Genomic DNA, 541,007 nt, shown 5'->3' with positions numbered 1-541,007 from the left:
AGCCCCTTGAGGCTGGAGATGGGTATCTTATTCATCTCAGCACTCCTAACTTCCAACATGCTGCCTGGTGTAAGTGTTATAGAATGAATCATACATTCAGTGAGTGTAGGGTTGGGGTGATTCTAAGCCTGTACTTTTACATAATGTATCTCTGTGGAGTGGGAAAAAGTTAAGCTCACACTTCCCATCCCCTGTGATAAGGTTGATATCAGTAGCCAATACCTTAGAGTAAAATATATATCTAGTATGAGGATCAGTGTTAATGACTAGAGCATGGAAATCCATTATAGTCATTTATTTGAGCTTCTGTAACAAACTACCACAGACTAGGTGGCTTAAACAATAACTATTTATTCTCATGTTTTGGAAGTTGGGAAGTCCAAGATCAAGGCACCAGTAGATCTGGTGTCTGGTGAAAACCCTCTTCCTGGTTCACTATGTCCTCACATGATAGGAGAGGCTAGGGTCTCTTATTTAAGGTAAGGTATCTGAGGTCTCTTTTATCAGGTACTAATCCCATTCATGAAGGCTCCACCCCATGACCTGATCACCTCCTAAAGACTCTTCCTAATACCATCACTTTGGGCATTGAAGTTTCAACACATGCATTTTGTGAGGATACAACCATTCAGTCTACAGCAACCATATTTTAAATAGCCATTTTGAGAATTTCAAATGTAAGAGGCTGAGTTCTTGTTAGATCTTGTTATAGTAGCACCAAATGTCTTTAATCTGGAGAAAAACAGGCTCTGCCATTTCCAGTTTTGTTCCTCTTTATTACTATTATCTTTCATTCATAGTTTCTTTCATAATAGTTCTTTTTGGGGTTGTCTACTTAACACCAGAAGATTTTACTTGCAAATCCACTTAAAGAGGTCCCTGTAGTGTGCTGTGGCAGTCACCATGGAAGCTACTATTGCCAGCCTCTGCCTCAGGGAGATCCACCTCCTGTTAGTACCTTCCTGTGTGTATCATGAAGCATCATGGCCACCTGAGGTGGCCAAAGTGGGTCCATTGTTACTCTCTAGCTAAGGATGAGTTCAGCTTATTGTTTAAATTTTAGATTAAAACAAATAGAAGCAGATGTTCTAATATATTCTTTTGAGATCCCTTTTGTGCTCTGCTCACTAAGGATGTAAGATCTCAGGGGGCCAGGAGTTGCCCTATACCTACTGTATCCCAGCCTCTAGAATAATGCTTGGCACATGATGGATACTCAACACATGCTTACTGAAGGAGCAAAGGTATTTGCATTGAAATCAACTTTTTTGTGAACCAAAGACTGACTTCATAGCAGGTAATAAACATTCAGGTGGAGTTCTGACTTCATGTCTAGACCAGTCTTCTCCAGACTGGAGCCCCCTCTAGTCTGGAAGAACATCAGACAAACTCCCCAGACTCACACACTGCACCCATAGAGTCTGAACAAGTTCCCTAAAAATTAATAGAGGGGTTATGGAGTGGCTAGTATACAATTTGGGGGCCTTCAGATATGCAAAGAGTTTACTAAAAACAAAATTTGGTTATAGCTTCTCAAATAGGGTAAAAATGTAAAAGTAGTAATAGTCACAGCAGCAGCAGTAGAAGTAGAAATGATGGCAGTGGTAGTAGTATCAGCAGTAACAGCAGTAGCAGTAGTAGAAGTAGCAGTGGTGGTTAGTAGTAGTAGCAGCAGCAGCAACAGTTGTAGTAGCAACAGTGTCAGTAGATGTAGTAGTATTAGCAGCAGTATCAGTAGATATGGCAGCAGAATGACAGCAGTAGGCACCCTTTATTGAATACCTCCTCTGTGCAAAACACTGTCCTGGATGTAATCTAACTGAATCCTGAAAATGGCCCTGTTTAAAACTTTTAGTAGCTTCAATTGCTCTTAAAATAATGTCTGAGCTCCTTGACTTGACTTACAACACCCTTTGCAGCATCTAGCTCCACTTACCATCCTCTAGCCACATGCCCCACCAGCACTCAGCCTGCATCCTTCTTTCAGTTCCTCTGCACATCCTGTCCTCTCTCCTGTTCAGGTTCTATGGGAACAGGCACCAGTCCTTACCATTCCCAGCCTCCTAGCCCATCCCCCACCCCACAGTCTTAGCTTATAAGCAGTCCTATTAGGTAAAAGCACCTCTATGCATGGTAGTTCTGTGTTATTGTAATTGCTTGTTTAACACTTTATCTGCTCCTATGGAGTCAGAAAAGAAGGAAGCACTCAAAAAAGGATGGGGACATATCAAAAGGGCACAAAAGCCAACCTGTTGGAGCTCCCAATGGCAAGAGCAGGAAGAGTTGAGCAAAAGAAAAAAAAATGATAGTATGGGATTCTAATCCATAGAAAAAAATAAATTTCCATGGGTCTATGTTAATATAAAAAATGCAGACCCGGTAAGAGGAGGATTTCACTTGTCTTGCCCACTACCCATTATTGTATCTCTCTAGTGTCCAGAATGCAAGATGACACATAGTAGGTGCTTAATGAACAAGACTTAAATGAAGGAATTGTGTTATCACCATTTCACAGGTGGTTGAAAAGTTAAATGCTTGCCTGAGGAAGTGCAGTTAGTAAGGAGCAGAGCTGGGATTTGAACTCAAGAATGTCTCTTTAAACTCTGCTTTTTTAAAACTCTTACCTCCCAAAGATGAGGCCCAAACTCAATTAGCTTCCTAGTTGTTATCTTGTCATGTGAGTCAGGAGCCAGGATTGACACCAATTTTGTAAGATACTGAAACCTTTGGCTCCTCATTGTAAGGTGTATAGAACTACTATTTACACTGTAATATGCCATAACTCATCAATCTTTGTGATTCCAAGCAGTGAATCTCCTTGGTTTAACAATGCAATAATGGCAAATGGAAAGATTGTTCTGGCATATCTTATGCCATTCAAACTTTATTTTTGAAAAGTTAATTGAGTTAGAATGTTTTGCCAATGATAAAGATAACTGATAACTTTTAAAGTACCTTATTTTAGATGAGTTTAACAACATTTAGCAGAAGCTCTAATCCTTCATACCTTGTTATTTGGAGTCAGCCTTATTCCAAATGTTCTTATACATATTTGACTTCCTGACTGAGCAGCTAATTGGCTGTCTGTCAATTGTTGGCTTATAAATTTGGCATGTGTGTGCCAATGCATTCTTTGGAATTTGTGTCAGTATTGCACATTATAAACCAACCGTAATGATTAAATCATTACTGACATGTCATATGATATATCCCTTTTTCCTTATTGCTTGAAGTAGCATTCAAGCATGTGGTGTGACTTACGCTCTCCTAAATTCTGTTGCATTTAAAAACTATATTTAGAAAAATTGGGGCAGAGATTTGATTGGTAGTTTCAGGCTTCCCAGGCTGAAAGAAGCTAGAATTACTTCAAAGCCAGTCACCAGAACTCTCTGCTGAGTAAAGAGAAGTCCCTAAAGGATATGGGAGTAAGCCAACCTGTGTGCATACAATGAAGAACACCCTGTGGGCTCCTAAACTATGTTAGGGGCTGTTTTGGGTGGTATGGAAATAACCATGACCAGGCAAACAATGTCCCCACTCTCCTGAAGCCAAAGTCTCCATGAGAAGTTGGTGACTGGAATGCAATTATGTTTTAAAAATGTGAGGATAGATTTTGTGGAGAAGTGGTTGATTCCAATATACAATGGAATATTATTCAGCCATAAAAAAGAAAAAATCTTGCCATTTGCAATGACATGGATGGAGCTAGAGAGTATAATGCTAAGTGAAATAAGTCAGAGAAAAACAAATACCATATGATTTCACTCATGTGGAATTTAAGAAACAAAACAAACAAATGAAAAAGAGAGAGAGAGAAAGACCAAGAAATAGACTCTTAACTACAGAGAACAAACTGATGGTTACCAGAGGAGAGGTGGTGGGGGGGAATGGGGGAAACTGGTGATGTGGATTAAGGAATGCACTTGTCGTAATGAACACTGAGTAATGTGTAGAATTGTTGAATCACTATGTTATACACCTGAAACTAATATGACACTATATTTTAACTATACTGGAATTAAACTAAAAAAGAAAAAAAAGAAGTGGTTGATTCCAGAGCTGGAGCAGAGAAAATATCAGATAAGCCTGAGACTTGTGGGGCCAGAAAATAGGAAAGTGTTTGAAAAGGAAAGTGAAGGCACAATATCCAGTTTGAATGAGCGCCCATTGGCCAAAATTGGAATAATTTGAGCGACACAATAAAAATGGATTTTAATCTGTAAATTAGAAATAATGTATTCTAATCCACAAGACAAAATAAATATTCATGAATCTATAATGATTAGATAGATAGATAGAAATGGCAAAGGAGCAGCTCTTCTTTTTTTTTTATTTTTCAATATATGAAATTTATTGTCAAATTGGTTTCCATGCAACACCCAGTGCTCATCCCAAAAGGTGCCCTCCTCAATACCCATCACCCACCCTCCCCTCCCTCCCACCACCCATCAACCCTCAGTTTGTTCTCAGGTTTTAAGAGTCTCTTATGCTTTGGCTCTCTCCCACTCTAACCTCTTTTTTTTTTTTCCTTCCCCTCCCCCATGGGTTTCTGTTAAGTTTCTCAGGATCCACACAAGAGTGAAAACATATGGTATCTTCTTTCTCTGTATGGCTTATTTCACTTAGCATCACACTCTACAGTTCCATCCACGTTGCTACAAAGGGCCATATTTCATTCTTTCTCATTGCCATGTAGTACTCCATTGTGTATATAAACCACAATTTCTTTATCCATTCATCAGTTGATGGACATTTAGGCTCTTTCCATAATTTGGCTATGGAGCAGCTGTTCTTTACATGAGAATTCAAGTTAGTAAATGTGGAAGGAATGAGGCAAATATAAAATTACCAATAGACAGACAGGATCATAATAATCATTGCAAGCAACTTTTTCTGATGAATACAAAAGTCTCTGGTCTAAGCCTGAGAAGAAACAGGATATTTTCAGTCTCAACTTATTTTCCCCAAGTGATTGACCAATTAGAAAGAGAAAGATAGTAACTTTGCAGTGGAGAAACTCTGTAGCCACCTTAACAAAGTGCTTAAGGAAATATCACCAGGAAGACCTACCAGGTCACATACCCCTGCTATCATGCACCAAGGAGGATGCAGCATCATTTCCTTGGGATTCCTGCCAAAAATGTGTTACCTCAATATTACCTCAATATATAATCACTAATGAGAAAACATCAAACAAATCCAAATTTTGAGAGATTCTACAAACTAGTACTATCAACAGTGTCAAGGGCATGAAAAACAAGGAATGACAGAGGAAATGTCAAAAAAAATTGGTGATCTGCCTTTCTAAAAACAAAAAAGGAAGAGTTGGATAAAAAAAGGCTCTTAAACTCTGGCAGGAGTTGGATATTATCTGGAAACCTTGAGAGTTGAGTAAAATGTATCTCTGAAGTTTCTATAAGGATAAAATGAAGTATCAGAGAAAAAGCATCTGAATTTGGCCATTGTAGATGAACAATTAGGATAATGCAAACCCAAATATCTTATTTGTCTCAATAGCAGTTTGGAAAAATAACCTTTATTTGAAAAATTGCCTAAATTCTCATTTTTCCTGTCAGGTAGCTTACTTTGTGCACAGCACTATTTTAAGTCCTGTGGAAAATAATAAAGACATAGAAAATGTAACTCTTGCCTTTAAAACTTATTAGGAGGGAGGCGCCTGGGTGGCTCAGTCAGTTAAGTGACTGAGTCACAACTCAGTCAGTTGTGTCTCTCTGTCTCTCAATAATAAATAAATGTTAAAAAAATAAAATTTATTAGGAGGAAGTAGGATATTACAAGAGAAATACACAAATCAAAGATTAAAAACATGCCTGTACTGAATGGATAAAGAAAATGTGGCATATACATACAATGGAATATTATTCAGCCTTTAAAAAAGAAGGAAATTCTGCCATTTACAACATGGATGGGCCTGGAGGGCATTGGGGTAAGTGAGATAAGCCAGATGCAGAAAGACAAATACTGTACAATCTTGATTATATGTAAAATCTAAAACAATCAAACTGATAAAAGCAGCAAGTAGAATGGTAATTGCCAGGAGTTGGCAAGAGGCGGAAAGAGGGAGATGATGGTCAAAGGGTACAAAGTTTCAGTTATGCAGGATGTGTATGCTCCAGAGACCCACTATATAGAATAGTGCCTATAGCTAACAAGACTGTACTGCATACTTAAATTTTGCTAAGAGCATGGATAGATCTTATGTTAAGTGTTTTTACCACGAAATTATAATAATAAGGGATGGGAGGAAACTTTAGGAGGTGATGGATGTACTTATAGCCTTGATTGTAATGATGATTTCACAGATGTATATCTCTCTCCAAACATAAGTTATATCCATTAAATATCTGTATCTATATCTATATATATGTATATACACATATGTATATATATGTATACACACATATGTATCTATAGGTTTTTACATGTCAATCATACCTCAGAAAAGTGGTTTTAGAAATAAATAGATAATTGACTTTAAAAACCATGCCCATAGATATTACACAAGGATCGGCCCATTAAAGGTAGGTGGGACATAAAGGATCAGTCAAGGAAGAGGAAGTTGAAAGCTGTGATTGAATGGTTGAATTAGGGCTGTGAAGAGAGTATTCCCAGATGCAGAGAGACCTGCCTTTTCCTGCTGACGACAGAGCACTTGGATCCTTAGGCACTAGGGGTATAGTAGAGGTTAAAGGAAAGCTTTGAGGTGTATTTTTTTGATTGAAGATGGCAGCATAGGCCACTAGGCCCAAGGTTATGAGAGTAATTGGTGTCATGAAGATAAACATCTTTGAAGTGTTTGGTCAGATAATTGGGGTTGATTCAAGAACATTGTGAGGCTTAGAGATTCTGAGAAGCAGGAAAAGAGTTCAGTTAGACACCAAAGGATTGTGAAAGCTATGATGCCAAAGATCAGATTAGGAGGGATGTCCTAGAGAAGGGGCTGCTCAGCCTAGGTAGAGGAGCTGAGAGGCCCAGAGGCTCAGAAAAGGGATGAGGACATTGGATTTTTGCCAGAAAAATCATTGATGTTTTAATAAAAGTAGTTCCTCCAACATCTAGTTCCAGAGAACTAGAGCTGCTAAAGTAAAAATTTATTGAGGGAAGGAAACATGCTTTAATATATCTTTGTATTTTCCCCAAATACCTAACCCAGAATATCATCTTCCAATTTTCACAACGAAGGTTGTGAATGTTTCCCTGCTGAGAGCTTCAACCCAAACCAGATTGCAAGCAATCCAGAAAAAAGCACATATGTAAAAATAGGAGTAATTTGCACCAAAGATGTGTTTAAGAAATGAATTATATACTAAGAAGGAAAATATGGAGGGCTGAGAAAGATTGAGGGATTGAGTAAAAGTGAAGGTCAAGAGATATTGTCATAGTATTGACATAAATCAACATGATCAATCTTAATATGTGTTAATTTTCTGTTAAGAAACTATTTTTATGGTTTTGGTTATATTTTTATGCCCCTAAAAGTTTAAACTTCAGAAAAAATGAAGATAAAAACAATTTATATAAATAATGTGTGACCTCACCACACATGTTGGGGTTTTCCCTAACTCTTGTTCATTTTTCTCAGTTAAGATGGTATCATGCATACAATTTTGCATTCTGCTCTTTTCCCTTAACTTTATATCATAAGTATTTCCCCTAAATTAACAAAAATTTTCATAAATAAATTTTCCAACTATGTGAATATACTAACATGTATTTAATTTAATTTAGTTTAATTTAGTTTAATTTAAATGATTAGGTATTTAGATTAATTTCAATTTTTACAGTAACAAATGCTGAGATGAACATTTTTAAGAGTATCCAACTGCTTTCTAGAAGGAGTGTGTTTATTTTAGCCACATAGATGTCTCATATGGTATCATTTAAATGGGTATGTATTTTCTCTTTTTAATGATCATTTACTCATTTATTTATATAGAAAACATGTATTGAACATCTAATATGTGTGGAAACTTTTGTATGCATTGGCTATGCCAGTGATCAAGAGCATCAAAATCCCTACCTTCATGGGGCTCACACTTTAGTAAGCTGAGATGAGCCATCAATAATATCAACAAGTAACAGAAACAGACTGTGAAAAGCTAAGTGCCATGTGGAAAGATTAAGGCAAGTGTCTAAGCATTAGTATGGGGGGGTTCCCTGCATGGTGGTCTGAGTAAAGGCCTGATGAAAGACAGGGAGCAGGCACAGATAACTGTGAAGAGTTTTCCCAGAGAGAGAGGTTATTAATGAGGCTGAACATTTTTTTCAATATTAATCATACTGGGTTCATTTCATAACGAGGTATGTGGCCAAGAGCTGTCCTTACTGCTCAGCTCTTTCTGTTGACATGGGGCACCTCTAATAACCCCATCTATCTCAATGTGTTCATCTCTAAAAATGGGATCATTATGTCTGCCTCACTTTTCCACTGTGTTATAGTGAAAAATGATTGAGGAATCAGTGAAGAAAGTCCCATTTAGTTAGCTGTAGACCAGATGTTAGTTTGACTCCTTTGCAGTTTTCCACAGAACACTAATCCAAAGTAGCATTTTTGTGGAGACTTTGCTATCTTGACCATGCAAAGAGGTCTCTGACTGAATATGTGGCCCCCAAGCTCCCTCCTTCCAGTGCAGGACAGAACAGCTTCATGTTTCAAAACAGTTTAGGCGACGAATTGTCCAAAAAGTCACTGTACTCATAGGAGCTCCCCATCTTCCCTCCTTTGCCTGCTTGCACATGGCACCTATTTTCCTTTCTTCCCTCACAGCTCCCAAGTCTGCTCTGACCAGGCATAGCATAGAACAGTGTTTCCTTCCAGGGAAAAGGAACCTGCAGCAGCCCATAAAGGAAGTTACCTTGGGTCGTTCCCACCCAGAGCCACTCCACAACCACACTGAATGAAACCTCTGTTGGAGGGAAGTGATCAACCTCCATGGTGAGAGGAAGCTTAGTTCCTCCTGACCTCCCCCTGCCCCCAACCATACAAGTTTGGGTCAGGCAAATAGAGAAGCCTGCTGTTAACCAAAATAGCCACTGTGTTTAAGATAGTTAATGAGTCCTCTGCTATCTCCCTGTCTGCCAGTGGGCCATATATACCTTGTCCCCTACCTCACCTGCTTCCAAAGTTAAATTCTAATTGTTTTTTTATGGGACAATCTGTCCAAACATCCTTCTTGGTGCTTCAAGCCCAAATTCCCAAGACAGACTTGACACCCTCACACTCTGTTATCATCATTTCCTGTTCCTGGTTCTCAGTATGTCTGGTATCTCTCTTGCCTACACCTCAGTGAGCCATAAATCTCTGTCACAGTACCTCCTTCTCTGTGACTTCCTTAGTCTCCAGGGCCTGCGTCAGACCCAGAAATACCTAGACTTTCCACCTACATGCTTTTGCACCTCCAATCCATGTTGTACTCACTGCAAATTTCCCTTTCTGAAACTTGAGTTGGGTTATGGCATTTCTTGCTCCAAAACTGTTAATGTACCTGCCCCATGTTGTCTGAAGTGTGTGGTCCTGGAACCTCTGAATCAAAATCTCCACTGTCTAATAGAAATGCATATTCTTAGGCCTACTGACCGAGTCTGAATCTCTAGGATAATAGCAATGTTGAAGGACCAACATTCTGCTGATAAAGTACATGTCCCTTAGTTAGTTTCGAGGCCCTTCATGGTCTCCCTTGATGGGATTTAAGCCTCCTTTCTGGCCCCTGTACCCTGAGTCCTCACCTCTACTCTGTAGTGTGTTCTTCTAACAGCAACCCACTGTCATACTTCAGGACGTTGGCCATGCTTAATCTCAGCCTAGAATGTCCTTTTCTCTTCTGCTATGATATTGAAACTTTGTGACTTCAAGGTCCAGTCCAAATGTCACCTCCATGATGCTCTCTAGTTCCCTTAATTTCCCTTCTCCTTTTCTATTTTGTCATAATTCTATTTCATTCTGCTTTGTGTTTCCTCTTGTGGGTGAATGGTGTGTGCACAGTCTAGGCCCATAATGTGGTAGGTTCCATCTAATGGTTATACTTAGGTTTTCCTTGGTGCCTGGTGCTGTGCCTCACAAAAGCACCCCATCTGAAATAAACCACAGAATCTTGAAAGACAATCATGCTTTGTTGAGATTCAGGATATAATTCAAGCTTGAATGGGTACAAGAGAAATGTTATGTACTTGCTGCCAATTTTAGGACTCTGCTTCAGCAAGCTCTGCCTCTCCAGAAGAGAGGGGGAACCTGCAGCAGAACTGAGAGAGGATGGGTGCCCTAGGCAGTTCACACAACCACTCTGGAGAAGGGACTCAAAGAATGCAGTGGAATGTTTGAATGAATTGTGTAGTGGGTGAGTGGGACTTAGAGTCCTCCAAAATCACATAATGTAGGCCCCTCTTGTAGTTCTCAGACCTGGTCACAAAATGGGGTTTGCAAGCCCCTGGAAAAGTAAATGCCTCCTCTGGTTATACTTTTGCACATTGAGACATCTTCTTCAACTGGACAAAATGAAATAGTGAACAGAAAACTCTCTCAGATGGTCAGAAAAAGCGATGAGCCTTGGGGCGGGGTGGGGGGCAGGGTAGTGAATGCACATCAGTAGAGGTCATGGAGTCTCATCACAAAATACTAGGGAGACATGTGTCTACAAAACCCATGGTGAGGAGAGTGCTAAAATTACTGAGATCTATGCATGATAAATCAATATTTCAAGAATAGACCTTTTTCTGAAAATTATTTGATAGGTTAATGCAAAAATAGTACCCACAAAATATATACTCATCTAATGGGTGTTTTAACATGGGAATCAAGATTAACATGTACTAGAACTTAATGTTGCTGATAGACCCTGAACTTGATTTTCAAAAGGAAGAAACATTGAAGGAATTTGGAAGTTTCTATGGAAAAAATAATAATAATAACATTAATTTCAGATTTATAAAGATGGAGGCAGAAAATAACTTTTGCTTAACCAAAAGTTAAAGCCAACAAACAGTCAAAATTTACCCAAACAAGGACAGTATATTAATTTATTTTAAAAGTTCATATAAATCACAAACTCGCAAAATGCAACATGTTAAGCCTCCTAAAAGTTCTGTATAGGTCACCCAGGATGAACACGCCCAAGTACAACCTGTAAGAATTCATTTATGAACTGTGACTACATTGTCAGGGACTATAGTAACACGTTGATTGTTCAAGATAAAATTAAAGTACATCTGCCAAAGAAGCTTAATTAAAATGTTTATAGCATAACCCCTCTAAGGCCTTGTCTTTTATAGAAGTTGGTTCCTTTTTACACTTGACAGATGATACCAAATAAAAACAGAATCAAATTCAGTGAGCAGAAAAGGACAGACAAGTCCCTGGATTTATTAAAACTGTACTGCCTACTGGCTTTTAGTAATATTTTGCAAAGAGTTGAAGAAAAAGCCACAACATTGAGAGGAAATAGGGAATTTTTGAATGGAGTTTCAAAAGCAAACTTTCAGTTTAAACTGGATGAAGGACACAGGTTAGTTCAGGAACATAGGTTAGTTAGTTTTGTGAGTTGGGTGTCTTCGAGGTGTTGCAGGAGAACACAGGTAGCCTGAATGGCCCCAGGGTGGCCCCTCACACAAGGGCCCAAAAGGCATGGAGGAGAGAAGAGCAGATAAGACTCTCACAAAGTCAGCAGGGAGGAGAGCTCACATCTCACTGGAGACCTCAGGCATTTCTGAGCAGAATCATCCTCTTAAAGACCTCTGTTGTTCACAAAAAGTGCCATTATCTGATGCTGTCAGATAAGCATTATGGAAAACAACTTATAACAACATATGCCTTTCAAGAATGTTCAAACGTTTTGTGCAACTCTTCCTGTCAGTTGAATGACACCAACATGATTTATGTCCATTCCTGTGGGGTCGTGAGTCCCTTCACACATCTTACTACCCTGCTCATATGTTCCTTTTCAGAACTTTGAAGGTTTAAGGTGAAATGGCTAAGCAAATGTAAACATGAATCTTACCAAGCACCTGGGTCTGACTGCACTGGGTGCTTAGAGGGAAATAGAACAAGCATCATGGTGATGCCTTTATTCACTCATTCAGCTGTGTGAACAAGTTGCAAGTGGAAGCAGAAACTCCCTCTGGGACAGGAGGAGAAGGTGGAAGGGAAGTTGCCTGGGCAGTCACATCTCCTGCCTCATCTTCTCTGCAGGGGAGGGAGGTGGGGGTGAGGGACAAGTGGGGCAAAAGCATGCAACATTATGCACTGTGAGGAGTCAGGGAGAAAAATGGAGAGGACAAAAGCCAAGCCTGCAAGACTACCAAAACACAAGAAAGGCTAAATCTGTGTGTGGCTTTATTTTCTCAGGACTAGCCTGAGTGAGAGAAAGGAAGCAAGTGGAGGTGGCATAGGTGACGATCTTGAGTAGGGACTGGCAGAATGGCTGAGTGCAAATTCAGAGGTCAGGGGCCTGTGGGCATCAGCAAGTCATATGGCCAAGGGCTGTCTTCGCTGCCCAGTTCCTTCTGTTGACATAGGCACCTCTAAAAACTCCTTAATCTCAAGTGTTCCTCTCTAAAATGTAGACATAATGCCTATTCTACTTCCCCACTGGGTTATAGTGAAAAATGATTGAGGAAACTATCTTCAAATGTGTCACAAGCCTCTCTGAATTATCAGAAACAAGGTCTGGCATTGCCAGCAGGACACGGGTCTAGTGGGAAAATGCCAAGCTGCACCAGTGAGATTGAAAGGAAAGAAGTTCTAATCCAATCAGATCACATCTGGGGAAGGGGATGTGTTTCCAGCCCAGGTGGAGCAGGCCTGGTGTTGCCCTCTGTGCTCCCCCAAAGTATCCAAGCTTGAAAGAGTGTGTGGCCTTCTTGGAATGTGCTATGCCACATTGCCTTAGAGAAACCCCCACTCACCCCCAGACAGATTTAGAAGACCCTTGGAGGGCCAGCCCTTTATTCCAGTTCAAGATCCAAAGCAGGGGTTCCTATCAAACATCCAAAGGTGTCCATTTCCAGAGCTGCTGGTGGCTTTGTAGGATAGGTGGAGAACATATATCAAAACCACCATCCAAATCAAATTGCCACCTGACTTAGCCTAGGTAGCTTCTGAAACAGAACAAATCAAACTTCTGAAACAGAACAAATCAGCTGCCTCACAACATTAAAAGGAAAATCTGTTCAGATTTTTTAAGCTAAATATATGTGGAGGGATGTGGAAAGAGAATTTGTTTGAGTTGCCTAATATTCAAGTTAAAATAAACTTAGTCACTCTTTTGCTCAAATCCATTAATGCATGCAAAGCTCTTAAACTACTATTTGACAGGGGCCATTCTAGCATATAAAGTAGGGAGCAAAGAAGAAACCAACAATTTCTCACTCTAAAATATACTCTGTGAACCCTCTCCAAACAGCCAGAGGGATGATTCTCCTCTCCTGCCCACTCCTTACCCATCTGCTGTAGGTGTCAAACCTCCCTCCAGCCCCTACACCAGGCCTTGGGATCCTCTAGTCTATTTGTCATTGTCCATTGTTCCCCTATCTGAAATGCACCTCCACCCTGACCTGCTTAGGGTCACTCTCTCCCATCAATGGTCTGTTCTAATACCACTTCTTTCATTAAACCTTCTTACAAATTCCCAACAGCCTCATTACATACTGCTTGGTTATGCAAGTGATGTCTGTAGTCTTTTTCTGCCCTTACCTCAGAGGTACAGAGGTAAAGGAACAAGTTGGTAGACAGCACAGATAGGAACACTGAGGCCCAGAGGAGATATGCACTGCCCTTGGTCCCTGTGGCTCGTGCTGGGAGTCACCACCCACATTGCTTTGAGGAAAGGATTTATACCCTCAGCTGCTAGAAGAAGCACTACAGAAAAGCTTGAGTCCTCAGTTTCTCCTGAACAAATGCTCTGAGCCAGCAGAGGTCACCTTCCTTCCTACAAAGAGTTTGTGTTCCTCCTTATTTGGAAATGATAGAGGCTTCTCTTCTGTAAGAGAACATATACTCCCATCAGGCTCTTCCCCATTGCTCCTCCTGGCCCTTAAGCCAATAACCAGGGTCAAGTTACTAGATAGCCTAACTGGGAATGTGCAGAATGTGCAAAGGGAGCAAAAGGATAGTGCTCTGAAGGAACCACAGTGCTTATCTACATGTATGACAGGATCTTGGAGGGTACTCATGGGACTGAGTTCTGAGAGTGCTGGGATAAGAAGGTGGGAATTACCTTCAGCTAAGAGTGACAGGATTGAACGGTCAGCAAGACCCCAGGAGATGTTGGAAATATGCAGGTAAGATGGTGCCTAGAAATATGAGAAAGCAATGGTGCACATTAAGTAAAGCAGAAATGCCACAGCCATGGGTGGGTGATGGAGGAAGCCTTCAGAATGCTTCCTATTGTACTTGTTTCCAGCAGGACACACAGGTCAGGGAACTAAGGGGTGGAATTAGGAGCGACCCACTATCATCACTCTCAGAGACCACTTGGGGAATATGTGCTGCAAAGCTGGGCTCAAGCAAGGTTCCCTGTTCTAAAGGGGACAATATACTCCAGGAGGCACAGCAAGAGTGCTACTGAGCTCTAAGCTATGGTAGCCATCTGAGAGGCTCTTGAAGCCCAAGAAACCACTGGAACCCCGGAGAAGCTGCTCCCAGAACCCATAAGAGAAAATGAATCAAAGTAAAACAAAGAGTATACTTTGGTGGATGCTGTCATTCACTGCTCAGATACCCACTTGAGAGGTAAGAAGTCACCATGCTGACCCTGCTCAACAGAAGATGTAAGTTTCTTATACAATAAGGTGAGAATGAGTGGCCCATTTGGGCCTCTCTTGTGCTCTCTTGTGTGGTTTGGGTGTGGATGGTAAGTGGGGATGCAGCAGTGGTAGGTCAGTAAGGGGTCAGGACCCTCAGGGCTAAAGATTTAGGTCTTGTCACCAAGTCAGACACTGGCCCAGCAGAGTTGCTGGCTAAAGGTGAAAGAATCTGGAAAGGACAGAAGAGGAGGCACAATTGATAAATTTCCACTGGGACCCCCAAACCAGCTACAGTGATGGGCTTATAATTTGCCTCACTAAACTGTCTCTTCAAATTTTCCTCCAGGATAGGGTTGTGAGATAAAATATAAGTTTCCCAGTTAAATTTGAATTTCAGATAAACAATTAATGGTTTCTTTAATATAAACATGCCTCAAATATTGTATGGAACATACTTATACTAAGAAAATTACTCATTGTTCATCTGAAATTCAAATTTAACCAGGAGTCTTATATTTTTATTTGTTAAATCTGACAACCCTACTCTAGGAAGGGAAACCACCGGAAGCCTGAAGGAGCTACTCCCAGAACCTATAAGAGAAAGTGAATCAAAGTAAAGCAAGGAGTATACTTTGGTGGCTGTTGTCATGCGCTACTCATATACCCACTCCAGAGTGATGGATTCAATCCCCTGGCTACTGGGATCTTTGTGGAAGATGGTACGCAGCAAGAAGCCCTCTCTGAAGGTTGTTCCAAGTAAAGAAAATCACCTTGCCAAATTTATGCCTCTCTCCAAGGACAGCCGGCACCTGTGACTGATCAGCCCATGAGTTTGACACTATCCGTTCACCCCAATTTGAAACAGGCTCTTTCCAGCTCTAAAACTCTGAGGCATTGACTGAGACCTTTACAGTAAGCATTTAACTGTAGCTTCTCTCCCTGCCCAATCCTGCTTCCTTCTCCTGACTCCATAGGTATTTAACCTGTAGGTATTTACTCCCTAATATTCATAAGTCCCACAAGCTAACCTCCATCTTAGGGTCTGCTGCTGTTCCACTGGTTAGAGACTCCTCAGTCTTTAAGGACCCCGTTGTAATCTTGTCTCCAAAAGCATCCCCTTAAAAGCAAGACACATTCATTTTTAGAGCTCATTGGTACAAGGCACTCAGCATATTCAGGTGTTATGGTTCAAAGATGAGCAAGAGATAATTCTGTGTTTCCAAGGGAGGAAAGGGATAATGCCCATAAATGAACCACAGCACTTAACTAGATCAGCCTGGATGTTGAGATGTCATCTCAAATTTCCCCTGTATATTCTCCCACAAACCCCTTCCTCCTCCAGGTGTCTTTGTTTAGGTTCTTAGTCACACCATTTCCCCAATCTATTAACCTGGAAACTCTCCAGTTATCTCTGACCCCTATCTTGTTGCACCATATCCACATAACCCCTTATGTACTCTTCTTTCCTTCTAATTAACTTTCCAACTGCCCCTGTCTGAGAACTCCTTGTGTCTCATCTGGGTCTTCTTAGGATTCCTGGCCTTTTTTCACTCTTCTACCTTACCCATGCTACTGCCAGGCAATTCTTCCTTCAGTGTAGTTCTTACCTCATAACAGGAGAACATGAGTCACAGTGATGTAAAACTTAAAGAACGAGTATGTGGTTCTCCCTGTATGATTTATCTATGCCATGTGACCAGGAATATACTAGATAGCTGCTGCTGTGTTAACCTGGATTCTCAGAGTAGCGATAACCAATCAACATATAACTCATGTAAACAAGAAGTAGTCCTGAATTACTGTAAGCCCCTGAGATTTGGGGGACTTATTACCAAAACATAATCTAACCTTTCCTGAAAATATACTCTACCACCCAAAGTGCCCTCGAGTCTCAGAAGTAGTACTTCATTTGACAAGTAATGGCGTGTTATTTCACAATGTTCAGCTGCAAGGGCAGTTGATGAACTTTAGAATAACCCAATATTATGAACTGCTACAAGTGGGTGGAATTAGACAAAGCTATTTGGTTTTCACCTATTGTTTCAATTTTCAGAAAATGCCCAGAGTTATTGCACTTGCATTTTTATTGGCTTGGTGAAGAGAGTTGGCAGCATCAAGTGGCCCCTTGTTTAAAACCACGTCATTACTTATGTAGAGAGCATAACAAGTCAGAGAGAAAAGAAATGTTACAAGGAGACTTCTTAGAATACTGGCAAAAAAGAGGAGATAAAAAGGGAACAGTTGTTTCTAAACAAAGGCACAGGAGACAATGTTGCCTTAGTCTTTGACTTTGTGACTTTTTAAAAAATATAATGTATTGTCACATTGGTTAACATATAGTGTGTAAAGTGTTCTCTTGGTTTTTTGGGTATATTCCCATGATTTATCACTTACATGTAACACCCAGTGTTCATTCCAACAAGTGCCCTCCTCAATGCCCATCACCCATTTTCCTTTCTCCCCCACCACACATCCACCCTCTGTTCTCTGTATTTGTCTGTTATGGTTTGCCTCCCTCCCTCTCTGTTTGTAACTATTTTTCCCCTTCCCTTACCCCATGGTCTTCTGTTAAGTTTCTCAATATCCACATATGAGTGAAGACCTATGATATCTGTCCTTCTCTGACTGACTTATTTCACTCAGCTTAATACCTTCCAGTTCTATCCATGTTGCTGCAAATGGCATGATTTCATTCTTTCTCATTGCCAAGTAGTATTCCATTATATATATAAACCATATCTTCTTTATCCATTTATCAGTTGATGGACATTTAGGCTCTTTCCATAATTTGGCTACTGTTGAAAGCACTGCTATAAACATTGGGTTACCTGTGCCCCTATGAATCAGCACTCCTGTATCCTTTGGATAAATTCCTAGTAGTGCTATTTCTGGATTGTAGAGATGTTCTATTTTTATTTTTTTGAGGAACCTCCACACTGCTTTCCAGAGTAGCTGCACCAATTTGCATTCCCAACAATGCAAGAGGGTTCTTGTTTCTCCACATCCTCACCAGCATCTGTAGTTTCCTGAATTGTTCATTTTAGCCACTCTGAACAGTGTGAAGTGGTATCTCAGTGTGGTTTTGGTTTGTATTTCCCTGATGATGAGTGATGTTGAGCATCTTCTCATGTGTCTATTGGCCATCTGGATGTCTTCTTTGGAAAAGTGTCTATTAATGTTTTCTGCCCATTTCTTCACTGGATTACTTGGTTTTAGGGTGCTGATTTTGGTAAGTTTTTTTGTTACAAAATTGATTAAAATGACCAGTCCAATTTCCTAGAAGTCTGAAAGCAGACTATACTCTGCTTAAACAAAAGCCACACATTTTAGGTCTGTGGCCAAAAAGAGTTCACAAGCTAGTCTCAAACAGCCTGTGTTCTGGAAATGCTTATGATGAAATTCTGCAAAGTTCTTTCATTGAAGAAACTCAGAGCACTTTGCAAATTAGGAAAGGTTACATAACTCTGAATGAAAAATAATCATGTTTACATACCATATTGGTATTAGAATTTATCACTTTACGGGGCGCCTGGGTGGCTCAGTCGGTTGGGCAACCGACTTCATCTCAGGTCATGATCTCGCAGTTTGTGAGTTCAAGCCCCGCGTCGGGCTCTGTGCTAACAGCTCGGAGCCTGGAACCTGCTTCGGATTCTGTGTCTCCCCCTCTCTCTGCCCCCTCCCCTGCTCACACTCTGTGTCTCTGTGTCCCTCAATGATAAATAAATGTTTAAAAATTAAGAAAAAAGAATTTATCACTTTACAAAGAAAGATCAATATAATTCCTTTAAACAGGGTATGCAGTGAAAGCATTTAACAATTTCATTTCCAGAGTATTCCATCCCAAGTCCTCTTTTGTATAGTAGTTTATAAGGTTAGATTTTTTCAAAGGATTAAATGCTTGAGAGTAGTGGCTGAGAAGCAGCACCTGTTTCCTCCAATTTCCTCAAAGTGAATATAACTTCATGAAGAAGAATGAAGTGAAGACCAGTGGTTAGGCCAGTGACTTAAAAAAAAAAAAATACAGCTTTTCTTACTAGGAATATACCATAACCAAAAAGGCCACTGGACTGTCATTAATGGTTTTAAGTTAGAGCAGAAATAAGAAAACAATTTGTTTAGGGTTGGAAGAAGGTTGCCTACTGCCAACCTTCACTTCACAAACAAGGAGACCAAGGTCAGGAAGACTACATCTTACCCAAGCTGTTTTAACTAGTAAGTGCCCAAATGGAATTACTATTCTACCTCCAGACTAATAGGTCTGCACTCAGAGGCTGATTCTGAAATACTAATGCAACAGGCAGCTAAATACCTGTAGACAAGGGGAAAGAACCGTTGGTCAGAATGTGTCCTGGGCAAACCATTTGGACTCAGTGGACCTCTTTCCTTATCCATACAATGGGGCTAAATATTGCCTGCTTTGCTCACCAGGAAGTACTGGTTGGGAGATCAAATGAGATAAAGTGTAGGAAACTTCCTTAAATGTTGAATAATAAATGATAATAATCCCAATTTGTTGAACACTTGGGACATGCCAAGCATTGTGCAAGCATCATTTCATTATCACAGCACACATTATCACAGGCAAGAAAGCCACTATCTTCATTGTATATATGAAGGTAAGACTTTGGCTAAACAGTTCACCTAAGACCTCATGGATTTGAATCAGATCTAGTAGACCCCCATACTCGAGCATTTAATTATTAATAGTACCATACAATAATTGTGCTATAATATTATATAATGTAATACTATAATACTACATTATATTACTATAGTATTGTAGTAGTGCTGTAGTGCATATTACTATATCACTACAATATATTGTATATTACTATACTAGTACATGTTATACTATTATATAATATCATTAGTATTACCTATGATGCATATAATACTAATATATAGTATTACTATTTATATAATAATACAATAATAGTATAATAATACTGCACTACAAGATGCATAGCTAATGGTAATACTTGACATTGCATACACATATTGCCAAAGAAGAGATATTTATCCTAATGACCCTACATCATAACAACAAAAGATTTTATTATTTCCCTGATTTTTACAAATAATTATAAATGCCCTTTAACCTTTTTCAAGGATATAGTTGCTTTGTTTTTAACAGATTATAATGTCACCTCTTTTAAAAAATGAATTAGTAAGAAAATAGGTTTATCAAAAACAAGACTTCAATAATTTATTTTTTGTGCCTAGTATGGGTTTTACAAAATATTTTTCTTGTATGTGAATGTGTAGTTTTAAAAGATTGATTTGTTACCACATTGAATTTAAGTAAATTCAACTTTTCTTACACTCTCTTTATGATATTATAAATTGCAAATTGCAATGCTTAACTCAGATTGGGCTCCATTTACAACTTCTGGACAACTCACTGAAATAACCTCCTCACAGAATATAATGATCAGCCTTTGTTTTGGATAGACACTCAAATAACTGATGTCCTATTTATTTTCACTTTTTAACAAGTTGTGACTTTTGAAAATAAATGTCTAGTCTTTTATTAAAGAACCCTTTGATTTTCTCAAGTAGTATGGGGGGGTGGGGTTGCTCAACTTTAAAAACTTTTGTCATTTTTGTTTCAACTATGACTAAGATGTAAGCCTTTGGTGAGTAACTGGCAACTTCTACCTGTTCACTCCCTTCCCTTTCCCAGGGGTAATGAGGACATCAAGAGTTTTAGTGTTTAGCATATATTATTCTTTGTATTCTCATCATGAAAAAAAATAGCAGATCAATATGACAAATGAGTAAACCAGAAGATGGCGTTGAAGATTAGCAATCACATTTTACAGCAGGGTAGATGTGAAGTCTCAGAAAGTTTCATGCAGTGACTATTGTTTTGCACTTCTAAACCTGGCACGGAGGACACGTGTAGAAAAATGCAAAAAGCTCATTTGCCATTATTCTTAGCAATCTCTTTCTGTCTGTTGTTTGAGAACACTTTAAGAAAAAGTAACCCATTGATTAAAATGTAATGCAACATGAAGACAGTGACCTTTTTTTTGCTTTGTTCACGTAAGTATCCTAAGTGCCTACCACAGTCTCTGATAGGTAGCATGTGCTCAAGAAAGTATTTTGTTGAATGAATCAGTGAAAGGAGAAGAAAGGAAGAAAAACAGGTTGTGACTAGAATTTTCTTTGAACACAACTTTGTTGTTTATTACATAGACTCTGATAATGGAAAATTGCTTGGGTGAATAAAAATATGGCATCCTGTTAATTTCTGAGAAAGTCTTTTAGTTGTAGGAAAAGCATACTGAATCTGTGTCTCACTGCCTGTTTTGCTCTAGACTAAACTTAGTTTTATCTTTGAGTAGGAGACATTGACCATATATATAAGTTGAAAAGAGAAAAACTGAGAAGTAAGTGAAATCAAAAGCTTTTCAAAAGTTGCAAGTTGACCTAGGGTGGTGGTGGTCTAAAATCATATAGAAACCAGTGATCTGACGGTTTACCTGAAATTGCTAAGTACATAAACATGCTGGAAGCATCCAAGATGCTCTGGTGAAAGCTTAGTGGGCAGGTGCAAGGAGTTTAATTTTAACATTAAGGATATCTTGGAAAATTAAGTATTATCACAGTTCGATTTAAATATTATTCCTTTTCTGGACATTTATAACCCACTAGAAATTTGCTTCCTACCAGATTGAGGTTAAAACTATGCCATTTTAAGGTGAACTAAAGTCCAGAGGCAATTAAGTGTTTGGATACTTCAAGACTCCTCCCCCAACTCATTCATGTTGCCATAATTGACTTTGGGGTCTATGCATTGTCTGTCTGAGTCACCTCAAGGCAATATAATAGATACAAAAGTCTGTAAGCATTTCAAACATGTAGATAGCATTTGAGCCACAGTTTATTGTTCAAAGTATCTGAACCATGTTTTTCTTCTTTTTCTTTTTAATGAGTAGGATGTTCTCTAAACACCTAGGAGGGCAGGGCTGTCAGCAAAAGCTGCGATGCCAAGGGTGCCTCCCACCCTCCCTCCGTTCTAGAATGTGGACAATTCCTACGTTTTTGGTTACATACTCTGCAGGTGAAGTCCCTGTCACACCAGATTCCCGCTCCTACACGTCCCCCGCAACTTCCCTCCCTAACCACATCGCCCTCGTTTAGCTGTTATTAGTTATCATTAATCGGCCTCCCGCAGGACCTGGCGCTGAGGCGGGGTCCCCATTTTAGTGCCTTGCCCTTTGCGGGAAACCGCCCCAAGTGACAGTCCCCCAGGCTGCGAACGCCCCACTCGAGTTGCGCTCTCCGTTCACAGCGCGACGAGGGTCGCAGCCAGCGCGAAAGCCTCCAGCCTGGCGGCGGCGGCGGCACCAGACCCTCCAACACACACTCCTTCTATCCTTGGCCCTGGGACTCTCCCGCGGGGCCCCAGTCTTCACTCACAGCGCCCCCCTCGCCCCAACCCGGCAGGCGCATTGGTACCCGCCCAGCTCCGCCCCAGGCTCCTCCCCAGCGGGGCTTTTAAGCTTTATAAAGTTCCTCTTTCCCATCTCCGATACTTAGTTTCAACAGTTGAACTTGGGACCCACTGCTGCCCTCAGCTACGAGTTTGGGGCGAGGTAAGGTTTGGGGTCGGGCAGGAGCACGGATGTGAGGCTGGCACTACAGAGAACCGGGAACGTGAGACTAGAGGTCCCGGGGTTCATATCGAGGGCAATGCAGGGAAACCCAGCTTAGGAGGAGGGAGGGAGCATACCCCTTGTGGGAGCTCCGATTCTCACCTCTTCTGCTCTGGGCCCCGGGGCCTCTGTAGGAGCTCCGTGGAGGGCCAGACGGTGCAATGCCCAAGCATTGCCCTCACCACTCTGTGGGCCTGCTCCGCCCAAGCCCGGGAGAGGCCACGCGCTGGATGGGATGGGATAAAGAGACTGGCAGGGCCCCAGGAGTGCCCGAGGCGGGACCATCGAAAGGACCCACGTAGGACTACAGGCTTTCCCTGAGAGGGGACATCCCCTTACTCCCAAGACTTCAGTCTCAGACTCTTTATCCTGTGGCCCTGAAGGGCCCAAACTCACTGTGGCCTCCCGCGCATTTTTCCCCGGCTGGTGGTGGTGGAGGAGGAGCTCCAAATTTGGGCCACTTAGGGCCCTACGCTCTGCTGCCACAACCCCATGCCCTCTGAGAACCCTCCCGGCACCCTCCCCGCCTCCGCTCTCGCTTGCTGGCCTCCGGGGTCCTGCTGATGCTCTGCGCGCCAGAATCTTCATCTACCTGGGTGCGCCGCTCGCCTGGTCGTGACCCGGGTCTCAGCCGCGTATTGCTCCCAGGGCCCACTAATCCTTGCTAGCTGCAGAGGGCTCAGGGATACTCTTGAGGCAGAGCGCAGGTACTGGAGGAGAAGGCCCAGGCAAGAGTTAACTGGTACTGAGCACCTAGAACGTCCAAACTGCAGACGTTCCCACGTGCGAGATCCGTGGCGCTCGGGGGCCACCAAGGGAATGTGAATGGGAGAGTGGTAGAGAGTGGTAACTGAAAACGAAGGGAGGAATGGACTGGCAACGGTTTGGGAATTGGGTAAAGAAGAGCAGGAACTAAGAGTGAGCAAGCAAACGGTGCCAAAGATTGGTGGCAGCTGGATTTTGCAATGTGCACAAGGGCTAGAGTTGTGTTGCCTGGGCAGCGTTTGGCTTGTGGGATGTGTAACAAGAATGGAGAGTCCAGAAGGTGGGGAAGGAGGATGGACTACGCTGGGGGCACGCTGGAGGGGCTGCAATACCGGACGCGCCAAGGGATGAGACAGGGTGCCTTCTCTCAGGGGCCTTTGGCAACACCGACTTTTATAGAGCGCGCTTAGCTGCCTCAGAGACTCCAGTGCCTCGTGGTCAATGCCAGAGAGGTTTGAGAAGGGTGCTCAGAGCGCTGTTCCACGGTGGCTAAAGGCCGGCCCTCTTCTCTGTAGCGCAGAGCTAGAGCAGGAGGCGGATCCTAGGCGCGTGAGGGCGACATTAGGCGCGCTGGGCATGAACCTGGAGGGCAGCGGCCGAGGCGGAGAGTTCGGCATGAGCTCGGTGAGCTGCGGCAACGGGAAACTCCGCCAGTGGCTGATTGACCAGATCGACAGCGGCAAGTACCCAGGGCTGGTGTGGGAGAACGAGGAGAAAAGCATCTTCCGCATCCCCTGGAAGCACGCGGGCAAGCAAGACTACAACCGCGAGGAGGACGCCGCCCTCTTCAAGGTTACTAGCACGAGGGAAGCCCCAGGTGGGGGTGGAGGGAAGGCCCCAGGAGCCTGGTGGGTCCCTAACCCAAACTCCATGGCGAACCCTGTAGGCGCCTGACGGTTCTCAGAGGAAAGGGAACCTCCTGGGAAGGACGGGATGGAATGAGACCCGCGGGGCGGGCGGTCCGGGAGCATCAGGTGGCAGTCAATTGGCAGAAGGCTTGAGAGGAGAGAGATTTCAACCTTTGTAGTGTTTTTAGAAATGAGGGACTAGGTCCCAATCCTGAGCGTGTGGCATGAGCAGTAGACAGAGAGTCAGATGGCTCCAGCAGCAGGGAAATAAATGTCTGGAGGCTCAGTCTGGGGAGAGCAGCAGTCCAAGGACTCTGACTTGAGTGTTCTTGGTTGCATTTCTGTGATTTTCTCTTTCTGTACCTCTGGATACCTCCTTGCCTTCTTTGGTCAGCATGTGTCTCTCTTTGTCTTGTTTCTTTTCTGTGAACACCCTTAGATGTGCTTGAGTCCACCTCTCTTTTCGTGTCCCTCTCAGTATGTCTGTCTGTCTTTCTCTGTTTCACTGTTTTTCTATGGAGACCTTTCTGGATTTTTTTTTCTTTAGTTCAATGTCTCTGGTACTGTCTCTATCTTTTAACTCTCTTTGGTCCTTCTTTGTGTTTCTTGCTCTCTGTCTCTGACTCCCTCTTTTCAAGCCTCTCTCCATAGACATGGACATACACATATTTCTCTAGTTCTCTCTCTCTCTCTCTCTGTGTGTGTGTGTGTGTGTGTGTGTGTGGTGATGATTGTTTTCCCCTAGAGCAGTTTACCCAGTGAAGTGTGCATTAGGGCCCAGCCCCACCACCTGCAGGCAGAGCAGGCAAAGGGGACTTCCTCAGGAATTTGCTCTCAGAATACCTCAGATTGACCGTTCAGACATACTCTATGGGTAGCAGCTCACCCCACAACTCTGCCCCTAGTTCTAGTGTAACTCACTTCAGATACTGAGGGGATGGGCTGATAAGGGCCCCTTTCCAGGGATCCTCCACATCTCACCTACCTTTTATAAATACCTAATGTTCAAACCACTTGTCTTGAAGTCAGCAATGATAGAGTCCAAGGTGAAAAGTATTATGCCTAGAGTACACCTGGTGTCTTTTTGTACCATGTTTTGAGCAAAAGTGTAAATCTAAGGCACCTAAGCATCATTCTTTCCTTTAGAAATACAATTCTCAGGTTCTTTTTTTTTTAAGACTTGTATTTTAACTTTTTAATCTCTTCTTTCCCACAAGGCTTGGGCACTATTTAAAGGAAAGTTCCGAGAAGGCATAGATAAGCCAGACCCTCCTACCTGGAAGACACGCTTACGATGTGCTTTGAACAAGAGCAATGACTTTGAGGAACTGGTTGAGAGAAGCCAGCTGGACATCTCAGACCCCTACAAAGTATACAGGATTGTTCCTGAGGGTGCAAAAAAAGGTGGGACTTCCTGGATTGGGGTCACAGAATATAGACAACCACACACTTGTAATGCCTTAATTTCATTCTGAGGATTGATTTGTCTATTATATTTCAAATAGCCTGCCTGCCTCCTGCCTCATGTTCAACCCCGGCAGGCTTTTTGCCAAGTCCTCAGGGCCATAAATTGAAATTCTTGTGGTATTGGTTAGGATATTTCTCAGATTCCAACTCTATACCTGTGGGTGTATATCTATGCATGTGTGTTCATCTGTGTGTGCATATTTTTCAGTTAGTTCTATCGATGTAAGATATAGGCCAAATTTTTCAAACAAAAAACAGAAAACTTGTTTGAAGCTTTATCTTTACTTATCAGTGTTTCATGGTTAACCATTTTGTAGAAAGGAAGCATACATATATCTGTATATTGTTACTATTTTAAGTAAAAAATGTCAACTTTTAGAGTGTACTGTGGTCAGCTGGGATGCTTATTGAAATTCAGAACTTCTCTTCCCAAGTTTCTGACCAGTGTGTCAGAGTAGAACCCAAAAATATGCATTTTAAACTAGCCATACAAATTACTTCACTTATGGAACATCTTGCTGGTGGAGCTCTTTATGTGACAAGGTGCATTCACACACAGCATTTCATCTCCTTCTCTACCTTTCCTACATAAGTCAGACCTTGTAGAAACCAGTTTAATGGACAGAACAAGTAATTGCCCATGGTAATTGCTGGAAAAAAATGCCTTATTTGTCAACACTGTTATGCATTCTAGGAATTAAACTCTTGCGTATTTTTCTAAGATTTCGCTTTTAGTTATGATGGTTCCTTTTTTCACACTTTGCCATTTGTCTTTTGCTCAAATACATAGGAGCAAAGCAGCTCACCCTGGAGGACCCACAGATGACCGTGAGCCACCCCTACACCATGACAGCTCCTTATACCTCACTCCCAGCTCAGGTATGGTGGAGAATGCAGGGGTTCTAGAAGGGGAGGCTGGGTCTGGGTGAGGCCATGTGAGCAAGCTAATCCCACATAGCAGGAAAAATACACAAACAAAAACAGCAGCACTTTGTTTTTGCTATTAGTCAATTAGCCAAACCAAATTCCCAATCACTGGATGAATATCTCACTTTCCACCTGGTGTTACTATTAGTGTTGGTCTGAAGGAGAGGAGAGGTAGGTGTATCTGCCTGTTGGTAGAGACTTCTAGTGATTCTGAAATCTGGGAAACAGATCTGTTGTGGAAGATGAAACTTTTGGAAGCAGTGCTTTATCATGTGAAACCACAGGGCAGCTGATCTCTTCAGACTTTTCTGATGTGAATTGCAGCTCTGTTTTATTCACTCTGGTGGGTAAAAGAAGGGAAATTTCCCTGCAGTACTTTTGGTGCCAGGTTTAACCATATGATGAAGCTTTACATAAGTTATTACTTTATAACACTGTCTTCATTGTGCTTTTTAATTCTTTATGGCTACTTTCCACCTAGTGTGATGAGCTATTCACTCCAAAGTCTTTTGAGATGATAAAATTATTTGGCTGTCAGCCAAATAAGAGATTCTGTGAGGAGTTTGAATATAAAAAGAATCTGCCGCTCTTTCCCAGAACCAACCAACTGATCTTTGCCGAGCTGGTTGCTTTTCATCTCAGCTTCTCCCTCATGTTCCTTTAGCAGGTTCATAACTACATGATGCCACCCCATGACCGAAGCTGGAGGGAGTACGTCCCTGATCAGCCTCACCCAGAAATCCCATATCAATGTCCTGTAACGTTTGGACCCCGTAGCCACCACTGGCAAGGCCCAGCTTGTGAAAATGGTAAGGAGTGTGCTGGACTGGTTCCTATGCCTGTGGCTGACCCAGCGGAACAATCTGGGCCAAAGAGCCCTGTTCTCTCCTGATCTGTCCTTCTGAGCAGTACCCCAGTTCTTTCCCCTTCTCAGAGCTGCTAGGAAAGACCTCATGTGCAGTGGAGAGAGGGTTTTCTCTTTCCTGCAGGATGGTAAGGCCCTCAGGGGAAGGAATCCAAGGCCTGCTTGCACCAGGATCTGTGCTGGGAACTGCCTTACGTGAGATCTTATTTAAACATCACAGAGATCCATCCCAGGCAGTTAAAAACTGCCCCACATTTTTGAGACAGACACACAGAATATAAGTAATGCCCAAAGTTATCCAGTGAAAGTGAGGGGCTGGGGTTTAATTTCAGATCTCCTAACCCCAAAGGCCAGTCTTTCATTTAAGACAGAAGATGTCAGATATCAAACTGGTTGGCTGTAGTTTTTAAATTATCTGTTGGTTAGGGTAACATTTTTCATCCTCCCTGAAATAGTCCTTGGTAAAAAGTAATAGATTTTGTTAGTCTTCCCTCCTGGATTGTCCCTTAATGTTGACAGGGCCACATAATCTCACTGGTCTGTTTCTTCCATACTATAGCTGTGCCCAAGCACTCCCTCTATAGGGACACCAGGAGATTATTGAGCTGGCATATTTCTCTTAACCAATAGTGTGCCCATGGAGCACTCGGCTGGCTCAATTGGTAGAGCAGGAGACTCTTGATCTTGGGGTCATGAGTTCAAGCCCCACACTGGGGGTAGAGTTTACTTAAAAAAAAAAACAATAGTGCACCCATTATAGTTGTTCTTGGGGTTAAAGGTGATAGTAAGAATGTAATGAATAAATACTACAAACATAAAATAGTCTCCAGGAGGTGATTAGTGCTGGTATTAGGGCCCAAAGAGCTTTGCTCACTCTGGATTAGATGTGGTCCCATGCCCGTAGGAGCTCCCCAGACATCAAAATGAGATCTCTCAGTGGAAGTACTAATCACTAAGAACAGAGAAAACTTCACACAGTATATTGAATACAGCAAAACACAAGCTTTTAGGACTTTTGAGTTAGTTATTTAAATAGAAATCCTGAGATAGATAAACACTCAAGTCCTTCTGTATGTTCTAGGAATATTTGGTCCTTCACAATTTAATCTGTTTTTCTAATCATGTTTAGGTTTACCATCATTTAAAATTTGCATTGAGTGGCATGTTTACAAAAAAGCTCAGAATTTGATTTTATTAGCTTTTCAAGAGTGAGTTGCAGCAAAGGTTGTTTTCCATATCACAGTGGAGGAGTTAGCTAACTCGTTTCTGAAATTCAGACCTATGGCTAGTGCATCAGGCTCTATTGAACTAAGAACTTTATTAACAAGGCAATTCCTCAAACTATACAAAAATATGGAACAGGTAGATATATTTTGAAGCATAGGTGACATTAAGTGAAGTGCCAACAAAATTAGGTTCTATTACATATTATTTCTCTATTAATGTTTAGTGTGACCCAAAACTACCAGGCTGCCAAGAGACATGGTTCAATTTTCTCCTGAACCCAGAAATAGAAAGCTAAATAAGTGTGAACTAAACAAACTTGTAAGTTTTTAATTGGGCTCTTTGGCATCAAAGCTCAGGTACACCTGAGCTCACAACTCTACTGTGAACTTGCTACGTGAACAGGAATAAATCTTTCTGAGCCTAGGTTACCCTGTTTATCAGGGTAATTATGGAGGGATGTTGGTCAAAGGGTACAGACTTCCAATTATAAGATAAATAAGTCCTGGAGATCTAAAGTACAACATGGCTATAGTTAACAATACTCTATTCTACTGAAAGCACCTAAAAGAGTAGATTTGGAATGTTCCCAGTATGCAACACACACACACATACACGCACACACACACACAATGGCAATTATGTGAGGTGATGAAGGTGTTAACTAACTTAAAAAAAAAAGAAAGAAAAAATAACAGAGGGATTGTTCCAAGTTTCCTTCCAAAGCTGTGAAAGGCTCCTTCCCCTTTCAGTCTTGTTTTTTCTGATTGGACCTCATCTTGTCTTAGTTCCTTCAGAATGCCAGTGGTCAGTTCTAGAGGGCCCTTGGCCCATCCCTCCCAGGGTTGGTGCACCCCTCAGGGGCTGAGTGGCCATATCCCAGGGAGAGGAGACCTTCCAATGCGTCGGACAGATTCTGTTTAGACATCATCTGATTCTTATTTACAAATGCAGGTTGCCAGGTGACAGGAACCTTTTATGCTTGTGCCCCGCCTGAGTCCCAGGCCCCCGGAATCCCCATAGAGCCAAGCATAAGGTCTGCTGAAGCCTTGGCGCTCTCAGGTGAGTGCAGCGTTCTGTTCTAGAGGCACCCCCAGGAGGCTGGCTTCTGCTGTGACTCCACCTTCACTTTGGGGCAGATTTGATTGGGGGGGGTGTCCCTGAGTACAGCCCATGGACACTGGCTTTCTTCCATCTGGGGCCTCAAGTGGGTGTATACACATCTGACTCCCAACTTGTGTGAATAAGGAACATCATTAGAAAACTTCGCACTAAGAAGCCAGCTTGCTATTCTGATGCCAATTCTAAATGCTGGCTTGAATTGAGTCATTTTAAGGTCTCCATTTGACATCTATTTGAATTTCCAGAAATATGCAAACACCTCAGCTTTACATACTAAGGGCCCTTCTTCAGCCAACATTCTCACAATGTAGTATGATTTCTTAGAAAAATACACAAGGACTTCTCATTTTGAAAAGCTGATCATCCTTCCAGGTTTAGCTGCAAATAGGTCATCCTCTTTGGCATTGAGATCTTCCTCTGAAATTTGACATATCCTACAGAAAATTTGGATTAGATCTGATTTTTAAAGTTTCATTTCCCTGCAGTTCAGAGATGTTGCCTATTTTAAGGAAATCACCTCAAAGCTTACTAAACATATGTGGTATGTGTATATTTATTTTTTAGATAACATTTGGGTTGTTTTAAAATGGGACTTGTAATTATATTAAAAATAAATAACTTAAGCTTCAGAATTCTCAACTGCCCCTGAGGCTTTTTAAAAATAAGATATAGAAAATATAAATTCTCAAGGTTTCAGGGAGTTGTGGACACCTTTCTCACTTCAGGTTAACCATTTATTTCTTTTCAGTTCTGAAGTTCCGAATGAGGCTTACTGCCTTTCTTCTTAGATGCTCCTAAATGATGGAGGGGAGATGTTACTGTAAAGAAAGGGTTGTGTCTGTTTTTAGAAACTTTCTAACCCTTCTCTTCAGCACCTAAGACTTGTGTGGGTGCCTGAAAAGTAGGAAATAAACAGCTATTTATATCACTGGGAACTTGTGATTTCTGATGACATTAAATGAAATGAAACCTGCCCTGAAAGTCAACTCAAATGGCCAACACTCACTGTCATCAAGGTACGCTGTCTGAGCTCACTCTCAGCTAGTGTGTTTACAGCAGCAGAAATTGAAGTGGAGAATTGAGACAGTGATGTGGGTTGTTTAAGTCTCAAAACCTGCCATTGAGGAATAAGAGGGTTTTGTGGATTTTTTTTTCTTTTTTTGGTATGCGTTATACAGATTAATTATCAACCTTGAGCACATTTGTTGGACAACTGCAATTCCCATTCATTTGAAATCCCATACAGTTATGGGTGGGTAACTGTTGCCTTTCCATAAAGCCCTTTTACATTTCAGTTAAGGGGCCCTTTGCAAACCTAGCTTGGTCCTTCCAGTTTGTGAAACCTTCAGAAGAAGGTTCTGAAATCAGAAAAATTTCGTAAGTGAACTCATCTTGTTTAATGTTTTAGAAAGCAGTTATTTTCAAGGGAGATTTTGAAAACCTAGTGGGACTTTAGCCTTTGAACATTTTTCTTATTGATTATTTTCTTTCCACATGAATTAATTTTATTATACAAGTCGTACACATATAGCATAAAAACTAACTTGACAATCAGGAAAGCAAAAATGGAAAAAAAAGTCATTCCCATTATACTTCCTGAAACTTCAACATACATATATGTATATGTGTGTATATATGTATTTTTATGTAAGTGACATCATATTGATATTTTAGAACAGTTTCAGATGTAAAATATTTGTTTATTTTTTGAAACATCATTATATTCTTTTTGCTAGTAGAAATTTAACTTAGGGTTTACTTCCTCCAAAATCAAAACTTACCACCATGCTTAAAGAGGAATTTTTGTTCAGTGGCACATGACTTCGTATTTTAGACATAATTGTCATGACCACTATCATCATCATGAAAACAATGACATGGAAATTTCGTAAGAGTGATGCTCTCTAATACAAGTCAAACATATGGTGCAGAAAACTAATGTAAGGGGTGCTCCCTCTCCACAAAAATATCTATGGTCACATAAATTTGGAAAATTCTGATTTCAATAACATTAAATAGATTTTTTCAGGATTTCTTTAATATTGGTCACTATCCGTGACTCCAGGAGGGAGATGAGGTCATGTAACATTTCCTACACTTCCTTCACTATGGAACTTTCTACTTTTTATGGAGTATCAAATAAACATGTTCTGGTTGAGTAGTTTGGCATCCTGGTGGGTATCCAATGTTCCTTGGTCCCTTAGCACTGACTTTGAAATCTCTATTTTTACAGACTGTCGACTCCACATCTGTTTGTACTACCGAGAGATCCTGGTGAAAGAGCTAACCACATCTAGCCCTGAAGGGTGTCGGATCTCCCATGGGCATACTTATGACGCCACTAACCTGGACCAGGTCCTTTTCCCCTACCCAGAGGACAATGGCCAGAGGAAAAACATTGAGAAACTTCTGAGTCACCTGGAAAGGGGTGTGGTCCTGTGGATGGCCCCTGATGGGCTTTATGCCAAAAGACTATGCCAGAGCAGAATCTACTGGGATGGGCCCCTGGCACTGTGCAGTGACCGGCCCAACAAGTTGGAGAGGGACCAGACCTGCAAGCTCTTTGACACACAGCAATTTTTAGCAGGTAATACACCAAATTATCTGTTAGAATAGAGCATCCCACACCTGTGAGCCTAAGAGACAGAATAGAGGGGGTGACAGTGTGCCTGCCACAGTGGTTCAAACAGAAGGTCACTCCCACACCAGACAGAGGTCTTCCTTCTATTAACCCCTGAGCCCAGCCAGCATGATCTGAAAATAGATTTCCTGTTTGTTCATCTCTCACCTCTGCCTCTACCACCTGCTCCTCTCCATCAGCAGAGGGGTGTGAGGAGGAGGGAGATTGCTCAAGGGCATTGTGGTTCAGGCTGATATCTTAAAATTCTGGTCTTCAACCAATTGTCACTGACTAATAAAGTTCACACTTTATTGGTAGTATGATCTCAGCAAGCATGTCTGCTGATGTGTCAGCTTTTTTAAGATTCCTAGGAAAGTCATAAAGGTTAGAAGTGTATTGTTAATGTTCTTGGTTCTGAGATGTGTTACCCCTATGCAGATGCCTTCCAGCAGGTGGGACCAAGGATAGAGTATGTGGAACTGATTTTGCAAAAGGGAAATTATGAGAAGGATTTGAGTTATCTCTATGATATGCATGTTTCAAAACATATTTTCTAAAACCAGTAAGTTTTGTTTTTCTAGGTTTGATTTCATAACAGTTAAATTAGCCATAGGCTGGCTTTTGTGAAACCACTTTTGTGAAATTATTCTTGAAGTTTCATCCAGAGTGTTCATTCAGCTATCTATATGGATGATGCCTCCTTTGGAGGGAGAAAGGTGTTCCATTAGCTCCCTTCCACCTTTTTCTGTATCTTATCCTTAAGTTATTCTTTTATAAGTACCCCTTCAGAAATACTTATGTCTTTGGATTTTCATGTGAATTTACTTTCCCTGAATGTGCTTCTTGATTCAATTCATTTAAAATAAAAATATAAAGCATCTATGTGCTTTGACACCGTTGACATTTGCTTAGCCTTTTGGGTCTAAGTTGCCCAAATTTGTGTAGGCTCATCAAATTCTCTTTAGTGCCCCAAGAAAAATATGTCTCTATATGACTAACCCTTGACTAAGATGTGTGACAAGAGGAAGAGGGAGAACTGAGTTTCTGGTTCCCCGAGGCAGCACCAAGGTGAGAAAAGCATGTGGGCCTGAACACCTCTTCCTCTCTATGAGCTGCAGAACTGGCTCCTAGCCTGCACTGTGACTGGTTTTGTCCATCCTGGGGTCCCCTGTGGTAATCATGGTGGGCACCCAAGGAAGAGTCAAGAACCACAAAGGGTCATCTTGTCTGTACTTCTTATATCTGCAGTGAAGTCTGAAAGAGCCCTTATGGGGTTGGATCTCCTCATAGATCTTCTCACCAAGACCGTGAATCTTGGTCTCTTTGAATTCAGAAGATGCCACAGGGCTAGGGCTTTAGTTAAGTTGTCCCAGGGGAATGACACTTGCTTCTGTGAGTTTCTCTCATCTTGTATGTTTTAGGAAGGTAGAATCCTCCCATTCTATAGGCAAGAAGAAGGAAGGCATATTCGACCAGCTATGAACATCCTCAAGCTGTGAATTCACTTGCTTAGAATTTAATACTTATCTGCGAGCAAGAATTGTTTTTTCTTCATCTGCAACTAAGGGCTGTGCTTTTTGCTCACTGCAACCTCCTATCTTGAAGTATTCACTGAAGTTCAAGGAAGAACCTGTGAACTTAAAAACTGCAGCTAGGTAGACCAGCTTCTGCATAATCAAGGATTCCCACAGAATGTTCTCATGTTATCAAGCACTTGAGGCACAACTTTTTCGGAGAATTGTGCCAACTCGCCACTCTGATTAGCTTGTGTAGGTGTAGTCTCAGACCTCAGTAGTGTGAATGCCTTTTACACATTCTGACTAAGTCAGTTAGGTTTGATTTGAATTCTGGAAGAAAAAAAAAGCAGGAAGTCAAACAGTCCAGTGAGTTAGTTAGAAACTTTTCTTCAGTTGAAGAGAACAGTGGAGATCTTTGATATCTACCCATTCAGGATTTGCAAACTACTAGGGACAGCCCCAAAAGGCAAAGCCTGAGGGTGCATATCTGATCAAGATGCATGCGCACACTGTTCTGCAGAAGTTGTTGCAGCAACCGTGTGTGTTTTCTTTTGTGGAGGTGACATTTAACTCTAGTGGAAAGGAAAGAATAGGAGCCACAAGAGGCATAAGAATCATCTTGAATGTGGGCAAAGGGACATGGGTCAATGTCAGGGATTGTACACGTGTTGTTTCCACAGTGCTCAGTCTCTGTTTTGAATCCTTAGGGTAGGGATCGTGCCTTCAGGATATACATATCCACAAAGTGGGGACCCCTAGTGCTTCATCACTACCTTTCTCATTTCAAATCAATGTCTGTCCCAGAAGATAGGCAAGAAGTCAGCTCAAAGTCCCACAGTTTAGGCTTAGTGCCAAGTAGGACACAGACGCCCATAACTGGTGCTTGGTCTCCAAGATAATGTGAAGATTTTCAGTGATGCCTCAGTCACAGAAAGGTCCCTCTCTTGGGTCAATGCTGCAAAGCAAGGTTCTTAATCTGCAGGGCATATTTCCCCTAAAGAATCAAGTGAAAGCTGGACCCCTCTCAGGAAAAGCACACATATGAACATATAGATGAACTTCTGTATCTGGGGTCTAAAAGTTAAGAACCCCACTTAGAGAAATAAAGAATACTCACTCTTATTTTAGTTTTCCAGATCAATGGTAAACTTTTGCTTCCTCCTTTAACCTGTCCTGTTCAGTGATGGTTTCTGATCAGGTTAATTTTTTTTTTTTATTGTGGGGCTTCTCCAGAGCTACAAGCATTTGCTCACCATGGCCGTCCCCTGCCAAGATTCCAGGTAACTCTGTGCTTTGGGGAAGAGTTTCCAGATCCTCAGAGGCAAAGGAAGCTCATCACTGCTCACGTGAGTATTTAGCCACATTCAAATGATTGAATTTCCCTGTTTTTCATTAAGGGCAGGGTCCCAGTTAGGAAATTCTCAAAGGAAAAGTAAATGTTAAGTAACTTGGGAAAATTATGAGGGAGGAAGCAGGGCCCAGTGAATGGTGCAGGGAGCACAGCCCAGAGACCCATTTGTTTTTCCCAGCCCTAGAGGTCTACTAATCACAAACCTGCAAACATGGGCTTTATTTGTTCCATCTTGTGTATTGATCAAGACATTGTCCTATTTTCATTTTATAAGGATCTAAAAGGACTGGTGGTTATAGTTGCCCTTTAAAATTCTCCATGTTTAATATTGCTTTTAAAATGCTGTCTAGCTGATCTTCACTTGATGAAGTTTTCCCAAATGGTAAACTATTTACTGACTTATGTATTTTGCAGTTTCTCCAAAAGTTTTCCAAATCCTATTTTATATCTGGATTTTTAGAAATTATTTAACTAGTGGAAACCAAGGGCCATGTATTATTTGGAGGAGGCTCTTTCAAGGAGTTTAAGTAGACCAGACCACTGCAATGTTCTCTAGCAGAGTTGAAAACAGGTTGAACTGCACCAAGTAAACATCTTTTTCATAAAAAGAAAAGAAAAAAGGTTTATATAGGTCATATTTAGAATAAATTTGCCACAGGAAACAGAGTTTTGAATACCTAACATTTTTGAATCTGAAAACTTTATATTGCTACCTAGCTTTGAGAGTTATTAATGGGTCCAGGCAATAAAAAAAATTATAACAAATAATAAAAACATTCAGGTCATATTTTAGTTCTGATAGTGTTTCTTGTTGAAAACTGAAATAGCACACTAATTTTAAACACACAGTCCTGCCTCTTGATTGTAAAATCAAAAACCAACCAACCAACCAACAAAAATATGGTCTTTATATATTTTAGAGCTTTGTCATGAATTCTCTCCAGTAATTGATACAATAATTGATATCTTATTAACACCTGACTAAATATACTTGGGATTGATAAATAACATTTCAAAAGTTGGTGGAAAACTCCTGCATCTGTCTGATTTTAAGGGGTTTTTTGGATGCACTAGCTCTCCTCTGAGGCAATAGTGGGTCTCTGGGAGTTATCTGGTATGGAAAAGAAAAATGGGTATGTGTATACCTAGGAGTTCATACTCCTTTTTACTATGGATTTAGTTTATTTTAGGTATTTCATATGAATTATGCTTAAGTTTCTATATCTCAAATGACAGAAAGGCTCAATTTAATGGCTTAGTTGATTGACAAACTATTCAGTTTTCTTAGATGCTGTAAATTAAGGAAATGCTGAAAGCTGAATTTTTTTTTAGTGAATGTGAACCACACAAATAGCCAAACAAGATGAATTTGGGGTTAATTAACCTCTCTTTCCCCATAATAGCAATGCTGTTGTTTGATTTTGCTCCTTTTGTTTTCCTTTATTTTAGGTTTAGAAATATACAAATTATGTAAGTCATCCAAGAATTGTAAATTGTTCAGGATTTACACCTTCATCCCTGTCAAACTGTGGTTGTGAAAAACTCATTGGCCTAAATTATCTTGAATTATCTCAAACTTCATTAATCATCTCAAACTTCCTTTTAATTTGGCCATTTTACTTGATTTGCTGAGGCTTAAACATAAATTTTAAGTGGCTATTGATTTAAAAGTATCATCTCTGACTTTAGCTTCAGTTAAAACCCAGAATGAGAATCTTTTTAAAGGTTAGTATGTGTAAAGACTAACAAAAAGTTACTTCTTCAGAATGTTTTGATGTGTGTAGCACTTACCTTTGGATTTAACTTTACCATACCTTCAGATATTGAGTTATTTAATTATAAGCCAATTATAGGATGTTAAAAAGAATATTTCAAAAATATCTTTTAAAATTTCTTTTTAAAGGTCGAACCTCTACTAGCCAGACAACTATATTATTTTGCTCAGCAAAACAGTGGACATTTCCTGAGGGGCTATGATTTACCTGAACATGTTAACAGTCCAGAGGATTATCATAGATCTATTCGCCACTCCTCCATTCAAGAATGAAAACCAAGACAAGTGATTTTGTTTCATTTAATCTGACTTTGACAGGAACAGCTGATTGAACTCCCTCTTTTTCTTTTGAGAAACTTGGAAACTGGGGCTTCAGTTCAACACTTCAGGAGAATCTCAGCGAGAATGAGTGTAAAAAACCAGCTCCATGTAAATGACAGATGAGCTTATTCCAAAAGGAAGGATGGTCTTCAGGGTCTTCTGTAGCCTGCCATCTTTGATAATTACTGTGAAAATTGACCAAAGAAGGTGTTTACATTTACTTAAATGATATCTTTAATTTGATGTGGATTATTTCTTGCTTTAAAACTGAGAAAACTTGTCTTCAATATTTACCACTAATTAGAAGGATAAAAGTACTTAAGTGCTGTACTATTTCTCAGGGAAGTAATATCTAAATTTGAGGTGACTCTGCCTACAAAAGAAATGTATTAACGCACATAGGTGATGTTGCTCTTGTAGAAAATGCTTGCTAATAGAAAGGAACAGAATCTTTGACCGAGGTTGGACCACGGGGCCTCCAGCTTTGGGGTGGCTCATCACCCCCGCCCTGGCCTGGGTCTCACCCTATGACAGGCTTCCCTGCCCTGCCTCACACTGTCCCTCCATTTTCTCTATCTTCCTGAATGCCCCTGGAAGCCAGTTGGTATTTTGTGGAACCAAAAAGCATTAGTGCTACACTTGATTAGTATATTTTTGTCTGTTCTACAATCTCATAATGACTGGTTAAGATATTTTTTGTTTGTCTTTTTGTCTGTCATTCTATAGAAATTATTGGTAAAACTTTTTTTCTTTAAAGAAGGAAAAAATATCAACAACCCAAATACTAAAGATATATTTTTGAAACTCGGTGACATTTCCCCTCTTATCCTGTTTGTTTTGTTTGGCTATCAGTTATCCATGACAACACTAAAGAGGAGGAGCCGATGCTTTTCAATTTGGTGAACTCTGTTAGGAAAGATGATGACAGGATTTCACTGATTGCATAACTGCAGACTCAGTGGGCTGTTTTTGCTTATTTTGTATATTATATGCTTCCTCATGCCAATATGGTTTAACAGGACCTTTACTTGCTTAAGTAAACCTGATCACTTCCTTGTTGATTGTTTTGGAAAAGTACAGATGTTTAGACTGTGATGCTGGCAACTGATATTTTTATCATACTACAAAAAAATTGCTATTACTTCAGGCCCAGCAAAAGACTTGATAGTTCTCAAACATATACCACTCTTATTCTAATCTATATTTTTTAAATCACTCAACAAACTGTATCCCTTTCATTAGATAGATTATATATAGCCTTTATCCAGTTTAGTAAGCAATGAAGCATTGGAATGTTATATTTTTAACTTTTTAAAAGGAGTTTTTAATAATAACATAATACATATTAACTATGGAGAATGTAAAGAGTATAGACAGGCAAAAATGAAGCACATCATCCTTCTTTACTGCAGCCCAAATCCTTCTCCCTAGAAATATCCTCAAGAAGAGTTTGACTTATTCTTCCAGTACACTTCATTTCTCTATACATATGCATCAGCTCAAAAAAACCTCATAGAATCATCTTGCAACCACTTTTATGCAGTGCTCTTTTAACCTAACAATACAGATTTACCTCACTCTTTTTAGAGGCATTGTCGTCATAGAACTCCACCACCGTGCAGTCAGTAGCATAGTTTATGGAATTTCATCAGCCACTAAGAATGAATACACGTGGACAGCAGATTATACTTCATGAATTGCAGTAATTTATACATCTTATAGATGCAAAATGTTTTAGGGTATATTATCCTAAGGACGAATTGGAAACAAAATTAGGAATGGCTGTGACACAGGCCCCACGTGTGTGGCCCTCTTCCCTGGAGAATATTTAACCCCATCCCAGCACATCAGAGAAGCTCTATGGTGTCAGTCCCAGGGCTGTTTTGTCTTCTGAATTCTCCAAGCAGATGCTTGATTTCAAATGCTGTTGTGTATTCTTTACTGTCTTTTTTTTTTTCATTCTTTCTTTTTTTTAATATTAAGCTGCTTTAACACTGGAGTTAAATTTTCTGGAAAATGCTCTTGGCTTGGGCCACTTTACCTTTTCTTATTTTTACTCTCATCTACATTGGCTTTTTTTTTAATTTGGAAGAATCCAGAGTGGGCATTAGTGAATGAATTATGAAATAATCAGGGTGAAGAATCCCGACAGCGGTCTCAGAACTTTGAAAATGAATAACTATTCATTCCTTGACTCATTCCTTGACTTGATGAAGTGGGATTAGCAAAGTGGAATTTAGTTTGTTTTCAGTAGAAGATACTATAGAAGAGTTTAGGCATTTATTATGCTAAAAAGCTTCGGATGGCAAGGTTTAAAAATGTGTAAGTCTCATAGGTGCATGTTCTAAGGGCTTATTTCCTGTTCTTTGGGTTTAGTAGAACTGGGCAGTAGTTGTCTTCTGGAACACTATAGAGAACCAGGGTGACCATCCCATTTAAAACCCAAACCTTGGAACCCCCTCAGTCCTGGGCACCCTATAGAGAAACCCAGCAAGACTATTGCCTTTGAGCAAAGGAGACACTGTTCTACTGGGAGATAAAATTTATCCTGCATGGAATGAGCAGCAGAACAACATGGTTATCACCAAAGCACCGATATGCCCAGGTTCATGTTTAGAAAAAGGCACACACTGGGCTAGGGTCTAAACAAGGTTTTCTTTGCATGTCACTGTATGTAAACCCCAGAGTTGGACAACTCTGGTGCAGGGTGTGGCATGGGTTTTTGCTTAAGAGGCTGAGCAACAGGTGGACATGCATCCCAAGAGAATCCTTGCTCCTGTGTTGGCTGTACCCGTGAACATCAATATTTCTTCCCGTCAGTTATTTTTAGCAAAAATTCTTTTAGTTCAACCCCCCTGTTATTTCTCTTTGATCACATTTCTCCCCTTTCTCCAGGTGAATGTTTTTCTGGAAGTGGTTAGCTTCCTTAAGGTCCATATTTTTCTATGTATCTCCTTAGTTTATAATTGACTGGCATCGATTTAAATATTACAATAGGGCCATTGTGCCATATGTATTGTTCTGCAATTTACTTTTTTCATAGCCCCATTTTTGAGATTGTTCCATGTCAGTGTTCTCATCCACCTCTTGTTAACTGGTGGCAAATAGCTTGTCACATGATTGCAGTGAAGGTCAATTTTCTTGGTATTTATTTTCACTGCTTTCAGGAAAGCCTGTATGTGAAATGTAGTTGAAGTGAAGGAGAAGAAAGAGGAGATGTGAAAGATAAAAGAAAGGTCAGCAGGCCAATCCTCCTCCAATATAAACTCATATTTTGTTTTAGACTCTTTGAGATGGAAGAAACCTAATGGGTAGTGGGGTTCATTTTGCTGCACCCCATCTGTATAAGTGGATAGGACCAAGCAGCCCCTTGACTTCAATCCAAAGTTATGTTGGTTCCATCTTGCTGCTAGGCCTCCCAGGCAAGGGTGTCTGGAGAACTAGGTAGATCATCTCATGGACAATTGTTGTATATAATCATGCATGAATTTTATTATAAAGACTTTTTAAAAAAGTAATCTGTTGTGAGCTGTGTGTGTGTGTTATTAAACACTCATCTTGATAGCTTTTAAAATACTTCCTCCTTCTGTTGTGTTCTTTCAGAGAGGCTGCCGCAGCAGCCTGCTTCCTTCCTGGTTGTTGTATGGGTCCATAAAATCAGATCGCAAAGTGCTCTGCTTGTTTAAAAAAAACCAGCAAAACTTGTCCCAGCATACGGCAGTTTCTCCAGCCCATGGAAACACATCTAAGGAGAGTATTGAACAATCCTTTCCCTCTTCTCCCTTGTGTATTTTAAAAGGTCTAGTAGACCCAAGGAAATTGTTAATGTTTCCTTTTATATTCATTGCTTCTTTGATTTTGTCGTTGTAGTTAAAGGGGAGGGGATGTAGGTTAACCAGCATCCGGAATGTGAAATATAACATAAAACTATAGAAAAAGAACCTATCAACTGCTTACAAGTCTACTGGGAACACTAGAAGGACAGGGCTGCAGCTTGTGGTGTTAAAAGCCTTGCAGCCAAAAATTTTGTGGAACTGTCAGAAATGTTTGTAATCTGCATCTAGGAGCCCCAGAATACCAGTTCAGAATAATTTTGAATTTTCTAGGTGCTAATCAAATAGAGCTAATGGGAGTATAAACAATCATACTGCTTTTGGGGGCTCTATCTGGTCAACAAATATGAATGAACTTGAGTCACTATATATAAGCAGGATTTTTTTTCAAATAATATATCAACTCTTTATGTCTAAAAAAAAATTTCAAAGGGATTTTGAGCCCTTGAACTTGTTCTTAAGTAATTTCACGCCTTCCTTAGGTACCAATGTTTATAAGCCTTTCTTTATACACAGTGCAAATTTGACTATATTGAGTTCAGTTTTCTTAAAGCAAGTTTTGTCTTGACAAACACATACTTTTTTTTTAATATATTTTTTTCAACGTTTATTTATTTTTGGGACAGAGAGACAGAGCATGAACGGGGGAGGGGCAGAGAGAGAGGGAGACACAGAATCGGAAACAGGCTCCAGGCTCTGAGCCATCAGCCCAGAGCCCGACGCGGGGCTCAAACTCACGGACCGCGAGATCGTGACCTGGCTGAAGTCGGACGTTTAACCGACTGCGCCACCCAGGCGCCCCAAACACATACTTTTATATAGAGTGCACTGGCAGTGTTTATCAATGCCAGAAAAACATCATCAAGTTCTACATCACCTCTTTGGAAAGACACCCCAGGGGTCATAATATCTTTTTTTTTTCTAGGACAGTCTATACCTAAATTAACTCAGGTAGATAAATCTCTTCTGAATTAGTAGAGAGTTATGAATTCTAGGGTGTTATAGATATCAGAAAACACTTTCAGTGGCCCCTGTTCCTGCCAGGTTGGCAATATGTTGGCATATGGCAGTCTTTAGATCTGCCATTTTTGTTTAGACCACCTGTCTGTCATAATCTATTATAATGTTCATTTTATCCCTGTCCTTGAGTGACTGTTCAAAAGTTTGGAATCCATAGAGTTCAGTTATGAACATTTTATTATTCTTTTTTTTTATTTTTTATTTATTTATTTAATTTATTTTTTTTTTTCAACATTTATTTATTTTTGGGACAGAGAAAGACAGAGCATGAACGGGGGAGGGGCAGAGAGAGAGGGAGACACAGAATCGGAAACAGGCTCCAGGCTCTGAGCCATCAGCCCAGAGCCCGACGCGGGGCTCAAACTCACGGACCGCGAGATCGTGACCTGGCTGAAGTCGGACGCTTAACCGACTGCGCCACCCAGGCGCCCCTGAACATTTTATTATTCTTGAAAAGCTGTTGTGTCTCTACTTTAGGTAAATTACAATTCTCATTTTTTCCCCTTTTTTTCATAAGCCTGAGCTTGATGGTAGTTTTAAAGAGAATTGTACCAGCAAATATAACTTCCTATGTCTTTTATTCCCCCTCTCCTCCTGAGTCAGGTTTCCATAGCAATCTTTACCTGGAAGAAAATTAAATGCATCTGAAACCTCCACCTTTATTTCTTGTCATCCCCCTTTCTGTTTTCACATTCCAGTTCTGCCAGACTATTGCAATGCCCAAGAGCACCTCTTCTCTCTCCTGAAGACTTCTGTTGCTACCTGGTCACCTGGCTAACCCCCTTTTCTCCACTAAGTCTTAGCGATGACATTTTCTCTTGCTGGAAGCATGCCTTCACCTCCTACAACTAGGACAGGAGGCTTTCTTATTTGTACCTTCTGTTTGGATCTGTAAAGAATCATGTTGTTGGAGTATTGAAAAAAGCACCCCCACTATGTACACTCTCCCCTTTGCCTACTGCCGAGCAATTAGGAGAAATAAAGTAACTTGCCTGTCTACTTCTGGCATTTTTCTTCTAAAGATACTCTTTCTGGGGGGAAAATAGGACTCAGAAATCTGGGAATTTAAGAAAGATAAACTCTTTCACCATTTCTGGTCTCCCACTCCAGACTAGAGAAAGATGATTGAGCATCAAAGAAGAATGAGAAGAAATGAATGTATAGACTTCAGCATCTCCCTGATAAAAAATAACAAAACCACAATGAGATACCACCTCACACCTGTCAGAATGACTAAAAATAACAACTCAAGAAACAACAGATGTTGGCGAAGATGTGGAGAAAGGGGAACCATTTTGCACTGTTGGTGCGGTGCAGCTACTCTGGAAAACAGCATGGAAGTTCCTCAAAAAAATAAAAATAAAACTACATTATGACCCACCAGTTGCACTCCTAGGTATTTATCCAGAGGATACAAAAATGCTGATTCAAAGGGGTACACGCACTCCAATGTTTAAAGCAGCACTATCAACAATAGCCAAATTATGGAAAAAGCCCAAATATCCATCAACTGATGAATGGATAGAGAAGATGTGGTGTGTGTGTGTGTGTGTTCCATATATATATATGGAATACTACTCTGCAATTAAAAAGAATGAAATCTTGCCATTTGTAACAATGTGGATGAATCTAGAAGACATTATGCTAAGTAAAAAAATCATTTAGAAAAAGATAGATAATGTGATTTCACTCATATGTGGAATTTGAGAAACACAACAGATGAATATAAGGGAAGGAAAGGAAAAATAATATAAAAACAGAGAGGGAAGCAAACCATAAGAGACTTAAATACAGAGAACAAACTGAGCATTGCTAGAGGGGAGTTGGGGGGGGATGGGTTAAATAGGTGATGGGCATTAAGGAGGGCACTTTTTTGGGATAAGCACTGGGTGTCATATGTAAGAGATGTATCACTGGGTTCTTCTCCTGAAACCAAGACTACACTGTATGTTAGGATTTCAACTTGAATTTAAGTTTAAAAAATATCTACTGCCTCTTAAAAAGAGCCTTTAAGGGACAAATAAACTTGAGAAAAGTCTGTTGAAAGGAATAGTGATGAAGCATAGGTTATGGAATGGCAGAGGGGAAGGACTGAAGGAGAGCCCCATAGTAACCTGTGTGGACCAGTGACCATTTGGATGGTGGGCATCCCAGGATGTGTTTGAGTGGAGACCACACTGAGGACCAGAATGCCCTCTCCACTTTCTCCCCCTACCACCTGCCTGGGCCCTAAAGAAGCAGTGCTAAATTTAGTGCCCACTCAAGAGATACAAAGTGAATTGAGATTGAGTTTTCATTATCCTTGTGGAATAAGAGCTAAAATGAAAAATATATTGTTAAAGAAAATTTGAATTATATTTCTTAAAAACTTTCACTATAGACTTAGATTTGTACTTGCTGTGTCTATAGTACAACACTGACCATTCTTTATTGTAATTGCCTATTTATTAATATTTCTTTCCTAACATAACTCCTTGAAGATAGAAGCTGGGTTTGCTAGTGTATAGCCAGTACTTGGAGCAGCATCTGACCCTTAGTATGAACTCACATGGATTTGCCTAATAGGTCCAACAGTGTCCAAAGGGGTATTAGCTAAATGACTGGCCATCTATAGAATGAAATATGTAACCACTTAAAAATTTGTATGGCATGCAAGTATTTTATGACATGGAAAAATGTTTGTTACTTTGTTAAGGGAAAAGGAAGCAAGTTTCAAAACAATGTGAGATTTTTTTAAGTGGTAGCAATTTTTAATTTTCTTGTGTGTTCTTTTATATTTTCCAAAATTTCTTCAATCACTTATTTTGTTATCAGGAAAAAAAGCAGAAAAGTTTGTATATTTCCTTCTAAGTTTGTATGTTTCTTTAAACATGTGTGTGTCTTTCCTTTCTTACTCATTGCCTTTCCAGGGGAAAGGCACAGCACATGAGTGGATCTTTTCTGCCACAGGAAGCTCCTCCCTGACTGTGGGGGAGGGAAAAAGAACTCTTTCTTCCCTGCCTTTCTCTGGGGTTCTTGTCTTTACTTCCTCTTGGATGCCCTTTCTCTCCCACTCTTCATCTCTCCAAGATGAATGGTATGCTCCTCCCAGCTATCCTATTGAAGAACACTGTCTTGGCTTACTGGCTGTAGCTATGGCCCTCTTTCACCCCCATCCCCCACCCTCCCTAGGAAGACTTCCCTCTATCATTCCCCCATCCTCTTTTACTCCTCTAGGCTCCACACTTTGCCTTTGCCTCCACTGTTTACATTCTTTTTTTTTTTTTTTTTTTTTTTTTCAACGTTTATTTATTTTTGGGACAGAGAGAGACAGAGCATGAACGGGGGAGGGGCAGAGAGAGAGGGAGACACAGAATCGGAAACAGGCTCCAGGCTCTGAGCCATCAGCCCAGAGCCCGACGCGGGGCTCGAACTCACGGACCGCGAGATCGTGACCTGGCTGAAGTCGGACGCTTAACCGACTGCGCCACCCAGGCGCCCCACCACTGTTTACTTTCATGTGAATGGCAACACTTGGGGTTGCTCGAAAACAGGAAGGAAAAGAACACTTTATTCATTCACTCATGCATTCATTCATTCCAGTATAGTTAATGTACAGTGCTGTGTTTCAGGTGTACAATATAAAGCGTCAACAATTCTATACATTTCTCAACACTCATCAAGGTAAGTGTATTTTTAATCCTCCGTATCTATTTCACCCATTCCTCCTCTACCAACTTCTGGCAACCACCAGTTTGTTCTCTGTATTTAAGAGTCTAGTTTTTTGTTTGGTTTTGTTTTTTCTTCATTTGGTCACTTACTTTGTTTCTTAAATTCCACATATGAGTGAAATCTTATGGTGTTTGTCTTTCTGGGACTTATTTCACTTAGCACTGTACCCTTTAGGTCCATCCATGTTGTAAGTGGCAAGATTTCATTCTTTTTTATGGTTTAATAATATTCCATTATATTCCTATATATATGTATCATGTATATGTGATATATATATTCTAATATGTATATCACATCTTCTTTATCCATTCATCTATCTTATCTATGGACATTTGAATTGCTTCCATATCTTGGCTGATGTAATGTAAACGATACTGGAATATACATAGTGTGCATATATCTCTTCAAATTGGTCTTTTTGTTTTCTTTGGGTAGATATCCAATAGTAGAATTATTGGATGATATGGTAATTCCATTTTTAATATTTTGAAGAATGTCCATACTGTTTTCCACAGTGGCTTCACAATTTGCATTTCCACCAACAGTGTACCAGTATTCTTTTTTCTCCCCATCCTCACCAATCCTTATTTCTTATGTTTTTGGTTTTAGCCATTCTGAGAGGTGCAAAATTATATCTCATTGTGGTTTTTAATTTGCATTTCCCTGATGAATGAAGATATTGAATATCTTTTCATGCATTTACTGGTCACCTGTATGTCTTAGAAAAATCTCTATATTCTTAGAAAAATCTGCCCATTTTTTTAAGTTTATTCATTTATTTTGATGGGGAGGGGAGAAGGAGCAGGGGAGGAGAAGAGACAGAGGGAGCGAGAGTATCCCAAGCAGTCTCCACGCGTGGAGCCTAATTTGGGGCTCAATTTCATGCCCCATGAGATCATGACTCAAGAGTCCATTGCTTAACTGGCTGAGCCACCCAGGTGCCTCTCCTTTGCTCATTTTTATTTGGAATATTTGTTTTGTTGGTGTTGAGTTGTATACGTTTTTAAATATATTTTGGACATTAACCTTTTACCAGATATATCATTTGCAAATATCTTCTCTCTTATTATTTTTAAAATTTATTTGAGATAAAGAGCAGGGCAGAGGGAAAGAGAGATAGGAGAGGGTCTCAAGAAGACTCCATGCCTAGCCCAGAGCCTGACACAGGGCTCAATACAATGATCCCGGGATTACAACCTGAGCTGATATCAAGAATCAGACTTAACAAAATTGAGACACCCAGGCACCCTGCAAATACCTTGTCATTCAGTAGGTTGCCTTTTTGTTTTGTTGATGGTTTCCTTTGCTATACAAAGCTTTTTATTTTGGTGTAGTCTCAATAGTTTAATTTTGCTTTTGTTTCTCCTGTTAAAGGTATATATATATATATATATACATATATGTCTCTTCAACAGGACATCTTAGCCTTGAGGGTGTTATGGGATGGCATATGTATATATATATATAGTGGCCAAATACACAAAAAAACAAAACGTACCATTTTCAAGTATACAGTTGCACTGTTGTACAACCACCACCACAAAACTCTTTCATCTTATGAAACTGAAACTCTGCATTCATTAAACATTCACTCCTTTCCTACCTCTCTCTAGCCTCTGGTAACCCCCATTCTACTTTCTGTCTCTATGAATTTGACTACCTTAGGTACCTCATATAAGAGAGATCATACAATATTTGTCCTTTTGTGACTGGCTTATTTCATTTAGCGTAATGTTCTCAAGGTTTATCCATGTTGTAGCATGTGTCAGACCTTCCTTCCTTTACATGCATTGTGTGTATCTACCACATTTTCTTTATCCATTCATCTTTCTATGAATGAACATTTTGGTGGCTTCCAACTTTTGGCTATTCTAAATGATGCTGCTATGAACACGGGGGTACAAATATCTGTCCAAGACCCTACTTTTAGTTTTTTTAGGATATTGGAATTGCTAGATCATATGGTAATTCTATGTTTAATTTTTTGAAGACTTTATGTGTTTTCAATAGCAGCTGCACCGTTTCACATTCCTACCAACAATGCAAAAGAGTTCCAATTTCTCCACATTGTCTCAAACACTTGTTACATTCTGAAGAGCTTAAAAAAATTATTAACTCAACAAACATCTCCTGAAGATGCACCATGTTCCTGGCCCTCTGCTGGTTTCCAGGGATACACAGCTTCAACAGGACAACATCCTAGCCTTGAGGGTGTCAAAGGATGGCATAGGTATGGTATGGGCTATGTAGGTGCTGTGGGCAAGGCACCTTCACCAGTCAGGGGTGGGGGTGGTCAGTGATGACTCTTGAGAAGGAATTATTTTCATCCCCATTTTTAAAGTGAAGAAATTGAGGCTCAGAAACCTTAAGGCACTAGCCTAATGTTGAACAGCTACTAAGAAGCAAAGCCAGGCTTCTAATCCAGATCTTTCTGATTTCAAAGCCTCACGTTGATTCTGATGCCAAGCTGTAGTTGAGGGACTGAGTAGTCAGAGAGGTGACAGTTTACCTCATTCACATGATTGGTGAGCTTCCTACCAGCATCAAACCCAGACTAAGACCTTTGGCCTTTTTTCACCAAGATGAGTCCCACAGATGGGAGCCTATCCTTTTAGATGGAGAAAGGGACTAGAAGCAAAGAGAATACCAAGACATCCAGAAATAGAGAAAATCCAAGGATTTGAGATTTTGCTTTAAGATCTGGCTAACCCCCATTTAAAATCTCATTAAATTACCATTTATTGGGTACTAAAAGCTTTAATATGTATCTGCTCATTTGATCCTTGAAGTAATCCTAGAAGACAAGTGTTGTATTTCTCACCTTACCAAAAGAGAAACTGAGGGCCAGGAGGTAACATATTAGGGTTGCATGATTAACAAGTGTCAGGGAAAGAACATAACCCCAGCTCATCCTATACCAGGTACTCTACTTGTCTGCTATAAAAATCTGTCTTTAATTTACTTTGTAACATGAGCATTTACTTCATGGGACCATTGTCAGGATTAGTGGGTAAAGTGTCAAGAATAATGTCTGGGATATAGTTAGTGCTATGGGACTATTGGTTATTATTATTTTAAGCTCAGTATTTATTATAAGCTCCTTTGAGAGTTAGAGAAGGTAGCTTATTTCAGTAGTCACATACTGCACTCAAAATTTTACGATTATTTATATATTAGCTAATTAAAACATGGCAAATATTTATTCATTCAATATCTATTTAAAAATGTGACTTCTCAAAATACATTTTAAAATATTGTTATTTTCTTAAAATCTTTATGTGGACTCACTTTTAAAATTTAAATGTCTAGCATCATTGTAAGCAATAAAAATTGGTAAAAGACACAAAGTTGACACACTTGTATATCTATTTTCTAATATCCATTTAAAATAAACAATAATGATTGAAATAAAAATACCCATCACTGCACCATCTAAAACACTCTTCACTCTACCTATGGGGCACACCACTCCTTGGGGAGACACCAAATACTTCTGTCTTCCCATCTTTCCACAGCACCTGACATGGTGCTTTGTGGCAGTGTTTATCAAATGAATGGCAGATTCAATTAATTAAGAAGACTTAACTTCTTGATCGATTATTGACTTCATAGGAAATTTTCCATATTTTACTGTGTAACTTCAATTAGCAATGATATATTAATGGAAATAGTGTAATGCATTTAAGGATTTTTTTAAGACAGTTCATGTGTTAAATTTGAAGAAATGGAACATAGCAGGTTCTAAAGAAAATCTACTATCCCCCTCCCCCAAATGACCAAGCACCCTCTACCCACTGGAATCTAGAGTGAGTGCTAATTCCTTCCACCTTCCACCATCTGATGATCAGATTGTATAGACTAGAAGGGAGTATTTACTCTTTAGAAAACATTTTCTCTGACCTACCATAACCCTCAAGCAAATAAGCAAATCCCTCTTTTAAACTTGGCTGGATATCTTTGTGTAATTTCAGTCTTGTTGAGAAGTGTGGTTCAGCCCAGGGCTTCTCCAGTGCTGCCTTTCTTCTGGATAAGAAACATAAACTAAATGCCCTTGGTTAGTCTCATGTACTGACTTATGGGTTTTTTTTCATGTTGCTAAAACATTTCTCTATAAAGTATGACATGTTAGAGCCTTTTCCTGGCAGAAAGACCAAGAAATGCAAACTTTAAAGCTGGGACATTAAATTAAGAAGCATGCAAACATTTCAGTCATTCCTGTCCCTGTGTTGCTTGGGCCATCTCGCCCCAGGTCTTACTCACCACTGTGTGATTTGGTTATCACATCACTCCTGCCCAGTGCTTCAGTGATTCCTGTAATGCAGCTAAGTGGGCTGCTTCCCATTATATTAACAGCAAGGCACAAAGTTTTCTGACATTTAGGATCCCCCAGTCATCATAGACAACATTAAACTTAAAAAAACGTTTAGGGTTAGATACAAATATTACTCTATCTTCTACTTTTGAAGAAAAAGTGGGAGAGGAAGCAGAGTGAGTGGTGTTCTCTGTGTTAACTTTTCCCTCAGCTATGATGGGCATTAATGGGCCTTTCCAGTCATTTGTCTCCTTTTCTTCTATAAAAGGCCATCTACCTTGTGGATCTCTGTGCTTCCTTGCAACTGGAACATGGGCTCTAGCTCACAACTTTCATCTCCACAATGACCAAAATGGGTTAACAGGGAAGAAAATTTCTTAGGAGAGTTCTTTCCTATTTGAGAAACTTTGGGTGAGGAGGAAGGACTCATGTATCAGGAAAAGTGGTTTCACTGTTGGCCTGATCAGGCCTCTTTGCATACTGGCTCCTCTCCTCAAACATGGGCACTGGCCACAGTGGGTGGGTAGGGCATGAGGAGCAGAGGAACACCCTTCCTACTCCCTAATTCCATATTCTTTCTTCAGGCAGGTCAGTTTGCCACCTAATCTTTAGGGTAAAGACAATCAGCCCTCAAAGGCCCCATTGGAAATGCAGAAGAAAAACTCAGCTGTTTAGTGCAACTACTTTGAGAATGGAAAGAGATTTGTGGGACCAGAGAATTTGAGTGAGAATTTGGTGGATCCTGAGCATTCTGGACAGAAGTTTCTGCCCAAGAGATGCTAGAGAGAAATATTGCCCCCTGAAGGATGGACATGGCCAAAGAGGAAAAGAGAGTGGAGTATGGAATGGAGAGGCACATTGGGAGCAAGTTTTGGGGCAGAAGCAAAGACCTTCAAAGGCAAACTTAAGCCTCACGTCAATTTCATGTAGCGAGTTCTAAGGAACTTCCAAGCATTTTCCATTGGCACAAGATTGGAGAGATTTAGCAACTACCAGTGATGGTTAAGATTCTGGCAGGCTCTGCTCCACATGTCAGCCCATCTGTGGACATCGAAGTTCAGGGAAGATTCATGAGAGGGTTTAATGGTGTTTGTGAAGGGGGTAGCACACAGTTGGTATGAAATTATATGCACTTTGCTTACTTTTCCTAGGCACAGGACAAATAAGGCTCTCCCAGAGCCCTATTTTGCTATAGGCCTGGACAAGTGCAAGAACCCTGGCCAGTCTATTCCTGGTAAGCCCAGCAAAAGTCCCCACCAGTCCACAATGATGAATAACTGCTTTGCAATTAGAACACGACACCAGCAACAGAAGCAAAACCTCTGGTCAGGGGAAAAACAAACCTTTACTCATCTGACAACTGAGTTCTTGTGGCTCTCCTGGTGCCAGCAGCATGGGCTCCCACAGAGCTCTACATCCCTGGGGCCACTGCCTCTCAGGCTATAGTTGGCCTTGTGGGGATGGTTGAATCCTGAACCAGGAGCCACACCCCTGGTCTTGCCAGCTGGTTAACATGTCCCCCAATTCAAGGGATTCTTCGTTTTTCCTTCTGCTGCTGCCACTCTTCTGCTCTGAGTCTCTGCTAGATGTCTGGATGTCAGCTCTCCTCCTAGGAAAGAGAGAGGCATTGGGAACCTATGGAAGTCTGCAGGATTTCTCAGCTGTATGGCTTCCCATGATGGTGACTCTGGTATCTACTACCTGGTCAGGAAGTCCCTCACAACTGAAAGACTGGGAGCTTCTGTGGGGCAGAAGGGGAGAGGGGAGCTGCAGCCTGCATAGAGTGAGCCTGAGGGGATGACTATAGGACCTGTAGAGAAGGCAAAGTCAGGTACAGAGAGGGACAAGAGCTTGAGGTGAGATAAAAGAGTGCAGAGCTGAGTGGCAGTAGTTGAGTGGCTGCTGGGAGGCCTGTCCTAGGGTTATTGGGCAAAGGCTTGGGCAGAGCTGAACATTCAGACCCAAGACCTGGGAGGCCTCACAATCTGGAAGCCAACATGTGGGATCTCTCGCAACATGTGAGGCTGAACAGAAACCAAAAAACTCCCAGATCTGCTTCCTCAGGTGCATGTTTGCATGTCCCCTAGTGTCACTGCTGCTTCCTTACAGGGAGAAGAAAGAGGTGACTGCAAAGTGGGGTTTCCTGTGAGTCAGAGCCCTTGTGTTCTCTCTGCCCTGAGAAATAGTCCCTGAGTACAGAACTTTGTGACGGTGAGGGGCACAGAAGGAGGAAGGTGACTGAATGGGATGCCTACATTGACATGCTGAGCATCACTGACACAACTTTTGCCTCCTTCCCTGTACCACAGCCAGGGCTGTGAGGTACTGGAGCTGGCTCAAGCTAGCTATCAACAGCTGAGTGTCTACTTTTCAGTGGTCATCAAATAAAGCCATTATTAGAAATTAAACTGTATAAATATATGATAAATTATACTAAACACAAAGGTAACAAAGCCCTAAAATACTCATTACTTCTAAATTATTTGACTACAATATACTATTATCTCTGCTTTGAGCATTATTTCATATTTTGTATGTGTATGGTGGAAATACAATGCCACATAACCATGTGTTATTGAACACATTATCCCAACTCCGCTTCTGTGGCATCATGTTGCAGCTTGAAACTAACCGTGGCAGGAGTGTTTACACCACAGGAATCAGTAAGCACTACAAATCAGGGTTTCCTCTCCTCTTCCACTTCCAGCTTATTGTAAACCATGTGTTTTACCAGCACACCACTTGGTGGAATTTGGCTTGCTCTTTCACTGCCAGCTTCTCTCACCTCTGGTTTCAGCTGCTTTGGAGGCTATTGAGGATGAGAGGAAAGATAGCAGATAACTCTAAGAGAAGGTCCACAGGACACAGGACACTCCTCCCCATACCTCCCTTGGAGAAATGCAGGCTGTGACCACATTTCCACAGTCCCAGCAGCCCCTGAGAGGGGGTGAGGCAAGCTGGTCTCCACCTATGGAATCTCTTTAATGGGCCCAGGGCCCCAGGTGAGGTCAGCAAGATAGACTTGCTACAATGACCTGGACTCACATGCTCTATGTGCTGAGTTACCTGCTCATCTAAAGGTGAGTCATCTGTGCCTAGCAGAGCCCTTCTCATCACAACATCCTTCAAATACTTGGCTCCTGCTCTCATGTCCTGGCTTAAACTTCTCTTCTCCAAATCTAACAAAGTAAGGCAGAGGGTGTGAATTAAAAAAAAATTGGGGTGCTTTACTGGCTCAATTGGTAGAGCATGCGATTCTTGGCCTCAGGGTCTTGAGTTTGAGCCCCACATTGGGTGTAGATATTACTTAAGTACATAAACAAACTTTAAATAAATATATCAGGGGAAAGCTGGTCCAAATGGTAAGCTCCATCTTACCTCCCTTTGCTTACTGTCATTATACCATCGTTCCACTAATTCTCTTTTATCTGGCTTGAGTACGTCAGTTATTAATTCTCTTTCTCATGCATGTCACTCAGGCTTGAGAAAAATCCCTTCGGTATCATAAAAGACACTTGGCAATGAGATGCCTAGTTGAATGATCTGATTATCTGGAGTAAAGATTGGGGAGCCCAGTCCTTCACCCCAAGAGAAGCATCATCACCTCAGAGTAGATTGTGTGGACTACATGAATGACCTAGGTTTTGTCCTCTCTCTTATATCTTGTTCCTGAAATATTCAATGTCAAACATGATTCTTAACCAATTGCTATGGAACAAGAGGGGACTATCATTTTGCTATTTCTAGGTACCTTATTTATATCAAGGCAGCTAAAAAAATATACAAAGTACTGTGTAATGGATAGTGCCTATGTCAGAAGGTATGTGTCTGGAATTGAATGGAAAGTGTTGCAATGGATATAATTTGTTTTTCTACATCTTTATCCCAATGATGTTATTCTCTTAATTTAGATACTTTAAGTTCAACTTCATATCTGCACCACTGTTGTGTCATTATTAATAATTCCAATTTCTTGTTTAATTCCCATTCAAGAAAGGGCTTGCCTGTAAAATACATTGACAGAGACAGTGTTCTATATTTAGTGAAAGAGATGTTATCTATAAATTACAGGGAAATGATTACATCAAGGTCCTCTATTGATGAAATAAACCACAAGAAAGAAATAAAGTGTGTTAGAGGAACAACATCCTAAAAGTCACTAAGAACAAAAGCTGCTTGACTTTCTTGCATCTGAAGATTCCTTTGCCCACAAGTGTCCTCCAAGAGAATGAGCAACATGGTCTTTGTGCCCTTGGTGGAGGGTGGGAGGGAGATTAAAAGAACAGCAATACTGTTAAAACTATTACTTCTATATCCTAAGAAAATGATCTTCTCTATTAGATGGTTATGTATCTAAACCACAAAACCACAGGGTAATTGGATGTGTTTCAAGGAAGGATAAGAAGCATGGCACAAATATCCCTTTGGCTTCCATAAAACTTAAGAGTCGGGAGAGCGTTTACTGCCACCTATCCTGCCCAGTATTTCTGCTTTTCTTAAGAAAACTGAGGCACAGAGAGGGATACGGGCCTGATTAGGACCAGATTTCTGACTGAGCTGGGACTAAACCAAGTCTTCAGACTCCCCGTACCATTCTTCCCATAGAGGAAAATGAATTCTCTCAGCTTCTCCTACCAGAGGTATCCAGTAGAAGCACAGTGCAAGGTCCACTGTGCTATCCACAAAAGTGAATCACTACTGTATTTTTAGGTTTCCTAGTAGCCACATTTTAAGTGCTCCATGGTCATGCATGGCCAGTGGCTATTGTATTAGACTGTGAACATATAGACACTTAACTCAGGGGGCGTGAACCCTGGTTTCCCATTCTGGTGCTGCCCCTTGTTACAGGTATGACTTTTATTTTTTTATTTTTTTTTCAACGTTTTTATTTATTTTGGGGACAGAGAGAGACAGAGCATGAACGGGGGAGGAGCAGAGAGAGAGGAAGACACAGAATCGGAAACAGGCTCCAGGCTCCGAGCCATCAGCCCAGAGCCTGAGGCGGGGCTCGAACTCACGGACCGCGAGATCGTGACCTGGCTGAAGTCGGACGCTTAACCGACTGCGCCCCCCAGGCGCCCCCAGGTATGACTTTTAAAAATCTCTTAGTCTCCTTGAACTCAGGTATCCTCACATGTAAAATCAAGATTTGAATACCTGTTCTATCAGGTTGTGAAGACTATATGATCCAAACAAATTCAAGATGTCCAGGAAGCAGCCTTCTTGGTTCCTGGCACCTAGTGACATGTTTATATTTATTACTATCACTAAGGCTAGTGTCCTCATTAGGTAAATTTCCTTCCAGCTATTTTGGGAAATACATTCATTCCTCAGAGTATCATTTAAGTAATTCAAGACCACATTTTGGTAGAGATCACCAGGGGTGAGTAACTTGATTCAATTTTTAAATAAAAACTTGTATTGAAAACCTATGTTCCAGACCTTGGGTTTGGATATGGGAGCTTGATGTTTTAAAAGACGTAGTTCCAGGAGTGTCTGGGTGGCTCAGTTGGTTAAACATCTGATTCTTGATATGGCTCAGGTCATGATCTCATGGTTCCTGGGTTCAAGCCCCAAGTAGAACTCTGTGCTGACAGTGCAGAGCCCACTTAGGATTCTCTGTTTCCCTCTGTCTCTGACCCTCCCCCACTCATGCACGCATACTCTCTCTCTCTCTTTGTGTGTGTGTGTTGTGTGTATCTCAAAATAAGTCAAGAAACTTAAAAAAAAGATACAGTTCTGGTGACTGATTGGCTTAGTCGAGCATGTGACTCTTGATCTGGGGGTTGTTAAGTTCAAGCCCCAGGTTGGGTGTAAAGATTATTTAATAAAATCTTTTAAGAAAAGAAAGAAAGAAAAAAGAAAAAGAAACAGTTCCTTTCTAGGAGATGGGGTGAGAGGGGGAGGCAGTATTTAGGAACTTTCTGTACTCTCTGTGTAATTTACATAAACCTAAGCGTGCTCTAAAAAATAAAGCCTATATATTAAAAGGAAGACATGGTCGATTTCTGAAGAGGAGGAGGGGCCAACATGGTGGAGAAGAAGGGGGATCCATACTTCCTGCATCTCTCAAAGAAGGGTTGAAGCCAAAGGACTTTGAAGCCCAAGAGTCTGGGAGGAAAAGAGATTGAGTCTAAAAGGGAGACACCAGGACAAACTTGGGCTATAGGTGGGTGATTGCAAACTGGGGGAGATAAAATGAGCCGCATAGGCACAGAGGGAAAGGATCCCCTTCTGTGGAGAGACAAAGGGAAGAGAAAGAGCAGCTGTGGAAGCGTAGGACTGTATCTGGACAAGAGAAAACCTTGGACTGGGACTGAGAGGGATCTTATCTCTAACTGTGGAGCTTTGCTTGGACTGGGTCCGGCTGCCCTGGTCTCACACCTGGGGAGGAGGGAAGCCACCCCTGGGTTTGGTGTTAGGTCAAGGGTGCAATCCGCAGTAGAAGAAAGCAACACCCTCCCTGGAGTGCTGCAGGATAAGACAAAATCTGCCTGAGACCGACACCCCGGGCTCAGTGGCTAGGTTGAGGGTTCAGTCCACAGTAGAAGGCGGTCCCCTCCCTGGAGTGCTGTGGAACAGGACAAAGCATGACTGCATCTGCCACCCCTGGGCTTGGTGGCTAGGTCAGGGACACAGTCTGCAGCAGAAGAAGGCTGTCCTCCCTCAAGTGCTGTGGCACAGACAAAGCCAGCTGGGACCACATATCAGGCCATACAGAGAAGCACTTCCCCAGTGCCAGAGTTCATGGAACAGGAGTGTGAATCCTAGCCAAGCACTGGGTCAGGAGAGTTGGCAGAGCGAGAAGGACTGCCCACCCCATCTGCACCAGCGGCACAGTGAGGATGACTCTGAAACAGAGTCCACTGGGCCTGTGGAGAAGAGACTGGGGAATAGCTTTTCCTTCTTATCTCTTCCCTCCTCTAGGCTGGTTACTCTGGTTGGTTTGTTTAAGCAGACATATTTAATCCATTCTCTTATTTATGTATTTATTTATTTTAATATGAAATTTATTGTCAAATTGGTTTCCATACAACACCCAGTACTCATCCCAACAGGTGCCCTCCTCAGTATCCATCACCCACCTTCTCCTCCCTCCCACCCCCCCATCAACCCTCAGTTTGTTCTCAGTTTTTAAGAGTCTCTTATGGTTTGGCTCCCTCCCTCTCTTTTTTTTTCCTTCCCATCCCCCATGGTCTTCTGTTAAGTTTCTTAGGATCCACATAAGAGTGAAAACATGGTATCTGTCTTTCTCTGTATGAATTATTTCACTTAGCATAACACTCTCCAGTTCCATCCACGTTGCTACAAAAGGCCATATTTCATTCTTTCCCATTGCCACGTAGTATTCCATTGTGTATATAAACCACAATTTCTTTATGAATTCGTCAGTTGATGGACATTTAGGCTCTTTCCATAATTTGGCTATTGTTGAGAGTGCTGCTATAAACATTGGGGTACAAGTGTCCCTGTGCATTAGCACTCCTGTATCCCTTGGACAAATTCCTAGCAGTGCTATTGCTGGATCATAGGGTATAATCAAGCAGTATAGTTTCTGCTTGTTTATTCATAGGAATAATCAAGCAGTATAGTTTCTCTGTTTGGGTAACTTTATCTTCGTTTCTCCCCGCCCCCAGCTCCTTATTTATTTTCCTTTCTCTCTATCTGAATTAAGCCATTTAGTCTCTGCCTGGTCAATGTTTGTTTTCTCTTTGTCCCCAACCCTGTCATTTCTGTCTGTATGTGCTCTTCCATCAGCACCACCTCCACCCTGTTCTTTACTTGTAGCTGGTGTTTTTGGTTATTTCTTTTGGATTGTTTTTGTGTTTTCTTTTGTTTGTGTGTTTTTTGTCTGTTTGTTTATTTGTGTGTTTGCATGTTTTGTTTCCTGTTTGTGTGTTTGTTTCCCTTTCCATGGCTACATCAGAAAACAAATTAAAGCACATCTTGTGGAGGGTCCAAAACATCATTAAAAGTAGAGAAATAAAATAACCAAAGTCACAACAGAGAGCAAGTAACATTCTCCAAAATACACCTCCTGAAGGGCCAGGCCCTGGACAGTGTATGACCCCCCTTTAATATAGCAGTGCTCACAGGTGTAGAACACATAACAAGATTCTTAAACTAATAAGGGACAGAAAACCAGCCAAAAAGACAAAACAGAAGAATTCTCCTCAAAAGAAATTCCAAGGAGAAGTGACAGCTAGAGAATTGATCAAAACAGATATAAGCAATATAACGGAACAAGAATTTAGAATAATAGTCACAAGATTAATTTCTGGGCTTGAAAAAGGCACAGAACAGCAGAAAATCTATTGCTGCAGAGATCAAGGAAATAAAAAATAGTCATGATGAATTTAAAAATCTATAAATGAGGTGCAAAATAAAATGGAGGTGGGCACAGCGTGAACTGAAGAGGAAGAGGGGAGAATAAGTAAATTAAAAGATAAATTATGGAAAAAGAGGAATCTGAGAAAAGGAGAGATTAAAAAAAAATCCAGGATCAAGAGGGGAGAATTAAAGAACTACATGATGCAACCAAATGGAACAATATATGTATCATAGGAATTCCAGAAAAGAACAGAGAGAGAAAGGGGCTGAAGGTGTACTTGAACAAATCATAGCTGAGAACTTCCCCAATCTGAGGAAGGAAACATTGAAATCCAAGAGGCACAGAGAACTCCCTTTGACGTAACTTGAATCAATCTCCTGCATGACATATCATAGTGAAGCTAGAAAAATACAAGGATAAAGAGAGAATTCTGAAAGCAGCTAGGGATAAACAGGCCCTAACATACAAAGGTAGATACATAAGGGTAGTAGCAGACCTATCTACTGAAACTTGGCAGGCCAGAAAGGAATGGCAGTATTCGTCAATGTGATGAACAGAAAACAATATGCAGTGAGAATCCTTTATCCAGTAAGCCTGTCATTCAGAATATAAGGAGAGATAAAGGTTTCCTCAAACAAACAAAACTGAAGGAATTCATCACCACTAAACCAGACCTACAAGAGATCCTAAGGGGGACTCTGTGAGTGGAATGTTGCAAGGACCACAAAGTACCAGAGACATCACTACAAGAATGAAACCTACAGATAACACAATGACTCTAAACCCATATCTTTCAATAATAACACTGAAAGTCTGAATTAAATGCTCCAATCAAAAGACATAGGGTATCAGAATGGATAAAAAAAATAAGACCCATCTATTTGCTGTCTACAAGAGATTCATTAAAAAAATTTTTTTTTCAACGTTTATTTATTTTTGGGACAGAGAGAGACAGAGCATGAATGGGGGAGGGGCAGAGAGAGAGGGAGACACAGAATCGGAAACAGGCTCCAGGCTCTGAGCCATCAGCCCAGAGCCCGACGCGGGGCTCAAACTCCCGGACCGCGAGATCGTGACCTGGCTGAAGTCGGACGCTTAACCGACTGCGCCACCCAGGCGCCCCCACAAGAGATTCATTTTAGACCTGAGGACACATTCATATTGAAAGTGAGGGGATGGAGGACTATCTTTCATGTTACTGGAGGTCAAAAGAAAGCTGGAGTAGCCATACTTATATCAGACAAACTAGACTTTAAAGGCTGTAAAAAGAGATGAAGAAGGGCATTATATAATAATTACAGGGTCTATACATCTGGAAGAGCTAACAATTATAAATGTCTATGAACCGAATTGGAGAGTACCCAAATATAGAAAACAATCACAAACATAAGCAACCTTATTGATAAGAATGTGGTAATTGCAGGGGAATTTAATACTCCACTTATAACAATGGCTGGAACATCTAGAAACAGGGTCAATAAAGAAACAAGGGCCCTGAATGATACATTGGATCAGATGGACTTGACAGATATATTTAGAACTCTGCATCCCAAAGCAGCAGAATATACTTTCTTCTAAGTGCACATGGAACATTCTCCAAGGTAGATCACATACTGGGTCACAAAACAGCCCTCAATAAATATAAAAGAATTGAGATCATACCATTAACACTTTGAGATCACAATGCTGTGAAACTTGAAATCAACACAGGAAAAAGTCTGGAAAACCTCCAAAAGCATGGAGGTTAAAGAATATCTTACTAAAGAATGTCTGGGCCAATTAGAGAAGAAATTAAACAATCCAAACCCTTTGGGATGCAGCAAAGACAGTCCTAGGAGGAAAATACATTGCAATTCAGGCTTATCTCAAGAAGCAAGAAAAATCCCAAATACTAAGTCTAACAGCACACCTAAAGTAACTATAAGCAGAACACCAAAGCACCCCAACCCAGCAGAAGGAGAGAAATAATAAAGATCAGAGCAGAAATAAACAATATAGAATTTTTAAAGAACAGTAGAACATATCAATGAAACCAAGAGTTGATTTTTTGAATTAATAAACAAAATTGATAAACCTTTAGCCAGGCTTCACAAAAAGAAAAGAGAGAGGACCCAAATAGATAAAATCACAAATGAAAATAGATTTATTACAACCATTCCCTCAGAAATACAAGCAATTATCAGGGAATACTATGAAAGATTATATGCTAACAAACTGGACAACCTGGAAGAAATGGACAAATTCCTAGGCACCCACACACTTCTAAAACTCAAGCAGGAAGAAATGGAAAACTTGAACAGACCCGTAACCAGTAAAGAAATTGAATCAGTTATCAAAAATCTCCCAACAAATAAGAGTCCAGGACCAGATGGCTTCCCTGGGGAATTCTACCAGACATTTAAAGCAGAGTTAATACCTATCCTTTTCAAATTGTTACAAAAAAAGAAATGGAAGGAAAACTTCTGGAATAATTCTATGAAGCCTACATTACCTTGATTCCCAAACCAGCCAGAAAACCAGCAAAAAAAGAGAACTACAGGCCAATATCCCTGATGAATATGGATGTAAAAATTCTCAGCAAGATACTAGAAAATCAAATTCAACAGCATATAAAAAGTATTCACCATGATCAAGTGGGATTCATTCCTGGGCTGTAGGGCTGGTTCAATATTCACAAATCAATCAATGTGATATATCACATTAATACAAGAAAAGATAAGAGCCATATGATCCTGTCAATTGATGCAGAAAAAGCATTTGACAAAGTACAGCATCCTTTCTTGATGAAAACCCTCAAGTAGGTCGGGATATAAGGACATACTTAAACATTATAAAAGCCACTTATGAAAAGGCCACAGCTAATATCATCCTCAATGGGGAAAAATTGAGAGCTTTTCCCCTGATCAGGAACATGACAGGATGTCCACTCTCACCACTGTTGTTTAACAAAGTGTTGGAAGTCCTAGCATCAGCAATCAGACGAAGAAATGAAATCAAAGACATCAAAATTGGCAATGATGAAATCAAACTTTCACTTTTCACAGACGACATGATACTCTACGTGGAAAACCCAACAGCCTTCACCAAAAGACTGCTAGAACTGATGCATGAATTCAGCAATGTTGCAGGGTATAAAATGAATGTACATAAATTGGTTGCATTTTTATACACCAATAATGAAGCAACAGAAAGACAAAGAAACTGATCCCATTCACAATTGCACCAAGAACCATAAAATACCTAGGAGTAAATCCAACCAAAGATGTAAAAGATCTGTATGCTGAAAACTATAGAAAGCTTATGAAGGAAATTGAAGAAGATACAAAGAAATGGAAAAACGTTCCATGCTCATGGATTGGAAGAATAAATATTGTTAAAATGTCAATACTACCCAAAGCAATTTACACATTCAATGCAATCGGAATCAAAATTGCACTGGCATTCTTCTCAAAGCTAGAACAAACAACCCTAAAATTTTTATGAAACCACAAAGACCCCGAATAGTCAAAATAATATTTAAGAAGGAAACAAAAGTGGGAGACATCACAATTCCAGTCTTTAGCCTCTACTACAAAGCTGTAATCCTCAAGACAGTATGGTATTGGCACAAAAACAGACACATAGACCAATGGAATAGAATAGAGAACCCAGAATTGGACCCATAAAAGTATGGCCAACTAATCTTTGACAAAGTAGGAAAGTGTATCCAATGGAAAAAATGCAGTCTCTTTAGCAAATGGTGCTGGGAGAACTGGACAGCAACATGCAGAAGAATGAAACTAAACCACTTTCTTATACCATACACAAAAATAAACCCAAAATGGGATGTGAGACAGGAATGTGAGACAGGAAACCATCAAAACCCTAGAGGAAAAAGCAGGAAAAAATCTCTCTAACCTCAGCCACAGCAATTTCTTACTCAACACATCTCCAAAAGTAAGGGAATTAAAAGCAAAAATGAACTATTGGTACCTCATACAGATGAAAGATTCTTCACTGCAAAGGAAATAATCAACAAAATGACAAGGCAACTGACAGAATGGGAAAAGATATTTGCAAATGACATATCGGATAAAGGGCTAGTATCTAAAATCTATAAATAACTCACCAAATTCCACACCTGAAAAACAAATAATCCAGTGAAGAAATGGGCAGAAGATATGAGTAGACACTTTTCCAAAGAAGACATCCAGATGGCCAACAGACACATGAAAAGATTCTCATCGTCACTCAGCATCAGAGAAATAGAAATCAAAACCACACTGAGATAACCACCTCACACCAGTCAGAGTGGTTAAAATGAACAAATCAGGAGACCATAGATTCTGCTGAGGATGTGGAGAAATGGGAACCCTCTTGCACTGTTGGTGGGAATGCAAACTGGTGTGGCTCCTCTGGAAAATAGTGTGGAGGTTCCTCAAAAAATTAAGAATGGAACTACATTATGACCCAGCAGTGACATTGCTACGAATTTATCCAAGGTATATAAGAGTGCTGATGTGTAGGGGCACATGTACCCCAATGTTTATAGCAACACTTTCAACAATAGTCAAATTATGGAAAGAATCTAAGTGTCCATCAACTGACAAATGGATAAAGAAGATGTGGTTTACATAAACAATGGAATACTACTTGGCAATGAGAAAGAATGAAATCATGCCATTTGCAGCAACATGGATGGAGCTGGAAGGAATTATGCTGAGTGAAATAAGTCAGTCATAGAAAGACAGATACCGTATGTTTTCACTCATATGTGGATCTTGAGAAACTTAACAGGAGACCATGGGTGAGGGAATGGGGGGGGGGGAAGCTACAGAGAGGGAGGGAGGCAAACCATAAGAGACTCTTAAATACTGAGAACAAACTGAGGGTTGATGGGGGTGGGGGAGAGGGGAAAGTGGGTGATGGGCATTGAGTAGGGCACTTATTGAGATGCACACTGGGTGTTGTATGGAAACCAATTTGACAATAAATTATATTAAGAAAAGAAGAAGAAGACAGGGTCATTGACATCTAGTTGCTTACAATCAGCATCATAGTTAGCATGACTGGACATTTGTGCAAGTTAAACAAAAGCACCTCTTTCTGAAAGTATTTATTGCTAACAAACAGAAATATGTATATATTTATAAATACAACTACATTGATTATGAGATAAATGGTGCCCCTAGACTCATGCAGTGTAAAACCTTTGCAACAGTCCTCAGTGGCCCTACTTTACCACTGATCCACTGATGGAGGTAGGCATACCAATTAGTTACTAGATTAAAAGAAAGAGTAAAACATGTCCAATAACAGGGAGAAGATAAAAAGAAGGGGAAGCAAAGGATAAAGGCGGGAATAAGCCTGGGAAGACAAGTGGAAGAGGCCAGGAAGGAAATGGGGGAGGTAGATGAATGAAATTGAAAGGCAGTTACCTGTGCTAGATTCCAGCTCCAGCTTTCCCTGACCCACTGTGACTTGTCCATAATTCTGTTATCACTGTTGTGTGCAAGTTGAGTGTCTGTTGATGGGTTTCTAGGCTTGTCTCTGAGGACTGAGGATGCCCCACTTGTACCATAAAGCCATGTGAACATAATATACCCAGTTAAGCCTTATAACTCTCCTGGGACCACATTTATACCAGGAAATGATTCTTCTCTCTCCTGTGGGTGTCACCACCACCTAAAACAGGTCTTGAAACATACTGGGCTCCCACAAAGGCTGAAACCTTGACCTATCAGCACTAAGACAATGTTGTTTTCCCAGTGATGGGCAACCTTGGGCTCCTTCATCCATGCCCTTTTTCCCAGATGTCCATGGAAACATATATTTTGGAGATAGCTAACTCCTGGTTGGCTCCCACTGGTTCAATGTCATGGCGTTACCCTTATTCACTAGACAAATCCACTAAACCAGCCTCAGCTCTATGGATAATTGCCCCCACAGTCCATTTTCATATGAGCTTTTCTTAATGAATTATGAAAACTCAAGCTCAAGGCACAAGACTCATGCCTAAGGTAAAGATAAAAGTGGAATGTGGAGCTCTGACATCTACATCCTGCTACAGTGCAGTAGGAGAAGGGAAGTTCCAGAGAACTGTTCTGCCTCAAGCATTCATGAAGTCAGGGTTGAATCCAATAGCTACCTCAAGCCACTTCTTCATGGGAAGAGTCATGGCCTTTCAAAGAGCTGAGGAGAGACTGTTTGGTGAGACCACATCCACCAGAGGCTATACTCACATCTTAACCACTATGCAAACAGGCTATAGGAGAAAAATCAGAACTGCTAAACAATAGAACAGACACAGCTTTGCCCAGCTCACAGAGGCTGTCAGGAAGATAATGGCTTGGAGAGGTAGGTCTTTAAAATTAGTGACAAACTCCATTTCCATTGTATTTTTCCAGAAATACTCCAGTTTAATTCTACCTCTCCAGCTATAGTGTGGGTGTTTACAAAAGTAGTAAGTGAACAAGAATATTCATGGGAATTATATATGTCAACTTCAGGGTGGTAGCTAAATCTCATAGATGTTAGTGGTCAATAGCAGATGAACATCTGTTCTATTAATATCTGTATGTTTAAAGTATTTGACTAACAACTAAACCTCTCTGCAAAAAATATATGGATGGCAAATAAGTACATGCAAAGATGTTCTCTATAATTAGTCATCAGAGAAATTCAAACTACAAGGAATTCTATAACACCTGTTAGCATGGCTAAAATAAGAAAGAAAAAACCTGACAAAAACAAATGTTGACAAGGATGTGGAGCAGCCCAAACTCCCATAGGTTGTTGGTAAGAAGACAAAATGCTACAACCATTTTGGGAAACAGTTTGGTGGTTTCTTATAAAGTTAAACATGTATTTAATATATTACCCAGAAACTCTACTACTAGGCATTTAACCAAGAAAATGTAAAACCTATTTTCACATAAACATGAATTAATCTTAAATGAAATTTTTTAAGTGATAGAATCCAGACTCAAAAGGAACCTACTAGATAATTCCACTTACATGACATTTTAGAAAAGGGAAAAAACTATCAGGACAGAGAAGAGATCAATGGTGAAGATAGGGGGTAGGTTTTGGGAAATGATAGGACTGTCCAGAGTCCTGATTGGTGATAGTTACCCAACTCTATGCATTTGTGCACCAAAAACAGTGAATTTTACTGCATGTAAAATGTTTTATTAATCAACATCAGAAGTTGTTAATTCTAGTGGCTTCAGATCTCAGAAAAATTATTTTCCCTTCTGAAAAATGTGATAGAATTCTATTTTTCTAATAGATAATATTCCTTAGAAGAGCCAAACATATATTAAAAAAAAAAAAAAGAAAAGACAGAAGCTGATACCACTAACAACTTTTGCAGAGCTTATATATTTCAGGGTCAAGAAATAATCAGAAAACAGAAACAAGCTTCTAGGCAGGCCATGGCAGAGTACCTTAAAAATGCAAAAGTTTAAGTTGGAAGACACCTCCAAGAGCAAATGCTAGTTTTTTGTTTTGTTTTGTTTTTTTGCTCTTCAGAGATGAGGAAGCTGAGGTCACATTTGGACAGCATAAAGTTGGGCCTGGACATCAGCTCTTTGGGGCCATGACTGGCAAGTAGTGTGCTGTGGGGTGGGTTGGGGTGGGGGGAGAGAAAGGAGGGATCAGGGTGGATGGCAGGGGGCATGTACCCTCAAGGTGTGCACCTGGTACTGTTTCTCTATCTGTCATCAAAACCTTATGGCCCTTTCCCCTTCCTTGGCATTTTTCTCTTGCTGGACAAAGTTTCAAAATGCCAAACCACAGGAAATCTGCAGCATCCCCAGCCAGGTATTCTCAAGAAAAGTCAAAATTCAAAAAGGAAAGTTCACTTTCCTTGGTCTGCCTGCCTGCTGGCTACCCTAAGAGATATAGAAACACAGAGTTTTGGTTTGAAGATGCAGTGGGTACCCTGAGCATTCAGCATTTTCTTTCCACTTTTATATTCTTTCCACTTTTATACTAGTTGTATGAGCTGTGTCTCACTCATTCTACATCCCCAACGACCAATAAACCATGTGAGATATCACTGATAATTGATGAAAAGGTACTTAAAATAATCCAGGCAAAGTAACTGGGCTTGCACTGCTGTCCTTGATTCTGCCCCACGGAGGAAGGGGAAAAAACTCCAGAGACATTAAAATATGACGTCTTTTTAGGGAGAGGTAACTAATCTTAGATGGATTATTTACACAGCACTTCAGGTCACACCACTCAGAACGAATATTTTATAGTTAAAACAAGAATTCCCTTAATTGCAGAAAATGATTTCTAAAGGAAGTAAGTTCAATTTATTTTGGTCCAGCAAGAAAACACAGGGACTCTTTCTGTGCTGTGCTTTGTCTGTTTCTTATGCTGGTGGGGTTGCCTTTGAGACCCTCCCCCTTGTGCAAGGCAATGAAGACAGACCAGAGAAGAGGCAGCTGCTCCACAGCCAAGATGAGTGGTCAGAGAGCAGTGACTCATTTCTCCGCCGATGTTCATTTTACATTCTCTGCAGACTTGATCAACTGTCTGCTTTCACAGAGAAAACGCCCAGGTCAAACACAGTTCTTCAGTTATTAGAAATGCTGTGTAGTTTTCCCAAAATCCTTGGCCTTATTCATTGGCATAAGCTGAAATGCAAAAGGCAATTTGCCCACAAACTGGCCTCATTTGTTTTTTATTAAGATTAACTTTGGGCTAAGAAGGGACAGAAACAAATTTTTGTGAATTTGTTTTCTAATTCTAATTCTAACTCTAATTCTAATTCTAATTAATTCTAACTCTAATTCTAACTCTAACTCTAATTCTAACTCTAATTTTCTAATTCTAATTCTAACTCTAATTCTAATTCTAACAGGTACTATGGCCCAGAGTTCAGGTTTGCAAAGCTGCAGAGGCAGGAATTTTGACTCCAGAGGCTCTGATCGAGTAAAGCCAGCAGGTGTCAGATGCCACCATGAGAGTCAGGAACCTAAACTTTGCTTGTAAGATTGGGAAGCCGTCCAGAAAAGAGTCCATGCTCTTTGACCTCTGGGACCCAGTCAGAGCCTGGTCCTGGGCTCCTGGCCAAGGACACACTTGTTTCATGAATGATGCTGCAAACACTTTGTGGTGGTCATACATCTGATTGTCTGCTTCTGGGCTTCACAGTTGGATCAGTTTGTTGCCACGCATAACTTCTGAACTGAACACTTTCTGTTGACTTGACCCTGAGTAATAGTTGGCTGTTTCTTCAAATCGACTGTGAATATTCAAAAGAACATGTTACACTCTGCTCTGGAAAGAGTTCCAAAGGAGGATACCAGGCTCTGAGCCAGGGCAGAGGACAAGGAGATAAAGGAAAGTTTGACTTTAATCTCTTTTTTAAATACACATAACATAAAATTTACCATTTACCATTTTCAAGTGTACAGTTCAGTGGTATTAAGTACATTCACATTGTTGTACAACCAACACCACAGAAGTTTTTTGACCCTACAAAACTGAAACTCTGTATCCACTAACTCCCATCACTCCTTCCCCAACCCCTGGCAACCACCATTCTACTTTCTGTCTCTTCCGATTTAACTACTCTAGGTACCTCATATAAGTGAAATAATACAGTTTTCGTCCTTTTGTGTTTGGCTTATTTCACCAAAAATAATGTCTTCAAAGTTCATGCATGTGTCAGAATTTCCTTCCTTTTTACGATGGAATGTGTATCCTTTATATGCATGTGCCACATTATGCTTATCCATTTATCCCACTTTGGATGGGTACATGGGTTGCTTCCACCTCTTATTATGAATAGTGCTCCTATGAACATGGGGACACAAGTATCTCTCCAAGCCTGTACTTTCATGTCTTTTGGGTATATACCCAGAAGTGGAATAGCTCTATCATGTGTTAACTCTGTTTAATTTTTTGAGGGGTCACCATACTGTTTTCTACAGGGTTGTACCACTCTACATTCCCTCTCTGTTATAGTCCATTTGGGCTGGTATAACAAAGTACCACAGACTGGGTGGCTTACAAACAACAGATATTTATTTTCTCACAGTTCTGGAGGCTTGGAGGTCCAAGATCATGATGCTGACAGATTTGGTGTTGTGTAAGATGAAATAAAATGGAATCACTTATGTCAAGGGGTTTAAAATGGAGCTGGGAGGTCTTGAAAGAGATCTTCCCTGGAAAGACCATGAACTTTTGATCTGGGCCAAACTGGAAACATTCAAGGATTCAGTCCAAACACCTGTAACTTTCCACTGTAGGAAACTTTGCTTAGTGAAAGCCTTAGCAGCCAATAATATTCAATCAAGATTAGTTTTCTGCTGCTAACACCAATCCAAATTCTTTGTAAATAAATAATATATACTAGTGCTTCCTTTTGTCTTTAAAAACCTTTAACTTTTATTCCCCAAGGAGTCACTATTTGGGTTGATGTGTTCTTCAAATTACGATTCTGAAATGCCAAATCATTCCTTTTTTTTTTTTTAATTTTAGCTCTGTCCCTTTTCTTGGTGACAGTGTCTAATGAGAGTTTCCTGGTTCATAGACAGCTGTCTTCTCACTGTGTTCTCACATGGTTAAAAGGTCAAGGGTGCTCTCTGGGGTCTCTTTTTTTTTTTATTTTTTTTTCAACGTTTATTTATTTTTAAGACAGAGAGAGACAGCATGAACGGGGGAGGGGCAGAGAGATAGGGAGACACAGAATCGGAAGCAGGCTCCAGGCTCTGAGCCATCAGCCCAGAGCCTGACGCGGGGCTCGAACTCACGGACCGCGAGATCGTGACCTGGCTGAAGTCGGACGCTTAACCGACTGCGCCACCCAGGCGCCCCTCTGGGGTCTCTTTTATAAGGACACTAACCCCATGAGGGTGGAGACCTCATGACCTAATCAAAGGCACCGCCTCACACCATCACCTTGGGGGTTAGGGTTTCAGCATATGAATTAGGGGATGAGGCACAGGCACCAGAGCTTTATTTTCTTTAAGTTAGAGACAGGTGTAAGTTGCAATTTTAACCATAGTTCATGGCAAGAAGGGGTATGTGCAGTGGCAGCAGGAGCCCAGGGTAAGTGCACCAACCCTCCACCATTTTCAGGGCAGCCTTCGTCAAAGGGATGTGTCGTTAGTCAAATTTTGAAGGAGAGCACATTGGCAGGAGACAGTGGTGAAAACAAGCACACTCTGCACGGAGGTCCCCAGGGGTGTGCCCAGAGAGGGGTCTCTGTACTTGTGTCTCGGGGAGCCCTGGCAGCCAAAGGTTTCCAAGTCTTGGGTGACGGGAAGGAAGTCCCTTTATATGAAAGCTGCAGAGGCTTGAACCTGGCAAGAGTTAGAGAGTTCAATATTCTTTTTGAACCGATTGGATTTGGTGGGGGGTGGAGGGAAGCAGCAGTGGCCAAGGAAGGTAGATCTAAGAAAATCAACAAGAAGGACATTGTCTTATACAGATATAAAACAAAAGCAGTCTGAATTCATCTCAGCTGCTGACATGAATTCAGACTGCTTTGTGGATAATAATCATAGTAACATATAAAAAGCAATTTATTTACAGGTATTAACTTTTTGATTCATGAAAACAACTCCACATAGGAGGTACTATCATCATCCTATTTTACAGATGTAGCACAGAGAGGTCAAGTAAATTACCCAAGGTAAAACAGTTAATAAAGAGGAACTCAGACTCAGCTCCAGGCAGACTGGCTCCAAAGTCCATGGTCTTGTACTTTTCTGTCCTCTCTACAGAAGAAAAAGTATGAAACAACCAGACACCTGCCACCAAGGTACTTGAGGTAGTTGGGGATATAGGTATAATCCTATATATAGGTTTTTCAGGCCAAGAAGAGAACCTGAAGATATGATGTAGGTCTCTGTTGAAGTTACTCAAGGGTACTATTGGAGCATGAAAGCAACCACAGAAAATATGTAATTGAGTGAGCATGGCTGCAACTGAACTTTATTAGTGGACACTGAAATTTTCCATGTTTGATGATACTGGGCCACCAGAATGGGGCTGCTATGCTAACTGGGGGTGACTCATACCTTCATTTTGTCTTAGACTCCTCTCTACATGACATTATATCGAGTCTGCAAACTATAGCCTATGGGTCAAATCCAGGTCACTGGATATGATAATTTTTTCAACCATTAAAAAAAACATGAAAACTATTCTTAATCCCATGGTATTTGATCTCATTAAACACTTTTCATTACTGACAGTGGCACCAGGAATTGCCAGAAATTGCCTTAAATAAATTTATCTGCTCAAAGTGTAAATACAGTGACTTTTAAATCATTCATTATATGTCAAGCATATACTAATATAGACAGGATAACACAATGACCTTAGGCACTCCTTGCCAGCTCCAATAATTCTCCACTCATGACCAGTCTTGTTCCATTTGTGAGTGTCTCACCGCCCCCTAACCTCAGGATTGTTTTAAGTAAATCCCAGGCATCACACCAAGAAATAAATTAATTTTAAAAGCATACATACCTCAAAAAACCTTTTATTTAACAAAAATATATCATGAAAATCAGTGAAGATTGTATTAAATATCTACCAATTTGTATTTTTTAGATTCATCTGGGTTTACTAGAAGAAAAACAAAACCTTAATATTTCCACATATAAATGCACCAAATACATTTTGCTAATCTAGGAGCATTGAAAATCAGATTCTAGTGCATATTTATTTTCCAAAAACATGGCCCAAAAGAGCATCACGCAATATTAGAAAACATAAGAAATTTAAATTTCCCAGGAGAGCTCTATTGATCTGCTGATAGGGGTGTAACAAAACCACTCCCTGCCAAATTTGGTTGCGGAAACTCCAGAAAAGAGTGTTTACAGCAGCTCTTCTGAAAAGAAGTTTCCAACAAGATGGACTCAACATAGCTGTCGTGCATTGTAGCTGGGATCAAAATTTTCTGTAATAATTAGCACTTTGTAACCTGTAAACTGTGACTTGGGTAATAATGACATATCTGACATTTGTCCTGCATGTTTCAACAAAGCACTTTTACTTACATTAACTCACTTAAAGCCTCTATCCCTTGCAGTTCACAAAATGAATTTTGTATAAAAACATAGATTAAGTTCAGATCATAGCAGGTTCTTTCAAACTACCCAGTCTGGGTACATCCTATTCCGTCTCCTGAAAATATCCTTTCTTGTCACATATTCATACTGAACTATGTTTATCCTAAATACCATGGCCATCCAGAAAGAGACCTTTGTCCTCACGGAGACAAGGCTGGGCGGGGCAGTCACCAAGGACTTGAAGAGGAACAGATGGACCCCATCTGTCCAACTTGAGAAGTTGGGTTGCTGGTCAGACTACAGACACCATGCCATTTATGGTCCAGAGACATAGCTTTTTTTCAATGTCAAGCCTTTCCCATCACTGAAGACAAAAATTTCCTCTTATGGAAATCATTTGGGCTGTTGACAAATGCTCTGGTTCTTCACCTTGCAAGCACCAGGTAAGATTATACTCCTTTGCCTTCTTTGTAGATTACTACAACACTCCTTACTTTGATGGATGAGGTGCAAGAGCAAGTGACACAAGTCACATCCAGGTGGAGATTTTAAGAGCTAGTATACAGTTTGCCACATTCTCTTTTCTTTAGCCAAAGGGATCCTGAAAGCTTGCATGTGGACAGGGTTTCATCCACCTGGTGCACCAGTGGCCATGATAGCCAAGTTCTGCTGCCAATTGTCTTGGGATTCCTGCCTCTGATCCTACTGCTCCTCCAGCCAAGGAACCCATGTCCAGCTCTTGTCCTCCAGATGCAGAGAGCTCCCTGGTTTAACTCCAAACATGCTTTTCTACCTCTTATATGCTTAAGGGAGAAATTAGATTAGTCCATTGACAGGGTGGCTTGAGGAGAGCAGACAGGGCTCAGTGATATTTAGCTCCAGACCTGCCCTCTGTGTACCAGGTTGGAGATGTCGTTGCTGTCCTTCCCTGTGATGCTTGCCATGACTCTGTTGGTTTAGTTTGCATCCTTCGTTGGCACCTCCTCCACACCAAGACATGCCACCACTAGGATCTGTCATAGATGCATGGTGACTAATGTCCCAGCTTGCCCAGAACTGACTAAGGAGGTTCTGGGACTCTGGAATTTCTGTTTTAAAAATGAGAAGATCCCAGGGCAATCAAGACAAATTGTTCACTCTCCTCATGTATCTATAGCCCCATCACTGCATTTGTCTCAGGCATAGTTTACTATTCCAACCATTATATTTTCTTTTCTTCTCTCTACAATATACTGTTTCCTTTGTTTTTTTCCCTCAGAATAAAAAGCAATATATATGGTAAGAATCACTGTCTCTGTACTTCAGGAAAGTGTTGGGCACACTGTGACCACAAATGTCCATGAATAACCAGACTCTAAAACCATGCTTCGTGGGGCCTGTGGATGCTCATGGTACCATGAGAAACAGTTATCCTTGCCTCCCACAAGCAGGGGATAGCAAATGTCCCTTGTTCACTAGGTCACAAAGACAGTGAAAATAAACAAAGGGGGCAAAGCAGATTAAATGTGTCCCTCCCACCTTCCATCCATGTATTGTGGTTATATAGTTGGAAAAATGGGAAGAATAAACAATAAATGACCTCCCAAGTAGCTTAAAAACTGGGGGCAGGATTAACCATGTTCTAGAACTTTCTAATAAGTTCTAGAAAGGTTGGTGGGAGTGCTACTTTGGGGAGAGAAGATTTCTCAAAGCCCCTGAATTACACCAAAGGACCCTGGGCAGACTCTCATTGTCTGACAGGATCATGTCTACACTAGAACAAGCCACCACTAGGATTTTTCAGATGTGCAGAGTGACCAACTATCCCATTTTGCCCAAGACTGAGGGACTTCCTGGGACTTACTTACAAGTTCTTTCCTCCAATTTCCTCCAATCCTCCACTCTCAAGGAGTGACCTTTTCATTGCCCAACATCCACTGTTCTGGTGGCAGAACAAGCCTCTCCAAATGGCCTGGCCCATTAATCACATTCTGTTTGTGGATGTTTGGGGTGCAGGTGGAAGGCAGGTTCAGAATAGACTAAGGAAGTATGGGCAATGTGTGCCTGGCTGCCTTCTGGGAGAGGCCCAGTCCTGAGGACAGGCAGTGAGGTTAGCTGGCAGGAGCAGGTGTTTCTGATTTTCCCCTTAGTGACTCATTTGGGCAGGTTATTGCAGCTCTTTCCAGATGTACCCAAACAGTACATGATGAGGTCAATGCACAGAAAGGTATGGAACTTACTTCAGGGAAACTTTACCCCCTACCAATACCACCAGTTGGAAAATCCTGCCTATGGGACCCAACGTGCATCTTCCCCAAGCAGGCACCCCCCCAGCTCAGGGCTCCACTGGGCAAAGGTCTGGCTGGAGCAGTTCCCAAATATGCAAGATACCTTCTTTGCTGTCATCATTCAAGCTCAGACACACATCCATGTGTGTCAATTCTCCTTGTAGCCAATGCTGTGGGGTCCTGCCTATATCCTCCTTGCACTCCTCATGGGATTCCAATCCCAGGTCCATCTGTATGTAGGATGGCAGTGAGAGAACCCCCAGGCAGCAGCATGTGGGAGTGGAGGACAAATGCCCTGCTTCCTTGACTTCAATGGTGGGGTGGATTCTATTTCCAGTGTCCCAGGCATCCCCACAACTGACCTCCTCCCCCCACCTCACCTTGCTCTCCACTCCCCATCCTGCATCTTGCTTACAATTCTTATCTCAGGGTTGGAGTCTGGAGACAACAAGCCCTCCCTGTGTCATCATGGATAAATCTATTATTGGGTCAATATATCTAAAGCTTTTGAGAACTTATTTATATAACCATATTTTAGAATTCTCCAGGAAAATAAGGTTCATAACTTCACTTCATAGTTTGTGAAATATTCCTTCCTTAATTTTTCTCTTCCAGACTTCATTCCCACAGCCACCTCCTAATTTCAGGGATAGCCATTCTTAGTCTTCATGTTTCCTCATCAGAAACTGTCTTAGTCCATTGGGTTACTATAATAAATTACTATAAACTGGAGGGTTTAAACAACAAACATCTATTTCTTACAGTTCCAGAGGCTGGTAGTTTAAGACCAAGGTACTGGCTGCTCTGGTATCTGGTTCCCTCTTCCTGGTTTGTAGACAGCTCTCTTCTCACTGTGTCCTCAAATGTAGACTCATAATAACTTCTTATAAGGGCACTAATCCCACTCATGAGGGTTCCAATGACCTGATCACCTCCAAAAGTCCCCACCTCCTAATACCATCAACTGGGGGGTTAGGCTTCACCATATAAATTTGGGGGGCATAAATTCACTTCATAGCAAAGACTTCCTCTTTTTAAAACATTATTGTGAAGAAAATGCCATCTCACCCTCATCCTTTCTCTTGCAGTTCTTAGCACAATTAAAATGGCATAAAAACTGTGTTATTAAACCTTAAGCTCCAGGAGTGCAGGGCTATTTTTGTTTGGCTCACATAATGCCTGGGACAATATGGGGGCTTTGAATGGAGACATGAATGAAAATATAGAACATAGTCTCCCATTATACACTTCCTAACACAACAAATATTTTCACTTTCTTCACTTCTTTCCAATTATTGTCCATATTCGTGTAGTTTTGCATGGCTATAATCATAGTATAAAGCATAGTAATGCAATTTTATTGTCTGCTTGTAGTATAATACACATTTTCCATGTTGCAGCAGTATTCATATGTTATGGCAAGTTTAAGTACCATATTTCATTACTTATTTTTCTATTAACATTTATGTTGGCTCCATTAGATATATTCATGTCTATCAATATTTCCAAAAGAACACATTTTCACAAGTGGAATGAATAGGTCAAAGCTATGCCTTTTGAAATGATTGTATACACATATTGGGGCTTTGCTTTCACCAAGGGTGGGACAGTCCTGAGAGCAGCACCTTTACCTTATCTTGGGGGCCTTCAAATTTTCCCCTATAAAACTTTATCCTCTGTTTAAATGGTACTGTATGGCTTTCATTAGAGTCTTAATTTATTTATTTTTATTTATGGACTGGTTTTCACATGTTTGTTCCTCCCCTTCTAATAATGACACTATTGCAATACTACTACTACTATTGCTACTACCTGCAACACACAGGTGACAAAATACCTATAAGGCACATTATCTTCTTTGACCCATGCAATAGACTCTGAGAGGGTAGGTGAGGCAGGTATTCATTATCTATGAGGCAGAAAACTGTTGTCAAGGTAATAGCTGATTATTAGTAACTGGTAAAACCAAGACAAGAACCCAGCTTTTCTGATTCTTAGTTCATTGATCTTTAAAAAAAAATCAAGGAAATTTTTACATGGTAAATTGTCAGAGAATACAACAAGGCTTAGAATAAAAAGAAACAGTCCTGGCACAGCTCCTTTCCCCAGGCCTGGTTCCCAGAAGCCATATTTGGCATTCTTTCACCTGTCCTCATAGCAGATACATCCATGTCCCTCCATAACATTTGAGCACAACTGTTTTCTGTGTTATTAATTTTAAGAGTGTGCTGACTTCCCCAGAAGACCAGACCTGAGGATTTCTTTTCTTAAACCTGTCCTTTGTTCACTTACTCTCTCTCTTACTGTTGCCTCTCTGTTTCTAGGTCTCTTACTGGCAATCTCTGTAAATTAAAAAATACTTGTATTTCTCTCTCACTGAGCTTAGAAAGGAGGCCCTCCTTTGCAGCATGCAGAAGCCTACCCCAGCCAGCTCCTCTGTAAGCTGCATTGTTATTTTATGTGGTTAAATCAAATACTTTACATTCCCTATGTGACCAAATTACAGCTGATAATACCAACTCTCTGTTTAGTCACCATAATGAAGTCTTCCACTCCTGGTCCCTCAGTTGACAAAGCAGTGATGTGCTTACATATGAAGACTGCTTTTGTACAGTCAAATAAGGTGCTTTCTTGTCCAGGTTTCACTTTCCTTAGAGTTCCTAATTGTCTAACTGGAAACCCAGACTGAAGCAGACAAAGTGGGAGAAATGAGAGAAAGGAACAGAAAAAAATCTTTAAGATACCCGTCTTATATTTCATCTCCCTGGGGGGTCATTAGAGATGAGCAATAACAGAGTATGTTATTGAGAACAGAGCAGGTGAGGGTCCAGTTGTGTGAGAAGAGTTGTCCCTTCCCCTGACACCCACTGGGGTCTCAAGAACTGAGAGGCCAGCAAAGAAACAAGCAACACGTAATAAATAAAGTATTAACATTTAGGAAACTGGGTAGAAGGTATATGGGGATTCTTTACACTATTTTAACAACTTTTTTTGCAAATCTACATGATTTCAAAATAAAATATTAAAGAGCAACAACACAAAAAGAACTGGACCCATAGCTACATAGCTATCAGTAGAGGTCTATGAATATATATGAATATCAAGAATATAGTAATTTTACTGCTATTTTAAAAATACATAAGATTCTGTTGTGATAAAGCAAATGCAAAATTCATTTTAGCTCCTTATTTTATATTTCATAAATTGATGTATATTTGAAAATACATTTTAAAGGGAGATAAGGATGACACAGGAATGGCAACACTTTGATCATTATTGAGGCAAGGTGATGGGTACATGGAGGTTCATTGTATTATTTCTAGCTGCTTTCAAGTATGGTTGAAGTTTTCCATAACAAAAATTTAGAATTTTTAAGATTTGGGTGTGTTTGAATTTGTCAAGAGAAGTGTGTACTGTGAAGAAAATGAAAGAATGCTTTTCCAGTGATGTTTTGGGAAACAGTGAGGCTGAGGTCACTGGATATCTTGGTGGCCATTTGTAAAATGGGGATGTCAACCACTACCTCAGACACAAGTCCAGGAAAGGAGTAGGCCTGTGAGCTTTCAGTAAAGTGCTTACAGTTCCAGGGTGAGGAGGGTTGTCTAACACAAACTCTCAGCACAGAACCCATCATCCTTCACTTATGGTAGTTAAGAGAGGTACCAACCCCACCCCAGAGGAAAAGCCAGAAAGTAAAATGGGTCTTGATGTAAATGTTTTGGCCAGAATGATGGAAAGTGGGAACCAATGACAAATGTAAATACATGAAAATCAGTGCTAGAGAGACTGGGAGGAAGATGGAAGATATAAGGAGGGAAAGAAACTGCCTGTTTTTTAAATGACTGAATTGGAGAGAAATGCAATGGAAGAAAACAAAAGAGCAGAAAATAAAGGGTAAGAGGGAGGGTAGCAGGAAAGAGCAGTGAGGAGATGAAGGTGCTCAGGGCCCCAGCACTGCCAAAGCCCTTGTAGCTGTACCCTGCTAACAAAGCTGAATCCCTACCTGGAAAGAATTGCCATTTTGGGAGCAGTGAGGCAAAGCTGAGCCTGAGAGATCAAATGAGAACCTCAGCCAGCCAGTGCAGGAAAACTGGCAATCACACAGCCATCATTAATCCCAGAGGGCAAAGTGAGTCAGGAGGTGGCCTGCACTGCCTAAGCCTTGCCCAGCAGCACCAGTTCTGAGAGCCAGGGGATGCAACCCCAGGGGAACCCTTTGGGAGCAGTAATGGTGTTGGACTGGAGGGGATTGGTAACCAGGTAGGAGCTGTGAAGTTCAATGACCCTTGAAATACCAGTGACAGCATAGAAGGCAGAGGGGTAGCATATAGATAACAGGGTGGGCAGTAACTTGTCTGACCTAGGTCCTCCCTGCAGAATCCCCACCCAGGGACCTGTCAGTTTCATCCTCTTCAGGAACAGATAACACACCCACCAGGGACAACCCTGTTTTCATTCAAGGACTCAGCCAGAGTGTTTCCTTTTCTTGAACTGAAACCATCCTTTCCCTACACTTTCAATCCCCTGGACTAGAGTCATTTCCTTCCTCTGCCATGAAATACTCCCTGAATACTCAGCCCATAAAAATACCTTAGAAACCAAAACTAAATACTCTTCTTGGCTCTTGGAGCCCCTGCTGCATAGCTTTTATCTAGCCTCTGCAGCATTTGACTTTTCTTGGGTTGGCCCTTGTCTGCCTCACTTCAAGGTAACATCTGTCTTCATGTCGTCTGCATTCTGCCACTGACTAGTTGAGTACTTGGAATGACCTAGTTAGTCTTGCTGTGCCTCAGCTTCCATCATCCATTAAATTGGCGTGATGATAGTACACGGTTCATAAAGCAGCTGTGAATGATCCCAAACTATGACAAGTGCTTACAAAGGTCTAGTTCCATGAGCCACAGCAGCTACATACTTTTATCCACTGAATAAACAGAGCCCAAAATGTGACCATGTATAACCAATTTTTGCCCTCTTCTTGGGGGAAGACTGGAGCTTGCAGGGAAGACTGGAGCCCCTCATGAGGCACAGAGGGCCCCAGGAGCTTGGATGGACGTGGCACAATGGACTTTCAGTAGGTGTTTGGTGAATCGATGTGATAACATGCTCATCAGAATTTTGGTGAATGAATGTTGAATGAATTTGAAATCAAAGACCAAACCACAACACCCATGAAGAGGAAATGAGAGGATGGTTCTAGAGAGAGTCAGGGTTACATCGCAGAGAAACAATGGAAAAGCAGCCAGCACTCTGGGCGGGGCTCAGAAACCCCAGACTGTGTGAAGTGTGCTTAGAGTTGTTTTTGTTTTTCCCTTTCAGATGACAGTAGTGGCTGTTTTTTTTTTTTTTCTTTTTCTGATTTTTCAGAGTTTCAAGTAGTAAGTTAGGGGACTCATAAGAATCACTGTAAATAAACAAAATGGAACACATCTTCATGCCTGCTGGCTGGTAACTTTGGTTTCTGTGGTTTTTAACCTTGGTATGAAATAGAGTCTCTGAAACAAAACAGGGTTAAAGAGCTGTGCTCAGGAGCCCAGGTTTGGGCCTTTTCAGAAGCCACCATAGGAACTGTTCCAAAAAACAGTTTAAAATAAAAATGGAAAAAATGGATTGGCAATGACAAGCATATCTGCCACGTAAGACAGTCTAGCATTGTATTAAAATTGGAGATTCAGATAGAAAAACTGCAGGGGCAATCAATCCCTCAGAGAGCAGGGAATATGATCTGGATCCTGCTTCATCTCTGGCAGTCAGGATAAGTGGTCCCCTCCAATTCTGTAGCCCCCTGGCTTGGGGTCACCAAGCCTTTAGGGAAGCCTGAGGCAGTAGTAGGACTTTGAGACTCAGGTTAACAGCTGGATATGGTTTTTGGCACATCTACCCTTACAGGAAGGGACAATGGGAATTTCTAGATGGATCAATGAGAGCAAAGGGATTTGGGGCACTGGGAGGTGGGGCACATTCACTATAGATGTTGGTGGTGTGAAAGTACTGGACTCACTGTGGGTTTTCAGAAAAGGCTAGAGTGGGGACAGCCACTATGGTTTAAAGAAGAGCAGGGCGTGGTCTGGATGCAAGGAATGGAGGGAGGGTGGAAGCTGTGCAGCTGGTAGAGGGAGTGAAGGCAGTTGCCACTTAAGACTTGCTGCCCCTGCAAAGGAGCTTCTCAACCAGCCCAATAGGGCCAACGTTTCTGTCCATGGGCTCCAGCTGGCTTCTTTACAGGAAATAAACAGGGTCTCTATCTGCTAGGGGACCTGCAGACTCCTACCCTGGATTCCAATTCTTGTTTTCCCAGACTCCTGGGCTTCTGAAACTTTCCCCATCACATTTCCTGGACCTGGCCATCTGCCTGCCTGGCCAGTTCTGTAGCCTTCTAGGTGGGACCTCTACCAGTCTCGATGAGCTTCTGGTCCTTCCCTGAGCCCAGCCTGCCCTGGCTCACTGCCACCCAAGTCCCTGCAGTGCAGATTCCATTTGGAAGGGTGAGGAGTGGGGATATCTTCTGCTGGGGTTGGGAGAAGGGACATAAATATGGAGCATGTTCTTGGCTGTCATCATCTATGTACAGGCAGTGGGAGGACTCTGAAGTGCTGAGTGGGGGACCAACATGGGAGAAATTATTGTGGCTCCACCTAGAATGTTATAAAACAGATAGAATTTAGCAATAAGGAAGGATGCAGATTTGTATGACAATAATGAGAAGGTTCAACCTGACCATGGATTCCACTTGCATCATTGCTTCAGGGCAGCTTATTCTGCCCCAAACTCCACTGTCTCTGTGTCCCTGAGCATTCTTGGCTCTTGCCAAACTTCCTAATTTGGGCTGAGACATCCACATGCAAGCATCTCCTGAGCAGTGAGTGCCAGTAGGGGAGACTTCACTGCATTAGGCATGTGGACAGTGGGTGAGCACACCTATCATCGCTTGTCACCTATCTAGTGACTTATGCAATCTTTAAAAAAAAAACTCACACATACACACAACACACAAAACAATGTGTGTTTCAATGGTTGAGTTCCACCATGAGAGTAAAAATTTTTAGTGGAAATAATGATATAGCACTCATGTTTCACTGGCATTAAGCAGCTGCAAGCCAGGTGCCCAGAGAGGGGGACTGCGGCAGAGCTTGACTCAGTGGAAGGAAGTGGTGTGTTTCCATTGCAGAGCTCAAAAACAAGGTGGTTTGAGGAAAGGCTTGCGTGTCACTGGCATTTCCCTGTTGTGTTTATGAAATAAGGTGGGAATAAAGCTTCAGGGTTTCTCTAATCTTGTCTTTTACAAGAAACCACGAAGCCCCCGTGGAACACCAGCAGGGGGCTGTGACAGCCCCAGGAGGTGCTGGGGAAACCCAAGAGCACCTGGCTAGGGAGGGAGGGGGGCACTGCAATGCCCAGCAATCTGAGGCCCTATTTTAGGGATGAAAACCTGAGGAGGCTCTTTGTCCAGTTGTTTCCTTCTCTAGATGGTCAGTGTGGGTGCAAACAGTAGGCACTGTGTAGATGGAACTGGGGTCCCTGGGAGGCATCTTAGAAGATGGATTTGCATACAGCAAATGTGGAAGATGCCAGTGTTCTTGAAACATACTGACCACCTGGAGCATACCATTTCCTCTGCACTGGTGTCATGGGAGGACTTTTACTAAAGTTGTCAGTTTTGCCAGAAATCAGCTCCATATTTCCAGTTCACAATTTCTACTGCATGGGGGTGAGAATAACATTGAAGAGAACTTCCAAGCATCCAGCAAAGAGAGAGAATGACCCAGTGATGGTTTGGATGGTTTCCTTACCAGTGGGAAAGCAGGGTGGCATTCCCAAAATGAAGTGCTGACAAAGAGCTCAAACAGAAAAATGCCAAGGTGCTCAGGAGTGATCCTTCTCTTTCTGGATGGCAACATTTACCACAGTCTCCTAGCCCATGGAGCCCCAGAAACTAAGACACCTTTGAAGTACCATATCAGGGGTTCATTTCTATATTTAAACCAGAGTGAAAGACAATGAGCCAGATGAAAGGGTGCCTATAAACAGCAAATACAGAGTAAGCAGAGGTGCCTGCTAGTCATGCTAGTCAACCTGTTTGGGTTGTGATCAGACAGCAAAACAATGGGAGAAAAAAAATCCCCACACTTTCACAAGGAGGCTTACTGGAAAATCTTCTAACAAATAGAGTCAGAAGTGTAAGCACAGCAATCTTGAAACCACCTTCTCATCATTCAAATGTTGTTTTCAAAATTGTCTCTCTCCTTAGCCATTGCCTTGGCAGCCTTATAATTGATTCTTGGGCATGAAGTCCCATCTAGAGGCCACACAATGTGTCTCAAGTGCTATGGGCTAAATTCATACATTGATACCCTAATCCCCCATACCTCAGAATGAGACTGTTTTTGAAGGTGGGTTTTTTAAAAAATATAATTTATTGTCAAATTGGTTTCCATATAACACCCAGTGCTCTTCCCAACAAGTGCCCTCCTCCCTGCCCATCACTCACTTTCTCCTCTCCCCCACCCCCCATCTATCCTTAGTTTGTTCTCAGTCCTTAACGGTCTCTTATGGTTTGCCTCCCTCCCTCACTGTAACTTTTTCTCTCCCTTCCCCTCCCCCATGGTCTTCTGTTAAGTTTCTCAAGATCCACATACATATGAATGAAAACACATGGTGTCTCTCTTTCTCTGCCTGGCTTATTTTACTTAGCGTAATACCCTCCAATTCCATCCACATTGCTGCAAATGGCCAGATTTCATTCTTTCTCATTGCCAAGTAGTATTCCATTGTATATATAAAGCACATCTTCATCCATTCGTCAGTTGATGGACATTTAGGCTTTTTCCATAATTTGGCTATTGTTGAAAGTGCTGCTATAAACACTGGGGTACATGTGCCCTTATGCATCAGCACTCCTGTATCCTTTAGGTAGATTCCTAGCAGTGCTATTGCTGGGTCACAAGGTAGTTCTATTTTAATTTTTTGAGGAACCTCCACACTGTTTTCCAGAGCAGCTGCACCAGTTTTCATTTGAAAGTGTGGTTTTTTAGAAGTGATTAGGTTAAGATGAGGTCACACGAGTGGGCCTTAACCCAATAGAACTGATGTCCTTTTAAAAGAGGAAATTTGGACACAGACATACATGAGGGAAGACCATGTGAAGACACATGGAGAAGATGGCCACCTACAAGCCAAGGAGAGTGGCTCTCAGTAGAAACCAACCCTGCCAACACCTTGATCCTGGATTTCTGACCAAAGAACTGTGAGAAAATAAATTTCTGTTGTATAAGGCACTCAGTCTGTACTTATTATGGCAACCCTAGCAAATTAATACATTGTGTTTCTAGAGACTAATTTTAAAAAATGAAAGAAGAATATTGGAAGTCAGTGAGACCCCTCACTTTATAAATGAGGCAACTGAGGCCTTCCAATCTAAAGTGACTTATATGAGGTCACACATTTAAATAGCAGTCAATCAATATTTACTGAGCATCCAGGAGGTGCCAGGCACTGTTTTAGCGCTAAGCAAGACTGACAGAGTCCCTGCCTTCACACAGCTTATATTATACCACAGGAATCAAAGAATAAATAAACACATTAATATGTATTGTCGGGTAGTGAAAAGTGATATGGAGGAGAAATAAACAGGATAAGTGAAGCCGCACTTGGTGAGTTCTAGAAGAGCAGGGAGGAGGGTGTGGCTGGAATGGAGAGTGAAGAGAGACTGCCAGGAGGTGAAGTCAGAGTGGAAGGGGGAGCTAGTCCTGGTAATACACAGTAAGCACTGGGGCTTTGCTGTAGGTGGAATGAGGAGTCTGGGAGAGTTTTGAGTAGGCCTGACAGTTCCTGTCTTCATTGTGAAGCCATCACCTGGGCTGCACATGGAGGACTGGCTGACCCAGGAAGCAAAGAGTGGAAACAGAGCAACTATGAGGCCACTGCAGTGCCCAGGTGAGAAGTACAGTGCTAGTGGTGGGTAAACTCTGGATCTATTTTTAAGAAGAGTGGACAATATTTGCTCATAGATTATATTGGGGTGCAAGAGAGAAAAAGAAGACTAAAGAATGATTTCAAGAGTTTGGGCTGAGCTCTTGATAGAATGGGGATGTGTGAAAAATCAGGTTTTAAGCACACAAAGCTGGAAGCACTTGTCAGACCCTCAACTGGATCTGGCAAGTGGTTAGCTGCTGGCCTCACCAGCCTGAAGCTGAAAGAAGTCAAGGCTGTAGATGTAAAAACTTAGGAATGGGGCACACGGAGGTGGTATTTCAGGTACTCAGCTTCGACAAACTCACTGTGTGCAGAAAATAACTGAGAGGGTCAGAGAGAAGGGTGGGAAGCCACAAAGCTGAGAACTAGGACAAGGCTTCCAGGAATACAGCAGAGGCAGCATTTCAAGAGGGAGTGAGTGTTGACTGTGTATTTGCTGCTGAGACATTGACACAGGGACTGGGAAATGAATGCTGGCTTTGGCAAGTGAAAGTTCGGTGGCATTAACAGCTGTTTTGGTGGGGACAGTGAGACAAAAGTCTGAGTCAAACAGAGTATGAGTAGAAGGGATGGTAAGGATAAGCAATTCAAGGGGTTTTGGCTATCAGAGAAGCAAAGAAAGGGGGCAGTGGCTGGAGGGATGTATGGGATCAAGGTAAGGATTTTCGAGGTCGGAGATATAGTGCCTGTTTGTATGCTGCTGAGAATTATGCAGTTTGTTCATGCATGGAAGACAGAAAGGGAACAAATGCTCCACTGATGTCCCTGAAGAGGCAGTGGGAGGGGTGGGGGGGAGGGGTGGAAGAGGCTGGAGGTGGTGGCGACAGGCACAGGCACTCCTCCACTGTAATGAGGGATACATGACTGTTTCCACAAGCCACTCCCCACTTCTTCATTACTCATAGAACCCAGATTTTGTCCACCACCTGTGAGAGGCTATATCATTCAGGAGAGGTTGAGTCTCCCCTAGGCCCCTCAAGTGAACATTGTTTGGTGTAAGCCAGTTGCAGAGATCTGTCTTCTTGCCAAGACATATCCTTAATGCAGGCAAATACAGTTCTGAGAAGGCCTCACTTGAATGAAGGCATATGAGACAAAAATATTCCCTTCTTTTGCCTGCCCTACGTTTGGGATCTCGAGGGACCAGTTTAATTAGAAAAGCTATGCGTTGCTAATGGCAGTAGCCTGGGTCCTTGAAACTAATGCTGGGTCAACCCTAGAGCTGCCACCTCCAGGCTTCTCACTAAGTTAAATAATAAATGCCATTGCTCTTTCCAACACATCATACAGTATCTACAGTATCTGGGTTTTTATTTACTTTTGGCAAACAAGCAAAGAAGATCTGTGCTAGTTCCATAGTTATTGGTAGTTCTGGAGTAATCAGCCCCACAAGAGTGTGAATGAGACCAAAAATTCAGACACACACTCGTGACATGAACTGTAGGCACAGGGCATCCCGGAACTACAGGACCAGAATGTGTTCTTGGTACAGAGGTTTGCATGACACCTTTTGGGTACTTTCAGTAGGACTTTGGGAAAATAACTTAAATGATCTGTGCTGCAGTTTCCTCCAATGTAAAGTGGATGTTATAATAGTACCTACCTTATAGAATTCTTGTGAGGATAAAATAAACTTACATGTGTTAAGCTGTTTAAACAGTGCCTGGTCTATACTAAGTGCTATGGTTTTAGCTATTAATTGGCTCTTTGCCTATGGCCATTTCTTTCCTATTGTAAGAAATAATTAAAGATAAAAACAGCTAAAAATTATTGAACATGTATTATGTGCCAGGCACCACACAACGTGCTCTATTAGTTGTTATCTCATTAACCCAAACTGATTATTTATTCTCTGAGGACTGCTGTTAACCTTGAGCTACCCAAGAGACTTTTTCTTTGGATCAGTCTCCCCAGAGACTCCCAACATATTTCAGAAAGAAAAAAGACAGTGTCACCTAGCTTAGCTTTGACAAATGTGCAAATGCTCCAGACAGCATCCCAGAGACTCTTGCTACAAGCCATTTGGACCCCTCATGGGGATCATCCAAGTTTCTTCTCTGCCCTTACACCCCTCCCTGAAGTGAAGGGAGTAGGACAAAGGACTCTAAAGGCAAAAGGGGGACAGAAGTGGGGCAACAATATCATCCATCAGATTGGGTGGGGAGTACCCCCTGTGGATGAACCTTTGAGTCCACCCACATTTCTCCTTGCTCCTCCATGTGGCCAGAGAGAATGACCCAGAGGGGCTTTCCCTTGTGTGACAAAGGAGGAGCCCCTTCCTTTGGACAAACAAGTTGTGCAAAGAAACACAGCAGGATGCCTTAGCCTGAGAAGGTAAAGGCCATACAAAGTCCTGGACAAATGCAAGGAGACCTGGAAGTGTTCCTTACTGCTAGGGTGAATTGTCTGGTGTAGCATTCTTTGGCAAATTCTCTAAGACCTCGTCACTTCAGGTTCTCAACAAAGTTACATCCGATGTATGTACAGTTCAGATTTCCAATAAAAACTCCAAACACTTCTGTGGTCATGTCTCTGCTCAGAAACCTCCAAGTGCTTCTCACAGTTCAGTGAATTAAGTCCAACCCCTCACAGGATTTTGAAATGACTGAAGCAGCATTTCTGGCAAAGGCTCAGACACACTGAAGGCTGCGTCCTGTACACAGAGCCCACAGGTTGAGACCTCACTCTGTGATGCCTACTATGTATGGCATCAGAGCAAGGCAGCTCCCCTCAGGGCCAGCTAAGACAGCTTCTGCTGCTTCCATGAGGAGCTCAGTCTTACTGGCTCAGTGAGTGGGGAACAGTGATGAGTGCTGACCCTTCTTGCTTCTTAGGCCCTCATGTAATAATCCCATCACCAGTCCTCAAACCAAGGCTATTCTGGAAGGAGTCACTGGGGGCAGAGTACACTCTGAGCACTTCATAGATGTCTTAACTAATCATCACTCTAACAATATGAGGGTGGAATTACTCTACACAGTGTATAGACTAGGGCTGCTCAATAATATTTGGTAAAGGTTATACAACTGGTGGGCAGTGGAAATGGAATTTGAGCTGAGGTTTGACCCCAAAGCTAGTGTATTTTTCTGCATCTATTGAAATGATTATACAGTTTTCCTTTTTTGTCTTTTCTTAAGATGAATGACGTTTATTACTTTTCAAATGTTGAACCAGGCTTTCATTTCTGGTCTAACTCCTCTTGGTCATATTTTATTCTTTTTATATACGGTTGACCCTTGAACAACATGGGTTTGTGCTGTGCATGTCCCCTTACATGTGATTTTTTTTAATAAATACAATATGCTGTAAATGTATTTTCTTTCCCTTATGATTTTCTTTAAAACATTTTCCTTTCTCTAGCTTACTTTATTGTAAGAATACAGTATATAATACATATACAAAATACGTGCTGATTGTTATTAGTAGGTCTCTGGTCAATAGTAGACTATTAGTAACTACTTTTGGGGGGAGTCAAAGTTATATGTGGATTTTCAACTACACAAGTCTCTATGTCCCTAACCCCTGCATTATTCAAGCTGTATTACTGGATTCAATTTGCCAATATTGTATTAAGAATTTTAGAGTCATTGTTCATGAAGGATATTGGTTAGCAATTTTCTTCTCTTGTAATGTCTTTGTATGGTTTTGGTATTAGGGTAATATGGGTATCATAAAATGAATTGAGTGTTACGTGGATCCTGAGAAACTTAACAGGAACCTATGGGGGAGAGGAAGAAAAAAAAAGAGAGGTTAGAGTAGGAGAGAGCCAAAGCATAAGAGACTCTTAAAAAATGAGAACAAACTGAGGGCTGATGGGGAGTGGGAGGGAGGGGTGGGTGATGGGTATTGAAAAGGGCATCTTTTGGGATGAGCACTGGGTGTTGTATGGAAACCAATTTGACAATAAATTTCATATATTTAAAAAAAATAAAAAAAACAAAATGAATTTGGAAACGTTCCCTTCTATATTTTGAACAAGTTCTATATTCTAAAAGAACTTAATTATTCTTAAGCGTTTTATAGAATTCACCAGTGAATTCACCTCTCAGCTTGGAGGTGTCTTTAGGTGGGAGGATTTTAAACTCTGAACTCAAATTATCTGACAGATACAGAATGATTTAGGTTATCTAATTCTTGAATGAACTTTGGTAGTTTGTCTTTCAATAAATTTGCCCATTTCATTCATGATATCAAATGTATTGGCATAAAACTGTTCATAAATTCCCTTATTAGCCATTTAATGTGTATAGAATCTGGAGTAGTAGCTCTACTTAGATCTCTGACATTGGTCATTTGTGTCTTCGTTTCCTACACCATTCTGGTCATAAATTTATTAATTTTATTGACTTTTTTCAAAGAACTACATTTTGGTTTTGTTGATTTTTTTCTATTTTTTTTTTCAATTTTACTCATTTCTGCTCTTATATTGATGATTTCCTTCCCCGTGTTTCCTTTAGACTTCATTTGCACTTCTTTTCCTATTTTCTTAAGGTGAAAGCTTAAAGTATGGATTTCAGACCTTTCTTGGTATTTTATTCATTCATTCATTCATTCATTCATTCATTTTTAGAGAGAAAGAGCATGAGTGGGGGAGAGAGGCAGAGAGAGAGAGAATCTTAAGCAGTCTCCACACTCAACACAGAGCCTGATGCAAGGCGTGATCCCATGACTCTGGGAACATGACTTGAGCCAAATTCAAGAGTCAGACTCTTAACTGACTGAGCCACCCAGGCTCACCTGCTGTTTTCTCAGATAAGCATTTAATACTATTCATTTCCTTTTAAGCGCTGCTTTCAGTGTGTCCCACAAATTTTGATGTATTGTATTTTCATTCACTTAGAAATATTTTCTAAGTTACGTTGCTATTTCTCTTTGAAACTATGGGATGTTTAGAAGTGTGTTTTTAATGTTTTATATTTTATATTGGTGAACAATCCATTTGCACTTGCAAAAAATGTGTATTTTGCTATTGTTTGGTGAAGTGTTTTAAAATGTCAATTATGTAAGTTTGTTGACAGTATTATTCAGGTTCTCTATATCTTTATCGATTTTATCTCTATTCTGTCAGTCATTACAACTGTATTTATTACAGCTATAGACCCGTATATTTCTCCTCTTAGTTTTAACATTTCCGTTTTATATGAATCAAAGTTTTTATTAGGTACATACACATATAAAATTACTTTTTCTTCTTAATGAATTGATCTTTTGGTCATTAAATAATGCTCCCTGTTGGGGCACCAGGGTGGCTCAGTCGGTTGAGCAACCAACTTCGGCTCACAGTTTGTGGGTTTGAGCCCCGCTTCAGGCTCTGTGCTGACGGCTTGCTCAGAGCCTGGAGCCTGCTTCAGATTTTGTGTCCCCTTCTCTCTCTGCCCCTCCCCTGCTCATGCTTTGTCTCATTCTGTTTCTCAAAAATAAATAAATGTAAAAAAAAATTAAAAAAATAAGGCTTCCTGTTATCATTGGTAATAGTTGCTGTTCTAAGGTTTACTTTTTCTGATATTAATATTGTCATTGTAACTTAATTTTGAGTTTGTAGGTATACCTTTTTCCATTCTTTTACTTTTGGCTATCAGTGTTTTTATATTTTACAGTGAGATTTTTGTACAGAGAATATAATTGGGCTTTTCTTCCTTCCTTCCTTCCTTCCTTCCTTCCTTCCTTCCATCCTTCCTTCCAACAGTAATCTGTTTTTAACTAGGAATTTTGCATTTATTGTAATTATTGACGTAGTTGGATTTAAATTTATCATCTTGAAAATTGTTATTATTTGTTTCACTTGTTCCTTGTTCGTTTTTTTTTCTTTATTCCCTCTCTTCTCTCAATCAAATACTGGATTGAGTATTTATTATTCTAGTAAAATAATCTCCCCTGTTGTTAGTATGTTTAAAAAGTTCCTTGTTGGGGCGCCTGGATGGCTCAGTTGGTTAAGCGTCTGACTTCAGCTCAGGTCATGATCTCATGGTCCATGAGTTCAAGCCCCGCGTTGGGCTGTGTGCTGACAGCTCAGAGCCTGGAGCCTGTTTTGGGTTCTGTGTCTCCCTCTCTCTCTGACCCTCCCTTGTTCATGCTCTCTCTCTGTCTCAAAAATAAATAAACGTTAAAAAAAATTTTTTTTAATAAAAAGTTCTTTGTTGGGGCGCCTGGGTGGCTCAGTCAGTTAAGTGTCCAACTTCAGCTCAGGTCATGATCTCACAGTTCGTGAGTTCAAGCCCCACATTGGGTCCTATGCTGACAGCTCAGGGCCTGGAGCCTGCTTCAGAGTCTGTATCTCCCTCTCTCTCTGCTCCTACCTCCCTCCACTTGTGCACGCTCTCTCTCTCTCTCTCTTAAAAATAAAATAAACATTCAAAAAATTAAAAAAAAATAAAGAAAAAGTTCTTTGCTAGTGGGTATTATAGGGTTTATATTAACATATTCAACTTCTCATGCTATACCTTCAAATAATTTACCACTTCCATATAGTGTATAACCTTAAATTATGGTTTTCTCCTTTCTTTTTTTTCTTTAAAAAATTTTTTTAATATAATTTATTGTCACATTGGCTACCATATGGTGTGTAAAGTGTGCTCTTGGTTTTTGGAGTAGATTCCCATGGTTCATTGCTTACATACAACACCCAGAGCTTGTCCCAACAAGAGCCCTCTTCAATGCCCATCACCCATTGTCCCCTCTTCCCCACCCCCACATCCACCCTGTTTTCTGTATTTAAGAGTCCCTTATGGTTTGCCTCCCTCTCTCTCTATAACTATTTTGTCCCCTTCCCATCCCCCATGGTCATCTGTTAAGTTTCTCAGAGTGAAAATATATGATATCTGTCCTTCTCTGACTGACTTATTTCACTCAGCATAGCACCCTCCAGTTCTATCCACGTTGTTGCAAATGACCAGATTTCATTTTTTCTCATTGCCAAGTAGTTTTCCATTGTATATATTAACCACATCTTTCATCCATTCATCAGTTGATGGACTTTTAGGCTTTTTCCATATTTTGGCTATTGTTGAAAGCACTGCTATAAACATTGGGGTACTTGTGCCCCTATGCATCAGCACTCCTGTATCCTTTGGATAGATTCCTAGTAGTGCTATTGCTGGGTCATAGGGTAGCTCCATTTTTAATTTTTTGAGGAAACTCCACACTATTTTCCAGAATGGCTGCATCAGTTTGCATTCCCACCAGGAGTACAAGAGGGTTCCCATTTCTCCACATTCTCACCAGCATCTGTAGTTTCCTGAGTTGTTCACTTTAGCCACTCTGACTGGTGTGAGGTGGTATCTCAGTGTGGTTCTGATATATATTTCCTGATGCTGAGTGACATTGAGCATCTTTTCATGTGTCTGTTGGTCATCTGGATGTCTTCTTTGGGAAAGTGTCTATTCATGTCTTCTGACCATTTCTTCATTGGATTATTTGTTTTTCAGGTGTTGAGTTTGGTAAGTTCTTTTTTTTTTTAATATGAAATTTATTGTCAGTTGGTTTCCATACAACATCCAGTGCTCATCCCAACAGGTGCCCTCCTCAATGCCCATTACCCGCTTTCCCTTCCCTCCCACTCCCCATCAACCTTCAGTTTATTCTCAGTTTTAAGAGTCTCTAATGGTTTGCCTCCTTCCCTCTCTGTAACTTTTTCCCTCTTCCTCTCCCCCATGGTCTTCTGTTAAGTTTCTTAGGATCCACATAAGAGTGAGAACATATGGTATCTGTCTTTCTCTCTATTACTTATTTCACTTAGCATAACACTCTCTGGTTCCATCCATGTTGCTGCAAAAGGCCATATTTCATTCTTTCCCATTGCCACGTAGTATTCCATTGTATATATAAATCACGACTTCTTTATCCATTCATCAGTTGATGGACATTTAGACTCTTTCCATAATTTGGCTATTGTTGAAAGTGCTGCTATAAACATTGGGGTAAGAGTACCCCTACACATCAGCACTCCTTTATCCCTTGGGTAAATTCCTAGCAGTGCTATTGCTGGGTCATAGGGTAGATCTAGTTTTAATTTTTTGAGGAAGCTCCACACTGTTGTCCAGAGCGGCTACACCAGTTTGCATTCCCACCAACAGTGCAGGAGGGTTCCTGTTTCTCCACATCCTCACCAGCATCTATAGACTCCTCATTTGTTCATTTTAGTCACTCTGACTGGCATGAGGTGATATCTCAATGTGCTTTTGGTTTGTATTTCCCTGATGAGGAGCGACGTTGAGCATCTTTTCATGTGCCTGTTGGCCATGTGGATGTCTTCTTTAGAGAAGTGTCTATTCATGTCTTCTACCCATTTCTTCACTGGATTATTTGTTTTTCAGATGTGGAGTTTGGTAAGTTGTTTATAGATTTTTGATACTAGCCCTTTGTCTGATATGTCATTTGCAAATATATTTTCCCATTCTGTTGGTTGCCTTTTAGTTTTGTTGATTGTCTCCTTTGCAGTGCAGAAGCTTTTTATCTTCATGAGGTCCAATTTTTTTTTTTTTTTTTGCTTTTAATTCCCTTACCTTTGGAGATGTGTTGAATAAGAAATTGTCGTGGCTAAGGTCAGAGAGGTTTTTTCCTGCCTTCTCCTCTAGGGCTTTGATGGTTTCTTGTCTCACATTCAGGTCCTTTATCCATTTTGAGTTTATTTTTGTGAATGGTGTAAGAAAGTGGACTAGTTTCATTCTTATGCATGTTGCTGTCCAGTTCTCCCAGCACCATTTGTTAAAGAGACTGTCTTTTTTCCACTGGATATTCTTTCCTGCTTTGTCAAAGATTAGTTGACCATATTTTTGTGGGTCCAATTCTGGAGTCTCTATTCTATTCCATTGGTCTATGTGTCTGTTTTTGTGCCAATATCATGCTGTCTTGAAGACTACAGCTTTGTAGTAGAGGATAAAGTCTGGCATTATGATGCCTCCCACTTTGGTCTTCTTCAATATTACTTTGGCTATTCGGGGTATTTTGTGGTTCCATACAAATTTTAAGATTGCTTGGTCTAGCTTCAAGAAGAATGCCGGTGCAATTTTGATTGGGATTGCATTGAATGTGTAGATTGCTTTGGGTAGTATTGACATTTTAACAATATTTATTCTTCCAATCCATGAACATGGAATATTTTTCCATTTCTTTATATCTTCTTCAATTTCCTTCATAAGCTTTCTATAGTTTTCAGCATAGAGATCTGTTACATCTTTGGTTAGGTTTATTCCTAGGTATTTTATGCTTCTTGGTGCAATTGTGAATGGGATCAGTTTCTTTATTTGTCTTCCTGTTGCTTCATTGTTAGTGTATAAGAATGCAACTGATTTCTGTACATTAATTTTAATTTTGTATCCTGCAACTCTGCTAAATTCATGTATCAGTTCTAGCAGACTTTTGGTGGAGTCAATTGGATTTTCCATGTATAGTATCATGTCATCTGCAAAAAGTGAAAGCTTGACTTCATCTTTGCCAATTTGGATGCCTTTGATTTCCTTTTGTTGTCTGAATGCTGATGCTAGCACTTCCAACACTATGTTAAACAACAGCAGTGAGAGTAGACATCCCTGTCGTGTTCCTGTTCTCGGGGGAAAGCTCTCAGTTTTTCCCCATTGACGATAATATTAGCTGTGGGATTTTCATAAATGGTTTTTATCATGTTTAAGTATGTTCCTTCTATCCCGACTTTCGAGGGTTTTTATTAAGAAAGGATGCTGAATGTTGTCAAATGCTTTTTCTGCATCTATTGACAGGATCATATTCTTTCTTTTATTAATGTGATGTATCACATTGATTGATTTGCGAATATTGAACCAGCCCTGCAGCCCAGGAATAAATCCCACTTGATCATGGTGAATAATTCTTTTTATATGCTGTTGAATTTGATTTGCTAGTATCTTGGGAATTTTTACATCCATGTTCATCAGGGATATTGGCCTGTAATTCTTCTTTTTTGTGGGGTCTCTTTCTGGTTTGGGAATCAAGGTAATGCTTGCTTCGGAAAATGAGTCCAGAAGCTGTCCTTCCATTTCTATTTTTTGGAACAGCTTGAGAAGGTTAGGTACTACCTCTGCTTTAAATGTCTAGTAGAATTCCCCTGGGAAGCCATCTGGCCCAGGACTCTTATTTTTTGGGAGATTTTTGACAATTGATTCAATTTCTTCACTAGTTATGGATCTGTTCAAATTTTCTATTTCTTCCCATTTTTGGTACTGTGTATGTGTATCTAAAAATTTGCCCATTTCTTCCAGGTTGACCACTTTGTTGGCATATAATTTTTCATAGTATTCTGTAATAATTGTTTGTATTTCTGTGGTGTTGGTTGTGATCTTTCCTCTTTCATTTGTGATTTTGTCTATTTGGGTCCTCTCTCTTTTCTTTTTGAGAAGTCTGGCTAGTGGTTTATCAATTTTGTTTATTTTTTCAAAAAAACATCTCAGATTCATTGATCTGTTCTCCTGATCTATTTTGTTTATTTCTGCTTTAATATTTATTATTTATCTTCTGCTAGTTTGGGGGTTTCTTTGCTGTTCTGCTTCTAGTTCTTTTAGGTGTGAGTTAGGTTTTGTATTTTGGATTTTTCATGTTTCTTTAGATAGGTCTGGATTGCAATGTATTTTCCTCTTATGACTGCCTTTGCCTCATCCCAAAAGTTTTGGACTGTTGAGCTTTCATTTTAAGTTTCTTCCATATATTTTTAAATTTTTCTTTAATTGCCTGGGTGACTCATTCATTCTTTAGTAGGATGTTCTTTAACCTCCATGCATTTGGAGGATTTCCAAACTTTTTCTTGTGGTTGATTTCAAGTTTCATAGTGCTGTAATCTAAAATATGCATGGTATTATCTCAATTCTTTCATATTTATTGAGGGCTGTTTTGTGACCCAGTATGTGATCTATCTTGGAGAACGTTCCATGTGTACTCGAGAAGAAAGTATGTTGTGCTGCTTTGGGATGTAGAGTTCTAAATATATCTGTCACGTCCATCAGGTCCAATGTGCCATTCAGGGCCATTGTTTCTTTACTGATTCCCACTAGATGATCTGTGCATTGTTGTAAATGGAGTATTAAAGTCCCCTGCAATTACCATATTCTTAACAATAAGGTTGTTTATTATAAAATTGATTTATATATTTGGGTTCTCCCAAGTTGGAGGAATAAACATTTACCATTGTTAGCTCTTCTTGATGGATAGACCCTGTAATTATGATATAATGCCCTTGTTCATCTCTTGTTATGGCCTTTAGTTTAAAATCTAGTTTGTCTGAGGGGCGCCTGGGTGGTTTGGTTGGTTAAGCGACCGACTTCAGCTCAGGTCATGATCTCCTGGACCGTGAGTTTGAGCCCCACGTCGGGCTCTGTGCTGACAGCTCAGAGCCTGGAGCCTGTTTCGGATTCTGTGTCTCCCTCTCTCTCTGCTCCTCCCCTGTTCATGCTCTGTCTCTCTCTGTCTCAAAAATAAATAAAATTTTTTAAAAATCTAGTTTGTCTGATATAATAATGGCTACTCCAGCTTTCTTTTGACTTCTAGTAGCATGATAGATGACTCTTCATCCCCTCACTTTCAATCTGAAGGTGTCCTTAGGTCTAAAATGGGTCTCTTGTAGACAGCATATAGATGGGTTTTTTTAAAATCCCCTGTGTCTTTTGACTGGGGCGTTTAGTCCATTTAAATTCATAGTTATTGAAAGAGATGGATTTAGTGTCATTGTATTATGTATAGGTTTAATGCTTGTGGTGATGTCTCTGGTCCTTTGTGGTCTTTGTAGCATTCCACTCATAGAGTTCCCCTTAGGATCTCTTGCAGGGCTTGTTTAGTGGTCATGAACTCCTTCAGTTTTTGTTTCCCAGGAAAATATTTTTCTCTCCTTTTGTACTTTTTAAAAATGTTTTTAATGTTTATTTTTGAGAGAGAGACATACAGAGTGCTAGCGGGGGAGGGTCAGAGAGAGACACAGAATCTGAAGCATGCCTCAAGCTCTGGGCTGTCAGAACAGAGCCCGATGCAGAGCTTGAACTCAAAAACCCTGAGACCATAACACAAGCGGAAGTCAGACACTTAACCAAGTCACCCAGGTGGCCTCTCTCCTTTTATTCTGAATGAAAGCCTTGCTGGATAAAGGATTCCTGGCTGCATATTTTTCCTATTCACCATATTGACTATTTCCTGCCACTTCTTTCTGGTCTGCCAGGTTTCAGTGGACAGGTCTGCTACTACCCTTATGTGCCTACCCTTGTAGATTAAAGTCCTAGCTGCTTTCCGAATTCTCTATCTTTGTATTTTGTTAGTTTCACTATGATGTGCCATGGAGAAAACCTATCCTTGAATCTGAAAGGAATTCTCTGTGCCTCCTGGATTTGGATGTCAACTTCCTTCGTCAGATTAATCAAGTTCTCAAGAATAATTTTTTCAAATAAACCTTCTGCCCCTTTCTCACTTCTTATTCTGGAACTTCTATTGTGTAGATATTATTATATTTCATTGAATCAGTTCTGTAATTCTCCCCTTGTGGTCTAAGATTTTCTTATCTCTCTTTTTATCAGCTTCATAATTTTCCCATGATTTAGCTTCTATTTCATTTATCTTCCCTTCTGCCTCCTCCATACTCGCTTTCACTGCATCTAGTTTATTTTGTACCTCATTTACAACATTTCTTAATTCATTGTGACAATTTCTTAGTTTCTTCATCTCTGGAGCAGTAGATTCTCTGCTGTCTTCTCTGCTTTTTTCAAGCCCATCTATTAATCTTATGACTATTATTCTAAATTCTTGATCAGATAAATTGTTTATATTTCTTTTGAGTAATTCTCTGTCATTTCTTCCTGGAATTCTTTTTGAAAATTCTTCCATTTCATCATTTTGCCCATTTTTCTGTCCTTTATGTATTTTAATATCTTGTTATGTGTCCTGCATGCATGTACACTCCTATATTAAAAAGGGGTCATACACTGTCCACAGCCTGGCCCTTCAGGAGGTGTTTTTGGAATGTGTTGCATGCTCTCTGTTGTTGTGACTCTGCTCATCTCCCTACTGGTAGTGGGGCTTTGGAGCTTGCACCAGGTGTGTTTTGATATGTTCATTGAAGTAATCCTGAAAAAAAAACTTAAAAGTGGGGGTGGTTGTAGGAGAAGACTTATCTCTTGTGAAGAGAGAAATGACAGGGGTGGGAAAAAAGAAAAGAAAAAAAATTGACCAGGCATAGAATCAGAGAAACTATACAGCTTAATCCAGAAAGAGAGAAGGAGGGGTAAATAAAGGAGATACAGAAGAGGAATAAAAGTAATAGATTAAAAATGTCTATTTAAACAAACCAACAACCAGAATAGAGAAGGGAAGATATAATAGGAAGAAATGGAAGAAAAAAATATATAATAATTGACCAAGAGTCAAATTAGAAAATGCAAAACCATTGGACTGATGGTGCCCTAGAACTGGTGGCTGCACTGGTCTGGAAAAGGGGCCGTTTGGTTCAGTCAGTGTCAATCTTACTCTAGTAGATACACAGTTACTGTGCATAGAGGGGAACGGTTTGGTGTAGGCTGGCCCCATCTCCACTGTGGGCCTGCTCTCCCTTCCCTGAAGCCCTACCTTGTTGGTGATGGGGAGAAAAATGGCCACACCCCAGTATCTCCTCCCCAGACCAGGTGTCCCAGACCACTCTGTTCAGGCCATCCTCACAGTGCCACATGGACTTGAGTGGGATGGTTTGTCCCACTCTATAGTCTGTCATACCTTCCAGGTGGTTGGCTGGGATTCAAACCCTGATGTCTTAAAGGATCCCACTCCACATGCCTTAGTCATGGGGTAGTGCCACTCCACCCAACCAGCTGACAAAAAACCTCCGGTTGGAGGGCGCCTGCATGGTCTTTTGTCCTTGGAGTGGCTATATACCTTCTTCCCACAGCACTAAAGGGAGGGGACTGCTCTCTCTGCACTTCTGAACTAGCTACTGAACCTGGGGTTGCCCCCCACGCTATACCCCCCACAGGTGCATGTACAGTGAGGCAGGCCCCAGTCTAGAGAAAGCCCTGCAACCCTCCATGATGATGCTGTCTGTTTTGTCTCTCCCAATTCACAATCACATACCCATAGCCCACTAAGTTGTCCCCATGGGCCCCTGGAGATGTTTCTGTCACTCTGTAGCCTGGATTCCTGGAATTCCAAGACTTCTGGCCTCAGTACTGCTGTATTTGAGGGATGAGGGAAGCTTGGGTGCCTTTATTCTTCACCATGTTGATTCCTCCCACCGGTGTCTAGGTTTTTTTTTTTTTTCTTTTTAACAAGCAGACTTGGGCACCTGGGTGGATCACTTGTTTGAGCGTCCTATTCTTGATTTTGGCTTGGGTCATGATCTCATGTTTCACGGAAATAAGCCCTATGAAGGGCTCTGGGCTGACAGCACAGAGCCTGCTTGTTATTCTCTCTCCCTCTCTTTCTGCCCCTCCCAAGCCACACACACTGTCTCTCAAAATAAATAAATAAACTTAAATAAAAACAAGCAGATCAAAACACACATAGGATCAAGCTAATCTTGTTTATTTTTTCTGGACAAAATGACAAGATGGGGGAATTCATCCCAAAAGAAAGAACAGGAAGTAGAAGTAATTGTCAGAGATTTAATCAATATAGATATAAGTAAGATATCTGAGCTAGAATTTAAAACAACAATTATAAGGATACTAGCTTGACTTGAAAAAAAGCATAGAAGACACTAGAGAATCCCTTACTGGATAGATAAAAGAATTAAACTCTAGTCAGGTCAAAATTAAAATGCTATAACTGAGATGCAAACCCAAATGGATGTCATAACAATGAGGATGGATGAAGCAGAGGAACAAATCAATGATATAGAAGATTAAATTATGGAAAATAATGCAGCTGAAAAGAAGGCAGGAAGGCATGGGATTGCAAATGTAGATTCAGAGAACTTAGCAACCCATTAAAATTGAGTAACTTTCATATCATAGGAGTCCTAGGGATTAAGAGAGGAAAAAAGGGGCCAGAGGGTTTATTTCAGCAAATCATAGCTGAAAACTTTCCTGGGAAAGAACAATGACATCAAAATCTAAGAAACACAAAGAATTCCCATTAAATGGCTTGGAATGACACACTGGACTGGTTGGATTTACCAGGTATATTCAGAACATTTCATCCTAAAACAGTGGAATACACAGTCTTTTTGAGTGCAGATGGACCATTTTCCAGAATATATCCCATACTGTGTCACAAATCGGCACTCAACAAGTACAGAAAGATTGAAATCATACCATGCATATATTCAGACCACAGTGCTATGAAACTTGAACTCAACCAGAATAAATAATTTGAAAACACCACATATAAATGGTAGTTAAAGAACATCTTACTAAAGTTGAATGTAATAACCAGAAAATTTAAAAAGAAATTAAAAAGATACATGGAAGCAAATGAAAATGAAAACAGGATAGTCCACAACCTTGGGATACAGCAAAGGTGGTTTTGGAAGAAAGTATATTGCAAAACAGGCCTACCTCAAGAAGCAAGAAGAGTCTCAAATACACAACCTAACCTTACACCTAAAGGAGCTAGAAAAGGAACAGAAAATAAAGCTGAAAGCCCGAAGAAGGGAAAAAATAAAGATTAGAGCAGAAATAATACAGAAACAAAAAAATCAATAGAACATATCAACAAAACTGAGAGCTGTTTCTCTGAAAGAATTAATAAAGTAGATAAACCCCTAGCCAGACTTATGAAAAAGGAAAGCTAAAGGACCCAAATAAATAAAATCATGAATGAAAAAGGAGAGATTACAACCAACCCCATAGAAATACAAACAATTATAAGAGAGTACTATGAAAAAGTATATGCCAACAAACTGGGAAATCTGTGAAAAATGAACAAATTCTTAGAAACTCACACACTACCAAAACTGACAGAAATGGGAAGAAATAGAAAATTTGAACAGACCTATAACCAGCAAAGAAATTGAATCAGTAATCAGAAATCTCCCAACAAATAAATCTTGGGCCAGATGGCTTCCAAGGGGAATTTTACCAGGAATTAAAAGAAGAGCTAATATCTATTCTTCTCAAAAGTTCTTTAAAAAAAGAAATGGAAGGAAAACTTCCAAACTCATTCTATGAGGTCAGCATTACCTAGACCCCAAAACCAAAGACCCCCTAAAAAGGAGAATTAAGGAAAATATCCCTGATGAACCTGAATGCAAAAATTCTCAACAAGAGACTAGCACCAACAGTACATTAAAAGAATTAGAAACCACAATCAAGTGGGACTTATTCCTGGACTGCAAGCATAGTTCAATATTTGCAAATCAACCAATGTGATACACCACATTAATAAAAGAAAGGGTATGATCCTCTGGATAGATGCAGAAAAAGCATTTGACAAAATACAGGATCCATTCTTGTTTTAAAAAAAAAAAACTCAACAAAGTAGGGATAGATAGAACATACCTCAACATCATAAAGGCCATATATGAAAGATCTACAGATAATATCATCCTCAATGGGGAAAAACTGAGAGCTTTTCCTCTGTGGTCAGGAACAAGACACTGATGTTCACTCTCACCATTGCTATTTAACATAGTACTAGAAGTCTTGGCCTCAGAAGTCAGAAAACAAAAAGAAATAAAAGGCATCAAAATCAACAAAGAAGTCAAACATTAATTGTTTGCAGATTACATGATAATCTATATAGAAAACCTGAAAGACTTCACAAAAAAATTTCTAGGACTAATACATTCAGCAAAGTCGCAGGATATAAAAACAATGTACAGAAATCTGTTGCATTTCTATACACCAATAATGATGCAGCAATAAAAAAAAAATCAAGAATCAATCCTACTTGCCACTCCACCCAAAACAATTAGATACATAAGGATAAACCTAACCAAAGAGGTAAAGGATCTATACTCTGAAAACTATAGAACATTCATTAAAGAAATTGAAGAGGACACAAAGAAATGGAAAACATTCCATGTTTATGGATTGGAAGAACAAACACTGCTAAAATGTGTATACTACCCAAAGCAGTATACACACTTAATGCAATCCCCACCAAAATACTACCAGCATTTTTCACAGAACTGGAACAATCTTAAAATTTGTATGGAACCACAAAACACTGCAAATAGCCAATGTAATCCTGAAAGAGAAAATCAAAACTGGAGGCATGATGATTCCAGATTTCAAGCTATACTACAAAGCTGTAGTCATCAAGACAATATTGTACTGGCACAAAAAGAAATACACAAACCAGTGGAACAGAATAGAAAACCCAGAAATGAACCCACAACTATATGGTCAACTCATTTTTGAAAAAGCAGGAAATAATATCCAATAGAGTAAAGACAGTCTTTTCAACAAGTGGTATTGGGAAACCTGGATGATGACATACAAAGAATAACTGGACCGCTTTCTTACACCATACACAAAAATAAATTCAAAATGAATGAAAGACCTAAATGTGAGACAGGAAATCATAAAAATCCTAGTGGAGAACATAGGCAGCAACCTCTTTGACCTCAGCCATAACAACTTATTACTAGATCTTGCTGAGGCAAGGGAAATAAAAGCAAAAATGAAATATTGGCACTTCATCAAGGTAAGAACCTTCTGCATGGTAAAGGAAATAATCAACAAAACTAAAAGGCAGCCTACGGAATGGGAGAATATTTTGAAAATGACATAACAGATAAAGGGTTAATATCCAAAATCTATAAAGAACTTTTCAAACTCAACACTCAAAAAACAAATAGTTCATTTAAGAAATGTGCAGAAGAGGGGTGCCTGGGTGGCTCAGTCAGTTAAGTGGCTGACGTCAGCTCAGGTCATGATCTCAGTTTGTGAGTTTGAGCCCCGCGTCGGGCTCTGTGCTGACAGCTCAGAGCCTGGAATCTGCTTCAGATTCTGTGTCTCCCTCTCTCTGGCCCTCCCTCCCTCACACTCTGTCTGCCTGTCTCAAAATTAAATAAACATCAAAAAATAGTTAAAAAAAAGAAATGTGCAGAAGACATGAATAGGCACTTTTTTTAAAGAAGACACCCAGATGACTAAGAGACACATGAAAAGATGAACATCACTCATCATCTAAGAACTACAAATCAAAACTACAATGAGATACCACCTCACATCTGTCAGAATGGCTAAAATTAACAATACAAGAAACAACAGGTGTTGGTGAGGATGTGGAGAAAGGGGAACGTTCTTGCACCATTGGTGGGAATGTAAACTGGTGCACCACTATGGAAAACAGTATGGAGTTTCTTCAAAAAGTTAAAAATAGTCCAGTAATTGCACTCCTAAGTATATACCCAAAGGATACAAAAATAAAGATTCGAAGGGGTATGTGCACCCAGATGTTTATAGCAGCATTATCAACAATAGCCAAACTATGGAGACAGCTCAAATGTCAACTGACTATAAATGGATAAAGAAGATGTGGTGTATATACACTGGAATATTAGTCAGCCATCAAAAATGAAATTTTGCCATTTTCAACAACATGGATGGCCCCGGAGTGTATTATGCTAAGCAAAATAAGTCAGTCAAAGAAAGACAAATACCATATGATTTCACTCATATGTGGTATGATAACATGTGGGGTGGTGGGAGAGGGAGGGAAACTAACCAGAAGAAATTTTTAATGATAGAGAAGACGTTGAGGTTTGGTGGAGGGAGGTATGTGGAGGATGGGTTAATGGGTGATGGGTATTAAGGATAGCGCTTGTTATGCTGAGAACAGGGTGTTGTTTGGAAGTGATGAATCCCTGAATTCTACTCCTGAAACCAATATTGCACTGTATGATAACTAACTAGAATTTAAATAAAAATCTGAAAATAAAAATAAACAAACAAACAATAAATAAATATATAAACAAAGTAATAGTCATAAAGATATTCAATGGACTTGAGAGGAGAGCAGAGGACCTCCGTACAACCCCAACAAACAGAAAACAAAAAGAACCAATCAAAGATAAAGAATTCAATAACTGAAATTAAAAATTCACTAGAGGGAATAAATTGTAGACTAGAGAAAGAAGAATAAAGGAGCAGAGTAACAGAAAACAATCATGCTGTACAGGAGAGAGAAAAATTATAATAACAAATGAAAATATATTAAGGGAACTCAACACTACCATTAAGCATAAAAACATTCACTTTATAAGGGTCCCAGAAAGAACAGAGAAAGGGAGCATAACATTTATTTGATGAAAGCTTCCCAAATCTGGAAGGGAAACAGAAATCCATATAAAGAGGCACAACCACAGGAGATCCAAACTAAGACACCTAGTAATATAAATTTCAAAAAGTAGCAATAAAAATGTTTAAGAGCAGCAAGAGAAGACAAGGGAAACCCTATAAGGCCATCAGCTGATTCTTTAGTGAAAGCTTCAGGCCAGAAGGGAGTGGCATAATATACTCAAAATGCTGAAAGACTCTATTCAGCAAGGGTATCATTCAGAATGGAAGGAGAGATAAGGAGTTTCCCAAACAAAAGTTAAAAGAAATCATGACCGTTAAGCTAAATCGGTCCTATAAGAATTGTTAAAGGAGACTCTTTGAGTGGAAAGATAAGACCATAAGTAGGAATAAGAAAAGTAGGAAGCATGAAACCAGTAAAATTAAGTATATAAAAACCACTTATGGGATTCACAAAATTAAAAAAGGTAAAGTATGACACCATAAACCTAAAATTTGGGGTTGGGGGAGTAAAGATTGAGTTCAAACTTAAGGAACCAACAACTTAATATAGACTGCTATATCCAGAAGATGTTATATACAAACCAATGTTAACCACAAATCAAAAATCCGCAATACATATACAAAAATAAAGAGAAAGGAAAACAATTATATCACTAAAGAAAGCCAACAAACCATGAGATGATAGCAAAAGAAGTATGGAAGAGAGATCTACAAAAATAGCTATAAAGCAGGGCGCCTGGGTGGCGCAGTTGGTTAAGCGTCCGACTTCAGCCAGCTCACGATCTCGCGGTCCGTGAGTTCGAGCCCCGCGTCAGGCTCTGGGCTGATGGCTCAGAGCCTGGAGCCTGTTTCTGATTCTGTGTCTCCCTCTCTCTCTGCCCCTCCCCCGTTCATGCTCTGTCTCTCTCTGTCCCAAAAATAAATAAACGTTCAAAAAAAAAATAGCTATAAAGCAGTAACAAAATAGCAATAAGAACACACCTATCAATAATTACTTTGCAGATAAACTAAATACTTTAATTAAAAAACATAAAGTGAAGGAATGGATAAAAAAAAGCAACACACATCTACAGGCTACCTACAAGAGACTCATTTCAGACCTTAAGACACTTGCATATTGAAAATGAAAGGATGGAAAAGAATTTATTATGTAAATGGAAGTGAAAAGAAAGCTGGGATAGCAATGCTTATATTGAACAAAATTGACCTTACAGCAAAGACTATAACAAAAGACAAAGTAGAACACTACATAATTATAAAAGGAACAATCCAACAGAAAGACATAACAATTATAAATATTGATGTATCCAACACAGGAGCCCCCAAATACAGAAAGCAGCTAATAATAAATACAAAGGAACTAATCAATAGTAATACAATAATAGTAGCAGGCCTTAACATCCTACTTACATCAGTGGATAGATGGCTTAAACAAAAAATCAATAATGAAATAGTGGCTTTGAATGACACACTGGGTAAGTTTGATTTAATAGATATATTCAGAATATTCCATCCTAAAATAGAAGAATACACATTCTTTTCAAGTGCATGGAACATTCTCTAGAATAGGTCATATGTTAGGCCACAACACAAGTCTCAAAGAATTTCAAAAAGATTAAAGTCATAGTTATGCATCTTTTCTGAGCACGATGCTATAAACTAGCAATCAACCACAAGAAAAAAGTCTGGAAAGAATGCAAATACATGGAGGTTAAATAACATGCTACTAAAGAAATATGGGTAAACCAAGAAATTAAAGATATTTAACTTAAAAATACATGCAAACAAATAAAAGTGAAAACAAAAGGGTCTAAAATATTTGGGATGTAGTATAAGTTATTATAACAGGGAAGTTTTTGGCAATAGAGAGTTAACATAAGAAGCAAGAAAAATCTCAAATCACCAACCTAACCAAAGACAGCTAGAAGAAGAACAACAAACAAAACCCTAAACCAGTGGAGGGAAGGAAATAATGAAGATTAGAGCAGAAATAAAATAGAAACTAAAAAGAACAAAAATAAATAAATAAAAACCACAGATCAATGAAACCAGGAGCTGGTTCTTTGAAAAGATCAACAAAATTAATAATCCTTTAGCCAGACCCATTCATAAAAAATTAAAAAAAAAAACAGAGAGAGAAAGGACTCAAATAAAAATCAGAAATGAAAGAAGAGATGAAACAACAAACACCACAGGAATACAAAGGATTATAAGAGAATATTATGAAAGATTATATGCCAACAAATTGACAACTTAGAAGAAATGGATAAATTCATAGAAACATATAACCTCAAAAGTGAATGAGGAAGAAATAAAAAATTTGAACAAACTGATTATCAGCAATGAAATTGAATCAGTAATCAACAAACTCCAAACAAGAAGTCCAAGTGCAGTTTCACAGGTGAATTCTACCAAACACTTAAAGAAGAGTTAATACCTATTCTTTTCAAACTACACCAAAAATAGAAGAGGAAGGAAAGCTTGCAAATTTATTTTATGAGGTCAACATTACCCTGATATCAAAACCAGATAAAGACACTACAAAAAAAAGAGATCTGCAGGCTAATATCCCTGAAGAACACCAGTGCAAAAATCCTTCACAAAATATTAGCAAACCAAATCCAACAATATATTTAAAAAATCATTCATCATGATCAAGTGGGATTTATTCCTGGGATGCAAATATGGTTCAAGATTTGCAAGTCAATCAACATGATACATCACATCAACAAGAGAAAGGATAAAAATCATGTGATCATTTCAATAGATGCAGATAAAGTATTTGACAAAGCACAACATCCATTCATGTTAAAGGCCCTCAACAAAGTAGGTTTAGGGGGAACATATCTCAACATACTAAATACATTATATGACAAACCCACAGGTAACATCATAGTCATTAGGGTAAAACTGATATCTTTTCCCCTATGGTCAGGAAACAAGACAAAGATGTCCACTCTCACCATTTTCATTTAACATTGCTAGGCACAATAATCAGACAAGAAAAAGACATAAAATGCATTCAAATTGGTAAGGAAGAAGTAAAATTTTCACCATTTGCATATGAAAAGATACTATCTAGAGAAAACAGTAAAGACTCCACAAAAAATCTACTAGAACTGATAAATGAATTCATTAAAGTTCTGGTATACTGTGGAGAATAAGCTTAGAAATTCCCTGGGCTTACACCAATGGGTTAACAAGGCATAAAGAATTATGAAGCCATAGGATGCTCACACCTGAGCTTGGGTAAACAAGACAAGGCAACCACGAATAGGGAAGTGCAAAGGCACCCGATAAATAGGTATATGAAATAAATAAGATTAGATATTCAAGGTGGAAGCACCCCCAATTTAGTACTATAGCAGAAAGCTGCTTTTACATGAAGGAAGGACCTAGCTAGGTAAACAGGTAAATTGGGCTATAGACCACTGCAGTGCAGGTGAGACAGCCCAAAGGGGAAATGATTAATAAAAGAAAAGATGTCTTGTTAACTCTGAGGTCACATGTCCTACCTGTCTCATCCCCTAGGCTACCTAAGATAAACAGAGGTGGTGCCTCATATCTGTTGTAAACAACCTTCCTCCTAACTGTCCAGCATCAGGATTTTGCTTTGTATAAACCCAAACCCCTAACCCCAGATATCTTCAAGACCCCCTTTCCCTCATGTTCACAAGTTAATATTCACAGATTCATTGTCACTTTGTGTACATCCATCACCATGTTTGTAAGCCTCTGATCCTAATAAAAATGGAGCCAGGAGCCTTATTCAGGGCTCTTGTCTTTTCTCGGACATTAGCCATCTCTTGATTTTCATCCTGCATCCCACTCTCTTCCTAGACAAGAGAGAACTTTAGACCCAGAGTCTATGAAAGTATACAAAATCAACAGATGGAAATCCTTAGTATTTCTAAGGATAATGAAGTAGCAGAAAGAGAAATTAAGGAATCAATCCTATTTACAATTGAACCAAAAACAATAACATACCTAGGAATAAATTTAACCAAATAGGTAAAAAACATGTACTCTGAAAACTATAAAACATTGGTTAAAGAAATTGCATATGACACAGTGAAATGGAAAGACATTTCAAGCTCATGGATTAGAATAAGTATTGTTAAAATGTCTATACTACTCAAAGTAATCTACAGATTTAATGCAACCCATATCAAAACATGAACAGCATTTTCTCAGAACTAGAACAAATAACCTTAAAATTTATGAGGAGCCACACAAGACCTCAGATAGCCAAGAAAATCTTGAAGAATAAAGCTGGAGGTATCACAATCCCAGAAACCAAGATATATTACAAAACTCTAATAATCAAAACGGTATTGTACTGGCACAAATTTTGACAGATAAATCAATGAAACAGAATAGAAATCCAGAAATAAACCCATGATTATATGGTAAATTAATCATCCACAAATCACAATAGAATATGCAATGGGAAAAAGGCAATTTTTTCAACAAATGATGTTAGGAAAACTGACAGCTGCATACAAAAGAATAAAATTGGATCACCCTCTTACACCATACACAAAAATAAATTCATTATTGATTAAAGACTGAAATGTAAGACCTGAAGCCATAAAAATCCTGGAAAAGAGTGTAGGCAGTAATTTCTGACATCAGCTGTAGCAACATTTTCTAGATATGTCTCCTGAGGCAAAGGAAACAAAAGCAAAAATAAATGAGAATACCTCAAAATTAAAACCTTCGCAGCAAAAATATTCAACAAAACTGAAAAAGAATTTACTAAATGGTAGAAGATGTTTGCTACTGATATATCCAATAAAGGGTTAGTATCCAAAATTTACAAACTTACAAAATTCAATACAAACAAAAAATAATCCAATTATATCCAATAATACAATTAAAGTAATCCGATTAAAAATCAGGAGAAGACATAAACAAACATTTTTCCAAAGTAGACATATAGATGGTAAACAGACACATGAAAACATGCTCAACATCGCTCATCATCAGGGAAATGAAAATTAAAACCACAATGAGATATCACCTCACACCTGTCAGAATAGCTAAAATCAATAACACAAGAAGGATGTGAGGATGTGGAGAAAAAGGAACCCTCCTGTACTATTGGTCAGAATTTAAAATGGAGCAGCCACTATGGAAAACAGTATAGAGGTTCTTAAAAAAATTAAAAGTAGAATTACCATATGATCCAGTAATTCCACTTTTGGGTATTCACTGAAAGAATATGGACACACTAATTCAAAAAGATATATGCAGCCCTATTTATTGCAGCATTATTGACTGTATATATACATGTATGTGTGTGTGTATGTGTATGTATAATTGCAGCATTATTGACAATATATTATATATAATATAATTATTATTATAATAAAATTACTAAATTATATATGTATATATACATATATATATATTACTCAACCATAAAAAGAAATAAAATCTTGCAATTTCCAACAACATGGATAGATCTAGAGTGTATAATAGTAAGTGAAATAGATTAGTCAGGGAGACAAAACCATATGATTTTCAATTCATACATGGAATTTAAGAAACAAAAGAAATGAACAAAGAAAAAAAACAAAAAATTGACTCTTAATTATATAGAAGAAACTGCTGGTTATCAGAGGGGATGCTGGTGGAGGGATGGGTGAAATAGGTGGAGATTAAGAGTAAACTTATCATGATGAGCAGAAAGCGAGTAATTGTATAGAATTGTTCAGTGACTATAGTGTACACTTGAAACTAATATAGCACTGTAAATTAACTATGCTGGAGTTAAAATTTTTTAAATTTTTTAAAAAAGTTGTAAAATATTAAAAAATAATAAAAGTGTCTGATATATATTCTCATTTTTTTTAAATTTTCAGTGTTCTGTGTGTGTGTGTGTGTGCGTGTGTGTATACAAATTTCTAAGTAGTATCACATTCCTTTTGATTGAAAAACTTCCTCTAACATCTTTTATAATGTTAGTCTGTTCTAAATAAATTCTATGAGCTTCTGTGTTGCTGGCAATGAATTGCCTCATCTTCAGTTTATCTGAAAACATCTATATTTACCTTTATTTTTGAGAGATACTTTCATTTGGTATAGAATTCTGGATAGGCAATTTTTTTCTTTCAGTGCTACATGTGTTTACCCATTGTCTTTGTCATGCATAGTTTTGGATAAGAAGTCTTCTGTAATTGTGTATGAAGTGTTTTTTTTTCATTTTTTCATTTTTTTGAATTTTTAAAAAAGTATTTTGATTCAGTTATTTAATATACAGTGTTATATTAGTTTCAGGTGTACAACAGAATGATTCAACCATTCCATACATCACCCAGTGTTCATCATGACAAGCGCACTTCTTAATCTCCATCACCTATTTCAGCTATCCCCCCATTTCCCACTCCTTTGGTAACCATCAGTTTGTTCTCTATAATTAAGAGTCTATATTGCTTGGTTTGTCTCTCTCCTTTTCCCCCCTTTGCTCTTTTGTTTTGTTTTGTAAATTCCATGTAGGAGTGAAATCATATGAAATTTGTCTTTCTATGGCTTATTTCACTTTATGTTATCTAGCTCCATCTATGTCACTGCAAATGGAAACATTTCATTTTTTATGACTGAATGACATTACATTGTATACATATACAAATAACACTTCTTTATCCATTCACAAATTTATAGACATTTGGTTTGCTTCTGTATCTTAGCTACTGTCAATAATGCTGCTATAAACATAGCGTGCATGTATCCCTTTGAATTAGTGTTTTTGTATTCTTTGGGTAAATACCCAGTAGTGCAATTGCTGGATCATAGGAGAGTTCTCTTTTTTACTTTTTGAGGAAACTCTATACTTCTTTCTACATTGGCTGCACCAGTTTGTATTCCCACCATCAGTGCACAAGTGTTCCTTTTTCTCCACATCCTCACCCAATACCTGTTATTTCTTGTGTTGTTGATTTTAACCATTCTGACAGGTGTGAGGTAATATCTCATTGTAGTTTTGATTTGCATTTCTATGATGATGAGTAATGATTAACATCTTTTAATGTGTCTGTTGGCCATTTGTATATCTTCTTTGAAGAGATATCTGTTCATGTCTTCTGCTTATTTTAATTGGATTATTTGTGGAAGGTTTTTTTTTTGGTGTTGAGTTTTATATGCTCTTTATATATTTTAGATATTAACCCTTTATTAGATATGTCATTTGCAAATATCTTCTCCCATTCCATAGGTTGACTTAGTTTTGTTGATTGTTTCCTTTGATATGCAGAAGATTTTTATTGTGATGAAATCCCAACACTTTATTTTTGCTTTTTTCCCCCCTGCCTCAGGAGACATATCTAGTAAGAAGTTGCTATGGCTGATGTGTAAGAGGTTATTGCCTGTGTTCTTCACTAGGAATTTGATGGTTTCCTGGTGGTTTCCTGATTCTACTCCTGAATCTAATACTACACTATATGTTAACTAAATTGAATTTAAAGTTTAAAAAAAGGAAAAGAAATAGAAAAGATTTTTTAAAAAGTAAATAAAATAAAGTGTGTCTCTTGTAGACAGCATATAGATGTGTCTTGTTTTTTAATCCATACTGTCACCCTATGTCTTTTGATTGGAGCATTCAGTCCACTTACATTCAAAGTAATTATTTATAGATATGCATTTGTTGACATTTTATTACTTATTTTGTGATTGTTTCTAAAGATTTTCTCTGATTCCCTCTCTGAACCTCTGATATATTCCCTTCATGTTTTGCTGATTTTCTTTAGTGATATATTTAGATTTATTTCTACCTTTTGCATATTTATTAGTGGTTTCTGATAATATGGTTACCACTGGGTTTGTATATAATATCTTGTGCATATAGTATTCTATATTAAGTTGATGGTCGTTTAAGTTTCTTTTTTCCTCTACTGTCCATATTTTAGGTATATGTTATTATATTTTATATCTTTTTGTGTATGAGTGCCTTGACTGATTTTTTTTACAGAAATATTTCTTTTTACTGCTTTTGTGTTTTCTACTTTCATATTGTCAATTTGGTCTCTCTTTTCCATGCAAATAGCCCCCTTTAACAATACTTGCAAGGCTATCTGGGAAACTCTTTTATCTCTCCTTCTATTCTGAATGATAGTCTTGCTGGATAGAGCATTTGTGGCTGCAGATTTTTCCTATTCAGCACTTTGAATATATCATGCCACTCTCTTCTGGTTATCAAAGTTTCTGTTGAAAAATCTTCTAGCTTTATAGGATTTCCCTTGTATGTTACTTACTTCTTTTGTCTTGCTGCTTTAAACTTTTTTGCTTATTTCTCACTGTATTTTGCCAATTTAATTACAATATGTCTTGATGTGGGTCTGCTTTTGTTGATTTTGATAGGAGTTCTCTGTGCCTCCTGGATCTGGGTATCTGTTTCTTTCTCCAGGTTAACAAGTTTTCAGCTATTATTTCTTCAAATAAAATTCTGCCCTCTTTTCTCTCTCTTCTTCTAAGACTTTTATGATACAAATGTTATTGTGTTTGATGGAGTCACTGAGTTCCCTAAATCTATTCTCATTTTATAAAATTCTTTTCTCTCTTTTGTTCAGCTTTATTACTACCCATTACTCTGTCTTATAGCTCACTAATTTGTTCCTCTGCTTCTTCCATCCTGCTATTCATTCCATCAAGTGTGTTTCTCATTTCTTTATTGAGCTCTTTATCTCTATTATGTTATTCCTCATCTCTGTGTTAAGGCTCTCAATTATGCCTTCCCCTCTTAAGTCCAGTGAGTATCTTTATGATCTTACTTCAAATTCTTTATCAGACATGTGACTTTACATCTGTTTCACTTAGATCTCTGACAATGACCTATTCCTCTTTTTTCCTTTGGGATAAATTTCTCTGTACCCTCATTTTGTCTTCCTTTTTGTGTCTGTTTCTCTGTGTTAAGAAAGTCAGTTATGTCTTCTACTGTTTAAAGTAGTGACTGTATGAAGAAGATGTCCTTGAGTGCCCTGCAGTGCAGTGTTCCCTGTTCATCAGAAATTGGCACTTCAGGAGAGTATCATATGTGTGTTGCTAATGCCCTGCTATTGTGTCTCAGTAGAGTCTCCTTTCAATGCAGTTGTCTTCATTGACTCTCTGCCTGTTGTTGACTGTGCTTGCTCTGGTTTTGTTAGTGGGATCCAGGCAGGCTAGCTCTGAGGGGGTGTGCCTACCAGGGAATTTGGGAGCCAGGCAGGGATGATTATAAAATGTTCACTGAGCTTCTAGTTCTATGCTAGATACCCTCCACCACAAGTGCTGTGGTGGCTGGGGGCTGTGAGCTGGGGTGGCTAGGACACATGACATGAAATGTGTTCATCAGGCACAGCTGGGGCTGGGTGTGAAGGTGGCTTGTGGCAAGTGGCTGGGTGTGGGACAGTAACTAGGTGTGGCTTGGGGTGGCAACTGTGTACTCAGCAGCTGAGTGAGGTGCACTGCAGTGGCTGGCCATAGTGTGGCAGCTGGGTATGGCATGCAGGATCAGCTGTGCATCCTGCAGCTGGGCAAAGCATACACACTAACAAAATTTTTCCTGAGCCAGGGCCAAAGCAGGCTTGGAGTGGACAAGTCCTCAGAAGAACTCATTGGTGTGGCACACCACTAGCCAGTTCAGTAGCAAGTGTCTGCACAGCACCACCTCCCGCAGGTTGTTCTGTGTTTATACCAGGGAGCAGGGGAGAAAAATGACATTTGCCATCTCCCTCTTTTTTTTAATATATGGAATTTATTGTCAAATTGGTTTCCATACAACACCCAGTGCTCATCCCAAAAGATGCCCTCTTCAATGCCCATCACCTACCCTACCCTCCCTCCCACCACCCATCAACCCTCAGTTTGTTCTCAGTTTTTAAGAGTCTCTTATGCTTTGGTTCTCTCCCACTCTAACCTCTTTTTTTTTCCTTCCTCTCCCACATGGGTTTCTGTTAAGTTTCTCAGGATCCACATAAGAGTGAAAACATATGCTATCTGTCTTTCTCTGTATGGCTTATTTCACTTAGCATCACACTCTCCAGTTCCATCCACGTTGCTACAAAGGGCCAGATTTCATTCTTTCTCATTGCCATGTAGTACTCCATTGTATATATAAACCACAATTTCTTTATCCATTCATCAGTTGATGGACATTTAGGCTTTTTCCACAATTTGGCTATTGTTGAGAGTGCTGCTATAAACATTGGGGTACAAGTGCCCCTATGCATCAGTACTCCTGTTTCCCTTATCCCTCATTTTTGGAGAAGTCCCTGAAGATGCTCCATAATCAGTATGAACAGATATGTCTCCTGTTTTTTCCCAGAGCTGTGTTAAGTGCTGTTTTTAAGTTGCCTTTCTGCATAAACTGCTGTTTCTTTAAGGGAAGCAACCCACCTATCACTTTACCTCCCAGCTTGCCCAGTGCTGAGTCAGCTGACTTTTAAACTCCAGGCTCCAAGTCCCACTGGTTTTACAGTCTCATGAAATTTAGCTCCTCTGGTTTTCAAAGCCAAATATTAAAGGATTTAGTCTTCCTCATGTGAGCTCCCTGGTGAGAGGGCCTGTTTCTCTGCCCTCTCCACACACCCAACTCCCCCCCTCATGTCAATAGCTTCCCTCCACAATTTGGACCTTCCTAAGCTTTCAGAAGCAGCTTTTTCTCTATATTTAGTTGTGGAGTTTGTTCTGCCAGTGTTTGGATTGCTCTCTGGTTTATTGACTTGGATGTAGATGATCTAGTTGTAAACATGAATGAGGAAAACTCAGGGTTGTCCTGATCTGCTGTCTTCCCAAGGTCCTTAAAGCATTTATAGCATTTCTTTTTCTCTGGCTGCCTTGAAGACTTTCTCTATACTTTGGAGCATACTACCTTATGTAACTAGGTGTGTGTGTGTGTGTGTGTGTGTGTGTGTGTGTATTTGTCATATTTGATTCCTATGCGCTTATTGGATCTTTGGTTTGTTGTTTTCATTAATTTTGGAAATTTTTCAGCTATTATCTTTTTTTCATTCTGTCTCTCTTCTAGAGACCTGAAGGGGATGCATTAGACCATTTGATATTGACCCATATCTTTTGGATGCACCGTTCAGTTTTTTATCCCAATTCTTTTATTTACTTTTAGATCATTTCTATTGACTTCTTTCCTTGGTTATGTCCATCTGCTAAAAGCCCACTGAAGGAATTCTCTGATACTATGTTTTTATTTCTAACATTTATACTTGACTCTTTTTTATTACTTCCAATTCCCTGATGAAATTTCAAATCGGTTCATGCATGTTATTCATCTTTCCTACTAGGTTCTTGGAGATTAATCATAGTGATTTTATTTTTTTAATTAATTAATTAATTAATTAATTTTATTTTATTTTATTTTATTTTATTTTTTTAACGTTTTTATTTATTTTTGAGACAGGGAGAGACAGAGCATGAACAGGGGAGGGTCAGAGAGAGAGAGAGGGAGACACAAAATCTGAAACAGGCTCCAGACTCTGAGCTGTCAGCACAGAGCCCGACACGGGGCTTGAACTCACGAACCGCGAGATCATGACCTGAGCCGAAGTCAGACGCTGAACAGACTGAGCCACCCAGGCGCCCCTTATTTATTTATTTTGAGAGAGAGAGCATGCACGAGTGGATGAGGGTAAGAGAGGGGGAGATAAGTCCAAGCAGAGTCCATTATGTCAGCACGAAGCCTGATGCCAGACTCAATCTCCCAAACCGTGAGGTCACGACCTGAGCCAAAATCAAGAGTTGGAGGTTTAACTGACTGAGCCACCCAAGCACCCCTAATCATAGTTATTTTAAAGTCCTGTATGATATTTCAAATATATGGGTCATCTCTGTGTATACTCTGCTGATTGCTTGATTTCTTGACAATGTTTTTTTTTAAATCTTTTTTGAATCTCAATTTTTGACTCAATGACAAGCATCATGTATAGAAAAGTAGGTACTGAGATAAATAGCATACACACAATCACTTCTTCAGGCACACCATTAATGTAGAGGATGGAGTCAATCTGGTCAGTAGTTAAGCTGGATTGTTTTTGCTTTCATTATCTTTAGTGCCTGCAAGTTTCCAAATTCTCTAGTAGTGGGCTTCTGTTAACTCTGTGTTTATTGGGTACCTGAATGCAGAGAGCTCCACCCTCAGTTTTCAGTCATTTTTGCATGTCTGTAAAGGTTATCTATTTCTATGTTTACATTCCCCTCCCAGAGGTTGACTGATGTGATGTTTGAAAGATTCTTAGTCTCCAGGTCCAGCTGCAGTCTCAAGCAAGACTAATGAACCTGGGCCATGAGGAGCAGGCCTTCCCAGTGTGGTTTTCTCTTTCACTGCTCTGTCTCTATTAACATTTCAGAAACCACCTTTATTAAAGATTTGTTTAGCCCTTAAAATTATAAATTCTAAGACCTAATGGGGATATTTAAGTCCAACTACTCATCCAAGTTCATCTAGCCATCTAACTGCCCAGGCAATTAGGTTATTTATATAACCTAGAATTAATAGGACACTAACATTCAATGCAGACTATTCTATCTCTGGACAGCTCTGATTGCTAGATCTCTCTTATGTCTAGTTATGATTGGTCTTCTCATAATTTCCACTAATTAACTATACCTGTTTAGGTTCAATATAAGTTCAATACATCTTCTATATAATAGCTCTTCAAATACTTGAAGGCAAGAATTATTCATCCATATTTTAATTTAAAAAATGTATTGAATGCTAATGTGCCAAATACTCTATTTGTTACTATACCTTTGAAAAAAGTTATAATTCTTACAAGATCTGAAATTCTAGTGGTAATGATAGAAACTGTAATGCAATATGGTAAGAGAATTAACTGACATAAATTTGAGCAGAATGTTTTAGGAACACAGAGAAAGAATATCTACTTGGAGGGACAAAAAGTGCTAGGGATGGCTGCCTAGAAGAGCTGAGACTTATAGGAAAGTAAGAATTAGGTATATGGCAGGAAGAAGGACATTTCAGGCAGTGAGTACTATTAGCAATGGCTTGGAGGTGTATATACGTGAAATAAAAAGAAATTCAGGTACAGATATGAAGGGTAAGGAAGGCACCTGGGAGCACATCACAGTGTGTACTATATGCTTTATCCCATAGGCAGCAAGAATCATAGTCTACAAAGTCCTTGTAGAAGACAAGCATAGTGTATAGTATAGTATAGTATAGTACAAACAGACATGTGCAAAAGATGTTTGTAAGAGTTCTACTTGTGCATAAAGTGGAGAACAGTAGTATTTCAGGGAGTGTGTTCATCATGCTGTTCAGCACGAAAATAAGCACTCTCAGAAACATCTTTTATACACATGTGTCTAAACAGTGTTTTATATGTAGAACAGTGGGTGAATGCATTCATTCATGGAAGTAACATTTGGAATACTTGGAAATGTATAGGCACATTTTTGGCTCATAGTGACTAGAGATTATAGCTGGCATTCATTCATGGAAGTAACATTTGGAATACTTGGAAATGTATAGGCACATTTTTGGCTCATAGTGACTAGAGATTATAGCTGGCATTTAGTGGGGTGGAGCTGGGAATGCTAAATTTGCTGTAGTATCCTATAATGCAGAGGATAGTGCTATATGACAAAGGAAGTGTGAACAGCACCCCCTTGGGAAGCTTAAAGAACAAAATCTGGAAGGTGGCAGGAAAGGTTGGAATCAAGGGCACAGGTCCAAAGGTAGACCTAAAACAAAAAGGGAAATAGCACATTTTTAGAGACTAGTAAACAGGAATAAAGAACTAGTAACAGAGGAATGAAGTTTATTTTAGATAATGTTAGAGGTTGAGGAGGAATCATGCCCGAGAACTAATAAAGAGAAAGCAAGTTTGTCTGAAAATAAAGAAGAGGATCATTGAGTGGGTGGCCTGAAGACAGAGGTGATGGGTGACCCAGTCATCATGAGGATAGAATAGGAAGTAGGCAGGGCAGGATTTGTGGGAGATCTGAGCACCCTGCTGGGTACTGAAAAGATCCAAAGAGTATCAGAAAACATCCTACCAGGAATCAAACTAGGATAATTTAGTGATAGTTTAATAAAAGGACTACTTACAGAGGTGTGAGACGGTTGTTTAGAAACAGGATATGCAGTATCCTGGGGTTAGTGACAGCAGATCCCTATCACCCTTAAGCCTGAAAGACACCTGTGGAGAGGGTTACTGTGAAAGGAGGGGTGGTTTTGGGTCAACGGTGCGGTTAATCTCAGCACATTCTCCTGCCTTTCTCTTATTTCCTGCCAGGCCTTCCCAGTGTTCATACTTAACCAGAAGTCAGAGTTCATGGTAGCCTGTTATATAGCCTATTATCCAAGTCAGAGTAGGGTAGGGAAGGATGGATAGTCTGAGGGACAAATAGAAAATGTCTAGTTCTCAGAGTATGGTTTAAGATTGAATAACAGAAAAAGATAACTTGGTGTTGATGAGATCCAGGAATTTAGAAATTGTTATTTAGTGGAGCTTTAAGGACATCAATGGCAGAAGTTGGATAGAAAATGTGACAGCAATCCATGGAGTTTACCTGTCTGGTATCCTTTCAAGAAAGGAAGTAAAGTAAGCATGGCAGTTTAAGAAGAAAAAAAAAACAGTTTTTTGTTTGTGGTAGAAATGTGTGTGGTAGAAATGAGTACAGTTCACAAAACCTACTTTCTTTTCTGTTCATGGCATATAGCCAGACTCCATTTGCCAGCCCTTGGTTCAGTTAGGAGGGGCCATAGAGCTAAGTCCTGGCCAATGGCATGTGAGTAAGAGTCATACACACTGCTTCTTGGCCTGGCCCTTAGAAGCCCTCCTGCGTGAGTCTCCATGTTTCCCACTTCCATATGTTGCCAAAGGGGTCACCTGACCACGAAATAACATTGGACTTCTTTGTGAGCACAAAATAAGCTTTATTGTGTCAAGTCACTGAAATTATGAAATTTTCATGTTGATAGAATAGTTATACTTTCCTTTAAGATATCATTCCTCCTGGGTCAGGCTAAGGATATGGTGATGAGTGAGTAGAATCCTAGAAGCCCTGTGTAGCAAAAATGGGCAGACAAGTGCTGACCAGGGGAGGAAGTGGAGAATAAAGGTAAGAGGAAATTAAAGAACATTTCAAGATGAGACTGAGGAATCTTTGAGAAATGATGACATTGACAGCAAGAGGAGAAAGAAGAGAAGAGGAACAAAACAGATCTGTGGTTGATGAGCCTGGCTTTGAAATTCAAAATGTTAAATTCTGGTTGGCACTGAAGATGCCAGAAAGTACCTGGAGACAAGAAGGTAAGAGGGAAATTTAATCTAGCATTCATTCAGTTGTTTGTTGAGGACAATGAGTTCACTGAGGGACAAAGAGTACTCTGAGTCACAGGAAAATGCCTGTGGTCACTTCGCGGTGGGAAAGATATCAGAATGAACACTGAAATCTGCCCAAGCAGTTAGAAATCTATGAGAAATGGGTTAGTCCACTTTGATTAGTTCTGGATGAACCTTTTACTTCTGACTAGCATGACACTTTACATGGAGTGGGTATTGAAAATAGTCATTGCAGAAAATGAATAAAAGAAGGAATAAAAATGAATCCTTTAAAAGTTTGGAAATATTCCTTCTGGTAAAATTATGACTCAGGACACAGTGTGTGTACATGGGAAGAGTCTGTTTGTAGCCTTCATGGAGTCAGGAATGTCCCAACCCCAATTCCATTTGGAAATCATCAAAGTAGGGACAACAAAAGGAAAGTGAGGATTTGTTTAGTCAGAGAGTGGATAGTAGTGAACTTGAATAGGGGTGCATTCTTTTTAGTGAAGTTGTTAGAGCTGATTGGAAGTAGTATGAGAAAATGTTCCATCCTGACTACCTTTCCAAACCACTTCCCTTGCTTGTAAGGCCTGTTTTAGACAACAGACCCACTCCCTCTAAGTCTCTTCAGGTGGCAAGGGGAAGGGCTGCTTGGCCATTATTCACTTAAACTTCTAGTAGATTTAGAAAGTGGTCCTCAATTTTTTTCCCAACTGAAGAAAATTATTTTGAAATAATTTTAGAATTATGGAAGAGTTGCAAAGATAGTACAGAGTATTCATATACATACTCACCTACTTTCCCCTAATGTTAATATCTTATCTAAACATAGTACAATTATGAAACTATTATTACTGTAAAAATTATTATGGTAAAAATACAGATTTTTAATTCAGATTTAACTTGTTTCAATGAAAGCAATTATTGCATCATTTGCAGGCAGCCAGTTTTTATCATAGTCAACAGCAAGAGATCATCTAACACCCAACTATTTTCAAGTGACAATTCAGTTTTCAACTCTTAAAGCTCTGTTTGCAGATAAGTGGTATATAGAAAGGAGATTTAAGGCCTTGTCTTTACCACAGGGAATGAAGTTTTAATGGAGTTCTGAGAACAGGTGGCAACTGGTTGAAAGAGGCATCTGGAAAGGGGCAGCGCTGGGACCCTGAAGGAGGCAGACACGGGGACTGGTGGTAAAGATGGCCCTGTATGGCAAGACATCTTGACTTCCTTGTCTCACTCACATCCCCATCTGAAAGGGTGAAAGTACCAGTAGGTCAATTCTGTGGTGGGTTGTTGTGGGAAGAGACAAACTACCTGATAGATAGAGAGATAATGGTTGTGGAGCTCTTTACAGTTTACAAACTTTTTCACAAAATTACTAATGGGTGTCCAGAACCTGAGTTTGACTAACCACAGGTTAGTCTTAGAGCCATGAGGAGCCTCAGAGAGGATCTTGCCCAACCCAATAGTCATAGAAAAGGCACTTGGGCCCAGAGTTGCTTCTGCTGGGTGACAGCTGAGGGAGGGCCAGCCCAGCTTCTGACTTTCCATCCCATTTTTGTTCTACTCGATATTTTCACTTAAATCTCCAGAATATCCAACTTGGGTAGTAAAACTCACATCTGAGAAAACAGAAATGACATGACTTGTTCTTGGCAGTCTTTTTAGTTAGGATCATAAGGTTGGTGCAGAGAATCTGAGACTTTACATCAAGGTCATCCAAAACAAAATAGGCCAAAGAGAAGAGGAAATCCTGTTTTGAGTTAATAAGGAAGAGTTAGGAAATTGCTGGCTTGGAATGTGGAATTTTAACTCTTTTACAGTATTCTATGGCCATGTGCTCAGAGAAGCTGGTGTGGAGCATTTTCTAAACCTCTGAACCTTCATGGGAAATTTTCATGCCTAATGACTTTCAGGTCACTCATTGTTTTTTTTTTTTTTTTCATGTGCTTTAAATGAGTATCTTTATGCTTTAAAAATATCCCAGAGTACTTGAGTTTCATTTGTAAAGTGGGTTATCAAATGTATTGTCTATTTTTGTAAATAAACACTTGTTGTTTTACTGAATGAAAGTATTTATGGGATTTTCTTACAAATGAAACAACACTGAGGTTTCCTGAAATGAAGTGAAACAAGGTCTTGCTCTGGTCTGGCCTTCGTGAAGCATGCATAGGAACCTCTTTCTCTGTCTCAAAAGTGACAACGTGGCCTTTGTAGAGACATCTCTCACAGCATTTGCCTGTGATACAGGGAGAAGGTTGGGGGCTTTAGAGGAGTTTCGACTAGTTTCTATTGGGTCCCTAACAACATATCTCCCAAACCTCTCTGCCCCCCATCCGGGATCCCAGATTGGGAAGAAGATGTGTATCTGTGCTTGGAGGGAAGAAGGGAAGTAGATGCAGGGCCCTTTATGCCTGAAGCCACCGGGGTGATTAGATGTCAATCTCAGTGACTGATGCTTAGTCAGTAGATGACCTTTTACTCTAGAGGGTTTAATTAGAGAAAGTACTACATATAAAGACAGATTAGGAGGCTTTCAATGAACCATAATGGGTTTTTTTAATGTTTATTTTTCGGAAAGAGAGAAAGAGGATCTGAAGCATGCTCTGTGCTGACAGCAGAGAGCCCGATGGGGCTCGAACTCATGAACCAAGAGATCATGACCTGAGCTGAAGTCAGATGCTTAACCCAGGCACCCCAAACCATAATGTTTTTAAGCAGACTCTTCACACAAATAGGAGAGAGTCCCTTTGGGTTGGCTTGAGGGTCCCAGGCTGGGCTCTCACACTTGCCAAAATCTACTTCCATGTTCTGTCAATGGGGCAGATTTGAACTGCTAATTGAGCTGACACTGCTTACAGAAAATAAACTTTTAGTATATAGTATATCCTTGAACAGTGAAAACAGAAAAACTAGTATCTTAGCAAATTCCCTTTTTTCCTTTAAAAAAAATGCTGGGGATGAGGTGAAGAAAGGGAAAAGAACAATTGTCCCTATTCATGCTTCTTGTCAGCATAGCTGATCAAACTCTTTAATTTAAGAATTGCTAGATGCTATGGTGGTATTCTTCAGGACATCTCATTTTCCTACCCTTTTCCAGGCATCCACTAATATATTTGCTCATTGCCACGTGTGCTTAATAAGATAAGCCTTCATCTCAGAGGCAAGGGCTGGCTGCCCCTGTGGTTGATTTTCTCTTCCATGAGATGTTCTGCTGTTCTTGTCCCCACCCATGGATGTCCCACTCAGTTCCCAGGGAAGCCATTTTTGTCCCCACAAAGCAAGCTCCAGGCAGTGTGGTTGTTGGAGGAAAGATTTAGAATCACCCCTGTCTCCCTAAAGTTTATTCCAGAAGCATGGTGGAGTCATTTGTTTTCATCAACATTTGAGCTTAAGGCTTGGCCATGGAATTTAATAAAACAATTTAAGATTCTTTCACAGAGAGATATAAAGTAGAAGGAAACTCTTTTAAGGTAACAAATATGTGGATATAGTATCCTTGTTCAGAGCCAACACTGGAGAATGGGGTAATTTTGTTTTGGATTCAAATGAGGTAAAACTCTAAAGGAGTGTGGCTCAGTTTCTTTGTGGTTCATAAATCAATTCTGAGGGCATTTCTGAAAATTAAATAACAAAAACAAAACATTCAGGCAAAAGAACTGTTGTCTATCCAGGTTGTATATTTTATCTGCATAAACTTAACACTGCCATATTGTTGAAGCAGAGCCTAAATCTCAGGCCATTTTGCATCCCTGAATATCAGCAGGAGTCTTAAAAGTAAGGCCATTTTCTTACACAGGTGCAATTCATCATCACACCTACCAAAACTAACTTCTAAATATTGTCCATACTTAAGCTTCCTCTGATTATCCCTAAAATGTCTGAACACTTGACTTACCAACTATTATATTGAAATAACATGTTACAAATTACATTGAAGGCAGAATTTATTTGAATGTAGGAGTTCTGATGTGGGTTTGAAACTATTGAATGCAAATACTAACCTCTCCAAAAAACAGTCCCTTTTCTTAGGACCTCAAATTTCAGGGCAATCACTAGTGCTCTGGAACAAGAACTTGATAAGAAGAGGTATTTCTAGAGAAGGGTAGAAGAAACTCTTTGATTTCTTGAGGTTACACACCGATAACTTCATCCTGACCAGAGAGAGCTCTAATGTGAAGGAGTTTGCACGAAGTGAGACTCAGTGGGTCTTGGTTATAGCTCATCCCTTTCTCAAGCTAGTTTTGGGATCATAGGAAGGCACTAATTTATTTTAGCCTCAGCTTTCTACTTGGTAAAATCCACATGTAAATATCGTTTCTGCTCACTTGACAGAGGGTAAAAAATCTTGTGCATGAAGGTTCTTTTTTTTTTAATTTTTTTTTCAACGTTTATTTATTTTTGGGACAGAGGGAGACAGAGCATGAACGGGGGAGGGGCAGAGAGAGAGGGAGACACAGAATCAGAAACAGGCTCCAGGCTCTGAGCCATCAGCCCAGAGCCTGACGCGGGGCTCGAACTCACGGACCGCGAGATCGTGACCTGGCTGAAGTCGGACGCTTAACCGACTGCGCCACCCAGGCGCCCCTTGTGCATGAAGGTTCTTAGAAAAGCAGTGTGCTAAAGCTATGAGAGGCAATGCTGTGAAAAGAAATGATGGTTAAATACAGGCATGCTTGTACAGACATGTGCTCATGAGCTGGCCTTTTAGCATATTAGTGTGCATGATGATATCTATATTTTGTTATTTCCACAGAGGAATAGTTTGTTATATAATAGCAAATAGACCTCACATGACTGGTGTTCATGAAGTGCAACAGTATTTCTTCCATAAATCTTAGGAGATATACAAAGTGCCATCAGGAGACAAAATTTACTTGTAGAATTTCCCCCTAAAAATTATAGGACACTAATCACTTAAATGACTGCAAAGTTTGAACACATTTTCTAAGAAGTAAACTTTTATGTAACTGTTTCTTTTGCTTTTGGCCCTGAGCCTCTGTGCACTTCTGACTTCCTTCCTCTTGGGCCACTCTGAATATTCTCTGCACACCTGTCTTCAGAGATCTGCCTCTCAGGGTGTACCTTGGAGTTTTTCCTGTACCTGTCTATGTTCAAATTTATTCCATGGCATCAATTGCCATCTACTTCTTTTTTTTTAATTAATTAATTTATTTTGAGAGAGAGAGTGCGTGCAAGTGGGATAGGGACAGAGAGATATGGGAGAGAGAATCCCAAGCAGGCTCTGCACTGTTAGTGCGAGCGGGGCTTGAAGTCGTGAACCATGAGATCATGACCTGAACTGAAATCAAGAGCTAGACACTCAAGCGACTGAGCCACCCAGACACTCCTGACTATGACTTATTGTGCTCATGGTCATGGGAGTCCAGAATGGTTCATCCAATTTCTTCAAAACCAAACAGAAATATCAAGGAATTGGAGAAAATAATGAAACTCAGCTAGAACTTCTGTCAACCTACCTTTTCATGGGTTAAATGCTTCCCTCCTTTTTTTGTGATCATAGATTTGCCAAAGGCAAGCAACCAGAAGGCCAAAAACAGACATTTTGTTACTTGATGCTTATACCTCTCCTTATATGGAGCACAGACTGGGGTCCTATGTCTAGTTCTGCACTCCTTGAGACCAGAGCTAAATGTGATTCATCTCTAAAACCTCATGGAGCCTGAGGATTACCAACTTATCTGGGGTAACACCTCTCAGTTGTGACATTTGACAGATGAATTTGTGTTTCTCCTCTGTGACTTTGTTACTTTAAAGAGGACCCTCATTCAGCAATATTTGCTGTCACATGGTCAGTTTTATATCAGGCAGTACAGGCCATAGTTAAGTGCACAAGCTCTGGAGCCAGGCTCTTCGAGTTCAAATCCTAGACTGTTCCTAATCAGTTATGTGGCTTTGGGCATTAGTGGACCTCTTTGTATTTCAGTTTCCTCTTGTGTACAATGGGGATAATAGTATAGATCTGAAAAAGCTGTTCTAAGAATAAATGCTAATACATGTAAATAAATGCTAATACATGTTCTATGCGTTAGAACGATGTCTAACAAATAGTAAGTACTCAATGTTATCAAAGTGCCTAGGGATGGTCATGCCCTTGAGAATGGGGTACATGTACAGAATCTAGAACATGCAGATCTTAAACCCTAAACTGTGTTGCGCAGACCTTAATGTACCTCAGAATCACCAGGGAGTTAGGTAAAAATACAGATGCCTGGGTTTGCTGCCCCAACCCCCCTGACTGATCCCATTGCAACCAAGTTTGAGAACTGCTTCATAGACAAAACTGGATTTTTTCCCCTTCATGAAATAAAAACTTTGAAAAGTAGGTAACCAAGGCACTTCTTTCCTCCTAAATTCTTTTAATCAGTCTAAGGTAGTGGAGGAGTATTCAATAATGAGGGCTGACTTCCAACAGGGACTGCAGGGCTGCTGTGAGGATTATCATTTGTGTGTCATTAACAGATGGCAAGGTATTCTTAAAAACAGTGGCATTTTTCAAAGGTTCTGATTAGGAACCTACAGTTTCAAAACCCATTTGTCATTGGAAACATCACCATGGATAATATATCACCCATCAACTTATATATAATGGTTTTTGTGTTGTGACTTGGTACTGTCAAGCAGGATAACAAACCTTTAAAAAATAATATATATTAATTTCCTCCTCAAAAGAATCTCCTTATTCTTATGAAGATATGTTTTAAGTTCTTTATCAAGTGACTGACAGGACTGAGATGGGATTGGGGAAGGGCCCACTCAGCTTTGAGTAGCTTTTCCTGTCTGGTTAGGATCCCAAGCATTCTTAGGAGGTGGTGAAGTCCTCAGCTTGCTATGTTCAGGAAGTCAGTCTGATCACAGAACTATCTTCCTTTTAAAAAGTGATCGTATATTTTGTTATGTTTTCCTCCTAATATTTATGCAATCTCTTCTCCCCCTCCTCCTCCCCCTCCTCCTCCCTCTCCTACCCCCTTCTCCTTCTCCTTCTCCTTCTCCCTCTCCTTCTTCTCCTTCTCCTTCTTCTCAGTCTTGTCAGGTTTTGTCCCCATTCTCTTTAACATTTTCTCAGAGAACCAACTTTCAGCCTTGTTGGCTTGATCATCTCTGGTGTATCTTTGTTTTGCACTTCTTTCATTTCTGTTTTTTATTATTTCCTTCCTTTTTTTTAAACTTTTGAGTTTGAGACTTACCTCATATTCAATCTCCTCTGCCCTTGAAGTAATTCTTCAACTGCAGCTCACATTTTGATATGAAAAATTTCATTATTGTTTAGCTCTCAATTTTTCTAACTTTTGTGATGTTTTCTCTTTTGACCAAGATGTTCTTCAGTAATCTGATCTAAAATTTCCAAACATATATGGGGTTTTAAAAGTTTTCCTGTTACTGAATTCCAACAGAATTTTATTGTGGTGAGAGAACTTGTTAGTGATTCTTTATTATTTCTTGAGCCTTGCTTTGGGGCCAGTATGTGGTGAGTCCTCTAATGACTGTAAGGTTCTATAAATTTCAGCCAGATTTTTTTCGAATTATGCTTTTTATTTATTTTTTTTAATATGAAGTTTATTGTCAAATTGGTTTCCATACAACACCCAGTGCTCATCCTAACAGGTGCCCTCCTCAATACCCATCACCCACCCTCCCCTCCCTCTCACCCCCCATCAACCCTCACTTTGTTGTCAGTTTTTAACAGTCTGTTACGTTTTGGCTCCCTCCCTCTCTAACCTTTTTTTTCCCTTCCCCTCCCCCATGGTCTTCTGTTAAGTTTCTCAGGATCCACATAAGTGTGAAAACATATGGTATCTGTCTTTCTCTGTATGACTTATTTCACTTAGCTTAACACTCTCCAGTTCCATCCACATTGCTACAAAAGCCATATTTCATTCTTTCTCATTGCCACGTAGTATTCCATTGTGTATATAAACCACAATTTCTTTTTTTTTTGATGCATTTTTATTTTATTTTATTTTTTTTATATATGAAATTTATTGACAAATTGGTTTCCCTACAACACCCAGTGCTCATCCCAAAAGGTGCCCTCCTCAATACCCATCACCCACCCTCCCCCCCCTCCCACCCCCGATCAACCCTCAGTTTGTTCTCAGTTTTTAACAGTCTGTTGTGCTTTGGCTCTCTCCCACTCTAACCTCTTTTTTTTTTTTTTTCCTTCCCCTCCCCCATGGGTTCCTGTTAAGTTTCTCAGGATCCACATAAGAGTGAAACCATATGGTATCTTTCTCTGTATGGCTTATTTCACTTAGCATCACACTCTCCAGTTCCATCCACGTTGCTAGAAAAGGCCATATTTCATTTTTTCTCATTGCCACGTAGTACTCCATTGTGTATATAAAGCACAATTTCTTTATCCATTCATCAGTTGATGGACATTTAGGCTCTTTCCATAATTTGGCTATTGTTGAGAGTGCTGCTATGAACATTGGGGTACAAGTGCCCCTATGCATCAGTACTCCTGTATCCCTTGGATAAATTCCTAGCAGTGCTATTGCTGGGTCATAGGGTAGGTCTATTTTTAATTTTCTGAGGAACCTCCACACTGCTTTCCAGAGCGGCTGCACCAATTTGCATTCCCACCAACAGTGCAAGCGGGTTCCCGTTTCTCCACATCCTCTCCAGCATCTATAGTCTCCTGATTTGTTCATTTTGGCCACTCTGACTGGCGTGAGGTGATACCTGAGTGTGGTTTTGATTTGTATTTCCCTAATAAGGAGCGACGCTGAACATCTTTTCATGTGCCTGTTGGCCATCCGGATATCTTCTTTAGAGAAGTGTCTATTCATGTTTTCTGCCCATTTCTTCACTGGGTTATTTGTTTTTCGGGTGTGGAGTTTGGTGAGCTCTTTATAGATTTTGGATACTAGCCCTTTGTCCGATATGTCATTTGTGAATATCTTTTCCCATTCCATTGGTTGCCTTTTAGTTTTGTTGGTTGTTTCCTTTGCTGTGCAGAAGCTTTTTATCTTCATAAGGTCCCAGTAATTCACTTTTGCTTTTAATTCCCTTGCCTTTGGGGATGTGTCGAGTAAGAGATTGCTATGGCTGAGGTCAGAGAGGTCTTTTCCTGCTTTCTCCTCTAAGGTTTTGATGGTTTCCTGTCTCACATTTAGGTCCTTTATCCATTTTGAGTTTATTTTTGTGAATGGTGTGAGAAAGTGGTCTAGTTTCAACCTTCTGCATGTTGCTGTCCAGTTCTCCCAGCACCATTTGTTAAAGAGGCTGTCTTTTTTCCATTGGATGTTCTTTCCTGCTTTGTCAAAGATGAGTTGGCCATACGTTTGTGGGTCTAGTTCTGGGGTTTCTATTCTATTCCATTGGTCTATGTGTCTGTTTTTGTGCCAATACCATGCTGTCTTGATGATGACAGCTTTGTAGTAGAGGCTAAAGTCTGGGATTGTGATGCCTCCTGCTTTGGTCTTCTTCTTCAAAATTCCTTTGGCTATTCGGGGCCTTTTGTGGTTCCATATGAATTTTAGGATTGCTTGTTCTAGTTTCGAGAAGAATGCTGGTGCAATTTTGATTGGGATTGCATTGAATGTGTAGATAGCTTTGGGTAGTATTGACATTATGACAATATTTATTTTTCCAATCCATGAGCAGGGAATGTCTTTCCATTTCTTTAAATCTTCTTCAATTTCCTTCATAAGCTTTCTATAGTTTTCAGCATACAGATCCTTTACATCTTTGGTTAGATTTATTCCTAGGTATTTTATGCTTCTTGGTGCAATTGTGAATGGGATCAGTTTCTTTATTTGTCTTTCTGTTGCTTCATTGTTAGTGTATAAGAATGCAACTGATTTCTGTACATTGATTTTGTATCCTGCAACTTTGCTGAATTCCTGTATCAGTTCTAGCAGACTTTTGGTGGAGTCTATCGGATTTTCCATGTATAATATCATGTCATCTGCAAAAAGCGAAAGCTTGACTTCATCTTTGCCAATTTGGATGCCTTTGATTTCCTTTTGTTGTCTGATTGCTGATGCTAGAACTTCCAGCACTATGTTAAACAGCAGCGGTGAGAGTGGGCATCCTTGTCGTGTTCCTGATCTCAGGGAAAAAGCTCTCAGTTTTTCCCCGTTGAGGATGATGTTAGCTGTGGGCTTTTCATAAATGGCTTTTATGATCTTTAAGTATGTTCCTTCTATCCCGACTTTCTCAAGGGTTTTTATTAAGAAAGGGTGCTGGATTTTGTCGAAGGCCTTTTCTGCATCGATTGACAGGATCATATGGTTCTTGTCTTTTTTTTTGTTAATGTGATGTATCACGTTGATTGATTTGCGAATGTTGAACCAGCCCTGCATCCCAGGAATGAATCCCACTTGATCATGGTGAATAATTCTTTTTATATACCGTTGAATTCGATTTGCTAGTATCTTATTGAGAATTTTTGCATCCATATTCATCAGGGATATTGGCCTGTAGTTCTCTTTTTTTACTGGGTCTCTGTCTGGTTTAGGAATCAAAGTAATACTGGCTTCATAGAATGAGTCTGGAAGTTTTCCTTCCCTTTCTATTTCTTGGAATAGCTTGAGAAGGATAGGTATTATCTCTGCTTGAAACGTCTGGTAGAACTCCCCTGGGAAGCCATCTGGTCCTGGACTCTTATTTGTTGGGAGATTTTTGATAACCGATTCAATTTCTTCGCTGGTTATGGGTCTGTTCAAGCTTTCTATTTCCTCCTGATTGAGTTTTGGAAGAGTGTGGGTGTTCAGGAATTTGTCCATTTCTTCCAGGTTGTCCAATTTGTTGGCATATAAGTTTTCATAGTATTCCCTGATAATTGTTTGTATCTCGGAGGGATTGGTTGTAATAATTCCATTTTCATTCATGATTTTATCTATTTGGGTCATCTCCCTTTTCTTTTTGAGAAGCCTGGCTAGAAGTTTGTCAATTTTGTTTATTTTTTCAAAAAACCAACTCTTGGTTTCGTTGATCTTCTCTACAGTTTTTTTAGATTCTATATTGTTTATTTCTGCTCTGATCTTTATTATTTCTCTTCTTCTGCTGGGTTTAGGCTGCCTTTGCTGTTCTGCTTCTAGTTCCTTTAGGTGTGCTGTTAGATTTTGTATTTGGGATTTTTCTTGTTTCTTGAGATAGGCCTGGATTGCAATGTATTTTCCTCTCAGGACTGCCTTTGCTGCGTCCCAAAGCGTTTGGATTGTTGTATTTTCATTTTGGTTTGTTTCCATATATGTTTTAATTTCCTCTCTAATTGCCTGGTTGACCCACTCATTCTTTAGTAGGGTGTTCTTTAACCTCCATGCTTTTGGAGGTTTTCCAGACTTTTTTCTGTGGTTGATTTCAAGCTTCATAGCATTGTGGTCTGAAAGTAAGCATGGTATAATTTCAATTCTTGTAAACTTATGAAGGGCTGTTTTGTGACCCAGTATATGATCTATCTTGGAGAATGTTCCATGTGCACTCGAGAAGAAAGTATATTCTGTTGCTTTGGGATGCAGAGTTCTAAATATATCTGTCAAGTCCATCTGATCCAATGTCTCATTCAGGGCCCTTGTTTCTTTATTGACCGTGTGTCTAGATGATCTATCCATTTCTGTAAGTGGGGTGTTAAAGTCCCCTGCAATTACCACATTCTTATCAATAAGGTTGCTTATGTTTATGAGTAATTGTTTTATATATTTGGGGGCTCCGGTATTCGGCGCATAGACATTTATAATTGTTAGCTCTTCCTGATGGATAGACCCTGTAACTATTATATAATGTCCTTCTTCATCTCTTGTTACAGCCTTTAAAGTCTAGTTTGTCTGATATAAGTATGGCTACTCCAGCTTTCTTTTGGCTTCCAGTCGCATGATAAATAGTTCTCCATCCCCTCACTCTCAATCTAAAGGTGTCCTCAGGTCTAAAATGAGTCTCTTGTAGACAGCAAATAGATGGGTCTTGTTTTTTTATCCATTCTGATACCCTATGTCTTTTGGTTGGCGCATTTAATCCATTTACATTCAGTGTTATTATAGAAAGATACGGGTTTAGAGTCATTGTGATGTCTGTATGTTTTATGCTTGTAGTGATGTCTCTGGTACTTTATTTCACAGGATCCCCCTTAGGATCTCTTGTAGGGCTGGTTTAGTGGTGACAAATTCCTTCAGTTTTTGTTTGTTTGGGAAGACCTTTATCTCTCCTTCTATTCTAAATGACAGACTTGCTGGATAAAGGATTCTTGGCTGCATATTTTTTCTGTCTAGCACCCTGAAAATCTCGTGCCAATTCTTTCTGGCCTGCCAAGTTTCAAAAGAGAGATCAGTCACGAGTCTTGTAGGTCTCCCTTTATATGTGAGGGCACGTTTACCCCTTGCTGCTTTCAGAATTTTCTCTTTATCCTTGTATTTTGCCAGTTTCACTATGATATGTTGTGCAGAAGATCGATTCAAGTTAAGTCTGAAGGGAGGTTCTCTGTGCCTCTTGGATTTCAATGCCTTTTTCCTTCCCCAGTTCAGGGAAGTTCTCAGCTATTATTTCTTCAAGTACCCCTTCAGCACCTTTCCCTCTCTCTTCCTCCTCTGGGATACCAATTATGCGTATATTATTTCTTTTTAGTGTATCACTTAGTTCTCTAATTTTCCCCTCATACTCCTGGATTTTTTTATCTCTCTTTTTCTCAGCTTCCTCTTTTTCCATAACTTTATCTTCTAGTTCACCTATTCTCTCCTCTGCCTCTTCAAGCCGAGCTGTGGTGGTTTCCATTTTGTTATGCATTTCGTTTAAAGCATTTTTCAGCTCCTCGTGACTGTTCCTTAGTCCCTTGATCTCTGTAGCAAGAGATTCTCTGCTGTCCTGTATACTGTTTTCAAGCCCAGTGATTAATTTTATGACTATTATTCTAAATTCACTTTCTGTTATATTATTTAAATCCTTTTTGATCAGCTCATTAGCTGTTGTTATTTCCTGGAGATTCTTCTGAGGGGAATTCTTCCGCTTGGTCATTTTGGATAGTCCCTGGCATGGTGAAGACCTGCAGGGCACTTCGCCTGTGCTGTGGTGTATAACTGGAGTTGGTGGGCGGGTCCGCAGTCAGACCTGATGTCTGCCCCCAGCCCACCACTGGGGCCACAGTCAGACTGGTGTGTGCCTTCTCTTCCCCTCTTCTACGGGCGGGATTCACTGTGGGGTGGTGTGGCTCGTCTGGGCTACTTGCACCCTGCCAGGCTTGTGATGCTGGGGATCTGGCATATTAGCTGGGGTGGGTAGGCAAGGTGCACGGGGGCAGGAGGGGCAGGCTTAGATCGCTTCTCCTTAGGTGATCCACTTCAGGAGGGGCCCTGTGGCAGCGGGAGGGAGTCAGATCCGCTGCCAGAGGTTTGGCTCCGCAGAAGCACAGAGTTGGGTGTTTGCGCGGAGCGAGCAAGTTCCCTGGCAGGAACTGGTTCTCTTTGGGATTTTGGCTGGGGGATGGGCGGGGGAGATGGCGCTGGCGAGCGCCTTTGTTCCCCACCAAACTGAGCTCTGTTGGCAGGGGGCTCAGCAGCTCTCCCTCCCTTTGTCCTCCAGCCTTCCTGCTTTCCGAGCAGAGCTGTTAACTTATGACCTCCCAGACGCTAAGTCGCGCTTGTTGTGGGAACACAGTCCGTCAGGCCCCTCCGCTTTTGCCAGCCAGACTCGGGGGCTCTGCTTGGCCGGCGAGCCGCCCCTCCGCCCCGGCTCCCTCCCGCCAGTCCATGGAGCGTGCACCGCCTCGCCGCCCTTCCTACCCTCTTCCGTGGGCCTCTCGTCTGCGTTTGGCTCCGGCGACTCCATTCTGCTAATCCTCTGGCGGTTTTCTGGGTTATTTAGGCAGGTGTAGATGGAATCTAAGTGATCAGCAGGACGTGCGGTGAGCCCAGCTTCCTCCTAAGCCGCCATCTTGTCTAACCTCTCAGTCTTTCCTCACCATTACTATTTAACATACTACTGGAAGTCTTAGCTTCAGCAATCATACAACAAAAAGAAATAAAGGGCATACAAATCATCAATGAAGAAGTCAAACTTTCACTATTTGCAGATGACATGATTCTCTATGTAGAAAGCCCAAAAGACTCCACCAAAAATTTGCTCTAATATATGAATTCAGCAAAGTCACAGGCTATAAAATAAACGTGCAGAAATGTATTGCATTTCTATACACCAATAACAAAGCAGCAGAAAAAGAAATTAAGCAATCGATCCCATTTATAATTGCACCCAAACAAATACGATACCTAGGAATAAACTAAAGTAAGGTAAAAAGATCTGTACTCTGAAAACTATAGAAAACTTCTGAAAGAAATTGAAGAGGACACAAAGAAAGGGAAAAGCATCTCATGCTCACAGATTGGGAGAACAAACATTGTTAAAATGTCTATACTACTCAAAGCAATCTACACATTTAATGCCATCCCTAACAAAATACCACCAGCATTCTTTGCAGAGCTAGAGCAGACAATCCTAAAATTTGTATAAAACCACAAAAGACCCTGAATAGCCAAAGCAATCCTGAAAAAGAAAAATAAAACTGGAGGCATCATGATTCCGGATTTCAAGCTATGTTACAAAGCTGTACTCATCAAGACAGTATAGTATTTGCACAGAACAGTCATATCGATCAATGGAGCAGAATAGAAAAGCCAGAAATAAACCCACAACTTTATGGTCAACTCATCTTCGACAAAGTAGGAAAGAATATCCAATGGAATAAAGACAGTCTCTTCAACAAATGGTGCTGGGAAACCTGGACGGCGACATGCAGAAGAACGAAACTGGACCACTTTCTTACACCACACACAAAATAAATTCCAAATGGATGAAAGACCTAAATGTGAGACAGGAAACCATCAAAATCCTAGTGGAGAACCTAGGCAGCAACCTCTTTGACCTCAGCCATAGCAACTTCTTACTAGATATGTTGCTAAAGGCAAGGGAAACAAAAGCAAACATGAACTCTTGGGACTTCGTCAAGATAAAACTTCTGCACAGTGAAGGAAACAAACAACAAAACTAAAAAGCAGCCTATGGAATGGGAGAAGATATACGTAAATGACATAATAGATAAACGGATACTATCCAAAATCCATAAGGAACTTATCAAACTAAAAACCCAAAAAACAAATAATCCTGTTAAGAAATGGGCAAAAGATATGAATAGACAATTTTCCAGAGACATCTAGATGGCTAACAGACACATGAAAAGATGCTCAACGTCACTGATCAACTGGGAAGTACAAATCAACCACAATGAGATGCCTCCTCACACCTGTCAGAATGGCTAAAATTAATAACACAAGAAATGACAGGTGTTGGTGAGGATGTGGAGAAAGGGGAACACTTTTACACTGCTAGTGGGAATGCAAACTAGTGAAGCCACTGTGGAGAAAAGTATGGAGGTTCCTCCAGAAAATAAAAATAGAACTATCTCATGATCCAGCAATTTCACTAGTAGGTATTTACCCAAAGGATATAAAAATAAAGATAGGAGGGGTATATGGACCCCAATGTCTATAGCAGCATTATCAACAATAGCCAAACTGGAGAGAGCCCAAATGTTCAAATTGATGAATGGATAAAGAAGATGTGGTATGGGTATACATTGTAATATTACTCAGCCATCAAAAATAATGAAATCTTGCCACTTGCAATGACATGGATGGAGCTAGAATGTATCATGCTAAGCGAAATAAGTCAATCAGAGAAAGATAAATACCGTATGATTTAACTCATATGTGGAATTTAAGAAACACAACAGGTAAACATATGGGAAGGTGGAGAGGAAAGAGGAGAGAGGGAAACAAACTATAAGAGACTCTTAATGATAGAGAACAAACACGGTTGATGGAAGGAGGGTGGCATATGGGCTAGGTAGGTGATAGGTATTAAGGAGAGCACTTGTGATGAACACTGAGTGTTGTATATAAGTGATGAATCACTGAATTCTACTCCTGAAACCAACATTGCACTGTATGTTAACTAAAATATCATTAAAAAAAAAAAAAGACTGACCCTTAGAAATTCCACTTTTGTGCTGAGGCCTGGATGTTTTGTGATCTTCAAGAAAGAGACAGTTTTCTTGACAGCTCTTGTGGGCAAGTTAAGAGAAAGTTTCTCTGATTCCTTCCTTATCATTCTCTGGTCACTTATGATTTTCCAAATGCCAAGTTTAGCAACCATTTCTCAGCATTTATCCTTTGTACACATCTGCAACATTTGACCTTGCCAACAATCTCTATATTCCAACATGATTCTTCTTCTTCCCTTTATTTTTGTGACCCCCATGACTCCATCGTTCCCTGGCTCCCCTCATCCCTTTGTGATGAGTCCTTCTGTGGGCCTTCTTTGGCAGGTAGTGATCAGGTAGTTGTCTTGGTTCTCAGGAATCTGGGCCTAGCTGAAGAGTTTGTAGGCAGATGGGACAAGAATATTCAAGAAATATGTGATAGAAATAATGAGAACAACCACAACACTATCAACAATGATTATAGCAACACGGCCAGTGGGACAACCAGTCATGGTTATGATGCTGATGAAAACAGGGTGACCAGCTTCAGTACTTCCTTTACCTAAGGATAGAGTTTATAGGCTGGACAGGAAAAAAGTAGTTTGGCATCCTACTGGCTTTTATTAGCCAAGTTACAAACAGATAACCCAAAGACCCAGATCCTGTTAGTAAAATATTTGTTATGTATTTATAACCTGGCCAGGTACAAAAAGGCTTTCCAGTGATCCAGTGATATGATAAAACTGAATTACAAATGTGGGTGAATAGAAAGAAGACATCAACACACCAAAAACATGACTCTAATATATAAAAATATGCATTCAATGCAAAGCTTGAATCATTTGCTGTTCTGACATATTTATTAAAAAAAAAACCCTTGCTGTTCCAGTTGAGGTATGCATATCAAATATTCAATATATCTTTTATATTGTTACAGCATTTTATATATTCATATGAAAACCTTTATAATAGCACTGCTACAAAAATGTTTAATGACAAAAATGTATGCTAGTTTCAGTCTATTGTTAAGCGTAATTATTTTAAGCATATATTAAATAAAATAGAGCTAACTTTACTTTAGAAACATAATCTTGATTTAAAATGTTGAAATTTATAACTTTTCAGAAAACACATCATAATGCTCTTACACGTCTAAAATATCCTACAGCACATAATCAAAACTGAAACACATCACCATCTTGCACCAAACCAGAATTAAAGTGTAATATTTTCTATTTATCCCCTCTAGGAAAGCTGCATACAAGGATTGAAGAGCCAGAAGAGTGCCTCAGAAAGCCTGCCTATGGCAATGATGCTTGTCTTGCAATGCCAGAATCATTTCTAGAGCATGCCACTTTCATGGCATACTGATAAAGTCTTAGTAAAACCAAATTATTCCTAATACATTTTTTAGTATTGAAGGTGGGGCTGACTTTGCTAACTGATATGAAGCCAGGATGATCACATGAATGTGGGTGTGCTAAGCCCAAATGCTACCTATGTGTGAAAGCACTTTTGAGTGTCTTAATTCTTTTTATGTTTTTGTCAATTTGCTCCAAGTCCTGGTTTATCTCTCAGCTTTCTGCTTACATTATATTCAGCTTTCTCCTCTTAACCACTAAATTCTTCTGTACCTCAAGAAAGTCTTGAAATACCCCTTTCTTCCAAGAAGTTTCCCTTGACTTGTTGGAATAGTCCTTGAACCACCTCATTTGGGTATGGGGTTTTATGTGCCTACCCTCAATTCTCTGAGCCATAAAAAAGCACTTGTCCCTATTTTGCTTAAGTTTTATTATCCTCTAGCACTTATATGCTTCCCTGAGCCATGTCACTTGAGGGACAGCAGAAAGTATATTTGGCTGGGAGGAAGAACTGGCCATGGTTAAATTAAAGGGCAATGAAGCCAGACAACTCCGAGTGTGACACATCCTGCTCTTACCAGCCTTGTAGTCTTGAAGTCACGAATTTCTCTCCTAGGTCCTGATTTCCTCATCTGTGAAATGGACATAATACCTTCTAGCTCATTAGGTTGTCATAACACTATTGGGAAGGCTAAATGAGATAATTTGGTACAATGTCTAGCATCTGGTAAGCCCCCAACAAGTAGAGAATTAGGTGGACAGCTGATAAATGCTTTCTGACAATGATTAGGCAAATATAAGGTAAACTAAAATTTAAGTATGTATTTTGTGTGTTAAAACTATATATATAAAAGTGATACAACTAATGAAAATGCTGACATAAAGATGCTTAGGGGAAAAAATGACATCTAAGTTATATCTTGTATTAAAGACATTTTTTTTGAGAATCCAACCTAATGTCTTATTTTTTATTTTTTTAATATAAAATTTATTGTCAAATTGGTTTCCATACAACACCCAGTGTTCATCCCAACAGGAGCCCTCCTCAATGCCCATCACCCACTTTCCCCTCCCCCCACCCCCCCATCAATCCTCAGTTTGTTCTCAGTTTTTAAATGTCTCTTATGGTTTGGCTCCTTCCCTCTCTCTTTTTTTTTTTCCTTCCCCTCCTCCATGGTCTTAAGTTTCTCAGGATCCACAGAAGAGTGAAAACATATGGTGTCTGTCTTCCTCTGTATGACTTATTTCACTTAGCATCACACTCTCCAGTTCCATCCACGTTGTTATAAAGGGCCATATTTCATTCTTTCTCATTGCCACGTAGTATTCCATTGTGTATATAAAGCACAATTTCTTTATCCATTCATCAGTTGATGGACATTTGGGCTCTTTCCATAATTTGGCTATTGTTGAAAGTGCTGCTATAAACATTGGGGTAAAAGAGCCCCCATGCATCAGCACTCCTGTATCCCTTGGGTAAATTCCTAGTAGTGCTATTGCTGTCATAGGGTAGATCTATTTTTAATTTTTTGAGGAAACTCCACACTGTTTTCCAGAATGGCTGCACCAGTTTGCATTCCCACCAACAGTGCAAGAGGGTTCCCGTTTCTCCACATGCTCACCAGCATCTATAGTCTCATTTGTTCATTTTAGCCACTCTGACTGGCATGAGGTGATATCTCAGTGTGGTTTTGATTTGTATTTTCCTAATGAGGAGTGACGTTGAGCATCTTTTCATGTGCCTGTTGGCCATCTGGATGTCTTTTTTAGAGAAGTGTCTATTCATGTTTTCTGCCCATTTCTTCACTGGGTTATTTGTTTTTCGGGTGTGGAGTTTGGTAAGTTCTTTATAGATTTTGGATACTAGCCCTTTGTCCAATATGTTCTTTATTGGATTAATGTTCTGTGCTAGATATTTAAAATAACACAAACATTCAGGCTTGCAGATTTGTAATTTAGTTCATAATCATGTTAAATATAATAGTTACCAGGCTTAGGAAAAACAATATATTTTCTGTATATTTCTTAGTAAATTTTATGGAGCAAATTTGTAGAAATTAAACTTTTACTTCCAGTTAGTATGATTTCCCCCATACACCAAATGAACCAACATAACAACACTGAATTATTTTAATTTTTTTTAATGTTCATTTATTTTGGAGAGAGAGAGCGAGAGAAAGAGAAAGAGAAAGATGGAGTGTGAACAGGAAAGGTGCAGAGAGAGAGGGAGACATGGAACCTGAAGCACGCTCCAGGCTCCGAGCTGTCAGCACAGAGCCTGATGCGGGGCTTGAACTCATGAACTGCCAGATCATGACCTGAGCCGAACTCAGACTGAGCCACCCAGAAGCCCCAGCACTGACTTATTTTAAATGATACTGTACTTGGCTATACTGTACTCTAAAATTACTTGTATTAGTGTGGATCCTGAGAAACTTAACAGAAGACCATGGGGGAGGGGAAGGAAAAAAAATGGTTAGAGAGGGAGGGAGCCAAAACATAAGAGACTCCTAAAAACTGAGAACAAACTGAGGGTTTATGGGGGGTGAAAGGGTGGGGTGGGTGGGTGATGGGTATTGAGGAGGGCACCTGTTGGGATGATCACTGGGTGCTGTATGGAAACCAATTTGACAATAAATTTCGTAATAAAAAAATTAAAATTACTTTTATTAGTAAATATATTAATTTCCACATTAAAAAAGGGGACTCTGCGACATCCACAGAAAAATTTGAGAACCATGACATACAGCCTGCAGGTAAGAGAATTACTCAGTTTTCTGAAGCAACTGGTATGATGCAGCTAGGTAGGGGAAGCTGACTTTGAAAGAGGTCATGGTGCCCTGCACCTATTCTGGTAAATGAAGTCAACATCGAATGTAGGACAAATGGCACGAGGTGCATCAGCAGTTCCTACTGCCTGGTAACAGAGGAACATCTTTAAATCTTCAGAAAACATAGACTCTGCCAGAGCAGTGTTCTTTTAGTTACTGAGCAAGATGCTTCAAAGGGTAAGGAGCAGTGGAGAGAAAAGACATTACCAGAGGGGGAAGGAGTCAATAGCAGTGGGCAGGAATGCCAGCTGTCACCAGGGGACCTGGCTTGTTCTTTAGGAGGCAGTGAAGGCTGTGGCTATTCCCACCAGCACCTACTGGGGTATCCAAGTTCCACCGCAGTAACAACGGGGTCCTCAGTGACAGGCAACACATTGACATGAAAGGACACATTAAATTATGAGTGAATGCAACAAAGAAAGGCTACACACTGAAAGGTGCTTAATGTTTATTAGCGCAGTGAGAAATAAAAATCAGGCAGAAAAATACAAAGTTAACTCATGGACATCTGGGCACAAATAATCTACCCCAAATATAACATTTTCTTAAGCAGACGGCAAATTTTCTAAAAATCCACTTGAGTTAGGAGAGTGAGGTATTTGTATTTTTAAGTACAGATGTACAGTTTAGGACAGTTAAAGTTCCAAAGATGTCTAAATATAACTTTCTAAATCTCTTCTTACCAATGTCTCCATGTGCCTTGGAAGCTAGAGACACTAAAATCTGGTATATGAGACACTGAAGAATGCCTTTGTTACATCATATGCCATCTTGAAGCACTCTCTGGAAAGGTATCTCTTCCTGTAGCATTAATCATGCAACATCTAGCTAAGAATATATATATTTAAAGGTATTTTAAAGCCATACAGGGCCTAATGTAATAAAAATGACAAAACAAATTACTGCTCGGGCATTTCAAACAAGGTCATTTTGGTTGAAATAAAACATATACCAACGTCTTTCTAAGCTACCAATTTGGGGAAAAGAGACAGAGATTGCAAACCTAATGCTTTATATGCTAATACCTGTAGCACACTTAACAAAGTAATAATAATTTATTACTTTTTATCTTTAGACTGCCCTTACTGTGGAGGTATTTATGTTTTCATCATAGTTGAAGAAGCAGCTTGGAAACAGGTGAGCTGCAAATGCATGCTACTCTTGAACTTGTTCAGCAGCTCTTCCAGTAACCTGCAAGGAGGAGAGGCTATTTTACAACCTGGCAGAGTGAAGGTTGCCTAGCAACATAAGAAAACATTTGGGGGAGCCAACTGCCTAGTTTTAGCTTCTACTTGTTGAAAAGTTATTTACATATGGATTCTTAACTCAATAACAGAAGTAAATTAATCAAAGAAGTTAATCAAAAGGAATACACACACACACACACCTGTATATTTATATATAAAAATCTCCCTCCTGTCTCCTTTCCCTAGATTAATTAGATTTCTCCCTTAAAACACATTAATGTTTGCACCTGCATTTTTTTTTAAAATTCACTTAAAAACTATATACACTAAAATGTACTCTTTTTGGCATACAGTTCTATTGGGCACAGAATAGTTCCATCACCTTCCAAATTCTCTCGTGTTGCCCCTTTGTGGCCACCTTTCTCTTCATCCTGACCCCTCACCAACTAACAGTCTATTGTCTGTTTCTCCTATTTTGCAGTTTTGTCTTTAACAAATATTAGAGAGTGGTAAACTCAGGTGGTGAATTAAGCACCAGAAGAGTAAGGGCTAGTTCTAATTCCACTGGGTAAATCATTCTACTACTTGATAATCAATTTCTTTAACTGGTTTGATGTATAATTTTAGGGCCAGAAATCTTAGAGTGCATTTGGTTCAGAAGAAGCAACCAAGAAGTGCGTTTAATGACATTGGGGTCAACAGATTATTTCATGGGTTTAACAATGCTCAAAATTGTCTCCATGTGACATTTTCCTCCCATTTTCCCAGACTCATGTGTTCTCTCTGCCTTCTGAGTTTCTATAACATTGACCTATGCAAAATTACAGAGCTTACACCAAGGTTTTCATGTCTATAGACTGATCAGCCAAATGCAAAGGCAGGTGGACTTCAGTTATGGTTAGTGAAGGAACAAAGACCTACATTGTTTCCGCTGCTTCAGTCTAGGGTAAGTTGAGCATTTATGAAATTTGCCTGGCCTACATTTTGTCTCAGGTAATAATTTCCTGTTTTATGAGTAGCAAAGTTTAAACTCTGACCAAGACCATTAACATAGTATTACTGAAACATATACAACTTTTTTATGTCATGTGTACAAATTTACTTTCTATTGCTGAGCTACTCAAAAGAAAAAAATCATCAAGTGCTGCATTTTATCATGCTGTCCTTTTTACATTTCTCTAAGAATTATCTTCTTAAAAATGTAAGGCAATAATACAGTTTACTGAGTGAGTCAAAATAAACTTTCTTAAAATGTTTTCTGTATTAGTCACTTAAAGCAAGAAAGGAACTAATTTCTGAACTGTCATAAACCCAGGGGAAAGGTTTTATCTTATTCTGTCACTTCAGAGACAAGCCAGGTACAGCATACTATCAAAGGCTATTAAGTACAAATCATTACCTATACAAAGAGTACTTTTAGGTAACAAAATCTCATTCAACACATCTTAACTGGCTCTTGAAAACAGTATATAGTACTTACTTTTTATCTGCTCCACTTGAGAGCTGAGGCAGAGCTTCCAAAGCCTGTTTAAAACTAGACCTGGAACACAGAGAAGCAAAATTTAAGTCGAAAAATTTCATATTTCTATGGGGAATTAAGAGCATCATTAAAAATTCTTAAGCATATCTTAAATATAAAGAAACCAGTATAAGCTAGTGAAGCATGTAAAAATATGAGAAAAAGTAAAAGTGAAAAACAATAGAAAAAGTAAAAGTAAAAGTTGAGGGTACAGGGTATAGTTCCCACACAGAGGCCTTGTAGGAGTAGGGTCAAAAACTCAACTATGAAATGAAACAGAAAAGCTAAAAGAGACTGATTTTTACAAAAGATGCTACTTTAATGAGGGCTTAATGTGGACATGTTTAATTTTTAAAAAGTCTTTTGAAAACAAAACTGAAGTGTTAAGCAACTGGTAAGAAAGGAAGGAAACTAAGTAGAAATAGGGATGGTCTTGATTATACAAATGGGGCATTTACAGTATTGACATGTACAGGGCCTGATTAACAGCCAATCTCTTACAATAACTAAACATGGTCTCTGGCATTTAGTTATTATTATATTTAAAATTTGTAGAATAAGTAGAGATTGACTGATTGATTTTAATTCAACATCACTTCTTTTCATAAAAAACATAAAAAGTACAAATTAAAAAAACACCAACTTGGTAAGCTTAACTATTTAAAACAGAAAGTACCAAAAAAGTTTCTGCATCAAATAAAAAGCATTTTAGGGGAAATTATTTGGTAGTAACTTGTACTTGTCACTAAGTAATACTTTTTAACTTCTTATCTCTTCTTCTTTTATAACTTGTTGACCATGGTAAAGAAATTAATTTTTCTTGACTTTAAGGTGGTTTTTAATTTTGTTATTATAAAAACAGATCCTCATCATTGTACCAGTAAATATACTTTTGAGCAATGTTTCTCCTATTTGGGGCAAATATCACAGTAACAAATAGACTACAAAGTCCCAACAGATTATAAAAACTGGTATTGGGAAGCTTCAGTTGTTCTTGATTAAGGCAAGGGATGGGTTACAGCTTGTGGGGACACCTAGCTCCCTTTCCAAAATGACTTTCCTCTTCCCTGATGTAGAGAGGAGGGTCTGCTGTTATCACCTTGTTTCCTGTAAACCTTTTCTCACTCAATCAAAAAAATGTAATGCTATTATTTCTTTATTTTTACATTATGACAATAATGATGATGATGAAGAGGATACCATTAATTATTTGTAATGCACCAATAGTTTAGAAGGTAACTTGGCATATTTTTTCATTTAATTCCCCTAAAACTTTGCCTAGAAAGTATTTATTATCTTTCTTTTATAGATGAGGCAGTTAGGCGCTAAAAGGTTAAATTAGTAGGAATAAATATCTAGGTACTTACACAAAGCATGCACCCACATCAAATTTGGACTGAGTGCCCTCTATCATCTATTACTTAACACTTTGTGTAGAAAAATGATGGCTGGGAAAAGGAATCATTAAATAACTAACATGGGAACCATCCAGAAATGTCTTCTGGTCAGCCATCATGAATAAGAATAAGAAGCTAAGTTCAATTCATTAGGAAAAACTTTTTAAATGTCCTTAAACATTTTATTTGTATACTACTTGTATTCTCAGGCATATTAACAATATAACCCAGTTTTTCCTAAGTAATATTGCCAATGGAATAAACAATTTTGTATAGGCAAGTAGTTACTGATGTTTCAGTTCACCTACTGATATTTCGATGATAGGAAATCCTGACTTTCATTCAAAACAGCTAAAAATTATCATCAAATTTCCACTACAAAAATTTTCAGAGAAACCACAAGGCTTCCTCTTATGCTGATATTTACAGTCTTTAAATTGTCCCTCAGAGTCTGCTATGAATAGAGTAAGACTCAATTCTCATTTTCTCATTTTAAAAAGAAGTATATAATGCTCTGCTATATCATTTATGAGACTGAGATTTATCTTAGTGAATGAAAAACATAAAATCATACTACATATTTCTTCTTTTATATTATGCTACAAAGAACCAGTATTAGGAGTCATTGGCTTATTATGCTTTTTAGGTAAAAATTAATCAAATATAAACTTTATCACATCGCAATCATGAGCACTCTGATTAGTTATCTTTACAAAGATAAGCTTTATTTTTAGTGAAGCACTCATAACAAGAATGTTAAGCATCTCACTTGCTTTCAGGTGTCAGGTGAACAGCCACAGTATCCCTCAAAGCACAGATTTCAAGCCGTGCCTGAAGATGAGAAAAGGACAAGTGACAATATGGAACTGTATCAATTATTAAATTGAAACAAGTGATGTGGGGACAGTCTTTAGACTGCTTATTACTGCAGGGACAGGGTTGACAGAAGACTACTGCCATGTAGTTTTACCCCCCACCTGCCATGGTGACTGTTAGTTATGAACAGATTTCCTAAAACACTCCACAGAAATCAGGTATGATAAAATATTATTTTACTGAAAATTAAGTTAGAGTCAAGTATGCCTGTGTGAAGGCAGAGAGCCAGATACCTTATTATAAAAAGTTCAACCTGTCCAGGTGTTTTCCCACAATCTGTATTTTCTACCTAACTAGTAATTTTTCCTTTAGTCTGCTTGTTGAGAGGAAGCAAAATTTGAAACACTATCCCTGGATTATAACCCCACACCACAGATTTAAGGAAGTGGATCAGTTTACTTCCTTACACCTATGCTCTTTTGGGCACACTGACTTTAATCTCAAAAAACTAAGATACAGCTCTGCAGATTCAATGCAATGTCTATTAAAATCACAGCCGGCTTTTGTTTGTTTGGTGGTTGTTTCTTTTACAAAAACTGACAGGCTGATCCAAAACAGACAAAACCATTTTGAAAAAAGAATACACAAATAGAGAAACACTTTCTGATATCAAAACTTACTATAAACCTACAGTATTTAAGATAGTGTGGCACTGTTATATGGGCAGAAATACAGATCAGTAGACTAGGAGTGAGTGTCCAGAAAAAAACCCTTAACATTTATGATCAATGGATTCTGACAAGGGTGCTGAGACCATTCAATGGGGGAAGGAACACGTTCTTCAACAAATAGTGCTGGGAAAACTGGATAGCCACATGCAAACGATTGAACCTGGATCCCTTTCTTTTTTTTTTTTTTTTTTTTAAATTTTTTTTTTTTTAACATTTATTTATTTTTGAGACAGAGAGAGACAGAGCATGAACAGGGGAGGGGCAGAGAGAGAGGGAGACACAGAATCGGAAACAGGCTCCAGGCTCTGAGCCATCAGCCCAGAGCCTGACGCGGGGCTTGAACTCACGGACCGCGAGATTGTGACCTGGCTGAAGTCGGACGCTTAACCGACTGCGCCACCCAGGCGCCCCCTGGATCCCTTTCTTAACACAAAGATGAACTCAAAATGGATCACAGACATAATGGAAGGGACAAAATTCTGAAACACATAGAAGAGAGCAGGAGTAAGTCTTTGTAATGTTAGGCTAGGCAAGCCTTCTTAGAAACGATATCAAAAGTGTAAGCAATGAAGAAGGAGGGGAAGATGGCAGTGGAGTAAGAGTACCCTGGGCTCACCTCATCCTACGAATACAACTAGGTAACTATCAAATTATCCTACATACCCCAGAAATTGACCTGAAGACTGGCAGGACAAACTCTAAAAATAAAGGTAGAGAAGAGGCCACATTGAAGAAGATAGGAGGTATGCAGATGTGGTTTGAGAGAGAAACAGATTGTGGCCACCATGGTCACAGAGAAGGACAAGAAACAGACTAGCATATAGGAGAGTGCACAAGGAAAAAAAAATTCCCATAGCAATTGGCTTGGAAAGTGAGAGGGCCCAAATTTCGTGAGCTCTTGGAATAGGCAAAGCTTACAGCCTAAGTTTTGTAAAAGGTCAGCAGGAGTTGGGAGATGGTAGCAGTGTATGAAGACTCTAGGCTCACCTTATCACATGAATACAGCTAGATAACTACCAAATCATCTTAAATACCCCAGAAACTGACCTAAAGACTGATGGAAAAAACTCCACAATTAAAGGTAGAGAAGAGGCCACATGCAAAAGGGCAGGAAGTGCAAAGATGTGGTGTTGAAGACATATCACGGCAGCTGCAGTGGGGAGGGAGCCACAGTCACAGAGAAGGGCAAGAGATAGACATAAGGAAAATAAATCCCCATTGCAATTGGAAAAGAAAGTGAGAGGGGCCGAATATTGTAAGTTCTTGCAACCAACAGGGTGGAAAGTCTAGAGTTTTAAACAATGGACTTGGCTGGGACAGAGTCCACAGGGCACTGTGCTGCTCTTAGAGAGAAGGAAGGAAACAACCTTGACACAGCATGGAAACAGTGATCTGAAAAGCACATGGGGCACACAGTGGGGAGGCTATTTGCTCATCATGAAGCGTGTCCCAGGAGATAGTGTTCACAAAGAGACCCGCTCAAGGGAACAAAGGAACTGGCAAGCACCATTTCCCTCCCTTGCCCGTCAGCATAAGCACAGGACCACCTGTGGGAACCAGCACAGCACCACACTCACTACCTAACTTGCTTCATCAAGCCCTGTCCCCCAAGCTCCTGTGGAACTGCCTTCCCAGTCACACTTAGCTCAGTGATGGCATGGTAGGTCCCCTCCCCCAGAACACTGGCCCCAAAACCTGCCAACACAATGTCTCTCCAATCAGGAGTTTTGCCCAGCCTCAGTTCTGGCAGTGATGGTGACAGGTGTCATATTATAAGCAGACCAGAGCACACCTAGTTAAAATGTGCCACATGCAGGCCAGGGGCCACACATTGCCCACAAGAGGCAAAGAGCCACTTGCAACAACTGGCCTGAAAGATAAAGTGGCCAGAACAAAATAGCAGAGCACACGCAGCACACACTGGAGACACTCCTGGAAGCACCAGGCCCTAGAAAACAGGAGACACTACCCAGCAGGGCACTGACCTCTTCCAGGTAAGGCCATTACTCTCAAGAACAGGACCATAGCTGATTTTCCTAACACAGAAAAAGGCACAGCGACTTAGGAAAAATTAAAAGACAGAAATTTGTCTCATGAAAGAATAGGACAAGGCCACAGCAAAACATAAGTAACATTCCTGATGGAGTATTTAAAGCAATGATCATAAAGATACTCCCTGGACTTGAGAAAAATAGAAGGCATCAGTGAGACCCTTAAAATGAAGATAAAAAAAGAACCAATAAGAGATGAAGAGTGCAATAAATGAGATTAGAAACATGCTAGATGGAATGAATAGTAGGCTGGAAGAAGCAGAGGAATGAATTAATGACCTAGAAGACAGAGTAATGAAAAGTAATCAAGGTAAACAAAAAGAGAAAAAGAAGTATGCAAAATAAGAATAGACTTAGGAAACTGAGTAACTCCATCAAACATAATAACATTTGTATTATAGGAAATCAAGAAGAAGAAGAGAGAGAAAAAAGGGGACAGAAAATTTATTTAAAGAAATAGTAGTTGAAAACTTCCCTAATCTAGGGAAGGAAACAGATATCCAGATCCAGGAGGCCCAGAGATTCCCCAACAAATTCAACAAAAGCAGACCCATACCAAGATATATTGTAATTAAATTGGCAAAATACAGTGATAAAGAAAAAAAAAATTAAAGCATCAAGACAAAAGAAGACAGTAACATACAAGGGAAACTCCATAAAGCTAGCAGGGAATTTTTCAGCAGAAGCATTGCAAGCCAGAAGGCAGTGGCATGATATATTCAAAGTGCTGAATGGGAAAAATCTGCAGCCAACAATATTCCATCCAGAAAGGCTATCATTTAGAACAGAAGAAAAATAGAGGTTCCCAGAGTTTGTGACCACTAAACCAGCCATGCAAGAAATAGGAGACTCTGAGTGGAAAGGAAAGACCAAAAATTACAGTATGAAGATAGGAAACATAAGAGTGGCAAAAAGGAATATTTCTGTAAAAAAAATCAGTCAATGAACTCATAAAATAAAAGGATTTGACATATGACACCATATACCTAAAGTGTGGGGAGGAGAAAAGAGTGGGTTCAAACTTAAACAACCATCAACTGAACATAGACTTTTATATGCACAAGATGTTATACACAAACCCAACGGTAACCACAAATCAAAAACCACTAATAAATTTTCAAAGAATAAAGAGAAAGAAATCCAATGATATCACTAAAGAAAACCAGAAAATCATGAAAGAAAGATCAGAGAAAATCTTCAGAAGACAACCACAAAACATGAAATAACATGTCAATAAATACATATCTATCAGTGATTACTCTGAATGTAAATGGACTAAATGCTCCAATCAGAAACACTGGGTGACTGAATGGAAACAAAACAAAACAAAACAAACAAGATCCTGCTGTCTACGGAGACTAGAGAGACTCATTTTAGATCTAAGGATACATGCAGATCGAAAGTGAGAGGATGGAGAAACATCTATCATTCATATGGATGTCAAAAAAAGTGTCAGCATAGCAATACTTATACCAGACAAAAATAGACTTTAAGACAAAGACTGTAACAAGGGACAAAGAAGGATAGTATATAATAATAGAGGAGACAATCCAACAAGAAGATGTAACAATTCTATATATTTATGCACCCAATATGGGAGAAACCAAATACATATAACAGTTAATAACAAAATAAAAGAACTAATTGATAATGATACAGTAACAGTAGAAGACTTTAACATCTCATTTACATCAAATGGATAGGTTATCTAAATACAAAATCAACAAGGAAACAATGGCTTTGAATGATACACTGGACCACATGGATTTACAGATATATTCAGAACATTCTCTCCTAAAACAGCAGAGTACACATTCTTCTCAAGTGCACATGGAAGATTCTCCAGAATAGATCACATATTAGCCCACAAAACAAGCCTCAACAAATTCATAAAGATCAAAGTCATATGATGCATCTTTTCTGATCACAATGGTATGAAACTATAAGTCAACTACAAGAAAAAAACCTGGAAATAACACAAATATATGGTGTTAAATAACATTCTATTAAACAATGAATGAGTCAACCAGGGTCAAAGAAGAAATAATAAAGTACATATAACAAAATTAAAATGAAAACACAACAAGCCAAAACCTGTGGAATGCAGAAAAAGCAGTCATTAACAGTGAAGTATACAACAACACAGGCTTACCTCAGGAAGCAAGAAAAATCTCAAATAGCCTAAATATACCTAAAGGAGCTAGAAAAAGAACAACAAACAAAACTGAAAACCGGCAGAAAATGGGAATTAATAAAGATTAGAGTAGAAATGAATGATATAGAAACTTTAAAAAAAAAAAAAAAGAACAGATCAATGAAACCAGGAACTGGTCTTTTGGGGAAAAAAAAATCAATAAAATTGATAAACCTCTAGCCAGACTTATCAAAAAAAAAAGACTCAAAAAAAAATCACAAATGAGTGAGAAGAAATAACAACCAACAGCACAGAAGTACAATTATAAGGGAATATTATGAAAAACTCTATGCCAACAAATTGTACAGCCTGGAAGAAATTGTTAAAGCCATCGGGGTCAAACAGTATGATACTGGTATAAAAACAGACACATTGATCAATAGAACAGAATAGAAAACTCTGAAATAAACCCATGACCATATGGTCAATTAATCTACGACAAAGCAGGGAAGGAAAGAATATCCAATGTGAAAAGAACAGTCTCTTCCACAAATAGTGTTCAGAAACTGGATAGCAGTCTCTGCTATCACTATTCCACAAATAGTGTTCAGAAAACTGGATAGCAACATGCAAAAGAGTGAAACTGGACCACTTTCTTATACCATACACAAAAGTAAATTCAAAATGGATTAAAGACCTAAATATGACACCTGAAATCAAAGCATCCTAGAAGAGAACACAAGTTGTAACTTCTTTGACATTGGCCATAGTACACATTTTGTACATGCGTCTCCTGAGGTAAGGGAAACAGAAACAAAATAAACTATTGGGACTACAAAATAAAAAGCTTCTGGAGAGAAGGAAACAATCAACAAAACTAAAAGGCAACCTTACGGAGTAGGAGAAGATATTTGCAAAGACATATCTGATAAAGGGTTAGTATCTAAAATATATTAAAAAATTATACAACATCTAAAAAACACTCTAATTAAAAAATGGGCAGAAGACATGAACAGACATTTTTCCGAAGAAAACATAGATATGACCAATAGGCACATGAAAAGATGGTCAATATCACTGATCACTGGGGAAGTGGAAACGAAAACTACAATGGGGTAACACTTCACATCTGTCAGAATGGCTAAAATTAACAACACAACAACAGGTGTTGACAAGGATGTGGAGAAAAAGGAACCCTTGTGCACTGTTGGTGGGAATGCTAACTGGTGCAGCCAATGTAGAAAACAGTATGGAGGTTCTTCAAAAAGTTAAAAATAGAACTACCCTATGATCCAGCAATTACACTACCTACTGGGTATTAACTGAAAGAATACAAAAACAGAAATAAAGAGATATGTGCACCCTGTGTTCACTGTGGAATTATTTACAATAGCCAAATTATGGAAGCAGCCCAAATGTCCACTGATTGATGAATGGATTAAAAAGATGTGGTATATATATACAATGGAATATTATTCAGTCATAAAAAAGAATGAAAGCTTGGCATTTGCAATGACATGGATATAGCTAGAGTATTATGCAAAGCAAAATAAATTCAGTTGGAGAAAGACAAATACCATATAATTTTACTCATATGTGGAATTTAAGAAACAAAACAAAGAAGCAAAGGAAAGAGAGAGAGAAATAAAAAAAACAGACTCAAGTATAGAGAACTGATGATTGCCAGTGGGGAGAAGGTGGGCGATGGGTTAAATAGATGATGGGGATTAAGAAGTGCACATGTCATGATAAGCACTGGGTGATGTATGGAATTGGTGAATCACTATACTGTACACCTGAAACTAATATAACACTGTATTTAACTGGAATTAAAATAAAAACTTTTTTAAAAGGTAAAAGCAACAAAAGAAAAATTGATAAATTAAACTTAAAATTAAAAACTTATGTGCGGTGAACTATAGCATCAAGAAAGTAAAAAAACAACCCACACAATGAGATACCCTTGACATACACTAAGATGTCTATAATCAGTAACATAAGGTAGTAACAAGTATTGGTTAGGATGTGGAGAAATTGGAATCTTTATGCATTGCTGTTAGGAAAGTAAAATGGAACAGCCAGTTTAAAAACAGTCTGTCAGGGGCACCTGGGTGTTTCAGTCAGTTAAGCTTCTGAATCTTGATTTTGGCTCAGGTCATGATTTCATGGTTCGGGAAAACATGTTGGGCTCCGCACTGACAGCAAGGAGACTGCTTAGGATCTTTCTATGGTCCTCCCCTGCTCATGCTCTTCCCCTCTCTCACAAAATAAATTAATAAACTTTAATTTAATAAATTTAAATATATATTATATATATATAAATATATATAAATATATAATAAATATATTTAATTTAAAAATAATTTTAAGACACTCAAGCAATTCATCAAAAGATCAAACATAGGGTATCCATATGACCTAGCAATTTCCCTCCTATGTATATACCCAAGAGAAATTAAAACACATAAATACGTTTATGTGAAAAAGTAGAAAATAACCCAAATGTCCATCAAATGATGAGCAGATAAAGAAAATGTGGTATTTTTATACAATGGAATATTATCCAGTCATCAAAAGAAATTAAGTACTGGTATATGCTGCAATATGTGTGCACCTTCAAAACATTATGCTAAATGAAGGCAGCCAGTTACCAAAAGTCATATTTGTGGGACTCCATTTGTATGAAATTTTTTGAATAGGCAATTCATTGGGATAGAAAATCACGGAGAAAGAAACCAGAATGCTGCTTGTCTGTGGATGGGAAGGGTGGTTGTAAAGACAGTGGAAAGCGGCTGCTAATGGGTTCAAGGTTTCTTCTAGGGTGCATTGTTCTGAAGTTGAGTGTGTTGATGACTGTACAACTCTGTGAACACAATAAAAAAAAAATCACTGAACTGTGTGCACTTTTACCTTGTAGACAACACAACACTCATCTACCTTGTGGCAGATTTATCTGCGTAAAACTTAAAAAAAATTTTTAAAATGTTTATTTATTTCTGAAGGAGAGACAGACAGAGCATGAGTGGGGGGAGAGGCAGAGAGAGGGAAGGAGACAGAATCTGAAGCAGGCTCCAGGCTCTGAGCAGTCAGCACAGAGCCCAACGCAGGGCTCAAACTCACGAACAGTGAGATCATGGCCTGAGCTAAAGTCAGATGCTCAACCCACTGAGCCACCCAGGTGCCCCATATCTTGCATAAAACTTTTAAGAAAACAAAACAAAACAAAACAAAACAAAACAAAACAAAACAAAACAAAACATGGTAATCTAAAGCTTAAACTTCTTTGCGATCTTGAAATGACTTTACATGCAGATCACTTGTTTTCAGAGCTCCTGAAGAGGCTCTGAATGACAACCACATTACACACCTTCTACCTTTGACTCAGGCATCCACAGTGTGTATAATGTTCAGGAGACTATTAAAAAGAGATAGCTGTGGGGCACCTGGGTGGCTCAGCTGGTTAAGCATTGGACTTTTGATTTGGTCAAGATCTCAAGATTCGTGAGTTCGGGCCCTGCCTGTGTCAGGCTCTGTACTGACAGTGTGAAGCCTGCTTGGGATTCTGCCTCTTCCTCTCTCTGTCCCTCCCCAACTTGTAAATAAACTGAAAAAAAAAAATTAAAAAAAAAAGTAAAAGAGACAGCCCTTATTCTCCAGGAGTACATAAAACATAAAACAATGGTAAGAGAAATTTTGTAAACAATCAAGATAAATGCTGATTTATATAAGACACAGTATATTCAGTAAAACTTTTTCTGCTTGGAAAGCAGTTGTTTGGTTTCATTTTTCAGTGCTTTAGAAGCCTAGAAAATAGTTTGTAACTAGAAAGCATGCACATGACAGTTTGTCTCTATTGTTGATACTCTATATATTGAAACAGATCTACAAAGAGAATATCAAAAAGTAAAAATAAAGTAGAACTTTTAGTTGAATATTGCAGAAGGATTAAATCACTTTAAAACTAATCTTCATGCCCAAATTGTATTCAAAGTGATAGGTATTTTAAATTAATCTATGAATTATGTGAACTATAAAAGCTGTGGTTATTTATAAAATATACATAGAAGTGTACACCAGAAAATGTCATGTTAAAAGATCAGCTAAAATCACCAAACTGTCATCCCATTCCTCTTTAAACTGGCTCTCAGGAAGGTTCTGAAGATTGAGGTATGGGCCCTTTATGTAAGTGATTATTACAGGTTAACTTGTAGTCCTTCTGAATTATCTGCTCAATAGAAAAACAGTCTAACACAGGGATTCCCAATGGGAGAGGGGGAAATGGGGGGTTTAGACTCACTTGAACTTTTCCAATATAGAAATGACTGCCTAATTCCTAGGAAGTATTAGAATATTAGAAGTTGGAACAGTCATGGTGGTCAGCAGTCTCCTGGACATGTATTTATCAAAAAAGTTCTCTAGCTAAATATGGTACCTCTTCCTAACCCTTCCCTGCTAGTTTTGAGAGAATTTAGCCAACAGGCCCTCCCTAGTTAATCTCAACCACCCAGAGGAAAGCACTATCCTGAGACTTTTTCCACCATAGATAGTTTTATCTATTTGAGAATTTCATGTGAATGAACCCCATACAGTATATGAGCTTTTGTGTAAGGCTTCCTTCACTCAGCTGAATGCTCCCGAGATTTATCCAGGTGGTACCAGTAATTCTGTCCTCTTTAATGCTGAATAGCATTTGGTTTTATGAACATATCACAGTTTGCTTATTTTACTGATGAATACCCGGGCTGTTTCCAGCTTTTGGCTATTTTGTTTTCAGCTCTCTTGGTTAGTTTTTTTTTTTTTTAAAGTAAGAGGTTTTCTTTTCTATGTACATATATATATATATATATATATATATATATACATATGTATAGATATACATATGTATATTTGTTTATTTTCTAAATATAATTTATTGCCAAGTTAGTTAACATACAGTGTATACAGTGTGCTCTTGGTTTCGGGACTATATTCCTATGATTCATTGCTTACATACAACACCCAGTCAGTGCTTATCCCAACAAGTGCCCTCCTCAAAGCCCATTACCCATTTTCTCCTTCTCATGTGCCCCCCACCACCAACCCTCAGTTTGTTCTCTGTATTTGAGAGTCTCTTATGGTTTGCCTCCCTCCCTCTCTGTTTGTAACTATTTTATCCCCTTCCCTTCCCCCATGGTCTTCTGTTAAGTTTCTAAAATTCCACATACGAGTGAAAACATATGGTATCTGTCTTTCTCTAATTTATTTCACTTAGCATAATGCCCTCCAGTTCCATCCACATCGCTGCAAATGGCAAGATTTCATTCCTTCTCATTGCCAAGTAGTATTCCATTGTATATATAAACCACATCTTCTTTATCCATTCATCAGTTGATGGACATTTGGGCTCTTTCCATAATTTGGCTATTGTTGATAGCGCTGCTATAAAACATTGGGGTACATGTGCCCCTACAAATCAGCACTCCTGTATCCTCTGGATAAATTCCTAGTAGTGCTATAAGAAAGAGCTTTTCTTGTCACTGTACTATTTTACCGTCCCAACAATTCGTACGATCTCTAATTTCTCTTCAGTCTTGCCAACACTTGGTATTTTTAAGTCTTTAATTTTCTTCATCATGGTGGATATGTAATGGTATATTATTGTAGTGTTAATTTTCATTTCTCTGATAACCAATGATGTTGACCATCCTTTCATGTACTGATTAACCATTTCTGACTCTTCTGGAAATTGAATTACATGTATGCTAGACCTTTCGACATTGTCCCAGTGGTCTCTGAAGTTGCATTCATTTTTTTCTAATGAGTCTTTTCTCTGTTCTTCAAATTTGGTAATTTCTGTTGATGTACAAATTCACTGACTTTCTCTTTTTTCTATTCTGCTGTTATTCACATCTAGAAGACTTCAAAAAAATCATATTCTGTATTTCTCCATTCCAGAATTCCATTTAGTTCCTTTTTTAGGGTTTCTATTTTTCTGCTGAGATTTCCTATCTATCTATTCATTATGAGTATGGATAGTCACGTTTACATCACTGAATAGGGCAGCTTTAAAGTCCTTGTCTTCAAATTCCAACAACTGCAGTATCTCAAGATTGGTCTCAGTTGATTGTCTTTTCTATTAAGAGTGGGTCACATTTTCCTGTTTTATCTTGTTTGTGCCTTAAGTATATTTGGATTGTTTCCTGGACACCGTCAATAATGTGACTGGAGATTCTGGATTCTTTTTTTTTAATATGAAATTTATTGTCAAATTGGTTACCATACAACACCCAATGTTCATCCCAACAGGTGCCCTCCTCAATGCCCATCACCCACTTTCCCCTCCCTCCCACCCTCCATCAACCCTCAGTTTATTCTCAGTTTTTAAGAGTCTCTTATGGTTTGGCGCGCGCTCTCTCTCTCTCTCTCTTTTTTTTTTTTTTTTTGAGACTCTGGATTCTATTACATGACCCTGAAGAGGACTGATCTTTGTTTCATTCATTTTAGCAAGCAATTAACTTATCTGGATTCAAACTGAAAACTCTCAGCTCTTGGGCAAGCACTTCAATTCTTACTTCAATTCTTCTAGTCTAACTGGGCTGGTTGGAGTAGAGTTTAATCACGCATGTGTAGTTCAGGGGTCAACCTGTGATTTAGGCAGTGTACATACAAAATTTGTGGTTTTTGTTTTCTGCTCTCTGGGATACCACCCTCACTTTTCTGTAACTGTGGTTGCTCTGAAGCCTATTCTTCAAGCCAGAAAGATAGCAGGTTTTGTGAAGTTTTAGGCATCTGTTGGCCTGTAGGCTAAAATTTGTAAAAAGTGAAAAATTCCCCAAGTACCATTTCTTCTAGAATCACTCACTAATGGTCATTCTCTAATATCTTCAGGTTTTTGTTTTTACACCTTTTATTCTTAAATATTATTCAAGATTATATTATCTGTAGGGAATTGGTTGACAGAAACTTCCTCAGCCACTACTGGAAGCAAAACTTCCAGTACTTTTTATTTTCTTATTTATTTTTATTTTTTTATTTTTTAATATGAAATTTATTGTCAAATTGGTTTCCATACAACACCCAGTGCTCATCCCAACAGGTGCCCTTTAAAAGCGCAATTGTAATGCTCTAAATCACTGCAGTTCATAGGTAGCAGGTAACTCTCCCTATGCATGAACACCTTTCCTATTGTCAATTTGGTTATATGCATACCAAGACGTATTTGGTTTATAGAAGTTATAATTGTTATTATAACTATGTAATTTAAATAACTACAACATAAAACCAATGGATTATGAGTGTGAAGAGACTTGTCATTTCTATGAAAACTGCACTGAATGGTTTGAAAAGATTTATTAAAAGTTAAGTTGCTAAAAATTCCTGTGAAACTGGATGTAGTGAAGACAGCTGCAAACTAAAAAAAAAAAAGTCACATAACTTTAGAAGGAATCTGCATTCAGAAAATTTCACAAGAGTTGTTAAGATCTTGCTCTACTCACAGAAACAGAAACTCTAAAATTTGTAGACAATGCATGGGTATGGTATGGCTTATGCAATAGAAAAGATGTAGATCTCCAATTGGTAGATTCACAAACACCTGTCTGTATATAAGACTGATGACTACAAATACATTTTATATGTTTTAAATGAAATAAAAGTTCAACATGGAACTGAATGATTTTGGTACCTGTAATGCTCCATTTTTGCTGAAGGATGAAACACACTGCATCAGTCGACTTAGCTCTTCAGAAACTGCTTCCACCACCTTGGATAGAACTCGAGGTACCAATTCTTTGGAAATAGTGAACACCTGATGGAAGGGTTTAAAGTAAGAGCAAATGATGTGTTATAGGAACATTTCCTGACTTGAATTTGTTAAAAACAAAGAGATGCACAAAACAAAATAACTCACAGGCCTTCTAAGCCATATTTTTAAAGGATCACAATTATGAATGAAAGGAAGATACAGACAGAAGATACAGTTGTACTAAGTGATTAATGGCAAAAACTAATCCTCTAAAAATATATAGGCAAATATAATTTTGAAAGGTGTTGTTGATGTTGACAAACTAAAAATAGTTTCCAAGATTTCATCTTCCTCTTGCCCTTTTCACAAAAGGAAATATTATAGAAATTATAGAAATAAAATTATAGAAATTTAGAAATATGAAATTATAGAAATAAAAACACACTGTGTCAGTTTTTTTACCACAATTAAAAGAAAAACATATGGGGTCAGACTCTTCTTAGATCGAAACAAACACCGTATCAACTGGGCACATTATTGCATATTGGACAACAAAGTCCCCAATTTTATTGTTTGCCGAATTTCATATGTGTTTCCTTTCATTTGACAAAAAAGATTATTTTTAAACTTTGAATCTTGGTATTTTCAGAATAAGAACTATTATATTTGAAAATGTAGTGAAACATTTTACTATGTTGATTTATAAATTTGTCAAGTTAAGATCATGTGGGAAATAGTAAATAAACATTATGAATGAAATTCTACTTCCAGTCACTGGGATAAATTAGAAGGGGGTTTGAAAACCCTCATACAAATCATGGTTACTTATAGTGGACATTAATAAAAGCTGCCTCTTTAGGAATTACTGTCATCACTAAAAGGCATACATATTTTGCAATTCCTCTGACTACCACCTGTTCATCTACCACAGAAATGCTTTCACTGAGTGATGATTTAATTTATACTCTAATTTTATTGGAAGCTAACATAACAAAAAAGCATTTGTATATCTTTGATGATAAAATCATTAAGAATGTATGTGATAAATTCTTGCTGGAGTTAAATCATATATATAATACTTCCATAGAAGAATGTGTATGTTTTCCTTTACTAAGAAATGAAAACATAACATACTACGTTTCTCTTTGTGCTCTAGCTGCTTCAAACTTAGAGACAAATTCAGGAACAAGATAGCATTCTCTGTTTCCTTTGGTTACTCTTTTGCTTTAGCCTTGATTATCCATGTTTTCCAGTTTATCTTGACAACCTCTGATACTTTTTGATGAAGACAGTGGTATAAACTAAATACACCTACATCAGATGCATGCAGCTTAAAAGGCACTCAAGCAACAGTGGAAATTATCTAATGATAACATCTTTGTGGGCCTTATTTTATCTGGTCACCAATCTGTGTATGAGCCATAACCACTCTGAAAGTACTGGCAAAGCAGTGAGTAATGGATTGTGAAATTATAGAATTCGTAGTCATAGTGGTGATAATGGTGGTAGCTGTGCCTCTTTTGATGTTCCTTAGAAGAGTCCTTCTAAGAAGGACGTTAACAAAGGATGTTAATGTAAACCTTAAGATGATAATGCTTCAAGTGAGGGCAAGTTTTAGCATGAACCAGAAGCATCAACATCCACATGTACCTAAGTCAGTCACTGATAGGAAACCATGCACCTGCTTCCTAACCTCGGCCTGCCCTTTCAGCCTATCTTTCTAATAAGTCTAGTTTTCTGGATTCCCAGCCACTATGTAAGAACACATTGCCACGTGAATAAGACACCAAAGCTTATTTGTATTCTGGTTAAAAAGAGGTTAATGAATTTTGCAAGATAAGGGATTTAATATTCCTTCCAAACCAAGGTGAAAAAAACAATCTCTCTTCTCCTTACCTTTTGAACATTAATGGATTTAGTTTTAAACACAATTTCAGAAAAAAAAAAACTCTCATAGTAAAAGCACATGCGTGTGTGTGCATGTGTTAGAGTTGTGTTTTATTTATACCCAAGATATATTCTGAAGGGAAAAAAGACTACCAGAAAAACCATCAAATTTGCCTCTTTGTGCTGTTTTCCAGTTACCCATATTTCTTAAGAACATCTAATGACAGCTTACCTCTGCGTGCACAGCAATTATATTCACCAATGCTTCTTTTAAATAGTTTCTGACACCTGAAATCAAGAAGAGGGAGGGAAAAAAGGCATTTAATGGAAAAAAAGCTACCCACCTCCCTTGACGGCATTACTGTGCACTGTACTACTGCCTTAGAGTTTTCTAAGGAGAAACAGAAAGTAACACTATCACTGTCTATTTCCTTTGAGAACCAAATGGTATTAAGGACTATTTTTGTTCAGGTTAAAAAAAAAGTTAAACATTTTCTTTCATTGTTTCTCTGTAACTGATGGTCAGTCTGCTTCAAAACTGAAATTTAAAACTGTCCTTCAGTTTCTTTATATACATGTTTCTTCATTTGTGTGTGTGTGTGTGAGCGCGCTCACCTACCTGGTACACACATACATTAGCAGATCAAAAAAGAAAAGACAAAAGGAAGATATTTACTAAAGCTTATAGAAGCTACATATCTATTATAACATTTTACTTCCAAAGGTAAAAGTTAACTTATACAGGCTATTTTGATCTTAAAAAATTACTTCTGGGAGAAATGTCTGACAAAAATCACAAACTGATTTTGTAAAGCAAGTTAAAGGTTAGTCAAAATACAAGATTTAAGGACAGTAAAGAATTAACAAATACTACTTCACTCAAAAGTAGGCACTCAATAGCAGGTGTGTGCAAGATTTAGTAGTGCAGGAGTCTGAAGTCAGTTTTGTCGCCTACAAGCTATGACTTTCGGCAAGAAAACTGGGAGCCCAGGTTTCTTTCCCATTAAAAAGTGTAAGAACAGTACCTATCTTGCAGGCTTGTAGTGAGGATTATAGGAAATAATGCATGTGATTGGTCCAGGTACCCACAGGGCTCATTAAGAACTTTCAATTATCATTATTTTGCAAGAAAAAAAAATGTGAAAACAAGAAGCTGGTTTACTTTAATTCCAAAGAAATTATTTTTACTTGGAGTGGAATATTATTTCAGAATGCCTTCTAGAATTAATTGCAAATATTGAGAATTCCTTTTATACCAAAACAGAGAAAATTCTCTATTGTAAAATCATGGATGTTAACAGTAACAATGTTACAGTGTTAAGGAGAGTCTTTTCCCATTATGTCATCTAAGCTACTGATGATTTAGAAAGGTTGAGAATTTAAAAGCCAAGAACTATAACCAACTTTCTGAATTGACAGTTTTAGATTCTAAATGTATAACTAGTTTTTGATTCTGTCATATGCTATAGTTTTAAATAGGCACACTATTTTTCTTTTAAGAAGCCAATTTATATATACTTTGGAATATGGAGAGGTTCAGGTATTCTATTTTTCTGGTGGAAAAATTAAGAAATCTGTTGAAGAGTAAACAAATATAATCCAGAAATTAGTTGAAATTAACTAATTGCAAGGTAACAAGTCTTATCTGGGAGGTAAGCGAGGAAAATATAAGGAACCTATTATAAGTGAAAGTGAAATAAACTACCTTGTGCTGAAGACCAGAAAAGCTTTCTTCCTCTAAGAGGAAAGGCATACCACAGAGTTGTTCCCTTGGATTGTTTACCTGCTACAGTCAGAGCAACAGGGAGACCTGGGTGTGACATCTGTCTCTGATGACTATGATCACCTCAGTCAGTATGCCTCATCTTGTTCCTTGCTCTCTGGATAGTTCTTTCAAAGTGAGTGGAGGAAAGCAGGGAAGGGCTCTCTGCTTCCTGAGTTCATAATCACTGTGCTCAGGTCAAGAATTTTTAAATTGCAACCCTGTAAAAGACTAGCTCGTATATCTCTCTGTCTGTCTGTCTGTCTCTCTCTATCTCTATAGATATATAGAGAGAGACAGACACACACATACACGCCATGTATATAGTTACTAAAAATAGAAGCATAATCTTAGGCCATTGATGATATAAGGAACTTAAGAAATTCAACAGTTTCAGGACGCCTGGGTGGCTCAGTTGGTTGAGTGTACGACTTCAGCTTAGGTCATGATCTTGCAGTTCGTGGATTTGAGCCCCCTGTTGGGCTCTGTGCTGACAGCTCAGAGCCCGGTGCCTGCTTTGGATTCTGTGTCTCTCCGTCTCTTTGCCCCTCCCTCGCTTGCACTTTGTCTCTCTCTCTCTCTCTCTCAAAAATAAATACTAAAAACATTAAAAAAAATTAAAAATAAAGAAGAAATTCAACAGTCTCTGCTCTTGGTGAAAACCAGGATCCTGTCAATGCATATGAACAAATGTCAAGAGGTTGGGTGCTAGAAATGTTCTAGCAGTGATGACTAGAAATGTGAGGGCAATTTTTAACTTCTAAAATTCTTCAATGTAAACGTGGGGCCAGAATGCTGACTAAAAAGCAGAAAATTAAACTTAGAATAAAGTAAGCCAGTGTCACATGCTATCAACTCAACTCCCACTCTGACCCTGATAGGAAAAACATTTCCTGGCAAGAACCCATCAGACTGGAGCATTACTAATAAAATACCCTGTAAAAGACATAAATCTAAATTACTCAATATAATTCTAAAGGCAAAGCTGTGAATAATAAGAATAAAATCACAGGACACTTTCCACCATCAGAACTATATTGCTGTTAATAAAAAAAATATGAAAACAAAATCAAGCTTCCTGTTTTAGGTTGACCACAGGTTTCACAAGGATAGTATGCTAAAAGGAACACACAGCCTCAACCGTAACAAATTGAGAAAAAACAAAAACAAAAACAAAAACAAGAACCTGTATTTCTTGGAGACTTACTTTTTTTTGAATAGAGAAAATGAAATAATACCCCCCCCCCCCACCAAAAAATAAAACAACAACTGCTTCAAGGAATAAGTGGTAATGTTGGAGGGAAAAGGGAGGAAAAAAGTTTCTGTCCCTAGGGATGAACAGAAAGAGAATTCCTGATCAAACCACATGTCAGGTCAGTAAGGGTTCAAAAAGATAACATTAAATTGAACGCATATGAAAAATACATGCTAACTTAGAGGAGGAGATTTGTGAAATATTATTATAACCTTCCAAAGCAATGTATATGCTGGTGTTAAGAACTTAAAAAATTTAAAAATATGAAAATAAATGATTGTCTCTCTCTAAAAAGCTACCCATTGTGTTAAATACAGAGATAAGTATTTTTTACTGCATATTGGGCTGAAATTGTTGTTAGTTCTAAGGGAATGGCTAAAAGTTCTCATTCATTCATTTAACATCAATTTGTTGAGATTCTACTTCATGGTGGACTCTGATAGGCACACAACAGATTTAGTGAGACATTAGGTCTTTCAAGTAGAATATGTGTATATCCCCAGTACGTGTAAGACCCCAAAGTGCTTAGCTGTTACGTTTTACCCTAATGTACTAGTATTCATATAGGTGTTTTAAGTTGTATGTAGCAAATCCATAGTATGAAAGGGTTTTATACTGTAAAACAAAATCTTTGTTTTATACTAATTTGTGAAACATTTACTTGTGATTTCCTTTTTGTCAAGTTCTTGAAAGGTTAAAGAATAGTATTTGGGAGGGGTGGAGGAAGGGCACTGGACCTAGAGACTAGACAGCGTCCGTGTCTAGAGACTGAGGTCTGAAGGTTCACAAACATGAAACAGATAAGATCTCTGTGATCTTCCTAGTTAAGAATTTCAATTCCTTTCTCTTTATTCCACTCAATAGCCAGTTATCAGCCTAAGGAGAAACAAAACCAGTATCACACCCTACACACTAGCCAACCTAGTACCTACCCTACTCACTCAGGGGTCTACACTGAGCCTTTCAGATGTGTTTCTAAAAAACTAAACATAGATTAACCCCTTGGTTTTAACTGCTTTTTGAGTTTTCTGGCTCAGTTGGTTGAGTGTCTAACTTCAGCTTAGGTCATGATCTCAGCCCGTTTAGTGTCCAACTCTTGATTTTGGCTCAGGTCATGATCTCACAGTTCATGAGATCAAGACCCATGTCAGACTTTACGCTGACAGTGTAGAGTCTGCGTGGGATTCTCTCTCTCCCTCTACCTCTTTCTCTCTCTTTCTCAAAATAAATAAATTTTTAAAAAGTGTTGCTCCAATTCTAGCTGTAGGAGGATGTCAATTCTTTCAAAGATCTGTACCCCCCCCCCCCAAAAAAGCCTATAACAGTGACAGGATGCCAGAGGTTGCCTCACTTGCTCATGTGGCACTATGTCAAAGGACCCCATCAAAACACAGGTGACAGAAGGTAGCAATCTTCTTTTGGGTGGCTAGACTGATCAATTTGCTCTTTTCTGACCTCAAAGAGGAAAGTACATGGAGATCATGACAAAAGGAGAGAAATACAATTACTCAGAGTTGAAAGAGAACAGATTTGGGTTTTGGAGAATGTAAAATTGGGTCTTCCCACTAACAGCTGAGCTAACTTCCTTGAATGGAACAGGTTAGATTTATAAAGCAAGAAAGAGGTAGTAAGGATGCCAAGAAAGATCCTAGAGCCATCAGAGAAGAGTTGTACATAAATTTTGTTATTAAATTGGCTGAGGCCTTGAAGTGGATGGCAGGGTTTAAAGGGACCGTGGTCATGGTACCTGGAGACAGGACCAGGATTTTATTTTAGGTTATGGTACTATTTTCAAAAGTTCCATGTCTATCACAAAGGGACCATTTTGTAGTTGATTTTGGTGGTATATGTTTCCTTCCGACTAGACTTTATTCTAATTTTAAGATTATTAACATTAATGGTTGATGATGACTTTTAAGTTCATTGAGGTAACAGAAAGAATACTCAATGTAAAGCCAGAAGACTTGGGATCAAAGTCCTGGCTTATCTATACATAATGATATGACCCTAGACAAAGATCAGTTCACCTTTTAGACAACTGCCTACTTTACAAAATGTAGACATTACAATGTCTGTTTTGCTATCAGAGCTGTTACAAAAATTTGATATATATTTATTTATTCCCTTATTCTTTAAATATTTTTTGTGTATCTATTATGTGCTAGGCACTGACAGGTGATGGTGTACAAAAGAGAGCAAAACAGAAATGGCCCCACCCTAAGAGAACTTATCTCCATGGTAGGGAGCACTTTGTAGATTACAGAACAGTACACACATTTCAGGTACATTTTTTTTTTTTAACAAAGACATAAATAGTTGGGTAATAGGTATGATAACTAGAAAAAGTACACCAATTTCTTTTTCTGAAACACACAGTGAGAAGATTGGACATTCTTTTTTTTTTAAATGTTTATTTTTGAGAGATAGAGCACAAGTGGGGGAGGGGTAGAGAGAGAAGGAGACACAGAATCTGAGGCAGGCTCCAGGCTCTGAACTGTTAGCACAGAGCCTGATGCGGGGCTTGAACCCATGAACCATGGGATCATGACTTGAGCCAAAGTCGGATGCTTAACCGACTGAGCCACCCAGGTGCCCCTGAAGATTGGACATTCTAACACATCATGACTGTCACCAGGCTGCAGCATATCCTAATTGTAGGTAAAGTTCTTTTGAGTGGCACCAGCGATCTCTGAACAGCTTAAGAACAAGACAGAGGCAGACTGCCCAGATACAATACCAAATGTTACTGGGATGTGCTGGAACTGGAGAGATTTGTCTTTGACTATACTCTTGTTTTGCTAGTTTACACAAAGTTCTCTAGAAGTTGGAATTTTGGTGGAACTGTTTTGTCATACTGTGCCCTGGTTTGGAAAGAAGGGCTGAATAGAACATACTAGCAATTGTTAGGGAAGACCTCTCATGTCCTCTTGGCACCAGCTCTCTCTCCTCCCACTGTAACAGCTTTCCACTGATTTATAAGATGACCTGATTAATATCTATCTACCTTGCTAGATTGTTAACTCCACATGCATGGGGATCACCCTTCACTTACCTCGTCTTTGTATCCTTACTACCTACCACAGTGGCTGGCCTGTAGCACAAGTTCAGAAATAAAAGAAGGCAAACACCATGTGGGTCTTGCTCACTAGTAAGCTCCCTTAACCCTCTTAAATAAATTGATAAGTGAATGAATGGGTGAACAAATACATCTGAGAAAAGTTTTAAATAATATATAATTTTGTACTAGAGCCATTCACTAAAAATGTACATGCCTCAGTTTGTGTGTAAAGGAGATACTCTGCTAAAGCATGCATCTCTTACTTCTCATAGGGTTAAAGAAAACAAAAAACAGTCCTTTCGAAATAATTTTTCAGGATCCATTTGAAAAATATAGTTTGAATCAATTAAGTATAGCAGCATAGAATACTGTTAAGTCTAAATACATTAGTTTTACAAATATGCTTTGTTTTTCTGGCTATATACTTAGCAAACAGCTATTTCAATCAAATAATAAACAACATTTTTGAATGCTCACTATAGGCTTGATACTCAGAAAGAGCTCAGATATATTAGGACATAATGAACATTTAGTAAATGTGTTAGTAAACCAGGGTTTTAGCTTTAGCTTCAACATTAGTGGGCCATAAATGCCACATTTTACTGTACTACAAGGAAATGAGGTGTCCATGTGAATAGTGCACACAGAAAAATAAGGCAAACTGACTGTTTCTTGGAGTTACAAATGCTACATTATTATGATTTAGTAATAAGTATTGTTTTTAAAAAGGTTCCCATTTAGATAAGCCCCCACAACTTTCCAAGGGACTGAGAACAACTTCTAAGTATTTATAATATGTATCTGCTCTACTCTGTGAATATAAAATTAGAAATGTGTCATGCTATTTGACCAAAAAAGTGTCCCCACCCACACAGTATCAATCTAGACTATCAGTTAGCAATTAATCTAGTAGCCCAGTGTGGAAATTCCCCATGGAGAAAACAAAGCTCATCTCTGCTCTGGGCAAGAACCTGTAGGCTTCTTCTCGCAGGGTGAGCTTCCTGTAATTGGGCCTGGACCACATACCATCTTCTTCAACAATGAAGGTCTTGATTTTCATACATGAAAGTGGAAAAGAAGTCTTTTTTTTTTTGCTCTATTTGCCATTTTCTCCTTTTAATCAAATAGGGAGGGCACTTGATTTTGGAATGGGCATACTACTAAAAATATTTATTGAGTGCCTATTACTATTACATGGCAGACTCTCTTCCAGGCACTAGAGATATAGTAGTGACCAAAATAAGAGCAATTTCATAAAAAATAAAGCCCCCTCTCCTCACATTCTAATGGGGACACTACCAGAATTAAGAGAACACAACCATCTTGCACACGGGAGAGAGGCTTACATTATCTATAAAACAGCACAAGAAAGTAACTGCACAAAAGAAAATTGTTCAGCAAACACTAAAACCCACACTGGTAAACAGAGGGCTCTGTTTGATGAAATCCTCAGCACCATTGTGAAAAAAACAATTCCCTGACATGTTGGAAGGATCTTAGTGTTGCTTTTCGGCCAATCTCATGAAATAATGCCTAGCAATAACCTATAATAGATAATGTACAGGTGTGTATGGAATGGCTTGGATTTACATTTTAGCTGGACAATCAGTTAATTAACTGGAGCTTCAGGTATTCTTTCAAGTATGGGAAAATGTTTTATAAATTAAAAAGTGTTACATAAATGGGTTTGACTCCTCTTATAATAGTAATTTGGACAAATCACTAAGCAGACTTCTCTAAAGAATGTCTTTATAAGAACAGAATAGTGAACATTTTGGATTAATCAGGTCTTTCTTCTTGATTTCTTATTTTGAAAAACATTAAATGCTCACTGAAAATAATTAAAACAACACAGAAGAATAAGTTTTCATAATAACAAATAAAAGTCCAATAAACTTCTCCATCAGTCTCCTTAGTATGGCATGTAGTCTTCCAAATCTCTTCCCATGAATATAATTTTTTCCTCTAAAAAATGAGATTACACTACACATTCCAAGTAAAACTTGTTTACTTCATTTTGTAACATATCACAAACATTCTTCCATGCCAGTGTATATATATTTACCTTATCATTTTCAAGTGCTGCCTTGTATCCTATATTATGGATGTACCATAATTGTTTTATTCTGTTATTTACAATTTATTCATTTTTTTATTTATTCATAATTTATTCTATTAGACTATATTATATTAGACTATAAATAATTCTGCAGTGAACATCAATCCTTATATTCTCATAAAATAATTTATGTATGATATATTCCTAGAAATGGAATTGCTGAGTCAAGGGTTTTCAGTTTTGATCAGTTCTGAAAAACTGTCATTCAAGGCCATAAAAATTATAACCTTGCTTTTTCATGCCTTTTTGTTTTCTTAACTTGGATTTTCTAATTACTATAATTAATAACTATAATATATGCTCCTTCTCAACTATGATAGAGACAAAACTTTCCATTAAAACACTAAAATAAAATTTTAATCAAAACACAAAGGCCAAAGGAAATTTACTAAAATTTACATGAGACTTATGCTCAATCTAACTACATAAAGACTATCTAAAACAGAGCTGGAGAGAAAGAACCGTGTATAATTACAGAAAACAACTGCTACACTACTTGAACCTATACCAAGAGCGCAAACTTTTCCATGAAGCATTTCCTGTCTTAATTGGACAGACGACTCCTTTAAACACAGACTGATTTCAAGGTACGCTGCCTAATGTTGTTTTGAAACATGATACTCTTCAGTCAGTACTATAAGAAATCAAACTTTGGAAACTCTGGAGATACTACCTACTTTATAAACCACATTTCCTGTTTTTAACCCCTATGCCCTAAGGCAGTTATCAGTCCTAGTCTACAGATAAAAATAGATTGAAAAATACTATAAATATCCCACAATGTACTTTTTTTGGTAAAACTGAAACACTACATGAAAAAACTTTTTTTTTCTGAAATAAATTATTCAATTACACTCTTAAGGCACATTATTGAAATTACTGCCTATTAAAAAAAGGTAACCAGGAACTGTATCAGTATTGGCAGACAGAAAGGCCTAAATATTCTGCAATAAAATTAGTTTTGCTGGAATAGAGAAAGGGTTTTAAGTTCCAGGTCTTCATGTTTTAGTTTATTCATTCCTAAGTTGATTTCTTTGCCAAAATTGACAGAATGTCTTTGCCATATAGGGGATTTTAAAAGTGAACACTTGAAGAGAGGATATGCTTCATATGTAGTCTCTGAGTGAATAACCTCAACCTCTACAGTTCGCAATTTTATCAGAATCTTTTTTTGGCTTTAATTAATATGATCTTCTATATTTTATTTTATTTTTAAAGTCTATTTCTTTTGAGAGAGAAAAAGAGAGAGGGAGGGGCAGAAAGAAGGGGAGAGAGAGGTTCCCAAGAAGGCTCTGTGCTGCCAGTGCAGAGCCCAATGCAGGGCTCAAACTCACGAAAGTGTGAGATTATGACCTGAGCTGAAACCAAGAGTGGGGCACTTAACCAAGTGAGCCACCCAGGCGCCCCATGATCTCCTATCTTTTAAATAAGAAGAGGAAAACTTTGTCTCATGAAAAGAGAAAACATTGCCAGCAGTGAAAATAACAATAAAATTATTTCAAGGCTTATGTTTTCCATTTTTAAGAAAAGATTTCTATTTATTAATAGTTTAGCATTCATATACATCATAGACAAATGTCTTTCAAGACTCAAAAATGAGCAAGGGTATCACAACATCTCCCATTCCAAAGTTAAAGTCTGATGGGTAAAACAAATTATGAGTTACACTACCATAAATATTACAGATCACCTCATACATTTAACAGAGAATATCAGTTTCATCATTTGAAACATGATATACTGAATTTCAGACCTAAAGGTAGACATTTAATCAATTTAACATCAGTTGATAAAACAAACTCATTTGTTTCAATTTAGCCTTCTGGCAGAAAATTTTTTTTTCATTAGAAAGTACTTCAATTAGCAAAGTCAAAGAGACAAGATTCATTCTATCTATGCAAAGGAATGCATTTTGTTTTACACTTACAACGTTTTATTACATTTGTATATAACATTTCATAAACAAGTCTGTAGTGACTTTAATTTCAAAGTCTCAAGTTGTTGTTTTTTTTAAAATAAAGATGACATCAATTAAATCACAACTAATAAAATGGTTATGAGAGAAGCCAGGCTGAAGAACATGGCACTAGAGCCTGACTGGTTGGGTTAGAATCCTGCCTTCCCTAGTTAGCTGTGTGGGCCTCTGTGATTCAGTGAATGAACACACAGAAAGTGCTCTACCACTGTCTGGTCCACTGTAGATGGTATGAAAATGCAGAGTGGTACTATCCATGTAATGGAGCAGCTATTGTATCCCTATCAGTGGAATCACCACTGTGGAGCACAGCAAAGAAGTAATAACATAAAGTCCGTATTCTCAACATTTGGTCTCGGCCTGGGTGGCTCAGTGGGTTGAGCATCCGGCATCGGCTCAGGTCCAGGTCATGATCTTACTGTTCACGAGTTCAAGCCCTGTGTCAGGCTCTGTGCTGACCGCTCAGAGCCTGGAGCTTGCTTTGGATTCTGTGTCTCCCTCTCTTTCTGCCCCTCCCCTGCTTGCATTCTGTCTCTCTCTCTCTCTCTCTAAAAAATAAATGAACATTAAAATTTTTTTTTTAATGAGACATGGTTGATAAAAATGTTACATTAGTTTCAGGTGTACAACATAGTGATTTAACAACTCTAAATATTATGCTATGCTCATAAGTGTACCTAACCACCGATCACCACACAACACTATTACACTACCATTGACTGTATTCCCTATGTTGTATCTTTCAACGGTGACTTATTCATGCCATAACTGGAAGCCTACACCTCCCACTCCCCTTTGCTCACTTTGTCCATCCTCCTATTCCTTAACCTTTTGGTAAATAATAGTTTTTCCTCTTTATGGGTCTGTTTCTGTTTTTTTGTTGGTTTTTAGATTCCACATAAAAGCAAAATTGTATGGTATTTGTCTTTCTGTGTCTGACTAATTTTACTTAGCATAATATCTTCTAGGTCCATCCGTATTGTCACCTCACACCAGCCACAACAACTAGTATCAAAAAGACAAGAAATAACAAGTGTTTGTAAGGATGTAGAGAAAAGGGAACCCTTGTGCACTGTTAGTGGGAATGTAAATTCGTGCAGCCACTGTGCAAAACAGTTATGGAGGGTCCTCAAAAAAACTAAAAATAGAAATACCATATGATCTAGTAATTCCACTACTGGGTATTTACTCAAAGAAAACAAAAACACTAATATAAAAAGATATATGCATCCCTATGTTTACTGTAACATTATATACAGTGCCAACATATGGAGGCAACCTAAATATCCATAGATAAATAAATGGATAAAGAAGATGTGATGCAATATTAGCCTTAAGTGAAACATTAGCCTTAAAAAGAATGAAATCTTGCCATTTGTGATAAAAATCTTTTAAATCTTTCAATAAGTATCTTTTAAGCCTAACTGTGACAATTAAAACTACTAAGCAATTGGTTGTTAAATGTTTGAAATGATGAAATTGAAGAAGCAGTATAGCAAGATAGAAAGGGCTTTGATGGTAGCATCTGACTTTGACAAGCTGTTTACCTACATTAGCCTACATTTGCATTATCTATAACGCTGGATATAAAGTTTACTGTAAGGACTATCAACTACAAAGGCACGGGAACTCAATAGTAGCAAGAAGGAGCAGGAAAGGTAGTAACAACAACTCATTTTATTGCTAGGATTTTGTTTCTCTGACTCTGCAACAAAATTTCTTTCCAATATCTGAATTCTAAGTTATTTTTTCTCTTGAAGTTATTATTAACAATTATGCAGTTGCTCTTCCATCTTCAAAATCAATGCTTCCTTTTATTACTCTACCAAATTTATTGCCTAGGGAAGATTCTGGTACAGTTTTATCCAAAAACAAAAGTAACCTCTTTATTCTTCCTGATATTTTTATCTTTCATTATAGTAACATTTATAATTCTATCATACATTGAAATGATCCAGTATAAGTCACTGTTTTTCACAGAAAAAGGAAAACTGAATACACATACTGTCCTTTTAGCAAGCCGCCACTTCTTTCTTCAGCTGGAGTAGGACTATGAGACCAAAGCCTATGAGCCCTCATTCAGGGAAAGTGGCAGCTCTCCCTCTTCGTACCTTGTTAGGGGTACCTCGGACAGAGAAAGGCACAAAGTGCTTTTTCAATCCAATTATTTACAAAATATTAGGATGTGCAAAATTATATAGTATTGTTATCTCTCTGGTCTCCTATACCCTATATACTTCTCCAATAAGAATGATAAAGTTAGAATTTAGAGACAGAAGAACAGGGCTGAGGTCCTAAGTCTAGTATCTTTAACAAGTCTGATTCCTTTTCTGATTCTTCAAATTTTAAAAATCAGCCAAATGGGGAAAATAAAATCTTACTCCAATGAGGTTGTTGGAAGGATAAAATGTGATAATGTATGTAAAAATAACAGTTAAACTGTAAGTTATTTTTATTTAAAAATGGACCAAAATGCAGTATCTTAACAAATTCATCAAGTTTTCAATATGACCCAAAGCAAAATGATGTTTGGTATTTCATTTTCAATGCTACAAGCTTAAAAATGACAAAAATGGGGCAACCTACATGTTTCCATTTGTACAATTATGACTTACTGTGTTACCAGGTCCTCTCTCATGCTCTTTCTAAAGCAGTGTACACAAAAGGTGTCACTTACATTTGTACAGGCATCTGAAAACACAAATGCTACCTGTTTGAAATGTCTTCTTATCAGGAAAAAATGTTAAGACCTAGTATAATTCTCATACTGGGAAACCATTCATTTACTAAAATACTCATTTGTTCAAACATATGTTGAGAATCCACTATGTAAAGGGACTTCCTATGGTGGGGACCCCAGTGGGACTAAGGCATGGTACCTGCCATCAAGAGGCACAGTCTTCAAACTTATTGATTATCCAAGTTATAAGTAAAATAAATTTGAACCCTCTTGATATAAGATTATAATGTGTGATACATAACCTCTGATATATAAAACTATGTGCCACTATGTTAATAAATAATTATATTGTTTAAAACAAATACATAAATGTATAAAACATAATTTATACATATAGATGCATATTATATATTCCATGCATTAAAAATAAGAAAAACGGAAAAGGAGAATGTACAAAGGAAATAAAAATTATTTTATTAGTTTAAATATGCTAGGTTATGCTAAAGTTAAAAAAAAAAACAATATCATCTTAACACAATAGCAAATGCATGTCCTCATGAGACATGTCCAATGGGGGCCAGGGGTCTTGGCTTATGAGGCTTCACCTTAATATAAGTTTTCTAAGTTTGACATTTAGCAGAACAAAAAATGTTTTTAAATTGAAATAACAGTGATTTGAAGGTCTGAATGTTCATTTTGTTTAGATACTTGGATTTAGTGACTTTCATAGCTGAAAATGTCCTACACAAAATATTACACAAAGATATGTATTTGAAAAAGGTAAGCAATTGGCTGTACTTACTAAATGATGATACTCTGTTTTCAAGATTTTTAAATTTTCAGTTTTTCCCTCTTTTAAAATTAAGTATAACTTACAGAGGGCTGTCACAGTGGATCCCTTTGGCTGAGAGTGTCTGAGGATCTGTGGACAGTTTACTGAGCCCATTAATGCCCTTGCCCAGACTCATGCTGCTGTCATATCACGCTACCTGTGCACACCCCTCCCTCCCAACCCCATCTCTGTTTGTAAGGAATGTGGCCCACAATATCAGACTGAAGGTTTACAATGGGAATTTGGTCATTATGGTCCTATAGTTCATGTGTATGCTCCACTTGATTTTTATACCTGCTATCCAAGAGGATTTGTTTATGTTCAACCAAGGATGTGTGACACTGAAGATGCTTTATTACGTAATTTTGATAGAAAATGTATTTATGGATGCCAAAATGAAATACAGTTTGCACAGAGGGATCAGAAGACTCCAAATTAAATGAAAACCAAGGAAGGGAGGAATGTGTATAGTTCTTCACACTACAACGATTATGACAGATACAATATAGATGCTCTAGGAGAAGTTATGAAAGATCAAGAAACTGGTAGTTTGATTACAACTATAGAAGTATTTATAGCCTTGGAAACAGACCAGCTGGAAGACCAAAGTGTAGCAGAAGCCATTCTGACAATCATAAAATTCAAACGCTGCCATCGATCTTTTCAAGATCAAATCCAGTTCAAGATCACAGTCCAAGTTCCAGCTCAAGAAAGAAATGAAGGCTATCCTAAACAGAGGCAGCCAAGTGTTGCCCTCCCAGGGTAAGGAAAGGGCATCTTCCCTTACCCACCCTCCCCAAGCCCACCAGCATGGTCAGACTTCAGAGGGAAACACAGAGCCACCTAGTGGAGGCCAGAGTTGCTTACACCAAGTCCCACTCATCTGCACTTTGGAGCCACATTTCCACTGAAACAAGTCCCCCTGAGAATCAGCAGAGCAGGCCCCTCCCAGAGAAGACCAGGACAAATCCCTTCTGCCTGTTTAGTCTACAGATCATAGGGTGCTGCAGCTCTAGGGGTGTTTCAGCTCTAGGGGAAACTGGATCTAGCTTTATTTGGGTTTCCTTTTATTTGTTCATTTTATTTGCTTCTGTTTTTGTTTATAGTTTTTTTTCTTTCTATTTCTTAGATAAAGAACATTTTTATTCTATTCTATTTTATTTTATTAAAAATTTATTTTTTTCTTTTCTCTCTTTTCTCTATCAAGCCTCTCTTAACAAGCAGACTGAAACACACCTAAGATCTAACTTCATTTATTGAAGTTTTTTCATTTTGTTTTAATTTTTAATATTTTTAATATTTTTTTAATGTATATTTTACTTTTGAGAGAGAGAGCAAGCACACAAGTGGGGGAGAGACAGAGAGAGAGAGAGAGGGAGACACAGAATCCAAAGGAGGCTCCAGGCTCTGAGCTGTCAGCACAGACCCCGACACGGGGCTTGAACTCACAAACCCTGAGATCATGACCTGAGCCAATGTCAGATGCCTAACCAACTGGGCCACCCAGGCACCCCTGATTTTTACTTATTATTTTATTTTATTAATTTTTTTTCTTTCTCCAAAATGACAACATAGAAGACTTCATCCAGAAAAGAAGAGCAGGAAGAAATGACAGCCAGGGATTTAATTGACACAGATATAAGTAAGATGTATGAACTAGAATTTAAAAGCACAATTATGGGGTACCTGGGTGGCTCAGTCTGTTAAGCGTCTGACTTCAGCTCAGGTCATGATCTCGCAGTTCATGAGTTCAAGCCCCATATTGGGCTCACTGCTGTCAGCCTGTCAGTGTAGAGCCTGCTTCAGATCCTCTGTCCCCCTCTCTCTGCCCTTTCCCCACTTGGACTCTCCCCTAAAATAAATAAAATATTAAAAAAAAAAACTAAGAGTGCCTAGGTGGCTTGGTCAGTTAAGTGTCTGATTTCAGCTCAGGTCATGATATCACAGTTTGTGAGTTCCAGCCCCACATTGGGCTCTGTGCTGACAGCTCAGAGCCTGGAGCTTGCTTCAGATTCTATGTCTCCCTCTCTCTCTGCAGCTTCCCTGCTCATACTGTCTCTCTTTCTCTCCCAAAAATAAACATTAACCCCACCCCCCCAAAATTATAGGAACAAGCTGGGGTCGAAAAAGGCATAGAAGACACAGGAAAAATCCCTTTCTGCAGAGATAAAAAGAGCTAAAATCTTGTCAGGCTGAAATTGGAAGATGCTATAACCAAGGCACAATCTTGAATGGATGCCATGATGGCGAGGATGGATGAAGCAGAGCAGCAAATCAGTGATACAGAAGGAAAAATTATGGGGAAAAAAATGAAGCTGAACAGAAGTGTGAGACAAAGGCAGAAGGATCATTATACAAGACTTAAAGAACTTAGTGATTTATTAAAGAGGATTAACATTCGTATCATAGGAGTCCCAGAAGATGAAGAGAGAGAAAAAGGGACAGATAGTTTATGTGAGCAAATTACAATTGAAAACTTCTCTAATGTGGGGATGGACCCAGACATCAAAATCCAAGAAGCAGAGAACTCCCATTAAATTCAACAAAAGCTGATCATTGCCAAGGCATATCATGGTCAAACTCACAAAATAGACAGACAAGGAAGGAGTCATGAAAGCAGTAAGGTTCGGGAAAAAAGTCCTTAACCTACAAGGGAAGACAGATCAGGTATGCAGTAGATCTGTCCAAAGAAATTTGGTAGGTCAGAAAGGAGTGGCTAGATATATTCAACATGCTGAATCAAAAAATATGCAGCCAAGAATTCTTAATCCAGCAAGGCTGTCATTCAGAATGGAAGGAGAGATAAACAGTTTCCCGAGACTAACAAAAACTAAAGGAGTTTATGACCACTAAACTAGCCTTGCAAGACATTTTAAGGGACTCTTTAAGCAGAGAAAGACAAAACAAAACAAGATCAGAAGAATCAAATACTAGAAAGGACCAGAGAGGATCACCAGAAACTTCAACTCTACAGGCAATGCAATGGCACTAAATTCAAATCTTTCAATAATCACTCTGAATGTAAATGGACTAAATGCTCCAATCAAAAGACATAGGGTATCAAAATGTATAAAAAACCAGGATCCATCTATATGCTGCCAATAAAAGACTCATTTTAGATCTAAAGACACTTGCAGATTGAAAATGAGGGGATGGAGAACCGTCTATCATGCTAAGGGGTATCAAAAGTAAGCAAGAGTACCCATACTTAATATCAGACTAACTAGATTTTAAAACAAAGGCTGTAAAAAGAGATGAAGAAGTGTATTATATCATAATTAAGGGGTCTCTCCATCAAGAAGATCTAGCAATTATAAATATCTATGCTCCCAACTTGAGAGCATGCAAATATATAAATCAATTAAATCAATTAATAATAAACATAATGAAACTCATTGATAATAATACAATAATAGTAGGGGACTTTAACACTCCACTTACATCAGAGAACAGATCATCTAAGCAGGAAATCAACAAGGAAACAATGGCTTTGAATGACACACTGGACCTGATGGACTTAACAGATATATTCAGAACATTTCATCCTAAAGGAGCAGAATACACATTCTTCTTGAGTGCACAAGGAACATTCTCTAGAATAGATCACATACTGGGTCACAAATCAGCCCTCAATATGTGCAAAGATCATATCATGCATACTGTCAGACCATAATGCTATGAAACTTGGAATCAACCACAAAAAACAAAAATGTGGAAAGATCAAAAATACTTGGAGGTTAAAGAACATCCTATTAAAGAATGAACTGGTTAACCAAGAAATTAAAGAGGAAATTAAAAAGTACATGAAAACTGATGAAAATGAAAACACGACAATCCCAACTTCTGGGATGCAGAAAAGGCAGTTAAAAGAGTAAAGTATATAACAATCCAGACCTTCCTAAGAAGGAAGAAATGTCTCAAATACACAATCTAACTTTAAATCTAAAGGATCTGGGGAAAAACAAACCAAAACAAAAAAAACCTGCAAATAAAGCCCAAAGTCAGCAGAAGACAGGAAATAACAAAGATTAGAGCAGAAATCAATGATATCAAAATCAAAACAACAGGAGAACAGATCAATGAAACTAAAAGCTGGTTCTTTGAAAGAATAAACAAAATTGATAAATACCTGGCTAGACTTATCAAAAATAAAAAGGAAAAGACCCAAATAAGTAAACCATGAATGAAAGAGTAGTTATCACAACCAACAACACAGAAATACAAACTATTATATTATGAACAATTATACCCCAACAAATTGGGCAATCTGGAAGAAATGGATAAATTCCTAGAAACACATAACCTAAAAGAAAGGGAAAACTGAACAGACCTATAACCAGTAAAGAAATTCAATCAGTAATAAAAAAAAGTCTTCCAACAAACAAGAGACCAGGGCTGGATGGCCTCCCAGGGGGAATTCTACCAGTCAAGAAGAGTTAATACCTATTCTTCTCAAACTGTTCCAAAATACAGAAATGGAAGGAAAACTTCCAAACTCATTCTATGAGGTCAGCATCACCTTGATTCCAAAACCAGACAAAGACCCCACTAAGAAGGAGAATTACAGACCAATTTCCCTGATGACCATGAATGCAAAAATTCTCAACAAAACAGTAGCAAATCGAATCCAACAATATATAAAAGAATTATTCACCACAATCAAGTGGGATTTTTTTCCTGGGCTACAGGATGGTTCAATATCTGCACATCAATTAACGTGATACAGGACACTGACAAAAGAAAGGATAAGAACCACATGATCCTCTCAGTAGATGCAGAAAAAACATTTGTCGAAATACAGCATCCTTTCTTGATAAAAATCCTCAAGAACGTAGGGATAGAAGAAACATACCTCAACAACATCATAAAGACCATATATGAAAGACCCACAGCTAGTATCATCCTCAATGGGGAAAAGCTGAGAACTTTCCCCCTAAGATCAGGAACACAGCAGGGATGTCCACTCTCACCACTCTTGTTCAAAATAGTACTAGAAGTCCTAGCCTTAGTAATCAGACGATGACGACAACAACAACAACAACAACAACAACAACAACAACAACAACAAAAATAAAAATAAAATAAATAAAATAAAATAAATAAAAGGCATACAAATTGGCAAGGAAGAAGTCAAACTTCCACTATTTGCAGACATGATTCTCTATATGGAAAACTGAAAGACTCCATCAAAAAATTGCTAGAACTGATACGTGAATTCAGCAAAGCTGCAGAATATAAAATCAACATGCAGAAATCTGTTGCATTTCTATACATCAATAATGAAGCAGCAGAAAGAGAAATCAAGAAAACAGTCCCATTTATAACTGCACCAAAAACCACAGGAATAAACCTAACCAAAGAGGTAAAAGATCTGTACACTGAAAACTATAGAACAGGTATGAAAGAAATTGAAGAAGACACAAGGAAATGGGAGAAAATTCTATGTTCATGGATTAGAAGAACAAATATTGTTAAAATGTTGATACTACCCAACACAGTCTATATATTCAATGCAATCCCTCTCAAGATACCATCAGCATTCTTCACAGAGCTAGAACAAACAATTCTAAAATTTGTATGGAACCAGTAAAGACCCTGAATTGCTGAAGTAATGTTGAAAAAGAAAACCAAAACGGGAGGCATCATAATTCTGGACTTCAAACTATATTACAAAGCTGTAATCATTAAGACAGTATGGTACTGGCACAAAAAACCAGACACATAGACCAGAGAGCAGAACAGAAAACCCAGAAATGGACCCACAAATGTATGGCCAACTAATCTTTGACAAAGCAGGAAAGAATATCCAATGTAAAAAAAAAAAGAAAAAAGACAGCTTCTTTAGCGAATGGTGATGGGAAAACTGGAGACATGCATAAGAATGAAACTAGACCACTTTCCCACACCATACACAAATTCAAAAAGGATGAAAGACCTACATGTAAGACAGGAAACTATCAAAATCCTAGAGGAGAATAAAGGCAGCAACCTCTTTGATGTAACAGCAACTTCTTACTTGACATGTCTCCAAAACGCAAGGAAAACACAACTAAAAATGAACTATTGGGATCTCATCAAGATAAAAAGCTTCTGCACAGCAAAGGAAACCCTCAGCAAAACTAAAAGGCAACCAACCGACGGAATGGTAGAAGATCTTTGCAAATGACATATCGGATAAAGGGTTAGTATCATTTTAATTATAACCATTTGCCCAGTACAGGGAAAACTGCCACATGTTTTTGAAGCATTGTTGCAACATTGTATTCCTGATAATTTAAGTAAACAAAACCATGAGTAAATGAATGATACATGCCCCAAAATATCAAGATTTATCCATTTGACTTAACACTAGTATCTAAGACTTTGATTTAGATTTTGACCTAGACCTAGATTGTGATCTTGACTAGATTTGAATCAAAGTGGTTCTTTTTTCCTTGATTCATTTTGATATCTTGAGCCAGCCTTATAATGTGTTTTGGAATCTGTTTTAGAGGTAAATGCCTCTAAATCTATAACGAACTTATCAAACTCAACACCCCCTAATAAACAATAATCCTGTGAAGAAATGGGCAGAAGACATGAATAAACATTGTTCCAAAGAAGACATCCAGATGGCTAACAGACACATGAAAAGATGCTCAACATCACTCATCATCTAGGAAATACAAATCAAAACTATGATGAGCTATCACCTCACACCTGCCAGAATGGCTAGAATTAACAACTCAGGAAATAAAAGATATCGGCGAGGATGCAGAGAAAAGGGAACACTTTTACACTGTTGGTGGGAATGCAAACTGGTACAGCCACTCTGGAAAACAGTATGTACGTTCCTCATAAAGTTAAAAAAGAACTACCCTATAACCCAGTAATTGCACTACTAGGTATTAGCCAAAGATACAAAAAATGCTGATTTGAAGGGGCACATGCAATAGCAGCATTATCAACAACAGACAAACTATGGAAAGAGCCTAAATGTCCACTGACTGTTGATTGGATAATGAAGATTTGGTACATATACACAATGGAATATTAGTCAGCAAGCAAGAAGAATGAAATCTTGCCATTTGCAACAACATGGATGGAACCAGAGTGCATTATGCTAAGCAAAGTAAGTATCAGAGAAAGACAAATATCATATGATTTCACTTATATGTGGAACTTAAGAAACAACCAGAGAGGAATGGAAGGAAAAATCAGATAAAAACAGAGAGGAAGGCAAACCACAAGAGACTGTTAAATATGGATAACAAATATAGAGGGGAACTAGGTGGGGGGTATGGGCTAACTTGGTGATGGGCATTAAAGAAGGCATTTGTTGGGATGAGCACTGGGTGTTATATGTAAGTGATGAATTACTAAATTCTACCCCTTAAACCAATGTACTACACTGTATGTTAGCCAACTTGAATCTAAATAAAACTTAAAGAAAGAAATGAAGGCTCAATCACATTTTAGGTGTGCATCTCTTACCAAAACCAGAGGCATTTACTTCTAAAACAGATTCCAAAACACATTATAAGGCTGGCTCAAGATATCAAAATGAATCAAGGAAAAAAGAACCACTTTGATTCAAATCTAGTCAAGATCACAATCTAGGTCTAGGTCAAAATCTAAATCAAAGTCTTAGATACTAGTGTTAAGTCAAATGGATAAATTTTGATATTTTGGGGCATGTATCATTCATTTACTCATGGTATTGTTTAAATTATCAGGAATACAATGTTGCAACAATGCTTCAAAAACATGTGGCAGTTTTCCCTGTACTGGGCAAATGGTTATAATTAAAATGATAGGCAGTTGAGCAGCCACTCTTAAGAGCCAGTTTGTTTAATGTTATGGGCAGCTACCAGTTTGTGGTATCTCCATGTATTAAAATTTTTTTTAATGTTTATTTATTTTTGAGAAAGAGAGAGACAGAGCACAAGTGGGAGAGGTGCAGAGGGAGAGGGAGACACAGAATCCGAAGCAAGCTCCAGGCTCCAAGCTGTCAGCACAGAGCCCAACGCGGGGCTTGAACCCATGAACCATGAAATCATGAACTGAGATAAAGTCAGACACTTAACTGACTGAGCCACCCAGGTGCCCCCTCTGTATATTTTTGTAAAGATTCTCATTTTTTATGCTTGAAGTATTGGTGAAGAGATAATGGATGACCATAATTTGCAACACTATCTTATTAAAAATTTACTTTCATATCCATATTTGGTATAACTATTAACACAGAAATGTAGCTTGCTAATAAGATAGAATGATGTAAAAGTGAAGTTGTAGCCATAGTACAAGTGAGACTGATCAGACACATTTAGGGTAGACCTTTTTGTCTTAAGATGTCTACTAGATACATGATAATAGTTAACTTATGACACTGTGGAATAGTTCTTTTGCTAACTATCTTGGGGAATGATGTCAACTGGGTTAAGTAGGACTTGGGGAAGATTGAGTTTTTGACTGAAAGATGTAACCTTCACTGCTTTTTTCTGGTTTCTATGATGATTTAGAACATATAAACATTGGAAGAACTCACCTTAAAATCTGAGCAGGTCAATGATGGCAGAAATAATTTTAAGGGGAAAAAATGCTCTCAAGTAGTTACCTTAAACTTTAAAGAGCATTGCTAGTCATATTGCTACGTTTTCTTACTGCTATTAAAAAGCAGCAAGTAAATTGCTTCAAACTAGGCTTATGTTTATGCATATGCATAGTACAAAAGAACTGAATTTTGATGTTTATAGCATTTGTATCAAAATTTGCCTACCACTTTATGAAGGAAGCTTGTTTTTCACACCTGTTTATTGCATGTGAGGCAAGTTGAAAAAGAGTAGTCCCATTCTAGTTGATTCTGTGGTGCCATGAAATTTAAAATATTTTGGAAAAAGAATTAACTTTAAGTAAGAGTCACATCTCTGAGTGTGGCTGGTTATCAATGTAGTATCTGGCAATACCTGACTAAAAAAGAAAATTATATCTCAACCATTTATAATTTCTAGCATTTCTGTGAGAAATCATTTGGGGGGCAATAAAAGGGACATGCCCAAACTCATTTCAGAATAAAGGCTGGTATCTTTAAAAATTACAGATAACTTGTTTGCAGGTATAAGTAAGAAATACTGTGGGGAGACAATTCCTTTTGGAGGATCATTTTTATCAATTTTTGTTTTAGTAATATAGGCCTTGCCTGTAAAGAACAAAACATAGTTTTAAAATACTACTTGTGGAATGTTTTTAATGGACTGATTCTAGAACTTTTGTATATTTGACAGTATTTTGAACTTTCATTTCTTTACTGTTTGCAGTTAATGTTTATGTTCTGCTATGCAATAATTTATATGCACATCTATTTTTTTTTTAGATTTTCCTAGATGTAAACTCTACAACAAAAAGTCTATTTAAATTGTAGCAGTCGTTTGCAGTTCTACCAAAGAGGAAGGTTGTAGGGCTAAACTTCATATTTTCTTTCTTTTAGAAGCTTCTCAAAAGGTATTTTTTATATGTTCTTTTTAACAAATATTGTGTCAACCTTGAAAACATCAATGTTTAGATCAAAACAAGGCCCAGCTTATTTTCTGCTTGCTGTAAATTAATCAATCATGCTATAATAAAAACAAAATGAAGGGGAAAAATTAAGTACAACTTATAATAAGCCATGTAAATCTTAAGTGTATAACCTGATGGGTTTTTTTTAAATTTGTATACATATATATAACCACCATCCACATCAAGACATAAAATATTTATATCCAGCATCCCATCAGGCTCTTTTGTAGTCTTTCCCAGACAATATACCCCCACCTATAAGGTAATCATTATTCAGACCTCCATCTCCATTGATCAGTATGTTGGCTTTCATACAAATGAAATAAGGAACTCCTACAGAAGCAGACAGTATGTATTCTTTTGGATATGGACTCTTCCTCTATTATATCTGTGAGAACCATTAATATTACATATGGAAGAGCTTGGTCATTGTCATTGCTATACAAATCTTACTGTATGGCTACACCACAATTTATGTACCCATTCTAACTGCTGAATAACATCTGAATTGTTTCCAATTTTTAGCTATTTTAAATAAAACTGCTATGAATGTTGCTGTCTTTTGGTAGGCATAACACTCATTTCTCTTAGGCAACATACTGGAATCAAATTGGGTCATGGCAAAAATGCAAATTTATCTTTAGTGGACACTGCCAGTTTTCCCATGGTGAAAGACTATGTGCCCACCAAAAGCACTTCACGGTCAACAATAATTTATGCATGGTCTTGCTGGATACTGGCACATGTGTCCAAAAATAGCACTTGTTCTAGTTAAAAAAAAGGGGGAAGGGATTTGTTAATCACTTTTCCTTAGTAGAAAACAAAACAAAACAAAATAAGCCATAGCACAAAATCAAAAAAGAAGAGAAAAAGGTCTAAGAAAATATACCAATTTTTCTTTTCATTATACAACCCAACTGTAGAATATTAATCTTTTTCATATCCGTCATATTTAAACTCCCTGAAGGTGGCTTTTTGTGTTTTCATAAAACCTATAACTAAGCTCCTTCAATACACAAACTTACTAAAAGTGATATGCATTCTACATATAATTCTTAAAGTTCTTGTTACTGTAATCATAGGCTGTCACTCCATTTGCAATCAGAAAGGACAGAAATTTCAAAAAATGAAAAATGGGTTTTCAAATATATCATATTTATGAATTTACTTTGGTTGTCCCTCAAACATTTTTATTATCTGTATGAAACATTATCAGTAAATTGATACAAAAGAAAATCCATATCCCAAGTAAATATCTTACACATTATAAAGATTTTATTATCATGTTTAACTTGCTCCTATAGACACAAGCTGCTTTGTTGATGTCTATTGCTCTAATCACTTAAAACTTAGCCCCAAACTGAGTTTTGGATTCAAACAATATCACTGTTGGACTGTTGATACAACACAGAGTTTACCAAATTAGCTTGCTGATAAATAATAAATCGAGGCAGAAAAAGTCCCAGTTTTGTCAACAACATGGTGCTCCAGGGCCTTCAGTAACCCTTCACCTGAGACTTGGTTTCCTCTGTTCTGAAGAGAAGAATGTGCCAGGTGTCTGAGACCCTTTCAGACCTGTCAGTTTCCCTTCTAATGGGGACTCCCAGGAAATATTCAAGATGTTGTTGTTTTAAAAAACACATACTCAAAAGGTTTCCACTGTAATGTTCAACAGTTATCAAAATGGCTTATTCTTAAGCTATACTAAAGTAATTAGGGGTGGGTTTTTGTTGCTTATTAAGAGAAGATGGTTAAGGAAGTTGGATGTAATTAACCCAATAAATATTTATCAACCTGCTGTTTACCTATGAGGTTCTCTCCTGTACTGGGGGAGAGATGCAGACAGAGATGGCTTTTCTGACCCTGATTGATGACATATTAGAGAAGATGAAACCCAAAGAATTGTTCTACAGTTTAGCTTTCTCACAAAATTCTATAGGTGTGCATCTTCTACTAGAATGAGTAAATTCATGTGCCTTTTCCATTCACTGAGAACAGTTTTTGAGTACACAATCTGCCTGTGGCACTTTCTCAGTGGCTTCAGACTTGGTGGTGATGAAGATGCAGCCCCTCCAGGGGTTCTCTGGAAGCTCACACCTAGGTGCACACAAGGACCTTAGGCATGCTCAGGTGGGAAGCTCTGAGAGGAGCTGGAGTGCTCCAGCAGAGCAGAAGCCCAGAGGAGGGTACAGGGGGATGCAGGAGCAGCTGAGTAAGGGCTGGCAAAGCTAAATGAGGGCAAGAGATATCTTTGAAGGTTATTGTGAAGCGAAAGTTATAGGAGCCAATGACCAGATTTGTGCATATAAAAAACTTTAAGGAGAATGATAAGCAACAATGGCTTAGTTATAAACTAACAGTTTTCAAAATTTTCCCTTTCAATCCTAGCCACAGTAAAGGCACATGAATGGTTTTGCGTTTGATGAAACTATAAACATATTGGTTTTTACAGAATATGCCAGAAACAAATTAATAATATTGTTATGGTATAAAGAAGAGAACACTTGAAATACACATTTTTCAGTTCTTCCTAGAAGTTAGCAACTAGGAATCCTAACTTACTCCCACACTTCCCCAAGTAAAGAAACACAAAGAGAAACAAAGAAATTAAAGAACAAAAAACCAGGAAGGCCAGTTAAGGGAATGTGGGCATTGGAAGTGAATAGGAAAATAGAAAAAAAATTCTTCTCTTAACATCCTTCTGTCCTTTCCACACTGAGTTTTCTGATCTCCTACCTATCCCTGGCTTTTTTGTAATCTCTCTTGTTCTCTTTAAAATCATCAAAATATCCGTTGGATATAAGGCAATTCCAGAGAGCTATGCAGACCCATCTTAGCACAAGTAGTTTTGGAGCCAAAGTATGGCCAATTGGATTCTAGGTGTGTTGGTATAACAGGGCACATTATAGTCTTGAAGGAGAGATAACAACAATAATTTTAATTAAATAATAATTTTCAATCAAAAGAGAGACCATGTACACACACACACACACACACACACACACACACACACACACACAGTGTTTACAGTGAGTATAAAGTAGCTTTCAGGGTTTTTTTTTTTTTTTTTTTAGACAACTTGTCTGTCCTTAGTTTCACTTCTGTTATTTTAATGCCTTAGAGTCTGTTAACCAGTGACTAAGGAATAAAAACACTTTTTTTTTAGATTATTGCAAAGAAGAATTCATTTTTTTAAATGTTTATTTATTTTTGAGAGAGAGAAAGAAGAGAGACAGAGAGCAAGCAGGGGAGGGGCAGAAAGAGAGGGAGACACAGAACCTGATGCAGGCTCCAGGATCTGAGCTGTCAGCACAGAGCCTGACACAGGGCTGGAACTTGAGAACCATGAGATCATGATCTGAGCCAAAGTTGGATGCTTAACCAACTGAACCATCCTGGTGCCCCAGAAATAAAAAACTTTTGATGGTGACTTAAAATTTGTTAAGAAGTTCAAATATAACATTTGGAAGTCATCTGAACTTCAGCTTTCTGTTGTGATGCATGTTATAAATAACGGGGGAAGCATAACATTTGTCAGAGCTTTCCAGGTTAAAGTAATAATTTGGAATTGTCTACTCATTCTACTAGTCCAATGCACTTCACCCATCTAAATACTAAGACAATATAAAGTGTTTCATTAAAATTTACATATAATGCAGAGTGAAGAGATACTATACTAAAATTAATCAGTTTGTTGTATCAGGTCAATAAAAATTTCTGAATATGAACAAAGTGGAAATAAGGTAACTCCTTGATAGTAGTTACAACACCTACGCTAAATTATGAAAATGATGATCCAAATGTCAACAGTACCTGTAAGCTGTCAATGTTACCAAACCTGCAGCTATGCAGTTACATTCTGGACCTGCAACTAGCCAAACAGAAGAGTGGACATAGCCACTTGCTCATCGTGTCTGACAGGCACCACAGACTTCCACAGGTTTTCAGGGCATGCCCTAAGTCAGAGATCAAAATAAAGGCAAGCCCTCCAATGCCCTTTAAAATTTTTCACACAGAACTATTTAGAGACAAATATTTTTAAATTAGTGTAGCCAAGGTCACAAGGAAATAATAAAATAGCTGGGGTGGAGAAAAGAATGCCAAAATGGTAGAATACAGACAAATATCTGTTATCTTGGGTTTTACCATGGTGCACACAACTGTGAAGTGTGTATATGACTTTTAGAATGACTCTTTTTTTTTTAATGAGTCAGATAATTTAATAAGTAAACATATTATTGAGACATACAGTGGACAATTGGATTCTAACTTTTATATGACAAAACTTTACAGAATTTTCATTAAAAAAATGAATTTACATATAGCCTCACCATGAGAACTATTAATTTTTTTTTTTTTAAATTTTTTTTTAACGTTTATTTATTTTTGGGACAGAGAGAGACAGAGCATGAACGGGGGAGGGGCAGAGAGAGAGGGAGACACAGAATCGGAAACAGGCTCCAGGCTCTGAGCCATCAGCCCAGAGCCTGACGCGGGGCTCGAACTCACGGACCGCGAGATCGTGACCTGGCTGAAGTCGGACGCTTAACCGACTGCGCCACCCAGGCGCCCCGAGAACTATTAATTTTACTGTCCCTTTAAACATTCATATATGTCTCTGAATTGGCATTATAATAATTATCCTTGATTTATTATTATTTTTAATATGAAATTTATTGTCAAATTGGTTTCCACACAACACCCAGTCAGTGCTCATCCCAACAGGTGCCCTCCTCAATGCCCGTCACCCACTTTCCCCTCCCTCCTACCCCCATCAACCCTCAGTTTATTCTCAGTTTTTAAGGGGAGGGGAAGGGAAAAAAAAATAGAATGACTCTTAGGTATACAAAATCAGGTAAAGTAAGGAAAATAAAACCCTAACACCTCTCATAGGCCCTTTTTACAGATTCATAATTACAGAATATACATATATAGTTCTTCTAATGTCTTCCTGACTAGGAGACACCTCTTTACAGGGGACATAACCTTTCACTACCTGACTGGTAAGAACTATGATGTTAAGGAATGGGCTTACCTGGTGCTGACTTGAACAAAAGCAATGGTATTGTTGGAACATAAGAAGCCACCAGGTAATGTGACTGCTGCTAACACTGCTTATCCAATTACAGAACGAGCTTTTTGGATGAGAGTTAATGAGACAGACAGACCACAAAAAAGCCCAGGGGGACATAGGAAGAACAGGAACAAAGTATGAAAAAAGTAAAAGCAAAGTAAAAGAAAAGAAGTTGCTTCAAATTTTACATTATTTCAATATTTATATTATTTCATTTCCTTCCAGTGGCTGATTCCACATCTGGGACAAGAAAGCACACAGTAAGCATGCAACACCTCAATATACCAGGGAGTAAGGGAGCACCATGAAGCTGTACTTTCAGAGTCAGGAGCCCATCTGAAGAGATTACCCAGACAAAGAGGGCACAAATTGGTTATTAAAAAAATAACCACTATAATAAGTTGAAACTCATTAAATATGTTCAAACCAACAAAAACAATAATTTTTTAAAAATCTTATTGATCACTTTTTAAAATGTGAGGGAACCAACTCAATCTGAAAACTGATTTAAAAAAAGAGAAAGAATTAAGCATATCCTGCCTTTCCTTTAGGAACTTCAGAGTAACAAAACAGTTGATGAAAATTTTCTATTTAGTGTTTCAGCAAACAATCATGAATTTGTAATCCTTAAGGAAAAAACTGGTCATGGCAACAATTCCCAATGATGTTAAAACCACCAGATGAAAAGTTTATGATAAAGTTTTAAAGACTGGATTGAGCCAGTAACACTTGAATTCAATTTTCAATCTTAACATCACAAAAAAAGACAACCAAACCCTATGTACCTCCTGATGGCAGCAAGCAAAATTAAAATAAAACCAAGCCTGAAACTGATAAAGTTACTTTATTAATCACAAATTTATAGGAAGCACAAGGAATGGAAGAGAATAGTAAATGACACTAAGAGGAAGCAATTTGAAAAATGCAGAAAGCGAGAATACATAGAGAACAATCAACCTGATTTATTCAATAAATAAATAAAAGAGGGGACCCTAGAGGAAAAAAAGAAAAAACTAAGAGACATATCAACAAAATGCAACATACAGACCTTGGCTGAATCCTGATTTGAACAAACTATCTAAAAAGCTTTTATGAGAATTCTGAACATTGACTAGATATTTGATAAAAGTGAGAAATTATTGTTAATTTCTTCCAGATCTGATGATGGTATCACGGTTATTTTTTTAAAAAATCAGTCCTTATCTGATCTGTGTATGGATGAAATGATCTAATGTCTGGAATTCACTTCAAAATAATATATCCAAAGGTAGTGGGGAATTGAGAGGTACAGATAAAAACAAGTTTGGCCATGAGCTCATAATTGTTGAAGCTGGCCAACATGTCAGTCAAGATTTGTTTTACTATTCTATTTTGATATATGCCCGAAATGCCCAAAATGAAAAGTTAAAAAAAAAAAAAGTGACTTAGACTGTTTATGTGTACAAAAGTACTTTGGTTTACCCTGATGACAAACAGCATAGCTTACAGCTATCAATTTAATACATAATACAATAAATGCTTTAACAGATAAGGCATGTAATGAAGAAAATATGCGGGCCACAGGTCATCTCAAGGTTAATAAATTTCACATCGAAAAATGTTTGGCAGACAAAGAAATTATAACCAAATGTTCAAAGCACTGTACAAATGGCTTTATAGCACTGACTCTAATATATAAACTGCTTATAAAGAAGGAGAAAATGTCTGGAAAAAAGGTAAGGTAAATAATGAAACCATGATAAAAAAAAAAAAAAGACTGACTAGGATTATTCTCCCTAGAAAATGTAAAACTGCTTTTCTCATAAGTAGATCAAATACAAGTTTATTGAAATCTACTTTGTAATACTTTTTAAATGAAATTAAGAAAACTAGTCCAAGAAATTAGTAAAACTAGTCTTTCAGAGTTCAGTAAAGGAAAAGATTATTGACTTAGACTTCTCTCTTCAAAGAGAAAGTTTACTCAATTAGCATTTGTTTTGATCAAAAGCAGAAGTAATAAAGTGTCAAACCACTCCAAGATTAGAAAGCAAGAGACTTGTGGAAGGTAGGTCAGAAGAGAAACAAAAGAACCAGTAATGTTCCAAATTCAGAGAAGAGGGCAGATTTTTAAAAGTGTTCCACAAATAGCAAAAAGAATATAATGTTCAGAATGATGCCCTTAAAATTCTGCAAGACTCAAAGAATCTTCAGAATAATTTTAGAAAGGTAAAATTACACTTAAAGGATCTTTGGTGTTAATGTACTTTACAATATTCTGATCATTTCTAAATAGGTGGTTAATTGTTATTTTTCGTAACTTGTATCTAATCAACTGAGGTTCTCTTTGACATTTACTGAATTGTAAAAAGATAATTAAATCAATCATTCTGTTCAAAGTATGTATTACTCTTAAAAACTAAACTGTAAACTGGTACTTTACTTGATGTTTAATTTTCCCTATCATCTCTGGCTTGAGTAACTTATGATAAGGTAGTTCTCATTAATCAACTAAGTGAATAAATCTGTTACCAATGGCTTACTATGAATCAGGCACCATTTAGGAGCTATGAACACAAAGATGAGAAACAATGTCAAAGACCTGGAGAAAAAGAAGGTTGATGGCATGTGGCCCCTAAGAGGGTAGCAGGGATTGGATCAGAGAGCAGATGCAATTAGCCCTCAACAGGCTGAGAAGGGAAGAATGGGTACACATGCAGTCATAGGCAGAAATTAGAGGGAACAGAAGTGAAGAAGGTTTTGATTGTTGGATTCCATCATTCAGAAAACCAGAAGTTGGATGCAGAGTGAAAATGCTTCAGAGTCAATTTAGAATGTTACCATCTTTATAACTGATCCTTAAACAGCTGGCTGAGGTATTTTATTTGTAATAAGAATGGATATTTAGATTCTGAAATAATTCTGCTTCTTGGTATATAAATGGACACAAGTTTTTTATTTGCTGAAATCAGCTTATATCTTTTTGCCTGCAAACCTAGAGCTAGGTATCTCTTGCTGGTTATGTTTTTTAATAAGGGGGATGATGTCTTCCACTCTTCTGGTTTTTATGAGTGGGATTTTCCCCTGACACTCGTGACCTCTTGCCAACCCCCCTGCCCCGCCCCTACTCCTCTCCTACAGAAATGGGACTTCCCAGTTGGTGAAGCACAACCATTAGTCCACCTCTTGGTTGGGTCAAGTGAATCTACTAAAGTCCTGAGCAAGGGGCTTGCTGTCTTTCTTCTTCCTTCTCTGCTCTGGACAGTGAGGCAGTGACCTGGGTATTTGCTCGGCAATCAGCCTTTCCCTTTAGTGGCCTGTTTCAAGATGGAAGTTGGAGGCCGGGGAGCCCATCTGGCTCTTATATCTAAATCATATTCTCCAGTATCAGCTTCTCATCTGCTGACTCTTTTGCATTATTCTTTGAAAACCTGAAACTTGGGCAGAGAAGGGTGTTATTCATTGATTCCCTATCCTCAGAGATTCAAATAGTATTATTCTTTCTTTACTTTGTTTAGGTTTAGATACTGATGGGGTGAGACAGTCACTTCTTTTCTCTCTTCTCTAATATTGAATATGACTATTAAGCAATTTTGCAACAATGTGTGTATACCCTGTCCCAGGCATGAGTATGAATTTTAGTAAACTCTCCAAAAATTTTCAGAGAAAGATTTTCCCTATGGAAAGTTAAACACTTGATGAGTGTTCAATTAAATGGGCGGTGCTGATTTAATGATATAAGTGTCAAGTAGCTTAGCCACGAGGTCAGAGTTCTTCATGCACAGATAAGTGCAACTAACTCAATGAAATACAAAGATCTAGTTAAAAATCACAAAATAGTATTACCAGAAAAATGTTGGAAAAAAATATACAATAACAAATTAGGGTAGCCTTCACATGTCAGTGGAAATATATTTTCCTTAGGTAACTGTAAAGAAATGATGATAATTTAAAAGAAAATAATAGATGAGTAGTCAAATGAACAGAATTACAGCTGGTTTTCATATTTTCCTCCCATATAACTCACTGGATTTTAATTTTAAAGGGGAGAAAAATCTCAAGTGTTCCAAGAAGGTATTGTTTTCAAAATAAATGGATATAAAATCTTATGAAAATAACAGACCTATTTTGGCATGTAACTTTTTTTTTTTTTTTGCTACCTAATGTTAAGATAGTTTTCACCAAAATACCTACCCTCACAACACACTACCAACCAACCAATAACAAACAAAAGAGAAGCATGCACCACAGATACAGATACTAAGAAAGTTTCAGGAGTATCCTCCAGCGAATGCCTTGATTTTAAAAATATTCCAGAGTATAAAGAACATTAGGTGGACACACTCAAGTTTATTGTCCTGGTTCCCCATACATTTTTCAATTCTCAGAGAAGAACACAGGATATAGAAGAATATGAGAGCCTTCTAACTTACTTAAGTAAAAATCACAATGATTTCATCTCTTTTATACTGTCAGCTTCTCTATTTAAATTTTAAACTTGGAAATCAGGAACTGCTATCTTTAACAACCTGGAAAGCTGGATAATATTTGCTGAATTTGTGAATGAAAAGCAAATGTATTTTCTATCTGTACATGAGGGAAATATTTTACAGGTATTGAGTACAGAGATTAACAGACTGATTTTAATTTTTTATTCTAGTCTCAGTGTTCCAAATACATATATTTCTGTATCTGTAAATCCAACTTACACTAACTTTATTTTTTTTTTAATGTTTATTTTTGAGAGAGAGACAGAATGTGAGCGGGGGAGGGGAAGAGAGAGAGAGAGAGGGAGACAGAATTTGAAGCAGGCTCCAGGGTCCGAGCTGTCAGCACAGAGCCCAGTGAGGGGCTTGAACCCATGAGCAGAAAGATCATGACCTGAGTTGAAACTGAACACTTAACCAACTGAGCCACCCAGGTGCCCCAACTTACACTAACTTTAAACAGGGCAACAAACGTATAGTTTTCTTTGGTTAGTACAATGAGGTCCTTTAAAATCTTGTTGGTCACAAATGATAACTTGTATGACTGAAATGCAGCAGTCCAAATTCTTTAGAAGAATGTACTATTTAGAATGGAAAAATACCTGTATTTTCCACTGAATTGGTATCTTTAATAAAGTACTATTATACGAAGGCAACGTTTGGTGGCAGTATGTATGCAAGGGTGGGCATGCAGAGCTGGTCAGAAATGATACTGCAGTAAAAGTATATTTGAATGCTTTAACAAAAACCTGAAAATGAAGCTAAGGGAAGAGAAGTTTAAGTTAAACCGAAGGGATAACTTTGCTTATGTATTTATTTTTTTGATAGAAAAGTATACTCAGTGAAAAGAGAAAATCTTTGTAATATTTATTCAGGTGTTCGTTAGGACACTGACATATGGGGAGAGAACTGTTAGACTTACTAGGGTCCGTAGTGAAACAGTATTGCTCCTGCCTCAAAGACAGTCAGCAGAGTCATGCAACAACTAAGTGTCAACTCAGGCCCTATTGGGAACTTACAGACCACAGAATGCCAGGAAAATCTATTTCTAAAGTGATAATTTGCTTTCTTAGTTTAATATCCAAGCAATACACATACTTGAGCAGTGATATACACCAAAGTAAGTGAACTAAAAAAATTGACTTTTCCCTTTAATTTCTAAACATGTATAAGAGACTCAATTCCTACTCTGGAAAGCAGTTTTACTTACTTAATCTCAAAATTAATTATTTTTTTTTTCTAGCAAAAAACAGATACTGTGCTGACTGAAATGTAAAAAGGCTTGTCTGACAGTTCTCCCCAAGTTGTTAATGTACCTACTGTATTTAATATTGCTAACTTATCTACCCATAGTTCATTATAAATGCAATCTTATCTGTCCTCTGAACACACCCAAGCTCACAGTCCATTCTTTTCATTCCAAGACTTCCAAAATAGCCTCCCTTTTTTGTCTCCCAACCCACAACCATGCCATCATCTTAAAACATCACTTCAAGGGGCGCCTGGGTGGCTCAGCCAGCTGAGCATCTGACTCTTAATTTCAGCTCAGGTCATGATTCCAGGATTGTGGGATTTGAGCCTCACATTGAGCTCCATGCTGAGTGTGGATTTTCTCTCCCTCTCTCTCTCTCCCTCTGCCTCTTCCCCCCGCTTCCCTTGTGCTCTCTCTAAAAAAAAAAAAAAAAAAAGTCACTTCAAACACATTACTTACTGTTTGGGACACTTTCAGGGATTTGGAATTTTAATTTCCCAAAACCGATTTGTTCCTCAAAACACCTACAAAATAGCGCCAAGTCTGATCATCCCAGATAAAAGTAGGAGGGTCTCAGTCTGCCAAGTCTTCAAGTTCATTCAGATTCAACAAAAGTCCCTGATAAACAGTATACACACTTGTTTTTGAATGCTCATCATTGATGTAAACACTGGCAGCTACAGAAAATATGTTTCTTAAAAGGCTAACCACTTTTAGAAAATTCTAATTACAACTGCTACCTATTGATTGTAATTCTAACTCCCCAGCTATACAGAACTGATTTTGTTTTGTTTTGTTTTGTTTTAAAACCATTTGAAGAGAACTATTAGATCTGTCCCTAACACTTTCTCCAGGCCTAATATAGTCTGTTCTGACAATCATTTCTCAAAAAGCTTGGCTTTAAGACCAGATGTGATGATGACTCCAAGGCACAGGTATCTGCCCCTCCTATCCTGGAAACTACACTTTTATAATTGTAACTACCATTTCAATGGCTACTTAGAGGCAGCCACATCATAGAGCACCTATAAACAGAATTGAAAATTATCTAAAACATTTAGAATTTATGCATTAGCTCTTAGTAAGCTATTATCTCTTTCTTCTTATTGTAAAATTAAGCCATCCCCATAACTATTCTTCTTCAATTCACACATGTTAACTTTTTTACACCTGAATAAGTATTACAATAATTTTTTTTCATGGAGTACACTTTTCTATCAATAAAAAAATAAATCTATTAGCAAACTTATCCCCTCTGTTTAACTTAAACGTCAAGTTCTCTTTTACATTTCTAACTATGCCTCTTTATTTGTGTATTCTTTTCCAGTAATTCAATTTTTATTGCAGGACTTTAAATTTTTTTCCAGTCATTTTTTTAGGTAAAAAAAAAAATTAGGTAAAATTTACATATAGTGAATGCACATATAGTGTACAATATGATGGGATTTGATAAAGTACATAACTGTGTATCCTCTACCATAATCATGACATATAACACTTCGAAGGTGCCTCTCCATCAGTTCCCACCATCCTCCCACAGGTAATCACCATTCTGGTTCTGTCACCATACATTATTAGCCTGTCCTTGAATTTCACTTAAATGGAATCCCATTTTATGTATTCTGTATTTGGCTTATTTCACTTAAACATGTTTTCGAGACCTATCCACATTGATGGGTAACAACAATAACAAGGATAAGTTGCACCCCCATTGTATGGATATTGTTGCACTGTACGAATGTATTATAATTTCATACATTCTCCTCTTGATGGATAGTTTGGTTGTCCCCAGTTTTGGGCTATTATGAATAAAGCTGTGATGACCACATTGTACAAGTCCACTTGTGCTCTTATTTTTCATTTTTCTTGGGAAAATGCCTAGAAGTGGAATTGGTAGCTCAAGGGGTAGATTTACGTTTAACTTTATAAGAAGCTGTTTCCAAAGTGGCTTTACCATCTTATAGGCTCATCAGCAATGTCTGAGAGCTCCAGTTGTTCTACATCCTTGTCAACATGTAGTATCATCAGTCTCTTTAATTTTAGCTATTCTAGTAGGTCTGAAGTAGTGGCACATTGTGGTTTTTACTTATTTACTCCTGATGACAAATAATGGTGCATACCTTTAATTTGTTATTGGCCATTTATGTATCTTCTTTGTGAAATGCTTGTTCATATATTTATGCACTTGTTCCAGCATATCTTGAAAAGATTTCCTTTCTTCATGGAAATGTTTAGGTGCCTTTGTTAAAAATCAACAGACTGTGATGTGTAGGTCTTTTTATATTTTCTATTTCCTGGATCTATTTATCTATCCTATTATAATACCACACTACCTTCATTCCAGTAGCTTTAAAAAGTCTTTAAATCAAGTAGTGTGAGTATACCAACTTTCTTGTTCTCCTTCAAGATTGTTTTGGCTGTACAAAGTCCTCACCTTTTCTAAACAAATTTTGGAATCATCTTATTGAACTCTGTTTCTTTTTTTTTTTTTTTTTTTTTAATTTTTTTAACGTTTATTTATTTTTGGGACAGAGAGAGACAGAGCTTGAACGGGGGAGGGGCAGAGAGAGAGGGAGACACAGAATCGGAAACAGGCTCCAGGCTCTGAGCCATCAGCTCAGAGCCCGATGCGGGGCTCGAACTCCCGGACCGCGAGATCGTGACCTGGCTGAAGTCGGACGCTTAACCGACTGCGCCACCCAGGCGCCCCTTGAACTCTGTTTCTTAAAAATCCTCTTGCACTAACTAGAGGCTTCCCTCTAGGCTGACCTTAAGACACGCTGGCTATAATTACTCCAGCAATGATGATTCCAAAAGCAAATCAGGAACAAGTTTCAAATGATTTGCTGAAATTCTAGATTTGCCCTGTATGTCATTTCTTTGACTATTAAATCAAGTTCGTGTCCATGAAAAAAATTAGTGTTACATGCTTCTTTTTGAGTATGTTGACTCCATGGATAGTTTTTCTTCTTTTTTAAAAATGTAAAATTCTTTTCAAAGTAAAAATGAATGTTCCTTGAAAATACTCAAATAACACATAATTCTAAAGTAGAAAATTATACTTTTCTGAAATTCTACCTCCCACCCCTTGTCAAGATACATTTGCACATGACAAATTTTACAAACTGTAAATTGTATGTTGTCTTTTTAAAATAAAAGTGAGAAAATAATGAACATATTTTTCTACCAAATATATGAACAGTATCTGTGTGTGTGTCTCCATCTCATCTACTATAGAACAGCTACGTCTCCTTAAAAGCAGCCTCTTCCATTATAAAGAATGAACAATATTTAATGTGTATGTGTTTGGTATAGATATGCCAATTTGTATTCCTAAAAATATGATAGGATAGTTTTCTTTTTAGTACTTTTGCCAAAAAGTATTATCAAGCTTTTTTAACATTTGCCATTCTAGCACAGTTTATGAAAACGAAAACTTAATGCTTTTTTTAATTTGTATTGAATATTGAAGATTTTTAGTATTTTTTCATGTTTTTGATCATTTTAGTTCTTTTGTGAATTTCATGATTTGTGTTTACTCTTCTTTTTTAATAGATTCTTAATGGAGGTTATTAGCTCTTTGCCTAACATCACAAGATAGTGCTTTCAGGTAGGGGATGTCTGGATGTGAACTCTGAATCCAGCTCCACCATTTCCTATCTATGTTACCTAAGGCAATTACTTACCCTCTTCTGTGCCCAATGACGTCATCTATAAAATAAGAATAAAAATATCACCTGCTCCTTGAGGTGCTGTTATAAGGATTAAATCAGATAATCCATGTAAAGCCCTCTGCCTGGTACATAGTACATACTCAATAAATGCTATGTATATAAATAACAACATATGTATGTGTGTATATAAATTCATACACATACAACATACCCAACTTATTATTTTACACAGGCCTTCAAATATTTTGATGATCCCTTTTCTCAAAAAGCACAAACCAAGCTTCAAGATATGTAGTTTTCCATTTTTTGTAAATCAAATATCTCCATTCTTCTAACAACTAATTCTTTTTTTCTGAAATTTATTGACAAATTGGTTTCCATACAACACCCAGTGCTCATCCCAAAAGGTGCCCTCCTCAATACCCATCACCCACCCTCTCCTCCCTCCCACCCCCCATCAACCCTCAGTTTTTCTAACAACTAATTCTAACAACTTATTCTCTAGAAATGCTGAACTGGCCTCAGCTCTGAATCACTGAAAGTTACAAAAGGCAAAAAATAACATAGCTATCCAGTGGCTATAACAAAGTTCAGACAATGTAAATGTGTGAAAAATTCTGAAAGGTAGAGATCTTAAAATAAAACTGAAATTTTCTTGAACAGACTGACTACAGACTTAAGAAAAGCTGTACATTTGTCTTTGTCTCCAAGCTGGTGGTATAGAAGATCCTGAACTCATGTTCTCTCATGGACACACTGAATCTATACCTACATATAGAGTAATTCCTCCTGAAGAATAACTGAGGGCTGACTGAAAAGGCCCTGCACAACAAAGGATAGAGGGACCACACGAGGTGAGAGCAATGAAGATATGGTAACTACAGGAAACCCACCCCCCAAAACTGCAAACTGCAGGGGGGAGGGATAGCACTAAAGGGCCCCTGGACAGATTTGCCCAAGCTGGGCACAACAAAAGAACAGTGGTTTCACAAGAAACTAGACTATAAGTGAGGAAAACCCATTTCTAACCCTAGAGAGTCCACAAAACAGTAAGAAACTGCTACTAAACTCTCTCCAGGGTTGGAGGTGCAAGTGAGAAATATTGTTTATGTTCTCCCTCTACCTTGATAACACAGGCAAGAATTGGGTCCAGGTGCTTTAGCTGGCCTGCCACCTCAATAAATCCTGGGCTTTTTGCCCACACCATCATCAACATCCTTCCAAGGCAGCAACTCCACCTATGACTAACCAGCTCCAGGTGTTCCACCAAGGCAGCCCCAGCCCTTGGCCACGAAATCTCCAGCTATCTTGCTGGAGTGCCCCTTGCCAAGAGTATCCTGGGCCTGTCCCAGCTCCAGCAGTCTCGACAGGGTAGCCCCAGTGCAGAGTACCATGGGATTTGTCAGCTCTCATCCACTTCAGCTCCAGCCATCCCACTGGGGTGTCTCTTGCATGGAGCACGCTGAACTGCTCTGTCCTGACTCCAGCAATCCCACACCAAGGGAGCCCTGGCACAGAACACCCCCGGGACTACCAGACCATGCCCATTATAGTTCCAGCTAGTTAAGCCACCAGGCAACACCATGTATGTAGGGGGCATTCCTAAATATGTCTGAGAGAGGTATCAGTTTTACCTAATTCATAGAAAGAAACATAGAAAGTAAAACAAAATGAAGAGATAGAGGAATATGCTCCAAATGAAAGAACAAGGCAAAACTTCAGAAAAATAACTAAACAAAACAGAAATAAGCAATCTACTTGATAAAGAGTCCAACATAATGGTTATAAAGAGGCCCACTGAACTTGAGAGAAGAGTGGATGAGCTCAGTGAGAACTTCAACAGAGATGGAAAATATAAAAATTAACCAATTAGACCAAAGGAATACAGTTAAGTGAGATTAAAAATACACTGGAACAAACCAACAGTAGAGCATGCAAAAGGAGGGATGAGCAATCTGTAAGACAGGGTAACAGAAAGTACTGAGGTTGACCAGCTAAAAGAAGCAGGATAATAAAAAATAAGACTAGGTGTGGAATCTCTGAAACATCATCAGGTGTAATAACATTTACGTTATAGGAGTCTCAGAAGGAGAAGAGAGAAGAGGTAGAAAACCTCTTTGAAGAAATAATACCTGAAAACTTTGCTAACCTGGGGAAGGAAACAGACATCCTGGCCCAGAAAGTATAAAAAGTCCCAAACAAGATGAACCCAAAGAGGTCCACACCAAGACACATAATAGTTAAAATGCTGAAAATTAGGGTGCCTGGGTGGCTCAGTTGTTAAGCATCTGACTTCGGTTTAGGTCATGATCTCATGGCTTATGAGTTTGAGTCCTGCATCAGGTGAACTCAAGCCTCCCTTTGGGTAAGCTTGTGCCCCGCTTCAGGTGAGCACCAGCCCTGTGTTGGGGGAGCATGAGCCCCGCTTCTTTCTCTCTCTCTCCCTCATTCACTTGCCCCTCCCTCTCTCTCAAAATAAAATAAATAAAATGTTGAAAATTAAAGATAGAGAATCTTAAAAGCAGCATAAGAAAAGCAAAGAGTTGTGTACAAGGGATACCACATAAGGCTATCAACTGATTTTTCAGCAGAACCTCTGCAGGCCAGAAGGGAGTGGCATGATACATTCAAAGTGCTGAAAGAAAAAAAACCCTACAATCAAGAATACTCTACCTAGCAAAATTATCATCCAGAAATAAAGGAGAGAGAAAGAGGTTCCAAGACAAACAAAAGTTATGGGGTCCATCACCATTAAACTAGACTTACAAGAAATGATAAAGGGACTCAAGCAGAAAAGGAAATAATTTGAACTAAATTATGGAAGAAAATGATTTTACTGGTAAAAGCAAACATATAGTAAAGATAGTACTCAATTACTTACAAAGTTATATGAAGATTAAAAGACAAAAGTAGCAAAATTAATTATACCTAAAAAATCAGTCAAGGGATTCACAAAATAAAAAGATGTAAAATATAACATATACATAAAATGTATAAGTGGAGAGTAAAAGTACAGTGCTTTTAGAATGTATTCATACTTAAGTGACCATCAATGTAAAATATATTGCTATATACTTAAAATGTTGTATCTGAAAAAAATGCCATTTTTTAACTTTATGGTAACCACAAACCAAAAACATGATACAAAAAAAAAAAAAAGAAATTGAAGTATAACACTACAGAAAGCTGTCAATCATAAGAAAGCAAGGAGGAACAGAGAAGAACTACAAAAACAACCAGAAAACAGTGAACAAAATGACAATAAGTACATTACTATCATTATTTTAAGTGTAAATGGTCTAGAAAACTTCCAGGGAAGATGGTGGAATAGGAGGATCCTGGGCTTACCTCGAACCAGAGATACAATTAGATAAACACACATCAGTGTAGATAAACAGAAAATATGAGTAGAAGACTGGCATAACAGACTCTCCACAGGTAAATGTAGAGAAAGGGCCACATTTAATAGGGTAGGCAGCAAGGGTGGAAATGAAATGGGGTCAGGAGGCAAATGAACCTATGGGACTGTCCACAGGAAGGAGGGATATTGTGGGCATGGAGAGGTGAGAAGAGTAGATTGGGCTGGGATTCCCAGGCACAGAGGGCATGTACTAGGAAGACAAATCTCCATAAAATTTGGCTTTCAAGGCCAGAGTTGCCTGACTTACAGAGTTCTTAACAATCAATGGGGCTTAACACCTGGACTTTTAAAACCTGGCTGGCTTGGCACTGGAAGAGCAGGGAGGGTGAGAGGAAACTGAATCCCCACCCTTAAAGAGACAGCACAACAAACAGCACTGGTGAGATATAGCATAGAAGAAGCAATTTGAAAATGCCTGGGATATATGGGAAGGAGATTTATTTAATGATCTCAAAGCCTGTGCTGCAGGAGCAGAGATCTTTGGAACCTTCTCAATCACAAAAGAGCTGGCAGGCACCATCTTCCTCCCCATATCCCAACCTAGATACATGGACACCTACAGAAGCAGCACAGTGCCAACCCTCTCCACCTAGCTTGGTAACAGCACATGAGGCATTCTTCTGTGGACAAACCAGCAGGCCTCAGCAGTTTTCCCAAGTGCCTATAGATCCCTTCCCACAAGGACCAGCCAGACAGAAAATCAACAAGGAAACAGTGGCTTTAAATGACACATTGGACTAGATGGATCTAACAGATATATTCAGAACATTCCATCCTAAAACAGCAGAATATACATCCTTTTCAAGTGGTCATGGAACATTCTCCAGAAGAGATCATATGTTAAGCCACAAAACAAGTCACAACAAATTTGAAAAGCCTAACGTCATACCGTGCATCTTTTCTACCAATGCTATGAAACTCGACAGAAATCAACCACAAGAAAAAATCTGGAAAGAATACAAATCCATGGAGGTTAAATAACATTCTACTAAACAATGAGTGGGTCAACCAAGAAATCAGAGAGGAAGTCAAAAAATATATGGAGATAAATGAAAGCAGTCTAAAACCTTTGAGATGCTGTAAAAACTGTAATAAAGAGTGAAGTTTATAGCAATAAAGGCCTACGTCAAGAAGAAAAATCTCAAATAATCAATCTAAACTTACACCTAAAGAAGGTAAAAAAGAATAACAAACTAAACCCCAAACCAGCAGAAAGAAGGAAATAAATGAAGATTAGAGCAGATATATATGAAATAGAGAGTAAAAACACAACAGAACAGATCAATGAAACCTGAGGCTGGTTCTTTGAAATGATCAAGAAAATTGGTAATCCTTTATCTACCCCCTTATCACAGATAAGGAAATAGACAAGGATGTCTACTCTTACCATCTTTATTCCAGAGAGTATACCCACTTATCGTCAGTGTTTTCCTGGCACTAAAAAGAGCAGAAGGGCCCCGGGATTTGCTGCTTTTCCATCATGGCAGGACTCTCTTTTCAGCCTTTGTGACACTTGCAGACCCAGCTCTGTTAACTGGTGGGTGGTGAGCATGTGTGTGCACACATGGTCTCTTCCTCTACTCCATTTCTCCCTGATCCTTGCCAGAGAGCCCTGTCACTGCCAAGCCCTGCCGCCTCAAACCCCAACTTGTGACCCAAGTGCAACGCGGATCAGAAGCTGGGGAGCTCAAGTGACCCTTCTCTATGGATCTTCCCTGGGCTGGGGCCAGCGGTGCTTACAAGGAAGGGGACCAGGGTAGCAACTTGCCTGGGACCCTACCACTCCCTCACATGGGGGCTTGTGCACTGGCTATAGGGGTTTCCCCAGGGGTCAAAGGCCTGGGACAGTTCAGTAGCAGCTGTTCACGAAAGCACATCTGGCCACATGCATACCCCCTAGATTCAGATTGCTTGGAACTTTAAAGCTGTTCAATTTGGTTTTGTTTGTGCTAATTAAAAAAAAAAAAAAGTTTTTAATGAGGAAAAAATTGGAACACCCTGGGAAGGTCCTGGTTTCTTTGCTTCTCAGGGTACTGTAAGGCCTTACCTCTAGGAATCATTCTCTGCTCCATTTTTCTGGAAGCTGCCTAAACCTGCCCACATCCCCAGAGATCTGTGTCCCCCTTCACCCTCTGCTCCACAGAGGCTGGGCCAGCTGCATTTCCTAGGGACCTTGCATGGAGGGGAGGGATGCTTGGGCCTTGGCCCAGGCCACCCCTTTCTGTATACCTAGTGCTGCCTGCCTTGCTTGTGTCTGCTTCTGTATGTCAAGACTCTAGAAACTAGAAAACAACAACAAAAACAAGCCATGGCAATCGCAAAGGAAAAAAAAGTCATCTAACTGGTGAAGGAAAAAGTAAAACTGTCACTATTTGTAGATGACATGATACTAAACAGAAAACTTTAAAGACTCCACCAAAAAAAATTGGAATAAATGAATTCAGTGAAGTTGCAGAATACAAAATTAATATACAGAAGTTTGTTGCACTTCTACATACAAATTATAACGTGGCAGAAATTAAGAAATTAATCCCATTTACAATTACACCAAAAATAATAAAATACATAAGGATAAACTTAACCAAGGAAAAGAGAGACCTGTACTCTGAAAACTATAAAACTCTGATGAAACAAACTGAAGATGAAACAAAACAATGGAAAGATATTCCATGCTCCTACATTGGAAGAGTTACAATGTCTATACTCAAGGTACAGATTCAACATAATCCCTATCAAAATATCAATAGTATTTTTCACAGAACTAGAACATAATCCTAAAATTTGTATGGAACCATGAAAGACCCCAAATAGCCAAAGCAATCTTGAGAAAGAACAACAAGCTCTAGGTATCACAACTCCAGGTTTCAAGATATACTATAAGGCTATAATAATCAAAGCAGTATGGTCCTGGCACAGGAAGAGCTACATAGATCAATGGAACAGAATAGAGAGCTCAGAAATAAACCCATGCTTATATGGTATCTTAATCTATAGCAAATGAGGCAAAATATACAATGCAAAAAAAAAAAAAAGTATCTTCAATTAATAATGTTGTAACAACTGCATGCAAAAGACTAAAACTAGATCACTTTCTTATACCATACATAAACTCAAAATGGAGTAAAGACCTAAATGTGAGACCTGAAACCATAGAACCTCTCTTAAAAGAAAACATAGGCAGTAATCTCTTGGACATCAGCCTTAGAAGAATTTTTCTGTATCTGTCTTCTCAAGGAAAGGTAACAAAAGCAAAAATAAACAATTGGTATACGTCAAATGGAAAAGCTTTTGCACATCAAAGGAAACCATTAAAATGAAAAGGCAACTAACTTACTGAATGTGAGAAGATATTTGGAAATGATAACATCTATTAAAGGTTTATATCTCAACTATATAAAGAACTCCTACAACAACAAACACCCCCTACAAATAATACAATTAAAAGGGCAGAGGACCTCAATAGACATTTCTCCAAAGAAGATACAGAGATGGCCAAAAGGCACATGAAAAGATGCTCAACATCATCAGGAAAATGCAAATCACAACTCCAATGAGATACCACCTCACACCTGTCAGAATGGCTAGTTCAAAGAGATAAGAGAAAACTAGTGCTGGTGAGGACATGGAGCAAGGGAACATTTGTGTACTATTAGTGGGAATATAAATTGGTGCAGCCACAATAAAAAAAACCATATGAAGTTTCCTCAAAAAATTAAACACAGAAATACCATATGACCCAGTAATTCCACTTCTGGATATTCACCTGAAGAAAACAAAAGCACTTGAACATGCAACAAAAACATGAAAAGACATATGCACCCCTATGTTTATTGCAGCATTATTTACAAAAACAAGATATGGAAGCAACCCAAGCATCCTTGGATAAAGGACAAATGGATAAAGATATGGTACCTTTATGGTTCCATACAATGGAATATTACTCAGACATTAAAAAAGAATGAAATCTTGTCATTTGCAACATGGATGAACCTAGAGGGTATAATGCTAAGTGAAATAGGTCAGACAGAAAAAAATAAATATCATATGATTTCACTTATATGTGAAATCTAAGAAACAAAACAAACAAAAACAGAAAAAGACTCATAAATACAGAGAATGAACTGGTAGTTATCAAAGGGGAGGTGGGTGGAGGAATGGCTGAACTAGATGAAGGGGATTAAGAGGTACATACTTCCAGTTATATAAAATAAATATGTCATAGGGATGAAAAGTACACGATAGGGAATATAGTCATTAATATTTTAATAACTTTGAATGGTGAAATACAGTAACTATATTTACTATGTGAGCATTTCACAATGCATAGATTTGCTGAGTAACTATGCTGTATATCTGAAACTAATATAATATTGTATGCCAACTATACTTCAATAAAAATTGATAATTAAAAGTTAACTACCTATGTAAAAATGGTTAAGTTTAAATTCATTAATTAAATATATATAAGGAATACATATATAAGTTTACATGCCTTTTAGATAGAAAAAATCATTAAAACCAAATTTAAGTAAAAATTTAAAGAAAAATTATTTTTATTTAATCTATTATAAAGATGTGAATTTCCATATGCATTTGTAAATGGAAAACAATATTCTTAATTTAGTTAAAATTTATCAAATGCAAATATTCAGAGCTCTTAATAACTATGGATAATAGAACAATTAAACAATCAGTTAGGTGACTCATAACTAACCAGAATAATCTTTCCTGACATGTACACAAATAAAGGGGTGACAGCAATTTAAATATCCAACTGTCGGGTTAAAAAAGCATAGCAATGGCTCTAACGGATATCTCCTCTTGAATCATGAAATTAATCAACTGGATTTTTTTTTAATTACTACATACAGTATCGGAAACTAAATTTATTGCCAACTACAGTAATAAGTAATCAGTTACCTATCTGATTTGCAAAATTCAGTTTTTCAAGATGAAAACTCTAAAGATAATACTAATGTTAATTGAAATTATTTTGCAAGATTAATAGTCAAACTATTTTGGCTCTTCACTTTACATGAGGTCTCAACTTAAGTCAACTTTAAACAAACTAAGAATCACTATATGACTATGCAAGACAGGTTCAGTTAGTGATCATGAAGTCAAAACTACACAAAGAACAGTATTAAAAACAGTTTATAAAAGGGAAACACTGACAATTTCTAAGTGTTTTTGGAATTTGGGAAAGAGTAAATAAATTGCTAACACTGCAGTGCCATGTGCCTTCTATTCTTGAAAGGATGTTTATTTAAAAAAAAAAAAAAAAAAAAAAAAGGAGGCGAAAGCCATACCACTTAATGTCACACAGGCAGGAGAATCTTAATTTTCTACAAAAAATTTATCCAGAAGCCACAAACCATTATTACTCACATCAGTGGCTTAAACTAGCTCAATTTTATGGCTGAGAAAATATGAAGGTAGTAGAGAAGAAACTTTGAGTACCTTAAATAAATATTATAAAGGGAGGACTGGGAAACTCTGAATCACTGAAATCATCTAATTGGATGAAATAGAAACCAAAAATCCCTAATAGCCTGGCATTGCCTTTCCCACACTCCTTGCTCTCTTGTGACTCCTCACTGAGGTCATTTCCTGGCATCCACCATGGCATAACAGTGGCCAGCAATCACAGCCTCTGAAGTAGTAAAAGGACCATGCCCCTTTAGGGAAAAGAAGACCTCCTGAACTGCTCTTTTCCAAAGAGCATCCTTAAAGGGATGAGCTAACAAGAAAGACCTCAGTCCTACCCCATCAGGAATTCTGTGATTGCTGTTGCTTGTCTTCAGCATTCACTAAAGGCACCTAACTGCTTATTAGGGGAAGCTCCAAGTCTGGGGTGGGGAAGGAGGTGGAAAGACAGCCCTCCTCTGCATCATTTACAAATAAATTATGTTTCTCAGTAACAACCAGAGTTTCAATGGAGATAGATATGAACAAGTGTTAGTGGAGACTGAAGCTTAGTGACCAAGCCTTGTTGTAGCAATCATTGAACATGCAGGAAACTTGGAGTGGCTATGTCATGATTTTTCCCATTCTCACAGAAACATCACAAATAATTTCATAACCTTAAACAAATACCAAATAATTTAAGAACAATGTCAGTGCTAACAATTATGTTTAACACATGCTAATCGTCGGAAAAAATATTAAATTTAACTAAATTCACTTAAACTAGGCAATGCCACACAGAACTACTGATGTGTGGGATATACTTTATATTCACATTTTAACTCAGATGCAATTGTTCAAACTTTAGGGAGTGCATAAAACTACCATATGAGAATTCACAGAAGATAAGAACGTGAGTGCTAAAAGGCTTATTTTGGGGCGCCTGGGTGGCTCAGTCGGTTAAGTGGCCGACTTCGGCTCAGGTCGTGATCTCGCAGTCCGTGAGTTCGAGCCCCACATCGGGCTCTGTGCTGACAGCTCAGAGACTGGAGCCTGCTTCTGTTTCTGTGTCTCCCTCTCTCTCTGCCCCTCCCCCGTTCGCACTCTGTGTCTCTCTGCCTTTCAAAAATGAATAAATGTTAAAAAAATTAAAAAAAAAAATAAAAGGCTTATTTTAATTCAATTCAACAAATAATATCTACTGCGTACCACCTAAAAAAAAGTCAACAAGAATAATGGAAACTAGAAGATTACATGACTAACTCTTTTATTGAAAAAAATTAGAATAATCACTGCAAAACCATGTAGCAAATACTTGAAAGATAACAAACTGAAGACTGACCTACAGATTTAGTTAAGACTGTATACTAACTAATAAACTACCCATCTTTGTTCACTTAACAAGCATTTACAGAGCATCTTCTGTTATGTAGACTCTGCTAAACCCTGGGAGTGTGGATATGAAAAAGTCAGCCACTGTGCTAAGGAGTCCCAGCACAGCAGAACAGCAGCAAGCAGATGGTGACAATTCCTATGTACAAGAGGGACAGAAAACTGCTTCAGGAGCAGGAGGGATGAGGGAGACCAACCCAACCTGGAGGTGTGCAAGGAGGTGGGAAGGAAAGCTTCCCAGAGGAGGCAGTGCCTACTTATCAGAAAAGAGCAGGAGTGGAGAAGGCTTTCAGGACTGAAATGGCTCTGACTGCCAGTTGCCTAGAGAAGGGATGTGTAAGAGGTATAGGGAAGAAGCATGAGGGAGGCAAAGGATAGCCATAATTAAGTGTAAGCAATGTCTAGCAAGTTTAGGTTTAAGCCTGAGGGATAATAGGTCATCCTGAAGCGTTTGAAGCAGAGGAGTGACAGATCTCATTTATATTTTAGAAAGAGGAGTTTTTCAAAAAGGCAGAAGTGAACCTAAAACAGGCAAGATTGGGTGCTGGTACGAAGAAGAGAACCCTCAAGTATCTTGACAAGAAACAGTGAAAAATGATGAGGGGCAGAACTCAGAAATGGAAACGAGGGGACTCATAACCAAGTGTTTTCTTGAACAAGATGGAGAGAGGAGTCTTAGCTGAGGTCTTCACCCATTCCCAGTTGAGTGGAGGTTCAGCAGCAGAAAGAGCTGATGTGGTGATGATGAGAAAGCAAAGGTGATGAGTTTGCTTTTGGACTTGCTAAACTGAAGAGGTCTCTGGAATGTTCCAGTGGAGACATCTACTAGGAAGGCTGATAGAAAGACCTTGATCTCAGAGTAGAGAGATTAGGCTATAGATGTAGATGCTGGAGGCACCAGTCAGTCTGATTTTATCTAAATTATGGTGGATGAAATCACTCAGAGATAGTTTGAGGACAGTCTGGCAAGAAGAGAGAAAGATAGAGTCCTGGGGATACCAGCAGTGTAAGGCTATGCAGAGGAAGAGAAGCCAATCCACCAAGGAAGCTGAGGGCTGTCAACTAGTAGTGGGATCAGAGATGCCACAGAAAGTCTCAGGAAGGGAGTTCAACAATGGGAGTACTACAGAAACATGGAATATGAAGTGTTTGCATCACAGATTCCAAACTACAGCTGACCCTTGAACAATGCAGAGTTTGGGGTGCTGACTCCTAAACAATGGAAAATCCACTGTAACTTTGTGCAAAAAGTTAATTACTAATAGCCTACTGTTGACCAGAAGTCCTACCAATAACATAAACAGTCAATTAACACATATTTTGTATATTCTGTGTATTATTTAGTATATGTAATACATACAATATATATTATATATTTATATATTATATATAATACATTTCTACTGTATTCTTACAATAATGTAAGCTACAAAAAAAGAAAATGTTATTAAAGAAATAAGGAAGAGGAAATACATTTTCAGTGCTGTGTTAAAAAAAATTCATGTATGAGTGGAACTGTATAGTTCAAACCTGTGTGTTCAAGGGTCAGCTGTATAGCATCAGAGGTAGCTTCAGTGAGAACAGTCTCAACTGGGGGGGGTGGGGCGGGGATGTGGCAGGCTTCAGGGGATGAGAGAGATCAAGTGACACAAGAACACAGATAGCCCTAACATGGACTCTTTGAGGGAAGACATAACTTTTTAAAAGCTGGGTTGTAAAGAGAAGAGTGATGGGGATTGTGATTTACAGTTAGGGCGACTACAGCTGCTAGTTTAGTGCTTAATGTCCTACCCCCTGGATTCACAAGAGATTATAAATAATCTGGTTATTTTAAGATTGCTAAAATTTAGAAAATTAGAACCACAGGTAGTAAGTGGTAATTATATGCAAGTCACTTAGTCAGATGTTATAAGGACACAAATTAACTAAAGCCATCTGCCTGCAAGAGACTTAAAACTTAGGATGTACATGCCTGTGTGCATGTGTGTGTGTTTGCACGTACATGGCCTGTCTATAACAACTGCTTTATTTTTGAATATCTGGGATTGCTAAACTATTTCCACAAAAGTTTGGCATAGCAAGGCTCAGGCTTTTCTTTCCCTATGAGATAATTTATTTATGTATACACAAGGTGAGGTGTTACAAATGAAAAAGGAAAAGTGGTCACCAGATGCCATCCCTCTCAGCAGTCTTAGAAGGTGAAAGCAGCCCAGACGAAGGAGAAGCAGTTATCAGGCTGGTCCACAGCACTTGGCAATTTTTGTCTAATTCTTCTAAGACTGGGGGAAAGGGCAGGGCAGTGACATTTAGCTCACTAGCAGTGGTCCAGGAACAGTAAGGGCGATATCTCAGTATTGTGCACTGTTACCCTGAGTAGAAAATAGATTTTACTGAAAACGCTTCTAATATCCATCCCTTGGAATTCTGAAACTTTCAGTCATTGCTCTACAAAAATATTTAAATAATTTGAAGTCTGTAAATGTGAAAAGAATCTCCTCACATCATTAAAAATTCCTCCAAAATTGGGGAATAAAAACAGATACAAAAATATATATATTATGTACATATACTAAAGAATTATAAAAGAGGTTAAAGGGTGTAGTAGGGATTCAGGAAAAAAGAGTCCTGTTGGGGTTGATGGAGGAAGACTTTCCAGAAAAACCACTCCTTTCATAGATGGACCCTGAAGCATGCACAGGCCAGCTAAGGAAGAGATGACCAGGAAGTGAAGACACTAGCAGAGGCACCCATGGTAGCTACAAAGAGGTCATCCAAGTAGTCGCTGAACAAATATTTACTGACCAGACTTATGTACCAAGCAGTAGTTTAGATACTGGAGGTACAGAATTCAAGAGGCAAAATTTTGTTTGTGAATTTGCAAATTTGTGATGAATTCTTCTGGTGGCATTTCTCACCTGATTTGAATAAGGATACTACATTATCACTCCTCATCTAAGTATTCATATGTTTCCCTGCAGAAATCCTTGCTGGGAATGTAACATAATATATGGCACATGCACTATGTCTTTCTAAAATCCAAAAATATTGAAATTCCAAAATCTAGGCCCAAGAGTTCTGAAAAGGGATTATAGACGAAAAATTCCAGAGGCTACTGACTGATGATCTTGAGAATGATAATTTGTTGTTAAAAGTCATGTGTGTTCACTTAAAGTGATAATTAACCCACTAACTATGACCTCATAGATTTAGCTGCAATAAGTTCAACCAGTATAAAGGCCAGTGCTGAAACTACGTCTACAGCATTCTCCCTTGTAAGTAATTATTTTACAAGTAAAATATGAGTAGTTTTCACAGGTTAAATTTAAAACACCACACTTATTGCCCATTGGCCATGTCATTTCTTCAGGTTGGATGGCTAGTATGGTGATATTTAAGTTTAAGACCTGAATGATAAAAGGGAATCAGTTCTATGAAGGGAGAATTACTGCCTAAGCAAAGGGAAAAACCAGTCTTGAAGGGGTAAGGTGGAAGGATTTGGAAACAAAAAGATATGGGCAACAAAAAGGCTCACTGTGCTAAAGTGCAGCTGGAGAGAGACCATGGAGTATACTCATGGATGATGGGCCAAGCAACCAGGGCACCAGTCAAGGGCCTGCCCTGTCCTGTTTTGCACATTTTACTGTAAATATAATGGGAAGATACTGCAAGGATTGTAAAATATGAACAGAATTTGAGTTAAACTTTAAAAGGATATATTTGGAGGCACCTGGGTGGATCAGTCGGTTAGGCATCTGAATCTTGATTTTGGCTCAGGTCATGATCTCATGGTTCGTGGGTTTGAGCCCCACGTCAGGCTCCACAGTAACAGTACAGAGCCTGCTTGGGATTCTCTCTCCTTTTTTCTAAAACTTCCTCACTCATGCTCAAGTGTGTGTGTTCTCTCTCTCTCTAAAGATAAATAAATACACTTAAAAAAAAAGAATTATCAAAGGATACATTTGGACATGAACTATAATCCAGTTTGGACAAAGTATGTGTATAGAAAAGTAACAGAGTTTAAGGAAAAAAAGATTAATTATGGCCAGCTGTAGGCAGAAGGACTCATATGACTATAATGATTGTCAGAAAATCAAATACTTATATAGTCACATAAAATATCTTTTTTTTTAAATGTTTATTTATTTTTGAGAGAGAGACAGATACAGAGTGCAAGCAGGGGAGGGGCAGAGAGAGAGAGAAGGAGACACAGAATCCGAAGCAGGCTCCAGGCTCCAAGCCATCAGCACAGAGCCCAACATGGGGCTCAAACTGAGCCACGAGATCATGACCTGAGCCGAAGTCGGATGCCCAACTGACCGAGCCACCCAGGTGCCCCAAATATCTTTTTTTTTTTTCAACGTTTATTTATTTTTGGGACAGAGAGAGACAGAGCATGAACGGGGGAGGGGCAGAGAGAGAGGGAGACACAGAATCGGAAACAGGCTCCAGGCTCTGAGCCATCAGCCCAGAGCCTGACGCGGGGCTCGAACTCACGGACCGCAAGATCGTGACCTGGCTGAAGTCGGACGCTTAACCGACTGTGCCACCCAGGCGCCCCTACCCCAAATATCTTTAATTTAATGATTATGGTTTTTAGTTTTGACTTCCAGCATCAAAATTATGTTATCACCTAATATTAACACCACACAATAAAAATCCAAAGGTATTTAAAGACTAAACAATTTAATCACCATCTAAGAAATGCACTACACAATAAAAAAAAAAGGGTTTAAACAATTAGGTAAAAGAATGAAAATTAACTCAAGCCTATTAACAATTCACTGCTATATCTACATATATACATCTAAACAGAATCTATGCCTAATATCAACATGACCATTTCTATGTAAGGCTCTTACAAAAAGGTTAATAGGGAGCCTGGTTTTACGTATTTCACACTATTTCATACTACACATAATCCACACATAATCATAAATATTTGATGCATCAAGAAGTTTGATTCAGCAAGCAATAGTTATTTTTAAAATATGTATCATGAAGTGATTTAAATGCCTTCATTTGATGTCACAGAAATAATACTGGAACTGTGTCAATCATCCTTCTGTGGTCCAATTTTCTTTGCTAAATTACTATAATGATCATACTCTTACACATTTTTCCTCTATCTTTCACCTTTTTAGCATTAATAATTAGGTCATATATAGAAGTGACCAGATTTCTTAAATTTTTGGATGATAGTCACAAAGTTATCATATAAAACTGTCACTCATAGTATATCTATGCAATGAAGCCACATCGCAGGAAAAAGGTACATGTTACTAAAATGATTGAATACTATAAGGTGTAACTAATTATCTTCTGGAATTTAAGAATAATTTTAAGTCTTAAATATTAATAATATAAAGTACACTAATATCCAAACTATCAAAAATGGGTTTAAGCTAGTAAAACGTTAAAATCAAACTAATCCCTGAGTAAATATGAGAAAAAATGTGAATAAAAGAAAAGCATTTTAAGAATATGCTAATTGAGGGGCACCTGGGTGACTAAGTTGGCTAAGTGACTGACTCTTGATTTTTGGCTCAGGTCATGATCTCACAGTTTGTGGGTCTGGGCCCCGCATCAGGCTCTGCACTGTCATTATGGAGCCTGCTTGGGATTCTCTCCTTCTTCCTCTATCTCTGCCCCTCCTTGGCAATCGTGCTCTCTCTCAAAATAAATAAACTTAAAAAAAAAAAAGAATATACTGATTGATAATATCGTATCCATATTTATTACTCTAGATGTACTGGACTACTTTTAGAGAACTTCAGTAAATTGAACCATTTACCTGTTGGTGGCAGGCAGTCTTTCCAATCAAAATAGCCTGCATAAATTCCAGGTTCTAAGGAGCCAACGATAGGATCTGCTTTCAACTCAATGTAATTTTCAAAGAGTCTTTGGTCTAATTCTTTCAATGAGGCCATGCTAACCTGTAAACACATAATAAAGAAAAACTGTGAGTTGTCTATTTGAGCATGAAGGAAAAAGTAAAATAATATAAATACTTCAGTATATTTTAAAAATACTTATAATTTTTCCTACAAAAATCATGGGATTTTTATTTATTTTCAGTAACAAAGACCACAGGTATTTAACAAGAACTAATTACCACATATGGACTATACACAGAAAGTTCAGCCTACATGAACTGCAAGTTCCTGCTGGTAGTGGGAATAGAACAGGGTAAGGAAGGTAGCCTCAGTCCTACAAGTCTGTGCCTGGTCTCACTGGTACTCAAGAGGCCAAGACGTTGCAGAGTAGGTAGGTAGAGTCCTAAATTTGAGAGTAAAGAATCTGTGGGCCCCAGGGCCTCTGCAGTGGACTATTGGTGATCTGTCTGCTTCTACACCACATAGTCTAGCAGCTATAAACAGGAATATCTGTGAAGAAGTAAAATTCAGATGTAGAAAAGACAAGCAACAACTTGAACTTAGAAAAATAATGAAAACATTTAAGGAGATTAATGTACAATACAACACAAGACTTTACAGAGATAATACACATGATTTCAAAAAAGCTAACAACTGAGTACATTAATTGGAGCAACCAATGGTCACTACTGAGACTGAAATTGAGTGTAATAAGTACTTCAAAGCACTGAATAAAATGTAAAGGGGTGGAAATTAGGAAGGAAGAGACTTAGATCCAGGAACTCTTATATGCAAAGAAACAGAAATTCAAATAGGATAATATGAGCGGTCACAGAAGAGATAATAAACAAGCAATAGTGGGGCAGAGTTAAGAAGGCAGAATAGTAAGAGGGTCCTGGGCTTGTCTTGGCCCTCGAACACAGCTAGAACAACGAACCATTTTGAACACCTAGGAAATCGATGTGAGGATTAATAGAACAATCTGCCTAATTTGAGGGACAAAACAGGGCTGGTACCTGGTGTGGAGAGGTGAACTGGGGTAGAGAAGAGCTGCAGTGATGCAGAGGGGAGGGAGAGGAACAAAGAGAGATGGGGAGAGTGCAGTGTGTCATCTTTGCTCAAGAAAGTACTCCCCATGAATGCAGCTAGAGAGAAAGAGTGAATACATGCACAGGGGACTGCACAAGAAAATTGTTCCCCAATATCAATGGCAGAGAAAAAAGGAGAGGGTTTCAATACTACAAGTTTTTTATACACAGTGGAGCACAGAGTCTGAAGTTTCAGAAGTCAGTGCCTGGCAGTGCTCCACTAAGAAAGCAGGGCAGAGGCCTAGGAGCAGACAGTACAGTCTGAGATCCCCTGGGTGGCATAGGGAGAAGCACTTCCCCTGCTTAGAGTGCATTTGGTAGTGGCGATAAGGCCTCTGCGAGGCAAAAGACCAGGCAGGCACCATCCCATCAAGCTTCTATGTTCACCCATATAAGAACAAAGATGCTGGCTGAGGGCAGCAAACCCTCACACCAGCTGTGTATTGCAATTTACCCTAAAGTCTGAGCTGCTGCTGCTGCACAGATGCATGATCATTTCCTGGTCTCAGTGCGGGGAGACCCTCCCCCAGAGGATCATTTTGAGTCCAAACCTCAGGGTTTTTTTAAGTGCAGTGTTTTGAAGCAGCCAAGCCTGAGGTAAAACTGTGGAAGGAGGCACCAACTGGTAGGTGAACAACCCTGGGGTAGGTGGGGAGCTGACAGAAGCAGGGAACACAGGAGAGGTAATCCTCTGTCAGTGAGAATACTAACAACTTCCTCCTCTGGAGATTTGAGAGTTGGCAGAGCCAGTTTCACCATTAGCCCAACAGGGACAGACTCCAGTGAGCTAAACAGCACCACCAAACAGAGAATGGAGCCATTACACCAAAGCCGCACTGCCCACTCCAGGTACAGCTCCACTGTAGCAAGCTGACCTGAGAAACTAAGTGGCAGTATCCTCCCCAACAGGACCAGCACAAATCCCTTCCATGTGCTCAGTCTACTGTACATAGAGTATTGCAAAATTTCAGCACTAGGAGAAACTGGATCTAGATTCACTTGGGTTCCTTTTTGTTTGTTTGAATTTTGCTTCTGTTTTTTTTTTTGTTGTTGTTGTTGGTGGTGGTGTTGTTTTCTTTTGTTTCTTTGATACAGAAAGAACAAATTTTTTAAATTTTATTTTATATATTTATTTCAACTTTTAGTTTTTTTTAAATTTTAATGCCTTTTCTTCTTTATTCTTTTAAACATTTTTTTTAATGTTTATTTATTTTTGAAAAAGAAAGACAGAGTGCAAGCAGGAGAGGAGCAGAGAGAGAGGGAGACATCAAAATCCATTGGAAGCAGGCTCCAGGCTTTGAGCTGTTGGCAGGGAGCCCGATACAGGGCTTGAACTCATGAGCTGTGAGATCATGATCTGAGCTAAAGAAGGATGCTTAACAGACAGAGCCTCCCAGGTGCCCCATTTTCTGCTTTTTTCTTATACCTATATTCTATCAAGCTTCTCTTAACAAGCAGACCAAAACACACCTAGGATCTAGCTTCCTTTATTTGATTTTTTAAAAGATGTTTAATTTTTTATTTCATTCTATTTATTATTATTATTGTTATTATCATCATCATCATCATCATCATCATCATCGTTTTTTCTTCCTCCAAAATGACAAGACAGAGGAGTTCATCTCAAATGAAAGAACAGGACAAATGACAGCCAGGAATCTTATCAATGCAGATATAAGTAAGATGCCTAAACTAAAATTTAAAATCATGATTTATGGGGCACCTGGGTGGCTCAATGAGTTAAGTGTCTGATTCTTGGTTTCAGCTCAGGTCATGATCTCATGGTTTGTGAGTTTAAGCCTTGGGTCAGGCTATGTGCTGGTGGAGCGGAGCCTCCTTGGGATTCTCTCCTTTTGCCCCTGCCCCCCGCTAGCACTTACTCACTCTCTCTCTGTCAAAACAAATAAAAAATAAAAACACGATTGTAAGGATACTAGCTGGGCTTGAAAAAAGCATATAAGACCCCAGAGAATCTCTTTATGCAGAGATATAAGAACTAAAATCTAGTCAGGCCAAAATTAAAAATGCTATCACCGAGATAGATGTAAACCCAAAAGGAGGCCATAAAAACGAGAATAGACAAGGCAGAGGAGCAAATTAGTGATACAGAACACAAAATTATGGAAAATAATGAAGCTGAAAAGAGGAGGGAAACAAAAGTCAGGGATCACAAAGACAGACTTAGGAACTCAGTGATTTATTAAAACCTAATAACATTCATATCATAGGAGTCTCAGAAGATGAAGAGAGAGAAAAAGAAGCACAAGGTTTATGTGAGCATATTATAGCTGAAAACTTCCCTAATTTGGGGAAGGACCAAGACATCAAAATCCAAGAAACACAGAGACCTCCCATTAAGTTCAACAAAAGTTGGGGCACCTGGGTGGTTCAGTTGATTAAGCATCTGACTTCGGCTCAGGTCATGATCTCACAATTCATGGTCTCAAGCCCCACATCAGGCTCTGCACTGAGAGCTTAGAGCCTGCTTTGGATTCTCTGTCTCCCTCTCTCTCTCTCTGCCCTTCCTCCACTTGTGCTATCTCTCTCTCAAAAGTAAATAAACAAACATTAAAAAAAATCCAACAAAAGCCAGTCATCATCAAGGCATATCATAGTCAAATTCACAAAACACAGAGAGAAAGAAAGCATCATGAAAGCAACAAGGGAAGAAAAGTCCTTAACCTACAAAGGAAGAAAGATCAGGTTGTAGCAGAACTGTCCACAGAAACTTGGCAGGCCAGAGAGAAGTGGCAGGATACATTCAGTGTGCTGAATTGGAAAAATATGCAGTGAAGAATTCCTAATCTAGCAAGGCTGTCATTCAGAATAGAAAGAGAGATAAAGAATTTCCCAGACAAACACTAAAGGAATTTGTGACCACTAAACTAGCCCTGCAAGAAGTTTTAAGGGGGACTCTTTGAGAAAAGGTCCTTAGAAAGGACCAGAGAGGATCACCAGAAACATCAACTATACAGGCAATACAATGGTACTAAATTCAATCTTTCAATAATCACTATGAATGTAAAAGGACAACATTTACATAGGGTAACAGAATGGATACAAAAAACAGGAGCCATCTATGTATTGCCTATGAGAGACTCATTTTAGACCTAAAGACACCTGCAGATTGAAAGAGAAGGGATAGAAAAACATCTATCATGCTAATGGACATCAAAAGAAAGCAGTAGTACCCATACTTATATCAGACAAACCAGATTTTAAAACAAACACTGTAACAAGAGACGAAGAAGAACATTATATCATAATTAAGGGGTCTATGCATCAGGAAAACCTAACAAGTGCAAGAATTTATGTCCCTAACATGGAAGAACTAAAATACATAAATCAACTAATAACAAACATAAAGAAACTCACTGATAATAAAACAACAATAATAGGGGACTTTAACACCCAAATTATAGCAATGGGCAGATCATCTGAGCAGAAAATCAACAAGGAACCAATGGATTTGAGCAACACACTGGACCCAATAGACTTAACAGATACATACGGAACTTTCATCCTAAAGCAGAATACACATTCTTTTTGAGTGCGCATGGGAAATTCTCTGGAATAGGTCACACACAGGGTCATAAATCAGTCCTCAACAAGTGCAAAAAGACGGAGATCATAGTATGCATATTTTCAGATCACAGTGCTATGAAATTTGGTGTAAACCACAAGAAAAAATTTGGAAAGCCCTCACATACATGGAGGTTAAAGAACAACTTACTAAACAATGAATGGATTAACCAGAAAATTAAAGAAGAAATTTAAAAAAATACATGGAAGCAAATGCAAATGAAAACATGACAGTCCAAAACCTTTGGGATGCAGCAAAGGCTAAGAGGAAAGTATATTGCAATTCAGGCCTATCTCTAGAAGCAAAAAAAGTCACAAATACATGATCTAAACTTACACCTAAAGAAGCTAGAAAAGAAACAGCAAATAAAACCTAAAGTCAGCAGAAGACGGGGAATAAAGATTAAAGCAGAAATAAATGATACAGAAACAAACAAAAAACAGTATAACAGATCAACAAAACTAAGAGATGGTTCTTTAAAGAATTAACAAAATTGTTAAACCCCCTAGTCAGACATATCAAAAAGAAAAGAGAAAGGACCCCAAAGATAAAAGCATGGATGAAAGAGGAGAGATCACAATGAACATCACAGAAATAAAAACAGTTGTATGAGAACACCATGAAACATTATATGCCAACAAATTGGGCAATCTGGAAGAAATGAACAAATTCCTAGAAACATACAAATTACAACTGAAACAGGAATAAATAGAAAATTTGGACAGACCCATAACCAGCAAAGAAATTGAATCAGTTATCAAAAATCTCCCAACAAACAAGAATCCTGAGCCAGATGACTTCCCAGGGGAATTCTATCAGACATTTAAAGAAGAGTTAACATCAATTCTTCTCAAACTATCCCCCCAAAATACAAGGAAAACTTCCAAACTCATTCTTACAAAGCCAGAATAACCTTGATTCCAAAATCAAAGACCCCACTTAAAAGGAGAATTTAGGTCAATATCCCTGATGATGGATGCAGAAAGTCTCAACAAGATACTAGCAAATCGAATTCAACAGTACATTAAAAGAATTATTCACCATGATCAAGTGGAATTCATTCCTGGACTGCAGGGCTGGTTCAACATTCACAAATCAATCAACATGATACATCACATTAATAAAAGAAAGGATAAGAACCATATGATCCTGTCAATAGATGCAGAAAAAGCATTTGACAAAATACAGCATCCTTTCTCAGTAAAAACCCTCAAGAAAGTGGGGATAGAAGGAACATACATTAACATTATAAAGGCCATGAATGAAAAACCCACAGTTAATATCATCCTCAATGGGGAAAAACTGAGAGCCTTCACTCTTAGGTGAGGAAAAAGACAAGGATGTCCACTGTCACCATTAGTATATAACACACAATAATAGAAGTCTTAGCCTCAGCAATCAGACAACAAAAAGAAATAAAAGGCATCCAAATCTGCAAGGAAGAAGTCAAACTTTCACTATTTACAGATGACGTAACAGTATATGTAGAAAACCTGAAAGACTCCACCAAACAATTGTTAGACCTAACACATGAATTCAGCAAAGTCACAGGACATGAAATCAACGTACAGAAATCTGTTGCATTTCTATACACCAATAACAAAGCAGCAGAAAAAGAAATCAAGGAATCGATCCCATTTACAGTTGCACCAAAACCAATAAGATATCTAGGAATAAACCTAAAGGGTAAAAGATCTGTACTCTGAAAACTATAGAAGACTTATGAAAGAAATTGAAGAGGACACAAAAAAATGGAAAAGCATTCCATACTCATGAATTAGAAGAACAAACACTGTTGAAATGAATATACTAGGGGCGCCTGGGTGGCACAGTCGGTTAAGCGACCGACTTCAGCCAGGTCACGATCTCGCGGTCCGTGAGTTCGAGCCCCGCGTCAGGCTCTGGGCTGATGGCTCAGAGCCTGGAGCCTGTTTCCGATTCTGCGTCTCCCTCTCTCTCTGCCCCTCCCCCGTTCATGCTCTGTCTCTCTCTGTCCCAAAAATAAATAAAAACGTTGAAAAAAAATTAAAAAAAAAAATGAATATACTAGCCGAAGCAATCTACACATTTGATGTAATCCCTATCAAAATACCACTAGCATTCTTTGCAGAGCCAGATCAAACAATCCTAAAATTTGTATGGAACCACAAAAGACCCTGAATAGCCAAAGCAATCCTGAAAAAGAAAAACAAAACTGGAGGCATCCAATTCCAGATTTCAAGCTATATTACAATGCTGTAATCATCAAGACAGTATGGTACTGGCATAAAAATAGACACACAGATCAATGGAACAAAATAGAAAACCCAGAATGGACTCACAACTTTATGGTCAACTCATCTTCGACAAAGCAGGAAAGAATAACCAAAGGAAAAAAGTCTCTTCAACAAATGGTGCTGGAAAAACAGGATGACGCAGAAGAATGAAACTGGACCATTTTCTTACACCATGCTCAAAAATAAATTCAAAATGGATGAAAGTCCTAAATGTGAGACAAGAAACCATCAAAATCCTAGAGGTTACAGACAGTAACATCTTTGACATTGGCTGTAGCAACTTCTTACTAGATATGTTTCCGAGAGAAGGAAAACCAAAGCAAAAATTAACTACTGGGACGTCATCAAAATAAAAAGCTTCTGCACAGTGAAGGAAATAAACAAGAAAACTAAAAGGCAACCGACGGAATGGGAGAAGGTATTTGCAAATGACATATCAGATAAAGGGTTAGTATCCAAAATCTATAAAGAACTTATCAAACTCAACACCCAAAAAACAAATAACCCAGTTAAGAAATGGGCAGAGGACATGAATAGACACTTTTCAAAGAAGACATCCAGATGGCTAACAGACACATAAAAACGCTCAACATCACTCATCATCAGGGAAATCTCAAAACCACAATGACATACCACCTTACACCTGTCGGAATGGCTTACAATTAACAACACAAGAAACAATGGGTGTTGGTGAGGACGTGGAGAAAGGGGAACCCTCTTACATTGTTGGTGGGAATGCAAAATGGTGCAGCCACTCTGGAGAACAGTATGGAGGTCATTAAAAAAAACTAAAAAATAGAACTACCCTACAATCAAGCAATTGCACTATTAATATTTATCCAAATGATTAAAAAATATAGATTCAAAGGGGTATATTCATGCCAATGTTTACAGCAGCATTATCAACAATAGCTAACCTACAGAGAGAGCCCATATGTCCATCAACTGATGAATGGATAAATATACCATATCTGTGGTATATACAAAAAATGAAATATTACTCGGACATCAAAAAGAATGACATCTTGCCATTTGCAATGATGTGGATGGAGCTAGAATGTATTAGGCTAAGCAAAATAGGTCAATCAGAAAAAAGACAAATACTATATGATTTCACTCATGTGGAATTTAGGAAATAAAACAGGTGAATCTATGGGAAGAGGGGGAAAAAAGAGAAGAAATGAAACAAAGCACAAGAGACTGTTAATGATAGACAACAAACTGGGTTGATGGAGGGATAATTGTGGGAGATGGGCTAGATGGGTATTAAGGAAGGCACTTGTTGTGATGAACACTGGGTGTTGTATGTAAGTGATGAATCACTGAATCCTACCCCTGAAACCAATATTGCACTGTATCTTAAATAACTAAAATTTAAATTAAAAAAAACCCAAATAGAATAAAATATCTAGATCTACAGACTGACTTTGCAATTTGAATAGGCTTGCTGGGTTCCAGGCTAGACATGTGAGATACTGCAAAAAATGTTTAAGTGCCTAATTTCTAAATATTTAAAAAAGAGAGAGAAAATTTTTAAGCTTCCAGCTCAAAAAAATAAATTACTTAAAAAGAATAATCAGTTTGACGTCAGATTTCTCAGATGCAACACTAGAACTTAAAGTCATTGGAATAATATCCACAGGAATGGAATACTATATTAAGCCAAGATGTCATTCATTTAACAGAGTCTAAGAAACAGGTTTCTGGCCATGCAAAGATTCAAAGAATATATATCACCATACACTTGAGAAAGGGTTGACATCTAACAATAGTAAATATATCAGACTAAGAAGGATGAACAATTGAGGATAACAGTGGCAGGCAATGAACTTTGAGTTCCCTTCTAGCCTCCCTCATCTCTCTTTTTCTAATAGTTAGAAACATAAACCTACAAGATGATTAGAGATATTCCAGACATGTGAAATGCAAATGCTAATACCTGAAAGAGAGGAGGCATCCAAAAAGGAAATACTAATAACAATCTAGAATGACAACGAAAATACAACATATCAAAATCTATGTGACAGAGATACAGCAGTGGGTTTTATAACTAAAAATGCATTAATTAGAAAAAAAAGTTTCATAGGAAGAGAAGGTTAAAATAAATGCTTTAATCTTCTCCCTCAGACAGCAAGAAAAAGAAAATTAAATTCATAGAAAGTACAAGGAAAAATTAAGAAGAGATATCTATTAAATTTTTTTTAAGATTATTATTAGAGGAAAAAAACAATGCGAAAAGTGGGTTCTTTAAAGGGTTATTATAGTGTTATGTTAGTAAGTATGACAACTACAACTACAATCTACAAATAAGTTATAAAGAAGTGGAATTCTCTCAATAGATGACAAAAATGGACTTGATAAGTGTCCCTTCTCACCATTTAATTCAAAATTGTACTAGAGATCCTAGTCCATGCACTATAGTAAAAAATATCAGGAAAGAAAACTGGTTTTTTTCAAGAAATACTCTAATATATATCTATAAAATAATAACATAATATTAACACCATGTAATACTTAATAAAAAATAGATCAGGGGCGTCTGGGTGGCTCAGTTGGTTGAGCTTCTGACTCTTGATTTCAGCTCAGGTCACGATCCCAGGGTTGTGGGATAGAGGCCTGCATCAGGCTCCACACTAAGCATGGAGCTTGCTTAAGATTCTCTCTCTCTTTGCCTGTCTCCTCTGCTCACAGGTTTCCTCTCTTGCTCTCTAAAATTAAATTAAATTAAGAAACAGAATAGATCACACACCTGAATATAACAGTTAAATCTACAAAGCTTCTGGGAAAAAATATTCAGTACACTTGAGTAGGTAAAGATTTTTGACAGGGTTCTAAATGATAAATTGGACCTCATCAAAACTGAAAATTTCTACTCAGAAGATAGCATTGTGAAAACAAAACAGCAAGCCATAGAAAAAAAATATATATCTGACAAAGAATTTACATGCAGATTTCTAAAAATCACTCATAGAAAGGTGAACAATCCAATTAAACTATAGGCAAATGATTTGAAGAAGCACTTCCAAAAAGAAGGTATCTGAATAAGAATACCTAAATGTATAAGAATAAGTGCTTAATAATATTATTTATCAGAGAAAGCAACAGAATTAGCTAAAATTAAAAAAAAAGAATGATAAAATATTAAGTGTTTGTAAGAACAACATGGAGCAAAAGGAATACTCATACACAGCTATAAAATGAGCAATGAAATGACACACCCAGTCTGGAAAACTATTCAGAATTTCAACCCATGACCAGCAATTCCACTTCTAGGTTTATATCTAAGATGAAAGAGTATAAATGTCCACAAAAGACTTTCACAGCAATGTTCATAGCAAGTTTATTCATAAAATCCTCAAACTGGAAATAACCTACTGTCTGTTACAATGAGAATGATTAAACAAAACTGAGTTATCCAAACTTAGCAAGAAAAGAAAAGAAATTACTTATACATGCAACAATTTGGATGGATCTAAACAATTATTAAGCTGGAGCAAAGCAGCTAGACATAAAAGATTAGTAACTGGTTCCATTTTACATGAAGTTAAAGAACAGGCAAAACTAATATATGCTAACAGAAATCAAAACAGTGGTGAGAAGGTGCCTACTGACTGGAATGGGGCATGAGGAAAATCTATCTATCTATCTATCTATCTATCTATCTATCTATCTATCTATATGTGTGTGTGTGTATACACACACAAGGTATAGATAAACAAGTTACCTATCAATGCACACTTAATTTTGTGTGTTTTACTACATATACTTCAATTTTTTTAATGGTTCAAAATAAATGAAAGGGCAGATAGATAATGAAACAAAGAGAAAGTGGAGTGCCAATATTAACGTCTAACAAAGCAGAACTGAGGTCAAGAGTACCAAATAAATTTTGTGAGAATTGAAAAAGATAATGTATGAAACTTATGTAGCACATTTAAAGTACATCATAAATGTTCTCAGCTATTATTATTATTATTAATTAATTTCAACATGCTCAATTTTCACTTAAGCCCTGTTCACACCAGCTGATGAACAAAGATGTTAACTAAGTTTTCTTGACCCTACTTTGCAAGGATAAGGTCTTCCCATAATTTAGGCACTATCTAATAGTGATGAATGAAAGTTAAATGAAAAAAAATTCTATTACAGAAATCACAGTCTAATAGGGAAGAAAGGCAAGAAAACTTTGATAAAACATTAAAAGAATATGGCTATTAAGGCAGAGAGGGAGTACTTATGAGGCACTTCTAAGGGCACTGAGAAAAGCTTTCTTAAGAAAAAAAAAAGGGTACTAATTCAGTAATTATGCAACCAGCAATAGATGTACTCACTAAATTCTTAACAAATTAGAACTGGGGAGCACCTTTTAAAGTACTTCAAAGAGTTGGTAATAACTTCTAGAAATATAGAATACACCAGGAGGGTAGCATTTCTGATGCAGGGGCAAATAATACTTGGGACAATCTACCATTACATCCTCTTAAGCAGCAATATGCACATCAAAAGATATTCTTAGAGCATACAGCCTGACCTGTGCTGTGTGCACATCAGACAGGTGCTGGAAAACAAACACCGAAGCATGTCTCTCATTTCCTCAATTTCTATATAGTTGTCTTCAACTTACTCAAAATAGTTTTAAAAAATCATTAATTTTAATGTTTCTAATTTAAATTTTCTAATTTACTATTTTAAAAACTTTTTGCTGATTAAGATGGTGGAGAAGTAGGGGGACTGGGATTTCCCTTGCCCCTCAAACGCAGCTGTATTGAGGTCAGGTCACTTGGAACACCCAGAAAATCAATCTGCAGAGTGACGGAAAAATCTCCACAGGTGAAGGAAAACAGTGTGGCAGGACAGAGGTGCATGTATGTGAATTGAGGGAGATAAAATGGCAGTGTAGGCATACAGGGGAGGGAAACCTTTCTGTGGAAAGACAAAAAGGAGAGAAAGGTTGTGGAATTACGGTATATTGCTCATACAAGAGAAAAACCTCTCTGGATCATAGACTGGAGAAGGAGAAATACAGAGAGTGCCAGTTTCTATTTTGCAAATAGATTCAGGAGCTGAACACTGGAGTTTTCAAAAGTGCCCACTTTCATCGGCTATGTGTGCATATCTGGGGAGAGGAGAGCCACCCCGGGGGGCAGTAGCAATCTCAGGTGGGCACTGGGAGACACCAGTCCCTTTCCTCCAGTACTGTGGGAAGAGGCTTTACAGCCTCCCCAAGGATGAAAGACCCTGCAGGCCCCAGTCAAAGGCCCTTTATCGGCTGAGTTAAGTGGTTCTACACCAGAACAGAATCCACCTGCAGGGCTCCTTAAGACATCAGGTTTTGCATCCCAGCCAAATGCTTAGGAGGCATGGGCTGACTGTCTGCTACTCTCTGAGGGCTGCTTGAACAGCATGCTTCGAGATACCTGGTCTGTGGAGGAGAGACTGCGGTGTTGCCATTTCTCTCCCCATCACAAAGATGGTGGGGCTTCAGGGACCCCCAGTGGAGGTGGGACCTGCTTACACCCAACACTGCCCCTCCATGCCTGACAACTGCTTATCTACTGGAGGGAGACTGACACTCAGCAAACCAGACAGTCTGTCCTCCAGACCAGCACAGCCACTGGTCCCAGGCACCAACAGACAACTGTCCTGTGGTTTTCTATGTTAGCCTGGTTTCTTTTCCCCACCCTTTGCTTTTCTTTGCTTTTCTTTTCTTTTTCTTTCTACCCTCTTCTTGTTCTCCTTTGGAATCAGGCTCATAGTTTCTGATTTGAGTTTTGGTCAATTCTGTATATATGTTTATATATATATATATATATATATATATATATATGTATGTATATATACACACACACACACACACACTTATTTATGTATTTATTTATTTATCTGTTCTGTTTGTTTACTCAGGCAATTCTACTTTATTTTTTTTACACCTTTCCTGTAGTTTTGGTCAATTCTGTATATATGTTTATACACACACACACACACACACACACACACACACACATTTATTTATTTATTTATTTATTTATTTATTTATTTATCTGTTCTGTTTGTTTAATGAGGCAATTCTACTTTATTTTTTTTACACCTTTCCTGTAGTTTTGGTCAATTCTGTATATATGTTTATATATATATATATTTATATACACACACACACACACACACACACATTTATTTATTTATTTATTTATTTATTTATCTGTTTGTTTAATCAGGCAATTTTACTTTATTCTTTTTACACCTTTCCTGTAACTCCTCCCTTTATTTTCCTTTCTCTTTCTCTGGATTAAGCTTATAGCTTCTTTGATTCTCTGCTTGGTCTTTTTTTTTTCACTCCTTGCATTTTTCTCTTTGTATGGGATCAGGTTCCACCCCTGCTTTCCTTTTTTTCCAGGGTTATTTCAATGAACAACTCAAAGTACACCTAGTGAAAGGTCCAAACAATCCACCACTATGAGCAAGGAGAAGCTTTGCAGAGGACTGACCATTGGGAAAGAGCAGCCAAACACACAACAACAGAGTGCCCAGAACACACTCCAAAAACACTTCTTGAAGTTCCAGGCCCTGGTCAGTGTACGACTCCTTTTTAATGTAATAGTACTAGCAGGCACAGGACACATTAACAATCTACTAAAACACGTAAAAGACAGAAACCTAGCCAAAATCACAAAATGGAAGAATTCTCAAAAGAAAATCCAAGAATAAATGACAGGCAGAGAATTGCTCAAAAGAGATATAAACAATGTATCTGAATAAGAATTCAGGGTAACAGTCATAAAAGACAGCAGACAATCTATTGCTGTAGAGATAAAAGACCTAAGAAATAGTAATGGTCAATTAAGAAATGCTATAAATGAGATGGAAAATAAACTAGATACAGTCACAGTGAGGATGGAAGAATCAGAGAAGAGAATAAGTGAAATAGAAGATGAAGTTGTAGAAAATGATGAAGCTGAAAAAAAGAGGGAAATGATATTACTAAATCACCAGGAGAGACTTAGAGAACTAAGTGATTCCATGAAACAAAACAATATCCACATCATAGGAGTTCCAGAAGAAGAAGAAGAGAGAGAAAGGAGCAGAAGGTTTATTTGAACAAATTATAGCTGAGAACTTCCCTTATCTGGGGTAGGACACAGGCATCCAAGTCCAAGAGGCACAAACAATTCTCTTCAAGATCAACAGAAACAGGTCAACACCATGACATATTATAATGAAACTAACAAAATACAAAGATAAAGAGAGAATTCTGAAAGCAGCTAGGGACAAACAGGCCTTAACCTACAAGAGTAGACACATAAGGGCAGTAGCAGACCTGTCTACTGAAACTTGGCAGGTCAAAAGGGAACAGTAGGAAATCATCAATGTGCTAAACAGGAAAAAGATGCAGCCAAGAATCCTTTATCCAGCACGGCTGTCTTTCAGAATAGAAGGAGAGATACAGGCTTTCCTAGACAAACCAAAGCTAAAGGAGTTCATGACCACTTAACAAGCCCTGCAGGAGATCCTAAGGGGGACTTTGTGAGTGGAAAGCAGCAAAGACTACAAAGGACAAGAAACATCACCACAAACAGGAAATCTACAGATAACACAATGACACTAAATCCGTATCTTTCAATAATCACTCTGAACGTAAATGGACTAAATGCCCCAATCAAAAGACATAGGGTATCAGAATGGATAAAAAACAAGATCCATCTATGTGCTGCCTGCAAGACACTCATTTTAGCCATAATGACACCTGAAGACTGAAAGTGAGGGGATGGAGAACCATCTAGCGTGCCACTGAATGTCAAAAGAAAGCCAGAGTAGCCATACTTGTATCAGACAAACTAGATTTTGAAACAAAGACTGTAACAAGAGACGAAGGGCATTTTATCAAAATTAAGGGGTCTATCCTTCAAGAAGAGCTAACAATGGTAAATATTCATGCCCCCAATGTGGAAACACCCAAATATATAAATCAATTAATCACAGGCATAAATAAATGTATAGATAATAATACCGTGATTGTAGGGGACTTTAATAGTCCACTTCCAAGAGAGATCATCTAGGCAGAAAATCAACAAGGAAACAATGGCTTTGAATGGCACATTGAACAAGATGGACTTAACAAATATATTCAGAACTTTTCACCCCAAAGCATCAAACTACACATTCTCGAGTACACATGGAACATTCTCCAAAACAGATCACATACTAGGTCACAAAACAGCCCTCAACAAGTATAAAAGAATTGAGATCATACATGCATATTTTCAGATCACAACTCTATGAAACTTGAAATCAACCACAAAAAATTTAGACAGCTCCAAAATACATGGAGGTTAAGGAACATGCTAGTAAAGAATGAATGGATCAACCAGGAAATTAAAGAAGAAATTAAAAACTATATGGAAGCAAATGAAAATGAAAACACAACAGTCCAAACTCTTTGGGATGCAGCAAAGGCAGTACTAAGAGGAAAATATATTGAAATTCAGGCCTATCTCAAGAAGCAAGAAAGGTCACAAATACACAACCTAATCACAGCTAAAGGAGCTACAAAGGCAGCATCAAAGAAAGACCAAAGCCATCATAAAAGAGAAATAATAAAGATTAGAGCAGAAATAAACATAGAATCCAAAAAAACCAGTAAAACAGATCAATGAATCTAAGAGCTGGTTTTTTGAAAGAATAAACAAAATTGGTAACCCCCTAGCCAACTTCTCAAAAAGAAGAGAGGATCCAAATAGATAAAATCATGAATGAAAGAGGAGAGACCACAACCAACACCACAGAAATACAAATAATACTGTGAAAAATTATATGCCAACAAACCGGAAATGAACAAATTCCTAGACAATCACATACTAACAAAACTCAAGCGGGAAGAAATAGAAAATTTGAACAGACCCATAACCAGCAAGGAAGTTGAATTGGTTATCAAAAATCTCACAACAAATAAGAGTCCTGGGCCAGATGGCTTCCCAGGGGAATTCTACCAGACATTTAAAGCACAGTTAATACCTATTCTCCTCAAACTGTTTCAAAAAATACAAATGGAAGGAAAACTTCCAGACTCATACTATGAGACTAGCATCACCTTGATCCCAAACCAGATAAAGACCCCACTAAAAAGGAGAATTATAGGCCAATAACCCTGATGAACCTGGATGCAAAAATTCTCAACAAGATACGAGCAAATTGAATTCAACAGCATATTAAAAGAATTATTCACTGTGATCAAGTGGGATTCATTCCTGGGATGCAGGGATGAATTTGATTTGTTGCAAATCAAACAATGTGATACATCACATTAATATAAGAAAGGATAGGAACCATATGATCCTGTCAATAGATTCAGAAAAAGCATTTCACAAAATATAGCATCCTTTTTAAATAAAAACCCTCAAGAAAGTAGGGATAGAAGGAACATACCTTAACAACATAAAAGCCACATATGAAAGGTCCATAGCTAATATCATCCTCAATGGAAAAAAACTGACAGCTTCCCCCAACTTGAGATCAGGAACACGACAGGGATGTCCACTCTCACCACTGATGTTCAACATAGTGTTGGAAGTCCTAGTCTCAGCAATCAGACAATAAAACAAAATAAAAGGCATCCAAATTGTCAAAGAAGAAGTCAAACTTCCACTCTTCATGGATGACACGACACTCTACATGGAAAACCTGAAAGACTCCACCAAAAACCTGCTAGAGCTGATACATGAATTCAGCAAAGTCACAGGATACAAGACCAAGGCACAGAAATCGGTTACATTTCTTTACACCAATAAGGAAGCAATGAGAAGAAATATGAAGGAATTGATCCCATTTACAACTGCACCCCGTAAATATTTATATTTACATTTACAATTTACATTTACAATATTTACATTTACAATTGTACCATAAAATACATAGGAATAAACCTAACCAAGGAGGTAAAGTATCTGTATGCTGAAAACTATAGAATGCTTACGAAAGAAACTGAAGACACAAAGAAATGGAAAAACATTCCCTGCTCATGGACTGGAAGAACAAATATTGTTAAAGTGTCAATACTGGGGCGCCTGGGTGGCTCAGTCTGTTGAGCGTCCGACTTTGGCTCAGGTCATGACCTTGCAGTCTGTGAGCTCGAGCCCCGCGTCTGGCTGTGTGCTGACAGCTCAGAGCCTGGAGCCTGCTTTGGAATCTGCATCTCCCTCTCTCTCTGCCCCTCCCCCGCTCATGCTCTCTGTCTCTCTCTCTCTGTCAAAAATAAATAAACATTAAAAAAAAGTTTTTAAATGTCAACACTACCCAAAGCAATCTACATATTCAATGTAATCCAATCAAAATAGCACCAGCATTCTTCACAGAGCTAGAATAAGCAATCCTAAAATTTGTATGGAACCACAAAAGACCCCGAATAGTCAAAGAAATGTTGGAAAAGGAAAACCAGAGCAGGAGGCATCACAATCCCAGACTTTAACCTGTTTAGAAAGCTGTAATCATCCAGACAGTATGGTACACACACAGACCAATGGAATAGAATAGAGAACCCAGAAATGGACCCACAACTTTATGGCCAACTAATCTCTGACAAAGCAGAAAAGAGTATTCAAAGGAAAAAAGACAGTCTTTTGAGCAAATGGTGCTGGGAGAACTGGATAGCATCATGCAGAAAAATGAAACTGGACCACTTTCTTACACCATACACAAAAATAAACTCAAAATGGATGAAAGACCTAGATGTGAGACAGGAAGCCATCAAAATCCTACAGGAGAAAACAGGCAGCAACCTCTTTGATCTCAGCCAGAGCAACTTCTTAATTGACATGTCTCCAAAGGCAAGGGAAATAAAAGCAAAAATGAACTATTGGGATCTCATCAAGATAAAAAGCTTCTGCAAAGCAAAGGAAACAATCAACAAAACTAAAAGGCAATGATGGAATGGGAGAAGATATTAGCAAATGACATATCGGATAAACAGTTAATATCCAAAATCTATAAAGAACTTATTAAACTTAACACCCGGAAAACAAATAATCCAGTGAAGAAATGGGCACAAAACATTAATAGACACTTTTCCAAAGAAGACATCCACTGGCAAACAAACACATGAAAAGATGCTCAACATTGCTCATCATCAGGGAAATATAAATTAAAACCACACTGAGATACCACCTCACAATCTTCAGAGTGGCTAAAATTAACAACTCAGGAAACAACAGGTGTTGGCAATGATGCAGAGAAAGGGGAACCCTCTTGAACTGCTGGTGGGAATGCAAACTGGTACAGCCATTCTGGAAAACAGTGTGGAGGTTCCTCCAAAAATTAAAAATCAAATTACCCCATGACTGAGCAATTGCACTACTGGGTATTTAGCCAAAGGATACAGGAGTGCTGATTCGGAAGGGCACCTGCACCCCAATGTTTATAGCAGGCTGTTGACAATAGTCAAATTATGGGAAGAGCCTAAATGTCCATCAACTGATGAAGGAATAAAGAAGGTGTGGTATATATATACAATGGAATCCTACTCGGCTGTGAAAAAGAATGAAATCTTGCCATTTGCAACAATATGGATGGAACTGGAGGTTATGCTAAGTGAAATAAGTCAGGCACAGAAAGACAAATATATGATTTCACTCACATGTGGAATTTAAGAAACACAACAGATGAACATAGGGGAAGGGAAAGAAAAATAAGATAAAAACAGGGAGGCAAACCATAAGAGACTCTTAAATATAGAGAGCAAACTGAGGGTTGGTGGGAGTGGGAAGGAGGTGAAAATGGGTGATGGGCACTGAAGAGGGCATGTGTTGCAATAAGCACTGGGTGTTGTATGTTAGTGATGAATCATAGGAATCTACTCCTGAAGCCAAGACTACACTACTTGGCAACTAAATTAGCTAACTTGGCAATAAATATAAAATAATAACAATAATAGTAATAAAATAAAAAATAAAAATAAAAACATTTTTTGCTAAAAATGCTTCTTAAAAAGTATGTTTCTGAGAAAGAAAAAATAATGTTTAAAAAGTTATTTTCATTTCAAAGACAACAGAAAGGATACATTGAACTGAACAATCTTTAAAGAAATAAAATTATCAAACTATAATTAGAACATCTATCCAAGTGAATCTGGATGACTAGGTTCAGTCAAAGTAATATACTTTAAAAATTTTTTACAAATGGATGATGGCTGTACAAATAGCAAAATGGCATTACTTTATGTTATTGAACCATAATTGTCAAATATGGACAAAATAAATGCCAATAACTGCTTCTTAAAAATAAACACTTAATCTCTAGTTGAGGCGGCACTATGAAAACAAATTTGAAAAAAGAACCAAGATAAAACAGGATACACTGTCACCCTGAAATAGAAGAACAGATGATGTCTCTAGGACTCAGGAAGAGCTATCATTCCTTGCTTCCTTCACATTTCATTGTGATTCTAACCTGATGACTTACTACTTATCTTCATCATTCCTAAAACTAATTTTTCTGTGAATTTTTTTTATAATCAAGTTAACCGTCTTACATCCCATTGTTGAGGCTTCACTTAAATGCTCCAATCTTCTTCTCCTTAATAGGATAGTCTTTTACTTGACAATAGACTATTTTGTTTGGTCACCTACAAAGAACGATCTACGGGGCATGGGAAATAACTTTACTGCTACTACCTCCTACACTGATGTTTGATATCAAACCATTCTAGAGTAAGTTAATCATTTTCCTTTACTTAATAACTTCCAAAGAATTTCTGGAAATGAAAAACAACTGAAATAAAATGTGAATAGACAGCAAATTTCAACAAGATTATATACAAGTGAAGAAAAAGTCAATGAGAAGAGAAAGCTGAAGCAATTATTCCTAATCATTACAGAGAATTAAAGATGGGAGCAGGGGGAATGAAAGAATAATGTAAGAGACATGGAGAACAGAGTGAGAAGGTCTAACATATATCCAATAGAAGATCTTGAAGGAGAGAAAAGAGTGAATAGGAAAGAATAAATATTAAAAGAGGTAACAGCTGACAAATTTCCAGAACTAATTAAAAGTATCAGAGACAAAGGAAAAAACAAACAAAACATATCAAGAGACACATAATAGTGGAACTATGAACTATTAGAGATAAAATTAAAAACAATCTAGAAAGTAGCTAAAGAAAGACTTTAAATTTTTTTTTTTTCAACGTTTATTTATTTTTGGGACAGAGAGAGACAGAGCATGCACGGGGGAGGGGCAGAGAGAGAGGCAGACAGAATCGGAAACAGGCTCCAGGCTCTGAGCCATCAGCCCAGAGCCCGACGCGGGGCTCGAACTCACAGACCGCGAGATCGTGACCTGGCTGAAGTCGGACGCTTAACCGACTGTGCCACCCAGGCGCCCCGCTGAAGAAAGACTTTAATGTATCTCTCTAAGTAAATGACAAATTATAGACCAAAACACACAAAAGGAATGAATACAGAAGACAGAACAACATAATTCACAAACTTTATCTAATAGACATATATGAATGTGGTATTCAAAACTGAAAGATAGGGAGAATATCCTTCAAGCAAGGGAGAATATTTAAGAAAACTCAAGTTTCAATAAAGTTAACAACATGACATTCTCTGAACCCAGCATGATTAAGTTAGAAATCTCTAACAAAGAGAAAACTATTTCCCATTATGGAAACTAATTGCCGCCTACTCCCCCCACCCCCACCACCAAAATTTTTTGGAAATTTAAAATCATGCTTCTATATATGTGGGTCAAAGAAAGACTCAAAATTAGAAGATATGACAGAACAACTAAAATATCTTATGTTAATATGTGGGAAACAGCTAAAGTGATAGTCTGGAATGTTTATATTAAAAGGTAGAACAGTTTGGAATCAATGAGCTACATAAATAAAACAAGCTAAGGGCTCAAGTTACTGTGACAGAAAACAAGGACGTAAAGAGAGATTAGTAAAGCTAAAATTTGGTTCTTGAGAAGACTCTAATAAAGTAAAAAGACTGAAAATACTAAGTCTAAAAAGGGTCACAGTCTTAGGTGCAGCTAAAATTGAAATAAGATGAAATAATCATAAAATAGTTTTATGTCAATAAATTTAGAAATTTAGGCAAAATGGACAAAGTCCAAAACAAAACAAAACAACATAGGTCACCACAACTAACAAGAAGAAACAGAAAATTCGAATGTTTTTTTTAACCACTGAAGAAATTGAACCAGTCATTAAAAACCATCTCACAAAGGCTTTACCACAGAGTTCTTGTAAATATTCAAAGAACAAATAATTCCAATGTTACATAAACTCAGAGGAAGAAAAAAGGGATATACTCTTTATTTTACAAATTAGCATAAGCTACATATAGCAACATGGATAAATCACAAAAATAATAGAGTAGAAAAAGCAAGTCATTGAAAAATAGATACCATACAATCCCATTTATGCTATTTAAAAGTCAGAAACAGGTAACATTAAACAAGGTATTGTTTAGAAACCACAAAATGCAAAAGCGACTGTCCATAAGGGAGACAGGATGATGCATATATGCAAAGCATGAAGGGTTCTGAGAATATGTTCCATTTTTCATCTCGGCGATGGATGCACTTGTTCATTTTATTTTTCTTTTTTAAAAATTTTTTTAACGTTTTACTTATTTTTGAGACAGACAGAGACAGAGCATGAACGGGGAGGGTCAGAAAGAGAGAGGGAGACACAGAATCCGAAACAGGCTCCAGGCTCTGAGCTGTCAGCACAGAGCCCGACGCGGGGCTTGAACTCACGAACCGTGAGATCATGACCTGAGCCGCAGCTGGACGTTTAACCGACTGAGCCACCCAGGAGCCCCCATTTTATTTTTCTCATATCTCACACCTACAAAAGATCCAGTCTTTTGTACACATAAAATATGCAATATAAAAAATATATGAAAAAAATTAAATCTATTAAGGAAGTACACCAACATTAACCTAATAGTAATGTAATGTGTTAAAATGTTATTCTAGGGTTACAAACAAAGCATCATAAGAATAAAGAAGAGGATATGATCCATTTGGCAGTTTGGGAGAATGCATAAGTAGTCTTTCCACAGGATGGAACACCTGTATCTGAGACAGGTTTTGAAGGATGATCAAGATTTTGTCTAGTTGTGGTTGAGGAAAAGACATTCCAGACCAACAGAACAATACAGGCTATAGGTATATATTCTTAAAATAGAACCTGGTAAAAGCTGATGTTGAATGAATGTTAGTTGAAGGAATGAATGAGCCGAAAAAAATAATATGAAATGCTCAAGGAAAGATGAGTGGCTAGAAATCTCTAACAAAGAGAAAATTAATTCCCAGAGTAGAAACTAACTGCTGTCCACCCCTCCCAATTTGGAAATTGGGTATTGTGCTAGATTTTAGGTACTGGAATACAGGAGATGAAGGGCATGAGAGAAAGAGGTAAGAGGGGCCAGGTTAAAACAATAGGAACAGCAGCCTAAGGAGTTTATGTTTTACTCCTCAGTCAATGAGGAGATGAACATAAGGCACGGAGGAAGAACAATATAATCAGATCTGTATTTCTGAAAACCCATCCAAGAAAGTCCATAGATAATGAGTTAAAGAGTGAAATTTAGAGCATAAGCAAAGCACTTAGAAGGTAGCTTTCCGCAACAGCACAATGATCAGATGATGAAAAAGAACTGGTTGTGGACAGAAGAACAAATGAGGGAGGTAGAGACAGATTTGGATGATGGTTGAGTCAAGAACAATTCCCAAGACTCTGGCTTGCTGACTCAATGACTACTAAGGCAGAAAACACATAAAGAAAAGCTGATCTGGAGGAAGAAAGAGGAATAAGTTTTTGGTTTGGGTAAGTTGATCTGAAATTGCAGTGGCAACTTTAGTGATGATGTCTGACAGGAAAAAGATCTGCAGCCTAGGAATGAAATGCAAGCTAAAGATATAGATTGGGTAGGAATGCAAGCTGGTGTAGCCACTCTGGAAAACAGTATGGAGGTTCCTCAAAAAACTAAAAATAGAACTACCCTATGACCCAGCAATTGCACAAGTAGGCATTTATCTACGGGATACAGGTGTGCTGTTTTGAAGGGACGCATGCACCCCTATGTTTATAGCAGCACTATCAACAATAGCCAAAGTATGGAAAGAGCCCAAATGTCCATCGATGGATGAATGGATAAAGAAGATGTGGTATATATATACAATGGAGTATTACTCGGCAATCAAAATGAATGAAATTTTACTTGCAACTATATGGATGGAACTGGAGGGTATTATGCTAAGCGAAATTAGTCAGTCAGAGAAAGCCAAAAATCATATGACTTCACTTATATGAGGACTTTAAGAGACAAAACAGATGAACATAAGGGAAGGGAAACAAAAATAATATGAAAACAGGGAGGGAGACAAAACAGAAGAGACTCATAAATACGGAAAACAAACTGAGGGTTACCTCTGGAGGGGTTGTGGGAGGGGGGATGGGCTAAATGGTTAAGGAATCTACTCCTGAAATCATTGTCGCACTATATGCTAATTTGGATGTAAATTTTAAAAAATAAAATAAAAAAATATAAACATTTGGGACTCATGGGCATCAATGATAAATGAAGTGGTGGGAATAAATGAGCTCTAAGGAAAAGGTACAGAATGTGAAGAGGAAACAAGCACAAGCCAAGAGAACAGAAACAGTACAGGAATAATGAAAGATAACTGTTAGGTTGTTGAATTGTACCTGCTCAGGTTCAAGGTTTTTGATTTAGGACCCCACACCCTATCCAACTGATGACCAATGGTCTTACTTATTGCCAACTTTCCAAAGAGACTTAGTCTTTCATCTCCAAAGCAACTACTTCTATGTGAAATCTAATATCCTTCCTTGCTTTGGAAAAGCTTTTCTGATTTACTTTCTGTATTGGGGAAGCAATATTTTACTTTATAAATTACGAGGTTCTTGTGTCATTACTATTATCTCTTTATGTCTGTTTCATTTTTCCCTTACCATTTATAAAAGAACTTGAGGCAGTTAAATAAGGTCAAAAATCACCTTTCGTATGTAGTAGATAGGGACACATCTGATCAACTTATAATTCCTGTCTCTAATCTATTAATTTACAACTAACTTATTATATAAAAATAGGCTTTAAACAAAACTTAGCAGGAGAAGAAATGAGAGAAATAAAATATAAAGAGATAATATAATGAGGACACAAAACTATAGTCATTCACAAAATATACTGAATTCAAATGGCTTCAATGAAACTTGAGAATTATATAAAATTAAGCTAAAAAATAATCAAATATATAAAATATGGTATGTATGGTTCAAGTGATACAAAAATCTTTAAAACTGATTGCTGTATGTAAAGGATCTTTCTAGACATGTGAACAAAAGAAGCTGCCCTCTCCCCACCCACCATGTCAGAATTTCTGAAAGAGGTTTATAGGTGCATAAAATAAAACATCATTCAAGAATTTAATGCCAAAAAAAAAAAAAGAATTTAATGCCCAACTTGTTTAATGACTACAGTCCCAAGTCAGTCAAAAATCTGCAACTATACAAACTCTAAATTAGAAGTTCACTTTTTAAAGACTGGAACAGGTTAAAATAGCGTTTTATGTAAGAAAAAAAATTCTTTGGAATTATGTAATTATAGCTACCACAATTATGTGCTAAAAGTTTATTAACCATATAGTTCTGGTCGTCTGTTCTCAAAGGTCTCAAGAGTTAATGACTTACAGCAAATTTGGTTTGAAAAACTCTGTATTTCCTTAACCTTGTAAGTATGTTTGTTTGTTTGTTTATTTAATTTTTTTAAATGTTTATTTATTTTTGAGAGAGAGAGAGAGACAGAGTGTGTGTGTGAGCAGGCGAGGGGAAGAGAGAAGCAGACACATAATCGAAGCAGGCTCCAGGCTCTGAGCTGTCAGCACAGAGCCCAATGCGGGGCTCGAACCCACGAACTGTGAGATCATGACCTGAGCTGAAGTCAGAGACTCAACAGACTGAGCCACCCAGGAGTCCCTGTAAGTACCTTTAAAATGAACTCTACTAGAATATCAACAATGAACACATCAAAAAGTGTTAAACTACCAAATAGGGAAAGCATGCAAATTAAAATACCATGAAAGAGTATTTTTATCTATCAAATGAAAATATTAGCATCAGCAATGATGACCAAAATGTGATAAAACCAGCTGCTGAAAAGCAACCTGGCAATATTTACCAAGGGTCTTTGGAGCTCTAATTCTACTTCTAGGAATCAGTTTTGAGAAAGTAATAAAACATGTCATCAAAGATTATCTTTACCTCTCAGTCACAACAATAACTTTAAGGTTCCCACTAGGAAACAATTAAAAAAAAAAAATGGTACATCCACATTAACTATCATAAGACATAAAACTCACATCTACCTATTTAATAAAGGTCTTCACAACAGAATAGTCAACAGAAAAAGATATATTCAATACAAACTGAATTCAGAAAAATGTTTCATATTTTATTACATATACACATATAGGTATATGGTATATATAAAGTACTGCTTACTATTACTAGATATACTAAAACACAACAGTGTTTATCTTGGGGTATTATAGATAATTAATTTTTTTAGACTTTTCAGTATATATTTTTAAAAAATGTTTATTTATTTATTTTGGGAGAGAGAGCATGCACATGCAAGCGGGGGAGGGGCAGAGAGAGAGACAGAGAGAGAGGCAGAGACATGGAAAGGGAGAGGGAGAGGGAGAATCTTAAGCAGGCTTCACTCTCAGCACAGAGCCCAACATGGGGCTTGATCCCACAACCTCAAGATTATGATCTGAGCCAAAATCAAGAGTCAGACACTCAATTGACTGAGCCACCCAGGTGCACCAGTATTTCTCCTTGCTAAAAATAATGATTGCTCTTACTTTTATAAGCAGGAGAAAATGTATGCCTGGGAAAACACATTTTCAAGGCTTACAATAAAGCAAAATGGAATTGGCAATGCAAATGGAAGTGCATGCAAATGACAAGACACTCACTGCTGGAACTTGCCATTTGGGATCCAACAGCACAAAGTCCATTTAAGGCTTATAATAGGGCTTATTTTAAAAGAGGTAACCTGTAGGATGAGTTTGATACACTGATCTGATGAATTACCATTTAATGTTGTTTCATAAAGTCCAAAACAATATACATTAGCCAACTGACTTCATGTCCTATTTGGTTTATTTTCATGGGAACAATTTTGTTTTTTATTTTAAGATGTATGGTACTGGACCAGAAAGCATTCTGGATTCAGAATTAGAATACTTAATTTTAGGTTCTGCTTTGCCCTGCTACTTACAGGTCAAGTCATATTTCCATATGAAAAAAAAAACAGAGTTAATAATATTTTCCTTAATTACTTCACAGAGTTATTTGCACTAAAAAAATGTCTATATGAAATCATTCCAGTTTTAAATGATCATTGATCATTAAATTTTAACAAACTCCTGAAACATATAGTTATTAGTGTACTGTTTCTATATTAAAATTAATTCCGCTTTTGAAGAGGAGGATCAAGATGAAGGGAATTAACAACTGGACATTTTCACACTTCTACTGGTAGAAGTACTAATAAGAAAGCAGAAGGAAATATGCCTAGAAGACCCTCAGTAAACCACCAATCCTTTCTGGAAGGAGATCTGAGAGAATGTCTAATGTCTTGTGACACTAAATTAGAAGTCCATAATGCACTGTTATTTCCAAGAGCAGAAACAGAGTGACAACATGGATAACAAACTATTTGTGTAAACAATGTGCCCCATAGTTTCGCTGGGATCTTTGCCTCTAGAGTTGTCATTTGAGAAGGGAACTATGTAAAACAATGGAACTTGGCAGGGTTTTTCCATTAATGCAAGAAATATATTTTACTTGGTTGGCATCATGAAATTAATGGATTCACTCATAATAAACAAAATCAGCACATCTACTATCATCTAAATCTAGTTTACTGCCTATTCATTTAATATACAATTAATGATTTCAAAGTATTCAATGTCAATGATTAAAAAAAATCCTAATTCTGAGTGTGAAATATAGCCCATCATTTATCCTAAGCTGTACCCCCAGATCCAATAACATATTACCTTGATTTCAAAATAATATCAAGACTAGGAAGGATATCAAAGGCATGTCAATTTCATTCTATTTCTTTATTACACAAACTGAAGCAACAATTACTACTCATAACTTTGTAAAAACCTAAAGAAAACCAAGCTTACTGCTTCTGTTATATGCAAGTCCTAATCATTTTATGTGTTTTTAAATGATCAAAAAACTGTTCAATAAATATATTTGTGTCACTATTGTTACTGCACAAAAGCAAAGTGCCCACTTTCTACAAATACTAATTCTTTACTGCAAGAGAGCATCTTGCAATTCTCAACACAAAAATTTCTGGAAATAAACTGAACATTTGACCCTATAGCCTTAAGTCACAACATTTCTCATCAGGATGATTAATCTTTACAAAAAGGCAGGAAAACAAGACAGAGCCACCCACTTTGACATTTTCATTCTTTGAAGAAAAAAAAAATCCATTTCTAGTTCACAAAATGGAACTATCACTTATAAAAAGCATGCAATCCATCACAAGTACTTTTTGATTATAAGATTAACAAGATCATTATCTTTCTTATTTTTTGCACCGAGAAAACTGTAAAAATGGTTCTTCGTTTTACTTAGAAATCTGATAAATCTTTGCCCAAGAACCAACCAACCTTTAATAACAAGGTTCCTTCATTTTTTTCCTTTTCTGCTTACTTGAAAAATATCAACAACAAAGTATAATATCCAAAAAAAAAACCCTATTCCATGGATTTATACAGGACTCATTTTTGTCCAACTTTGCTACATCCATGGATTGGAGAGTAGAAAGCATGTTATTTTTCAGGTAAGTTATTAAGCATCCTAAAGCAGTTGTAAGCCAGGCTCGTGTTGTGTGTATCTGTCTGTGTGTGTCTCTGTGCTTGTGCACCTGTACCCATGCTTAAGTAGTAAAAAGCAAAAGCATCACTGTGGTCATTTGGAAAGGGGGAAAGGAAGAAGAAGTGTGCATAAGCAGGAAAAGGTTTTTCTGCAGGCTCAGGGAGTTTGCTGTTGGCTCTAAAGTAAAAGCTTTAACCTAAAAGGAGACAAATATGAGATGATTCTTAAAGATTTCGGTTTGAAACCTTTCTTTCCTATTTCCTTCCCTTACTTTGAGCAGGTTAGGTGGGGAGTAAATCAGTTTTCACCTTGAGAAAGCTCTGATCTAGAGGAAAGAAGAGAATATTAACGATTCAAGGTGAGTTTTAAGGACAGGAATCATTCAAAGTCAGGGTGGAGTGAAGATGGGGAAGGAATATGGATGTGGGGAGGATCAGGAGAGAAAAGTTTAGGAAAACCAAAAGAGAAAGGGTGCTAGGAAAATAGTTTGGAAACTAAATTGATAAAACCACCAACTTGTTCAATTTAACATAATTTATTTACCTGTGTTATTTTTTCTATTCCCTGGAAGTTGTGCTTTTCAAAATGTTCTGCTATATTTAGGAAGGTGTGACGTTCTAGGTAGCAGCAGTTACTTAGGACTATCAAAAGTCTCTGTTCCTAAAAGCAAAACAAATATTTAGAAAATTATTTTCATAGTAACAAATTGAGAGTTAACACTTATTAAATTTAATTATACTCTCTTATAATTCAATAATGTAATTACAATGTCAATATTCAATGTTTTACTTTCCATGGTTCCTTCTTTCCCAATAATAACATAAAGAAAAACAATACAATTCTATAATTCTACTAACTGCTTGTTATTACATACTACACTAAAGAGTCAAATAATGCTGCCTTTGAAATTTAATAGCTATATGGAAAAACAGTTAGCTAGTAAGCTGTTGTTCTTATGAAAGGGGTTCTGCTTTGTTGGTTATTCTACCTAATATTTTTTGTACCAAAAAATGCTATAAAAAGGGGTATTTTAAAATAATTACAAAAAATGCATAAACTCATAGAAAATAATTTACAAATTTTTCATAACTTGAGAGAGAATTGCAATGCTATCCATACGATGGGCTCCTTCGAAAAACTGGGCCTTCACAGATGTTTTTATGTAGAACAGTTTCCCTCCTATGGGGAGTGATGGGACAGGAGCTAGGAACTCTCCCACAGTAACAGTCATGAAGAGGGCTAAAACCTCATATTCTATACTCTCCAGGGTTCTAGCCACTTTAAGGTAATTTCTTATCAAAATTACCAGACTTCAAGGCTGATGAATAAACATCACTTTACAATTCAGAAGAACTATTTTTGTAAACAAAATTCCAGGAATGGCATTTGTCACTGCTGTTATGGCTCACCAAGAACACTTTCCCATGCTCCCTCAGTGTCAGAGCATTCTCTAGAACAATTTTGAGTAATTTAGAGCCTTGATTGAAGATCCCTTAACTAAACACTAAGGCAAAAGTACTTTTCCAGGAAAAATTTTCAGCCATATTTTACTTACTGTTTTGTCTATAACTCATGTTAAAGTCAATATAATAAATGTGAGGAAAAAACAATATAATAGATATGGAAAACAAATATATCCTTGTTTTTTGAGGTATATTCTGAACTCAAATGTCAAGCATAGCTATATTTCCCAATAATTTCATTTAGCTCCATCAAAAATTTTAAAACTTTCTAGATTTCTTTATTTAAAATATTACTATATTGCTAGCTGAATTTGGCCTATTCAACAAATGTAACTGAAGGGCAAGGAGTTATTAAATGCCTTCAAAGAAATGAAAGGTTGTTAGTGGTCTTGAATGAATCTGTGGATGGGAAATAAATTATAAAACAAGGAAAACAGGGTTATGGTATATATACCACTCCTCCACATTTTGTGAATAAATGGCAAGTAAGAACCAGAAAGAATGTAGTAAACAGACCTGCATAGGCACTCAGGCCACACTTGGGGAGGGGTATATTCCCTCTTGCCCCATACCTGGTGTTACCATTATGGGGTCCTCATAAAGAACATGAAATAAAGTAAGCATAAAGTTTCATCAGCTGCTCTAAACATGCTCTGCTCTGCAAAAATCTCAACTGGTTTTTCAGTTATAAGATCAATCCTCAATTACCTTTCCCTTCAAGAGTCTTCCCCCCAAATATTAGCCTTATCTAATAGACCCCTAAGCCTGCCACATCTTCTTTGCCTGGTTAGTTAACTCTCTTAATTTTTCTCTTTGTAATTTGCATGGTTATTCCCCCAAAATGGAAAAATGATTTGAGTGATTTGAAGTCTTACTCTTGATAAGCGTTTTTTTCTTCTCAAATCTAACCAATCATAAGAAGTAAAGTGGGAGGAACTGAACACAAATAATCAAATTCTTAAACTTGGATGACAAATTAAAAGCTTATTAACAATTCAGATGAATATGTATGTTTGAAAATAACAACTCAACCTATCAAAGATAGTACTTGCTAATTAGGCTATGGCTTTATGTATTATTTCAATTATTTTTCAAAGAATCTCTCAGATGTAGGCATTACCATCCCAATTTTGTCCAGGAGAAAATTAGACAACCTCAATGACATGTTCAAGATTCTTCAGTTAGTAAAAAGACCAGGCAAACCTAGACCTCTTCCTTACCATAACTGCTTCTCTGCTGGATAACAGAACAAGACCCTAAGAAGATCTTGATAATCTGTACCAAATCTAATGAGAGATCATCCAAATGTAGCAAAACAGGAACTGAATTTGGTACCAAATGAATAATTTTAGGGAGCAAAATGGGAGCGACAAGGCCCTTGATTAGCAGAATCAAGTATGAAACACCTGGAGTTTGGCTGACAGTAAACTCAATAGGAGTCAATAGAGGTGTTAACATAAGGTGTAGTTCTGGCTGCTTCCCAGTTACCAGGGTCACATCAGAGTCCTATACTCCACCCTTGAAAAAGGACAGAAATAGACTAATAGGAAAACCACTGCCATATTAACTAGGAAATGCCTAAATGATTTAGGGTCTTAACCAAGAAAAAGGAAGATTCCAAGCCTACACAACAACTGTTTTCAAACACTGGAAAGATTGTCATGTAGAAATTAGGCTTGTTTTAAAGGACAGAGAAAAAAGCACAGCTGGCCCAATAACTCACAAGGCCCTTCTCAATTTAGCTCTTTCCTCCAGCCTGTGTCCTTCTCTAGTCTTCTATGTTCACAGTGGAAAAAATGGTTTAAACTCACTACATCAACTTCCTCAGCTCCTACTGGATCTTGACCTAGGGCATACAGATGGCCCATTAGCAATCCACTGATATGTTTCCTCTACAGTCACACATGACCAACTAACTGTCAAGCCCACAAGGCTCTAGTTTTCATCTGACCCCACCTAATCCTCCATCAGTCTGCAATACTGTTAAATATTCTTTGGTTAAACACGCTTTTCTATCTTTCTCAAGAACACTGCTCCATCTGGATTTTCTTCTTTTTCTCTATTATTCTTTTTCAGAAAACTTTGAGGCTCTCTGCTTCTGGCCATCTCATAAATACTAGTATGTCCCAAATTATTTTTTATATTATATTAATTTTATACATTTGGCCCTCCTCTCATTCTACTAGTAGTTTTCACAGTATACTCATCCACTCCCAGGTCTTATCTTGCTTATACAGTTGACCCTTGAACAACACAGGTTTGAACTGCAGTGGTCCACTTACATGCAAATTTTTTTCGAGGTAAACACAGCACAGTATTATAAAGTAATTTTCTCTTCCTTATGATTTTATTAACATTTTTTTCTCTAGCTTACTTTATTGTAATACAGCATATAGTAATAACACAAAATATGTGTTAATTGACTGTTATTGCTAAGATTTTCACTCAACAGTAACTATTTGTAGTTAAGTTTTAGGGAAGTCAAAAGTTATACATGGATTTTCGATTGAACAGGGCATTGGTGCCCCTAATCCCCATATGTTCAAGGGTCAAGTGTAAATTACTAATTCACAAATCTGTATCTAGATTTCTCTCTTGGGGTCCAGGCAAGTATATCTAATCACCCACTAAATATCTCTCCTTGAATGTCACTCATTCAGTACATCTGGTCCCAAACAAAATTTTTAATCTCTCCTAATATAACAAATTTCTTATTTAGTAATTCACACTTATAGTGTGTAATGAATGAATGAATGAATGAATGAATAAATAAATATAGTGTTTGTGGGAATGATATAGGGCAGGAAATTTTGGTCATATGTTTTCTTTATGAGAGATACACATACATACATACATATACACAGCCACATCCTTCAAGCAAATGACAAACCAGAGGGGGTTATTTTTTTTAAGATGGATGGGTTTAGAATTGAAGAAAAAAAAAAAAAAGATAGATGGGTATGGATTTCAAGACCTGAATTTATACATATAATAAAGTACGTGTGTGAATCATCCCTAAATACATATATATGTTGAAAACCAATCTAAGTGTGTGTGTGTATGTATGTGTATATATATACACACACACATATATATAAAAGGTAGTATAATTTTGTTTTTGCTATGGAACTTTATGTTCAAATGAAATACTATTAGAAACTATTAGGAATCAGAGCTTCTCTGATTAAAGGGGAAGAGTATGGGGAAATGCCCCTTTTCTTCTGCTTCCTCTGCAACTTTCACACACCAGGGAACCACTAGGGCATGTATTTTCACAGTCACAAACCTGCATGATGCAGGAGTAGATGGAATTACTTAAGTTACAACTTTGGCTAAAGAGTTTTTAAGTGTGGAATACATATAAAATTATATTTTTACTAAAATTTTCACAAAAAACCAGCCCCAAAGTATAGAGCAATATATTATAGCAGTTATACAATAGCAATCAAAGTAATTTAGGCTGATTTGTAAGTCATTATATAGTTTTAAAATGGTATGTTTAGCTTTCTATTTATCATCTTACTTACAGAAGTCAAACTGAAGTCTTCATGGATACTTCCAAACAAATCAGGAGAAGAAACGTCAACAGAAAGACTAAATACAAAAACAAGTAAGAGAACAGTGACAATTAAAGTACTAAAATTAAAAATGTTAATATAATGTTATATGCTTATTACACCTCAATTAAAAAATGCAATAAACCCTATGTAAATTTGACTTTAAAATCTTGGTCAAAAATCTCATAACTCTGTTTTTTATATTAAACAATTAACAGCTCAAAGTAGACACTATAGGCTATTTATTAACAGAGGCCATATGACATTTGCTTTTGGATCTTCCCAATACTCAGTTAAATTTTTTAAAAATCACCAAAGGGGAAAATACCAAATAGTTTAGTTTTTAGGTACAGACTAAATTAATTGAAATGTTTTTGCCTATCAGAATCTCCAGAGGGCTTTTTCAAGCTCATTTTCAGAGTAAATCACTTATAGGTGAGTTCAGTTAGGAAATTAGTTAATAACCAACAAGTGACCAGATATACAAAATTGCAGGGAAGGATATACTATAAATCTACTGATTAATTGATATAATAGAATCATAATAAACACTTCAGTGAAAATTCTTTTCTTTAAACCTAACCAATGGATTTTAGGTTCATATGGAACACTAAATAGATGAAAATAATAAATAATATCTTAACAGAAGCAATAAAAGGGTACCAATCTTAAAAATAATAAAAAATGAACTAAAGAACATTAAAATAACACAAACTGGTATAAAACATATATGAATGAATGGAACAGAAAATACAGTTAAGAAATATATACAGAACCCTAAAGACTTCACCAAAACAACTAAAATTAATAAATGACTTTAGTGAAATCATGGGATATAAAACCAATGTGCAGAAATCCGTTGCATTTCTATACATCAATAATGAAGTAGCAGAAAGACAAATTAAGAAAAAAATCCCATTTACAACTGCACCAAAAATAATGAAATACCTAGGAATAAACTAACCAAACAGGTGAAAGATCTGCACTTTGAAAACTAAAACAATGATGAAAGAAACTGAAGATGACACAAAGAAATGGAAAGATATTCCATGTTCATGGATTGGAAAAACAAATATTGTTAAAATGCCTATACTACCCAAAGCAATCTACACATAATGCAATCCTCATTAAAATACCAATAGCATTTTTCAGAGCTAGAACAAACAATCCTAAAATTTGTACAGAAGCACAAAAGATCCCAATGAGCCAAAGCATTCTTGAAAAAGAAAAGCAAAGCTGGAGGCATCACAATTCTAGACTTAAAGTTATACTATAAAGCTGCAGTGATCAAAACAGTTATGGTACTGGCACAAAAACAGACACATAGATCAATGAAACAGAATAAAAAACCCAGAAATAAATCCACATTATATGGTTAAGGCAAGAATAACCAATGGGAAAAGGACAGCCTTTTCAAAAAATGGTGTAGGGAAAACTGGACAGCCACATTCAAAACAATGAAACAACTGCTTTCTTACACCATACACAAAAATAAATTCAAAATGTATGAAAGCCCTAAATGTGAGACTTGAAACTTTAAATCCTAGAAGAGAACACAGGTAGTAACCTCTTTGACATTGATCATAGCAACTTTTTCTAGATAACTTCCCTGATGCAAAGGAAACACAAACAAAAATAAACTATTGGACTATATCAAAATAAAAAGCTTCTGCACCCCAAAGGAAACACTCAACAAAACTAAAAGGCAACCTATGGAATGAGAGAAGGTATTTACAAATGACATATCCAAAAAAAGGTTAGTTTCCAAAAATTATAAAGAATTCTAAAACTCAACACCCAAAGAACAAATAGTCCAATTTAAAAATAGGCAGAAGGGTGCCAGGGTGGCTCAGTCAGTTAAGTGTCCAACTCTTGATTTCAGCTCAGGTCATGATCTCACGGTTTGTGAGTTTTAGCCCCATGTCAGGCTCTGAGCAGACAGCATGGAGCCTGCTTGGGATTCAATCTCTCTCTGCTCCTCTCCCATCTCAAAATAAATACATAAACATTTTTTAAAAATAGGCAGAAGACATGAAAAGACATTTCTCCAAAGAAGACATCCAGATGACCAACACACACATGAAAAGATGTTCATCACAAATCATCAGGGAAATGCAAATCAAAACTACAATGAGATATCACCTCACACCTGTCAGAATGGCTAAAATCAACAATACAAGAAACAAAAGATGTTGGCAAGGGTGTGGAGAAAAAGGGACGCCAATGTAGTATTAGTGGGTATCCAAATTGGTGCAGCCACACTGGTGCAGCCACTCTGGAAAATAGTATAGAAGCTCCTCAAAAAGTTAAAAATAGAACTACATTATGATCCAGCAGTTGCACTACTGGGTCTTTCCCCAAAGGATACAAAAGTACTGATTCCAAGGGACACATACACTGTGATATTTATGGCAGTTTTATCAACAATAGCCAAATTATGGAAAGAGTCCAAATGTCTATCAACTAATGAATGGATAAAGAAGATGTAGTATATATGCAAAGGATTATTCCTCAGCCATAAAAAAAAAAAAAAGGAATGAAATCTTGTCATTTGCAGCAAGGTTGATAAAGCTAGAGAGTATTAAGCTAAGCAAAATAAGTCAGTCAGAGAAAGACAAATACATGATGATTTCACTCATATGTGGAATTTAAGAAACAAAACAAAGAGAAAAAAAGAAAGCATGAGAAAGAGACAAACCAAGAAACAGACTCTTAATTTTAGAGAGCCGATGGTTACCACAGAGGAGAGAGTAAAGGGACAGGTTAAATAGGTGATAGAATTAAGGAGTGCACTTGTGATGAGCACCATGGGATATATGGAATTATACTGCACACCTGAAACTAATGTAACACTGTATGTTAACTATACTGGAATTTAAAATAAAATAAAATAAATAAAAAGTTCAGAAATATATTGCACTATTTCGTAGAATTCAATGGTGTCTGAAACAGAAATTGCAACAAAATAATACGGAAAGAAAGACTTATTAATCAACAATACCAGCAAACTGATTAACAATACAAGTTCTTGGTGGATTATGTTAAATATATAAAATCAAATCACAGAAAAACTAGAAGAGTTAAGTATTTATTAGGTCTCAGAGAAGTAGTAGTATTATATACCTAAAGGCAAAAACCAATACCAAGAAAATCACAAAAATGGAAAACTTCTGAAATTATCAATTACAGATATAAGAGGCATCTATTTCAGTATTTAACCTTAGGTGCAGAAAAGTTACACGTGTCAAATACATTCAGGTATCATTCAGATAAAATAGATTTCTGAAAGACCCTATAGAACAACATTATAAAATAATTATTACCAGAATTCATAAATATTAACAATCAAAATGTGTTCTTCTGGAGCTCAAATAACTAAGCCCGACCCTGACTTAATTCTACTAGCAAAATTAGTCTTTAACAAAAGTATTGCTAAATCTCTAACACCAGAATTCTAAAGGTTATCAACTAGGAGTTATATAATTTTCATTCTTATTATTTATACAACTTATTCCTTTCAATAATTAGTAAGCTAATAAGGTGTTCAGTTTGCTCAACATGTCTCTAGTAATACTAATTAAGATGAGTTCAGAAGATAAATCATATAAAAAATATAGGTCAAATATATAAAAATATGATTTATTTTTTTTATTATTATTTTTTTAATATATGAAATTTATTGCCAAATTGGTTTCCATACAACACCCAGTGCTCATCCCAACATACGCAATCTATCTCTTCCATTGCCTTAGGATATAAGATCACATATAAAACATTATTCTGTATTTTTAATCTTCCTAATTACATCAATGAGGTTAGTGTTAGTTTACTTACTGTGTAGTATCTACATCTGCATCAGGCTTAGTGCTCAACTGTTCCAGACAGTATATAAAAATCTAAGTCAAAAATAAGAAGTTTCAGTGGCATGAACTCTTAGATACTGATATATTTGGACATTAAAACTAATTTTATGTAAATAAAAATCAGAAATATATATACTGTGTTATATATGTATGTACGCATGTATATCTCCCAGAAGTGATAGAATATATATCCTATATAACTGTTTATGTATGCTCTGGGTATATATATGACAATGTATATAACATAAGTGATGGTCAATTAAAAGCATCTGTGTTTTTCTCTGACTATAAAATCTTGAATATATTTTAGGAAAATATATTTTCCTTCCTCTTATCCACTCAGTCACATGCTCAACTTTATTAATGTCCTGACTAAGCGCTGGTTCCAATCAAAGAATTTCATACTCTAGATACGGTATAAACAACTATCACATCATTGTATTTGTGCTCTAAGAGAAATAAATGTAAAGTACAATGAGAACACAAAAAAAGCAAGTATAATATAAAGGGGTATTGCTAGAATAAGTTGGAATTAACCATACCTTGAACTTTATTTTTGTTACCTTACTTCCTATAAACTATTATGGACTCAGATAAGATGAAAAAATAATACACATTCAATATATGTTATACATGTATTATTAATAGGAGGAAGTTTACTATAATTTGCATTATTTCAGGCTTCAGGGCATCAGTACTTTTACATATTACCTGCATGATATTGATGCTGAGTTGACAAACCTCCTCCTGTGTTTTAGGTTGTTGAAAGACCTATAAGGAAGAATTTTGATGAAAGTTTTTAGATTTAGCTAAGAAAACAAAACTTTTTGTTTGTGAAGTTCCATATAAAAAAATCACTAATGGGAAACTGCTTCCAGTGTGGGTAACCTTACTCCAAAAGGGACAGGTATGAAGAGCTGCCCTACAGGCAGTGTTTTGGCACCTGTGTAAGACACTGGCATGGAGCTGGTTGACAACATCCAAGTCAGTTGTTCTCTCTGTATACAAAGTGCCAACAATTCCAAGTACTCTACCTACAACACTTACATTCACATTTTAACTTCTATCAGCCTATCTGGGAACCAAGAAATCGACATACAAAATCAAATAAAACAAATAAGTATCTGAGGGAAAAGGTCTTTTGTGCTGAAATGACTCATTTACAACTGTGATTCCCAAGGGTTCCTGGGAAAGTCTGAAATAGAAGTTGAATTTAATAGAAAACTTACACTGGCTTCTCCAGGCTTGCACTCTACAACTCCTTTAAGTGACTGCAGAGAATGTATAATGCACTGTTCAAATTGACATGGCTGAAGGAAAAAAATAAAAGTACATTACCTTAAAATTCAAAAACAAGCAATGGTTATTAAGACATTTAACAGAAGCAAATTATGGCCCCAAACTCTCAATTTTACAGATTTATTGAAAGGAAAACAGATGCAAACAACTTGACAAATAATCTCCAACCCATCAAGATTTAGATTTGGCAAGTTTGCACTTAATATTTAAATATGGGTAAATCTTAACTCTAAAGTACATCTAATTCAAATAGAACAGAAATCAGGTATAATTAAAATTCTTCTTAAAAATCCTACTCTTCTCAGAGGGAAATGACTTGATGAAGAACAGATACAGCAAGTTTATATTTTAAACACTACTTTGAAGATATACTCTGAGCTCAATCTTCCAGATCTTTCACATCTCTGGTAGTGTTCAACAAAATTTAATGTTACTAATAATGATTTGTAGAAGGTCCAGGAAATTCAATTCAAAAGTCATTACAGTCATTTTTTATATACATTAAGTCATAAAATAAGTGAAGATATGTCCAACAACTGGCATTCAGATAAATCTGAATGAATTGTAACATCTTAGCTCCTACTGTACTTAAGGTTTCACTTTGTGCTAGGCATACTCTAAGTGATGGGGATATAGGAATGAGATTGAGTTCTCATTAAGTGTATGCTCTAGGATAAGAGTCACAACCAAAATAGCCACAGTCAACAAAACTGTTACTTTTTACTAAAAAAAAAAAAAAAAATACAGAAATAAGTCAACTACAAACTAGAGTAAGTGCCATGGGAAAAAAAAAAAAACCAGAACTCAGAAATGATGATGATGGAGGGAATCTGCTCTAACTAAGATGGTCAAAGAAGAGCTCCCTTAGACAGTGAGAACATTTAAGTGGAGACTTGAAGGGCAAGAGGACTCAGCGCCATAAAAGATAAGGGAAGGGAGTGGTGAGCTCAGGGAGACAGGGCAATATGTACACAGGCCAGGGAGGGCAGAACCTAAAGGAACTGAGAAACCACAAGAACAGCAGTGCATCACAACCACTAGGCATGAGTTTGGCAGTACAAGATGAGGTTAAGGGTCTGGGTTTCACTCAGACAGAGGGCTGTATAAGACACATAGTTGAGGGGCACCTGGGTGGCTCAGGCGGTTAAGCGTCTGACTTCGGCTCAGGTCATGATCTCGCGGTTCGTGAGTTCAAGCCCCGCGTCGGGCTCTGTGCTGACAGCTCAGAGCCTGGAGCCTGTTTCAGATTCTGTGTCTCCCTCTCTCTCTCTCTGACCCTCCCCCGTTCATACTCTGTCTCTGTCTCAAAAATAAATAAACGTTAAAAAAAAAATTTTTTTTTAAAAAGGCACATAGTTGAATTAAAAAAAAAAAAAAACTCTGTGCAAAAATCCGGAGTCAGAACCTCTCCTCACTACATGCTTCAATTTGTTAAAAGAGATTGGGGAAAAAAAACTGAACAGAAGAGACAAGTTTATTTTCTTACAAAAAGGAACCCAGATTTAATGAAAGCTAAAATAGTGCCTCAACATAATGTTATTTTAATACTGCACTTTGAAGCCACCAGAGGGCACCATAAAAAAACAAAACAAAACAAAAAACAACTTCTAAGTACAAAAAAAAAAAAAAGAATATGGGATAAAATACCAACTGCACAGAACTATTTCAAGAGGTATAATGTTTGTTAAATACCTGACCTAATGCCTCCAACTTACCCACCTCAAAAGGTAGGAAAATCTAAGAATAATGGTGAAAATTAAATCCAAAATTCAACTGTGGGTAATTAAACCTGTTGTTACCTGGATTTTTTGCATTAATATTTGGACTAGATTTTCTTAATTTCTTTTTATATCTACACTAATACAATAAATGGATAACACCAGAGAACTGAATTAGTTTCAGTTAAATTGGGAGTAATGATAGTCTAAACATCTGCTATTTATTTTTTCTAAAGAGAAGCAGTGCTATTTCTGCATACTGTCAGTGAATCATCCAATTTAGCTGACTATAAGAGCTATCACAAATCATTCCAGTTCTTATGAAAGAAAAAAATTCTCAAAATTATCCAAATTGAAAAAAGCAGTACACATTTTCAATATGAAAAGAAAGCAGGATGCTTTCAAAAAAGCTGTTTCAGAGCACTGAAGTGAGGTTCAAATTAAATATACACTACTTCAGGGGTGCCTGGGTGGCTCAGTTAGTTGAGGGTCCGACTCTTGATTTCGACTCAGGGCCTTGGGATTGAGCCCTGAGTGAGGCTTCACGCTGAAAATGTAGCCTGCTTAAGACTCTCACACTCCTCTGAAGGGTCTACCTCCCTCCAGGTGCTGCAGGCCCCTCCCCAGGGGACCACCGAAGAAAAAGCTATCTGAGCATGCCCCTCCCGCCCCTGTGCACCTTGCAGATCCACCCCAGCGAATAAGCCAGATCCCAATGAAGCAGCACCACAAGTCTGGCAGTGTGCAAAGAGCCCAGACAGGGGCCACACCACTCCACAGTGAGTTCTGCCCCTGGGAGAGGGGAAGATAAGGTACACACCAGTCAGACTGTGGCCCCAGTGGTGGGCTGGGGACAGACATCAGGTCTGATTGTGGCCCCGCCAACTAACACAAGTTACTCCAGACAACACAGGGGAAGTGCCTTGCAGTTCCACACCACTCCAGGGACTAACCAAAATGACAAAACAGAAGAACTCTCCTCAAAAGAAACTCCTGGAAGTAGCAACAGCTAACGAATCGATCAAAAACGATTTAAGCAATATAAGAGAACAAGAATTTTGAATAATAGTCATAAAATTAATCGCTGGGTTTGAAAAAAGTATACAGGACAGCAGAGAATCTATTGCTACAGAGATCAAGGAACTAAGAAATAGTCATGAGGAGCTAAAAAATGCTATAAATGAGAAGCAAAATAAAATGGACACGACCACAGCTTGGATTGAAGAGGCAGAGGAGAGAATAAGTGAATTAGAAGATAAAATTATGGAAAAACAGGAAGCTGAGAAAAAAAGGGATTAAAAAAATCCAGGAGTTTGAGGGGAGAATTAGAGAACTAAGTGATGCAATCAAATGCAACAATATCCATATAATACGAATTCCAGAAGAGGAAGAAAGAGAGAAAGGGGCTGAAGGTGTATTTGAACAAATCATAGCTGAGAACATCCCTGATCTGGGGAAGGAAAAAGCACTGAAATCCAAGAGGCACAGAGAACTCCCTTCAGACGTAACTTGAATTGATCTTCTGCACGACATATCATAGTGAAACTGACAAAATACAATAAAGAGAAAATTCTCAAAGCAGCTAGGCATAAACATGCTCTAACTTACAAAGGGAGACCCATAAGACCAGTGGCAGACCTATCTACTGAAACTTGGCAGGCCAGAAAGGAATGGCAGGAAATCTTCAATGTGACGAATAGAAAAAATATGCAGCCGAGAATCCTTTATCCAGCAAGTCTGTCATTCAGAACAGGAGGAGAGATAAAAATCTTCCCAAACACACAAAAACTGAAGGAATTCATCACCCCCAATTCATAGCCCTACAAGAGATCCTAAGGGGGATTCTGTGAGTTAAATGTTGCAAGGACCTCAAAGTACCAGAGACAACACTACAAGCATGAAACCTACAGACATCACAATGATTCTAAACCCATTGCTTTCAATAATAACACTGAATGTAAGTAGACTAAATGCTCCAAACAAAAGACACAGGGTATCAGCATGGGTAAAAAAAACAAGACCCATCTATTTGCTGTCTACAAGAGACTCATTTTAGACCTGAGGACACCTTCAGATTGAAACTGAGGGGATGGAGAACTATCTATCCACCATGCTACTGGAAGTCAAAAGAAAGCTGGAGTAGCCATACTTCTATCAGACAAACTAGACTTTAAATTGAAGGCTGTACCAAGAGATGAAAAAGGAGATTATATAATAATTACAGGGTCTATCCATCAGGAAGAGCTAACAATTATAAATGTCTATGCACTGAATATGGGAGCCTTCAAATATATAAAACAATTACTCACAAACATAAGCAACCTTATTGATAAGAATGTGGTAATTGCAGGGGACTTTAACACCCCACTTACAGAAATGGATAGATCATCTAGACACACGGTCAATAAAGAAACAAGGGCCCTGAAGGATACATCGGATCAGATGGACTTGACAGATATATTTAGAACTCTGCATCCCAAAGCAACAGAATATACTTTCTTCCCAGGTGCACATGGAAACTTCTCCAAGACAGATCACATACTGGGTCACAAAACAGCCTTTCATAAGTATAAAAGAATTGAGATCATACCATGCACACTTTCAGACCACAATGCTATGAAATTTTAAATCAACCACAGTAAAAAGTCTGGAAAACCTCCAAAAGCATGGAGGTTAAAGAACACCCTACTAAAGAATGAATGGGTCAACCAGGCAATTAGAGAAGAAATTAAAACATATATGGAAACAAATGAAGATGAAAATACAACAATCCAAATGCTTCAGGATGCAGTGAAGGCAGTCCTGAGAGGAAAATACATTGCAATCCAGGCCTATCTCAAGAAACAAGAAAAATCCCAAATACAAAATCTAACAGCACACCTAAAGGAACTAGAAGCAGAACAGCAAAGGCAGCCTAAACCCAGCAGAAGAAGAGAAATAATAAAGATCACAGCAGAAATAAACAATATAGAATCTAAAAAAACTGTAGAGCAGATCAACGAAACCAAGAGTTGGTTTTTTGAAAAAATAAACAAAATTGATAAACCTCTAGCCAGGCTTCTCAAAAAGAAAAGGGAGATGACACAAATAGATAAAATCATGAATGAAAATGGAATTATTACAACCAATCACTCAGAAATACAAGCAATTATCAGGGAATACTATGAAAAATTATATGCCAACAAATTGGACAACCTGGAAGAAATGGAAAAATTCCTAAACACCTACACACTTCCAAATCTCAAACAGGAAGAAATAGAAAGCTTGAACAGACCCATGACCAGCGAAGAAATTGAATCAGTTATCAAAAATCTCCCAACAAATAAGAGTCCAGGACGGATGGCTCCCTGGGGAATTCTACCAGATATCTAAAGCAGAGATAATACCTATCCTTCTGAACCTATTCCAGAAAATAGAAAGGGAAGGAAAACTTCCAGACTCATTCTATGAAGCCAGCATTACTTTGATCCATAAACCAGACAGAGACCCAGCAAAAAATGAGAACTACAGGCCAATATCCCTGATGAAGATGGATGCAAAAATTCTCAATAAGATACTAGCAAATCGAATTCAACAGCATATACAAAGAATTATTCACCATGATCAAGTGGGATTCATTCCTGGGCTGCAGGGCTGGTTCAACATTCGTAAATCAATCAATGTGATACATCACATTAATAAAAGAAAAAAAAAACCACATGATCCTGTCTATCAATGCAGAAAAAGCATTTGACAAAATTCAGCATCCTTTCTTAATAAAAACCCCCGAGAAAGTTGGGATAGAAGGAACATACTTAAATATACTAAAAGCCATTTGTGAAAAGCCCACAGCTAATATCATCCTCAATGGGGAAAAACTGAGAGCTTTCTCCCTGAGATCAGGAACAGGAGTGGACAGGGATGTCCACTCTCACCACTGTTGTTTAACATAGTGTTGGAAGTACCAGCATCAGCAATCAGACAACAAAAGGAAATCAAAGGCATCAAAATTGGCAAAGATGAAGTTAAGCTTTCACTTTTTGCAGATGACATGACACTATACATGGAAAATCCGATAGACTCCACCAAAAGTCTGCTAGAACTGATACATGAATTCAGCAAAGTCGCAGGACACAAAATCAACGTTCACAAATCAGTTGCATTCTTATACACTACTAATGAAGCAACAGAAAGACAAATAAAGAAACTGATCCCATTCACAATTGCACCAAGAAGCATAAAATACCTAGGAATAAACCTAACCAAAGATGTAAAAGATCTGTATGTTGAAAACTATAGGAAGCTTATGAAGGAAACTGAAGAAGATACAATGAAATGGAAAAACATTCCTTGTTCATGCATTGGAAGAATAAATGTTGTTAAAATGTCGATACTACCCAAAGCTATCTACACATTCAATGCAATCCCAATCAAAATTGCACCAGCATTCTTCTCGAAGCAAGGACAAGCAATCGTAAAATTTGTATGGAACCACAAAAGGCCCCGAATAGCCAAAGTAATATTGAAGAAGAAGACCAAAGTGGGAGGCATCACAATCCCAGACTTTAGCCTCTACTACAAATCTGTAATCATCAAGACAGCATGGTAGTGGCACAAAAACAGACACATAGACCAATGAAATAGAATAGAAACCCCAGAACTAGACCCACAAAAGTATGGACAACTAATCTTTGACAAAGCAGGAAAGAATATCCAATGGAAAAAAGACAGCCTCTTTAACAAATGGTGCTGGGAGAACTGGACAGCAACATGCAGAAGGTTGAAACTAGACCACTTTCTCACACCATTCACAAAAATAAACTCCAAATGGATAAAGGACCTGAATGTGAGATAGGAAACCATCAAAACCCTAGAGGAGAAAGCAGGGAAAAACCTCTCTGACCTCAGCTGCAGCAATTTCTTACTTGACACATCCCCAAAGGCAACGGAATTAAAAGCAAAAATGAATTACTGGGACGTCATGAAGATAAAAAGCTTCTGCACAGCAAGGGAAACAACCAACAAAACTAAAAGGTAACCAACGGAATGAGAAAAGATATTTGCAAATGACATATTGGACAAAGGGCTAGTATCCAAAACCTATAAAGAGCTCACCAACTCCACACCCAAAAAACAAAGAATCCAGTGAAGAAATGGGCAGAAAACATGAAGAGACACTTCTCTAAAGAAGACATCCAGATGGCCAACAGACACATGAAAAGATGCTCAACATTGCTCCTCATCAGGGAAATACAAATCAAAACCACACTCCGATATCACCTCACACCAAAATGAACAAACAGGAGACTACAGATGCTGGCGAGGATGTGGAGAAATGGGAAGCCTCTTGCACTGTTGGTGGGAATGCAAACTGGTGCAGCCACTCTGGAAAACAGTGTGGAGGTTCCTCAAAAAATTAAAAATAGACCTACCCTATGACCCAGCAGTATCACTGCTAGGAATTTACCCAAGGGATATAGGAGTACTGATGCATAGGGGCACTTGTACCCCAATGTTCACAGCAGCACTCTCAACAATAGTCAAATTATGGAAAGAGCCCAAATGTCCATCAACTGATGAATGGATAAAGAAACTGTGGTTTATATACACAATGGAATACTACGTGGCAATGAGAAAGAATGAAATATGGCCTTTTGTAGCAACATGGATGGAACTGGAAAGTGTTATGCTAAGTGAAGTAAGTCATACAGAGAAGGACAGATTCCATATGTTTTCACGCCTATGTGGATCCTGAGAAACTTAACAGAAGACCATGGGGGAGGGGAAGGAAAAAAAAAAAAAAAAAAAAGGTTAGAGAGGGAGCCAAACCATAAGAGACTCTTAGAAACTGAGAACAAACTGAGGGTTGATGGGGGGTGGGGGGTGGGTGATGGGTATTTAGGAGGGCACCTGTTGGGATGAGCACTGGGTGTTGTATGGAAACCAATTTGACAATAAATTTCATATTAAAAAAAAAAAGATGCTCAGTCTCTCTCCAACACTCCTCATTCATGTTCTCTCTCTTAAAAAGCAAACATAGGAGAAACCTAAACCTTATTAAACAAATAAATAATAAACAAACTTCAGCTGAAATAAGTCATAGTGAGGCAAAGTGTAATGTTCATTTCATTTCTTTTTTTTTAATATATGTTTATTTTTGAGAGAGAGACAGAGTGTGAGCAGGGGAGGGGAAGAGAGAGAGGGAGGCAGAGTCCAAAACAGGCTCCAGGCTCTGAGCTGTCAGCACAGAGCCCGACATGGGGCTCGAACCCATGAACCGTGAGATCATGACCTGAGCTGAAGTAGGTAGCTTAACTGACTGAGCCACGCAGGCGCCCCTCTTTTTTTCTGTTTTGTTTTGTTTAATGTTTATTTATTTTCTTCAGAGAAAGTGCTACCGGCATGAAGCCCGATGCAGGGCTCGATCTCACAAACCATGAGATCATGACCTGAGCCAAAACAAGAGTTGGGTACTTAAATGACTGAACCACCCAGGTGCCCCTATGTTACATATTTTTTTACCTACATCTGGCTAGACGATATAATGGCTGACATCAGAAGGGTAACTTTCTCTGGGTCATTCATCCACAAAGTTTAGTCTTCTAGCTTGTATGTGTGACAAACATGAAATAAGTTATTGTATGGTTCCAGTTTCTTACTATTATAGTCAAACTTTAAGTGGACTACAAACAAGTTTCTATGGTAAACATTTCAAAGTATTTTAAAGAGGTTTATCTATTATAATCAAACAACCAAAGTTAGATGTGGCAGCTACCAGATAAGCACTAACTGGGAGAGGGAGAAAGTGGCTTCTTTAAGACTGCATGGCTAATGGGGTGCCGGGCTAGGTCAGTCAGAAGATCATGTGACCCTCAATCTCAGGGTCATGAGTTTCAGTCCCACATTGGGTGCAACGATTAAATAAATAAACTTAAAAAAAAAGAAGAAAAAAGATTGCATGGCTGTTATGTGACAGAACTATGGACTGAACCAGATTATGATTCCAAATCCAGGGCAGCACATTTTCCTCCATATCAGCACTGTTCAAAAGAAGTATAATGTGAGCCACAAACATAAGTCATATATATAATTTAAGAGTTTCCAGTAAACACATTAAGAATATTAAAAGAAAAATTGATTTTAATAGAATTCAGGTTATGCAATATACCAAAATATTATATCATCATGTAATCAATAAAAAGTTGAGATATTTCACATTCTTTCTTTGTACTGAGTCTTATACAAACCATGTCTATAATGACTGCTATATTGGATATTGGACCATGCAGGTCTACTCTACGTCTCCTTTCTCTAAATATTTAGTATGACAGAATTAGCTATAGGATAGTTTGTATACAAGCACTAATAATTATGAAAAGTAGAATAAACAAAATAAAAGTAGTTTTTATTAAAAATAAATCCTTTAAAATATAATTGTATTTATTAAAACTAAATTTCCCTCATTTCAAACATGATTTAATTTACAAAAATTTGTAAGTAAGCACTGATGTTCTAAACCACATTGTTATATAAAGGTATATTTTAGTGTACTTATGAGGGATAGGAGGAAAGAATTTCAACTTGTCAAAAATGTCCCACCTCCCAAAGTAAGACTGTCAATAGGAAGTATACAATTATTTCAAAAAGTACAGCAATTTGAAGAACTGAAGAAATATTACATGAGATCATTCTGTCTCAACAACTTCACTCACCGTGATTTTGTAAATTTGGGCAAGTCAAAACCATTTTATTCTAATTTCCTCACCTACTAAACAGGCAGAAACCTGACTGCCTCCTTCAGATTTATTTTCTCCATTTTTCTTACTAAGGTAAAACAGAAATTGTTGGGATTAGCAATGTGCTCCGCTAAGAAACAAAAAAAACAAAAAAAACAAACAAAAAAACCCTGCATTTTTCCAGCCTCCACAGTAGACAGGGATGGGCATGTGAATCAATTCTAGCCAATTAGATGTGGGAAGAACTGTCAGCTATGGCTCCTGAAAAAGTGCTGGACTTTTCTCATGACAGAAATAAGGCCATGGTGGTTGGAAAGGCAATAGCATTCCTTCGATCATGAGGCCATTGTGAGACAAAAGCCACAATAAAGATAACAAAGAAGAAAGTCAGAAGGAGCCTTGTGTACTGATTGCATGATTAAGCTGCCACACCAGTCCTAATTTCTTTAATATTAGAAGAAAAGGAAATGCCCATCTCCTTTAAAGACCCTGGATGTTTTAGCAGCTGAATGTCAATTTAACTGACACACCCACCTACAGGATCATTGTGGGAATCCATGAAACAGATGTGAAAACATGATAAATCATGAAAACTATTTTCAAAAGTATTTTGATAATCTATAAGTCCCATCTAAACAGATGATGACTCTAAAATGAATAGACCATGTTTATAATTGCCTGCCTGACCCATGTATATATCTGGAGAGGTTAGTTATTGTTGGTTTGTTTTATTTTGGCTTAGGGGTCAGCAACAGAATTTTTTTTTCCCATTCTGCTTTTCTGAAAAATTCAAGTTACTGGGAAACTTAGAATGAAGCACAATCTATTTTATTTTTTTAACTTATTGTCAAGTTAGTTAACATACAGTGTATATACAGTGTGCTCTTGGCTTTGGGAGTAGATTCCCATGATTCATCACTTACCATACAACACCCAGTGCTCATCCCAACAACTGCTCTCCTCAATGTCCATCACCCATTTTCCCCTCTCCCCTGCCAGCCTTGGCACCAACCCTTAGTTTGTTCTCTGTATTTAAGAGTCTCTTATGGTTTTCCTCCCTCCCTGTTTGAACTATTTTTCCCCCTACCTTTCCCCTACGGTCTTCTGTTAAGTTTCTCAAATTCCACATATGAGTGAAAACATATGGTATCTATCTTTCTATGACTCACTTATTTCACTTAGCATAATACCCTCCAGTTCCATCCACATTGTTGTAAATGGCCAGATTTCATTCTTTCTCATTGCCAAGTAGTATTCCATTGTATATATATAAACCACATCTTCTTTATCCATTCATCAATTGATGGACATTTGGGCTTTTCCCATAATTTGGCTATTGTTGACAGTGCTACTCTAAACATTGGAGTGCATGTGCTCCTATGGATCAGCACTCCTGTATCCTTTGGATAAATTCCTAGTAGTGCTATTGATGGGTTGCAGGGTAATTCTATTTTTTTTTGAGGAACCTCCAAACTAGTTTCCAGAGTGGCTGCACCAGTTTGCATTCCCACCAACAGCTGAAGCACAATCTATTTTAAAATGTAATGCAAATAAAATATAGTGACACATGATGAAGAAAGAGCACGCTAAAAAAAATCCACTGCTTTTATTAATTTTTAAATATTTGTAGTGTTAAGCAAAAATGAGTCTAAAAAAGAAAACTTTAAGAAGTTTATTTTTCTGTTTCCAGAGATGATTTAGAATTACAATGCAAAGAACATATGCTCCCTATTAATAAAATTAGTCATTTATTTTGAATATTATATACATTAATCATTAATCATTGAAAAGTATTTAAACTTACAAGAGAAGTCAGTCCTTCATTATCGACAATCCAGTCTTCCTTTTCAGCTAATCTCTTTATTTCTGCAGGGAAAATAAGCACACAGTACTTTTTATTTTAATTTCTCATTGAACTTTATATAAATAAAAATCTATAAAGGTCATGGTTTTTCATTATTTTATATAGATTTGTTAAACAAAATGGAAGTAGGTAATAGGCATAAGACATATTTCTGGTAGACTCAAGTTTTTAAATGTGTATTGTTTTTCTGGAAATTTTTAATAAAACATTAACGTAAATAAATTTAGCCCCAATTGTAGACTGCTAGGCTAGGCTTAACGACAACTTTTGACAATGGTTTATTACTTAAAGAGGACTCTTGATAATGTTCAGTATGTACAAAATAAGCTACAAAATGTTTTTTCCCAAAATATCTGATGAAAAATTTATATTGTTTTAATCCTATATACTTCTGATGACTGGCACTATGATTCTCACTTGGCTAAAGGAATCCTACCTGTCCAAACCTTTAGCATTTCATGCTGTCTCAGGTCCTTGTGGGGAACAAGTAAATGAATTCAGAGGATACTGCTGTTTCTCACCTGGATTCTACTCCTTTTCTGTTGACACAGTATATTTAGTCACCAATTCTTAGAGATGTGACCTTCTTACTCAAAAGTCTTGGTGACAGATAGTTATGGCATATGTCATTTATAATGATGTTCTTGATTGTTTTCAACGATATTTAATATCCAGAAGGTGGCTTTGTAAAGATAACTTTGTTTTTTATGATTGTGTATACAAAATTTTTCCTGAAAATTCTAAAATGTATAAAGAAAACGAGCATCACCTATAATTTCTACTATGCAGAAAACTATTATTTACCTTTCTTCTGATTTTACATTCGTATTTCTAAATATTTAAAATGCACACACATTTTCAAAACTGGGATCATATGTTATATTCATTTTATACTATACTTTTTCTACTTAACATTTGCCATAAGAATGTTCTTATATCCTTATTTTCAAATATATCCACCTTAATTTATGCATGGTCTGGCACCTCAAGTAAATAGATTTGAAAAGATATTCAAAGAAGGAAAAAAATGCCTGGGTGGCTCAGTGGGTTAAGCATCTGACTTCAGCTCAGGTCATGATCTCATGATGGGTTCATGGGTTCAAGCCCTGCATCAGGTTCTGTGCTGACAGCTCAGAACCTGGAGAGGCTGCTTCAGATTCCGTGTCTCTTTCTCTCTCTCTCTCTCTCTCTGCCCCTCCCCATCTCGTGCTTTGTCTCTTGCTTTCTCAAAAATAAATAAACATTAAAAAAAAAAGAAGAAGAAGGAAAAAATTCTATTGAGCAGCTACTGGTGATCTAAAATATTCAAGTTTCCATAAAAGGAATTTTCTCATTTTCAAGGATTAGGAGCTACAAAGAGGTGGGATATTCAGATAATCATTGTCTAGCAAATGTCATCAATTTCTCTTAACATACCTTCCACTGTATGTTGCAATGTGACCATCACACAACGTACTCGGAGATCTAAAATGAGATCCTGGATAGTCTGTAACATGTCATTAGGAATTTCAAGGGCAGTCAACGATTCATAAGTAAGCCTGTAAAAGAGACACAACAAAACAAAAGTGAGCAGAGTGAGATCTCAAAGCAATTCCTGTCATCAGTTTGGCCACTCTATATAATGATGCATTATGGAGGTTATAAGCTACAATATTATATTGAAAGCAAGGGCAAAGTAAGACCATAACAAGAATTTTAATACAACAGTAACACTGAAATAATAAAAAAGATGCACATTCAGTAGGATATTCTCATCAAATGTAAGAAACAGGAAGGTTTAGGAGCTCAGGTGCTCTAGCACTGAGGAATATACTGAAGAAATACTAGAGGCAAAAGGACAGAGTAAAATTCTTTGTTGAACATGTTTTTCTTTTTTTTCAAAAAGGCAAAAAAAAATTTACCCCTTTTTAGAAGACATTCTTGTTAAAAAAGATATTCCATATTTACCTTATGGTCTGGATGACATGAGCAAGCCACTGTCCTGACAGCTCAGACTTCACCTCCCAGCCTCCATACTGCCTCACTCCACACTCTGGGATGCTAAGTGGGAGCAGGGCTCCACGGATCAACTTCACAAGACACTGCATTACTTCTTGAATCATTTTCTAGACAATGATGAAAGTAAAACTGCATTGAAAGTCATTAATTTGATTAAATCAACTAAAGGACTCTGCGTGAACAATGATGAATAGTTCGAACATAAAGTTTTCTAGCAACTTTGGTTGAGAAAATCCTATCTTGTGAAAAAGTCTACATGCTTATCCTTAACTTACCTTAAAATCATTTTGTCTTTGCCTTACATTCTTCGATCTTTCAATCTGGCCTGATTTCTCTGCAGTCTTAAAAATCAAAACAGCAAAATAAAATATATTAGTTATCTCTAGAAATAATGTATAAAAATAGGAAATACTTTAGCAGCTGTATATAAAGAGAGCATTGTATACGGTTGTAACTTGATTAAAAGGAATGTATAAGACAAAATCTAAGTTTGTGACTTAAAAACAGACTTAATTAGAAAACCTTTCTTATTCCAACAAGAAGTTACTTATCCTAAAACCTTTAAGTGCAATTCGTATAAATAAACCTAAGCATTAAGCTGAAATTACCTTTTCTGTAGGTGAATTTCATGTGCCATGCTCATCAACAATTTTATATATTAAGCCTAAATCATACCCAAGACAACATTTTCAACCTTATTTTTCATTAGCTGGTACAGAAGTAAAAGGAAGAGTAAACTCTGGATTAATGTCTAAGAATCTTAGGATATCCATTCCCTTCCCTTAAACATTTATAAATAAGCATTATATTTGGCATTTTATTTTTACAAAACTAAAAGTCACGATTCTTCTTTCAGGGATTTTACTGTCTAATTTAGGAGAGAATATATTCTAGAATCCTAGAATTAAATTTTTATTTGTTTCCTGCTAGCCGTACTTTCCTTTGATATTCCTTTCTCCTTAAAGTAATATTTGGAAGACTACACTGATTAAAACAGAAATCTATTCAATTGGATTTCATTTAACTTTTTATTTCCAAATTTTCTAACAACTAAATATTACCATATAACATGCCTGGGAAGGGCAAGCCTAGAAAACTTTCCAAATAAAGGAAAAATAACAAGATGGTATGATGTAAACGAAAATTCTGATAATTCATTAACATAATGCAAAATTATCCTTTAAAGTTGAAATGCTTATGTATTATTGGTTAGAGACATGTCAAAAGAACTTTCAAGTTAAGAACAACTGCATTATAGGGGCGCCTGGATAGCTCAGTCAGTTAAGCGCCCAACTCTTGATTTAGGCTGAGGTCAAGATCTCACAGTTTGTGAGTTTGAGCCCCACACCTGACTCCTCATTGACTGTGGAGCCTGTGTGGGATTCTCTCTCTCTGCCCTTCTCCCCCTCTCTCAAAATAAACTTAAAAAAAAAAAAGATTATAAATGATTATGATACTGACATCAAGTTGATTTTAAAATACAGTGTTATATATATCTTTTGTATAAGCTAGAGAAACAATGTATAGAGTTCATTATTATGATGAATAGTATTAATGTGAATGACTAAAAGAAGGGTAAGGATTGCTAAATGTTTTCGACAAAAACCATCAGATGTACCTAATAAAAAGCGGTCAACATACATACACATACATACCTCTTCAGGCTCTGATTTACATTTATTTTACAATTTTATATTAAATTGTGGCTTTTTATCATTTAAAAACATTTTTGGGGGGGGTGCCTGGGTGGCTCAGTCGGTTGAATGCCCAACTTTGGCTCAGATCATGATCTCATGATCAGGAGTTTGAGCACTGTGTCGGGCTCTGTGCTGACAGCTCAGAGCCTGGACCCTGCTTCAGATACTGTGTCTCTGGCTCTCTCTGCCCCTCCCCCACTTGCACTCTCTCAAAAATAAACATTTAAAAAATTTTTTTTTTTAATTTTAACATTTATTTTTGAGAGACAGAGACAGAGAGTGAGTGGGGAAGGGGCAGACAGAATCCAAAGCAGGCTCCAGGCTCTGAACGAGCTGTCAGCACAGAGCCTGATACAAGGCTCAAACCCAGGAACTGTAAGATCATGACCTGAGCCGAAGTTGGACGCTCAACTGACTGAGCCATCCAGGCGCTCCTACCATTTTGTCTTTGTAGAAATGCACGTTTGCTTTAAAAGATAAAAGTTTAATTTTTGAAAAATCTAAACCTAAAATTCACTTCAGTAATGTCAATAAGCCAATTCCTAAAATTTACTAGGCAACAACACTCAAAATTCTTTGAACACCAGGATTTAATTCAGAAGCTGATGTTTTTGTCCCTTTATTTTTAAGACAAATGAGAAGTAATTAAAGTGTTTTAAAGCAACAGTGAGAACTGACTAGAGGGGCTAATATTAGGAGCACAGCCAGCCAGGAGGATGCTACACTAACCAGGTGAGCAATCACAGCACCTTAGACAAAAGGAGGTAGAGCATGAACTCCTGTTGATGGCTTAGACACAGGCTTCCAAGGTAGAGTAAACTGATCATGGCAATTCTACTGGGTGTTGCAGTGAGAAAGGAGAGATGATGTCAAGAGTGACTGCCATCTGAGTCATGACTACTCAGGTAAGTCCAACCAGCCTTGAATGTCTGTTAGCCTACTTTCTGTTTCTGTCAAGTATGATGCTCTGATTCAAAGTAACACTTTGGGCAATATAGTGGCCTAGGTGTAGAAAAACAAATGAATGGCCACAGCCTTACTGAGGTGATGAATTAACTATTCTCTAAATACTGCAGTTTGTCAGGTCTTAGTCCTAGGCACTTTTTTCTCTATACACTCTCACTAATTCATTCTCATGGCTTCAAATATCATTTCTATGTAATGCCTTCCTATTTTGGATTCTGCACTCAATTCCAACATGTGTGGGTAGGGGTAGGGGCCTCCCCTTAAAAACAAGCAGTTTTCCAGATACCAGCTGTGAGAAGTGACATGATTCATTTTCAGAAATACCAGATAAAAGCTGTGCTGTCTAGTAGCAAGAGGTTTACAACCTATTGGAAATGCGTACAAACTGCCCGCCAAAAATGCAGTCCCAAACCCTTAAGACACTGCACTTCCTGGTTCCTCTTCCCCATCCCCTCTCCATTTTGCAGTCTTATTTTTCGCAGGCTTCACAATGAGTATGCATCAGAGAACTGAAGTCTCTGTGTCACCTCAAGGAATGTACATTTGTTCCAAACAGACTACTTTTTGGCCTTACAAGGGCATAGGTGACTTCCCGGTAAGGCTATAACCTCTGTAGTACTCAGCCAATGAGGAATCAGGAGAAGGACTTCGTGCTAGGAGATAAACTGCCTACCGTAACTGCCACCCACTCTTGCAAAAGTGTTGATTTAAAGCCTTGCTTCACTGTGCTCCGAGTCTCTGCATCCCTCCTTTGATTGGGGCAGTGGGCTTATTTGTCACACCAGCTGAGTGTCCTACAATTCAACTCACTTCTGACACTCTCTACCTGGGAATAAAGTGAGATCCCACAGGTAAGGGCTTAGTCCTACAAGATTTGTGCCACCCCCTCCCCCTAACACTTAGATGCCAATTTCAACACCAGGTTGTTACCTGTGCTTCTGACCTACTGGCTATATAGATTGGACATTCCCATGACTTGCTGCCTAGGTTCAAATAATTTGTTAGAATAGCTCATAGAACTCAGAAAATGTGTTCACTCACTCAATTACCAGTTTATTATAAAAGGATATAATTCAGAAATGGCCAGGTGGAAGAGATGCATAAGGCAAAGTATAGGAAAAGGGTGCAGAACTTCCATGCAGTCTCCAGGCAAGCCACCTTCCCTGAATTTCCAAAAATTCACCAACCTGGAAGCTCTCTGAACCCTGTCCTTTGGGTGTTTAAGGAGGTTTCATTAACATAGGCACAACTAATAAAATCACTGGTCATTGTCAACTGATTCAACCTCCAGCTCCATTCCTCTCCCAAGAGGTCTGAGGGTGAGACTGAAAATTCCAACCCTCTTCCTCCATAGGTGGGGACAAAAGTAACATAACATAACATAACATAACATAACATAACATAACATAACATAACATAACATAACATAACATTACTTCTGCATTCCTCACTTAGGAAATTCTCAGGGTTTTAGGAGCTCTATGCCAGAAACCAGAAGACCAAATATATATTTCTTATATATAACCACAATGTCACACTTCCAAATTTATATTTCCAGCCCAAATCTTTCCTCTGAAGCCCAAATTTGAATATCAGATTGCCTACTTGATGTCTCTTCTTGAATAATTCACAGGAATTTCAAATCCAATACATTAAAAGTGGAAAACTGCATGTTCTTCAAGTCTTTCTGAGGAGGGACTATAAAGCATGCTGAGGGCCAACACAAGCTAGTACACTCCCCACCTCCAGGAGGGACATATGTGATATTCCTCAGGTACTCCTGGATGCCCAAGAACAAAGGAAAGAAAAGAAAACAAATGGCTAACTGATAAAGATCACAGTCGTGCAGGACACAGTCTCCATCAGTTTACAAATACCTTAGTAAATTACAAGAAAAAGGCAATCTTATCAATAGCCTAATATCCAGAAACTTATAGACTCAAGTTTCCTGGAGCCCATAGTATCACCATCCCAACCATTCTGATGTGGGGAACAAATGCAAGAAGAAAAGGGCAGGTGAAATTAAATTTCTTTATAACCTGCAGCCCTCTGGCAAATACTTGGGGCAACACAAAGTATAACATTACTTCAGGAACTCCTTACTATCTATCTTAATGTTAATGCTTCGCTAGAGGGAAAAACAACCTTAGCTTGACAATAGGTAGGCCTCCAGTAATCTGTCAGTCTTCAGCACATGAAAGCCTCTTGCGAAACTTCTCTTTTAACTTTACCTCTCCCTAGTACATGGTATATAACCAGCCATACAACAACCCCAGTGCAGCTCTTTCTTCCCACAGGCTTTAATAAAATCACTTTTTTGCACCGAAAAAGAAAACCAAGGATGGAGGCATCAGAATTCCAGACTTCATGATGTACTACAAAGCTGCAGTCATCAAGACAGTATGGTACCAGCACAAAAACAGATACTCAGATCGATGGAACAGAATAGAGAACCCAGAAATGGACCCACAAACGTATGGCCAACTAAGTTTTGACAAAGCAGGAGAGAATATCCAATGGAATAAAGACAGCCTCTTCAGCAAATGGTGGTGGGAAAACTGGACAGCAACATGCAGAAGAATGAACCTGGACCACTTTCTTACACCATACACAAAAATAACTAAAAAATGGATGAAAGACCTAAATGTAAGACAGGAAGCCATCAAAATCCTAGAAGAGAAAGCAGACAAAAACCTTTTTGACCTTGGTCGCAGCAACTTCTTACTCAACATGTCTCTGGAGGTAAGGGAAAAAAAAGCAAAAATGAACTATGGGACCCCACAAACCCCACTGTCACCTCAGAGCTTCATCATTTCTGACTTCATAAGTGGCATACCTACTCACTCAGGGGTCGGTCCATTTGGTAGCTCTATGTTAATTCCTGTCCTTATCTTACTCACCGGATTTATCAGTAAGTTTGGTCAACACTACTTCCAAAATACAAATGAAATCCATCATTTTCTTTCCAACTCCACTAACAAACCTTAATCCAACCACCATCATTTCCTGTCCAGACAGCTTGAACAGCTTACCCACTTTGATTTTTATTCCCTGACAATTCATTCTTGAATAGGTAACCAAAGTGGTCTTTTTAAAACCAAAACTCTGATCAGGTCACTCTACCACTTACAGTCCATGCATGGCTTCCTACCACACTTGGAATGTAAATCCCTTACCATGTCTGTACAACAAAGCCCTGTCAATTGGTCCCTGCTCAGTATACTCAGGATGTTATGACCTTCTGTTTTTCAAATATGCCAAACTCTTTTCCTTGGCTTTGCATGTGGCATTGTCTCTGCCTAATACATTTTTTCTCCCTGATTCTTCGTAAGGTTGTTTCCTTCTCATGCTTTGAGTTTTAGTTTCAATATCATCTCCACAGAGAGATCTTCCAGGATCTCCATCCCACTACTGACATTCTTTATCTTAGAACCCTATTTCTTTTATAGCTGTTAGCAAAATTTAGGATAATTTTTTAAAAAAATTATTTTGGGGAACACCTGGGTGGCTCATTTGGTAAAGTGTCTGACTTCAGCTCAGGTCATGATCTCATGGTTCATGAGTTTGAGCCCCGCATCAGGCTGTGCGCTGCGCACTGAGCCTGCTCTGGATCCTCTGTCTCCCTCTCTCTCTGCCCCTCCCCCACTCATTTCTCTCTCTCTCTTTCTCTCTCTCTCTCTCTCTCTCTCTCTCAACATAATAAACATTTAAAAAAATTATTTTGGTTCTTTCTCTCCAGGAGGGGAGAGATCATGTTTATCTTGGTCATCTTTATATATATATATATATTTTTTTTTTCAATTTATGCATGTGTGGGTTATGTGTACATACACGTATACGTGTGTGTGTATGTAAATCTATCAGTGCCTGGCACATAGAGTGTTCAGGGTATTCATGAAATATTCATTCATGGTGAATGAAGGATCACCTAGGGTTAGGGTTAGTGTTCTTCAGGACCTCCTGGGATATATTTCAGAAAGCCTGAGGGCCCTGAACAGTACTGTAATAATCTGAAGTTTTTCTTTAAAAAACTCAAAGTCCTGGGTCTCCACATGGCAGACTGGCCCTTTGAAGGGTATCTGCTAGGCATAATCCTATGATATACTCCTGAAAAGTCCAACAGACTTACTGTTCTCCTAGAGATTTAAGATATCAACAAAAGGGTATGCAGAAGTTTAAGAATTTCCTAGGGGTTAGGAGGACTACTGTAGGTGTGGAATTCAGATGTTGCTGAGGAGCCCTGTACCTACTGTGATGTCAGGAGGCACAAATGACACTGGAATTCTATACTGCAAAATCTAAGTTAAGGACCTTGTGATGGTTAAGTCTATATGTCAACTTGACTGCGCCCCATATTCCTTTAACATTATTCTGGGTAAGTCGGTGAAGGTGTTTTTGGATGAGATTAACATTTGAATTGGTAGGCTGAGGAAAGCAGATTGCCCTCCTTAATGAGGGTGGAACCCACCCAATCAGTGGAAGGCCCGAATACAACAAGAAAACTGACCTTCCCTCCAGTAAGGGGGAAATCCTCCAGCTTGACTGCTTTGACTGAGGACACTGAACTGAAACACTGGTACTTCCTGGGTCTTAAGCCTCTTGGCTTTCAGACTGGAACTACAACATACGCATTCCTGGGTTTCCTGCTTGATTACTGCAGATTTTGGGACTTGTTAACCTCTATAATCATGTGAGCCAATTCCTTATGGTAAATCTTTCTCTATATACACAGTTAGATACAGAATCAACATCCTATTGGTTCTGTTTCTCTGAACCCTAACACACGCTGGTTTAGTATGTTGTGGACAAAGGGATGAAGCTCTGAAATAAAGGTGCAATTTATTTCAATAATGAGTCAAGCCAGTATAAAATTCTAAGTATATTGATCAGTTGGTGCCTTTCTAATTATATCTGTCACAGTACCTAATACTGAACTTTCTGTTTAATGCGCTAGTTATTTCATAGTCCTTCCGTGAAATATTTTTAAATCAAAGAAAAGAGTGAAAAGCAATTTTTAAAATTTGATTATTTATCAAAATTAAAACTAAATTTTGCCCATCAAAGAGGTATTAATGAGTGCATAATGGCATCTAGTAGACAAAATAATCTGTGAACTTTAAGGACTGGTCTCCAAATATATAGAGAGTGGAAGGGGACAGGAATTAATTGTAAGGCATACCTCTTAAAATTATCAATTAAAAAAGTTACTTATTATTTTAATTTGATGAAGAGTCAAATATCTTTAACATACTGAACTATATAATTTTTGCCCTATTTTTAAAAGAAAATCTAATTTGGGAACATAAAGTGCATTTTAATCTACATTTTATGAGTTATGCAACTTAAAAAATGTCAATTACTAATGTTGAAAATTATTTGGATGCTTTACAATTTTTCATTCCAAATTATACTATATTTAAAATATGTCTAAAGGTGAGATCTCAAGCTATTGTTAACCATTTCTTTAAAAACCTTAACTCTTTCCTGCACACACAGACCAAAACTACTTTGTGGTGAGACCAACGGCTAGATTTCACTGTTTTGATTCATGTATGTTACTTCACATGGGCATGACTGGTTTGAAGAACTATTTTTTAAACTGTTGGAAACTCCATCTAAATATTTAACGGATGGGCTCTTAATAAAGCAAATAGTTACTATAACTAGAAAAAATTTTTCAGGTAAATTTTGTTTAAATATTACAGAGCTTTCTTGTATGAGTTTGAATACCAAGTATCAAAAACCTCAGAACTCTTCCCAGTTTTAATTTAATTAAGTTTCAGGATTTCACTAGTAAACTGACATGGTAGGCACACGTTCCTAACTCATCCATTCCTTTCTAGTACCCTTAGTGTCTTTCTAGATTTTCAATAGAGGGTAGACAATTTAAAAACATGCCCAGATCTGCATAATGAATTACACTCAATTAACAATAATTACTAACAACTCTTAAAAGCTTACAAATACCACAGACATATCCAATTCAGTACAACTAATGTTTCACTAAAATATCTCAGATCAAGGGACACCTGGGTGACTCAGTTGGTTAAGCATCCGATTCTTGATTTCGGCTCAGGTTATTTTTTTTTTTTTTTTTTTATGAAATTTACTGTCAAATTGGATTCCATACAATCGGCTCAGGTTATGATCTCACATGAGACTGAGTCTCAGGTGGGCTCGATTGTGAGACTGAGCTTTCAGCATGGAGCCTGCTTGGGACTTTCTCTCTTCCTTTCTCTCTCTCTCCCCCCCCCCTCCCTTTCTCTCTACCCCTCCCCTGCTCCCGCTCTCTGAATGAATGAATGAATGAATGAATGAATGAATGAATACCCAGATCAAAAACTTGGGAATTTTACAAACTCCAAAAAGACTCAAAATAAGGCAACTACGATCCTTGTGTGGTAGGCCACCTACAGGAACCAATCAAATTGGAAGGAAGAAACATTTGACTGGAAACAAATAACTAGGTTTAAAATCCATTTCCTAAGGTACTAATTCATTTGATGAGTCAATCTATCTTGACATTATTCACCATGACTCTAGCAGTTCATCAGTCTACTATTTCTTAATGCTACTAAACTTTGTTCCCTGAATCAGTATTATGTGCCACGCCAATGAGATTTCAAGTACTGGAATAAATATTTTTTCCAAATAATAAGAGCACATTTTCATTGACCTGCTGGACACTGCTATAAGTACTTCACTGACATAACTCGTTTAATTCTCAAACCAGAACTATACAACTAGGCATAAAGAAGTAAAGTTATTTGCCTAAGGTTACAGCTAGTAAGTGAAATATATTGGATGTTTCTATTAAAACACTTCATGTTCTCTAAGAGGAGCTGTGCACACAATCTGTCCAAGGCACTTATATGGAAGCATCTACCTTTCCAGTTGTCATGAGCAATCAGGATTAGAGGCGGATCAGATAAGAAGGGGAAGTTATGCCATGATATGGGTGGTACAGCTGTTCCCCACTGTGGCAGAGGGCAAGAAATCCAAACGTGTCCTCAGCACACAGTCACACAACTCTCATGCAGCTAAGAGGAATAAAAATGCAAATTGATGGAGACATGTATGAAAGCAGAAGGTTGAGAAAACTTTTTTCAGGACACCAGAAAAGCTGAAATTAAAACATTCTCTTCCTTGGTCTGGGAGGAGCTAAGATGAAGGTGTGTAGAAAATAGAGGTTTGTAGAAAATCCTAGGCTTGTCCTCAAATACCACTAGATAACTATCAAATCATTCTGAATACCCAAAAATCTCCCTGAGGACTGACAGAACAAACTATACAACTAAAGGAAGAGAAGAAGTGCAGAGATGTGGTTTGAGGGACAAACAGATCACAAGTGCTGTGGAGGAGAGGAAGTCCTGGTCTTGGAGAAAGGCAAGAGAGAGAGTGGAGTGCCCAGGGAAATGAATAAGGAGAACACTTCCCCAAAGCCAGTGGCTGGGAAAATGAGAAGAGCTGATTTTTGTGAGTGTTTGCAACCAGTAGGGCTCAAAGACTGGAGTTGTAGAGGTTGGCAGGTTTGGCTGGGATAGACACATGAGGGCATTGCCCCACTCCTGGAGAGAAAGCAGGCAAGCAACCCTGGCAGCAGAAAGAAATCTGAGGATCACCTAAGGTGCATAGGGAGAGACTGTTTGCTCTTCTTGAAGCATACCTGTGAGAGGTAACATTCACAAACACACCTCTTGGGGGACAAAAGAACCAGAGGGAGCCATTTCCTTTGCCTGCACCTAAGCACAGGTGCAGAGACATGTGCTGAGGGTGGCAAACCTGGACACTGACTGTTTAGCCTACTTGCTCCAAATCCCACGCCCCTGAACTCTTGTGTGACTGCTCTTCTGGGTTAATCCTCCATCTGTCCCAACCCAGGAAGACCCTCCCCCAGAAGACCAGCACAGGCCCCCACTATAGCAGCTCCTTAAAGTTTGTGGAGTTTTAAAAGTCAGCAGGCTTGGCTGGTATATAACCCAAAGTGCACTGGACTGCTCCAGGCAGACAAATAATGTGGACACAGATAGCATGAAAACACCAATCTGAGCGGTGCCTGGGTGGCTCAGTCGGTTAAGCATCCGACTTCGGCTCAGGTCATGATCTCACAGTCTGTGAGTTCGAGCCCCACGTCGGGCTCTGTGCTGACAGCTCAGAGGCTGGAGCCTGCTTCGGATTCTGTGTCTCCCTCTCTCTATGCCCCTCCCCTGCTCATGCTCTGTCTCTCTCTGTCTCAAAAATAAATAAAAACATTAAAAAAAAATTTAGAAAAAAAGAAAACACCAATCTGAAAAACCCCTGGAATGAATGAGGGGGAAATTATTCACTCTTCTGGGAGTGCTTCTCCAAGACCAGCAAGCATGTAGACCACTCTCTGGAGACAAAGAAGCTGGCTAGCACCATTTTCCCTCCCCTCTCCCTCAGCATAAACCAACTTCAGTAAACAGCACAGTCCCAAAACTGGCTGCCTCACCTACTTACACCTACTTATCCCCCTGCACTCTACTGGTACTGCTTTTCTTGGGCAAGTATACCTAAGAACCAGCACAGTAGGCCCCTTCCTCAGAAGACCGGCACAAACCCCCACACGCACTACATCTACTAACTATAGAGTTCTTCAAAACGTTAGGTGTGGTGGAAATAGCATCAGATCTCATTTAACAAATAGACCAGAGCACACCTAGTTAAAACTGGACACGCTTTGGCCAAGGTCCAAACACTCTCTGATGCAGACAGGGGAAACTCTGTAGACAACTGACCTGAGGGATAAAGCAGACAAAATACAGCAGCAGAGTACATGTAGTACACACCAGAGACACTTCCTGAAGCTCCAGGCCATGGACATTATAGGACTACTCTTTCATAAAGCCATCACTCTCAGGAGCAGGAGAAGACAGAGACCCAGATAAAGTACACAGATGGAGGAATTCATCCCAAAAGAAAGAACAAGAAAAGGTCACAGCCAGAGATCTAATCAAAACATAAATAATATGCCTGATGCAGAATTTAAAGCAACAGTGAAAAGGATACTTGCTGGGCTTGAGAAGAGTATGGAAGACATCAAGGGGACTCTTACCACAGAGATAAGAGAGATAAAAAACAACCAGTCAGAAATGAAAAATGCAGCAACTGAGATTCAAAACAGACTGGATAAAATGACCACAAGAATGGAAGAAACACAGGAATGAGTAAGTGATCCTTATTCAGACATCCAGATCCAGGAGTAAGAGAGAACTCCCATCAAAATCAACAAAAGCAGACCAACCCCAAGATATACTGTAGTTAAATTTACAAAATATAGTGATAGCAAAAAATCCTAAAAGAAGACAAAAGAAGTCCCTATACTACAATGGAACACCCATAAGGCTAGCTGCAGATCTCACCACAGAAACTTGGCAAGCCAGAAGGGAGGGGCACAATATATTCAACATGCTGAATGGGAAAAATTTGCAGCCAAGTATAATCTACCCAGCAAAGCTATCATTTAGAATAGAAGGAGAGATAAAGAGATTCCCAGACAAAGAAAAACTAAAGGATTCTGTGAACACTAAACCAACCCTGCAAGAAATATTAAAGGGGACTCTTTGAGTGGGAAGGAAATACCAAAAGAAAGAAAGACTAGAAGGGACAGAGAAAATCTCCACAAACAATGACAAAACAGGTAATAAAATAGCACTAAATACATATCTATCAATAATTACTCTAAATGTAAATGGACTAAATGCTCTTTTGATTAAAAGACATAGGGTATCAGAATGGATTAAAAAAAAAAAACAAAACCCACAACCAAACCCATCTATATGCTGCCTACAAGAGATTAATTCTAGACCTAATGACATGTGCAGATTGAAAGTGAGGGGCTGGAGAAACATTTATCATGTAAATGGACTGTAAAAGAAAGCCAGAGTAGGAATACTTGTAACAGACAAACTAGATTTTAAACCAAAGGCTATAACAAGAGATTAAAAAAAAAAAAGAAAAGCCACTATATCATAATAAAGGGGACTATCAAACAGAAGACACAACAATTGTAAAAATTTATGCCCGCATCATGAAAGTGCCCAAATATGTAAAACAATTAGTAACAAACATACAGGAATTCTTTGATGATAACATAATAATAGTAGGGGTCTTTAACACCCCCAACTTACATCAATGGACAGATAATCTAAGCAAAAAATCAACAAGAAAACAGTGTCTTTGAACGCCATACTGGACCTGATGGACTTAACAAATATATTCAGAACATTTCATCCCAAAGCAGCAGAAAACATTATTTTCAAGTGCACATGGGACATTCTACAGAATAGATCACATACTAGGTCACAAATCAGGCCTCACAAATACAAAAAATGTGAGATCATACCATGCATATTTTCTGATAATAATGAAATGAAACTTGAAGTCATCCACAAGAAAAAAATCTGGAAAGATGACAAATACAAAGAGATTAAACAACATCCTACTAAGAATGAATTGGCCAACCAGTAAGTCAAAGAAGAAATAAAAATAATACATGGAAACAAATGAGAATGAAAACATGATTATCTAAAGCCACTGGAATGCAGCAAAAGTCATCCTAAGAGGGCAGTATATAGCAATACAAGCCTACCTCAAGAAGCAAGAAAAGTCTCAAATAAACAACCTAACCTTACACCTAAAGTAGCTAGAAAAAGAACAACAAACAAAACTTAAAGCCAGCAGAAGAAGGGAAATAATAAAGATTTGAAGAGAAGTAAATGATATAGAAACTAAAAAACAATAGAAAAGATCGATGAAACCAGGAGCCGGTTCTTTGAAAAAATTAATAAAATTGATAAACCCCTAACCAGGCTTATCAAAAAGAAAAAAGACCCAAATCAATAAAATCACAAATGAAAGAGGACAAATAACCAACACCACAGAAATACAAACAATTATAAGAGAATATTATGAAAATTAAATGTCAACAAATTAGAAGAAATGGATAAATTCCTAGAAATATATAACTACCAAACCTAAAACTGGAAGAAACAGAAAACTTGAACAGACTGATAACCAGCAAAGAAACTGAATCAGTTATCAAAATCTCCCAACAAACAAAATTCCAGGGCCAGATGGCTTCACAGGGGGAATTCTACCAAATATTTAAAGAAGAGTTAAGGAGCACCTGGGTGACTCAGTCAGTTAAGTGTCTGACTTCAATTCAGGTCACGATCTCACAGTTTCCATTTGAAGCCCTGCATCGGGCTCTGCGCTGACAGCTCGGAGCCTGGAACCTGCTTCAGATTCTGTGTCTTCCTCTCTCTCTCTCTCTTTGCCCCTCTCCTACTAGTGCTTTGTCTCTCTCTCAAAAATAAATAAACATTAAAAAAATAATAATAAAATAAGAAGAGTTAATACCTATTCTCAAACTATTCTGAAAAACAGAAATGGAAGGAAAATTTCCAAATTCATTCTATGAGATCAGCATTACTCTGATTCCAAAAACAGACAGACTCCACTAAAAAAGAGAACTACAGGTTGGTATCTTTGATGAACATGGATGAAAAATTCTCAACAAAATACAAATTAAATCCAACAGTGCATTAAAAGAATCATTCAGCATGATCAAGTGAGGTTGATTCCTGGGCTATAAGGTGGCTCAATATTCGCAAATCAATCAACATGATACAGATATTAATAAAGAAAGGATAAAAACCATATGATCCTTTCAGTAGATGCAGAAAAGCATTTGACAAAGTACAACATTGCTTTCATGATAAAAGCCCTCAACAAAGTTGATTTAGAATGAACTTCAACATAATAAAGGCCAATATGAAAAACGCACAGCTAATAGCATCTTCAATGGGAAAAAACTCAGAGCTTTTCCTCAATAGTCAAGAATGAGACAGGGATGTCGACTCTCACCAGTTATTTAACATAGTCCTAGCCATAGCAATCAGGCAACAAAAAGAAATAAAAGGCATCCCAATAGGTAAGGAAGAAGTCAAACTTTCACTGCTGATGACATATACAGAAAATCAAGACTCCAGCAAAAAATTGCTAGAACTGATACACAAATTCAGTAAAATCACAGGATACAAAATCAATGTACAGGGGCGCCCGAGTGGTTCAGTCAGTTAGGTATCCGACTGCGGCTCAGGTCATGATCTCACGGTTTGTGGGTTCCAGCCCTGCACCGGGCTCTGTGCTGACAGCTCAGAGCCTGGAGCCTGCTTTGGGTCTGTGTCTCCCTCACTCTCTGCCTCTCCCCCACTCTCACTTTGTCTCTCTCTTTCTCTCAAAAATAAATAAACATAATAAAATTTTTTTTTAAAAATCAATGTACAAAAAGCTGTTGCACTTCTATACACCAATAATGAAGCAGCAGAAATAGAAATTAAAGAATTGATCTGATTTACAATTGCACCAAAACCCACAAGATACCCAGAAATAAATTTAACCAAAGAGGTAAAAGGTCTATAAAAAAGCACTGATGAGGGAAAATAAAAATAACACAAAAAAATGGAAAAACATTCCATGCTCATGGATGGGAAGAACAAACATTGTTAAAGTGTCTATACTCCCCACAGAAATCTACACATTTAATGCAATCCCTATCAAAATACCACTGGAATTTTCATAAAGTTACAACAAACAATCCTAAAATTTGTACAGAAGCACAAAAGAACTTAAATAGCCAAAGAAATCTTGAAAAATAAAAGCAAAGCTTGAGGCATCACAATTCCAGATTTCAAATTATACTACAAAACTATAGTCATCAAGACAGTATGGTAATGGCACAAAAAGAGACACATAGATCAATGGAACAGAATAGAAAATCCAGAAATGAACCTAGAACTATATAGTCAATCTTCAACAAAGCAGGAAAGAGTATCCAATGGAAAAAAGACAGTCTCTTCAACAAATGGTGTTGGGAAAACTGGACGGCAACATCCAAAAGAAAGAAACTGGACCACTCTCTTACACCATACACAAAAATGAATTCAAAATGGATGATTGACCTAAATGTGAGACAGGAACTCATTAAAATCCTAAAGGAGAAACTCTCTGACATCAGCTGTAGCAACTTCTTATTAGATATATCTCCTGAGGCAAGGGAAACAAAAGCAAAATAAACTATTGGGATTTCATCAAAATAAAAAGCTTCTGCACAATCAATAAGCAATCAACAAAACTAAAAGTCAACCTTCAGAATGGGAGAAGATATCTGCACATGACATACTGGATAAAGAGTTAGTATCCAAAATCTATAAAGCACTTATAAAACACAACACCTCAAAAAACAAATAATCGTTAAAAAATGGGCAGAAGACATGAATAAATGTTTTTCCAGAGAACACATACAGATGCCTAACAGACACAGGAAAACATGCCCACCATCTTTATCATAAGGGAAATACAAACCAAACTACAATAAGATATCACCTGACACCACTGAGAATGGCTAAAATTAACAACACAGGTAGCAAGAGGTATTGGTGAGGATGCAGAGAAAGGGGAACCCTCTTACACTGTTGGGTGGAATGCAAACTGGTGCAGCCACTGAGAGAACAGTATGGAGGTTCCTCAAAAAGTTAAAAATAGAACTACCCTACAATCCAGCAATTGCACTACTAGGTATTTACCCAAAGGATACAAAAATACTAATTCGAAGGGGCACATGCACCCCAATGTTTACAGCAGTATTATCAACAATAGCCAAATTATGGAAAAGAGTCCAAATGTCTATCAGCTGATGAATGGATAAAGTAGACATGGTAAAGGATAAAGAATCCAGATTCTAAGAGACATATGCACCCTGATGTTTATAGCAGCATTATCGACAGCCGAACTACGGAAAGAGCCCAAATGTCCGACTGCTGAATGGATAAAGATGTGACATACATATATGTGTGTGTGTGTGTGTGTGTGTGTGTGCGTGCACACATGTGTGCATGCAATGGAATATTACCCAGCCATCAAAAAGAATGAAATCTTCCATTTGCAATGATGTGGAAGGAGCCAAAGAGTATTATGCTAAGTGAAGTAAGTCAGAGAAAGACAAATATTATATGATTTCTCTCATATGTGGAATTTAAGAAACAAAACAGAGGAACATATGGGAAGGGGAGTGGAGAGAAAAGAGGGAAACAAACCACAAGAGACTTTGAATGACAGAGAACAAACTGAGGGTTGATCAGAGGTTGGTGGCAGACGGGTTAGATGGGTGATGGGTATTAAGGAGGGCATTTATTGTGAGGAGCACTGGGTATTATATGTAAGTGATGAATCAGCAAAGTCTACTCCTGAAACCAATATTATACTATATGTGAACTAACTAGAATTTAAATAAAAATTTACAAAGATAAAAAAAGTAAAGAAGATTTGGTGTGTGTGTGCGTGTGTATGTATGTGTGTGTGCGTGTGTATGTGTACACATACACACAATGGAAAATTATTCAGCCATAAAGATGAATGAAATCTTGCCATTTGCAAGAATGTGGATGGAGGTAGACAGTATTATGCTAAGTGAAATAGGTCAGTCAGAGAAAGACAAATATAATATGATTTCACTCATATGTGGAATTTAAGAAACAAAACAAATGAACATGGGAGAAGAAAAGAGAGGCAAACCAAGAAACTGACTCTTAACTATAGAGAACAAATTGATGGTTAGGGAAGTAGGCTGAAGGGGAGGAGGTAGGGCACTGGAATGGTTTAAATTGATGAGTATTAAGGAGGGCACATGTGATGAGCCCCAGGTATTATATGTAAGTGATGAATCACTAAATTCTACACCAGAAACCAGTGTTATACTGCATGTTAACTAACTAAAATTTAAATAAAAATTTGTAGAAAAAAAAAAAAATAAAGCATTCTCATCCTCAGTAGCAACAAGCAACTCTGCATTTATCAAGGGCAGCCAAACTCTACATTTATCTTATGGAAGACTCACTTCCCCTGTATAGTTAACTTTTCAATAGAGTTTTTGTATAATCAAGTGATACAAAAAGACAGAAGACATACATTATTTAATGCTATAATATTTTAATGTTATAAAGCACAGTAACTAATACACTGCTGAAAAGGAAGAAAAAAATATGGTGATAACTCATGCTTAAGAGCTCAGTTTTTATGCACTAAGGAGTTTTGTCATACACTATAGTTTTTCCATTTTTCATACACCAAGGAAATTTTATGGTTTAGATAACTAACCATTCATACAAACAAGGATCTACCTGGTTTAAAAGAAAAGAGTCAGTGAACCAATGAGAATTAAACATACAAAGGAAAACAAATTGCTCCAGAGAATAATTCTATTTCTTTTAGAAGTCGCGTGAATAAATGTCCATGGGTCAAGAGAGAAAAGATGGACCCCTGGAGTACCAAGACACCCAATCACTTTCCATGAAGGAGAAGAGGTCTTGAACCACAAAGGTGTGCTTACATCCAAAATACCAAAACCAGTTAGCCCTTCCCATATCCAATTTCTATGTTCTATTTCTATGCAAGTATAAAAGAGCAGGAAATAGCCATTATCCTCATGAAGATCTCTACCTGTCCCAGCTCCCAAGGACAAAAGGAGTTCTCCGTAGAGAGACAAAACCAGAGCTGTCGTCTCCTTGTTACAGGTGGGGCCTCTTTGGCAGCTGAAGGCGAAGGGCATTAGTGTCTACACTCCAGGGCCTGGGGGCTTTTCATGGGGCACTTGAACTGAGAGTCTGGAATGATGAGTCTGAATTCCGTGTGCTACACACAAAAATCAGTCATTACTGTGGAGGGAGAATGCCGCAGGCTGAGGGGCAAAGCACAAGATAGCACCCCACCCCTACCCCAGGTGGTATCTGTGTGATATTCCTGGACACTCCCAGCTACCCAAGAACAAAGGAAAGGGGTTTAAATGCTTGCAACTTAAGGCAAATGAAAAATTAAATTCCCTTACTGACTGCAGCCCATTGACAAGTCCTTGAAACCAGCAGAGTGACCTAGCTTTAGGAGCTCAGCTGCCTCCATGATGACACTTTGCTAGGGGCAAAAGAGAACCTTGACTTAACATTGTCTCAACCTCCTGAGGATCCTGTAAATCTACTTCCTTTATCTCAACTGCTCCAGGACATATGTTGGCAATCATGCTCCAAGCTTATGGCCCCTGATATGCATCTGAAGGGTCTCCTGACTGAGGTTTTATAAAATGGTGATAAGGGTGTTTCCCCAGCAACAGCTAGCCCCTCTGAGGTCCTGAAAACCTTGCTTCCAAAATTTCTTAGAGACTTATTCTGTCCCTGACTCCCTCCCAACCTGAGGGAATATAATGAGTTATCCCTCAGGACCCCAGTGCAGCTCTTCCTGCCCATGGGTCCTCTCCCCCCATGCTTTAATAAAATCACCTTTTTGCACCAAAGACATCTTCAAGAATTCTTTCTTGGTCGTTGGCTATGACCAAGACCCCACCATCACCCCAAAATTTCATCAATTATTTTCTGTTCATAATTTCTATGCTACCAATTATATTATGATTAAGACACTAAGTGAATGTGCGACTTTTGAAAATTTAAATGCAATAGCTTCTATGCGCTGATCACAGTGGGCTAGAAAACAAGATCATTTAATTCTTTCCGGCTAGAAACCTCCATAATTACATGGGTTATTTCAGACCCATGTGCAAGCTCCTTTTATCTTTGTTTTATCTTCGTTTTACCATTTGTTCATAATCAACTGTACAATAATTTCATCTATAATTTTACCTAACTGGCAATCTACTCAACTCTAAATCCTTGAAGATATTTCACATTTTCTTTTTTTCTTTAACTGACTCTCATTTAATCCTCATGACCACCTTTTGAGACAGATACTCCTACTCTCTTTTTACATTTGAGAATACTCTCAGAACAATGAAGTAACTTGTTTAAGATCATACAGCTATGAAGTGTTAGAGCTTTATAGAACTCTTAATTAATCTTAAAATATCTGACAATATTAATAGGCTTTGGGACTCAAGTTTTTAAAAAGTCACTTAGAAATCTAAAATTTTTTAAGACTAGAAATTAATTCACAATGACTTAGCGACATCTACAGTCAAATTTGTATACATACCTCACTGAAAAGGCTTCCATTAACATATGAAATCCAGAGTTTCCAGAAGTTAGGCAGCTGACTTAAAACAAGCTTGGTCAGTTTTTCAACAAATGCCACCCGGTGAGGAGTTTTGTATCTCCATGCTAAGGGGGGAAAATACTATGAATATACTTTGAGTCAAGAATAAAAATTGGTTTCAACATATTATTGCTCCCCCACCTAAAAATGTGTTGCACTTTGTCCCATTTTGGCTACAGAGCTTTAATTTATTGATAGACCAATATCAGTAAATGTTCCTTTCCACATCACACTACCAAAGCCTGCCAGCACACAGAATACACTTTAACCAGAGGTTCCTGTTTTTCTCAAAGGGGCATGGCAGACTGGTCTTGAGGGCACAGCAGGAGAAGGAGGATGCTTTGGCTTTTCAACCTTGTCTTCAGGATGTTCTACTTCCCTCAAAAGTCCTACCCTCAAACAGCAAAGTAAGGCAAAGTCAGGGCAAGGCCAATTAGCCTTAAATTTGAGGCAAATATCAACCAGTTGGAAATACCACTGTATGGGGGTGCCTGGGTGGCTCAGTCAGTTAAGTGTCTGACTTCGGCTCAGGTCATGAACTCACAGTTCTTGAGTTCAAGCCCCACATCCAACTCTGTGCTGACAATCTAGAGCCTGGTGCCTGCTTCAGATTCTGTATGTCCTTCTCTCTCTGCCCCTTCCCAGCTTGCGCCATGTGTGCATGCTATCTCTCTCTCTCAAAAAATATATATAAACATCTAAAAAATTAAAAAAAAAGGAAATGCCACTATAACTTGATTCATTACTGAATTTTCACCATGTAAAAGGAACATATTCAAGTATAATCATATAATGAATAACTTCCCATGACAAAGAAATTTAAGAAAAAATAAAAATACTGAAGTCTCTTGGGTTACATATCATTTAATGCAGTTATTGTTGCAAGTGGGAAATAACATCTTATAGATTTCTTATGGAAATAAGTTCATTGGAATAAAAACAAATTAGTAATTTAAAGAGCATTAATCACTTCCAATCTCTTTCCTTTTTCTTTATTGCATTCTTTCCTGTTTCCTTCTTCCTCCATGCCTTGCTTCCTGGCCCTGCTGTTCTGTTTCACAGCCTCCAGCAGGAGCAGGCAGAGGCATCCCACTGTCCAGTTTCACAGCAATGATCAGGAGAACTTCTGGGGTCAACTTCTAACTTCTATTCAGCAATTTCAAAGACCGGCCAGATAAGAGAACTTTATTAACTCCTTTATCAACTGTCAGCTTCCTTTCAAATTACTCCTAGGCAAAAAGTTTTGTTGCTATAATTACTGTTGTTATTCTGGGGGTGGGGGGGGGGTGGGGAGGAGGGAGATGGATTTTATTTTAAATGTTTCGTAGTATTTTAAAAAGACAAGATGTGGTTGGAAAAGAAAACTTAAAAGGTATACAGAACAAAGTCTATCTCCCACTAGTTCTCCATTTGCCCAGTTCCCAGCTGCAGCCATAAGAAACCACTGTTATTAGTCATTTGTGATTCTTTCTGAAATGTCTTTTATATACACAAGCAAATATAAATACATATTCTCCCCACCCACCCACCCAAATGTTCTTTCACACAAATGAAAGCAAACTCAACACAATCTTTTGACACTTGGCCTTTTTTTCATTTCACAGTGGATCCTGAAGTTCTTCCCTATTCGTACATAAAATGTTTCTTTTTTTCCCCCCACAAATACATTTGTGTACAGCTGACCCTTGAACAATACAGAGGCTAGAGACACCGATCCCCTGCACAGTCAAAAATCTATGAATAACTTCTGACTCCCCAAAAACTGAACTACTAATAGCCTACTGTTGACCAGGAAAGTTACCAATTACATAAAGCAGTCAATTAATACATATTTTATGTGTTATATGTATTATACTGTACCCTTACAATAATACCTTTTTAATTTTTTCTGTATTTCAATGATACCTGGTTCATCTTAAGAGTTTTTTCAAATTGTCACAAGTCTCCAAAAAACTTTCCAATATATTTACTGAACAAAATTTGTGTATAAGTAGACCTACACAGTTCGAACCAGTGTTGTTCAAGGGTCAAATGTATTTCATATTTTGTATGTATGATAATTTTTAAAAATTCCCTTTTAATGGATAAGACTGTTTCCAATGTTTTGTCATTAAAATTAGTATTTCAAAAAAAAAACAAAATAAGTGTTTTAATCAATAACTTTTTACCTATAACATTTAGCACATTTGCAAGTATCAGTGTAGAATAAATTCTCAGAACAAGAACTTCTAGGTCCAAGAGTACATGAAGTTGTGATTTTGATAAGTATTATTAAACTGTCCTCTACAGGGATTCTTTACACACCCACCAGCAACACACATAAACACATATAAGCTTCTTTATAATCTTACCAATGAATAAACCAAATACATAAAACCTAAAACAATAAAAATTTAGGGATTTTGCAAAACTCACATCCCATCGTTCTTCATAGCCTTTTAAATTTTTACTGTGAGGCTGAATACCTGCCTTCATATACTTAAGAGCCATTCAGACTTCCTATCTGTGGCCTACAGAGCCTCTTTACCTCTTAGGTATATTAGCCCTTTGTCTATGAGTTGGGGGGAAAAGCTTTAAATTGTTGTCACATACGTGAAAGGCATAGTTCTTTATTTAGGGGTACATTACAAACTGTACTTGTCTATTTGGCCAATATTTATTAAGTGTCCTGTGTCTTAATCCTGTGGCTATACCATAACGTCTATCTATGATGCTGACCACTAATAATGAACAGAACAGGTCTTTGCCTTCATGGAGTCTACAATTGAACAGACAACCAATGAAAGGAGTCCTAATGATAATGTGATATGAGTCTAATAAAATTAGAGGTATTTTTCATCTTGAGACAGAGCTGAAAGAGACAAAACAAATACAGATAAGCACTGTTTTCCAAATGGCAGGCAGCATGCTACATAGCATAGACCACAGCCCAGTGCATGATGGGCCAATGATAATAAATAGGAGAAGAAAATCTAAAAACTGAAGCACTGAAACACGTACCTCATGTGGTGGCAAGTAGACTGTTATGATATCTTCCCCCAAATTAGTGTTTCAAAGGTTTGAGCTCCTCCATGCAGCTACATTGATCATTACTTATATAACACTATTGTGAGAAATTCAACTAGTATCCTTATCTCATATATTCTTTGCAAGAGTATTTGCTGGGAAATTAAAGTGAAAACACCCTATGCTGAACCAAGTCTTTGTTGGCTCTGATGCTGAACAAGCTCTCTGAGTGGCCTGGCTTACTGCACTTCCATATATTCTACATATACACAGTATATAGACATTCTACATATATGGACCACTGGGTCTCAAAGATCAGTCTGTCATGGAGAATGCCTCCACTCCAAAGAAAAATAAGGAACAACTGTTTTCTCACCAACGTAAAGAAAAATTTCTTTAAAAAAAAAAACAGAGGGGCGCCTTGGTGGCTCAGTCAGTTAAGTGTCCGACTTTGGCTCAGTTCATAATCTCACGGTTCGTGGGTTTGAGACCCACGTCAGGCTCTATGCAGACAGCTCAGAGCCTGGAGCCTGCTTCAGAGTCTGTGTCTCCCTCTCTCTCTGCCCTACCCCACTCACGTTCTGTCTCTCTCCCTCTTGTTGTCTCAAAAATAAACATTAAAAAATTTTAAAAAAATCACACACAAAAAGTAAACTCCAATACTTATAAGAATAACATAAAATATCTTAAAATAAACTTTGAGGTATTTACTTTTAATATAAAGTAAGATATTTCTATTAGCTTATTTGGATTTCTTTAAAAAAAAAATTATTCTTAAGTAATCTCTACACCCAACATGTGCCTTGAATTCACAACCCCGAGATCAAGAGTCACATGCTCTACTAACTGAACCAGCCAGGCACCCCACCCAATTTGGATTTCTTAGATTTGTTATTGAGGTTATAAATAACTAGTGACTAACAGCATTTAACTGGTACCCAAATGCGTTATAACCGATATATTTTGTATCTCACACAGGTAAATAAACAATAGGTAAATATCAACTTTACAAAGGAAATGTAATATAGTTACAATTCAAGATACTTTATTCTCAGGAAAAAATGATTAGTAATTAATATATTATTAACCCTTCTTTCTAAACCAAGTTTTAAAATGCATACAAAAGGTGTTTCTCTGTACTGACTATAGAGATTACTTTTATTACAAATGTCATCTTAAAGAATTTCTCACAAAATATTTTCTGTAGCATATTCTTTAAAAGTCAACCACAGGAAAAATTAAAGTAGACTTTAACTGTGTATGTTGAATATACATTCACCTGTGAAGGTTGGTAATACTTAGCAGCAGCAACACAAGGAAAATTTCCAAGACAAAAATGTCTGAAATTATAGAAGTACAAATTTAAAAGACAAAGTAGGAGTAGAGAGAGATACTTACTGTCATCTCGGCCAGACTGAAAGCTGCTGCCCCTCTTTAATGACGCTGTCTGACTAAGATGACCCAACACCAAGGGACGTGTATCACTGTCCAGATCCAACATGGAACTGTGAAGGCCTGGGGTACCTAGAAGAGAGGTGACATTTCCATACATTCCATATATTCTTATTTAGTTGATGTAATGAACTGCTTCTCAGAGTTATTTCTTGATCAATTGTTCCATTCTTTTAAATAAAACATTCACTAAGCAAAATAAAAAATGTTTTCTCTTAATAGCTTTTAAAAGTCATTCCCACCATGACAGATTTGTAGGATTCAATCCATTTCTTTGGCTTAATACAGAGAGGTAACACACCATGAAAGAAACTTATGTTTCATTTTAGAATGAATATTCAGCAATACTGGCAGGGGCAAGGGTGGGACAAAGTCTACAAACAAAAATCAGGATGAGAAATCCTTTTTTGAAAAACAACTTGGCGCTTGGAAGTCACGGAGTTCTGATTCTTTTAATGGAGCAGACTTACAGCATAAATCTTTAACTTTCCTGTAAAATTTAAATCTCCAAATCCTATGATTTCTTTGGTATGTGGGATTTGATCCCCTATTTCTATTCCTGATGCCAGCCGCCTAATTTGGATCCTTCCCACCTCACACTGTTAATATTCCAGAAGCCTAACATTTCACTACTGTCCAGAAACTCTCTTTACTGTCTGGATTAATATCACCAAAATAGTGCTTTCTTGATTCTCTTCTCAGAAGTCTTCCACAAAACCCTTAGACATCCAACCTAGGGGTGCCTGGGTGGCTCAGTCAATTAAATGTCCAGCTTTGGCTCAGGTCATGAGCTGGCACCCTGTGAATTCTAGCCCCACGTCAGGCTCTGTACTGACAGTTTAGAACCTGGAGCCTGTTTCAGATTCTGTGTCTCCCTCTCTCTCTGCCCCTCCCCTGCTCATGCTCTGTCTCTGACTCTCTCTCTCAAAAATAAATAAACATTAAAAAAAAATTAAAAAAATAAATCCAACCCAAATTATTCTAAAAACCAGGAAACATTTTTTCCCAAAATGGATATCAAGAACTATTAGTATCCCATGTTGCTTAATGAGTTAGTAAGACATTGGCTTTAGGTGGTAACATTTGCCTTGTCAGTCTGTAGAGGCATCTACACCACTTTGAGCTCTTTAGTTGGGCATCCAAAGATGTTCAAAACAAACTGAATTCAACACATTTACAGAGAATTTGCCATGCATAGGACATTTACATATTCTCCCTATGAAAAATCATCTTACATTTTTCTGCCTTATATCCTACCCTCTCCACCTGAAAGGCCTCACCTATCCTTCCTGTCCACCCACTTAAACTCTCATTCTTAAAAATGCGACTTGAGGGGTGCCTAGGTGGCTCAGTCAATTGGGCTTCAGACTTTGGTTCAGGTCATGATTTCACGGTTCGTGGGGTTAAGCCCTGTGTCAGGCTCTGTGCTGACAGCTCAGAGCCTAGAGCCTGCTTTGGATTCTGTCTCCCTCTCTCTCTGCACCTCCCCCATTTGTGCTCTGTCTCTCTCAAAAATAAATAAACATTAAAAATTTAAAAAAAAATAGGACTTGAATTACAGCTGCTCCATGAAGTCACCTCTTATTCCAACTCAAAGTGTTACCTATCTTCTCTGCCTTCTGACACAAGTGAAAAGTAACATAATTCAACTGACTTGACATTCTACCTTCTGATGTTCATTAACAGTCAAGTTACTCCTGTTTCCAAATCAAAATACTATATTCTCAGGTGTAAGGATTAAATATTATATCTGTGTCCATAATCACTGGACCTTCTGCAAATAACTCCCTCAATATATACTGAGTGACTGGTACTAAATTATTCAGTAAGAACTCTATTCCTTCTTTTGTAACTTAGTAGAATAATAAAAGCTTATAGATTTGTTTTCAGATACAAAAGATAAAACCTATCTATGCCACTGATAATATTAGTTAGTTATTCAGTAACACTGACAAGTATTTATTGAGTACCTCCTATGTGCCAGTAACTGTAGACCCTGAGGATAAGGTGATGAATAATAGACAAGGCCCTGCTCTCAAAATATTTACATTCTGGTAGTGGAGGCAAAAAAATAAAGCAATAAATTAAAAAATACAGTAAAAACATGCTATGGAGAACCTGCCTTCACAAGCTCCTCCTAACATGAGCTACTTAACATGATACACTATGAGCTATTTCCTTGTATTCTCACAAATTCTACTAAGGTAGGGATTGTAAAAATAGAAATTAAATCATTTGAACAGATTTTTTAGTGGAAAAGAATTTTATTGAAGAAATACTATGTTCTACTAAAGTGCTAAATATAAATAATTTATTTACCTGCATTTCTACTTTGGAAAACAAAATAAATGATATGTGATACAGAGTAAAAAAATACAATGGAGAAACAGTATTTTTATAATTGATTGTTTTCTGTATTAAAGAAGTTGTGTGTAGAAGCTTTAATGATATGACATTTTCCTTTGCAGTTACACAGTTGCCACTGCTATTAACTATAGAATTCAGGAAATTAGTATCGTAATATCAATTTTCTGACATACTTTAATAGGAAATATAAAGAAGACCAAACTTATTTAGCATGACAATAAGTATTTACATTAAAATTATAATATAAATAAAATTTTATATAAAAAGGTACAAAGAATGTTTTACTTAAAAAAATTTTTTTAAAAATATTTATTCACCTTTGAGAAAGAGAAAGACAGAGTACAAGCTAGGGAGGGGCAGACAGAGTGAGAAACACAGAATCCGAAGCAGACTCCAGGCTCTGAGCTGTCAGCCCAGAGCCCGACGCGGGGCTCAAACCCACGAACTTTGAGATCATGACCTGAGCCAAAGTCAGATGCCCAACCGACTGAGCCACCCAGGAGCCCCTAGAACGTTTTAATTTTAAAATGTTACAAGTTACTCTTCAAGGTTTCAGAAATATACGTTTTAATTTAATTTTATTTTTTTTATGTTTATTTATTTTTGACAGAGAGAGAGACAGAGAGACAGAGAGACAGAGAGACAGAGACAGAGTATGAGCGGGGGAGGGGCAGAGAGAGAGGGAGACACAGAATCCGAAGCAGGCTCCAGGCTCTGAGCCATCAGCACAGAGCCCAACACGGGGCTCGAACTCACAAACCGCAAGATCATGACCTGAGCCAAAGTCGGACACTCAACCGACTGAGCCACCCAGGCACCCCCCCAGACTATACATTTTTAATTAAGAAGGAAAACACTTCCTAGTTTCCTAAAAATACATTATGTACCATTCCTACAGAAAAATATAATTATCATTATTCAAGTAGATCCTCAGAAAAAGATTTTCCCCATAAATAATGTCTTTACAACTTTAAATAGTTTAATTTTAAGTAATTTATGAAGTTTAAGTAAATCTTGGAATTTTGAAACTGTTAAAGCACTGATTTATCTTCCCCTTTAATAACAGAAATTATATTATGAATATGCTTTTCTTCTATTAGAAACCATATCATCATTTTCTATTATATCAGGAAAAGAAAGTTTAACATGAACTGATTTCTTAATTGGCAGTGTCAAATTACCATCCAGTGTAGCACAGAATCAGGGAGTTAAAACAGCATATACACCCTCAGGACTAACCAGCATCTGGAACAAATCTGTAAGACGCATTTTTACTGAGTGACCAGGAGATAGCGCAACAGCACCACACACATTCATCAGCCCTGAAAACTCAACAGTGGGCATTAAACTCGCAAATGCATTTCTCTAACATTTTTTTTTTTTTTTTTTGCTCAAACTAAAGGTCTTATCATCAGTTATTTTACAGGGAATTAGGAAGATTATCCTTTGAAGAGAAAATTAAAACATTTTAAATCTCATTTAACAGAAACTATTTACTATCAAGTGTCAAAAGAAAAAACTCCTTGAGGATTGACAGCCCTTTTAAACTTAAATTACATGATGTGGCATTCCTACACTATAAAATTATTACAACTATGAAGTGGTTTTGACGATAAGTAAAAAGAAAACAAAAAAATGAGAAAAACTATTTCTGTAACATCAAATCAACAAAAGGCTTTAAAATACCTTACAAGAAATCAGCATATTTTCTTGGCTGTTTTACAACACAATGATAGCAACATCTTTTGATGTGTTCATGAGACATACATACATTATACAAAACATATGTTTATTAAATGAGAATAATTAGCTGGGGCGCCTGGGTGGCTCAGTCGGTTGAGCGTCCGACTTCAGCTCAGGTCACGATCTCACGGTTCGTGAGTTTGAGCCCCGCGTCGGGCTCTGGGCTGATGGCTCAGAGCCTGGAGCCTGCTTCGGATTCTGTGTCTGCCTCTCTGTCTGCCCCTCCCCCATTCATGCTCTGTCTCTCTCTGTCCCAAAAATAAATAAACGTTAAAAAAAATTTTTTTTTAAATAAATAAATGAGAATAATTAGGAAGTTTCATAAAATCATGCTCTGACTTATGTGCAACTGAAACTTATGTTACTTACTTGTGTGTTTTCCCTGACAACCTAAGTTATCTGCCCCTGCATACAAGATTGTGTTCAAGTGTATACACACAACTTCAGTTCTTTCATTAGAATTTTAGCTTGCAATGGAACATTTTACAGGTGACAGAGACTAAAGTTTTTGTAAAATTGTGTTTGGCTATGTCTTTCTCAATACTGCATTAGGTTATGAGAAATCATTTGTTTTCTTGGCAGTAAATTTTCTCCAGAAATTAACTGTTTCGACAATTTTTTCTAGATGAAAAAGAATTAAAAGTAGGATTGCAGCCTTAATGAAAGGTTATCACTTTCTGGCTTCATTTGTGCTAATACTAACAACCTGTTCACTATATCTGAAATTGAGGCAGGGATTAACCCAGGATTCTCATGGTTTTACAACTGGAATGGAATTCTACAGCTAGCTGAAGGAGTCATAATAGGCCAATGCTTCATCACCTGTAAAAATCAGGACTTGAAACTATAAAAATTTTAAAGTCTTTTTTGGCTGTAAAATAATGATTCTAAGATATGAAGTTTAAATCTGAAACTTTATATCACCACTGAGAATAAAATGGAAAATACGTTTCTTTTGCTCACTATTCCTACAACTTAGGTCACTGATTACTGTTGTTATGTAAATGTATAAAAAGTCTGCCTCTACAGAGCAAATGTGAAAATTAAGCCTTAAATGGAAATTATACAAAGAAAATATAAAGACAACAAAAAAGTAACAGTGAAACCTATTTTGAAATTCATCAGAATTTGTTCTGAAATTCATCAGAATTTTGTTACAGCTTGGCTATTTTAAAGACACGAAGCAGGGTAACCAATAAATACATTCAAAGGAATAAATGCTTATAAGATCAAAATTATTTGGCTATAAACAGTTAGCTGGGGAACAGTGTAAAGACTACTCTGGAGACAAAATTCCACACAGAAACATACCCGATAGCATGAGAACCAACACTATAGTACTTCTAGTTCCAAAATCCTATGTGGTATTTGCAGGAAAAATGATAAAAACAAAATCCTAGAACTAAAAGGGTATATAGCCATGTCTTCTAAATTCTACAAACTAGTATTTGAGTTACAGTTTCACCAATATATCAAAAAAAAAGATACATGGCTTATCTACAGATGCTGGAAGAAGCATATTGGGGAAAAAAAAACTTTCAAACACTTAAAATTTTTAAAAATAATAACTAAACTTCTTAATTACTGACAATCAAAAATCTATGTTTTATTTCTCCAGTTAAAGCTTCTATACCTCAAAAGGAACTTTTTCTAATTGTGAGTACGTAGGAGAAATTAACAGATTGTAAACAAACATAAAATCAGAAAAACCCTTTTAAGGATACTATATAAACAGAACAGAAAATTTGTTTTAATTAAGAGAAAAAGAAAAAGATGTTTTCAAAAGCTGCAGAAGTTATTTTCTATAGGACACTAATAAAACAATCCTAGTCACTTCACTAAAAGAATAAAGCTGCAAGCGTAGAAATAACCAAAAGTTTAAAATGTATTACTTTTCTAAAAGAAAATAAACAATCTTTCACAGTTTGCTCTTAAAAGATCTGAAAAGATCTTCCCTTAGGCCCAAAAACTTAATGGTTTACATTAAAACATTGATTCCTAAGGAAAAAAACCTGATAATGAATTTGATTTTGTAGAAAATGCTTATTGTACCTAGTACTCCAGAAGAGTTCCAGGAAACCTTATCATGTATCAATCAAATCCTTTCAACTCAAGCTGTGCAAGTTTTCCCTATTTTCAATGCAAATAGTAGTCAATATTTATTTAACAGACTATACAACATAAAGGGCAGAAGAGTCCTTTCTTAAGGGAAGCCTGCAGATGTGGAACCAGGTGAATAAGTTTACTATATTTTCTCATCCTTCGTGCCTCCTGCAGCAAGTTTTCTCACAGTCACAATAGTGTGGAGAACACTGATCTATAGCCCCCGGAATCTCAGAAGGGCGGCTGACTTCCTTACCGCCCTTAAACACCTTTGAACACATTTTCCTGCGCACAGCGGGCCCTTGTCCTGCACTGCAGCCCGACCACCCACTGTTGCTTGTTGACCAAACACACGGGCCAGGAGCCTCCACAGACACAGGCAGGATAGGATTCCTTTCAAGCACACCACACAGAAGAATTTCAATGCCAAAGCTGGAGGGGGGGGGGGGGGGGAGTAGGGGGTGGTGGTTATATCAAGACAGAATTAGAAATTCCTCACGAATTAGACCTGTGTCAACAGATAAAAATGTTCTTTTTGATCTTACTGTGTCTCTATATTTAAAGTTGCTACAGGGACATTTCCTTAATTTAAAGAGGATCATTTCATCTAAATTAAATGAAGGGAAACATATTTAACATACTCTTTGTTAACCTCACTTTACTTTCTTGGGTGTCACAACTGTCCTAAGCAGGTTCCAGGCAAAAATTCTGGTGTACTTTAACATCATTCAAAACAGTAGGTAAAACAGTAGAATATATTTTAAAAGCAAAACTAGAAGTGTGAATTTTGAATAAGTATTTATTAGCTAACATTAGCTATGTAAACAAGAACCAGATATTTGAAATAAGCTAGAAAGATGAATAAACAAAATAAAATTATTTATGCTTTTATGAAAATACTTATATTTTTTAGGGGCGCTTGGGTGGCTCAGCCGGTTGAGTGTCCGACTTTGGCCCAGGTCATGATCCCGCTCTTCGTGGGTTGGAACCCTGCGTTGGGCTCTGTGCTGACAGGCTCAGAGCCTGGAGCCTCCTTCAGATTCTGGGTCTCCCTCAATCTCTCTGCCCCTCCCCCACTCTGTCTCTCTATCTCCCAAAAATAAATAAACATTTTAAAAAATATTTAAAAAAAATAAATAAGTACTATATTTTTTGTAATTTTTTATAGATCTAAATAGAAAAAACATGCTCAGAATATATAAGCTATAGAATTATTACAAAATGACATAACACAAAATATTTGTAATGAATATTTTAAAATTACCAGTTAATGCTAGCATTCAATGTGTGCTTGACACACACTGTCAAAATTTTTTTTCTCTCTTAAGGATAGGGGGACATGAATTAGACATGAAATGGCTCCCAGCTGCAAGATGTCTTCTTCCAGATGTACAGTAAGCCAAGACAGTAGAAAAGAACCAGCTGCTAGGATAACAAATTTAAAAAAAGGTCCTTTTGACATAAGCCTTATTTGCCTGTCTTAACAAAGATGGATCACTCATTCATTGTAAGGTGAATGGAATCTAGTATAAAATAGAAGAAACAAGTAAAAAGAACTTAATCCAACTCTTTCCTATGATGTTTAACAGCTGTTATTTTACTATGCAAATCTACAAACAAATGCTATGTTATTCAAAACAGTAAATCAAATTCTCAAGTCCTAAATTACTGACTTTAAAACACTACTTAAATTACTAGTATTAATTACTACTCTTAATTTTAATTTGGTAGCTAAAATTCTCTTTTCAAATTAGATTTAAAAACAAATCTACAGTCATTATATAAAAACCTGCTGATCTGCATTCAGGTAGTGAATACTGCTTATATAAACTTACACTTATTACAAACAACAGGGATGACTTCTAATAGTATGCCTTGTAAATCTAATTCATAGCACCCTGAACATCACTTGGGTTTTTCCCTTTCTGTAAAAAAAGACAAAGGGGAAAAGAAAATCAGACCACCACGTTGCTGAATAGAGTTTTTTTATAACAGTCCTAAACTGGTACCTCTACTTCTCTCTCTTGAATCTGCCTTATTCTATATATCCCTTGTAGCTTATAAATCTCAAAGCAAATGACTAAAATCCCATTAGAAGCATTTAATCTTCTAGAGCCAATTAAAAAAATCCTCTAGTCACAACAACAACAAAAAACAAGGGTACAGATAAAGCTGGGGTTGTATAATCTACATCAGAAGGGATTTAGGAAGAGCAGGTAGATCAAATCAAAATCTTCTATCTGTAGCTGCTGTTGTGCCTTTCCTTTTTTTTCTTTTTAAATAAACTTCTATTTTTCTAGATTCATACTGTTATGATCAAAATTCAGGAAAGAAATTATTTTTTAAATCTCCAGAAAATAAATTTTATAAAGAACCATCCTTAGGTACAACCTCATTGTAACAACTTAAAAAAATTATAATTTTATTAAAATATTTAATATATGTATAACAATATTACTATATATTGTTATGTATATAATATATATTGTTAAATATATAACATTTAATGCAAGTATAATAATAAAAAGACACATTTTTACTGTCTTTTAACTATGGAAATATTTTTGTAGTTCTATAGAAAATATGATTAATCTGCTGCCTATTCCCTATAGAGGTTGCAATTTAATCAAGAGTACAGGAAATTTACCTAACCCTTCATTATAAAAATACCAGAATTATATTTATTAACTCCACTAATTAAAAGTGTGTATGTATATGTATACATACACACATATACATACACATACATATATATATGTATGTATACATACACACACATATACACATGTATAAATTATGTACACAAAGTTCATAGGTGCACTTTTTAAATATCAAGAAAAATAGTTTAGTTATACTCTGTAAATTCAGGAAATTGAACATAAGTTTTAAAAAATATTTTATGCATGTTATTTTTAAAATTCTTTTATTAAAAAAATTTTTAACATTTATTTTTGAGAGACAGAGTGCAAGTGGGGGAGGGGAAGAGAGACAGGGAGACACAGAATCTGAAACAGGCTCCAGGCTCTGAGCTGTCAGCACAGAGACTGACACAGGGCCCGAACTCGTGAACTGCAAGATCATAACCTCAGCCAAAGTGGGATGCTCAACCAACTGAGCTACCCAGGTGCCCCTATGCATGTTATTTCATAAACTGGAAAATACAGCCTTTTATATCTTAAGATCATCAGATAAACATAAAAATTTTTATTTCAGCAAGTAATCAATAATCTGCTCAGTGTTTGAAAAAATTAAGAGTAGATATTTAGCACAGCCTCTATTCTTAATACTTTTTCTTCCATAATAGATACACACCATGATGATTCAGAATAAACCTTTCAAGTATGACATATCATCTCAAAGTTTTCAAAGAGAACCTGAGCCACATATAAATGTATTTTCTTCTGTTGTGTGACTATTTTAAAGAATCTGCTGCTTACTTAAGCTATTGCTGCTATTCTAAATGCCCCTGATTATGCCCATACTCAAATACGTCCTTTGGGCGAAGTCCTAATTAAATACATACCTGAAAGAAGGGAATAATTACTCTATGAGTAGGCTGATACCCTTCCCCTTGAGTTATTAGATATCGCCAGCATATATTTTAAGAGTTAAATTCATTTTCAGAACAAAGAAAAAAACACCTTTGAAGGCTACCTTTAAAAATCCTGTTTGAGAATGTCAGTAGGGGGCTAACCAAAGGCTTTTCCTGACAGGAAACCTGAAGACTTAGTCTAATTTTGGACCTGTTTCACAGGAATTTTAAGAGAGGAATGACACTTCTTATAAGGTGGTAAAAGTTTTCTGTACAACAATTCAGGACATAAAGCTGCTGTGAATGCAGGGGAACAGCAGCAAAATGGTTAAACAGTTTAGGCTGGGGGGGAAAAAAACAATCAGACTCTTCCTTTAGTATTTAAGCTAGGATGAGTTTTTAAAATATTAATCTTTATGCCTATTCCCTATATTTTTTCCCCTGTGTCTCCCCTTAGAAAAGCCAAAAGTCACATTTGCACTATAGAGGTAGGTCACAGAAAAGCAATGAAGAATATTTGGGGATAAATGTCAAAGCATGTTTAAGGTACAATGGTAATCTCTTGTTCTGTGTGTTTATAATCTGGAAGACACCATCCACTAAGTCCAGCCTATGTTATTACTATAAAAATAAGAATTCAGAGAAAGGTCTAATGCAGTGTCCATAAGAATATCAATATTATGACCTAGCTCTGCTAACAAAAGAATAGCTCTGCTATACAAAAGAATCCTTGAAAAAGGTGGCTTTTTTAATATAGGATTGCTGTCTCTAAAAATCTATCACCATCTTTGCTTATGAAATTTTCTCTGAAGACCACAAGACTAAATATAATTAACATTTTTTTCCTTAAACCACTATGGAAAGGCTTTAAGACTTGAAAAAAAAATTATGTTAGATTTCTCAAATTAATGCATAAAGACCAACTTAAAAAGACATTAAGAAACCTTTTCCTGTCTGAAATACGTATAGTCTATCTATTTAAAATTGTATTTTATTTCACAGGACTGTCTCCATTCTTGACTACTGTTCTTTGCCTAAGGGTTTAAACAATTACAACCATTTATCTTACCCAGTGTTAAAAGTCAAAGTACAGATATTATAATAGAGGAACTTACAATTCATTCTTTAGATTTAGAATGCAATAAGGTTTCATTTTGAAAACAGTATGCTGAGAATACCTGAATAAAAGCAATGAAACTTCATAATGAAGTGCCAGATGAAATAAAGGCACTGTCATCATGATCATCATGTTCAGAAATCCTGTTTGATGAAATATTTGCTCCTACAATAGAATACAGAGAACCTGCTGTCCTACCTCACTGGTCCAGAAGGAGTAGAGTCTGGTGGAATGGGGAGAAATCTGAACTGCTCACTACTTCCACCCCTATTCAGGACAAGGGGAAGCTGGGTTGTCACTCTCTGAGATACCACCTTCACATGCACAATAGACATAAAGTCATCAATTGAACTAGACGCTATCCCAGGTTTTTTACATTTCTAAAATGACATAACAATGAGAAGATAGCCAATAAAAAATCCAAATGATATTTAGGAGACCTCCCCCATATTACCTTACACTTATATATTTAGACACTCAAATATCAACTGAGAGTACATCATGAACAAAGCACACTTCTAATTAAGACATATATTTTATATAAACACATCCACACATACATACACCTATATCATCTGTGTGAATGTAGTAAATGTGTATTATGTGTATATAAGAGCTAACATGTGTCCAATGACATATACATGCATTAATGAGAGCAACCAGAACAGAAATGGGTCTGTGGGCCATATTTTACTAATGGCTAGTTTTTCCATTTTAGGAAACACATGTTCAGTCTATATCTATGCCACATTTCATGTCCTTTGCCTTTGCATTGAGTGTAAGTTAAAAAGGTAGGGTATCAGTGTACTTAGATACATCAAACTGATTCTGAATTTTGAAGACTAAATATTTGATATTAAGAAATTATTAATAACTTTTAAGTAATCATAATGGTGTTTTGCTTACAGTTTTTAAAAAGAATTTTTATCTCTGAAACTTACATACTGAAATAATTATGAATGAATATGACCTGCTTCAAAAATAATTCAGGGGGCGCAGTCAGTTGAGCATCCGACTTCAGCCAGGTCACGATCTCGCGGTCCGTGAGTTTGAGCCCCGCGTCAGGCTCTGGGCTGATGGCTCAGAGCCTGGATCCTGTTTCCAATTCTGTGTCTCCCTCTCTCTCTCTGCCCCTCCCCCGTTCATGCTCTGTCTCTCTCTGTCCCCAAAAAAACAAATAAACGTTGAAAAAAAAAATAATTCAGGGTGAGGGGAGGTAAAAAACAGGTAAGAGTACAGATACAGTAAGACTGGCTATGAATTGATAACTGCTGAAACTAGGTTAGGTACACTGGAGGTTATTTTATCACACTTTCTGCTTTTAAGTATGTTTGGAATTCTGCAAATAAAATCATAAAAACTCATCCTGATATGAGCTCAAGGAACACATCAATTTTCCAAGTAAAAGGCTCTTCCATGTTAGGATTATCTATGTTGTTTTTATTAGTCGTATTTGCTGACAATAAAGGAGGGCAGTTAAGGGCACCTGGGTGGCTCAGTCAGTTAAGCAACCAACTTCGACTTAGGTCATGATCTTGTCATTCATGGGTTTGAGTCCTGCATCAGGCTCTGTGCTGACAGCTTAGGGCCTGGAACCTGCTTCAGAGTCTGTCTCCCTCTCTGCCCTTCCCTGGCTCATGCTGTGTCTCTCAAAAAAAAGAGTGCAGTTAAGCATGTTCTTTTGAAAGAGAAAAATTAAAATATAACCTATAAATATGTGACTAATAATATATTTAGGAAATTTATCTTGTATGGTTATAAAATCTGTGGAGTAAGTTATAAATTGTTATGTTTTTACTTCCTAATCAAAAAGACCAACTTATGAAAATAAATTTAGGTAGAGCTCATCACTAACAAATGGATCTATTTAACGTACATTCTTTTCATTATTTCATGAGTACAAGTGATGAGCAGGTTCTGCAATAACTTTGGTCAGTGAATTTAAAAGGTACAGCTCCAGTGACACATAAGCTATCATCATTTTTTTTCAGACATACTGATTTTAACCAGTTCTAGATAAATACATATGGTGATACATAACATCAAGATGACAGGAAAGGAATCCATCAGGTAAAAGTGTGTCTCCATTTATCTTAAAGAAAGATTCAGACCTTTAGCAATGGAATACTGGTTATCAGATATTTCAGGTATGGACATAACAATATGTGTTATTAGGTGTTCAGATAAGTGAAATTTCATGGTACATTTCCAATTTCAAATAGTCTACATGTTGTCTTTATAAATTACACATATCCCAAAAATTCAAATATTTTCATAACCAAATTACACAATCAGATGTCTCTTATAAGTAGGAAAATCCTTAGACCACATATCCTCTTTGAATCTGGAGATATATGTTGATCACTATTACTTATTAACCATTTAGTGGATTGGGGAATAGGGTGACAATACTGAGCACCTCCTAGGAATCTGGGCTACTCTACACTTCTTTATCTGGATAACTGATATTTATCATTTAGACTCAATGGAAATATCATCTCCTTTAGAAAACTTCCTTGGACCTCCCCCTCAATAGACTGAAGTAGAATTTTATACTCCCTACTTTATGATGTTTTTCACAATTATATATGTGGCTTTTAAAAATATATATCCCTCCCACTAGGCTACAAGCTCTAAGAGGTCAGAGACCATGTCGCCTTGCTCACCACTGTACTTCCAGTCCCTAGCACAGCATGTAGTGCACAGATTCAATCCAGGCTATTCCTGAATCATCTGAGAGCATTAAAAAAAAATACTGATGCCTAGACTTACAGATTCTAAAATAATCAGTAGGAATAAAGTAGAGGTCAGGAATTGACAGTCTTTAAAAAGATCCAGGGAATTCTGATGGGAAGTCAATGTTGAAAGTTCTGGCTAATAAAGTACACCCAATAAACAAATGTGTAAGGCCTTTTAAATATCCCTAAAGACTACATACAGACTGTGTATATAATTTGAGGTCATTTTTACCTGCTAAAACTTTAATTATGGACATTAATAGGAATTTTCATGTGGCATCAATAAGGAGATATCTGGGTTTTCCTAAATACCTAGAATAAAACAAAATTACAGCTGGGAAGTACTCAAAACCAAGCCAAGTAATTCATGACAAAATGATGCTATAAACAAATAATTGTGACCTCTCCATTATACTTCCTTCTGTTCCAGGACTGTTTTTATGTTACTTCACTTATTCCTCCTGGAAACTTTGCCATGTAAGTATCACTATGTCTCATTTATTTTTACATTTATATAATCTATTTGGCATCTCATGCCACTGAAACTACATTTACCAAGGTCACCAACAACAGCCTCAGTGCTAAATCTAAAAGACATCTTTTCATCTTATTCTTCATCTTAAAACAACTTGCTGATCACTCCTCTGTGATGTCATGACATTAAACGCCCTGCTTTCCTCCCACCCCAGCAGACCACTCCTTCTTTGTCTCTTCTATCAGCCCTGTAAATATTGTGTTCCAGATTTCTGCCTGAAATTTTCTCCTTTTTAACTCTTCTTGGGTGAATGCATCAACTCCCAGGGACCATCTACACACAGATCACATCCAAATCTCTTGTTCTGTAAATCCGAACTACCTATTGGATATCTTCCCTTGTATGTCAGACAACTCCAAATCAATCTTCCCAAACAAAAGAAAAAAAAATAAGTTTTTTCTTCTATGCTCCCTAACTCAATGGTGCCATCGTCCTAACTAGCTGTTGAAATCAGATATCTGGGAGTCACCTTTGACCCCTTCTTCTTCCTCATTCTTCAATCACCAAGTCTTATCACTTCCAGTTTCTGAACACCTCTTGTATCTCTTTCTCCATATCCACCACGTCCATGTGAGGCAAGATGCCTGAATCAATGTAGCAGCCTCATAACAAGCTTTGCTGTTCAGTCTTGCTCCCTCTCATCCATTCACTACATGAAAGCCAAAGGAGTCTTTCAAATACTAAGTCTCAGTGGGTCTTTCCCCTGCTTCAGACTTCAGACCTGTAACTGTCAGCCCAATGTCCTCTAGATCAAGTCCAAACCCCTTGAAGTGGTTAACAAGGTCCATATAAGCCTTGGCACCTCCTAACTCTGCCCCCTACTCTTGCCATTTTGATTGTGCACTAAGCTCCAGCCACAGAGAATTCACTGGCCATCTCTTGCTTGAAGTCCTGTGCACATTCTGTTTTTTCTTCCTGGAGTGGTCTTTCCTCTTCTCCTCCTCTATTTCAACTGGCCCATACATATATCATTCCGATCTCAAAACAAGTGTTATATCCTTCAGATTTTGGAATGTCACTGTGACCTCAAAACTCTGACTTGAATGCTGTTCTTAAGTGCTACTACCATGGCACTAGGAACTTCCCAGGCTTAGAAAGTAACACTGTATTCTACTAGTCCTTTCTACTTTCCCTGTCCATAGCCCCCTGCTATTTTATAAGTCTCATGTGAGCCAGGCCCCTGTCTGCCACACTGACCGTTATATCCTTAGCACCCAATAGTGGCCAACACACAGCAGGAACTGAATATATCCAATATCTGTGGAATGATAGAATTATACAAATAAAAGTTGATAAACCTGAATGTGAATGCAGCTGTGACTTCTTCCTTTAAAATTTACCTCAGGGCCTTTGTAAATGTTTCTTTTTCTCAGAAAAAAAATGGCCATCTAACGTATTCTCCTCCGTTCTCCTCCCGCACAATATTATGATTTTTCTTTATATTACTTGTCAATAATTTCATCTTTTGTTAGTTTAACACCATCTGTACTTGGCATACAGATGTATGTGGCATAGCGGAGCTATATCCAATATGCCAAGATGTACTTGGCATAGCGGAGCTCAATGTATATTTGATGAATAGTGAGTGGACTCCTACCATTTATTAAAGACTAATATTTCTACAATAACATGTTGCTTCCCATAAAAGTTTAACTATTCCCGAAACCAAACCTTTGTCAACACTGGGTGCCAACCATAAAAATAGGCATAATCAAGAATTTTCTCCCTTCCCTCCCGTTTTGTTAATCACTCAGGTATAATGCTAAACCAGGAGCAAAACCAAACCAAAACCAAAACAAAACAAAAACCAGGCACAAATATCAAGAAAATTAATCACTCCCTTAATCATTAAGCATTTCCAAATATTAAACTGACAATAAGGAATGGCATGACAATAAGGAATGGCATAATGCACTAGAAGAGAAGCAGACTTGCCTTTCAAATCTTGTATATAGCCCTCTTTGCAGCTGTGCATGAGCTGAAGGATCCATCTGTGTTGGGCACCAATACATTGCCAAGCAGGGTCACCTGGTGCATGAAGGTCAGACAGGTACCTGAAAAAACAAGGCCAAGTTTAACCAAGTAGGCTTCCTCTGTACAGCCATAAATAAGGATAAAGGAAAGCTAGCATTTTTCTCTTAAGTCATTACTTATTTTAAGAAAACCTGAAAATTTATAAGGGGGGCCCAGGTGGCTCAGTTGGTTAAGCATCTGACTTTGGCTCAGGTCATGATCTCACAGTTTTTGAGTTCACATGCCACATCTGGCTCTACTGACAGAGTGGAGTTGTCTTTGGATTCTCTGTCTCCCTCTCTCTCTCTCTCTCTGACCCTACCCAGTTCATGCTCGCTCTCAAAAATAAACACTAAAAAAAAAAAAAAAAAAAAGAAAGAAAAGAAAAAAAACCCTAAAATTTTATCAAATGGTAAAAGCACCTGTTAACATTAGTCTTCAAAATTTTTAAGTTTGTTTGTTTGTTTATTGAGAGAGAGAGAGTGAGAGAGAGAGAGGAGCAGAGAGAGAATCCTGAGCAGGCTCTGCACCATCAGCACAGAGCTCGAGTGGGGCTCAAACTCACGAACCACGAGCCAAAAATCATGACCTGAGTCTTGGACGCTTAACCAACTGAGCCACCCAGGAACTCTTTTAATAGTTCATTCTAAATGAAATATATTCAAATTTCTTTTCATGCAAAAATAAACAATAAAACTGTATTTTTTTAAAATTAGGACTTTATACAAAAACAACCGAGAAGACAAATTTATAGCTTGCAATAATCCTAAAACCTTAGAACTTAAATTTATATTTATATTTAATTCACAGAGTGTTTCCATACTTAGTTCTCAACCATTATAGAAAACACAAGTGGGAGCCAGCAGAGGACACCTAGTGAATATTCTTTTGATTTCAATTGCTTTTTTATTCCTTTCTGTTCTGAAACATGGCCTCTAGATGGCAGTGTGACACCATTTTCTATACATCCTAATAGGCTATTTTATTACATGAAGAGATTCGGTGACAATAAACACTTAACCTCCAAAGTCTGAACTCTATTTTCATGACTGTTTGAGAAAACACTTCTCTACAAAATGTAGTATAGATGGGCATTTTTCTTAGTTTCTAAATAGTTTCAAATATTTAACATCTTCTGTGTACAATAAAACATCCAAACCCAGAATGACAATTGAAATACATTTCATTTGAAAAATTTCTGACAAATTCCAGATTTGGCCCTCGGCTATCACAAAATATATAAACATACAGTAGTCACCCCTTATCCAAAGGGGGAATATGATCCAAGACCCTGAGTAGGATGCTTGAAACCACAGACAGTACTGAACCCTATATATATAGTATGTTTTGTCATATATGTGACAAAGTTTAACTTATAAACTGGGCACAGTAAAAGATTAACAACAATAACTGATAAAAATAGGACAATTATAACAATATACTATAATAAAAGTTATGTGAATGCAGTGTCGCTCTCTCTCAAAATATCTTACTATACTCACCCTTCTTGTGATGATGTGAAATGACAAAATGCCTACAAGAGGAAATGAAGTGTGAGGAATGATGTAGGCACTGAGATGTAGCACTGAGCTACTACTGGCCTTCTGACTATACTTCAGAAGGATGATGCTTCCAGATCATAGTTGACTGCAGGTAACTGAAATCATGCAACTGAAACTGCAGACAAGGTGGGGACTACTGCAATAAGTTAAACCCAATTAAAGCAACTCCAAAAGCTGAATTTATTGTCTTGAAATTATTTTTAAACCATAAGCTAACTATTGTCTTGAGGTTAAAGAATTTTGTTCAATGATAAATTTTAATTAATGGTTACAAGCTGTGACTCTATCCTAATCACTGAGGGATACACCAGATGCTTCTCTTCCATGTTCCTCTAGTACTAGGTATTTCCTAACTCACCGATATCTCAATTAGCAGCTAATTAGAGGAGAAACATTTTGTAATAAGCAATAAATAAAATGTTGAGACATCTGACATCAATCACATTGAGGAACTATCCACCCTGACCTTCACAAGCTAATGCAGATAGCCTGGGCTCTGAGCAGAGCCTAGGATCATCCTGCAAAAGGGCCCTTTAAACAATGTAGCTCACACTGTACAGCACTGCTTCAAAGTAAGCCGAAGAGCTGGCCCTTTTCCCTCTCCTTAATCGTCTATTTACAGACTGCAAATAGGCTATGTCTGTGTTGAGAAAGGCACAAATCAATTAACAGCACCCAAAAATAAAACTACAATCTAACAAAATACATTTAGTATGGCATAAATATTTCAACATAATCTGGTTCTTCCACTCACACAAAGCTTTCTCCTCTTTTTTCATCTGGAATATAAAATGAAAAATAGTACACTATGTCATTTCTTTTCAAAAAACATAATTTTATTCTTTCTTGTTGGGGATAATTTGTCTTAGCATTATCCTTAGGTAGGTTTGTTTTGCCTCCGAATACTTCTACAATACTTTTTCCTAACACTTTCACTCATATAACATCCTCAGATTTAGTGTCAGTGGTAAATATAGGAATACTCTTTTAGGAAAGCTGCTTCCTCTTAATTTTTAAACTACTGAATAGGAATACAAAGGGTCCATTACAAGAGCTCAATACAGCAAGAGAAATCAATATGCTCTTTTGCTTAATAACTTTTAAAATTAGAAGCTCCTTTAGTATGTTGCCTAGGTCCTTGCAAAATTTACTAATAATCCTTTACAGCATCTTATTAGTGGGTATTACATTAAATGTGATATAAAGATAAATGTGTTCTCTCATAAATTCTACAGTGTTGCAGTTCAAAAGTATAATCTGTGGTAGGCTTTTCCTTGCTTACACGACTTAACTGAATACATTTCTTCTTCTCTTTTAGTAGTAAACAATAAGTACAACTAACCTTTGAAAACACAAGTTTGAACTGTGTAGGTCCACGTATACAAAGATCTTTTAAGTACTGTACCATAAATGTATTTTATCTTCCTTATGATTCTCTCAATAACGTTTTCTTTGGCTTATTTTATTGTAAGAATAGAGTCTGTAACACGCAAAATGTGTTAATCGGCTATTCATGTCACTGATAAGGCTTCCAGTCAACATTAGGCTGTAAGTAGTTAAGTTTCAGGGGAGTCAAGTTATACATGGATTTTCGACTGGGCAGACGGTTGGTGCTCCAACCCCCACACTGTTTTAACACTCAACTGTATTTCATGTCAAAGATCGTTGTTTAAAACATGCCACATGTTAACTACTATTTCTTCTAAAACTGTGTATCAAAGAACACAACAGCTTTTTTAGAGGGGTAAAGAATGCTAATTATGAGCACAGCCTCAGTATTTTAAAATTAAAGAATTAAAATTTTTAGCCATATTCTAACATGATTTTTAACAATTACCAGGAATAGGATCACATTCATATGGAAAGAAGTATATATGACATAACTTTGCTTCTCACTAAAGCTACTAGAATCAAGACAAAATAAGAGTGAAAATAATCAAAAGTTTTTAATTATACAAAATAGTGAACAAAAATGAAATACAAAAGTAATTTGATTTTTAATCACACCATGCAAAACTTCCGAATATGTAAGAGAACTAATAAAGACATGCTTTGCTGATAATAAAGCCCTCTCCATCCCCTCCTGATGTTCACAGCACCTATCATCATAGATTCCAAAGTCCAATAGATACTTGACCTGGTTGTGATGTTATTTTTCCTATTTATTAATAACTAAAAACTTAATTTAAAAAGGGGAGGATTAATTGCTCAGTGTCTTCTCAAAGCATCAAAAATAATTATTACAAAATAAGTAAACTACTTGACATTTTTGTTAACATTCTTATTCTTTTCCCCTTTTAAATGACAGGAAAAAAAGCACCTAAACAGGCCATTTAGAAAAAATCTTTTTTAACACCTACCATCTTTAAAATAATATTCAATAGATTAACTAGTTATAAGAACTACACATTATGTATATAAATGGGAATTCACTATATAAATACACTGTACATTCAATAAGGTTTAATATATTACTATTGGCAAATTTAATAGCATAAATATAAATACAAAGCAAAATTAAGTAGCATGGTGGAACACAGACAACAAGACACTAACCAGCTGTATATCCCTGGACAAGAGGATTAACCTTCCTGGAGCTTTTCTTTACATGTAAAGGAAAAAAAAAAAAAAAAAAAAGCAGATGGAGAACTAACATATATATAGTTTATTTCTAGCTTTAGATTTTCATTATTCTACAAGCCAGAAAAATCCCCCAAATACATTCTTTCCTATATGAAGACAGCTTAGAGAAAAGCAAAGATAAGCTTTGAAATCAGACAAACAGAGGAATCCTACTGCTAGCCGTGTGCACTGAGCAAGAATGAAGTCTGAGGTTCAATTTCCTGATCTATATACAACGGATATCAGACAAATGCCTCCACAAGGTAACTATCAGGATTAGAATTTATATACATAGTGCATCTAGCATGATGCCCAGGGATACTACAGACTCCAGGTAGTGGCAGTAATCAATGTTAGTACTCTCTACTCCCCTGCTAAAGCCTCCTCTCCCTTTCTTCTTTAGTAACACAAATGTGCTGATAATGACAAAGGCTCATGTTGCTACTATTCTACTGAATCACCAAGAATGCAAGTCTTGAGTGTGGATCATTGTCTCCACCACCATTGCAAACACAGCAGCTTTCAGGCCAGACGTTCTTTTCATACCTGGAAATCATGTTCAATGGTCATACGGTAACAACAGCCAAATGCATAAATATATATAGTCAATCTATTATTTTATAAGTACTGAATACTCCATAAACTTCGCTAATTAAAGACAGAGGGCATTAAGTTTGGAAAGTAGCTTATTCTGAGAATAAAGGCCACATTCAAAAAAAAAGTTAATACTTTTAAATCATAGATATAAAAAGTTTGTAACATACGCTTTATCTCCAAGTTCTGGTATAAACATTACATATGTATGTAATATATTTACTGCTTATGTGCCAGGTGCTGTATTAAATCCTTAAATGCATTCTTAGATTATCTTTATAACTACCCTAAGACATAGATTGTGTTATCATGTCATCTCAGATCAAGAAACTGAAAACAGAATGCAAGTAAGTCACCGAAAGGGAACAGCCAGTTACCACCCTGCTATAATGCTTCCTTCTAAGGCCTTCTTCTCATCATACCCTGTGGTATCCATCACTTTTCATATTCCTGCAATTTTTTAAATTTATTTATTTTTTCTTCTCAATACTAAAACCTTTCAGAATTTTCTATACCACTGAGCCACAGCCCACTCTTGTGGCATGAAGAATTTCCCACCCAGAATGTGACAGTGTTGTGCTCTAAACCAGACAAAAAGCCCCCTGCCTGTGATCTCTGGGTGCCCACAGAGTGCAACACCCACACTGTCCGGCTAGGTTAGGTAAATCCTTATTGAGCAGGAGGAAGAAATGACTAAACAATGAGGTCACTTTCCCTTTCCCCAAACAAGCAGAATTTTCTTGCCCTGAATACTCCCAAATTTGTTAGTATACAAAAGAATTTTGGTGTCCTATACTGGATACCACTAAATTTCTATTTATCTTCCCTTTCGCCATTTCATCAGTCTCCTAATTTCCCCCAAATGATGTATCTAGTACTATAAGGTACATGTGATTTGTCAAAATTCTTGCAAAAGGTTTACCTTATGTAACGTTTTTGGTCATGTAAAGTTGATGGTGTCTCAAGCAATTTATCCAGAAGTAATTCTCTTAAAGTTTCAATCCGTGTTTCTACTTCAGCATAATCTATTTAAAAAGGAAAGAACATATAAGATTAGAAAATGGAGACTTAAAATCAAATTATGGCAAGTAGAACAGTGATTGCCTTGGGGGATAGGGGTTGACTAAAAAGAGGCACAAGGACTTGCTGGGTGTGGGTTATATGGGTGTGAGCATTTTGTCAAACTCACTGACCTGTAACATGTAAGTAAGGTTTGTACATTTCATTGCATGTAAATTTACCACAATAAAAAAATGAAATTAAGTTTTCTGAGTCCTTATGGATTTCATTTAGAAATTTAATAAAGCCCTATGATATTTCTCCTAGTTGATAAGGCATTACCATAGGACATTTTAGGCTTTTCTTACTTTTCATAACTCTTGTATTAGAGATAATTTTAAAAATTGTGTTAGTTCACTTTAAGGTTAGAATTCATAAACATAATGTTTTTTCTGAAAAGAGAATATTAAAACTAAGTTTCCATCTCCATAAAGTATCTGTAATTGATTCTTTCCAGTACAAAAGATTTTTTTAATAGCATTATGATTAACAAGCAGCACAGAATGTACAAGACTAACTTATCCTATAGCTGCGGTTGTTCATCTTTGCTACATCTTGGTAAGAAAAGCCATTTTATTTTTGAAGCAACTGTTTTACATTTTAAAAAGAGTACCATATAACAAAAATTAAAATTCAAGTAACTTTCTCTGCAGAATGCATTCTACATTCTTCCTGTAAAAGTAAAGTAGAAGATCTAAAAGTAATAAACAAATCTTACATTTCTTGAAAACCTGCACCTCCGTTTTCCCAAAGAGTGACTTGGCCTTTTCATAATCATTAATAACCACATCATAATCACCCTTTAAAATAAAGAAACATTTTGGAGACTGTCAGTAAAGTAGCATGAACACATTTGGTTACGATAAAAAACTATCTCAATAACTCTTTAAAATTTATGACATCATAACCATGGGTACATAAATATGTACTCTACCTTTTGGATATTCCTTTCAATATTTAGAGGAAGGTTGAAGAGAAACTTAAATCGCTGAAGCACATTGAGTGCATTTCTAGTGGAATCTGCCTTGTCCTTTCGACCTAATACTTCTTGAAATAATGTGTCCGCAGTATTACTTGCTCCTATTTTAGAAAGACCAAAAGAAGCTTAGATAAAACAAAATGTTAGGCATGTTAGGCTACTATTATAGCTTTACATTAAAACTCAACAGACTTTTTTTAAAGTTAGCTATATTGGAGATCTTTTATGGTTTGTTAAAATACATTTCCACTTTTCCTACAAAGTCCTTTTGTATATTAAAAATAACTATATTTACCAGGCCCAAATAAAATTGCTGATGTGAACCTACATTTATTTTAGCTATTCTTCCAAATTTTATAGCAATTATGGGTCCTTAGATTATTTCATTAGTTCAGATAAGAGGTTAAAACACACATATACACACACATGCACATGCATGGGCATACTAGATACTAGGTACTATACTAGATAAATTCTCTGGATTTAATATCTGCATTATATGGTAATAAAACAATAAAAATATCTTTCAGGAAAGTTGTTCAAAAGAAGTATTTTAGAACTAATCCTATTTCTTGGTAAAATTATCTTCTGTTCATGCAACAGGCACAAAAATTACATAAGCAATTTAAATGACAAATTTTAACATATCATTAATGAATACTTGCTTCTTAAATCAGCTAATTCAAATTATACACAAACTGGACATTATGTGTATATTATATATATATATGTGTATATAATATATATATATATATATATATATATAAAAGTCTTCCAACTATACAAATCACTATAATGACAGAGTTGCTTATCTAAAGCAAAATTTACTATGTACAAAAATAGTTTAACTTTTTCAACTTGTGAATTATTTTTAATTAACCACAAAGAAAGGGGAGAAAAAGAGTAACTGTTTTTGGCTATTTGATCGCTGCTCATAAAAAGTTTCTACATTATCTGGTCTACTGACTATACTTTAAGCAAAGATGAAAAAATGACCTCAGTCTCACTGGGTGGCTTGCATGCCATATTCTTTAGTCCACACTGTGGGTGGCCTGATCACGTTAAAAGTTGTCTTTGTAACATAATTGTTTTATCTAAATAATGTTGAAATTCTGTTGAAATTTTAAAGACCTTATATAAAAACTTTGTCAATATAGCCATTTTCCCCACATGCTTTTAATGCAGAATGCTAAATTTCTGTAACATGAGAAAAAAATATATTCCCTTGTTCCCATCAAACCACATAATGGTGGCTAAATGAATATTTGAAATCTGATTAAAGGTTAAAACATTTTTCTTCAAAGACAATTATTATTAAGTATTTATCATTTAAAAATATAAACTTTGTGATCTGAGGCTTCATAAATGAAAAGATACATCAATGTGACCGAATAGTTTTAAAAGGCTGATTACTAATCGGTAGGCTGTGGATACTAAATTCCCAAGCACTTTTTTGTGCGTGTGTACAATAAAAGAATTTGGGACAAAGCTATAAAAGCTCAAAATTAGGTTTTACTCACTGTATTTTAAAGGTAACAAAAAAATACCAACTAATAATTTTAACTCCTCTAAAAAGTATGAAAACAAGTACAAGTAAAAAATTCACTTAGCATTAAGTCTTTTATAGTGAAAATTTAATAGGCAGAAATTAGACTATAAAATTACGATTTGTACATAAAGGTAGATATGGAGAATTTTAATATGTGCATAGAGAAATCATAATTTTAATTAAAAAATAACTTTTATCCATAAACTGTTATTGTATTGTGAATTTTACTGCATACACAAATTTGGGGAGTTCATAACTCTTTGATAACTGAATGATTCTATCAGTAATAAAATTTTTTTTTTCAACGTTTATTTTTATTTTTGGGACAGAGAGAGACAGAGCATGAACGGGGTAGGGGCAGAGAGAGAGGGAGACACAGAATCGGAAACAGGCTCCAGGCTCTGAGCCATCAGCCCAGAGCCCGACGCGGGGCTCGAACTCACGGACCGCGAGATCGTGACCTGGCTGAAGTCGGACGCTTAACCGACTGCGCCACCCAGGCGCCCCCTATCAGTAATAAAAAATGAAAGCAGTGAAACTAAGATTTCTGTGAGCAGATAAAATCACCAAAAGCTCACAAAATGTATTTTAATGTCTTCATTCTCTAGGGCTACTAACAAGAAAAACGAAACCACTAAACTCAGCGGTGCTGTTCACACATGAAGTGGCACTGCAGATAAACCATCAGTTAGACATCCGTCAAGTCTCCCAAGAACAATTTCCCCCACATACCAATCCATCCACATCTTCACTCCACCTTCTCACACCGAGAACACCCAATTTTAAGACAGCTAGCAGGGGTTTTAACATCCAGTGTGTACCCACAAAACAAAACTAAATGAGCTATATTGTAGTGAAAAACATGACTTAGGTCTTATAGTTTGCAGAACCAAACCTGATCTTACAAATACCAGCCCTGGGCAACTCTAAACCTGTAAGTTGGTCATTTCTCCCCACAAAGGGTGTCTTAACTCCAACTCACTGGACTGTGACTATGTTCGTCTCAGTTACAGATGCATCCCAAGCACCAAGAGCAAGCCTGTTGTAATGGCACTGTGGCTGCCACTATCATAGTTATGTTGACAATAGCAGTAAAATATTCCTCATTGTAAGATAGGAGAACATGGATGGACCTTTAGGGTATCATCCTTAAGTGAAATAAGTCAGAGACAGACAAATACTACATGGTATCACTCATATATGGAATCTTAAAAAACAAAACAAAACAAAACAAAAACTTAAGTCATAGATACGAAGACAGAAATAGTGGTTACCAGAGGCTGGAGGGTGGGGGGAAGAGGGAGATGTTGATAAAGGGTACAAATTTCCAGTAAGAAGATGAACACATTCTAAGGAACTAATGCACAGTATTATGAATATAGTTAACATTATATATCATATGCTTGAAAACTGCTTAGATTAAATTTCAAATGTTCTCATCACAAAAAAAGAAATGGAATTATGTGACGTGACAGAGGTGTTAGCTAATGCTAAGGTGGTAATCATGTTGCAAGATACATGTATTACATGTATATCAAATCAACATGGAGAGGAGCCAAGATGGCAGAACAGCATGGGAATTTTTTGTGTGTCTCACGACCATGAAATACAGCCAAACTAACATTAAACCATCCTGCACACCTAGAAAACTGATCTGAAGATTAACACAACAATCTGCACAACCTGAACCATAGAATTCAGCAGGTATGGGGCATGGAGAGGGGAACTTGGGGAGAGAAAAGCCATGGAGAGAGGATGGAGATGGGGGGGCGGAATATGAGAAAAGCACCCCTCTCCAAAAGCAGCTGGAGAGAAAGTAGAAAATTGGAGACAGCCACAGGGACTGAACTAAAAAGGGAGAAAGGGGAAAGGAGAAATGAGAGGGTTTAAATTCCATTAAGACAGTAAGCAGGGGGAGCACAGAGTCTGAAACTCTGCAGCTCGATACCTGGTGGTGCTCTGGTGGAAAGAGCAAATCCCCAGGAACAGAGTGGGGTCCAGGAGGTTCTTGGGCCACACAGGGAGAAGCAGTTCCACTGCTGGAAGGACATTTGGTGGAGGCTGTGAGGCCACCTGGGCCCAGGAGACCCCAGAGAACGGCCACATTCGCTAGTACTGAAACAAGGTCGTTGGGGATGAAGCCTGGTACCATATGTGTGTTGTGATTTTCCATAATCCCTGAGGCGCTGCTATTACACTCTCTCACAAACTTTTTCTGGGGTGGACTGGCACATGGCCACAGTGTCTAGGCATTGGCAACAGCATGGTGCCACAAGCATTCCTGGGTGCAGCCAGCACCTGGCCATTGCTCGATGAAACCCTCTGCAGATGGGCAGTGCAGGTCGATGCCACATTCCCTTAGAAGTGGGGGGGCCGGGGAAGGCAGTCACATCTGAGACAAAACTGGGGAGGGAGGTGGTGCCTGGGGCTTGGTCACAGACAGTGTGGAAGTGGGAGTGCATGGAAGCTGAAGATAAAGGACGGGTGCACAACTGCTGATTGTGGAGAACAGAGTTCCAATACTAGAGACTGGGTAGCTGGGTGACACCATTTTCACCGCTCCTGCGCATGCGCATACGCACCTACAAGCACCACAACAATCCACCCCAATATGCTAGCACTGCCATCTAGAGGAGAATGGAGCCATTAACACTAAGCCCTGACCAACTGGGCCAACCTCACTCTTCAAGAACACAAGTCTCACCACCTGCTTAGCTTATGGACTATAAAACACTTCAGAGTTTGACTTCTAGGGGGAAACGAAGTAATTGCAGTCATATTTCAGTCTGTAAGCTGGTCCAACTATTCAATTTTCTTCGTTTCTTTCATCCTTTCTTTCTTTCGTTCATTCCTTCCTTCCCTTCCTTTTTCTCTTTTTCGTTTGTTTTCTTTTTCATGAATACAGAAAAAGAAAAAAATTCATTTTTACTTTCAATTTTTATTAAAAATATTTTTCTTTATTTTTTTACTGTATTTTTTACTTTTGTGTGAATTTTTTCAAATTCTAGTTTACTTCCATCATTTCATTTTAGTCTACATCAGTGTATTCATTTTTTCAAATTCTCAAACGATTTCTTTTTTTCCCCCCTTTTCTCTAGTCTATCAAGCCACTTTCAACACCCAGACCAAAACACACCTAGGATCTAGCATCATTTATTTGATTTGTGTGAGTGTGTGTGTGTGTGTTTGTTTTTAATTTTTTATTTTATTTTAATTTTAATTTATTCTACCTCATTAATTCCTTTTCCCTTCAAAATGATGAAACGAAGGAATTCACTCCAAAAGAAAGAGCAGAAGGAATGACAGCCAGGGACTTAACCAACACAGATAAAAGTAATATGTCTGAACCAGAATTTAGAATCACAATAATAAGAATATTAGCTGGAGTCAAAAACAGATTAGAATCCCTTTCTGCGAAGATAAAAGAAGTAAAAGCTAGTCAGGATGAAATAAAAAATGCTATAACGGAGCTGCAATCTCAAATGGATGCTGCAGCAGCAAGGATGGATGAGGCAGAACAGAGAATCACAATATAGAGGACAAACTTGTGGAGAATAATGAAGCAGAAAACAAGAGGGAGATTAAGGCAAAAGAGCACAATTTAACAACTAGAGCAATCGTGAGAGTACATCAGAATCATAGGGGTCCCAGAAAAGGAAGAGAGAGAAACAGGGGTAGAAGGGTTATGTGAGCAAGTCATAGCTAAAAACATCCCTAACCTAGGGAGAGACACAAACATCAAAATCCAGGAAGCACACAGGACTCCCATTACATTCAACAAAAACCAATCATCAACAAGGCATATCATAGTCAAATTCACAAAATACTGAGGCAAGGAGAGAATCATCAAAGCAGCAAGGGACAAAAAGTCCTTAAACTATAAGGGAAACAGATCAGGTTTGCAGCAGACCCATCCACAGAAACTTGGCAGGCCAGAAAGGAGTGGCAGGATATATTCATTGTGCTCAATCAGAAAAATATGCAGCCAAGAATTCTTTATCCAGTAAGTCTGTCATTCAAACAGAAGGAGAGACAAAAAGTTTCCCAGACAAACAAAAATTAAATGAGTTTGTGACCACTAAACCAGCCCTGCAAGAAATTTTAAGGGGGACTTTCTTAGGGGAGAAAAGATGAAAAAATTAATAAACAAATACAAAAATAAATAAATAAATAAACACCAAAAGCAACAAGGATTAGAAAGGACCAGAGAACACCACCAGAAACTCCAACTCTACAAGCATCAAAATGGCAATAAATTCATATCTTTTAGTACTCACTCTAAAAGTCAATGGACTCAATGCTCCAATCAAAACACACAGGGTAACAAAATTGATAAGAAAACAAGATCCATCTATATGATGTTTACAAGAGACCCACTTTAGACCTAAAGACACCTTCACATTGAAAGTAAGGGGATGGAGAACCATCTATCATGCTAATGGTCAACAAAAGAAAGCCAGAGTAGCCATACTTATATCAGACAATCTAGACTTTAAAATAAAGACTGTATCAAGAGATGAAGAAGGGCATTACATCATAACTAAGGGGTCTATCCAACAAGAAGACCTAACAATTGTAAACATTTATACCCCCAATGTGCTGCACCCAAACATATACATTAATTAACCACAAACATAAAGAAACTCATTGATAGTAATACCGTAATAGTAGGAGACGTCAACACCCCACTCCCAGCAATGGACAGATCATCTTATCAAAAAATCAACAAGGAAACAGTGGCTTTGAATGACACACTGGACCAGATGGACTTAACAGATATATTCAGCACATTTCATCCTAAAGCAGCAGAATACACATTCTTCTACAGTGCACGTGGAACATTCTGCAGAATAGACCACATACTGGAACACAACAGACCTCAGGAAGTACAAAAAATCGAGATCATACCGTGCATAATTTCAGACCACAACACTAAAAAACTCGAAATCAACCACAAAAAATTTGGAAAGGTAACAAATACTTGGAGACTAAAGAACATCCTACTAAAGAATGAATGGGCCAACCAAGAAGCTAAAGAGGAAATTAAAAAGTATACAGAAGCCAATGAAATGATAACACCACAATCCAAAACCTCTGGGACGCAGCAAAGGTGGTCACAAGAGGAAAGTATATAGCAATCCAGGCCTTCCTAAAGAAGGAAAAATGATCTCAGATACACAACCTAACCTTATGCCTTAAGGAGCTGGAAAAAGAACAGCAAATAAAACCCAAAACCAGCAGAAGACAGGAAATAAAAAGATTAGAGGAGAAAATAATGCTATTTAAACCAAAAAAAAAAAAAAAAAACAAAAACAGTGGAACAGATCAATGAAACAAGAAGCGGGTTCTCTGAAGGAATTAACAAAATTGATAAACCAGTAGCCAGTTTGATCAGAAAAAAAAAAAAGGAAAGGACCCAGTAAATAAAATAAAGAATGAAAGAGTAGACATCAAAACCAACACAGCACAAATAAAAATAATAATAAGAGACTATTATGAGCAATTATATGCCAATAAAATGGGCAATCTGGAAATGGACAAATTCTTAGAAACATATATACTACCAAACTGAAACAGGAAAAAATAGAAAATTTGAACAGACCCACAACCCGTAAACAAATCAAACTGAAAATCAAAAATCTCCCAAAAAAACAAGAGTCCAAGAGCAGATGGCTTTCCAGGGGAATTCTACCAAACATTTAAACACCTACTCTCTTGAAGCTGTTCCAAAATAGAAATGGAAGGAAAACTTCCAAACTCTATCTATGAGGCCAGCAGTACCTTGATTCCAAAACCAGAAAGAGACCCCACTAAAAAGGAGAACTATAAACCAATTTCCTTGATGAACATGGATGCAAAAATCCTCAACAGGATATTAGCCAACCGAATCCAACAATACATTAAAAAACGTATTCCCCACGACCAAGTGGGATTTATACCTGAGATGTAGGGCTGGTTCAATATCCGCAAAACAATTAACGTGATTCATCAGATCAATAAAACATAGGACAAGAACCATATGATCCTCTCAATAGATGCAGAGAAAGCATCAGACAAAATACAGCATCCTTTCTTGATAAAAACCCTCAAGAAAGTAGGGATAGAAGGATCATACCTCGAGATCATAAGCCCTATATAAAGGACCCAAAGCTAATATCATCCTCAATGGGGAAAACCTGAGAGCTTTCCCCCTAAGGTCAGGAACAAGACAGGGATGTCCACTCGTGCCACTGTTACTCAACATAGTATTGGAAGTCTTAGCCTCTGCAATCAGACAAAACAGAAATAAAAGGCATCCAAATCGGCCAGGAGGAGGTCAAACATTCACTCTTCGCAGATGACATGATACTCTCTATGGAAAACACAAAAGATTCCACCAAAAATCTGCTAGCATTGATTCATGAATTCAGCAAAGTTGCAGAATATAAAATCAATGCACATAAATCGGCTGCATTCCTAGTCACCAAGAATGAAGCAACAGAAACAGAAATCAAGGAATTGATCCCATTTACAACTGCACCAAAACCCATAAAATACTCAGGAATAAATCTGAAAAAAAAAAAGAGGTGAAAAATCTATACACTGAAAACTATAGAAAACTTATGAAGGAAACTGGAGAAGACACAAAACAAAAACAGAAAAAGATTCCATGCTCCTGGATAGGAAGAACAAATATTGTTAAAATGTCAATACTACCCAAAGCAATCTACATATTCAATTCAATCCCTTTCAAAATAACACCAGCATTCTTCACAGAGCTACAACAAACAATCCTAAAATTTGTATGGAACCAGTAAAGACCCCGAATAGCCAAAGTAATCTTGAAAAAGAAAACCAAAGCAGGGGGTATCATAATCCCAGACCTCAAGCTATACTACAAAGCTGTAATCACCAAGACAGTATGGTACTGGCACAAGAACAGACACTCAGATCAATGGAACAGAATAGAGAACCCAGAAATGGACCCATAAGCACATGACCAACTAATCTTTGACAAAGCAGGAAAGAATATCCAATGGAATAAAGACAGTCTCTTCAGCAAGTGGTGCTGGGAAAACTGGACAGCGACATGCAGAAGAATGAACTTGGACCACTTTCTTACACCATACACAAAATAAAATCAAACTGGATGAAAGACCTAAATGTAAGACAGGAAGCCATTAAAATCCTCAAGGAGACAGCAGGCAAAACCTCTTTGACCTTGGCCGCAGCAACTTCTTACTGAACACGTCTCCAGAGGCAAGGGAAGCAAAAGCCAAAATGAACTATTGGGACCTCATCAAAATAAAAAGCTTCTGCACAGCAAAGGAAACAATCGGCAAAACTAAAAGGCTACTGACAGAATGGGAGAAGATATTTGCAAATGACATATCGATAAAGGGTTAGTATCCAAAATCTATAAAGAACTTATCCAACTCAACACCCAAAAAACAAATAATCCAGTGAAGAAATGGGCAAAAGACATGAATTGAGACTTCTCCAAAGAAGACATCCAGATCGCCAACCGACACATGAAAAAATGCTCAACATCACTCATCATCAGGGTAATACAAATCAAAACCACAATGAGATACACCTCACAACTGTCAGAATGGCTAACAGTAACAACTCAGGCAACAACAGATGTTGCCGAGGCTGTGGAGAAAGAGGATCTCTTTTGCACTGCTGGTGGGAATGCAGGCTGGTACAGCCACTCTGGAAAACAGTATGGAGGTTCCTCAAAAAAATAAAAATAGAACTACCCTACGACCCAGCAATTGCACTACTAGGCATTTATCCAAGGGATACAGATGTGCTGTTTCAAAGGGACACATGCACCCCTATGTTTATAGCAGCACTATCAACAATAGCCAAAGTATGGAAAGAGCCCAAATGTCCATCGATGGATGAAGGGATACAGAAGATGTGGTGTATATATATACAATGGAGTATTACTCGGCAATCAAAAAGAGTGAAATCTTGCCATTTGCAACTACATGGATGGAACTGGAGGGTATTATGCTATGCGAAATTAGTCAGTCAGAGAAAGACAAATATATGACTCCACTCATATGAGGACGTTAAGAGACAAAACAGATGAACATAAGAGAAGGGAAACAAAAATAATATAAAAACGGAGGGGAACAAAACGTAAGAGACTCTTAAATATGGAGAACAAACAGAGGGTTACTGGAGGAGTTGTGGGAGGGGGGATGGGCTAAATGGCATATAGTTGCACTATATGCCAACTAATTTGGATATAAATTAAAAGCAAAATAAAAATAAAAAATCAACATGAGTTAACACCTTATATTTATTTACACAATGCTATCTGTCAATTATATCTCAATAAAGTTGAAAAGAAAAGATAGCAAGAAAAGTCACTGTGGCACTGTACACTAACGAAACTATATCCCTATTGATCTTATAACCTTAATGAAAAAAAAAAATTAACTGTGCCAGGAACTGTCATCTATAAAAACTTGACATATAATTCTAAGACTGTCTCATAATTTCAAGTATGTTTATTTAAACATTATACTTTCTCTTCTTTTGAAGAGAATAATTTCTCTTATTTGGTCCTTTTCATGGCACTGACTCTTGAGACTACAGATCATAGAAGTGATTTTAACCTACATTCTCTGCTTGATGTAAGTTGGGGTGAAGGTGGCTGGAAGGAGTGTTCCTCCAACACACACACATACCACAACACAATTTATTCCAGGAATAAGCAAGTTGAATGAGATTAGAAAGGGAAACATTAAAGTACCTCATAATTTAAAGTTACTTTAATATGTACACTTAAATTCATAGTAAAACCAGGACCATAAAAAGACCTAACAACCTACCCTATGTGTCTCAGTTTCTATTAACAGATTACAGAAAATGATCAGACACACTGCCATCTGTAACATGATATTACATGAACAGCACCATTACCAATAGCTTATGCTTATTTAGACAGCCATACTTGGTACTGGAATTCTATAGTACCACTGAAAGTACAGAGAACTGGAATCTGGGGGATAAGAAAAGAGCTCCATACCACCCCCAGGACCCGGTTGTACCCATGTCCTCAACTTCCATTCAGTAATCCCAAATTGACAGCTTGAAATCAATCATGATGGGAATATTTACACATTGGAAAGGCTAATATTAAGGTTATTTTTCTTTTTCCTTTTTTTTTTTTTTCTTTTCTGGAATGCCAATAGTTAAATGTGTACCAGCTTACCTCTGAGTAAGTCAGTTCCTTTTTACAAACTTGGCTGGATACTCCTTAGTGTTTTAAGTTTCTGTCTTTCTTCTCTTAATTTTACACATAAGATTTGGGAGAAATCATTCACTCCCATTAAATTCAACTATTATCTCTATGTTAGTGACTCCAAAATCATATATACCTCAAGATGTTGGTTAGCTTAAGACTAATCTTTACATAAATGTGACACACACACACACACACACACACACTGGAATGCTACTCAGCTATAAAAAAGCATGAAATATGGCCATTTGCAACAGTATAGATGGACCTTGAGAGTATTATGCTAAGTGAAATAAGTCATACAGAGAAAGACAAATACTGTATAATTTCACTTATATGTGGAATCTAAAAACCAAAACAGAACAAAACAAAACCCAGAGTAATCAATAAAGAAAATGGATTGATGGTAGCCAGAGGGGCAAAATGGGTGAAGGGGATCAAGAAGTCCAAACTTCTAGGTTTTTTTTTTTTTAACTGTTTATTCATTTTTGAGAGACAGCACATGAGCAGAGGAGGGGCAGACAGAAGGGGACAGAGGGTCCTAAGCAGACTCTGCGCTGACAGCAGCAAACCCAATGTGGAACTGGAACTCATAAGCTGCAAGAGCATGACCCGAGCCGAAGTTGGATGCTCAACCAACTGAGCCACCCAGGCACCCTACAAATTTCTACTTTAAAAATAAGTCATGGGGATATAGTAAATGGTATGGGTAATATACTCAATAATATTATATTTTTTAAAAAGATTATATATACTTACACTAAATGTACAATTATTTCTTTTAATGAATACTCATATCAAAGAAGTTCCAAAGATAATTTAATCAGCCTTGGCTGTTTTAAGGGGATTCTATGAGAGCATTTCTTGTGACATCCCAGCATCATCTTATGGGACTTAGTCCCTAAGAGGAATCTTAAGGATTTCCCTTTGAGGGAACCCTGACAGAAGAGCTAAGGAGGGCAATAATCAGGAGCATGTTAGCTTTAGGGAACTTGGGACATGGGAACTAGACTGAGTCTGGGAAGACAGCTAGTCAGACTTTGACAAGAAGGACAGTGGAGGTGGACAATCAACTCTTAGACCTCAGTTTACCTGCCTTTGACAAAAGCTAGGAAGTGGCATCCCACTCCATGAATGAAGATGCCACTGAGGAAGAAAAAAGATTTTAGCATCTATGGATCCCTCATAATCTAAAGAGTTTTGGGAATCTTTTGTGGGTGGTATAAAAACATACTAGACAAACAATATGGAGTGCTTGCTCTATGTAAGGTGCTTGCTATTCTAAAAACTTTGGAAGACTTCTAAATTCTTCTTAATTATTCTAAAAATATGCATTAATTCTTAAACTTGCTTATGTTCCTGTAAGACAGGTGCTATTCTTTTTTTTATCACACCCAATAAATTAATTAACATTGATTCAGTAATATTTAATATATAATCTCTACCTTTTACTTGCTCCCAAAATATCTTTTATATCTTTAGATGTTTTTGTTTTCTTTTAATTTACATCCAAATTAGTTGGCATATAGTGCAACAATGATTTCAGGAGTAGACTCCTTAATGCCCCTTACCCATTTAGCCTATCCCCTCTCCCACAACTCCTCCAGTAACCCTCTGTTTGTTCTCCATATTTAAGAGACTCTTACGTTTTGTTCCCCTCCGTTTTTATATTATTTTTGTTTCCCTTCTCTTATGTTCATCTGTTTTGTCTCTTAACGTCCTCATATGAGTGGAGTCATATATTTGTCTTTCTCTGACTGACTAATTTCGCATAGCATAATACCCTCCAGTTCCATCCATGTAGTTGCAAATGGCAAGATTTCACTCTTTTTGATTGCCGAGTAATACTCCATTGTATATATATACACCACATCTTCTGTATCCCTTCATCCATCGATGGACATTTGGGCTCTTTCCATACTTTGGCTATTGTTGATAGTGCTGCTATAAACATAGGGGTGCATGTGTCCCTTTGAAACAGCACATCTGTATCCCTTGGATAAATGCCTAGTAGTGCAATTGCTGGGTCGTAGGGTAGTTCTATTTTTATTTTTTTGAGGAACCTCCATACTGTTTTCCAGAGTGGCTGTACCAGCCTGCATTCCCACCAGCAGTGCAAAAGAGATCCTCTTTCTCCACAGCCTCGGCAACATCTGTTGTTGCCTGAGTTGTTACTGTTAGCCATTCTGACAGTTGTGAGGTGTATCTCATTGTGGTTTTGATTTGTATTACCCTGATGATGAGTGATGTTGAGCATTTTTTCATGTGTCGGTTGGCGATCTGGATGTCTTCTTTGGAGAAGTCTCAATTCATGTCTTTTGCCCATTTCTTCACTGGATTATTTGTTTTTTGGGTGTTGAGTTGGATAAGTTCTTTATAGATTTTGGATACTAACCCTTTATCGATATGTCATTTGCAAATATCTTCTCCCATTCTGTCAGTAGCCTTTTAGTTTTGCCGATTGTTTCCTTTGCTGTGCAGAAGCTTTTTATTTTGATGAGGTCCCAATAGTTCATTTTGGCTTTTGCTTCCCTTGCCTCTGGAGACGTGTTCAGTAAGAAGTTGCTGCGGCCAAGGTCAAAGAGGTTTTGCCTGCTGTCTCCTTGAGGATTTTAATGGCTTCCTGTCTTACATTTAGGTCTTTCATCCAGTTTGATTTTATTTTGTGTATGGTGTAAGAAAGTGGTCCAAGTTCATTCTTCTGCATGTCGCTGTCCAGTTTTCCCAGCACCACTTGCTGAAGAGACTGTCTTTATTCCATTGGATATTCTTTCCTGCTTTGTCAAAGATTAGTTGGTCATGTGCTTATGGGTCCATTTCTGGGTTCTCTATTCTGTTCCATTGATCTGAGTGTCTGTTCTTGTGCCAGTACCATACTGTCTTGATGATTAAAGCTTTGTAATACAGCTTGAAGTCCAACAAGTCACATTAAAGTTACTGAAATAATAATTTTTTTAGAGGTATCATGGTTTGATGACAATTTTCCCAGTGAAAATAGCATCCATGAGCAGAACTATCTTTCCAAGACCATAAAATATCTGACTATGCTCATATAGAAATAGCTTTAATAAATGTTTATTTGGTTTGAAGTCAGAATATATTAATTTCAACCAAGCTGGTGATGGTTCTCAGACAAAAACAAGGCAAAATCTCAAGGCAAAATAATAACAACAACAACCACAACCCTCCCCCAAAAGCACCAGAAGGAAAAATATTTAAAGTGCTGTTAAACTCACAAATTTAGGATAAAATCAAAGTACTCAAATTCTACTACCAAGGAAAGCCTATATCAAATTAAAGCTTCATTCCAGAAACTACTTTATCAGGGATCCCTGGGGTTTTAAAATAGATACTTACAGAAAAGTTCAGAAAGTTACACTCATAGGAGTAAACTGAGCTAGAAGTACAAAACTAACTCAGTATCACAATCTTGCATTCACAGAATCATTATAGATATGATGTGAAGGTTCTTAGATGTTTTAGTTATTATTAGTCCTATTTCATGAGGAAATCATTTGCTATACTTACATTTAAAAACAAGGAGATTCTCCTGGACATTATTGCTCTTTGTCAAATGTTTATTATATGAGTGAAAGTGGGTAATTTACTTTTAAGCTGCTAATATTACAATAGGGATCAATTCATCTGATTATTCTTTTTCCAGATCATTAGGGTAAATAGCTGGGAACTAGGATGTCAGGGGGGAAAAAAAAGAAATATAAGAGGAAATGGATGGGACCCCAAACTCTGTACATTATCAGTTTCTCTTGGCATACAATTTTAACAAAATGCGTCAGAGTTAGAAACACTCTTAAATATGAAGCTGCCTTAAACTCACTTTGGAAAAAGGCATGCCATAGATAAATAAATGACATGTAAGCATATGTCATTCTAGTAGCTAATATTATTTATATTAACACTGTCAGATACATGAAGATGTTTTTCAGATTTCTGGTCAATGACAATCCTGGCTACTGCTTTAGCACTATTTTATATTTGATAATGCTATTTATATATTGGTCTCTTTTATGGTAGCAAGTTTCACTTCTTAAGAAGCATACTGGCTTATTTTCAAATTATGATTTCTTATAAACAAAATGCAAACAGAAACAGAACATTCATTTTCAATGTTTTTATTCCCCTTTATATTTATTAATTCATTACTATTCAGAAATAAATATTAAAATGCAACTCACTGTCTTGTTCTGTGAAACCAGGTCAAAGAACTATATTAAAGCTTGTTATAAAGTCCATAAATAGTTTTGGGTAGCAGGACAAAACTTACTGTTCAGAACATTCTCCAGTTTTTGCGTCATGGATCCTTCTACTTTTTCCGTTCCATCCGCTTCTAGCTTTTGATGGATAGCTAGAAAAAACATCTAGTTAAAGTGTGGGCTATTTTAGTGGGTGGGAACACATTACATCAAAATGACATTTTTAAACAACTTTAAAAACAAAAAAAGGTCATATTATTTTCACTGCTGGAAAGAAGCACAAACATGAAAAAACTCTGCAAAGTAACCAGCAGACACCAGTCTAAGTTATTCACAGATTAACACTATTAAAATAGTACATAATACATATACTCAAATCATCTGATAATCCAGGCTAAGTGGTAAACACAGTTAAATTAAAAAAGAAAAATGAGATGTAAGTAACTAATATCTTTGATATTTGGCCACAGGAAAGTCATTTTTATTTCTCAGTTTTACCATCTGCAAAACAGAAATACTAGTATTTGAAGTCTACCAACCTCAAAATATTTCATTTCAGCCTTGGACATAAAATGGCAAAACACATATTATTCATGTTCTATTCATTCTGTTATTACTTCCTTGGAAGTTCTCAAGAACTATCTAGTAATATCTAACAATATATCAATTTGTGGATATACAAATGACATTGGTGTTTTTTGCTATTGATATATGTCTGCATGGTTCTGATACACATTATGAAAAATAACTTTATATTTAAAAACTGCTTTACCTACTAGAGGGTAGGTTTTAAACAGAGCAAATCAAGCTTATCTAGGTAAAGTATTAAGAAAATTTACAAAATGAAATAACCAAATACAATTTCAAATCAAAACTGTGACATAATAAAAATAGTAAAATTAGAAAGGCAAACATTAATTAAGCCATGACCATAAGTTAAGCACAATCATAAATTTCTAATGAATATTGTTCATCTGGCAGGAAGTCAATGAGGCATGTTCTAATATTTTTATTTCATAGATGAGAAATTACATGGCTCAGTGATACTAAGTAAGTTGACCAACTTCACAAAGCCAAACCCAAAATTTGAACTCAAGCTGTCTAGTCTCAGAACAAAACTTCACCCCATACTGATTATATGCACAGGCAAGCGATTTAACCTGTATAAGCCTGTTTTCACATTTATAGAATGAAAAGGATAGACTTACTATGTTAGTTGGGAACTGCATTCAGATGCAAATAAAAGATATCTCTCTTCCAAATAATAGCTGCTAAAACACCCAGGATTTTATTGTTTCACATAACTTCCTTGGCAAAAACTCAAATGTAACATGTGTAACTCCAAGGGCTTCACAGCCAGTACAATGAAATTACATCACTCTTACAGTCCTTATTCTCCAACATTCAAATAGCATGTCAAACTCTTCTTAAAAGGAATTAACAGGTTCTGCCTCAACCCATCAGTCAAGCATGGTAGATTTGAGGGAGTGGGGGGTCTGCTTAAGAAAGAAAAAATGAAGTGTTTTGTTTTAATCAATCACAATTTGATTTGTTTCCCTTGACTCATTGATTAGAAAATTCTGGGCAAATTCAGTGTTCAAATGCAGTATAAAAATATTCTCAATGCATAATAACATCTATTTCTCTCCTTCTTTAATTACTTCCTAATTTTGATCCTGCCTTTTTTTTTTTTTTTTTTTTTTTTTTTTTTTTAGAGAAAGAGAAAGCACAAACACGAGCATGAGCGGGGCAGAAACAGAGAGAAAATCTTAAGCAGACTCCATGCTCAACACAGAGGCCCAATGCAAGGCTTGATCCTACAACCCTAGGATCATAACCTGAGCTGAAATTAAGAGTAGGATGCTCAACCAACTGAGCCGCCCAGGAGCCCCTGCCCATTTTTAATACCTTTTTTAAAGCAATTTCAAATTGTGTTTGAAATTTATAAACAGAACGCTTCTGTTAGAGAAACACATTCAGAGAGAGAAAAAGAAATACATTTTGAAAACAAAGTCAGCCAGTATATTCTTAATTGTCTTGGTTGATTCAGGAGTGAAAAGAAAGTTATTTAATGCTCCAAAATTGGATTATGCAGTAATAGCAACATAAAATGTTTCCACATATTAAAACCTAAACTTAACTTGAACTTGTTAAATGGAAAAGAACTTCCCTATCTTTAAAGAGATAAAAATGCCCAAATATAAAAAATAGAAACTAAAAAGACTACTCACACTATTTATTTAAATGCTGGTGTAATTTTCTGACAATCTTGCTGCAAAAGAATATATGGCATACATTGCATTTTATTAAGGGGGCATTGCAAATGGCTCTTCCATGGCAATAAGATATTGCATTTTACAGTAGCCTTGCTTCAAATGTTGCTTTCTACGTCAAAACCATTAAAAACCATGCAGCCACATTTCTGTTGCTGACAAAAACCATCACTGATCAGCAGGTCAAAATGAGGTAAGTCTGGCTCCCCTCAGCTCAGTTTACAACCTTTTTATGCTGACAAAGCAGCTTCCTGCCACCCATCTCCAGCACAGCAGAGTCACTGTCAAGCTGTCAGCCAAGCATGAGGACCAGGAGACACTGGATCTGATAAAGGCAATCCTATTTTCCAGAAAATTAAACCAAATAACCCAATGTCTGGTTCACTTGACCTTTTATTTTCTCTAAAAACATTTTTAAATAGTATAACTCAATAAGCAACTTGGTACATGATCACAGGTTTGTTATTGTTTCTAATCTATTAAAACTTAAATATGTGAAACAGTTGCACACCATAAAATTGTATTTGGGAAACAAAAAAGTATGTATATAAAAGTTCTATTCAAAGAAAATTCAGAGTTATAAAAAGACTGCCTATTGATTCACTGAAATTTGTTTTATTTAACTCTCAAATGTGGACATCAAATTTGCAGATTTCAATAAAAAAATTCATAGCATTTGTCCATACATTTATATAATGCCATTATTAAATGAGGCACCAGAAATGATACCTGTGTATAGGCAATGTCTGTAAGATTTAATGTCAGGTACACTGTGATCTACACACTCTAACCACTATATATTACTACTAGCCTATATGAGACAGGAATATTCAAACTAGGTCAAAGACTAGCAAACTATTTTTCTTTCTTTTTTTTTTTTTTAATGTTTGTTTATTTTTGGGAGAGACAGAGCACGAGCAGGGGAGGGGCAGAGAGAGAGGGAGACACAGAATGCGAAGCAGGATCCAGGCTCTGAGCTGTCAGCACAGAGCCCAACACAGGATTCAAACTCATGAACCACAAGATCATGACCTGAGCCCAAGTCAGATGCTTAACTGACTAAGTCACCCAGGTGCCCCACCAACTATTTCTATAAAGAACCACACAGTAAATATTTTAGGCTTCATGGGCCACATAGGGCCTCTATCACATATTCTACAACTGCTTCCCTCTTTTTTTTTTTTTTTCCCTCTCACACAAACCTTGAAAAACACAGCCGCTGAGGACTTTGGCAAGATGGCGGCGTAGGAGGACGCTGGGCTCACTGTGCGTCCTGCTGATCACTTAGATTCCACCTACGCCTGCCTAAATAACCCAGAAAAACGCCAGAGGATTAGCAGAACGGAGTCGCCGGAGCCAAGCGCAGACGAGAGGCCCACGGAAGAGGGTAGGAAGGGCGGCGAGGCGGTGCGCGCTCCACGGACTGATGGGAGGGAGCCGGGGCGGAGGGGCGGCTCACCGGCCAAGCAGAGCCCCCGAGTCTGGCTGGCAAAAGCGGAGGGGCCAGGCGGACTGTGTTCCGACAGCAAGCGCGACTTAGCGTCTGGGAGGACATAAGTTAGCAGCTCTGCTAGGAAAGCGGGAAGGCTGGAGGACAAAGGGAGGGAGAGCTGCTGAGTCCCCGGACGACAGAGCTCAATTTGGTGGGGAACAAAGGCGCTCGCCAGCGCCATCTCCCCTGCCCATCCCCCAGCCAAAATCCCAAAGGGAACCAGTTCCTGCCAGGGAACTTGCTCGCCACGCAAACACCCAACTCTGTGCTTCTGCGGAGCCAAACTTCCGGCAGCAGATCGGACTCCCTCCCGCTGCCACAGGGCCCCTCCTGAAGTGGATCACCTAAGGAGAAGCAAGCTAAGCCTGCCCCTCCTGCCCCTGTGCACCTTGCCTACCCACCCCAACTAATACGCCAGATCCCCAGCATAACAAGCCTGGCAGGCTGCAAGTAGCCCAGACGGGCCACGCCACCCCACAGTGAATCCCGCCCCTAGGAGAGTGGAAGAGAAGGCACACACCAGTCTGACTGCGGCCCCAGCGGTGGGCTGGGGGCAGACATCAGGTCTGACTGCGGCCCCGCCCACCAACTCCAGTTATGCACCACAGCACAGGGGAAGTGCCCTGCAGGTCCTCACCACGCCAGGGACTATCCAAAATGACCAAGCGGAAGAATTCCCCTCAGAAGAATCTCCAGGAAATAACAACAGCTAATGAGCTGATCAAAAAGGATTTAAATAATATAACAGAAAGTGAATTTAGAATAATAGTCATAAAATTAATCGCTGGGCTTGAAAACAGTATAGAGGACAGCAGAGAATCTCTTGCTACAGAGATCGAGGGCCTAAGGAACAGTCACGAGGAGCTGAAAAACGCTTTAAATGAAATGCAAAACAAAATGGAAACCACCACAGCTCGGATTGAAGAAGCAGAGGAGAGAATAGGTGAACTAGAAGATAAAGTTATGGAAAAAGAGGAAGCTGAGAAAAAGAGAGATAAAAAAATCCAGAGTATGAGGGGAAAATTAGAGAACTAAGTGATACACTAAAAAGAAATAATATACGCATAATTGGTATCCCAGAGGAAGAAGAGAGAGGGAAAGGTGCTGAAGGGGTACTCGAAGAAATAATAGCTGAGAACTTCCCTGAACTGGGGGAGGAAAAAGGCATTGAAATCCAAGAGGCACAGAGAACTCCCTTCAGACGTAACTTGAATCGATCTTCTGCACGACATATCATAGTGAAACTGGCAAAATACAAGGATAAAGAGAAAATTCTGAAGGCAGCAAGGGGTAAACGTGCCCTCACATATAAAGGGAGACCTATAAGACTCATGACTGATCTCTCTTTTGAAACTTGGCAGGCCAGAAAGAATTGGCACGGGATTTTCAGGGTGCTAGACAGAAAAAATATGCAGCCGAGAATCCTTTATCCAGCAAGTCTGTCATTTAGAATAGAAGGAGAGACAACGGTCTTCCCAAACAAACAAAAACTGAAGGAATTTGTCACCACTAAACCAGCCCTACAAGAGATCCTAAGGGGGACCCTGTGAGACAAAGTACCAGAGGCATCACTACAAGCATAAAACATACAGACATCACAATGACTCTAAACCCGTATCTTTCTATAATAACACTGAATGTAAATGTATTAAATGCGCCAACCAAAAGACATAGGGTATCAGAATGGATAAAAAAAACAAGACCCATCTATTTGCTGTCTACAAGAGACTCATTTTAGACCTGAGGACACCTTTAGATTGAGAGTGAGGGGATGGAGAACAATTTATCATGCGACTGGAAGCCAAAAGAAAGCTGGAGTAGCCATACTTATATCAGACAAACTAGACTTTAAATTAAAGGCTGTAACAAGAGATGAAGAAGGACATTATATAATAGTTACAGGGTCTATCCATCAGGAAGAGCTAACAATTATCAATGTCTATGCGCCGAATACCGGAGCCCCCAAATATATAAAACAATTACTCATAAACATAAGCAACCTTATTGATAAGAATGTGGCAATTGCAGGGGACTTTAACACCCCACTTACAGAAATGGATAGATCATCTAGACACACGGTCAATAAAGAAACAAGGGCCCTGAATAAGACATTGGATCAGATGGACTTGACAGATATATTTAGAACTCTGCATCCCAAAGCAACAGAATAGACTTTCTTCTCGAGTGCACATGGAACATTCTCCAAGATAGATCATATACTGGGTCACAAAACAGCCCTTCATAAGTTTACAAGAATTGAAATTATACCATGCTTACTTTCAGACCACAATGCCATGAAGCTTGAAATCAACCACAGAAAAAAGTCTGGAAAACCCCCAAAAGCATGGAGGTTAAAGAACACCCTACTAACGAATGAGTGGGTCAACCAGACAATTAGAGAAGAAATTAAAAAATATATGGAAACAAATGAAAATGAAAATACAACAATCCAAACACTTTGGGACGCAGCGAAGGCAGTCCTGAGAGGAAAATACATTGCAATCCAGGCCTATCTCAAGAAACAAGAAAAATCCCAAATACAAAATCTAACAGCACACCTAAAGGAACTAGAAGCAGAACAGCAAAGGCAGCCTAAACCCAGCAGAAGAGAAATAAGAAAGATCAGAGCAGAAATAAACAATATAGAATCTAAAAAAACTGTAGAGCAGATCAACGAAACCAAGAGTTGGTTTTTTGAAAAAATAAACAAAATTGACAAACTTCTAGCCAGGCTTCTCAAAAAGAAAAGGGAGATGACCCAAACAGATAAAATCATGAATGAAAATGGAATTATTACAACCAATCCCTCAGAGATACAAACAATTATCAGGGAATACTATGAAAACTTATATGCCAACAAATTGGACAACCTGGAAGAAATGGACAAATTCCTGAACACCCACACTCTTCCAAAACTCAATCAGGAGGAAATAGAAAGCTTGAACAGACCCATAACCAGCGAAGAAATTGAATCGGTTATCAAAAATCTCCCAACAAATAAGAGTCCAGGACCAGATGGCTTCCCAGGGGAGTTCTACCAGATGTTTAAAGCAGAGATAATACCTATCCTTCTCAAGCTATTCCAAGAAATAGAAAGGGAAGGAAAACTTCCAGACTCATTCTATGAAGCCAGTATTACTTTGATTCCTAAACCAGACAGAGACCCAGTAAAAAAAGAGAACTACAGGCCAATATCCCTGATGAATATGGATGCAAAAATTCTCAATAAGACACTAGCAAATCGAATTCAATGGCATATAGAAAGAATTATTCACCATGATCAAGTGGGATTCATTCCTGGGATGCAGAGCTGGTTCAACATTCGCAAATCAATCAACGTGATACATCACATTAACAAAAAACAAGAGAAAAACCATATGATCCTGTCAATCGATGCAGAAAAGGCCTTTGACAAAATCCAGCACCCTTTCTTAATAAAAACACTTGAGAAAGTCGGGATAGAAGGAACATACTTAAAGATCATAAAAGCCATTTATGAAAAGCCCACAGCTAACATCATCCTCAACGGGGAAAAACTGAGAGCTTTTTCCCTGAGATCAGGAACACGACAGGGATGCCCACTCTCACCGCTGCTGTTTAACATAGTGCTGGAAGTTCTAGCATCAGCAATCAGACAACAAAAGGAAATCAAAGGCATCAAAATTGGCAAAGATGAAGTCAAGCTTTCGCTTTTTGCAGATGACATGATATTATACATGGAAAATCCGATAGACTCCACCAAAAGTCTGCTAGAACTGATGCAGGAATTCAGCAAAGTTGCAGGATACAAAATCAATGTACAGAAATCAGTTGCATTCTTATACACCAACAATGAAGCAACAGAAAGACAAAGAAAGAAACTGATCCCATTCACAATGGCACCAAGAAGCATAAAATACCTAGGAATAAATCTAACCAAAGATGTAAAGGATCTGTATGCTGAAAACTATAGAAAGCTTATGAAGGAAATTGAAGAAGATTTAAAGAAATGGAAAGACATTCCCTGCTCATGGATTGGAAAAATAAATATTGTCATAATGTCAATACTACCCAAAGCTATCTACACATTCAATGCAATCCCAATCAAAATTGCACCAGCATTCTTCTTGAAACTAGAACAAGCAATCCTACAATTCATATGGAACCACAAAAGGCCCCGAATAGCCAAAGGAATTTTGAAGAAGAAGACCAAAGCAGGAGGCATCACAATCCCAGACTTTAGCCTCTACTACAAAGCTGTCATCATCAAGACAGCATGGTATTGGCACAAAAACAGACACATAGACCAATGGAATAGAACAGAAACCCCAGAACTAGACCCACAAACGTATGGCCAACTCATCTTTGACAAAGCAGGAAAGAACATCCAATGGAAAAAAGACAGTCTCTTTAACAAATGGTGCTGGGAGAACTGGACAGCAACATGCAGAAGGTTGAAACTAGACCATTTTCTCACACCATTCACAAAAATAAACTCAAAATGGATAAAGGACCTGAATGTGAGACAGGAAACCATCAAAACCTTAGAGGAGAAAGCAGGAAAAGACCTCTCTGACCTCAGCCATAGCAATCTCTTACTCGACACATCCCCAAAGGCAAGGGAATTAAAAGCAAAAGTGAATTACTGGGACCTCATGAAGATAAAAAGCTTCTGCACAGCAAAGGAAACAACCAACAAAACTAAAAGGCAACCAACGGAATGGGAAAAGATATTCGCAAATGACATATCGGACAAAGGGCTAGTATCCAAAATCTATAAAGAGCTCACCAAACTCCACACCCGAAAAACAAATAACCCAGTGAAGAAACGGGCAGAAAACATGAATAGACACTTCTCTAAAGAAGACATCCGGATGGCCAACAGGCACATGAAAAGATGTTCAGCGTCGCTCCTTATCAGGGAAATACAAATCAAAACCACACTCAGGTATCACCTCACGCCAGTCAGAGTGGCCAAAATGAACAAATCAGGAGATTATAGATGCTGGAGAGGATGTGGAGAAACGGGAACCCTCTTGCACTGTTGGTGGGAATGCAAATTGGTGCAGCCGCTCTGGAAAGCAGTGTGGAAGTTCCTCAAAAAATTAAAAATAGACCTACCCTATGACCCAGCAATAGCACTGCTAGGAATTTATCCAAGGGATACAGGAGTACTGATGCATAGGGCCACTTGTACCCCAATGTTCATAGCAGCACTCTCAACAATAGCCAAATTATGGAAAGAGCCTAAATGTCCATCAACTGATGAATGGATAAAGAAATTGTGCTTTATATACACAATGGAGTACTACGTGGCAATGAGAAAGAATGAAATATGGCCTTTTGTAGCAACATGGATGGAACTGGAGAGTGTGATGCTAAGTGAAATAAGCCATACAGAGAAAGACAGATACCATATGGTTTCACTCTTATGTGGATCCTGAGAAACTCAACAGAAACCCATGGAGGAGGGGAAGGAAAAAAAAAAAAAAGAGGTTAGAGTGGAAGACAGCCAAAGCATAAGAGACTGTTAAAAACCGAGAACTGAGGGTTGATGGGGGGTGGGAGGGAGGGGAGGGTGGGTGATGGGTATTGAGGAGGGCACCTTTTGGGATGAGCACTGGGTGTTGTATGGAAACCAATTTGTCAATAAATTTCATAAAAAAAAAAAAAGAAGAAAACATCCTTCCTTCCAGCTAATTGCAAAAAGGGCCAGAAAATTAATAAAATATTTAAATTTAAAAAAAAAAAAAAAAAGAAAAAAGAAAAACACAGCCATCTTTAGTTCCTGGCCTGTACAAAGACAGAAAATGGCCAATCTGGCCCACACACCAACCTCTGAGGATAATATTTACTAAAATAGGAGACTAGGAAGAGTTAAAATGAGATCTCTTAAAAATTTAAATTTGTAAGAACTTTTCAAACATTTAGTTTTTACTTACACCAAATTTTTATGAGTGGCTAAATTATATAAATTACATTTAAATAGGCCAGGTAACCTGTGAATCATTTCCTCAGTTACACTGGGAAGAAAAACAATAATGAAATAATTGCGACTATTATATAGAAGGCTAATAGGTATAAAGGATTCTCACTTAGATAACTGGATCCTAGACAACCATACCTGCCTAAATAACCTTCAGATATCAACAGACACTAATAACAGAATGTGCCAAAAAATCAGTTATGGCTACACTGTCTCAAGTAGCAGCAACAAAAGTAACATGGGAGGGAAGGTCAATTGTGTATCGAGCACCATGTGTTATTTACTCTGCTTCGGCCTCTTAGTTATTCTTTAGTATAACATGAATAAAAATAATTCATACAGTTTTGGTCCATAATTGTTCTCAAAAAAAGCAAGTGATAATGTTGGACTTGCCCATAAAAACAAGAGACCAAACAGGTGAAAAGCTCAAGGGGCAGTCAGGGAAATATTCACCAAAACAAAGATGACAATCAGAAGGCACTGAGAAGGGGTGCCTGGGTAGCTCAGTTTGTTAAGCGTCCAACTTCGGCTCAGGTCATGATCTCACAGTTCATGAGTTCAAGCCCTATGTCAGGCTCTGTGCTAACAGCTCAGAGCCTAGAGCCTGCTTCAGATTCTGTGTCTCCCTTCTCTCTCTGTTCCTCCCCCGCTCACACTCTGGTCTCTCTTGCTCTCAAAAATAAATAAGCATTAAAAAAAAAAAAAAATTGAAGAAGGCACTGAGGAAATGAAGAAGGCCTTTAATAATATGAAAAGCTCCACAAACATCACCGTGGCCTGCGAGAACTGGTGTGAACTCATATCTGGTAAGAAACTATATGTCTCATCAAGACTTCAAAGGATTGAAGGGGTGCCTGGGTGGCTCAGTCAGTTAAACTTGATCTCAGCTCAGGTCTTGATCTCAGGGTCATGAGTTCAAGCACTGTATTGGGCTCTGTGCTGGGTGTGAAGCCTACTTACAAAAGAAAACAAACAAACAAACAAACAAAAAAGTACTTCAAGACTTCAAGGGATTAAAAGAGAATGGCAGGGTGACTGCCATGGAAAAGTAATACAAGATGCTGGGAATATCTTTGCAGAACATAATAAAGTAAAAATTACAATAAATATACTGAGGTTAACACTGGAAGTTATACCAGACACACTAGTCAAGTTCTAATTAAAATATTTATGGATACACACATGAAAAAAGAAAATTGACAATAGCATAAATACTTCAAGATAAATAAAGGCCAGACAAGAGGGCAACAGCCACTGTTTACCTGACTCGGATGGCCCGAAAAGCACCCTTGGATACATATCAAACAGTCTACTTAATCAAAGAGAAGAACACAGATGATACCAAAAAAAAAGAAGAGTAAGGTGTTTATTTATACTCTGTCATCTCTATCTAGCCTAATTCTGACACAACGCATCTTCTAATTTTTTTATAACTATCTTCAGGACTATAATTCTGCTCCCCCATTTTTCTTCCTTCTAACAACTCCCTTCTCTTTACAATATTTAGAGCCCACATTTCCTAACACCCAGTATGGCAGGAAACAGAAGAAAACTAGTTGAGGCATACTACTATTGGGCAGCATACTGAAAAACAGAAAAGGTACTGGGTACCATATAGGAGAGCAGAAGGAAAGGAATACTATTTTTATACAAGGCCATTCAGAAACAAACCATAAATGATAGTTGACACAACAAAAGAAAAGTGTTGAAAACTGCAGATATGGGTCTACAGATTCTAAAAGCTTATCAAGTATTGGGAAAAATGAATAAAGACAAGACCTACATTCTAATATATCCTGAAAGGCATTTGGTTTTTTTTAATTCAAGTCGAAACAAATATATCTTTTAAGCATTTAGGGAGAGAGAAAAACATCAATTCATCTATAAGTAATAAAGAATTACACTGGCTCAGGACTTCTCTCTGTAACACTAAAAGATACTGGATCAATGTTTTCAGAAAATAATTCTGTATGAAGCAAGACACATTTCCAGATATGCAATAATTCAAAAGCTCTAGCACAAAACATATATCCCACTGTTCAAAAAAGTCAAAGATAGAAAAGATGAAATGTAAAATGACTGGCAAGAAACATTACAGCCAATTAAATTTATGTGAATAGATGGTAAATTTTAATTAACTGCAGTAAATGTGTTATAAAATGAAATGCAAAAACAAAAATAATTGAGAAACATAATAATGAAATGGAAAAGGTAAAATAAAAAGCTATAACTCCAGATTAAATTAAGACCAGAAAAAAAGGAAAGAGCATGAGAAATATAGATGTCCTGAACCGATGTTATACACAACAGGGGGCAAAAGGCAACCTATAATAGAATTTAAAAACATTTCTTGCCAATGTGCAACAACATGGTCTATATAGCACAGAAGGAAAAATGAAAAACGAAAAATATAATAGAACAATAAAAACAAAAAGACAAAAATGTCAGTTAGGATAACTTGAATTTTTCTATTAAAAGGCAAAGACTCCCAAACTGGTATAAAAATATAAAAATTCTACCATATGTTGCTTACAAGAGAAATGGTAAAATCAAAATTTCTAAAGGCTAAAAAGAATATGATGTATAATATATTAGGCAAATGCATATATAATATTTCATATTAATATAATCACATACTAAAGAATTTAATCTTACCCAAAAAGAGGTCTGGCCTTTGTCTTTAGCTTCTGAGAGGTTACCTCTAAGCTTTTCAAATTCTTACCTGATGAAAGTATCTTTGTTTACTTGGGAGCCTTGAGCTATACCAGATAGTGTAACGTAATTTACAGTGAAGACTTTGGGTCACTCCGTATCAGTGTGACCTCCAGAGGGACCTCTAGATGGAGGTCAGCCATTGGAGCAGTCAACTATGTCTATGTGACAGAGCTCTAATAAAAACTCTGGACACCAAGGCTTGGATGAGATTCTCTGGTAGGCAATACTCCATGTACACTGACTCACATCATACCAGGTAAATCAACGTTGTTTATGACTCGACCGTGAGAGGACAACTTTCACTCCATGCACAGAACTTTCCTGGACTGTGCCTCATGCATCTTTTCCCTTGGTTGATTCTAATCGATACAACTACCAATACCCACCGCACTGGGGAACCCACTTGATCCATCACAGTGTCTCTACAGGAAAAACATGCAGACACTAAAGGCCTCCTGAAATAATAACACAGGAGTACACAGTACCATGTATGACCAAAAATGTTGAAAACCAAATCTAATGTCCAAATAAGTCCAAGCAATACAATGGAAACTAAAATAAATTAAATAACACCATGAGGAAGTAATCAGTCAAATCCAGAGTATGGGATATCCTATAGGACAAACAGCCTCATGTCTTCAACATATCAATTACATGGGGGAAAACAAAAAGTCAAGGTAGCAAAGGTAAGGGTATTCTAGTCTAAAAGAGGCTTAAGAGACTTAAAAAAACAAATGAAATGCTTGGACCTTATTTGAATCTTAATTTGGACAAACCAACTATGAAGAAAGTTGGTGGGTAAATGGGGAAATTTGAGTATGACATGGGAATTAGAGGATATTGAAAAATTACTGAAACTTATTTTGGCTGTAATAACAGCATTGTGGTTATGCAGGTAAATGTGCTTATTTGGGTGGGAACCATATACTAATGTATATAGGAGGGAAATGTCATGGAGCTTTAGACTCACTGCTTGAGATCAGCAAAACACAACCAACCTCAAAAAATACCACTGAAGCAAGTTTGAAAAACATTATTAACTTAAATCTGACAGTTATACAGGGGTGACTGTACTATTCTACTTTTAACATGTTTGACATTTTTCAAAACAGAAAAGTAAAACAGATTACCTGAGCAAATAATTTATTAGTTCTTTCAATGTATTAGCTCTTTCAAATTTCCAACTGATAATTCCTACTTTACATAACCCATCACATAGTACCTACATATATACACATACAGATTCAAATGCTTCTGTAAAACACTAATACCAAAACCTGACCAAAAAAGCATTTCAAAAAACTACAGATCAATTTCACTTAAGACTATAGTCAGAAAATTTTCTAAAGAGCTACCAACAAATCAAATGCTATAGTATATTAAAATAATTACCCAAAGGAACACTCTAAAGAGTAAAGGAGGTTTCTAGCATACACAATTGAATATACAATGCAACTCCAATTTTGTAATATGGACTCATATAGGCCAAGAGCAAAAAGACCAAAAGAAAATACATCAAAATGTTAATGTAATTATCTTTACAATGGTATTAAGTAGTGTCTGTTCATTACTTATTTACTGTCTTTTTGTAATATGCATTTCATTTACATTAAAACACAGAAAAGCTAGATATGTGTGTAGCTAAAATCTTGGAATTTTATTATTAAAATCACTTTCTATATGCTATAGAGTCACCTGCTTATATGATTAAGCAATTGGTCAGAATTATCTTTGTTAAATGTTAAGTTACCAATATACTTAGGTGAAATAATTTTAAATACAATAATTTCTGAGAACTGCTAATCACCTATGGCAAATTATCATTTGCATAGCTACTAGGGAATTACTAACCTAATTCTGCTTGATAATGCTAAACTCTGTTCATATATGCTCAGGTTTCTATTGTTAATATAGTAACATTAGTAACTTAAGACAGAATATCAATAAGCACAAAGAACGAAAGAAAAGCATCCCACCAAAAAATACAGGGCACAGAGTGTTTATCAAAGAAAATTATCTAATTTCTGTTCCCGCTAGGCATTCACATTTTGCTCCTTCAAAAACCTAACTTCTACCTAACAAGGAAAGAGCTGTATCAGATGCACATTAACTTCCCAGAAGTCATCTATGCTTGTTTGACCCAGGAGAAGGGTTTTAGAAACAGTAACAGGATGTCTGTACTTTGAGAATACAAATTAATAAAAAAAATTAAGTCTTACTGAATTAAAGGAAGTGTGGCTTCTTAGTCTACACTTAAAAGTGCTTATGTGTAGGTACTTAGTTATAGGTATATTTGTTTTTAAAAAGAATTAGGCTAACTTTTATTAATATTTTTTACTAAACAGTAATTTGATTTCTATTAATTAAAGGTGATTTTAGGGGTGCCTGGGTGACTCAGTCAGTTAAGCATCAGGCTCTTGATTTTGGCTCAGGTCAGTGAGATGGACCCTGCTGCATCTGGCTCTCCTCTGACAGCACAGAGCCTGCTTGGAATTCTCTCTCTCCCTCGCTCTCTGCCCCTCCCCCTGCCCAGCAGGCACACGTGTGCTCTCTTGCTCTTTCTGTCAAAATAAATAAATAACTTAAAAATTAAATAAATAAAGTTAATTTTAGGTGAGAAAAAACCCTACCCAACATCTTTTCCATGATATGTCTAAAACTATGCTATATCTATTTAATATACTTGCTCCCCCATATAAAGATGACAAAATGGATGGTGGACATTTAACTATTGTGTATGAGGTTCATGGGGTGATAGCTGAAAAGAATGACACATTATCATCAGTCCTTACCACACACCAAACACACAATGGATCACATTTACAGAATTAGTCACATGTGTAAGATATTGATGGGTATAAGAGGATTTTTTAAATTCTAGAATTTTACCTATTGGGATTTAGTTTCTTATCAGCCCTGGAGATTGGGCATTGTGGGAAGGCAAAGTAGTCTCCTATTTCACATATGTACAATGGGTCAACAAAAGCCTCGGAGACAAATATTTAAAGTACCAAGCCTTCAAAGAGATTCCAGCCTGGTCTGCAACAAATATTTATGGCACATTTTAGATCTCTACTTTTATAAATACAGACTGAATGTCACACCCTGTAAACACTCTGCAAACACAGTGTTGGGTTTCTGTTGTGGAAGCCCCAGCAGATGGCTCTGAGGGTCACCTTACCTGAGAGGGCATCCTGGGCTTCAAAGAAAGTACTAAGACCTCCTTTCACATATGCCAAGCTGCCTTCACTTTTCTTGTTAGCCTGTCTCTTCAAGTTGGTGACTGCCATTTTAAGCTGTTCAAAACTGAAATGAAATTAAGAAACCAAAAGTTTGAGACTCCTAAAAAGCAAAAAAGAAATCAGATAATGCATTAAATGTGAAATACTGAAGCCTAAGTTAAGAAAGACATAGACTGACACAAGATGTAACCAGATTAAAACAAAAAGCTTTCAAATTCTTACCTACATCTAAATTTTTTTTTTTTTTTTTTAAGAGAGAGTGCAAGCAGGGAAGAGGAGCACAGGAAGAGAAAGAGAGAATCTTAAACAGGCTCCGTGCTCAGTATGGAGTCCGACACGGGGCTCAATCCCACACCCTGGGATCATGACCTGAGCCGAAATCAAGAGTAGGACATTCAACCGACTGAGCCTCTGAGGCACCCCTACATCTAAACCCTTTTATTATAAATAACAAAATTACAGCAACTATAAAACAGATCTGTAGCCCTCACATGGTCATTCCAAATGTCAGACCCCTAAGAAATGAACATACATATAAATATTTCTATAAGTAATATGTATCATGTATATGATTTGCCAGGTAAGGAGTCCTGAACATCATGTCCCTTTGCACAGACCTAGATCAATGCAGTGGTTATCTAAGTTATCTAAGGCAGAACTCTTCTGTATGTTCATTTCTGTGTCCTATATCAAAATCCATGATTCACCACATCAATATCCAGTCCTCTGTCATTAACAGTGAAATTATAGAAAAACCTGGGGGGGTGAGAGCGGGGGCAGTCAACTCAACAATTTAAATAACTAAAAAGACCAAAATATTTTATCTCTACATCTCAAGCAGAGAAAATTGGTAGATCTCTATATTTTTTTATTTCCAGCTGGGCTAAGAAAATCTGGCTGTAAAAACAGAGATCAATTCTGAAATACAGTAATAGAAAAAGCACATCCGTGATGTAAAATTAGAACCATCTTCTGCAATTAAAGATTTGACATTCCCTTTAAAAATGTATCAGGATTTTCTCTCTCTCTCTCTCTCTCCACACACACACACACACACACACACACACACACACACACACACCAATGTTTCCTCATGTTTTCTAATGGTTTTCACTCTAACTGGTGAAGGAAAACTTTCTCCTAAGGTGTATTTTAACAAATTAACTTTTCAGGAATGTAAATTTTTAGCAATAAACCATTCATTTATTCAAACACTGTTACTAAATTTAATTGCTGCAAAAAAGTTACAAACCTACTCTTATCAAGAGTGTGGCAAAATGTAATTAGCAGACAATAAGGAGCACTTTAATTTGGATATAAGACCTTGACTATTTTTGGCTAATTTTAAGGCAAGTCTTTGCAAAATGATAAATCAAATCATCTTCCTTTGCTCTATGGTCAGGAAAAGAAGTATGTTTACTATTTTACACCAGGACTTGAAAGTTTTGTTATTTGAATAGAGAGAGATCACATCAGTTTAGGTACCCAGATGAGACTCCACAAAGTTTTAATGGGTTGCACAAATATGAATCATACAGAAACAAGATAGCAGGAAACAAGGGACTACTAATTATTAACAACATTTCATAAATAGGAGAAAAGATACCCTGAGATATTCATGAGCTCACCCAAAGTCAAAGGGCTCCTACGTGGCAGAGGCCAGCCTAAATCCCTTTGTATCATATAATCCTATTAGGTACAACCACATGAAACAATAGTCCAACATCCACTGACCTGGTAGTTGAGTGGTTTTCTATAAGATACCAAGCAGCTGAAAAATTCTCACTTGTAAAATCAGCACTCATTCCAGGGAACAGCATTTCTAAGTCCTTCTGGGGAAATTTACTTCTAAGGGAGAAAAAAGATTTAAAATATACTTCAAACGCTATTACTACAATAATGTAACAAACATCCGAGAGTACCTAATGTAATAAACAGGACTACAAACCATTAAAATTATACATCTTACATTATGGAGTCTATATTTACATGTGTATACAAAATATATTTCCTACACCTCAGCTCATTTCTTATTATATAAACTTTATGTATATGTAAGAAATTAGTTAAAATACAGAAATTACATCAATATAGAATTTAAAGAGGCTGAGTTGATACTTTATGACATCTATCCAAATATGCAATCATTCTCTATTCAATGAATAAAAATCAAAATTTGTATACACTGAAATTTAAACATTAGTTTGCTAAAATGGTTTTTGTTAAAGACTTATATGAAAGTTGTTTTAAAACATACTAAAGCCTATTAATAAAAATTAGAGCTAATTAATAAAATAATTATATTTATACTTCTATGTCTATATCTAGAATAATTTTAAGAAAAGCTTATAACAGGCAATCCCCTATCTGCAGCTGACTTTATTGCCTACATTTTTAAGGTCAACTTCCGGATCATTTCATTTATGTATCCATTCAAATAATAACTAAATACTACTATAGTTCAGGCTCCATGCTGGAAGTCAGACAGTTGTATCTAAGAGCAAAAGTATTATGGGCAAACCCTGTTATGGGCTTATGAGCTAGCAGCCCTCACCATATCCCCAACTCTTCATCTGTAGAGGATAAAGTCCAAGTTCTATAGTCAAGTCTCTCCATGATTCAAAACTGCTTACCTCTCAGGACTCATTTCTGCTCATCTAATCCTCAAAACTGGGAGATTCAGTAACTTCAAAGGGATTACACTTTCTTGCACACATCATGTTCATTTTCACTTCACTCCTCTGATCTTGGTGTTCTTTATGACTGAAGTGTGGTCCTCAACCCCATACACTGGATAAGCCAAACTCATAGGATATGGACGGGACACAGCACTGTTTTATAGCCCAGTGTATTCAGGGTTGTGGGGAGCCATTTGGAGGGGGTGGGTGCAGAATTATCACCACCCTGTAAGAAAATGTGAGCAGGTGCAATGACTTCTACTCACTCTTATCTGAGAGAGACTTGATTTCACATTATTATGAACACAGCCTCAATTCAGAAATCACATAGTGTGGTCCAAGATCAGCACTCCATCTTTACCAACAACAACTCTCTGATGGAGCTCCTTGACTTACAAGTGACCTTACATACAACTTACAATGGACTGGGGCCTACTCTCTAGTGAGGTGGTCATCTTGTCCCAAGAAACATCTTTCCCAGGGCAGACACCTCTACTGCCTATGTGCACTGTTCCTGTGCTCTCAGGTGCCAGGATCTCTGTTTCACAAATGCAGGGAACACTCCATGGAAGCCACACTCCCCAGTTATGAGTTAAGAAAAGCAGATGTTTGTCATACCTCCCTTTCACAGCCTAGCACAGCTCCTGTCAAAGAATCTCATAAACTCTTCCCCTTCACTCCTGGCTCCCTTCATCCCTTCATAGTCCCTAAAAGGGCAAGAGATGCAAAGAGCAAAACCAGTTCTTTATGATTTCCTTTGTAAGCCCTACACTTTAATCTAGAATCCAACATCTATTTGTCAGTAAGTCAGTCAACAGAAAGAGACCCACTTTATTTCCTATTACACTTACCTTTCTCACTATGACATTTTCTCTCTTTTTTTTAATGTTTATTTATTTACTGGGTGGGGGAGTGCAGGTGGGGGAAGGTGTGCTGGGGGCAGAAGGAGAGGGATAGAGAGAATCCTAAGCAGGCTCCGTGCTCAGGGCAGAGCCCAATGTGCGGCTTGTCATGACCTGAGCTGAAATCAAGAGTCAGATGCTAAACCAAGTGAGCCACCCATATACCCCACAATGTTTTCTTTTTTAATTAGTAGGGAAAAAAGCCTTGCTTAGCACTACAGTAACAGACAAGATAAAATGAGACTTTAAGAGAATCATGGACATCAAGCTGGCATTACCTCAGTAATCAGTAATTCAGAGAGTAAGTCAATCTCACAGCATTCCTCACTGGCTCCAAAAGTTAGATTATAGTCTGAATCTTCTTGGGGTGCATATGTGTTCCAGAAGCTTGTTGGTCATTTTTACCAGACAGAATCTCTGAGAGGACTCTGGAGAAGTCTGCATTTTTAGAAGTTTATTTTGATTTGGATTCTTCTTGCTGGTTTGATACTTAGTAATAAAATCCTGTCACCTTGGGAAGTTTTTCTCATTTATAAATAAAATGTACATCATGACTCCAAGTTAGAACTTTGGGGGAATATAATGACTGAGTTGAAAGGGCTGAGCCCTACCTAAGTAACTAAAAACACTTCCTTATGATATGCATAGTCCATACTCCCTAGTTCTACCTTAATTGGTGGGCAGTGTCTGTCTAGAGTGTTGTGTCAAAGATCATATGTCTAAACTGGAAAGAAAAGCATAATGAATTAGTGAGGTCTGTCTATGGTGTGAAGGAAAAGTACATGGAGAAATGCCTAACATTTTTTTGTCAACCTTACTTCTTTTTGACACTTAAACTGGTATTCTATGTAGTCCTAACACTTTGCTTGTTCAGAAAGTTGAATGATCTTAACAGAATCAAAAAGTACTACAGAATCATCTGGTATCAACTAAATCCCTACTATTAACATTCTTTATCAAGTATTCAACTATGTGAAATCCTCTTCTAACAAGGGTCCGTTCCAAACTCACAGATTAAAGACACAGCTAACAAAAAAGCAGCAAAAGGGGACTCTGAGAAGGCAAACTGAACTTTACCCTTCACGCAAGCCCTGTAGTTTTATTACGGTTGCATGGGTTCCCTACCCATAATCAGAGCAGAAGTGTGAAGAGGGATTAACATCAAAAAAGGATAAAAAAAAATGCAGACACAAATCCAAAAAATACAGCAGTTGTATGTACTGGTGAAATGGCTGAGACTGCATAGTCCCCATGGGTTTGACATTAAATTACGCTTAACATAGTTTAAAAAAAAAAAAGAAAGAAAAAACTGTTATTTGTCTTTCTCTGTGTGGTATAATGAAATCAAGGTCCATTCATGTTGTTGTAAATGACAGGATATCCTTCTTTCTCGTGGTTGAATAATATTCTACTGTACATATATACAACTTCTTCATCCATTCATCCATTAATGAAGTTAAGTTGTTTCCATACCTTGGCTATCGTGAATAATGCTGCAATGAACATGGGAGTGTAAATATCTCAATATCCTGTTTCATTTTCTTTGGATATACACTTAGAAGCAGAATTTCTGGGTCATAATGGTAGTACTATTTCTAATTTTTGAGGAATCTCCATACTGTTTTCCAGTGTGGCTGCACCAGCCACTTATAATTAATAAAACAAAATAATGTCGAGAGGCGCATGCGCACACACACATGCGCGCGCACACACACACACACACACACACACACACACGCAAAAGCTAAAGAAAACATATGTGAGGGGTTGGATGTATTAGTTACCTTGATGGTGGAAATCCTTTCACAATGTATACATTTATAAACTCATCAAGATGTACACTTTAAATATCTTACAAATTTATCTATCAGTTATGCCTCAATAAAGCTGATGATGTGAAAAAAAAAAAAAAAAACCTTGGATACACATAGCACATATGAAAAAGGTCACATCCTAAACAGTTAAAATGCTTAAACTGGTGATACTGAACAATGTAAATAAGCACAGTTAAAATGCTTAAACTGGTGATACTGAACAATGTAAATATCTACAACTTCCATATTTAAAATTCATCTAATTTTTACACTTCAATATTTTTTGGTGTTTTATTTTTGGGGGGAGAGACAGAGCAAGAGTGGGGGAGGGGCAGAGAGAGAGGGAGACACAGATCCGAAGCAGGCTCCAGGCTCCACGCTGTCAGCATAGAGCCTGATGTGGGGCTCAAAATAGTGAACTGCGAGATCATGACCTGAGTCGCAGTCGGGCGCTCAACTGACTGAGCCACACAGGAGCCCCCAATTCTGACATTTTAGAAACGTGTCATTTACAATGTACTAAACTGTTATTTTGACAAATATAAATAAACTTGTCTTATCATAAGATAAAAGACTCATGTCTGGTAAGGCTCTAGGAGGTAAACCATTAAGAAACTCTCCTACTCCAGGACACCTCCATATAGCCCTCCTCCTCAAGAGGGAGCAGAAATGGGCCTGGCCACATTATTAATAGCGGAGTTTCTTGGTGATAAAGAAAAGCACATGGGACATGGCCAGGCTTCCACAGGCTTTGCACCCTCATCTCCTCAATCATAGGCACATCATGCCACTGGCAGGGCAAGGGTGACAGGAAGAGACGGAAGATCTTGAAATGGAGCTTTGGAATTAGTATAAGTGGTAAGGAGGCACTTTGGCTATTTGGAACAGGCTATGTGCTTCTACAAGAGAATTCTATGCTGAGATATGAAGCATTAATCTACCTACTAGTATCTCATTTCTCATGTTCTATACTATTATTTCTCATTCACATAGCTTCTTCAGGCACCTAAATGAGTCAGAGTTTGAAAAGTATTGGATCTTTTGGTCAAAATACTATCTCCTCATAATCACCCCTAAGACTGAGTTTACTTTACAGTGATTTCGTACTGAAGACATTAAAACTCATTTACCAATGTTACTATATAAATTTAAATAGGAAGAAGAGTATTGAGACCTACCCTAAGAATCAGAATTATAAGAATAAGAAATTATAATATTAAAGATGACAAAATTCTAAGAGAGAGGTCAAATAATTTGCCCCAAATCACAGAATTAAGTCTAATTTTGGGTAGTGATCCAACATGCATTCTCCACCCTCAGACCAAACAATCCCACACACCAGCGCAATCATAAATATCAATTATCCTAAGCAAATCATGGTTATCATATTTCCCTTGCTATCTACTGAGTGATCTTGTTTTGACCAGTGATGTCTGAGGAAGATCTACTTGAATATTTCTGGGAAAGGTCTCCAAACTTTAAGAAGGAGAATAAAGAAGAAATAGGGTCCTTCTGCCTCTAGACATTATTGTGTTTTATTAATTATTGTGTATTATGGCTTCCATATTAGATTTTTATATTATTACTTACTGTGTGTTATTATTGCTTGAATAGCAGAAATTGCTTTAGCCACTTGACAATTACAAAGAAAAAAAGTGTTATAGTAAGGGCCACAGAATAGCACACCAACATTCCTTACATCTGGGTGACATTACTAGGTCACTGACTCAACCAACAATGGAGTCCACCATCTCTGGACTCAGTATATTATGAGAAAATAAATATTTTTTTTTGTTTAAGCTTAATTTTCATTTTCTGTTACTTATAGCTGAACACATCCTGAGTCAGTATTTGATCCTAAAATATATGCCTAACATATGCTTTACACAAATACCTCAAAATGAACATGCAATAGAAGATCTGGAAAAAACACAATGAATGACAATGCCTAGGGAACATATCTACAAAAAGCAGAGATGGCTCATAGCATTATATAAGTGGGAGGCAATAATAATAAGTAGTGGTTAAGAGCTCAGGCTCTAGGTTCAATCTCCGAAGTTTGCTAGATTTGTCTGTATAACCTTCGAGAAGCTATTTACTCTAAGGTCCCAGTTACTGGATAACTAGGATCATAATATCTTCCTCCCAGGAATGTTTTGAGAATTAAAATAGATAATGCATTTGAAAGGCTTAGCAGTTTTAACACACAATAAATTTTCAAAAATGTTATTTGCTGTTATTGTTATTCTTTTTATTTAGTTCTTTGTATTTCACAGACTATTTTCATAAGTATCATGTTATTTGATTGTCATAACAACATACTGTCATAACAACATATTCCCATATTACAGTGAGGAAACAGCTTCAGAGACATTGCATGTAAATAGTTGAGATTTGAACCTGGTACTTCTATTGTCAAATAAAGAACCGATGACTCTGAGGTATAAAATAAAACCACAACTACATATCTAGAAAGATAGAAATTTAAGGAGAGTGAAGGCAGCGCTGTTTTAGAATACAGAGAATTGTTAATGGTCTTTATAACAGTATTAGGAGAGGAAGAAGCACTATGTCAATGGTGCTGAGAAAGTAAGAAAGTTAAAACTTAAATGTTTGTTCACAATAACCAGATTTTAGGATAAGGCCCATCAAGTGAAGTGATGGCTTAACAAGTCAGTAAAAGCAAGGTATATTCTGAGTAATTTAAACTAAATTTACACTTTAAATCTACTACCATAGTTGGGACAGTGAAAGTAACACATATTCTACTAAGCAAGTTCATGAACCAAAACAATTTCAGTAGCTGACAACTCTTGCCACCCCTAAAATATACACTTTCCATTAGATGGCAGTGTAAGCTCAGATTTAAATCTTCTGAAAAGATTTAGCCCATGCCATGGGAAGATCCAGGTATAGAGAGTCACTGGTCAGATTTAAAACAGGAATGTTTTTAACATATCAGAATTTGCTTTCAAGTATGAGAACAATCTGCAGTAATGACCCTTAATCTGCAGTAATGACCCTTAAGCAAGCAAAACAAAATCATTTTGAGAAAAATTCTAACCACCTCACATAGAGTGAGGCCTAGTTACAGTTGTGTTACTCTGTGTTTGCATTAAAGAGAACATGTTTTCTTGATTTGGCAGATGGAAAGATGAAAGGCAGGGAGGCTAACACAGTAAAAGTAAGCTTATATAGTTCTTTTCAGTGTGTGTATATTATACTCAATTCTTTTGGCTTTCAATTTTTAGCATCACTATTTTCACTTTGGTGTATTAAATATTATGAGCTTGTTTTTGGTTGTATGTGTGCTGTTGTTGTTTTTTTCTTTCTTTCTTATTTTGGGGGATAGGGCGTGACAGGTTCTGAACTTAGGCACTGTATCACAGCCCACAACCTGTTTTATAAAATTTCTAAAAGACAAATTTATCCAAGGCTTTTCTCTTCTACACTCATACTAAGAATTATTTTTCCACCTGTCCCTGGTTTCTAAATCTACTGGGAAAACTGGTCACCTTTTCTTTCTACTGAAAAACCTAATTGATGAGAAGAAAATCAGATCTACAATGCCCTAAAATCCACATGGAAATAAAACAAGTAAACGGCACATCAAATGACTACTCTAGATAGCCTTTCTTATGTAACTATTTCACAAAAAAGTTGTAGACCATATAAAAACAAGGGCAAAGTTTCATTTTTATGTCCTCACTCCCATATATGTACAATGTCCAAAAACATTACTTATAAATATTCCATTAGACAGATATTTATTTTAAGAAATACAACCCAGTGAGGGCTTTTACTTAACATGAACCTGTTTTACCTTCTCTTTCAATTTAAATGATTTGTCTCCATTACAATTTAAGCTGTGCAACGAACACATACATCTGTGACAATCAATACAACAAATCAGAAATATACACTTTTTACAACTAAATCCTAATCTCAGTTCAAGGTGAAGTTATCTTTTTTGAAGCAATTGGTAACATTTTTATAAATATCAAGGCACCATGTGTGCAAAACATCAGTAAAAAATTTAGGAATATGAAGGACTTAAGGAGGCAAATGAAGCCAATAAATGCCAGTTGTTAAACCCATAGCTGAAAGACAACAGGATGCATGCTGGGCACAACAATAAAATGTTTATTAAACTCTGACTCACACCAAAGAGCAACCAGAAAACTATATTCTGCTACTCTCACTCGCTTTTTCAAATTCAGATGAACTGGCCACAACACTACAGGACACCCCACTGTTCCACGTTGCACATTTGACTGTCGGCTGAAGAGAATTTCATAAACATTCACAATGCAATTACCAACAACTGATTCATCTTCCAAAGTGACCTGACCACTTTAATCTGATAATTCATCAGGACCACAGTATTTTATAACATAATTCTTCAAACCTTCTCAATTAATATATTTCAACAAGCAGGTAATAATTAAAACCCTGGTGTTCGTTCTCTAACGAAGTTTTTTAAAAAATTAAAAGTAGATCCTCTTCCAACCTTTTAAATAAAAGAATCCCCCAAATGACATTAACATACAGAAATAAAAACCAGTAAGGAAATGCTCTTAGGGATTCTAACCTGAAAGTACATCCTTCTCTACAGACAGCAAAACTTTTATCTGAAAAATATTGAGTCAGGGAAATAAAATCCATCAATATTTTAACATCTGCTTTTCCTTTCCTTTTCTCTTTTTCTAAAATAAGATTTCTATCTGAGGTCAGAGAATTCAATAAAATAAATGCGGTTTTCCTGGCAGTACCTTTAAAAAATAAAAAAGGAACCTGAAAAAGCATGTCTAGCCAAAAACATTCTCTTCTCTTGTTGTCTATAACTCTTCCTACTTTCACCTTTCATTTTCTTGCTTGCTAGTATATCTAGTCTGTCCTTTTACTGGAAAATTTTCAGAAGACTTTAAATAAGCAAAAGGATTATTGGGTATCCTTTCACTGTCTGGAGGACCTTCCCAGTATTTTCTGATTCTTATAGGGATCTATGCCTTTGTCCCTATTTTGCAACTCTGTTAGAAACACAGAAGTTAAACTGTAGAGGGCTGATGGCAACCAGGAATACCTATCAGGTAAAGATGTAACTAATTACCATGCAGTATAAGTGCCCCATCTGCATCTGTTAGCATTCCTCATTGCCTATTATGTCTACCCTCTGGAATTCCCCCTGAACTGTTTTTAACATTTTACTCGATTTCCCATTAATTAATGAATGAAATAATGCTCTTAAAATGTGTTCACTTTATATTTGTAGGACAGTCATGATTTTACCTTTTCAAAAGGCTACTCTTTAATTATCCCATGGCTGAGCAAATTATTATTTGAAACTTAAGAGCTTGAAAGAAATACTACTGTTAATTTTATCCCCATTTAAACACTTCTTAAATTAATGTACATAATGCTATTTTAAGATTTTAATACAATTTATTACCCCGAAATCTTAATAGTCATTAAAAAGAAATTCTCCTCCTAAGTGATGGAGCGAAGCCAGGAACAGTGTATTATACAAGAGCACTGAATCCTTGTAATGATGACAAACATTTTTTAAGCACTTGCTATGAGAGACACTCTTCTAAAGCACTCACTCACTGAATCTTCACAACCACCCCATGACACAGGTACGGCATGTTCTACCTAAGGAAACTGAGTCAGAGTAGTTAAGTCATACTGCTAGTAAGCAGTAGAGCTACGATTCAAACTGAGTTTGGCTCTAGACTAAATTAGATTACCTCTCAGAAAAGAAAAAAAGAACTTTTAAAGAGCCAAGAACTTTAAGTGCCATTATTCCTGGCTATTGTTACCAATGTTAGCAAAGAATAATCCTGACCCGTATTATGAAAAAGTGCTATTAGAGAGATTTCAAGCCTAACTCCTTTGTGGGTAGCAGCAATAACAGGAATAATAAAGGCAGTCAAAAGGTGGAAGGGCCTAGGAAGGTAAAAAAGTCATAGAAGGGGTGGGTTATATGCCAAACTGAAAATTAAGAAAATCTATTTTATGATAGTAAACATTCAATTTAATCCTAACTTTGAAAGTTTTGTCTCAATCTCATACAAAATTCATACAATACTCCTAAACTGTATTTTCCTCACGAAAGAACAATCATATAGGACCTCCTGCTCTACACTTCTTTTGTGGCAGGACTTGGAAAGAAGCTGGCTTTCAAGGGTATTGAACCAGCCTATTAAAAGGCTTAGTATCGGGGCGCCTGGGTGGCGCAGTCGGTTGAGCGTCCGACTTCAGCCAGGTCACGATCTCGCCGTCCGTGAGTTCGAGCCCCGCGTCGGGCTCTGGGCTGATGGCTCAGAGCCTGGAGCCTGTTTCCGATTCTGTGTCTCCCTCTCTCTCTGCCCCTCCCCCGTTCATGCTCTGTCTCTCTCTGTCCCAAAAATAAATAAACGTTGAAAAAAAAAAATTAAAAAATTAAAAAATAAAAAAAATAAAAGGCTTAGTATCAACTGCAAAGTCTATTCATGCTTGAAACTGTTCAACTAAATAGCTAGTAATTACCATTCTTTTCTAGACTTTCTTGATCCTCAAACTCTTTATAGAGCACTGAAATCCTTAAAACAGCTCCAGAATGACCCATACTGCCAAAGAGCTTCAAAGATGTGACCTAGGACAGTCCAAGCTCACTAAAAGCTGCTAAACCCGAGGACTTCTCAACACATCGTAAATTCCAAGACAAACACTTGCTCCCTTCCTCTTAGCCAGGGGTAAAAACCTCACTAGGTGAAAAAGCAGCTTACTATTTGAATTACTAATGGTCTTCAAGTATAGGCTTGAAGGTTAAATAAAAATTAAGCAGAGAATTTTCCCCATTCTTAGAAAAACTTAAAGCTATGGTTAAAGTGTTAATAGAACTAACTTGTCACCCTCAGTGTTTACAGAGCAACACTCAGTATATAACTTCATGAGCAGAACCATCAAGGCTAGAAAATAAATTAGACACGATTGATGTGTTAGATAAATTGATTAAGATGTAAGGATAAAGGTACTAATTATAAAAATTACTAAACATTGTCCTAGCAATTAAGAATAGAAAATTACAGATTCGGTAACATCTTGAAAAATATCATTTACCTGTCACAATACTGATAAAGTAAGTCTGGATTAAGTACGACTTACAGACAGGGATCGTAAGCAAAATAAAAAACCACACTGGGCCTAATTATTCTAAAATATTTCCCCAAAACATCAAGCACTTGGAAAATTCTGTTTTGAAAAAAAAATTAATGTTTATTTATTTTTTATAGAGAAAGAGAGAGACAGAGCATGAGTGGGGCAGGGGCAGAGACAGAGGGAGACACAGAATCCGAAGCAGGCTCCAGGCTCTGAGCTGTCAGCACAGAGCCCCACGCGGCCTCAAATTCACAAGCCAAGAGACAAAGTCCGAGGCTCAACCAACTGAGCCACGTAGGCGCCCCAGAAAATTCTATTTTGATTTCAAGTACCATCTAAATATTTAAACTCACAAACCCGAGATAACGCATTCTCCTATCATTAAAAGTATTAGTTATTAAATATTTCAAGATACTTTTCTTCTTCACAAAGTGTAAATTCAAAAAACTAAAAGAGGTAGGTAGTTTTCACCAAAAGTTTTAACTAACTGGAACACTCACAAGCAGCAAACCTGACAAGGCTTCAGAAATACAACTTGTCTCCCAACTACAGAGATGTCTTCAACTGTGCTTGCCTGGATATTTCTGGAGCGTCACTCTCTTCACTCTTAAGTATATAAAAGTTTTCAGCAATAAAGAAAACTAAAGGCAAGATGGTACTCACTTTTCAATGTCAATGCCAAGTGGATTAGCAGGACGCAGAGACAAGGGAGGAATTCCTTTATTCCTGTCAGTACGCATATCATAATAATTCATTTCATCAACCCACACAGCAGACTGATCCAAAATACCTACCAAAATGAGGAGCACATCCTTAATAAGATACAGGCTAAGTCTTTCGCTATTGCTTCACTTTTTAAAGACCTAAAACAAAATGCACACTAAGGTAATTTTTAAGAGATTTGACAGCACAAAAGCTCTGTTTGTTTTTTGGGTGTTTTCTTTTTTTAGTGGCTTGTGTCTTGATTAAAAACACTAAAAATCTATCAAATGGCAAAAATAATATCTCTTGCTTCATGGTTACATTGTACATTATTCAACAAAGAAGACAAGCTAAGCCTCTGAGAAAAAGTTCTGCTCAAACAAATGTATTTTATAAAAAATAAACAGTATAATTAAGTTGGCTAATTCAAAAAAATATCCAACAATTCTTTATATAAAGATATCAGTCAAACACTTTCCAAGAAATGCATGGCTTGAGTAATGGAAATGACTAGGATATTCAGGAAAAAATGGACAGACACTGGGAACAAAATATAATCTCTGAAAATGGTACTCTCTTTTATGTGACCAGATTCTTGACATTCACTTTGGCATAGGACTAACAGGCTTATCACTTCTGAATGTGGGTTGAAACAGAAAATGGGCAAAGGGCCAATGAGTAGCTTGAGGCTGTGAAGGCTTCATGGAAGGTATTTGATCCCAGGCAACTTCTAGCTGTATGAACCTTTGTGAACCAACTAATTCTATTAGTACCCACAGTTCTGACAGAATGCAACAAGAGGCTTTGTTAGAGGTTATGCTCAAGTCTAGATACTCCTGAGTTCAGTCTGATAAGCCTTTATTGAACCTATACTGTGCCAGGTCCTGGGCAGGATGTTTTAGAATAAAGTTAAAACTTTCGATTAAGTTGTCTTTATCTGTTGTATAAATATAAGACATTGCTGGATTCTGCCAAGATGTTTTAAGTTCCTCCAGAAAACTGATAACAAGTTCCTGCTTTAATTTTTAATTTTTGATGTTAAATAAAAATGAGTAAATAAAAACAGGAATATTATATATGTACAAAGTATGCTGACACATATGTGTGTGCAGATGTGTGTATATACATGTATAAATGTGTGTATATATGTGTATGTGTGTGTGTGTGTATATATATATATATATATGTATATATATATATATTTTTTTTTTAATTCTCCCTTAAATTCTTTATCTAAGTTTTGATTTATGGAAAAAAAATCCAGGAATATAAGGAAGATAATGCTGTAGAAAAGCTCTATGTTTTATGATAGAGAACAAAAACAATTTGCAAAATTATTTACTTTTCAGTTTAAGAGAGATATGTGACCTGGGCTTAATTGAGCCTTAAGCTTAATTAAGCTTAAAGCCCTACTTTAAACAAATGTTTATCAAGTACAGACCATGTACAAGACATTGCAAGACCAGAAAGATGAATCTGACACTATCCTAATTTTAGTAGGCGAGATGGCCATACACAGAAATAACTATGAGAAGAATAATTTAAAATGATAAATTAATTAAACACTTACTTAGGGTAAGGGTCTATACTAAGCACTATACAATACATGCTCTAACTCATTTAATCTTGTGAGGTAGGTAATACTGTTGTTCCACTTTTACCCACAAAAAACCTAAGCATTCAAGTTCCACAGCTTGTAGTGATAGAGCGCAGATTTGTATTCAGAGTGACTCCTCAGACCAATTTGAGGAAGCAAGTGTTAAGTGCATAAAAAGTAACATATAAAGTGCTATAGGATACAAAAAAGAGAGATTATTTCTAGTTTGGAGGGCTAAAGGCACATTCTGGCCAGGCAACATTGTGTACTGGCCTCAAAGGATAGAGAAAAAGAAGGAAACAAGAACATTATTTAGATAATATGATTGCTAATTTGGCCACATCAGGAGAATATTTTACCTCAAATCTCAACTGCATAATACAGAGAAATGCAATTACTGTGTTCAAGATCAAGGAACTAAAATTGGCAAAGTAAAATGTTAAATAAACAGATTTTATAAAGAATTTAGGATAATAATTCTCTCATGACCATCCTCCTTAGATTTTACTGTTAGCTCACTAAACTGCATTTCCAAAAGTAATGCAAATTTTAACCAATATCCCATTCCTGTCAAAATAAATATAATCTAAGTTAATGAGATGTGAAAATAGGAACGTTTTATACAAATCTACCAGTTATACATTTTAAAAGACAAAACGTATTTTCATTTTCCTCTTTAGAAAAAAGTCATAAAAGATGGATACCTATTTTTTCAGGTTTGAGTAGCTTGAAAGACACTGTTGAGGTTCCTCTGCCACCTGACTTGGTTGTGACAATAATGTCTCCTTTGTCATTTTTAGCTTGTCCCACTCGGCATACTATTTTACTTGCAGACATCCATTCTGCGGTCAGGAGGCAATTATGTCCACAAATTGTCAAACCTGAAAATAAAAGCATGCATGTAACAAAGTTCAAAAGAACAAAGATCTTAGTCATGTCTGTTACATAAAAAGACAATTCTTCTGTCAGTCTTACCAGGTTTTTTCCATGAAGAAAATAAATCTAGAAATAACATTTCCTGTTCAATAGTTATTTCTATTACTGAATATACCCACTGTTATTTGCAAACATACTGTCTCTATTGATTTTTGTCTACTCTTTTATCTCTAATATCAATGACTTCTTTAGATTATACTTAAATTTCTTCAAACACCAATGGGATTAAAAAAAAAATGACCATAATAATTATGTGTAGGCATTCCATATACTCAGCTTATGAGAATCTTAAATTATGTCCGTAGGTTTTAGAAGGGGAAATTATTACTATTATTAGAAATCAAAGTTGCTGATATAAAATTCTACAGTGTACAAAGAAATGTATATATCATTCCCTACAAACAAATATATTTATCCATCTTCCTAAACATAATCTGCACTTACTTTTCCTAGTGTTTAAATTATATATTGCATATATGGAGGATATTTTATTCCAGGCACAGCTTGAAATCAGGTGAATGTAGTTAATGTTCTTGGTAATTACTGGATTACTATTTCATTTTTAATATCTGCATCCTATAAAGGTAGTGCATGGTGCCTTTGAGTTTCCCTAATGATACTATCACTATATTACATTCTGTTCTCATAGTAAACCAACACTCCCAAAACCTCAACTCGTGCCTGGCATCTCAGGCCCGATACCAAGTAAATTATTATAATTTAGGCAGTAGCCAAATATGGAGGCACTGAAAGATTATAGTGAGGAAGATGTACCCCAGACAGAACAACAATATATCACCATATGGACATACTGCCAGCTCTTCTACTAACTTATTTTCTTTGTATTTTCTATTTCTGCAAAGCAGAGAACAATGTAATAAATATTTATGGAAAAAGTAAACCGAACTGTATGTGGTAAAGACCCAGACACTTCACGCTTTCTTTTCTCATTATTTAACTTTTTATACTGTTCAACAGTCAAGTTTGGTAATACAATTTTTTTTCAGATACCAGGAACACCTCAATTAATGCCAAATTTGGTTTAAAAAATGTAGGAAGGGAGTCAAGTCATCCTTCGTTAAAATGAAAGCACTATTTAGTAGGAATGTTGTACTAACCATTGAGAAAAATAACTACATTTCAAAGATGCATTTATTGAAATAATGAATTTTAGAGATTTCCCTAAAACAGCTATATGATTTATACATGTATGGAATCCTAATAATAGCATTTAAAGGCTTCTTTAGGACTAAGTTTTCTTTTGGTTTCTTTAAACGTGTAATGGCATTTACACATTTTTAAATGCATTCATAATTCAAAATTATTTTTTCAAAATGGGAACATCTTTGATATCTTTCCTGAAAATCAATTTTGTTTTGAAAAATGTAAACAATCTAAGAGATTGAAAGCACCCCTAGAATTCCTCTCCATCTTTAAGATAAGCACTGAGTAGGGAGCTTGGGTGGCTCAATCGGTTAAGCATCAGACTCTTGATTTGGGCTCAGGTCATGATCTCACAGTTCATGGGCTTGAGCCCCACATTGGACTCTGTGCTGACAGCGATAAGCCTGCTTGGGATTCTCTTTCTCCCTCTTTCTCTGCCCCTTCTCCCATGCTTGCTCACTGTCTCAAAATAAATAAATGAACTTAAAAAAAAAGAAAAGATAGGCACTGTGAAACACTTCAGTGAATATTTGCTCAAATAATTTTTATGCATACATAAATCAGTCTATGTATTTTTTAAATGAATGGAAAAAGTTTTAATTAATAAACTGAATACTTTTAGTGTTATATATGGTGGGTATTTTGATATTACTCTAGGTCAATACATTAATGTTTTTAAAGTTTATACTATCAAAAAGATTCTTGTCATTTTAAATATTAACTCATTTCAGAAAGGAAAATTACTCAACAATAAATGTCAGGATTTAACATAAAGTCATTCCTAATATAGGTTCCTTGCTAAAGAACAACCTTATGATTAAAACTGAGCAATGAGGGGCGCCTGGGTGGCTCAGTCAGTTAAGTGTCCAACTTCGGCTCAGATGATGATCTCACTGTGCTGACAGCTCAGAGCCTGGAGCCTGCTTCAGACTCTGTGTCTCCCTCTCTCTCTGCTCCTCCCCCACTCATGCTCTCTCTCTCTCTCTCCCTCAAAAATAAACATTTAAAAAATTAAAAAAAAAAAACCAAAAACTGAACAATGAGAGAGGCACCCGGGTTAAACATTGGACTCAAGCCCCATGTCCAGCCCCACATTGGGATTCTCTCTCTCCCTCTCTGTCTGCCCCTCTCCCACTCCCACGTTCACACACTCTAAATAAATAAATAAGTAAACAAATAAATAAATAAATCTTTTTTAAAAATTAAGAAATGGAATTAGCTTTCCAATATACTGACAGGAAGCCTAAAAACATGTTCAGATGAACAAACATGAATGATATCCATGAAAACACAAGTTGGAAAAAAACTACCCAGAATAAGTTTATTCATCTAGTTGTAGCTGCTATAAAGTTTTCTCTGATTTAATATCTGCTCTGCATTTTAACTAAAAAAAAAATTAATAATCCTCATTTAATTTTAAACATAGATTTGAATAGATCATTTTAAATGTCATAAAAGTTAAATAAGATAGTAAGAAAGATTTCTTAATTTCTTAAGAACATTTTTAATAAGTCACTGCAAGCTAAGAAATCTGCTTCATACAATATAATATCTTTTTTTTAAGTAACTTGTAGAATTTCAAATAAACTGCTTTTATAATGTTTTACTTGGCTAGTGTAGACTTCATCTGAGCTAAAAACACTCAAATTATTTAGCAGGTTAAGTTTGCTTTTTTTATAAAATGGTTTCTTGGCAATACATAGGCAGGTTGAAAGCTGAACTAGTGAGGTTTGTAAAAGTATACACACTTAGTCAAATAAGAACAGCACTGCCTGAAGCTAAAGCAAGATTAAAATTTACATAGACTAGTAACTGTCATGTTGGGAGCTTCCAGTTAAAATGTAGGACATAACCTCCATCTGTATGGTTTATTTGCCTGCATTCTAGGGACTATTCTACTTTGGATGAAGAAAAAACTAAAATGAGCTACATCAAAAAACCAAGACAAAAGTTAAATAAGACTATCTTCATAAGAATAATAATTTAAATATTGTTTACTGGAGAAACAAAAACCATGGCTAGAGAAAAATATAAAATAAGATATTTAAATAACACTAGTGAAAAGAATTAACTGGGAAGTACAAAAATCAGTTATTAAATATAGTGCTGAGCTCCAATTTACTTTCTCTTTTCCAAGAGTTTTCCAGAGGGCCAAAACACAATCTGTCAACCTGCACCAATAATTCAAGAAAAACAAGTTTCAACTCATAATCTCCAGCATTTTACCAATAGGTCCCTCATAAATTAAGAAGAGTCCAGAGAATGTCTGAATCCAGAAAAGTTTATATGGGAAACTGGCATATACATGCACAGTAGCATATACTGAAGCCTCTCCCTTCCTCATTCTGAATGCACCTCTACTCTGAATGCACTTCAGAGTTCACAGGAAAATAATCCTAACTGACCATACAATTATATTTATAATTAGCTCTCTACCCTAGCTGTACATGACACTTATTTGCATTTTCAAAAAGATGATTAGGCTCCATCTTTAGACTGAGACATAGCAGCCCAGAGCACTTTTTTTAAGTTCTAGAGGAGATTAAGACAAGCCAAGGGATGGCCCCCAATGTTTACAGCAGCAGCACCTACAATAACTAACTTATGGAAACAGCTCAAATGTCCATCAACTAATGAGTAGATAAAGAAGATATACATATACAGAATATCACTCAGCCATAAAAAAGAATGCAATCTTGCCATTTGCAATGACATGGATAGAGCTAGAGACTATTATGCTAAGTGAAATAAGTCAGTCAGAGAAAGACAAATACCATGTGATTTCACTCATGTGTAATTTAAGAAACAAAACAAATGGGCATAGGGAAAAAAGGAAAGGGAAAGGCAAACTAAGAAACAGACTCTTAACTATAGAGATCAAACTGATAGTGTGGTACCAAGGAGAGAGAGTTTAGATTTGATTTGAAGGGCAATAAGAAACAGAAGAGGCATAATTCACAAGCACTAGAGAAATAATACAAACAGTTGTATAATGGAGGGAAAAACTAAAGAGAGCAAAAATAGCTAGGAGGCTGTTTGAGCAATCAAAGCAGGAGAGATCAAAACTGAGGAAATGGAGGCAAAATCTCACCTGTGGGAAACTTTCTGAAGGACTCAGTGATAGGCAATTTTGACAAGATTTGATAAAATAATGATTTTAACAGAAAAGTCATAAAACCAAATAATTCTTTAATCTTTATTCAGCTCATTCTGTACAGATCACAATGTTGTTTTTATATCCTCTTGCCTCAACTGCCCACTATAAAACTGCATTTACCATGGAAACACAGCACAGTTCTTGCTCTTACCAATGAGGTCAGTTGGGCCAGTCCCAAGGTTTTCTCCTCTAATTATGACCTTTGTCCATGGTATTCCTTCGTTTGGAGAGATGCCTGTCACAAGGGGGGGTTGTCGCAATCGGGACATTCTGCTTTGTTGAGCAAATTGGAGATCTAGTTACAGAAGTAATCTGTTAGAAAGAAAAGAAAAGGATTAAGTGATAACTGAAATAAGCGTTGACTAAAAATACAAGAATGCTAGACACTAAGTACCAAAACATAAAAACAATTCTTAAACATATAGTTCTGAATTTCTTAGTTGTCATTTAGCTTATCTGCCAACATCTCATGAACATTAAATTTACCAAGGACACTGTATCTAGTACTGTGAGGGAAATGTCAGAAAAATAATAGACAACTAAGCCCTTGGTTCTAGAACTTTCAATAAAATGACAGAACCTAATGTCGCCATTTAGTTCTATGCTTATACCTGCAGAACCCTCAAAATATGCTAGAAATTGTTCTACTCTCAAAGTTGTTAAAGGAAAATGTTCTGATTATCATGTTCACAAATAGTAAAATACATCTATATTCCCATAGGTGTAGTGAACTTCACTTTATTTTTGTATTATACTTAGTATAACAACTCTTTTCCAGTGTGATCAAATCAATATATTGACATTTTTACAAAACCTAGAATGTAGACCTACTGGCAAAAGCATGAATTTGCCAACTGTTCTGAGTGTACCACAGTCGGTAAAAGTGCAGTTTCTGAGGTCAAATACACTTGTTTTCACAGCCTGGTGCTCCAATTTACAATTCTGTTCTAAACCCTCTGTTTTCATATATGTAAAATGAACCTCATAGTAGAACCTTTCAAAGATTACAATTAAGGTTACATAGGATAATCCTAGCACAGTACCTAGCATATGGTAGGCAACCAATACATAATAAAACCTCACTAATACACTCCTGAAGAACTCCTCAATTGCTCAAGGCTTCAGATGCCCCAGAACATGAAGGGGAGGTTCAGAGCAAAATAGCAAGAAATTGCAGGTTTTCTATATCTTCACATACTGAGAAGTTAAGACACCCTGGCATCTGCCTTCAACCTTGCAGTCTTCAGGAGATTAGAAGTTTAATCTCTGAAGAGCCAAGCTGAAGAGGACCTGTAATCAGGAATACCAGGCACAGTAAGGGTGATTAAGTGTCAACCTGCACACCTAACTGTGAGAATATTCAGGCCTCTTCCTTCTCTGCTCTTATACCTCTATCAGCAAGGTGTGAAAGCTCACCCTGCAGTAAGTTGAATATTATTCTCTGGGGAAGTTAAAGGGGAAAAAGACCAAAGATCTTGACATGTAAGGGTCTTCTCCCCAAAAAGAAGGGCTATTTGTAGTCGTATTGCCCAATAGAAAATCCACTTACAAACTCTGCCCATATACAAACTAAACAAACCAGCTATTTCCAGACTCTAAAATATACAAGGACACCCAAAGACTATAAGATGGTCAAGGAAAATATGTAAGAGAGAGATGGAAGTCAGATAAAACAAAAAAATCCACAGAAAACAGAGATAAGGCAAATGTAATACACTAAACTGTGTCCCCTAAAAAATAGCATGCTATAAAGGTAAAATGAGTTTATATAGATGGGATCTAACCCAATATGACTGGTGTCCTTATAAGAATATGAAATTAGGGGGTGCCTGGGTGGCGCAGTCGGTTAAGCATCCGACTTCAGCCAGGTCATGATCTCGCGGTCCGTGAGTTCGAGCCCCGCGTCAGGCTCTGGGCTGATGGCTCGGAGCCTGGAGCCTGTTTCCGGTTCTGTGTCTCCCTCTCTCTCTGCCCCTCCCCCGTTCATGCTCTGTCTCTCTCTGTCCCAAAAATAAATAAAAAAAAGTTGAAAAAAAAATTAAAAAAAAAAAAGAATATGAAATTAGGACACAGACACACATGCAAGAAGACCATTTAAGGACACAGGGAGAGGTCAACTAGCTATAAGACAAGGAGAAAGGCTTCAGATGAAACCAACCCTGCTGACCCCTTTAACCTGCAGCCTCCAGAATCATGAGAAAATAAATTTCTACTGTTTCAACTTTTTAACTACCCAATCTATTGGACTTTGTTACGGCATTTTTAGCTAACAAACACAGAAGAAAAAGAAAAAGAAAGCCTTTAAAAGTATTGTAAGCTTTGACCCCAAATTAGTATCTGCAGAGGGAGAAAATTTTTATCTTAAAGAATAGGATGTCATGAAAAGGAATCAATCCAAGAGTAAAAACTCTTGAAACTTTCAAAAGAGGCAAAAGAAAACAAGATTCATATTGTACTTTTAATGCAGGAACTGACACTGGTTTAACCAAAGGTAGCAATAAGGCTGCAAATAGGCAGATGTGTGTTTGGGAGTAGGAGAGGTGAATAAAGAGAGAAATGGAATTATACATTTTATCTAAAATTGATTATCAAGATAATGGCAGATTAGACACAGAATCTGGAAATGTGGAGGTAGATGGCAGAAGACTTATAGGTGTCTGGGTTATGTTGTATAATAAAAAATGTTACTGACCTTTGTCCCTAGTTTCTGGGAGACTAAAAATCCAAGAAGTATCTTTGTTATTCATGAGCCTTCAATATCATATGTATGTAATACTCATGACATCTCACTATCAAAGCCTAACCAGAAAGGGAACCATGTGATTAGAGGGTTGGGGTTTTGAGCCATCATCAGCTTGGCCTCTTCTAGAAAAGGGGAATGAGGCCTGAGATTGAGTTCAATCTCATAGCCAATGAGGCAATCAATCATGCCTACATAATTTATTTAATACAATTAAAATAACAAAACAACAACAAAAGAAGGACAGGAAAGAGATTACCAATCATCCAACAAACCAAATGAGAAAACTCAAGTTATTTTGAACCCCTCCCCTTCCCTATCCTACTTCCTAAATCAAAGAGTCAAAATCTTTCTGTTAGAATCCAAAGTCAACTATTCATCTCAGAGCCTGTGGTTTTCCCAGTTAAGACATTCACCTTCTCAGGGTGCCTGGGTGGCTCAGTTGGTTAAGCATCTGATTTCGGCTCAGGTCATGATCTCATGGTTCATGGGTCAGCTTCTATGCTGACAGCTGTGGTCTGCAGCCTGCTTCAGATTCTGTGTCTCCCTCTATTTCTGCCCCAACCCCACTCATGTTCTGTATCTCTGTCTCTCTCTCTCTCTCTCAAAAATAAACATAAACTTTTTTTTTTTAATAAAGAAAAATCCTGTTTTAAAAAAAAGAAACATTAAAAAAAATTTTTTAAAAATTCATCTTCTCACCCTGGATATTTAACAGACTTCTAACTGGTTACTCAGCCCCTATTACCTCTCCACTACAATCCACTCTCAGCAAACACCTGCTAAAATACAGATCTAATCAACATCATCCCAGATTTAAAAAAATCTTCCACGATACTCCACTACTCAGAAATCTCCAGTGCCCACAAAATCCTTACCATTTTATTAAAACCTGTCACAACTATTCTGTATTTCCTACTTCACTCTCAATCATTTCCTTCATTTGATACTAACTATATAAGCCCATTCACCCTTTATGAACTGTCAAGAACTTTTATACCTTCATGATTTATCTTATTTTGACTAGATAGAAAGTCTTTCCAAGTTTGCTAAACACTTACCAATATTTCAAGGTCAATCTAAAATAGTCTCCCTGATCCTCTACAATGCTTCTGATACATAATTCTAATATTCACTGTGTTAAATCTTAGATATCATGTTTACATCTCCTCTTTGAAAACACAAGATGTTTAACCAACTCTATACAACCAATGCTTGTCATACATATTTCACAAAATAAACATATCATATGACTGCTGAAAGAAATCACATAAATTCTGAATGTTTTCTGAATGTTTCATGGTATCAGTGGAACACTGGAATTAAAATAGAAGAGAAGAAATACAAGGGGTAAAGTATAGATACATAGTCTATATAACCTATTGGGTATAGAGACATAGTCTATATACCTATTGGGTATATAGACATGTATATTAGGTATATCCATGCAAAAATCTTTTAAAAGTTTAAAGGACACTTGTATACAACACCTTCACAAAGAATAAAATACTCAGTAATACATTTTACAAAAATGCAAAACTAGTACTTTGAAAACCACAAGACAATATTGAAAAAGATTCAAAAGCTAAATAAATGGAAAGACATGGACAGGAAGGCTTAATACTGTTAAGATGACAATACTCAACTTGATCTGTAAATAAAATTCAATCCCTATTAAATTCTCAGCTGGCTTTTTTGCAGAAATTGACAAGCTGATCAGGAAATTGTATGGAAATGGAAAGGAACTAGGACACCTAAAGACACCAGCAGATTGAAAGTAAGGGGATGGAGAACCATCTATCATGACAATGGTCATCAAAAGAAAGCCGGATTACATCAGACAATCTAAATTTTAAAATAAAGACTGCAACAAGAGATGAAGAAGGGCATTCTATCATAATTAAGAGGTCTATCCACCAAAAAGATCTAACAATTGTAAGTTATTTAGGCCTCCAACATGAAAGAACCCAAATATGTAAGTCAATTAATCACAAACATAAAAAAACTCATTGATAATAATACCATAATAGTAGGGGACTTCAACACCCCACTTACAACAATGGACAGATCATGTAAGCGGAAAATCAACAAGGAAAGAATGGCTTTGAATGATACACTGGACCAGATGAACTTAACAGATATATTCAGAACATTTCATCCTAAAGCAGCAGAACACACATTTTTCTTGAGTGCACATGAAACATTCTCCAGAACAGATCACATACTAGGTTATAAATCAATGCTCAACAAGTACAAAAAGATCAAGATCATACCTTGCATATTTTGAGACCATAATGTTATGAAACTGGAAATCAACCACAAGAAAGACCATGAATACTTGGAGATTAAAGAACATCCTACTAAAGAACGAATGGGTTAACCAAGAAACTAAAGAGGAAATTAAAAAGTACATGGAAGCCGATGAAAACGAACACACGACAATCTAAAACTTCTGGGATGCAGCAAAGGCAATCATAAGAGGGAAGTATATAACAATCCAGGTCTTCCTGAAGAAGCAAGAAAGGTCTCAAATTCACAACCTAACCTTATACCTAAAACAGCTGGGGGAAAAAAAACCCCAGCAAATAAAGCCCAAAACCAGCACAAGAAGGAAAATAATAGACCTCAGAGCACAAATCAATGATACAGATATTAAAACAACAGAACAATGAAACCAGGAGTTGGTTCTTTGAAAGAATTAATAAAATTGATAAACCCCCAGTCAGACTGATAAAAAAAAAAGTACCCAAATAAATAAAATCATGAAAGAAAGAGGAGATCACAACAAACACTGCAGAAAAACAAACAATAAGAGAATATTATGAACAATTATACACTGAAAAATTCTGGAAGAAATGAACAAATCTGGAAGAAATGACAATCTGGAAGAAATTAACAAATTCCTAGAAACATATAAACTACCGAAACTGAAACAGAAAGAAAGAGAAAATTTGAACAGACCCATAACCAGTAAAGAAATTGCATCAGTAATCAAAAATCTCCCAACAAACAACAGTCCAGGGCCAGATGACTTTTCAGGGGAATTCTACCAAACATTCAAAGAACAGTTAACACCTACTCTTTTGAGGTTGTTCCAAAAAATATAAACGGAAGGAAAACTTCCAAACTGATTCTACGAGTCCAGCATTACCTTGATTCCAAAACCAAAGACCCTACAAAAAAGGTGAACTACAGACCAATTTCCCTGATGAACATGGATGCAAAAATTCTTAACAAGATAACTAGCAAATGGGATCTAACAATACATTAAAAGAATTATTCACCACAATTAAATGGGATTTATTCCTGGGATGCAGGGCTGGTTCAATATCTGCAAATCAATCAATGTGATACATCACATTAAAAAAAGAAAGGATAAGAACCTCATGATACTCTCAACAGATGCAGAGAAAGCATGACAAAATACAGCATTCTTTCTTTATAAAAACCCTCAAGAAAGTAGGGAGAGAAGGAACATACTTCAAAATCATGAAGGCCATGTATGAAAAATTCACAACTAATATCATCCTCATTGGGAAAAAACTGAGCTTTCCCTCTAAAGCCAAGAACAAGACAGTGATGCCCACTCTCACCACTGGCAACATAGTGTTGGAAGTCCTAGCCTCAGCAATCAGACAAAAAAAAAATAGTAACAATAATAATAATGATACTAATAATAATAAATAAAAATAAATTTAAAAAAATAAAAGGCATCCAATTCGGCAAGGAGGAAGTCAAACTTTCACTCTTCGCAGATGACATGATACTCCACTACATCAACAAACTGCTAGAACTGATACATGGATTCAGCAAAGTCGAAGGACATAAAAACAACATACAGAAATTGATTGCATTTCTATACACCAATAATAAAGCAACAGAAAGAGAAATCAAGGAATTGATTCCATTTAAAATTGCACCAACCACCATAAAATACCTAGGAATAAGCCTAACAAAAGAGGTGAAAATCTATAAACTGAAATCTATACAAAGCTTATGAAAGAAACTGAATTAGAAGACACAAGAAAGTGGAGAAAATTCCATACTCAATGGATTGGAAGAACAAATACTGTTAAAATGTCGATACTACCCAAAACAATCAGCACATTCAATGCAATCTCTATCAAAATAACACCAGCAGTCTTCACAGAGCTAAATAAACGATTCTAAAATTTGTATGGAACCAGAAAAGAGCCTGAATAGCCAAAGCAATCCTGAAAAAGAAAACCAAAGCTGGAGGCATCACAACTCTGGACTTCCAAGCTGTATTACAAAGCAGTAATCATTAAGACAGGATAGTACTGGCACAAAAACAGACACATAGATCAGTGGAACAGAATAGAGAATCCAGAAATGTTCCAATGTATGGCCAACTAATCTTTGACAAAGCAAGAAAGAATATCCAATGGAAAAAAGTCTCTTCAGCAAATGGTGTTGGCAAAACTGGACAGCAACATGCAGAAGAATGAACCTGGACCACTTTCTTATACCATACAAAAAAATAAACTCAAAATGGATGAAAGACCTAAATGTAAGACAGGAAGCCATCAAAATCCTAGAAGAGAAAACAGGCAACAACCTCTTTGACCTCGACCGCAGCAAGTTCTTAGTTGATATGTCTCCAGAGGCAAGAAACAAAAGCAAAATGAACTATTGGGGCCTCATCAAGGTAAAAAGTTTCTGCACAGTAAACAATCAGCAAAACTAAAGGCAACCAACAGAATGGGAGAAGATATGTGCAAATGACATATCAGTTAAAGGGTTAGTATCCAAAATCTATAAAGAACTTTTCAAACTCAACACCCCAAAAAACAAATAATCAAGTGAACAAATGGGCATAAAACATGAATAGACCCTTTTTCAAAGAAGACATCCAGATGGCTAACAGATACATGAAAAGATGTCCAACATCACTCATCATCAGGGAAATACAAATCAAAACCACAATGAGATACTACCACACACCTGTCAGAATGGCTAAAATTAACAACTCAGGTGATAATTGATGTTGGTGAGGATGCAGAGAAAGAGGAACCCTTTCACACTGCTGGTGGGAAAGCAAACTGGTACAACCACTCTAGAAAACAGTATGGAGGTTCCTCAAAAACTTAAAAATAGAACTACCTATGACTCAGGTATTTACCCAACAGACACAGGACTGCTGATTCGAAGGGGCACATGCACCCCAGTGTTTATGGCAGCACTATCAACAATAGCCAGAGTATGGAAAGAGCCCAAATGTACATCGACTAATAATTGGATAATGAAGATGTAGTGTGTATACATATAGTGAAATATTAGTCAGCAATCAAGAAGAATGAAATCCTGCCATTTGCAACAACATGGATGGAACCAGAGTATATTATGCTAAGTGAAATAAGTCTATCAGAGAAAGATAAATATCATATGATTTCACTAATATGTGGAACTTAAAAAAATAAAACAGAGGGGAAGGGAAGGAAAAATAAGATAAAAACAGAGAGGGAGACAAACCATAAGGGACTCTTAAGTAGAGAGAACAAACTGAGGTTTGCTTGAGGGGTGTTGTGTGGCAGGATGAGCTAAATGGGCGATTACCATGAAGGAGGGCATTTGTTGGGATGAACATTTGGTGTTACATGTAAGTGATGAATAACTAAATTCTATTCTTGAAATCATTAATACACTATATATTAACTAACGTATTTTTTTAATTTAAAAAAATGCTAAAAAAAAAAGATAACAAAAAATTTCTTCAGGGGGTATCTGGGTGGCTCAGTCGATTAAGTGTCTGACTCTTGATTTCAGCTCAGGTCATGATCTCACTGTTGGCAGATCAAGCCTCAGGTTGGGCTCTGCACTGAGCATGGAGCCTGCCTGGGTTTCTCTGCCTCTATCTCTCTCTGCTCCTCCATGCCCCCGTCCCCCACCACCGAATGTACGTGTGTGTGTGTGTGTGTGTGTGTGTGTGTGTATGTGCTCTTGCTCTCTCAAAATTAATAAGTAAACATTAAAAAAATTCTTCAGATAAGTTTAAAGAAGCATACAAAGTTTATAGTATTTTGCTAGGATATTTCAGAGAATTTCAAAATCACTCAATACACACAGATATTACTCAGTTTTCATCTGAGAGAACTTCCCAGTTTACTAGCACAGGGAGCTAAACAAAATCATAAAGCCACAGTCCTATGGCTTGAGGAGTAGGAGGATGGAGCTTTGAGCCAACAGTAACTAGAAAGAGAGGAACAAAGTCCTGGAGCAGATGGAGCCACAGAGGCAGAAAAAACATTACTGAAACCCTGGGCTGAACCCTGAACTGTATGTGAGAGACTCCAAATAGCACAGTAGACAGCAACAGCTTAAAGAATGAAAGAAGCAGTGATTTCAATTGCTGCCCACTACAGGAGAAACAAGATTTTGAAATCTGAATCTAATCAAATTAACAATGTCTACTAAAAAATATTCTTTAATGAAAAATTTTTAAAAAGCCAATGCTCTTCAGAAGAATACAAAAGAACCCAAAGTCTTTAAAATGTATTATCCACATACCTAGGATACAATAAAAATGACTGGACCCATTTAAAAAAAGTGAAAAATACATAGCCCCTAGTCAAGTAACAAAGCAGACAATAGAAACAAAATGAGCCAAATCCAAATTAGTAAACAAGAATCTGAAAGAGTTTATAACAAATAAGCTATTAAAGAACATATTATCATAATGAATGAATGTATGGATATTCAAAATAGCAAAACTGAAATGGAAATTCTAGGTACAATATATGAAATGAAAAATACACTGATGAGTTGAACAAAAGATAGTTGAAGAAACAATGAACATGACCATAGATCAATAGAAACTATATAATATAAAGAAGAGGAAAAAGAAAAGGAACCTATGGACCAGGGACGTATGGAAAATATCGAACACTGGTATGAGTGAAGTCTCAGAAGGAGAGAGGAGAGAAAATGGGGCAGAAAACAATACTTCAAGAAAACAATGGGTGAAATTTTCCCAAATTTATTGAAAACTGTTATTTTCTAGATACCTACGAAGTCCAGCAATCCCTAGGCAAGATAAATATAAAGAAAATTGCACCAAGACACACTGAAGTCAAACTGCTAAAAATCAAAGATACAACCTTAAAAGCAGATGTGAATAACAGTGACACATAACACTGATAAATAAGAATGACTGTATGATGATAATTTCCAATCAGAAAAACTAGCCAAAAGACAAATGGAACATTGTTAAAGTGCTGAAAGGGGAAAAAAAAGTCAAAAATGAAGGTTTATTTTTAACGTTTATTTATTTTTGAGAGAAAGAGACAGAGTGTGAGTGGCGGAGGGGCAGAGAGAGGAGACAGAATTGAAAGCAGGCTCCAGGCTCTGAGTTGTCAGCACAGAGCCCAACGTAGGGCTCGAACTCACGAGCAGTGAGATCATGACCTGAGCTGAAGTTGATGAGCTGATATGTTCATGGGTTCGAGCCCCGCATCAGGCTCTGTGCTGACAATGTGGAACCTGTTTGGGATTCTCTTTCTCTCTTTCTGTCATTCTCTTAAACTTAAAAAATTCTTGGGGCACCTGGGTGGCTCACTCAGTTGGGCGTCTAACTCTTGATTGTAGCTCAGGTCATGATCTCACAGTTCATTAGTTCCAGCCCTGCACTGGTCTCTGTGCTGACAGCATGGAGCCTGCTTGGGATCCTCTCTCTCCCTCTCTCTCATGCCATTCCCTGCTTACTCTCTCAAAAATAAACATTTAAAAAAATTCTTCTAATAAAAAAGAGATTAACAACGTTAGCTGTAGACAAAACAAAGCACTTATATACTGCTGGTGGAAATGGAAATTGGTACAGCCACTATGGAAAATAGCAAGGAAGGTCCTCAAGAAATTAAAAATAGTTTTTCACAATAGGTTTGCCACCAGAACAGAGGGTGTCATGAAACCGCTGCTAAATCTAAGCCAAAATGGATAAGGAAAAGGCTCAATCCAACACCATTATCATTAGACACGTAGATTTGGGCACGTTTACCACCCTTGGCAATCTTATCTAAAATGTGGTGGGATCAATATAAGAACCATTACAATATTTGAGAAGAAACCTGCTGAGATGAGAAAGAGCTCCTTCAAGTATGCCTGGATCTTGGATGAACTGAAAGCTGAATGCGAGTATGGTATCACCACTGATATCTCTGTGGAAATTTGAGACCAGCAAGTGTTATGTGACCATCATTGGTGCCCCAACACACAGAGACTTGATAAATATATATGTATGTGTAGATATATAAATATATGATTATAGGCACACGTCAGACTATGCTGTCCTGGTTGTTGTTGATGGTGTTTATGAATCTGAAGCAAGTGTCTTCAAGAATGGGAATGATGAGGGATAGAAGCAGAAAAATGTTCATCTTTAGCCCAGAATGCTGACCTCTAACCCGCATAGTTCTGATAAGGATCAAATACATGCTTGTTGCTATATTCTTAAAAGGTATAATGAATGCTTGTAAATCTCACCTATAATTAAGCACCCAAGAAATCTTACGAAAGTAGTTTTACAAGTAGAAATTCGAAGAAAACATTTATGATCTAATACTCCCTCCGTGTCCCCTCCCCCATGATCCCTAAGCATATAAGCACTAGCCTCATACAGCAAAAGTACAACTCTTTCTGTCCACAGGTCCTATCCCCATGCTACTTGAATGAACTTACTAAGTTGCACCATGAAATGTCTCAAGGATCCTTGGAGACTCTCTCAAATGATCCTGCAACAGGAAGACACATGAGCATGTCCCTCTGGCTTACACACTGAGTCTGAAACAACTAATTATTGGTATTAACAAAATGGATACCATTAAGCCACTCTACAGCCAAAAGAGATATGAGGAAATTAAGTAAGTCAGCACCTACATTAAGAAAATTGGCTACAACCCTGACACAGTAGCATTTGTGCCAATTTCTGGTTGGAATGAGAACAACATGCCTTGGTTCAAGGGATGGAAAATAATTCTTAAAGATGGTAATGACAGAGAAGCAATGCTGCTTGAAGCTCTAAATTGTATCCTACACCCAACTCATCCAACTGACAAACCCTTGCATCTGACCCTCCTCCAGGATATCTACGAAATTGGTGGTATTGGTTCTGTGTCTTTGGGCTGAGGGAAGACTCTCAAACCCAGCATGATGGCCACCTTTGTTCCAGTCAACATTACAACTGACTCTTGAGTGAAGCTCTTCCTAGGGACAATGTGGGCTTCAATGTAAAGAATTTGTCTGCCAGAGATGTTGATAGAGGTAACATGGCTGGTAACAGCAAAATGACCCACCAACAGAAGCTACTGGCTTCATGGCTCAAGTGATTAACCTAAGCCCTCCAGGCCAAATCAATGCTGGTTTGTGCCTGTGCTTGCAAGTTTGCTGAGATGAGAGAAAAGACTGATCATCATTTTGAAAAGTAGCCAGAAGTTACTCTTGAAATGGGTATCCTGTCATTGTTGATATGGTTCCTGGCAGGTTCACATGTGTTGAGGGCTCCTCTGACTATCCTCTTAGGGGTCATGTTGCTGTTCATGACATAACAGACAGTTGTTGTGGGTGTCATCAAAGCATGGACAAGAAGACTGCTGGAGCAGGCAAGGTCACCAAATCTTCTCAGAAAGGTCAGAAATCTAAATGGATATTATCCCTAATACCTGCCACCCCAATCTTAATCAGTGGTGGAAGAACAGTCTCAGTACTATTTGTCTCAATTCATTTAAGTTTAATAGTAAAAGACTAGTTAACAATAACAATGCAGAGAAAACCTTAAGAAGGAAAGGAGAATAATCTGAACCATTTGGCATGTGGGTGGGGGCAGTGTGTATATATGGCAGTTTTAAATTATTAGTTTTTAAATTCATTATTTTTTTAATGTTTTCATTATTTATTTTGAGAGGAAGAGAGAGAGAGTTTATACTGACAGTGCAGAGCCCAACACGATGCTCCATCTCATAAACCATGAGATCATGGCCTGAGCCAAAATCAAGAGTTGGACATTTAACCAACTGAACCACTCCAGGCGCCCATTAAATTCAGTACTAAAAGAAAAAAAATTTTTAATATTTATTTTTGAGAGAGACAGGGAAGGCGGGGGGCGGGAGGGGGAGGAGCAGACAGTGGGAGACAGAGGATCCAAAGCAGGCTCTGTGTTGACAGCAGACAGCCTGATGTGGGACTCAAAGGCATGAGACATGAAATCATGACCTGAGCCTAAGTCACACAACTTCACCCACTGAGCCACCCAGGCACCTCGAAATTCAGTACTTTTTGATGGAAACAACTTGACCAAAAATCTGCAGAAATTTTGAAACCCATTAAAACAATGTTTAATGAAGAAAAAAAAATTTAAAGAAACTTTCATATGATGCAGCAACCCCACTTCTGAATATATAGCCTAATGAAATAAAATTATCTCAGGGAGATATATGTATTCTCATGTTCACTGCAGCATTCATTATTCACAATAGCCAAGATATGGAAACAACATAAATGTCAATGGATGGATGAATGAATAAAAGAAAATGTAACATACACATACAATGGATTATTATTTAGCCTTTAAAAAGAAGAGAATCTTGTCATTTGTGTAAGATGGATAAAACTAGAGAACATTACGCTTAGTGAAATAAGCCATTCAGAGAAAGACAAATATTACATGGTATCACTAAAAAAATGTGGAACCTAAAAAAAATAAGTAAAAAATAAAAACTTTTTTTTTTTTTAAGGCTAACTCATAGAAACAGTAGAATGATGATTGTCAGGGGTTGGGGAGTAAGGGAAATGGGGAAAAGCCGGTAAAAGGATACAAACTTTCAGTTACAAATAAAGTCTAAGGATCTAATAGTGACTACCTGGTAACACCATATTGTATATAACAGATTTGCTGAGAGAATAGAGCTGAAGTATTTTCACCAAATAAATAAAATAAAAAAGGGTAAATACGTGAAATGATAGATGTGTAGATCAGCAACATGCAGAAGGATGAAACTAGACCACTTTCTTACACCATTCACAAAAATAAACTCAAAATGGATAAAGGACCTGAATGTGAGACAGAAAACCATCAAAACCCTAGAGGAGAAAGCAGGACAAAACTTCTCTGACCTGAGCTGCAGCAATTTCTTACTTGACACATCCACAAAGGCAAGGGAATTAAAAGCAAAAATGAACTATTGGACCTCATAAAGAGAAAAAGCTTCTGCACTGCCAAGGAAACAATCAACAAAACTAAAAGGCAACTAACAGAATGGGAAAAGATATTTGCAAATGACATATTGGACAAAGGGCTAGTATCCAAAATCTATAAAGAGCTCACCAAACTCCATACCCGAAAAACAAATAATCCAGTGAAGAAATGGGCAGAAAACATAAACAAACACTTCTCTAAAGAAGACATCCAGATGGCCAACAGGCACATGAAAAGATGCTCAACATCACTCCTCATCAGGGAAATATAAATCAAAACCACACTCAGGTATCACCTCACGCCAGTCAGAGTGGCCAAAATGAACAAATCAGACTATAGATGCTGGCGAGGATGTGGATAAACGGGAACCCTCTTGCACTGTTGGTGGGAATCCAAACTGGTGCAGCTGCTCTGGAAACCAGTGTGGAGGTTCCTCAAAAAATTAAAAATAGATCTACCCTGTGACCCAGCAATAGCACTGCTAGGAATTTACCCAAGGGATATTGCAGTGCTGATACATAGGGGCACATGTACCCCAATGTTTATAGCAGCACTTTCAACAATAGTCAAATTATGGAAAGAGAATGTCCATCAACTGATGAATGGATAAAGAAATTGTGGTTTATATACACAATGGAGTACTACGTGGCAATGAGAAAGAATGAAATATGGCCCTTTGTAGCAACGTGGATGGAACTGGAGAGTGTTATGCTAAGTGAAATAAGTCATACAGAGAAAGACAGATACCATATGTTTTCACTCTTATGTAGATCCTGAGAAACTTAACAGAAGACCATGGGGGAGGGGAAGGAAAAAAAAAAAAAAGAGGTTAGAGAGGGAGGGAGCCAAAACATAAGAGACTATTAAAAACGGTGAACAAAGTGAGCGTTAATGGGGGCTGGGAGGGAGGGGAGGGTGGGTGATGGGTACTGAGGAGGGCACCTGTTGAAATGAGCCCTGGGTGTTGTATGGAAACCAACTTGACAATAAATTTCATATTTAAAGAAAAAAAATCATTGCTTGATTTGGGATCCCTATCACTATGGGATCAGATAATAGGCCAGCGTTCATGGCTGATGTGGTGCGGCTGGTGGCAAAGGGGTTAAAGATCACCTCAAAGTTACACACGGCATACCAACCCCAGAGCTCCAGGAAGGTAGAATGAATGAACCGAACCCTGAAGCTACAATTAGGTAAACTATGCCAGGAAACCCACCTACACTGGGACCAGGTGTTGCCAAATGCCTTGTTAAGTAAGAATCAGGTATAGCACCACTAAGCAGATGGGGTTCTCCCCTTATGAAATCTTTATGGGTGCCCTTTCCCAATTATCAAGGGCACAAGGGGGGGACCTAAATGAGATAGGCAATCTAACCCTAAGGCCAAGAGATACAGACCCTTGGCTCTACCCTAACCATCTTACACCACTGGGTTAGGGAGTGATTACCTGTGAGTCTGACCACAGAGGCTCACCCCTTTGAACCAGGAGATGCTGTATAGGTGAAGAAGTAGAATGTCCAACCCCTAAAATCCCTCTGAAGGGGCCCGTTCACTGTCATTCCGTCCACCCCTACTGAAGTAAAGATAACCGAGGTGGGTCTCTGGATTCACCACAGCAAAATGAAGCCAGCATCTTGAAACTGGGAGCTGATTCATCAATGCCGTGCAAGCTGACCATATGGATGAAGCAATGTGCAACTCCAAAGGCTCTGGGAGACTGCAGCCCTGCAGTGACTGGGGACAGTCACTCCGGATGCTGACTAATCTACACACAGCAGAAGCTTGAGAAATCAATGGTCTGGTGGAACAGATAGACTGTCCCTATTTTCTATATCTGTTCCCTTACTGTGAAGAGCTGTCACCCCTTGTGTCTTGCCATCACTGTGATTCTTGCTCTACTTTTTGCCACAGGATTGGCAGAGGCCGCCCTGGCCAGATGGCAGTATGGTGAGAGATTTCTGCTAGCACTCACCTTCCTTTTGTGGATAGGATGCTTCATTGGTATCGGTTGCTTCTAATCTGGACCCTTTCTGTAGACCTAGATTCCTCATCATGTGACCCATGTATTCACATAACCAAGTCAGGCCAGGGAGTCACTTGGACCTTACTATACCATACTCACTTCTTATGCCAAGGAAAAGTCCTGGGGACCTGCAGACATAATAAGACCACATATTCTATCTGCCAATGGGAGAGTCAATATACTTGCTTTGACCCACAATACTCCCCCAGTGAAGATTGTTTAGAAGTCCGATCCTACCAAGAGTAGGGGGCCTTGGTCAGCTAGACACAAATTATTAACCCAAAACGACAGGTGTCAATGCTGTTTGACATATGTGTGGTTATAGGTATTGGCCCAGAGGCATGTCATATGAAAAAAGTGGGCAATTGTCATAGAGGGCCCAAGGACTCTTGATATACCATGCAGAGGCTTAGATTAGGAGCAGGAATACTGACTCAATGACAAACACGTGTGTGAGGAAAATGGTTTTGGTGCCTATACACCTGAGTTTTTATGCCCTAGCAGGAGCTGTGTTTCATGGACTACTTGGGAAAAAAGAAGGCACGACAGCATTCTTTCGGAAGGGAGTGACTACACCAAATTGTCAGTTGGGGACCTGTAATCCGGTTAATTTTACTACTCTTAACCTGGGAGACCCCTGATGGAACGGTAGCTGGCAGATGGGGATATATATCCATGGACGGGGCACAGACACAGGAACAGTGTCGTATTTTAAGAGAGTTATTGTCACACATAAGGCCACAACTCACCAGGTCTTTCATTCCTTTTATGAAGAAATGGAGAAGGGTCCTCCTCCTGTCTGTCACGATGAAAAATCTATTTCTAGCCCTAGCAGAGACTATAGCCCAAACTCTAAAGATCTCTTCTTGTTATGTATGCGAGGGAACCAACATGAGGGATCAATGGCCATAGGAGGCTAGAGAATTAGATCCCTGAGAACCTTATAATGGAACAGAATGCCCCAACCCTACTACTGGGGTTTGGCTCCTCAAAACCTCAATTACTGGAAAAAAAAAAAAACTGCCTTGCCCAGGGGGAAAGGAAGTTCATCTCTGTTGGAAGCTTAACATGCCTACCTAGGCCAAAGATTTTATAACTCAGGAAACCCAATGGTGGGGAACCCCAGATCACCTTGAGCCAGATCCCCACCACTTGTCTAATTTCTCTCATCTCCAAGAGGCCTGGGATATTGTCGACACAGTCATCAAATGGTGGGCCCCAGGTGGACTATACTGGATATGTGGAAGGACAGACTACACAACACTTCCCTCAGGCTGGTCAGGATCATGTGTGCTGGGAAGTATTTGTTCATCTTTCTTCCTAATCCCACTTGCCAGAGGGTAACATTTGGGAATCCAAGTGTATGGGGACAGGGAGACTCAAAGGAAACAACATGCCCTACCAATTGGCAACTGGAAAGATAATGAATGGCCTCCCAAGTGTTTAATCCAATATTATGGCCCTGTCACCTGGGCAGAAGATGGATCCTGGGACTAATGCACTCCCATCTGCATGCTAAACCGCATAATCAGACTGCAAGCAGTTGTACAAATTATAACCAATGAAACTGCCAGAGTTCTTAACTTATTAGTCATGCAGCAAACTAAAATGAGCAATGTTATCTATTAAAATTGCTTGACGTTAGATTATTTGCTTGCTTCAGAGGGAGGAGTTTGTGGAAATTTTAACCTGAGCAACTGCTGCCTACAGATAGATGATGAAGGAAAAGTCATAGAGGCAATAAATCAAATGAGAAAGGTTGCTCATGTCCCAGTCCAGACCTGGAAAGGTTGGGACCCCAGGGAGTTACTTGGAGGATGGTTTTCAACTCTTAGGGGATTCAAAATCCTCATAGGTATTATTCTCTTAATTTGGTGACCTTGCTTAATCCTACCTTCCCTAGCTCCCCTGGTTATGCAGTCTGTCTCCAGCCTCACTGACATAATGGTCAAAAAGAAAACAGCCATGCATGTGATGATGTTATGGAAGTATAAACCCCTAACCAAGATGATGCTCTTTGACCCAAAGTAAGGGGTCCGAGCATCAATAGGGGTAATGTGGTAGAGTCCCTCCCTAAGGAATATCGTGAAAACCTAAAGCCAAGGGAAGGCGACCTGGCTACGTGCAGGTGTGCAACATTCCTCACAACTCTGCAACAAAGACCATCCATTCAGACTTTGAATGTTACTATATATGGGAGACAAAGGAGCAAAACTTGTACAAAAGGAAAACCCCCACTGCGCTAGGGGCTCAGTGTTTTGGGTACAAACCCAGTGAGCCCATGCCAGCACAATGAGTGAAGTTGCTTCCTGGACAGAAAAGGTTCAGTGTCCTGTCTCTCTGTGCAAGAATCCTGCTACAAATTCATCATCAAAAACTTTCCTATAAAGAAAACCCCAGAAGTACACCTGGGTGGCTCAGTCAGTGAAGAGTACGACTTTGGCTCAGGTAATGATCTCGCAGTTTGTGAGTTAGAGCCCCAAGCTGGGCTCTGTGCTGACAGCTCAGAACCTGAAGCCTGTTTCAAATTCTGTGTCACCCTCTCTCTCTCTGCCCCTCCCCTACTCATTCTCTTTCCTCTCAAAAATAAACATTAAAAAAAGAAGAAGAAAAAAAAAAAGAAAACTCCAGACCTAGTGGTTTCACTGATAAAAACTATCAAAGATTTAAGGAAAAATAATACCAAGCCTGAAGCCTGTTTCAAATTCTGTGTCTCCTTCTCTCTCTGCCCCTCCTCTACTCACTCTCTTTCTCTGAAAAATAAACATTAAAAAAAGAAGAAAGAAAGGAAAAAAAAAAACTCCTGACCTAGTGGTTTCACTGATAAAAGCTATCAAACATTTAAGGAAGAAATAATACCAAGCCTACATGAATTATTTCAGAAAACAGAAGCTGTGGGAAGACATCATGACCATGTGGGGTTTATAAACTCTGCTGTGCAAAGGCAGTTTCCCTTTCAAAACTCAATCACTGTAAATCACATTAAAGTAAAAAGAAAAACCATGTATTTATCTAAAAAGATGTAGAAATCATTGACAAAATTCAATACCTATTCATGATTTAAAAACCTCAACAAACTAGAAATAGAAAGGACCTCTTAATAAAGGAAAACGGGGTGGGAGGGATCACCTAACATTACACTTAATGATGAAACATACAGTGCTTTTCCTCTCAGACCAGTAAATAAAGGAAAAATGTCTCACCCATTTTGTCTATATGACAATGTTCTAGAGGTCCTAGCCAGTGCTATAAGACAATAAGGCTAAAGAAATAAGCGGCATAATGATTGCAAAGGAAGTATTTCCATTTGCAGATGTCATGATTGTTTATATAGAAAATCCTAAGGAATCTACTAAGCAACTAATAGTACTAATAACTGAATTTAGCAAGATATCATTATTCATGGTTAATATACAAAAAGTATCTACTTTAAATTCTAGTGGGAAACAATTACAGTCAAATTTTTAAAAGTTCTGTTTAAGAATATCATTATAAAAACCAAAATACTTAAAACATACATTTAATAAAAACAACATACAAGACTTCTTGAAAACTTTAAAATATAACAGAGAAGGCAAAAAAAGAACTAAATAAGTGAAGAACTATACAGTCTATGGGCCAGATAATTCAATGTTATTGAAATATCAATTCTCCCCAAATGGAAGAGTAAGTTATACAAGCTTATGTAAAGAAACTAGCAAGCTGATGCTAAAATTCCTACAGATCTTCAAAGAACCTACAATAGCCAAAACAGTTTTAGGAGGGGAAAAGTTTTTTAACTTTTTTTTAACTCTTACAGAACATGATTTAAAGACTTATTATGAATCTACAGTAATCAAGACAGTGAGTTGCTGGCATAAGGATAACCTAATGAATGAGAAGAACAGAGTTCAGAAATGGACCCATGCTTATATAACCAGTTGATTTTTGACAACACAACAAAACAATTCAAGGGAAATAAAAACATTTTCATCAAATGGTATTGAAATAATTCAGTTTCCACATGGGGGGAAAAAGAATATAAATGTAGCCTCACACCACTTACAAAAATTAATTCAAGATGGATCACATCTAAACATAAAATTATAAACAATAAAGAAGATAAAATAAGAGGGCATCTCTACACATAGAGTTCTTCTCCAACATGGCAAACAATAACCATACATTGAAAAACCTGATATTTTTAGACTTCATCAAAATTGAAACTTTCTCATCAAAAGAAAATAAATAGGCAACCATACACTGGCAGAAAATATTCTCAATAGATTTATCTGACAAAGGACTTTATATCAAAAACATAATTTTTCAACTTAAGTAACCCGATTTTTAAAAAATGAGCAAAAACTCTGAAAATCCTCTTCATAAAAGATGAACTCAGAGTTTTTAATAAACATATATATGACATATATGATGGACAGATACACAGATAGGCAGATGTATGTATCCGATAGATTGTGAGTGTGTGTTTCCTAGCTCTGTACACAATGAGAGAGGCTACACGTAATATTACATAAGTGGCAATGAGCATACCTAACTTCTAAGTACCATCATCCAATAAAGGGAACCAGAATCCTTGGGAGAAACTGCTGATTCCAGGGCCAAAGCAGGACAACTACAAGATAAACCTAAATCATTTTGTTACATCAGTAGGGAAGTACTCACCGAAGGGGCTCCCATTACCCAAATCTGAGACATTTGGACATCAAAAAAATTAATGATAGCAATGCATTGTAATCTATTATATAAGAAAATATGCAAGACCATCCTATTAACATAAACCAGTAAAAAAAATAGAGAAGAAAACTCTCCTTACTGCAGAATGTTAACCAATAAATAAGAAAGTTATGATGCAATTATTAATTACCAATGGATGCTAAAACTAGTGTTTGGCTTTAAAAAATGGATATTTACATAGTCTCAAAGCATCTCTCTACAAATTACCTACAAAGGGAAAAACAGTAATTTTACAAAAGATCTGACACCTATCACGTTAACCAAGTGATCCAAATTAAAATCACCAATGTTGAGACAAACATCATGTCGTTGATGTATTACACTGGGAAGAATCTGACATCACTTGTGCAATAGTCCTGCTAAAAATGCATAACCCAAAACTAATCATCAGACAACCTAAATTCACAGACATTCTATAAAATCATTGGTCTGTACTGTTTGAAAATGTCAAGGTCAATAAAAACAAAGAAAAGCTGAAGAACTATTCTATATTAAAAGACAATAATGAGACAGTACAACTAGAGATGCCTGGGTGGCTCAGTCAGTTGAGCAACTGTTAATGATCTCATGTTAGGTGAGATCAAGCCCCATGTCTGGCTCACTGCTGTCAGCACAGAGCCCACTTAGGATCCTCTGCCCCAACCCCTTCTCTGCCCCTCCCCTGCTTGCACTCTCTCTCAAAAATAAATAAAATATTTAAAAAAAAGAGACAGAGAGAAAAGACACATTACAACTAAATATACTGCACGATCCTGGATGGATTCTAGAAGAGGAAAAAAATACCTTCTATAAAGTACAAAATTGGACAAATTATCACCATCTGAATTGGAACTGCCATTTACATAGTATGGTATTATTATTAAATTCTCACTTTGATAAATGTACTGTGGTAATGTAAGAGAATGTCTTTGTTCTTAGTTACCTACTGAAGTATGTAGGGAAAAAATGTTGTTTGCACCATATTTTCAAATGAGTTAAAGAAATACATACTGACAGACTGACAGAATAATAAAAATAAATGGGACAAAAAGTAAATATATCAAAAGTGGGGGTTGGGTTAAATAGGTAATGGGGATTAAGGAGGGCACTTGTGATGAGAATGGCACTTGTGATGAGAACAACGTGTTGTATGGAAGTGCTGAATCACTAAATTCTTCACCTGAAATTAATACTACACTGTATGTTAACCAGCAGGAATTTAAATAAAAACTTGAGAAAAAAAGAAAAGTAAACAATTGGTCACTCTAGCTAAAGAGCTTACAGTTGTTATTTACCATATTTTTTTTTCTTTATATGGGCTCCATGCCCAACATGGAACCCAACATGGGGCATAAACTCAAGACCCTAAGATCAAGACCTATGCTGAGACTGGACTCTTAACTGACTGAGCCACCTAAGCACCCCACCACTGTATTTTCTTATAAGTTTACAGGAGTGAGTTACTTTTACTATTTTTTTTAAGTTTTCTGTAAGTTTGAACCTGTATCAAAATAAAAAGTTCTCAATAATGCTTTGTTAATATTTTAAAACAAAGCAAAACTAAATCAAATTGTTATTCTCCTAATAATCAATGTACAAGGTCCACTGTTAGTCAACAGATAAATATTTACTTGCATATTCACATTAGCAAAATGCACAAATAAGCAATGAATAAACAACTACTAAACAAAAGACATGCTAAAACTAATGTTTGGTTAAAAAAAGAATATTTACCAAGTCCGATATATTTAACTATATTTAGTAAATACACTAAAATTATAAAAATTTCAAAAATAAATATTCTTTTAATGGGTCATATAGTACTATCTCTTTAAACATGTTTCTAAGCATGTACAAAAGAGTATAAAGCTTGTTTTGAGAATGTGCTTGAAAACTATTATAAATCGTTAAGCCTGAAATTTAGTAAGCTAACACATATTAATAAAATTTTTCAAGAAAGCATAGACATATTTCAACACAAAGTTCCGACAACTGCTTTAATTAACAGAAATTATATTGTTCCCAAAGATACCATAACACTGCAGGGAAAACAAACACTAAGGAAAGAGTGGGTAATTAAGCTGCCTCACTGATTAATGTCTACAGTTCTGGACAAAGGAAAATGCTTTGTTCAATTGGCATGGAAAATTAGACCACTGTTGAGTGGTGGTTTAATTATCTTTATAGTATTAATCCCTGTCTTTAGTATTAGACTATAAAACAGATAAGCATGTGGCTTCAACTGATTACTTTCAGAATCTAAAGAATATTTAAGCAGAAATATCTTACAATCTTTATTTCCAGAAAAACAGTAGGATGAAAACATTCAGAATATTACTGAAAAGGTAATAAAATATTAAACTGTCAGCTACCCTTCACATGGTGGTGGTGATTATCAGTAGGACATGTCAGTACTCAACAGAATCAAAGCCAAGAGACTTGATCCAATTAATGCCTAGACCTGTCATCTGAAGAAATTGCAACCCAAAGATGTTAAATGATTATTTCAAGGTCACACATATAAGTACTTATAAAACAGACCATATCCTTGGTTTCCTGACTCCTAGAGTCTAATATCACTCTTTCCTTTATACCACACTGCATACTATGAGGTCATTTTTCTATCTGATAGCCCACATTCTGAGAACCTTAGTTGCTTCCTATGTGACTGAGTTACTGCTCATTCTGGTGTGAAAAAGAATTGAAATTAGAGAAACTCTAGTTTAAAAAAAGAAAAAAAAAAAAAAAGAAACCCTCCCCACTCCAACAAACAAACAGAGAAACACTACTAAGAAGTAGTTGCCGATTTACTTCCAGTATTTCAAATCCATTTTGAGAGCATTTATATATAGAGGATCATAATCTTAACTATGTTAACCTCAAAGTTTGTCCAAGTAAAACAAAGTAATGTCTGGTAACAATAGGTAATGTCTGGGCCACTACTAATGATAATGAATCAAAAAGTATGATCTATTTTCTTATTTATGATTGAGGAGTACAGCTGTGTTCCAGACATTCAAATCAGAGGCAGCTGAAAATCCAGCATTCATTATACTGGCTCATATGTAAAAATTAATGGTATTTCCTTACCATGAAACATTACTTACATGTCCCCAAACATGGGCAAACCATTATCTCAGGAAGACCATTTAGGCATTTAATTTAGTAATATAAGAATATCTACTTTTTACTCTACAAGGTCCAAAACACATAAAACAATGCCCACCACACAGTATGCACTCAGTAATTATTTGTAAAATGAATTATAGAAAGAGATCTCTTTTCAACCTGCCCCAAATTAGAAATATCCTACATTATAATGTTTCGTTTAGTGTCACAAATAATTTCTTATCACTATGAGGGAAGAGTCTAAGCCTTAAAAAACAGGATTCATCTCCAAACATTTTCCGTTTCAAAACCCATGCCAGGCTAACAGAGACATTTTTAAAGGAAAATTCTCACCTGTACTTGTCATTAAGTATCTACAAATTTTCCTCACAAAGATTTCCAAATGCAATACCAGTAGTCTTTGAAAATCTGTCCTAAGGTCTTTCTTATGCAAATATACTAAACAGGTTAACAAAAATTTGGCTTTGCCTTGTCATAAACCTCATTTAATTAAAATAATATAGTATTAACCTTACACATTTCATCAATGATTTATTTTCTAAAGATACAGTGAAACATAAAAGCCTAAGTGTTTTCCTGCTTCTTAGTAGTGTTTCTCTAAAATACAGAAACAGAAGCTGAAATAATTTCTAAACTTGATGCCTTGATTTTTTAATGTGTATTGGTCTTCCAGAGAATTACCATTTTCTGGCAGATAAACCCCTTCCTACCTGCAAGAACAAAGGATATCTTCACACAAGGACAGTAGACAACAGCTTTTAAAATGTTTTGGACTTTTTTCATTTAAATTTTATCTTTTCAGATAAGTGATAGAGTCACAAGGCAATCTAGATTTATTTTGATAAACAAAAGTATATCCAATCTGTTAAGTCTCTAAACTAAGCCATAATAGACCAAGCTCAAATACTTAACATACATAGTTTGTAGATCAGGGTTTTAAAATGGGTCCTGGCATTAACAATGGCAATAACAGATAAAAGCCCTGGGGCATCTGGGTGGCTCAGTCAATGCTGCATAGGACTTTGGCTCAGGTCACCATCTCAGGGTTTGTGGGTTCGAACCCCGCCTCAGGCTCTGTGCTGAGAGCTGAGCCTGGAGCCTGCTTCAGATTCTGTGCCTCTCTCTCTGACCTTCCCTTGCTCATGCTGTCTCTGTCTCTGTCTCAAAAATAAACATTAAAGGGGCGCCTGGGTGGCGCAGTCGGTTAAGCGTCCGACTTCAGCCAGGTCACGATCTCGCGGTCCGTGAGTTCGAGCCCCGCGTCGGGCTCTGGGCTGATGGCTCAGAGCCTGGAGCCTGTTTCCGATTCTGTGTCTCCCTCTCTCTCTGCCCCTCCCCCGTTCATGCTCTATCTCTCTCTGTCCCAAAAATAAATAAACGTTGAAAAAAAAAATTAAAAAAAAAAATAATAAACATTAAAAAAAAAAAAGAAAATTAAAAGCCCTTACTTTTATGCTCTCTGAAACTGTTTTCTTATCTATAAATAAGGTGGGTAGATGAGATCATCCCTAAGGATGATTCTGTAAGAATTTTACTCATTGGACCAGGCTTTTAAATTCAATTAATAATTGTAAGACTAGAAACTGGCAGTGCCTGACTTTTCACAACTAAACTATAATAAAAACATGTTATTTTAAAATGTTTGTATTCATTATAAACATTTTTTACTAGACCATTGAAAGAATCTGAATTTTTAAGACCTTATATTTAGATGTTACAGTATGAGATGGTCTTTTTTTTTTTTTTTCAACGTTTATTTATTTTTGGGACAGAGAGAGACAGAGCATGAACGGGGGAGGGGCAGAGAGAGAGGGAGACACAGAGTCGGAAACAGGCTCCAGGCTCTGAGCCATCAGCCCAGAGCCCGACGCGGGGCTCGAACTCACAGACGGCGAGATCGTGACCTGGCTGAAGTCGGACGCTTAACCGACTGCGCCACCCAGGCGCCCCTGAGATGGTCTTTTAATTTTTCTTTAATAGCAACATACCTGTAGGTTGAGTAAAGGAATAAATTACACCTCTCCATTTTCAAAAGTTACATTACAAAGACTAGGCTACAAAACTTTTATAGATACTTTCTGTTAATGAATTATTAAAAGTTAACCATCATAATAATTTACCTTAGATTAAAGTGCACAAATATGTATTTTCTAAAACAAAGAATAGGTTTTTTTCATTTTCCTGGTTTTATTAAATACAGAGAAAAGAGGCACAGGAAAAGATAGAGGGAGAGAGGGAGAGACAGACAGACGGAGGGAAGGAAGGAGAGGTAAAAAGGCAGACTTTTACTACAGCTTGAAAATTCTCAGTTAATAAACCAAAGGAAAAAATATTGGAAAAGATACTAGAAACAAGTATGAGAAGTCATTTCTGTGTTATGCACAGAAAAAAAAAAGTGCATATCTTATAATTTTCTCACTGAGTTAAAGTATTTGTTTTACATTTTCATCTTTCATTTAAGAAGCTTTAAAATATTCACCAAGCAACTGTGTTTAATTTATAAATTAGAAAAAAACTTAAGCCATAATTCTGAAAGTTATGTTAATAATTTTAAGATACTATGTTTGAAATAATTTTTAAAACAACTATTTAATCTTCTTATATTGAAACCCTTAGAGGACTGAAACGGAATCTGCTCAAACTGAAAGATCTTAAAGAGCCAGAGTTCAAGTGACTTGCCTAGGTCTCGTGTTTCTGTGTTCTTTCCACAACAGCATGAATGGAATTTACAAATCAGCAAAACAAAATAAATTAGCAAATTTAAGAATTTTATCACCAAATCTAGTAGGAAATTATTCATTAGTGATTAAAATGTAGCCATGGGAGTTCACTGAGTCTGCAAAAATAAAGGCTGCCAAGTTAAAGACTTGTCTTATTGCATAAGCCATTAAAAAAGTAAAATTTAATATGAAAGAATATAAACCTTCCCTCTAATCACTGTAGTAGTCCTTTATAACTCCTCCTTCCTCTTCTCAAAATATCGAAACATTAAGAATCATTTTCTATTAGAATAATGTAATACTATGGGGAAAAAAATGAAAACTAGGTTTATATAAAAGTTACCCATAAGAAATATCTTAGTAAACATAAACTGACCATTTCCTTGAATCACAGTGAATAAGATGCACTATTAGTGAGCCTAATAACCAACTCAAGCTTTGTAGATGATAAATCTAAAACTATGAATATACATTAATACATACTTTGACCAAAAAACAGCTTAATAAAAACTATGTAATACGCACAAATGCTAAATACCTTTCAGGTATCATATCAAGCTAAGAAAACTCCCTCAGAAAATTATACTTGCTTTAAAAGAATGAAGTTCCCATTTCACATGGTAGCATTTTATAATAAAAACTGATCCAATGTTTCAGGATTCAAAGTTTTTATTTATTTTGTTACAATCCTTTTTGTTAAAAAGAGTTAAAATAGAAAATCTTTTTCTTGTTGGCATCTTAAAAAGTATGAAAAAAACTGATAAAAGTCAAGAAACATAAAAAATGAACCATCCAATTCTTTCACCAATGACTTTTTTAATAAAAGCTTTGTAAAGGAAGAAGGGCTGAACAAAATGTACATTCTATATAGGTCAGTGAGAGTGCAGACTTGCAACCCAATTAACTCAGGGTCTGTTTCAGTTTTGAAAAGACCATAAGCTTTAAAAAGAAAAAAAAAATACAGGCCGCTTGAATTTTTATAAGCAAAAATAAAATACTGAAAAGAGACATCTTCATGAACCAAAAACAAGATGAAGAAGAGTATTGCTCAAAATATTGCATAAGGCTATTGTAGGATTTATTTTGCTATCCCTCGAAAAACTACAGAAGCTTCCTACTTTTCACTAATACTTGCAACATATTCTCAGGGTTTCTATCTTGAGGCATATCCTGAGCAGACTTGGAAGGATTTTCCAAAATTGTTAAAATAACTTTTAATAGACACATCAGTTTGTACCCTCAAGTTCATTTTGCCATTTAGATTTGCTTCAACCAGCACTTGATCACCCAAGTTTGTAGCCTTTCTATAGTGCTCTTCAGAGTCTTCAAAGCAGGAAGATAAACACTAACATCATGGGCCTGCACACTGGGCTCCAGGAAATCTTCCAACACCATTCTGGGAAGCAACCTCACAGGCGATCAATCGACTGTGTACCACAACAAGAGTCCAACCTGTGGGCAATGGCAGCTCCACAGCCACGGTGAGGTGGGGGAGCCACTTATTGGTCAACTGGGGCTTCAGGGCAGAGGCATTCCCTGTGCTTCTCACCGCTCTGAACAAATGCTCAGATAGCAGCTCTAAATAAATCTCATTAAACTCCTCTGAAACATCTTTCATGTGAAACCAGTGGAAGAAGTCTCCCGCCTCACCGCACACCACACTCTAGCATCACAGATGACCCTGCAGTCATCAGGCCTGAAGCACACTTGTGAGGGCACATGTGGAGCACACAGACTCTCTCCAGCTTTGTGCTGCAGATGTGAATAAAGAGCTCCATAAAGTCTTTGCCAGAAATGCTGGCACAAAACTTCATGATGCCATGAGGATGGCATCCAGAGCTTGGTCAGCAGGGGACGACCCCACATGTAGCAGGTCCCAACAGAGCCAATACTCGGGTTCCACTCACCTGCAGGCCCCCTGAGAAGGGCAACAAGGCATGGCAGACATGGGGTCCCTAAAACCAAGGCCTCTGTTCCCATCTTCATCTTCCCTCTACCTCCTCCCTTAAAAAGAGCTTTACTGTTTCCACTCTGCTAATTAAAAGGACAGGCATTCCACCACAGAAACTTCTAAATATTCTTTCTAAACTGTACAAAGAAAATTGAAATCATCTTTCACAGAGCCACATTTCACTCTGTTGGTATATGCATTAATACTGTCTTCATCAACCAGGACATATATGTACATACAGTTACATGTGCTTTCTAAAACTGTAGCATGCTTAGGCATACATTTGCAACTGATTTTTATAAACTATAAGATGGACATCTTTCCTCACTGGCAAATATAAATCTACATCATTTTCAGGCTGCTTAGTATTCCATTGTAGTGATGTATAATCAAAGTGACAATTTCCAATTTTTTGCTATGATGAATATGACAATGAACATTTTTCTATAAAACTTTTTGCACATTTATCCAATTATTTCCCTACAGTACATTCAAAGACGAATTACCAGTCAAAAGTTGTGCATTTAAGATCCTAACATGTACATATTACCAAACTGGCCTGCAGAAAAGCTTTATCAACACACCCTTCCACCAGGGACACTGGGTAGTAGCAATCTGTTTAATCTGTAGCAATTTGATAGGCAAAGTAAAATAAATGCTCTCAACCTGCATTGTGGGTGAATTCCATTTTAATGATCATTGCAACTTTTTATTAGGTTTATTTTCCTTGATTTTAAGACCTCTAGTAAAAACATTAACTCTCTGTCCACTTTATACACTGTGAATATCTTTCCCAGTTTATCCTTTGTCTTTTCACATTGTTTATGGTGCTCTTTGCTCTTAGGAAATTGAGTCTTTTTTAATGTCAAACCTATTAACCTTTTCTTTGCTACTTCTAGAATCATGCTTTCAAAGTCATGTTTCTGGTACTTTAATGTTGTTTTATCTTCTTAATTACCTAACTCATTTGGAATCTACTTTGGAGTATTAAATAGCTAGTTGACCAAATACCATTTCACTGAACAATCCATTGTTTTCTCCACTCGTCTGAAATGCCACTTTTATTAATGACAAAAATCCTCATTTGAGACTATTTCTAGACCTTCTATATTTTGTCCCACTGATGTATTTTGTAACTATAACATAGTTATTTTAATGAAATATTCAATAGGACAAATAATCTTTAACAAGTTATCTTTACCATCCTGTCATAGGTATTGATCCAGATGAACTTTAAAATATTGTGTAAGATTCTAAAAATAACCCTACTAAAATTTTGATGGGATTATCATGACCCTGACATACTATATTCCTGCTTCTTTTATTTACCTCTACTAACCAGACTGTAAGCCCCAGAAGAAACGGGTTTTTTATATTTCCCTACACTGCTACACACCCAGCATTTAGAACATCCACCTGGATATCACTGACATTCAACACATATTTGTTAAATGAACAAATATATCAATTACATTGACTATCTAGATAATCTCGGGACATTTAAACTATCTACAATACTGAATCTTCCCACACATTCAAATCATTTATAACTGTCAATAAACTGTTCAGCTCTGTTCACAGAGAAGCCCATATAATTTATCTTGAAGCCAGGCAACTTACTGAGCACTGAGTCTCTCTCAATTGAAATCATTTTCCAAATGATCTTTTCCTTAATGTTTTCTCTACAGAAAATCTTATTACCTTCAAATCCTATCATAACTTGGACGTTTGCTCTTCAATATTTATGTCTCACTTATTTTAATTGCCTGACTGCTTTTGTTATATAACTTCCAAAACAATGCTAAATAACTCCATTACTGGGGTGGCTGGGTGGCTCAGTCAGTTAAGCGTCCAACTTCGGCTCTGGTCATAATCTCACAGCTCGTGAGTTTGAGCCAAACGTTGGGCTCTGTGCTGACAGATGAGCCTGGAGCCTGCTTCAGATTCTGTGTCTCCCTCTCTCTCTGCCCTCCCCCACCCCTCCACTCATGCTCTCTCTCTCTCTGAAAAATAAAAAACATTAAAAAAATTTTTTAAATAACTCCAGTATTAGCAAGTATCTTTGTCTTACTTCTAAGTAAAGAGACTTTTTAGGTTTTATCCTCATTGCCCCCCAAAATTTTAATATCATAAATACACCACACTTATGTACTTTATGCATATAAATTAAGATCTTTTTTTGTCCCCTCATGGGCTAATTTTCAATTACAGTTCCTGTTGAGAATACATGCTCTATATCCAAAATCTATAAAGAACTCACCAAACTCCACACCCGAAAAACAAATAATCCAGTGAAGAAATGGGCAGAAATCATGAATAGACACTTTTCTAAAGAAGACATCCAGATGGCTAACAGACACATGAAAAGATTCCCAACATCACTCCTCATCAGGGAAATACAAATCAAAACCACACCCAGATACCGCCTCACGCCGGTCAGAGTGGCCAAAATGAATAAATCAGGAGACTATAGATGCTGGCGAGGATGTGGAGAAACGGAACCCTCTTGCACTGTTGGTGGGAATGCAAACTGGTGCAGCCGTTCTGGAAAACAGTGTGGAGGTTCCTCAAAAATTAAAAACAGATCTATCCTATGACCCAGCAATAACACTGCTAGGAATTTACCCAAGGGATACAGGAGTGCTGATGCACAGGAGCACTTGTACCCCAATGTTTATAGCAGCACTTTCAACAATAGCCAAATTATGGAAAGAGCCTAAATGTCCATCAACTGATGAATGGATAAAGAGGATGTGGTTTATATACACAATGGAATATTACTTGGCAATGAGAAAGAATGAAATATGGCCTTTTGTAGCAACGTGGATGGAACTGGAGAGTATTATGCTAAGTGAAGTAAGTCAGGCAGAGAAAGACAAATACCATATGTTTTCACTCATATGTGGATCCTGAGAAACTTAACAGAAGACCATGGGGGAGGGGAAGGAGGGAAAAAAAAGGTTACAGAGAGGGAAGGAGGCAAACATAAGAGACTCTTAAATACTGAGAACAAACTGAGGGTTGATGGGGGGTGGGGAAGAGGGGAAAGTGAGTGATGGGCATTGAGGAGGGCACCTGTTGGGATGAGCACTGGGTGTTGTATGGAAACCGATTTGACAATAAATTATATTTAATATAAAAAAATAAAATCTTAAAGAGAAAAAAAGAGAATATACGCTCTAGTACTGTACCATTAGGTAGGCTGTTTGCTATTGAATACAACATAGTAACATAGTAACACAGTAACAATTATGTTACAGAAAACAGCTTTCAATCCTGAAAAGTTCAGGATCACTGTCCTGTGAACAAAGTCCAGTTCACTGAAAGTCTGTTTTTAAAATTAGAAATGGACAGTGAAATCTATCATTTTCACAGCATCTTTTGACATAACTTTATTTTTACCTATTAATATAATGAATTGAAATAAATTTCTTAATGAAGTAGTTCATATTCTAGGAATAAACTTTAGTTGGTTCCATTTTATCAATCCTTTAAACATTCCTGGATTTGATTTGCTACTACTTTAAGAGTTTTATATGTTAAATCTTATTTTCAGTTAGTCAGAAATTATCTTTTCTTGTACATATTTGCTCATTTATTGTAATATCAAGAAGCATTCAGTAGTTTACAAATATTACTGAGCATTTACTATATCTGGAGTGCTATGCTGGCCTTACAGAAAGAATGTGAAGTTTTCCTATCTGCTACCTTACAGTTGTTTAATTATAGAAATATTCTATTCCTTATATGTTTCCTGTTGCTTGCTTGTAAAACAATCTACATCTAATGCATCATTAGCTAAGATTATTTGAGAATTTTCTTCATGGTTATGGAACCATATTTTATAAATCTTAAAATAGTATGTTTCAGAAAGTTAGACATTTCATTCTGATTTTCAAATTTAATATCACACTACTTTCTTGAATAGCTGTGGTTTTATCACTTTTTTCATTGTCTTCAGTATCTGTAAATATCTCTTTTTTCATGGTTAGATTTGTAAATGCTCACTGTTTTAATGATATTTTATAATAACAGAACTTGATATAAGTTATAAATTCTACCTTTTTTCAGGAGAGGTGTTCATTACCTATAGCTTCAACCTGCAGCTTCAACATTTGCTTAAGTCCTCTTCCATGCATTTTATTTTGCTTTGCTTTTCCCACCTGTCTAGATTGAATACTTAGTTCATTTGTTTTAGTCTTCCTTTAGTAGTAACTTTTAAGGCCACCATTTTTCCTACTTATAGCTTTAGTCACACCATAGATTTTGGCAAGCAGTGGTTGCATTGCTCATTTGTAAATGATCCATAGTTGCAGTTTTTATATCTTCTTTGATCCAAGATTAACTTTAGAAAACTTTAAAAACTTCCAGTTAACAGTTTATTGTCGAACTTTTTTTTTTTTTTTTAAATTCCAGCTTTTACTTGCTTCATTCTTATTCCAGAGTTTGTTTACTTGTTTTGGTCAGAGAATGTAGTCCACAAATGTCCTAACTGGGGAATTTATTGAGAGTTCTCTTCTTAAATCTCTTCATTTACTTATTCACTGAGCTTCTCCAGTGTCTATTTTAGATCAGGAGTCAGCAAACTACAGCAACCAAGAAATTTGGTCTGCCCACCCGTTTTTGTAAATAAAGCTTTATTGGAACACAGCTACGTGAATTCATTTCCATGTTGTTTATGACTGCCTTCTCACTGCAACAGGAGAGATGAGTAGTTGCAATAAAAACCTTAAGGCCAAAAAAAGCCTAATATTTACTATCTCACTTTTCAGAAAAAGTCTATCAACCCCTGTTAGGTGATGGCAGGTCAGGTCAGCATCCCCTGCCTCAACAGGATTATAATCTGAAAGACTTGCAGCTGAAACTGTCTGAATTTCCAGGTATATGTTAAGGTTCCCTTCTGTTTCCAGCACTGGCATTTTCCTCACAGTGATTAGAACATATAAGAAAATAAGAGAGAAAGTAAAAATCATTGGCATATACGATGGTATTTTTATCCTGTAAATCCTAATGATACAAAACTGAATGAATCCTCCAAATATTACTTACGCTTACAAAAAGAATTTCAAAAATCGTTTTAACATCCCTTCTAGAAATTAAGGTCTGTTAAGTCAGAGTTCTTGCACAGAACTGAGAGAGTTGGTACTTAGCTTTGTTTCTTTTAAAACTTGACAAGTTAGATGTTTTTCTGAATAGACTTTTTAATAGTTTTTGGCTTATAGGAAATTTAAGTAGAAAGTACAGAGAATTCCCATATACCTGTAAATATTAGTTAAGGGAAACCTCATTTAGGATGGAGTCAGGAAGCCCTGAAGGAGTTTTCCATCACAGCTTACTTCACATTCCTGGGCAGGAAGAATCCAATTTACTATCCCAGCAGATGGAAGATTTTCTCCTTGCCCAGCAACAGCTCAGCCACAACTCAGACAATGGGAAACCATCACTGTTACGTGGAAGCTAGGCATGAGTGACAGGATGATGGACCTTAGACATCTTGATGGAAAGACCCAACAGAGGACTGCCCAGAGACAACCCCATTTCACCCCTCTAGCAGGCTGTTTATGGTTACAAGATCCTGGCAGAGGAAGAGCTGCGTTTGTTGTGCTTGCCCTTATTTGACCTATGTCTCTAGAATAAAAATACTGCTGCGGTTTCACAGGAAAGGGCATGCTTAGTTAGCTATTTATTGTATAATCCAAGCCTGTCATTCAAATGTTGCAACCCTAGCACCCACACAAAAGAAAAAAATGGAGTTCTAGGGCCTTTGCCTCTCTTGACTGGCCCTCTTCTCCCTTGGAGTGTACTTTAATAAAACTTTTCTCACTTTACTTTCATTTATCTGTCCTGTAATTCTTTACTGTGGCAGCAAAAAGAACTGAGGCTTCTGCTAGTAAAATAAGTTTTATTTTTTAGGTTAACATCATTAATATTTACTTTATTAGAACTAAAAACCTATAGGATGCTTCAGTGGCTTTTTCATTTTTAGTTTGGAAAGTTGTAATAGTTGTGCCTAAACTTAAAAAGCTCATTCTGGGGAAGCCTGGTGGCTCAGTCAGTTAAGCATCCGACTTTGGTTCAGGTCATGATCTTACGGTTTCTGAGTTCGAGCTCCAAGTCAGGCTCTGTGCTGACAGCTCAGAGCCTAGAGCCTGCTTTGAATTCTGTGTCTCTCTCTGTCCTTCTTCCATTCATGCTGTCTCTCTCTCTCAAAAATAAACATTAAAAAAAAAAAAATGGGGGTCGCCCGGGTGGCTCAGTCGGTTAAGCATCCAGCTTCAGCTCAGGTTACGATCTCGTAGTTCATGAGTTCAAGCCTCAAGTACCCATGATTTTCCTCTCTCAACTGCCAAGTATATAGTCAGTCTCTCTTCATGGTCCCAGGGCAGCTCTTCCTGATCATAAGTCCTGTCCCAGTGCTTTAATAAAATCACCTTTCTTGCACCAAAGACATCTTCAAGGATTCTTTCTTGGCAGTGGGTTCCGAACCCCACCCCTCCACTCTAAAAAACCTCATGAGGGCCATTTTTCCTCTGAAGAGTTCACACACCCTATAAGAAAATTATCTTGTACAAAATGTAGACTGTGAACACTTCCCAAAGCCTACCAGTAAAAATGAGTTTGGACTATGGTAAACACAAAAGAAAGCGTATCTCCAAAACACAACAGTAACTTCAAAAATAATTGGGAGAAGGGGGTTAGATATCAAATGCTTTCTCTCAATACTCTTTTCTAGGTCATATTTATGCCTCTTCTCATTGTCAATATGATTCACTACTATGATCTTTGCTCTGCTCTGCTACTAAATCGTGAAGCTGTGATACAAAGTCCTGGTCCATGTATTAATCATGGTTTTTGTTTTTCTGTATTTTATAATGCTTTGACATCTTGGGGCCTTGCAGACTAGGAAAGGAACTGCCTCTCAGAGGGTTAGCTAATTCCTAGAGAGCAGACAACTTGGCAGAAGCAGGCCTTTGATACGCAAACCAACCAATCCAGAGTCCACACCTACCTTTTCTCAGGCTCCTGCAGTCCAGAACAACATTCCCCCGCCCTAAACACACCAAGGCCAGACACTAGACACCTGAGGATAACTGTAGTTTGCCAAAATCAAACTATCCAATCCTAAACTTGCTCAGCTTGCCTACCCTGCCTTGCCTGTTCCTTCTGAAGAAAAACACAATAAAGGCTCTAGCCATTCTCACACTTTCTGCCTACTGACCAACCCTAGTACTTTCCCCAACCCTGGCTTCTCCCACCCTGCCTGGCAAGGTATGCCCCCTCCTCTTAGGGACTGTGAATAACAAACTGTCTTTTCAAGAGCTACCTTTTCTCCTGCTGTTGGCCTCACTATAACCAAATAATAATAAAACCTACATTTAAAACAGTCCTCCCGGGGCGCCTGGGTGGCTCAGTCGGTTGGGCGGCCGACTTCGGCTCAGGTCATGATCTCGCGGTCCGTGTGTTCGAGCCCCGCGTCGGGCTCTGTGCTGACAGCTCAGAGCCTGGAGCCTGTTTCAGATTCTGTGTCTCCCTCTCTCTCAGACCCTCTCCCATTCATGCTCTGTCTCTCCCTGTCTCAAAAATAAATAAACGTTAAAGAAAAAAAAAAATTAAAAAAAAAAGATTTCTATAAAACAGTCCTCCCTTTTCAATCTTTTCTGGGCCACTATGAATAAATGCCAATCTTCGCTCTTCACCAAAAAGAGTCTCAGGCTAGCAGGAGGGAAGAAAGAAAGCAAAAAATATTTAGAAATTCCTTAACTCCAAGTGTTTTAAGGGAATCTGGCCACAGTTATGTTTTTATATTATTTATCCAAGGCAAATTAGTGACAGGAGAATCCAGGATTACTGACCTCTGACTTTTGCAGACTACATGAAGAGATGCTTTATTCATTCTCAGAGATGTGTACCATATCACCCATGGTTCCAAACTGACTCTTTGGAAAGGACAGGTTCTCCTGGTGACTCTGAGGATGCAAGGTTCTGCAATTTCCCACATGACACTTTATGGGGGATCTTGACTACTTAATTAGTGGATTAAAGTTTTCATGTGTAATGGACAGTTAGCATTTGAAGTGTATATTTAGAAACAAATATGGCTTTTGCCTTTATTTAAAATATTTTTCAATATAATGTAACACAACACCAGTAAAGGACATAGCCATTAATTAAAAAATAACACAACATGTCAGATAATAAGCAATCAATTAATAATAGTAATAACAGTTATAATTATTGAACGCTATATTATCCTTCCCATGTAATAACTTTTAATCCTCACAACTTCCCTGTGAGGATACCCCATTAATACTTTGTATTAACATCCCACAACTAATAACTGAAAGAGCAGGATTCACACGTAGGCAATCTTGCTCAAGTGCCTGTGTCTGTAATATCTCTCTCTCTCTCATACACATACACATACACACACACACACACATAGATGTACCTCATATATGAAAAAAGCACCAAAAAGAATAGTTTTCACAAGTGCTGACAAGCTGACCTCTCAGCCCAGCTCCACAGTGTGGCCATGTTAATGCACTAAGAGATGCAGACTGCCATTAAGGGCACCACCAACAGTCTTTATCAGAACAAAGCAAATTAACTTAAATGGGGTAAAGAACACTGATGTCATTAGAACACACTTTAGTAAGAAAAACCGACCTGTTCAGTTGGGAAGGAAATAAAACCCTAGAAAAGCCAATTAACTAGTAGGAGTCAAAAGACACAGATGCAGGGGCGCCTGGGTGGCGCAGTCGGTTAAGCGTCCGACTTCAGCCAGGTCACGATCTCGCGGTCTGTGAGTTCGAGCCCCGCGTCAGGCTGTGGGCTGATGGCTCAGAGCCTGGAGCCTGTTTCCGATTCTGTGTCTCCCTCTCTCTCTGCCCCTCCCCCGTGCATGCTCTGTCTCTCTCTGTCCCAAAAATAAATAAACGTTGAAAAAAAAAAAATTAAAAAAAAAAAAAGACACAGATGCAAATCCTAACTATATGATTTATTCAGGCCCCTTTAAACTCCTAGTTTTCTCATCTATAACATGGGAATAATAGCTAACTTCACAGGTACCCTGAGAGGATTAAATGAAAAATCTCTCCAAACTTTAAAGCTCACTATAAGAATAATACAGCATTGCTCCTCTGCATATATAAAAATACAACTTTAAGTGAATTTATGGGCTGGGTGAGTCGTTAACTGTGCTGTCATGTTGGAGACTGGATGTGAAACTTTACAGGAGGATGACCTTAATCTGTTTTAAGACAGAAGAGATGTTATTAACAAAGAAATAAGAAAATTATAAGATTCATGCCACATAATTTGGGAAAGACCCAAGAAGCAGGAGGGAGATGGCTGAATATAATACTGCAACTGTAAACAATTATATCTCAAGACCAGGGAAACTACTTCTTTAAAGCCACAGCACTGTAGTTCACAATCCAATGAAACAATTCCAAATGCTGACTATGATATATACCCAAGATAGTCAAATACTAAGCTTAATAGTCTAAACAATTACTTTATTTTCTTGGGTTTTTTTTAATGTTTTTAAATGTTTTTATTTATTTTTGAGACAGAGAGAGAGCATGAGCAGGGGAGGGGTAGAGAGGAGACACAGAATCCGAAGCAGGCTCCAGGCTCTGAGCTGTCAGCACAGAGCCTGATGCAGGGCTCGAACTCACAGACTGTGAGATCATGACCTGAGCTGAAGTCAGATGCTTAACCAACCGACTGAGCCACCCAGGTGCCCCATCTTGTTTATTTTTAATATATTAATTTGAATCCCCAAAATAGTTATAGTCCAAGGCATAATTTTCTTGCTTACATTAATTCAAGCATCAATATAGTTTAAGAATTCTTGGTTATTTAAAGAGTCAAATATAATTTTGATTAAGCAAAAAAACCTAGAATAACATAAGAGTGAATGTATATTACAGCTTTGGGCATGGGAAGACTAAGTTTGAACCTGATGGAACAATCCAAACAGTGAACACATCATATAGAAATGTACGCCTTCTGGGGTGGTTCAGTCAGTTAAGCGTCTGACTTCAGCTCAGGTCATGATCTCACGGTTCATGGGTTCGAGCCACACGTCGGGCTCTGTGCTGACAGCTCAGAGCCTGGAGCCTGCTTTGGATTTTGTATTTCCCTCCCTCTTTGCCCCTCCCTGCCTCATGTTCTGTCTCTCAAAAATAAATAAGCGTTAAAAAAAATTTTTTTAAGACATGTACACCTTAGTAAATGAGACAACCAAATTTAAAATCCAAATGGGAAATTAAAGAAAATGTTCAAAATAAAACATGAATAGCTTTATTATAAATACATCTCACAAAATCAACAGAAAAACACTAAGACTCAAAAAAAAAAAGAGAAAGGCATAAATTTTTATTTTATCACCATACAACACTATTATAACACCACTGACTATACTCCTTATGCTATACATTCATACTGTGCCTTATTCCACAACTAGAATTCTGTACCTCCCACTCCCGTTAACCTGGTTTACCCATCCCTCCTTTCTCCCTCCCCTCTAGCAACTATCAGTTTGTTCTTTGTATTTATGGGTCTGTTTCCACTTTTTGTTTGTTTTTTTTAGATTCCATATATAAGTGAAAGTATATTGTATTTGCCTTTCTCTAACTTATTCACTTAGTATAGTGCCCGCTAGATCCAACCATTTTGCACATATGGCTAGATCTCATCCTTTTTATGGCTGACTAATGGTCCACTGAATGTATATACCACTTCTTTATCCATTCATCCAATTTAGGTTGCTTGCATATCTTGGCCATTATAAATAATAGTGCAATAAACAGTAGTGCATATATCGCTTCAAATTAGTGTTTTCATTTTCTTGGGTAAATACCCAGCAGTGGAATTACTGGATAATATGATATTTCTATTTTTTTTTTTAATGTTTATTTTTGAGAGAGAGCATGCGCAAGGGGAGAGAGGTGCAGAGAGAGAGGGAGACAGAGGATCTGAAGCGGGCTCTGTACTGAGAGCAGCGAGCCCCATGTGGGGCTCAAACTCACGAATCATGAGATCATGACCTGAAGTCCAGCGCTTAACCGACTGAACCACCCAGGCAGCCCTCTGTTGTTGTTGCTGGGTTTTTTTTTTGTTTTTTGTGGTTTTTTTTGTTTTTTGAAGAACCTCCACACTGTCTTCCACAATGGCTGCACCTATTTATGTTCCTACAAACAGTACACAAGAGCTTCTTTTTCTCCACATGCTCACCTATCTTTATTTTAGTCATTCTCACAAGTGAAAGGTACTATCTCTGTGGTTTTGCTTTGCATTTAGCTGATAATTAGTATGTTGAATATCTGTTCATTAGTCTGTTACCCATATGTATGTCTTCTTTGGAAAAAATGTCTATTCAGGTGCTCTACTTTTTGAGTTAATTTGTTTTTTTGGTGTTGAGTTCTGTAAGTTCTTTATATATTTTGGATATTAGCCACTTATTATTTGCAAAAGGCGGTAAGTTGCCTTTCTGTGTCGTTGGTTTCCTTCACTGTGCACAAGCTTTTTATGTGATGTAGTCCCAGTAGTTTATCTTTGCCTTTGTTTCCCTTGTCTGAGGAGACACATCTAGAAAAATGTTCTTAAGGCCAATGTCAAAAAGATTACTGTCTATGTTTTCTTGTAAGAATTTTATGGTTTCAGGTTTCACATTTAGGTCTTTAATCCATCTTGGGTTTATCTTTGTGTATGGTGTAAGAAAGCAGTCCAGTTTTCCCAGCACCATTTATTGAAGAGACTCTCTTTTCCCCACTGCATATTCTTATCTCCTTTGTCATAGATTAACTGACCAAGTAAGCATGAGTTTATCTCTGGGTTCTCCATTCTGTTCATTGATTTACGTGTCTATTTTTCTGCCAGTACCATACTGTTTTGATTATTATAGCTTTATAGTGTATCTTGAAATCTGGGTGATACCTCCAGCTTTCTTCTTCTTTCTCAAGATTGCTTTGGCTATTTGGGGTCTTTTGTAGTTCCATAACAAATTTTAGTATTATTTGTTCTAGTTCTGTGAAAAATATTGTTAGTATTTTGATATGACTGGATTGAATCTGTAGATTGCTTTGCGTAGTAGAGACGTTTTAACAATATTAATTCTTCCTAACTGTGAGCATGTTCTGTCTTTCCATATGTTTGTGTGGTCTTCAATTCCTTTCATCAATGTTTTGTAGTGTTAAGAGTACAGGTCTCTTACCTCCTTTGCTAACTGTATTCAAAGGTATTTTATTCTTTTTGGTACAAGTGTAAATGAAACTGTTTTCTTAATTTCTTTCTGCTACTTTGTTATTAGTGTAAACACAACAGATTTCTGTATATTAATTCTGTATCCTGTAACTTTAGTGAATGCATTTATTAATTCCAATAGGTTTTTGGTGGAGTCTTCAAGGAATTTTTTTGTATAGAATCATGTCATCGGAAAATAGTGACAGCTTTTCTTCTTTAACAATCTGGGTGCCTCTTACTTGTTTTTTGCTTTTTTTGTTTTTTGTTTTTGTTTTTTGTCTGTCTTGGCTAAGACTTCCAGTAGTGTGTTGAATAAAAGTGGTAAAATGGACATCTTTGTCTCATTCCTGATGTTAGGGGAAAAGCTCTCATTTCTTCACCATTGAATATAATGTGAGCTATGGGACTGTCATATAAGGCCTTTATTACACTGAGGTATATTCCCTCTAACCCCACCTTTTTGAGAGTTTTTATCATGAACAGATGTTGAATTTTGTCAAATGCCTTTTATGCATCTATTTAGATAAATATATGATTTATATCCTTCACATGTTGATTGATATGGGAATACTGAGCCCTCCTTGCATCCCATAATAAATCCGACTTGATCATGGCAAATGATCCTTTTAACATACTGTTGAATGTGGTTTGCTAATATTTTGAGACTTAAAACATTCTTAAAAGGTGACCAATGGATAAAATAATCCAAACCATGAGGACTATTAGGCATGAAGGTTTCCATAACCGTAATTATTTATTAACACAAAGGGGAAAAAAAGAAAAACATCCCAAACAACTAGAAAATGACTTACGTAAAATATGAAGGTCGATCCAAGGAAAAATTTTTTTTAAGTTTATTTATTTTTGAGAGAGAGCATGTGCAAGTGAGAGGGAGAGGGGCAGAGAAAGAGGAGAAAGGAGAAACTGAATCCCAAGCAGATTCCACACTGTCAGGGCAGACCCTGACATGGGGTTCAAACCACAAACTGTGAGATGATAACCTGAGCTGATATCAAGAGTCAGACACTTAACCGACTGAGCCACCCAGGTGCCCCATCCAAGGAAATATTATGCAGTAAGTGATATATTACAAAAAGATGCCAGAGCAAGAAAATATTTATAACAAATTAGTTTTTAAAAGGAGCCATGTATGTGTATGTGTGTGTGTGTGTGTGTGTGTGTGTGTATATATATATGTAAATATGTAAATCTATATTTAGCAAATCATTTAGCATTTTAGAATACTTACTTCAAGGAACTTTGTTGTATATTTTTAAATCATTTTGTGTATGTATGTATATACATTATATTATGTATAATATATTATAAAGCTTCCATGGGACAGTCTTCTGACTGGATGTTTGGAAAAATTTTAGCCTGCTTATCAAATGCCCTTTACTGGTCAAGAGCCTATTGGGAAGAAAGGGAAAATTGACCTAATGGACATCATTCTAGCACAGACAGTTTCTATTAAAAAGGTAACTATGGGGAACCTGGGTGGCTCAGTCAGTTAAGCGTCCAACTCTTGGTTTCAGCTCAGGTAATGATGTCATGGTTTGTGAGTTCAAGCCCCACATTGGGCTCCCTACTGTCAGTGCAGAGCCCACTTCAGATCCTCCGTCCCTCTCTCTCTCTGCTCCTCCCCAACTTGCAGGTTCTCTCTCTTAAAAATAAATAAAACATTAAAAAACATATAAAAAGAAAAAACCTGCCTTTGTACAAGTATATATGCTTGAATGGATATGGGAAAGTCTGAGATGGATAGACACCAGAGGTTAACATTACAGGGGGAATGAGACTGGGGAGGGTAGAGGGGTCAGAAAAGTCATGTTTTTTATACATTTTTATATTGGTTTCCCTGTGGCAGTGAGCATGTATACAAATTTTTCAGAGATGTAGTAAGGCCTTGGACACAGAAAGGTCAATTCCAGAGCATGGTATGGAGTAACCTTATGAATGGGGATACAAGGCAGTATATAGCTTCCTTGGTAATGCTGACCACATAATGTTTCCTCTTGACAGATCTGGAACTGTTGATTTCTCTTATTAATTGATTTTCTTATGAAAGAGATAACAAATAATATTCCCTACATTTAACAAAAAAAGAAAGGATGGGGCACCTGGGTGGCTCAGTGAGTTTAGCGTCCAACTCTTGATTTCAGCTCAGGTCATGATTTCATGGTTTGAGATCAAGCCCCACATCAGGCTCTGCACTGATAGCATGAAGCCTGCCTGAGATTCTCTCTCTCTACCTCTCTCTCTCTGCCCCTCCCCTGCTTGCACACACACACACACACACACACACACACACACACACACTCGCTCTCTCTCTCTCTCTCTCAAAATAAATAAGTAAACATTAAAAGGCGGGGGTGGGGGGAAGAATTGCTGTACCAAGGTCTCTGATAAAGAACTGTCCTCAATGGGCTTGGCTAAGACTGCATCATGTTCTTTTCTTTACTCCTAGGACCTAGTCCAGTACCAGAATAAAGCAGATACTCAGTAAAACAGTGGTTGGGCTGAACAGACCTGGGAACACACAGGCTGTCAATTCTCTCTTCTTTTGGCTCTTCAGGGACAGCAGCAAACTTTAAGCCATGTGGAATTTTAGCTATGAGAATTGAGATGTGGTCTTCGAACAGAATGTCAGCTTGATTTGTACCACTGAAGGATATACACCATTTCTTGATTCTGTACCGTGTCCCACACACTATTTTTTAAACCAGTAAATCTATCACTTGTTAGCCTCCAGGTTAAGATCAAATGTAAACTAATAAACCCATGCCACACTAGCAATCAAAAACTACTAAGAAATTGAGTCTTCTAACTACAACCTAAAAGTTTACTCAACTGTGACAGCTCCTCTTAATACTCTATACAGAAATGCTAACTATAAAGACAAGTTATTTGTTCATGCCACAGAAAGGAATCAGAAATGAATCCAAATTAACCACAAAGTGCAGAACAACTCATCTTCTATGGGTCACCTCTGAGTGACAGTAGGTCAAGTTCAAACGTGGCCTCTAATTACAAGGCCCAAGAGGTGAAAAACTTGATACTGTATTACCTCTTCCATAAAGAATTACCTGAAAATCAGAAATTCTAATGAGTAGGGTCAGATCTTTAATACTGTGTCCTTTTTAAAAAAATATCTTAAATGTCTAAATCAAAATTAGTTGTACCTCTCATAATTCTTTACATTAGAAAAATACTTATTTTTCAACCATCCTTTATTTCTATAAAAACTAGGCCCAAACTGACTTAAGTTTGTTTTTTAAATGTCAAAATCCACACATAAAAAAGAAGAGCAAAACCAAAAATATATTTTAAAATTCTACTTTTTGGTTCTAAATAATGAAAACTCCAAAGACAGTAATTTTTGTCTTAGATCTAAAGATGAACTTGTATTCAACAAAGATGCACTTAGAAATGCTATTTTAAAAATGCTGCCAAAGCAGTGTAGCTCAAAAGACAATGTTTCTCTGCCCTTGAAAGAGAATCAACTGCTGTTGAGGCCAATTGCCACCTCAGTTACATAGACCAAAACTCTGCTCCTCTTCCTTTTCAGTGTTCATTAGCCCAATAAAAGCAAAGCAGGAATGGAGGGATTTGGTTCAATCAGGATTTATCCTTTTAGAGTTCTAGATCAAATTTCAAAAGCCAGTTAGCAATGGCATTGTTCAGTTCAAGACAGGTTGAGAATAGGTCCCTGCATGACTTACTCCTACAAGGAAGGGCTGGGTGACTGACACGGCATTTCTATAAAATATAAGCCTAGAGCATTTCACAGCTCCTGTTAAATATTTCTGAGTTTCTGAAACATAAGTTCAATTCTACTTATAATGTTTACTTGACTATACCCATCATTTATCAATGTTTTTTCTATCTATAGAATTTTCACTCATTAGGTAAAAGAAATAGGGTAATGACTGACACTATGCACATACTTTGCCATAGTCAACACAGAAGGTTACATATTATATGATTGCATTTATATAAAAGTTCAGAATAAGTAAACCCATAACGATAAAGTATATTATTGGTAGCTAGAGAAGGGGGAATGGAAAAGGATTGACTGGATTCAGAGTTTTCTTGGGGAGTAAGGAAAATGTTCCAGGATTAGATAGTAGCAATGGTTTGCATAACACTAATTTTGCTTCAGAATTCTTGGGAGCAATAGATTAACATTTTCACCACAAAACAGAACACTCAAAAAATGGACACAAGAGGAAATACAAGATGATAGCATTTAAAAAAAAAAAAAAAAAAGCATTTGACACTACTTGAATTCCTAAAGTCTTCTGATTTAAGATCAAATGAGATGAAAGAAAGAAAACCTTGGCCAGGACTGAAAGAACAGGAGGGAGTAAGAAAGACTTTATTTACCCTCCCAGTGATGGAAACTGAGTTCATTAACTAAAACTCAGTGTAAAAATAATGGGGAAGAGGTACCTGGGTGGCTCAGTCGGTTAAGCATCCAACTCCTGACTGCAGCGCAGGTTGTGATCTCATGGTTCCTGAGGTGAGTTTATAAAATATATAAACTTTTAAAAAATAAGTAAATAAAACAAAAATGACAGGGAAAATAGTGGAACAACAATAAGCTAGACATATTAACCTCTCTGGAAAATGTCAGTGGTCAAGACTTTCCAGTCCTAGACAACACATCAGTAACACCAACTCCATTCCAACAAGACTGTGGGGAAGATGGGGAAATAAAGAAGCTAAACAATGCGAAATCCCAAGTGATATCAACAGTCTAGCGTTTACTTAAATGACAAAATACTTGACTATCTTAGTAATAATGTTCAGAAGTGAGAGAGTAATAATGTTCAGAAGTGAGAGATACTACTGCTAATTTATTTACAATGAAAGAATTAGAAAAAAAGATATTGTCCTAAATTTATACTACTGCATAAAGTTTCACTTGTCTCAACCTGTCAGATCTGTATTATAAGCCAATATCACTGTATTATAAGCCAATATGACAAATATAATAATTACAGTAAACAGGCATGCCAAAATCAATGCAGATTTTCAAAAAGGGTCAAGGAATCAACTGTCAGCTTAAATTGGTTAATTCTATTAAAATTGTTAAACATGACAGACTGTCGTCACACAACTCCCAGATTCTTTTACATGAGCAGAGTTGGATTAATTTGACCCAAATTTTGTATAATAGCTTTTCCCATTTCTAAAAATACATCAACTTTGTCACTTAAAATCTCTGCTTTACTTCTCTAGCTTGACCTCAAAAGAAACTTCTTCAAGGCCATATATCTTGACATAGTGAAAGCAAAATAATCACAGCACTCAGCAGTGCTATTAACATTTCTGAGCCACAGGGATTAAACAGGCAGATGCTATGGAAAGTGCCTGTTGGGAGAAGACAGGGAGTTGAGACTGCACCACAGCTGTGAGGGATTGAAGCTGCTAGCTATGGAATCAAGTTTAGGAGAAACTCTGGGCACAATTCCGGCATCCGAAATAAATTAAAGTAAACAGTCTTGCTCTCTCTCATCCACCCTGTTAGCAGCCTCTCGACTGAGTGAGACCACACACTCAGACCACACAGCGCCAGCTGAACTCCTCGCACGCAACATCTACAAGCTGTCACTCGGCAGCACAGAGGGCAAGGGGTGGGGGGGAGGTTGAAGGAGAGTGAAAAGAGAGGGAAAGGGGGGAGGGGAAAGTGGAGAATCTCCTCTACATACAGCTGGACTGAGTGATACGTGGTTTAGAGAAAGGGAAAAACCTCCCTGAGAAAACAAGCTGGCCATGGCCTTGTGTATCCTTGACCTGTACTCCCCCATACCAATTTAGTAGCCGATGAAGGATTAACAAAGCATGCATTTAACATCAATTAACCTTCTATCCATCACAGGTCAAAAGAGAAAACTGCCATTATAAAAGTATTTCATTAAAATAAAGAGGAAAGGCCACATTTTCTTACAATTTATAATGTATACTTAAACAAGTGCATTTTCTTTTATTTTATATTATATTGGTTTTAACCCGTCTGCTTCTTTTCCTTTAATGGAGCACACAGAATGAATTTAGTGTTTCTGCAACAGAGGTCAGAAAATTTTAATTTTGTAATTTTCCCATACTTCACTGTAACACAACCTTTGATTTTCCAAAATATTTACTGGTAGAAGAACAGAGGGTAAAATATCTTTTACATAACTTCGGTCTAAATATACATTTAAAAACATAACTAGTAACAAAAATATTAAGGGAAAGAAACAGAAAAATAGTAACCACAGAAGTAGCTTTAGAATGATTAACCAAATTTTTACTACTTATTAAAGAAGAATTTTGCTGATTTTAATAGCTAACAAGAAATAAGTGATCAGGTGTCTTACCCTCTGAGGTCCCCAGAGGCTCGGTTCAGCTAAAGGGATAAGACCAGGAGTTGGAAATAACAGGAGTTCTGATTCACTGCAGACTTGAAGAACCCTCACCAAAGAGGCCAGGGAAAGCCTCCTGATGTTAAAGCACTATTTTCTTAAATCAGGCCACAGAAAAGTGAAAGTTTTCCCCCCAAAATAATAGCACTAGATAGATTTTTCCTGTCCAGAGTCATCATGGATCCAAAGGACCCCAGAAAAACCTCATTGCAGAGATGCCTAGAGTTTCAACAATAAAATTACATGCCACTAGACTCAGGCCGCCCAGCAACAGAACCAAATGTAGAATTCACCACATCCTCCTTGAGTCATGTTCAACCTGTTCTAGAATAGACTTGCCTCTTGGGGTTGGGCTGGGCTAACCCCAGAGGGATCTCCTTGAGATACTGGAAAAGGGTTTTAAAGAATGGTAATTTGTTTCCTTCCGTTTTCTGTAAACTCATTCTGCTTTTCCTGTGCAGGGTCAAGATCAAGTTATCTCAGCACAAACACACATTTTACCATCTAAGGGCACAGGGTGGGACAAGTCTCAAAGACAGGGTCATGAATTCTTCTATCCAACATTTTTTTTTTAAGTATGCAAGGTGGGGAGGGATGGAAGGGGGAGAGAAGAAGAGAGGGAGGGGGAAAAAGAGAGGGAGAAAGAGGGAGAAAGAAGGAGAGAGAAGGAGAGAGGGAGAGAGAAAGAGAATCTCAAGCAGGCTCCACTCTCAGTGTGGAGCTTGATGCAGGGCTAGATCCCATGACCCTGGGATCATGACATGAGTCATCTGCACAAAGGAAGGACTGAACAAATAAGAGATAAAGCATCCCTACTTTTCCAGCTCTTTTTAGACTTCTTTCCTTCATCACTCCTACAAAGAAAATATAATTTAAATACGCAATTTAAAAAATTTTTTTAATGTTTTATTATTTATTTTTGAGAAAAAGAGAGAGAACGCAAGGAGGAGAGGGACAGAGAAAGAGAGGGAGACGCAGAATCCAAAGTGAGTTCCAGGCTACAAGCTGTCAGCACAAAGCCCTATGCAGGGCTCGAACCCACAAACCATGAGATCATGACCTGAGCCAAAGTCAGACACTTAACTGACTGAGGCACCCAGGTTCCCCAAAATAACTATGTTTTTAAATGAAAGCATAACTTTTTATGTGTTAATTCGTTTGGAAAAAAAAAACAATGATTTTAAAAATAAAACTCTGAGGGGCGCCTGGGTGGCTCAGTCAGTTAAGCATCCAACTTCGGCTCAGGTTATGATCTCGCGGTTCGTGGGTTCAAGCCCACATCGGGCTCTGTGCTGACAGCTCAGAGCCTGGAACCTGCCTCAGATTCTGTGTCTCCCTCTCTCTCTGCCCCTTACCCACTCACACTCTGTCTCTCTAAGATGAATAAACATTAAAAAAAATTTAACTTTGATAAATGGCACTGAATTATGTATCTATAAACTTATGCATCTATAGATATTACATATATATAGGGGTGCCTGGGTGGCTCAAGTCGGTTAAGGGTCCAACTTTGGCTCAGGTCATGATATGATCTTACGGTTTATGGGTTTGAGCCCCAGGTTGGGCCGTGGGCTGACAGCTTGCTTCGGATTCTGTGTCTCCTCTCTCTCTGCCCCTCTCCCACTTGTGCACTGTCTCTCTCACTCTCCCCCAAAAATAAATATTTAAAAAATATTATACACACACACATACATAATGAAAAAAAAACCTTCACTCTTGCTATAATGTTTTGGAGTAAAGGGAAGGGAATGTACAAGAAGTAACTAGAAAAGAATACTGGAAGCAAGAGAGTATATAGGGGAAAAGCCTGACAATTTGGCTCTCTAGAGCTCCCACATAACTGATCTGTTACATAAATACTTGAATACACAGCTAATCTAAAACAAACACTGGATACCATCTTAATTCCGTCAATTAAAAGTCTCATTCTTTATTTCCCAGAAACTTTAAAATCCCCTGCCTCAGCAGGCTAAGTCTTCCTAGAAGACAATTAGTTTCACTACACTTCAAAGTCAAAAGCTGTTAGGTCTAAAGGTGGCTGGTTCTCTAACTTACGTCACTGGACATTGATAGCATACTGAAAATAAAACAGGCCAGCGCAAATCCACCACCCTCCAAAACACAAACAAAAACCTAATTTTAAAGAAAATACACTACTCAATGGAAGGAAAAAGGAATCGTAGTTCATGTAAAAGCACAGCATTATTCATTCACCAATCTATTGCCAACTGTACCCATGTCCCTTACCACCCTCATCTTCATTAGATTTACATTGGGTGAACAAAACATTACTTCTTGATATTTCAGAAAACATTATTTCTTCAGGAAAAAAAAAAGCGTCCCAGTGGGTTTTTTTTGTTTGTTTTTTCAGAAACACAGATCACGTGGACAATACTGAAGATGGCATTATCAAATAAAACTGATTTTTATCTTTGTTTAGTCCATCAAGAAGATTTGGGATATATACCGATTGGTCATCTAGCACCTCAAAAAATGACAGTGCTGGATTCCTCATTAAAGAGATAAACTAAAATTTGGAACAAGGAACCTCAGATAATTCAGTCAAAACAAATATTTATTAAGGACTTCCTATGTCCCAGGCACTATAATGGGAAAATGATAGGAACAAGATTTTGTGACAAGGAAGTCATGGATGACCCTGACATTCAATAGAGTGATAGGTACTGAAACCAGAAAGCAGTGGGATGAGTGTGAAATGGACTTAAACAACTATTTAAGAATTTTGCCTAGGATGGAAAAAGAAATTTGAATAGAGGAATGTGAAATCAAAGGAGCATGCTACTTTTTTATTGTTACTGTTTTTCTATTTTGCTTTAATTGTCATCTGTCTCTAGGCATGATTAAAGGCTGACAAGAATGAGCCTTTGGCCAATGAACAACTAAATAAAGTACTCCCAAAGGCAAGAGTAGATACAGAGGCCTGGGACATATGTCTTAGGATAAATGCAATCACTTTTGGGGTAACTGGGGAAAGAGGAAAGGTTTTTTGGAAGAAAGAGCATGGGATTCTCCACTGATAGTTCTACTCGTGAAGTAGGTGGCAAGAGTATCTGCTGGGAGTATAGATTATGTGAAAGGATGAGAGATTTGAGAAAAATGGAAAATGCTTAAAATAGATTCTACAGAGGGCAGAAGCAAACACTTACAAGGAAAACCCTAGAAAACTCTTTGATGACCATGGATCCGTAGGAGTACAAATCTGCTAGAATTTTCCCCTGTTGGTTTCAGCAACTCAGTTCAAGCATCAAAGAAGGTAAAGAATTGAGATGGTCCAGGGCGGAGAATTTGCCAGCCAGATGCTACAAACGAATAATACAATTGAGCATTCTGGTATGAGAGTGACCAAAGATCCGGTAAAAGTGCAGCTGTAATGGAGGTAACTGAGTGAGGGTGAGAAAGATAAGACACTAAGCAAAGAGTGGAAGATTTGAGCTTTGCATTTCAGAAGTGGACTAGTTTCAGGTATGGGCACTTTAGTCCTGCTTCCCCACTCCCAGGTACATCTCTGGCAATAGCCATATCCCTTTGCTTGGCTCCAGCTCTCAGGAGGCTGTAGTTTGTCCTTTTGTTCCCTCTACTTGTTGTCAGTTTCTCTTTGGGCCTCACTGTCCCTTGTTTGTTCCCTAACCCTGCCCACACCTCTGCAAGTAGTGCCTTTATTAAAATCTCCCTACTTGAACCATCTGGCATGAATTCTGATTCCTGCTGAGACCCTCATTTATCCAGATACACATCATGTCAATCACATGGGGATTTCATTAAACTAAAACCAAATATCCCCGACTTTCAGTCTTGTTTTGTCTTTCAGTAAAATTATAATACAACCAAAGTTAAAATCATATAATCTTCAATATCACATAACTTTGTAAGTGGAAAAGGCCTTTAAAAATTCAGGAAATTTGGGGCACCTGGGTGGCTCAGTCAGTTAAATGTCTGACCTCACAGCTCGTGCGTTCCAGCCCCACGTCAGGCTCTGTGCTGGCAGCTCAGAGCCTGAAGCCTGCTGACACTGTCTCTCACTCTCTCTCTCTCTCAAAAATAAATAAACATTAAAAAATAAAAATTCATCAAATCTTACAGATGAAACTATGAGACAACCTTACAAGAGCAGCACAGCTAGCAAGCAGCAAAAGGAGAACTCATTCATCAATGCACCATTATTACTGAATGCTAACTTTGTGCCATGCACCACTCTAGGTGCCTGCTTGGATCCACCTTATGCAGCTTACATTCTAATTAACTAAACTCCAGGTTTCCCAAATCCCAGTGTCCACTGTTGTTTCCACTACCGGCACCAAGACTTATTTTAAGCAGGAAGTAGTAAGTAGAAGGAATTACTAAAATCAAAACCGAAAATTAAGCCTGGGATGCACCCCAGTCTTAAATGTTACCAATGGTATTAAAATTAAAGAATGTTGATGAAACTTTAGAGCAAGCCTAATACAATTTTCCTGGGGGAAAAAAAATGCATAGTAAGTCAGTTCCAAACCCCTCAGCTTTACCTTCAGGGCACTCCATAATCCAAAACATACTTACTTACCAGCCTGTGGGCCTTCTTCTGTGTGCCACCCAGACGTTCCAGTGCCTTCCCTATGAAGGGCCACATCCTCCCCGTCAAGGTCTGACCTCCATGAAGTTTTCCCAATTACTCTAACCCCAACAGATCCCCTTCTCTGAATTCCTGCTATTCTTACACTCAATATTATAGTTTAGTTCTTAGATATTCTTTAATTGAGAGCAAAAATGCCCCTTCTGAATCTAAGCTGATATTATTTCTAATGTGTATGTCAAGCATATGCTAAAGTGGGAGATACAAAAATGGCCAAAACTAATCTCCAGCCAGCCAGAACTTAGCCTTTTGACAGATGTAAGTACCAGTAATACCTATAGCCCCTAAAACAACACAGGGATAGGACAAGTGCTAACTGGTTTTGGATTCACTGAGCTGAAAAATTTCAAACCAGGAAAAAATCTTAATCTAGTTTTATATATTCCCTGACTACAGGAAAAAGGAAACTGAAGCCCAAAGAGGCTATGCCCATGCTATGAAGCAGGTAGGTGGTAGCTCACAGACCAGTAAATGGCTGCTTTGACTCCTAAGCTGAAAAACCTTTTGACTCCATAATTTTCAAACTGAGGGCCAAAGATGACTATAGGTGTACCCATAGCTTCAAGAGTCATATTCTCTACAATTACTTTAAGTTTGTGTGTTTGTATCAAGAATAATTATTTTATGGGCCCCTGGGTGGCTCAGTCAGTTAAGCGTCTGCCTTCAGCTCAGGTCATGATCTCACAGTTTGTGGGTTCAAGCCCCACGTCAGGCTCTGCACTGATAGCATGGAGCCTGCTTCGGGTTCTGTCTCCCTCCTTCTCTGCCCCTCCCCCGCTCACTCTCACTCTCTCAAAAATAAATAAACATCTTTTTTAAAAGAATAATTATTTTAAATTAACATAAACATACACTTGGGGCGCCTGGGTGGCGCAGTTGGTTGGGCGTCCGACTTCAGCCAGGTCACGATCTCGCGGTCTGTGAGTTCAAGCCCCGCGTCGGGCTCTGGGCTGATGGCTCAGAGCCTGGAGCCTGTTTCCGATTCTGTGTCTCCCTCTCTCTCTGCCCCTCCCCCGTTCATGCTCTGTCTCTCTCTGTCCCAAAAAATAAATAAACGTTGAACATAAACATACACTGAACCATGTGATAATAACAACACTACTACCATGCAATTTCACCAGGCAATCCAGGAGATGCATGAACACATTCCTCACCATCTGAGAACAATCAACATTCTAGCATACTGCTTAGCACAGTGATCAATGTTATTTCCCATGCCAATCAATTTCAAAATCCTCTCTACTCAACACTGGCCTAAAACTTATCCATTCAATAAACACTGAAGCTCCTGGGATGTTGGTAGGTGCTAACTAGATCCTGGCTACATGAAGATGAATAAATTGGAAAATGGGTGAAAAAGTAATTAAAAGATTAACTATATACATAACTATACATAGCATTTCCTATACTCTGGCTTAATCCTGCCATTCCCTGGTGCTAGAAATTATGCAAAGTCCTCTACTAGAAGGCTGCTTTGCAAAATTTGAGTTCTGATTTCATTTTCCCTACAATTCATACATAACAGGCTCTCAAATATTAGTGCAATGAGTGAAAATTTAAGCAGATTAACAATCATCTTTTCAAAAAAACATTTCAAAATTATATTCAGTACAGAAAATTAAATGCTTGACACGATAAAAAAGAAATTTCTGAACCTTTCAAGAGTCATTCCAAATTACACTGGGGGATCCTGTTTCCTTGTTTAAATTAAGTTCCTACTTAGGGGCCCCTGGGTGGCTCAGTCAGTTAAGTATCCAACTTCAGCTCAGGTCATGATCTCACCTTTGGTGAGTTTGAGCTTGAATGGGACTCTGTCTCCCTCTCACTCTCTGCCCCTCCCCCGTTCACATTCTCTCTCTCTCTTTCTCTCTCTCAAAAATAAAAATAAACATTAAAAAAAAATGTTTTAAAGTTCCTAAACAGAAGAGAACATTTGAGTAGTAAACACACATCATCCTCTTTTTATTACCACCCTTTCAGTCAACAACTTTGGACACACAGATGATCCTCAGGAAGCTTCTGGCATTCAGTTTCTGTTAGTAGAGTCAGATACACAGAGCCTGACCAGAATGTACTAATGTTTATACAGAAAATGTAATGTATTAGGAGACTGAGCCACAAGACCTCAGTTACAACTAGCTTTACAGGGTGCCTGGGTGGCTCAGTCGGTTAAGACTCAGACTTCACCTCAGGTCATGATCTCATGGTTCATGGGTTCAAGCCTGGCATCAGGTTCTGTGCTGACACCTCGGAGCCTGGAGCCTGTTTCAGATTCTGTGTCTCCCTCTCTCTCTGCCCTTTCTCCGCTAGCACTCTGTCTCAAAAACAAATAAACACTAAAAAAACATTTTTAATAAAAAATAAAAAAATAACTAGTTTTTCAATATAGTGCCACCCAAATGATTTAATTAAAGTGTGGCTGGGTAAGCCTTTTTAAAAGGTTTCCTTGTAAGTTTACTCCAATTCATGAGAGGAAAAAAAAAAAAAACTTTCTCATACCTATTATTATAATTGACCTTTACTGATTAAGAATAGCTTATTTCCATTTAAAGACAATCTTTTGCAAGAACTGTTTCTTGGAAATTAAGGAAGTGTCTATACAAAATCTTGGGATAGCAAGCTAGCATCACCAGGCTTACATGAGAGATGACACTGTGTTTGGGTGTGCAGGCTGTAAAGCTTCGGTGCCTTGTCTCAAAGGAAGTTAAAAGACTGAGTAACTACAAGCTAGTTACATAACCACTCCGGGCTTCCGTTTCTCCCTCTGTAAAATGGGGATGATATACAGCATCTACCTCTCGTGAGAATTAAATTAGTAAATGTAAACGCTTAAAACACTGAATGAAAGGCACCTAGAAAATGCTCAGTATAGCTCTAAATGACGCAAACTTAAGCAAAACAAGCAAAACATGTCTCACATTCGCTCTTCGCGAATAAATTCTTACACCTGACACAGTGACAATACGTAGGGACGCAAGGGGGACGAGTAAAGCCGACTACAACCAACGGGTCGATGGTCACTGTTCTGGAGGCCCATGACCGGCGCAAGGGTGAAGGTCTCTGGGCCTCTAGCAGGTGTCAGGGACGGCGCGGAGGTGCGGACGGGAACCGCGCGGCGCCTTCCTCCTCACAGTCAGGGACTGAAGAGCGGTGCAGGAGACTGACACCGGCGCTGGCGGACCACTTCCACCCGCCTCTCTGGGAGCGAGGCCAGCCGCCGGCGCCCTCCGCCCTGCCTGTCCGTGCCTCCCCAGGCTGGCCTTCAGCCAGGACCTCCAGCCTCCACAACGTACCTCCAGCCTGCCTGCCGCCCCCTACGGCCTGCAACGACCGAGCTCCCGGCGGCTCTCGCGAAGAGTCCCGGGCGGTGGCTGCCCTAACCACCGGCGCCTTCACTTCCGCCCGCTGGGAGCGCCGAGAGCGTCGATCCGCCGGGTAGTCGAGCTCCGAGTCCTAGATGATCCAAGCCTCTGCGGGAAGAGCTGGTGGGAGGGTCGGAGCCGGCTTCCGGTAGGGCTGGGACTGGCGCTGGGGCCGCAGGACAGAAGGCGTGGCTGGTTGGGGTCGCTGGACGCTGGAGGGTTGGGGTGGGGAGGCCGAGGGGATCCGCAGTTTGCAGCGTCGGTTCGGTACCCTCGGATCGCCTCTAGGAGGATGTAGGATGAGACGGTGCGTTTCTGGTTGGTTCTGCACCGAATCGGGCTGTTGTAGTTCCTACCTAGGCTTTTGGAAGCTAGGCAAGGCAGAAAAGCCACAGGACCTTGGATATTGTGGAGGAGGATGCCAGGCTACAACCTGGAGACTCTGAGACTTGGTGACTGTTGTAGTTAAATTTAAGGAACAACTGCATGGGCTAGGCGCTGTGCAAGGCATTGGAGATATAAAGGTGAATTAAAGGCAGTCACTTCCTTTCGGGATCTGGCTGGGCTGAGAATAAATCAGAGCCTGGTTAGAGGAAAAAGAATGGCACTTAGGGAGTGACTACAACAGCCTAGGCAAGAAATGACTGGTTTGCACTGAAAAGACAATGGTGGGGATGAAGGGAAAGTGGTGATAGGAAACTGAGAAAGTAGAATTCTGGTTGTTTCTACTTTATTAGCAGAAGACTCATTAAGATCATCCTTGAAAATGGAGGATGGGAGGCAAGGGAGGTTTAAGAAAAAAAGGTGAAATCTTTGTCTTGGATACTGCGAATCAAATTACTAAGAAAATATGGCAAGATTTCCAGGCAGGGCTGAGAGCTTTCTTGGGATGTGTAGTCCTAAATTTAAAATGGAATCAGTCAGCATGCCTGGTTATGTTTTGGCTGCTCTGGTGTAGGTAGAGAAATAGTAGAAAATTATTTCTAAGTGAGGATGGAGTTTTACAAGGCAAAAGGAACAGGAAACAAAGGAGTTGAAAGTCTGTGCAAAGAAATGTTATTATGGAGGACAATGGAGTTTAAGCTTGTGTAACAGTATTTAGAGGGATTTTTCTGGTTGTCCTGGAATTTAAATTGGCCACTTAGACTATTAAGGTATCAGATAACTAGGATGATCATTTGTCCCACTCTGCATGAGATAGCTCTGGTTTTTGTCTGTTATCCTGGCTTAACTGTTAAGAGTGTCCCTTTCATTGTCAAAAATGCCTCTGTTTGGACAATATGTAGTCACACTAAAGTCACACTGCTTTATAAAGAGAGATGCAAACAATTGAGATCAGACATCTCTTCAGGGCTTAGAAGGGATTCCCTCACCTGGCTCTAAGCAAAGTTAGTACGTGCTGACCTGAGGTATACAGGAGCCTATGTTTGCTATCAGAGTGGAGCTGAGCATAGGAACAAAGTTCTTGGAAGAGTTGGCCTGCCATTGGCACTAAACATAATTATGAGTATGCTAAATCTGCTTTTGGTCTAGAAATTCCCAAAGATCTGAGACCTGTTGGAGTCACCAGTTACAGCTAAATAGAAAGGAGGATAGCTGTGAAGCAGAGGCACAACCATGGTAAAGGTTTTGCCATCTCTCACTCTAAGAACTCAGACATGTGCTTCACCCAAATTTCATCTTTGGTCAATTTTTATGTCTCACATGAATGCCCACCAGAGAGCATCCACAGCAGAGGAGAACTCAGTACCCAGGATGATTTGACCAACACCTTCAGTCCTGGGTCACACCAATGTTTATGCAGTGGGCCTGTGAATGGTATAGCCATAGTAGCAGGGATGGAGCTCCATGGACCCCTTTCAACAAGGCAGATCCAGATAGTGTGTCTGCTCCCTCCAACTGCAAAGGCCAGTGCAACTACTTGGCAAATTAATTTCTTCAGACCCAGTTACATATCCTGGGTTTTGGTTTGTCTTCCCTGTCTGCAGAGCCCTGACAAGCATCACTATCCAGTTGCTCACAGAGTGTTTTATTTATCATCATGGGATTTCCCATAATAACATCTGGGACCAGGGACACACTTAAGAGTGAAACAAGTCTGACAAAGAGGACAATACAAGATCTACTGGTTCTACCCTACATCACACACCCAGAAGCTGCCACTCTGAGAGAATTTTAGAATGACCTCTTAAAGGCTCCAGCTTGGAGAACTAAGGCTCCAGCTTGGAGAAAATATTTTGCAGGGTCGAGATGCTATGTTATTCGATGCAATATGTATTTTGAACCTAATGCCAGCATATGGTACTGCACCTCAGATAGAGTCCTGGCTCTTGTGGTGGGAGAGAATGCTCTTCCAGGGAATACAAGGTTCCATTAAATCTAAAGGCCTCTCCTCATTTGGGCTCCTCATTTGGGCAACAAAAAATGACCCTTATGGTCAAGAGGAAATAGGACAGGGAGTATTTTTTCTAGAACTCAGGGCACTCCCTGGGCATCTTTTCCATGCCTGATGATAACAATAAATGGGCAACATAGCAACCCTGGCCTGACAAGGGCATGGCAACTGGCTCAGACCCCACAGGTACAGAGGTCAGGGTCACTTCATCAAGCAAGCAGTACAGGCCAGCAGAAGTGCTAGTTGAGAATGAGGGGAATCTAGAATGGCTGGTAAAGGAGGAAGGTGATGGAATCACTGTGGCTTCAGGATCAACTGCAACATGAGCCCATATTTCAACGTATCAATACATCTGATGTTGGTATGACTGGACATCAGCATGAGGAATCAGAGACAGAACGAAGTGAACACAACACAGCATGCAAAGGATAGATAGTAGCAGAGGCTGTCAGAGCCCACCCATACCCCTTTGCTGTCCCCTTTACTCTCTAATGGCTACTTTCCTGGAACACATACCCCTTTTTGCCTTAGGGCTTTTTTTCCTAGACACAGGGCAAGCTGGAAGCACTGGAGAATTCATTGGCCCAGATGCAGGCTTCAGCCAAAGGTAGGCAAGGATTTTGTATATAACTATCCAGTTGCCTCAATCCTAGGGTAGCTCAAAAGCATGTTATCCAGCATATTCCAGACCTTCCCGTGAGATTGAACTCCAATGCCCTCAGGAACACCTTCACAGTATACCTTTTATTGGCTTCCTTCCCTTTCCCTCCTGGCTTCCTCACTCCCCTTCTGTGTTTCCTTAGTATCATCTCCTAAGTTAAATACTAGCCCTTGAAACCGTATCTCAGAGTGGGCTTCTGGGGGAAATCCAGCTGAGATAGTCATTATCATAGGCCAAAAACAACCTATAGTTATTACAACTCAAATATCTGTGCTGAATTACAAACCTATTAGAGAAATATATCCTAAGAAAAGGTGATTTTTTTGTATAGATGCTTTGAGTGGTGGGATTTAGCATGACTCTCTTCTGTCTCTACATCAGAAGACTTGTTAAGGAGCATCTGGGTAGCTCAGTTGGTTAAGTGTCTAACTCTTGGTTTCAGCTCAGGTCATGATCTCACGGTTTGTGGGATCAAGGCCCACATTGATTCTCTCTCTCCCTCTCTCTCTCTGCCCCTCCCCTGCTCGTGTTCTCTCTTTCACAAATAAATAAACTTAAAAGAAGAAGAAGACATGTCAAAGTATTGCTCCAGTGTGCAATAACTTGACTGATCCTGGGACAGTCAAGATCATCCATGTTAAAAGACACAGAAAACATGAGTCAGACACCTGGGAGCAGAAGCTGAAAGGAAATTAAATTTTCTGTATCCCTGACAGTGATACCCTGCTTAAAGTGAAACTAATCCCTGTGCTAATCTTCTCCCCTTTGGGTCTCAGTAACACACCATTTCTCAAATTAGGCAATTCTTCAATTATGCTGGTATGAATGGCTCTTGAGGACTCATAGATCTTTCCTGGATCAAAAGAATGGCAGTACTGTATCCCTGAAACAAAAGCACAAAAGAGGAGAGAATCTTCTGCTAATATAAAAATTACTGGTGGTATTTTCTTTTACTTAAATTTCTGGTCTGTATTCTGAAGCCAGCTAACAAATGTTAGTGCAGTATATGCAGAAGCTGGCAGCAAATAATATCGTTAAATGTAAAATTGCAGTGGTAGATACTGAGGCAATTCAATATCATCATATAACTGTGTGTTTTAATTCTACATCAGATTTAGTTTGACCTAAAGAGAAAAAGGAACTTTGAAGCATGAAATTCCTTTGGTTTCAGGCTTAGAAAACACTATGACAGTCCCTGTTTTTTAGATTTTTTTTTTTACATTAAATGAACACCTGAAGTGTTTCATACTGCATGGCATATCAGTTTGTAATGGACCATAGTTTTTATAGAATCTAATCCTCAAAACAACTGTAATTTGCCATATCTTAGTGATGCTTTTTATCAGAGACTGATAATTGTTTGGTCTGTTGTTTCATAGATTCTAAGTCCTTTGCTGGCAGATTCCTGTCTTATTCATTGTTATAGACACCACAGAACCTTACATAGCAGGTTTTGAATACAATAGCCACCCAATGATAGCACTAATCACAGCCTACAAATATATTATTGCCTACTTGTTTACTTTTTTTGTCTCCTTCCACTGGGATATAAACTCCTTGAGGGAAGGGACTTTATATTTTGCACTCATGCCTCACACATTGTAGATATTCAATGAATGTTTAATGAAAAACTAAAACTACTGAAAATAGCAGTACCTTATAGTAGCAAAGCTGGAGAGATGGCTGTTTTCAGCTGTCTATTTTAAAATATGCTTAATGGTCACTTAAGAGCATAAAAGATAAGCAAAATCTGATATGTAAATCTTGACGATATATGAATGTTTGAGATCTTTCACTCAATACCACCCAACTTTGTCATCCTTTGCTGGTGTCTTTTATGGTTTAAAATCATAAGAACAATTTGAAATCCTCCAAGGTTGTAACAATTACAACTCTATTGTACCCGTTCCCGGATTGGGTTTATTGGTTAAGGAAGCCCCTTGCATCATTTTGCTTTTACCTTAATCTCACTATTGTGTAATTCTAGCAAATACCTTTATGTTAGGTTTTAGCATCTATGTTTCTCATCAGCTTCAGAGCTCTTTTTGTGTAAAGTCCTCAAAATAGTCAAATGTCTCCACTCAATTTTACAGCAAAGTAGAGCTCTGCGGTTTTCTATTGAGTTGCTATTTGCATATTTTATTAAGAAAACTGTAAATAAAGCTGGATCTATGTAGGGATATGGTGTTTCAACAGTGTTACTCCAACCATATGGTCATCACTGCCACCCAGCCCAACGATGCAGCTGTGTTTACCACCTGTGTTTATACTGGGGTGCCTCTGGCAGTAGACTGTATCTGTAGGTGGTCTGGAGAACAGAGAGATGAAGGAATGTCACTTAGTACCAAGAGAGATATGAGAGATAATGAACCTGCAGAGAGGGAAGTGGGTCAGAATGTGAAATGACTCATTTTAGTGGCCAGGGGATCTCCCTTCCGTGATAGGTCTACCCTGTTGCTACAGAGAGGGCAGGACAATCTAAGTTCTGTGATTTTCTGTGAATAGGAATTTAGACCTCTTTCTGTTCTGAATGAAGAACTTATAACAACATAATATAACATTTCATTTATTTTAAATTGTTAGACAATAGATGGTTGGCATTTTTGTTTTGGGTTTTATGCGTGTTTGTGGGTTTTTTTCTTTTTTTGTTTTTTAAAACTTTCCACTTGAAGTTTCTGTATATTTCAGGAGGAACAAGGCCAATTTGCATTTTATCAGTAGTGTCTGCAATCACAGAAAAGACTTAGAAAATGGTACCATATTTCCAGTTGATTCCACTGACATGGTATTTCCCCTAATAAATAGATCGGGGCTTAGGGCAGCACACCAGCTTGCTTGCCACTTTATACATCTGCTGTCAAGGAATATCACCCCATTGAGAGCAGGAGCACCAGTTGGGTTTCACTTAAGTAGAGAACCATGTTCCTGGCCTCTGGATTTTTGTGTAGGATTTGAACCCTATTGACACTCCTTTGTGAAGACTTCCCATTTCCAAGAAACTTTAGAAATGACTTGCATAACATTTGAGTGTCTGGCTTCATATCGTATTTCTTTTTGTTCTAATATGACACAATTTTTATCTGAGTCCCTTCATCATAAGTCAGATATCACCTTGGTTTCCCATAAACCCAATAAAAGATTTTAAATTCCCTAAGGAGAATTTAAAGAATTTAAAAGCAGGGATGTCTGGCTGGCTCAGTCAGTTGAGCATTCGTCTCTTGATTTCAGCTTAGGTCATGATCCTAGGGTCATGGGATCAAGCCCCATGTGAGACTCTGCACTGAGAGTGGAGCCTGCTTGCGATTCTCTCTCTTTCTCTCTCTCTCTCTCTCTCTCTCTCTCTCTCTTTCTCTCTTCCTCTGCCCCTTTCCCCAGCTCGTCCTCTTTCTCTCCCTCTCTCTCTCTCTCAAGTTAAATGAACGCATGAATGAATGAATGAATGAATAAATAAATAAATAAATAAATAAATAAATAAATTCCTTAAAGGCAGTTTTCTCCAAATTCAATAGATTTCACATATCTATACTGTTAACTCAGCCGAGTTTGCCTTGTAGTTATTGGCTATAATTCCTGAAGGCAATTACGAGCATCAGTGTGCAAGATGCCTGCTCAGTGTGCCCTCTGTGGCTGTCTCCTGGCTGCTCACAACTGAGTGCCCTGGAGGACTTACCCTGCCCACCTGCACCTAACTGCCTTCCATGAGCTCATCTTCAAGCTGCTGCTGGTATTCTACTGCTGACCAGTATCCCAGGCCAGTCCCCCAACAGGGCAAAGCTTTCTGAGTTCTCTTTATACTTTCTGTGGTATGAAGAGACAAGAAATGCACAAAAAATAAAAAGCCAAAGATAATTTTCAGTTCATACTTTGGACAGCAGTCTGAACATTGGTTCTTTCTGACTGAACTCATAACAAAAGTGGTAACATAGAGTATAGCCAATTGATTTGAATGTGTACTTATTTTTCCATCCATAGTAGAGTATGTGGAGTGAAATACCAAGAGAAACAAAAATATCCATAGTTCTTGAAAAATCAACAGCTGACTATAGTGCTGTTGGTTGATAGGTACAGATGATATAGGTTAATTACACTTGCAGTCCAGAAACCCACATTTTGGGTAGAGCCTAATATTGACCCTGATCAGATGTGTTCTTTGACCTCTTGAGAGGTCTAGTTATCTCTTTTTTAAAATAAGGTGGTTAGGAGAGAGAAATTTCAAGTCCCTTTAAGTTCTAAAATCCCATGACTGCGCTTTTCAACAAACAACTATTCTGCAGTGAGTTTTGGCTGAACTACAGGGCCTTCTCTCTGGCAACTTTATCTGGCCATCTGCGTAGGACAGGACATATGGGTGGTGTTAGTGGAGTTTTTCCAAATAACTCTATATGCCAGCAGTAGTGGATCACACTAACTGTTCTTGTTATTCAATTAAAGGAAATTTTTTTCCTCCTGGATACTTTGTTCTTTGAATTTGTTACCTGTAAAGCAATCCATTTTCACACTGAGAACTTCTTGGTTGCTTTCTCAGACCTTGAAGCACATTGTCCTTTAGTGTTTCTGTAGCTTTTTGCTTTTTTGTCCCAAATGACTTCCACACCTCCTCAGCCCTTGCCCTGTGAACTAATTGCTTTGCTTCTTTGTTCCTTGCTAGGTTATTGTAGTAGAAAGCCAAACCATAGTAGACTGGCTGTGAAGAAAAGTAATAAAGAGGAAAATAGTGTAATGTTAAATACCTAGGTTGAATTTTCAATTTTGTGATTTTATAGAAGTCCTACTTTTCCATGAAGTATTTCCTTCTAAACTTGGCTATGTTTTATCGGATCCTGAATGTGTGGGTGTTTGTTGATTTGCATTATTATTATGTTTTACACATATTTAACATGATACATATTCATCCAACTAACATAGATTAAAAGCTCAAATGAATGAATGCATGATTAAAAGATATGAATGATAGATTTTAGCCATACATATGGTTTCTTTCTGATAAAGAAAGAAAGCATAGCTTTTCAGGACTGTAGACTTATGAGGATTCCTAAGAAAGTTTTATTTGAGAACAAGTGGCAAATATCTCTCTAATGATGTAATTATAATTTTATCCTAGAGATTTGTATACTCTGCTGATTTCAAATTGTGAAAGAAAATTTCATCAATCACTGTTCCTTTCACATCATTTTGTGTTTAGGATATGTTTAAATATGATTGTTATTGCTGTTAAGTGGCATCCTGTTTATAAGCATATATTTGTTAAATCACATTACAAGGGAAGTTTTCATTCTTTAGAAAAATCAGTTTGAACCAGAATTTATAGGCCATATTTTTCCTTGGTTATCCTGGCTTGCTTTGAAGTGTCAGTCCTCTGCCACTGTCCAGTGGAAAAATGACCAGCTTTGGTGTGACAAGGCACAATGCTGATTAATATCCAGGAAAAAATATTAAACACCATCTAATTTTCTAATGCTTTGCATAACTATGCTGGTAACTGCTGACTGTATTTCTAGTAATCATAATTTCAAGCCAGAAACTCTATGTAAAGTAGGATATCATTCAAAGGAAAAGGGGAATGAAATGTATTGCTATACCAGGCTTTGTCCTTCCTCCCAATCCCCCAATGGGTTTTGGCATGCTTTAAGAGAAATAAAAGATAAATTAATTCTCAAAGAATTTAGATTGTTCTTCCTGAACAAGACGAGTCAGCTTTCCACATCAAGCAGAGAGAGGAGCTTTTTGTATTTTTAGTTAATCTTCTATATTTATAGAATTTACACATTGCTTTCTTTTCTTGGTTTATAACAGAGTAATTTTTTCCTTTAAAGATGTCGAAGTCCCAAACTCATCGAATAGTGTACATTAAACATGCAATTTTTTGTATATCAATTATACCTCAATAGAGATGTTAAGTTTTTTAAGTGTCTCAGGAATCTGTGTTTCATCCTAGAAGGAGTGCAATTGCAGAAATCATATTCAGAAAAGGTCTATTTCTGCATAAAACTAATTGTCTACTAATTCAGAGAGATCCTTTTTACATGTTATTACAGCAATTCAGGCTTGTTTTTGTGAATCAACAAATATTGACATGGTGCCTCTTATACTTCAGGCACTGATCCTTTTTTCTTCATGTCCTCTCTTGGTTTCTATATATTAAGTTAATCTGCCATTAAGGTAAATATTATAGTTATAATTTTTTCAATATTTATTTTCCAAAAGCAAAATAAAATCATATTTTGAATGGTGGGAAGTAATGAGGATAAATGAAATATCCTATTTTGTATTCTTTTAATTTTTGTGCCCAGGTCTTATTTGATAAATGTTTACAATTAGGGCTGATATAAATTGATCGCCTAGGAGAATCTGTTGGGGAAAAACCTTTAAAAAGTAAGAAAATATCAGCTAAAACTCTGAAGAATCCATCTTTCCTGCTAGCTTTTCAAGTATACTCTAGCACATTTAAATATCAAATTTTGAGTAGAACCAAGTAGAGGACTGTTCTGTTAGTTAGGTTTATGAGTAAACACAATATGTAAGCAATATTTGGAGGTGGAAATAATCCCAGGCACAAGGTTATTAACACAACTAAGGTTGTTACAATGCAAACCTGAATAAACTCACTACTTTAAAAACGTTAAGTGACCCATATACCATTAATCTTTGAAGTTTTTAATATGAACTTATTCATATTGGAAGAAATATGTATATTGTAATTCACATTATGGGTATACATTTACATTATTGTGATCTCTACTGGAAATATAGAAATATAGGCACTTGTAAGCTTCATATGAGAATAAACATGCAATTAAATACACATTATTACTGCTATTTTTGAAAACTGATACTGAGAAATCATTCAAATGTGTTTTGAAACTATATGAACATCCTGATTAGGAATATAATAACTACACATTAAACAGTTTTAAATTACCAGAAATGTTATATATTGCATGACATTTAATGAATCTAAATAACTAGAATACGGACCTTTATAAAGTATAATTATAAACTGTAGTTCTTTTATGGAATCAAAGCTTTCTACTTTATGCAATGAGATTTCATATTATCTTAGCATACCAACTAATAGCAACAGTTAATTAACTTCTATAAACTTGAGACTTTATATTTTTTAAAATGGAAATTAGAATATTTCTCATTGTAGAAAAATTTAATGAATGACAATTCCAAGAAGGCTACATAAGCACTGTATTTAAATATGAAATAATATAGGGGTGCCTGGGTGGCTCAGTTGTTTAAGCATCCAACTGATTTTGGCTCAGGTCATGATTTCATAGTTGTAAAATTGAGCCCAGCATCAGGCTCCATGCTGGTGTTGGAGCCTGCTTAAGATTTTTTCTCTGCCCTTCTCTGCCACACACCTCCTCTCTCTCTGTCTCTTTCTCTCACTTTCTCTCTAAATAAATAAATAAATAAATAAATAAATAAATAAATAAATTTAGCGACTTTGATGCATGAACTTATGCTGGCTCATTATCCTTTCAGCATATCTATAATAATTATAATATAATTAGTATTGTTAATAATATTTATAATTAATAATAGTCTTCAACTGCTAAGAAACACTTGGGGACAAAAACCTTCTTTAGTGTATAAAATCTATGGGAGTCTGAAGTATTAAATCACGATCCAGTTTTGGTCACTGACACATCCCAAGTTCTTATCAGGCCTTTGTAAACATAACATACACAGGGATCCTAATGGCCAGTCCAGGGAGTGCCCATGCTCCAGGGTGGTCAGTAGAATGGTGGCCACAGGAACATTGCAGAAGATTGAAGCAAGCAGATTGGTCTGCGAGTAATGGTAGCAATAGATGTCAACTTCTTATTCCTTTTGCATAAATAATTCATCTTAGATTCATAGGGATGGATTATATCCTATGGCTTTTCATTTCATAGTGAGAAGAAAAAGATGTTACAAAGCCACAAATGACCAGCAATAGGCAAGTGAGAATAATTACCTAACTAATCAAAATTTAAGAGAAAAAAATTCAGTGGACCTAGACAGAAGAAAGAATTGAGTCAAGATAGACTGGCTAGTTTCTTGTTTCCTCCTTCCTTCTCTTCCACCCTCTCTTCCTTCTTCCTTGCTTTTATTTTCATTTTTGAACAGAACAAATAGTTCTGAGAATATTAGAAGTTTTTTTTAAAACAACTTCCGTGACATCATTTTATCTTTTACTCTGTTTAAGCTAATGACAGTGGCAGATTAAGGCAGGCCTCCCAAAACCTGAAGAAGAATGTCCCTTATTCAAACTCAAGGGGTCTCCTATTTTCTCTGGGCAAACCTCGCCTGGCAGGCCATCCATAGGCTTGCAGTGTGGTCAGGCCAGCGGTGAACATCGTGGGTCACTGCCCACCACTGCCTACCACACACACACGTGCACATACTCATACACACCCTCTTAAAACAAGATTGAAAACTTAAACTGAATTTGGAGGTAGCAACTACTGAGAAAAGCTAGAATGGGGTGAGTGGGGGGCAGTCCCTCTGGAATCATGTTCCTGATGGTGGGTGTAAGGAACTGGGGGTGGGGAATGGCTGTAGGGACTTGAGGCCTTTGAATGTTTAGATTCCATTTTGTCTTAGCCCCATTTTAACCCACCGTGTATCAGACTATCTCATCAATCACAGTTTAAATATTTATTTTCCCTACATCTCTTTCATCTTTTCTGTAAATTGAGGTTTTCAGCAGAATTCAATGTAAAAAGAATGCTGACAGCAGCATTCTAATTTTTAAAAAATTCTCTGATTAACACATTCCTCTTTTGTGGCTGACCTACTCATCATAGGAAGAGTGTAAACTGGTACTTTGCTTTCAACAGCTCTTAAGATCATTCGTGACCTATGTAACAGGAGAATTGTGTTTGGGAGAATTTGGGCTTCCTAGCCACAAGACATCTTCTCTAGTCTTGAAGTGAGTAGGAAGTCTACACTGGTAGATCCTTAGGCCTGGAGGTCTGTTAGGCACCTTGTTGTCTTAGTTATATAGCCTTTTTTTTTTTTTTTGCCTCTGTCACAAGAAAGTGTGCAGAAGAACCAGCTTACTTTTTCAAGAAAAAGAAATCTGGAACCTGGTTTATTTTGCCTTATGCTTTGGATAAACCAATCCAAATCAGGTAAGTTGTCAGTTGTTTACAGTTGGAAGTCAGATGTAGAACAGATACCTAGATCCAATAATTCTATTATCCAACATTGTACATCTACCCTACTTTTCTAAGTTTCAAGAGCAAGAAAAATGAGAAAATAGTTCATACTTACACTTTCATTTTGGGGGCAGGGGGTGCACACCCATTTGGCAACCTTGTGCCTCTCCAGCTTGCTCAGCACATAATGGCCCATCCTCTGTAACATAAATCTTGCAGCCCAGACTGTACATTTCTATTAGGAATAGTTTTGAAATTTTAGGAATTAATTTCTTTTGGGAAATACCTAAATTCAGCTATGAATTATGTTTATGTATAAATTGTAAAATATACTCTGGAGTCACACATCTCTACTGAAAGGAAATGGCAGCTCTCTGCTCTATGCCGGAAAGGGTAAGTCACCAGAAATGGGTTTTGTTCTAGCTTATTCTATCAAGTACATTTGTTTTAAAAAATATTTTAATTTTGCTATTTGACATCTAGGGAAGAAATCATCAGCCATACTAAAATTATTTAAATCTAGCCAAGAGGAAATTAGAGTGGACAATCTTAGAAATGTGTCATTTTTATTTTTTGAGACTTTGTACAAATAATATGTCTTTCCCCAAATATATTCAGATTTAATTACAAAAGGCAAGTCTGTAAATGGACTATATCCCAGATGGCATTTTTATTTTTATTTCCTTGAGGTATAACATAACAAGACAGACACAATAAGAGGCCTACAACTGTGAGAAAAATGATATGGTTATGAAAATGTAATTTGCTTTTAGTATTTTATTTTAAAAAGTCAAATGGAAAGAAAAACTACTCAATAAAATATATTTGAATTTACGAAGTTAACTTCTGCTAGGCTGTTTTCCAAACCGCTCAGAAGATTGAAAGAGCTGCAATAATCCTATTCCTCACTGGATTAAATATTTAGCACAGCCATCTAAGGTTAAGTATCTTCTTTATGTAAACTGCCATATTTTTCCTATTTTTTCATACTTGATTCTATTAGTATGTGTGTCTTTTTAATAAACGTAAACTTATTTGACTTTAATTTTTTTCTTGAGTTTAATATGCTTTTTAAACAAGTGAGCCTCAGAGAATTATAATGAACCTTAATTATATATGTTGAAAAATACTTTTACAGCTTAAGAAGAGCTATACAAATATGAAATGATCATTATTAATTGCACAGCATGTCTTATATAATGAGTTTCAAATAAATAATCAGTATCACATGAAAAACTGTAACTATGTTATTTAGCTCACATGTATAATTCAAAATAAGTACTTCAGCTAAGTAATATTTGCATAGTCCAAGCAGAATTTTTTTCCTCTTTAACATATTTAATGTTAAGACAAAATCTGTATGGAAAAGAAATCTTGTTTATGAATTATGGTAAGGCATTAAAAAGTTTGTTCAACTGAGAAGTCAGATACCTGTATGTACTTATTCTTTATGTAAAGATATGACTTAAGTGTGATTGTCATTGATTTTTTGACAATTTAATGCTAGATCAAATTTATAAAAGTAACTCAGAATAGCAATTTAATACTGTCAATTGCTTGACTAAAATGAACAGATGACATTTTTTTATTTCCCAAAGCAGTTGCTCAAACCAAATAGGACAAATTGGTTTTTAAGATTTTACTGTTGGCTCACAACCTTGGCAACCTTTGGTCTGCAGAAATGTCTTACCATTTTCCCATTTGGAGTTAACTGATGTATATTTAGTGTGCCCATCAGTTATACCAATGGCAGAAATGCTATAAAGCAAGGGAAGGTAGCTCTCACGATTAAGAAAATAATCTAGACTCAGTTCTGTTTTAAAGGTACAAAACTGGAACTGTATTTGCCCCTCAGTTGGCACACTTTCAGGGAGTTGAATTAAACTAATTGTTTTTAGTAAATAACTCTAACATGTATATATTTCAATCATCCTAAATCTTTCTTTTAATATATTTTATGCAAAAGGTATCACATGTTAAAAATTTACTCCCCCTATATACTCTTAGTTCAGAAATGAGAGATGCACACATCCAGGGTGAAATCAAAAGTCAATTTGGAGGTGTAAATTCTATAAACCATGTATATAAATTTAAGTTTTGCCAAAACTGTGTTTTTATACAAATTCACTGAAATACAGTCCTCTTTGAATGTTAGGCAATACAAAATTTACAGCAGTGGTAGATTATTAGAACAACATGGCATAACATCTTGATAAAATTAAAAGTTTCACTGTTAGCCTTCATATTCCTAAAGAAAAATTCTCATGCAACACATGCAGGCTGTAATCGGTATGAAACTCCAGTGTTACAGGATGGTGAAGCAAGATTTTTGGATTTTGTAAGAATACATTTATTAATCTGACAGGAAATTTGAGCCAGTGCATTTTATGAAGATTTAGATGTGGACAGTCAGTTGTTAAATTTTAGCAAATAATTTTTAATATTACCTCCTATTTATCTTTTATTTTTCCAGTAACTTAGTACATCACTGTGTTTTCTCCTTTTCAAGGAGAAAGTAAACTTGTCTTTTCAGTTGCATGAAAAAACAAAAAAACTGATTGCTTACATTTAGTTACAATTTATAAAGGCAGTACTGCAAATTCAAACGGGTGGGGGGCATACAGTCTTCTTTTGTTGTGTGTCTGTGTGCTGATGGGGACTGGCTTTTCTTCCCATTGTCCTAGTTTGAAATGGAAATGCTGCACTACTGAGAAAATGCCATGAAAATATAACCCACTGCATTCCAGGAAAATAAATAAGCAAGGCCACCCAAATTTTCAATTAGTGCTCATGCTGAATGCAGGAAATGGCAAGAGATCCGTCCAAGGCGCCCTAGGCCGGGTCGTGGACACGGAGCAGTGACAGGAAGGCTGGAAAGGGAATCGCAGGCACAGTGTGAAGATGGCTTGTCTCCAAGGAAAACTGCATGCTAATAGGCTAGTACTGACTTCCTAAAGCAGACCAGTGGGTATTACATCCTGACCAAGGGTAAGCTTCAAGATTTGGAAGTTTAATAGTGAAGTAACACTTGAAATTTCTGGTGGCATTACTTATTTTATGTCATAGGCTTATTAAGCACTCTCAGTATTCCCCGCAAACAGTTTTAACCACCGGAAACAGCACTATTCTGGACAGTTGGTGAAAATTACAAAATGCTTTTGATTTAAAGTATTAGGCATAAGGATCGATTATTTCCCACTTGGTGGCATTGCTTGCTAACATACCAGAGCCAGCGGGGGCTCATGGGGGGAGTGGGGACAACTGGTTCAGAAGCAAAGCAGTTCTGTGATGTCTCCTGAGTCAGCAAGAGATGTAGGAACACAGATTTCTAAGGGAGGTAAAAAGTTATGATTTAAAAGCCCCTTTCCTTGATTGTGTTTTTCTGAAATGCTCAAATCACTAGTTTGAGATTAGTACTTGAAAACCAAAAAAAGAATGATAGAAAACAGTGGATTCTTCGGGGGATCATGTACTCTCCTGCTTTGTCACTCTTTTACTTGCTTTCTGTTTCACTTCTCAGATCTTCACTAAGCATTTGGAGTTTTACAGCTCATCATATTAAAGTTAGTTAAGGAAAAAAGAAGAAAAGGGGTTAGTTTTTCAGCAGCATGGTGTTGGTTGAGCTTACAAAAAAGCCCCTATCATTTTGGGTGGATTTTAACTGTGTTGTGGATCTAATTGTTTTTAACTTCAAACTACACTAAATTTTTTGATCACCGTTACACCACACTGATGAAAAGTAAATCTACATATTTGATGTATTCTTACAACCAAGAAGTGAAATAATTGAGGAGCTAATATGGACTACAATTATTAAAAGAAGGAATAAAATTCAAGTGATCTCACCAAGCTATAATTATGTGGGCAGAAAGAATGATATGGGTAAGTAGAAGACAAATATTCATCAGTCCAGCTGAAGATTAAATGTGAAATTCAAATTATGCTTTGTAGTTATTTAGATAACAATGCTGTGTAGTCGTGCTAAATTTAGGAGAGTAAATGGGAACAAAAAAAGTACTGACTATTTTTCTCCTTAGCTGATTCCCTTGACTTGAGAGCATTTTCTTGGCAAATCAACTATTTTGTTAGTTTTCAAAGGCTATCATTTCCTTTTCAGAGTAAAATCAGGAATTTCATTTTTATACAATACTGCAACATTTCCTATAATTGAATTCCAACAGTTTCAGAGTGTGCTCTTTACCTAGTTTTCCTATATAAAATAAGGAACAGTAAAAAGCCCAAACCTCCTTCTATTTGCAATAGTTTAAAAGTATATTTGTCTTTAGATTTAGTAAGCTAAGCAATTTTCAGCCATAAGGAAATACAGAACTGTACATAATATATGCTTTCAGTCACAGAACTGCTCTAAAAGGAACTACCCAGGAACTGGAGCATTCTCAGCCTTGGTTTTCCAGCTTGCCTTTATCCACTCACGTGCTGTGTTTTTCATTTCTGTCTTCCTTCACCACAGCCTGAGGCTCTCAGTGCTCTCCACATTCCATCATTGGAACCTGCTTCCAGAGAATTATCTAATGAATATATCACAAATGTGTAAGTTATTTGTAGGGTTTAGCTTATTTATTTAACAAATGTTTCCAAGCACCATACTTGGTGAGGTCTCTGAGAAATGTAAAAATGGTACTGGCACTTGTCTGTTGAATAAGATAACAAAACAAATAACCATAATGCAAGGCTTTTGGCTCAATGGCAGAGTTGGAAGGGACCTTGATACTATGTAGACCAAATCTCTGATTTTATAGATGAAACAGTTACAGCCTAGAGTCAGACAATCAACATGATCACATTTTCACTAAAACTCAATAGGAAACTGCTGGTCTAGTGTTCTTTCTGGATTGCTACAATATCTGAATCTTTCTCACATATTGTGGTAGATGAAATTATTGTTTAAAATATTCATTTCTCCTGCTACAGGTTTCTTCCTCTGAGGGAATTATATACTCTCAACACATTAATGTCAATTTTGGTCATGGACTTGTTTTAACAATGAACAGGAGCAAGAGTGACCTGTGCCGTGTCCAAGAAAAGCTGAAAAAGCCATCACATGGTCTGTCACCTACTTCTCCCTCTTTTGGGACATCTGCATTGTTCTGGATAAAGGCTAATTCTTCTAGGTCCTAAGAGAGAATGGATGGAGCAGAGCCATAGCCAAGAAAGATATATTAGGAGTGAGAGAGAAATCTCTGTTCTTGTAAGCCTGAGATTTCAGAGGTGTTTGTTGTTGCAGCAAAACACAACCTCAGCTGACTGATACATTGCATTGCTGCCAAAACAGAGATTGGTTGGCTAGTGGTTACCCATTCCATCTGTATAGTTTAACTTTAATCAGGGAAATTATATACATCATGATGTAACTTTTTTTTTTTTACTAAGATCAAAAAGTAGATTCATGGAGAGCAGACACCTAGTGCAATGTTCCAGGATTCCACAGATGGTCTCTTCTTTTTGGAGGCCAGACCTGGGTAAGAAGGGCACACCCGGAAAGCTATGGATACCACTGTTCAGTTAGTAACTGAGTCCATATATACCTTGAGGTACATTTATTTGACTGAATTTCAGAAACATCAGCTTATCTGCCAAGAGAGGAAGAAATTCTCCAGGAAAAGGGAGAAAGGTGAACTTTCTCTCTTTGGTAACTTCAATGGTCTTGACCTGAGCCATGTGTTCCTGAAAGCAAAAATCAGAAAAAATCGCCATGACATAGGTTAAAAAGTGATCTATTTAGAAGTTGGTAGTAAAGCAAGCATACAGCATATTCAGATTAGGGAATCAATAAAATCTTCTTTGAAGGAACAACTTTTCTAGTAGACTTTGAAGAACATTTAGAGATAGGATGTGGCCATTCACCCCACAGGTTCATTACGATCAGAAACACGATGGTAGAAAGGCCTGAAGTGTTTCACAAAGTGTGTTGCCTCTTTCAGAAAAACTCTTTAACTCAAAGAATATTTACTAGGTTTGGACAAGAGTTTTGTTTGTTTTTATTTTTTATTTATTTATTTTTAAATGTTTTTTAAATTTATTTTTTGAGAGAGAGAGAGAGCGCGAGCACACAGGGACAGAGAGAGAGAGGGAGACACAGAATCTGAAGCAGGCTCCAGGCTCTGAGCTATCAGCATAGAGCCTGACGCAGGGCTTGAACCCACAAGCTGTGAGATCACGACCTGAGTGGAAGTCGGACGCTTAATCAACTGAGCCACCCAGGCATCCCTCAGCTCATTGTTTTTAAATGATAGTCACAACAATCTAAATTTTTCCTCCTGCTTCAGCTCATGCTAAGGTCTAAGTACATTTCTGAATCATAGAGCTATGATCCTTAGAAGCCTGTAAAGCTATCTATTAGAAGGATGTGCCCTTTGAGAGCATCTTTCTGCTGGCCAGTGTAAACTGGTAGGAATTACCAGAGTCATGTCTTTCATTCTTCATGAAAGAAGCCACAACAGTTAGGATGCCATGACTAGGATGTCTAGTGCAATATAGATTTTTAAGAGGTAACAAATTTATTAGTATATAAATGGCCAGAGTAATTACTATTAACAAACTAGACACTCTCTCTCATCACTGGAGGCAGTGTGGATAAACATAAGTAGATGGAAAGTGGGCTTTGGAATCCAAAAGACTCATGCTTTTATTTTGGTTTTTCCCTGTATTGCCGTGGGAAAGTGGATTAATGTGCCTTATGGAGATAATGTTTTGTTTCCAGCATTGTAGTGCACAAAGCAGATGCCCCTTATTTATTTCTTTCTCTTTTTCTGTTGTAAGTATTTATCATATACCATATGATAAATTATTACTATTTTGAGTATTACTGGTTTTGGTAAATATGAAATATTTATCAAGGTCCTTCTGTGTGCAAGGCAATGGGCTCAGCACTGGTTCAGTGCTCATTGTGGGTTTTCTTTTCCTTTCCCTGCTCTTAAGCTTCCTCCCTCCCACCATCCTCTAGATGAAATGCAAACCCAAACCATAGTCTATTTAGAGGTTGCGGCGCATGGCCATCTTCGATGTAGCAGTCCACTCTGAATTTAAATTTGTCACCATTTTCCTTAGAGGGAATGAGAGAGAAAATGAATTTAATTTAGTATAAAAAAATAAACATTTCTGGGCGCTGGAAATGTCTGTGGTGTTTTAAGAGCTGTTATCATTAATCAGTCAAGCATGTTTACCCATACCCATGATTGCTTATGAAACTGAACCGCACACACTGAGCCCTTCAATGAGAGATGGACACCAAAATCTGAGGCAAAGGATTTATGTTCCCAATACTCATTATATGCCTTGACTGGCTCATGAATGTAACTTCTTTCATACTATGCTTTTCACGGCTAAAAGGTGACATTAAACAGTAGTTCAGAGTATCGTAAAGCAATATTTGTACTGTTGTTACCTTGTGATTCTTAATTTTTCCCCACAGCATTTTCTTGTGTTTGTGCTTTTTAGTAGTTTATCCTGTTATAATTTTGAGAGGCAACACCTTCTTCAGAAATATCTTTATTATAGTTGTAAAATGGCCATGGTAATTATTATCATTGGCTAATTCTTACCACACAAAAGGGTTTGGCATGTGCCTGAGAGGAGAAACTTACTTAGCAGTCAACAAGGCATGGCAGGCTTACAGTATCCACAGTAACCTCGGAATGCATGGGAGTCTGGAGTGGGAGGAGAGCTAGTGAAATATCCCTTGAATATGCTTCTACAACAAACAAAAGAAACTTTCCTAAGAAGCTAAGGCAAAAGGGAAGCCCAACACAGAAAATATTAAACCTTATCAATAAGTTTTTTTCTAAGGTATTTTCTAAACAGAAAAATAAGGTTCTATTTAGAACAGAATTTGGCCCAAGTCAGTAAGTGTTATTATCATTATTATTTGTGAATTAAGCAACTAGGTGAATTTGGCACCATTTACTGTGATGGAGAAGACTGGAGGAGGAGTAGGTTTGGGGGAAAATATCAGGAATTCTATTTTGGAAGTGTTAAGCCTAAGATGTTCATTAGATTTTTAAGCAGAGGTGTTGAGCTAGACATAAGAATCTGGAGTTGCAGGGAAGAGGCCAAAACTTGGATATGGATTTGATCTTTAAAGCAAGAGTCCTGAATGAGATCATGAATATGGAGAGGCGGGGGGGAAAAAAGGAAGAGCCAGGAGGAGGAGGAAAAAGAAGGAACCAGTGGTGTTGGAGGGAAATAAGAATGCATTTTCTAAGGGAACTAGTAACTCAAGGAAGAAGTGTGGTCAACTGTGTTAGTTCTTACTGAAAATTCAAATGAAGTGGGTTTCAGGCTCGACATGGAATGTGGTAAATGCAGGTAACTGGTAACTTAGATAGGAGGGGCTTCAGTGTCAGATCAGAAGCCTGTGTGGAGTGAACCATGGAAAACAGGGAAGTGAGGAATGCAGACAGCTCAGTAAAACACAGCAGCCAAGCACAGGCCCCAGACCCTTCCTATTCTTATTGCCTAGGTCTGTGCAAGCTTGAGCTCTTCAAACCCTTAACCTTCAGATTGGCACTTCTCTGAGGCCCATGGTATTTTCAATTCCTTCCCAATTCTTTAAGAAGGATTGAGAAACAACAGGGATTGTTCTGTTGCTTAAAAGTAGTGAAGCCAACTGACATACTCACCTAAATGATGCACAAATTGGCACAAAGAAATTTGTAGGTGTAATTTGTAAGTTAAGGGATAATGTGTCCTAAAACTGATCTAGATCCTAAATCCTAAAATCAATATAGATTATGCTCTTCAAGTAAACAGAAAATTTTTTTACCCTTTAAAATGATTATAATGTGCTTACTATGTAAAATAAATAATATATCTGTAACAGCAAAGAAGAACAATTAGACAAATCATGTAATTTTGGAGGTCATCATTGATGCTTCTTAACCTAACAGATCTTCTTTCCTGTTGTGGACTGAATTTTGTACCCCACCCAGCGCCCCCCCCCCCCCGCCATATTTATATGTTTGAAGCCCTAACCCCCAACCTGACTGTCTTTGGAGATAGAGACTTCAAGGAGGTAATGTAAATTAAATGAGGTCATAAGGACAGAGCCCTAATCCAATAGGACCAATGTCCTTAAAGAAGACACACACACACACACACACACACACACACACACACACACCAGTGAGAGGACAGTAAGATGATGGCTATCTGCAAGACAAAGGGAGAGGCCTCAGGAGAAAACACCCTGCCAATACCTTTGTCTTGGACTTCCAGCCTCCAGAACTATGAAAAGTAAATGTCTGTTGTTTAAGAAGCTCGGTCTGTGGTATTTTGTTACGGTAACACCAGCAGACTAAGACACTCCCATTTTCATTTACCTAGCTGATCAAATCTAGTGCTGTAATATCTCTTGAATTTATTCACTCTCCACCAAGCTCACTGCTGGGGCCTTATTATCTCTTTCTTGAACAATTAAAATAGTCTTCATATTGGTCTTGTGTCTGCTGTAATCAACTCATCCTTCATACTCTTAATTCTTTAGCCTCAGGGACCAAAGCCAGGAATATAGAATTGGAATCAGAGTTTCCCTTTAAGGCACTTCTGGTCTTAGGGAGCTAGAGGAAATCTGAGGAGGATACTCACTGGGGCACAGGCTCTGAAGCACTGTGAGTATACCAAGGAAGAAGAAACAAACCATATACCCAGAGACATGTTGGGGAAGGGGCAATTCACAGCATTCATGGCATGTGAGTTGGGCATGTTGCCAGTCACAGGCCAAGGAATTTATTCATTTATTGACTTGTTCAATAAGTATGCTATGTAATGAGCACTTGACACCTAGAATCTAGTGGTGAATAAGCAAGAAGGGATCCCTGACTTTGTTGAGCTTACATTCTGATGGATGGAGATACAACACATACATAAATCAATAAGGTGGTTTATATTTCTAAGTTTCTTTCTTTCTTTCTTTCTTTCTTTCTTTCTTTCTTTCTTTCTTTCTTTCTTTCTTTCTTTGGCTCGTGACCTGAGCCAAATTCAAGAATCAGAGGCTTAAGCAACTGAGCCACCCAGGCACTCCTGACTCTATACTTTTAAAAGGGTTTTCTGGGGGCACCTGGGTGGCTCAGTCGGTTAAGCATCTGACTTTGGCCCAGGTCATCTCACAGTTTGTGAGTTTGAGCCCCGCATCAGGCTCTGTGCTGACAGCTTGGAGCCTGGAACCTGCTTCAGATTTTGTGTCTCCCTCTCTCTCTGCCCCTCCCCAGCTCATGCTCACACTCTGTCTCTGTCAAAAATACATAAACTTAAAAAAAATTTTTTAAAGGTTTTTCTGGCTTCTGTGGAAATAAACTGTGGAAGGTAACCCAAGGGGAGGCAGGTTTAAAGGGTGCTAGGTTAGAGATGATGGTGATATGCACTAGGGTGCTGGAAGTACAACTGTGAGGAGATGGCAGTTTCAGAATTTATCCTGGTGGTAAAGTGGCCAGGATTTGCCATTGGATGGGATATGCTTGTGAGGAAAACAGAGAAGGTGAATCTGACTCCTAGGATTTTGTGGATGGTGATGCAATAAACTGGGAAGTATAAGCAGGATTCAGGGAACAGAGCTAAAGCTACAGTTTGGCTTTAAATATGAGGTACTTTATTCGATATTAAAGAAAGGGAGGCTGGTTAAATGTGTCAAATGCCACTTAGAAAGTAAGTAAAGAACCCAGGAGGGATCTCTGGATTTTGCTAGAAGAAAATAGTTGGTGCTGTTGATAAATGCCAGTTTAGCTGAGTCATAGGAATGGCAACTGCTTTAAACCAGAGTGTGTTAAATAAAGAGAGAATGTGAGATGAGAATGTGGAAATTTTGCTGGGAAGATGAATAGATAAATAGGGGTAGGGTAGCTGGAGGACATGTAGGGTAAAGAGTGATGCCATTTATGATGAACAAGAATTAAGTTGGTGTGCATGCTGTTGGGAATGGTGTGTTCAGAGTGAAGGGGCTAGGTTCTGAAGTAGGAATGAGAAGGGAATTGGAGCATAAATAATTATGCTGAAAAGCTAAAGTTGGAGAATTGAAGTTTTCTCCTAAAATGAATATTGCTATTGTAAGGAGCTTGACTGTTTAAAAAGTTGAATATGTTTAAACCTTTGCAAAGATACATAATTTTCTAAGTCTGTAGATAATCTACTAATTTTGTAGATCAGACCATTCATAATTAAAGCACTAGCTTTTGTATTTCTGTGTTATGAATATTAAACACTGCTTTGATAGTACTATATCAAGATGTATACTATAAGGATTCACATTAAAATTATAATTTTAAGGAATAGTTTAAAGAATGTAATGATATTCAAATATTACATTAGAGATTTAGTAAATAAATAAAAAGTAAATACCCTGTATGTATTTCTAGCAGATTAAGAAAAAGGTGATTTTTTTGTAGAGGGGGGTCAGGTAACAGTAAAAGAGTAATTTTTGAGTTTGAAAATTCACATTAAATTCTGTTGCACAGACTTTGGAAATGCCCTGTTGCTCTCCAGCTCCAAAACTGCCACCACTAGAGGGAGTATGAAAGGCCTCTGAATGGTTAAGGATTCTGAAACTTGGACAAAATTTAAGCAACTTTTGCATCATAACAGTTAAAGCTTACTCATTGCTACCTAGAATTTCCTAATGGTAATGGTCAAAAAGCTAAAGTTGGAGAATTAGTTTTTCCCCTTATTTGAATATTTCTCTTATAAAAGCCTGTGTGGTTAAAAAAATTCAATATTTTTAAACTTTTGCAGAGACATGTAAGTTCCTAATGTGTATAGAGATTAAAAATTATCTCAGGGTCATGAGTTCAAGTCCCACGTTGAGCATAGAGCTTACTTAAAAAAATATGAAGCGAAATACTGATATATTTTGAAATAAACTTCTCTGTTGTATTCTGTATTTAACCAACCTTAATGGGGAATAAAAATATAGGATTTCACTGCTATTTCTTTGTGGAATTAAAGTTATGGATATCCCCTTCCCTTTCTTACCAGTCTGTTCTCTGATTTTAAACATTCAATAAGTTCCCAGCCAAGGAATGCATTTTTTCCCTTTTGATATTTTTCTGTGGTTCCTTATTATCGTTTGTAGAATATACTGTGGTTCTGTTTACCTCTGCCTGCAGCTTCCAGACCTTTGTGGTTTCCTCTACAGCTGTGGGTATTTCTCATGTGAAACCATAGGTCAGTACAGAACCACAAAACTGATCCTGACAATTAGAATTTTAGCCACTGTCCTGTGGGGTTTTCAGAGCCACAACTGACTCTGTATTTTAAATCCAGATCCTTAAATTACTACCATATGATGTTAGGCATCATTATTTTAGAACAACCATGGCTTCTCCAGGAGGCCTAGGTAAGCCTTTCTTCATTTTATTTAACGTTAGTGTGCACCTATCTTTAAATGAAGCTTCACAAATACTCTCACTAGATGTGAGATCTATGAGAATGAGGATTTGGTTTTTGCTGTGTGTTCTGGCACCTGTCCACATCACTTAGTATGTTGCCTTTGTGGCATGAATGCATCTTTACTTAGGTCACATTTTGAGCAATGGGTCTCAAACCTTAGTAAGCACCAGAATCTGCTAAAGAGCTTGATAAAATACAGATTGCTGGGTTCTACCCCCAGAGTTGCTGATTCAGTAAGTCTGGGAGGGGCATTAAAGAAAAAATTGATCATGACATTTGTTAAAAGTGGTAGGAAAGACTTTATTCAAGGGGGCTACTTTAACAGGGTTTTGTAGGAGAGGAGAGAGATTGGGCTTAACTCTGAATACAACAAGGGAAAATGGGAATTTACAGCTAAGGAGCAGAGTGGGGGTGGTACTCAGTGATAGATATTACTAAAAGGAAATATCAGGAGTGAAGGAAGATTCTGACTAAACCAACCTAACAGGATTCTTTATGAAGGCAGGCTAGAGTGATCAGATAGAGGAGGGGCTTGGTGCTGGAACCTGATTAGATATTGAGGGTGGGAGAATCTGGCTAAACCAACTTAGCAGGATTCTTGCTAAAACTGGACAATGCAGAGAAACACACAGGAACCCAAAATTCAGGGCCTGAGAAAAGAGTTTGGAGGAACCTGACTGAAGTTTGGTCAAGGAGAGAGTCTTTGTAATGGGGTGAGAATTTGTATTCCTTACATGTTTCCAGGTGATGATGCTCTTGGTCTGGGAACCAAGTTTCAAGACCCACAGGTTTAGAATATTATGAGTTCCATCAGGAAGAAGAGTTGTTTTAGAGTTTGACTCAGACTAAAAGAGCTGGAATTGGTATTTCAACTTTTGGCTGATCTACTTGCAGAAAAAGACTTTGTTAGAGGTAATATTTAACTTCTAGCTGAGTAAGACATGTAATACCTGTCAATGCAATGGGAGCCATGAGCATGGAGAATGGCAGAGACCCAGTCAGACTGTTAGTTTGGAAGAGAGTGTTAATTTTGTTATTAATAGTGTGACAGTGTTTAAAGTATGAATCATTAACTACGTGTGATTTTTAACAATGGAAGAGTTTGCCTGAATATTATGGTCAGGGAAAGTGTTAATTTCCTCATTCCTTTTTGTGGTGCAGGTTTGGTCCTCCCTTTGAAGTAGCAAGCAGGGACTGGTAGGAGAATTAAACTTTGGTCCCCATCCTCACATATCTCTCTGGGCAGCAACCTGGGCTCTTCACCTCTGAGTGAAGTCTGCCTGACCACTCCCTCACTCAGCCTGGGCTCCAGGAGGCTGACCCTGAGTCAAATTCCATAGACAGCCTGGACTTTTTTTTTAACCTATTTGTTTGTTTGTTTTTTAACCTATTTGTTTGTTTCTTTAAAGACACCTATATACACAGCTTCTAAATTCATGCTTCTCAAATAGGTTATGTGTGATCCCTGCCATGTGCTAGGGAATATGGGAAAGTACAGGATCAGCATGGCACTTGCTGGAGTGATAATTCTATTGGAGATTTTTGGTGGAACCAGGATGCCATCTGTGCTCTGTGCCCCACCATCATCCCCCTGACTTCTGCTGCAGGGTGGGGCACTTTCCTTGTGCATGCTTCGCCACCACCCCAGGCTCACTCCATCTCTCAGCTCCTCTACAATGGGCTTTCTCCAAAACAGAAGTTCTTCCTCACCTAGAACTTAGACACTTTGGAAATGCCAAAGGAATTAATGCCCCTGGCATTGACTCTTAGTGAGGGCAGGAATCAGTGCATATATTCCCCAGCTTCCAGTCCTTCAAAAGGTCAATTCTCTGAGGTGCACTCTGTGTAATTTCTCAAAGGATCTCAACGAAGTTCAATTCCATTTGCCCACAGTTGCAATCAGCTCAACAATACACTCTTCATGGCTTTCTTTCCTTCTCCATCTCCTTCCCTCTGCTCTCTCACTTGCATGGGGAAAATTCAAAACTATGATACACAATACTCAATATCACTCAGATGCAAAATAAGTAGTCTGTAAAATTTACACAAAATTTTAAAATACACAATGGCACTTAAAGAATTGAGGATGGAGCTGTAGTGTGGTACTAGGCATTCTCTTTTCTGTCCATGGGGGAAAAAATAGAGGATGATAGCTCTAAATTCTACAGAAGATTATTTGCTGCCTGTTTTCTTACTGCACATTCACACCTCAAATTCTTGCACTTTGGCTTCAGACCTCACCTTTCCACTGAATCGCCTAATAAGTAACTTCTGATCAGCCAGACCCAGTGGACAGTTTTGAGTTATTTTCCTAGACCTCTATATTGCTTTTGACAGTGATACCTGCTGTCTCCTTGAAATTTCCTTCCCACTTGTTATGTTGGATGTAAACTTTGTGGTCTTTCTCTACATGCTTGATTCTTCCTTTTCTTGTTTAAATCCACTGACATGTAGCTTTTCTGCTCACATTGTCTTATAAATCATGTTGCACTTATTTGGGCTATTTATTTTCAGTTGCCTTAATTTAAAATACAAACTAAAAGGCAAATCACTTAAAAAAATAAATTTTCTTATTCTGTATTGTTTACATTTGTATCAGAAAAGAAATGGGATTGGAACACATAGAAAATTCAGACTTGACTCCAGACATGCTGTAGCACTTCTTATAGCATTCCAAGCACAGAATAAGTGACCAACATGTCAAATGATATGATTTGTCATTTTTGAACCATGTATAAGCAGTGACCTGCTTGATACCTAGTAAATTTAGTAGGTGGTTATATGTATGTAGGTGTAATCTGTGTAAGAGATCATAGTCTAGTGTATTTAATCCTGAGAATAATGATGGGGAAAACATTTGATACTCAAGAAATGAGATTTACATGTCTTAATAAGATTGTAATATTGTTCTCCTGAAGTATATCCAATATTACAAGCAAATGCATTTACATGAGAAGTTTGAAAAATGTATTTTAGCATAATAATCCCAAGCAGGCTATCATTTTCAGGGCAGAAATGCCCAGAGTTGACTAGCCATCAAAATACAGATGTTTTAAAGATAAGAAGGAACAATCTTAACCTGCAGTTGAAAAAAAACTTGTTACGGTGACATGATTATTAGACTTCTTGTTGTTGTTTTCAAAACATGTAGATTGAGAAGTTATAATTTCATCAGAATACATACTTTATTCCAAGTATCTATTTTAATAATCATTTAAAATTTTTGTTCAAAGTAATCAGAAATGTCCCATCTTCTCTAGCAATAATTTATCTTTTATAGGAAGGGCATTCATTTTTCAGAGACAAAGTCACTAATTATTTTACATGTGTTTGTTTTTCTGTATTCATTGATTACCCCCTCCTCTCCTCTGATCTCCCTTCTTTTTCTCCCCTTCCCTTCCTTTTTCTCCTTTCCCTTTCTCTTCTTGACACTCCAAGTGCTCAAACTTTTGTATCAGTTAACTGTTTGTACCTTCCATCTTTATAAACATCATGCTTTTCTCTTTAGCTCATGACTAAGTTCCTTGGCCAAGTGCTTTATGGAAGTGTTGGGAATAGAAATCTCACATAAAAATGGAATGAGTTGTGAAAACAGTCAGTTCCCATCTCTCCTAAGATAGGCAGATCTTTGAATGACCTCCTTGGGAGGAAAGAGCCTAGGGCATATTCTGATTTATAGCACAAAGTTCAGGATATTGAATGAAATACAGTTATGACATGATTAAAAATGAAGTGCATTTCAGACATCTTTAAATGTCCAAATGGCACTAAGACAAATTTTACTATATTCATGGTTATTCTTTTTACTATTTCACTTTCCAGTTATTCACCATGAATCTTATGTGAAATCTATGGCAGGATGAGACAAAGCAAGAGCCGGAAAAGAGCTCAATTAATACATTCAAAGCCATTGTCATTTTCCTTGTCAAAGATGGCATTGTTAGGGTGAACATATATACACTTTCTTTCCCACTGAGTAGACCACGTGGAAAAATGCTTTATTTTTTCTTATAAGAATAAAATTGCAATCTTTCAACAGAACATGTTGATTATGCCATCTGGCACATAATTTCTATGCTTAAATTAAGCTGAGAAATAAATTCAGTGTTGAAAGATATTATCCGTTTAACATTTTTTTTTGCCTTCAAGCAATTTGAGAAAGTAGGAGAAAAAATAAGTTGTTTTCATTTCTTAGTATGTGAATCATATATTTCTTGAATATTTTCTTCCACATAGAGGAAAATTATAATTTATAAGTGGATAGCTATGATCTACTGGGATTTCTAGTCCTGTAGTTATGCCAAAACTATACTGTATTACAGGAACCTACCCTGAGAGATCAGGTGATTGTCAGTTGGAGATTAGCATCAGTTAATGGATGGTGTAATTAACTGAGAATAAAGAATGCTCGTAAGGAGTTGCTTATATTTTGTTTGGACTTTTCTTTATTAAGCAGTTTGTGACTTCAGGTTGTTGCCAATACTAAAGGCACAAATAAATGTGTAATATACACAAATTAGGCTGCATCTAGGGCCTAAGTTACCAAAGTTAAGTAACTAGCAGGTGGTGGAAACTCAAAAAGAGTGGAAATGTCTACCTTTTAACTGAGGAAGGAGGACTCCTTCAACAGGATCTCTTTGTCAGTTTTTTCTTTCCCTCTCTCTCCCTGTGAAGATATAAATCAATGCTCAGTCACCTAAGAACTTCCTAGTGAACAGTTTAAGTCAAGAATAATCTTTGACCAGCCTATAGCTGCTAAGACAGCATGGAGGTGATCAATGAGTGGTAGTAGCAGGAAGCTCAAACATTTGGAACAAATTGCCAGCAAAAGAGAGCTTTGAACTGAACGTATACATTCATATGGCAGAAAAACTGGGGAAAGATAACAATTAGAATTTCTCCTTTCATTATTTAAAAAATTATCTTTAAAATAATGATTACCTTTAAGTTTTTCTGCCTTTTAAAATGGTTTTTAGGGGGGTTTTATTTATTTTTGAGAGAGAGAGAGAGAAAGGCAGAGGCAGAGAGACAATCCCAGGCAGGCTCCACGCCTCTAGCGCAGAGCCCAACACAGGGCATGATCTCACAAACTGTGAGATCATTACCTGAGCTTAAATCAAGAGTCAGACTCCTAACCAATTGAGCTACTCAGGCACCCCCTTCTGCTTTAATTAAGGAACAAAGAATGGGAAATTTACACTTATTAGGGGAGAACGCATCATCTAGGTTTAGCCATCTGGAGTCACACTATCCTGAGTCTTTGATGCCCACCTGCCTATTGAGGTCTTGGCACATCTGTGGACTGCTGGGGCACTCCGGAGAAAAGAAAAGTTAAATGCTTTCCTATCAAAGGAAGTGTATGAAGTAACTGCAAGCACTGCAAATGGAGATTTTAAGAAAGTCTAGATTCTAGTTCTAGCTCAGAGATAGATTCAGAATAGATTTGGAAAATAGATACTATAATTTTTGCTACAAGGACTTTGCATAATGATAATAACAAAAATGACAATAATAAAAACAATACTTTTCACAGCACTTAGTTTTCAAAGCACATCATATGAACTATGAGCTGTGCTTCCCATTAACCTGTTATAAGCTAATATAGTAGAGAAACACAGAACATAACAGTAGATGCAGAATTGGAGAACGATTCAGGATTTGGGAACTGAGGAAGCTGAAGTACTGTGTCCACTGTGGAAAAATGACATATACTTGGCACATACGCTTAGGATATGCTCTCTCACTATGGTACTAATTGAAAATCATGGGAGAATTTTACAGTTAAAATGTAGAAATACTATGGTCAAAATATTTTATGAAAGGGCCCAAACACATAGTAAATTAAGATTGATTTGCATGAAATTTTGCAGATACCCAGATGACAATTGTTTTTATAAAGGCAAAAAATTAACCATGGGAATGAAAGTCCTCTTTGAAGCTGCTCTGTAACTTCATTGAGTCTGAGACATGAGGAGCAGAGAACACATGTATAGAAGCCTCTTTCAAGGCTTTGCACTCTGCTGCTGTCCTGGCAAGCTCCTCGTGACTCTAGAACAGTCCTCCTGAGCATGGCTCTGTGCATTGTGGGAATTGGACCCCATACTCTTGGCTCTCAAAACTGAGAAAGAGAGGGGATAGAGGAGGGAGAGGCAGAGAGAGAAAGGCCAGGCAAGAAATTAGAAAAGATCAAAGGTACATTGACCAAAAAAGATGAAAGGCACTTTGGCAAAGACAAGCATGGCCCACTGCTCCTGCTAGAAAACTCAAGCTGATGAAACATTTCAGAAGGATTAGTATATATAAAAGTGCGCCTGGGAAAGAATTTCTCTGATGCCTTAGCTTTCAGACCATTTTAGCAATGAATCAACAAGTCCCATTTGTAGAAAGAAGAAAGCTAATGTAATGAACAATAAAAGCACAACTCCAGGACTCACCTCATTACTTCAGAGATGCACAGCCAGACCTTTCTTGCACTTAACCAGCCCTTTAGTTCAAGTGTTCAGTATCATTGAAGCCACCAGGACCTTCTCCAATTTTTCTATTTGTTCAAGAAATTAATTTTAAAAAGTGAATTAGAAGACTTTTAAGTTCAAACTCAATGTGTTTCATCTCTTTGCCATGGTTTATAGTCCTAGCAATGCCTCCCGGCTCTCCTGACCACTTTTGCTAACCATTGCCAAACACTACAAGATACAAAAAATGATAGAAAATGAATTACCCACATTTTTAAGGATGGGGAAAGGCATGAGCTAAAGAAATTCTAATAAAATTCTGACTCATATACAATTTGACCTCCCTACCTTTGCAATATGAAATTTACATTTTATATGCAATTTCCATGGCAATTTACAGGTGTTAAATTAGGAACAGGAGTAGAGTACAGACAAGGGGATAACCTAATATAACAGCAATAGAGTTCAAACAAAGTTTGTTTCCTTTTTTTATATTATCATCTGGGTATCTGCAAAATTTCATGCAAATCAATCTTAATTTACTATGTGTTTTGGCTCTTTTATAAAATATTCCAACCATAGTATTTCTACATTTTAACTGTAAAATTCTCCATAAATGGGGCACTTATTACATTTTTTTTAATATGTAGAATGATTCAGTTACTACAAAAGTCCTGAAGAAGAAATATTTACTCCAGGTAGAGTAATCTAGTTTTTTTTACCAGTTCCCAAGGGCATTGCTAATACCTTGTATTATTCAGACTTAGAGAAACATACTAGGAAGACAGTGTTAGAGCATGCTGTCCCTAGTATTTGTCTCATATGTTTCTACCGTAAATCTAGGTTAATTTGGGCCCAGCTCTACTGATCAACGAATTGTAAAACTAAGTGAGCACTTTGTAAAAACTCTCAGGTAGATTTGGGCTAAATCAAAAGATTTTGTCGATAACCCAGTCCTGAGTTTGAAAGAGCCTGGGCTCATTTCTATCTTGAAATTTACTCCTTCACATTCATTTTGGTGGATGGCTGAGGGGAGGCAACTGAGTGATAAGCAAACCTTCCCTGGCCATCATAGTTTCAGTGGTTGGAAGAAAATTAAGGATTAAGCTAGGGAGCTTATTCTCAAATGATGGTTGATTAGGCTGGTCACGTAAGAATCAAATCAGGAAAGCACTGCAAAGTCCAACATTTGGTGTTACTTAGGGAAAGCTTGAAAACTAAGAAGGCTCTTCAACTTAAGTTAGAAGGATTGGGGGTGGCGGCACAGGGATTCCTTGGAAGGCCTCCTGCAAGAAGTTTTTGTAAGTGTGTGTGTGTATGCCCTTGTTTTTACAGGAGAATCACATTCTTCAGACCACCCGTCTATCTCGCACAGGCAGAGCACGTCATGGGTCCTGTCTCCCAAAAGTGAGTTGAACGTTATTGGAGCTTTTGCTATTGTATTGACTTGTGACTAAGAGAGATCAGTGTTGCATTATTTGGATTTAGTATGCTCAAACTCATTTCTTTTCCACATTCCACGAAGATTTCTTCCTTAAAAAAGGGGGGGGGGATAGGAAAGCAAATTCCAGTGTTTTTATTCAAACATAATCCCTAATATCCTTTCTGGGAGCTCCCCAAAAAGACAGTTGTTTTTAAAAGGAAAGTATCAGTTAAGACATACCATGTCACTAAAGGGACCTTTAAAAAGTCATTTGACCTCCTAGCAGGACCACACTCAAAGCAGAGATCACAATCTATCCCTTTCTTTAAAATCTCCAAAGTGTTTTTGAAACAGTTAGTAATAATAAACAAGATAAAGAGAATCCAGGTGGCATGGCCACTGGGGCACCAACAGCAGCTCCTTTATATGTTAGGTGTCAGCCAATTTGCAGAACAAAGCTGACCACATTTTATAAGTAGTATTTTAAGAAGTGAAGTATTATGTACCTTTCAGAACATGTGCTTCTATTTATTCTTTGTCAGCATGCTGGGGCACCTGTGTTAGTTTTATGCCACTGCATGCAGATTTTTTGACAAGTAGAATTCTGGTGAGTTCCAGCTGTTATTTCACCTGTGTGAGCACAAGAGCAAAAAACCCCTGGAACTTTGAATCTGAAGCACTAAAATTATTTGGAAATTACCACCACATTTGTAATATATTAATTCTATATATTAAATGCCCAATTAAGAAATACTGGTTCTTCTTAAGGGTAACAACAATGACTAAAAATGAGCAAATATATTTGTAAGGTTAATATGTTCTCATTATGGTTGTAATGAGAAAAAATAAGAACTGGATATCTTCGTGGTATATGTTATTTACATAGCTACGATGGTCATTACTTATTATCCATCAGGTACTGTGCTAAGCACTGCACATGCATTATCCAGCTGAATACTTCTAATAACCCTATGATAGAGCTATCAGATCCTCATTATCTAAGACAAAGAAATAGAAACTTTAAAAGGTCTGCCAAACAATAAGTCAGATAATGTACTCAAACCCAAGCAGTCTGATTTCAGAGCCTGAAGTCAAACCACTGCACCAGTATCTCACAGAGGATGGGAGCCAGAATGCCAGATGTGAAATACTTTCAGGTAGAACATGGATGAAACATGTACAACTATCAAGAAAGGTTTATTTATTTTTTATATGTGTCAGAGAAAAAAAAATAAAACTAACTAGCCAATCCACCTATTTCCTCCACCTCCACCATTACTACCATCCCACTCCTCACAGCCCCCTTAACTTCAGAAACCTTCTAAGTGGTTCCCAGAATTTCTACTCCAAGGTCAGTTCACACAAAAGCCTGAGTAATGATTATGAGTGAAAAACACTTAATGTCATTCCCCTGCTAAAAATTCTCCAATGATTTCTCATTATATTCAAAAGAAAATCCAAACTTCTTCCCAGGACCTATGAGATCCTATCTGTTTTGGACCTTGCTTGACCCTGAAGTCTCACCTCCAGGCCTCTCTGGCTTCCTTTCTTTGTTTCAGCACATCAGCCTTCTTGCTATTCCTTGAGTATTTTCACAGTGGGCATTTACCATTCTGTTTTCCATTGCGGAGGCCTTCATGGGTTTGCAGTCAAGTCTCCATTCAAATATCACTACTTCAGAGCTCATTTACTCTACTCCATCTTCTTTTTTCCCCCCTCACTTTCCTTTAACTTTCTTCATAGCACTTAGCTAACATTGTATTTGTAGAATGCCCTGTATTGATTGATTGGCTGATTGATTACCTTCTTCATTAGAATGTAACCCTCATGAGAGATGGTCTTTTCTTAGTTATAGCTGTATTTTAAGCTCCCCAAAATGTGTCACAAAGTGTGTGATAGACACATATTTTTTAAATTAATTCATGAATCAAATGGATGATTTCATAGTTACTATCACTTGGAATGAAGATAAAGGTAGGTTTATAAAGAAATATATTAAGGGAATTTAAAGAGTTCTATTAAGAAGTGATAGTACAATGGAGATGATGAAAATCATGAAAGTAGAATAAGAATACCTAAAGTTTGGACAACATTGTTTACGTTATATTCCATGTAATTAGTTAAAAGTGAGGTTATTGCATTTTCTGTAAACTCTAAATAATGAATAAGATTCATACATAAAATAAGTCCATCAGTTAAAGCTATATACCTGACTATGTAGACTAGTAAATTTCTGTAGAAAGTTAGGATTGCATTTAGAATTTGAGTAGCTAGCATTATTAAATAAACTGAGAAATCTTATTATAACTCCTTCTGAAATCCCTAGGACAAATGACACTAACTGATCTGCAGATAAATAAGTTTCTATCCCATTTAGAAACAGCAGTGGCTAGTTAATAATATCTTTTTGTTTTCATTTCACTGTGTATCAACTTCTGTATACTATCAACTTCTATAAGCTAGATAAAGTGTTGAATTAATAGTTGGATGAAACCAGTAAGAAACCAGTGTGATAAAAGAGAAAATTGATTATTTTACTTATGTTTCTTTTACTATTCAGCCAGCCAAGGAAATTGTTACGGACCAAAATCAGAGTGCAAGTAGATAATTTTTAGTCCGTATAACTCTGTTTCTACAAAGGTGGCACATAGAGGAAACACATGCAAATTACAGTTTTCAATGCTGAGATTGCACTAAGATTTTATAATTCAGCATGTAAAGAAAATATAATGCTAAGAATTAAATTGACTCTTTTGGCGATTTTGAGCTACTTTATGAATATAGAGTTTACTATAAATTAGTAGTAGCTGCATGAGGTTGAACGTCTCCAGTCTTGGTGGGTGTTTAGGTCCATTGCCATCACTCAATGTTCCTTCACTGCTCACTTTCATCATCACCACAGCATGCTTTAGCTTCTCTCAATCATGATGCTAATTGCCTTTCATCGTTCCTGTAGTGAACATGTACTATTAAAAATACCAATAATTAAATCTCTCACCAGAAGAAATTAAAAGAACTTGAAGGTTTAAGGATTTTAAATGGAGAGAAAAAACAGGGTATGGAGAGTAACCTAAGAATGGCAGCTGCTAACTGATTGCTTGACTCATTCCCAGCATTGGGTTTCTTTTTTGGGGAGTGTGTTGAAACATTGTTTGGAGGGTTTTGGCAAGATCTATTGGAAATAAGGGATTTTTCTATAATGTTTATTTGATTCAAAAAGTGGTCAAAGGGAGAAAAATCTTTGAATGAATGTACCCTGCTCTATAATTCTGATTTGGTAGTGAGGCACAGAAGGCTGAGGGTTGCTGGCAATGCTCCTAAATTACTGCATTGGCAAACCCTAATAATTATAGTAAATAAAAATCTTGACTAATGTCAAGAGTTCTTAGGTGTATTTTTCCTCTCATCATTATTCAAAATAGTTGACTATAGGTGGCCTTCTTTCATTCATTTATTCAAGAATATTTAGGGCGCCTGGGTGGCTCAGTCGGTTGAGTGTCCGACTTCAGCTCAGGTCACGATCTCGCGGTTCGTGAGTTCGAGCCCCGCGTCGGGCTCTGGGCTGAATGCTCAGTGCCTGGAGCCTGCTTCCGATTCTGTGTCTCCCTCTCTCTCTGCCCCTCCCCCATTCATGCTCTGTCTCTCTCTGTCTCAAAAATAAATAAACATTAAAAAAAATTAAAAAAAAAAAAGAATATTTAGTGCATATCTACTATGTGCTAGGTACTCTTCTAAGTGAGACAAAGTAGGAGTGAAATGGCAGAAATCCTTGCACCTACACAGTTTACATTCTAGTGGGGAAGGTAAAAAATAAAAACATTAAAAAAATTTGTGATATGTTAGATATGACAAATACTATGGAGAAATAAAGAAGAAATAGGGGGTTTAAGCCAAAGCTTAAAGCATGTAGAACATGCTCCTGGATATATTGTATGTTAGACCACAAAACAAGTCTTAGTAAATTTAAGAAGATTGAAATCATATAAAACATCTTTTCTGACCATAATGGTATGAAACCAGGAATCAATACAAGAAGAAAACTAGAAAATTCACTAATAAATGGAAACTTAACATGTTACTGAACAACCTATGAGTCAAAGAAAATCAAAAGGGAAATTAAAAAATATCTTGAGACAAATGAAAATGGAAGCATAACATACCAAAACTTATGGGATGTAGCAAAAACAGTTCTAAGAAGAAAATGATAATGATAAATGCCTACTTTAAGAAAAAAAGAAGAGCTCAAATAAACAACCTGACTTTATATTTCAAGGACCTAGAAAAAGAACAAAGTAAACCCAAAGTCAGTGGAAGGAAGAAAATAACAAAGATTAGAGCAGAGATAAACAAAATAGAGATTAAAATGGCAATAGAAGAAATCAACAAAATTGAGTTGTTTTTGAAAAGAAAAAATGAAATAGACAAACCATTAGCTAGACTTGCCAAGAAAATAAAGAGAACAAAATAAAATTATAAATAAAAAAGGAGACATTACAACTGATACCACATAAGTACGAAGGACCCTAAGAGACTACTATAAGTAATTATAGACCAAAAAAAAAAAAGAAAGGAAAAATTGGACAACCTAAAATAAATGGGTAAATACCTACAAACATACAATCAAACAAGATTGAATTGAAAAGAAATAGAAAATCTGAACAGATCAATTACTACTACAGGAGAATGAGTCTGTAATAAAAATACTTTCCAACAAGTGAAAGTACAGGACAAGATGGCTTCACTGCGGAATTCTACCAAACATTTAAAGAAGAATTAATACAAAATTTTCTCAGACTCTTACAAAAAGTAGAAGAAGAAACACTTTCAAACTCATTTCATGAAGGCAGCATTACCCTGATATCAAACTAATTAAGGACACTACAAGAGAAGAAAATTACAGGCAAATATGCCAGATGAATATAGTTGTATTGGCGAGCTGAATTCAACAATGGATTAAAAGGATCATATACTATGGTCAAGTGAGATTTATCCCATGGATGCAAAGATGGTTCAGCATTTGAAAATCAATTAATACACGACATAAACACAATGAAGGATAAAAATTATATGATCACTTCAACAGATGCAGAAAAAGCATTTGACAAAATTCAACATCAGTTGGGTAAGAAAAGAAAATAAATGGCATCAAAATGTGAAAGAAAAAGTAGAACTGTTTGTAGATGATATGATATTATATACAAAAAATATCTAAAGACTCCACTGAAAAATTTAGAGCAATAAATAAGCTCAGTACAGTTGAAGGATATAAAATAAGTTGTGTTTTTATACACTAACAATGAACTACCAGAAAGAGAAATCAAGAAAATATTCCTATTTACAATTACATCAAAAGAATAAAATACTTAGGAATCAATTTAACCAATGAGGTAAAAGATCTGTACACTAAAAACTGTAAGACATTAATGAAATAAATTGAAGATGACACAAATAAATAGAAAGATTCTGTGTTCATAGATTAGAAGAATATTATTAAAATGTTCATTCTACTCAAAGCAATCTACAGATATGATGCAGTCCCTATTAAAATTCCAATGACATTTTACACAGAAATATAACAAGCAACCCTAAAGTTTGTATGGTACTGCAAAAGACCCTAAATAGCCAAAGCAATCTTGAGAAAGAAGAAAAAAGCTGGAGGCATCACACTTCCTGATTTCAAAATATATCACAAAGCTATAGGAATCAAAACAGTATGGAATCGGCATAAAAACGGACACATAGATCAATGGAACAGAATAAAGAGCCCAGAAAGAAACGCATGCAAGTATTAAAATTTTAATACTTTTTTTAATGTTTATATTTGAGAGAGAGAGAGAGAGAGAGAGAGAGTGCAAGCATGAGGAGGGGAGGGGCAGAGAGATGGAGATGGAGGATCTGAAGCAGGCTCTGTGCTGACAGCAGAAAGTCTGATATGGGGACTGAACTCACTAACTGTGAGACCATGACTTGAGCTGAAGTCAGACACTTGACTGAGCCACCCAGGCACCTCTAGTCAGTTAATTTATGACAAAGGAGCCGAGAATATAAATAGGAAAAGCATAATCTTTTCAATGAATGGTGCTGGGAAAACTGGACAGCTATATGCAAAACAATGGAACTGGGGACCCTATCTTACACAAAAATTACACAAAAATTACACAAAAATTAACTCAAAATAGTTTAAAGTCATGAACATAAGACCTGAAACCATTAAACTTCTGAAAGTAAACATAGAAAGTTCCCTTAACATCGGTCTTGGTGATGATTTTTTGGATTTGACACCAAAAGCAAAGGCAACAAAAACAAAAATAAACAAGTGGAACTACATCAAACAAAAAACTTCTGTATAGGAACGGTACCTGAATGGCTCAGTCAGCAGAGCATATGACTCTTGATCTGGGGTTTGAGTTCCAGCCCCATATTGAGGGCAGAGATTACATTTAAAATTTTTTTTAATAAAAACTTTTTTTTTTAAATCAAGTCGTCTGTACAGGAAAAGAAACCATCAACAAAATGAAAAGACAACCTGCAGAATGTGAGAAAATACTTGCTAATCATATCTGATAAGGGGGTTAATATCTAAAATGTATAAAGAGCTTATAGAACTCATCAAAAAAAACAATCTGATTACAAGATAAGCAGAGGAACTGAATTTATATTTTTCTAAAGAAGACATATGGATAGCCAGAAGGTATATGAACAGGTTGTCAATATCACTAATATTCAGAGAAATGCAAATTAAATCCTTAATGAGATATAACCTCATACCTCTTCAAATAGCTATCATTAAAAGGACAAGAGATAATAAGTGTTTTTGAAAATGTGGAAGAAAGAGAATCCTTGTGCGCCGTTGGCAGAATGTAAATCTGTGCAGACAGTATGTATGTCCCTCCAAAAAAATAAATAAAGGCCCAAACCCCCATATGACCCAACAATCCCACTTGTGGGTATATATTAAAAGGAAATAAAAATAGGATATTGAAGCAATATCTACACTCCTATGTTCACAAATATTCTCCTATGTTCACATTATTTACAAATGCCAAGATATGGAAACACCTAAGTGTTTATCAGTGGATACATGGATACAGAAAATGTGGTGTATATGTACAAGGGAAAGTTATTCAGCCATGAGAAAGAAAACAAACCTGTTATTTGTTATAACATAGATGGACCTCAAGGGCATTGTGTTATGTGAAATAAGCTAGACAAATAAAGACAAATACTGCATGGTATCACTTAGATGTAGAATCTGAGAGAGAGAGAGGGAGAAAGAGAGAGAGAAAGAGAGGGAGTGAAGATCCAACTCATAGAAATAGACAGTAGAAAAGTGGCTGCCAGTAGCTAGGGGGTGGGAGAAATAGGGGGAGGTTGATAAAAGGGTACACATTTTCAACTATAAGATAAATAAGATCTTAAGATCTAATATAAAACATGGTGACTATAGCTGACAACACTATAACACTGTATTGTATAAATGAAATTTGCTAAGAGAGTAGATCTTAAACGTTCTCAAGAAAAAAAAGTGAGGTGATGAATGTGTTAATTAACTAAGTGGGGCAAATCTTTTCACAATGTGTATCACATTACCACAATGTATACTTTAAGTGTGTTACGATTTTATGTGTCAATTGTATCTCAAAATGAAGAGGAATAAGAAGGATGAGAAGGAGGAAGAATGGAGGATAGGAAATGCTAAGGGAGGGGTTTCAGTGTTAAATGACTTAGCAGGGAAGCCTCACAGAAAAAGATGACTTTAAAAAATGTTTACTTATTTATTTTTGAGAGAGAGAGAAAGAGAGCAAGCAGGGGGCAGAGAGAGAGAGAGAGAGAGAGAGAGAGAGAGAGAGAGAGAGAGAGACACAGAATCCGAAGCAGGCTCCAGGCTCTGAGCTGTTAGCACAGAGTCTGACCCAAGACTGGAACTCACTAACTGCGAGATCATGACCTGAGCCGAAGTCAGACATCCAACAGACTGAGCCACCCAGGTGCACCAACAGATCATATTTTAAGTGAATCTAAATTAAAATAGCAAATTCCAACATCTATTTTAATTTCCTCAAATACTCCAAAGAGAAAATATTAATTTTTTTATTTCAACACCTAGTATTTTCTGTAAGTAGTCTGTGGACTGTCAGAAAAAAAATTCCCTATTAATCAAGCACTATTTGGGTATAATATAAATAAAAGAAATTGATTCTTTAAAAACATAGCACAAAGTTTTGGCATTTGAATGAATGTTGGCCTCTTCTGGGTTGTCAGTTAGGAAGTTGGACATATATTCTGGTAAATGACCATTCCTCAAAATATTTTGCATTTCCTATTTTGAAATTGTTTTCAATGATTGTAAAATTGAAATGAAGCTTTATTTTTTTTAAGTTTATTTATTTATTTTGAGAGAGAGTGTGAGAGAGGGGCAGAGAGGGAGGGAGAGAGAGAATCCTAAGTAGGCAGAGCCCAAAGTAGGGCTTGATCTCATGAACTGTGAGATTATGACCTTATCCTAAATTGAGAGTGAGGTGCTTAACCTACTGAGCCACTCAGGTACCCCATGAAACCTTATATTTGATCATTCTTTGCTTTGGGTGTATGAATTTGATTTCTGAACTCACAAGTCATTTGCAGTGATCCTACTGATTACAGAGGGTTGTCTGTTGCAAACTGAGAGCAAAATGAAGAGGATGTTGAACTTGGTGCAGAATTAAACTTTAATTAATTGAACAAGCCATGGTTCAGGATTTTCTCTGATTTTTCAAATACAAGATGGGGATAATGAGGCAGAGGAGAAAGGTTATTGTAAAAATGTTGTTTAAGCATTCCTATGGGTGACTTTAGGTCTACAGATATTTTAACATATTAGGTGTGCTTTTTGTGGGCAAAAAAAATCATTTTATAAATTGTAATTACCCTTGATATTTTGACATGGGTTTGAGTTCAGCAAAGTTATTTCAAGTTAAACTAAAACAATTTTATTGAATAATACATGTATAATTTGGGGAATAAAAAGAAAGTGAATCCCCATGTACCTATCACCCACCTAAAAAGTAAAATGGCAGTTGCACAACGGGAGTCTCCTCTGTGTTTCTTCTCTATGCCTTCTCTCCTGACTGGTTGGAACCACTGTTCCCCAACTTATAATTCTAGTTTCTAATCTAATCATCTAGGCTGTTCAGGTTCTGGTTTTGTTTTCTTTCTCCTAAGGAGTGGTCCATTAAAATCCAGAACCTAGGCCACCAGGATTGAGCATAGATTGGAAGGCAATCAATCTGTGGCTCCAGTGCTGCTTACTCCTGTGGATAAGAACTTTCCTTCTCAGGCTTCTGAGGAATTCCTTTACTTTCTGCCAGCCCAATCATGTGTTATACTAGTTTTTTTTTTTTTCATCTCCCCATACCTCCTGCATTTTTGTGTTCTACTAAGAGTGGTTTCTGTGAACATCTACTTTACTATATCTTATATTACAGTCAAATAACACACTTTTTTGTATTATATGAATCTAATAATTTTGTGACAAAAGGGGGAAAAAAACTTCAGGGCACCAATATCAGGTGAATGTCCAGTTTAATAAGGAAAAACAAGTTTTGTTTTGTTTTGTTTTTAAATGCTAGAATGTGACAAGGGGAATAAGAGTAAGGAGAATTTAAGTGCCACTAAGACCAAATAATTTTAAAAGTAATAGGCTTCTTTCTAGGGCCAATTTAATGAAAGCATCAAAGCAAGATATTTAATTATTTGGTTTTCCTGATGTACCAAATTAGAAAGAGTCTCGGAAAATTTCTGGTGGAAAAAAGAAATCCTATACTTATAAGTCAATTTTCTACCTCATGTTAGAACTCTAGTACCTTTGTAGTTTTTAAATGTATCGCCAGTTTATGAAACTTAGCTGATGAACAACATTCTTTTATATTTGAGGAGACTTAACCTAGAAAAGTGAGTCAATTTACATGATTCTATCATTGTGTTTGAAGTTCTGGCAGAAATGTATTAAATACTGCCTTTGACTAGAATTCATTTGACAATCTGTAGGACAGCCAACTAAGTTCTTAACAATTTAAAATTATAATTAGCAAAAAATGATCTAATAAAGTATTTGCCTTATATTGGCATGTAGAAACCAGGTTAAAGAGAAGAGCTTATTAATCATGAGTACAGTATTTGGAAATGGAGAAATACCTTGTTTCTCTAACATGGGTCATTTGGGCTTTTGTTTTCATTAATTCCTTTTAAATAGAAACTGGACTACACTTGTGAATCCCTTTTTAAATTTTGAGCAAACTCGTCTATATCCTGAACATTTTTTCAACAATTTTTCCTATTTCTTCATCTGAATGAAGTCTGACTTTCCCTCCACTCTTTCCCCTACAAATCCTTCCAAAAGGAGTCTGTTCCGTCTCTTCCTCCAGGTCATTCTTTCTCTCTATTTCTTCTGTTTGCATTCATATCAGGTGGCTGTACCTGGCATGTCTTTCTTTCTTTCTTTGTTTCTTTGTTTCTTTCTTTCATTAAAATTTTTTATGCACCACCAGATTGACCTGGTGTAGAGCTTATATCAGTAAATGCTATACACATCTCTCCTTTCATGTGTACATCATTCACCACTTCTCCAAAGTTCATGCTGTCAGAACTGATGTTCTGGACACCTTCCTTGATGATCTAGGTAACTATTCTTCCTCCTTCTCTGCTGTCATAACTCATCCCACACTTAGGCATATTCCCATTTCTCAACCGTTTAAGCCACAGCTTTCATCTGTGCTGCACTTTGCTCCACAGACACGACCTTATATTCTTTTAGAACTTTTCCCCTTGACACTTTGAACTTTGGAATTCCCATCTAGCACCTTTTAACATTTCCTACTTGCCCAGTCCTCATTAACAGGAGAATGAAGATCATCTGATTAAAATAAATCAGTCTCTGCCTTTGCTTTCTAATAAGATACTGTTTATAAAGAGTTTGTGAGCCAAATATGATCAAAATAAATAAATAAGAATTTTTATTTCTAAGAATTTTTATCACCATTTAGTTATACCTTCTTGCAAGAAATTTTGACAAAAACATATATGACAAAAACACAATTTATATTTTCTTATATAGAGGTGGCTCTATATTTATATGATTAAACAATAAAAATTGCCATCTTTAGTCTTTGTGTCAGTAGACATGTTCTGAAGAATTGCAAAGTCACTGGCACAAAAACAGACACTCAGATCAATGGAACAGAATAGAGAATCCAGAAATCGACCCACAAATGTATGGCCAACTAATCTTTGACAAAGCAGGAAAGAATATCCAATGGAATAAAGACAGTCTCTTCAGCAACTGGTGCTGGGAAAATGACGACATGCAGAAGAATGAACCTGGACCACTTTCTTACAACATACACAAAAATAAACTCAAACTGGATGAAAGACCTAAATGTAAGACAGGAAGCCATCAAAATCCTCAAGGAGAAAGCAGGCAAAAACCTCTTTGATCTTGGCCGCAGCAACTTCTTACTCAACACATCTCTGGAGGCAATGGAAACAAGAGCAAAAATGAACTATTGGGACCTCATCAAAATAAAAAGCTTCTGCACAGCAAAGGAAACAATCAACAAAACTAAAAGGCAACTGATGGAATGGGAGAAGATATTTGCAAATGACATATCAGATAATGGGCTAGTATCCAAATTCTATAAAGAACTTATCCAACTCAACACCCAAAAAACAAATAATCCAGTGAAGAAATGGGCAAAAGACATGAATAGACACTTCTCCAAAGAAGACATCCAGATGGCCAACTGACACATGAAAAAATGCTCAACATCACTCATCATCAGGGAAATACAAATCAAACCACACTGAGACACCACCTCACACCTGTCAGAATAGCTAACATTAGCAACTCAGGCAACAACAGTTGTTGGCGAGGAAGCAGAGAAAGAGGATCTCTTTTGCATTGCTGGTGGGAATGCAAGCTGGTGCAACTACTCTGGAAAACAGTATGGAGGTTCCTCAAAAAATTAAAAATAGAATTACCCTACGACCCAGCAATTACACTACCAGGTATTTATCCAAGGGATAGGTATGCTGTTTTGAAGGGGCACATGCACCCCAATGTTTATGCCAGCACTATCAACAATAGCCAAAGTATGGAAAGAGCCCAAATGTCCATTGATGGATGAATGGATAAAGAAGATGTGGTATATACGTACAATGGAGAATTAGTTGGCAATCAAAAAGAATGAAATCTTGCCATTTGCAACTACATGGATGGAACTAGAGGGTATTATGCTAAGTGAAATTAGTCAGAGAAAGACAACTATCACATGACTTCACTCACCTAAGGACTTTAAGAGACAAAACAGATGAACATAAGGGAAGGGAAACAAAAATAATACAAAAACAGGGATGGGACAAAGTATAAGAGACTCTCAAAATATGGAGAACAAACAGAGGGTTACTGGAGGGGTTGTAGGAGGGAGGATGGGCTAAATGGGTAAGGGGCATTAAGGAATCTACACCTGAAATCATTGTTGCACTATATACTAACTAATTGGGATGTGAATTAAAAAAAAATTTTTAAAGGCTAAAAACCATGAAACAAAATAATTGCAAAGTCACATTTCTGGGGTGCAGGTAAAGTAAGTTGGTTAGGGACTCTGGCAAACTAAGGAGTACTTGTTGTAATTGAAGGGAAGTAATTACCAATCAAACAAATGGGCCCCAGCTGGCAGATCATCTGAGTTTTCAAGTTGGAAAACTGGATTTTTATATGAAATCTCCAAATTTTTGTATGTTGACAACTAATGCAAACTTTAAAAACATCACTATGCCAAATCAAAATCTTTTGCTCGTAGATCACTGACTTATAACCTGTGTGATAAGTAAAAAAAATAAGTATATATTTATATAGGAAAATAATGATAACATGAAAAGAATTAAAAAATTGACTTTTATTGAGAACAGCTGAAATTTGAAGGCTTGGCTCAAAATAAGTGCTGTGGCCATGCTCATTCTGCATTGGTATTATATCCATGGGCACAATATAGATGTACATCTTTAGTAGAAAAGGTTTCTACTACTTAGACTCTGTTTTAGAAATTCATTCCTTAGAAGTGCAGTCCAATATTGTGTTTCTTCCATGGTTTGGTGCCTACAAGGTTAAAAGCTTAAGCATTTCGGCTTGGGTTATCAATTGTTTAATTTCTCCAGTTAATTATATAGTTTTAATATTATTATTTATGGGGTAATTCAGCCAAATAAAGAGTATTTTTCTTTTGGCCATGATTATGATGATGATTGATATCCAAAAATATTAAGCATGTATATTAAGGAAGATTTTAATAGATCTAATTGTGAATAGAATGTAGGACAATATTTTAGACAAATTGATGAAGGAAGATGAATGTTTTATAATACACATTTACAAAATTCATTTTCTTTTTCTTTTAAAGTTTATTTATTTATTTATTTCTGAGCAAGTGAGTGAGTGGGGGAAGGGCAGAGAGAGAGTGGGAGAAAGAGAATCCCAAGCAGGCTCCAAACTGTCAGCATGGAGCCCCACATGGGGCTCCATCTTACTAACTGTTAGATCATGACCTGAGCCAAAATCAAGAGTCAGATGCTTAACTAAATGAGCCACCCAGGCATCCCTCTTTTTACACTTCTAGAATATCATCAAACATTCATGGAAAATGAATTTTGTAGGGGTGCCTGAGTGGCTCAGTCAGTTGAGTGTCCAACTCTTGACTTTGGCTCAGGTTGTGAGATTCAGCCCCACGTTGGGCTGCACACTGAGCATGGAGGCTGCTTGGGATTCTTTCTCTCCTTCCACTGCCCATCCTCCCACTCTCAAAACAAATAAATGAACATTAAAAAAAGTGTAAAAAAAGAGTTCTACCCTGTTAATATATGTCACAAGGGAATGTCATTTATTTAATGCCATTAGTAGGTAGCCTTTAACGTTTCATTTAGGTTCTTAATCCCAGTAATTATCCAGATATAGGACACTTTCTAAATCAGTTTGAAGGTAATAGGTTATTCAGAAAATTGAGAAGTGAATGAATGAATGAAGTATTCCAAACCATCAGTAAGTTAATATTGTTTTTTTTTAATTGTTTATTTTTTTGAGAGAGACAGAGCATGAGTGGGGGGTGGGCAGAGAGAGAGGGAGACACAGAATCTGAAGTAGGCTCCAGGCTCTGAGCTGTCAGCACAGAGCCCAATTTGGGGCTCGAACTCATGAGCAGTGAGATCATGACCTGAGCTAAAGTTGGACACTCAACCAACTGAGCCACTCAGGTACACCTATTCTTTTTTTTAAAAAAGTGTTTCTTTATTTATTTTGAGAGAGTGAGAGAGAGAGAGAGAGAGAGAGAGAGAGAGCAAGCAGGGGAAGGGGCAGAGAGAAAGGAGGGAGAGAAACTCAAGCAGGCTCCACAGACCCCAATGCAGGGCTCAATCTCACGAACTGTAAGATCATGATCTGAACCAAAATCAAAGTCAGATACTTAACCAACCGAGCCACCCTGGTGCCCCAATATAATATTGGTTCTTTTTATTAAAAAAAATTAATGTTTATTTTTGAGAGAGAGAGAGAGAGAGCACAAGCACAAGAGGGGTAGAGAGAGAAGGAGACACAGAATCTGAAGCAGACTCCCAACTCTGAGTTGTCAGCACAGACCACAGTGAGGGGCTTGAACTCACCAGCCATGAGATCATGACCTGAGCTGAAGTTGGATGCTTTTCCGACTGAGCCACCCAGGCTCCCCAAGATAATATTTGTTCTTAATGTCATAAGCTACTGAGACCAAAATAGGATTGACGTATTTATTTTCTTAAAATTTTTATATTCTGAGATTCCTTACATTTGGAGACAGAAAGCACTGCCGAAGCATAAGGGATTTATAAAGGAAAATACATTAATATCATTTTGGAGTCTCTTCATGCTTAGGTCTTTTTTGTTTCTTCTCTTTCTTACTGTTAATCTGACTCATTAAGTGATTATTTAGGAAAATTTTAACCTGATTTACTAAATTAAAATAGTTTCTTTTACTTTATTTTATTAATATCATCTTTTATTTAAATCAAGTTAGTTAACATATAGTATAATAATGATTTCAGGAATAGAATATAGTGGTTCATCACATACATATAATACCTAGTGCTGACCCCAAGTGCCCTCCTTAATGCCCATCACCCATTTAGTCCATCCCCCCACCCAACACCCCTCCATCAACCCTCAGCTTGTTCTCTGTATTTAAGACTCTCTTATCATTTGTCTCCCTCTCTGTTTTTTTTATCATATTTTTCCTTCCCTTCACCTATGTTCATCTTTTCTGTTTCTTAAATTCCACATATGAGTGAAATCATATGATATTTGTCTTTCTCTGACTGATTTACCTTAGCATAATAAACTGTAGTTACATCCATGTTGTTGCAGTGGCAAGATTTCATTCTTTTTGATCACCGAGTAATATTCCATGTATGTATGTATATACCACATCTTCTTTATCCATCCATCAGTCTATTTGGGCTTTTTTTCACACTTTGGCTATTGTTGATAGTGCTGGTATAAACATTGGGGTGCATGTGTCCCTTCAAATCAGCACTTTTATATCCTTTGGATAAATACCTAGTAGTGTAATTGCTGGGTCATAGGGTAGTTCTATTTTTAATTTTTAGAGGAACCTCTGTGCTGTTTTCCAGAGTAGCTGCACCAGTTTAAACTCCCACCAGCAGTGCAAAAGAGTTCCTCTTTCTCCACATTGTCACCAACATCTGTTGTTGCCTGGGTTGTTACTTTTAGCCATTCTGATATGTGTCATCTCAATGTGGTTTTGATTTGTATTTCCCTGATGATAAAAAATTAAAATTGTTTTAATGTGTATATTCTTTTGACAAATGTAATCTACATTCATATTATCTTCTAGTAGAAAATGAGCAAAACAGTCTTCATTGAAGCAGAGGAAATTAAGATAACTGTTTTGGTAAGAAATGTAAAAACCCCATTTCCTTTTTCTCAAAGACATAATTGTACTCTTACCCTTTCAATATAAAATTATTTTCATTGAATAAATTAAAATGGAAATGTTTGTAAATATTTTTTTGAAATATTTCACTTGCTTTGAACATGTATTCATAGAAAAACTGTCTAATCTTGCAATATTATTTTGAAATTTTTCTAAAACATACTTACTTCAGCCTCTCATGTCAGACACAGTGGATTCTTACATGTTTGTGTCCACATTACCCTACAGCTGTCTGTGTCTTTGTTCTTTTGAGGGTGTGACTACATAAGCCAAAACATAGGCAAAATTTCTTTTGGTTGTATTTATTATATGTTGTTTTGTAATTTTTTTAATGTTTATTTATTTTTGAGAGAGAGAGAAAGAGACAGAGTGTGAGCAGGCAAGGCATAGAGACAGAGGGAGACACAGAATCCGAAGCAGATGCCAGGTTCTGAACTGTCAGCCCAGAACCCGATGCGGGGCTTGAACTCATGAACTGTGAGATCATGACCTGAGCTGAAGTTGGACGCTTAACTGACTGAGTCACCCAGGCGCCCCTATTTATTATATCTGTTAATCTTTATGACCTCTTCTTACCCCTTTTCATTTCCCTTCCACTTTCTTATCTGAGTGCAACATCCAGATACTACCTACACTCTCAAATCCCACCCCCCCACTTCAGTGGCCTATCTTGTGGAGTGCAGTGGCACTCCTACTCATGCTTCCAGATCTACCTCCTTCTTGAGTCCACCCTCCCAAAATGCATCTGTCCTGTATAAAATCTCTTCAGGATCTGGGTTTTTTTTTGTTGTTGTTGTTCCTATGGTTCCTCACAGCAAAATCCTTTAGCTCACTTAAAATGCCAAACATTTCACCCATTCAAGCCTTTCAGTTGAAGAAACAAATAAGTACATGGAGGTTAAACAACATGCAATCTCCAGGATTATATTTATGGAGAAAACAGAATTAGTGTTTTAGTCCATCCTGAGATGGACAGCAAGGAACAGGGCAAAGAAAGTAATTAGATACTGACCTTTGCCTGGTAGTTCTAGGTTGCTCTGTAGAACTGCAAAACTGACTTCTAAATGTACTGGACATAAGAAACTACTAATAATAATTCTTAGAATATCCAGGAGAAATATGATCACTCCAAGATAACTTTAAAGAGATATTAATCTACTCTGTTATGTTGGAGAATATACATATTGCCTTTTCCTTCTAAGCCTGAAATGGTGATCAAGGTCTGTTAATTTTTTTTTTTAATCAGGTTCTGTTTGATACAGATAACAGTCTTACCTGGCATTTCATTAACAAGATTTGTTCATTTTCTGTATTTTTATAATAAATTAATATAATATTTGATACAAAAGAGTATATGTAACATATAGAAACTATGAAGCATAATGTCAGAGTATAAACTCACTCTGAAACTGACACCATTCCCACTAACTGGTGCCTCCCACTTATGGGGCAGAAGTGAGCACTATTTCAATTTTTATTTTTATCATTTTCTTATCCTAAAAAGTAAAATTTTATACTTGTCTAAAAAGTAAAATTTTATACTTATCTACACTTCTAAACAATATGTTGTTTAACTTTTTTAAGCTTGACTATTATGTTTTTTAATTTTAAGTGGTCTAGGACTTTCTTTTTATGCTCAACATGAAATTTCCATGAGTCTTCCATGTCACTGCATACAGTTCATTCATTTTCAACTGTAATATAATATAGTCCATTATGTAAGTAGAAAAATTTCAATTTATCTACCTATCATTGGACATTTGGGGGTGTTTCAAGTTTCTTTGTTACTAGGAACAGTGCTGCTATGAACATTTTTGTACATGTCTCATGATACACATGTTTAAATATTTTCTAGGATGGTTAGCTATGAGGGGTCATTGGGTAAATGTTAAATTTTATAAGATGATGCCACATTTTTCCTCAAAGTGTCTGTGCCATTTTACACTTCCACTGGCAGTCTGCAAGAATTCCCATTGGTTCATTTCTCTCTAACATTTTATATTATCAAATTTCTTAATTCTTGACAATTTTTGAAATCTTATATGATCTTAATTTACATTTCTGTGATTACTGATATTGAGGGCATTACCATATGTTTCCTCTTCTGTGAAACATCTGTTTGAGTCTTTTAGCTATATTTCCACTGGGTTGTTTGTTCTTATCTTGCTGGATTTTTAGAATTTCTTCATATACTTTGTATATGAATATTTTGTAAGTTATATGTGTTACAAATAATTTCTTCTAGCTTAGGAACTGAATTTTCCATATTAAAGTGATGTCATTTGATTAAAAGAAGTATTTGGTTTTTATACACACTATGCTTTTTTTATATTCAAATTTTTTGGAGATTTGCTGTTACATATTTATGTTTTTGATCTGTTATTGATTTTTGTGTATGGTGTGAGATAGGGATCAATTTTTTTTTACCCATATTGATAGCTAATTGCCCTAGCACCATTTATTGAGTAGTCCCTAATTTTCCCACTGATGTATTCACCTCTGCCAATTATCAGAATTCCACAAATGCATAGCTATCTTTCAAGTTCTCTTTTCTGTTATTTTCTGTCAATTTTTAAATCTCTATTGTAATTAAAAAATGGTTATTTATATGTATATTCATTTTCTGGCAAGTCAAGTTCTTCCAATTTTAATTTTTCTTCAGGAGTATTTTATCTTTTTTCAGTCCTTTGTCCTTCAACATATATTTAAGAATTAGCTTATCAAATTCCATGGAAACTCTGTTGGACTTTTGATTGGAATTGCTTAGAATCTATATATCAAATCAATTCTTTAATTTTTCATTCATTAATTTATTTAAGAAACATTTATAGAGCCACTATGGTAGGTTCTGGGAATAAGAAAATGAAGGAACATAACCTCTGAACTCAACAAACTTGCAGTCTAGTAGGGAGGTAGGCAACCAGACACAACTACAACATAGCAATAGTAGAAAACTCTTATGGGCTTTATCACATCAGGCATTTTTCAAGCAATTTATATACATTTATTTGTTTAATCCATGAAAAATCATATGGAGTAGATATTATATTTTACAGATGAGGAAATTGAGGAAGAAAAGTAGAAACAGCCCAAATATTCAGTGACAAGAGCATGTATAAAACATTTTTTTTAAATATTGACACAATGAACTATTATACAATAGTTGAAAGTGAATGAAGTATACACAACAACATGGAAGACTTGTAGAAATATAATTAGTTTGGGTAGTCAGCAAAGGTGAAGTGGGAACTGATTACATTGTAATTTAAAAAAGGATAAAGTAAATGATTAGAAGTTGATGTGAAGTATGTTAGAGGAGCCTAGCTTGCTGCCCTAATAAGCAAACATAAGAAAACCATAACCCTTGCCCCAAATCTGGTCTGCTGCCTCTTCTTGTAAATAAAGTTTTATTGGAACAGAGCCATGACTGCTCATGATGACTGTTTTTGCACTATAGCAAGTGGAGCTGAGTAGCTGTGACAGAGAACATCTGGCCTGCAGAGCCTAAAATATTTACTATATGACTTTTTGTAGAAGAAGTTTGTCAAGCCCTGAATCTGTTATAGTTAACTGGGTGAATGAAATGCACTGAGTTTGGAAATCCACAAGATAAGTAGTTTACCTTGGGAGAAGTCAAATTTGAGGTATTGATGTTAACCCAGAAAAATATTTGACACTTGATTCTTGAGTAAGCGTTTATACCTTTGTTCCTTAAGCACATATCACATTCTGATATTTGTGCAGACCATATGATGTTCACCTCAACATTTTACTCTGACCTTAAATTCCCTTTTATATATAGGGCACCTGGAATTTTTCCTTTTCTTACTTTTGAGGTTAGGTATACATTAACATTTTTTAAAAGATCAAATCCAACATTTCTTTGGTTTTGAGGAAGTTGGACAAATCTTCATCCATCTGTCATAGCGATAAGATATTCTAAGTTTTAATTTTTGTTTCTGTTTCTAATACAGATTCTTTTTTTAAAACTTTTTAACATTTATTTATTTTTGAGACAGAGAGAGAGAGTATGAACAGGGGAGGGTCAGAGAAAGAGGGAGACACAGAATCCGAAACAGGCTCCAGGCTCTGAGCTGTCAGCACAGATCCCAACGCGGGGCTCGAACCCACGGACCACGAGATCATGACCTGAGCAGAAGTCGGACGCTTAACCGACTGAGCCACCCAGGCGCCCCTCTAATACAGATTATTGATAAAACCCAATGAGACATTTCTTCGGGGTATTAAAAAATAGAATAATAAAGACAAGTATTTCTGGTGATCTAGCTTGAAACAAGGTCTGACCTTAATAATCTAGTTGAATAAGAAGTTATTATGTTTCTCATATTATTCTGACATAATATGAATTCAGCCCACAGTGTTCAAAGCAACTGTAAAGTGAAGATTAAATTTTCTGCTGAAAGTATAAATTTGGATAGACTCTTTGGAAGATTGTTTATAGTATATTCTAAAGTTATACAGTATATTCTAAAGCTAAACATACATATACCCACTCTTTGGTAATATCCAAGAGAAATGAATGCTTATGTCCACAAAAATATGCATGCTGAATATTTGTAGTAGTTTTATTCATGATAGCCACAAACTGGAATCAGCCTTAATGTCCATCATAGGAGTGAATAAATAAACTATGGTGTATTTATACAATGGAATACATTGCAGCAATAAGAGACCAAAATACTGAAACATGTAACATCATAGATAAGTCTTGAAAAACAATATGTTGAACAAAAGAAAACAGATGCTAAAGATACTAAATGATTCCATTTGTATTTCAAGAATAGGAAAAGCTAATCTATGATGCTAGAGTTCAGAATAATGTTTATCTGTGGGAGTTCAGGGCAGTGGTTACCAGGTAGATACACAAGGGATCGTCTTTAGGTGCTGAAAATGTTCTTTATCTTGATCTTGGCGGTGATAACATAGGTCTATTATAGCACATGCAAGAATTAATCTAGCTATATATTAAATTTTTTTAATGTTTATTTATTTTTGAGAGAGAGAGAGAGACAGAGTGTGAGCAGGGGAGGGACAGAGAGAGAAGGAGACACAGAATCCGAAGCAGGTTCCAGGCTCTGAGCTGTCAGCATGGGGCCCAATGTGGGGCACGAACCTACAAGTGGTGAGATCATGACCTGAGCCAAAGTCAGATGCTTAACCGACTGAGCTACCCAGGTGCCCCTCTAGCTATATATTTAAGATTTGTGCACTTTATGAAAGTTACACGTCATTAAACAAGAAAATAACTAGTTGTTTTGGTAAGTGCCTAGAGTGTATATGATGATGTACATAGGTAAGAGAGACACTGAATATATGAACCTAAAAGTTTATAATCTCTTATGAAAATGATAGATACTTTTATTCTTGTCCCAAAGAGGTTCTATTCCACCTCCTAATACAAATTAGCTGTAGAGGTAACCAAAGACAGAGGTCATTTCTCAAAGAAAGTTTTGGATTTGCTCATATATTTGGGCAATTATTATTTGAGATCTTAGAATTACATATATAGAAAACTATAAGAGCAGGTGTTGATAGTTACCTGTCTGAACTATAGATGAACTTGAGGCTATGTCTCTTGTGGAGCCTGATTTTCTATAGTATCATTTTCTTTTTTAAAAAATTTATTTTTATTTTTTAAATTTATATATTTTTAATGTTTATTTATTTTTGAGAGAGAGAGATCAAGCAGGGGAGAAATAGAGAGAGAGGGAGACAGAATCTGAAGCAGGATCCAGGCTCTCAGCTGTCAGCACAGATCCCGATGTAGGGCTCAGATTCACAAACCTCGAGATCATGACCTGAGCTGAGCCACCCAGACGTCTCACTGTACTACCATTTTTTAATAGGCATGCCAAGATGAGTTAGCTGCAAAGATATTCCCAGGAAGTTGAAGAATTAATTTGGTTGATATGAATGTGAGTTAGATTTTGGCATAGTTAATATTGAGCTTTCTTGTTTCTTAGTCATTCTTTATTCATAACAGTCAAACTATCTCACGCATACAGTTTGGTTTTACTTTGAAATACGTTTTAGTATTTGATACGTCTTTGAAAATGTATACCTCACTTATGAGAAGTAACAATTATTATTCAGGATAGTTAATTATTAAATCTATATGCTAACCCAGATGCATATGTTATGTTTTACAATTTTCTGATTTTCCTAATCTTCCTAAAGGAACATGCATTACTTTTTAATTAGAAGAATAATTATATAGTATATTATATAATTTACTGTAGTTATATATAATTTATATATTATTTATATTATATAATACTAACAACATATGTTTATTTACTTCAGTTATCCTCCCTGAATTCCATAGCCATCTATTAAATATTCAGTTATAATGTTTAATAAGCAAGTCTCCAGTTTATCATATCTCCAATCAAAATCTTCTTCTCTGTATTTGAGACTAGCACCTTCATGGAGACAGCAACCGAAACCATCAACTGGGGTATGATCTCCATCACCTTCCACATTCTACCTAACAAGAAGGCATGTCTGTTTTACCTTTTTAGAGTGTCTCTTACCTACTTCATCTCTTCACCCTTATATTACTGTCCCTCCAGTTCATCTTCCATAAAGCCATAAGGATGAGCTTTCTAAAACACATACCTGATCATATTACACCCTTGCTCAAAATACTTTTGCCTGTTACATTAAATTCAAACTTCTTAGCATACCTGGGGCCTTGGTTCCCTGACTCCTGCCTACCTAGCCATACTCAGAACTTATGCTCAAGTTGTGCCAAGCTTCTTGCAATGATCTTTACCTGCCAGGCTAATGTAATCTGTTGTACATGATGTTTTTTTAATGCTCTCTCATTCCATCTGCCATCATCCACCTGCACATCTTTCAAGATTAAAAGGAATCTACTCCAACTAGGTTAATCTACTCATTTTTCACCAAATATGTCCTATGGTTTTCAACACCTATACTTGTGTTGTTATGCTTTTCCTTAACTTGAATGTCCTTATCAATTATCTGCAAGTTTCCAGGCCTGCCATTTTCAAGGCTATTTTAATAGATAGATGAGATAATTCAGATTGAGAATCTGTTCTGGGACTGTGGAATTTAGATCTTCCCATTCACTTAAGGCCATTCTAACACACTATAAAAGCAGTTATGTGGATGAGCAGAAGGACAGGGATCTGACCTTTTGGCTCCATTTTGTTATGCCATGGCTATACGGAAATATGTTTTCAAGTAATTAAAGCAAACAGGATGCTGAGCAATTTGGCCAACTAGGGACATTCTTGATAACCATTCTGGATATTTAAGATGAATGAATGCCTTCAGAATTGGGCTTGGATTAAGGGAATTGGCTTGCCAACTGTTGCTTTGCTGTGTAGATACAGCTGGTGTTAGATATTTGCATTTGATAATATTTGACTTACTCTGATGTCTAAATCTAATTTTTGACAGGGATACCTAAAAGGAAAAAAAAAATGCCTTGAAGATTCCTTGTGAAACACTCAGGGATATATGCAACTTCTTTCTTCTGCATTAATCAAAATTTGCCTTTAAATTAATAAGGAGTTCTCAAGGTTCAGGAGAGCCAAGTTTCTGTCATACTTCATTACACAATAGGAAATGGGAAAGAGAAGAAAGAAATCTGCTGGGAACACAGTAAGCCAGCCACTCTACTGGTACTCTTGCTGTGGCCTAATTATGACCAATTTGTGGAGGGTCAGTTGTATAATAGATAAAATTAAGAGATTCTTAAGCCAAAACATTCTGTGTAGAGAAAAAAAAGCCTACAGCAAACTGACAGTACCATATGGAAATTTGTTTCTTTATTTGTGGTATCTTGGATAAACTTACACAAAATATTATGCTTCTGGCAATGTTAGAACAAATGGCCATTATATTATGTCTATATTTAAAGTATTTTCCCCTTTTTACTACCACAATAATTTGAAGGGAACCAAGCAGCTGCCTCATTGTTTGAGAAACAGTTGTTTCATGGCTAAATTGATCCCAATTTCAGCAGCCACCAGCTTGTTAGGGATTTACTTTGAACATTTCAATGATAAGTGACAAAGTCCTAATGTCTAAGTATATTATGATGTGAGTCACATCCAGAGAAATTAGGAAAAAACACACTGATCCAGCTTTTTGTTTGTTTGTTTCAATGTTACACATAAGGTTACTGCCAGATGTTCACATTTCATCTTGCCTGGATAAAAATTTGTATTTAAGCATGTCAATATCATTTAACAGCAAAAGCAATATAATTACAGTATTCACTAAACATTTAATAAGACACAGACATTTTCAGTCAGAAGAGGACTTACCAGAGTGTACCTTTTAGCAATTTAGTAGTTAAATTAGGACCCCCCCCCCTTTTTTTCTTACAACATCTGGTGAACAGTCTGTAATTTCTAACGTTTTGCAGTGAAAAGCCACTGCAAAAATTCATTCCTATGAACAATCTGCCAGTTGTTTACCTTTATGCCAATCTTATACCCCTATCAGGCATATATATTTCAAATGTGTTTTCTGCATTAAAAAACAAAACAAAACAGAACAAAACAAAACAGAACAAAACAAAACAAAAAACAAAACACTAGAAACTTCAGGTTTCTGGGCATAAAGTTAATGCTATTCAGTTCACCAACTGTCATCCATGTTTTAAGATGTCATCATCCTCTCAGCATTGTAAAATAAACCACATTGGAAAGAAAAATGATTTACTAGCTTTACTTTTGCTTCAATTTGCTATGTTATCTAGATAGACAATGCACCAGGGGAAGGGAGGGAAGAAGGTAGTTTCAATTTTCCCTTCTTCCCTGTGTTGGTAGTTTGAGAAGTTAACATGAATGATCTTAAGAATAGGTTTAAAAATATCTAGCAACCCACAAGAATTGCTATTCCTTCCCACGCTTGTCAATGTCATCACAATGTACAAGATGGCAGTGAGTAGCACTAACAGCCTGAAATACTTACATTGTTCTGTATTTTATTTAATTTTTTTTTCAACATTTATGTATTTTTGGGACAGAGAGAGACAGAGCATGAACGGGGGAGGGGCAGAGAGAGAGGGAGACACAGAATCGGAAACAGGCTCCAGGCTCTGAGCCATCAGCCCAGAGCCCGACGCGGGGCTCGAACTCACGGACCGCGAGATCGTGACCTGGCTGAAGTCGGAGGCTTAACCGACTGCGCCCCCCGGGCGCCCCCATTGTTCTGTATTTTAATCTACCAGCCAAGGCCCCTCTCTTTTAAATTTTTAAAAGAGTTTTATGGCTGAATTAATTTACATGCCTGGTTTACCCAGACCATATCATGCTACATTTTGCTTTGAAATGTATGACATCAGTCATTGACATATATCAGAGGTCAAAACTTGGATCATTGTTGGAGCAACACCCTATATTGATTAGATATATTTCTTTTAAGAAACATTAAGTATGTATACGTTCACAATGTGAATCCTCATAGAAACCACTTGAATTTTCATAGATAAGTGTAGCTTCAGTTTATAAATGAGAAAATAAAGATTAACGACTTAATTCAAGCCAAAAGGTTGGCCCTTGGCGGGAGGCAGAGCTCTTTAGTGGAAAGAAAGTTGGTCCATAAATCAAAGGACCAGAGTAATAGTCTCAATTTTGCCATTAGCTATGAGAAATTGGACAAACCATCTATTCTTTCAATACCCTTGTTTCTCCATCTGCAAGTGGAAGTGAAATTCAGTTCATTTTTGTATCCTCAGAACTGTAGATTCAGAGTTGCAGTGAGTATGTATTTATATCTTTCTAATAAAATTCTTTGAAAAAGTATAATTGAATAAACATTTAATGAGTAAAAGTCTTCTAAGAAAACAGAACTAGACCTTGTTTTTATTGGAGGTACCCCCTGATAGGCTGCTTGTCTGGGGAGATGAGGTCCCTCAAGGGACTGCTTGAAGAAACATAGATTGTCCCTTCAAGGCTAGCTAACTGGTGGTTTTTGGTCTGCTAAGTGGCTTGTGAAAATGAAGACAAGAGTTTAATATGTGGATTTGGCAGAAAGCATTTTTATAGGTCCTGTAAGGAAAGAAGAGGAAAGTACAGTTAGTTGGCAGAGAAGAGAAATTTTGAGGAAAGGAACAAAACTGCTTAATGGAGATTTTGGTTAACTTCCTTTGGGAACTATACAATTCAGCTTTTTATCCATAACTTCACAGGTCCTGAGTGGGCAATCCGGTTCTTATCTGCATATTGTCCAGCTGGACTGCTTTGAAGATAAGAGAAATGTTAAGTGTGGTCTTAAGATGGCATACAGTTTTGGCTATGTTGCCCTCTGGGGGCTTGCTTACAGGTTACAAATAAGTCAGGGGGAGGAAATGTCTGATCAGACAACCTAAAGATAGCAAGATTAGCTATAAGGACAGTGTCCTATTGCAGCAGTGAAATGACAAATGACTTAAAATATTTCCATCATATATTTAAGTTCTTCATAATTTCAGTTTCATACACAGGCAGCAAATTAAATAGACATTCAGATGCATTTTTTTTTAGTGTGTGAACAAATGAAGTCTTTAATTCAGTCCTCCAGTTTAAATATAACCAAGTAAGTGGACTTTATCTTCTTAAAGAGCAAGAGAAAATGCATAAAGAAGCTGAGATTGCAGTTATATTTATTTATATAGAAGCTGATGTTTTATCATAACTTCCATTACATAGTAAGCACTGGATAAATGTTAGCTAATATTGTTATTATTATATCAAAGGCTAACTTGTCAAAAATATGAAATAAGAGAAATGTATCAGCCAATTATAAATAATTTACATCTTAAGTAAACTAAACAAAATCACCTAAGAATTCCGATTTCATTGGCAGGGACATTTTAGAGCTCCCTAGTGATTTAATGTGCAGTGGAATTGGAGGACAACTGCCTTCAATAGATTCACTATTGGACTTTTTTATTAAGAAGTGAGATGAGAAAGAGAAAATATATATAAGAAACTGATAACAGTTCTACTTCTGAAATATTTTTATTATGATGGTGATGGTTGAGGGATGGGCCATATGTGACAGGAAATATGACAAAGTTAGGTTTGGATGTTAAATATTTTATTTGCTTGCTTAATACTCATTTAAGGCTGATTGCTTTTTCCTTATTTTGCCAGTGGTCTGATTGGTTAGTCTGTTTTCTAGTTAGTTCAGTTTGTATTTATGTAGACACAAAATCTACTCCCCTTGATTGCTGTTCAAAATCATGCTTTTTTAAAACATCTTATCTAAGTGCAAATAAATCCATGTTTATTCCATAGGTAACTGAGAGAAATCTCTGTGCCACTATGTTTTAAAAATGTTTATTTATTTATTTTGAGAGGGAGAGAGCTCAAGCTGGGGAAGGGCAGATAGAGAATCCCAAGCAGGCTTCATGCTGTCAGTGCAGAGCCCTACCCAGGGTTCAATCCCACAAACTCTGAGATCATGATCTGAAGAGTAGGACACCTCACCAGCTGAGCCACCCAGGCACCCACTCTGTGCTACTATTCTAATTGTTATATTCTTATAGGTGTATATTGATATCTCAGTGTTATTTTAATTAGCAATTCCTTACTTGCACATGATGTTGAGAATCCTTTCATTTGCTTATTTGCCATCTTCTTTGGTGAGTTGTCGTTCAGATCTTTTGCCCATTTTGTAACTGAGTTATTTGTTTTACACTTTTCCCTATTACTTCATTTTATTTATATATTTTTGATAAAATTATATATATTTAAAGCATACAATGTGATTTGATATACATACACATAGTAAAATGATTATTATAGTTAAATATAACGTATCTCACAGTTACCATTCTTTTTGCTATGATGAGTACACCTAAAATCTACTGTCTTAGCATATTTCCAGTGTTCAGTATGGTATATTAAGTATAGTTGTCATGCTATAGAGAAGATATCTAGACATATTCATTCCATATAAGTGCAATTTTGTACCCTTTGACCAATATCTCCCTATTTCCCATGCCTCCTCATCTCTGGTAATCACCACTCTACTCTCTGCTTCTTTGAGTTTGATATTTGTTTTCTTATTATTGAGTTTTAAGAGAACTTAGTATATTTTGGATACTAGTTGTTTATCAGATATGTGTTTTACAAATAGTTTCTCCCAGTTTCTGGTTTGTCTCCTCAAACTCTTAAGAATATCTTTTGCTAAGCAGAAGTTTATAATTTTAATGAGGTCTCACCTATCAACTTTTTCTTTCATGATAATACTTTTGGTGTTGTATCTAAAAAGTTATTGCCAAGCACAAGGCTACCTCAATTTTCTCCTACGTTGTCTTCTATGAATTTTAGGTCTATAGTCCATTTTGGTCTAAAATCCATTTTGAGTTAATTGTTATGAGAGATGTAAAGTCTGTGTCTAGATTAATTATTTTTTTTTGCATGTGGATGTCTGAATTTACTAGCACCATTTGTTGAAAAGATCCTTCCTTTATTGAATTGTCTTTGCTCCTTTGTCAAAGTACAATTGACTATGCAGGTCTGTATATTGTTTCTCTATTCTGTTTAATTGATCTAGTTATTGATTCTTCCACAAATACCACACTATCTTAGTTTTTTATTCTCAAGTTAGTTAATATATAGTGTAGTTTGGCTTCAGGTGTAGAACCCAGCGATTCATCTCTTATGTATGACACCCATTGCTTATCCCGAAAAGTGCCCTCCTTAATGCCCATCACTCACTTTTCTTACTGCATTAGCTACAACTTCCAATACAATATTCAATAAGAGTGGTGAGAGGAGCGGTGCCTGGGTGGCTCAGTTGGTTGAGAGTCCAACTTCGGTTCAGGTCATGATCTCACAGGTCACAGTTCAAGTCCCAGAGCCCTATGCCAGGCTCTCTGATTGTCAGCACAGAGCCTGCGTCAGACCCTCTGTCCCCCTTTCTCTCTGGCCCTCCCCCATTGTTCTCTCTCTAAAAAATAAAATAAATATAAAAAAGAGTGGTGAGAGATGTCCTTTTTTTTAAAACAATTTTTTTTAAATGTTTTTATTTGAGGAGGGATGGAAGATGGCAGCATAGAAGGACGCTGGGCTCACCTCATCCTGCTCATCACATCTGCCTAAGTAACCCATAAAAATGCTAGAAGACTGGCAGAATGGACTCTCTGGAGCCAAGCAAGACAGGAGGCCCACAGAAGAGGGTAGTAAGGGCAGAGAGTGCATGCTACGTGGACTGGCAGGAGGGAGCCAGGGCAGTGGAGGGGCAGCCCGCCCAGCAAGGCAGAGCCCCTGAAGTCTCGCTTGCAAAAGCAGAGGGGCCAGACTCTGTGAGTTCTGAGCCAGTGAGACTTAACATCTGGAATGTTATAGTCAACAGCTCTGCTCAGAGAGCAGGAGGGTGAGAGGACACCGGGAGACAGAGGTGTTGAGCCCTGGAAGACAGAGCTCCGCTCAGCAGGGAACAAAGGCACTGGCAAGTGACTTCTCCCTCTCCCATCCCCCAGTCAAAATCCCAAAGGGAACCAGTTCCTGTCACTGAACTTGCTTGCATGGTGCAAACACCCAATGCTGTGCTTCTGTGGGTCCATGCCTCCGACGACGAATTAGCCTCCCTCTCAGTGCTGCAGGGCCCCTCTCACAGGGGACCACCAAAGGAAAAGCGAGCTGAGACTACCCCTCCAGCCCCTGTGCACCTTGCGGATCCACACTGGCTAATACGTCAGATCCCATCAAGGCAGCACCGCAACCTGGCAGTGTGCAAATAGCCCAGACAGGGGCCACACCACTCCACAGTGAGTACTGTTCCTGGGAGAGGGGAAGATAAGGTACACACCAGTCTGACTGTGGCCCCAGTGGTGGGCTGTGGACAGACATTGGGTCTGACTGTGGCCCCGCCCACAAACACAAGTTACTCCATACAGCACAGGGGAAGTGCCCAGTAGTTCCGCACCACTCCAGGGACTATCCAAAATGATGAAACGGAAAAATTCTCCTCAAAAGAAACTCCAGGAAGTAGCAATAGCTAACGAATTGATCAAAAATGATTTAAGCAATATAACAGACCATGAATTTCGAATAATGGTCATAAAATTAATCACTGGGCTTGAAAAAAGCATAAAGGATAGCAGAAAATCTATTGCTACAGAGATCAAGGGACTAAGAAAAAGCCATGAGGAGCTAAAAAAATGCTATAAATGAGGGGCAAAATAAAATGGAGGCGACCATAGCACAGAATGAAGAGGCAGAGGAGAAAATAGGTGAATTGGAAGATAAAATTATGGAAAAAGAGGAAGCTGAGAAAAACAGAGGTAAAAAAATCAAGGAGTATGAGGGGAGAATTAGAGAACTAAGTGATGCAATCACACGGAACAATATCTGTATAATAGGAATTCCAGAAGAGGAAGAGAGAGAGAAAGGGGCTGAAGGTGTACTTGAAAAAATCATAGCTGAGAACTTCCCTGATCTGGGGAAGGAAAAAGGCATTGAAATCCAAGAGGCACAGAGAACTCCCTTCAGACGTAACTTGAATTGATCTTCTGCACGACATATCACAGTGAAACTGGAAAAATACAAGGATAAAGAGAAAATTCTGAAAGTAGCTAGGGATAAACAGGCTCTGACTTATAAAGGGAGACCCATAAGACTAGTGGCAGACCTATCTACTGAAACTTGGCAGGCCAGAAAGGAATGGCAGGAAAACTTCAATGTGACGAACAGAAAAAATATGCAGCTGATAATCCTTTATCCAGCTAGTCTGTCATTCAGAATAGAAGGAGAGATAAAGGTCTTCCCAAACAAACAAAAACTGAGGGAATTCATCACCACTAAACCAGCCCTACAGGAGATCCTAAGGGGGATCCTGTGAGACAAAGTACCAGAGACATCACTACAAGCATGAAACCTACAGACATCGCAATGACTCTAAACCCATATCTTTCAAAAATAATGCGGAATGTAAATGGACTAAATGCTCCAACCAAAAGACATAGGGCATCAGAATGGATAAATAAACAAGACCCATTTATTTGCTGTCTACAAGAGACTCATTTTAGACTTGAGGACACCTTCAGATTGAAAGTGAGGGGATGGAGAACTCTGTATCTACCATACTACTGAAAGTCAAAAGAAAGCGGGGGTAGCCATACTTGTGTCAGACAAACTAGACTTTATTTTTTTCTCAACGTTTTTTTTTTTTTTTTTTTTTTGGGACAGAGAGAGACAGAGCATGAATGGGGGAGGGGCAGAGAGGGAGACACAGAATCGGAAACAGGCTCCAGGCTCCGAGCCATCAGCCCAGAGCCTGACGCGGGGCTCGAACTCACGGACCGCAAGATCATGACCTGGCTGAAGTTGGACGCTTAACCGACTGCGCCACCCAGGCGCCCCCAAACTAGACTTTAAATTAAAGGCTGTCACAAGAATGAAGAAGGGCATTATATCATAATTACACAGTCCATCCATCAGGAAGAGTGAACAATTATAAATGTCTATGCGCTGAATATGGGAGCCCCCAAATATATAAAACAATCACAAACATAAGCAACCTTATTGATAAGAACGTGGAAATTGCAGGGGACTTTAATACTCCACTTACAACATTGGATAGATCATCTAGACACAGGATCAATAAAGAAACAAAGGCCCTGAATGATACACTGGATCAGATGGACTTGACAGATATATTTAGAACCCTGCATCCCAAAGCAACAGAATATACTTTTGAGTGCACATGGAACTTTCTCCAAGATAGATCACATACTGGGTCACAAAACAGCCCTTCATAAGTATACAAGAATTGAGATCATACCATGCATACTTTCAGACCACAATGCAATGAAGCTTGAAATCAACCACAAGAAAAAGTCTGGAAAACCTCCAAAAGCATGGAGGTTAAAGAACACCCTACTAAAGAATGAATGGGTCAACCAGGCAATTAGAGAAGAAATTAAAAACTATATGGAAACAAATGAAGATGAAAATACAACAATCCAAACGCTTTGGGATGCAGTGAAGGCAGTCCTGAGAGGAAAATACATTGCAATCCAGGCCTATCTCAAGAAATAAGAAAAATCCCAAATACAAAATTTAACAGCACACCTAAAGGAAATAGACGCAAAACAGCAAAGACACCCCAAACCCAGCAGAAGAAGAGAACTAATGAAGATCAGAGCAGAAATAAACAATAAAGAATCTAAAAAAACCTGTAGAGCAGATCAATGAATCCAAGAGTTGGTTTTTTGAAAAAATAAACAAAATTGATAAACCTCTAGCCAGGCTTCTCAAAAAGAAAAGGGAGATGACCCAAATAGATAAAATCATGAATGAAAATGGAATTATTATAACCAATCCCTCAGAGATACAAACAATTATCGGGGAATACTATGAAATATTATATGCCAACAAACTGGACAACCTGGAAGAAATGGACAAATTCCTGAACACCCACACACTTCCAAAACTCAAACAGGAAGAAATCTAAAGCTTGAACAGACCCATAACCAGCAAAGAAATTGAATTAATTATCAAAAATCTCCCAACAAATAAGAGTCCAGGACCAGATGCCTTCCCTGGGGAATTCTACCAGACATTTAAAGCAGAGATAATACCTATCGTTCTCAAGCTGTTCCAAAAAATAGAAAGGGAAGGAAAACTTCCAGACTCATTCTATGAAGGCAGCATTACTTTGATCCATAAACCAGACAGAGACCCAGAAAAAAAAGAACTACAGGCCAATATCCCTGATGAATATGGATGCAAAAATTCTCAAGAAGATACTAGCAAATCGATTTCAACAGCATATAAAAAGAATTATTCACCATGATCAAGTGGGATTCATTCCTGGGCTGCAGGGCTGGTTCAACATTTGCAAGTCAATCAATGTGATACGTCACATTAATAAAAGAAAAGAAAAGAACCATATGATCCTATCAATGCAGAAAAAGCATTTGACAAAATTCAGTATCCATTCTTAATAAAAACCCCGAGAAAGTCGGGATGGAAGGAACGTACTTAACATCATAAGCCATTTATGGAAAGCCCACAGCTAATATCATCCTCAATGGGGAAAAACTGAGAGCTTTCTCCCTGAGATCAGGAACATGACAGGGATGTCCACTCTCACCGCTGTTGTTTAACATAGTGTTGGAAGTACTAGCATCGGCAATCAGACAACAAAAGGAAATCAAAGGCATCAAAATTGGCAAAGATGAAGTTAAGCTTTCACTTTTTGCAGATGACATGATACTATACATGGAAAACCCAAGACTCCCAAGACTCCACCAAGAGTCTGCTAGAACTAATACATGAATTCAGCAAAGTCTCAGGATACAAAATCAATGTACAGAAATCAGTTGCATTCTTATACACTAACAATGAAGCAACAGAAAGACAAATAAAGAAACTGATCCCATTCACAACTGCACCAAGAAGCATAAAATACCTAGGAATAAACCTAACCAAAGATGTAAAAGATCTGTATGCTGAAAACTATAGAAAGCTTATGAAGGAAATTGAAGAAGACACAAAGAAATGGAAAAAACGTTCCGTGTTCATGGATTGGAAGAATAAATATTGTTAAAATGTCAATACTACCCAAAGCTATCTACACATTCAATGCAATCCCAATCAAAATTGCACCAGCATTCTTCTCAAAGCTAGAACAAGCAATCCTAAAATTTGCATGGAACCACAAAAGGCCCCGAATAGCCAAAGTAATATTGAAGAAGAAGACCAAAGTGGGAGGCATCACAACCCAGACTTTAGCCTCTACTACAAAGCTGTAATCATCAAGGCAGCATGGTATTGGCACAAAAACAGACACATAGACCAATGGAATAGAATTGAATAGAAACCCCAGAACTAGACCCACAAAACTATAGCCAACTAATCTTTGACAAAGCAGGAAAGCATATCCAATGGAAAAAAGACAGTCTCTCCAGTAAATGGTGTTGGGAAAACTGGACAGCAACATGCAGAAGAATGAACCTGGACCACTTTCTTACACCATTCACAAAAATAAACTCAAAATGGGTAAATGACCTGAATGTGAGACAAGAAACCATAAAAAACCCTAGAGGAGAAAGCAGGACAAAACTTCTCTGACCTCAGCCGCAGCAATTTCTTACTTGACACATCCACGAAGGCAAGGGAAAGGCAAAAAAGAACTATTGGGACCTCATGAAGATAAAAAGCTTCCGCACTGCCAAGGAAACAATCAACAAAACTAAAAGGCAACTAACAGAATGGGAAAAGATATTTGCAAATGACATATCGGACAAAGGGCTAAGTATCCAAAATGTATAAAGAACTCACCAAACTCCACCCGAAAGACAAATAATCCAGTGAAGAAATGGGCAGAAAACATGAATAGACGCTTCTCTAAGGAAGACATCCAGATCGCCAACAGGCACATGAAAAGATGCTCAATGTCACTCCTCATCAGGGAAATATAAATCAAAACCACACCCAGATACCCCCTCACGCCAGTCATAGTGGCGAAAATGAACAAATCAGGAGACTATAGATGCTGGAGAGGATGTGGAGAAACGGGAACCCTCTTGCACTGTTGGTGGGAATGCAAATGGTGCAGCTGCTCTGGAAAACAGTGTGGAGGTTCCTCAAAAAATTAAAAATAGATCTACCCTATGACCCAGTAGTAGCACTGCTACTAATTTACCCAAGGGATATAGGAGTGCTGATACATAGTGGCACATGTACCCCAATGTTTATAGCAGCACTTTGCACAATAGCCAAATTATGGAAAGAGCCTAAATGTCCATCACCTGATGAATGGATAAAGAAATTGTGGTTTATATATACAATGGAATACTACATGGCAATGAGAAAGAATGAAATATGGCCTTTTGTAGCAACGTGAATGGAATTGGAGAGTGTTATGCTAAGTGAAATAAGCCATACAGAGAAAGACAGATACCATATGTTTTCACTCTTATGTGGATCCTGAGAATCTTAACAGAAGACCATGGGGGAGGGGAAGGAAAAAGAAAAGGGTAGAGAGGGAGGGAGCAGAAACATAAGAGACTATTAAAAACGGTGAACAAAGTGAGGGTTGATGGGGGGTGGGAGGGTGGGTGATGGGTATTGAGGAGGGCACCTTTCGGGATGAGCACTGGGTGTTGTATGGAAACCAATTTGACGATAAATTTCATATTAAATAAGTAATAAAATGTTTTTATTTTTTTTTGAGAGACAGAGACAGAGCACGAGTGGGAGAGCAGCAGAGAGAGAGGGAGACACAGAATCTGAAGCAGGCTCCAGTCTCTGAGTTGTTAGCCCAGAGCCTGACATCAGCCTGAACTCACAAACCAAGAAATGATGACCTGAGCTGAAGTGGGACATTTAACTGTCTGAGCCACCCAGGTGCCCAGGAGATGTCTGTTTTTAAAGACTTTTTAAAATGTTTATTTATTTTTAAGAGAGAGTGAGAGAGACAGAGGGCAGAGAGAGAGGGGCAGAGAGTGACATACAGAATCTGAAGAAGCCTCCAAGCTCTGAGCTGTCAGCCACAGCCCCAGGTAGGGCTCAAATTTACGAATTGTGAGATCATGACCTGAGCCAAAGTCCAATGCTTAACCGACTGAGGCACCTAGGTGCCCCAAGATGAGATGTCCTTGATTGTTACCAATCTTTAGAAGGAAGCATCTAGTTTTTCACCATAAAGTATGATGTTAGGTGTGGATTTTTTATAGATGATCTTTATCAAGTTGAGAATGTTCCCCTCTATACATTTTTAATTAGAAAAAAATCATACAGATAATATACATGAGCACATTCTAAGTTCAAAGACCTCAATAAAGAGCTATATGATAAAATATTTCTTTTACTTTTTCTACAGCTCTGGTTCCCACTCCAAATCATGCTTATCATCTCAGAAGTGGTATTAATAGTTTTATGCATATTATTCCACTGAATATTCTACACACACACACACACACTCAACTCTTTGGGGATTATTGTTTGGGTTTCCTTCTTTTACGAATAAAATGCTACGCAAAAATGACATCTGTTGACTGGTCATTACATGCTAGGCACAATTCTTCATATATCCATTCACTCAACCCTCACAATACTACCTTTGATGTAGATGTTTTTAGCATTCTTATTTTATAAGTAACTTAAAATATACTTATTTTATAAGTAATAGAGAAAAGTTAAATAACTTGTCTCTATTAGACCAATACTGCTATTTCCAAGGTCAATTCTCAGTTCTCGTCTTACTTGTTCTATTAGCTGTTAATAACCCCTACCTTTTTTATTTTGTTTTACATTTGGTTTCAAAGAAATCACCCTTTTCCAGTTTTTATATTTCACTGGTCATTCTTATTTGGTCTTTTTTTGCTGGTTCCACCTATTTTCACTGAATGAATGTTGGAGTACCTCAGGGCACACAATTTGGTTCTTTTCTGTTTTCTGTCTACAGTTATTCTTGAGTATCTCATCTAGTCTCCTGACCGAATACCATCTATATGCTGATAACTCCTGAAGTTATACTTCCGGCTCTGAGCTCTTTTTGAAATTCACATTTATGTATCCAGTCGCCTACTCCATGTATCTAGTTGATATTTAATAGACAAGTAAAATCAACATGCCTCGAGTTGAACTTCTCATATTTCTCCTCTACCTGCTCCATCGACAATTCCCTTCAAGTTGTTAAAACTTTCTAAGTATTATGCAAGTGCATCTAATTGGCAGATTCTTATACATATACCAGAACCCCAACTTCAGGGGAATATTGAAAAAATTGTTCTTTATTTTATATCTTGTCCAAATAGAAAGGGGCTTAAAAGGAAGTTGAGAGAGCCAAACCAGGCATTTACCACTATCAGTTTACTTACTTATTTAAAAAGAAGAGCAAATTGAAAATTTTATAATTTGTTAACTAATGCCCTTGTTTTTAATTTTATTTGCTTTTCTTAGGTTTATTGTAATGTTTTTCTTCTAAATTTTTATTTTATTTTTTATTTTATTTATTTTTAATATTTATTTATTTTTGAGAGAGAAAGAGAGAGACAGAGTGTGAGCAGGGCAGAGAGAGAGGGAGACACAGAATCTGAAGCAGGCTCCAGGCTCTGAGCTGTCAGCACAGAGCCGGATGTGGGGCTTGAACCCATGGACTGTGAGATCATGACCCGAGCTGAAGTCGGATGCTCAACCAACTGAGCCACTCAGGTGCCCCTTTCTTCTAAATTTTTTAAAAAGTAATCTCTATGCCTATAATGAGGCTTGAACTCATGACCCTGAGATCAAGAGTCACATGCCCTACTGACTGAGATAGCCAAGCACCCCATCTTCTAACTTCGTAAATTGGATGCTTAATTTATAGATTTTCCTCTTTCTTATTTTTGTATGTGTAATTAGGGCTATGAATTTCTCACTGCTTTATGTGTATCCCATAAGTTCAGATATGGAGTGTTTCTATGATAATTTCTAATAATGTCTATAATTTCATGACAAGTTAATAGCTTTTTTTCAATTTCAATTTTTATTTCTCTGTGAACAGTTCTGTTTCTCTGTAAACATTCTAAAATTTTGAGGTGACAGGAATTTATTTTTTTTTCTTGTATTGTTATTAATGTATATATATATATTTGTTTTTGTTTTTAATACTGAAACCACTCTTGGTCTCTCACTCTTTTTTTAAGTTTATTTACTGAGAGAGAGAGAGAGAGAGAGAGAGAGCAGTTTTACATTTAAGGGGCAGAAAGAGAGGGAAAAGGAGAATCCTAAGCAGGCTCCACTGTCAGTGCAAAGCTCCATAAAGGCTGGATAGGGAGCTTGATCTCATGAAGCATGAGATCGTGACCTGAGCCAGAGTCAGAGGCTTAACTGACTGAGCCACCCAGGCGCCCCATATTAATGTATAGTTTTATTTCATTTTGACCAGAGAATGGTGCCTATATTATTTATACTTTTAATTTTTTGAGGGATTTTTATGACCTAGTATATGGCCAATTTTATGAATATTCCATGTTATGTGTCAAAATAAGAAATATTGTTCCTTTGGGACATAGAATTCACCATATATCCATATATATGCATCTCCTTATATCAATTAGATCTTTCCATATTTTTTATCACTTCATCTGTACTGAACTGAGGCTTGTAAAATAAAGTTTCCTATAACGAATGCATTTCTGTATAGTTCTTTTTAGAGTAATTGTATAATTTGATTTATGAAAGTAGATTTGATAGATAGAATTTAATAAATTTACCTTGGTATAATTTACTACTTTTGCTCTGAAGTCAATCCTAAATAATGTTAAATTTACAATTTCTTTTTTGTTTGTATTTGCCTAATACCCTATATCATTTGATGTTTAATATTTAGATTATATATGGCATAATGTTCGATTTTGCTTTGTTGTATATTTTGTAAGTCTGTTTCTGTAATTAAGAATGTTTTACTCATTTACATATGTTGACATAACCCTTTGCCAATTCCTATGTGCCACTATATTTAACACTAAACCTTTGATTTTAATTTTTTTCATAATATGGCTTATATTTTCTTTATTTTTTACTGTTTTTCTGATAACTGAAATGGTTTACATTTTTGTTCTAATGATTAACTTTATAACTTTACTTTTTTATTTCTTTAGACAATATCCTTTGACCTCTTGCTATGGACAATATTATAATTAATGTTTTCCCTTCTTTCTCCTTGTTCCCCTCCATTATTCAGTATTAATTTATTATTGGTTTTATTTTTATACCTATAAATGTACTTATACCTTTATTATTTGACTCATCAGCTCCAGGTGGCATAATCGTATAACCAAGAGTAAGAGGTAAGGATTAAACCAGCATATTTTTACTTTTTTCCATCTTCTCTTTTTTCTTCTTATATCTTTTGTGGTATTATTTATATATTAATAGGATTTATCAAGTTTACTGTATTTAGTCCATATTTGTTTTAATCCTATTCCTGCAATTTGATGGATTTAGTGTTCACTGCTAGTTTTTGGCCAAACTCCATCCTTTAATAATTTTTTTAGTAGGAGGTCATGGGAACCGAGTTCTTACATGTTCATGAAATTTAACTGTTGTCTTTTTATGTAAATGAGAGTTCAGTTGACTGTAAAATTCTTAGACTACTTTTTATGTCTTTGAAGATGTTGCAGGTATCGTTCACTGTCTCTTAATGTGAAACCTATGGAAAAAGCTGAGGACTGCCTGATAGTTTCTTTTAGAAGGCTTCATCTAGTGTTTTTTTCCTTGCTGTTCAAGATATTCTCTCTAAAATCCAATTGCTTTACCAAGATATTTCTTGGTAAAAATGATATTTCTTGGTAAAAATGATAATGTTTGTCGTTCTTTGTGAGCTTTTTCTGGAACTTTTTAGTAGGTAAATTAAAATCTAATTTTATTTCTCGTAAGCTTTCTTGAATTATTTATTCTTAATTATAAAATAATCTAAATAAACATAAAAATATAGAGAATAAAACAAGCATCTCCATATCTAGCACCCAGCTTTACCAAATCATATAGTTTTACTATATTTGTCTTAGTTTTATTTTATTATTTTATTTTAAATTTCATTTTATGTTTTTGGAAATACAATACAGTTGAAGCCCCAAAACTCATAATTCCACTCCCTCTGACCTCTTCAGGAGTAGTTATTACTCACAATTATGTAGTTTTCATTTCTTTGCACATTTTTATCAATTACCATGTATGTAAATAATACATATATAGTATTTTGCATGTTATCAAACTTTATATAAGTATTATAGGACACATATTATTCTGTATCTTGTTTCAACAGAACTTTGTTTTAGATTTGGTCACATCAATATATGTGCTGTATATGCCATAATTTATTCTATTATCCTTTTTCTCCATTAAAAACACTGTAATGAAAGAATGCTATAATGAACATTCTTACAGTCTCCTTGAAGATATGTGAACTTTTTTCTTGGCTTTAGCTAGAAATGAAATTGCCAGTGTTTAGTAAATACACATCTTCATTATTTAATGGATATTGCCAAATTTCCCTCAAACGATTTAACATTCTACATTTCTACCAGCGTTATATGTGCATTTCTAGTACTTCATATCTTGGCCAATGCTTATTGTTTTCAAATTTCAAAGTTTTTCCCAGCTGATGAGTGTGAAGTTAATTGTATCTCGTGTTATAATTTGCATTGCCCAGATGTCTAGCAAGAGTGAAAATTATTTTTCATATTGTTAATGTTCATTTGGGTTTTCTCTTTTGTGAATTGCCTGTTCATAAACTTTCTCCAGTTTTTTTATTGTTTGTCACTTTATTAGTAATTCATGGGAGTTCTCTTTGTATTATGGATAATACAAATACTCCTTTGTTTTATTTATTGCAAACATCTCTTTCTAATTTTTGGCTTTAAAATTTTTTTGAAAATCTCTTGTCATAGAAAAGTTTTAAATTTAGATATACTTAAAATAAATCCTTACTCTCCTTTATGAATAATGTATTTTTTGTGTCATGTTGAAGAAATCATACTACCCCAGGATTAAGAAAATATTCTGCTTTATTTTCTTCAAAAAATTTGCTTTTCACATAGAAGTTTTGTTTTTTTTTTAAACTTATCTGGAGTGTGTGTGTGTGTGTGTGTGATAAGATAGGGATATAATTTTGGTTTTTTTTTCCATATGATAACCCATTGTTCCAGAATTATTCATTAAATAATCTCTCATTTCCCTTGATTTTTCTTGCTCAGTATGTATATATTTAATCTTATATATGAGTTTATTACTATATTTATGAGGTAACTTTTGAATACTTTTTTTAAGGCTTATTTATTTGTTTTGAGAGAGAGAGTGTGTGAGCAGGGGAGGAGGGAGAGAGAGAGAGAGAGAGAGAGAGAGAGAGAATCCCAAGCAGGCTCCATGCTGATAGTGTGGGCTTGAACTCCCAAACTGTGAGATCATGACCTAAGCCAAAATCAAGAGTCCGGTGCTCAACAGACTGAGCCACCCAGGTGCCCCCTTTTCAATACCTTTTATACTGGAAGTTTTGGTAAAAGTAGACAAAATAATAATGAATACCCATGTACCTATCTCCCGAATCAACAACCATCAACCCTTGGCCAATTCTATCCTATTTAAGTTTTATTCATTCCTCTGATATCATATTATTTTTGAGGGAAATCGCAGCCACCCTATACTTAATATCAATGCTGTTATATATCAACTTTTCATATACTTTCATTTATATTTCTGTATTCTGCTTCGTTTGTATATTACACAATCCAGATGACAATAAAACACTATGTTAATTATAACAGCTTCATAAGCTTTTCTGTCTGTTAACAAAATTTCCTCTTCCTTGTTTTTCAAAATTTCTTAGCTCTTCTCAGTCCTTAATTTTTCCATATTTGTTTCAGAATCAGCTTGTCAAAATCCCATAAAATCTTGTTAAAATTGTTATTGTAATTTTTTAAATTTATATTTTAAATAAGGAATAATTTATCAATTATTTAGTTGAATAATTATTGAAGAATTATTTATCAATCATAAAGTTATCACTTTATGATTTTGAGAATCTTTCCTTCCATGAATGTAGTTCAAATTTTAATTTATCCAATTCTTCTTGCTCTTTAGTAATGTTTGGTAATCACTGACAAAAAAACCTTTTACAACTTTTGCCATATATATATATATATATAGTTATAGTTTTCATTGCTGTTAGAAATAGGATATCTTGGGGTGCCTCGGCAGCTCGGTCAGTTGAGCAACAACTCTTGATTTTGGCTCAGGTCATGATCTCGCAGTTTGGGAGATCAAGCCCCATGTTGGGCTCTGTGCTGACAGTGTGGAGCCTGCTTGGGATCTCTCTGTCCCTCTCTCTCTCTGCCCCTCCTCTGCTCATACTCACATGCTCTCTCTCTCTCTCTCCCTCTTAAAATAAATAAATAAACTTAAAAAAAGAAATAGGATGTCTTTTTTCTTCCCACTGTTGAATTTTGTATGGTATATTGTAATATTTTATAAGTTGCTGTTTTATTCCATAATTTGCTGAAGTTTCCTATTAGTTTTAATAATATTCTGTGGATTCTCTTAGGTTTTCTATGAGACAATGTATCACATGCAGAAGAAAATGTTTGAGTCCTTCTTTTATAATTTCTACACCTATTATTATTATTATTATTATTTGCTATGATACATGGTTAGGGCATTCAGTCTAATATCAAACAGAAGTAGTGATAGGGGGAATCTTTGCTTATTTCTGATTTTAATAGAAATGCTTCTACATTTTCATTATTATATGTGATATTAGCACTACTTTGATAACTATCTTTTATTAAATTAAAAGATAGCTCCTCTATTACTACTTGCAAATAATGCTTTTTACTATATCATATATATAAATGTTGAATTTTAGTAAGTGTTTTCTCCCCATTATTAAGATGATAAGATAGTTTTTCTTTAAACAGTTAATATGTATTAATATATAATAAATAATATAAATATAATTATATTTATTTTATTTTTATTCCTGGGATAAACTACTTGGTTGTTTTTGGTAAATATTGTTCAACTTTATTTATTTATGATTTTTTCATCTGTATTAATCAGTGAGATTAATGAATATCTTTTAAGATAGAAATTTGGCAGCCCATTTTAAAATATTGTGATTAGTTGTTAGAGATGTATCCTTGTTTTGTCAAAGATAGAAAATTGCATTTATGTTTCTTCTTACTGCTTTTGAGCAATTTATGTGGACAGCTATTTTATAGGAAAATCCTAAGTTTTTCTTTTTTTGTGTTTTTTTATTCAGATTTTAATATCAGTATTCCTCAGAATGATAAAAGTAATGCAAAGCTTTTCTTTCTAATTCTGTGACAGTTTAAATAGAATTAAAAGTATATACATTTTGAATAACATTTGAAATGATTTAGTGATGGGGTGCCTGGATAGCTCAGTCTGTTAAGCATCTGACTTTGGTTCAGGTCATGATCTTGCAGTTCATCCTCACATCCTGCTCTGAGATCAGTGTTGAGCCTGCTTCAGATCCTCGTCTCCCCCTCTCTTTACCCCTCCCCATGCTTTCTCACTCTCAAAAATAAGTTAAAAACATAAAAAAAAAAAAAAAGAAATTGGGGCACCTGAGTGGCTCAGTCGGTTGAGCGTCCAACTTCGGCTCAGGTCATGATCTCATAGTTTGTGGGTTCGAGCCCCGCATCAGGCTCTGTGCTGACGGCTGGCTCAGAGCCTGGAGCCTGCTTCAGATTCTGTGTTTCCTTCTTTCTCTGCCCCTCCCCCGCTCACTCTTTGTCTCACTCTGTTTCTCAAAAATAAATAAAATGTAAAAAAAAGAAGAAGAAGAAAAAAAAAGAAATGATTTAGTGGTGAAATGGTTTGGACCTGGTTCACTTATAAGGAGATTGCTCTTGGAGAGTGTTCTCAACTGAGTTTGTGTCTTACCCATATATGCATTTCTAACTCCTAATGGGGTACCTAGTAGGCACCAGATACATATTGTATATATTTGATTAGAATGTTAGTGACCAACCTTCAGGCACAGGAATATCCTTCCTGACACTTATTATTGCCTAAAATTCCAAAATTATATCACTTTGACCTAATTTCCTTAAAAAGTCAGGGGTGCCTAGCTGACTCAGTCAGTTGAGCCTCTGACTCTTGATTTTGGCTTAGGTCATGATCTCAGGGTCATGGGATTCCCGCTTGGGATTCTCTCTCTCTCTCTCTCTCTCTCTCTCTCTCTCCCTCCCTCCCTCCCCCTGTCCCTCTCCCTCTTGCTCACATGTGCACATGCACACTCTCTCTTTTAAAAATAAAGTCATTGTCTTCTGTGAAATGATAGCAGTTCATAAAGTTATAACATAATAAGCCTTGTTTGTCATTTTTACTTTCAGTGTAAATGACCTGCTTAGATACTTTCCTAATTCTTGAAATTAGAATTTAAATGGAGTGTGAAATTTAAATGGACTGCATAGGTTATAGCAGCCATTTTAAAAGAAATAGGGATGAGAAAGAAATAGGGATGGGAAAGAAATAAGGATGGGTTTGGGAGAGAGAAAGAGAGAGAAGAGGAGGAGAGATAAAGGATGAGAAGAAGGAAACACAGTGTCTATGGAGTTAAGGAATACTTGCTAACAAGTGGAGAAAGAACACAGAAATCAAATAAAATACCAACTTTGCAACTTTGTTTATTTCACAGTTTTACCCAGAATTGACCTTATGCTATATGGCATTGGATTTCTTGATTAGGTAAGGCAAATATTTTTCCCGGGCATATTCAATTTCAGCCATTTTGTTTTTCTAAACTTCCTGCCTCAAACCTTCTTCATTCTGTTCTTCTTCTTGACTAAATATTTCCCCCTTCCTACTCTATTATAGGCAGATGACTTAACTTTCCAGAACATGACTTTTTAAAGCCAAATTATCATAATTCGCAATGAAATTTTACCTTCATTTAGAAGAGTTTTAAAAGGAATGTAATACTGGAATTTTTTTAGATGAGCTTCCTACTAAAATCAAAAAAGATATTGCTGGGGCGCCTGAGTGGCGCAGTCGGTTAAGCGTCTGACTTCAGCCAGGTCACGATCTCGTGGTCCGTGAGTTCGAGCCCCGCGTCGGGCTCTGGGCTGATGGCTCGGAGCCTGGAGCCTGGAGCCTGTTTCCGATTCTGTGTCTCCCTCTCTCTCTGCCCCTCCCCCGTTCATGCCCTGTCTCTCTCTGTCCCAAAAAATAAAATAAACGTTGAAAAAAAAATTAAAAAAAAAAAAGATATTGCTTTCATTTTATTGAAATTTTTGGTCAGTTTATTTTTTCTAAATAAAGTACTTTGAACTATTTTATCTCATTAACTTTAAAACCACTATATGACCATTTCAAGGCCAGGGGTAGTTCTATTCCCAAGGGGATGGCACTGAAAAAAATCCCTCTATAGGGGCTAGGGCACCACCCAACAAGTACTATCTCCTTTATGCACTTGTACAATATAAAAAATGGATGGAGTCAATAGCATGAGTTAGCTCATAAACACACCTGAATTGATCAGATTAGCCAGTCACTGACAACAATGATAGTTCTAGGGAAATAGAACATAGAAGAGGTCAACATGTGTTCACTAATAGGACATGTTTGTTTGCAATGAAAATTATGAGAGTACTGACTAAACTTTTCTTGTCTTTGTCAGAGCATTTGAGGGCTGTGGGGGTTTTAATGGGAGAGAAGTGAAGTGGAGTGAGAGGGTGGCAGCAACAGCAGTAGGCCCCCACCCTCCTTGACCTGCTTCACCTTGTTGTCTGGCTCTGGGTGGCGATTTTCTAGTGATAACGTCAAGGAAAGGTTTTTATTTCACAGTGTTCTGGGTATCTTTTGTTGGGCCTCCAGGTCCTCTCTCCACTCTTTTCCCTGCTGCCCTGCTCCTAAGAAGGTAAGCCATCTGTCCTGTGTCAAGGAAATTGCTTGTGAAAACACCAAAAGAGTGAAGTTGGGCTGTTTATCTTCCAGCTCCATTCAGGACCACATGATTTGTCTGTATCAGCTTATCAAGGCCACAGTTCTTTCTATATAGCTCTCTCCATATAGCTATTCTCTCTGCTTTCCTGTAATAGAACTTGCTCCTTGAAAGCTAGGAGTGGTAATGGCTGTCTATTGTTGTATGTTGAAATGAGATACTTCATTATTCCTAATGGGCTTATCTAAACTACTCCCATGCCATCCATCGTCTATTTATCTATTCATCAATTATCTATCTACTTATCTATTAATCATTTATCCTCTATGTATCTATGTTTTTGAAAAAAAATATGTTTATTTATTTTTGAGAGAGAGAGAGAGACAGAGTGTGAGCAGGGGAGGGGAAGAGAGAGAGGGAGACACAGAGTGTGAAGTAGGCTCCAGGCTCTGAGCAGTCAGCACAGAGCCTGATGTGGGGCTCGAACCCAGGAGCTATGAGATAATAAACTGAGCCGAAGTTAGAGGCTTAACCGACTGAGCCACCCAGGCACCCCTGTATCTCTGTTTTTGTTCAAATCTTTTGAAGTAGTTCTTTTATTAAACTTCCCTCAATTACTCTATTTGAGTATGATGTCTATAACATCTGATTGACATAGTAATTGGTACCAGAAATGGCCCTGGGAACAAAACCCTCAAAATGAAATTCTGGCATTGGTTTGCTCATATATTAGAGGGCTATACAACAACTTTGCTAGGAGGAAATAAGACTCTGGTCAGCTGTAGCATATTGTGACATCACAGTCACTCAAATTCCCAGTGGTGGCATGAGATGAGATACAGGTGGAGGACTAGCAATGGGGAGATCAAATGGCCCTGGTCATTATGGCAACAGTGATACTAAGGATTGTAAGGTCAGCTGGCTGTTTCTGTTGGCATTAGAAAATGTAAAAAGAGAAAAGGAGAAATTGAAGATTGTGATTATTATCACTATTTACTCAGAACACACTCAGACAATTAGAAAGTTTGGAAGCTTTATAGAAGTTCATATTTTGCAGACACACAGCAGATATGGCTGAGGTACAACCCTGATGATGTATGGGTTGCAGAATTGCAGCACCAAAGGGTGTATAGCCCTATGGGTCTTTAAGTTAATGGCACTTGTGGGGAATAAGTGGGACCCCAAGATAAGGAATGGGGCCATTTGGGCAGACACAGAGAAGGCTAAGAAGTTTAAACCTCCAAATCCCCCTGAACTCTTGCCATTAGGCAACCCCTTCCCATACATAAATGTTCTCTATGAATGTGCCCAAGGAATTTGCTAATAAAAGGATACTGATTCTCCTCAGCTATATGTTCCTACCAGCCCTGATTGCCTCCAGGCCCATATGAGAGTTAGATCCCAGTAGAACCCAGATGGAGGAACACAAAACCTATTTTTGTAGGAGATAGCCTATCCACCAAAAGAGTTATAAGATCTTGCCAGTTTTTATCTGCTAGAGCTTGGGGGGAATGTATGGGAATGTATTTTAAGGGTATGAGGCCAATAAAAATGAAACATAAGGGTTGTTTAGGCTGTATTTATTGTAATAGATGTATACATTTGTGATTTGGAATTTAATGTGTTGGCTTGAGTCTACTAGATTGAGTAATTGAAACCTGGACTCAATAGTGACCTGGAGTTAGAGAGATTCTAATACTTCCCTAATGGCTCAGGAAAATAAAAAAGTTGAAATGTACCTATTGAGTACAACTTGATTAGTTAGCTTCTAATCAGGTCTCTTTCTCCCTCCTTCTCCCCCTCTCCTTCCCTGGCAGGGCCTAGAGGATGTTCCTTTAATGGAGACATTTAGCTAGCAAAGGAGAACCAGCATTTTTGAAAAACTCTACGTGACTGACATCTATAGGCCAGAGATGATGGTGGAAAATGTTGCACCTAGAAGTGGCAGATGGCAGTTGATGGTGCTTAAGTGGCAGAGGCAAATTGGACAGAATTACAAAGAAGCCACAGGATGAGTGGTAGCCATGGATCTACAATAATGGCTAATTGATCTAACTGCTACAAATGAAATTGATGGGAAGCATATCAAGGATATAATGTATATCAGAGGAAAAATTCTAATTTTGGTGGGCAGAAATCCAACCTAAATCATTGTGGTGGGGATCCATGTCCTAATACTAGTGCCTACACGTAAGGCAGTTCCCAGACCCAAGCTTCTAGAATGAAGGAAAAAACATTCTCTTAAAGGAAGGACGCTGCAAGGTGGCCCTAGACATATTTTGTCATTCTCTCCCCCAGGCTTTCCTAAAAATACCTGTGCATTCATCAGGGCGACTGGACATTGGGAGAAATGGAGATATCCAGATGTCTTGTAGATTATTTGATAGTGGCTTCCAAGTGACCTGAAACCCCACCATGGTCCGCCAGTTAGAGTGGAAGTTTAAGAAAGTCAGGTAACTGAAGAATCTTGGTCCAAGTCTGTCCCAGTGAGGCCAGTAGGACCACAGTTTTTCCCCCAGGCCAAGAATGTATATAGAGAAGAATATACTTAATTATATATATAATTAGTATCTGACAGAATATTCACTTTTGTTCTCTGGTGAAAAGATGAAGTGGAAGGGCCTGGAAATGTGCCTATTTTCTTGTTCATTGCATAAAAAAAACAGTATAAACCAAAATCAATAATGGAGCTCTGGGTGAATTTCAGAGATTTCAAAGACTTGAAATATGTATGATAGTGATTTCCACTACATCCCAATTTAATTAGCCTCTTAATCTTAATTCTGCTATTGCAAAATCCAGATGATTCATGGAGAATACCTGTAGATGAGTTGTAATTGAACTTTAGTAAGCATCAGAATCACAGCAGAGTCATTAAAACACAGATTCCTGGGTTCCATCCCTAGAATTTCTGATTTAGCAGGTCTGGGGTAAAACCTAAGAATTTCCATTTCTAACAGGTTCTAGGTGATAGTAATCTTGCGGGTCCTGAGACCACTCTTTGAAAACTTCTGTCAAAGATACCCAAATTTATTAAGATGGAAATGCTAATTTCATTTGCTTATTTCCTGCCATATGATATACAGCATTAAGCTAGATTAAAAAAAATTCCCATTCTTGAAAACAAAAGTACTCAAAGTAATTTGCCTTTTTGAGGTCATATATCCTTTCTCTCATGCTTCTGCTCACTGTCATAATGTAAACTGAAGGGAAATTCATTATTATGATATCCCATAGACCAACAAGGTGGCTCATCATATTGATGATATTATGCTAATAGACCTAGAGGGCAGGAAATATCAAGCATTCTAGATACCTTGATGACACATATACGTGGCAGAGTGTAGGAGATAAACTCTGCAAAAGATAAGGAACCTAATAAATTAGTGATGTGTTTAGAGATCTTGTGGTCTGGCATATATTGGAATATAACCACAAGAATAAGAGATAAATTGATGTACCTTATACTGCCTACCATGAAGAAAGAATTATGGTGCTAGTGGGATTTGAAAACTTTGTGCATCACATTTTAGGGTGTGGTTATGGCCCAGTTAGTGGGTAGTCCATAAATAAACCTTTTGTTTTTTCAGCCTGGTTGAAGTATAATTTGTACAAGGTAAAATTAATTAAATTGATGAATTTTTACAAATGTGTTCAATTGTGTAACAACCACAAGACAACCAAAATCATGATATAGAACTTCTCCATCATCCTGAAATGTTCCATTGGGATTTCACTCAATCCCCTTACCCCACCCACTTATCCCTCATCTGCCTTCTATTTATGTTTTTGGCTTTTCTAAACTTCCATATAATGAGATCACACTGCATGTAAATCCTTTAAATATGACATATTTTTCTCAGCCTGGGTTTCTGAGCCTGGGTAGCTCAGTCAGTTGGGCGTCTGACTGATCATGAGGTCATGATCTCACGGTTGGTTCCTGGGTTCCTGAGTTCGAGCCCCACATCTGGCTCTGTGCTGACAACTCAGAGCCTGGAGCCTGCTTCAGATTCTGTTTCCCTCTCTTTCTGCCCCTCCCCCACTAACGCTCTCTTTGTGTCTCTCAAAAATGAATAAATGTTAAAAAAAATTTTTAAAAATTTTAAAAGAAATTCACAAGCTGATTTTCTTTTTTTCTTTTTTTAAATGCTTATTTTTGAGAGAGAGAGAGGGCAAGGGGTAGAGAGAGAGGGAGACACAGAATCCAAAGCAGGTTCCAGGCTCTGAGCTGTCAGCACAGAGCCCTATGTGGAGCTCAAACTCATGAACTACGAGAACATGATCTGAGCTGAAGTCAGATGCTTAACCGACTGTGCCACCCAGACGCCTCCACGAGCTGATTTTCAACATGGCTGTAGCACTTTATACTTTTATTTTTTTTTAAAATATTATTTATTTTGAGTGAGGAAAAGAGAGCAGGGGAGGGGCATAGAAAGAGGAAGAGAGACAGAATTTCAAGCAGGCTCCATATGCCATGTGGAGGCCCGATCAGGGGCTTGATCCCACCACCTTGAGATCATGACCTGAGCCAAAATCAAGAGTCTGACACCCAACTGAGCCACCCAGGCACCCTGGATGTAGCACTTTAAATTCTCACTAGCAGTGTATAACATTTATAGGTGCTCTACATTTCCATCAGAATATGGTATTGTTAGTTTATTATTTTTTTAAATTTCAGTTATTCTCAAAGATGTGCAGTAGTATCACATTTTGGTTTTTATTTGTATTTCCATAATAACTGAAGATTTTGAATATCTTTATCATCTATATATCTTCTTTGGTGAAATGTCTGTTCAATTTTTGTATCTATTAAAGTTTTCTTATTGTTGAACTTTGAGCGTTTGTTAAACATTCTGGATACACATCCTTTGTTAAATACATGATTTGCAAATATTTTCTCCTAGTCTATGGCTTGTCTTTTCATTCTCTTGACAGTCTTTTACAGAGAAAGTTTAAAATTTTGACGAAGCCTAATTTATGGATTTTTTCTTTTATGGATTATGCTTTTGGTGTCATGGTTGAAAAGTTTTTGCCTAACCCCATGTCGTGAAGATACTGTTCCTGTATTTTCTTTTAAAAGTTTTACATTTAGATCTATAATATATTTTGAGTTAATTTTCAGATAAGATGTGATGTATAGGTCAAGTTTCATTTTTGTTTTTTTTATATGGATGCCCATTTGTTCCTGCACAGTTGGTTCAAAAGATTCATTCTCCACTGAATGGCTTTTGCACTGTTATCAGTTACCTATTGACCACCTTTGTGTACTATTTTCAGACTTCCTATTTGAATTCATTGCTATAGGTACCTATCCTGTCACCAATTTCACACTGGAATGATTATAAATAGTAAGTCTTTAAATCAGGTGGTGTGAGTTCTTCAAGTTCGTTATTATTTTTCAAAATTGTTTTGATCATTGTTGTTCTTTTGCTGTTCCCTATAAATTTTAAGATTAGCTCATCTATGCAAAAGTCCCCACTGTAATTTAGATTGGGGTTGTATTGAATATACATATCATTTTGAGAAGAACTGATATTATAGCCATATTGAGTCTTCTGATCCATGAGCATGGTGTAACTTTCTATTTATTCAGGTGATCTTTAAATTATGTCAGCAATGTTTGGTTTTATAGTTTTAATGTATAGACCTTGCACATTTTTGTTAAATTTATTCTTAAGTATTTCACACATTTTAATGCTATTATAAAATATTAAAAATTTTCAATATCCAATTGTTTGTAATTAGTATATAGAAACACAACTGAGTTTTGTATATTGACCTTGAATTCAGTGACTTTGCTTAATTCATTTAATAAGTCTAGAAATATTTTAGTACATTCATGGGGTTTTCTATGTAGACAGCCATGTTGTCTGAAAATAGGGAGAATTTCTTTCATTCTTTCCAATATGATTGTCTTTTGTTTCTCTTCCTTGCCCTAATGCATTGGTTGGGACTTCCAGTACAGTGTTGATTAGGAACAATGAAAGAAGACATTTTTATCTTGTTCCTGTTCTTAGAAGGAAAGCATTCATTCTTTGTCCATTAAGTATTATGTTAGGTGTAGGTTTGTCATTGATGTTCTTTATCACATTTAGGTTATTTCCTTCTATTGCCTATCTGCTAAGTTTTTAATGTGAATGAAAGTGGAATCTTATTAAATACATTTTCTTCATTTAGATAATTATGGTTTTTCCTCTCTGCTAATGTGTTAAATTACATTGATTGAGTTTTGAATGTTCAAATTTGCATTCTTGAGATTATCACCACTTAGTCATGTTGTCTTACTTTTTAAAAAGTGTTAAAACTGAGAATAAACTGAGTGTTGATGGGGGGGGGTGGGAGGGAGAGGAGGGTGGGTGATGGGTATTGAGGAGGGCACCTGTTGGAATGAGCACTGGGTGTTATATGGAAACCAATTTGACAATAAATTTCATATTAAAAAATAAAAAATAAAAAGTGTTGCTTGATTCAATTTGTTAACATTTTGTTGAGAATGTTTCCATCTATGTCCATAAAAGACATAGGTCTAGATTTTTATTTTCTTGTTAATGTCTTTGATTTTGGTATTAGGTAATGTTGGCCTTATAAAATAAGTTGGGAAGTGTTCCCTCTTCTTCTGTTTTCTGGAACAGTTTATGTACAATTGGCATTACTCATTCCTTAAACGTTTGGTTGAGTTGAATAATGGAGATATCTAGGCCTGTATATTCTCTCAAGTGTATTTTATTAATTTGTCTTTCAAGGAAAGATATTTCCTTGTCCATTCAAGTAAAATTTTAAAATTCATTTGCATAAAATTGTTTATAATATTCCTGTATCATCCTTTTTTTAAAAATTTTTTTTCAACGTTTATTTATTTTTGGGACAGAGAGAGACAGAGCATGAACGGGGGAGGGGCAGAGAGAGAGGGAGACACAGAATCGGAAACAGGCTCCAGGCTCTGAGCCATCAGCCCAGAGCCTGACGCGGGGCTCGAACTCCTGGACCGCGAGATCGTGACCTGGCTGAAGTCGGACGCTTAACCGACTGCGCCACCCAGGCGCCCCTGTATCATCCTTTCAATGTCTGTAGGATTTATAGAAAAGTCCCCTCTCTCATTTTTATTGTTAGTGATTTGTGTCTTCTCTTTTCTTTCTGATCAGCCTAACTAGAGGTTTATTAATTTTGTTGAGTTTCTCAAATTGACTTTTGTTTTCACTGAATTTCTCTTTTGTGTTTGTTTTCTATATTATTGCCTTATAATTTACCAATATTCTTTCTTTTCTTCTACTTCTTTTGGACCAATGGGAAGAAAAGTTGGAGAAATTGGAGAAATTCTTCAGGAAATTGGAGGAGAATGAAGTCCCTCTACCTGTTTGCACCTCCTGTCATGTATCATTCTCTGAATTCTAGGAATTCCTCTTCAGGTAAAAGAATAGTGAGAACTTCCCGCTGTCATTAGCACTAAGATACTAAATCACCCCTTGTTGACATTCCTAAACACCATCCACACATTTATAATGGCCTCTTCATTAAACTCTCCTTACCCAGTAAGTATTTGATTTCTTGATGTTTCCTGTCTGCTGATACAGATAAGTTTTTACAATTAATTAATTAGCTAATGGATTTCAAGTAGGATGTTTTCAGGTTCACAGCAAAATTGAGTGGAAGGTACCCATCTGAGCCTGGAACTTTCTTTTTTGGGAGGTTATTAATTAATGTTTCAATTTCTTTAATGTATGCTGGCCTATTCAAATTGTTATTCTTGTGTGAGTTTTGGTAAACTGTTATCAGGGAATTCCTAAATTTTATGTAGGTTATCAAATTGATGGGCATAGAATTATTCATGATATTTTTTTAATGTTCATAGGATCTGTAGTAATGTCTTCTCTTTCGTTTATTTTTTGATTTTATTTAAAGTTTCTGTTTGCTTTTGTTTTTATCAAAGTAATATAAGCACAGAAAAATAGAATTGTGCAAATAGGAAAAGCAGAAGTATTCCCACTCCATCCCTCCTCAGACACCCTTAAAGCAACAAAATTCTTTTATAATTATTTACTTCATTCCATTATGTGGATGTATCATTATTTAATAAATTTCCTAAAGAAGTTTGGATCATTGACATTCTTCTCCACCCCTGCATTTTATTTTAGAAATTTTCAAATAAATCAGAATGTTGAAAACTTTTACAGTGGGCACCCATGTCTGCACTACTTAGGTTCTTCCCCTTAACGTGTTACTATACTTGTTTTATTATATATACATCTACTCAATGATCCATCCTCTATCCACCCATCGATCCATCAATTTTTTGATGCATTTCAGACTAATTTAGAGACATTATTTATACTTCCTCCCGGATGCTTCAGTCTGTATGTGATTGACAGGAGTTCAATATTTGTCCATGATTCTTTTTTGTTTTGGTTTTTGTTTTTTAATATGAAATTTATTGTCAAATTGGTTTCCACACAACACCCAGTGCTCATCCCAACAGGTGCCCTCCTCAATGCCCATCACCCACCCCTCTCTTCCTCCCACCCCCCATCAACCCTCAGTTTATTCTGTTTTTAAGACTCTTTCATGGTTTGGCTCTCTCCCTCTCTAACTTTTTTTTTCCCACTCTTATGTGTATCTTGAGAAACTTAACAGAAGACCATGGGGGAGGGGAAGGAAAAAAAAAGTTAGAGAGGGAGGGAGCCAAAACATAAGAGACTCCTAAAAACTGAGAACAAACTGAGGGTTTATTGGGGGTGGGAGGGAAGGGTGGGTGGGTGGGTGATGGGTATTGAGGAGGGCACCTGTTGGGATGAGCACTGAGTGTTATATGGAAACCATTGGACAATAAATTTCATTAAAAAAAAGGATGATACCCATGATAGTGTAAGATTTATTTTAGGGATGAATAGATGGCTCAACACTAGCAAATCAGTCAATGTGATACACAACCTCAACAAAATTAAGGATAAAAATCATATGATCATCTCAATAGATATAGAAAAATCATTTGACAAAATTCAACATCAATTTATTATAAAAACTTTCAACAAAGTGGGTGGAGAGGGAATGTACATCAACATAATAGAGGCTATATATGACAAGTCCACAACTAATACTCAATGGTAAGAGGCTGAAAGTCTTTTCTCTAAGATCAGGAACAGACAACGATGCCCATCATTGCCACTTTTATTCAACATAGAATTGGAAGTCTTAGAGCAATTAGGCAAGAAAATAAATAAAAGGCATCCAAATTGAAAAGGAAGTAAAACTGTCACTATTGTCATTTTTAAATAAGTTTTTAATTTTAATTCCAGTATAGTTAACATACAGTGTAATATTAATTTCAGGTGTATAGTATACTGATTCAACAGTTCTATACATTGCTCAGTGCTCGTGATAAGTGTAATCTCTAATCCCCATTGCCTATTTTATCCTTCCCCTTACTTACCTTCTCCCTGCTAACCATCAGTTTGTTCTCTATAGTTAAGAGTCTGTTTCTTGGTTTGTCTTTCTTCTTTTTTCTCCCCTTTGCTTGTTTGTTTTGTTTCTTAAGTTCCACATAGGAGTGCAATTATATGGTATTTGTCTTTCTCTGACTGGCTTATTTCACTTAGTATTATACTCTCTAGCTCCATCCATGTCATTGCAAATGGCAAGATTTCATGATTTCTTATGACTGAATAATAGTCCATTACCTATTTATATCACATCTTTATTCATTCATCTTGGGCTGCTTCCATAATTTGGCTATTGTAAATAATGCCATAATAAGCATAGAGGTGCATGTATTCCTTTGAATTAGTGTTTTTGTATTTTGGGGGGTAAATACCTAGTACTGCAATTACTGGATTATAGGGTGGTTTATTTTTAACTTTCTGAGGATGCTCTATACTGTTTTTTACAGGGGTTTCACCAGTTTGCACCCCCATCAACAGTGCACCATGGTTCCTATTTCTCTACATCCTCGTCAATGCTTGTTGTTTCTTGTGTTCTTTATTTTAGCTATACCAACATGTGTAAGGTGATATCTCATTGTAGTTTTGATTTGCATTTCCCTGATTATGAGTGATGTTGAGCATCTTTTCATGTGTCTTTTGACTGTCTATATGTCTTCTTTGGAGAAATGTCTTTTCATGTCTTTTGCCTACTTTTAAATTGGATTATTTGTTTTTGGGTGTTGAATTGTATAAGTTCTTTATGTATTTTGGAGACTAGCCCTTTACTGAATATGTCATTTGCAAATATCTTCTCCTGTCCGGTAGGTTGTCTTTTAGTTTTGTTGATTATTTCCTTTGCTGTGCACAAGCTTTTTATTTTCAAGAATAAAGCTGTCACCATGTTCAGGTGTTAATTTTTCTTTAACTGTTTGGTAGAATTCACCTGTGAAGCCATCTGTTACTGAGGTTTTCTTTGTTGGGAGGTTTTGATCACTGATTCAGTGTCCTTACTTTTTATTGGTCTGTTCAGATATTCTATTTCTTAATGATTCAGACTTGGTAGGTTGTATGTTTCTAGGAATTTACCTGTTTATTCTAGGTTGTCCATTTTTGGGTGTATAATTGTTGATAGTAGTCTCATGACCCTCTGAATGACTGTGGTGTCAATGGTAATGTCTGCTTTTTAATTTCTAATTTATTTGAGTACTCTGTTTCTGTAAATTTATCTAAAGTTTATTTATTTTATCTTAAAAAACCCATCTCTTAGTTTTGTCTATCCTTTGTATTTTTCTCTGTTCTATATTTCAATTATTTCTGCTCTCATCCTTGTTTTCTCCTTCCTTCTGTTCATTTGGTAGCTTGTTATTATTTTTCTTGGTAATTGACATATAAAACTAGGTTCTTTGAACTCTTTCTGTTTACTTAATGTAAGCATTTATTGTTATAAACTTCCCTCATAGCACTGCTTTTGCTAAATCTCATAAATTTTGGTATGTTGTGCTTCCATTTTTATTTGTTTCAAGATATATTTCGATTTACCTTTGATTTCATTGTTGATTCATATGTTGTTCAGGAATGTGTTGTGTAGTTCCCACATGTTTGTGAATTTTCCAAACTTCCTTCTGTTACTGATTTCTACTTTCATACCATTGTGGTTGGAAAATATACTTGGTATAATTCAATTTTCAAAAATTTCCTGAGACTTGTTTTGTGACACAACATATACTCTATCCTGGAAAATATTCCATGTACACTTAATAAAAATTTATATTCTACTGCTATCAGATGGATTGTATGTGTCTCTTAGTTTCATTTGGTCTAAAATGTATTTCAGGTCCAATGTTTCCTTACTGATTTTCCATCTCAATTGTCCAAATGTTGTTGAAAGTGGAATATTTAAGTCCCCTACTATTATTGTATTGTCTATTACTAACTTCAGCTCTGTTTGTGTTTGCTTAAGATATTTAGGTGCTCTGATGTGTGAAGATATATTTACAATTTTATATCTTCTTGATGAATTGACTCCTTTATCAATTTATAATGGCCTTAGTCTCTTATCACAGTGTTTTACTTAAAGCATATTTGTGTAATATAAGTTTGGCTACCCCTCCTCTCTTTTGGTTTCTGTTTGCATGGAATATCTTTTTCTACCTCCTCACTTTGATCCTATGTGTGACCTTATAGGCAGCATATGTTTGGGTCTGATTTTTTAAAAAATCAGTTCAGTCAAACAAACAAATAAATAAATAAATAAATAATCAGTTCCACCATTCTATACCCTTTGACTTCAGAGTTTAATCCATTTACACTTTAAGTAATTATTGGGGTAAGGACTTAGTACTGCCATCTTGTTAATTATTTTCTGGCTGTATTGTAGTTCCTTTGTTCCTTTCTTCCTCTGTTGTTGTCTTCCTTTTTGAATTGATGATTTTCTGTAGTGGTATACTTTGATTATCTTATCTTTATCTTGTTAGTACCTACTATCCGTTTTTATGGTTACCTTGAGGCTTCCTTGAAATACCTTATAGGCAAATCAGTCTGTTTTAGGCTGACAACAACTTATCTTTGATTGCATACCAAAACTTTTCCCTTTTCCTTCCTTTCCACATTTTGTTTTTCAGGTAGCAATTCAAAATTTTTTATATTTTTTATATTGTTTATATTTTTATAATATATATTATAAAATTATATATATTATATATATTATAAAATTATATATATAAATTATAAAATTATAATATATATATTATATTGTATATTATTATATTATATATTATATTATCTAATTATATATATATACTATATAATTTTTTATATTGTTTATTAACAGGTTATTATGGCTATAGTTATTGTTAATACTTTTGTCTTTTAATCTATGTACTAGAGTTAAGTGGTTAATACACTGCATAATACAGTATGAGAGTGTTTTGGATCTGACTATATCTTTACCTTTTTATCAGTGTGTTGTGTGGTGTCATGTGTTTTCATGTTACTAATATCATCCTTTTTTTTCAGCTTTTTAAAAAAAGTTGATTTACTTATTTTGAGAGAGAGAGAACACAAGCAGGGGAGGGGCAGAGAGAAGAGAGAGATAATCCCAAGCAGACTCCATGCTATCAGCACTGACTGAACCACCCAGGGGCCTCTTGTTTCAGCTTTAAGAAATATGTCAGCAATTGTTATAAGGCAGATCTAGTGGTAATGCTTTTCCTCATTTTTTGTTTATTTGGGAAAGTCTTTATTCACCTTCTTTTCTGAAGGACAACTTTATTGGTTACAGTATTCTTTGTTGGCAGTTTTTTATTTCTTTTAGCACTTTGAATATATCATCCCATTGTCTCTGAGCCTGCAAGATTCTTGCTGAGAAAACTGAAAGTCCTTTGTAGACTCTCTTGGATGAGAATTTTTTTCTCTTCCAATTTTTTTTCCTCTTGATATTCTCATTCTCTTTTTGCCTTTGATTTTAGACAGTTTTATTATAATATATTTTGGAGAAAATTGTTTTGGATTTAATTTTGCGGTGACCTATTAGATTCATGACCTTGAATGTCCAAATACCTCCTAGGTTTGGGAAGCTCTCAGCCTTTCGTTCTTTCTTTCTTTTTTTTTTTTTTAATGTTTATTTATTTTTGACAGAGAGGGAGACAGAGAGTGAGCGGGCAAGGGACAGAGAGAGAGAGGGAGACACAGAATCCAAAGCAGGCTCCAGACCCCAAGCTGTCAGCACAAAGCCCGATGCAGGGCCTGAGCCCACAAGCCCTGAGATCATGACCTGAGCCGAAGTCAGACACCCAACCAACTGAGCCACCCAGGCGCCTCACAGTCTTTATTTCTTTAAACAAGATTTCTACCACTGTTTCCACCTTTCAGAGTCCAATGACGCATACATTGTTTCTGTTAAAGGTGTTCCATGAGTCCCAAAATATTTATTTATTTTTCATTCTTTTTTGTCTTTTTGTTCCTCTGATTGGATAATTTCAATTGCTCTTTCTTTGAACTCACTGATTCCTTTCTACTTAGTCAAGTGTGCAGTTGAAACTCTCTACTGAACTCTTCAGTTCAATTATTATATTCTTAAGCTCCAAAATTTCCATTTGGTTCCTTTTTTTTTTTTTTACATTTTCTATCTCTTTGTTGAAGTTTTCATTTTGTTCTTGTATTGATTTCCTGATTTCACTGCACTGTTTATCTGTGTTTTCTTGTAGCTCTCTGTGAATCTTTATGGCACTTGTTTTGAATTCTATGTCAAGCAAGTCCTGGATCTCCTTTTCTCCTTTTCACTTACTAGAAGTTTATTGTTTTCCCTTGGTGGTATCACATTTGCTTGATTCTTCATGATCCTTGTAACTTTGTGTAGGTGTCTACATATTTGAAGAAGCAGTTGCGTCTTCCAGACTTTATGGACTAACTTTAGAATAGAAAGATCTCACTTGTGGATGGAGGCACACTGGAGCATGTTGTGACCCCAGGTTTAGTTGTGCAGAATGCCAACTGCAAGGGTGTGTTGTGGCTCCAGATTTAGGAGGGCATGTTGTATCTTTGGCTCAGGCCACTGGGATCTACAGCATTGACAACCCTTAGTCCTTGGCTAGAATTTTGAGTGTTTTCGGTGGCTGCTAGGGCTATTGGTGTCCTCAGAGGTGCATTCAGGTCTAATGGTTAGGGACCAAGACAGGCAGTGGTAGTGACTGGAGCCAGTGGTGTTCATACTTGGCTGTGAGAGCTGTGAGTTTCTGTGTGGTGGTAGGGGCCTGTTGCAGAACATATGTAATAGTGGCAGCCAGAGCAGGCAGCAAGACCTGGGTACAGAGAATGCAACTTAGGAGACCTTGGCTATTAGCGTGCTTTACTGTGGCTGCTGGGTCTCACCACAGGCACACAGCAGTTTAGGTCAGTATTGGAAGTCAGGTCAGGGACATACAATTACACAGCCCCTTCAGGGGCTACCTGCAGGTGAGCCCCATGGTGCTAACCAGTGACAACAGACAAGGTCTGATCCAGATCCACAAGCAACTGTAGGATCTTTAGTTCTGAGTATATACCCCTGTGGCTACACTGTCTTCCCATGGGCACATGGCATTGGAAATCTATGATAGGTTTTAGGTTCCTTGCACATGCACAGTTGGAGGGGCTAGCCCCATGGATGTGCATATTGTTGTGGGATAGCTGCAGGGGTCTAGCCTAGCCTCTTATACTTGTGCAGCCTCATTTGGCAGGTGTGGGTGCTGGTATAGGTTCTGGCTCTGTCAGGGAAGGGTATGAGGGAAGAAACCAGGAGAGACTTGGGCATCTGCCATACACAAATGCAAAAACCAGATAAATTTCCAACGGGTGTGCCACAGCTATGCTGGCTGTCCATTGGTTTCTTCAGTGGTGAAGCTTGTTGGAGTCAGCCTTAGGAAAGATCATTTGGAAGTTCAGTTCTTCCTACTACATGTATACATCTCAGCATTGACAGTCTCTGGGTGGGGTAAAGTCATAGTGGGTCCTTTGTGTGGTGCTCCAAAAGGCTGGGGAAACTGGTAGCTCACTCTGTTCTCTTTTCCAGTGGGAGGAACTCTCTAGCTGGGAGTTTCCTCTTGGTGCTGAGCAAGGCCAGCCTGGGGGTTGGGGGTGGGTGCTGGCAAAATGAAGCTGTTTCTCTTCCTTTTTTGTGCAGTTATTGTTTGTTTGTTTGTTTGTTTCGCTATTGTTTTTCTACTGTGTTGCTGAAGTTTTTTAAGTGGACTCCATGTATCCCCTAGAGCTGTTTTTGTTTGTAGATAGTTAACTATTGATCTTTGTGGTGGGATGGATGTTGTCTGCTTCCATCTCATGTTGCTATTTTGGTGATAACACTCTTTCCTTCACTTTTGAGGGATAATTTCATAGGGTACAGAATTCTAGGTTGGTTGTTTTTTCCTCTCAATACCTTAAATATTTTATTCCACTCTTCTCTTGCTTGCATGGTTTCTGGGCAAAAGGTGAATGTAATTCTTATCTTTGTTCTTTCATAGGTAAGATATTTTTCCTTTTCTGGGTGCCTGGGTGGCTCAGTTGGTTAAGCATCAGACTCATAATTTCAGCTCAGGTCATGATCTCACAATTTGTGCCATCGAGCCACACACTGGGCTCTGTGCTGACAATGTGGAATCTGCTTGGGATTTTCTTCCCCAACCTCTACTCCTCCCTCACTCTCTCTTATCTCTCACTCAAAATAAATAAATAAACTTAAAAAAATTGTTTTCCTCTACCTTTTTCAATATTTTTTCTTTATCTTTTATTTTCTGCAGTTTTTTTGTTTTTTTAGAGAGAGAGCACACAAGTGGGGGAGGGGCAGAGGGAGAGAGAATCTTAAGCAGGCTCCACACTCAGCATGGAGCCCAATGTGGGGCTCTATCCCATGACTCTGAGCCAAAATCAAGAGTCTGGTGCCCAACTAACTGAGCCACCCAGGCTCCCTTGCAGTTTTAATATAATATGTACAGGTGTAGTATTTTTGTTTTTGTTTTGTATTTTTCCTGATGAATCTTCTCTAAGTTTCATGGGTCTGTGGTTTTGAGTCTGACACTTGTTTGGGAAATTTTTTGTCATTATTGTTTCAAATATTTCTTCTGTTCTTTTTTCTCTCTTTTTGTTCTGATACTCCTTTTATGCATATGTTATACATTTTGTAGTTGTTCCACAGTTCTTGGCTATTCTGTTCCATGTTTTTTCATTCTTATTTTCTTTTTACTATTCAGTTTTATAAGTTTCTATTTTCATATATTCATGTTCAGAAATTCTTTCCACAGCCAAGCTCATTTTATTAATGGACCCATTGAAGCATTCTCCACTTCTCTGAGTGCTTTTAGTCTCTGGCATTTCTTTTTTGTTCTTTCTTAGGATTTGTATCTCTCTACTTACATTACCCATTTGTTCTTGAATACTGTTTACTTTTTACATTAGAGCTCATAGCATATTCATTAGAGTTCTTTTAAATTCCCAGTGGATAAATACAACATCCCTGTCATGTCTGATTCTGATGCTTGCTCCATCTCTTCAAAATGTACTTTTTGCCTTTTGGTATGCCTTTTAATCTTTTCTTGATAGGTAGTCATGCTGTACCAGGTGAAAGAAACTGCTATGAATAGGCCTTTAATATGTGCTATGAAATGTGAAAGGAGAGAAATGTTCTATCATCCCATGATTCAGTCTTTTAGTGAGCCTGTGTCCCTGGACTGTGAATTTCATAAGTATTTCTCAGTTTCTTTCTCCCCACTTAGGTGAGGCAGGATGTATTTCCCTCAGGTTGGTTTGGTTCTGAAGAAACCCAAATAGTTAGGCTCTGATTAACCACTTTCTCTTGAGGACAGACCTTGTTAGGAAAAACAGCTCTAGGGTAATTCAAAATAGTTACTTCTTCCCTTCCCCTGCTGCATGCACAAGAGGATTTGTTTTTGGTATTCACTGTGATGATCTGGTCAAGCTCTAGGTAGTGAAACTCACAAAAATGTGAATGCCCCATTGTTGGGTCTCCCTGAAGTTTTTAACTTTCATGGTCGTCCATAGTGAGCCTCCAACAATTTGTTAATTATAGTTCAGGTTTTCCTACCTCATTCCTGGTTCCTGGGGAGAATCAGCTCATGGGTTTCTGCTCCAACAAGTTGTGATTCTCTGTATTTGCTTGTCTATCTCTTCCATTTTGGGGGCATCAGTTTGTCTTGTGACCTTCCTTCTCTGATAGGTATAAGAAGAGCTGATTTTTCAGTTTGTTCAGCTTTCTAATTGTTGTTAGAATAGAACGATGACTTTTAAGCAACTTACATACAAGACCAGAATTCAGAAGTCCAGAATTTGTTTTTGAATTTTAACACATATTTATAATTTTAAAAAAGACTGGTAGAAAAATTGCAAAAATATTCTATTATTATGGTTCTGTTGCTAAAGTTAAGCTGGTTTGGTAAAGTCAGTCTGAAATTGTTAGCCTTGGAATCCATTGACTTAATTTTCCAGAGATCTTATAAAATGGTAGAATTTACTGGAAACATTCTTTGACCTGTATTGATAATTTATTTTTCACTTAATCTCTTTAATAATGGCTTTGTGACCATCTGTTGTACTTGCTGTGGCTCTATAAAACTAATTGACTCTGCAGCTCTCCAAGAAAATTATAGAGAAGGCAGAATTTGCAATAGTTAGGGAAAACACCAATTATTGAAAACCTTTTTGCCAATGTGTGGACCTCATTTCAGGAAGCACAGATGTGTTTAGAGTGTGGTTCCTGCCCTTAAGGAGCAAGTAATGAAGTGGAGAATGCATTTGTAAGAAAATAATCATATAAGTCAGTTTGTTTTGAGGAGTATGGTAAACAAAAACTAAACATTACAGGGACACAGGACCTTCACAGGTAAAGTGCTATTGCTATATGTGGTAGCAAAATAATTTCTCCTCCTCCCCAAGCTCCATGAAAAATTTCCACATCCTAATACCTAGGACCTGGGAATATGTTACTTTATGTAGCAAAAGGGAATTGAAGTTATAAATGGAATTAAAATTGCTAATTATCTGATTTTAAGGTAAGGAGATTATTTTGAATTATCTAGGTAGGTTCGGTGTAATCACAAGTGTCCTCAAAAGTGGAAGACAGGCTTAAGAAGAGAATCAGAGGGAGCAGCCATGACTTGAAAAGTGATCAGAGAGATGCAATGCTGTTGTTTTTGAAGATGGAAGAAAGAAGCCATGAACCAACAAATGTGAGGTTTTTAAAAGTTTGAAGGAAGAAAGAATAGATTCTCCCCTAGAATCTCCAGAAGGATCCTAGCCCTGTCAAATGCCATGATTTTAGCCTGGTGTCATGTCAAACTTCATGCCTAATGAACTGTAAGATAATTAAGTTGTGATAAGCCACTATATTTGTGGTATTTTGTCATAAAATCATAGGAAGCTATTATATCATTTCTGGGAAGAAGAGAAAAAGACATTGTGGGCAAAGGAATGGCAAAGGAAAGAGATAGAGGAACAAACCCTTACCTTTTCAGAGAATCAGCTGAGGGTCAGGTGTGGTTTGGGGCCAGTTTGGGGAGAACCTTAAGTACCATACAAGAATCTGGCCTTTAATCTTTAGAGCAAGAAAAGAATCAGTAAAGTTTTTGAGTACAACTTTGAAATTCTTGGTTTTGTCTTTTGAAAAGAAAAAGTGGTATTTCCTAACCCAGAGTAGACTATAGGGGATAGTTGAGAAAGATACTCACTTTTCTGTTTTGCCTGAGTGATGTCTTTATAGTGAGGCTTTATGTTCTGTTTGAATTCCCAGAATAAAGGAATATTGATATGTAAAGCCACATTGTGAAGACATAACAAATATCTGCCATGTTCACTCATAAGGCCCCTCCATTACTAGAGTGTTTGGATTGTTGTCTGATCCATTCTGTCACACTTTATAATATATTAATGTAAGTACAACTCATTTTAAAGTCAATTCTTTGATTTTTTTTAAACAATCTGCCGTTTAGATTATCTCTATCTGTAGTTTCTATCATTAATGTAAATAAGCATAAACTGCATGGTTAGCCAAATTGATTGTGGAGGAATTGGCAATTAAAATAGCAAAATATAAAAGAGAGATTAAGTTAAATATCCACACTTTCCTTTTCCTAGCTGTGAAAATTTCAAAACCAGCTCCCTACCAAAAATACTCAAGTTGGTTCTCTAGGTTCTGTGATAACGTAAGTTTGGAAAATTCTGGTTAAGTAAGTTTATTTAATTATAAATCTCTATGAGATAAAGATGCTATACAGCCCAATAAGTTTCTAGACATGGAATCCTTTTACTTGGAGTGGTAAAGGAGGTGAGGGAAAAGAGCACTACATGTTGTGTACAGAGACTGACTTTCTGGAACTGTTGATGACTCCAAGAAGCTCAGAAGTTAGAGGAGACACTTTACATTTTGGATCCTCAGTTTCCAGGTTCTGTTAAATCAACTTATTATCTTTAATTCTGCAGTTTCTTAAAATTAAATATGAAAATCTTGTTTTACATATGATTTCATAATCACTGGTAGGTTTTTATCAGATTTTTGTAATCCATCATTAGAGTTTCCTACTAACGCTGTATATGAGTGCTAAGCAACATGAGATTATCTCAAAACTTGATGGCTGGAATAGAAAGAGTTTCAGGAGAGTATTTCCTGAAGAGTTTCAGGAGATGTATTTCTATACATATTTTCATCCTTATATCAAAGTTATAATGTCAGAAGTGCAGGAAATGTGCCCACATCACAGTGAGAAACTAGAGTCTTATGAAGACAAACATACTCAGGTTATGTAGCTAGTGAAGTTCCATGTGTCTAAATCTGCTGATACTATGACATCTTGCTGCTTTGGATGGAAAATAGGTTTTTATTTAACAGTCTTTTGACATCTGTTCTAAAATATGGATTTTGATGCACATTGGATTTTTTCTGAAGGATCTAATTTCACCACAAATTAATAGAGACTATTATTGGGAAGGAAAAGGGGATTTATGAACCAGAAGTGTGATGTGTGATAATGATATATCTTTTTATTTTTTATTATTTTAAAAAATTTTTTAATGTTTATTTATTCTTGAGAGAGAGAGAGAGACAGAGACAGAGCGTTAGCAGGGGAGGGACAAAGAGAGCGAGAAGGAGACAGAATCTGAAGCACGCTCCAGACTCTGAGCTGTCAGCACAGAGCCTGATGCGGGGCTTGAACTCATGAACTGCGAGATCATGACCTAAGCTGAAGTCATACGCTTAACCGACTGAACCACCCAGACGCCCCCATATATTTTTTTATATATAGGTCTGTGTCTGCATGTGTGTGTCCATATGGATGCGTGTATCTATGTATATACACACATATTCTATATTCTATATGTGTATATGTAAATATACGTAGGTATACACCGAAAGGCATACTTGAAGGAAATACACTGAAATGTTAACAGTGGCTCTCTTTGAAGTGGAATTATAAATGATTTTTCTTCTTTTCTTTCTTGCATTTTACAAATTATCTAAAGTGAATATGTATTATTTTTGTAACCAGGAGAAACAGAGATTCTTTTAAAAAGGTAAAGAAAACAAAGTATGCTATGCTATATGGTGCATGCTCTTTTTTTTTTTTTTTTTTTTTTTGGACTCAAGACAAACATTCTACATTTTCATATTGGATAGGAATGCCTTTGTCTTACATTTCTTCAATCCATTTACCTAGTTAAGCTGTATAAACCAGGGTAAGTCAGTGGTTGTCCATTACCATTCTGTTTGTCTTCACTGTATTTATGTCTGAACTTTGACAGGAAAATATGATACTGTTGCCCCTGAAAGTCACAAAACAACTTAATTTTAGTTCAATTGAATCTTAAAAATAAGTAAAATAGTGACCAATGAAATATAGACAGGATATTTTAATTCTTGTTGTTTTATAAGATTGGGGCTGTATGATAGTTTTATGTGTCAACTTGGTTAGGCTATAGTACCCAGTTGTTTAATTAAACAATATCATAGGTGTTTCCATGAAGGTATTTTGTAGATGTGGTTAACAACTACAGTCAGTTGACTTTAAAAAGTAAAGGAGAGATGGCCCTGGATAATGTAGGTGGGCTTCATTGAATCAGTTGAAGGCCTTAAGAGCAGAACTGAAGTTTCCTAGAGAATTTATGCATCAAGATGATAGCATCCTGCCAGCCCTACACATTTTGGGCTTTCCATCCTCCATAAGTATCTGAGCTAACTCCTTCAAATCTCTATCTACCTATCCAAAAGAGATACTTATCTATCTATCTATCTATCTATCTCTTTTATTAAGATAGATTGTTTCTCTAGAGTACACTGACTGATACAGATATTGGTGTGAAAGTTGCTTTGTCATTGGATAGTAGGTAGAGGTTGGAAGAATTTGGAAGCACATCTTAGAAAAAGCCTAGGTTGCTTTGAAAAGAGTGCTGGTAGAAATATGGGTGTTAAAGTCTCTTTTGATAAAGTCTCAGAAAGAAGTAAAAACGATGGTAGAGAAATTTTCCATTGTCTTAAAAAATACATATATTATCATGATCTGAATGTTGCCAGAGATGTGAACATTAAAGGTGCTTCTGGTGAAAACTTAGAAGAAAGTGGGAAAATGTTGGACACTGAAAGCCTTGTTATACAATGGCAGAAAATTTGGCTGAATTATATTCTACCATTGGGTGAAAAGTAGTACATATAAAGTGATGAACTTGGATATTTAGCTGAGAAGATTTCCAAAGTGTGGAAGGTGTGATCTAGTTTCCCCCTGCTGTTCATAGTAAAATATATGAGGAAAGAGATAAACTGAGAACGGAACTGGTAAACAAAAAGGGATGAACATTTGATGATTTGAAAAATTCTCAGCCCATTCATACATGCCAAAGATGTGCTCTGGAGAAAAGGCCATGGGTGAGGCTGTACAACCTTTGTGAAGAGATTAGGTATTTCCTTATGGAACTACTTAAACATTTCAACCGAAGCTAGAAATAGGGATGGAGTCATCCAGGAAAAATTTATGAAGGACCCTTGTATCTAATAGCATGGATACCTGTGATATCCATAGAAGACCAATGAGGTTTTTGAGAAAGCTATACCAGCAGACACACTGGCAGCTTGGACTGCAGTGCATGAAATGCACTGGAATGCAGGATGAAATGACAGCTGATTGGCAGACTTCTGGGATTTCACAAACAGAAATGAACTGCTCTAATAGCAAACCTGACTGGACTTTACCTGGGGTCTGAACAAGCCTGAAGAATAAAGCATGGAGACACAGAAAGTTTTTCCCTTCAAGGCCTCCACAGGCCTTGAAACCTAATGGAATCTGCTCTGTTGGGTTTTGAACTTGCCTGGGACAGTGACCTTTTTATTCCTTCTATTTTCCCTATTTTGGAAAGAGAATGCCTATCTATGCCTGTCATACCATTTTATTTATTTATTTATTTATTTATTTATAAATTTGAGTATAGTTAACACACAATGTTACATTAATTTCAGGTGTACAGCTTAGCAATTTGAAAAGTTATGCTATGTTCACCACAAATGTAGCTACCATCTGTCACCATACAACATTATTACAATATCATTGACTTATGCTGTGCCTTTTATTCCCATGACTTATTTATTCCTTAACTGGAAGCCTGTATCCTCCACTCCCCTTCACCCATTTTGGCCAACCCCCCACAACCATCATTTTGCTCTCTGTATTTATAGGTCTGATTCCACTTTTTGTTGAGTGTATATATATATATACACACACACATATATATGTATATATATACATACATATGTATATATTTATATATATCTATATACATATACATATATAAAAATATATACATATGTATGTATATAGATATACATATATATATTATGTATGAGTGAATCACATACTATTTGTCCTTTTTAGTCTGACGTATTTTACTTAGCATAATAGCCTCCAGGCCCACTTCCTTACACCATACACAAAAATAAACTCAAATAGATGAAAGGCCTAAATGTGAGACTGAAACCATAAAAATCCTAGAAAACAGAGGCAGTAATTTTTCTGAGATCGGCCATAGCAACATTTTTCTAGATATGTTTCCTAAGGCAAGGGAATAAAAGCAAATATAAACTATTGGGACTGAGTCAAAATAAAAAGCTTTTGCACAGCAAAGAGATCATCAACAATATCAAAAGGCAAACTACTGATGGGAGAAGATATTTGTATATGATATATTTGATAAGGGGTTAATATCCAAAATATATAAAGAACTTACACAACTCAACACCAAAGAAGCAATCTGATTTAAAAAAAAAAATAGTCAGAGGACCTGAATAAACATTTTTCCAAAGAATAGAAATGGCCAACAGATACATGAAAAGATACTCAAAATCACTTACCATCAGGGAAATACAAATCAAAACCACAATGAGATATTACCTCGTACCTGGCAGATTGACTAGAATCAAAAAGATAAGAAATAACAAGTGTTGGTGAGGATATGGAGGAAAAGGAACTTTTGTACACTATTGTTGGGACCACCATTACATTTTAGAGGCAGTTAATTTGTTTTCTATATCAAAGGTCCACAGATAGAACCATCCCAGGATGGTTCATATCAAGGTTCTCATCCATATCTGATTTAGATGATTTAGATGATGAGATTCGGGGTTTTTTAAGTTGACGATATTTAATTGAGATTTTGATGTGTTTATTCATTTTTAATGTTTATTTATTTTTGAGAGAGAGGCAGACTAAAAGTGGGGGAGGGGCAGAGAGGGAGGTCGAGAGAATTGCAAGCCAGCTACAGGCTCTGAGCTATCAGCACAGAGCCTGATCTGGGGCTTGAACCCATGAACTGTGAGATCATGATCTGAGCCAAAGTTGGGTGCTTAATGGACCGAGCCACCCAGGTGCCCTTTTATTTGAGATTTTGGACTTAGAGTTGGAATGAGTTGAAGACTTTTTGGGGAAGAGATGGGGTGACTGTATTTTGCACATGGGATGAACATACATTTTTGGAGGCTAGCAAGTGGACTCTACAGATTTGAATAGTGTCTCCCCAAAATTCACGTCCACTTGGAATCTCGGAATGTGACCTTATTTGGAAACAGGGTGTTTGCTGATGTCATTAGCTGTGTTCATACTTGAGTAAGGTGGACTGTAAATCCAAAATGACTGGTGTCAGAGACACACAGAGAGAAGATGTCTATATGACCACGGAGGCAGAGATTGGAGTGATTTATCTTCAAGCCAAGAAATGGCAAGGATTGCTGACAAATACCAGAAGTCAGAATCAAGGAAGGATTCTTCCCTAGAGTCTTCAGAGGGATAACAGCCCTGTTGACATCATGATTTCAGACTTCTAGCTTCCAGAATTATGAGGACATAAATTGTCATTATTTTAAATTACCCGGTTTGTGGTAGTTTGTCTTAGCAGCCCTAGGAAACTAATCCAGAATGGTTATGCATTTTACACCCAGGTCTTGGCAAATGGATAGGAAGCACTAAGAAAGAAAATGGAAGCTCAAATTACTTTTTCTAGCCTGGAAGGCATATTTCTCATATATATAACCTCTACATGTTGGATAGCTTCTTCAGTCACTCCAGTGACTATTAAAAGTGAAATAGGGGCGCCTGGGTGGCTCAGTCGGTTAATCATCCAGCTTCAGCACAGGTCATGATCTCACAGTCCGTGAGTTCAAGCCGTGTGTCAGGCTCTGTGCTGACAGTTCAGAGCCTGCTTCGGATTCTGTGTCTCCCTCTCTCTCTGCCCTTCCCCTGCTCATGCTCTGTCTCTCTCTCTGTCTCAAAAATAAATAAAAACATAAAAAAACCTTTTAATAAAAAAATATAAAAAAATTTAAAAAAGTGAAATGAGTACACTTACCATTATGAGCACTTTGTAATGTATATAATTGTTGAATCACTATGTTGCACACCAAAACTAATATAATATTGTATGTCATCTACATTGCAATTAATTTTTTAATTAAAAAAGGAAAAAATTTCTAAAAAATGAAATGAGGGACATCTGGGTGGCTCAGTTGGTTGAGCATTCAACTTTAGCTCAGGTCATGATCTCACAGTTCATGAGCTCTTGCCCTGCATCAGGCTCTTTGCTGTCAGTGTGAAGCCCACCTTGGATCCTGTGTCCCCCTGTCTCTCTGCACCTCCCCTGCTCAAGCTCACACACTCTCTCTCTCTCAAAAATAAATAAACATTTAAAAAAATGAAATGAGATATTGAGAAATTTGATATAATTGGTAGCAGTGTTCTGTATGAGTCATTTGCTAACTAGTCTAGCCAAAGTAGCTTGGAGAGGTATGGAAGCACACCCCAAACCTGAGAGATTTCCAGATTTTGAGGAACACATGTCTTCTCCAACCATCTATAGTTTCAGCCCCAGGAGAAAAACAAGTTCTTTGATTGTATTTAGGTTTCTAATTTTCATTTTATTGCTTTCTAGCTCTAATTGCTTTTATCACATTTTTACTTTTATGGATTCATGTATATGAGCTGTGGGGTAGAATACTTGGCCACCCACACAACCCAGTCATTTCTCACTCTGGTCAGAGTGTGTTTGCTCTTGGCAAAATACAACTTCTTTTTTTTGGAGAAAAGGATTTGAAAAGGCTTTTTAAATGGCTCCCAAGACTCCTTGAATAGTAAATAGCTTTTAAAGACAACACTTTAATGGGCCATGGATAACCAGTTCAAGAACAAAAGTATTGAATATCCCTTTATATGTCCCTTTATATGGGTTTAAAGAGAAAGAGGGAGATAGATTTGGTAGTTTCTTTTCAATTTTACAGAATTCAAAATGTTTGAAAAATTTTGACATACATGCCCATACACAACTGCAAAAATGTTATAAATGACCTGGGAAGATAACAAAGATGATAGATGCCAATCCAAACAGTATACAGCTTATGCATGATGGAAATAGTTATTTCTTCTATAAGCTTTTCTCTGTGGAAGGGGAATGGAGAAGGCAGGGACAAAAGGAAGGAGGAAGAGAACTACACTGCAGGAGTATCATGGCTTCTCTAAATAGTCACTGGCATTGTTCTATAAATGGAACCATTTGCTACACATTTTGAATTGCTAACATTTGGGAGAATAGTGGACAATGGATCATCATGTAAATTATAAATGTTATAACAGTAAATTAACATGTTCATTTAACAGAGAGTAAACGAATCTTAGTGCAAAATGTATTGAGTGTATAGCCTCACTTTTCCACTGCTTAATGAGTGGCGGTGATAAAGCCAAAACAAACAGCTTTATGCTTTGTAAAGCACAAGGAAAAATACTTCTGGGTTTAATTACTGCATGGTCAGTGACAGGCTGGTACCTGCTTGGACTAAAGTTTTCTAAGTTTGTAGCAACTATTCCTTAGCAACTTGGATGCTGAACAAATTATTACACTGGCTTTGGAATAGACAAAGAAAAAATAGATACAATGAATTCTGGCAACCTCCCAATATCTGTTAAGCACCTACTGTAGGCCAGGTACTGGGGATATAAAATAATGATAATGAGATGGAGGCACGTGAATTGCCCAGAACTCCAGGAAGTGTGGAAAAGATAGGGCATGATTATTTCAGTTTGGAATCCCCAGAAGCAGACACTGAGACAAAGATTTGAGGACTACTAGTTTATTTAAGAGTGATTCTGGGAAGCATGCACAGGAAAGTGGACAAAATGAGACAGGGAAGGCAAGGAAGACAACTAAAGCTAGCCACCACTGTAGGCAACAGGTAATTCTGCTGGGAAATACAATACAACCTGATGTTACTCTACCCAAAAGTAAGGGAGACCGGTAGTTATCTTCTAAGTCCTAGCCATCATTAACTAGGGTTGCTCCTGAGAGCATTTACTCCCCAGCACTTCTGGTTTTCCCTGTGCAGTCAGGAGAAAGCCTTCAGCTGGAGACTTGCAGTTTCTTGCAGTAAAATGGTCTCAGCAGGTACTAGTGAATACCAGGATGAGGCATCCACAACATCTGCTGTAATAATCGAGTGGGTTAAGAGTGGTCTGGCAATAAGTATATGAGGAGCTCAGAGGAGAAAGAGAGTACTATCGGATGTAGCAAGAAGGGAGAAATTTATAAAAGGGTTTTGGAATTGATCTAGGCTCCGAAAGGTGGGAGGGGGCACAATGAGCCAGGGTGGTAGAGTGAGTTATTTTAGGGGCTTCTGAAAGCCTGAGCTGCTAATGAAAGATTGAGAAGGTTCTGCTCAGGAATATCCTGTAATGCAAGCTGCATGGTCCATCATCGACTATATTTATAGAACTGTAGATACTCAATGTGACATTTTGAGAGGAGACATATGAAGTATTTTGGTATTACCATCTCCTACTTGTCCCCCAATGTCTGTTCTTTCATCTATCATCACAGTATAATTTTTAGCTTTTAAGAGCTGAACAAAATATAGACTTTATTCCCAGACTTTCTTGTGGGTGGGTGTGGCCATGTGACTAAGTTCTGGCTGGGGAGGATGTGAACAGAAATAACGTAAGCAATGCCCATGCTTTGCCCTTATTAGACATGCTCTCCTCTTTCACTTCCTTTTTTTTGTAGTGGCTTGAATGTGAGCTTGATGGAGAAGGTCATGGATAAAGACAACACTTTCGGGAGAATAGAATATCAGGGCAGATGGAACCTAAGCCCATAGACACTTTATGGAGTAGAAGCACATACCATTATTTTGGCTCTTTGTCAGCAAGGCTAACTCTATATTGTAATTAGTAGATTAGGGAAATTAATCTGGCAGTAATATTAAGAGTAAATATTGGAGGGGCACAGAGGTCCTTCTGTGTACAATTGTACATATGTTGCACAATTGTCATGATTCTATGTTCTCTATTGTGTTGAGCTTTTTCATGGTTCTGATACTTAACTCTTAGATTGTTACTTCTTTTAGACCTCAGCTTTCATATTTGAAAACTAATATGGTGACAAGAGTTCCTATAATATTGGAAGGTGGTATAGCCTGACAAAGTGGAGAGAAGGTTAATGGGGGGTCTTGGGTAGATGTGACTTGAAAAAAGGAAAGAAACTTGAAATAACATCCTTGGAAAATATTAAAGGAAAAATTTTAATGAGTATGACTCTAAGCACATTTCTTGATATGTGAATGCTTATCTTTAATGTCAGTTTGAACGTAGGGTAGAGGAGGGGGTATCTGGTTGAGAAAATGAATTGAGTTGGGCTTAGAGTTGCAGTAGTAATCGTCTTAAACAGATTAAGTTGATATCTGGAAATTAATAAATTGTATATTGCTCATTTACAATCACATCAAATAGTCCAGATTTATGTAATATAGCCAGAGATTAAAATCAGATGTATATTTATGCTTGGTTGCTTTGTGATGCTGTGCTTGGTGCTCAATTCTCGGCCAGACACAACAAAATAACATCATCTGTCTGCATCCTAAGGATGGTCCCAGGCCAAAGAACAGCAGGGGGTGCCCCAGAAGGCACTTTCAAAGACTCAGAAACTATGTTTCACAGAGGAATCAAGCCTTTTCCATAGGGTATACCTTATGAATTGTACTCCTTAGTCACACTCCCTTGGACTATTCAAGGAGAGGTGTCAGTGTCATGAATTGAGCTACATTTTATTGAGACTTTTGTGCATAGCCACAAAAAACCTTCCCAGTGATTACGATGTCAGGCACAGGGTAGATACTCAATAAATGTGTGTGGAATAAATGAAAAAAATAATTGACCATAAACTTGGCACCAAACATCAATACCTATGTAATAGAGTGTTGAGCATCCCAGAACTTTAGTAATCATGTGCTCGTTAGAAACTCAGTCTTCCAGGGGGATGTCAATCCTTACTTTTGTCCAAGTTTTTTTCTTTATGAAGTCTATGCCCTGTCCCTTGTCCTAATCAGCCTCTTTCTGTAGATCAATATGTACATTCATATCTTTAGCTTTTATTGGGCAGCAATTTTGCAACCCATATGTAATTCATTAATGTATGTAAAATGCTCTGCTATTTGAGCCAAGATAATATACAAGCTGTCTGAAAAGTTTGGCAACAGAGAATAAACTTATTTCAAATAATTTATTAGTTACATTTTCAAATAACATAATATGCTTTCCCTCAACCTCCAGACACCTTTTTAGGTAAAGTAACTCTAAATTTAAAGCAATAGGTCTGATCCTTAGTCTGAAAAAAGTACAATAAATATATTATTTCCCCTTTGTTTACAAAATATTTGCACACTCTGTAGGATACTTATTGTAATTTTGTTTCAGATTAACACTAGGATTATTGCTTAAATTTAGAGGTACTTCATCTGAAAAGTTATCTGGAGGTTGAAGAAAAACACACTGAATATATCTCTTTTTCTGATATTGCAAATAACATGCTGTTTATAGGTAAGATTTTCATGCTTTTGCAGAATTATTGTAATTCCTGTAATTTATAAGCATCTTGGAAAGTTTATTTTAAATTCTTTGTTATGGATTAGTTAAAAGAGAACAAGTGTTTCAACATTTATTTTCAAGTGTCTACCTACAATATGTTCAAAAATAAAATGCAAAGATTGAGGTTTTGGCTTGATCCAAACTTTACTCTCTGCAAAAAAATATTTTAAAGGGAGAGAATAATAAATTTAAAGTAGGAAATAGGGGAAAAATGCATAATATTCTCCATCAACAAATCTGTCTTTGCAATATCCCAAGAAGCCAGCAAGTTCCATATGCTCTATAAACTCACTTTACAGGGGAACTTAATGGGTTGGATTTGCAGCAAGTTAAATGAGATTTTTTTTTAACTGATGTAGTTTTCACAGGCTGACGCCCTTCACTCTTTGAGTGAAACCATCTTGGTTTTGAATTCTTTGGCACATTTCACCATCAGCCTGTGTCAAATGACCCTGAATTTGAAATGAAAGCACCCTTCAGATCTTCATTTTGGGTTGGTGTCATAAACAAATCTGAGTTTTGTTCTCATGGCTTATCATGATCTCTTCCAAACCTTTGATGTATTTATGTCCAAGTTGAAGGATTATATGAGAAGCTTTGCACATTTACTTCTTCATTCCATTATGAATGGGCATGAGGCAGAGCCTCTGCCTCCAGCTCCTATGCTATCTGTGATGATGGTTCAGGACTAAAATCTTTATCTGGGAGCCCCTTTAGAAAAAAATGTTGCCTTGGTATATGTAAGCCTATTACAGAAATATCAGTCTCAGTGGGGATATGCTGATAGAGTTCATGATCATTAACCACATTCTTGGAAATTACCAAGATAGGCAAACTTCAGATTTCAGCAAAAAGTAGGGCTTAGAGAAAATCAATAGAAAGAGTAATAATGCATTAAAAAATTCTAGAAGAAATTTGCTTCCAAGACAAAATAGGCTGATTAATGTGAAAACCTGCTGGCACAGTTATTTTCCCTCCTGAACCACATTCTTTCCATTTTTGGGGAGCATAGCACTGTTTCTCTTGAGGCAGACTTGCTTACAAGTTTTAGTTGTACAGCCAGCACCTCTTTAAAAGTTTTTGCACCAGCCCTTACTGGGTTTAAATGTAATATATTTTATACTTACATTTTACTCTCGTTTTGTCTACATAAGCCTCAGGGGGAAAATGCTTATATATCCTCCTGACCTTTTAATAAATTATTTTTGGGCACTGAAACACATTTTTCTCTGCACCTAGTTTTCCTGTCCTATGTATTGAGATGCTGGGTTGTGAATACATTCTCTTTGTGTGCATTATCTTAGACACCTGTTAACATGTGGGGGTGTAGGGCCATGACAGTAATGGTGTTTTTATTTTAAGGGACTGATTCATGTAGACTGAGAAATGTCAGTCTGGAAACACAAAGCCTGATTATCCCAAGGTATTTGTAGATTAACTTCACATTGATATAGAGCTTTATAGCTGGTTAACCAGTTCATATTCAGTGTAACATTTGACATGACAGATTGCCACTCTTCCTCCCTAGTAGTTAAGTAGTTAGGCTAGCACACTCCATTTTGGTCACTACTATCTTTCATCTCTCTCTCTGATTTTCCCTCCCTCTCTTCCTTTCTTGTGCGTGGCACAAACAGACTTGCTTATATTACAAATGCAAACTATATTTTAAAATATAGTCTATGTCTTCAGTGGCCTACAAAGTTGTTTAGGATGCCATGAAATGTAACAAATAAGGCTTATACAAGACACTATCTGATAAGACCTATGAGAGGTATAAGGACTAAGTACCACTAAGTCCATAAAACCCAGAGGTCAACAAGATTATTTCTTCTGGTGAGGAAAGGAGACTAATGCAGAGTAAGCAAGATTTGAACTCAGTCTTCAAAATGAGTAGAGTTGTTATATTTTCAATAGATTAAATGTGAGAAAGACTGTGTTAAAGGTAAGCAATGCCTATTTGATTGACTAACATCTGGGAGATCAACAGGGTTGGAAAAATGAAACTTATGGGAAACCATGGCAGCAAAGAAGAAGAATGTGGGAGGGAGGGATTGCAGGACAGGTGGCCAGTGGTCTGTTCTGGCACATGAGTGAAGAGAACCGGAAGGGTTCTGGGGTAACATCTGTGTGTCCTATTACCTGTCTTGGTGTGGACTTCATGTTTCTATGAGTGAAGCTTAAGCCTGGCTCTATTTTTTTTTAAAGATATTATAACTTATTCTCAGGCCTTTCTTTCAAAAATCACTCAAGCTAGATGTTATTTACCCTGGGTTTAATTGTGAATATCTGAAGTCATAATTTCACATTTTCTTAATTTTATTTCTAATACATTTTATCTATTTGTTTTTGGCTCTTTATTATAGGCCTGGAAATCATTTTTCATGTAAATTCTGTCACCTAGCATATTAGTTATCCCTACAGCTTGATTTTATGAGACTTTCCTCCAGGCTAACATCAATTGATGTGTCAACACCTTTTGGTGTGAACACCATTGTCGTTACATCAAATACAAACACATCTACTAACACTTTATTCAGCCCTCTCTTCTCCATCAAGTAAACACTTAGCAGGAATCACACTGCTGATGTTCTTCTGATCTACATGTGTAGTGACTCCATCAAAAATTAAATAGTCATTGGTTGGATGAATTCTTTAGTTCTTTTTTAAGTATAATCAAGTTGTCAATAAATTGACTATTCTATAATATCTTTTCAGGTATCTGAATCAAATACACCAGGTTAGAACCCTAAATCCATCTTCTTGTTCTTTCTTATATAAAATTAGCCCATTTATTTGTCTCCAGTGTTCTGGTACCTCTCTTTACAGCATGATTCATCAGATATTACTAAAAGTGGTCAATTTAAGATTTCCTGAGGGGGATTATATCCAATAGCCCAATAAAATCTCCCCAGGTAAAGGATTTTCACGTATCTGAGGACATGAAAGAGGACGTTGGCCACTGCAAGGCCTTGAATTTATACCTCTTCATGCTTATTACTTTCCCTTTAGATGATCTTCCATGGCACAAGTGAAATCCAAGGAATTGCAAGTGCTCTATTGCTGAGTATTCCTTCAGCTTGTTACTCAGGAGACCAGGGGAAAGGAACAGTGGTTGGAAGAGTCACACCCTGGTAGGAACTTTTCAATGCGTTCAGTAACTATTTTCATAATGCCTAAAAGAAGAGGAGTCTGGAATCAATTTGTAGCCCCTTTTCCTGCCTTCCCACTCTGCTTACTTTTTGGATGGGAAGTTTTATGGTAACTACTAACAGAAGATTTGCCCTGGTTGGGCAATCTGTGCTCCAGGTCACTGCTACCTGGAGAGTGTGTGCCTGTGAATAAATCAATTAATTAATGTCTCTGGGTTTTAAATGTACTAACTGTGAAATCAGGATCCCTCTGGCATTAACAACTGTAACATCCAGTAAGTAGGTGTGCCATATATGTAATAAGAATAGCTTTCCTTGTGTGATAATTGTGTTTCACGATTAATATCACTTGGAAGTGATCCAGTGCCATACTTGTTCTCTCCACTTCTTTCTAGCTTATTGCCAACTTCTTGTATCCATCTCCTAAGGTTTGTAAAAGTTCTCTGGGACTTTCATCCTTTGTGCATTCTAAGTCCAAGTTCTAGTTAAATTTTTCAAAAATGTTAACATTACATTCTCCATTGCTGGGAGAAGCTGAAGGAATTTATGAAAACACACCTATATGGCAATTCTTCTATACCCAAATAATGAGATTTTGATTTGTTTTCCTGATTAAAATGCCTATTCTCTTTTGTCCAGTTGTTCTGCACACACTTAAAGTGGCTTTTCTTGGTGTGTGTCCTCTTTTGTTTAACCACCCGGAAATTGAAGTGCTTCAGGCCTTTTCATTCTTGCATAAAACCTTGGCTGCTTTTTCTTCCAATATTTGGAAAAGTCAAGGTATCATGTGAGCTGCCAAGCACACTGGGGTGGGATTTGGAAAAGATCCAGGGCCATATTAGTTCTCTCCACTCCTTTTCAGCTCATTGCAAACTTCTTGTATCAGTCTCCTAAGATTTGTAAAAGTTCTCTGGGACTTTCGTCCTTTGCACATTTTTCTTCATACCCTCAAAGAGTTTAATTCCAAAATCATCCATTAGTATGGATTCAGATTAGCAGTATACCAACTGGCAGGGAGGCATTTGAAAATAACCACTTCCCTGGTAGGAGCATTGGCTACAGAGAAACTTGTTAAGACCTCAGACTTATACTGATTGGCTGTTAGGTGAATGGCTGAGACCTATTTCCCCCTTTTGATTTAATGGGAACAGGTCAAAGGGCCTTTGAAAAGTATGCAACACTTACAGTTTAAAATAGATCTTGGAAGACATTGAAAGAAGAAAGAAGAATGTGGGAATGCAATGAGACAGGGTTCTTTGATCCTAAACACAGCCAGAATTTTAATTAGCAGTATATGTAAGACCAAAGAGAAGGACCTCCCATAGAGCAGGCCAAGTGAAATGGAAGTTCCAAGAAATTATTGAGTTGTCCTATTTCCAATTAAATCCATCATAAAATCCTGGGAGGTTCAGAATGAGGAATCTTCCTTGTCTCCATATATTTTGAGTAAAATTGTTGGTAATACAGATGATGTCCTTGAAACACAGAGAGAATGTTACCTATGAATTATGTACTATATGTTATACATACACTTAGCATAATGGGAAGAATTTACTACCCTATTTCCTTTCCGCTCTTCCTCTATCCAATTTCCCCTCAAGAGTTCTGGAGAATTCGCCAGTGAGGATTAGGAGGATGAAGAGCAGCTCCAGGAAAGAATGGAGGGACCTTCCAATATTTGGAGGTTGAGGCAAGAGGAAAAACTAGCAAGGGAACTTTGAGCCATGAAGGTAGAAGGAAAATGGAGAGTAGAATATGGCCTAAGAGACAAAAACATCTTCAGAGGTAATTGGTGTGAAAACTGTTGAGAAGTTGAGTAAGATGAATCAGAAAAGTAACCCCTATATTTGACAATAGGGAAGTCCTTGCTGAACTTGACAAGAGTAATTTCTGTGAACAGTGGAGTAAGAACTCCATTTGCCAGACTTTACGTAAAAATGTTTAGTTATTCAAGAAATAGACATATTCATTGTTTGCAATAATGAGAAATTTAGGGAAAAAATGTGATGTGGTCTTCAAGGTCTTTCTAGACAATGGGACAGGATCTCTGGCCCTCATTCCCAACTACCTCCTCTTGTGGGGCTTACCTATAAAGGAGCATTACCAAATCCTGGACCAAAGCTCTCAGATGTCTATGAGACTAGGTGACATGGATTAAGGTAATTTGGAGTAGGAATGTACTTCCAGGGGAATGTGATTCTTACACATAAAACTGGGGTTTATGGAAGGATATGGGAGGGAATTCCCATCAAGACACTATACTAGAATTTCTTTTTGTAATCTGTTCCAATTCCTACTTCTATTCCTTCTTTCATTAAAAAAAACATTTTGGACCACCCATTAGTTATCAGTATTAGTGATGATGGGAAGTAAAGTAATATGTAAAACTGCCAAAGTCCCTGCCTTAATCAGTAATCATATTCAAGTAAAGATATCTATATATATTCAAAACCTGATGCAAATGAAGACACAGGATGTCAAAGGAGAAGGGAAGACCTGCTTAAGGCACTGGAATAGTAGTTTTCAACTGTGGATACACATTAGTATTGTTTGAGTGCTCAGCCCCCTCTCTGATTATGTCTGGGGATAGACCCAGACATCAGTACAATCTCCCCAGTTGATTTCAGATTTCAATATGCACCCAAAGTTGGGGACTGCTGCATTAGAGCAGTGGCTCTCCAAGTGTGCTCCTGGACCAGCAGCAACAACATCACCTAGGATTTGTTGGAGATGCAAATTTGCTGGCCTCACCCCAGACCTGTGGAATCAGGAAATCCGGGAGTGGTGCCCAGCAATCTGTGTTACCAAACCCTCCAGGTCATTCGAATGTGGACTAAAGTTTGAGAAAAGACTGGGTACAGCAATGTCTCAGGTCATAGTTTATTTTTAAGGATATAAATATTTAACAACCAATTAACACAGTGTGAAGAATGTTCTGTGTCCTAGTTCTATGAAAAGCAAGAGAAAAATTCTTGCCTTCAAGGAATTTACAGTCCTCACTGGGAACATACAGAACAATTAGAAATCAATAAGTAGTATGGAATTATGTATAAATAATTATACATTTAAGTTTATACATTTATGGGTGGTTTTCTGGTAACATAGGTGACATTATAGAGACTACTTAAAAAACTTTAATAGGGATCTTAAACTTGAATAACAAGTTCAATGCATGAATATTCATAGTCACATTTCTCTCCTACAGAATTTTATAGACTTTCTTCCATCGTCTTCTGGCATTATTTGTTGGAAAACTCTGAGCTTAAAAGGAATTTTCCCCTTTGTAGGTGAATTTCTTTTCTTTGCTTAGATATTAGGATAAAATGTTCATAATTTTTACAATTTAACTGAAATTCAATAATCTAACCAGGATGTGTCTCAATGACTAATCTCTATTTTGTTTTCTGAATGAAGGTGTACTGTTTTCATCTGCAAATTCAGTACTTCACTCATTTCAGAATTATTTTTGTATTGTATTATATCTCTGATTTTTAAAAACACAATTGAATAATTATATGGGCTAGTTAGTCCTAGTCTCCCATGACTATCAAAAGTTGCTAGAGGTGTTTAGAGTAGAATATTATCATAAGCTGGAATTGGCTTCTTAGATATGATACAAAGAGGACTAGCAATAAAAGAAAAAAAAACAGATCAATTAAACTTGACCAAAGTTAAAAACTTTTGTGCCTCAAAGGATACCATCATGAAAGTGAAAGACAACTCAGAATGGGTGAAATATTTGTAAATCACATATTTGATAAAGGTCTAGTATCCAGAATGTACAACGAACTCTTAAAATTAAACAATAAGGGCCCCTGGGTGGCTCAGTCGGTTAAGCATCCAACTTTGGCTCAGATCATGATCTCACGCTCCATGAGTTCGAGACCCGCATCGGGCTCTGTGCTCACAGCTCAGAGCCTGGAGCCTGCTTCGGATTCTGTGTCTCCCTCCCTCTCTGCTCCTCCCATGCTTGCCTCTCTCTCTCTCTCTCTCTCTCTCAAAAATAAATAAACATTAAAAAAATTAAAAAAAAATTCAACAATAAAAAGACAATCCACTTTTAAGGATTTGAACATTTTTTTTCAAAGAAAGCATATCTGAAAAGGTACTCAACACAGTCATTAGGCAAATCCAAATCAAAGCCACAGTAAGATACCATTTCACATACACTATAATTTAAAAAGATGTAAAAAGACACCTGGGTGACTCAGTTGGCTGAGCATCTGACTCTTGATTTTGGCTCAGGTCATGATCCCAGGGTTGTGGGACTGAGAGCCACACTGGGCTCCATGCTTAGATTCTCTCTCTCTCTCTCTCTACTGTTTGCTCTATCTCTATAAAATAAATAAATAAAATAAAATAAAATAAAATAAAAATAAATAAATAACTTAAACAAAAAAGATGGGCGAGGCACCTGGGTGGCTCAGTCATTTAAGCAACAAACTCTCAATTTTGGTTCAGGTCATGATCTCATGGTTCATGAGATGGAGCCCCATGCTCATGGCACAGAGCAGGGATTCTCTCTGTCTCTCTCTTCCCTTCCCCCCACCATCAAAATTAATAAATAAACATTTAAAAAAATGGACAAATAAGAAGTGTTGCTGGATATGCAGAGATATTGAAACACTTACACATTACTGGTGGGACTGAAAAAATGGTGCAGCCACTTTTGAAACCAGTCTGGTAGTTACTCAAAGTTAAATACAGAGTTACCATATAACCCAGAAATTGCACTCCTAGTGGAATACTCAACAAAATTGAAAATATATGTACACACCAAAATTTGTACATGAATCTTGATACCAGAATTATACACAATTGGAAAAAAATAGGAAAAACTCAAATGTCTATCTGATGACTGTAAAAACATGATGTAGTATAGCCATACAGTGAAATGTTATTCAGCCATAAAAAGGAATGCTCCATAAGAAGGAATTTTGCAGCATGGATGAATGTTAAATCATTATGTACATGAATGAAGCCAGACACAAAAGACATACTGTATGATTTCATGCATATGAAATTTCCAGAATAAGCAAATCTATAGAGACATTAAATAGATCTGTGGTTACCTAGAAGAGGGTTGGTGAGGGGATGGTTGGGAAAAATCCAATGAGTATGAGGTTCCTTTCTGTGGTGAGTCAAGTGTCCAAAATTGATTATGGTGATGATTGCATAATACTAAATTGGCAATTTTTGTAGTATGTGAATTATGTATTCATAAAGCTGTTAAAAACTTAGTAGGTTTCTATCTTGTATGCTTCCAGTCAGTTCCATATGCCATTAGCCACACTCAAAAGATATTTTAAGAATGATTCTCAAAGTTGTTTAATTTCTTTGCTTTCTTGTCTCTTTAGCTCCCCCCACCCTCCTTAATCTCAGTCTGGCTCTTGCTCTCTGTCTCCTTGTTTCATCCCTGGGGTTCACTGTAATAACTGTGTAACTGTGGAGGCCACACCTTCCATGTGTTCATTGCCCTTAGTCATTTTACTAAATTGAAAGGTTTATTCACCTTTGCTCTCAAAATCTCTTTTAGTTCCATCTGTTAATGCTTGGGATTTAGAAGTATTTGGTATTTCCAATCTTTAAGACTCTGAATTTATGGATTTTTTCTATTTACTTTTATATCTGCTTATTGCACACTGGATGAATCATTCCTGAGACTATTTCTTGAAACACCTCCATGATTGGAGCCAGTACAGCCACATATAGCACTCACCACCAGTTTTCCTACATTTCCCCTCCAGTTTTGAGGAGTAGGCATTGGCCTGTCCCCTCTGTCATTAAAGGCAATATCTCTCCCAAACTCCTAACTTCTGGGTAACATGAAGTTCTACCTTTCCTGCCTTCCATATTAGTTTCCTTGCCTGCTGTCCAATGCCCTATATTTTAGATGTATGTTAGTTAGGGCTGGTATCCTTTGTCTATAGTGAGGTACCAGTGGGGATTTTTGAGTGAGGGGAAAAAGTTCAGAATACAGGTGTGTTGTTGTTTAACATAACATTCCCAAGGAAGCAGAATTGTCTCTATTATTTAGCTCTATCTGTCTGTAACAACCATTTTTAGAGTTGACTTTGTAAGTGAAATAACATAATAGAGATACAAATCAGCTCTGAAAGAATCACCGGTGCTGAACATTGGTCAGGGTCAGCCCAGATTTTTGCTTCTACCCTTTTCCTCTTGTCATGCTATGTAGTATTTGGGCACTTTTAACTATAAGTTTCCAATGAGGAGCTATAAGGAAGCTATTCGGCTGGAGGGAATGAGAAGAAAGGTGGTTTCTAGCCTTTTCATATTGGAAGAAAATAATTCTGGGATCCAAGGAGATCAAGATGAATAAAGACTGAGCATAACATTTCTATACACTGTTTCAATTTGAAAATGGAAGGGAAAAGCACCAGAAAGAAACCACATGAACACTTTCTTATGGAGAGGGTACAGAAATTTTGGTTCAGTGAAAGTGAAAAGATGTTTTTCCTTTTTAAAGCAATATTTCTTGAACATTTCCCCATGTTTAACCATGACTACATTGATTTAACCAAACCCTTACTGTGAGACATTCTCATTGTTACCAACTTTTTAAAAAAGTCAGTTTTGTTGGGGCACTGGGGTGGCTCAGTTGGTTGAGTGTCTGACTTTGGCTCAGGTCATGATCTTGAGACTCATGGGTTTGAGCCCTGCATTGGGCTCTGTGCTGACAGCTCAGAAACTGGAGTCTGCTTCAGATTTTGCTTCCATCTTTCTCTTTGCCCTTCCCCTGCACTGTCTTTCTCTCTGCTCTGTCCTCATGCACTGTCTTTCTCTCTCTCTCTCTCTTTCAAATATAAATAAACATTTAAGAATTTTTTTTAAAAATGTGAACTTTGCCTTTAAAACTATTTTATTTTGGGAAAAAAAGAGCAGAACTAGTACAATCTGCTTCTGTAACCCTAAAACTAAATTCATAATTTCTTAACAGTTTGCCCTATTGTTTTTACTGTTATCAATGTGGCATTATGAAAAGAAGAGGTCATAGTAATTTTCTATACTAGGCAACCCCACTAACAATATAAGTATACCAAAGCACCAATCAGCCAACTAAGACTTAGTTTCAGGGGCACCTGGGTGGCTCATTCAGGTGAGCACCCAACTCTTGATATCAGCTCATGTCATAATATCATGGTGTGTGAGTTCTAGCCCTGCATCAGGCTCTCTGCTGTTAGCAGAGAGCCTACTTTGGATCCTATATCCTCCCACTCCCTCTCTCTGTCTCTCCCCTGCTCATTCTATCGCACTCTCAAATACATTAATAAAAACTGAGGATACAAAGAGAAAATGAACTATGGCACCTATTTCCAAGAAGCTTATAATGTAGGCGGAGAGAAATACTAACTTAACATGAAATGATGTTAAATAAGAAGAGACTAATAGAAGTTCACAGAAGCCTGAAAGAATTCTAAAATTATTAGTTACAAGGAAACTTAGAACTTATCTCTCCAACCTTCCTATTTTATGAATGATTCCTCTCTACATCATTTCTTTCTAGAAATCCTACAGTCTTAGCTAAAATGTTTTCAGTGTGAAAACATACCACCTTGCAGCAGAGCCCATTCTATGTCAGCTCTGTGTCAGTGTTCTTCCTTATACTCAGCTAAAAAGGGGTTTGCTCTAGCCTTCACCTCTTGGTCTCAGTTTAGCTCCAGTAAATTGTACCTGGTTAATACCATCAGGTATTCTTGGGTGGAGTTTGAATGCAAAAGGCAGAGCACAGTCTAGACTTAGAGCCAGGAGGAATATGAGATGCTGTCTAATCTCCTTCACCCCCAGCCAGCTGGCAGTTCTGGATTCTCTGTTACTTTCTGTACTTGATTAGTCTGATTTTAGCCTGAAGATTCTTAACCCTAGAGGAGCAAGCCAAGTCTCTCCTGAGAATGCTCTGGAGGTTGCTAAAGGCACTGATGCCACAAATTTCTAGATTGGAGGAAACCTGATCTGCCAAGCTAGCCCCATGTCCACGTTGCATTCCAGGTTGCTTGTCTGTCCTCAGCTTCCTCCAAAAGGATCAAAAGCTGTGTCACAGGTAAGATCCTCCTCCTCCTTGGTCTCCATATCTCACTTCACAAGAATCAAGGTGGAGCCATAGGGATCAGCATTTCAGAATTTAGAACAGAGCCCTAATGACCTACAACTCAGACCACTCTTATGACCCTGTATCACCACTATGAAATGAAGAAGTGGTCAGGACTCTGGGTCGTTACCACTTAATGATTCTGCCACTCCTATCCCCCATTGCCAAATGCTATTACTGATGTTTGCCTCAGACCACTAATCTCTTTATCCCATCCACATTATCTCCACTGGAAGCTCAGGCCTCTGGAGTCACCATCCCTATCCCCACATGGTTTTGTACATCCTCTCTTCTTTTTAAAGTTTTAAAGTTTATTTATTTATTTTGAGAGAAAGAGAGGAGAGCATGAGCAGGAGAGGTCAGAGAGAGTGAGAGAGAGAGAATCACAAGCAAGCTCTGCATTGGCAGTGCAGAGTCCAATGTGGGGCTCATACTCATGAACCATGAGACCATGAACTGAGCCAATTTTCATAGGTGGACCCTTAACCAACTGATCCACCCAGGTACCCTGTACATCCTCTTTTCTGACTCTTTTCCTTCTCTCCCCAACTCCTGAAATCCAGAAATGGATTTACTATGATGCCAATAAAGTTTAGGTTTCAGGACCCCTCATGTCCCTTCCAAGGCTAGCTCCTCTAGGGCAAGGGAAAGAAAGCCACTGTGACAGTCTGATGTTGAAGGCCTGGAGTGCTGCTTCCCCACAGGTGACCTCTCTATATACCCTGGAGGGGGTCCTCACCACCTGCACTTAGAGACAGTCTGTTCTTGTAGACATCTTGGACATCCACACCCTAGAAGAATAAAATGAATGTTATGTGGCTGATGGGACCCTTCCCAAACGAACCACAAAGGCTACAGTTTTTAGGGCATAAGCCCCTGAACAAGAGCCTCTGAATAGGAAACTGGAAGATGCTTCAGTTGTAGCACTACCATTAAGGAAATTATTGAAATTGAAAGAAAAAAAAACTATCAATTATTAAGAAAACACAAACTATAAATGTTAAAGAACCCCCAAATGTCAATCAGCTACACTTGAGAAAAGACAGAATTATTTTGATATTCCCTCTATAGAAAATATTACAAAATCACTGTCATATGAAAAGATAACTAAAGAGGATTCAGGCAAATAACAGGAATGTCAGGCAGTTAATGCTACTAATAATAGTAAGGTTTTGTCTTGTTCTGGGTTTTTTGATGTTTACTTGTCATTTTGTATTCATTTTATAAAAGAAAGTTCTCCAAATTGTATAACATTGTCTTGACAAGACATGTATTTACTCCAGAGTATTCCTTGAAGTTTTCAGCTACTGTCTCCTTATTCATTTCAATGCTATTCTGATCTTAAACTTGATTTTAATGCCTATGGATATAACTTCTCTAATATCCTGGCCTCTTACTTCCTTACCATTTTCTTCTTCAAAGACAGTTTCCTTCACTCAACCTCAGTCACTCATTCCCTTGATGGCCCCTTCAGACATTTTTGCTATTGATAAGGACAACCCCTCCATCATCTCAGTTCAAGCACCCCTCCACTCAGACTCTCATCTTTGTGGTGCATATGCTTTCTATCCAAGCTCCTACAAACTTTGACCTTACCCAGACACCACTGATTCCACCACTTTTACTACCTCACACCACCCCACCTACCTATGTCCCTCTTTACCCAGTGTGAAGTTTGTGTGCCACCATTATAATCCATCCCTCACATATACCCTAAAACTCCCCTTTTCTTCTCTTTTTAAAATCAGAATCATTTGGTCAAAGCCAAATCCAGCCTAACATGAACTATCTAGCTCCAAGTTGTGAAGAACATTCAACCATGTTGACAGGTTTCCTTAAACTTTATGACTAATCATCTCCAGTGGGCCCTTATGGGGTTGAACTGTCCCTTCACTCACTCGCTTTGTTCAACTCCTTCATATCTTCTCTACCTGCCTCAAGCATGCAACACTTTCTCCTTCATCCTCACTCTCAGCTACTTTTCATTTCACAAAAAAACATAAAAACACACAGAAGATATCTTCCAAATGCTCCCACCAGGAATGTACCTACTTTCCTGCATCTGCTTTTTTCTTGCACACTGTCTTTTGGTGGCCATAGGTTACATTTTCCCTTCACTGATTGAATGCACAGAATTCCATTCTCTTTTATTTGCCAGTGGATATCTCTACAACAATCTCTCCTCTCTCTCTGTACCTTTGATCTCTCTCTACTGAATCATTCCTGGCCATGTACAAACTTTTGGCTGTTGCATCCTTCAGCCTAACAGTCGTTCTTCGATTCTCTTCTACAGAAAATCTCTTCAAAAATTGTCCATATTTGCTATTGTGATTATTCTCCTCTTATGCTTTCTCAAATCCACTCTGGTCAAGTTTTTTCCTTATTAAGATCACCAAAGACAAATATTGCTAATCCAGCAATCAAATCTAAGGCTTTCTCATACCTTTATGGTCAGAGACATTTTACATAGTCAATCATTCCTTCTTCATTGAAACATTTGCTTTGCTAAGCTTTCAGAAGATGACATTTCCTTGGTTTCCTCTAAGTTGACATCCTTCTCCTTCTGTTTCCTGTGCTGGTCTTTCTTATCTCTCTGTCCTCTAAATAAAAGTTTCTCCTGAGCTAAATGTTTGGATCTCTTCTCTTGAATGAATATACTCAAATCTTGGACTTCTTACACAGTGTTGTAGCTTTCAATATCATTTGATGTCCTAAAAGCTCTCCAAATTTGTCTCTAGCTCAGATCTTTCTTTTAGAATCCAGATTCAGATATATTGTCATCTCTCTGACATTTCCAATAATATCTAATAAGCACTTAAAATATACCACCTCTAAAAGCAAATTTCTGATTATGTCAGTAAGTTGCAAACTTGTCCTTCTTGTTTTTTGCCCTAGCATACTTAGAGTCATTTTTTTTATTTTTTTATCTCACACTTCACATCAAATCCATGGATAAATCATGTTTAAAATGCATCGCAAATCATACCTCTTACCTTTCCACCATGCTTTTTCATTTGAGGGCTTGGAATAGCTTCCTAACTTATTTTCTTGCTTCTGTTCTTCAATCACTGCTCCTATATCCCCCAGTGGTGTTTTCTCAATAGAACAGCCAGACTGATTCTTTGTATATGTAAATCAAATCATGGTTCTTGTTGACTCAAAACCTTCTAAGGCTTCCTGTCTCTCAAAAGGAAAATTTAAGTGTATGTGCCCTACACAAGCTGGCATCCTATTGCCTCTCTGACCTTCTCCTACCATTCCACCATTCACTAACTTGGCTCCACCTTGGCTTCCTTATTCTTCCATTCCAGGCACACACCACTGCCTTGGGACCTTTGCACTTGTATTTCCTCTGCCTGGAACTCTCTTCCTCTAGGCAGTCTCAAATCTCATTCCCTCATCTCTATCAAATCTTTGCTCAAATGTCACTTGCCTGATCACCCTCTCTAAAATTGCACCCTTCCTGCCCTAGAAGTCCTCACTTTCTTTGCTGACTTTCCTTTTTCATGTAATAATTTTCATCACCAGACACTATTTTTTGTATTTACTCATTTTGTGTATTGCTTTCACTAGAATGCAGGCTATAGTTTTGTTTAATACTGTAGGCCAAGTGCCTGGAGGAGTGCCTGCTACATATAAGGTGCTCAAAAAATATTTTTTGAATAAATAGGTAAATGGTACATTGGTGCTAAAGTGAAGAGATCAGCAGAGATAAGAAGGTGAGCAACAGCTTTGCGTTAGTTGAGGCAGCAGATTCCATTAATGGGAGCAGAGAGGATAGAGAGAGGAGAGTTGGTTGTGGCAGAATTTGGAAGAGCAGGAATACAGACAGGGAGCAGCTGTGCCATTTGGATAGTCCATCAACAATAAGAGGAACAAGCCTTGGCACTGTGGGAGGGAGACTTCTAGACACACTAGGGAGTCAGGGAAGCTAATGTCAAACCACAGAGCAATTCTTTGTTTTGAATGACATTTCAGTCTCTGTTACTTCTGAGATTTCTTTTTGTCTCTTTTACTTTTACATATGCTGTGTTTGATAATACAGAAGATGCATTATTTTCCCCCCAAATAATTATAACAGTGCCTGTGTTATGAATGGAATGTTAAAAATTGAAGACATAAAAGAAAGAATTGGCCTAAAGGCAGAAGGAAGTTCATATTATCCCACTGTCTCTACTTAACAGTATACATAGCTCACATCAGAATAATTTATTAAATTATTTAATTGTTCTGTTAACTCTGATAAACACTTATGCACACTACGAATGAAAAGTATACCTAGAAAGGTTTGGGAAATGTTGATAGAAAGTCCAATCCATAAGTCTATTATTTGCAAAGAATGCATGAAGGACAATGGCCATGCCGTGACCTCCTAGTGGTGGGATGATATAACAAAGTAACTTAGCCAAGCCTAAGGTTTCACATCCATTTTTTTTTATTTGAGAGAGAGATGGGGAGAGAGAGAGAGAGACACCACAAGCATGAGTGGGGGAGAGGAGAAGAAGGAGGAGAGAGAATCTTAAGTATCTTGAGTGTGGATCCCCATGCAGGTGTCAATCCCACAACCCTGGGATCATGACCTAAGCCAAAAATCAAGAATTGGATGCTGAACCAACTGAGCCACACAGGTGCCCCCATTTTTTTTTAAAAGGAAAATTGCACAGCACTTTGTTATAGGTAGAATTTTGGTTATTCCTTTATCATTTTAGTTTTATATTTATTGGTACCATAATCCACAGCTCAAATTAATAGATATATTGCTCTAATATTAGGTAAATGCTCCTTATTAATGATTTAGTAAAATAAATTAGGAACAAGTTTGCTGAGTAGCCTTTTGCTTATTGAAACCTGAATAGACAATGAAGATTCTAGAAATCAAGAAGAGAAGCTGGTAGATGTAACAATACCACAAGAACAAATGAAACAATCTTCACAGTGGCCACAACCACATCTTATAAGCTTGCATATTAGATAAAGGAAACTCAAATTTATTAACCATTGAAATGAAAATATACCAACTATTGGTAGAAATACACAGATAGATCAACTCTTTTTTTTTGCTACAGATTAATGAGGAGAATAGAGTTATATCAAGCACAAAATACACCTAGTACATAGTAAGTTAAAATCATCAAATTAAATAAATTATAATTCTAGGAGAAAAACTAAATTTTGCCTTTCATAGATCAGATATATTGCCAAAGTTCTTTTGATATTTATTGTGCATAGCAAAAGAAAAAAAAGAGGTGGACTCTTTTAAAATGTACAATATGTGCCTGTTAAAACTTCTGGACATGAGAAGGAACACTGCAGAGTTGTGTTAGTATGTGCCAATTTCATGAAAGGTCGTTGTGTCTAATTATAATAATAAATATTGTATCAAAAGCATCTCAAATGAAATTTATATGTGTGTCCATGCAAATGGTGGATGAACAAGGATGGAATAAAACTGTGATCAGAGAGAGATCCAGGCAACCTGTTGGGCTTTTTAAAATTTTGGCTAGGAATTTACCCAAGGCATACAAAACTGCTGATGCATAGGGGCACATGTATCCCAATGTTTATAGCAGCATTTTCAACAATAGCCAAATTATGGAAAGAGCCCAAATGTCCATCAACTGACAAATGGATAAAGAAGATGTGGTTTGAGGAGTTGCGACAAGATGGCGGCTTAGGAGGACGCTGGGCTCACCACACGTCCTGCTGATCACTTAGATTCCATCTACACCTGCCTAAATAACCCAGAAAACCGCCAGAGGATTAGCAGAACAGAGTCGCCGGAGCCAAACGCAGACGAGAGGCCCACGGAATGGGTAGGAAGGGCGGCGAGGCGGTGCGCGCTCCACGGACTGGCGGGAGGGAGCTGGGGCGGAGGGGCGGCTCGCCGGCCAAGCAGAGCCCCCGAGTCGGGCTTGCAAAAGCGGAGGGGCCGGGCGGACTGTGTTCCGACAGCAAGCGCGACTTAGCGTCTGGGAGGTCAGAAATTAACAGCTCTGCTCGGAAAGCGGGAAGGCTGGAGGACAAAGGGAGGGAGAGCTGCTGAGCCCCCTGACAACAGAGCTCAGTTTGGTGGGGAACAAAGGCGCTCACCAGCGCCATTTCCCCCGCCCATCCCCCAGCCGAAATCTCAAAGGGAACCGGTTCCTGCCAGGGAACTTGCTCGCTCCACGCAAACACCCAACTCTGCGCTTCTGCGGAGCCAAACCTCCGGCAGCGGATCTGACTCCCTCCCGCTGCCACAGGGCCCCTCCTGAAGTGGATCACCTAAGGAGAAGCGATCTAAGCCTGCCCCTCCTGCCCCCGAGCACCTTGCCTACCCACCCCAGCTAATACGCCAGATCCCCAGCATCACAAGCCTGGCAGGGTGCAAGTAGCCCAGACGAGCCACACCACCCCACAGTGAATCCCGCCCCTAGGAGAGGGGAAGAGAAGGCACACACCAGTCTGACTGTGGCCCCAGCGGTGGGCTGGGGGCAGACATCAGGTCTGACTGCGGCCCCGCCCACCAACTCCAGGTA

At 37.5% G+C, this 541,007-nt stretch overlaps 3 protein-coding genes, 1 long non-coding RNA gene and 1 pseudogene across 7 annotated transcripts; 3 read left to right on the top strand and 2 right to left on the bottom strand.

The window, feature by feature from the left end:
- The first annotated feature begins 22,258 nt into the window (after positions 1–22,258).
- IRF4 (interferon regulatory factor 4) lies at positions 22,259–37,462 on the top strand. Of its 3 annotated transcripts, none has more exons than XM_043590969.1 (9): positions 22,259–22,358; positions 23,699–23,975; positions 25,249–25,435; positions 26,289–26,377; positions 27,093–27,234; positions 29,469–29,576; positions 31,870–32,223; positions 35,007–35,119; positions 37,028–37,462. In XM_043590969.1, exons 2-9 carry the CDS (start codon positions 23,760–23,762, stop codon positions 37,169–37,171), a joined length of 1,353 nt encoding a protein of 450 aa, XP_043446904.1. In that variant the 5' UTR covers positions 22,259–22,358; positions 23,699–23,759; the 3' UTR covers positions 37,172–37,462. The 3 variants fall into 3 exon arrangements, with proteins under 3 accessions (XP_043446904.1, XP_043446903.1, XP_043446905.1); XM_043590968.1 differs by having other exon boundaries at positions 27,090–27,234; XM_043590970.1 differs by lacking the exon at positions 29,469–29,576 and having other exon boundaries at positions 27,090–27,234.
- A 101,290-nt stretch (positions 37,463–138,752) lies between these two features.
- EXOC2 (exocyst complex component 2) lies at positions 138,753–416,194 on the bottom strand. Of its 2 annotated transcripts, XM_043590967.1 has the most exons (29): positions 385,878–385,912; positions 380,900–380,914; positions 361,037–361,197; positions 356,333–356,509; positions 353,993–354,119; positions 342,530–342,643; positions 340,735–340,859; positions 325,180–325,260; positions 310,060–310,205; positions 309,844–309,925; positions 308,989–309,091; positions 303,211–303,329; positions 287,087–287,212; positions 282,623–282,747; positions 263,177–263,242; positions 262,851–263,008; positions 262,320–262,441; positions 260,844–260,905; positions 249,537–249,617; positions 249,019–249,078; positions 248,279–248,340; positions 244,415–244,481; positions 239,968–240,084; positions 211,458–211,599; positions 157,999–158,054; positions 155,820–155,942; positions 143,194–143,255; positions 140,989–141,048; positions 138,753–139,512 (listed from the first exon to the last, which is right to left on the bottom strand). In XM_043590967.1, exons 3-29 carry the CDS (start codon positions 361,152–361,154, stop codon positions 139,419–139,421), a joined length of 2,775 nt encoding a protein of 924 aa, XP_043446902.1. In that variant the 5' UTR covers positions 361,155–361,197; positions 380,900–380,914; positions 385,878–385,912; the 3' UTR covers positions 138,753–139,418. The 2 variants fall into 2 exon arrangements, with proteins under 2 accessions (XP_043446902.1, XP_043446901.1); XM_043590966.1 differs by lacking the exons at positions 380,900–380,914; positions 385,878–385,912 and adding an exon at positions 415,950–416,194.
- On the top strand, positions 169,988–183,216 carry LOC122490218 (annotated as a pseudogene).
- LOC122489309 lies at positions 269,450–284,931 on the top strand. Its single transcript, XR_006298890.1, has 4 exons — positions 269,450–269,939; positions 280,859–280,966; positions 282,976–283,089; positions 283,745–284,931. It is a non-coding gene; the product is annotated as an uncharacterized LOC122489309 (long non-coding RNA).
- Positions 376,356–391,280, bottom strand: HUS1B (HUS1 checkpoint clamp component B). Its single transcript, XM_043593139.1, is given in 9 exon segments — positions 376,356–376,596; positions 388,379–388,440; positions 388,442–388,504; positions 388,506–388,607; positions 388,609–388,712; positions 388,715–388,841; positions 388,843–389,049; positions 389,052–389,134; positions 389,137–391,280. Coding segments are annotated over 9 exon segments (1,083 nt in total). The 5' UTR covers positions 389,231–391,280.
- Positions 416,195–541,007: the final 124,813 nt, after the last annotated feature.

The sequence above is a fragment of the Prionailurus bengalensis genome, chromosome B2 (assembly GCF_016509475.1).
Source record: "Prionailurus bengalensis isolate Pbe53 chromosome B2, Fcat_Pben_1.1_paternal_pri, whole genome shotgun sequence".
NCBI classification, from domain to species: domain Eukaryota; kingdom Metazoa; phylum Chordata; class Mammalia; order Carnivora; family Felidae; genus Prionailurus; species Prionailurus bengalensis.
This window is presented reverse-complemented; position numbering and strand designations above follow the sequence as displayed.

Excerpts from the sequence above, each read along its gene's own strand:
- EXOC2 (XM_043590966.1), bottom strand. The coding sequence starts at position 361,154 with ATGTCCCGATTGCGACAACCCCCCCTTGTGACAGGCATCTCTCCAAAC. Across the intron at positions 310,206-325,179 it reads ACTGGAGAATGTTCTGAACA|GAGCAAGTAATACTGCGGAC; the intron begins GTAAGTTTTGTC and ends TTTCTAAAATAG. Across the intron at positions 303,330-308,988 it reads GACCAAAAACGTTACATAAG|GTACCTGTCTGACCTTCATG; the intron begins GTAAACCTTTTG and ends TTGTTTTTTCAG.
- IRF4 (XM_043590968.1), top strand. The coding sequence starts at position 23,760 with ATGAACCTGGAGGGCAGCGGCCGAGGCGGAGAGTTCGGCATGAGCTCG. Across the intron at positions 26,378-27,089 it reads ATACCTCACTCCCAGCTCAG|CAGGTTCATAACTACATGAT; the intron begins GTATGGTGGAGA and ends ATGTTCCTTTAG. Across the intron at positions 35,120-37,027 it reads GGAAGCTCATCACTGCTCAC|GTCGAACCTCTACTAGCCAG; the intron begins GTGAGTATTTAG and ends TTCTTTTTAAAG.